The sequence below is a fragment of the Pinus tabuliformis genome, chromosome 5_1 (genome assembly GCF_031772625.1).
Source record: "Pinus tabuliformis cultivar Carrire ecotype Pingquan chromosome 5_1, CPIR1, whole genome shotgun sequence".
Classification (NCBI taxonomy): Eukaryota; Viridiplantae; Streptophyta; class Pinopsida; order Pinales; family Pinaceae; genus Pinus; species Pinus tabuliformis.
The window spans coordinates 912,435,885-913,012,600 of NC_142305.1; the positions used below are offsets into that span (position 1 = coordinate 912,435,885).

At 38.9% G+C, this 576,716-nt stretch overlaps 2 protein-coding genes across 2 annotated transcripts; one reads left to right on the forward strand and one right to left on the reverse strand.

Annotated features, from left to right (window-relative positions):
• Positions 1-151,448: 151,448 nt before the first annotated feature.
• Positions 151,449-450,469, reverse strand: LOC149167779 (methionine aminopeptidase 2B-like). The gene is made up of 12 exons (XM_089433147.1): positions 450,272-450,469; positions 385,831-386,011; positions 369,291-369,327; positions 369,046-369,150; positions 315,101-315,200; positions 314,742-314,887; positions 314,517-314,608; positions 314,216-314,310; positions 285,747-285,843; positions 223,053-223,196; positions 222,652-222,869; positions 151,449-151,914 (listed from the first exon to the last, which is right to left on the reverse strand). The coding sequence occupies exons 1-12, from the start codon at positions 450,371-450,373 to the stop codon at positions 151,804-151,806; spliced, it is 1,428 nt and encodes a 475-aa protein (XP_089289273.1). The 5' UTR covers positions 450,374-450,469; the 3' UTR covers positions 151,449-151,803.
• LOC149167780 (uncharacterized) lies at positions 365,511-366,223 on the forward strand. Its single transcript, XM_089432619.1, has 2 exons — positions 365,511-365,874; positions 366,033-366,223. The coding sequence occupies exons 1-2, from the start codon at positions 365,511-365,513 to the stop codon at positions 366,221-366,223; spliced, it is 555 nt and encodes a 184-aa protein (XP_089288745.1).
• Positions 450,470-576,716: the final 126,247 nt, after the last annotated feature.

A 576,716-nucleotide genomic window follows, 5' to 3' on the forward strand; every position in this document is an offset into this window, starting at 1 on the left:
TAGCTCTTGGATATTTCTCTTGATTTGCGATAGTTTTAGCTGTTCTTCAATTCTCAGTGTGCCTTTTAGATCTTTGAGATCTGATAGTAGAGATTCTGCTTTATCCAATTTTTGCATAGCTTGGACCATTGTAGAAACTCTTGGGTTTGAAACATAAGGAAGTTTGATTCTTTTTCTTCTACCTTTTGATGTAGGCACAGAAATGAAATAGCCAGCTCTACTTCCTTTTAGTCTGGCTGAGCCATGAGGTTCAACTGCAGCTAAAAAGACATTCCCTAATATACAATCAACAGGGATGTCTGCTATAGCAAACTTCATATATACACAGTGGGTATCGAAACATAGTGAAGCTCTAGGAATCTCATATTTGAGTTTCTTGTTTCCTAGACCTACTACTTCTCTTTCAGCAGAAACCCAATACTTGGCTGGAACATTCTTAATGTTAAGAATATTAATATCTGCACCAGAATCTAATAATGCAGTCATGTAAAAGATTTGCCCTTGGATACAGATTTTTACCTTAACATGATGTTGCTGATAGGTGATGGTGAACAACCTCATATCTTTGAAGCCAAAATTTGGGTCTTGCCTTCCTTCAGCAACTTGCATCTCTTGATGATAAGCTGTAGGATTCCAGGAATCTTCTTCTTTTTCTTCTTTAATTTGCTTCCCTTTCTGTATTTCTGCAATTTGAGCTTTGATTGCAGAAATCTCGGCTTTGAGATGGTGAATTTCACCACTTACTTCTCCCAAAGTCAGGGATCTTACTTTTCCTGGCTTTTGGTGATGCATTTGGAAAGATTTAGTATTCCTTTCATAAGATGCATCAACAAACAAAGGCTTCTTACCTGATTCTTTTGAAGCTTTGGTCTTGAGCTGGTCAGTGAATGCTTCTATCAGGCGATTCTTCATGTTTCCTTCCTCCATTGCCCTAATCTGAGATAGGATCTTCATTTCTGCTTCTTCTTCAGTGGATGCCATTAGGACTTTTTCTTTAGGAGGCTTAGGTCTTTCTTCTTCGCTGGAGCTGGAAAAATATTCAGAGTCATCTTCATAGAAAATATGACAAGCACATTCTTCTGAATTTGAGCATGAACATTCTAATGAATCTGAATTAGAATACTGGCCCACATTAACCTGAAATTCTTCTTCTGATGTAGTACTAAAAGAATCAAGAGAGGATTCTTCTAGTTGGTGCTGCTGGGCTGTATCCCTGATAGAAAGGTTTGGGCAGCTTTCTGTAACATGTGTCTTTGATTTGCATCTAAGACAAAATATTGGTCCTGAGTGTTCTTGCTTGACCCGTTTAGCTTTTTGAGCATAAAAAGCTACCCTTTTTCCTTTATTGAGCTTTGATTCTTCTCCTTGAGGACATCTGGAAGCTGTATGCCCATTCTGGCCACACAACCAACAAGTGACTTTATTCCATTTATCTTGTTTGGCTGTATGCAAATGAATATCAGAGGGGTTATAATAATGAGTTTTTGGAACATCTCTGTAATAACCCTTCTTCTTATATTTTTGATTTCTATCCTTTGTAAGATGCTTTCTTTTATTCTGTGGATAATTTCTTTTGTTTCTATAGAAAGTCTCTTTAAATTCTCTTTTGGCCTTTTTCTTAGACTTTCTCTTTTTCACTAATGGGTCATATACTGTAAGTCCATATTTGCTGCAAATGGACTTTCTATCTGGGAATCTGGACAAGTTTTCTAGATATTTGTTAACCTTTGAACTGGTACAAAGACTCACCAATGTCTTTGTAATATGAGAATAAATCTCACCCCATGTGTAAGATTCAAAAGGTAACTGAAAAATCTCTTGCATTCTGATATAATCAACAAATCTAGAGGGTAGAGCATCAAGATATACCTGCTTCCATAACAAATTCTTGGAATCTTTCACCTCATAGATCTGCTGCATCCAGTCTCTGTGAAAATCATCAAACTGCGACATCTTATGGCATTTGAGGTTCATTAGGATAACCTCATGTTTATTGGCTATTTCTGTCTCACTGCCGCACTAATGTTCCAGAATCATTGATGTTAGCGCACCAATCATATTGCATATGACAATACCATTTGGGTTATGAATGACATCTCCTTTCTCATCCTTGAGAACTTCTGCTTCCATGGTTTCAATGAGTTTAGGAGAAGATTCAGTCTCCCACCACCTGAGGAGAGTACATGTAAAACATTGAATGATGGTTCTGCAAGCATCTATTTCTGACTTGCCTCTGAGACACATGAGTTTGTATTCAGTGTACATTAAATCTATCATTTGGTAAATTTGGCCGATGCTCATGTTGTCTATGTTCCATTCTCTGTGAGAATTAGGGAAGAAAGTATGGGCTTCAGGCATTTTCCCTTTTCCTTCAATGTCAGGAGCAGAAAAATGGGCTTGGAAGCACAACCCTTGGGTTACTATTTCAAGTTGCACTTGAAATGAATTATTGTAGATACAACACTATAAATTCAGTCACAACATAAATTTTAGTTAAATATTTCAGATCTCCACCAAAGATTAGCATATATCCATAATTATATTTTATGACAAGTTTGATGGATCATAATTTAACTAACTAACCAATCCAGTTGGATGTCATAATTTTCATGACAACATCTGTTTAGATTAGACAGGATTGTCTTATCATCGATCAGTGACATTAACATTCAATGTACCATCATACCACACTAGTTACGAGGCATGGTCTTATAAGATCATCAAAATATTAGCAAATTGTATTACAAATAAATGAATAATAATAAATTTTACAATAAATAAAAAAGAAATAGTAAAGTTTCACTCTATGAATGGAAAATTATTTAAAAAGTTTGACTAAAATAATAGGCAGATCAACCTCAAACCAAATACATAATACCTACGCGGCAAGCATAATAACCATTGACCTTTACAAGATTGTTTTGTTTCCTTCTTATAATTTCTTTTTATCTTAAAAATGTTGATTATTGAGTGCAATATGCCTCACGTTTATACATCTTAAAATTATTTCTATAGGATAAATACCTTTTTATACCTCTATATTATATTTTCTAGAGAAAATCAAATTACTTTGATACAAAATAAGCAATAAGGCTTTACAAGGTTTTATTGTTTCCTTTTCATAATTTATTTTCATCGGCATGGGATAGTCGTTGATCCTTTGAGGAGGGATTAAAAATATCAAATATGAGATTATTTATTATTTTGTTAATTTATTTTTAAAATTAATTTTAAAATATTTGGAAAATTTATTTAATTTGTTTTGTCTCATAGTTATCATTTTTTTTTATTTACACTATTATGACAAGGTAGTTCATTGACTTTGACAAGCAAGTAAGATTTCTCAAAGATTTATATTGTAACACATATATGAAAATAACATAGACAAAAGAAGGGTTATGATAATCACTGTCAAAAAGATCACTTACTCTAATTTTGTGTATGACAATAACAACCTCCTCTAGTAACCTAACCAAAACAAAGGTTATGATAATCAATTCCAAAAATATTGCTTACACTAATTTTGTGTATAATAATAATAACGATTTGGAGGAAGCGACTTCATATAAATATCTGAGAGTCAACCTTCATCATAGGCTCATTAAAGCTATAACATGGAAAAAAAGATCAATGGAGGCTAGAAAACATATTTTGGCTTTGAAAACAATTGTAAATTAGCAGAATTTTGGTTGTGAGAAGAAAGAAAATCCTATTTAAGACTTTTCATACATTTTTTTCCCCTAGGAAAAATCGTAATTTTATTAATAAAAACAAAATTACATTTTGTAGATGCTGAAGCGCATATCCATTAGTAGGTCAAAAACTGTTGTTCCAAGTTAAAGACCAGAAAGAAAAAATAACCAGAAAGAAAATAATGTACATTTGGGGAGAAAATTATGCTTTTCTCCCTTTTTTCTTCTCAACCTTTCGCCACTCCCCTTGGGTCGGCAAGGACGAAAATAGTACGAGAGAAGTGTCCTCCACAGGGCAAGGATTGTCCTTGTCTGAATCGGAATGGTCTGAGGAATGATGTCTTTTCGCTCCACTGGTATCCGTTGTGTCTGGTATCTTCTCTGGTAAAGAGTCCATCAGATCATGTGGTACAAATTCCTCATTTTCTGGCTCCTTGTGTATCTGATTGTTTTCTGTGGGAATGGAGTGTTCCTTTCCCGTATCTTCCTCCTTAGCATGGTCATCATCAGGTTGAAATTGCCATCCCTTGGGTTGTTTTCCTACTTTCTTCTTCCTATGCGTATCTTTCTTGGCTTCTGGGCATGTGTTTTGAAGATGCCCTGTTTGTCGGCAAATTCTGCATCTGAATGCAGTATTTTCAAGACCTGGTATCTGTGTCCAGCATTTCTGTTTATACTTTAGTTGTATTTGGTTTGACAGTCCTTTGCTGAGATCTAATTCCACACACATGCGTGCAAAAGTGTAAATTCCTTCCTCCGTTCTTCCTGTGTCCATTTTAATGAAACGCCCAATGGTGTTGCCTATGCTTGACAGGACTTAGGGGCTCCAGAAATGTAGTGGTAGGTTGTGAAGACGAACCCAAACCGACATCCGAGATACAATCATTGTATTTGGATCAAATTCTAGAAACCATGGGGTGATGAAGAGACCCGTGGATCCCATGAACCATGGTCCTTCCCTCATAATGATATCCCTTTCCTCTGTTGTGCGAAATTTAACAATGAAGAAGCCTTTGGAACAGAGATGAATGTCACATGTATTGGTTCAGGTTCTGAAGACCCAAAGGAAAAGGTCCATAGGTTTGGGCCATAAACAGTTGAATTTGCAAATTAGTGCTTGTTTTTCAAATGTAGAACAATGCTCATCTGTTTCTGGTATATCCATATTTACTTCTGGGGTGTAACTCAGTTGTTCCACAATGTATGGGGCGGTTGTTGTGCCAACTTGTTTTGATGTTGTTGCAGCTGGTTTATTTCCTTCAAGAATATCTTTGAAGGTGAACCTTGAACTTTTTTGCTTTTGATGTATTTCTAGGATTTTTGCTGTGCTGCTTCTTAGACCGTTGCTTGAGGGCTTTGTTTTGCTATGATCTGCCACACCTCCCCTCAGCCGCAGGTTGAGAGTGATGGTAGAGTCAGGTAAGATTTTGTAATCCATAAGAGATTTTTTGTCTTGGAGTACTCTGCCTCCAAAGATCAAAACCTGTGATCTTGTAGGATAACCAGTATGCTGGAAGATGTTGTTCTTCAAAAGCAGTACTGATTTGGTTATCTGTACCCAAGCCAGATGTGTCCTCCCAGAAGGGGTTTTTATAAAAACTTGAAAGGGAAGAGGGTTTACCAGCTGTTCGGGTTCTGGTGCTGTCTGAGGGTAAATTTGTCCATCCGCATCAAATTCGCCACACAACTTCGTATGCCCAGAGTTTTCCTTCCGGGCACGCTAAGGAAATGCTGTGGGGCCGAGATCTGGTCCTGGTTGAGCTGCTCCTGTTGCTCTGTTGGGCATGACCCCGACTGTAGGCCACAGAGGGTCAAAAGTTGCCCAAATCACCCCATTGTCCTTCAAACCCCAAGTTACTGTTTGTAGATCTTCATTTGAGGTTGTGTATCTACTTGTTTGACGTGCTTCTTTCCTCCTATTGGTTTCTGCGAGCTCCTTTCTGCTGTCCCCAAAGCTCAGGGGGTAAATGTCCGTGTGGCTGTCGCCGATGGAGTAGTCTCTAGAAGCCCTAGCAAATAAACCCCGTTCGCCGACATTCTGTTCCATGTTGCAGACAGTGGCTCCCTTTGGAATAGACCTCAAGGGAAACTTGTAACCCAAACATAGATTGGCCCTCTTTCCGCGATAACCGTACTGTCCCGAGTACATGTCTTCGGCCGCTACGAAGAGCTCCTTCTGGTGCTTGTAACGGATTGGGAGCCAGAAGGTCGCCTGGCAGAGGGGAGCACCACGTCCAGGATTGTGTATGACGTCCTTGACAAAACCCCTGAGGTATCCATTGCGCTTGTCGTAGTCAAGGCTCCAGAAACGCGCAGGTCCCTTCTTGTGATGGGTGTGGGATTTGTACACGGAGCCTGCTCCCTTCCTCTGTGCATGATAACGAAATCCATGTCTCCTCAACGTCTTTGTTGGCCCTCCTCCAAAGCCTGAACTAGATCATCCTTAGACTGAGGTGGGTGTTCCAGTCGCTTTCCGGCTTCAAGTGTCTTATGCTTGAGATTTTTGTCCATGTCTGCCATTTTCCTTGAAACCCTAGGGTTTTCAAGCCGTGTCATAGGTCCAATCGGTTCTATGTGCTGCTCTTCGGATGGTCGCATTTTCTCCACCTGCGTGAGAGGAAACTCAACATGACCTCCAGCGACAATGTATGGCCACCAGAGACTAAAAGCCTCCAAGCCAAAGACGCCTTGGGAACCTATCGTAAGACTGCTCATGGCGGCCGTGCCCTCACTTGCATCGCCAACAGACAAAACCCTAGCGCCAATGCACACCCGCATCTCCATTCTCTCAAGACTCTTCATACATGTTATCTTGTATAGATGTAAAGTTTGGGGCTACAACATCTATAGAGAATAATGTCTAAAATGATTAAGCAAATTATGAAACATTTTATAACTAATAATCTCAAAATTAAAAGCAATATGCACTATCCTATCCTTCTCAAATAAGCGACTCTTGCCCCCATTGTCAAGTATGGCTATATGGCTATGGCTAGGTAGCTAATATACAAGCACAAGGAAATTCACACGAATGGCAAGAGTCTTCTCAATATTGCTTCAACTATAGTCAAAATCACTTGAGGCTTAAGAGGGGTTGACATAAATATTCAAAGTCTTTGGTAATTCATTGAGGAATAGAGGAGGGGACTACTCTGTAAAATATTGATACCATTAAAATACTATGACATCTAAATTCAAGGAAAAATTATGGTGTGATAAAGAATTAAAGGACAAGCATAAATTAAAATACTATTGACACCTAATCCTCAACGGATGGGTGAACTGGACAGTCATCAAGAAGATGAACTGATCCGTCATATTTATGTATATAAATGTTAGTTAGCTTATGAATAATCAATCACATTTCTTCCGCTCATTCATTCTGGAGTTACCCTGGCCTGACATGGTATCAGAGCACAGGTCCCAGAAATAGTTGTAACTCCTACTGTCCTGAGAGCTACTCAGTCCTGAGCGCTACTCTGACATTGATTGTCTGCCTGAAACGTTAGTCTCTCTGCGCATATGCCTGAACGTTTGCAGTCTCCTGAGCACTGCCTCTGTCCATAACTGCGCCCTAACGCTTGTCTCAGGTCTGCTCGACTGCCATTATACCGCAGCGTTATCCCAGCCATTGTGACTACCGTTAGCGCCTCCCACAGCAGTAGCAGGCTGCCACAATAATGTTGCATTGTCCCACTTAGTCTTTCTCCTCTCGAGAAAGTTTCCTCTCGTGTAAACCTACGTCATTGAAGTAAGCGCTACATAGTCCTCCGCCATGAGTAATCGTCCATGTAAATTGTAGCTCATTGTAATTTCTGAGAAACGTGCCTGCTCATCTCCTTAATGGTTGTTACCTCTTTGGATTGATACAATACTGTTGGTTTATTAACCAGTTTAGCACGTAAGATCTGCCGTGTCTATACCTGTACACATTCACGCAGGCTTTTTATCCGGTGCCACACCCACAAAACTCCGCCAGCGCTTTGCTGGAATCCGAGTGCTTTCCGGTCCTGGGACCGTTGTGATCATGCGGGCATGAAACTGTTGCAGTTGCTCTATGTGGGTACAAGCCTGCAAAACAAAAGTGAAAGCGTTGGGATTGATGTTCCTGGAATAGGATTGACATTTGCCAGAGACGGCAATGGCAGAAGCAGTGTGATGCAGAGGTTCGGCACTTGTATTCTGAAGCGAGAAGAGTGTATTGGTTTGATTGCTTAAGGTCGTTTTTCATACATTAGTTGAAACACGAAGCTGTTTGAATAGTTTTTGAATGCGCTGTTTTGAATGTGCTGTTCAAAGAACTTTATGTTTGAGTTTTTGAATGCGCCGTTTTGAATGCGCTGTTCATACATTCGTTCTCTATTTCAAAGTTTTTCCAGTAGTGCTCTTCATCTATTTCAAGTGAAATGTTTTAGAGCCTTTGATGTATGAAGGAAAATGGAACACCATTGAATATGTTCTCAAGTAAAAGACTGTTTTTAAACAGATAATTACATAACTGATGCATTGCTACATACAGAGGTTACATACAGAGGATGGAGTCAAATATGGTTGTTTTGGGAAGATTGTAACATCTGGCGCTGTATGGTAACAAAACTGTGTTTAGTAGTTCAAATAGTATTGCGCATTTTTCAAAACATAGTGATATTGCAGTGATATAAGAAATGCTGACGCTTCTATCAAACGTTAGAAGAAAATAAAGTGCATAAGGCTGTGGCATAAGGATTTTTTTATCAATAGAAGTTTTTTTTAGCAGAGATATTCTTTTACAGAATGCATTCAATCATTTCTATGGTAGGAATAGTTCTCACTGGCAAGGAGAACTATTCAGAATGGTCTCGGATGGTAAAACACACCCTCATCTACAATGAGTTGTGGAAAGGAGTGTGTGTCGGAGAAGAAGACAAAGACCCTGTGCAGCCTACATCAGATAAAGAACTTGTCATTTGGGAAAACAAGAACAACAAAACCTATGCATTGATTGCAGCATCTGTAAATGAAGAAGTAAGTCGTCATATTTCATCCTATTCCACTGCCTTTGAAGCTTTACAAAAGCTGAAAGAACTCTATGATTCACATTCTGCACTTGAAGTTGTTCAGCTCATGATTAAACTCTTCACTCTTGAACTCAAAAATAATGATCCTCTTGCTCTTGCATCTGAAATAAAGTCTCTAATGCATGATATTAAATCCACTAAGGTTGAGCTGGATATCTCTCTTATTGCCTTTCTCAAAGCACTCTATCCTACCTACTCTAATTATCTTGAGTCTTTACAAGCAAATGGAAATCTTAAAGACATAACCTTTGAGTCTCTTGTGAAAAAGTTTGCTGAAAGAGAGAAAGCCTTTGGAAAGAAAACAGTCCCTGAATCTTCTGAAGAGACTGTTTGCCTTGCTCATAAAGAAAAGCATCCTGCTCAAGATTCTACAAGAGGAAGAGGTGGACGAAGAGGAAGAGGAAGATACTTCAGAGGCAGGGGGGGCAGACATTCTCAAGCAGAAAAGGCAGATCTGCATTGCATTCGCTGCAAACAAAATGGATCACATGATGCTTCTACATGCAAGCTACCATGGGACAAAATTGAGCAGAGAAGAAACCAACAGAAAGGTAAAACTGATGACACAGACAAAGGTAAAACACCTGAATCCGCTCACTATATTGAGGCACAATGTAACATTGGAGTAAATGAAGATTTGTTTAATGCTTCACTTGCTTCTTCGAAAAATGATTGGTTGCTTGATTCAGGAGCAACCTGTCATATGACTCATAGGAAAGATTTTTTTGAAGATTTCACTGATAATGTTGATGGAGCAGTATACTTTGCAGATCAGTCAAAAATCAAGCCATCAGGGCTTGGCACAATCAGGCTTAAACTGCCTGGTCTTCCAGACTTTCTTCTGGACCATGTTCTATATCTCCCACAGCTCAAGAGAAACTTGCTGTCCCTGGTCCACATCCGCCAGCAAGGTCACTCCATTCATATGTTTGATGGCAAGCTTGAGGTAAGAAAGGCATCTGACCACTCACTTGTCATGAGGGGTATAGAAGAAGAAAGACTTCTTAAACTGCAAGGAACTTCTGCTTATGCACAACATTTCTCATATATTTCTCATCATGAAGAAGGTACACTTCCATCAAGTTTATTATGGCATGCTAGATTTGGACATTTAAACTATGATAGTCTCCGCTTGTTGAAGAAAAATGGTGTTGCTGGTTTGCCTACAATTCCTAGAAAACATAAGCAATGTGATGCTTGCATTCTAGGAAAGCATAGCAAACAGTCTTTTCATGATTCACATTCAAGAGCACATAGGAAGCTTGAACTCATTCATTCAGATTTATGTGGTCCAATGCCTGTTCCTTCTGCAAATGGAAATAAATATATCATGACATTTATTGCTGATTACACCAAAATGTGTTGGGTTTATTTATTGAAGAACAAATCTGATGCTTTTCAAACATTCAAGAATTTTCATAAGTGGATTGAAAATGATGCACAATCTCATATTGGGTCTATTCGCACTGATAATGGAAAAGAATATACATCAAATGAATTTGAAAACTATCTTCGCCAACATGGGATCAAACATCAAACAACTGTGCCTTATAATCCTCAACAGAATGGTGTAGCTGAAAGAATGAACAGAACAATTTTGAATATGGTACGATCCATGCTTTTCTTCAAAAATGTAAAGATAATGTTTTGGGTTGATGCTGTTCTATGTGCTGCATATATAAAGAATAGATGTCCATCTAGTGCTATAAGAAACAAGACTCCTTATGAATTGTGGTATGGACATGTTCCTTCGGTAAAACATCTCAGGATCTTTGGTTCCACCTGTTATGCTTTAATACCAAAGGTACATAGAAACAAACTTGGTGCTAGAAGTCGTAAGTGTATCTTCCTGGGGTATTCAAACACATCTAAAGCATACCGTCTCTATGATGAAGTAAATAAAAAGTTTGTTGTATCTAGAGATGTCATTTTTCTTGAATCATCCAAATCTGACAGTGTTGTTGAGCGGCAACTTGATCGCTTGGATAGATTCATAAAACCGAAATCATTCCAAGAGTTTGATAATCAGATTCCACATCTTGAAGGGGGGATTCCTATACTAGATCAACAAGTGGAATCTTCTTCTTCTGAAGAACAATCTCCCCTGCATGACACTCCAACAACGGATGATGCTTTAAGTGATGTAATTGATAGAATTGGGAGACTTAATCTTGATTCAGTCCCAACTCAATCAACAGAGCAACCTGGACCATCTCAGAAAGGTCCCCCAAAGTGGCTGACAAAGACACTTGAAAGTGTTCATCCTGATGAAATTGGAAAAACAGGAACCAGAAATACAAACCGACAAGATGGAGGTGATGTAGATAACTCTAATTCACCTGTTGATATGGATGTTACTTATGATTGTGAATTGAACTTGTCTACAGATTTTGAACCAACTTCCTTCAAAGAAGCTGCTTCTCATGATGAATGGAAAGAAGCGATGCAGAAGGAGTATGATGCCCTCATAAAGAATGGCACTTGGAAGCTGGTTGATCCTCCATTTGGAACCAAACCAATTGGCTGCAAGTGGGTCTACAAGAACAAGTACAAAGCTGATGGCTCACTTGACAAGCACAAAGCTAGGCTTGTGGCAAAAGGTTTTGCACAGAAGGAAGGGGTCGATTATGAGGAAAATTTTGCCCCCACAGCAAAATGGGCCACCATCCGGACACTCTTTGCACTAGCTGCTCAGAACGGTTGGAAAGTCCATCAAATGGACGTAAAAACTGCATTCTTGAATGGAGATCTAAAAGAGAATGTTTTTATGTCCCAGCCTGAAGGATTTGCTGTGAAAGGATATGAACATAAAGTATGCAAACTTGTGAAGTCCTTGTATGGCCTAAAACAAGCACCACGAGCCTGGTATGAAAAACTAACTGAGCATCTTCTGAAACTCAACTTCAATCATTTTGATCTTGATGATGCAACTTTATTTGTCAAGAAAGTTGGCAAAACAGTTGTATATCTTGTGGTATATGTAGATGATATTTTAATGACAGGGAACAATGAAAGCTATATTGCATCCATAAAGAAAGAATTAGGAAATTTTTTTGAAATGACTGATTTGGGCTATGTTCATTACTATCTTGGCATTGAAGTAACCCAACATCCAAAGTCCATATTTCTTTCTCAAAAGAAATACATTGGAGATTTGTTAAACAGATTTGGCATGACAGAGTGCAATCCTCTTTCTACTCCAATGGAACAAAACTTGAAGCTCACATCTATTGAAGGAAAGGAATTTGAGGATGCAACAAAGTATAGACAGCTTGTAGGAAGTCTCATCTACCTCACTACTACCAGACCAGAAATTTCATTTGCTGTTGGAATCCTCTCCAGGTTTATGCAAAAGCCTTGTGAGGGACATTGGTCTGCTGCAAAAAGAGTTCTAAGGTACTTGAAGGGAACTCAAGATCTTGGAATCAAGTATACATAGGTGGACGACTTCAAATTGATTGGATACTCTGATTCAGACTTCGATGGAGACAAAGAAACTGGGGTATCTACTTCAGGATATGCTATGAGTCTTGGATCAGGAGCTGTCTCCTGGAGATCACACAAACAATCAGTACCAACAGATTCCACAATAGAAGCAGAATATGTGGCAGCAGCTGAAGCAACGAAAGAAATTGTGTGGCTCAGGAAAATTCTTGAAGATTTGCAGGTAAAACAAATACAATCAACTCCACTCATGATTGATAACACCTCTGCAATAAAGTTGGCCAAGAACCCAAAGTTCCATGATCGTACTAAGCACATCAATACTAAATATCATCTGATCCGACATCATGTTGAGGCCAAAACAATCCATCTCCGTCATTGTTCCACAAACGAGCAAATTGCAGACATCTTCACCAAAGTGCTTGGAAGAGAAAAGCTTGAAAGATTCAGAACGATGCTTGGACTCACCAACATCCCTTCAGATTAAGGGGGGAATGTTGACACCTAATCCTCAACGGATGGGTGAACTAGACAGTCATCAAGAAGATGAACTGATCCGTCATATTTATGTATATAAATGTTAGTTAGCTTATGAATAATCAATCACATTTCTTCCGCTCATTCATTCTGGAGTTACCCTGGCCTGACAAATACCATAAAGAGACCATACTTTCTAACATTGCTGGACACATCAGACATTGTTGAGCAACTGGTACGAACAAAGATCAACTAGTATTACATTGAACAAGCCACAAATGATCGGATCATGGATACATAGATTAAAAACACTCACCAAAATAGGATCCAATTGTATCGGGTTGTCAAAGTCGACCAACTCCTGCTCCAAGGCAAGTGGCTCACCATGGACCAAGTTCAACAAAAGTTTCCCCATTTCATAGAGGCACTCAACGCAATGGGGACCATTGCTTCCTAAGAGGGTAGGACTAATCCATGTGGATATTGGTGGCCACCTGCCTATTCCACTTGGACCGCCAACACTATTTCCTTTTAGTTTCCTAATTTCTAGCATAATTTATTATTTTTGGTAGTTTTTCGGGTCCTGAACTTCCGAAGTCATTTTGAGGCCTTAAACGATTGTTTTTTGCGAAACAAGCAAACCAAATAGCCTTTGGCATGGGTTTGCAGTCATTTTTTTTTGTCCTTATATAGATATTTCTAATGAGGTATTGTACACATCAAACAAAGATCATATTCCAAATTTATGGCCCCAAGAAGTTAATGTACCAACTAATCCCAACGGGGCCCACAACTTTTGGCGCTTCATCTCCTAAGGTTAGGTTTTTGGATGTTTAGAGTTTTCCTTTGTTTCTCAATAATAAAAAGGCATCTAAGCCTCATTGTACCACCATTCATAAGTCATGTAGTCGTCACATCTCTTCTCAGAGATAAGCTACCATCGCCCGAGCTAGTTTATTTCCATTCTCCATGTAAACAATTCTCAATATTTGTTATTAATTAATTGAAGTTCAATTTTCGTTGTAGCTATGTGATTTTATTTAAATCTATATTTCATTTTGTTCCTGTATGAATCCAGATCACTATTGATGAAGACAATAGATGAATGAGCTCAAATGCTTTATTTGTTCATATTTAATTGACTAATATATGAGATATTTAATGTATGAGACCACTGCAACTAAAAAATCATGATTTCTTATATTGAGAAATATTGCTACTAGAACATTGTTGTTTCTAGGTTGATGTCCTCCATACTTATCATTTACCATTTCATTCTCTGTAGATATATATTTCTATTTCCCATTAAGGTTATTGCAAGTACTTGTTTTGGAAATTGTAAATTGATTGGCATGTTTTGAAAAAGGGTTATTTAAAATAGTAAAATGAGGAGGTTGATATGTTTTGAAGGATAAATTAACAATATGGATTATGTATGAAATAAAGTTTTTGTGATTCTCCGCTTATGTCATGAATCAATTCATCCCCCTCCTTTTACACTCTTAGTTATATTGTGCTTTAACTTGGGCATTGTTATGTTAATTTATGGTATGTTCTATGCTTATAACAATTTACTTCTTTTTCTTATTATATTCCATAGATTAGCAATCACATGTACATAAAGTAAAGTGCAGATAGAACATTAAACGATTGACAGAAAACAAGCCAAGACAAGAGACACAAGATGTGGCGGCTAGCCAGGGACAAACCCCACAATGTGTGGGGAAATCCTTTGATCAAATCTTCTTTCATCTTCAATAATTCAGCAGAGAGAAATAGTACAATAAATCTGATTCATATTAGCAGTAGCAAACTCTAGATCAGCAACATCAGCATTAGCAACTTCATCATCAAACTAGGGCAGACGATATCTCACAAACCGATTGTCGGATCGGCTTGATTCCACCACCAAAAGTTGCGGCTCCTAGAGGAGGTTCAGATGAACCTACAACACAGTTCAGATGAGGAGATCTTCTAGTCCACATAGGTCAAACTTTACTTCTGCAGTTGCAGCTTCAGTTTCGACAGCTTCCGACTTCAAACTAGGGCAGTCGATATCTTGAAAATTGTTCGTCGGATTGACTTGATTCCACCACCAAAATTTGAGGCTTTCAGAGGAGGTTCAGTGAACCTACAACGCAGTTCAGATGAGGAGATCTTCTAGTCTACGCAGGTCAAAATTTACTTCTGCAGTTGCAGCTTCAGTTTCGACAGCTTCCGGCTTCAAACTAGGGCAGTCGATATCTTGCAAACCATCCGTTGGATTGACTTGATTCAACCACCAAAAGTTGTGGCTTTCAGAGGAGGTTCAGATGAACCTACAACATAGTTTAGGTGAGGAGATATTCTAGTCCACGCAGGTCAGTCTTTACTTCTGCAGTTGCAGCTTCAATTTCAGCAGCTTCCAGCTTCACATGTGTGAGGGAGAGACCCTTTTCTGCGCAATAGAGAAGAGACTCTTTTCTGCGCAGTAGAGTGAGAGAGATGTGATGAGATGAGTGAGTCCAAATGAGGAAAAGTCCTGCTGTATTTATACACAATATTGGTGTTTGAATAGATGCGATTGTTGGGCTTTTGAGCCTACATGATTTGTAGGTCGGCTTGATAATAATTCCATAATCAAAATAAATTCATATCTCCATGAATACTTATCGGAATCGGATGATCTTTATATCAATCCTACACCTCTCGACGAGAGGAATCTAATAAAAATATTATCAGCCATGAAGAAGATGACCACATGAAGTTTTTCCCTAGTTGCCAATTTTAACATGTTAAAGCATTTTGTAGAATTTTGTGAAAGTATGATTTATTTTTTCATAAGTTATTTCATTTGAAACTTTTATTAATTTAATGGTATTTTTTAGATAATTTTCTTTAGTAGAGACTCCAGAGGGAATCAAATAGGATATGGAAGAAGGCCAACTGTTGTTTGGGAGGAAGCCAACATCAGAAGAATTCCTTTTTCAATTGATTTTTGATGCAAAGTTGGATGAGTTTAACTAGATGATTCAAACAAGGAATGTAAACTTTGGTGGAAAACTAGCCTTGCCTTAACCATTTTCCCCTCCAAAGGCCTCTTTGAAACCTCACCCAAATATCCTGATGTATTTGAAAAACAACCTCAACCTATGCAAGATAGTTGGCAAGATAATCTTATCAAACTGTCATCTAATATCATCATCTGGGATGCAAGTCCAAGAGATCCACCTTTTCCACCTATGATTGGACCCATGGTTACCTTTGCTACCTCTTTTATTCATTCTCTGTTTAAAAATTTCAAAGAACCTCTTCTTGAAACTGGAGATAAAGGTAATAAGCCAATGCAAGAGCTTTCAAGCACTAAGTCTTCTTAGTCAACTTTAGATCATTCTAAAACACATAGAAACCAAAAAATGAGGGGAAAAGAGAGATTTCTTTCACGGACATGCATCTATAATTTTTCTAATTTGAAATTTATTTTTCTTTAAGGTTGATAAATTTTCTTGTTTTGTTTGCACTATTTAGAAGTTTTGATCCTATTAAATCCTTAATAGTGTAAATTTTGCTGAGATTTGCTAATGTTTTCTACGTCTCTTGAAGTGTTCCAAATAAAATTTCTTGTTCTTCTTTCTCTTTCCTTATGACACTTAGTTTCCTTTGCATGAGTTAATGTAACAACTTAGGCTTCTAAGGATATCTTTGGTCATGATCCTTGCAGGGATCTCAAAAGATAATTGGTCTTGTATTCAAATTAGTCTATAATAATATTTATTGTTGCTTTCTTTTTCTAATTGTCTTCCCAATTTTTATTTTATTTTATTTTAATTGTTATTTTTGTTTCATCTTTATATTTCTTTTGAGCATTTTTAAATAAATTTAGAATTATTTTGTTCCTAAGTTGATGTGCCTTTATTTTATACTTCATTATTTTCTTTGGGATATTCTAAATATGAACATAAAAAATTTATAAACATAAAATAATTATTAGATTTCAAGAAATTTGCATTTTGAAATTTGGATGTAAATATAAAGGCTATAAACTTAGAGAGATATCATTTCTTATCTCACTTAGGCTAATTAGATTCAAGATGTTATTGTTAGAAGTATTAAAACTTCGCCATCAACACTAGGCACTTGGCCCTAAAACCATCAAACCACCACTTGACATGACGACGCTTGGGTTAACAAGCATATTGGGTTGGTTGTGGACATAAACATGTGTTAAGAAGAATAGAAGCAACCAACTTGGCATATATGTTGGAGAGTGTTAGGTACAATAATACGTGACACAGAAGAGGAGGAGCACCTTGCATGAAAACACTTGAAGATTATAGATCTACAATTTTGTGGTGTGTATTTTGAAAATGTGAATTATCCTAGGAATCATTTATAATAGTTATTATATAGGTCAACGTTTCAAATACATAACAAGATTCGCCATCATAATTTGTTATGATGATGAAGCCTATTATGGATTTGAAATATGACCTACAAAATTATGACTACTATGGATAATTATTTCGAATATTTGCATTTTTAGGACACTTGAAGAATGAACCACAATGTAAGAGGGAGTATTGGGCTAACAACTTGTTAGATAACAAACCATATCCGAGGACCATTTGGACTAGGGGAGTCATTCTTGCGGGGTGCACCACCTTGGCGTTAAGTGAAACCCTAGTGTGATGCTTTCCATTCTCGTATTATAGAGCATTGTACAAGGGGTTGCTTTGTTGACTTAGGTATAGGCTTATTTATGTGGACCGAGTCCATATTTTATTTCGCCTCCTTAAATTATTTTATATAAAAGGAGGAGAAATATTTGTAATTATTTATTACTAACATAAATCCATCTTAATCCCAAATCTACCAAGCACCAAGATGGATCAAATTTCTCAAGATGCAAACCTCTTTTTGAGTGCAAAACATGAGGAAATGTTTGCACCTTGATATATTTCATTCCTCTCGACACTAGGTAGATCCAGAGTTAAAATGGATCTATGTTGGTTCTTAATAATATTATTTATATTTATATAAAGTTCATATCTCTATATATAGAAATATTCTTATTTTAAATTTCATTAAAATCCTGATAATACATATAGTTACATATATACGTGGAATCATTCTTTGACATATTTTATAAGTTATTCATTTAATGTTTTAGTGTGATATGCATATCATTGATTATATATATATCGAATTGGGAAATTTAACCAAAGAACTTGTGCTAAAACTTGTAACTGTAAAATTTTAACACAACAGTATAAAGTTCTAATTTTGAAACTTTAACTAGACAATAATTGAAATTTTAAAGAAGAATTTAAATTTCAGGAGAATACATGGTAATCGATTGAAGGTGTTGTTGTTCCCGCTACTGCAGCTACCAAACTGTCCTTTACCTCCCAGCCTATCTGGGGCCTACCAGTACAGTCCCCAGATCCAAAAGACAAATTTTCTGGCCCCCGTGCCCAAAATTCCAAGAATAATCAGGCTCAATGTCTCACTATGTTAGAAATTCTTGTCCTTCTCTGCAACATTCACCCCAAAATCTCCTCCCTGTTTCACAGTATTCTTTCTAACTCAAAAACTTTATGCCTTGTTATGGTATTCTCCCTTCCCTTATATCCTGAACCCCACCGCCTCCCTATCTCTGCGCTGTTAGTCTCCTGCCTCCACCATTTTCCCATACTTCTCACTGTCATCTTCCATCTTCTCAACCTCCTTTTCCCTTTTCGATAGAGGTGGTGGCTCATATATATAAGGGAAGGGAGAAGACCATAACAGGGCAATCATTTTTTGAGTTAGAAATAATACTGTGAAACAGGGAGGAGATTTTGGGGTGAATCTTGCAGAGAAAGACACTGATTTCTAACAGAGTGAGACATTGTGCTTGATTATTCTTGGAATTTTGGTCACAGAGGACAAAAGATGTGTTTTTTAGATATGGGGACCGTACAAGTAGAATCTAGATAGGCTGGGAGGTAAAGGACGGTTTGGTAGCTGCAGTAGCGGGAACAACAACACGTTCAGTCGATTACTATGTATTCTCCTGAAATTTAAATTCTTCTTTAAAATTTCATTTACTGTCTGGTTAAAGTTTCAAAATTAGGAATTTATAATGTTGGGTTAAAATTTTACAGTTACAGGTTCTAGCATAAGTTCTTTGGTTAAATTTCCCAATTCAGGTTTTACATATAAATATTTAATTTTTAATGGTTATTGTTTAAATTTGAATATTGTAGGGAGTGCACCTATAACACTTAGTTACCTACATTTTTTATTTATTAATCGCATGCAACAAGGGTAAATAACAATTAAAGAATACAAGACACTATATATATATATATATATATATATATATTCTTTTAACAAAATAGAGAGATAATCCTCAAATACTGTATTACTTGGAATGAGACAAATTAAGAATTTCTGTCTGACATTAACAATGTAAACTTTGAAACGGGAACTATAAACTCAAAACGGGAACTCTGGCCAAAAAATCCCAAAAAAACATCAAAAACAATGCTAAAAACGAAAAGTGTGTATACTGGAACGATGATTTTATTTTTTAGGGGTCAATTTTGAACATGTTTTAAAAATGGCAGTGACTACAAAATTTATATGAAATTTTCATGCAAAATATAGCTTCAAAATGAAAAAGTGATGATATTGGAACGATGATTTATTTATTTATTATTTATTTTTAATTTTTATTATTTTTAATATTTTTTATTTTATTTTATTTATTATTTATTTATTATTATTATTATTATTTTTTTTTTTTATTTTCATTTTATTTTTTTATTTGTTATTTGTTATTTTTTTATTTTTTTTTATTTATTTTTAATGGTCAATTTTCAAACTTTTTAAAAAATGCTAGTAAAACCAAATTTTTATGTGCCAAACAAAGTTGTTTATGAGGAAAAAAACATATTAATTTTTTTGGTAGAATATCATTTTTCTTTCCTAAGTATAAATTCACATGTTTTCAACCATTACATGCCATGGTTATTACACCTAAACATAGATGGACAAATTTACCATATCACATCAAGCACATTTTCTGATTATCCTTATTTTAATTTTGAGCATGACAAATTCATAGGAGGCCAGGATTTCGCTAAAAAGAGGAACTGGAGTCAGATTACAGTGAATCTCCTCTAATGACCCTCGCTAAATTGATCACCCTCTCCATAAAATATGTTCACAAAAGGTTCACAAGGAATCCCAGAAGCAAGTTTCATTTGTTCTAAGGCAACTCAGGTACACCTCAAGAACCTTATTATTCCCTCATAAGTGTGTTCCCAAGAAATGAAGGTAGGATAACTTCATTTGCTATCAATAAATCCCAAACCTAGATGCCAGAGGATTTTCTCTCAAGAATGAAATAATTGGAAAAAACAAGCAAGTTCCTAGAAGATAACTCTAGTGTCAATCACAATCCTAATAATGCATCATCAGTGAAATCATACCCCACATGTAGGGAGAATACGGTGAGCTACCTACGACCACTTGATTTACTTTGATTAGAGTATCTAAGGCCATAATAATAATCTATTTTAATTTCTTTCCAAACCTTTAAAGGAAGGTCACTGTCACTGTCATCTTATGAACCACAATAATAACTTTGATGGCGTTTTAAATATAGTTACATGGTATTTTGTGTTTGTCTTATTTTGTTGCAGGTGACTCATGAGGAGCACATGGACGCTAATACCACAATGGGAAACACAACCAAAATGAGCAAACTAAGTTTGGACCTCCATTAACATCAATTACCACTGAGAAGAACAAATGCAACATAAAAACCACAGTTATTATGCCTAAACATCAATTGAATACAACACTCCTAAAATTATTATTCTTATCAATTAGGTTTATGTTTAATATTGAATACAACACTCGTAACATTATTGTTCTTATCAATTAGGTTTATGTTTAGTAATGATAGTTATCATCCCCATCCAGGTACAATTCCCACCAGTGACATATTAAATCCATATAGTGTATATTTTCCATAATCTAATCATTCCCACTAGTAACATATTAAATCCATATAGTGTATATTTTCCATAACCTAATCTGGATACAATTCCCAGAAATAACATGTTAAATCCATATAGTATATGTTTACTATAATCTAGAAGCTAAGAATGGAATATTTTGTATCCAGAAATAACATGTTAAATCCATATAGTATATACTTACCCTAATCTACAAGCTAAGAATGGAATATTCTAATAATAAGAAGCTAAGAATAGAATATTCTAATAATACGAAGAAGAAGAAAAATTTAAAAAACAGAACAAAAAAAGATATTGTCATACTTCTATAGGTAAAGTTAGTTAAAATTGAATACCCTGTTCATATCCAACACGTTTTTAACATCATTATAATTATATATTTGAAGATAGACCAAATTAAATAATACAATATTAAAAATTTTTGCTTTATTTATACTTCTCATCATACACAACAGCATGCTCCTCGTCGCGTTTAATGATCCTATCTGCATTACCTATTTTGACTTTATTTATACTTATCATCATACACAACAGCATGCTTCCTCGTCGCGTTTAATGATCCTATCTGCATTACGTATTTTGACTTTCTGAATTCATCGAATCATGAAACCTTTAATTTTAATTATAATTCCATTATTATCCAACATGTCAATGTGCTCCTTGTCACGTGGAATTATAAAATCTCCATTCAAAATTTTAGCTACTAGATTTATTGCATTGCATAATGAGCCCCTGTAGCCCTTCGCAAGTTCTAATCCGAAGTATATCCTTGTATTGATTTGAATATTGTATTTCACTAAGTTATGAAATGCTTGAAAACACTTCATCCTTAGTAATGTTTTTTGAGTTGAAATACAAATATAGCAGTTTTGTTTTATTTTCTTGTTAAATTGATTAGTGTACTCCCATATGATGTTCAAGAATTTTTAGAATTCAATTTTACATATGAACAAACTACAAATAAAAATGGTCAAGGTGGTTGTTTTATTTTGAAAGTATTTTGATCGAAGAAACAAAAGAGATTCACCAAATCAAATCCGCAACGGTATAAATTTACAACACCAAAGGGGCAATTGCTAATAAATAATTTAAATAAAACGACATCAAAGTCAGATTCCATATACTTCTCCACACTATAGTATGTGTATCTTTCAATCCAGACAACGTGAAAGTAAAACTTTCAACAAGAATTGCAGATAATCAAAGGCAACATTGACAAAGCTTCTGATAGAGTTTTGAGATATCTATATCCTTTCACCGCAAGTCATGCATGTGCAGGCATGCATGTGTAAGCTCTTGTTGCAAGTATATGTGAGTGGGTCAAATCATTCACAATCACCCAACTAGTTCATTCAATCGATTTACTTACTCATGTTGCAAGTATAAGTGAGTGTCAATTCATTTCACAATACCCAACCAGTTCATTCAATCGATTTACCATTCTTGCTCAACTCTCGTGAGTATGTAGTGAATTTATAGAACTAAGATTAAAGGAGACCTTTGATGAACACCAAATTTTATGCCAGCCATCACGCCCGGGAATAACAATGGATGCCCAAAGTCAATTATACTTTAAAAAACTAAGGTGGTGGTGGGGGGGCGATTCTCAGAATCGCCCCACCACCTTAGTTTTTTAATGATCCTATCTGCATTACGTATTTTGACTTTCTGAATTCATCAAATCATGAAACCTTTAATTTTAATTATAATTCCATTATTATCCAACATGTCAATGTGCTCCTTGTCACGTGGAATTATAAAATCTCCATTCTAAATTTTAGCTACTAGATTTATTGCATTGCATAATGAGCCCTGTAGCCCTTCGCAAGTTTCTAATCCGAAGTATATCCTTGTATTGATTTGAATATTGTATTTCACTGAGTTATGAAATTCTTGAAAACACTTCATCCTTAGTAATGTTTTTGAGTTGAAATACAAATATAGCAGTTTTGTTTTATTTTCTTGTTAAATTGATTAGTGTACTCCCATATGATGTTCAAGAATTTTAGAATTCAATTTTACATATGAACAAACTACAAATAAAAATGGTCAAGGTGGTTGCTTTATTTTGAAAGTATTTTGATCAAAGAAACAAAAGAGATTCGCCAAATCAAATCCGCAATGGTATAACTTTACAACACCAAAGGGGCAATTACTAATAAATAATTTAAATAAAAACAAAAGGTGGTTGCTTTATTTTGAAAGTATTTTGATCAAAGAAACAAAAGAGATTCGCCAAATCAAATCCGCAATGGTATAACTTTACAACACCAAAGGGGCAATTACTAATAAATAATTTAAATAAAACGACACCGAAGTCAGATTCCATATACTTCTCCACACTATAGTATGTGTATCTTTCAATCCAGACAACGTGAAAGTAAAACATTCAACAAGAATTGCAGATAATCAAAGGCAACATTGACAAAGCTTCTGATAGAGTTTTGAGATATCTATATCCTTTCACCGCAAGTCATGCAGGTGCAGGCATGCATGTGTAAGCTATTGTTGCAAGTATATGTGAGTGGGTCAAATCATTCACAATCACCCAACTAGTTCTTTCAATCGATTTACTTACTCCTGTTGCAAGTATAAGTGAGTGTCAATTCACTTCACAATACCCAACCAGTTCGTTCAATCGATTTACCATTCTTGCTCAACTCTCATGAGTATGTAGTGAATTTATAGAACTAAGATTAAAGGAGACCTTTGATGAACACCAAATTTTATGCCAGCCATCACGCCCGGGAATAACAATGGATGGCAAAATTCAATTATACTTTAAAAAACTAAGGTGGTGGTGGCAGGGCGATTCTCAGAATCGCCCCACCACCTTAGTTTTTAATGATCCTATCTGCATTACGTATTTTTACTTTCTGAATTCATCGAATCATGAAACCTTTAATTTTAATTGTAATTCCATTATTATCCAACATGTCAATGTGCTCCTTGTCACGTGGAATTATAAAATCTCCATTCAAAATTTTGGCTACTAGATTTATTGCATTGCATAATGAGCCCCTGTAGCCCTTCGCAAGTTCTAATCCGAAGTATATCCTTGTATTGATTTGAATATTGTATTTCACTAAGTTATGAAATGCTTGAAAACACTTCATCCTTAGTAATGTTTTTTGAGTTGAAATACAAATATAGCAGTTTTGTTTTATTTTCTTGTTAAATTGATTAGTGTACTCCCATATGATGTTCAAGAATTTTTAGAATTCAATTTTACATATGAACAAACTACAAATAAAAATGGTCAAGGTGGTTGCTTTATTTTGAAAGTATTTTGATCGAAGAAACAAAAGAGATTCGCCAAATCAAATCCGCAACGGTATAACTTTACAACACCAAAGGGGCAATTGCTAATAAATAATTTAAATAAAACGACACCGAAGTCAGATTCCATATACTTCTCCACACTATAGTATGTGTATCTTTCAATCCAGACAACGTGAAAGTAAAACATTCAACAAGAATTGCAGATAATCAAAGGCAACATTGACAAAGCTTCTGATAGAGTTTTGAGATATCTATATCCTTTCACCGCAAGTCATGCACGTGCAGGCATGCATGCGTAAGCTCTTGTTGCAAGTATATGTGAGTGGGTCAAATCATTCACAATCACCCAACTAGTTCATTCAATCGATTTACTTACTCCTGTTGCAAGTATAAGTGAGTGTCAATTCATTTCACAATACCCAACCAGTTCATTCAATCGATTTACCATTCTTGCTCAACTCTCGTGAGTATGTAGTGAATTTATAGAACTAAGATTAAAGGATACCTTTGATGAACACCAAATTTTATGCCAGCCATCACGCCTGGGAATAACAATTGATGCCCAAAGTCAATTATACTTTAAAAAACTAAGGTGGTGGGGCGATTCTGAGAATCGCCCCACCACCTTAGTTTTTTAATGATCCTATCTGCATTACGTATTTTGACTTTCTGAATTCATCAAATCATGAAACCTTTAATTTTAATTATAATTCCATTATTATCCAACATGTCAATGTGCTCCTTGTCACGTGGAATTATAAAATCTCCATTCAAAATTTTAGCTACTAGATTTATTGCATTGCATAATGAGCCCCTGTAGCCCTTCGCAAGTTCTAATCCGAAGTATATCCTTGTATTGATTTGAATATTGTATTTCACTAAGTTATGAAATGCTTGAAAACACTTCATCCTTAGTAATGTTTTTTGAGTTGAAATACAAATATAGCAGTTTTGTTTTATTTTCTTGTTAAATTGATTAGTGTACTCCCATATGATGTTCAAGAAATTTTAGAATTCAATTTTACATATGAACAAACTACAAAAAATATGGTCAAGGTGGTTGTTTTATTTTGAAAGCATTTAGATCGAAGAAACAAAAGAGATTCGCGAAATGAAATCCGCAACGGTATAACTTTACAACACCAAAGGGGAAATTGCTAATAAATAATTTAAATAAAACGACACCGAAGTCAGATTCCATATACTTCTCCACACTATAGTATGTGTATCTTTCAATCCAGACTACGTGAAAGTAAAACATTCAACAAGAATTGGAGATAATCAAAGGCAACATTGACAAAGCTTCTGATAGAGTTTTGAGATATCTATATCCTTTCACCGCAAGTCATGCACGTGCAGGCATGCATGTGTAAGCTCTTGTTGCAAGTATATGTGAGTGGGTCAAATCATTCACAATCACCCAACTAGTTCATTCAATCGATTTACTTACTCGTGTTGCAAGTGTAAGTGAGTGTCAATTCATTTCACAATACCCAACCAGTTCATTCAATCGATTTACCATCCTTGCTCAACTCTCGTGAGTATGTAGTGAATTTATAGAACTAAGATTAAAGGAGACCTTTGATGAACACCAAATTTTATGCCAGCCATCACGCCCGGGAATAACAATTGATGCCCAAAGTCAATATACTTTAAAAAACTAAGGTGGTGGGGTGATTCTGAGAATCGCCCCGCCACCGCCCCACCACCAGTGGTGGTGGTGGGGCGATTCTCAGAATCGCCCCACCACCTTAGTTTTTTAATGATCCTATCTGCATTACGTATTTTGACTTTCTGAATTCATCGAATCATGAAACCTTTAATTTTAATTATAATTCCATTATTATCCAACATGTCAATGTGCTCCTTGTCACGTGGAACCACCTTAGTTTTTTAATGATCCTATTTAGAAAGTCAAAATACGTAATGCAGATAGGATCATTAAAAAACTAAGGTGGTGGATTTGGAACTCCATCCAAAGGACATATCCATGTAATGGGGAAAATAAATATTCAATCAACATTTGGACTATTGGAAAGTTCCTTTTAGATGATTGATATTCCATGGCACAATATTTTAAGAGGTGTATTGCGAAAATAAGGAAATATGGGTATGATAAAATAAGGGGGTGGAAGCCTAAGAAAACCTAGAAGTGCTAATATCTAAGGAGAAAAAAGAGGATGGGACAAAACCAATGTTCAAGATTCAAAAAGAAGGTAATGAAATAAGAATAGAGGAGGGCGGAAATTTGATTGTCATAAATGGTGAAAATGTCAAATATTTATTTATCTCATCAGAACAGAATAAAATAGTTTATATTTTTCATTTGCAAATCTGTAATTTGCAATTTGCAATTCTTCGTTGATTGCATAAAATAGTTTGCATTTTCCATTTGCAAATCTGTAAATAATCACAAATGGATTCCCTGCTCTCTTTTTATAAACCAAATCAAGTCCAAACGTACGCAAGCAATGTTTGGTAAATGAAGGCAACCAAGTGCTTCAAGATTTGAGATATAGGGTGAGGGTATTTCGACTATTTTAGTTAATGACTTGAAGTTGGAATGTGATCAGGCTATGTCAGTTAGGATTTGTTAGGCTGAGTCAACAACTCACTTAATTCATTTTGTTTAGGGTCTGTTAGGCTCATTTTGTTTGAATGCATGAGGTTAAAACAATCGTTTTTGGGAGATTTGGGATCGTTTTGACTAGATTAGTGTTAATAAATAAAAATTTCAATAATTTCTAATAAATTGATATGGTTTAATTCCACACATCATTATTAAATTGATAAATAGACAAATCACTTGGTGGAAATAAAAAAGTTTTTCGAAGAAGCTTATCTTTTATCTCTTTGCATAGATAAGATTTGTTTTCACTGATAATTTTGTTGAGATGAATTGATTACAAGGGAAACAAGTGTGTAAGCAAGTCTTAATCATATAAATGAATTTCACATGTAGACTTGAACATATATAATTTTGATTTTTTTTAATAAATATAAAATTAATTGTGTTTGGATGAATTATAGTGTTTTTTTCTTCACTTGATTAACATTGGTAGTGGATGATATGTAGTGAGTTCTTTTTATATATTACAATTCACCATTATTAAATTAGTTGAGTTTGTTTTATTAATTTTGAAAATTGGTATAAAATTGATATAAAATGTTTTAAAGTGATTTCATGTTTGTGAAAATATTGAATTTTGATAAAAATGAATGTTGAGTAGAATGATAAATACATTCTATTTTATAAAAGTGACATGGGCGTTGAGGAGGTGACATGGGCGTTGAGTATGTGCTTGCATTACCATCTTTTCTTAAATGGTATTTGAAATAGTTATTCAAGAAAATTTCTAAACATTTCAGCCTTTCATTCAGCAAAGAATTAATGCTCTTCAATTTCTTCCAGATGCAATGCAAGAAATTGGGTTGAAGAAAGGGGACTTTAGTGAATCACGTGTGGCAAAAAAGGCAAAGGAACCCCAACCACCATTACATGGAATGTTTGGAAAGACATACATTGGGAGATTCACAGACATCAAAGACCCATTAGAAGAGGAAAATGAGCAAAAGGAAACAAAAAATATTGTGGAAGAAGACAATGATGAAACTCTAGAGGACGAAGAGTTTGGATTACGTGACATTGTTGATTAAATTTAAGTTATGCTTGGAAATCAAGCTTTGTAATGTTTTGACTTTGACATTTTATGAGAAGAATAAACACTCAATTAGGGTTTTTATACGTTCAATATTTGTAATATGTGATTTTCGCATTGATTTTTAAGTTAATCATTGTTTTTTGAAAAAAAAGTGATTATTATTATTTTTTTGACATGAAATTCATAAAAAAAGCTATTATTTAACCATTTTTAGTTAAAATTATCGTATAAAAATTTTGATTATGACATGTCAATTCTAGCAAAAAATTATCAAAACGTGCAGTTTTTTAGTTATATTTATGTTAAAAATGGTTATTTTTATGTCCATTGTTAAAAAATATTGTTTTTTAGAAACAATTATTTCATGTGGAGTGAAAAATTAATTAAGGATGTATAAATATGTAGAATATCGAAAATTCTAAATATCGACCTCCTAATTTAAAAATGCAAAACAATAAAAACCTCACTAAAAAAAAAGTTAAAATTAAAATAAAAAACAAGAAAATGTGAAGAAAACGACCACTTCAAAAATGATCAAATTTACAAAATAATTATTTACATTTTATACATTAGAAAATTTAAAGCCAAAAAACAGGTCTTTTAAAAAAAGGGGGTGATGCAGAATACTCACTTTTTTAAATCAGCATGAAAATCACTACCATTTTAAAACGATTCTAAAACGTAATGTACATAAAAAAATTAAAGTGCCAAAAACTATGCTCTAAAAAAAACATGTTCGTTCTGCATCACCCCTTTTCAAAATCAGGTCACTTTTTTGCTATCTCTACGAAACGGGTAACAGTATCAGTTCCCGTTTCAAAGTTTACATTGTTCATTCTTTATTTGTGAATAATAACTATAAGTGAATCACATAATAAACCACACATCAATATGCATTGCACATAACACTTTAAGGTCAATTCATCCATAGTTCAACTATATAATTTAATGCAATACAATAAACATGTGGTAAGAATTTATGTAACTCGAAGTACCGTTCACTGAAGGGATGGAGACTCGACTCGACTTTTTTGATACTTGTGCTTCCTTGTGGCTTTCTATGTACGGGTGTGAAGGATGTAGCATCCCTGACCAAACGTCACTGAATCACTGGTTGACCTCCCATTCTACTCCTTCGATACTATTCTTCCCCACAGACCCCCAGGTTGTAATGAGGCTATAAGATAGTGGAGAAGTGCTAGCTAGTGGAGGAGATCACTCTTTGATCAAGAGTCCTCCTCTCAAAAGAAAACCTGCACTACACCATACTCACTATATTCATATTCCTCGTCAAATTAGCATTTTTTCTTTCATCCAACAATAGGGAAAAAAGGGTCCATTTTCCCATAGATTACCCCTTCTTTTATAAAAGCCTTCATAGGTGACACTTGGAACTTCATCCATAAATAATTATTTTTATTTATCCAAAAGTTTGATTATTGACCCACCCATGTGTCACCATCTCAATAAGGTTCTCTAACATTATTTACTAAAATTTAATTCAAAAATGATAATTTTCCTCACCCCAAAATGACTCCATATTTCTTCTCCTAGTTGTCTCTTGATTCCCCATTTATGTTCCTTGATTTGTTTTCATCACTAAAGTCAACTGGTAGGTCTTAGATTTGGTTCCCCAACTACACTCTAGATTAAATCAATTTGACTCTTAGTTGGAGATCGTTACATTGGCTCTTGTCACATGGAGGTTCTCTCATGAATTTAAATTTCTCTAATTTAATTTATCATTTCTTATTTTCATTCACCACCCTCTTTTCTTAATGAGGTTAAATTATTTTAAAATTAATTTTTCTAATTAATTCCATGTCCCTTTCCCCCATTTTTACTTATTAAAACACTTATGCACATTATCTACCTAATATTTTCCAATAATGGGAAGGGTAGAGTTCTCAAGTGGTACAATCTTTTTACTTCTTCCTATTGTCCATTTACCCCAAGTTTTATTCTTGATTTAAATGCCTTGGTTCTAAAATGTCATTTACCACCTTATGTGAATTAGTAGGATTTTCATATCTTGATTATATTTCAGTAGTTTATTCTTGATGTCAAGGGTACCAACTCGGTACTGCCCTTCAAGAACTTCCCTTTGAAGTTCCAATGGTGCCATGCCAAGTAGTTTCTTCTTGATTCCAAGGGTTCCGATTTAATCGCACCCTTCAAGAACTTCCCTTGAAGTTCCAAGGGTGTCATGCTGCTTTCCTGTCAAGCATCTAGAGACTACGAGGGGAAGATCTAGGTGAAATTATGGAGACCACTATCCTCTCTTATATTTTCCTCTATATTGAGACTAATGGTGTTGGGGATCGAGGAATATGCCTTGATGTGTGCCCCCTCGTAAAATCCTCATGAGTGACCCAATCTGGGGCCTAACCCCATGGAATTGTGATCTTCAAGGTGAAGGTATCCCACACCTTCTAGCCCAAATCATGGAAGGAGTGCTAGTAGGTGAGATTAGGGACGTTGTCCCACCCCTCCCATGAAGTTCCCTCTATATGTAAAACCACATCACCCATGTGTGAGTCATTCGATCAAGTAATTAACTTGTTCCTGCAACCACTATCATGTCATTAGAATTCACAACAAGATTTTAAGTTGAACTTTAAAAATTTCTTGAGACAATATTATGTAATTCAAACCAAACCTGAGGTTGTCGACTCATCACATGCAAGTGTATGAGGGTGGTCTCCTGCCACACTCAATTATCATTAATATTATTTGATTCATAATATTAGTCAATTAGATAATTATGTATGCTAAATCATCATCATGGCATAATCATCAACATCTTTGTAACTAAGCGAAAAATAATGAAAACATACAAATACTGAATCCATCGTACAAGATACATATTCATAAAACACGCAAATCATAATTATTATCATCATAACATCAAATTGGAAAAGTAATTATCACATACATTCATAATAAGAGTCAAATGTTCGGATCCTCAACCTGAGGTCCTCAAAGAATAATGTATCTAGGTTAATGTCATAACAGGGTTAGTCAACCAGGGGGAACTACATACACCCCCTCTTAACAATAGACTTTGTCTCAAAGTCCTCAGAACACGAAAATATAATAGTGATGTATCTCCTCAACATCCTCCCTTAAACTCTTGCTAACCTCATTGTACCAAGTATCCTCAATTTGTAAATTAAGCAAATTCTCCCTCTTGTTTGTCTTTAAGGGGATCACTGAAAATATTTGAGGCCTCCTACTCAAGTATCAACCACTTTTTTTATTGTTCCCTTTATGTAATTGATATAAAAATCGTATTCACTTATTAACATTGACCGCCTTCTTTTTTTGGCATTTAAATGCTCGTGAATATGTGTTGTTGTTATTGTTTTGTTTTGTTTTTTATAAATATTCACATAGAGCAACTTCTCTCACTAAATCTAAAGATTTCTATTCAATTAACAAAAATCAACTTCATCACTTTGATCGAGTTGATCAATAAGAGCTTGTAGCATATGGTAAGTTTTCATATCCCATTTTTGTGACATTCTAAGATTGAAACTTGGACTTGAATACTAGACTAGTTATCAAGTGGGATTCAAACCTTTGCGGACTTGTTTCCTACCATCCACACATGTGTTATTATTGCTTAGGTAAGGTGCGTGCCTCTCGATGTATTTATATTTTATTTAAAATAAATAAATATGTAAAAGTCAACATTATAATAACCTTAATCTATTTATTGATTATGATTTTGAAAATAAATGAATTCCTGTAAAATCCACATTGATTATTCATCCCTTCTTTAGGAACCACAAACCCTTAATCTCAAGTACGTCAAAGGAATATAATTTGCGAGGCATGCAACTCACATGTTGTTATTATCACTGAAATCAAATGTCGCGTCTTTAGGGTTGCAAATTTGTCTATCATCATCATTTGGTGGGTAATAAATTATTTCATTTTCTAATGGACTCATGGCAGTTACTTCACTTCATTGCCATCACAATACGAAGCCTAAATTCCATACTTATGTTGTGAAGATTCATAGTTCAGGGCTATTATGCATATTCATGTATGCCTTAAATACCATGCCGTCGACACCCTGTAACTAATAAAAATACCAAGTCTATTTCTATTTTACCAATTAAAGTAGTAAGCATCAATTATAGCAGAGATCGTAAGGTCAGAGCAACAGAGACTGTAAGCTAGCAACAAATCGTAGAGCTATCTGTAGCTTGAATATCTATCCTTCTTTCTTATCGTGAGAAAAGTTACATTCTTAATATGAATATCCATATATTCTATCCAAACAATATATATAATATATAGAATTGAAATTATTGGCATATGGACATTGTGTTTAGAATCATATATATATAGATATATTTATTAAATGAAAAAATAATGTAGGGGTTATTATTATTATGATTTCATTCTACCTTCAATACTCTTAAAATAATTTATTTTCATACATATAACTACCACCCTTCACAATCCCACCAAATTTAAATTTAAAAATAAAATAAAAACTAAACACGTAAACTTTGGGATTTGCATACACGCTCATCGGCTTAACCAATAAAAAATGTGATTGCTCATCATTTTGCTAGTCTGAGTCCACACATCATAAATCGATCATGTGGACTATTTTTCTGCTTCCCATGTCTCTGTGGTTAATGGGAAAGTTCAAAAAGAATACGAAATAGACTTAAAATTTGCCAACATTTAGGGTGGGGAAAAATATTTCCCCTTAATGAAATGAATTGTGTAATTATGTTGTTTCACACTTAAGAAAAGCGTAAATGTTCCTTTATTTTCTCAATTTCATGATATTGCATAAATGTGAACTGGTTGTAGGCTAAGGCGCATAAGACAAAGGGACTCTCATAGTTTCCTTCTCTTATAAGAAAACGGGGACTCATAGTTCCCTTCCCTTACAAGAAAACACACACTCCAATTGCGTAATTCCCATCTGGTTCAAACGTTGAGAAAGCAAAAAGCAAAAGGCCAATGTATATCCCATAGAGAATTTGTTGCGCAACTTGCACTAACCAAGATTTTGAACCAGAATTCCCTATCAGATTAGTGAGCCGGAGTGAAGTTGAAAAAAACTGCAAAAGGATCCTTTTATTCGACGTCTGGAAATCCCTAGTGGATTTCATTTAGCGGATCAAGATTATCTGTATCAGTTCATCTCACATTAGTAACTTGTATGTGGTTGCACTACCTAGTCTCGGTGTATCAGAGACAAAGAGTATAGGTATTGCAGTAGAGTATACATTGATACCTGCGCGACCTATCACATATTTGAAATTTCAAGGGCAACAGTCTCGTGGTTTTTTAGATCAGTCTGTTAAAGAGTCCTAATGACTTGTTTTCTAGAAAAATCTCAACTTTTTGTTACTTCTTAAAATGGAAAGTAAATCAATAGTAAATGTTAAAAATGGCAAGGAAATATCAAGTTTTGTGGAAACAAATCATTTGGGTCAAGTCAAAATTGCTTCAACAGACAAAACAAGAAAGTGGATTTGGGTAAATGCAAAGCAATATCAGGGCATTTTAAGGTGTAGGCTTGCTAGGCTTAAATGGGAACAAAGAAGAAGAAAGCCATTCCAAAGAAAGAAAATAAATAAGAGCAACAAAAATAAAGAGGAATCAACCATTTACAATCCCACATCTACACCTCTTACTTGGTCATCGGATCTCTATGTCCAAGAACTGATGAAGGCTAGGACAAGGCTGGAGATTTTGGAAGCCAACGAACAAGAAAGGCACCCATTTCAGAGATCACAATTCAAAATCGATGTTTAATGGAAGGTAATAGAATTTTAAAAGAACAGGTAACAATGTTACAAGAGGCTCTAGAGACAGGAAAACAAGAATGGAAAATCATGAAGACAACATGACAAACCATGAAAGAATCAATAGTAGCAAACAAGGATGTGATAATTTCTAAAGCAACTCAGGTAGATACACAAGTATCTCAGCAAACAGACCTTTCGAAAGAGAAGGCAAAAAAGAACAATAGGAAATATGGTCCAAAAGAAATCAAAGCTAGAGCTGAAGACGCTAATGGTTACATAAGGACAGAGGAAGAAGAATATGCAAGTGCTCGTAGAGCACAAGAAAGAGAACAAAAAGAAAGAAAGGACATGGAAACAAACTTTATTATTAGGGGAATAAGAGATTATGGGAAGAATGAAAAAACTCTCAATTTGACAAGAGACTTTTTGAAAGAGAAACTACATTGGAAAGGGAAAATTTGCCAAGCAAGGAGGGTGGGGAAGATATGTGAAGAGAGGCCTCGACCCATAAAAGTCACCATGGCAAGCGTGCAAGACAAACACTAGCTCTTGGGAAAAAAGAAACTCTTGAAAGGCTCACACTTCTTCCTAGATGAAGATTTAACCAACAAAAAACAAGAGGAGAGAAGGGAATAAGTGGAGAAAATTAGAAAAACAAGAAATGAAGGGAAAATGGCATGATTATACAATGGTAAAGCAGTTATTGCAGTGTTTGGGCATCCAGGAAAAATAGGGCAACAAGCTGGAAGTAAAGGAAAATAGAGAATCCGATAATAGGGAGGAAAACAACAAGATCAACATGGATGAAAAGGGGTGAAGACTCAAATTTGAGTCTTATGTGCCAAATTGCGTAGCAGTCAAGTCATACCCAAGTATACCTAAGTTTAGTTTGTTGGAATTGTAGAGATTACCATTCAAGGATGGGACCTGGGTTAGGGCTTATTTTGGAAGGTAGAGACAAATTTGTCTCATGGAAATTCATGAACATGATGGTTGCAAAACTCCTGTGTTTGATGGTTATTTGAAGTTAGTAGTTCAGAACAAGGTAGCAGAAAATGGAAAAGGGTATGGGGGAATACTAGTTTTAGTGAAAGAAAAAGAAGGCCGCCACATTTAATTAATTAAATAAGATGAAAATAAACAATATTTATGGTTCAAAATATCAGAGAATGAGAATCACATAAGAATTGAAACATGCTATTTTTCCCCTCAAGTCTCAAAAACTTACAAAAATAAGGGACTAGACAACAAGGATCCATATGCATATTTAAAGCAAGATATTTATGCGTACTTTCAGCAGGGAGAAGTCCTTTTAGTGGGAGATTTCAATGCTAGAACAACAAATCATCAGGCTAGTATTCTTTGTTGCAAAGAGGATCACAATCCTATTTGGCTCACTGAAGAGGAGAATCCCCAATGGGTGAGGTGTTTAGAAGATGACGAAGTTGGCAATCATTTTGGAGAGGAGTTTCTTACACTATGTGGGGCTTTCAACTTAATTATTTGCAATGGTCTAGATAGACGGAAAAGGTCTGAGAACTTCACTTGCAACACATACAATGGGGTAAGTGTCATTAACTATGTGATGTGTTCGCAAAGCTTGATAGAAAAGATAGACGAAGTTAAGATTGGAGAACATATTTGGGACTTAAAATCAAACCATAACCCAATTTATATAAAGTGATCATGTTAGGAAGAAAGGCAACATAGGAGGAAAACCCAATGCTCTCGAAAATCACCATCAAGGGGCAAAATTATTCTAACACAAGAAAATTGTACTATCGAGTGATTAGAGACTTCCACAATTAATCATATTGTCAGACGTTTCCGAAATCACACTATGTAATATGGTTGATCCATCCAACATTTCGTATGGTGACACCATCCATCATCAGGGACCAATGAGAGTCTTGTGAGTAGACGAGTGTTGGATAACTTTTTATAGGAAAAATTATTGAAATGTAAGTCAATTGGTCTAACGTCAATTAAGAATAAAATAACGGTCACTTGTAAATTGAATAACGAATATATTTTACCAATTATATTTTGTTGACCAAGCATAAATTGATTAGAATGGGATATGAAAAATGAACACGATAGTAGATTTATTAAACAAAAGTTGAATCATAAATGAGTTTAAGAATTAGGTGAGAATTAAGAACTAGGTGAGAAAGTTGTTATTTCAAATTTTAAATATAATAAATATAATAAAATAAAATCCTATTGATAAAAGGGATTAAATAATTGACAAAAGAATAGATTAGAAATAAGCTAATTATATTAAGAATTATATGAGAAAAGAAATAATTGAAAATAAATCATAACAACCATAGATTCTAAATTGTATAAAAAAGAGTTTAATAATAAAGTATATCGAGGAATAAAAACTTTGAGGTCTAGAATGATATCTAAATTATTGATGAAAAGAAATGGATAGGAATTCTATGAAGACAATTTTTGAAACCAGGTGGTAAACTATTAATACAATAATTGAAACAAGAGATAAGAGAGGAAAGAATAAAGAGGCACTTGGAAGGAGGACACGACAAACTGGGGGGGAGGGGGGCAAGGGTCATTGGATGAGATGGTGGATGACAGGCTTCCAGGATTGACTAAGCCTGTAACCATCCTCCCTATTAAAGTTATTAGGGTTTTTCTCGATTTCGAGGGCTTCTTGAATAATACGAGAGTTGTAGAAAGGTGTAGAAGCTATGATTTTAGATTGATTGAAGCATATTAAGTTTTTAGAATTATAAGAGTGTTCTACCTTGGAAAATTTACCCAACTAGTTATGGTTGGTGTCAGCGATATGTTCCTTGAGGCGGGATTTGAAAGGGCAATCTTTTTGACCAATGTAAGATTTCCTGCAAGAACAAGGAATTTTATAAACCCCTGATCCTTGCATGGGATCTGATAAGTCTTTGGATGAATAGAACAATTGCTTAAGGGTTTTGTGGGGCTTAAATATGGTATTTATGTTCTTCTTAGCTAACATATTAGCAATAAGATCGGTGGTCCCTTTTATGTAAGGGAGGGCGACTTGGCCACAAGAGGGGGAGGGGTTCGACTTTATGGGCTTAGGGTGAGAAACAAATTTGTGAGCTTTAGAGATTTGAGCAGAGGAATAGCCATTGGATTTGAAAGCCTTGACTAGATGGGATTTTTCCTTAGAAAGAGACTTGGGGGCAGAGAGTTTTAAAGCTCTGGAGAAGAGGGTTTTGAGGATGCCTGTCTTTTGGGATGGGTGGTGATGAGACTGGGTGCGGAGATAGCAGTCAGTATGTGTATTTTCCCTATAGACTTGATGAGAGAGGGAGCCATTAGGCATGCGAGTAACAAGGACATCTAAGAAGGAAAGGGACTGGTTGGATTCAATTTCCACAATGAATTGGATATGAGGAGAAAAGACATTAAGGTGGGAGTGAAAGGCATCAAGCGTAGAGCGTTTGTGTTGCCAAATGACAAAGGTATCATCGACAAACCGGAACCAACATTTGGGTTTAAGATGCCAGGAGTTGAGATCTCTAGTTTCAAAGTGCTCCATAAAGATGTCAGCCACTACTAGAGACAGGGGAGAACCCATTTCTATACCTTAAATTTTCTCATAGATGGTTCCCTTAAAGGAGAAGAAGGTGGAGTTGAGGCATAACTGGATCAAGTTTAGGGTGTCGATGTCAACTAACTAGGAGATCAAATGCAAAGCTTTAGGGATAGGGATCTTGGTAAAGAGGGAGACAACGTCAAAACTGACCAACAAGTCATTCTCATCAATCAGGATGAGTTTAGACTTCTCTATGAAATCAAGAGAATCCTTGATGTAAGAGGCAGAGGAGCCTACAAATTTCTGTAGGTTGGCGGCTAGGTAACGACTCAACGCGTGGGTGGGAGCTCCAATGGCGTTAACAATGGGATGAAGGGGAATATATTTCTTATGGATTTTCGGTTGACCATAAATTTTAGGAGTTTGGGGGGCATGGGGAATGAGTTTGCGCTGAATGGACTCAGGAATAGAAGAGGACTTTATGATCTTGGTGACTAGTTGAGAAATGGTGTTCAGGGGGTTCTTGGGCAGGATTTTATAAGAGGAAGAAGACAAGAGCTCTGTCATCTTGGCATCATAATCAGTAGTGTTCATGATAACCATAGCATTACCTTTATCCGCCTTGAGGACAAGGACATGAGGGTTATCATTGAGGCGCTTGATGGCCCGAAACTCATCTTTAGATAAGTCAGGGATAAGATGTTTAGCATGACATAAAATTCTTCCACAATCTTGCTGAATTTATTCAACAATATGAGAAGGGAGGTTTTGGGCAATGAGCTCCACGGAGCAAAGGATCTCTTCAATGGGAATCTTGCGAGGAGCAAGAGCAAAGTTGAAGCCTTTTTCCAAGAGATGGAGGGTAGGGGGATCAAGGACGAGTGAGGAGAGGTTCACGACATAAGGGGGTCTAGGAAAGGGGGAGGTGGAGGAAGAGGGTAAAGAAGAGGAATTAACCTCTAATAAAGGATCATTAGAAGGGTTAGCAAGCATGTTAATCGAATTTTAGAGATTTAAATGAATAGGGGATGAATTGTTATTCTTAGAAATTAAGTTGGGTAAATTATTGATGTTAGATTTAGCATGATTTGGACTAGGGATATAATGATTTAAGGTAGAATTAGATTTTAAGTTTACAAAATCATCAGAGGGATTATTGGGGGTAATGAGATCCCTCGAATTGGCATGTGAGGAAGAATGAGAATTTAGAGTTGAAAGAATTAAAGGAGTAATAGGGGAATCAAATTCTTGAGAAATATTCGAACTTGGACGATTCGAAAAAGAAAGAGGTTGATGGAGGGCACTTTCCATGGGAAGATGCCGACCAGTAATTGATGAACATGGGGAATTAGACAATGACATGGATGGATCAATGTTTGGAGGAGAGGGGTCAATGGGTGAGGTAAGACACGGTGTAAGGGACTATTTAGAGGCTGATATGGCCCAACTTAAGTAGACAGTTAGCATAAGTGATTGGTAATATATTCAGTTCGGTTCTGATGAGCATCCAACCTTAGATAGTCAATCTGCAATCCCATTTTGTCGCCTGTATATGTGGGCAATGGTGATGGACCATAATTCTTTGGTCAATGATTCAGTGTTGGTTTTCCAGTTATCAAGAGACAAAGAGTGCAACGAGCCTTGCCCATTAGCCCAATCAGTGACAACTTTGGAATCTCCAAAAATATTGATCTCCCGAAGTCTGAGCCAGTTAGCACAATGAAGAACGCCCCATAGGGCAAGGAGCTCAACTCGCATGTTGGTTCCAGTCCCACCATACCAATGGAAACAGTATGAACGTGCTGCATATATGAAAATAGCCATGCCACATCCGCACAGGTTGAAGGAAGAAGACCCATCAAAGAAACTAACTGGGAATGATTCCCAAATGTTGCAAGGAGGAGGGATATGCTGGTGAGTTGGAGATGTTGGTGCACATAACTCTTGATGAAAGGTTATAATGTTGTAGCAAGTACGTCGAATATTAGTCTACTCATTCCCAAATATAATAGCGTTCTGAGTTCGCCATATACCCCAGATGATGAAGAAAACCAGTGATCGGTGGAGATGCGAGTTCACGGTCCAACTGCGAAGACATGAGACAATGTTGGAATGATCCCAGGATTATGGCTCCTCAAGCGAGTGTAGTATCTTGGTCCAAACTGATGTAACGAAAGGAAAGTGGATGAAAAGGTGGTTAATGTCCTCTCCATGTCTGTTGCATAGAAAACATTGTCCTGGTCCCCGAAAACCCTTCTTAACAAGGTTCTCCCAAGTGAGGATGTGATTGTGAACCACCAACCAAGAAAAACATTTCAGCTTGAGTGGGAAATTGCTTTTCCGGGACTTAGTCAACCAACGATGCAACAAATTTTGGCTAGGAGGTAGAGTAATAAGGCAGTAGGCCTCTTTGAAAATGACTTTGTCTAATTGTGTTCCTCCATCGCATACAAGGCAATATTCAACAGTTGAAAGAATAATCCCGAAAGCTTCAAATTATTGATATAATTTGTCCATTCCTGGAGTAGGTGGGCTGACAGACAGATCACAACATCATCTTTCCAGTGAGTGTAGAATGGAGTGGACCATTCTGCAACAACGATATACCAGATCAAATGTAAACCACAAGAATGAGGAGAAGTGATGAGTGTAGAAATTTTGAATAATTTAACACATATTCACAGAGATTATCCTGATCATACAATTATAAGCGGAACATGTATAATACATAATCTCCTCTACGTTGATCATCAATTTACAGAAGCAGAAACATTCACAGGTGCACATAGAAGCATCAATCACACATATCAACACAGTATTTTCCCGGGGAAAGCATCTCGCTAAAAACCCCAACTATCTGTATATTATATTGATTGAATCATGTAACATTACACAACATAATACTTCTCACAAGTATCTCCACCTGTTACACACAATACAGCTCAGATTTGATCTCCAAATCTATTCCACTGCTTGCCTGCCTCCACTGCTCAATACCTGCTCAAGAACTGATGAGAATGGCTTCCCAAACTCGTATTTCACCTGCAAAATAGTCACTCACTCTTTGTGGACGTGAGCAAAGGCTAAAATGTGGGCCAAATACGTGAGCAAACTCATTGGCATACTCAATCCTTTGATTGTGCAAGATCTGATGCACAACTATAGTCACAACTGATAGCAATCTGATTCTCTACCACTTGTCCCTGTTGAACTGAACATGCACTGACATGCAACTGAGTTAACTGATGTATTCATTAGTTGTATTATGAGTTAATAACTTGTGAATTAATTAATAACTAATTCACCCAACTCATCTCTAGTCTATTGATCAGTTAGACTAAATACAACTAGTTTAACAAAGCTAAACTGAACACAACTCCATCAACTGTACCTCCAGTCCACTACACTCAACTCACTTGAGTTCTAACTGAAGTCATGAATGCAACAACTCAATTGACTCATAAGAAAAGCGTATTTCCTTTTGACAGCTGCATGTGCCACCTCTGTAGCTCAAACTGAAGTGCTCCAAGAGAATAAGATCAAGTTTATAGTCCAAATATTATTGTGAGATAATAATATTTGACTTTTCTATTTTTGACAGCCAGTCTAAAAATAGACTTTGATCACTCACACTGTGATCACTCACACTTTCATAAAAAATAGAAGTCCATCTATTTTTCCCAACTTGATCAATCATCCATAAACATAGACATGATCCATATGTCTAAAAATAGACATAGTCTAAAAATAGACTTGCGCCAAAAATAGCCTGCGGGCCCACTTAGTGAAGGCGTCTCTTTTCACTAAGCTCCATCATCTTGTTGCAATCTCAACAAGAATTTCTTGTTGCACACTTTTCAACATGTAGAAATTTTGAATAATTTAACACATATTCACAGAGATTATCCTGATCATACAATTATAAGCGGAACATGTATAATACATAATCTCCTCTACATTGATCATCAATTTACAGAAGCAGAAACATTCACAGGCGCACATAGAAGCATCAATCAAACTCATAAACACAGTGTGTATCCCGGGAAAGCATCTCGCTAAAAACCCCACACTATCTGTATATTATATTGATTGAATCATGTAACAATACAAAGCATAATACTTCTCACAAGTATCTCCACCTGTTACACACAATACAGCTCAGATTTGATCTCCAAATCTCCCCTGCTGCTTGCCTGCCTCCACTGCTCAATACCTGCTCAAGAACTGATGAGAATAGCTTCCCAAACTCGATTTTCACCTGCAAAATAGTCACTCACTCTTTGTGGACGTGAGCAAAGGCTAAAATGTGGGCCAAATACGTGAGAAGTATTATGCTTTGTATTGTTACATGATTCAATCAATATAATATACAGATAGTGTGGGGTTTTTAGCGAGATGCTTTCCCCGGGATACATACTGTGTTTATGAGTTTGATTGATGCTTCTATGTGCGCCTGTGAATGTTTCTGCTTCTGTAAATTGATGATCAACGTAGAGGAGATTATGTATTATACATGTTCCGCTTATAATTGTATGATCAGGATAATCTCTGTGAATATGTGTTAAATTATTCAAAATTTCTACATGGTATCAGAGCAGTGGAGGCAGGCAAGCAGCAGGGGAGATTTGGAGATCAAATCTGAGCTGTATTGTGTGTAACAGGTGGAGATACTTGTGAGAAGTATTATGCTTTGTATTGTTACATGATTCAATCAATATAATATACAGATAGTGTGGGGTTTTTAGCGATATGCTTTCCCCGGGATACATACTGTGTTTATGAGTTTGATTGATGCTTCTATGTGCGCCTGTGAATGTTTCTGCTTCTGTAAATTGATGATCAACGTAGAGGAGATTATGTATTATACATGTTCCGCTTATAATTGTATGATCAGGATAATCTCTGTGAATATGTGTTAAATTATTCAAAATTTCTACATGGTATCAGAGCTTATCCTGATCATACAATTATAAGCGGAACATGTATAATACATAATCTCCTCTACGTTGATCAGAGAGCCGGGGATAAGAGATGTGTATCATTCAGACCAACCAATGGATCCAATTCAATCTTAGGAAAATCTCCCAAGTTGACAGAACGATGAAGGTATCCAAAGTACCACTGCTTGGAAGAGAAAAGACTGCACCATGAACACGAGATTTGGGTGGTACTAAAGAACCATTTCAGAGACAAGTGCAGAAGCCAAGATTTTGAAGATATTTTACAGAGACGACATGTCGCCAAAGTCCCTAATGTCGGACAACCCTCCAAATTTTTTTAACAACAGTGCTGAGTTAAAGGTGGAAGTGTTTTTTAGTTTCTAGTCACCGAGATTGATAGGGGGAGAGATCAAATCCAATTTAGCCAGGTGGAATTTTCTAGGAGATTTCGGGCCAACCATAGAAACCTGGTCAAAATAGCGTTAATTTTCTGAGTGAAAACCTTTGGAAGTTTATATATGTGCATCTAGTAAATCGAGATGCCATTGAGGACTAATTTAATGAGGATCAATTGTCTGCCCAAAGTTATCCACTTTTGTGACCAATGTGTTAGTTTCTTTCCAATTTTGTTGAGGGGCCAATCCCAATCCTTGATCTTGTATCCCAACAGTTTCGAGTTGAATCCAAGGTATGAGAATCCCATGTCCAAGTGTTTGACAGAGACACCAAACTGATTAGCTATGACTAAGGACGAATCTGCCTATGGGTCACTGGATATGAGCTGAGATTTACACTGATGTATGACAAGCCCAGATGCGGTCCCAAAGTGCTATAAAATTTAGAAAATATGTTGTCATTCCTATGGATCGTATTTCCCCATGGTCATAATAATCCAGAAAAAGTAAGTGGGTGATAGGGACCGAGTCAATGATCAAATACTTGGGGATGAGACGCGGTTGCTCATAACATTGAATCTTTTGCTAAGTCCATCCATGATGGTGACAAATAAGAGTGGAGACAAGGCATAACCCTGACAAGGCTATGAGAGGCCATGAAGAATTCAGTAGGAAGGCCATTGATCATTATGGAAAATGAGGTAGATTTGATGCAAGATTGGATCCAAACAATCATGGTGGAGCCAAAGCTAATATTCCTCAGGGTCATCCATAATAGTTCCCAGTCCACACGATCGAATGCTTTGAGCAAATCGATTTTCATGAGGTAGGCATCTAGATTGTGAGATTTGATGGAATGGATACATTATTTTGCTATAGAAACCATGTCATGGATCTAACTTTGTTTTAAGAAGTTAAATTGTTCAACAGTGATATACGTGGATAGGAAGGGTTTGAGCCAGTTGGACATGGTTTTGGAAATGAGTTTATAGGTTGTGTTGCATAGTGATATTGGGCGGGAATAAGAAAAAGAGTCAGACTTGTCATTTTGCGGGATTAGACAAATCAAGGTGGCATTGGTGGCAAGCAGAAACCCAAGCATGAATTCTGAACTTTGCCACCATATTAGTAAGCTCATCAATCATAATGTCTTGAAAGTGTAGGAATAGCTCTGCAGTCCATCCACCAGGTCCTAGAATTTTTCCTCTTCCTAATTCTTTCAGAACAAAGACAACTTCATCCTTTGTGACTGGGCATTCCATATGCTTAAAGGCTTCCTTGTTAGTCGTTGTGGGGTAGAAGTCACATTGTTCCAGCTGTCTGTTGAAGGGGACCTCAGCCCTTGGAAGGTAGATTTCTTTAAAGTATTTGTGTGCAGCCCACTCAATTTCTTTCTGGTCTATAAGTAGGTCTCTAGAGTCTGATTTTATGGTCCAAATATATATATATATATATTTTGCCTGCAATTAATCTGATTGTGAAAAAAAATTGCTACTTTTATCACCATCCTGAATCCAGATTATGTGACTTTTTTGTTGGAGTGCTTCAACCTGTCTAAGGAGTATTTTTGATCCATGACCTTCCAGTTTCAATATATCTGGATTTCGAGTAGTAAAGAAATAGTTGGGGTCGTTGGGGTCCTCCAGGACATTATTTTTTTTGCATTATTTATCAGTTCCTTCAACAATTCCCTGTTCTTGTTGCACGCCCATCTTTTTGTGGCTTCTTTTAGCCTGATGAGTTTTTGATTAATTCTATCCATTTCTCTATCATTAGGGTCCATTGTAGTCATTTTCCAGACATATTTAACGAAGTATGTATAGTCCATCTCTTGAATCCAAAAATGGCTGAATTTGAACGATGGTGCCCTATCCTATTGTGTTCCCGTCCATTGTAGTAAGATGGGGAAATTATTAGAGATCTTAGAATGAATAATGGTGGATGCGAGTCCCTTCAACCTGTTGATTGTGTATTCGTGCACTTAAAAAAGATCAAGTAATTTTGCAGTGCCATGAATTCCCAAACAACCATTTTTCTAGGTTTGTCTAATAGGATTGGGGGTGATTTCCATGAGGCATTTTTCCTTGAAGAAAACTTGAAAGTGGTCCTCCAATGAATCAGGTCAACTGTAGTGTCCCCATTGTTTAGATGGACATGTGATGAGATTAAGGTCCCCTTCCAGGATTATGGAGCTGAGGTCGAGGAGTCCACTCTAGTTAGACTTGTTCCAGAAGTCTTTTCGATGTTGATATGGAGCATAAATGTTGATGATGCAGAATAGAGTTTTGGTGCCACGTCTTCCCCCAGTGATAAGGGTTCCAACAGAGGAGTTGTATAATTTTAAATTGAATATGTCTGGATTTCACATAGTCACGAGCCCCCTAGATAACCCTGAGGCATTGGTATCACAAATGTGCCAGTTAGGACAGATTTTGGAGAGATATCCTCAAGTTTTCTACCTGCAGGTCATGTTCTCTTGTAGTAGTACAATACTTGGTTTGTTAAAGTGAATTATGTTTTTGATTGATTGTATTTTGGGTGCCGATTCCAAACCTCGTATGTTCAGGGATAAAATGGTCATTAAGGGAGGTCAAATTCGGGTGGCTCAGCTCTAAGAACCCAAAATTTGGGGAGCTTGACATAGAGATGGCCAACCTAAAAGAAGGTAGGAGAAATTTGTGCCTGGACAGAGGAGGATTCTAGGAATTGATTTATAAGATTGATAGGAGCAAGGGAGCAGGCAAATACCTTCTTATATCTGGTCCTGATTTTTCTCCTGGTGGTGACATTTTTTCGCTTAGCTAGGCAAGGATCATTATTGACATCAAAGAAGGATATTTTGATGGTAAGTTGCTCCACGGAGAATTGTTTCTCTCTATGTAGAACTTATAGTTCAATGTCTTTTGAGAATGGGGTGAAATTGCACCCAAATAGAGCCCCAAAATTGATGGGGAAGGAAATTTTTGGGTCAGCAGATGTGATGGGAGTGAATGGTGGAACATGAGTTTTGGAAGATTGGTTAAGTAGTGACGACAATGGTCGAGTGATGGAGTGTGAAGTGGATTTGATGACCAGGTTGATGGAGTGTGAAGTGGATTTGATGACCAGATTGGTGGAGTGGGGGGGAAGTGTGTTGTATATTGTGAGTGGAGCGGTGGGGCAAAGTATTCATGTGGACAGGAATGTTAGGCATCGGGGAGTTCGAGTTCAGTTCGAGGTTGATGGTTTGGGAGGGAGATATAGAAGAGGGAGGAGAGTGAGTGAATACCTACCTTTTCATAAAGTATGGCGTTGTTTGCTTTAAATTGGTCGTGTATTCCCGTAGGTTCCAGATGTGAGCGAGTTCTGGGCAATCAGACATTAGGTGTCATGTCCCATGATAGCGAAGACATTTGAAAGGGAATGACCAAAATTTGATGATTTTCTTGTGCGAACATGGTCCCCAATATGTCAATATATTATGGATGCCCCCCTCTGCGATCCATTCCAAGTCTTCACTCGGACCGTATAATCTCGCAAGCAAAAGAACTAGTAAAAGTTCTATTCATAATGTCATGCCAAAATTCACATCCATACTTACATATCCTTACTAGTGTGATGATGTAGAGGATGGGAGATCTGATAAACTGAGTTAGAAAACCCCTTGCAGATTCGATTCTCACATTCGTCTCATAATCGTAGAACATGACATTACTTCCTCTATGACAAGATGGATTTTGAAGATATCCATTTAATCAAATTGTTTTCTCTTAGCTGTGGATTTTGGTAAACTATAAAGCCCGAAGGTCTGATGCCTAGTATTGACATCCAGTAGCCTACCAACCATACCCATGGTGCTCCAATATAATGGAAATGATTCCAGATGGATGAGCAGTTGGGATATTTTGCAAATGCAAAACCGTCTCCACAACAATCATCCCGAAGTCATTGTTTAGAAGACGTGCGTAGGGGGTTTAGTGTAAAGTTGTCTTTTTACTGATTGCTTTGCTCCTTTATTGCCAGATAACCAACCATTTGCCAATCCGTAATTGTCAGAAATTTTGAATCTCCACGATTCGGCTCGGTCGAGGCACCTGACCGATGTTCGAAATGCAGGCTGTCGATCCCGAGAGTTGTGAACTGCTCTATAAAATAACCTCATTGTATATTCACCGCCATTCCGAACTGGGACAACAATAGGGTATAGGCTATGCGTGCGTCGATTCCAGAGGTTGTGAGAGCTGCTGTGAGGGGAGTGAGAGCTGCGTAGTGAGGGGAATGAGCTGTGTAGTAAGGGGAATGAGAGGTCCGTAGTGGGGAATGCGCTGTGTAGTAAGGGGAACGAGAGTTGCGTAGTGAGGGGAACGAGATGTGTAGTAAGGGGAATGAGATCTGCATAATGAGGGAGAGTTTTGTGAGAGATATTGTGAGGCGTTGTGAGGGGAATGAGGGTGTTGTGGGGGGAATGAATGAGTTGCGTAGTGAGGGGAATGAGCGTTGCCTAGTGAGGGAGGCACTGTGAGAGTGTTGTGAGAGAGGCGCTGTGTATACATACACTATGCGGAAGGAGTTGAGGGAGGTGATGGGAGAGGGAAGTGAGGGAGGTGCTATAAGGAAGCTGTGAAGCACGATGAGAGAGTGCTGTGAGGGAGAGTAGAGTGCTGGGCAAGCGAGATACGAGAGTGCTGTGAGAGTGAGAGAGATGGTAAGCTCCACAACTTCATTTTATTTTCCACTAAAGCGACAAGTTTAACTCACATTTCTCTCATTTAAATATTATTTTCCGTGTTTTTGTCTTCATTTCAAATATTCAATCTAGAGCCTTATAAAACCGAGCCCATTAAATCTTTGTTAATAAGAAAAGTCTAAAAATTCTAAAAGCAAAATAATTTTAGTATGGAGACAGGGGCAGTGCAAAAAAAGCACTGGTTTTGGTGGAAAACAAACATCCAGGAATCTCAGAGGTAGGGAAAGTTATATCAAACAGTTGGGAAACATTAAATGAACTCCAAATGCAAATACCAAGTTTCATTTTAAGGGGGTTGTCTGAGGAGGGTTTGTGCACACCCTGGAACTATACTTTTCAAATCTCAGGTGGAGATAGGGAGCCCTACCTCAACAATCTTACTAAGAATGTAAGTTGGGCTTGGAGCCCCCTTTTGCTTGGGGTACATCAAGCCAATGCATTTGACACAAAGGAAAGGTTGATTTTTGTGAATGAGAAGCAGTGCAAGGGGATTTTAAGTCGTAGATAGGCCAAAAATATGAGAAAATCACAAAGAAAAAAATTCGCTTGGATCCTATCGAAATCAGATAAAAGTAATGCAAGTGTTACGACCAAGTTACCATTATTAGTAGAGGAACAAGCAGGGCTGAGGGTGGTCAACATTAAAAACAAGGCTATCTTATTGGCACAAGAGGGGCTAGTCCAATGCAGGGTGAAATCAATGTTACACTAGCAAATAAAGAAGAAAGAAACATGGACACATACAACCCAACAACCACTCCGTTGTTATGGCCATCTAAGCTTTATGTGTGAGAACTCATGAACATGAAAAAAAGAATTGAATTCATTGAGCTGAAAGGGAAATTCAATGATCTTAAGTTATTCTCGATGGCCAATCCGAAACTCGAAAAGGAAAACGAGATCCTCAAAGAGAAGGTAATAAACTTACAAAGCAATATGGAAAGAGAGAAACAAGAATTTGCCACATTGAAATAGGAATTAGATCAAGCAAAAGTGGCAGAGGAAAAAGACACAGGGACAAAGAAAACTAACAAAGAAATTCAGATGGAAGAAAAAAACAAAATAAGAAAAAAAAATGTTGGAGGTTAAATCCTGGGCTCAAATAGTAAAGAAACCATCGGTTGATAAAAAATAAACCATAGAGAGACAAATCAAGAGACACATAAAAGAAGAAAAAGATAGACAAGACAAGGCCACAAATTTCATCATCAAAGGTTTGAAGGATTACAGAGAGAAATAGAGAACACATATTTTGTTGGAAATACTAAGGGGGGGGGGGGTGGTGAATCAATATTCTTTTCCAATTGTTACTTTACCAACTAAGATCACTTAGATAAACACGAAATGAACAACAAGAATAAATACTTTTATTAATCAAAGATAATGAGGACTTCAATCCTCTTCTTTACAATAAATCAAGTACAATAATAATTAGGGCTCCAACCCTAGATGAAGAAAGCAATCTCCAATCCACCAGGCTCTAACCTGTACTTTGCCAAACACCAACTTGGACTTCACGAGGCTCCAACCTCTAGGGCCATCAAATTATTTTCCCAAGGCACCAAACTTGTCTCTATGAGGCTCCAGCCTCTAGGGCTCCAACCCTATCACTGCTACAGGCTCCAACCTAATCTTCTCGAGGATCCTATCCTCTGGGACTCCAACCCACAACTTCAATTCTTCAAGATAGATTCAATGTTTCTTCAAGGCTCCCAATATCTTCCACAATAATCCATGATAATAGTTTCACCTTCAACAATGCCTTCAATCGATCTTCAAATCTCTTACCTCATTAATGACAACTTTGTCCTCTCAGAACGTGTCTCCACAACTCTTTATAACACCCAAACAAATTCTCTAATGTCACCTCATGATGGCTTCAACAATGCATCATGGTCTCCAATGATGTCTCTAATGTAACCTTCTATATTCTTCCAATATCCTTCAATGGGTCTTCAATGTTAGCTCGAAAGTACTATCCAAGATCTGCAAGGTTTCCAGGCTCAAAATAGTCTTCAAGGTTTTTCTCCAACAACAAGATCTATCCAACTTAAGTCCGCTTCTAAGATAATTAGGTGTCCTCCAAAAATACTCAAGAGACAGCTCCAATATGTCTATAGAATGCTCAAAAGTTTGTCGCAAAAAAATTCTCCAAATTATGCTTAGTATGCTGCTATAAGACTACTTTCAAGGTGTTGCTCCAATGTACTTTCTAAAATAGGTCAAAGTCTGCACTTCTTCTATAGGTGTAAGATGTAGTCCAAATATTCACAAGATTTTCCAATATGGGCCTAAATATCCTTTAGTTGTTCTTACCATAACATGACTTTTCTGAGCTTGACCCAACATAGAATTTTCCACAGATTTGTCCCTTTATACTTCACTATATACTTGACCAAGTAGCAACTTCACTGTATACTTCACTGAGTTGAAACTTCACTCTATAATTCATTGTATACTAGACCCTTTATACTTGACTGTATACTAATCTGAATACTTCATTGTATAGTAGCAACAGGTCCGAGGTGAGGTTACTAATAAACCAAGCTACCACAGTTAGCAAGTCCGAGTTTCAAGCCTTCACCGAGCCTTTACAGGACTGCTACAGGTTTGATCTCTTTGACCAAAGGTCCGAGCCTTTGCAAGAGACTCTTCTCTATTTAAAGTATACAAGTCACTGTCCTCTCACCACAGGTCCAACCTTCAAAAAATCTGAGCCTCCCATAGTAGATACTTTAGGTCTATCCGAGCTCTATTGGTCTGTTGCCCACAGGTGGCTATTCCTTCCTAGTTCGAGCTTCATAGTTAGGCACCGAGCTACAAAAAAAGTCTCCACAAGGTTTCTATTTGTAGCATATATAATCCAAGCTTCCAAATGACAATTATGTCCAACAATTCTGTGATCCAAGCTATGTATATTTAGCTTTGAATGACAACCCAACACAAAGATCAGCCCAAACAGTAAACTACTATGTCCTCTCGGCCTCCTGTAACTTGTGTGCCTCTTGTGCGTATTCTTCACTGAGATTGATGTTGGAATAAGGTGTTTAGACGTCAATATATACTAGTTTTGGAGTTATAATGAATAGACACGTCACTTGGTGAGACATGTCAAGCCTACATAAGTCGGCTTACAAAAAATTATGAATTTTCTATCTTATAAATTCAATTTCTCTCAGCCTATGAGGAGTTAGAGGACAAGTAATAGCTCGTTGGAAAGAGGAAAAAGTCCTCTACAAGCCTATGCCAATTCCACCTTTAAATGAGGTCATTTTTCCATCCATAAAATTATATTTCGTGAACTGTCATAATTATTTTATTCATGACAACCTTTAGAATTTTATGTCTATATGTTTTTGGCATTCAAGGTAAAGGCTCCTTTAAGGCTTGACATTAATGGAATGGACCTATTAGGATTAGGGATTCCATCATCATGAGCATCATTCAATAAGGTATTTGCCAAGGATTAGGGCTTTGGGCATCCTATTTGCCAATCAACATTTATTCATGCATCATTACATAAGGATAAGGGCTAGGGATTCATCAATGTGTATTATTATGCCTAGAAGGGTTTCATGGTAAGGGTTTCTTCATTCATCATTAGATCATGCATCAACAATCTAGGGCTTGTCATCATATAGATAGGGATATAAATGTAGCTAGGGAATATATGCATCATGAGACTTGAATATGCATCATCTTCATGCTTGGGATTCCTCCTAGGGTTTGTATGGCATTAGAGAAACATCAAAAAAGGGTAATTCATGGAAGCACAAGAATATTTTCCATCCCCAACAATGTCATATTGACATCAATGACAACTTTGATTAACAGTCCCCCCCTTTGTCATTGATGGCAATATTCTTTCCCTTTCAATAGTTTCTCCCCCTTTGACGTCAATGGAAAATGGGGCATCCAATTACTTCCCCTATCAAGCTTCTTCTTGACATGCTATTCCATCGTATTTTCTTCCTTTCTTTATCAATGATAATTATCCATGATAGATATGTTTCTCTCGCTGTCATAATGCTCCTTGTAAGTCCCCTTGTCATTATTATTTTCTTTAATGGACTTGCTCCCCTAAGCCTTTGCATGCCTTCATGGAAATGGATGACATAGATGATCAACCAAGTTCTCCTGCCTGCATAAAATCCTTTATATTTTCTTTTTGTTCAAGACAAGAAATATTGTTGCCTTGTGATCAAGTGGAAGACATCTTCAACAATGGTCCATCAGGAGATATGCCTCATATCATGATTGTTCATCTGTGACTCATCAAAGTTTGGATAGCCTTCGCAAGAATGGTCACAAGCTCCCCCTAACAGTATGCATGATCTCCTTTTTGGCAGAATTTCATCATCAAGGCTTAGAATATCATATTTATCAAAGATGTACTCATTAGATCAATAACATGAGTTGATGCCTTGAGTGTTCAAGAGGATTTTTCATCCAATTTTCTTTCTTCTCCATACTTGTGTAACTTTCTTTTCTGGCTTGGTAGTCATGGTGTTAGCTTGTTTAGGGACCCAAGTCAAGTTACAATCACGAGCCACATGTCCAATTTTATGACATTTGAAGCACTCCATCTTGTTCATCAATGAGGAAGCATGAATTCTTCTTGAAAAGTTTCTTCTAGGAGACTGATGGGGACCATTATATTTTTCCTTGTGGTATGCCCTACAATCCTTTGCCATATGCCCAAAATTTGTACAAGAATAGAAATAACCAAAAATATACTTTGGTACCTAGAGGATGGAGATTGCCTTGATGTACTTCTAAATTCATTCTGCCTTGGGATCCTTTGATGATATCCATTTCCTCTTGCATCCTTGACACCATTTGCATATCTTTTGGAGTATGGTTTCTTCCAATGTCATCTTGACTCTTTTCCTTTCTTTTGCTGGAACTGGGGGCATCAATACTTATTCCAAGCTTCTCCACATTCTAGTTGTTTGAAGCATTAGGGTTTGCATCATTCTTGTTTGAGTGTTCACCTGTATAACCAAGACCTTATTTATCAAGAGGAGATGTTTGATGACTTAGGATGTTATCTAAGGCTTGGGAGCTCTTTAGACTCTTATTCAGATGATCACCTTATTTTCTTAGGAGATTAATTTGTTCTTTCAACATCTTGCATTCTTCATCCTTCTTTGCTAGATGGTTCTCCATTTCTTCCTTTATTGTAGTTGCTTCACATGATTGGGCCTTAAGTGAGGCAATTTCTGACCTTAATTTGATGATGCCATCACCCTTTTCTTCTAGTTGACATGCCATGGTATTTCTTTCCTTTTATGCTTCACCTACTTGTCCTTCCAGGAGGGCCAATCCTTCCATCACCTTTTCAGCTCCTTGTGCTTGTTTCTTTGTTTCTTCCAATCAATATTTAAGGGAGAAGACCTCTTCCTTGTATTGACCAATTTTTGCTTCAAGTTTGTTCAATATGGCTTGAAAAAATGTCTTCCTTTTTATTTTCTTTATCAAATTGATTTGTCATGGATATGACTTCTTCATTATATCTTTTCTTGTTTTGATGAAATTCCTCCTTTAACTTGGTGAGCTCCTCATCTCTTTCTTGTACTTGAAGCTTGAATAGGTCAACTTCCTTCCTTGTCTTGTCAAGGTCATGGTCACCATCTTGTGATTTCTTCTTGAGTTCTTCATTTTCCTTTTTCAAACTTCTTATCTCTTCTAGGGCAACTACAAGTTTTTCCTTGAGATTTTCTGTGAGGTCTTCTTCATCATTTTCATCTACTAGGTGTTCCTTGGTTTCAGTTTCCTTAATGGGTTTTAGATTACCTTCTTGCTTTACATCATATTCTTGATTAGAGGTCATGGTCAATGCTCCTTTTGAGTGAAGATATTGAAGTTTGTCCCACATATCTTTTGTCGATGAACATTTTTCCACTCTGGCCTTTATAGGATCTAGTAGCCCACTCAACATTGTTTTATCACTTTTACATTATATTCCTTGAATTCTTCTTCCATCGTGCTTTGAATAATCACTGCCTCCCAGACTTCAAAACCTTGAGGCATTAAAAAATTATTCATTCTTTCCTTCCATATATCAAAGTTTCCATTGGACAATGGAGCTTTCCCAATTTCATTATCTTTTGTTTTCACAGTTGAAGAAGTGACATTTTTATAAAGATTGGAGGCTTTCTTCCTTGGATTTTCCATTTGTGTTCTAAGGGTCTACCCTCAAGCTAATAGGATTTGAGTGAAGGTACTGGCTCCGATTCCAATTGTTAGAAATACTAAGAGAGTGGTGCGAGGTGGGGGGGATGAATCATTATTTGTTTTCCAATTGTTACTTTACCAGTTAAGATCACTTAGATAAACACAAAATGAACAATAAGAATAAATATTTTTATTAATCAGAGATAACAAGGACTTCAATCCTCTTCTTTACAATAAATCAAGTACAATAATAATTAGGGCTCCAACCCTAGATGAAGACACCAATCTTCAATCCACCAAGCTCCAACCTGTACTTTTCCAAGCACCAACTTGGAATTCATGAGGCTCCAACCTCTAGGGCTCTAACCCTATCTTCCCAAGGCACCAACCTTGTCTGTACTAGGCTCAACCTCTAGGGTTCTATTGTCGTTCTGCATTTTTGAGGTTGAGGGAGTAAACACATAGGACATCATCAAAACCACTTTGGAAGCTGGGATCTAGCCCTGCTAGCTTCAGAGAGGGATCTCTCTGTAAAATTTAGCTTTGTTTTATGTGAATTTTAGGCTAGTTATGATTGTACTTGTTTGTTTTTATTTGATTCATTTGGTTGATTCAAGTGTTATAATTCCATTGGGCTATGGAGTCTATAAATTAAACTGGATTTTGCATCAATTTTTTAGAGGAGTTCTCACAGGGAAAGCTAGGTTGCACTATTGGGATATTTTTAGAAATTAAATGAATTGTGAAATAGAAAAAGTGTAAGGTTCAATAGAAATCAAGGAGAAATTAAGAATTCCTTGACTTGACTTCAGTGGAAAACATAAAAATGACTAACAACCAAAATAGGGTCTTCTAAGTAACAAATCCCATTTATCATAGTTTCTGTTAAGTAATTCAGATATTTAGAATAACAGAGAAAGAAAAACAATGTTTAAACAAATAAACAAAAGAGACACATCACCATTTGGTACACCACATGAATCCTGTGAAAGGTCCTTGTATTATTGATGCTTCATTACTTTGAAAAATACAATAAGCAGAAGAAATTACATTAAGAAATCAACCCTTAATACTTCAAACAATGAAGTACTTATACTAATAAATACAAAAATCATTTACAAAATCGTTGTCAAACCGATAATGTATTATTAGCCTAATTACAAACAATACGATTCATTCATGGCAGAAAAATAGGCCATGTAGACATTGGAAGGAAAAGTGGCTCTCTTTTGGTGGATTCAGTTGCTGAGTCAACTTGAAACTATGCTACGTTGGTGTGATGACTGTTGTGCTAGCTAATGTGTTGGCCGCTGTCTTACTGCAGCCGAATTACTCTTCAATCTATTAAATCACAAAGCTCTTCCCATCTCTTTTGATCTAGTATGGTCAATTTGATTAACCTCCAGTAAATTTCATCTACCTCTGTGTATTTGGAAAAAGTTGGTTTCATTGTACAAATGTGTTTTACCTCATTCTATATGTAGAAATCATTTGACATGGTTTCCAAAAACGCCCTTGATGTCACACTGCCCTTATTCCCACTGAACTTGATGCTGCTTCTAGCCACTTATTTCATCTTCAGGACATAGTATTCCTGAGTGATCAATTTATCATTTATTACATAAATGATGGGCAATCCTTTCTCGACCAATGCTTCAATTCTGTTAGAAAACCTGTTTACTTGCAGCTCCAACATTTCACATCTTTCTTCCAACTGGTCAATAAGGTTCCTCTTAGTAAAGACTTTCTTGACCTCTAAAATGGTGGCAGTTCTGTCACTGATTCCTAATTCTTCAAGTTCATATTTTGACTTAGAATTCAAGAATCTGATAATGTTGGAGGCTTCTGTGGGCATCTCTCCAAGCTTCTCCCTTCCCTACACAATGGTTTCTGTAGCCTTTTCTATCAACTCCTTCTGCTCAAAGATGATTTGGATAGATGGCTAAATCTCATTCATAGAATCTAGAATATCCATCCAAATGGTTTCCTTGGCTTGGGCCAAGGTCTAACAAATTGAAGTGTCCCTTTCTACCTTCTGCAAATTCTCCAACAATCTTTGTGATTTTTGCATTTCAGTAACACGAGAAGCTTCAACTTTGGCTTTTTGTACTTCTAAAGATTTGAGCTGATCCTGCAAAGTCTTGATTTCTTTTGACTGGATGGACATGTTCTCCAATGTCTTGGTCACTTGTTCAACACTTGCAGTATGAGTAGAAGAAGTAGCTGCAATGGTTGTTCCTGTGGCTAGAAGCTAAGAAATGGGTATGGCATCTAGGAGGACAATAGCCATCTTTTGACTCTGTTCTTTCTCCTTTATCATCTTCTCCATTTCAGCCTCCATCGGTCTAATCTGTATGTTATGCTCTATAATCAGCTTCATCATGTTTGCCTTATGTGCTTCATTTTCTTCAATGTCCTTGGTCAATTGGTCCTTTGTGGCTGGTAGCTTGAGCTGCTTTCTCAAGGCTGCAATGTCCAGATTCCTTTTTAATAATCTCCTATGTAGAATTGACATCTTTATGGTCATACCCTATCTTTAACACCAAATCCTCTAAAGACTTGATCCTGTTATCCTTTGCCAAGGAGGACACCTTCTCCATTTTCAATTGAGATTGAACATTAGCAAATGAAACCTGCAACTTGGATAATGACATGGCTATGTTAGTTAATGTAGAATATATCATCTCACCAGTTTTCTTATGCATCTCCATTTGATCAATGGGATGAATGTCTTTGATGATTAACTCAAAGGTAGTGCTCTTGTAGTCTACTTCTGTTTTTGGCTGTGGAATTTCGGCCTCAAGGAAGGCCATCTGAATCTTTCCATGCTTTGTGTCAAACAATGATAACAATATTCTCTGTGATCTGGAGGTCTGCTTCCAAAATTGATTATAGGTACTGTTTTTAAGAATCTTATTCTTAAGCTTAATCTCCCTGTACCTATCAAAAACTGTCTTTTCTTTCTCTCCCTGGATACTCTGGGATTCTAACTCTGTCTTCTTCTGACTCTGTGAGGATGGAGGTCTAGTAGGAGATGTCACAAATTTACTGCTTGGAGGTGGTGAGTCTGTAATTATGATGGTAGCCTGCTCTTCTGTCTTATGATTCAATTTTTTCCTCTTCCTGTAACTGTTTCTGAACTCTTTGACCTCACTTCCAGTGGTTGATGATGATCCTTCCTCCTTTTGTCTTTTGCTTGATTTCTCATGAGGAGTGGGAGTCTACAAACTGGAAGGAGAAAAAAGTTGTTCTTCGGCTTCCTGCAAGGTGTTTTCTGTCCATTCCAATTGATTGACATACTTCTCTATTTCAGGCCTTGAATTATGGATGTAAGGAGTACTTTTATTCTCTATCCCAAGCTTTGAAATAATGCCACAAGGGTCATAAGACCATGTAAAACTCAGACTGAACTTCATTTCGTTAAACAACTTGTCTGCTTCTTCACTTGCTGTCTTGGTATTACATACAAATGGGCCCACCTGTGTCTTTATTCAGAATTGTGATTTCTTCTTGGCCACTACAAAATGAATATCATCAAAATTCAACATCTGTCTAATATACTCTAGGGAAAAAATCCTCGTTGGGCAGTATTTGGGGAGTTTATATGGTGCCAATTCACAACCATAAACCCTGATCTCGGTGTAGTTTTGGTATAAATACCAATCCCTAGTCTTGGCCTGATCTGTTAGGTGCAAAATTCTCTTGATTTCTTCACTGATTCTGGGCTGTATAGAACTATTGAGGATGTTCATTGCTAGGTGTACAAAATCCTTAATAAACTACTTATAAGAGAACTCTTGCTATTCTTTCATGACCAATGATGTCCAAAAGATCACTGAATATTGGTTCCATGCATCATTAAGCTTCTGCATTACAAAACTAAACTTATATGCCTGATAGTAAAGGAATATATAGATTAAAATGGAGGTGTAATTAAACACCTGTTCTGTGGGAAAATTTATAAATTGCTCATGAATGCTGTCAACCAAGAATTGGCTGAAATTGAACACAATGGATGGGTTACTGTCTGTGGAAAATATGGAGAGGAAAACTAAAATGGGATCATCTATCCATTAATCAAAATAATAACCTAAAATATAGGAAATCATGGATATAATTTGTTTGGCTTGATCAGGGAAGATGGAGGAAGGACATGAAGGATTATTCTTGGGTAACTGGTCATTCTTAGGCAAGAATATCTCAAATATTTTTGCTCTGGTGGTGAAATCCAACTTCTGATAAAGGTGGGTGAGGGCTTCTAAGGAGAAAGGATTATTATTTTCCACAATGAGAGCCAGCATCATTTTGTCTATGGACTGGGCAGTTATGGTAAAGAGAATGTCACCTGATGGGTCCATGTTAGCTCTTTGAGTAGGGACATAACATGCCTAACACTTTCTGGTAAACTTAGGGGCTTGGAATGTCAAGGGAAAGATGTAATGGGGAAGACTAGACTCCCAAATCCCAATTTCATCAGTTTTATATGCATGTTTGTCTTCTAACCAACAATATAGCTCCAAAAAATCATAGTCACATTAGGTTTCACTAATCTTATAATCCCTGTTGGCTAAAGGGATATGATCAAAATCTATAGAGGGAGGCATTAATGGATTAACAAGCTTATCTTGGGTTTTGATTTTGGGAGGCATGACTGTATCAATGAAAATAACAGTAAGAGAAATCGACAGAAAGCTTACTGGGGAAACAATTGGGGTAACAAACTGTCAGGGGAAGGGAATGGAAGACTGTCAATTTATGTCTTGGTTTGGTTGTGCGAATACTATGAAAACAATCACTGTGCAAAGGATGTCAATTGCAGAGAACATGCCAGTAAAATTGGAGGAGAGCGATAGGATGAGAAGTAAAGGAAGGAGAGTGATGGCTTCAAAAGTTTTTAAATGCTGTGAAAGTCCCGTTGAAAAGGGCACGAGACCATTAAGTTTGAATGGTTACCCAAGCACTAAATTGAATGTTGAATGATTGTTTTTCCAGGAATGCATTTAAGTGGACAATGGCTAAGTGACGTGGCGGGAGGAGAGTGGCAGAGGAGTCGTGGTGGGGACGCGGTAAAGTGGGGGAAAGGATAGGTGGTTTCGGAGGGGGTAGTGAATGGTAAGCGGTATTGAAATGGGGGGTGCGAAATCAGGAGAAGATGCCATGTAGGGGATAGGGCCCGATGAGAGAAACCATCTTTTCGGACCTCACCCCTATGGTAAAGGCAGGATGGAGAGGGGGGGCCGAAGAACAACACGGGCCATGGATGATGAGTGAGAGCAGATCCCGATGCTTCTGACCGTGCTGTGGATTAACTGCATACGACAAAAGAGATTTATCCATATGTGCCCTTTTTAATTTGCCTTCGAACTTATGATAAATAAAGTATGAAATATATGTAAAACACTTTATCCTCAAGCACATGTTTAGCCCTTTTTACCATATCATTAAACCTTAGGATAAAAATAACATAGGGATATATTTTTCAAACCATCTAATTTACCTACCCATAACTAAACTAACATTTTATTTTTTCTAAATGGTGCACTTAGACTAGCAAACCCACCTTATTTTCTTTTATACAGAATGAAAAACTATCTAACCTATCCCTTATTTCTCCTATTGATTCATATTAAATAGTTGAATCAATGTCATGTTCTGCTTAACTGCTGATTTACCTAGATTAGACTGTTGGGCAAATCTTTATTCTCTAACCTAATTTTAAGAAATTTAAAGAAGTTTAACCATGATTAAACAAATAGCTAGACATTGTGGCATTTTGAACAAGATGCACACAATCTTTATTTTACAATGATGAAGAAAACTATCTATCAGTAGTGGAATTTAGACTTGCAACACTTTCAGTATTATTCCTTTTTTGTTTTTCTTTTGATGGGGTTCTATTTTTCATTCTTTTTGAATATTTTTGTTTTTTCTCTTTTTGTTATTTATACCCTCTTTTCATTTTTTATTCTATTTTTTCTTTTATTTGGAAATCATTGGCAGATTGACAAGTATTTACAATATAAGATTCCTGAGATACAATACTCAAATACCTTGAGATCCTATAAATTATAGGACCCTAACAGTGGCTCCAGCTGGGGATGGCACTCTCCCTGTGAGGTGCCAAGAACATTTGATCAGTAGCCTTGAGTGTTCTATTTCAACAATATCCACACCTGATTTCCTTTGTTGCAGTACTTATGGTAACATATCAATGGAAGCTTAGGGCCTTCTCTGCGGGCTTCAACTTCTGTTAATAGGTCACCTAATCAAAATAATAAAGACAATGATATTTACAATGATTAATGCTAGAAAAATTAGAGAAATAATGCTTCAACATTCTCCCATTCACAGGTCCACCAGGCATCTCTATCCCATCTAGATGTTGGAGAAAAAATGCATTGTGTCCTTTGAAAGCATAAATGACATAAGGGTCTGTCCATAGATTGTCAATTTTTCCATGCTTTCCTTTGTCCTCTCTTTTGGAATCCCACTTTAAAACTCTATCACCCAAAGTGAAATCATCTGCTTTGGTTCTTCTATCAAAAACCTTCTTGATATTCTCCTAGATGACCTGAGCCTTATTATAGACTTCTTCCCTGGATTGCTGCAATTGGATTGTCTGATCAATTCTCCTTTGGATGTCATTTGGCTCAACCTGCAATTCCTGAATTATCTTCATGACTGGAACTCCCAAAGAGGATGGAAAACAACATCCATTCCATAAACCAATTGGTATGGTGACATGCCAATTGATTTCTTTGTTGTGAGCCTATCAACCCAAAGTGCATTTATCAACTTGTTGTGCCATGATTTTTTGTTCTCTTCTAACAACTTCTTAATAACATTTACCAAAATTTTATTTGAAGATTAAGCCAACCAATTACCCTGTGGGTAATAAGAAGTTGGATATCCCAAAGTAATATGGTATTTGTTGCAGAAATATATCATTTTCTTAGATCTAAAAGTTGCAGCATTGTCTGTAATGAGCTTGTTTGGACAACCAAATCTAGACAGGATATTGGTTTCTAAGAATTTGATGATAACAACATCTGTGGCTAGTCTGGAATGTGTGGCCTCAATCCATTTAGTGAAGTAGTTAGTAGCGGTGAGGATCCATTTATGTTGGGTAGAGAATGGTGGATGAATTTCTCCACTGAAATCCAATCCCCATTGTTGGAAAGGACTTTCAACAGGAATGGGTTCCAAAGGTAAAGGCAATAGCTTTCTTTTCCCCTCAAGTATTTGACATTTATGGCAAGAGGTTACCTTCTTATGAACATATGGGAAAAGGGAAGGTCAGTAAAAACCATCTCTAAGGATCTTATTAGCAGTGGTTTTCCAGTACAGATGGCCACCATAGTCACCTTCATGGAATTCCTGCATTGTTCTTTCTGCATCATCTTTTAACATACACTTTAGTAGAATACCACCAACATCTTTCCAATATAAAACATTATCTATGATGCAAAACTTTACTTCTTTTAACTTCAGAAATCTAACCTTTGTCTTTGCCAGACTAGGAGGATCATTTAAATTAAATAAACATAAATAAGGCCTGCATACTAGGGTGAGGTCATGAAAGCCTCATCTAATTGTGGAGTCGCCTGTTCCTCTTGATCATCCAATGCAGCTATAAAGTTGATATCCAAAGCATTAAAGTTAGATTCAACCATTAATTTGGCTAATCATTGTCCTTTGATAAGCTTGGTTGGCTTGATTGCCATGTCATACTCAAGAATAATGGAAATCCATTTTCCTCTTTTGCCATCTAGTCCATTTTGTGTCAAAATATCCTTAACTACAACATTTGGTACATAAGAAATTATGTGAGAATGGAGGATATATACTCTGAAATCTTTAATTTCTTTTATCAATGCAAAGGCCTGCTTTTCCATTATATTGTATTTGAGTGCAGGATCCCTTAAAGCCTTGGTAAAGAAAGCAATGGGTTGTTCAAATCCCTCATCGTTTTTCTGTAAAAGGACATCTGCAACAATATGTTCAAAAGCAAATGAAAAGATTATAAAATCCTTAGTAAAATCTGGACTGATAAGGACTGGTGCTTTTGTCAATGCTTGTTTAACTTGGTCAAATGATTTCCTAGCTTCAATGTTCCATCTGATTTCTGAATCTCTTTTTAGCATGTTTGTTATGTTTCTGAGAAGTTTTGCAATGTTAGGGTTAAATATTTTTAGGGAGTTTATTCTACCAATAAATTCCTTAATGTTTCTTGGATGATTGATTTTCAGAATAGTTTCAATAATTTTGGGATCAATTTTAATACCTTCCTTAGATATGATATGACCAAGACGTTTTCCCTCTTCAAGGCCAAATAATGTTTTCTTGGGTTTTAATGAAATCCCAAACTGCCTGCATTTCTCAAATACTCTTCTTAGATGTGAAAAATGTTCTGGACCAGTTTTAGAATAAATAATGATGTCATCTAGATAGATCACTATAAATCTGCCAATTTCATCAGCAAAATCAATATCCATTGCTCTTTGAAATGTGGCCCCAACATTCATTAACCCAAAGGGCATCTTCACATACATGAAGGTACCCCATGGAGTAGTAAAGGCTATTTTATCTTGATCATTAGGGTGTACTAAAACCTGATTATAACCTGAGAAACCATCTAGTAAAGAAATCCTAGAAGAGCCAACTACCTTCTGTAGAATATGATCCATTTTTGGTAAAGGGTAGTTGTCCTTTAGGGAGACTTTATTAAGGTTCCTAAAATCTATGCACAATCTAATTTCACTTGTTTTCTTCCTAGTTGGCACAATATTGGAAACCCATTTAGAGTACCTAAGAGGAACTATGATTTTAGAGTCATACATTCTCTTAATTTCCTTCTCAATTAAAGGCATCAGAATTGGATTTATTCTTCGAAGCTTTTGTTTAAATGGTTTATGATCCTCTTTAATTGGAATTTTGTGTTGTATAATCTCTGTATCATATGTTTTAAGATATTCATAGCTCTAGGCAAAAACATCACTAAACTCCTTGAATAAAGCAATGTATTTTTGTTTTTCAGCAGCTGGGATTGATTTAGACAGTTTTATGATTTTGGGGTCTTTTTCACTGCCTATGTTACAGCCTTCTACTGCTTCTCCTGTGGGCTCAAATAGTTCTTCTAATGGAACTAGACCTCTAGGTAAAACATTATCCTTTAGGTGGAGTGTTTCAAATTCTTCTTTTTCTGGGTCTATTTCAAGCAATTCTAATTTATTTACAACTTTATCTATGGGTGTATTTACATCTGAATTTTCTGACTGCCTTTCTAAACTAGAATGTACAACTTCTTTATTTTCTAATTCAGATTCCAAATCTATACTATCATCTTGAAGTTCATCTTTAGATTGTAGAAAACTTTCAATTTGTTTATCATTGCCAAACACCTGCCAATACCTCATATTATTTGGTACAGCTGGTCGATGTTTCATTTCCACTGTATTTCTTGATTAGGGTAAGGCATTTTACATGAGTTGGCTAAAAAATCCAGATTGTTTGGAATGATATTTTTTTTTCTAGGAATTGCAGAAAGGTCATATTCAAGAAAACTCTCTAGAAAATCAAGCACAACATTTCTGTATGCTCTCATCCTAGGGTGTTTAGTTGAATATTCTCCTTTAATTTTCTTTATAATTAATTCAACATCCCCTTGAATGAAGATTCTCTTGGCACCTATTTTTTTCAATATATGGATTCCTAATATAAGGGATTCTTATTCTGCTATGTTGTTGGTACATTGGAAGTTTAGCTTGTATGAGTGACCCTCAGCATGATTGTTTCCTATGTTTACCACCCATATTCCTGCTCCAGAACCATCTTTGCTACAAGAGCCATCAAAGCTCATGTTCCAAAGAGGTTCAAGAGGAGTACTTGGTTCTATTGTTTGTGTTTGGTTTGGGTTTGTTTTAGAAATTTCAGTTTCAGCATTGATCACCTGAGTGTTAATGTCTCCATCATTATAAAGAATGAAAGAGTCTAAATATGTGTGGATAGAGTAAAGTGGATAATTGTGGGGTTTCTCTTGACTACTCACCATGAATTTCATCAAAGTTTCCTTATATAATCTTATTTGCTGCCCAAAAACTGGTACCTTGTAATTTTTCTCCCCATGAGCATGACAATGACACGCCATACTTAGGGGGAATATCAACAAACACTATGTCCATTACTAGACTTTTGGCAAAGATTTGAGCTAAAGTAACACATAGGTCTTTGATTAGACCTAGATATATTACTTTGATGGAATCAAAGGAATACAAGTCTTTATAAGGTCTGGTAATGTCAAGTCCTAATTTCTCCATAACAACTTTAGGCATTAAATTGTGGGAGGCACCTGAATCCAACATAACATTATGGAGAATCTTGTCATGAATATTTAGGCTAACATAGAATGGAGGAACTCCTCCTTCCTGTGGTTTTCCCTCAACTTCCGGTCCAAATAAGAGTTCAGGTTGGTCATCATTCAGATTTACAGAAGGTCATCATTCAGATTTACAGAATCTATGTTTTCCCCTATGTTTAGAGCTTTCATCACTTGGGGTCTGTACATGTTTTTGTTCATTAGCTCTGTTAGAGGAATAGGAATTTTCAGCTTTGCTAATTCATTCTCAATATTGAACGATGTTTGAATCTTAACTAGGTTGGGAAGTTCAGATTGATCTGTCATTTCTTTTGTCATAGGCTCTTTTCGCTGACTTGTGGTTGGGGCATTTGTTTGAGTAGTTTTAGAAACACTGTCAATTGTCTTTTTGATAGGAATTTCCACTTTCTTTTTACCAGAATTGTCAACAGTTTTCTTAGGAAGACTTTCTATGGTTTTCCTAGGATCAATTTCAGAGGATTTTTTAGTAGGATTATCAGAGTTTTTGTTGTTGAGAGGGTCTGAATTCTTTTTTCTCCTAAGGTTATACTGCCTATGGACCTCCATGATGGAATTTTCAAAACCTTGTTTATACTCATCTAATTCTTCAGAGTCTAGTTCAGTTTGAGCTAGGAGAAAAATTTCTTGCTCTTCTTGAGTGAGAAAAATTGTTTCATCCTCATTTATTCCCATTAGGTTTATTTGATTATCCTCCAAATATTCAATAACATTACCTTCATCATCAGTGTAGTTTTCCTAAAAAGGAGGCCGAACCTGCTGGTCTAGACCCTTTTGTTCTCTTTGTTTGATTTTGGGAACATTCCTTCTAAAGTTTTGGTTTCTATTTTGAGGAGCATTGTGGTTCTCCCTCACTTGATTTTGGTCATTTATGTTTACTCTTTGCATCATCTGGTTCACTACCCTCACTAAGTTATGAATTTTATGATCAGAGGCAAAAGTGGAAGGCTCTTCTTTTATGATAAACCTGCATTCAGATTTTAATTTGGCCTTCTTGGCTAAGATGTTAGCTTCGACTTTTATGGCATCAGCTTGCATTTCTTCCAAAGTTGCCGGGTCTCTCTCTAAGTTGGTATTCCATGTCTACATCGAAACCATCAGGAAAATCAATTAAATATAGGTGAGGGGAGGGCTTGATGTCTGTGGGAATGGCGTTGTAAACAATATTAAACAGTTCATAGTATTCTTCCACACTTTCATTTGGATTTCTTTTCAGTGTTTTATATTCATTTAGGAATTGGTGTGGATTTTTCTTGATTTCCCTCTAGCTAAGAAAGTTTGATGGAATGCATCAAGGTTGGCTATACTTCCTGTAGGTAAACTCCTAAACCATTTCTTGACATCACCTCCTAAACTTTGAGCAAACAATCTAATTTTTACACCAGCTTCATTTACTTCTTGAAGGTCAAACACATCATTCATTCTATCCACATGCTGCCGAGCAGTATGAGAACCAGTGTTATCAAAGGTCAGAATTTTGGACTGGTAATCTCCAGGCATAACATTCAGCTGGCTTGGTAACACCAAAGGTGCATACCTACCTGCCATAGCTGGTATGTTAGATTGACTGGAAAATGGACCTGTGATAGGTGTAGTTGTGATAACTACAGGGATAGTAGGAATAACAGTCTGAGATATTACAACTGAGGAAGTTGAGACTATGGAATGGGTAGGACTAGGGGGTTGTAGATTAACTCACTGGGAATATTGGTCTGACAAAGAAGGTGTTGCAACAATTAAAGATGAAAATTCAACATATTGTTGAATATAAGCTTCATCAATGGCTTGGTTTAAAACCGAAACCAGATCCTGTAATTTATCAAATTGCTGTAGGGATTCAAGTTCAGGATCTATTTCAAAAGGCCGGGTTTGGGGAATATATGGTTGTAGTATGGTTTTGTCAATGACAGCCTGATCTACAAAAGTCTCAGATTTTGATTTGAACAAACTATGCTGGAAAGGCAAATCAAACTCTATATCTTGAATAGTTTCAAGTTTCTCTGGAAGAGAGTTAGACCTTGACAAAGGACTATTCTCAGGAAGAGAATTGAACCTAGACAAAGGGTTATTACTACCTTGAATCTCTGTAAAAAAATTATTTCTCACCAACTTCTCTGGATTATCTACAAATTCAGCAGGGTTGGGATCAGGGTGAGCTCTAGTGAAAATTCTTTTGGGAGCCAGGTCTATTAAAATTCATCACACAACTAATAAAATTAAACTTAAAAACAAAATCAAATATATACAAGATAACAACCTCAGATCATGTATTTCATAATGATAATAACAATTTTTGTTTAATTGAAATACTCATTAAATACTAGGGAATAATGATTTTTCAATCTAAAAGGTTTTCGTCTCCAGTATGGTCGCCACTATGTTTTTGTTCTGTATTTTTGAGGTTGAGGGAGTAAACACAATTTTTTTCCCAGGGAGAAAAATCATAATTTCATTAGTTGGTGAAATTACATGCTGTAGATGCACTTGAGCATATGCAACACTGTGACCAAAGTCAGCTGTTGTAGTTCATAAATAATTACAAGAAAACCCTGAAGGGTGTACTGTGATAATTGCATATACAAAAAATCAAAATATCACCCAGAGGTGATGACTGTTCATGAACAAAAACTAATATTTACATCTTTATAGAAGCTTGTATTTATAAACAAAATTGCTGTGAAAATTAGGGGCTGTCCCCCCTCTGAAGTTCCCTGTCTATGTATGGCCTATGGAAAAATTGGTTGGTTCTTTCTGGTGTATGTTCAACAATTAGCCATTCTCCTATAGGATGATTCATCGCCTCTTTCGAAAGCTTGTCCGCACTTTCATTTCGCTCCCTGTAGATGTGAGAGCATGAAATATGATCAAAATGTGTTTTAGAAAAAACAGTTTCATCCATAATAGATCTTAGTGTATAAGCATGGCATGTAGCAGTGTTGTTAAACTAGTTTATCACATTCTTTGAGTCCCCATATATTTGTATATTTCTGCACTGTTGTAGTATGGCAAAATAAATCAGGTGTCGAAGAGATATCAGTTCGGCATAATTGTTTGTTCCTTGGCCCAAGCCCATGCTAATATGGAAATAGTGTGAATCTGTGAGATGGAATAAGATGCCACCCTGCAGCCCTGGGCTTGTGCAGCCCCATCGAAATATGCCCAAGGCTTTGTCTTGTCTATCAGCTCCTGTGTTATGATCCTGGGTCTATTGTTGTTTTCTTCAGTAGGTATTTCCTCATATCCCGAGCATATTTTGGGTGGAACCATATTCCAATTTACAGGCTTGTCTTGGAATATGATGAGATTACGCCCCAGCCAGATGTGCCATGAGACCAGGAGGGGCAAATTTCTTGTCTTTGGTTCAGTTGCTTCTCCCCACCATGAGTCCCAAGCATTTGGAATGTCGACTCCTTGCTAGATCTTGTTTATATTTAGTGAGGTAAGAACTTGCGCCCATATATTCTTAGTAATGGGGCAAGTAAGAAAAAGATGTTGTGTCGATTCCTCCTCTTGATGGCAAAGTACGCACCAAGTAGGTCCGGTGAAAGCCCGCTTTCTTAGATTTGTTCTAGTGGGTATTTTGTTTTCGAGGATGTTCCACATCAGGAGTCTTGTGCGAAGGGGTGCTTTCAATTTCCATATATACTTCCACCAACTTTTCATGCTTTCCAGCTTTGTATCAGCTATAATGATGTCATAGCCCACTTTTGAGGAGTATTGGCCCTTTTTTGAATGACCCCAAATAAGCTCATCCTCCTCATCATTTAATCTGACATGGGATTCTGTAAGGGCTTGAATATAGTTTTTCCATGTCCTGTCCCATTCAATAGGAATGTTCCAGTCCTCACCAGAGTGCCAGGCTTGAAACAGAAAGGATGAGTTGTGATGGTCCCCGAGATGTTCAATGTATATGATGCCTCTGTTATTTAGAAAAGTGATTAGCTCAGGGGGGAGTTGGTATGAGTTCCCACTGCCGGTCCAGGGATCCATCCCAATATGAACTGATGCACCATTTCCTATTTTCCATATGAGACCATCTTTAATAATGGGCAAAGTATTTAGTATGGCCCTCCATATGACTGAGATTCCTTTTCTGCTCCAGGAGGGGTGTCGTATCCAATCGATAATGGTGCTGGGCCAGATATATTTGTGAGCTATCACCTCCGACCAGAGACTTTTGTGCTTTAGTAAAATCCACCCCTGTTTAGCAGCCAGCGCTTGAGCAAAGGCAGGAAGTTGCTTTAGTCCCCAGCCTCCCCATTTTTTGGGAGTGGCGATTTTGGTCCATTTTACCCAGGCAAAGAGTTTCCCTTCCTTTCGCCCCCTCCACAGGAATTGACTGCAAGCTTTTTGTATTCTGTGAAGAATCCCTCTTGGGATCCATGCTAAGGACATCCAAAACACAGGGGTAGCTTCCAAAACTGTTTTAATAAGAATCAGTCTTCCGCCCTAGATAGGAACCGATGACACCATATATTGATTCTTTTCTCCACCTTTGTAATAAGCCAATTCTAGTCTGCTATTTTGTATCCATCAGGTTTGAGTCTGAAGCCTAGATACTTCAGTCCATCCTTTAGGTCTAGAACCTGGAAGGGAAAATTTTGAAGCGAGAGCTGTATTTCCTGCTGAGTGGATTCCGAGAAGGAGATGGTAGACTTTCCCCTATTGATTTCCATCCCTGTGGAACTGCTGAAAAGTTTTAAATCCTCATTCATGGTTGTAATGTCCTGAACACTTCCACTAAGGAAAATAAGTATATCATCCACAAAAAGGAGATGGGACAAAGTGTATTGTTCGGTGATCTTCAATCCCCTGAGCCTCCCCAATCTCTTCTCAAAATCAATCAGTTTACTCAGTCCTTCCATGACCAGTAAAAAGAGTAGAGGGGATAGAGGGAATCCCTACCTTATACCCCTATTAGCTTGAAAGGAATGAATAGCAGAACATTGATGAGGATTGAAAATGATACAAATGTGATACATCCCATGAACCAGTTTGTGAATTCTAGGGGAAATCCCAAATGAGTGAGGATCATTCTGAGGTATAACCAGCTGACTTTATTAAAGGCTTTTGATAGGTCGATTTTGAGAGCCATCCCTTTGACTTTTTTTTGCTTGATTGAATGAAGGGCTTCCTGAGCTGAGCCAATGGCTTCCTGGATATGTCTGTGGTGAAGAAAAGCAAATTGTTCCTGGGAAATATGATCAGATAAAATGGGCTTGATGCGGTTAGCAATGATTTTGGCTATAATTTTGTAGAGGCAATTGCAGAGAGAAATGGGCCGGAAATCATTGAAGGATGAAGGAGAGTCAGATTTAGGGATTAGGGAAATATAAGTGAAGTTGAGGGGGGCATATATACGGCCCAGTGTCCTACTTTCTTCAATGACCGCAAGAAGATCCTGCCCAATAATATCCAGAAATGTAGTATAGAATTCAACAGGCCAGCCATCCGGGCCTGGACTTTTATCTCTCTTAAACCATTTAAGTGTGCCCTCTAGTTCGCCCATAGAAACAGGTTTTAAGAGGTCTTCAATACCATCCGGGTCCATATATCTAGGGAAATGACCTGCCAGATTGATGATATCAGGGAGAGTGGTAGCTGTGGGGGCTTTGAACAGACTTTTGAAGTGAGTTGTCCCGAGCCTTGCTAGCTGGGAGTGAGTGGAGGCCCAACCTTCTTGTTCCATGGGCAACTGCCAGATGGTATTATTTGCTTTCCTACCATTGGCGAAATTGTGAAAGAATTTTGTATTGCCATCACCAGCTTGTAACCATATAGCTCTACTTCTAAGCCTCCATAGCTCTTCCTTTTCCAATAGGATCTTAGATTTCTGAGTTTCCAGTTCAACAAGGTGAAGTTTTGATTCATTTGATAGGAAACCACGTCCATTTTCATCAGTTAAGGAGGCAATCTGCTCTTCAATATCCTTCAGGTTCTGCTCATCCCTCTCTTTCTTCCTTTTGGACCACTACATGGTGAGTCTTCTGAGTTTGTTTAGGAGCCCACAAAAATCAGCTGCCTTTCTCTGATCCCTGAGAGGGGGTTGGGCTCGCTAGAAATCCGAGACTAGCTTGATATAGTCCGGGTCTTTTAAGTAAGCAGAATTAAATTTGAAAGGGGCTCGAGGCTTCCTGGAAGGACCCGAAACTTGAAGAAAAATGGGAGAATGGTTCGACAGGCCACCCGAGCCGACCCATTGCTTGTATAGGGTGAGGGTTCGGAGGAGCTCTTCATGGATGAGAAATCTATCCAGTCTTCTTCCCAGGGCCGCATCTCCTGTTCTCCTATTATGCCACGTGGGCATTTTCTTGTTCATGGGCACGTCAATGAGTCCAGTAATCCCATTTGATCTGAGAGAGGGTCGATCTGAGAGTGATGACCCCAGGATTCCTCATTTCCTATGGAAAAATTAAGATCACCTCCTATGATGGTGGAGCAGGTGATAAGAGGACTGTCCAGGATGGATTGCCAGAATTCAAGTCTGTTCTGGTTGGGAGCATAGATGTTCATGATACGAATATTTTTCCCCAGATCCCCAGTGAAAACATCCATACCCAAGAAGCCCTTCCCACCCCAGGAGGAAATCACTTTGATCGATTTGGTATTGATGCCCATAGAAAGTCCCCCGGATCTGCCCACAACATCCAAGCCTTGGAAGTGCCATCCCGGGAGAAGGGAAAGTAAGGTTCGAGAAATCAAAGCAGAAGGTCTGAGGGTTTCCTGGAGAAGAAGAATGTCACAGCTGGAGTTATTCAGGAGGCGCTTGAGAGCCAATATTTTTTTGGGGTTGGCTAGTCCCCTACAATTGAAGGAAAGCCAGATCATGGGGGAACAGAGTCAAGGGGCTCTGATGCTCTAAGTGCCCTTTCAATAGTAGATTGTCGGCCTCGTGCTACATCAGCCACCGCAGATTTGATGGCTTTAGCAATCTTAGACGGTCTACCTCTGGTAGGCTTGGATTCGGCTGATAGGGGAGGATTACCCAACCAAGAAGGGGAATACTGTTCAGAGGTCTAGATCGCAGATTGTAGGAATGGGGTCCCGATGCAGAGGGAGGGGAGGAAGGGAGGGTAAGGGGAATAGACCCCCGAATAGAGGGAGGTGTAGTCGAGATGATGGGGGGAGGAGACACGATGTCACATTTTAAGGGAGGGAGTGGGATCGGGGGAGAGACGGGAGGAGATGAGGAAATAAGCAGAGATGCATGAACATTTTTAAAAAGAAGAGCAGAGGAGACAGGAACAGAGGCATTACCCGTAGAAGGTGCTGCTCCCACTGCAGACTTGGAGCGCGTCGGAGGAGGGGATGGAGATGACATCCTTGGAATTTTTGTCTGCTGAGTCGAGGCTCCATCTGTGTCCTTTGCAGGGGCATGTCCAGTTAGCTGTTCATCCATGTTCAGACCTTCTGACAGACGATGTTTGGCCCCGCGAGCAGCCTCCAGAACTGGTGGTGAGAGTAGCGGACAATCCTTGTACAGGTGTCCCACTTTGTGACATCTTCGGCAACGGAATGGCACTCCTTCATAGTCTAGGTTCTGTCTGCGCGAGAAATGCCTCCAGTGAAGGGTAATTTTCTCCTCCAGGCCCTCCCTAGTATCAAGGTGAACAAGAATCCTGGCCATAGTCATGATTCTGGTCTTCTCGTAGGACTGATCATGTTCAAGATATGTCCCCAGGGCATCGCCTATGCGCTTGAAGACCTGAGGGATCCAAAATTGCATGGGTAAACCAGGCAAACGAACCCAGATAGGTCCCGCTCCCAACTGTTCTCGTTCCGGTCGAACAAGGGATCCCATCGCTTAAGGAGGACTGGGGCCATCTCAATGTGCCAAAAGCAGGAGAGGATCCAATCCGTGTACTCTTCTTTGTGAAACTGGAGGGCAAACCAACCACGTGCCAAAACCCTGATAATGGGGAGTTCCTTCAGCAGGGAGCCCCAAATCTCCATAGTCCAGTGGCGAAGGCGCTCAACAGAATAGTTCCTACCTCTCACATGCCCGACTAAGACCTTCTTCACCGTGTTAGGTACATCTCCCATCGGAATGTCCTCACTGAAGGTTAGGTTGATGTCGTATCCACTACCTTGAGGCACCTACCCTTTTTCGGCTTATCTGTCAAGGGCATGGAGAAAGTCAAGTGCATGGAGAAAGTCAGAGGCTGTTCCAAGGGTGAATCAAAGGTAGGAGATGACTGAAGGCAAGTACCCAGTAAGTTAAGGGTAGCTGGTGATAGAGGCGGGTAGTCTAACCCTGGGAGGTCTTCAATGTGAACAGCAGGCGGAGGCAGTTTGCCAGTGGAGTGTGGGTGGTAAGGCTCAGACCGTGCATCCAGCAACTGATGAATATTGGCAGACCGGGGACCAGTTTCAGGTTCAAAACGCGGAAGAGTCCATATGGCTTGGTCGGGATTGGGGTCCGCCTCGTAGTCCACGAGGTCTTCCACATCCATCGGGAAGCGGCGGTTACTGTCGGCGAAACAGCAGGGGAGTGATAGTCAAAACAGAGGTTAACCGCAACAACACAGTGAATCGCTGAGTCCATGATGGTGAGTAAACCAGACCAGGAGAGTTTGTAGCAATGAGTCAGCGGGGGAGGCAGGTAATGGGAGCAGTCAAAACTGAAGTGTTAGGCCCCGTGACCACCATGGAAGCCACATCGGTCGAGTTGAACCAGGTCTTCGCCATTCGAGAGCCCCCGAAACGTCCTTTACCTTGCAGATCTTGTTCTAAAAGACAAAGCTTTTGTCTATGACCTCGAGGGAGTAAACACATAGGACAACATCAAAACCACTTTGGAAGATGGGATCTAGCCCTGCCAGCGTCAGAGAGGGATCTCTCTGTAAAAATAAGCTTTATTTTATGTGAATTTTAGGCTAGTTATGACTGTACTTGTTTGTTTTTATTTGATTGTTTTTGTTGATTTAAGTGTTATAATTCCATTTGGCTAGAGAGTCTATAAATTAAATTGGAGTTTGCATCAGTTTTTTAAAGGAGTTCTCACAGGGCAAGCTAGGTTGCACTATTTGGATCTTTTCAGAAATTAAATGAATTGTGAAATAATAGAAGTGTAAGGTTTAGTAGAAATCAAGGAGCAAGTATGAATTCCTTGATTTGACTTCAATTGAAAACATAAAAATTACCAACAACCAAAATAGGGTGTTCTAAGTAACAAATCCTATTTATCACAATTTCTGTTAAGTAATTCAGATATTCAGAATAACAGATAAAGAAAAACAATGTTTAAACAAATAAACAAAAGAGACACATCACCTTTTGGTACACCACATGAATCCTGTGAAAGGTCGTTGTATTATTGATGCTCCAATACTTTGAAAAATACAATATGCAGAAGAAATTACATTCAGAAATCAACCCTTAATACTTCAAACAATGAAGTATTTATACTAATAATTACAAAACCATTTACAAAATCGTTGTCAAACCGACAATGTATTATTAGCCTAATTAAAAACAATACGATTCATTCCTGGCAGAAAAATAGGCCACGTAGACATCTGGAAGGAAAGGTGGCTCTCTTTTGGTGGATTCAGTTGCTGAGTCAACCTAAAACTATGCTGCGTTGGTGTGCTGACTGTTGTTTTGGCTGATGTGCTAGCTGTTGTCTTACTGTAGCTGAATTACTCTTCAATATAGTAAATCACAAATCTCTTCCCATCTCTTTTGATCTAGTATGGTCAATTTTATTACCCTCTGGTAAATTTCATCTACCTCTGTGTATTTGGCAAAAGTTGCTTTCACTGTACAAATGTGTTTTACCTCATTTTATATGTAGAAATCATTTGAAATGGTTTCCAAAAACACCCTTGATGTCATACTGCCCTTAATCCCACTGAACTTGATGCTGCTTCTGGCCATTTCTTTCATCTTCAGGACATAGTCTTCCTGAGTGATCAATTTATCATTTATTACATAATTTCCAGGCAGTCCTTTCTAGATCAATGTTTCAATTATGTTAGAAAACCTGTTTACTTGCAACTCCAACATTTCACATCTTTCTTCCAACTGATCAATAAGGTTCCTCTTAGTCAAGACTGTCTTGAACTCTAAAATGGTGGCAGTGCTGTCACTGATTCCTAATTCTTAAAGTTCATATTTTGACTTAGAATTCAAGAATCTGATAATGTAGGAGGCTTCTGTGGGCATATCTCCACGGTTCTCCCTTCCCTGCACAATGGTTTCTGTAGCCTTTTCTATCATCTCCTTCTGCTCAAATATGATTTGGATAGATGGCCAAATCTCATTCATAGAATCTAGAATATTCATCCAAATGGTTTCCTTGGCTTAGGCCAAGGTCTGACCAATTGAAGTGTCCCTTTCTACCTTCTACAACTTCTCCAACAATCTCTGTGATTTTTGCATTTCAGTGACACAAGAAGCTTCAACTTTGGCCTTTTGTACTTCTAAAGCTTTGAGCTAATCTTGCAAAGTCTTGATTTCTTTTGACTGGATGGACATGTTCTCCAGTGTCTTGGTCACCTGTTCAACACTTGCAGTATGAGTAGAAGAAGTAGCTGCAATGGCTGTTCCTGTGGCTGGAAGCTGAGAAATGGGTATTGCATCTAGGGGGACAATAACCATCTTTTGACTCTGTTCTTTCTCCTTTATCATCTTCTCCATTTTGGCCTCCATCTGTCTACTCTATATGTTCTTCTCTATAATCAACTTCATCATGTTTGCATTCTGTGTTTCATTTTCTTCAATATCCTTGGTCAATGGGTCCTCTCTGGTTGGAAACTTGAGCTTCTTTCTCAAGGATGCATTGTCCAAATTTGTCTTTTTAATAATCTTCTCTGCAACATTGACATCTTTATGGTCATACCCTATCTTTACCACCAAATCCTCCAAAGCCTTGGTCCTATTATCCTTTGCCAAGGAGGACACCTTCTCCATTTTCAACTGAGATTGAACATTAGCAAATGAAACCTGCAACTTGGATAATGACATGGCCATGTTAGTCAATGTAGAAGATATCATCTCACCAGTGTTCTTATGCATCTCCATTTGATCAATGGGATGAATGTCTTTAGTGCTAAACTCAAAGGTAGTGCTCTTGTAGTCTGTTGCTGTTTTTAGCTGTGGAATTTGGGCCTCAAGGAAGGCCATCTACATCTTTCCATGCTCTGTGTCAAACACTGATAACAATCTGCTCTGTGAGCTAGAGATCTGCTTCCAAAATTGATTATAGGTACCATTTTTTAAGAATCTCATTCTTAAGCTTAATCTCCTTATACCTATCAAAAACTGTCTTTTCTTTCTCTCCTTGGACACTTTGGGATTCTAACTCTATTTCCTTCTGATCTTGTGAGGATGGAGGTCTAGTAGGAGATGTTACAAATTTGCTACTTGGAGGTGGTGTGTCTGTAATTATGATGGCAGCCTGCTCTTCTGTCTCTTTGTCCACATCTGTCCTATGATTCAATTTTGTCCTCTTCCTATAACTGATCCTGAACTCTTTGACCTCACTTCCAATGGTTGATGATGATCCTTCCTCCCTTTGTCTTTTGCTTGATTTCTCGTGAGGAGTGGGAGTCTACAAACTGGAAGTAGAAAAAAAATGTTCTTCAGCTTCCTACAAGGTGTTTTCTATCCATTCCAATTGATTGGCATACTTCTCTATTTCAGGCCTTGAAGTATGGATGTAAGGAGTACTTTTATTCTCTACCCTGAGCTTTGAAATAATGCCTCAAGGGTCATAAGATCATGTAAAACTCAGATTGAACTTCATTTCTTTAAGCATCTTGTCTACTTCTTCACCCAATGTCCTAGTATTACATACAAATGGGCCCACCTGTGTCTTTATTCGGAATTGTGATTTCTTCTTGGCCACTAGAAAATGAATTTCATCAGAATATAACATTTGTCAATATACTCTAGGGAAAAAATTCACACTGGGAGGTATTTGGGGAGTTTATATGGTGCCGATTCACAACCATAAACCCTGACGACGATGTAGTTTTGGTATAAATACCAGTCCCCAATCTTGGCGTGATCTGTTAGGTGTAAAATTCTCTTGATTTCTTCACTGATTCTTGGCTGTATAAAACTGTTGAGGATGTTCATTGCTGAGTGTACAAAATCCTCAATAAACTACTTATAAGAGAACTCCAGCTGTTCTTTCATGACCAATGATGTCCAAAAGATCATTGACTGTTGGTTTCCTGCATCATCAAGCTTCTGCATTGCAAAACTGAACTTATCTGCCTGATAGTAAAGGAAGATATAGATTAAAATGGAGGTGTAATTAAACACCTGTTCTGTGGGAAACTTTATAAATTGCTCATGAATGACGTCAGCCAAGAATTGAATGAAATTGAACACAATGGATGACTTACTGTCTATGGAAAACATGGAAAGGAAATCTAAAATGGGCTCATCTATCCGCTGATCAGAATAAAAATATAAAATATAGGAATCAAGGATATAATTTGTTTGGCTTGATAAGGGAAGATGGAGGAAGGATATGGAAGATTCTTCTTGGGTAACTGAGCATTCTCAGGCAAGAAGATCTCAAAGATTTTGGCTTTGCTGGTGAAATCCAACTTCCGATAAAGTGGAGTGAGGGATTCTAAGGAGAAAGGAGTATTATTTTCCACAGTGGGAGCCAACACCATTTGGTCTATGGACTGGGAAGTTATGGTAAAGAGAATGTCATGTGATGAGGTCATGATAACTTTTTGAGTAGGGAGATAACATGCTTGACACTTTCTGGTAAAATTAGGGGCTTGGAATGTCAAGGGGAAGATGTAATGGGGAAGATTAGACTCCCATAGCCCAATTTCATCAGATTTATCTGCATGTTTTTCTTCTAAATAGCAGTATAGCTCCAAAAAATCACAGTCACATTGGATTTAACTAATCCTATAATCCCTGTTAGCTAAAGGGATATGATCTAAATCTACAAAGGGAGGGATTAATAGATTAACATGCTTATCTTGGGTTTTGCTTTTGGGAGGCATGATTGTATCAATGAAAGTAACAGTAAGAGAAATCGAGAGAAAGCTTACCGGGGAAACAGTTGGGGTAACAAACTGTCAGGGGAAGGGAACGAAAGACTATCAATTTATGTCTTGGTATGGTCGTGCGAATACTGTGAAAACAGTCTCTATGCAAAGGCTGTCAATTACAGAGAATATGTTAGTAAAATTGGAGGAGAGCGATAGGATGAGAAGTAAAGGAAGAAGAGTGATGGCTTCAAAAGTTTTTAAATGCTGTGAAAGTCCTGTTGAAAAGGGCGTGAGACCGTTAAGTTCGAATGGTTACCCAATCACTGAATTGTATGCTGAACGGTTGTTTTTCCGGGAATGCATTTAAGTGGACAACGACTAAGTGACTGTAAAAATTTCTCATTTCCCACCCCGGTTTTCAGTTGCACCTTATTTCTCCAAAATAGTTAAATGCCCTTTCCCATATCCATACATTTAACAGCTGGAAAATAAATTTTGCTGAAAACACAATTTCTGGAAAAATTACAGAATGCTGGAAAATGCAGAAATAAAAATCAGCACATACAAACAACCATTCAACACATTTAAACACAGTTATTTTTGGTCAAGGTGACTCTGGAAAAACCCCTTACAACTCTTGGGGAAAACCAATTCGAAAGCTCCTTCTTATTTTTGGAAAATGCTTTTTACAGTGAGAGAAAATATTCAACAAAAAAATCAGCAAGAAAACTTTTACAACTTATCTCGTTTTCCGTGCCTCATAGCCAACTGAAAAACTTGCAAACAACAAAACTGAACAGAAATAAATGCTGTACGGCCTCCTCGATTTTTGTGCCAAAATTCAACATTAAATGCTGCTGTACAACCTGCCTAGAAAAGTGTGCAAGCTGCCATAAATGCTGCTGTACGGTTTCCTCATTTTCTGTGCAGAAAAAATAGCGGTACAATGTATGGATTTCTGCCTAGAAATGCGTGCCAAGGTACAACCTCTTGCTGTACGGCCTCCCTTGAAAAACGTGCCAGCAATTTTCAGACTTTTTGCTCCGATTTCTGTGCAACCTTGCTGTACGGCCTCCTTGGAATCTGAGCCAAAACTGCTGTACGGCCTTTCTAGAAAATGGCGCCCAAAACCTGCCCTTCACCGTGTGCTAACTCAACTGTACGGACTTGTTGAACGCTGCCTTGGAATGTGTGCTAAGCTGCTGCCTCCTTCTCCTCATTGTCCAGAAATCTCCCTTGCTCTCTTGCTCTCCTTCTTTCAATCTGCTCATGAAAGAATGAAATGACCTTTTCCTCCTTTCCCTCCTTTAATCTAACCCTAAGCGACTTTTGGGGAATCCCTAAATCCAATGGCTAAAATAGATTGAGATCTAGGGCTAAGATTAAATGCTCATTTAAATCTCACTTTCTATTTTTTAATTCACCGCACTTTAATAAAGACCCACTTAGTCATTTATTTTCAAAGTCACTTTTCCTTTCTAATTTTACATTGACTTTATTAAAGTCACTTTAAAATTAGACTTTAGTAACTTTATCACTTAAAGTCACTTTTAAATTAGATTTGACTTTATAAAAATTATAAAGTCACTTTAGGAGAAAAATTAAATTCTTTTGGACACTTTTCCCTAGGCCAAAGATCAAAGCCTTAGGGAACCACCTGTCCTCCGGTACCAAATTTCAACAGTGACATGGTGGGAGGAGAGTGGTGGAGGAGTCCTGGTGGGGATGTGATAAAGTGGGGGAAAGGATAGGCGGTTTCGGAGGGGGTAGTAAATGGTAAGTGGTATTGCAATGGCGGGTGCGAAATCGGGAAAAGCTGCCACATAGGGATAAGGCCGGCAAGAGAAACCACCTTTTCAAACCCCTCCCCTTTTCAAACACCATGGGCCATGGATGATGAGCGGGAGCAGATCCCGATGCTTCTGACCGTGTTGTGGATTAACTGCATACGACAAAAGAGATTTGTCCATATGCACCCTTTTTAATTTGCCTTCAAACTTATGATAAAGAAAGTATGAAATATATGTAAAACACTTTATCCTCAAGCACATGTTTAGCCCTTTTTACCATATCATTAAACCTTAGGATTAAAATGACATAGGGATATATTTTTCAAACCATCTAATTTACCTACCCATAACTAAACTAACATTTTATTTTTTTCTAAAAGGTGCACTTACACTAGCAAACCCACCTTATTTTCTTTTATATAGAATGAAAAACTATCTAACCTACCCTTATTTCACCTATTGATTCATATTAAACAGTTGAATCAATGTCATGTTCTACCTAACTACTGATTTTAGATTACACTGTTGGGCAAATCTTTATTCTCTAACCTAATTTTCAGAAATTTAAAGAAGTTTAACCATGATTACACTATATGATTAAACAAGTAGCTAGACATTGTGGCATTTTGAACAAGCTGCGCACAATATTTATTTTACAATGATGAAGAAACTATCTATCAATAGTGGAATTTAGATTTGCAACAATTTCAATATTATTCCTTTTTTTTCTTTTCTCTTGATGAGGTTCTATTTCTCATTCTTTGTGAATATTTTTGTTTTTTCTCTTTTTGTTATTTATACCTTCTTTTCATTTTTTTTATTCTATTTTTTTTTTTTTTGGAATTATTGGCAGATTGACAAGTATTTACAATATAAGATTCTTGAGATACAATACTCAAATACCTTGAGATCCTATAAATTATAGGACCCTAACAAGTTCCAACCCTATCACTGCTATAGGCTCCAACCTGATCTTCTCGAGGACTCCTATCCTCCAGAGCTCCAACCCACGACTTCAATTATTCAAGATAGATTCAACGATTCTTCAAGGCTCCCAATATCTTCCACAATAAGCCCTAACAATATCTTCACCTTCAACAATGCCTTCAATCGATCTTCAAAGCACTTACCTCATTAATGACAACTTTGTCTTCTCAAAACGTGTCTCCACAACTCTTCATAGCACCCAAAGAAATTCTCCAATCTCACCTCATGCTGGCTTCAACAATGCATCATGGTCTCCAATGATGTCTCCAAGGTCAGCTTCTAGATGCTTCCAATATCCTTCAATGGGTCTTCAATGTTAGCTCCAAAGTACTCTCCAAGATCTACAAGGTTTCAAGGCTCAAAATAGTCTTCAAGGTTTTTCTCCAACAACAAGATCTGTCCAACTCAAGTCTGCTTCAAAGATAATCAGGTGTGCTCCAAAAATACTCAAGAGGCAGCTCCAAGATGTCTATAGAATGCTCAAAAGGCTGTCTCAAAAAATTCTCCAAATTATGCTTAGTATGTTGCTTCAAGATGCTGCTATAGGATTTCTTTCAAGGTGTTGCTCCAATGTACTTTCTAAAATAGGTCGAAGTCTGCACTTCTTCTACAGGTGTAAGATGTAGTCCAAATCTTCACAAGCTTTGCCAATATGGGCCTAAAGATCCTTTAGTTGTGCTTACCACAAGATGACTGTTCCGAGCTTGACCCAACACATAATTTGCCACAGATATGTCCCTCTATACTTCACTTATACTTGACCAAGTAGCAACTTCACTGTATACTTGACCGAGTAGCAACTTCACTCTATACTTCACTGTATACTTGACCCTTTATACTTCATTGTATACTTGACTGCATACTAATCTGAATACTTCACTGTATAGTAGTAGCAGGTATGAGGTAAGGTTACTAATAAACTGAGCTACCACAGTTAGCAAGTCCGAATTTCAAGCCTTCACTGAGCCTTTACAGGACTGCTACAGGTTCGAGCTCTTTGACCAAAGGTCCGAGCCTCTACAAGAGACTATTCTCTGTTTACAGTAGACAAGTGACTGTCTTCTCACCACAGGTCTTGCCTTAAAAAAATCCGAGCCTCCCACAGCAGATGCTTTAGGTCCGTCTGAGTTCTACTGGTCTACTGCCCACAGGTGGCTATTCCTTCCTAGTCTGAGCTTCACAGTTAGGCACTGAGCCACCAAAGTATCATTCAAGCTTGGCTGCATGTTACTTTACCCCAAAAAATTCAAAGTTTTACAAGAAGACAAATTTAGATAATGAAGACCCTTTTGGTGCTTTGAAAAGAGATATCTCTACCTTCAGGATGTTAGGAGATATAGTATTAATTGAGGACTTTAATGCTAGGACAACAAACAATTAGTCTATTCAATTCCAAAAGTGTTGATAATATGGACAACAACCTTCTTTGGTTAGAGGAGATTAAGGATCACGAGTGGACAAGGACCTCCCAGGATGGGAATGGGAGTGTGTCCCACTTTGACATCGAGTTATTAGGATTGTGTAGCCTCTACGACATGGTTATTTGCATTGACATGAAAGCTTGGCCTAGATCCGGTGGCATCACATGTAAAACTTACAATGGTCAACGTGTGGTGGATTATGTGATATGCTCCCAGGGCTTGATTTACAATTTGTGAGATTTCAGGATTGCGACTTGCCCCATTAAGATGAATTTAGACCATTCACCTCTCTTTATTAAGTTGGGCATGAACACAAGTGAGGTTAAATAAGCGTAGACCATTCAGTGTCAAAAGGAAGCACATGCAAGTGGAAGAATACTCATGAACCAGGAAAATCAAGAGCTCTTTGCGGCGACTCTGGAACAACAATTTCAGGTGAAAAAAACAACATTGATGTCAAAGAAGATAGTGTGGGAACATATTTATTTTGCAACAATATGTTGATCCCTCTAATCCACAAAGCCTTAGAGGGGTGAAAAAGATCTCGGCCTAAGAAGAAGGGCTCAAACACTTTTCCAACTAATCCTTGGTATGATGAAGAATGCAAGGCAGCTAAAAGGTCACTTAAGAAGGAGACAAATAGTGAAACCCTGAAGAAGTATAAAAAATTGATTAAAACAAAAATAGAAAGTTACGTGGCTGTGAGAAGGAAGGAGTTAATTACTTTGGGAAAATACAACCCCAAAGGTTTTTGGTAGGAGATACAAAAAAAGACAAAGAAAACAGACAATAATATATCAGTTACGCAGTGGTTAGATTATGTAAAGCTCCTTTATGAGAGAGATCAAGAGAAAAGTAATCCCCCCATAGTCAATACTACAATCAAGTTATTCTCAGTGGGGGAGGTCAAGTGAGGTATAAAAAATTTAGTAAGTGGTAAGGCTCAAGACATTGATGGTTTGCAGGCAGAATTTTTAAAGTGGGGTGTGGAGATCTTGGCTCCAATCACTGAAAGGATATTCAACAGGGTTATGCAAGGAAATTTTCCAGTGGAATGGACTACGAGCATGGTTATCCCTCTTTACAAAAGTGGAGACATCAATAATCCCACTAATTACCGCACTATTATAATCAATCCTCTTCTTGGAAAATTGTATGGGAGCATGTTGGAGTGCAGAATCAACAACTGGGCAGAAAAAAGGGTAAAAGAGCTAAAGGGCAAGCTGGTTTTAGACCAAGGCACTCTACTATTGATTTCTGCATCAATCTTAGTCACTTAATTGAAAATATTTAGGCCGTCCAGAGCGAGGAGGCCTTTTTCTACTTTGTTGACTTTAAGAAATCTTTAGACACAGTCCTTAGAGATAAGCTTTGGAGAAGATTGGAAGAGCTCAGAATAACAAGGGAGTATAGAGCAGTTGTGCATAAAATTTATGACAAGGTTAGTGCAAAAATCAAAACTAAGGAAGGCTTATCTGAATGCTTTGGTAGTGACATAGGGGTTAAGTAGGGGTGCCCTCTTTCCCTCACGCTTTTCAATTGATATATTGATAAGCTGGAAGAATGGGTGAACAAAATTCAAAGATAGTGGAGAGGGTGTTCAATTAGAAGGATATGTGGTAAAGATGCTTCTGTATGCAGATGATCTTATTCTAATTGCAAAATCTGCTTAGGGTTTGAGAGAGAATTTGAAGGCATTAGAGCTCTTTTGTCAAGAGGTGGGGATGAAAGTAAACACTAGCAAAACGAAAGTCATGATCTTATCTTTAAATCAGAGAAAACAAGAAGTTAGCTTTATTTTCGAGGGAAAAGCCTTGGAGTTAGTGGAAGAGTACAAGTACCTAGGAATTTTTTTTCACAATAGGCTTAGTTGGGAGACATGCATAACTGAAAGGATTCAAGGGGGATGGAGAGCTTCCTACCTTCTTCAAAATAGATGCAGGAAAGCATAATTATGGGACCGGAAAACCAAGAAAACTTTTTTTGGATTGTTAGTTACCCTAGTTGTCCTCTATGGGTGTGAAGTTTGGGGGAGCAACATGTCAGACAACAAATGTAGACAGGTAGAAAGAATTCAAAAACACTTAATCACTATCAATCTTAAAATCAAATCAACTGTTCCATATGATATCTTGCTAGCGGAGCCCAGTTTGTTTCCTATGGAAGCCTTAGCAATCATTCGTTTGTTAACGTATTTAAAAAAGGTAGATGGCATGGATGAAAACCGATGGCCCAAGTTGATTGTGGAAGAAGAGTTAAAGTGTAGGAAGAAAACTTGGAGGAAGTAGAAGGACAAGTGGGTGGTGTTACACATTAATTTGTCACTCCCCTGTCACTTCCTGTTCCTGATCCGGAGAACCCTAGTAGTGACTACTGTGTTCTACTTTCACCATGAAACCTATGCTCTTGCATCCCTTGAAGTTTGAAGAAAGTAGTCCCCACTCCCTTCAGAACATTTCCAGAGAATCCTTCTTAAAACCCAGTTTTTAAGATCAACGCTCTTTCCTAGTGTCTCACCCGCGCCGATTGTAGAGTTTTACACCGTGACTAGCACTGATTGACGCTACTGTTAGCCCAATACATGCGCCGGTCGGACTGTTTATAAAATGAAATGGAGTTTCACATCTAGGAACTTCTAGTGGGGATGTGTTGGATGTTCATTTGGTTGGATAAGGGTCGAGAACTCCATATAAGGTTCTTTCCCCCTTAAAAGTGGACTTTCCCAAGGAGATAAGACCTTCTTCCCCCTTGAGTGGATCTCATTCTTATCCTCCTCTCCCTATATAAACCACTTCCTCTTACCCTTTTTGGTTAGAATACAACACATAGTGAAAGTGGTGGAGAGATAGAACCAGTTGCAAAATTCTGAAATCTTTAGCTTTTGATAAGAAGAAGATTAATCTTAGATGAAAAAAGACTAGTCTTTGGTAGCTAAATCACGAGGAGAGAGAGTTAGAGCTTGGAAGCCATTTCATGTCAAGCTAGAGGAGGAAAAGAGTGTTGAAAAGGTGTGTAGCGGGACTTGGATACCGCAAAGGAGATCTCCAACGTCAAGGCTTCAGTTGTATTTCTCTTTGAAGTTTATTTTAATACAACTAATGGTTTATTTCCTATATCGTGTGTAATATTACATTTGATAGCTTAGAACTCCTTGTCATTTTAAGTATATTGGAATCGATTTTATGCTATCACGTTCGCTGTTGTTTCTTGCATGTTTGTTTCAGGTACTTGAACGGAAGGAACGAAAGGAAGCTGGAGCAAGGAAGCAAGATCACCATCAAGTGGATTAGTGTTATAAGAGGTAAGCCCTCTTATTCGATTCTAATCTAAGGAATTTTATGTTATATTATCTTGTTTGTGGCTAGACCCACTGTCTTGGGCTAGAGGGATTGTCTCTGTCTGCAGAGAGGATATTCCTACACCAGAAATTGGCGACTTCACTGGGGACATACATCTCCTTTTCATTACTCTGTTTTTTCTACTTGTGTGCCTAGTTTGTTTACTTATGGTCTTTTGGATCTGTATTGACCTGTTTGAAGGCATACAAACACTAGCCCACCCTCTGATGTGTTAAGTCTGGCCCTGTGTGAAGTTCTTTTTCATTTTTCTTTGAATCCCTCAATCAACAATAGTTTCAGTCAAACAGTGGCGCTGATCCCCGATCAATGCTAGTTTCAGCCAAACAGCCGCGCTGATCAGTGCCAGTTGTAGCCTGATAATCGCGCCAGACCCATTTTTAGCACTAGTTTCAACCAAAAAGTCGTGCCGGTGTTTGAGTTAAGAAAAATAAGAGTTTCTCCCATTCCAGTGCCAGTGTGCCTTGACCCTCAGAATCTCTTCTTCGGCCAAAAAGTGACTAGGATGCTTTGTTTGATGGGTTTGATTGATTGATTGGCTTGAAGTTTCATTGCTTGATTTTTTGAGTTTTTTGGATGGTTTTTATGACCCTAGGGCATCTAGGTCAATTACCATTCATTTGTTTGTTTACTCATTATGTCAAGTTTATGATTTGCTGCTTCATTTAATCCATCTTTCAGTCGCAACATCTTCATTGCTTCATTTTCAATTGAATGAGTGAAAGAGTCTCGTTTGTTCTCTTATTTCGAGTGTCTCTTTTCTCTTTCTGAGCATAGATTACATTGCTTGGTTTGTTGATTGAAGCATTTATGTGTTTGGTTTGTTCGATTCAGGGAAGAAGTTGCTTTTAGTTTCATTTATCATGCTTTGGATTTGATCGATGCTTGTTTGTTCGGAATTGTGAAAATTTTCATTAAAGTGCTTTATGTGAAAGATTCATTTTGCATTTTATGAAAAGAAGAACATCATTCTAGTTTACTTAAGCGAAAATATTGCATTAGTAGTGTTATTGAGAAGCTATAATTGCATCATCATAGGCATGAGAAATGAAATAATTTTTTTTTTTGTTGTTAAAGGAAGATTAAGTGCATTTAGGACATGTATTAGTAAAAGATTTCATTCTTTGGTTGTTGCGTTGATTGTGTGTTCTCTATCCCTCAATTAATGTAAAATTTCATTGAAGACAAAGATTTATTTTCTCATATAACTGCATTTATAGTTCTAAATGACAGTGGTAGGGCCTTGAAATTGAATCCTCATTCAAGATAAATCGATAAAATTTATTGAATTAACCTAAGGAAGCATTGAAACTTAACGCTCACATTTAGTGGTCTAAGCTAGAGACGTGTTCTGGCGTGTTTAAACCTAGCAGCTGCCGTTAACTTTAGACAACGATAGTACGAACTTGTGCTCCTCGTACCATCACATATATAAAGGGAGACCCCTATAGGTTTCAATCCTTTATCCATAGGAATCCGAGTTTTCTGCCTTGTAAACGTGATACACCGAACACAACATTCGGGGAGATAACCTACTCATACTTTTTGTTTTGCTGGGAGGTATTCTTCAGTTCACGGTTACCTGGTAATCCTTTTGCCTAGATTATACTGAGTAGTCATTTTGATCTTTTTTGACTCTTTAAATTTGAAAATATCATCGAGCATTTGTCCTTTCGATCTCATTAACTCTGTAAGTGACTAGAGTCACATTTTGCTCTTTTCTCAATTGTTAAAATATGAAAAGGCAAAGTTTTGTTTTAGTGTCTTAAAATTAACTACCCACAAAATATTCCTGGTTAAAGTTATCTTCCTTAGTGATTCTTTAAGGTAGATTCTAGTGGCAACATTTCCAGACTCTACCAGTCAAGGATTCCCCTCGGATGGGAATCCTGGTCCTTTTCCTTCTTTTGGAAATGCTGGTGCTCCTTATATGGCAACATTGTCCCTAGCCAGAACACGTCTCTAGCTTAGACCACTAATGATGGTAAGAAGAAGGGAAAGATTAGATTCCCCTATAGGTTATGTGAAGGGAAGCATCTTCTTCACCTTTGTCCTCTTATGGATAAAGCTTCCAAAATTTTGGAAAACCTTACAGCTCCTCAAACCCAACTCCTTGTTGGTTATCAGAGACTTTCTTCTGACCCTCTCCTAGTTGGTAAAGAGATTGACTTGGATTCATCTCTTGCCCGTCCTGCTCTTCCTAAGCATGACTCTCTTATGTTTGTTCCCGACCAACCATTAGTCAGAAAGAGTGGCGACTTGGTGCCGCCTTCAATTGTTCACTTTGTTCCCGAAGAGAGTGATGATCATACTACTCATGTTCTTCTTGTATCCTCAGATTCTCATGAATCGAAGAGTGACCCTCCTGTCCCGGTTGTTCAGGAGAGTCCTTCTCCTATTCCTGCGGAGCATGGAGGGAATCATATGATACCCCCACCAAGTAGTTTTGTCATTTCTTTTGATTGGATTCAATTGACCGCATTCCGCCTTCCATATTATGTGCCTTTCCAGATCACAATACAAGCCTCTAATATGGTAGTACATGGCACTATATTAGATGAAGGTGCATCTATTAGCATCATGTCTTCTACTACTTGGAAAGATTTGGGATCCCCACAGCTTGTGTCTGTCACCCAGAATCTATTGGCTTTCAACGGAGGAACCAGTCAACCTTTAGGGATCCTTCTGAAGTTCCCTATTACTTTGGGAGGAAAGACCATCTATATAGACATGATGGTAGTCCAAGGTCCCTTAGACTTCGATCTTCTCCTTGGGCGCGACTATGTTTATGTCATGGGAGCTCTTGTTTCTTCACTCTTCCGTGTGGTTTTTTTTCCACATGAAGGGAGAATAGTGACCATTGATCAATTATCATTCGTCGATCACCAGATGGCTCCAATCCTACCGTCATCCCCTATTGGTTCTCGTTTGCAAGCAGTACCCTCCCCACCACAGGTCAATTATGTGGCTACCCATTCTGTCTCCACATCTGCTGATGATCACGTAGATGGCATGGTACATTATGTATTGGGGGCATTGGAACATGATCTATCATTTGTACCAGTTGACATGTGTTCCTCCCAGAACATAGTTCTCCCGTTCAGTGAGGACCTCTTGGGGGCCATGTTCTTGTATGGTCCATGAAAAACGTATGAGGATAGTTCTTTTTCTATGTCAACCTCATTAAAAAATGAAACAACGTTCGAGGATAGTTTGTTCTTGTATCAACCTTGTTAAAAAATGAAATATATTTCAAGGATAGTTTGTTCCTGTATCAACCTCGTTAAAAAATGAAATAGATGTCATGAGGATAGTTCCTGGTCTTGTGTCAACCTTGTTAAAAAATGAAACAAGGCGTCGGAGCATAGTTCCTAGTCTTGTGTCAAGCTCCTTAAAAAATGAAACAAGGAGTCATGAGGATAGTTCTTTTTCTATGTCAACCTCATTAAAAAATGAAACAACGTACAAGGATAGTTCTTTTTCTGTGTCAACCTCGTTAAAAAATGAAACAACATACGAGGATAGTTCTTTTTATGTGTCAACCTCGTTAAAAAATGAAACAACGTGTGAGGATAGTTTGTTCCTGTATCAACCTTGTTAAAATATGAAACAAGTTTCAAGGATAGTTTGTTCCTGTATCAACCTCGTTAAAAAATGAAACAGATATCATGAGGATAGTTCCTGGTCTTGTGTCAACCTCGTTAAAAAATGAAACAAAGTGTTGGAGCATGGTTCCTGGTCTTGTGTCAAGCTCCTTAAAAAATGAAACAAGGAGTCTTGAGGATAGTTCTTTTACTGTGTCAACCTCGTTAAAAAATGAAACAAATCATTTTTCCAAATCGAGTATTTGATTAAGATCTCATCGAATCCCAGTCAAATCTTTCATTTGATCTTGTAAGTGAACCTTCATTCCATCCTTTTAGCTGAATGAAATGAAGCTTGGTGGGCATGTACCTCGATATGAGTCATTATGCTGAGGCATGCAAACTTATCCCAAGCATAGTTTATCTTTGTTTCAAGCTTGTGTAAAAATGAAACCATACCCAAGCATAGTTTATCTTTGTTTCAAGCTTGTGTAAAAATGAAACCAAATCCAAGCATAGTTTTTCCTCATGTTTCAAGCTTGTGAAAAATGAAACCATCTTCAAGTATACTCAAGCATAGTTTCTCATGTTTCAAGCTTGTGTAAAAATGAAACCATTCCCACTTTACATCTCGTGATTGTCGTTTTTATCAGCCAATTTTTGCCAGATGAGCCTTGGTTTTTTCATTCCATCGTCACCATCTCTTTGGCTAATCATATGCTTTCACTTGGTTGTTTTACTCTTTCCTGGGCAACATCTGCAATGAGTGGTATTATTATCCAACCTCTTGACCATTACATGTTTTGAGCAGTTCCATCGTTGCCGGAACTAATTTCTGTCCTTTCATACCACTCGTTCCTCCAGATGGAGTCATATTTTAGCTATTTTCAGACTCCAAAAATATGAAAATATTATGGAGTACTTGTCATTTCGAACACGTTGAATTAAATGAATTGACTTCTACTCAGTATAAGTTTAACCCTTTTATGGACTGAGATAGACTATTTACGAAAAATGTATACCTTAGTCAAACATGACTAGGAGGTTCTCTTGAATATAGTTTTCTACCTTTTTGGGTTCGAGAGACAACTTTACGAAAAGGGACCCTTGGAGTTTTCTTTTCTGTGTCTTTTTCAAACTCTCTAAATATGAAAAAGATTCTGAGTTTCACCTTTGTCGGACTTGTTAAAATATTAAACGACATAGGACTTGTCATTATGACGAAACTAAGCTTATCCTTCCTAGGGATTGTTAAAATTTACTAGGTAGGATCCATCGAAGGATGGACTTATATTACAAGAATATGCTATCCCCTTCAAGATTGTGTTTCAAAAATAACTGGGGTACTCACCAGAAATGGCGAGGGAAAATTGGAAGTATTCATTAGTTGTATTCTTCAGTTGAGGCAGCATGTCACTCTTGAACATTGACACTCATTTGTTGTTCATGTCGGGTTTTGGGACATCCTCACTCTGTCACTTTCCTTCCTGGGTTTGGGTTATCCATTTTAACCTATCATCTGATCTCTACCACGTCACCATCACCTTTGATCCTATGATGTAAAATGCTGCCAAACTCCGGAGTCGTGTCATCCACATGTTCAAGAGAAGTCTTCTTTCCTGTACATTGTCTGATCATCTGTCACATTCTTGGATTACTCTCATTCATTGTGTTTCCCGTTTCGTGTCGATGATGAAGGATCCATTATGACCTTCCTTCGACTTATCGATTCTTGTCGACTCCATCTCATTATCTAGGAAGTTGATCTAGAAACTCCTTTCTAGTACCTTAGAGCTTGCATGCCTCAATGGAAAGTTCTTTGCACTCGACGACAAGTTCTCATCATTGGCCCTCGATCGAGTGATTTCATAGGTGTTTGACTTCAGTTCCTTATTCACACTTCGTGAATTGTACTGATAGTACCTTGAGAGCCATTGACATTATGGGTGGTTTCTCTCGCGCTTGTTAACGATTCACATCATTGGTCGATAATCAAGTGATTTTCTAGCATGTTCGACTTCAGCACGTCTATTCACATGTTAGAATTTGTACTTTGATCAGGTCGTGTTGGAGCGCAAGACCCTGGGCTTAGATCACAAAATTCCAGGTTGTGAGGAGTGGCGAGTCATTCGTGATTATATACATGATTCTTTAGACGGATGGCTGCGACCATATCGTGGGTATCATTTTGATCTTGCTCAGTCGAATGGCAGCGACCATACCGTGGGTCTTTTCATTTTGACCCTCTCTATGCGGATGCTTGTGCCCATGTCGTGGATCTGTTTCATATGATCCCTTCAGTCAGATGTCTACGTCCATGCCGAGGATCCATGCACATGATCCTTTTCTTGATGGATAAATGCACCTATACCATGGATTCATGCATTGTTATTTGCCTCTCATGTTTATTAGGCATGACTATCAGATTTCAGATGTACATGTATGTTTGAGTTGTAGGTCTTCCAACGCTGGTATTCCAAGTCCCTGCTCCATCTTAAATCATTTCATACATCGCTCTCATCTCTGAATTCATGCTTTAGGGGGCATCTATTACACAATAATTTGTCACTCTCCTGTCACTCCCTGTTCCTGATCCCGGAGAACCCTACTAGTGACTATTGTGTTATACTTTCACCATGAAACCTATGCTCTTGCATCCCTTGAAGTTTGAAGAAAGTAGTTCCCACTCCCTTCAGAACAGTTCTAGAGAATCCTTCTTAAAACCCAGTTTTTAAGATCAACGCTCTTTTCGAGTGTCTCACCCGCACCGATTGCAGGGTTTTACACTATGACCAGCGCCGATCGACACTACTGTTAGCCCAATACATGTGCCGGTCTACTTATGGACTATTTTTATAAAAGGAAATAGAATTTCACGTCTAGAAAATTCTAGTGGTGATGTGCTGGATGTTCGTTTGGTTGGATAAGGGCCGAGAACTCCATATAAGGTTCTTTCCCCCTTAAAAGTGGACTTTCCCAAGGAGATAGGACCTTTTTCCCCCTTGAGTGGATCTCATTCTTATCCTCCTATCCCTATATAAACACTTCCTCTTACCCTTTTTGGTTAGAATACAACACATAGTGAAAGTGGGAGAGATAGAACCAACTGCAAAATTCTAAAATCTTTAGCTTTTGATAAGAAGAAGATTAATCTTAGATGACAAAAGACTAGTCTTTGGTAGCTAAATCATGAGGAGAGAGAGTTAGATCTTGGAAGCCATTTCATGTCAAGCTAGAGGAGGAAAAGAGTGCTGAAAAGGCGTGTAGCGGGACTTGGATACCGCAAAGGAGATCTCCAACGTCAAGGCTTCAGTTGTATTTCTCTTTGAAGTTTATTTTAATACAACTAATGGTTTATTTCCTATATTGGGTGTAATATTACATTTGATAGCTTAGAACTCCTTGACCTTTTAAGTAGATTAGATTCGATTTTATGTTATCACGTTTACTGTTGTTTCTTGCATGTTCGTTTTAGGTACTTGAAAGGAAGGAACGAAAGGAAGCTAGAGCAAGGAAGCAAGATCACCATTAAGTGGATTAGCGTTATAAGAGGTAGGCCCTCTTATTCAATTCTAATTTAAGGAAATTTACATTAGATTGTCTTGTTTGTGGCTAGATCCACTCTCTTGGGCTAGAGGGATCATCTCTATCTGTATAGAGGATATTCCTACACCACATATGGGGAAATGGGGAATCAATTGGCGAGATTGTCCTAATTCTAAAGTGGAAATAAAAAAGTGGGTACTTGAAAAATTTAGGGCTGCCATGTGGGAAAAACAGGTTGGCCGTTAAAAAATGATATATGTCAATAATTTCAACCCTACATGGTCGCATAATGAAAATACCTATTTGAGTTCCGCAATCAAGGGAAAGGCTAATATTTTAATAGCACAACTAAAGACAGGATCCCATCATCTTAGATGTGAAACAGGTAGATGGGTAGTTCCCAAGGAAGAGTGTGAGGAAAGAACTTGTATCTTATGTGAGGAGGGAGCGGTTGAAACCGAATGACACTTCATGATGGAGTGTCCTGCCTATAAGGACATTCACAGTTAGTTTGAAAGTGACCTGAAAGTGGACAATTTATGTGATCTATTTTTGGAAGGAAAGCTTGAAAAGATGACAAACTTTTTGATCATGATTCACGCTAAGAAGGCTGTTATGGAGAGAAACTTAATTATATGATGTTTTTTGATTGTATATCTGGGTCCCTTAGATCATTTTTGTTTCATGAACGCGATTAAAATTCCTTCATTCAATTGTTATCCTCTTATACAATATTATTTGCAGCTAACCATTCCATGACTCCACCATCATAGATTGACGATCATGTTACTAGTGGCACAAGATTTGTGCATTCCTAGAATAACGAAATCGGAAGGCACCCTTAGTCTTTGAAACCAACTCTATAAGTCCACGACCGGTTCCATGATGCCCCTCGCACTGTTGAAGCCCTCAGGCAACAAATTTGGTACACGTTTGGTTCACAGTGCCAATTGGCTAACATTTGGTACACGTTTGGTCTTTAGGTAATTGGCTAACATTTTTTATTCAACCTACTGTGACTGTTATTCATGTCCATGGTGGCACTCACACTGTTATAAACCCTCAGGATGCCAAAATCTACTAGCCAAAAATCACTAAAACCATAGAGCCGAACTCTACTCTAAAACCACAGAGCCAAACTCTACTTACCCAAGGGTGACGAAACTAATATAAACCTACAAATTAGGTCCGTGACCTGTTCCATGTCTCCAGTGTACAAGAATTTTCACTGTGAGGGTGCATTCCTTTCCTGCCTAGATGTTGAGCAGTGTAGCCTTGTGAAGTCCATGGCTACCATCTTCTCTCCTTGTTTCTTTCCGCCATCTCTATAGTAGCTCCACTACATTCAGATTCCTGCCATAGACCTCTCCTCACTCACATGATTTTGAGGCTATGTTACACTGAATTCGTAACCTTGGTGATCTCGATTTATAACAACTTCATCTTCAGTGGTGCTTAACTTGCAGATTAACTGGTTGAGCCAAGAGGCTCATTATACAAACCAGTATGATTTGTAACCGTTTTCTGTCTGTCATCAAAGTTGCAATTTTGCTCATATCGGTCAAAATATATATATTTTTTAAATCTAAAAAAAAAGAAAAAACTATACAAAACATTTAAATAATGTGGGCTTATAAAAAAATTTGAACGTGAAGAAATTAGATCCCTCTTGAACCATGTTAGATCCATATTTAAGATGGATATATCCTGGTAGATTTGTAGCCATGTAGTTACAGAAAAACTCTAGCTGCTACAACTACGATCGTCTTGTCCTCATTCGAGATATCATGGGAAGAAGGATGGATTTTCATTATAATTAATAAATTATGCCGCACAAAAGGGATAATGTGATTAATCACAGGCAGAGGCAAAAAAATGATTAAGTCACCCCAGTCAAAAGGAAGCAGAGGGATTGACTGTGATTAAATCATTGAATATTGAATGATGGCAGGAGCAGTACCTTCATCCTAAGCTTCCCCTGGAACTATTCATTGAGAATAAATGGTGTAGGCTCCCAGAGTAATCGTATCGGTTGGAGATTTTATTGTGAAGGGAGAGTGTGTGCTAATCGGACAACGATGCTCCTCCATCGGCCATTCCACCTATGCCATTCCTGGTGGCCACCTTGAATTTGGAGATACTTGGGAGGAGTGTGTTGATCGTGAGGTCTTGGAGGAAATGAGCCTGTCAATAGATAATATACAACTCACAATAGTCACAAATACTATAATGAAATATGAAATCAAGCCTTCTCATTATGTTATTATTTACATGCGCACTGAGCTCAGTGATCTAGATCAACACCCACAGAATCTAGAGCCTGAGAAATGTGAAGGATGGGAATGGGTGGATTGAGATAACTTTCCCAAACCCTAGTTGAAACCTCTTGAAGCATTAGTTGACTCTAGCTTCACTCCCTTTACCTATGAAATTGCCAAATTATTTATCAACCTCATTGGGGATGTTATTCTTTTCCAATTGCAAACAATTACAACGTGTATGTATAACTGTGTATCCTGGCTCTGAAAACTATTGTTATGCTGATAAAACAATCAAATGATGGGCATGCAGACCAGCTTATATCATTGAATTTCAGAGGACAAGGGCTGCAATCTCTTTGGTGAACAATTGCTTACTCTATGTGGGGCCTTTGATTTAGTCATTTGTAATGGCTTGAATAGATGGGAAAATCCCGGTAATTTCACTTGAAATACTTACAATGGAGCAAGTGTGGTAGATTACGTAATTTGATTGCATGGTTTGTGTGAGAAAATGGAGGAAGTTTTGATTGGAGATCAGCTGTGAGACTTAAAATCAGATCACAAGCCAATTTATTTATGTTTCTCTTGGATTGGAAAGAAACATTTAGAGTAAAAAATTTAGCATCTCCAACAAAATCTCCCACAGGGCAGAATTCTATTGACCCCAGAAAATTATAATACCTTCAAAACTACGCTAGAGAGGCTTTTCGAGAAGGAGAAAATTACAATTCACAGCCTTCATAGTCATGAATTAACACATTTAATTCAATGCGCACTTTCAAAGTGCAAAAGAGAAAAAATTAAGAAGTCTGAAACAAATTTCTTTTCAGTTAATGCTTGGTTTGATGAGGAATGCAAAAAGGCAAGGAGAATGTGGAAAGAGTCAAACAAGGATAAAATAAAGCTCCAAGCTTACAAGCAGTTATTAAAAAAGAAAAAGGACGATTTCATGGTTTCAAGGAGGGAAGAACTAATCTTCCTTGGGAAAAATAATCCCAAATTATTTTGGAAGGAGATCTAACTGAAAAAGATACAAATTGAAAATAATATTACAACTTCTAAATGGTTTGACTATGCAAGACAACTCTATGAGCAGGTTACCAAGGTTGACCCCCCCTCCCTTGGTCAACATTGATACTGAACTCTTCACGGTACAAGAGGTAGAGATGGATATCAAGAAGTTGGGCGTTGGAAAAGAAAAAGACTTAGCTGAACTCCAAGAAGAATATCTAAAGTGGGGCTCAAAGATTCTTGCACCTCACATTACAAAAATCTTGAACAACATCATACAACAGGGGCTCCCCACAGATTGGACAACTAGTCTGGAAATACCTCTTTTCAAGAGCGATGACGTCAATAATCCCTCCAATTATAGGAACATCATGATAAACCCTTTGTTTGCAAAGCTATTTGGAAGCATGCTAGAAAACAAAATTAGCAAGTGGGCAGAAGAAAGAGATAAGCGTGCCAAAGGGAAAGAAGGTTTTAGACCTAAACATTCCACAGTTGATCATTGTATAACTTTAAGGCACATCATTGAAAAAGTTTGGGAGAAAAAGAAAGAAGTCTTTTGTTGCTTTGCTGATTTCAGAAAAGCATTTGACTCGATTCCTAGGGATAAGCTTTGGCACAGAATGGAGGAACTTGGGGTTCCTAAACATTTGAAAGAAGCTGTGCATAAGCTGTATGAAGAGGTGAAAGTCAAAATTAGAACTTCAGCAGGCATTTCTGAAAGTTTTAGAAGCGATATCGGGGTCAAGCAAGGTTGCCCACTGTCTCCTACCCTTTTTGGTTTATATATCGACAAGCTTGAGGAGTGGTTAAATTCGCAAGGGGTGATGGTATCTATTTGGGAAAGTTTGTTATAAGGCTTCTTTTGTATGTAGATGACCTTATTATGATTGCTAAATCAGCTCTTCGTTTGCAAGAGCACTTATGATCCCTTGAGCATTTTTGTAGAAGTGTGGGGATGCAAGTCAATATTGTAGAAATTTCACATGTAGATCAAACTAATATATGCAATGTACTAAAGCATAATACTTGATCTAGTTCTACAAAACATTAAGCGGAAGCATAATCGAATTCATGAGCATCATCAAGCATAAACACATATAACTGATCAAGAGAAATAATCAACCATAACACAAGATATATCACTGGGGAAAGAACCAACATAAAACCCCAACACTGTATTATTAATCAAGTGGAAATCCTCTTCCTTTTACAAAAAGAATAAGCTCAAGAGCTATCCTGTACTCTCTGCAATCAGAAGATGAAGATCATAGACTACCTAGGCCTCAATATATAGGCCACAAGTCCTCCAATCCCCTATTTCCTTGCGCAATTTTGATTGGGGTCCAATTACAAAACATATGTGAATTGGCCCCAGATCATACCTGTTGTCAACCTCAGGTCCAACTACGCAATCCTTGAGGACACTAGTTCCTCCTGCATGCAAGGAATACTTACTAGAAATATCCTAGCATCTGATAGTACACTGTCCCTCATCTGATCTCAACTGGGTCTCTATCTGAACTGCCATGCATCAGTTATCCATGAGAAAGTACTCAGTTATCTGAAAATAATAGTTGTCACATGCATGCAAGCATCAACAAACTATATCTCATTAATTTAACAACTTGTTAAATTAATCTAACTGGACTTGACTAAGTTAAACTAAGTCAACTGATTCTCTCATTATAGAACTCATACTTAATTCCTCAATTAGTGGAGAAAATCAAGGATAAATTCCTCAATCAGTGGGACAACTAATTGCATGTTCTCACAAAGACTTCAAGTTTAATTTTCCATAACTAATTAACTCATGGAGAATTAATTAATTAATAATCAAACTGCTGGTAAGACCAAATTCGATTTTACTTCCTATAGTTAGACCAAGGACTGCTAAAAATAGGAAGGGACCCATAAATGCTATTTTTAGAAGATACTATTTTTAGTAGTTTCACCTCTCACCCAAGGTGGCCAAAATGCTCATTGGCCAAACTGCTATTTTTAGAAGTGCTATTTTAGTAGTTCTATTTTTAGCAATTTCTAAATTTAGCATTTCTTGTTGCACACTTTTCAACAAATATCTGCAAAACGAAAGTAGTGGTTTTATCTAAGAAAAGAAAACATAACCACCATAAGTTCTACTTTGAAGGAAACATTTTGGAAGAAGTTGCGGATTACAAATACCTCGGAATTGACTTCAACAAAAATATAAGCTGGAATGGTTGTTGAAAGAAAAGAACTTTGGGGGGTTGGAAAGCATTTTATGCTTTTCAAAATAGGTGTAGAAAGGCAGAGTTATGGGACTAGAAAACCACTCAAACTCATTTTGGGCTTCTAGTGATTTCGATGATTCTCTATGGTTGTGAACTATGGGCCAGCAGTACATCCAACATGCAATGGAGACAAATTGAGAAAATTCAGCAACGCTTAATTACAAACAAATTTAAGATTAAAAGTGTAGTTCCTTATGCTATCTTGTTAAGTGAAACAAGGACTGCTCCTATTGAAGCAATTGCTATGGTGCGAGTCATGAGGTATTTAAAAAAAATTGAGCAAATGGAAGACGGTAGATGGCTGTCTTTAATGATAGATTGTGCAAGAGAAAAAAAACTTGGATGCAACAAAATAACAAATGGTTTAGTAAATGGGGTATTTGCTTGAACGTGTGTCCCATAAACAACAAAGAGATAAAAGCTTTTGTTATGGAAAAGTTTCCCAAGCGTACTTGGGATAAGGAGCTAGGAAGAAAGAAAATGTACTATATTGAAGTGTTTAATCCCACTCACAGTCATCAAACAAAAGAATACATAGAGGCAAATATCTCTTGGAGAGCCAAAATTCTTATTGCTCAGTTAAGGACTAATTCTCATCAACTTTGTTGTGAAACGGGGTGCTGGAAAAGGCCAAAGGAAGTGTGGGAGGAAAGAGTATGCATTTTTTGTTCTTTCAAAAAAGTGGAAATAGAAAAACATTTCATTTTAGAAGGTGAAGCCTTCAAAGACAACAGGGAAAGCTATGCATATATGCTGACAGCTAGCTCTTGGGATAATCTATTTAGTAAGGGGTTTGTCGAGAAGCTAGGAGAATTTATTTTGAACCTTCACAGAAAAAGGGTCGAATACATCAAGCAGATGAAGAAGCAATATGTCCCATAGGCTATCTTTAGCTGCGTGGATGTTAAAATAATTTCTTTCTTTCTTTCTTTACACAATCATCTACAATGTTGGTTATAATACAATCTACAAATTCAACACCTTGAGGTATTACTTTAAATTTGCTTCTTCTTCCTCCTCTTTTTTTTGAAAAGTGCTTCTCTTCACTCCATATGCATTACAATTGATCTGAACAAGTTAACCTCCAAAAGCAACCCGTTTTCACTCACAACTTGCAAGGCAACCCTTTAAGGGTGAATCATTAATCATTAGAACTTTGTAGAGATCCAAAAGGAAAAAGTAAGCTAAATGGATCAACTTGCTTGTAATGTTACAAAATTTGATAGGGGGTTCCACCTTAATTGCTCCACTATTGATTGAGTAGAAAGGTGGTGGAAAATGACAGAGAAAAAGTAACAACATATTTCAATAATTGGACAATTACTCATAGGAATACTGGCGTAGTTTTGATAGTAGATGGAGCAGAGTATCCAAGAGGTAAATCATAATTTCCCAAAGATTATATAATGTTAGACTTAAGCTCAACGAAACCGCGTTCATTCACAGTCAATTACATGTAAACAAATTCTTGAGAATTCAAGAAAAGGATGCGATAGTTTATTTCGATCAGGAATTCAATTTAAGTAATCTAAATAAAAAGAAAGATAAAGAAAATGTTAAACTTGAAGGCCAATAGGTCCCAAAGACTGAACATGGGCTCTGATAAATATGAAGTTATGAAATATAATTGTTTCAAATATGAATCTTTATATTAATTTATATGGGATAAGTTATATGGTCAAACTTATTCTAGTGTATGTCCTTTGGATAGAATTAACTTTCGACATTGCTCATCTTTTCATATTTTGAAGGTCCACCCGACTTTGACCGATCGAACGATTTAAAGGTTGATATATCTATATATATATATATATATATATATATATATATATATATATATATATATATATATATATATATATATATATATATTGAATTGATATATTTATTAGTTTAAATTTATTAAGTTTTTATGTGAATTTTGATTATTTAAATTTATTTTAATGTGATATGTATATTATGATTTATTTTTTTATGAAAAAAAACGTTTGTAATTTTATTAATAAAGACAAAATTACAATATAATTAATTGAATTGAATTGATTTATTATTTTTATAATATTTTTTTTTTTTGTAAGTCAAGGTTCTATTCATTCATAAAAAAAGAGGTACATCGATGAAAAAATGCAAATAGTCTCACCCCGACCAGGTTTGTTGACTACCACTAGCAACATATGACAGAGAAACAAAAGTACAACTAGAGACAGTCCATAACTTAGGAGGCCAAAAGCACCAAAATACAAATAAGACAAGTAAAACACCAGTAACCATGCTTAGTCATCAGAGGTAATAGAAGCAAGATTATTTGGACCAGTCCCTGGAGGAGGAGGGGGACGGTAAGAACACTGGATGTGCTGCTCGAAATGGGCCATCCATGACTCCAACTTCTCCACCTTCTCAGATAGTAGATTCTGACCACTCCATACCACCACGATCCTCTCCCGAACATGACATTGAAAATAATGTAGCTTGTTGAGTGTAGCGATGACTGCTTCATGTTCTTCCTTCCTAGCCTTCTCAAAATTTTCCAAGTGGTATAAAACAGACTGGGCCAGGTTTTGACAACTCTCGAAGTAACATTTTCTACCCACAGTCACCCCATGCTCAGGCCATCGCACCTTACCCCAACCACCGATGTCGGCCTTGTGCGTCACACTACTCAGCTTCACAGTCCCCATTGTTTGCCCACCTCGGCCTGCCTTCTAGCTTCCCTGACCACCACGAGCCTCTGATACCACCAAGCCCATGTTGTCGATGGTTCTACCTCCCTCCGTAGAGCATGTAGGCCCTTATCCATCACGACCACCTTTAGATTCGTACGACACCCCCCTAGCTAGCCGATCAAAATTTCTTTGACGAGGGTATAGAGCGAGAATTGTGTGGCATGGGGCACATTGTAACAGAGTTAAGAGCACCAGCTAACTGCAAAGCCACCCAACTCACCACAATGCACGCCAAAGCAACTATCAATCCCAAATTTACTAGAATATTTGGATGACAAGGTACTACCTTCCCATTGTCTCTCGCTCGAGGAGAAGAAAATGAAACTGTGACAAAGAAACTCCACAAGAAAACCAGAGGGTTACCAACTACCCTGACAAAAGGAGTTACAGGGAACAAAGGCACAAACCAAATGACGAGATAGATAACCATCAAATCAATAGTCCCAAACCCCCCCAAATAACCAACTACCTTGAAATCCTTAAGACAAACAACCCCCCTCCAACCCAAATAATTGATTACCCAGCCGTGGATTGCATGCGGCCTCATAAAATATTCAAAAAGACAAGACCCCAGAAGAAAACCAATTGATAGGATAAACAAACTCCCCCATAAACACAGAAGGAAACCAAGAGCAGAATTGACTGACCACCCATGAGAAGGCTTGAGTTCCAACCTGATAACCAGATACAGAGCATTGAGACTACTGAAAAAAATGGGAAACCACACACAAGAAAGGATACTTATCAATTCTATGACCCAGAGGTTGAGGAGGATGCGCTGGCTACGGAAACACCACCATTCCCAGACAGGGCACTAGCTGGAGAGACCAATAATACCACTAGAACTCAGCCTACTTGCAATAGACCACCAAAATTTTGCAGCTTCATACCAAGCCTGGAGATCAACAAACTCCATATACCAATGTCCCTCACCCGCTCCCACTCCCAACGTAATTGATGGAAATTTCACATGCCACTTATTTACTCCCCCCGTACTGCTAATGAGGTGAGAGGACAAGGAGGTCGACTTCCACACCGACTGCCATGTATTCGTCATCATAAACCACACGTTCGGGTTTCCTCAATGTTTGTCACCGCCATTGGTGAATTTTTATTACTTTTTTAATTTAGTTGACAATATGTTTTATTATTATTATTATTCTGATTCAATGCTTTATTTTACAGACAATGCATCTTATCCGATATTGAACTGACCTTTAAATGTTTACACTCATTTATAGGCTCTACAACGTCTCCCCCATACTGGGCTATAAAGTGCCTCTCGGTGCAATCAATTTATTAATTATTCCATCTTTGCACTAGTCTTGGAGAAGTCTTGTAGAGAACAAGGCTTGGGATTTATGATGTAAACCCTATAAAAGACATGAATATGAATGCTAGCACTAGGGATGAGGGTGAGTTACTCACACTTTGTAATGTGTGTATAGGTCATGGATATTATTTTGAAGCAAGCAAGCACTTCTAGGGTTCCATCCTTAATGAAGGCATGAAGAATATAGTTGTGATGCATGGAGGCTAGGGAAAGATCAATGGGTGTTAGTTGAATATCCTTGCTTGATGAGTAGACGAGCCTTGGGCTTGGTGTGATATCTTGCTTGGAAGAATACCTATATATTTCACTCTTGATGTTCCAAAGGGATCTCACACTTGTGTTGATGTTAGAATTGAAAACCTAGGGCTTTAGGACTCATGAAACTCTAGGATGGGCAAGAAAACTTAGAATGAAGCACTAGAGTTGTCTTGTAAGCCTTGAACTTGTGAGATGCAAACTGGATAGGGTTTGTGAGCCCTAGGAAACATGAGTGCTAGTGTGGAGAAATAATGGTGAAATTATTCACTTGGAGAACTTGGTGCTTGATGTGATGTCATGCATGATGGAGCACAGTGATATGCCTTTATTGGGTAGGTAGTTTTCATGTGATGTGATGATGTACTTGGAGCTACACTTGTGTGAGACAAGTGATGGAGTAGCTGAATTTGGTTAACAAAGGATTCCTGACTTAGAGGAGTTGGAGGTTTGGGTTTGATAGTTGGTGTGATGATAACTTGTTTTTGGTTTGGTAGCATTGTGAAGTAGTCCTACCTCGTTATCAGTTAGTGGAATATATGTAAAAACATATCACAAGTTGTTGATATGTATCTATACTTTATGCTTATGTTAACATGAATTGTACAATGTTTTCATATATTTATTTATTTGCAACTTTGATTTACAATGTATTTCTCATGATGATTTAAGTAGTTACTAGTGTTCATTAGAGGAAATTTCAACCTAAAAGTGGTCTCCTAAGGAAAAATGATAAAATAATAATAAAATAATAGAACAAGAGTTTTAAATTTTGGAGGGAAAAGAAAAAAACTATTTTTTTTTCTTATTGTATTTTTTCTTATCTCCTTATAGGTTTACTCAAATTTCAAGTGTAGACACTCGTTGGATGTGGAATTAAATTCCGCATCCAACGAGTACCCATTATGCAGACTTTTGAGAAGACCCACATTAATAAAAATTGAAGATACATTAAAAAAACACGTTCTTCAATTTTTATGAATGTGGGTCTTCTCAAAAGTATGCATAATGGTTATGCGTTGGATGCGGAATTTAATTCCGCATCCAACGAGTGTCTACACTTGAAATATGAGTAAACCTATAAGGAAATAAGATGAAAATACAATTAACATATATATATATATATATATATATATATATATATATATATATATATATATATATATATAATTTTCCGTCCAAAATATTTACATATATATCTTTTTAAATTTAAAGGATTTTGATTGGTTTACATATTACGTATACGAAAATTTCATGGCCACGTTTAGGTTGAAATTTCCTCTAATGGATTTATCATATTGATTTGTTATGTCAATAGGTAGATTTTCTTGGGTGAATTAACAAGTAAGGAGAAACTAACAAAGAATATTTCTAGTCGGTAAAGATTAATGGCAATGAGATTAACTTCATATCTCATTTATATTTGGGGATGTGCTCTTAAGCGCTGGGAATCATCTCCCAAGTTTGTATATGATTTGGTGTTTGTTTCATTGAACTACCGAGTTGATTGGTTGATGTAGAAACAATTTATTTGTTGTAATTGATAAATCATAGCCAACCCTAATGATGGAAGCTCATAGGGAAGCAATTCCAAAAAACGTGAGTAGGTTTAATATTTGAGATGCAAGAAAGTGACGAAAATACCCAAGAAGCACTCAATCAATTGATTCTTAACAAAGGGGTTTCATAGACGAACGATAAATCCATCATATAGATAGTGAACTATGATTCATGATCTAGATCTACACGTCTGTGGATAGAAGCACATAGTACCATTGTCAACATTATAAATGGGTTTTCCTAAAGGGTATTGAAGACCATGTCATTAGAAGAAGCCTTCACTCACTAGTGAGAAACCTCATGTATCAAACTTTCATCTATTTGGTTGTCCAATGAATATCCATATTTCTAATGAGAATAAATCCTCCATGGCTTGTTGAATCTATCTTCCATCACAACACAACATAGTGGTGAGTTGAGATTTCAAATATGATAATGGCGCATGGCCCTCTAAGTCTCAGGTGCCACCTACAAAGGTTGAGGGACAATAACTTATTGTCACATGTGTTGATTTGAAAGAAAGAAAAGCCAAATTCATATCAACAACATTTTGATTGAAGAACAAAGACCACTTTACCTTCTAGTCCAATGAGGATGTTGAGAGTTGTACCTAGAGTTTGAAAGAGGCACAAGAGCAAGTAACACCAAAGACTTCTTTTTGGGAGAGAAACCCTAAGAAATCCCTAATATATTTGGGAAATTGTTCTAATCCTTTGGGAAATTCATAATAGATTCCAAGTCATCATAAAAAAGCATGACCAACAGTAGCATGGAGAAATAAAATACGATATTTGTTCTATATAAACCCCATGTCAACACTAAGGAAACTAGACCAAAAAAATAATGGTTCATGGCATATTTGTCCATATTACAAACAACTCAACAAAAAAAAAATCAAAGATAAATTTCTTATTCCTGTCATCAATGAATTATTAGATGAATTTCATGGTGAAATTTCCTTTACTAAGTTGGACCTCCATTATGGATATCATAAAATCAAAAGGAGGCAAGAAGACATTCCCAGAATATCCTTTAGAACACATGAAGGACATTATGAGTTTTTTATTATGCTATTTGGACTTAAAAATGCACCTTCAACATTTCAAAGCTTGATAAATTCTATTTTCTAACCATTCCATAAAAAATCATGTTAGTGTTTTTTTGATGACATACTAATCTACGACAAATCCTAAGAAGAGCATGCACAACATGCTAATAGGGTCTTAACACTATTGAAAGAGCAACAACTATATGCTAAACCTAAGTGTGCCTTTGGGGTTTAGGAAGTGGAATATTTGGGTCATATTGTATCCCATGAGGGTGTCAAAGTGGATCCTAACAAAATAAAAGCTATGAAGAAATGGAAAATCCCAAAGATCTTGAAGGAACTTAGAGGATTCTTGGGATTGATAGAATATTTGGACAAGCTTATCAAAAATTAGGAATAGTAGCACTTCTAACAAAATTAATGAAGAAGGAAGCATTTTCTTGGACAAAAGAAGCAACCAAATATTTTTAAAAACTTAAAGAGGCTATGCGTACAACTCCCCTCTTGATGACACTTGAATTCACAAAAACCATCATAATGTCGTGTGATGCCTTAGACCATGGCTTTAGTGCAATTTTGATGCAAGAAGGCAGGGCCCTACCTTTAAAAGCAGTAAACTTAAAGGAAATAACTTACTCAAACCCATCTATGAAAAATAAATGTTGGCCACACTACATGTAGTTAAGAAATAGTGTCCCTATCTAATAGGAAAACACTTCAAAGTAAAAAGAGACCATGGTCATTTGAAGTACTTCTTGGAACAAAGATTATCTTTAAAAGAGCAACAAAAATGTGTTATAAGATGTTCTCTTATGATTTTTAAATTATCTACAAAAATAGAAAACAAAATACTGTGGAAGATGCACTCGCAAGGAAACAAGAAGATGCAAAGGGTTTATCAAACATTATTTCCAGCCCACAATTTGACCAGGTGGAAGAAGCACATATAGAATGGAAGCATGATGAGAAGGTATGAAAGATCATTCAACGACTATAGGAGGACCCTAATGTAGTACACACATTTATATGGAAGAATTATTTGTTGTGGTATCAAAGATCACTTACATAAGAATTATCAACTCAAACAAAAGGTCCTTTTGGAATTACAAACTTCTCCTGTAGGAGGACATTGAAGTTTCTTGAAGCTGATATAGAATAAGATTAAGAAATATTTTTTTGGGAAGGTCTTAAAGAATACGCACAAAATTATATGGTTGAATGTGTGGTATTCCAACAAAAAAAAGGAGAGACAATCAAGATCCCATGGATCCTTCAACTATTAGCCATACCAAGCTAGTGGTGAGAATAAGTTTCAATGGATTTTATTACAAGCTTACCCAAATATGAAGGAAAGATTGTCACTGTGGTAGTGATAAATTGAATGACAAAGTATACACACTTTTCCTCTCTTTCTCATCCGGTTAAAGCAAGTATAATGGTAGAAGAATTCATGGAAATAGTCCAAAAGCTACATGGAATACCAAAAATCATTGTAAGTGTTAGAGATCCAATTTTCAATGAAAGTTTTTAGACTATATTATTTTCTTGTTTGGGTATTCAATTGGCTCACAACTCATCTTACCATCCTCAATTTGATGGGAAAACTAAGATTGTGAATAAATGTTTAGAAGGATATCTATATTGATTTGCACTTGATAAACAAGAAAAATGGATCAAATGGTTTTCCTTGGTAGAATAGTGGTACAACACATCCTACCATACTTCATCAAAAGCCTCACCATTTATGGCATTGTATGGATATCATCCTCCATCCATCACATTGCCCTTGAAAGAGCCTATAAATTCTCAAGAAATAAAGGACAACATATGGAACCAACAAGAGGTTCTCAACTTGGTTATAACACAAAATAGGATCAACATAAGTAGATTAACATCACGGTGAAAGGAAATTTGAAGTAGGAGATTGAGTAATTGTGAGACTACAACCGTATAACATATATCCCTCAAGCAACAAAAGGACAATAAATTAGCACCAAGGAATTACAACCCCTATAAGGTGTTGTAGAGGATTGAAAGTATGGATTACAAATTGGAGTTTCCTCGATCTTCACATGTACATCCAATCTTTCATGTTTTTTGCTTAAAGAAGGTAATCAGTGAAAATCCCAGTCAAAAGTATTTTACCAGATATTAATGAAGGAGGGAGAATCATACTAGAACTAGAAACAGTTCCAGAAACAAGGATTAATCAACTAAGAAATTGAGTAATTACTAAGTACCTCATCAAATGGAAGAACAAACTAGTGGAACAAACCATATGGGACAATAAGTTTTTCATACAAAAACACTAGTAGAATGTCAAGTCTTGAGAACAACACTTGTTTGAATGAGAGACATGTGTTAAGCCCTATATAAGCCCCATGTCAACATTAAAAAACTTTATTAAACCCTAGATATTGAGTGATCACATTTGTATTGTTATATAGGCTAGAACATTTCATGGTCTTTGTTAAACACAACAATGGCAAGGAAAAGAGATATGAAAGATAAACCTTGAATGCCTTATTATTCACAATGATACATATTTATAATACATTGGAGTGACCCTTGGTTTCATATTCCAAGTGGTCTCTTGGACTCCCTTTGACTGTTCAGCTTCCACACCAACCCTTAGAGGATTAGGTGTCCAACATTGCCCCCCTTAATCCGAAGGGGTATGTATGAGTCCAAGAAGAGAGTTGTAATACAAAATGTGTAAAGATGCATGGAAGCACTAGGCTGAATGTGATCTATGAAATGTTGATATGAGGGGGTGGTTTAAGGATTACCACCAACACTGGAACGCTTAGTGCAGTTCCCGGAACTCTTCCAAATCTGACAAGAACCCGAAACCTTTTGATAGAGGAAGTGTCCCTAATGCTTTGGAGAGGGAGACCTTCAACCTAGAAAATGGAGGTCTACAAACTACAATGGTTCAAGGATGACCAACAACTCCAGAATTCTTAATGAAATTCCTGGAACTCTTCCAAAACTGGCAAGAAGATGAAGTCTTCTACTAGAGGAAGTGTCCCCAATTCTTTGAAGAGGAAGAAGCTCAACCTGAAAAGGGAGGTCTAAACCCCACATAAATGATTTAACACTGACCACCAACCAAGGGAATGCTTAGGGGCATCTCTGTCTCTGGCTACAACTCTGAATTGGGCAGCAGGTTCAGGTTATGGCTCAGGCTCGCTTGATGTGACTTTGAAGCTTGTATATAACCATCACTTCCCCCCTATCAGATACAAGGTGAGAACCCAGAGAAAAGTCAATTGTAAGACTGTTCAATACTCTAGAACAAGTTCTGACATATGACTGAAATATGTTCTCGGTTGTTGAAGCCCATTGCCAAGAAGCGATCCATCCAAGATGAATCTTTGTTCTTGCAGGAAGCTTGTTTCTGAAGCATTTGTTTGAATGATGATTATGCTAACCACAATGCTTGCACGGGTGAAGATAAAAACAATGACATTTCACATGGACAACTCTGTCACAATGTCGGCATTTAACAACTTTTGGCTGCGTATGTGGAGGAACAAATGAAGGTGAAATACCATGAAGAAACCCAACACTTTGAAATTGAATGGGATTGGAATAGTCTGGAATATGAAAGGATACCTCCTTGTCATATCCAAGACTTGTTACGTGCTTGTTGCTGACAAGCTCTTCCTAATGTCTGATGATGGGCTTGAGAAGTGAAGACTGAATTTCTGCATCTACATGCAACTCTGCTCTTGAAATGGGCATTGAATCAACCTCAACTTCATATTATTGCTGTTGATGGGAGTCTGTCTCAATCTTGAATAGATGATTGTTTTGAACAAAAAACAATTTAGAATTACAACTCTTCTGTTGAAGCTCATCTTATTGTAGCTGTGACTCAAGCTGCAAAAAATCAATCTTTTCTTGTGCATTTCGTAAACAGGTTTTAATGTCAAAAAGAATGCTTTTGTTGATTTCTACCATCCCATCAAAAATGGAATGTATTATACTATTCAGTAATTCTAATACGTTGATGCATTTCACAATAATGTTACTGCAAAATAACTGATTGACATACAATTTTGTCTTCAAAAAAATTCTTCAACTAAAAATGTAGGCTATCAATATACCTCCATATACCATATGTTATATAATACATCACATAACATATATCAATCATATCATATCATATCATATCATATCATATCATATCATACCATATTTTCATATAAAACATATTCATTACAACTCATTTTAACCAACCCTTTTCATGGCTTTTAAAAGGAACCAACCTTCACCATACATGGCCTTTTCAAAAATCTATTCAACACACTCACCATGCATGTATGCATATATGAGCCATCACACTTATGAAGTACGACCTTTTAAAACAACATATGAAAGGAATGGTTCTTTGCCCTCATAAAACCTCAACGCACTCTCCAAGAGACAATGGAGCACGACTTGTATAATATATGGGCACATCACACTATACACTCATCAACGCACATAATAAAATCCAACTCATAAAAAACCCAACATGTATCGGCCTTCAAAGAATATGTTAATGCACATACCAATGCACAACCCTTCACAAATAGACTTCACGGTGATTTAACGTTGGTTCCAACGATACCTCTCAGAACTGGACACCATTACCAAATGCACCCATTCAATGCATTCAACGCAGAGAGAACACAATCTTCAAAAATAACTCAACGCACGTATAATATCTCATCAAAGGTCAACGACATATATAAATGGAACAACCCTTAACAATACTCCAACAACCAACACAAATAAGAGGCATAAATTATTCAACGCAAGGCATCTATCCACGTGCAAAACATACCATGTTAGACATCACCTTAGCTTACTATTCCTCTTGTCGTCAAAGTGGTGGGCTTTTGAAATGCTTTCTCCGAACTGTTTTGGCATGGAAAACATCCTGGAGTGTTGCTGCGGCCACTGGGGGACCTACACAACCCTCGTCAAAGGAGAAGGGGAAGGAAAAGATTCTCGTGTCATGAACAGTCTAATTGAAGAGACTTGCCGCTGAGGACTGGTTAGGTTTACCGCTGACATGAATAACAGGCCCTTAGGTAGGCGACGTAATATCGCGCGTTCGAATCCCAGTAATGTGAATGACCTCGACTCGTTCGTATTGAAGGGGTGTCTAACAACACTAGGAGTGAACCGGAGGTCATGTATAGTTGCTAAGAGAACCCCTTCAAGGGACAAAATGTTCAATTCACGTGTTTCTGGAACTGTTAGTTCTCGAAATTAGGATTTTGAGAAGGATATTGGAAATCGGTTTGAACATGAAAGTCATCCTAGAGGAGGGAGTGAGGCATATTATAACACGTCCAAATTTGAGAGGGAAAGGGGGTCAAAATATGTAGGTTTCAACAGACGTGCTGAACAGGTTGAGGAATATAGAGATGAAAACATGGGATGGAAGGGTTATAACTGTGGATCAAACACAAATTTACTAGTTTTTGCTCAGAGAGTGCATCACAATTCTAGTTCACAACCTTATCAAGGCATGGTAGATGTCCCACTAGGTGTCGCAGTGTTGCATGCAGTGGTTGTGGGAACCATCACAAATGATAATAGGATTTATGAACTAATAGGGACCGTTTTTTTGTTGTTGTTTGAATTGATTTACAACACTGCGTGCAATAGAGACCAGCGCTATTCAAGGAGACAAAGAATCGCCAAAGCTGAGGAAATGTCAGGGTTGACAGAGTTGGTAGGGAATTGCAGGGTAGAAAACCTAACACATAAATGGTGAGGAAGAAGACTACACAATTAGTGGTTGAGAAACCCACGGAGAAGGCCACACATCATGGCTCTGATACCATGTTATACACAACAATGGAAAGGACAGGAGATATGAAAGATAAGCCTTGACTGCCTTATTATTCACAACGATACATATTTATAATACATTGGAGTGACCCTTGGTTTCATATACCAAGTGGTCTCTTGGAATCCCTTTGACTGTTCAACTTCCACACCAACCCTTAGAAGATTAGGTGTCCAACAGTCTCATTTATTATAATTGTACCCTTTGTCTCGTATATACATATTAAGGAGACATAGTCTTAAAATCATTAAACCTTGTCTTGTATCGCCATGCTTGAAGTGGACTATAATTATTTGTTTCTTTTAATTTTTAAGACACAAGCTTCATAACAAAATTCATATCTCATTTGTACTCAAGGATATGCTCTTAAGTGTTGGGAATCATCTCCTAAGTTTGTATATGATTTGGTGCATGTTTCATTGAACCACCTAGTTGATTGGTTGATGGAGAAATGATTCGTTTATTGTAACTGATAAATCATAGTAGACCCTAATTATGCAAGTTCATTAGGAAATAATTCCAAAAACCATAAGTAGGGTTATTATTTGATATGCAAGAAGCACTCAATAAATTGATTCTTAACAAAGGTGTTGCATAGAAGAATGAAAAATCCATCATAGAGATAATGAACTATGATTCATGATCTAGATCTACCCATGTGTCCCTGGATAGAAGCATGTAACGTTGTTATAAACACTAAATACACATTTTTCTGACCCTTGGTTTCATATTCCAAGGGGTCCCTTGGATTTCTCATGATTTTTGGCATTCACTTGAGGATTTTTGCCTCCCTCTCAAGTGAATACGTCAAATTTACATAACCCAAGAGGATTATGTTTCCAACACCCCCCACCTTGTAATCCTAAGGGGTGTATGTGAGTCCATGAAGAGAGTTGAGATATAAAGGTGTATAGTAAGCAATGGGTGGATGTGATCTATAAAATGGTGGTTTAAGGAATACCAAAAACCAAATGGGTTACAAAAGATGAATTATTTTACTTGTGTTAGTTTAGGATTGTCCACCAACACTAGAACTTGGCTTGAAGTACTTCTTGGGACAATTCTGAATTTGGCTAGAAGATAAAGTCTTCTGCGAAATGGAAGTGCTCCCTAATGATGGTTCCAAGATGACCACAAACTAATAAAATGGGCAGTAGAAGTTGAATTATTTTGTTGGTGGTGGTTTAGGGCAAGCCATCAACTAAATTGTGTTCATGGAACGAATTTGTCTATGGCTATAGATATGAATTTGGCACTAGATAAAGTTGATTGTAAGATTTGGTTCAAGTTGTGGCTTAGGCTCCATTGATATGACTTAAAAACTAGTGCCTTACTATCGATCCCCCATCGTTAGATATAAGGTGAGAATATGGAGATCTCTCCACTGCATGATGTGTAAATACTCAAGAATGAACTTTGTGGTATGACTGATATATATTATTAGCTGTTGAAGACCATTGCCGAAAATAAATATATCCACGAAGAATCTTTGCTATTGTAGGATTCTTGTGTCTGGAACATATGTCTCAATGATGAGTATATTTTCCATAATTCTCACAAGGGTGAAGATGAAAACACTTATCTTTCATGTGTCCAACTTGATCACAATATTGGCATTTACAAATCTAATGTGGAAGTGGAGCAGTGGAAGATGGACTGTCCTAGAGAAATCCAAAACTTTGAAACTGGATTAGTTTGGAGTAATTTAGATGTGAAAGATCACATCCTTTCCATATCCAAGACTGGTTCTATACTTGTTATTGATGACTTCTTCCCAAGATACGATAATGGGATTGGGAACTGCAAGTGAAACCTCTGTGTCTTCATGTGAATCTATGCTTAACGTGGCATCACTAATATGATCAAGTGTTGGATGTTGATGGGATTCAATACGAAATAGAGAATTGTTCTAAACAAAAACTAGTTCATAATGTTGATTCATTTGTTGTAGTTCATCTCGTTGAAGCTGTGACTCAAGTTGAAGAAGGATTTATTGTCTTCTCAATCTTGTAAACAAGTTAGGACATTGGAAAGAGTGGCTTTACTGATTTTGACCATATTGTCAACAATAAATAGTATTAGTGTTGAATAACTCTAATAACTCATCGATTCGAGCCATTTTACAACAATTCAATCTTAAAAAATTAAGGGTGTACCTTTTTACTAAACATGCAACAACAATCAATTAATCAATGACGAGTGAACGAGCAACAAATTTAGTGGGATATTACTATGAAATAGATGTCCAATGATCTTGCTCTCCAGATCACAAATGAAAATAACTTGCAGGTCTCCAAGACATAAAATTGTGCAAGGGGTTTCATAAAACTAATTACAATATCAAGCTAATTTCACCATCTAGTCCTCAATGCTCATGGACACTTGATGGGTTTTTGAAAGAAGTTGTCTATGGTTATCCTATTTGTAGTCCTTGTAGCTAGAAATGTTTTATTATCACACGTATGAAACAACCCAGGCTCTAGTATCAAGCTTTATAAAGGGATTGTTTTCCTTCCAGATGAGTACCGAAACTTGAAGAGTGATCATGATCCATTGTATCCACAATTGGCTAAGAAGGAAAAATACATAAAAAAATTTAGCACATTAATCAAAACCTTGGAGAAGAAATTCCTACATATTTTTGCAAACAAGATGGGATTTTCTCTCCATTTCCCTCTCGTGAAAGAATCGTTATTAGAGATAATTGATAATTACTGATAACTATTTTGATGGTAATCAACCCATAAGTTCAATTTGAGAATCCAACAAGACAAAGGATCCCATTAATCGAAGGTCCATTGTTCTATTCAAGACAAATGCCAAAATTCAAAGTCAACAATATACTTGAAGATTTAGTACCCAAATTATCTACAAGAGTATGAAGGACTCTGACCCCTTTGATGAGATTAATTTTCCCTTGAGATGCTCGCTCTTCTACTATTGTCATGCATGGCGAGGCTACACAAAAACATGAAGTCCCTTTAACAAAAACAACAAAATATTCTTAAGCACCTGCTAGTAATGTAGCCTCAGCAGTTACTGATCATGGTGATACAAGTGAAACATCTTGTTAATATAGGTTGTTGAGATGGAAAATATTCTTGAGATGCATGGTTCCAAATGATGATGCCATATCTCTTGTTTGAATAAGATGTCAAACCACGAAGATGTCAAGCAACTAATGAAGGAGTCTTGGCCGAACAAGTCCTTGAACTAACTATAATGTTGCTGAGTACCAATCATGTGCCTTGATTGGTGATCTAGACCTTAGGTGCCAATATACAAGCCTTTGAAGTGGAGGACTATAATTGATGAAATCATACACGTGATAATGTCATACTCTTTAAATAATGACCACACTTTGACATAATTGGAAGACTACTTTGGTGTCTTTGACAAATTAATGAAGGCTGCACTATGACATATTACTGCACTATCATTGAATACATGATGCTATATCTTCATCATGATGCTGGATATTATCATGATGACATTATTGGTGCAAAACAATGGAGAAGCCATGCTGTCCCAAAACATTCCTCATACTGTTCCAAATATTTTATGCACAGAAATTTAAGGACAATCACAAAGAAAAATATTTTTCACTACCTTAGAGGCAGCCTCTCAATGTGATTCCTATACCATCTTATAAAGCATATTTTTAGCTTTCCAACGAGCTATTACTCAGCCCAAATCTCCAAGCGGTTTGAAAGTTATTGATTTTTCAAATTAAGGATATAATTTCTGGTCAGTAAGCCGACCTGAACATGTCAATTCATGTCGGCCTGCCTCTATTAGACATGATCGTTCAAGTTCTTGAAGAAGGGTATATATAGGAGCTCAGACCTCCTTTTCTAGCACCGAAAAAAAGAGTTCAGAACACAGAAGAATAGTGAGATAAGGGTACAGTGAAGGAATATGACAGTGGATAACTTTTTAGGACTTGGTTTTGTATATTGGTTGTTGTAGCAGTAATATACTAATATATTTACTACACGGTGGACAAAACATTGTTTAGCAGGCTCGGACTATGTGTGCATCCTCCTATACAAGCCTCAGATACAATTTACAGTGGCTATGTTTTAGTGACATATTTGGACTGTGTTCTTATATAAATTTTCGGACTGTGGGTCTGCACCTTCAAGCTGTGAAGTGTTCTTTCCAGCGAGGTAATACTCCTGGCTACAATACAACATTTATTAAGATAGTGTGACAGTGTGGACAGAGTGGACAATATGGTGTGTGGAGCTTTCTTTTGTGAACTGTCCAGTGCTCACTAATATAGTGTGCTATTCCTTGATGATTGCAAACATTGGTGCATACCCCTGTATACAACGTGCTATTCATTGGTGATTGCAGTGCTTGGACTATTCATTGATTGCAGTATCTCTTTGGACAACAGTGACATCCTGTGAAGCAAAACTAGAAGCATCTATTGGAGCAGTGTGATAATTTGGCACAAGAATATTGATATGGTGGAAAAATACTTTTATTGGATCAGTGTGACGCAAAAGTATTTGGCGCAGTAATATTGGTGCAATATGGTGTATAAATCCTTGTGTAGAAGTATTGGAACAGTTTGAACAATGGTTTGGGTCAGTGTGGTGCAAGGATATTTGTAAAGAAGAATTGTCACAATCTAGTGCTGAAGTCTTGGTGCAGCAGTGGTCCAATAGCCTTGAGATAATCTGGTGTTGAAATATTGGTGCAGTGTAGAAGTCATGGTGCAAACTTTGGTGCAAAATTGATGAAGAAGAAAGATGGTGCAGTTTTTGGAGCAGACTTGGTGCAACATAGTGAAGATATCTTGAAAACATCTTGGAGTACCTATTGAATAACTTGTGGAGAAATCTCTTGTTGGGAAAAGCATTGTGAAGACTCCCTTGAGAAGTTATTGAAGAAGCCCTTGAAGAAGCTTAAAGCAGGGGCAGAGCCTGAGCTGCCTATTGTAGATACCTTGACTAACCTTGGAGTATCATCCTAGAATTACCTTGTGAAGACATCTTGAATAAGACGTTATTGGAGACCATGATGCATGAGACATCATGAGGTGACTTGAAAAACTTGTTTGGGGACGATGAAGTGTAGTGGAAATACCTTCTAATTGACAGTGTTGTCATTGATGATATAGCGTGGAGATTACAGTAAAGATGAAGATTGACAGGGCTTCGTGAAGAAGAATTTGGGAGCCATGAATTACAATCAAACATATATTGACAAAGCAAAGCTATAGGATTGGTGTCCTTGGAGTTGGTTCTCATAAAATCAAGGTTGGTGCCTTGGATAGGATAGGGTCGAAGCCCTAGAGGTCGAAGCCTCACTAAAGTCCAAGTAGGTGCTTGGCACATCCCAGGTTGGAGCCTAGATGTTCTCATCAAGGGTTGGAGCCCTACCCATATTGTACTTGATTCATTATAAATATTATATTAATAAAAGCATTTATTCCTATTGTTCATTTTGTGTTCTAAATATAAGTGATCTAACTGGTAAAAGTAACAATTGAAAAGAAATATTAATTCATCCCCCCTCTCAGTGTTTCCAACAATAGGTATCAGAGACAGTACCTTATTCAAAGCCTAACATCTTAAAGGTTGATCATTAGAACACAAATTGCGAAGCCGAGGAAGAAAGTCTCTAATCCTCCTAAATATGTGTCTCCCTCAACCATCGAAATTGAAGTCAATCAATTTGTAAAGGCTCCATTGTTCAATGGAAACTTTGATATATGGGAAGCAAGAATGAAGAATTTATTAAAGACTCAAGGCATTGAAGTATGGAAATCAATGATTTATAATAGCATGATGGATGGGGAATCCAAGGAACATAATACCAAAGTAATGAAAGCAATCTTGAATGGGCTACCTGATTCTATGAAGGTCAATTTTGAAAAATGTTTGTCAGCGAAAGGCATATGGGATAAACTTCGTGATCTTCACTCAAAAGGAGTGTTGACAATGATCTCTAGTAAAGAAAATGATGTAAAACAAGAAGGAATTCCAGAGCCCGTCAAGGAAGCTAAAGATAAGAGTGATGACATTAAGGCTAAAGAATACCTAGAAGATGAAGAGAATGAAAAAGATTTTGAAGAAGATCTCCTCACTAAACTTATGGCTGCCATGGAAGAGATTATAAATTTGAAAAAGGAAAACAAGGAACTTAAGAAGAAAGCACTAGCTGGTGACCAAGACCAAACAAGGAAGGGAGTTGACCTTGTCAACCTTCAAGTACAAGAAATATATGAAGAGCTCGCCAAGATTAAGGAGGAATTTCATCAAAACAAAAGAAAGCATCATGAAGAAGTCATATCCATGACAAATGAATTGGATAAGGCAAATAAATGGGAAGATACCTTGTCAAGCCACCTTGAACAAAGGCACAAAATCTTGAACAAACTTGAAGCACAAATTGGTCAATACAAGGAAGAGGTCTCCTCCCTTAGATCTCAACTAGAAGAAGCAAGGAAACAAGCACAAGGAGATGAGAAGGTGATGGAAGCTTTGACATTCATAAAAGGACAAGTTGATGAAGCAGAAAAGGAGAGAAACATTATGATATGCCAACTAGAAGAAAATGATGATGACATCACCAAGTTAAAATCAGAAATCACTTCTCTTAAGGCCTAATCATGTGAAGCAACCAAGATGAAGGAAGAAATGGAGATCATTCTATCAAATAAGGATGAAGAATGCAAGGAAATGAAACAAGACATTGTCTTTCTTAAAAAGGAAGTTGACTTGCTGAATAAGAACTTGAAAATTTCTCAAACCCTAGATGACATCCTAAGTCATCAAAGTTCTCCCCTTGATAAATCAGGTCTTGGCTATGTAGGTGAATCCTCAAGAAAGAATGATGCAAACCCTACTGCTTCAAACAACAAGGACGTGAGGAAGTTTGGAAGAAATGTTAATGCTCCCAGTTCCAACAAAGGCAAGGATAAGAGTCAAGACAAATACGGAAGAAACCCTCCTCCAAGAAGAAATGCGGATGGTGTCAAGGATGCAAGAAGCAATGGTTATCATCAAAAGATCCCAAGGCAAAAAGACTTCAGAAGTACATCAAGCAAATCTTCTTCTCCCAGGTACCAAAGTATATTTCTTGGTTATTGCTATTCTTGTACAAACTTTGGGCACATGGCAAAAGATTGTAGGGCATATCACAAAGATAATTATAATGGTCCTCGTCAATCTCCGAGAAGCAACTTTGCAAGAAGAAGTCGTGAATTTTTATACTTGAACAATATAGCGTGCTACAAGTATCATAACATTGGACATATGGCATGTGATTGTAACTTGACTTGGGCTCCTACATAAGATAGAACAATGCCAGAGAAGAAATTTACACAAGTATGGAGAAGGAAGCAAATACAATCCGAAAATCTCTTGAACTCTCCAAGCCAACAACACATGTTGTTGACCTGATCTTCGACAATCTAAAAATTTGATGGGGAGACTCTGTCAGAAATAATACCATGCATACAATTAGGGGGAGCTTATGATGATTAAGCATTCTTGCAGAAGCTAGTCATGGATGGATCCTATGAGAACCTTGATGAGTCACACTTGAACAATCATCCGTTGATAGATCATCTCTCAGGAGTAGCTCCATTGAAGAACATGATCTCTTATCTATCCAATGGATTGTTGTTAAGATGTCTTCCACTTGATCAACTAAGCAGGTAATCTTTCCTGAGCCAGAGGAGGTTGTGTAGGCAGGAGAAGCTGGTTCACCACATGAAGAAATGCACACATATCATGGACCACATTGCCAGAAAGAAGAGCACCATGACAGGGGGAGTAACATACCTATGAAGAAATCATATTCGTAAAAAAAAAAAGCAACTTGATAGGGGGAGTACTTGGGCACCCTGTTTTCCATTGATGTCAAAGGGGGAGAGAATGTTGAAAGGGAAAGAATATTGTCATCAATGACAAAGGGGGAGATTGTTAATCTAGGTTGTCATTGATGTCAATATGGCACTCGTCGAGATGGCCAATATTCTTGAGATGCATGGTTCCAAATGATGATGTCATAACTCTTGTTTGAAGAAGATGTCAAACCACGAAGATGTCAAGCAACTAATGAATATGTCTTGCTTGAACAAGTCCTTGAACTAACTATAATGTTCGTGAGTACCAATCACGTGCCTTGATTGGTGATCTAGACCTTAGGTGCCAATATACAAGCCTTTGAAGTGGAGGACTATAATTGATGAAATCATACACGTGATAATGCCATACTCTTTAAAGAATGACCACACTTTGACATAATTGGAAGACTAAATTGGTGCCTTTGATAAATTAATGAAGGCTGCACTATGACATTTTACTGCACTATCATTGAATACACGATGCTATATCTTCATCATGATGTTGGATACTATAATGATGACATTATTGGTGCAAAACAATGGAGAAGCCACGCTGTCCCAAAACATTCCTCATACTGTTCCAAATATTTTATGCACAAAAATTTAAGGACAGTCACAAAGAAAATAATTTTCACTACCTTAGAGGCAGCCTCTCAATGTGATTCCTATACCATCTTATAAAGCATATTTTTAGCTTTCCAACAAGATATTACTCACCCAAATATCCAAGCGGTTTGAAAGTTATTGATTTTTCAAATTAAGAATATAATTTCTGGTCAGTAAGCATTCCTGAGCATGTCAATTCATGTTGGCTTGCCTCTATTAGACATGAACATTCAAGTTCTTGAAGAAAGGTATATATAGGAGCTCAAACCTCCTTTTCTAGCACCGAAAAAAAAAGAGTTCAGAACACAGAAGAACAACGAGATAAGGGTACAATGAAGGAATATGACAGTGGATAATTTTTTAGGACTTAGTTTTGTATATTGGTTGTTGTATTAGTAATATACTAATATATTTACTACATGGTGGACAAAACATTGTTTAGCAGGCTTGGACTGTGTGTGCATCCTCCTATACAAGTCTCAGATACAATTTACAGTGGCTATGTTTTAGTGACATATTTGGACTGTGTTCTTATATAAATTTTCAGACTGTGGGTCTGCACCTTCAAGCTGTGAAGTGTTCTTTCCAGTGAGGTAATACTCCTGGCTACAATACAACGTTTATTAAGACAATGTGACAGTGTGGACAAAGTGGTGTGTGGAGCTTTCTTTTGTGAACTGTTCGGTGCTCAATAATATAGTGTGCTATTCCTTGATGATTGCAAACATTGGTGCATACCCATGTATACAATGTGCTATTCATTGGTGATTGCAGTGCTTGGACTATTCATTAACTGCAATATCTCTTTGGACAACAGTGACATCCTGTGAAGCAAAACTAGAAGCATCTATTGGAGCAGTGTGATAATTTGGCACATGTATATTGATATGGTGGAAAAATCCTTTTATTGGATCAACGTGACGCAAAATTATTTGGCGTAGTAATAGTGGTGCAGTATGGTGTATAAATCCTTGTGTAGAAGTATTGGAACAGTTTGAACAATGGTCTAGCGCAGTGTGGTGCAAGGATATTTGTAAAGAAGAATTGTCACAATCTAGTGCTGAAGTCTCTGTGCAGCAGTGGTCCAGTAGTCTTGAGATAATTTGGTGTTGAAATATTGGTGCAGTGCAGAAGTCATGGTGCAAAATTGATGAAGAAGTGTAGATGGTGCAGTTTTTGGAGAAGACTTGGTGTGGCATAGTGAAGAGACCTTGAAAAAAATCTTGGAGTACCTATTGAATAGCTTGTGGATAAATCTCTTGTTGGGAAAAGCATTGTGAAGACTCCCTTGAGAAGTTCATTAAGAAACCCTTGAAGAGGCTTAGAGCAAGGGTAGAACCTGGACTGCCTATTGTACACACCTTGACTAACCTTGGAGTATCATCCTAGAAGTACCTTCTGAAGACATCTTGAAGAATACGTATTAGAGACCATGATGCATGAGACATCATGCGGTGACTTGAAAAACTTGTTTGGGGACGATGAATTGTAGTAGCGATACCTTCTAATTGATAAGGTTGTCATTGATGATGTAGCGTGGAGATTAAAATAAACTTGAAGATTGACAAGGCTTGGTGAAGAAGACTATGGGAGCCGTGAATTACAATCAAACATATCTTGACAAAGAAAAGCTATAGGATTGGTGTCCTTGGAATTAGTGCTCCTAAACTCAAGGTTGGTGCCTTGGATAAGATAGGGTCGAAGCCCTAGAGGTCGGAGCCTCACTAAAGTCCAAGTAGGTGCTTGGCACATCCTAGGTTGGAGCCTGGGTGTCTTCATTAAGGGTTGGAGACCTACCCATATTGTACTTGATTCATTGTAAATATTATATTAATAAAATCATTTATTCATATTGTTCATTTTGTGTTCTAAATATAAGTGATCTAACTGGTAAAAGTAACAATTGAAAATAAATACTGATTCACCCCCCCTCTCAGTGTTTCCAACACATCTAATATAAGAGTGGAATCTCAATCATCACAAATCCATTCCAATTTTGGAATCACGTCAGGCTCACCAAGAGTATGTGTGTCTGAAAAATCAAAGGGAAGCAATACTAATGTTCAGGGTTGCATCATCACCAATATCAGGTATCTCGACAATACTTCTAGGAACAATTCACAACAATGGGCCATGAACTAGGCCTCTTGAAACACTATTGAGTCCCACCTCACCAACATCAACCCTAGTAAAATGAATAATACTTGCAAACACATCAGGTGCTCCATTTCCAAGAGGAAGAAGAGCCACTCCAGCCACTGTCAATGGTAGCTTCAAGAGGTCAGACGACTTCTCTAACGAATAACAAAATTAATCCATCACCTTGTTACCCAACATATAGAATAATGATATGATCCATAAGAGATAGGATGGCATAGACAAAGATGGGCCATTTCTCACATATGCAGTAGAAAAATGATATGTACTCAAAAAATCCCCTAAATCTACACTGCATGTGGGATTTGATAAATTCACATTAGCTTTGAAACAAATTCAACCCATCACATGCAAGAAAAAGATAGATCATGTTCTCATGAAAAAGGATCAAATGACCTTTAGAAGCCACTCAAATCTTGCCTGAATATGGTGATCATTTATACAACATGTTCCTATTAAGCTTCTAGCTAGTGGTGGAGAAATAGTCAAATTCACTGGGAAAGAGCACACATAAATAGAGAACAAGCCACTTATAGGGTGGATGTAGAAAATTAGGTGTGAGGATGCTAAAAATAGGGTAAGATAAGGGTCATTGTGTTGATTTTTGTAGGTTGGGAGCTACTCCAAGCCCTATGGTTCGGGGTTTGGAGGGAAAATCACCACAAGGGTCACTTGTGGGCTTGGAACCCAAGCATGGGGTTTTGCACCCATCGGGATTTGGGTCAAAACCATGATGAATTTGAGCATGATAAAATATGAGGTGATAAAGCTTGGCGTGCCGATTCCAATTCTCCAAAGATCACTTAAATCAAAGCTCTAGAAATGAAGATATGAATTTTTGAAGTTGACAATTAATTAATGGGCAGTCAAGTCATGTAGGTTTGAAGTGAATTCGTGCAAAAGACATGTCTCTTCTTAAAGTCATGGAACCCTTCATTTAGTGTATAAATAGAAGGTGGAGAGAATTCATTTAGTCATCCATTTGAGCAACACATATCTTAGAGAAGAGCTCAGATGTCTCTGATTTGGCCACAATAAAGGAGACTGGACAACGAGGGCATTTGAGGTATGTTTCAGGGGTCTTTTGGAGGGCCGAGTTTGCTGTAAGGGAGGCCAAGGTAGCTCCCTAGAGGGCTGATTCAAGGGAGGGTTGTTTTAGCTTGCGTGGAGGTGATTTCTTGGGTGCTGAAGCCTTGGAGAGGTAACCAAGTTTGTTGTAGGTGGGCCATAGGCCCTACCTCACCTTTGGAGGGCAACGTTGAGTTGTTTGGGTGTTGGGTGTGCCCAAAATAACAACAAAGTAGATGAGAACTTCTCCAAAGGTGGGCTGCAGTCAAGGAAGGATTTTTGGTGTTTGTATAGGGGCTATTATAACAATCAAAGATTCCTTAACTAGTCATAGTCATAACAACAGTGACATAGACTTGAAAAATAATTTTAATGAGTGTTGGATCCTTGTTTTTGGGTCATATTTGGATCAGATTCAGAGAAGCCCATGGATGCCATTTGGAGGACTTTCCGTGGAGGTGAAAGGTCCATCCTAGGAGAAGAATCTACAGTGAAGCATTGGGCATCATTGGTCTGTTGGAGGGTAGCGTGTTGATAGCCCAAAGTAGCCTTAGACAAGCTATATTGAAGTGACAAAGAATAGATGAATGTTGGGTGAAGTTTGGTGCCGAAGTGAAGCACCTTGATGGACAAAGGTGATTGCTAGCTTGGCAGATTGGAGCTCAGGAATTAGTCCTACCGAGAGAGAAGATTGGATCAACCCGTGTACATGCTATAGAAGTGATGTGCAATAGTGTTAGGTGGCAGCCCTCCTGGAGTCTCGATTTGTTGTGGCCTTGATGGAATAAGGCAAAACTAGTGAGCAATATGGGTGTGAAGGACCGACAGGACAAGATACGACATAGAGTCTATGCAACATGTTTGTCACTGTATCTTGTATACCATAAACTATTGTATTATTTAGATTTGGTTTAATAGAACGAAGATTAGGTTGTACATTATAGTACAATATTTGTTAAAAATTGTGTATAATTATGCATATGTGATTTATTGCTTTATATTTTACATTGTGCAAAGTAATTCATGGTTGAGATACTTGGTTTGGCAGCATCAGTGATTTTAAGACTCTAACCTAGACCCAAGGTCGTGGAAATTCAACATGGTTTCAGAGCGTGTTTGAGTTACTTTGGAAGTCAGTAAATCAGAGTTGTGCACAACGAAGTACAACTTGAGAGGGAGTTGGTCACATTGTAGATAACAATGTTGAAGTTGCAGGCTAGTATCTGGTAGGAGGATAGGTTAGAGGGGTTGTCGAATTATAGTCCATGGAAGGAAAGGATCAAGTTGGTCCTATGGGTCAACAGGATCTGGGAGTTCACAGAGAAAGCCTTTAAGAAGCCAACTGACCCGAAGGAGCTGGAAGTGTACGAAGATTTGGATACGAGGGTGAGATTGATCATCCTAGATGGTGTGAAGGATGCCCTAATACCTCATTTATCTGAGAAGAACACCGCACATGAGATGTTGATGGATATTCAGAATTTGTTCTAGAATAAGAACGCGAACTGGGTATTGGTATTGGAGGATAATCTGAAGTCCATTAAGATGATAAAGGGTGAAGGCGTGACTTTGTATCTGACGAGATTGTCTCAAGTCAAAGATGAGATTGCTGTCGTCGGTGTGACTATTTCAGATGGAGATATGATGAGGATTGCTTTGAAAGGGTTCACCGAGGAATGGAAGCCCTTCATCAAAGGGATTGTTGCCAGAGAGAAGTTGGCATAATAGAATAGGTTGTGGGACAACTTCATTAAGGAAGAGTTGTGAGATGAGGATCTTCATCCAAAGAAGAAGACTTTTGATGATGTGGCACTTGCAGCGCGAATGAAGGGTAAGCAAAAGAAGGACTTGAGTAAAGTCAAATGTTTCAACTGTGGCGAGATGGGTCATTATTCATTGAGATGTCTGAAGAAGAAGAAGGGAGATGATGAGAAAAGGAAAGGAAAGAAGGTCGTTGAGGTTTCCACTTCAGCTAAGATAGATGATTTCACCAGGAGATTAGAGGAGGACTTTTCCATGATCTCTCATTTCTCGCAAGGTACTATCGATGAGGATGGATGGTATGTGGACACTGGTGCGATGAAAGATATGACAGGGTCACAAGGGTTTTTTTAGACTCTAGTTGAATGAGACTCGAAGTTGCACATGGTGTTGGGTGACATGAGTCAGTTGGAGATCCGAGGATCGGGTACTGTGCCATTTAGGATGGATTCAAGACTTGTGATGCGGGTCCAAGATGTATTGTTTATACCAAGACTCAGATATAGCGTGATTTCCATCTCGATGATTGAGAGGAAGGGGTTTGAGGTATTGTTGCAGGATGAGAAGGCAAGACTCAGGCCCAGAGGCTCTAAGTCCGATGGGATTGTACTTGAAGTTAGAGAACATGATCTCTACAGGTTGATAGGCAAGCTTGTGGATCATGGAAAGAAGCAGGTGCAGGTTCCATAGAAACAAGAGCAGGTGCAGGCTTCAGAGGAGCAGGTACAGGTTCCCGAGAAGAAGGTACACTTTCCAAAGAAGAAATTCTAGGTTCCAGATACTTAAAGGGAGTCGAGTTCGAGAGGGAGCTTGCAGGTTCAGAGGGAGACTTTGCAGCCCAAGAAGAGTGCATAGTCAGTGGGGAGCAAGGGTGCTCCTAAAGTTGCTAAGAAGGAATCATGGAGAGATTGGAAGGCGATACAAGAAAAGAGGAAGAAGTAGGATGCTTCCAGTGACAATGAAACTTCTGAGAAAGGCGTAGTTCACATAACATGGATTGTTGCGATTGTGAACGCCAGGAGTTGGGTAAGTGTTGCGAGCAGTGATGATGATGATGAGATACTTCCTAGTCTTGGAATTACCTCCCCCGCTAAGAGGGAGTGTTGATTTGTGTAGCGTGGTAGGTACTCTAAGCCCTAGGGTTTGGGGTTTGGAGGGAAAGTGCCACAAGGGTCACTTGTGGGCATGGAACCCAAGCATGGGGTTTTTCACCCATCGGGATTTGGGTCAAAACCATGATGAATTTGAGCATGAGAAAATTTGAGGTGATAGATCTTGGCATGCCGATTCCAACGCTCCAAAGATCACTCAAATCAGAGCTCTAGAAATGAAGATATGAATTTTTGAAGTTGACAATTAATTAATGGACAGTCAAGTCATGTAGGCTTGAAGTGAATTCGTCCAAAAGACATGTCTCTTCTTAAATTTGTGGAGCCCTTCATTTAGTGTATAAATATAAGGTGGAGAACAATCATTTAGTCATCTAATTGTGCAACACTCACACTTGAGAAAAATTCGTTGGAGAGGAGGATTACTTCTGATTTGGTCGCAACAAAGGAGACTGGGCAACAAGGGCATTTGAGGTCTATTTCAAGGGTCTTTTGGAGGGTTGAGTTTGTTGTAAGGGAGGCCAAGGTATCTCCCTAGAGGGCCGAGTCAAGGCAGGGTTGTTTCAGCTTGTGTAGAGGTGATTTCTTGGGTGATGAAGCCTTGGAGAGGCAATCAAGTTTGTTGTAGGTGGGCTGCATGCCCTACCTCATCATTGGAGGGCAGCGTTGAGTTGTTTGGGGGATAGCTATGCCCAGAATATCAGCAAAGTGGATGAGAACTTCTCAAGGATGGTCCATAGTGAAGGAAGGATGTTTTGGTGACTGTTTAGGGACTATTACAACATTCAAAGATGCCCTAACTAGTCACAGTCATAACAATAGTGACACAGACTTAAACAACAAGTTTGATGAGTGTTGGAACCTTATTTATGGGCTAGATTTGGATCAGATTCAGAGTAGCTTGTGGGTGCCATTTGGAGGAATTTCCATGGAGGTGAAAGGTCCATCTTAGGAGCAGAATCTACAGTTAAGCATTGGGCATCATTGGCCTGGTGGAGGGCAGTGTGTTGATAGCCCAAAGTAGCCCTAGATGAGCTATCTTGAAGTGACAAAGAAGAGTTGAAGGTTGAGTGAAGTTTGGTGCCGAAGTCCAACACCTTGATGGAAAAAGGTGACTGATAGCTTGGCATATTGGAGCAAGGGAATTAGGCCTACCGAGAGAGTAGATTGGATCAACTTGTGTACATGCTACAGAAGTGACGTGCACTAGTGTTAGGTGGCAGTCCTACTGGAGTCTCGATGTGTTGTGGCCTTGATGGACCAAGGCACAACTAGTGAGCAGTATGGGTGCGAAGGACCGACATGACAAGATAGGACATAGAGTCTGCACAACATGTTTGTAATTGTAGCTTGTATACCATAGACTATTGTATTATTAAGATTTAGTTTAATATAACGAAGATTGGGTTGTACATTATTGTATAATATTTGTTAAAAATTATGTATACTTGTGCATATGTGATTTACTCCTTTGTATTTTCCACTGTGCAAAGTAGTTTATGGTTGAGATTCTTGGTTTGGTAGCGTCAGTGATTTTAAGACTCTAACCTAGACCCAAGGTCGTGGAAACTAAACACATTGTAGACCCTTGAAACATTTATCGATTAATATTTTGATCAAGAAGAGACTCAGGCCTTCAATTTCCTTAATCCAAAAATTGTTGCAGGTAAGTAACTAAATGCACAAGCCTTAAATCAATATACCAACATAATAAACTAAAAAACAAGGCAAGCATACACACTTTATGACATAGGAATATATTTTTGAGTTGTCAAATCAAAAGAAAATTGAATTAGAGGTGGAGTTGCAAGCTTGGCAACTTCCCTTGTGGTCCGTCGTTTATAGATATCACATAATAGAGAACCCCCCAAACAGTTACAATGAGGCCATATCAATCCCTCAGAACACTTGTTCTCTTGCTATTATAGATGCCCATTAAAGTTGGTGATATCATTAAATCCTCAATCTACTTTTGTGTCGACCTTGATTGATTCCTGTTGTTCTTTAGGTGTGACTAAAATAAATGATCAATTAAGCAAACATTGGTGTAGATAGGATACTTCTATTTAAAATTATTGTATGAGGGCACTTTCACTAAAAAATATAGCTACATTTGTATACAAGGATGAGAAACAAACCCACAAAGCGAAAGAAATTATGAAGAAGACTAGATTTGTTAAGGTAAAGGAAATGCAACTAAGATGCACTGGAGTAGAGGAAATAGTCGCCTAGGGAGGAAAGGCTCTGAGATGTGCATAGAATTAATAGAGATGGCAAAGAACTAGGACTCATATGGAAGATCTAACATGCATAACAAACATGAAAATAAAAAGGCACAATATTGGCGAGGGCACCCAAGTATATGCCACAAAAACAGTGGCTCAAACTATTAAGTAGGGCAGGTATATGGTTGCTTTGATACCACTGTTAGAAACACTCAAAAATAGATTGAGATAGATAAGCATGTGATATGCATATTATTAACAAGATATACATATAAATACACATTTTTCTTACCTTGATTTCATATTTCAAGATATCTCTTGGACTCTCATGACTATTGGCATTAACTTGAGGCTTTCTTCCTTCCTCTCAAGTGAATAAGCCAAATTTACATAACCCAAGAGGATTATCTTTCCACATTGTCAAATTATAAATGGGTTTTCTCATAGGGTATTGAAGAAATTTTTAGCAAAAAAATCTTTCACTAGTGTGAAATCCCATGCATCAAACTTTCATCTATTTTGTTGTCCTATGAATATTCATATTTCTAATGAGAAGATATCCTTGAAGGCCTATTGAATCTATATTCCATCACAACACAACATAGTGGTGAGTTGATATTTCAAATTTGATAATGACACATGGCTCTCTAAGTCTTAGGTACCACCTACAAAGTTTGAGGGAGAATAACTTATTGCCACATGTTGATTTGAAAGAGAGAAGATGTAACCAAATTCACATCAACGAGGTTCCAATTAAAGAATAAAGACCATTTTACCTTCTAGTCCAACGAGATGTTGAGAAAGCTTTACTTAGAGTTTGAAAGAGGCATAAGAGAAAGTAACACCAAAGACTTCTTTCAAGGCAAGAAAGCCCTAAGAAATTTCATAATCATGTTACATTTGTCTATCTTGTTATTGATCGAAAGGAAAAAATAGGATGAAGCAATTACATATAAATATGTCAAGAAGCCATGACAAAGGTGGTTAACTCCATATTGAAGAATGATGTTTCGGGAAAATTTTCCAATCCCTTAAGAAATTCGTAGTAGATTCCAAGTCATTGTACAAAAGCATGACCAATAGTAGCATGGAGAAATACAAGACCATATTTGTAGCAAGGGTATTCCCCAAGAGTTTCTCCTATCATTTGGCCTTTGGAAACATAATTATTGACTTTTTTCCACATTGATTTTTTCATAGTTTCTTCGATCACTAGGTTTTTACCACTTTTAGTGTTTTTGTCTATTAAAAAATCCAAGTATCTTATTGATGGTCATTTTTGTGTCATTATTTAAAACAATAGAAACTAAAAGAAATATGGTACAAAATCAATGATCATAAAATATAAAATTTATACACTTACATGCCAACCACTAATCTTCTCTACTCTAATTTTCATACTCAAGAGTTGTATCTAACAAACAATATACCACAACCACTATCTATACACATTTTCTAATTGCGTTGAGAGACACATTCTACAACCCAATATGAGGGTGATGTGTGATTCTGTTTGTACTTAATGTGGAGTTGACATGTGTACTTTTAAAAATAAGAATAAAATACTATCTAAATAAAAAAGTAAGGTCGACTATAATAAAAAATAAAAATGGATACACATATTTGGTTACTTTTAATTAAAATGTTATAAAACATCGATAATCTCATTCTCATTGTGCTAACTCCATGTTTGATATTAAAAGATAGTCTAAATAAGATATGTTAAGTACCATACTTTTATATTAATTTTCAAAAGAGATAAAATAATTAAAAATACAAAGAAATATTTTATTTTCACTTTTGATTGTGAGGAAGATGTATATATTTTTTATACTTTTAAAACATATTCAGTAGGATTTACATAAATTATTTAAATATGTAGGTTAATTAAATAAATTATTTCAGTATCCATGTTAATAAATTTATATCAATATTAACACAAGCATATAGAGACATCATAATAAAATATTTTAATACCAGAAAAGGAGTTATTAAAGTAAAAAAATCTTAAGTATTTCCTAATAAGACATAAATGTAAAATTCATTTAATTTTTAATGTCAAATTACAAATATTATTACTGATAAAAATTCAATGTGGGTTTTAAATAAAATATTACAAGTAATATTGACATGCGTTTTAAAAAATATTAGTAATCAAAAAAACATTTTAATGTGAACAATGTGGTTTATAAATGAAATATTTCAACATTATATATATATATATATATATATATATAGATATAGGGTTAAATTAAAAAACATAATTTTTTTTATGGTTAAAACATTTAAAATATAGATCCATCTTAATAACATATATATCAAATGCCAAGAGGAATCAAAATTTTCCAAGTGCAAACTTTTTTTCAAGTTTTTCACTCGAAAAAATGTTTGTACCTCAATAGATTTGATCCTCTCAGTGCTTCGTAAATCCGTGATTGAAATGGATCTATGTTGGATTTAATGTGCATATGTACCACTATGTTTCCGTATTGTGCACAACTTTCCATACTTTTTCACGAGTTTCTAATTTATACACAATAAAAAATAATCACTAGCAATAATGCAATGATTTCCTCAGTAGGACACTATTTTCTTTGTTAAACAAAAATAATGTATACCCAATGAAAAATTGGAAAATAGTTAACCAATGTTTGTTCATCATTTATATGTTATTTTCTCATACATGTGACATGAACCCTAGTCAATGTCGTGGAAAACAAAGTTGCAATCATTAAAACACAAGAAGAAGGATTTTCATGATGTCCACGAGACCAAAACGGTCTAAGGGACCCAAATATCCAATCAAGAAAACATCATACAATCAAGTTTCTCTCCATAACAACCCTCTTGGCGTGGATCATGATAAAAAAGTTTGTTGTCTTGTGAAGCTTTCCTTCCACAAATAGCTCACATAGACTGTCCACTTTCAGGTCGCTTTCAAACTGAATGCAAATGTCCTTATAGGAAAGACACTCCATGATGAAGTGCCATTCAGTTTCAACCACTCCCTCCTCACAGAAGACACAAGTTCTTTCTTCCCACTCTTCCTTGGGAACTACCCATCTACCTGTTTCACATCTAAGATGATGGGATCCAATCCTTAGCCGCACTATTAAAATCTTAGCCTTTCCCTTGATTCATAACTCATAAATGGTATTTTCATTATGCGACCATGTAGGGTTGAAATTATTGACATATATCATTTTTTTATGGCCAACCTCTTTTTCCCACATGACAATCCTGAATTTTTCAAGTACCCACTTTTTTATTTCCTCTTTAGAATTAGGAAAATCCTGCCAATTAATTCCCCATTTTCCCATCCACTTATCATTCTACTTCCTCCAAGTTTTCTTCCTACGCTTTAACTCTTCTGTCACAATCAACTTGGGCCACTGGTGTTCATTCATGCCATCTACCCTTTTTAAATACGTTAACAAATGAATGATTGCTAAAGCTTCCATAGGAAACAAACCGACCTCTACTAGCAAGATCTCATATGGGACAATTGATTTGACTTTAAGATTGCTAGTAAGTGTTTTTGAATTCTTTCTACCTATCTCCATTTGTTGTCTGACATGTTGCTCCCCCAAACTTCACACCCATAGAGGACAACCGGGGTAACTAACAATCCAAAAAGAGTTTTCTTGGTTTTCCAGTCCCATAATTCTGCTTTCCTGCATCTATTTTTAAGAAGGTAGGAAGCTCTCCATCCCCCTTGAATCCTTTCAGTTATGCATGTCTCCCAACTAAGTCTGTTGTGAAAAACAATTCCTAGGTACTTGTACTCTTCCACTAACTCCAAGGCTTTTCCCTAAAAAATAAAGCTAACTTCTTGTTTTCTTTGCTTCAAAGAGGATATCGTGACTTTAGTTTTGATAGTGTTTACTTGCATCCCACCTCTTGAAAGAATATCTACAATGCCTTCCAATGCTCTCTCAAACCATGAGTAGATTTTACAATTAGAATAAGATCATTTGCATACAGAAATACCTTCACCACATATCCTGCTAATTGAACACCCTCTCCACTATTTTTGTTCACCCATTCTTCCAGCTTATCAATATATAAACCGAAAAGCGTGGGGGAAAGAGGGCACCCCTGCTTAACCCCTATGTCACTACCAAAGCATTCAAAGAAGCCTTCCTTAGTTCTGATTTTTGCACTAACTTTCTCGTAAAGTTTATGCACAACTGTTCTATACTCCCTTGGTATTCTGAGCTCTTCCATTCTTCTCCACAACTTATCTTTAAGGACAATGTCAAAAGATTTTTTGAAGTCAACAAAGTAGCAAAAGGCCTCCTCGCTCTGGACGTCCCAAATATTTTCGATGAAGTACCTAACAATGATGCAATGATCAATGGTAGAGTGCCTTGGCCTAAAACCAGCTTTCCCTTTAGCTCTTTTACCCTTTTTTTCTGCCCAGTTGCTGATTCTGTGCTCCAACATGCTCCCAAACAATTTTCCAAGAAGAGGGTTGACGATAATAGTGTGGTAATTAGCGGGATTATTGATGTCTCCACTTTTTTAAAGAGGGATAACCACACTCATAGGCCATTCCACTGGAAAATTGCCTTGCGGAACCTTGTTGAATATCCTTTTAATGATTGGAGCCAAGATCCCCACACCCCACTTTAAAAATTCTACCTACAAACCATCAATGTCTTGAGCCTTACCACTTGCTAAATTTTTTATACCTCACTTGACCTCCTCCACTGAGAATAACTCGGTTGTAGAGTTGATTATAGGGGGATTACTTTTCTCTTGACCTCTCTCATAAAGGAGCTTTACATAATCTAACCACTGTGCCACTGATATATTATTGTCTATTTTCTTTGTCTTTTCTTGTAGCTCTCGCCAAAAACCTCCGGGTTGTACTTTCCCAAAGTAATTAATTCCTTCCTACCCGCAACCACGTAGCTTTCTTTTTTTGTTTTAATCATATTTTTATACTTCTTCGGGGTTTCACTATTTGTCTCCTTCTTAAGTGACCTTTTGGCTGCCTTGCATTCTTCACCATACCAAGGATTAGTTGGAAAAGTGTTTGAGCCCTTCTTCTTAGGCATATACCTTTTGTACCCCTATAAGGATTTGTAGATTAGAGTGATCAACATACTGCTGCGAAAGCACTCTGTTCCCGCACTATCTTCTTTGACATCATTGTTGTTTTTTGTCACCTAAAAGTGTTGTTCCAAAGTCACAACAAAGAGCTCTTGATTTTCCTGGTTCATGAGGATTCTTCCACTTGCATGTGCTTTCTTTTGAGACTGATGGGTCTGAACTTCTTGTATATCACTTGTGTTCATGCCAAACTTAATAAAGAGAGGTGAGTGGTATGAATTCATCTTAATGGGACAAGCCCCAATCTTGAAATCTGACAAATTGCAAATCAAGCTCTGGGAGCATATCACATAATCCACCACACTTTGACCATTGTAATTTTTACATGTGATGCCACCAATCTTGGCCAAGCTTTCATGCCATTGCAAATAACCATGTCATAGAGGCTACACAATCATAACAACTCGATGCCAAAGTGGGACACACTCCCATTCCCATCCTAAGAGGTCCTTGTCCACTCGTTATCCTCAATCTCCTCTAACGAAAGAGGGCTATTGTCCGTATTCTCAACACTTGCCAATTGATATACTGGTTGTTTTCTGTCCTAGCATTAAAGTCCCCAATTAACACTTTATCTCCTAACATCCTGAAGACAGGGATATCTCTTTTCAAAGCACCAAAAAGGTCTTAGTTATCTAAATTTGTCTTCTTGTACAACTTTGAATTTTTTGGGGCAAAGTAACATGCAACCAACCTGAATGATACTTTGTTGTTAGTTATACTCAACCATATAAATTGATTATTTAGATATTCTTTTTCTACTTTTACTATTCTGCCCCACGATTCTCTTATTAGAATTGTGATCCCTTCGTGCCCTTTACCAGTTCCCATTCCTTCATTCCATACTGAGACTTTATTGAAACCTTCATATTCTGGAACCCTGCAACCCTCATGCTCATGGGTTTCTAAAAGGATAATGATGTCTTTCCCTTCTGCTATGGGCCCCAAACCTGGTCCTCTCCTCCATGGGAAACCTCTACAGTTCCAACTTACCATGCTTAGATATTCTCGGGGGGCCCTAAATCCCTATTTGTGATTTGTTAAACGTTTGCTAATTTGGGCTTTCCCATTCTTCAACCACGCCCACTTTCCTGCTTCTCTTGCTGCTTTCACCTTCTCCCATTCCTTCCTTCGATCTTCTTGTTGGTCCCATGTCAAGTCATCATCTAGATAAATGCGAGTGCCTCTAAGTAGCCCCCTATTTTTTAGGATAGCTATTTTGTCTTCTGTGCTTCTTAAAGTAACTCTCACATGTCTATTCCTTCCACTTTTTGTTTTCCTACCTATCCTATCTGCTTGTTGAATATAACTTGTCCATTTCAATTCGTCCTTGAGAAAATCCTTTGTTAAAATATTTGTTCTCTCTTTCTCTCCGTAATCCTTCAAACCTTTGATGATGAAATTTGTGGCCTTGTCTTGTCTATCTTTTTCTTCTCTTATTTGTCTCTTGATTTGTCTCTCTATGGTTTCTTTTTTCTCAACCGATGGTTCCTTTACTATTTGAGCCCAAGATTTAACCTCTAACATTTGTTGTCTTATTTTGTTTTCTTTCATTTCCTTGTTTGCAATTGTTGACTGAAGCTCTTCCATCTGAATTTCTTTGTTAGTTGTCCTTGTCCCTATGTCTTTTTCCTCTACCACTTTCGCTTGCTCTAATTCCTGTTTCAATGTGACCAATTCTTGTTTCCCTCTTTCCATACTGCTTTGTAAGTTTATTACATGCTCTTTGAGGATCTCGTTTTCCTTTTCAAGTTTCTGATTGGCCTTCGAGATTTATTTTAACTTAAGATCATTGAATTTCCCTTTTAGTTCAATGAATTCAATTATTTTTTTCATGTTCATGAGTTCGCATACATAAATCTTAGATGACCATAACAAGAGAGTGGTTGTGGGGTTGTATGTGTCCAAATTTCTTTCTTCTTTATTTGCTGGTGTAACTTTGATTTCACCTTGCACTAGACTAGACCCCTCCTGTGTCGATAAGATAACCTTGTTTTTACTGTTGACCACCCTCAGCCCTACCCGTTCCTCTACTAATAACTGTAACTTGGTCGTAACACTTGCATTACTTTTAGCAGATTTTAGTAGGATCCAAGTGAATTTTTTTCTCTGTGATTGTCTCATCCTTTTGTCCTGTCTACTCCTTAAGATCCCCTTCCACTGCGTTTCATTCAAAAAATCAACTTTTCCTTTGTGTCAAATGCATTGGCTTGATGTACCTCAGGCAAAAGGGAGCTCCAAGTCCCGCTTACATTCTTAATAATATTGTTAAGTAGGGCTCCCTATCTTTGGAAAGTATGGTTCTAGGGTTTGCACTAACCCTCCTCAACAACACCATTAAAATGAAACCTGATATTTGCATTTGGAATTCATTTACTATTTCCCAACTGCTTGATATAGCTTTCCCTACCTCTAAGATTCCTAGATGTTTGTTTTCCACCAAAACCAATGCTTTTTCTGCACTAACCCTGTCTCCATACTAAAATAAGTTTAGTGGGCTCAGTTTTATAGGGCTCTAGATTAAAGATTTGAAAAGAAAACCAAACACAGAGAAAAAATAAAAAATATAATAATAATATGTAAATGAGAGAAATGTGGGTCCAACCTGTCCCTTCAGTTGAAAAGAAAACGAAACTGTGGCGCTGACCAACTCTCTCACTCTCACAACCTTCACAACGCTCTCTCGCAGCTTGCCCTCCCAACACTCTCTAGCTGCTCACCCTCACAACACTCACTTGCCGGGCATCACAACACCTCCCTCACGACCCTCTCTCATCGCCTCCCTTAGCGTCTTCCTCACAACATCTCTATACACAACGCCTCCCTCACAATACTCTCACATCACCTTCCTCTTGCCCTCACAGTAGCTCTTGCCCACAACACTCCACCCACAGCTCTCGCCCTCGCAGCAGCACTCCGCCCACAGCTCTCGCCCTCACATCACTCTACCACAACCTCACAACACTCTCACCATAGTGCTCGGCCCACAACACAACACTCTCACCACAATACTCCGCCCACAACACTCTCAGCACATGTACATAGCCATACTAAAGGAACCACCCAAATCTGTGAATCGAGACGCAAGGAGCTGCGTCTTCCCCCCTGTCAATGCTCCTCGCTTCTCCTCCGCTTTACCTTCTCTGTTTTTGGAGTTATTACTAAGATCTTGTCGCTCTTTGCGTTTCTCTTTAAACAAGCACCACAATATATAAGACACTTAAATGACACATAAAAAAGGGATTAATTCATTGTGGAAAAGTTTGTGGGTTGTTATCAAACGAAATCCAAAACCGCACGCAGTAACCGCCATTGTATCCCCTCATATCTACTCAATCGAACTTTCCAATAAAAATTCCTCACAGTTGGCTTTGACATGAATAATGGAGAAGCCATATCAATTATTATTGGACGTTCGACTTAGTTCTAAGAATAAATTGCATATTGGATTAAGGATTTAGAGAAAAAGAAGCTTTGTTTTACAAGGCAACCTTTTTATTGATTAAGTAAGTTTTCAAAAATACATTCAAGTAAAGTAAAAGGTTTATTCATTACTTTGTACCAGTTCAAGGTTTATGGTTTCATATTATCTCCATATGCTTGGTACGACGCTCCCTCACTGTCATTGTTTCTCATCCAAGCCTTGTTGAGAGAAATGTCTGAGACTAGGGAGCCTCCTTATTTTCAAGGCACTTCACGTCAATGTTTTTCATATTGTTTTTACATAACACAACCTCGGGGCCCGACATTTGAATTTGTGGTGGTTCTTCCATCTTTGATGCTATAGGGCCTCGATTTTCCCAGGTATTTCGTTTACTTTGTCGGTCTTGGTGTGAGGGCTATGGTACCCTAGTAATTTTTCAGTTTGGTTTTAATAGTTTCATTGTCACTGGTTCTTCACTGTCTCAAAAACGCCGTCAATGTTTTTCATATTGTTTTTACATAATGCAACCTCGGGGCTCGACATTTGAACTTGTGGTCGTTCTTCCATCTTTGACGCTATAGGGCCTCGATTTCCCAGGTATTTCGTTTAATTGTTCGGTCCTAGTGTGAGGTTTATGGTACCCTAGTAATTTTTCAATTTGGTTTTAATAGTTTCATTATCATTGATTCTTCACTGTCTCAAAAAGACCTACTGTACCTTCTTGGCTGCAATGTGGGATTGAATTTTTTCTATTTTCGTTATAGCCATAAATTTCTCCTTTGTTCTTTAGTGTCAAGGTTTTCTATATTTTCTCTCAACTATCTAATATCAAAGGTTTTGGGGTGATCTCTCTACGGTATGGAGGTCTGAATCTACCCGGTGTGTCAATCCTAATTTCGTTTTCTTGTCTATCCAAAAGTGTGTTTACAAAGCGGGGCTTGTCCCCAATAATCTGTATTGAGAGTTTTGGTGACGATATCGTTCTCTTTTCAAACCCACCTTATTTGTCTACTCCGAATTTGCTCCTGAGTCTTGGTAACTGTTTGGACGATACCGCTCTCTGTATTGTGAGTCTTGGTGACAATATCGTTCTCTTTTCAAACCCTCCATACTTGTATTCTCTGAATTTCCTCCTGAGTCTTGGTATTTGTATTCTTCTGTTTCGTGTATTCCTCCATGCAACAATGCCACCTCGCCAGAGAATGGTTAGTCAGAGAGGAGGAAGTTCTAGGACTACTACTCAACCTAGGCATCTGTGTGGGTAGACTTCTATGGCATCTCTTTTTGAGTCAATACCTCTAGAAGTTTGTTAGGAGATTCGAAAGTTGGAATCTCGGGAATTTGGGGAAAGACCTTACTTTTCAGATTTTGAAATTGGGAATGAGATACTCAAGTGGAGTCCTGACCATGGTAGACTCAAGAAGCACAAATTGTACTTCTTACACTTGGTTGCAGACTATCAACAACTTGATTCCTTACTCCGCTTGGTCATCTGCGATAAATAGGTGGATCATTATCAAATTTTTGCAGGACATGAAGACTTGGAAAGGTCTGCTCAGAAGCATCCGATATTGCTTAGATGATATTCTAGTACACCTTTAGAGGGTCGAGAGGTATGTTGTCTCGAAGTCAGATTCTCACTCTGGAAACATCTCAGATGTTCCTATTGTCATTGCCTGATCTGAAATTGGAGCCTAAAGGCTTTTTGTCAAGCTTACAAGAACCTCTACCACTTCCAAAGTTTAAATGTTCCCAAGATATTATGATTAACCAATTGCGGAAGTAAATATGATTGAAAATAGGTGTATGCTTGTGTTTATTTTAAAACTGTTTATGTGCTGTAAGATGATTTGCTTGAACTGATATAAAACGTATAACAATGTAACAATGCAGTAAATAACAAACACACATAACAACAATATAATATGGACTTCACCCAAAACTCTTGGGCTACGTCTCCTTGAGCTCTAGTCAACTCGACTAGGCTCTCTGGGATTATGGCAAGGTCATTTTACAAGCTCCACGCTCAACTCCACTATATTACACAGAAACAATGGGCTTAGAACACCATCTCATCCCTGGGTCTGAAGCTCTCAGGCTTTCTGGCTTTGGCTTTGGCTCTGGCTCTCGGCTCTGGCTCTAGCTCTTCGGCTCTGGTTTCTCTGAGCTCTCACTCGGCCTCTGTGTGTATCAATGGATCGCTTGAACTCCAAGTTCCCCTTAGCCACCTTCCAGCGGCCCTCAACAATCTTTGTTGCTGTCAATTGAGCTTTCTGGTTCACTCGACCTCCAAGTGACTCGTGAAACTCTCTACGCTGCCTTAAAAATTGTGCTCTCTGGCTTTTTGTGAGGCCTCTTTCGGCTCTGTGGCTTCCCCAACCGTTTCTCTGCGTGTAATCACTCCTTTGCGGCTCTGCGACTTCTTCTACTCCTTGTCTCTTCGACTGGCCATTTGGCTCTATGGCTCTCTCAGTGTTACAAATGCATTATTGCCTATAAAATGCACGCTTATAACGTGACATAATGATCAGGGGCAGTTACAAGGAATCGGGGGCCTTTCTTCAAGTGAAAAACCGAAAAAAAACCATATTTCCCAATACACAAAGATATACCGGAAATACACAGGAAAATGCCTCATGGAGCGTTTAATCGGACTTCAAATATTATTGAATCGCCCTTAAAAACCCTTTCAGGTCCGCCTTTTATGGCTATCACAAGCCCACCGTTGATCTGTGTGATTGCCGATCCAACAACTGACAGTCTGTTTCGGGTGGCTTATGTGCACGGAGGTTACCTGCATGGAAAGGTGGTTTTCTCTCTCCTTAGCCATGCCACGTGTCAACTAGTGTATGGGTTCGGGCTGCGCCCATTCAAAACCACTTACCGCCTGAGGCCCGCCAAAATCCCGCTTACCACGAATTTCAAAATTTATAGGGTTGAATTTATAAACCGTTCGGGTCCGCCATTCTATCACAAATCATTATTGCATGGTGTAATGGCCAAAACCCAAATACATGGGAAATACATTGAAATTCCGAAGTTCCTAGACTTCAAATTTTATGCAATCGGGTCCATAATCCCTATCGGGCCGGGTCCTGATCGCTAATCGCAATTGCAACGGCCCGGGGGTCTGCCCTTTGGGTATGCCGACTGCCGATCCGCCGATCGCCGATATCGCACCTCGCGTATCGCATCGGTGGGGGTCTATGCCTTCTGCTCCTCCAATCGCCGATCACCGATATCATCGTAATTGCATTGTTGCATATCGGCCAGTCGCATGTCGCTATGCCTGGGGTCCCGATATCGGGAGAAGGCCTTCCTCCGATCTGATATATCGGAGATCGATGATCAGGGGTCCTTCCGCCTTTACGTTAAGGCCATCCCTTTGCACATTTGCGATGCGATTTCTTTAAGGAGCCTTTTAGTCCATTTTTAGAAGAAATGCCTCATTTTCCAAAGGATAAAGGCAATCTTCTTTCTGCAATAACTTCTTCATCCAAAGTCCATTTTAACCCATTCGAGTTGCAGTAGATTCAAAATGAGAAGATCTATGCAATGGGACTATTTCCAAGAGCATCCTTGGACTTTCATTTCTCTTCTGTGAGGAACACTTTAGACTCAGAAGTCTATCGTAGATCCATTTTGGATCACAACTTCCCACTAAAAGAAATTTTGGTCTCCAAAAGACTGACATATTGATCTGAACATTAAATGAGAGTAACAACACCGTCTTCTTTCAGCCTCCATACACTTGCCTTGCATAGTGCCTCTGAACCAAAGCCTTTGACCACTCTCCTTCCTGGATGTGCTGGTCCTCCTAGGAAGAACTGGTTTCCTCCTTGACTTCATGCAGAACCCCTGTTGAAATAGTCACAGAAGGTAGTTTGAACTTCTCTTCCTTGATCATTGATCCAAGGTGGCTCAAACCAATGTGAAGTTACATCTGCTTCACAAAATTTTCATTTGTACCTGTTTGAAAAGCTGTCAACAACAACTGTTAACGACAACAAAAACACAGACAACCACTGGATAGACTAAACTCTTGCTTCACAAAAGAAACAGAGTTCACATCTTGTGAACACCTCCATGTCTTACATCTGCATACAAATGATAGACTAGATAACAAGCCCACAAAATATGGTTTTAAAACAAATGACCCTTCAAGTCAAGCATGTAGAAAAAGACCTCTAGGACTCTTTTTCAAAGATGAAACACTTCATCATTATCTCCATCTTGGAGACCAGGTTAACTTCTCCCAAGTCAACATTACATGCATGTTTACAACAATGCAATCGACCCTTCAAGTTAATTACACATACATGTTCAAATACAAGGAAATCATCAACATTCCTGTGTTCATGCACATCAAGCTTATGCATGCATTTCATCCTTCAACTTTCACTTAAGTACACTGTACTTTCGAAGCTGAAATGAAATATATGTTGTAGCAACAAAGTGAGTCTCCTACTCAACTTCTCCATTCACCTTCTTGGTAAAATCCTGCAACTTTGTCTACACATCAACATCAACATGTGAATCATCCTGAAACACATCATCCATGGAAACTTCCTTTCTGTTTCTGCCATCTTCTCTTTCCACCTTCTTCAGCTTTTATGGAAGCATTGTTGGATTCAGAGTCCAACACTTTTCAGCAAGATGCCCTTGCTTATGGCAGTGAGTGCAACACATGTGCATCCTCTTGACAGGATGACTTGCCTTGTCCAATGAACCTTTGGCTTCTTGCTTCCTTTCCTTCAAAAGTTCCCTGCATGCGGCTATCTTCTTCCAACATCTAGAAACATTATGGTTATCCAAACCACAAAAGGAACAAGCAATTCTTTTCCCATATCTATGTGGAAATTTACCATGCTGAACAAAATCAAAAGGAATATGGCTAGAACCAGATTTATACCTTTCTCTTTCACCTTTATTGCCTTCTTGAGGAGGTGAATCAAATGAAGAAGTGGCTCCCTTTGGAACACCATCAATCTCTTCAAGGCTGTTAGATTTTCCACAACTCTCTGGTTCAAGTGTGTGCTTCTGAACACCTGCATCCTGCAAATGATGTTTCAAGATATTGCATTCCTCCTTAATACAATCTTCACACTCTTGAGGTAGAAGACCTGCAATGCAACTCCTTCTTGGAGTTGTTTTAATGGCCTTCATGGCAGCTTTGGAACTTTCTCCATAAGCTTGTCCATAGCCAAGACCCAAATACTTAGGCCTTTCCTCAACTATTATTGGTTCAACAATACCCTGTGCATGTCTACCCAAGCCCTTTCCTTCATAGCCCATCTTGGACATTAGCTTGGAACCTATGCCTCTGGTATGTTTTTCAAAAGAACCAATATAAGCATTCTTAGAGGAAATTGAAGACAAACTAGAATTATTTACCTCTTCTTCAAGCTGATACTTGACCAAGGCTTCTTGTGCAACAAAGAGCTGTGCCTCCAACTCATGCATCCTTTCCAGGTTCATATTTGCAATATGAAGTTGCCTCTCCATTTCCTGCAATTTGTTAGAAAGCAACTGCTTCTCTTCCTCCACGGAATTCAACTGCTCTCTACGTATGTTGCTCTTCCTTCCATCCTCATACATTTCTCTCACCATATCCAACATGGTGAACAAGTCTTGCTTCATGTCTTCATCAAAGACTCTTGTGAAGAAAGAAGAATTTGAGGACTCACTTGTAGATGTTGTCATTATGCCAATGAACAAACGACTTCAAACAAGATTAATAAAGAGCTTATTCAAGCAACCTTTTGCAACAAACCTCTTGTGCTTCAAGGATTGCCTTTAGGTCCTTTGGGATAAGAAGAATGCCTTCAAACCTTCTTCCTTCTTGTCCTTCCTGGACTGAGCTATCAATAGCTTTCCTTTCACCTCTGCAAACTTAAACAATAGTCAGTCTGCAAACAAGCATACAATTGACCTTTGACTGTTTAAACACCTTTTAGGCAAGCAATATTTGCTCCGTCAATCAAGCATTCTGATTTGATATCACTTGCTCTGGTATAATCAGCTTTGATATCACCTTCTTGAAGGTGAGGTTAATCAATCTCAGGCTCTGATACCACCTGATCTGAAATTGGGGCCTAAAGGCTTCTTGTCAAGCTTACAAGAACCTCTCCCACTTCCAAAGCTTAAATGTTCCCAAGATATTATGATTAACCAATTGCGGAATTAAATATGCTTGAAAATAGGTGTATGCTTGTGTTTATTTTAAAATTGTTTATGTGCTGTAAGATGATTTGCTTGAACTGATATAAAACATATAACAGTGGAACAATGCAGTAAATAACAAACACACATAACAACAATATAATATGGAGTTCACCCAAAACTCTTGGGCTACGTCTCCTTGAGCTCTAGTCAACTCGACTAGGCTCTCTGGGATTATGGCAAGGTCCTTTTACAAGCTCCACGCTCAACTCCATTATATTACACAGAAACAATGGGCTTAGAACACCATCTCATCCCTGGCTCTGAAGCTCTCAGGCTTTCTGGCTCTGGCTCTGGGCTTTGGCTCTGGCTCTAGCTCTTGGCTCTGGCTCGTGGCTCTGGCTCTTGGCTCTGGCTTTGGCTCTTTGGCTCTGGCTTCTCTGAGCTCTCTCTCGGCCTCTGCGTGCATCAATGGATCGCTTGACCTCCAAGCGCCCCTTAGCAACCTTCCAGCGGCCCTCAGCAATCTCTGTTGCTGTCAATTGAGCTTTCTGGTTCACTCGACCTCCAAGTGACTCTTGAAACTCTCTACGCTGCCTCAGCAATCGTGCTCTCTGGATTTTTGTAAGGCCTCTTCTGGCTCCGTGACTTCCCCAGTCGTTTCTCTGCGTGTAATCACTCCTCTGTGGCTCTGCGACTTCTTCTGTTCCTTGTCTCTTCAACTGGACATCTGGCTCTGTGGCTCTCTCGGTGTTACAAACGCATTATTGCCTATAAAATGCCCGCTTGCAGCATGGCATAATGATCAGGGGTAGTTACAAGGAATTGGGGGCCTTTCTTCAGGTGAAAAACCAAAAAAACCTTATTTCCCCATACACAGAGATATATTGAAAATACACAGGAAAACGCCTCATGGAGCATTTAATCGGACTTCAAATATTATTAAATCGCTCCTAAAAACCCTTTCAGGTTCGCCTTTTATGGCTAACGCAAGCCCACCATTGATCTGCGTGATCATCGATCCAACGACTGACAATCCGTTTCGGGTGGCTTACGTGCACGGAGGTTACCCGCTCGAAAAGGCGATTTTCTCTCTCCTCAGCCATGCCACGTGTCGGCCAGTGTATGGGTTCAGGCCACGCCCGTTCAAAACCACTTACTGCCTGAGGCCCGCCCGAAATCCCGCTTACCACGGATTTCAAAATTTATAGGGTTGCATTTATAAACGTTTTGGGTCTGCCATTCTATCGCATAACACTATCGCATGGCATAATGGCCAAAACCTAAATACATGGAAATACATTGAAATTCCAATGTTCCTGGACTTCAAATTTCATGCAATCAGGTCCATAATCCCTATCAGGTTCGGTCCTGATCGCTAATCGCAATCGCAACAACCTGGGGGTCTGCCCTTTGGGTATGCTGACCGCCGATTTACCGATTCGTCGATCGTCGATATTGCACTTCACGTATCGCATCGGTGGGGGTCTATGCCTTCTGCTCCCCCGATCGCCGATATCGCTCATCGCAATCGCATTGTTGCATATCGCCCAGTCGCATGTCGCTATGCCTGGGGTCCCGATATTGGGCGAAGGCCTACCTCCGATCCGATATATCGGAGATCGCTAATCGGGGGTCCTTCCGCCTTTGCGTTAAGTCCATCCCTTTGCACATTTGCGATGCGATTTCCTTAAGGAGCCTTTTAGGCCATTTTTAGAAGAAATGCCTCCTTTTCCAAAGGACAAAGGCAATCTTCTTTCTGCGATAACTTCTTCATCCAAAGTCCATTTTAGCCCATTCAAGTTGCAGTAGATTCAGAATGAGAAGATTTCTGCAATGAGACTATTTCTAAGAGCATCATTGGACTTTCATTTTCCTCTGTGAGGAACACTTTAGACTCAGAAGTCTATCTTAGATCCATTTTGGATCATTGCCACTCCTTTAGTCCACAATGCTACTCCTCTCGACTTAGTCCCTCTAGCGAATGGAGACCGAATGTCTTCGATGGTTATTTCAGATTAGCAGTCCTTGTCACTGCCTTATGTTTTTTGATCGTCAACTCCAACATCGATAGCTTACGAAAACCATTGTTATACAACTCCAACAATAGTTGTGCATTTTTGGCCTTGCCAACTCTGTGATTTCCTCTAACAATTTCTATGGTTTTTTGTTTTTTGCATTTTTGTTGCACTTTGCATTCACAAGAGAGAAATTTACATTGTATTTTTTGGATAAGAAGCTTCAAAGAGAGCATATGTAATGTAATTGTAATGATAGAGCCAATTTGCAAGAACACACTTGCTCTCTGATTAGCTAATAGTTGCTATGGACAAGGATGCTAAGCACTTGCAGAGAATTTGGTTTATAGCCATGTATATTTTGATAACATCCTTTGATTAATGAAAATTTTGTGCCAATTTACAAACAAAAGGACATTTGGGTATCCACTTGTAAAAGCGAAGAGGAAGTGGAAGTTGAAGTTGCTAGGAACATTAGGTTATCAATCACTGTTAGAAGTTTGATTTATTTTTGGACAGGAAAGATCCAATGACTAAAGAAGAGCCAAGATGTGAAAACTCCCTAGTGCCGCCTACTTCTTGAGCCTAATCAATATAGGCTAGAGCATGCCTTTAGAGACTTGAACTTGAATAGGTAGGGTGGCAAGCCACAATCCCAACCGCTTGAACTCAGAACCATTAGAAATTTAATTCTAAAGAAATTAGATATTCCATTAAAGATTTGTAAAAGTCGAAGTTTTGTTTTGCAAGGTAGCTTTTTATATAATACACACGTTTTCAAAAATATATTCAACATTAAAAAACCATTTGGATCACTATAGTTTGACATTAGGGTATACACGTGTAAAGTAAAAAGGAAGTGGACGTTGCTAGGGACATAAGGTTTTATAAATTTAGAAGTGAGATGAAATATTTTTAAATTTAAATTAAAAAAGGGAAGCAATTTAAAAAAATTATTATATCAAGTTAAATATAAATATATAAGTTTGAATTTGGAAGGGCATAATATAATTTAAGTAATTATTGTATCAAGTTAAACTTAAGTATACATGTTTGAATTTGGAAGGGCATAATATAATTTAAGTAATTAAATTGTTGTAAAGAAGAGAATGTTTTCTCTTAAAAAGAAAAAAATGTTTCATGTTTAGTTAAATTAGCCTAGGTCTATTTTAGCCCCAAATTTATCAAGCACCCAGAGGGATCAAATCGCTCAAGGTGCAAACCTCTTTTTTGATGGGAAAATTTTAGGAAAAGTCTGCACCTCGATAGATTTGATCTCTTTTGGTGCTTGATAGATCCATGATCAAAATGGATATAGGTTGGTTTTAGTCATTGGTGGTCACACAAAATTTGTTGAACATCTAATTATTCTGATCATTTTAAATATGTTAAATATGTCTAAGATTAATCTAGTCAATTTAATTTTAAATTTGCTCAATTACCTCAGTTTGTTAAGATGATAGAGATTGTTAATAAGTTGAATGATGAAAAATGGTGAAATAGTTTTTTTGAATACAAAGTGACAATGTAAGAGTGTTGAATGATATAAAATGTGAATAATAAAAACATAGTCAATTACAAATAGCCTTCATTGTGATCAATTTCAAACTATTTTCTTCTATTGTTCTTATTGTCACACTTGTTAGTTTTTCCATCTTTTCATATCAATATATGAAAATGGTGTGAAAATTTCCTTGAATGCACCAATTAGAGTTTATCCTTCTAACTTGTTAGTAGTGTATTTGTTTACGACAAATAACGAATAAATAATTATCGCATTCTTCACAATAATTGTAGAATATAAAATCAGGGACTAAGAAATAGGTGCACACATAAAAATATACACCAATATTTTTGGATTGAATGTCCCTGGAAAAACCTTGAAGGGAAAACAAATAACTATAATAGATAAAGGTTTATTTTATTATGCAACAATTTGAGAATAATTACAATCTGGATGCTCAATTGGAAATCCTTCAACAAATATACTAGCAAAATAATATGGAGATCAAAGATCTCTGCTAATCAATTGGGCTTCCTCTGGCTTGCTCGAACCCCACACTAGCTACTGACACTGCAACCTTAAACTCACATTGCTTGGAAATTGGCTCAAAGTGAGTCGTCCTGCCTCTCCCTGTCGCTGGAAACCACTCGCTCTACCTTCCAGAAATAGCTCTAGCATCTAGTTGCTGATCTGTGACTCTTCTTGCAACTCGCTCAAGGGTTTATGACTATTCACAGAGCTTGTACGACCTCCTTGCAGATGAATTTCAACTTCCCTTTTCTTGCCTCTGGCACTAGAAAATCATTGGGAAACTCCTTGAAATCCTACTTCCAAATTCTTTGTTGCCCCCTCTTTGATGCTCTCCCTTTGGTTCGAATTGCACCACCATTGAATCTATGAACTAGGTAGCTCGATTTGCCACTATGATCACTATAGTGACTCTGATGCTTTCTTCAAGCCCTTTGACTGACTCTTGTAATATCTCATTGAGTCTTCAACGACCATCATTTAATCTCTATCGACGACTTGATCAATTAGACTTCCTCAATAGAAGTATCTAGAGCAATCTCAAACATCCTTAATTAATTAACTTTAATTTACCATTTTTCTTAAGTTAGAGTTAAGAAATATTTTAATTATGACAAATTAATTTAATTAAGGTGTTTCCCAAGCTTATCTTGTGAAACCTTTTCTGGGTTTTGAAGATTTAGTGTTCCTTAGTCTCTTAGCATCATCTGAGACAAGAACACCTATCTGATACTACCATAAACTACCAAAGGGCAATTGAAATTGTAGACCATTCAAATTTCTAACTTGAGCTATTGTAGTAAACACCATACCTTGTCTCTCTTACTCTCCAATATTAAAAGTGGCTTTCTCCAAAGTAAAATCATTGTGATTTATGGAGTGTTAAATCACAAGTAAGTTTCAATATGATTTTCTATTACCTTGTTTGAATGCAACGTGACTAATAATGTTGAACGATAGAAAATGAGAATAATGAATGTAGCCAATTACAAATAGTTTACAATTTCAAGAAGTAAATATTTAAGGTAAGTGAATATTTTATTTAAAATAAAAGTAAAGTATTTTACTTATGGTTGAATTACTATAACACAAAACGATGCACGTCATAAATAATTTTTTTGTGCTAACACTGAAATCAATGCATCCAATTCAATCAATCAAATATGATTAGGAATCAACATATATACTAAAACCAATGCATATATTTTATGATTTTATATTCATGATTTTCTAAATCCAACTTCTACATTTTGTAAAGGCCTTACTTCATCTTCCTCTATGATTAATAATGTTCAATATTATAGAATATTATACAATATATGTATTTGTCTGTGTGTGTCTCTTTCTTATTTAATATCTCTCCCCCCTCCATCTCTGTGTCTATCTCCCTCTCTCTCTTTCTTTGTCCCCCATCTCTCTCTCTCTCTCTCTCTCTTTGTCTCTCTATCTTCCTTCATCTCTCCTATTTTGCCTCTTTATCTTACCACCCCAAATATATACACTCTCTCTCCATATCTATCCATCTCTCCTGTTGAAAAGTGTAACTAGGTTTGGTCTTCATAATGACATGTAATTATGATTTTATGTAATGAGATGTAAAGAAGAAAAATAAAATTATTGTATTGACTCGCTTCATGACTCCCATTGAGTGTCTTTAGGAATTATTTGTCATCTAGTCATAAAATGATAGTCATTATCATGTAATGAAGTCATGTTACACTTTGTAAAACGTCAATCTTGTCTATGTAAAGTATCCTCCAAGACCGTGTCACTTATCCTCTTCAAGTCGGCCTACAACGATGGAAGAACATGCTAGAAGAAGTTGACTTAACTCTTGTGATCATGTCGGCCTAAAGGACATGAGATGAAGTGTATATATAGCCACACTCAGCCTCACTTAGAGGCAAGCAACTCGTCAAGCATTCGTTGAAGAAGTACGAAGGAGAAGGCTACTAAATGGAAGTGTGAAGAAGTGATGAGGAGAGTTTCTTCCATGTCAACGAAGGAGAGATTATTCTGGTCAGAAAAATAAGATTTCTTCTGGGATAGTGAAGGAAGGATTCTTCTGGGACAACGAAGAAAGCATTCCTCTTGGGTACTTGTTGGGTAATTGAGATATAGATTTAGAGACTGAGATTTTCTAGAGGAAGCCAGTGAGATCATTGAGACCAAATTTCTCTATAGGAAGTCGAGTAGAAGGCAGTGTGAAGGATAGAGACTGAGTTTCTCTAGAAGGAGCCGAGGAGAGCAGTTCAAGATCAAGAAGAAAGTCGAGAGAGGGAAGAGGCAGAGCTTCAAGGTTAGTGACAAGGTTCTTGGGAGGATGCTAGAGTCAGGGGTCTTTGTCCTGGTCTTCGTACTCATCAATTGAAGATCTATCAAAAGAATTTTGATCGAGTTTTCCTCTCAAGAGGTGAGATATTTTGGTCCTGGTTGACAAGCCTACATATTGTGTCACTTATCTTTTATTGTACATATTGGTAATTATCTTGATGAAAATAATACAATAATAACATAATGAAGAAAATACTATAAGCTAAGTAAAATGTATCACAAACAATTATCAAGCAAAAAAATATTTCAACTATTCATGCCCTAGATTTCTCAACATCTCCCCCCTCCCTGTTTGTCTCTCTCCCTCCTCCATCTATATCTCTATGTCCCTCCATCTCTCCTTTGTTTCTCTATCTCACCCCCAAACATATACACACTCTCTCCATATTAATCTATCTCGCTCTCCTCTCTCCTTCACTCTCTCTATATCTCTCCCTTGTCACTCCCTCTCTCTCTCTCCACCTTTCTCTCTTTATATCTTTCTACTTACCTCCCTCGTTCTCCCCATCCAACTCCATTTCTCTCTTCCTACCTCCTCTCTCTTTTCCTTCCTCAACCCCCTCCATCTTTGTGTTTCCCTCTCTCTCCCTCACTCTCTCTCCATCTCTCACTTATCACTCCCTCTCTCACTCTGTCTTTGTTCTTCCCTCCCTCTCTTTCCCCCTCCAACTACATCTCTCTCTCTCTTCCTTCTTCTTTCTCCCTTTCCCTTTGCCCCCCATCTCTCTCTCTCCTCTTTTTCTCTTCCCCTCTCCGTCTCTCTTTTTCTCTCACCCTTCCATCGATATGATCAAGAATTGTCAATATGTGTAATCAACAATATATGTAAAGTCTAATATAATAATACTTATAATCGATATTATTATTATTATTATAATATATTGAAATAATAATAATCAATATTATTGATTATTATACCAATGAAATAATTTGTTAAAAATCATTAGTATGTTAATTTTACATTATAGATAGACCAATTTCTTCTAATCAAATTGGTAGCTTTGTGCCTTACATTTTACAATATATTATAGATTTTATATTTTACATTTTGGATTAAATTTAAATATATTTTTAATTTGAATATTAATTAAAACATATGAAGCCATTATTATAATTATTATTGTTATTCCAAACATTTAAAAAATATTGACATATTAATATTACACCTCAACATCTCCCCCATACTGAGTTGTGGAGTGCCTCTCGGCGCAACCATAGCTTTAAAATTAAATTATTATTATTATCATTATTATAATAAAAGAGAATGATGACCTTGTATCTTTAACATTTACTTAATATCATTAAATACATATAACAAACATGAAATCAATCACAACAATGTTTAATGCATACATCTATCTTAAGACACCATGTGTAGATTTATCAAATGAGTTAAACAGAAGGTAGAGGAGAAAATATGAAACTCAATGACAAAGTTTTCATTTGAAAAGCTAGGTATTACATATTGAAAATTTTAAAAAGAAATTCAATGAGAACTTACTGAGACAAGATGATGGAATTCATTACCTAAATAATCATAACCAAGATCTCAAAAAGAATTCAACAAGTTACTAGAAAAATATGAAGAAAAATCTTCATACTTGTATGATCTCTTGTCATCAACCATCACAAGCTTTAAGAACAATGGATCATGCAAAGGTTTATTTACGACAAAGAAAAAAGGAATCTCCTTCAGAAGCAAATAATCTTTAAAGGGATAGACAATGTAATGAACATATAGTAGTAGTAGTAATAATAATAATAAATGAACTAGCACCTCTTCACTAAAAGACATGACCTATTCCAGGGATATGTCCTATAAACCATTGTGACTAGTCAATGTATACCATCACGTCATTGTTTCATTTCATATCATCCATTAATATCTTATACAACTATATATAAATTATTTGTCTTTAACATATTTTTGCCTATTGTCCTTAGGTTGGATACTCAATAAATGCACTGAGATTTCACTATGAGAATACCTTTGCTCCAATTGCAAAATATACTTCCATAGAAATCATTATATCTCTTACATCACTATTGTGTTGGTATTTATATCAGAAGGATGCTAAGACTTTTTTTTGAATGCCTTGATTGAGTAGTTATACATTGATCAGTGACGGGCTTTTGAAGTGCATAGGTGAAGTACCCATGTGCACAAGACTAAAGAAGGCCCTTTATTGGCTTATGTAAGCAGAGCATGTGTATATGAATTCAAGCGACTTTTGAAGTGCATAGGTGAAGTACACGTGTGCACAAGACTAAAGAAGGCCCTTTATTGGCTTATGTAGGCAGCATGTGCATAAGGTGAAGTACCCATGTGCACAAGTCTAAATAAGGACCTTTATCGGCTTATGTAGGCAGCATGTGCAAAGGTGAAGTACCCATGTGCACAAGACTAAATAAGGACCTTTATCGGCTTATGTAGGCAACATGTGCATAGGTACTCGAGCAATGATGAGTGCTCACTAATTTGGGCCTCACCAAGACTATTGCAAATCCTAATCTCTTTTAGTTATTTGATAAAATCTAATAAGCTTGTCCTAGCTTTATGAAGATGATTTGATCTTTACACATAGCTAAGAGAAATGCATTGCACAGTGCAAAAAGAAGCTAGCCAATGAAATTGATATGGACATAGGCCTTATGCACAACCTTCTGGGTCAAAAAGTTTGGCTAAATACACGTAAGGAAATTTTTAGACATGGAAAGTATGAAGTAGAGATTCTAAAGATATTTCAAATGTTGGATTACAAACATTGGACACTTCTATGGCTCTGATTCTAACGTTGTAAGTTGATTTAGCCTCAAATTTAATATATCCTTGTCTATACTGAGTAGGCAAGAGATGCTAGTGCCAGGAAGATCACTTTAGGGTTTTGTTGTAGCTTGGGCATACTATGAGTATGAGTTACTAGGTTTCTATATATTTTGCCTCTTTTGAATTGAGTTACTAAGTATAATATACAAGAATATACAATGATGAGTGCTCACTAATTTGGGCCTCACCAAGACTGTTGCAAATCCTAATCTCTTTTAGTTATTTGATAAAATCTAATAAGCTTATCCTAGCTTTATGAAGATGATTTGATCTTTACACATAGCTAAGAGAAACGCATTGGACAGTGCAGAAAGAAGCTAGCCAATGAAATTGATATGGACATAGGCCTTATGCACAATCTTTTGGGTCAAAAAGTTTGGCTAGATACATGTGAGGAATTTTTTAAGAAGTAGAGATTCTAAAGATATTTCAAATGTTAGATTACAAACATTGGTCACTTCTATGGCTCTGATTCTAAAGTTGTAAGTTGATTTAGCCTCAAACTTAATATATCCTTGTCTATACTGAGTAGGCAAGAGATGCTAGTGCCAGGAAGATCACTTTAGGGTCTTGTTTTAGCTTGGGCATACTATGAGTTACTACGTTTCTATATATTTTGCCTCTTTTGAAATATACAAGAATATACAATGGAACCCTCTGGCATGGTAATATTATAGAAAGAGGCAAATTTTGAAGAGTTTCTCTGTCAAATCTTCAATCGTAAACAAGCATCTGACTTAAATTGTTAGGGTTCCCTTCCTCAAGGGCCAAAAGTGTACAAATAACTGTTCACTATTGGCCCTATATACTGAAAACACTAGATGATGAGAACGTAACTACTTGCCAATACACGACCATGGCCATACAGTAAGGACATATATATTGTATTCTGAAATATGCATTGTTATTGCAGTTCAGCTATTAAAGAAAATAAATCATTGCACTTTAGCCTTGCTGAAGAATCTAATGCGGACATGACAAATACAGACAAAAGAAGGTACAAATAATCTATAATGAAAAAGGTACCTGCAGTCATTCAGGAATATGTACCAAGGGACCTGATGTCATCACATCAAACAGTAATGCTTAATGCAGAAAAAAAATTTGGTTTGGCGACCTAGTGTTCATAGACAACATGGGATATAATGCAAATCCAAAGAAACTTGAATGATTCCGAATGACATAGTAGGAGAGATGAACAAAAGTTACCTCTGGCACTAAACCCAGAGTCCTCGATATATAATAGAAAAAAAATATTCTCTGAATTACATCTTCTCAAACCAGTCACCCATAAAACTATTTTGAACAAATCACAGGTCCTAAATTAAATGAATGAAAGCCTTTAATGGTGGAATGATGCATAAAAATTCAGTAAAATTCTCATATACAAATTCTTAGCCAGATTGTAAGTTATGCTAATGTGCCATTCTTACAATTCTCAGCATTGGGATCAGTATATTCTTCGTAAGCAGACCCTTGTTATAATCTGTATCAAGCAATTTACAAAGGCTTCTGAAGTGATAAACAACGTAGAAGCATTAAGTTGATCCTTAGTAATCATCACCTCTGGATATAACTTCTTTGCACGTTGGACGAAGTAGAATTGTATGTTCAAATTGTGAAACATAACTTCCCTTAATATCACAAAGAGGAGGATATGGCTGCAATATTAAGAACATTACAAGCAACGTTAATTATTCAGTAACACCATGGAATAAGAATATAAAGGTACTTTGAAATTATGTATCCACAAACACTAAGGAACTCTGGAATTAGAATGTGATGCAAATTCACTTAGGCATCTAAGGCAACTTGCAATATATAAGGGAAAACAAAGTACCTACAGATACATAGAAGATGCATGTTGATACCAAAAATAATCATCAACCATTTCTAGCATGTCCATTGACAAAGTTAATCATAAGACACAACATCCCACAGAAATGGAATTTGTGAGCAACTCCAACCCAAGGAAACATTACTCTTATAGACATTTACGATGTGATCTGTAAACTGCCATAGATATTCCACTAGAACCATTCATCACAACATATTTTTCAATATTCTAAAACCTTTTACTATGTAGTGTATTACCTTAGATCTTAGATTTGATATTACTGAAGTAGCTCTCAAAATAATCGAAATAACTTAAACCTATATGAAAGAAACAAGCAAATGAACATGATTTGATATTACTAAAGTAGCTCCCAAAATTATGGAAATAACCCAAACCTAAATGAAAGAAACAAGCGAATGAACACAAGATGTGACCTCGAAAAGCCCATATAGGGAAAACTCAGCTAGATAGTGAGGCCTCTGCTATGTTCTTTGTTCTGAATTATAAAATGCAAGTACAAAGGAAGGGGCACTCACTATAGAATTGCCATGCACATTGTGACCTAAATGGTCGTTATAGAATCTTCTACATCCACTATTATGCTTCAATAATCCACTCCTAGATGATCTACTCAAATCTGGAACAATAACAATACAAAAAGAATGGAACCCCTCCTCTTCCTCACAGCCCACTGCTTAACACAGCATGATTGTAATATCCCTAATGGAAAATTAACAGTAAATAATCAAAGCAAAATAGACAACACATCACAAAAATCGAAACAGACAATCAGACCACGAAAATGCTTCCACAACAGGACTTACTCATTTTATTAAATGGGAAAGGTGTACAATCAAGGTGCTGGAATGTGTGCACCTGGGCTTGCTTTTAGCAAGCTAGCAAAGCCCTCAATGATCCCTGAATCACCCTCCTTCAAGCCCTGTCAATTCGGCCCAACTGCTGTGCTGTAAAACCCAGAAAATGGTGCTACTGCCTAAAATGAAGAGCTGCTAGAGCCCTCTCTATTGCTCAGAAAATTCCGAGAATTTAATCCCAACCTCTACTCAAGAAATCTGGAATAACCCACGAAGGGTTTGGCCAAAGCTTGACCCAGGAATTTCGACCCCCTTGAGCTAGACTACCTCTCTCCAGCTGAGAAATTCGGCCTCCTGAATGATCTTCTGCTGAAATGCCTCCAAAATACCTGCAAACCCTCTTAGAAGGCTTCTCAAGCCTTTCCACCAATTCTCTACCTCAAATTCCCTTATCTCCCCACACTCCCGGAATGCCTCTATCAATGCCTACACAGTCCCTGCGCTACTGTGGCTCTCTCTACTGCTGCAAATCGGCCTCCTGTTGCTGTGTGGATTATGCTAAAGAAGAACTCCCTCCTTGGGCTGGCACTCTAAGTCCACCGAAGCAAGCAATAGGATTTCTGTTAGGAAACACCTGGTGTGCTGAACATTACATGCAGACTTGGCTCACTGTTCAAGCATGCTCTTGTCATAGACAAATTCGAAAATGATGAATGATAACCAAAAATGAGAGCTCCTCCCTTTTTTATCGAATTGCCTCCAAGGCTGCCCATGTGGGCCCACATCGACTTCCACCCACCTTCTTCGAGCCAATGAAAGCGTATTCTCCTTGTGGGCCAAAAATGCCTTCATGGTGGCCCCCACGTTCCACCAAAGCCGCAATTTTTCGCTGAGCCTATAGTTGGAGTGCCTCTTAGGCCAAAAATCACATATGGGTCCCCTAGGCCCCCTTTTTCCTAAGTGAGATAATGTGAGTGCCAAAATTGATCAAAATTTCGATATTCCCTTAGTGAAACACTAAGCAGGAATATCACAGTCCTCCCCGCCAAAACGTTGCTTGTCCTCAAGCAACTGCAAAGAAGGATGTTGTAGTATCTGTTCCCCCTCCCAGGTGGCATCCTCATCCGGTAGATTCCTCCATCAAATCAGAAATTCCCTGATGACCCTGTTACGTAGGTGCCTCTCTCTAGAATCCAAAATGGCCTCTGGTTCCAGCACCAAATGGCCTTCATCGTCCATAGGGGGTAACTCTGTAGTAGTGGTGACCTGCTGCCCTAGTGCCTTCTTGAGGCAAGACACATGAAAAACGTTGTGCACCCGACTCCCCGGTGGTAGCTCCAACTCATATGCTACCTCCCCCACCTTCCGAGCAACACGATAGGGCCCATAGAAGCGGGGTTTGAGTTTTTCAGCCCCCTTCTGCTTGAGCGTAGACTGCCGGTATGGTTGGAGCCTCAAAAAGACCAAGTCCCCAACTTTGAACTACCTCTCAACTCTGCCCCTGTCTACATAAAGCTTCTGCTGATTCTGGGCCATTTGCAAATTGTCTTTTAGAGCCCTCAAGATGTCTTGGCTCTCTTGTATCTAGTCCTTGGCCCTTGGGGCCCTGCTGTCTCCAAACATAACGTTAGCAAAAGACAATGCATCATAACCATATAGGGCTCGAAATGGTGACATACCTATAGACATGTGATGCGTAGTGTTGTAGCAGTATTCCCCCAAATGCAGCCATCGTATCCATGCCTTCTGCTGCCCTGTCACATAGTTACACAAGTAGCCCTCCAACCACTTGTTAACTATCTTCGTTTGGCCATCCGTCTGCGGGTGGTAACTGGTACTCGGGGTGAGTTCCGTACCCACCAATCTGAATAATTCTTGCCAAAACCCACCCATGAACTTGTTGTCTTGGACACTTACAATGGTCTTGGGGAGACCATGTAGTCGAAATACCTCCATGAAAAACAATTCAGCCAACTGTGAGGCCGAGTACCGGGCTGTAATGGCAAAGAAATGAGCATACTTTGTCAAGCCATCCGATCATCCATATATGCAGTCCTTTCCCTGTACTGTGGGCAACCGGATGATGAAATCCATCGATATGCTTTCCCATTTTCCCTCCGGAATGGGAAGCGACTGTAGTAGACCAGCGGGGTGTGTCTGCTCTCCCTTGTTCCACTGGCATGTGTCACACTCCCGTATATGCCTCAGAACGTCCTCCTTGAGGCCCTTCCATGCAAAGCGCTCCCTAATGGTCTGGTATGTCTTCGTAAACCCTGGTGCCCTGCTAGTGGTGAATCATGGGCAACCTGCAGAATCTTCTCCCTCAGTGGGGAGTTGGGTACCAAGTAAATCTGGTCTCGGTAGTAGATCACCTCGTTCATCACCCAATACCAGTCATCCATCACCAACCCATCAAGGATCTCGCATGCAAACTTGTCCTTGGAGTACTCAACGAGTAACTGCACCCTCCAATTCGGGGCAATGTTCATCAAGGACAAGGTGGCTGGTCTCCTAGACAACGCATCAACAACTACGTTGTGCTTCCCTTTGACATATTGATGTCAAATTCATATGCCTGTAGTTTTCTCACCCACTTTTGCTACCTCTCTTGTAGCTGTTTCTGCTCCAAAAAGAACCTGAGGCTATTGTGGTCGGTCTTGACCTTGAACCTGTTCCCCACCAAATACTGCCTGAACTTGGCCAACGCATGCATGATGGCCAGCATCTCCTTGTCATAGATGGAGTAGAGCAACTCATGGGGCAGTAGCTTCCTGCTCTCAAACGCTATGGGGTGCCCCCCTTGCATCAATACAACCCACGACCACTCTTGGTGCATCCCACTCCAACACGAAAGGCTGAGTGAAACCAGGGAGTGCCAACTACTCATGACCTCCTTGAGGTGATCAAATGCCTCCTGTGCTGTAGTGGTCCACTCGAAAGCCCCCTTCTTTGTCAAATCTATGAGGGGTGCAGCCAGCTGTGAGAAACCCTTCACAAATTTCCTGTAATAGGTGAAAATTCCCACGAATCCCCTCAACTCGGTCACATTCTGGGGCTCTGGCCAATCCTAGATAGCTCTCTTCTCCTCATGCACTCTGACACCATTCTCCCCAATGATATGCCCAAGGTAGAGCATCTCAGTTAGCCCAAACTCGCACTTGGTCAGTTTGGCACAGAACTGCTACTCCTCCAAGATGCGCAGTACTGTCTCAAGGTGTTTTAAATGCTCCTCCCTCGTTTGGTTGTAGATCAATATGTCGTCAAACAACACCAGCACGAACTTCCTCAACTACCACGAAACATGTGGTTCATGCATGACTGAAATGTGGCAGGTGCGTTGGTCAGCCCAAAGGGCATAACCAGGAACTCAAAGTGCCCATAGTGGCACCAGGATGTTGTCTTTGGGACATCTTGGTCCCTCACCCGAATTTGATGGTACCCCGACCTCAAATCAATCTTTGAGAAGAACTTTGCGCCCCTCATCTTGTCCATCAGCTCATCTCTACGAGGAATAGGGTAGCGGTTCTTCAACGTTTTCTTATTGAGAGCCTTGTAATCAATGCACATCCGTAAGGACCTGTCCTTCTTTTTCACCAACACAACTGATGAACCAAAAGGGCTAGAGATGGGTGTAATGTGTCCTAATTCCAATAACTCATGGATGGCCTTCTCAATCTCATCTCGATACGCCTTGGGATGTCGATAAGGGGTGGTGATGACGACCTGCACGCCTGGCTCCAACTCAAAGGTTTGCTCAAATTCCCTATTAGGAGGTTGTCCTAGTGGTATGTCCTCAAACACCACTGGATACCTGTCAAGAATAGCCTATATCTCCGAATGTGGTGGCTTGGGCTTTCCCCCAGCCTCTGAGATCCTCAACTCCACAACCCACTCGATGTCTCCATGTCTCAAGTCAACCTCCATCCTGTGGATCGAGACAGTCTGTGGTACCCCCTATATGCTTCTCGAATTGCATGTCATTATGGGGATGGGGAAGATACTCTCGGGGGTATGAGTGCATCCCCTGAAGCAACACGGTCTTGCCATTGACCCTACGAACTCCATCTCCAACTTCTACCAATCTGTCGAGACTTTGCCCAGTGTATAGAGCCACTGGACTCCCAACACAACGTTGGTGTCCGGTACATCCACCACAAAGAAATGATTTGTCATGGAGTAATTCCCCATGGTCACTGTCAAAGCTGGCACATAGCGGGTGCACTGCATGGTCCTGTCCCCAGGCACAAGAACTGAGAATCCCTCGAACTCCTCAGTTGTGATGCCCCTCCTCTGAACCAGCTGCACATCAATGAAGTTGTGGGTAGCCCCACTATCCACCAGTACTGAGACATGCTGCCCCTGAACAGTGCTCGAATCCTTATAGTTTGGGTACCCCTTGCAGCAATGCAAGTACCCCTCCAGTATGTGCGAAAGAACTCCTCTTGGTGGTGGTGGTGGTCTTCCTCCTCCTGGTGGTGCTGTGCTGTCCTCTCCCGACATTTCAAAATAAGTTCCCTCCTTTGCATCATTGTCATAGAAGACCTCTATATAATGAGCCTTGCCCGCTGCACACCTGTGGCCTGGTGCCCATGGCTCTTGACAAGTGAAGCACAAGTTCCTCCGCTTGAGGTTTCCTTTGGTCTCATCATCCAACTATGCACGCCTCTGATTGTCCCTCGGTGGTGGGGCCTTGCTGTCATTCCCCTTCTGCTGGAAGCCCTATCTAGGGGGAAATGGTGGCCTTGTCCTGGGTAAGGCATCCTGTAGGTCTCAGAATCTCCCTACGACATTCTGCAACGTAGTGGGCTTGTTGGACCTCACCAACCCACGACTCTCTTTTCAAAAGGTGACAACATTGGCTCTACCTGGGGATGGTTCATTGGATTGCAATGCGTCGAGAACCTGCAGACTGTGAACTTCTCTTTTGGGCATGGAGTCTTTTCTAAACAAATAATAATTTTTTGAAAGTGGAATTTTCAACAGAAACTGGAAATTTCATATAATAATTACAATACACACATCGGTATTTACAATGGGTGCAAGAAAATCCTCCTAGACTCTGACAAGTATGGGACCATCACCGACAAATGCAAAAACTTTGAGATGTAGGTTTCTGCACTCGCTGTCTGCTTGAGCTTAGTCAGCTCCCCAAAATAATCCTCTGGATTCTTCTTCTCAAACCGCTCCAACACCCTCTCCTGGTCAACTCATCATAGGCAGTCACTCTAGAATGCCCCAACGTGGTCAATTTGTGGAACCACCATTCGTGGGCTTCCCCTTCCAAGTGCAACATGGCAATCTTGATTGCCTCACCTTCTGTCATTTGGTTCAACTGGAAATAGGCATCCAACTTCTCGACCCAGGCCTTGGCCGAGCTCTTGGAGGACCCATCGGTTGGGAGAAACAACCTCCCCACCGTGCGTTGCAAGTTTGTCCCCTGCACATAACTTCCTCCATTCTGTCCCTTGGACTTGTTGTTGCCTTTTAGCTGACATAAATCTTTGAAAGTAATGGCTCTCCCAAATTCAGGCCCATAAGGCTGATACTCCAGGAAGTAGTCTCCATAGGGTGCTTCCTCCTACTCTGGTTGCCATCCTGCTCCAGATTGTAGGAACGTGGGGTTGGTAGATCTAGGGGGTGTGTTTTGGACCAATGGCATGTTGGCATGGAGAGATGCATGGTTGTGTGATGTTCCCAACCCTTCTCCATAGTGGAAATCCCCTTGGACACCTTTGCCCTTGTTGCCATTGATATTCTGTTGCCCCATCCCTTCAATGTTTCGTGACAAATCCTGCACTGCCTTTAGTAGCAGTTGGGCAAACTCCTTCTCATCCCTTTAGTCTCCCTCGTTATCCCCCATGTTGGGTTCCTCTACCTTTGGTTCTATCGCCACGGGATAAGGGTGATCTCTAGCTGTCGTTCTTTGCTCTTGTATCTCTGCCTCCAGCATGTCACATTCTCCCTATCCTTCGGTGTCATAGACTATGCTGCTCGCACAGGCTATGCCAGGTCTATGAGCTCTGATACCACTGTAATATCCCTAAGGGAAAATTAACATTAAAGAATCAAAGCAAAATAGATAGCACATCACAAAAATCGAAACAGCCAATCAAACCGCAAAATGCTTCCACAACGACATTGTCTACTCATTTTATTAAATGGGAAAGGTGTACAATCAAGGTGCTGGAATGTGTGCACTTGGGCTTGCTTTTAGCAAGCTAGAAAAGGCCTTGATGATCCCTGAATCACCCTCCTTCAAGCCCTGTCAGTTTGGCCCAACTATTGCGCTGTAAAACCCATAAAATGGTGTTACTGCCTGAAATGAAGAGCTGCTAGAGTCCTCTCTACTGCTCAGAAAATTTCAGGAATTTAATCTTGGCCTCTACTCAAGAAACCTAGAATAACCAACGAAGGGTTTGGCCAAAGCTTGACCCCAGAATTTCGACCCCCTTGAGCTAGACTAGCTCTCCAATTGAGAAATTCGGCCTCCTGAATGATCTGCTGTTGAAATGCCTCCAAAACACTTGCAAACCCTGTTAGAAGCCTTCCCACCAATTCTCCACCTCAAATTCCCTTGTCTCCCCACACTCTCGGAATGCCTCTATCAATGACTGTGCAACCCCTGCGTTGCTGTGGCTCTCTTTGCTGCTACATATCAACCTCTTGTTGTTGTGTGGATTATGTTGAAGAAGAACTCCCTCCTTGGGCTAACACTCGAAGTCCACCGAAGCAAGGTTTAGGATTTCCACTTGGAAACACCCGGTGTGCTGAACAACACATGCAGACTTGGCTCACTACTCAAGCATGCTCTTGTCAAAGACAAATTCGAAAATGATGAATGATAACCAAAAATGAGAGCTCCTCCCTCTTTTATCAATTTGCCTCCAAGGCTGCCCATGTGGGCCCACATTGACTTCCACCCACCTTCCTCGAGCCAATGAAAGCATATTCTCCTTGTGGGCTGGAAATGCCTTCGTGGAGGCCCCCACATTCCACCAAAGCTGCAATTTTTCGCTGAGCCTATAGTTGGAGTGCCTCTTAGGCCAAAAATCACATATGGGTTCCCTAAGCCCCTTTTTTCTTAAGTGAGATAATGTGAGAGCCAAAATTGATAAAAAATTTGATATTCCCTTTAGTGAAACATTAAGCAGGAATATCACAATGACAACCACCTCTTTAGGTTAGGGCTTTTGCATGCCTCAACCCTCAAGTAGAGTTAATATTTTGGATCATAAAGAAATTTCTTGAAAGGTCACACACAACTAGCCCAACATGTGTGGGTAATGGGTGTTGACACAACCACTTTGATACATTATTAATGTATGCGGCCCATTAAATAGTTAGTTAACAGTCACTCGTTGTAAAAAGGATCCTCTTTGTTAATAAAAACCAAATTAGTTAGTAGGTTCTCATTATAAGTGGGCCCTTAGGTGGTTAATATTCTCTATAGATAGATATATATTGAGCTATGTAATGTGGGCCCTTAGGTTATGTAATGTTCTTTCAAGAATTGTGATTGTATTTAAAGCATTGCTCTTGGAGGTTGCCCACTTGAAGAGGCAAGTGAACATAGCTCTGCATTTCCTATTATCAAAGAGATATTATGTGAATTACACTACAAGCGGTATTAGAGCTCTTTCTTTGGTAGACAGTGGAACAATTTTTTTCTTTGTATTGATTTTTGACATGAAAAGAGGACAATAGAATTTAGGTTAATTTCCAAAATTAATTAATTAAAACAAAATCATACAAAACAAAGATCCAGTGATGACTGCAAATTTTGTAGAATGGATCTCTTTTTATAGAGAGCACAGATTTCAGTAAAACTAGTTCCAAAAGGATCTCGCATAAGAAGACAAGAGTAAAGTGCGAGAGATCTTCGTTGTCACGCCCCAATCTTTTTTTTCTTTTATTGGGCGGGTGCGGCACCACCGAACGCTCACTTTTAACCAAGTGCACGTTTATGGACTACGCCTTAACCAATATCAACAACTTTAAACCGATATAAATATATCTTCACTTATTACCATAAGCATAAATCTTCTTCAAACTTCACAAACCATTCTTAACATTATCATATGCAATTTAACCGAATACAATTGCAAAACAACCGAGAAGAATGGGAGGGTCAACTCCCGGAAAGTCTGCCCAAATATATATATATTATGAACTTTCTTCAATAATACAATGAACAAGTGTGCCGAGCAAATCCACGGCCAACACTTAGAATTCTTTCCAATATATACAACAAGGCATAAGAAGCCTTAACCATACACAAATCTGCACCTTTTGTTTGTGAACGGCCCCCACACGGGTCACCAAGACGTTCACACAAATCTGCACCAATCTGCGTACATCCAACCCTCAACCGTGACCATAAAACAGTCCTCAACCGTGACCATAAAACAGTCCTCCACCGAGAGCATAAAACAGTCCTCAACCGAGACCTCTTCCACATAACCAAGCTCCAAGTATGCGAAGACTTCTTCTTATTCCATGCGCATGAGGAATGCGCATAACCTCCAAGACACCTCGCACTTCCTTGTCCTTATGCGAAGGAGAGCTCTTGAGCGAAAGTTGATGGAGAGAATGAGCTCCATCTCTCTCCATATATACGTATCTTTCCATGCGTTTACAAGGGGCTGCTCCACTTAAGGCCGACTTCCCTTTAACGCATAAAGCCCACGTATTTTATTTAAATTACATTATTTAATTCTTATTTAATCCACACATATTTATATATGTGTCCATCGTCCAAAAGATAAGAAATAAGGGGAAGAAGATCAGAGCGATGGAGGCGTATTTTGGACTTAGGGTTTCAGAAGGTATTCTCAGCGCCGCCGCGGTCCCAAAAGATCTGATCTGTTTTGGATCGGCTAGATGCCTGGCCGATGGATACTATGAGCACGATGCCCCTTTTGGGTCCTGGATTGAATCTGCTGATGAAAAAGATTTTTACGAATCGAACCATAGCAAACTGCGCTTCTCCTCCTTCAGGGTGCAGAGAGATTCTTTCACGGCGGCACCAGAAATCTTATGTCCGGAGTTTTATACCCCAAAACAAATGGTCCTCACCTTGTCTCGTTTTGTTACGCCATCGTACGAGAACTTTTGGCACAGGTATGGCAAATCTGCTTGCGACTATGGAGGAAAGAGGGTTTTGCCAGCTTACATGCCCCATTGTGGCACCCCGTGGATTCGATCTGCCAATCTAGGGCGGATCTTAAATGGCAAAGCCGTAGATCAGGTATGGGGTGGGAGTAGGGCCCTGGGTTCGCGGTGTTTTGAGGCTCCAATGCTCTCTGCAGCGCAGATCCGGGCTCTTACCACATCGACGCAGCCTTACAACAGAGGGTTCGAAGATTTTGTCATGCAAATGAGCGATAGCTCCAATAGGTCAGGGCCAGATCTGGAGTATGGCCTTCAGCCAGAGCAGGTAACAAACAATTGTTTTCAGATTTTGATTAAACCCCCACAAGGGAAAACTCGGTTAGTATGGGTCCATGCAGGAAGCACTTTCCTGCAACTGAAACAACAAATATGGGCAGAAATGGGATATCCAGTCTAGATCCAACATCTGGTCAGTGGAAGGCGGTCTCTACAAGACTGTAGATCGATGGAAAGCTATGAGATTGGGCCAGGGTCAATCATTTCTTTAAATCTCAGATTGAGAGGAGGGGCTCCGTCTACGGGACAGCAAAGCGGAGACAAGGGAAAAAAACCTGCACCCCAGCACCAACCCAAGGGAGGGTTATCCTACAAAAATATTTTGCAGGGCAGCAGAGATTCAGGGTCCTCTCCAGATCAAGGTGGCCATATACCCAGGCCATACATAGTAGATCAGGCAGAGCAAACCCCAGCCTTAAACTTAGATTCTTCTGGGTTGGACGATTTTGTAAAGTCCTATGAAACGCAAGCCCTCATTTGCCGTTTCAATAGTTTTTGGCCAAAACCCCTGGATCTATTCCATTGGATCTTCACCAGCTGGACCATGGAATGTGATATTCATCTCTGCTCAAAGGGGTTTTTCATAGTTAAATTTACATCCAAGGAAGTCAGAGATACAGTCATCAATACAGGACCATGGTTTTGGGGAACATCGGGGCTGTTTATGACCCCATGGTTTCCAGATTTTGACCCAAACAAAATGACTGTAACCAAAATGCCGGTTTGGGTTAGACTATATAATCTACCTCTGCATTTTTGGAATGAACGAGTTCTGGAAGGCATCGGGAACAGCATAGGGAAATATATCAAAACAGATCTGGAAAGGATTGATGAAAGGATCTACACATTCGCACGTATCTGTGTGGAAGTAGATTTAAGTAAAGGGTTGCCGGACAATATAAGGCTGATCTACAAACAACAAAACTGGCTGCAAGTGTTAGATTATGAAAATACCGCCTTCAGATGTAGACTATGCAGGCAGACAGGACACTTACAAAGTGCATGCCCAGAAGCCAAGAGCAAAAAGAAGCAGAAAGGGAAGCAGAGGAAAGGATGGCAATTCTCACCACCAGCTTCAGAGGACGAAGAATCAGAAGCAGAGGAGGAAGAGATCCCTGTAGAGAAGACCGAGGCAGCTCAAGAAATGGAGAAACAGAAAGGAACCACATCAGAAAACAAGGCAGAGATGACAAGCGTGGACCACAGTATAGGGGGCACCAAGCGACATCATCTCTCAGATACTTCAGATTCAGACAAAGAAAATGGCTCACAGAATGCAGAAACACAGTTAGTCATTGCTTCGACCGAGGCCACCCAAGGAGAGTGGCGTAAGGTCGAAAAGAAAAAGGGGCGAAAAACTTGAAATGTCGGAATCTTCAGTTTTTTTGCCTCTTTTCATCATCTCTTCCATCTTCTCTTTTTCTTATTTCTTTTTGCACGTTAGTCTTCTAACGTTGCGTGGGGTGCGAAAGCACCCGAGCCCTTGTGGCAGGTCACAGCATGCTTCATTGTTTCAGCAGATGTAACTTTTCATTATCTTTTTAATAAAAAGTTACGATTTTTTCTTCGGAAAAAAAAACTAGTTCCAAAAGATCCAGAAAAGTGGTGGAATTTCATAATTAGTGTCATCATAGCCAATTTGAAAAGTATAGTGTTGTTTCTGCTAGCTAGTCAACAACCCTACATTTGCTCAATATATGATGATATGCCACATTCCTCCACCATTTGCACTAATCAAACACCTCTAACCATCTATTATTTCTCTTGGAGGAAGGTGGGACACCACTCGGCAAGTACTTTAACCATTTTGCAATCATTTGCTTTTACATAATGTTTTGGGCATTCTAACATGGATTAAGGGTGATATGGATGATTGATCAATCTTGATTGTAAGCTTGTTCTCTCACCTTAACAGGGGGTTAGTTTTTGAACCTAGTCCAATGGGGCCTCCTTTGAGGCCTTCGGGTTATAGGAGGGGCACTACTTGGGAAACTTGGATTGAAGTAGCGTGTCCATAACCACTCCATACTTATCACTCTTCACCATTCCTCTGATTTCATGTTCGTCCTTCAGGGTTGTTGTCATTGGTTTTTTATTAGGATTAGCACCCTCATAACCTCATCCTTGAGTCTGCGCTGAAAACTTTTCCTTGGAGGTTACTGTAGCTACGAAAAAGGTAAAAGCATAAAATCGCCAGAATGAAAGGAAAAGAAAACTCAGCATGCAAAAGATGGTCAAGACATAAATTAAGGCATGGGCAAAACCCTGACATGAGCTCTACCCCATTCATTAGCCATCACCCAATTCCTAAGCACTTGGTGCTCCATCACATAATAAATAAGCCCTTGCATGTCCCAACCCTGATGAGCAAGAAGTTGAGTCATCATTAAGGGGTAAATAATTACTATATCATTCAAAGCATCATATAAAAGAAGTAAAAGGGGCACCAAAGGGGTGTAAAAGCAAGCTACGGAAAGTTTCTCCCTCCATACATCTATACACTCAAGATGATGGACCTCCATCAGGGACCATGGCACCTTGCCATGAGTCATTTCCTCTCTGTTGCAACATGATCACAAACACCTATGCATTGAAGGGTTGACCTAGGACATGTTGCCTCCCCTTAGGGGCTGGAAGCACCTAACAAGGTTGACTCTCTAGTCGTCCCTAACACAAGTAGTGCTGATTTTCTAAGTGCATTGTAAACTAGCACAATATTTCTTAAAAATTGATAATTACTTTCGACGTAGATCTTCTTTTAACTTATTCCAATATATCACTCAACAATTATACTTCAGAAATTCAACCATAAAGAAAAGTAAAACATTAGTAATCAGAATGCACATAAGAGAGACTAGATTTACCCCATCCTGGTTGGTGATCGAGTCTAGATGCTGAGAGGACCTCACTCCACCCAACCTAATGTATGATGAGGGTCTAGGATCTCACTCCACCCTTCCCAGTGTGCGATCAGGGTCTAGATGTTGAAGCACCTCACTCCACCATACCTGGTGTCTGATCAGGGTCCAAGACCTTACTCCACCATTCTTGGTGTGTGATCAAGGTCCACCTACAAGAGACACTCATGCAACACTAAATGTTGAGCCCTTTCGGTCTCTTGGACCCATTCTCCCTTACGAAAGAATGTCCATTCATGTTGTAGACATGTTAGCACTCCATCTCAATGAAGGGTAATTTCCACGAGCCCTGGCTTGTCTCTGAAGTACAAGAACTTGTCTCTCAACAACAACTTCCTCAAAAGATCAGAAGTCTGCTCATCGGTGGAGATGCACTCGAGCCTTATTGCTCTCCTCTGCACCATGTCATGGATGTAGTGGTACTTGATCTCAATATGCTTCGACCTGTCATCAAACATGAGATTCTCTAAAAGCTTCACACAACTTTGATTGTTGCAATATATCACCATTGGTTCCAACTCTTGGCTGAACAATCCTGCAAACTTCCGGAGCAATACTGCTTCGTTACAAGCCTCATTGGCTAACAATGTACTCTGCTACAGCATTGTTGAGTGCAATCAACCTCTGCTTCCTGTTCATCCACGATATCATAGCAGATCCCAAACTAAAGCATACTCCTAAGGTACCTTTCCTATTTTCAATACTTCATGCCCAATCAACATACGTGTATCCTTGAAGCTATACATCCTTGTTTGCAACAAATCTCAAGCCATAATTCATTGTACCACGCAAATATCTCAAAATGTGCTTTGTTGCAATCCAATGCTCATGTCTCGGTTCAACCTGGAACTGGTTCAATGTGTTCATAACAAAGCATATGTCCGGCCTGGTGTTAACCAAATATATCAATGAACCAATTAGTCACTGGTACATAGATGGATCTACCAATCTGGAGTCGAAGCCTCTTAACTTCTTCAAGTTAGTCACCATGGGAGTCGCCATGGATTTGCAATCCATCATACCAAATCTCTAAAGGATCTCTAACACATACTTTCCTTGACCAAGGAAGACTTCACCAGGTTTTTGCCATACTTCTAATCCCAAGTAATAGTGCATCAACCCAAGATCCTTCATATCGAACTCAAAATCCAACTGCTTCTTGCACTAAATGATAAGAGGCTTGGCACCTGTTAGAAATAAGTCATCAACATATAATAGTAAGATCAATGGTTCATTCTTCACAACCTTAAAGTAAAGGTTTGGATCGGCTTCGCTCTTGGTAAATCCCAATCTCGTCAGATCGCTGTTAATACAAGCATATCAAACTCTTGGAGCTTGCTTGAGTCCATACAAGTCCTTCTTCAACCTGCAAACACGAGATTCCTTTCCAAATACCTCAAAGCCTTGAAGTTGCTATATGTACACCTCTTCCTCAATCACACCATTGAGGAAAGTAGTGTTCACATCCATTTGGTGTAATTTCCATTCCAACGAAGCAACAAGAGAAATAATGGATCTAATAGAGGTGTACCTAACAACTGGAGCAAAGGTCTCATCATAGTCTTCTCCCTCTTTCTGGGAGAATCCTCTAGCCACAAACCGTGTCTTGTATTTGTCAATACTACCATCTACAGCATGCTTAATCTTGTATATCCACTTGGAAGTCACCATTGAATTCCCTTCAGGCCTTGGCACAATCTCCTAGACATCATTCTTCATGATTGATTGGTACTCTTCATTCATTGCCTCCTTCCATACCTGTTGACTAGCTACTTCTTCATATGTGGAAGGTTCTTCATCAATGAGTTTTGTCATGAGAGCTGCATAGTTGGAGAACCTCTTAGGTTTCTTCACCTCTTTAGATGTGCCATCAGGAGTTGCATGTCCTTCTGCCTCTTCCAATATGGATCTAAGCCATGTTGGTCTCTTCTTGATCTTTGGAACTATGATTGGTTCTGCTGGATCTTGAGGCCCTTTTGGCCTTCCGGTACATTCTGTAGAACTTGAATGCTCCTCCCTTGAGGCCTCTTGCTTCACTTCATCCAAGGAATCTACAAAGACTTACAATATGCCACTTTCTCATCGAAGGGGCCATATGTTGAAGAATGTAACTAGGTTCGGTCATATTTATAGATTATTATGACTTGTTAAAGCATGGGTTTCATGCTTGGGTCATCATGTTTTAGGTCAAAGTCCCCACTGAGGAATTCTAAGATTTATTCTAAGTCATTAGAGTCATTATCCATTAAAAGAGACCCTTCTTGAGCTTTTGAATCATGTAAAAAGGTTTATTATTGAGTCAAATAAGGTATTTGTCACCTCCACACCAAGTCAGCCGCAAAATGGGCAATTCGTCCTCACCTAAAGCCTATATATACAAGCAGTTCGAATTCATTTGGAGACATCAACTCAAGAAGTTCGATCTACATCAAGGAAGTGCAGAAAAGTGTGAAGTTCAAGGTGAAGAAGGAAGAAATACAAGTTGAAGGTTTTGGGCTATCTCTTTCTCTCTCTTATGCAAAGTTACTGGGCCAGTTGCTGGATTGAAGTTTTACTACTGGAAGGGTCAAAGTTCTGAAAGTGTTGGGTCAAAGATTTTGCTTCTGGAATGTTGAAATTTTGGATTTGCTGGGTCAAAGATCTAGGTCGAAGTTGCTAGAAGGAGGCTGGCTTGTTGGTTGGAGGAGGTCTGTGTCTAGGTCAAAGAGTCTTGGATTATCTCATCTTAACTATTGAAGGAAGAAGTTTGACTGGGTTTTCCCCTAGATAGGGGTTTTGCCCTGGTAGAGTGCCTACATCTTGTGTCTCTTGTTCTTGTGATCTTCATACACATATAATTTGGTAATTTCCTGATGAAAGATAATATAACAAAGATAGAAAAAAAGCCAATATAATTCACAAGTAATTAAAAAGAAATTGAAATCTAACCCTAACTCTACTAGCATTGATTTCTCAACATGGAATCCGAGCAAAGGTCAGGGAAGATTGGAGAACACTCTATTGGATCAAAAGGGTCATATACAACTTATTCAACAAAGTCAAAGACAGAGTTTTTCGCTGCACTCACAAGTTCACTCAATGATGACAATGCATGGATTTTTGATACTGGAGCATCAAGACACATGACAAGAGATAGCAAACAACTTCATACTCTATCAAAAGAACAATCTTCTCAATTAGTGGAAATGGGAGACAACAAAAGCTATACTGTTAAAACCCTGGGATCAACTTCTTTAACGATGGAAAGTGGAGCAAAGCTACATCTCAACAATATACTATATGTTCCAGGTTTGTAAAAGAATTTACTTTCAATTTCTTATTTAAAAGATAGAGGTGATAGAGTTGCTTTTGTAGATGGAAAGGTTTAGCTAGAGCCATTGGAATTCGTGAAGGAAGTTTATATAGAATATTGACACCATCTCCTCAAGCCTAGTTCACATGAAAATCAATCCCATTAAACTATGACATAGAAGATATGGTCATTTACATTAGAAGGTTATTCCCTTTCTCAACAAATTGGTAAATGGCATTCCCAATATTAAAGAAGATCGTGAAGGAATATGCCTTAGGAAAGAATACAAGAAAACCATTTACAAGCAGTGAAACAAGGTCTAAAGAAATATTGGACCTTATCCATTTAGATGTATGTGGGCCTATGTCTGACAAATCACTTGGAGGTCATCTCTATTATGTAACCTTCATTGATGATCACTCTAGAAAGACATGGCTCTATCTACTCAAAAAAAAGGATGAAGTATTTGAAAAGTTCAAGGAATTCAGGTTTGAAGTAGAGACCTTAGCGGAAAGAAGAATAAAGACTTTAAGATCTGATAATGGTGGAGAATACACTTCAAAAGAAATAATTGCATATTGCAAAGAAGTGGGAATTAAGAGGGAGCTCATTGTTCCCTACAATCCCGAACAAAATGGAGTTGCAGAAAGGAAGAATAGAACACTTGAAGAATGTATTCGAACAATGATCTTTGATCAAGACATTCCAAAATTTCTATGGGGAGAAGTTGCAATGGCTGCTGTATATATTCAAAATAGAAGTCCTCATAGAATCCTCGATAATATGACACCCGAAGAAGCATTCATGGGAAGGAAGTCTTGTGTGGACCATCTTCGAATCTTTGGATGTCCTGCCTATATCCATGTTCCAAAGGACAAACGAAAGAAGCCGAATTCTAAAATCATTAAAGGGATCTTTTTTGGCTACAATCTTTCTTCAAAGGCATATAGAATCCACATCAAAGAAGGAAGACACATTGAAGTATGCAGGGACGTTATATTTCATGAAAATCATGCCTACAAAAGATCCAAAGATATTCCTATTGATTCCAATGACGAAGATATACCACTATTCGAAGAAGAAGAGCACCACGACAATCCTATAACAAATCAAGAAGAAGAAGAAGGACCAAGTGACCCTATTCAACTTGTGAACATACCCGACACAAGGAAAAGGCCAAATTGGTTAAAAACTACTCTTGAAGATGCCGAAGGACATGGAGCCGTGAAAGAAACCTTTAGAGAAAGTAAAAGACCAAAAAGATATTATGGTTATGCTGCATACATGACAATAGAAGCTGAACCAACTACATTTGAGGAAACTGCTCATCAAGAAGTATGGAAGAAAGTTATGTAGGAAGAATATCAATCCATCATGAAGATTAGGGTTTGGGAAATTGTTCCTAGACCTAGTGACAAATCGATTGTCACTTCCAAATGGATCTACAAAATCAAACACGCTATTGATGGAAGCATAGATAAGTACAAAGCCAAACTCGTTGCTAGGGTTTTCTCTCAAAAGGAAGACATAGACTATGAAGAAACCTTTGCACCTACTGCAAGATATACTATATAATATCTTTGGTTTCGTTGGCTACAACAATGGAATGGAATATCCATCAAATAGATGTGAAAACAACATTTCTAAATGGGACCATAGATGAAAAAGTATTTATTGAACAACATAAAGGATTTGAAATAAATGGCAAAGACACTCGTGTGTAGACTCAAGAAGGCCCTATATGGTTTGAAGCAAGCTCCTAGGGCATGGTATGCAAGAATGGATGCATACCTTCTAAGAAACGGGTTCATCAAAATTTTTGCTAATCCAAATCTCTATATCAAGGTTGTCGATAATGAGCCAGTCATTATTCTACTGCATGTGGATGATCTATTTATTACATGTGTAGAGTGAAGGATACAAGAATACAAGAAGATGCTAGCAACCGAATTTTAGATGAAGGATTTGGGTCTAATGCATTATTACTGAGGATTGGAAGTATGGCAAAAACCTAGGGAAATCTATTTAGGGCAAGGAAAGTATATAATCAAGTTGTTGCAAAAATTTAGTATGATGGAATCCAACCCCATGACTACTCCCATTATCACTAATCTCAATAAGTTAAGAAGCTCCGACTCAAGTCTCGTCAATCCTACCTCTTATCGAAATTTAGTAGGTTTTCTGATGTATCTAGTAAACACAAGACCAAAGATATCTTTTGCTGTGAACATTCTTAGTAAATTTCAGTTGGAGCCTCGTCATGACCATTGGATCACTGCCAACCATATATTGATATATCTATGAGGTACTATTCATCATTGCCTAAAGTATGATAGCAAGAAAGTCAAGCTGACAGGTTTTACAAATTTTGATTGGGGTGGTAGTGAGACCGATGGAAGAAGCACTACTGGTGGATGTTTTAGTTTGGGACCTGTGATGATTTCATGGATCAGTATAAAACAAGATCTTGTTGTTGTAAGTAGTGCTGAAGCTGAGTATGTGGTTGCATGTGAAGTGGGAAAGGAGGTTGTATCATTAAGGAAGCTTCTGTCAGATTTGTTTGAAAAACCTCTAAGTCCTACAGTGATAAATTGTGATAATCAAAGCAACATTAAGATGTATGAAATCCCGTGTTCCATTCAAGGACGAAGCATATAAAAAGAAGTACCACCATATTAGAAGTTTGGTACAAGATGGGATTGTGAAGCTACAATATGTTTTGACTGATGAACAAGTCGCTGATATGTTCACAAAGTCTCTTCCTAATAAGAAGTTTGAGTATTTGAGAAGCATACTTGGCTTGGTTGATATTACTGATTTCGTTAACGAAAGATGTTTGGAAGAAACTTCATGGGAATCTTGTGTGATACAAAGTGCCTGAGAGGACATCAAGCAGACATATGTATTGATGTCTAGATCCCGATGAGGGAGCGTGGCATTGGTCACGGAGCTCTGACCTTGGATACACACCTAGATCCCTGGGTTGATGGTTAACAAATAACCCTAATGGTACCTAGACTAGCTAAAAGCTTTAGTCCATCTTAGTCCCAACCATCTTAGTATTCATGGAGTTATGAATTTATTTGTGTTAATAGACAATTCGTTAAGGCCAGCGAGCAACCAAATAAGCCCCACATGTGCTCAACGTTTTAGTATAAAAGGAGATGACTTGAGAGTCATTTTACACACATTTCACTCTTGATTTCTCTCCACTTGTTCTGGGTTTTAGTGGAAGAGAAATCTAAAAGAGGAAGCCCTAAAAAGCAAAAGGTAAAGGAGCCCTAGTATGAAGCCCTAGACGCAGTCTCTACAAGCCCTAACGCAGTCCTAAGGAGGATGCCCTAACGCAGTCCTAAGAAGGAGGATCTACGCAGCAATGGAGGAGGTCTTAGTAGCCCTAACCGCAGTCCTAGCAAGCCCTAGCCTATGACAGCTCTACGCATCCATTTGTGGAGGAAGAGAGCTTGTTGAAGGAGGATAATTCCCTGTGGTAGCCGCAACAAGAAGAGGCAGGGACAGCGTGTAAAAGGAGTACTGTTTTGGGTCTATTTCAGGGGTCCAAAGTGTTGGAGAAGGGGCCAAGTTCCCTTGCTGGAAGAGCCGCAACCATTGGACACTTTTGAGGGCACTTTGGAGGGGTGCAGATCCATGGAAAGGCAACCGCAACCTTACACAGTCTTGTTGTAGGGTGTCGCAGTAAATTACAGGCAGGTCGTAGGGTAGACAAGGGCTAGGGAAACCCAAAATTGAAGTACCCACCCTTAGGCCCTCAAAGAAGGACAGCCGCATCTCTTAGGAGTGTTTTTGGGCACAAAAGGAAGGTTGGTTAAGGACTGTTGTGTGCCCTAACCAAGCCTAGTTTGTTGCAACCAAACAGACCTCAGAATAGTGAGTTGTAGCATGCATCTTATGTGCTTGGTGTGTGTGCAGCTAAGGTCTGTGGCAGGCCACAGGTCTAGTCACTCCTAAATAGGCAGCATGGAAGTGTTAGGCGCTGCCACATGCCTAGAACAACAGCATGAGGAGGAAGCCATGTTCAAGGTATGTTTTGGGCATGATTGTTGGGTTGTTGTAGGTCAATGGGACAGCAAGCAATCTTAGGAGTCGCCATGAATAACAATGGGACAACAAGCAATCTTAGGAGCCGCCATGACTAACAATGGGATTGCAAGCAATCATAGGAGCAACCATGACTCACAATGAGACAGCAAGCAACTACAGGTGCTAAACATTGGCACAACATGTGTGACAACAAGGTACAGTAGTGCTAAACATTGGGATAACAAGCTGTGATGGGACAACAAGGCTATGATGCTTGGTGGAGCAAGCAAATGGGGCAGCAGTGGCTAGCATGGTGCAGCAATGGCACATGGAACAGCTATGGTAGCATGGTGCAACAATGGCACATGGGACAACAGTGGCAGCGTAAGGTGCAACAGTATGATGTGTGTAGCATGGTCATGAGGTCCAACATAGTGATGATGGGTGCAGCATGGTGCAACATGGTGAGGTGCAACATGATGACAAGATGCAGCGTAATGATAGGTGAAGGAGTCACCTCGGAGAATTAGTTGAAGCAGCATGTCTTCAACTGAGTTTAGCCATCTCATGTATCGTCTTCTTAGAGATGATCTATGCTCTTATTTAGATAAGTCAAAGTGTTGACTTCTGTTGTAAATGTACTATCTCTCTCTCTCTCTCTCTGCTGAACTATTGAAGAACATATAAGAAGAATTGATCAAGGGTTTCCCCACATTGGGGTTTGTCCCTGGCTAACGCCACATCTTGTGTCCTCTTGTTTGGCTTGTCTTCTGCAATCTATGTTTATGTTCTATCTGCAATTTACTTTAATGTTGATGTGATTTCTAATATGGAAAAGATATTGAGCTAACTATGAAAATTGAAATAAATTGCACTAAGCATTGAATATACCTAAATTTAACACAGAGTGCCTACATCTTGTGTCTCTTGTTCTTGTGATCTTCATACACATATAATTTGGTAATTCCCTGATGAAAGATAATATAACAAAGATATAAAAGAAGCCAATATAATTCACAAGTAATTATCAAGAAAGAGAAATCTAACCTTAACTCTACTAGCATTGATTTCTCAACAACATCTCGACTGACCTCAATTTGTCACTACTCTGGAATGTACACTCTGTAGGCCTTCAATGACTCGCTATATCCAACAAATATGCCTTTCTTTCCTTAAGGCTCGAGCTTGTTCCTCTTATCCTTAGGAACATGAATATATACAAGAAAACCAAAGATTCTCATGTGACCAACCTCCGACTTCCTTTTTGTTATGTTTGGGTAGTTGTGGGATGTATTTCTCTAAGGAATCCCATCTGCCAAAACCCTTGCCCCAAAGAAGATTAATGTCATCACAACTATTATAGGATCATTCATAAAAAAAAAAGAATTCAGATGTCTTGGAAGTTTGAGGTCTCATATATATTCATGTGAAAAATTCTATCATTGCAACAACTGATTTATTTTACCTACTTATTTTCCAATAAGTTATTTACGAAAACCCTTCAGTGAACATTAAAATCTAAGTTGCACGAAACGGGGAAACGGAAACGAGTTTCCGAAACGGGAAGCGATACGAAACGCGACCTCCCCAAATTTTGGAAACGGGGAAACGCGAATATATATATATATATATATATATATATATATATATATATATATATATATATATATATATATATATATATATTAAATATTTAAAAATTATTAATATATATATGTGCAATCATAAAGCATTAATGATACATTTACATTATATGATTATAATTTATTACATTTAAACATTAAGATTAAATTTACATCACATTTACTCATGAGTCATGAATAATCACATAATGAAAATAAAAATATAGGAACTGGAAAATCCAAAATCAGCCTTTATTTATATTAGTATATGAGGCTGCAAGTACAATAAAGACTATAAGGCTGCAAGAACTATAGAGACAAGTCACAAAAGACTAATCCTCATCATAACAATCCTCATCAAAAATAGAAGCAGCAGAATGCTCAACAGTGGATGGTGGTGCTGAAGAAGATGATGCACCAATTCCACTTCCAGAATCGTCCTCAATATTCAGGGCAGCAAGAGAGAGATCCAAATCAGGATTTTCTGCATCCACAACCCATTCTTTAGAAGGACCACTGTTGTATTTTGGACCCCTACGAGATGTAAGGCGAAGGTTGGAGTGCACATAAACAAGATCCTCTGCTTTCTGTGAGCCCAACCTATTGCGCTTCACAGAATGAATAAAACCATAAGTGCTCCAATTCCTTTCTGCTGATGAAGAGCTTGCCACTTGTGAAAGAATACGAATGGCAAGGCTTTGCAAATGTACACCATTTGCTCCATGACAAATCCACCACCTAACTGGATTCATGGTGCTTCTCTCCTCCAAAGCTGATATATCTGCATAATCATCTATTCCTGCAGCAAAACTGGCAAATTCCTCCTTTACCTCCCTATGTAGATGAGAAGGAAACATTCTCATAAGTTCTTTTTACTTTGCTCACTGCTCAAAACACCCTAGCTGAAACAACTGCCAGTCTCCAAGAGAAACGACTTGCTTAATAGTGTGATGAGAGAATGAGACAAACTGCTCTTTTATAACTTTAGAATAGGTTTCTAGAACATCCCGGAAACCCTAAAAAAATTTAAAAACAAATTAAAAAAAAATAAAATTAAAAAACAATTGTTTTTTTGGGGAAACGTGGTCCGTATGGCCAGAAACACGTTTCCAGGCCGTACGGTACGGGGAAACGCATTTCGTTTCGTTTCGTTTCCCCTGGGGAAACGACCCCTAGGGCCACGTTTCCTGCAACTTAGATTAAAATAGTTTCTGCTGCAAACATCACACCATAATACAAAAACAAATATGTGCATAAGAATCAAACACATCAACACAGATATTTTGGACAATTGTCCTCGGAAAAACCCAGTGCGGAAAACCAGTGCAACAAAGGAGCATTTTATTAATCAGTTATTCTTGAGTACAACTAGGTTCCAAACAGGCTTTCCAAACAGAGATAAATTCTCCAGCACCCTCCCCCAGACTCGGCGTCAGACTTGTTGGCCTTTGCACAGCTTCCAGACCCTCTGCGTCAGCAACTGCCTCTCTGCATCACCCATGCAGGCCCTCCAGTGACTGTGCAATCCTATTGCCTCTGCGTCTGCCTCTTTATGCACTGATCTTCTGGTGCTGTTTCTTCCTATTTGTTCCATACTCGCTACCTCTTGCTACAATGCAGACCACTAGTTTGAATTTCCCAGCAAACCCCGCTCCAGAAATCGAACTGACTAGTCTCCCTCAGTGTGTTCTCCAACTGACCCTTAAGCCTCTTCTTATACTTTTCCTGTTGGTCCTTCAATGACCGAGATTACATCTCTAATCAACGGTTAAGATTAGATTTGGATTGATCCATGTCTTTGGAACCTTCTAACTCAGTTTTATATGAATACCCATTAATATTTTATTTTTCCTAAGTTTAGGCTTAGGAACTCCATTAAAAATATTAATTATTTTAATATCTCCTGAATCGGGTAGAGTCTGCCCAAACCATTGTTGGGTCTTGGAGATCTCATGTGCTTTAGCCTCTCCACCACTTTTCATGGCTAGAGCACATCCAATGCTACCCCAAATCAACACTCCCTCTTAGCGAGGATTGTGCTCTAGTAATACTCTACACTGAGCATCACTCTGATTATACGACACTAGTACCTGTGCTGATGCTTGGCCTCCCCGCCCAACATCAACTGCATTGTAGCATCTGTGTTGCTGCCCATGGCTCTGCCACTGCCACTACCTCATCCGTAGGGCAACTCCCTCTGCATCTGCGTTGTTGCTGGTACTTTCTCCCAACACTGCATCTGCACTGCAACTCCCTTGGCATCTGTGTTGTTGTTGGTCTTTCTTCCCAACACTGTATCTGCACTGCAACCTCTTCTCATCATGCTGCATCGTGCTACTGTTGATTGCTACTCCACTGCAACATCATGCCCATTTCTGTTACTGAAATGGATTCTTTATCATCTCCATATTCTCCCTGAAATAATCAAACTTTGTTCTTCCAAAAGCCTTGCTAAGGATGTCTGCTACATGTTCTCTTGTAGGAGTGTAGCTCAACTGTACAACTCCTCGTTGGACACAATGTCTAACAAAGTGACACTGGATATCAATATGCTTTGATTGATCATGAAGCACTGGATTCTCAGAGAGCTTCATGCAACTTTGATTATCACACATGATCCTGGTTGCCTCCATCTTTCCTCTGAATAGGTTCACAAGTAGTTTTCTAAGCCATATGGCCTCGCACAAAGTTGTGCTTGCAGCCATATATTATGCCTCAGCTGAGCTCAGAGCTACGGATTTTTGCTTCCGACTGCACCAGGAGGTCATTCCTGATCCAATGTTGAAACAGTACACAGAGGTACTTTTCCGATCCATTGAATTTCCAGACCAATCTACATCAGTAAATCCACTCAATCTGATATCCTTACTCCTGGTGTGCAAGAGTCCATAATCGACTGTTCCCTGTATATATTTGAGAACATGTTTGGCCACTGCCCAGTGCACCCTCTTCGGTTCCACCATGCTCTGACTGAGGGTGTTGACAGCGTAACAAATGTCTAGCCTGGTATTGACCAGATACATTAGGGACCCTATGAGCTGCCTGTATAAGGTGGGATCAACATCCTTGTCTTCTGATGCATCAATTTTCTTCTAGTTGGTGATCATTGGAGTAGCCATGGGTCTACAATCCTGCATCCTGAATCTCTTCAAAAAATTTGTAGCATATCTCCCTTGTCCAAGGAAGATCTCCCCTTTTGCTGCCAAACTTCCAACCCCAAGAAATAATGCATCTGTCCCAAATCCTTCATGTCAAATTCTGTGGCTAGATTCTTCTTGCAGTCCCCGATGAGCCTGGATGATCCTGTCAGGAAGAGATCATCCACATATAATACTAGGATTAGAGGCTCATTCTCTACAACCAAATAGTAGAGATTTGGATCTGCGTCACTCTTAACAAATCCCATCTTCTGCAAGTAGCCATCAATTCGACCATACCATGCTCTAGGTGCCTGTTTCAACCCATACAAGGTTTTCTTCAATTTGCATACATGAGACTTCTTCTCATGTGTCTCAAAGCCTTCTGGCTGTTCAATGTATACCTCCTCTTCTATCACCCCGTTCAGGAATGTCGTTTTGACATCCATTTGATGAATCTCCCATCCCATTTGTGCTGCAAGAGATATTATGGTTCTAATAAATGTATCCCTGGCTACTGGGGCGAAGGTCTCTTCGTAGTCAATTCCTTCCTTCTGAGCATACCCCTTAGCCACAAACCTGACTTTGTATTTTTCCACACTACTATCTACAGTGTATTTAATCTTGTAGATCCATCTCGAACCTACCACTGATTTGTGTTGAGGCCTCAGCACTACCTCCCAGACATCGTTCACCATTATGGAATTGTATTCCTCCACCATCGCATCCAACCAAACCTGATGTTGATAAACCTCTTGAAAAGTCGCAGGCTCCCCATCCTGAGCTACTAATGCTTGATATCTATCTGGTTGTTTTCGCTCCCTTTTATTGTTTCTTGGTGCACCGATGAAATCCTCTGCATTTCGCAGAATCTAACGAAGTTCCCTACTCGTTCTTCCTCTGGTAGTAGGTGCTTCTGTTAACTCCTCTTACTGTGATTCTTCCTGATCCAAGGACGAATTCTTTACTTCCATTGGTTGAAGTGGTTTGACCAACGACTCATCTTTTGATTGCTCCTCGGAAGGTATTTCTCGAAATTTTCTAAAGGCCCTATCCTCCATGAACTTCACATCTCGTCGAACTGCTACCTTCTTGCTCCCTAGAAGATAGATTCTATTTGCCTTAGCATTCTCGCTATATCCCACTAGATAGATATCCTTTCTCTGTAGTTTGATCCAGCTTCTTCCTCTTTTCCTCTAGCATGCGGAATATGCTAAGCTCCGAAATATCTTAAAATGACTGACTTCATGTGTCTTCCCTGTGAAGACTTTCTCTGGAGTAATCTTGCCCAATACCTGATGAGGAGTTCTACTCTGAACATAGACTATCGTGTTGCATGCTTCTGCCCATAGGAATTTTGGCATATCTTGATCATACATCATGGCCCTAGCTACTTCCACGATAGTCCTGTTCTTTTTTTCTAATACTCCATTCGGATCCGGATTGTAAGGAGTTGTCCACTCCCTTCTGATGCCCTCCTTAGCGCAAAAATCAGTGAAGTCCATATCGACATACTCTCCACCATTATCTGAGTGCAAAACTTCTATTTTCTTCTTTGTCATGTTGTCCACCAGAGGCTTGAACTTTTTGAATCGATAGAAAATCTCATCCTTGGTTTTCAGAAATAAATCCAAGTTTTCCTTGAGTGGTCATCAATGAAGGTGACGAAGTACTCGGCACCACTAAGAGCTTTAGTGGATATAGGTCCGCAGATATTTAAGTGTATCAATCCTAGTACACTCTTGGCCCTGTTTTTACTTCTAAGAAATGTCACTTTGGCATACTTTCCTAGAGCACACCCTTTGCATACATCATCTCGTTTTGTACTAAGATCCGAAACTCCTATTACGGTTTTTCTGAGAATTCTTAGAGCTCCATGGTGCAAATGTCCCATTCTTTTGTGCCATATTTCGTTCAAATCCTTGTCTCCATTACTGTCTATTAGTGCCATTGGTGATTCTAGTTATAATCTATATAACTTGTTACTTCTGATCCTAATCTGCACTTTCTTTTTCCAGCTTGGGTGTTTGACATATACTTTCTCTTTGATGAAGAAAACATCATAACCCTTGCCTTGAAGTTGTGACACGGAAAGTAAGTTCATCCCCAGTCCTGGTACATGTAGCACGTTGGTAGCACGAAACCGCTCTCCTGTTTCTGTTTGAAAAACTATGGTACCCTTCCTTACTAGAGTACACTTTGCCTTATTCCCCATGGTGATCTGAAAATTCATGCGTTCCTCCTGATAATCTGAGAAACATTCCCGGATTCTCGTCATATGCCAAGAGGCTTCACTGTCTATACACCATACCTCTGAGGATGCAAATCTTGTCACACAAGCGACTTCTTCTTCCAATCTAGAAGCCAACATAGAGAAATCGAAAATGCTGTCTCTTGTGCAATTTTCTGAAAATTTGTGCGAGTCTCCTGACATAGATGCCTCTGCATCATGGTCTCAACCCATAATTGATTTTCCCTTCTTGTCTCTGATTACTTGCTCTGATACCATGTGACAATTCTATCATTGCAACAACTGATTTATTTTACCTACTTATTTTCTAATAAGTTATTTACAAAAACCCTTCAGTAAACATTAAAATAAATTCTGGTGCAGACATCACACCATAATACAGAAACAAATACATGCACAAGAATCAAGTGCGAAGGATGAAAAATAAGGCCTCAAAGAGGTAACGGTATGCCCAATGAGGCTAACGTTGGGGGTTTGGAAGGCTTAGAGGCCTAGGAAGAGCCTTAAGGCTTATGGCCTATGGCCTAAAAGGCCAAGGAGAGGGAGTCGTGTGCCCTTAAGAGGGTTGTGGCCTAGGGAGAGAGGGAGAAGAGGGTCAAGGAGGGAGGCCGAGGGAGGAGGAAGGAGGGCCAAGAGGGAAGGAGGCTGAGAGAGGGGAAGCCGAGAGGAAAAGAGGAGGTCACAAGGCCTTTTGGGCCTACGTCTAGGATAAAGAAGGGAAGTCGCAACCCCGAGTCACGACTAGCCCTGGAAGAGCTAGAGACCAAGACACTGGAAGGAGAAACGCTAACGTTGAGACCTAGGAAGGTAGAACCATGGCTAGAAGCACTGAAAAGTTTGAAACCTTTGCTCCAAAATTTTTTATGCTTCAGCTCTTTGATTTTCTCAAAATTCTTCAGTGGAAACCCTGCAAAAAATTCCATGAGACTAGATCTTACCCTCCAGGGCCTAAATCTAGCTCTTCTTCCACTTAACTCCTTGATCTAACCTGCAAAAATAAAATTTACAACACCCAAACCCCAAATATATACAAAATGAATATAAAAACCCCAACCCAACTTACAAAAATAATTCACAATTTAAATTACAATATTAATTTACAAAATATATGTGGGTTTTAAAATAGATTTTGAGAAAATAATTTTTATGATATTTTTTCCTTGAAAGAATGTCTAAAACGCTTCAGAAAAATTAATGTTCACTATACTCCAAGCAAAGATTCAATCCACCATATAAAAACTAGAGATAGAAGCAAAGTAACCCTTGCCCATAGTTTGTGAACTTGAAGACCGAGGATTGAGTACCTGCACATATTATGTATTATCTCAAAATAATAATATAAAGCACCACATAGGAAGCCCGTAGTCAATACATACCACAAATCAGCGACAATAACACCTCGAGTTGCACCCCAAAGTCTTTTATTATAGTAGAAAAAATAATTCCCAGTGGAACAATAGTTTACAAAATCCTTTGGCAGCGACTCTAGCCAGAGATCAAGATGACTAGAGACTCAAATGACTTTCTAATTTATAGATAAATCCTCCAAATGGAATAATAACAATTAGTTTCTTTGATCCTTGTCAAAATAATCTTGGCTATTGATAAACACTTCAAGATCTTTTAATCTTGGCCAATGATTTTTTTATTTTTTGAGGAATTTTTGAATTTATCATTTAATTCATTTTTAATTAGCTCAAAATTAATTATTTTGAGCTAATTTCCTCAAAAATTTGACTTTGACTTAACCAAGAAGGTCCGAGGGTCCAAATTTTCTTGAAATATATAATATTCCCTTGGAAGAGGACTTTTAAAAATTAATTCTTTTAAGAGCCACGAATTTTTCCATTTGAAAATTTATTTTCCTAAGACAACTTAATTTGATTCTAATTAATTAATTTTCTGGCTTAGAATTTAATTTAATTTTGCCAAAAAAAATTAATTCATTTACACATGAGGGGATTTAATTATTTTTCCAACCCTCTAACACATATGATTTTTTATTTACAAGACTCAAAGAGGGAATACACATTTGTCTTAGACCCTCAAGACACATAACACATCTGCGACACAGTATGATCTAGTAAACCAAGTGATTTGTTATAAAATAATTTAGCCAATTAGCTTAAATTATTACCAAATTACTTTTACATCAAACTCGATTAAAAACACTAGGACTCACCTAATAATTCAACAATAAATTTCACCCTAGCTTTGGGGTTAAAGCTGGAGGGTAAAAACTCCTCTGATTCGCCGTGTCGAAAAACACAAATAATCAGCAAGGTTAAAAAGCCTCTTAGGATGGAATTCGTCATCAAATTATAGGCTTACCTAGGTTGTTACATAGACTCAAGGTTTTAATAAGATCAATTACAATATATAACTTGCAGAATGGGATGACCATGACGCATAGACCGCTGATATGTCCAAACTTCCAAACTTCCCTGGGATTTTGACAATTTGAGTGCAATAAGGTCCAAACTTCTTATTTCCTTTGTTCTTGAAACGAGTTGCAAGGGCTTGAACTTCCACATCTTAGCGATCTCTAGTCATCAATCTAGCTTCTTCTTGAGCACATGATGTCCATAGTTGTTCAAATGTAGGAGCTTCCTTCCAACTGCTTATACCTGCTACAAAAGCATCCCATGATCTAGGAAGACCATTGAGTGTTGTAATCACTAGTTCTTGATCAGGAATGGATTCTCCAATTGCTTGGATCTAATCTCTTATTTGAGAAATCCTTACAAAGTAAGAAGCCACAGTGTCGTCATTAGTCATCCTTGTATTTCAAGTTCATTCTTCAAGCTCATTGATTGACCAACATTCTTGATAGTGTAGAGATTCATTAGGGCATCATACATCTTCTTTGAAGTATCAAGTTTTGCAATGTAGGGAACCAAATGATCCCTAATGGAGTCCACTATGATGCTCATAGCATTGATGTCATCCTCCTTGAACTTTTCTTTTCTTGCATCATCTTCTGGTTCAACAACCTTTCCTTTCACAATGTCCAAAACCTTGTTCTTGGCAAGAAGAATATCTATTCTAACTTTCCAAGCTCTGAAATTAGATGCTCCCTCTAGCTTGTTTTCAAATTTCATGGAAGAAGCCATAGAAACCAATCTACAAGGACTTGAATAAAATGATCTCTAGGGTTTTGTCAAGGTGATCTCAATGTTCCTTTCTTCCTTCACCAAAGCTCTGATAACATATTGATTTTCGAAGTGCAATGTAGCCTAGCACAATATTTCTGAAACCCTGATAATTACTTTTGATGTGGATCTTCTTTTAATTTATTTCAATATATCATTCAACATTATACTTCATAAATTCAACCATAAAGAAAAGTACAAGATTAGATATCACAATGCACAAAAAAGAGACGAGATTTACCCTGGGAAAACCCATAAAGGGGAAACCCAACAACCCTTTTCAATAGAGAAATTCTTCTTGTTCAATGAGAGACACACCTATACCTATGGTCAAACCTAGTCTTCCCCTCCAAGTCAAGCCTCCCAATCTGATCCAACAATTCACTTTACTAATCTACCCAAAAAATTGGCCTTCTGCGTCAATTCAAAAACTCAGCTTTTTGCGGCTTCTTTAGAAACTTGGCTTTTTGTAGCATCCGTGGCTTCTTCAGAAACTCAACTTTCTAATACTTCTGCCCAAAAAATATGCAAACTAGAAAAAGAGAGAAACTATCCACACGTATGAACTAAAGAAGAGAAAGACGAGAGATTTTGACCTTCCTTTTGTCCTTCTTATCCTTCGCTTGGTTGCCCATAAATTATCTTGTGTGTGACAATGCGAATGCCCAAATGGAGGAGGTCAAGCTGATTTTATATAGTAGTTTGTCTTGGGTGAATGGACATGTCTCTTGGCTTGAATTGGAGGGAAGCCGACTTGTCACTTTTGGAGACAAAATTTTCATATCAAAAATTCAAATTTTCAACTTTAGAAAGTCATAATGGAACTTTCACTCAAAATAAATTTTCCTTTGACTCAAGCATTTATAAATATGCTTTACAATGATAAATATAATTACATCAAGTGACCAAATGTACATTATGAAGACTTACCATAGTTACAAATTCAACAGGTAGGAAACACTTTTATAAGACTTGGTCTAGTTAGATATTTGAAGGTGATCCCATTTTGAAGTATTATTATGTCATTAATATTAAATATGGTCCACTATGATGCATCTACGGTCATTGACCCTAATGATTGGTAACTTTCATTGGATTTTGAAATGGTTTTTCTAGATGGTCTGTCACTCAACAGCAGAGGCCTTAAATGGCACACTTCATGCCTCCACTACACATTATGTCTAGGTCGTACCAGACTTCCAGAGCGCAGCGATGACCTTGTAGATGCAACATTACCCCTCTAGAGCAAAGCACTAGGCACTTTAATGGCTCTAGTAGATGATTAAATCCTCAGAGCACCCAGAGATGTTGAAACATTGAGCTCCTCTTGCTTGGTGTTGGAGATTCTTGGTGATGCGCCCAGTGGGCCTAGCATGCCCCCAAGTTGACCTTCACTTTGTTTGATGGGCATGATTTCATCCAAAGTCCAGATGATGATGGTTATCCCTAGGATGACAAAGGAGGGCTTCTACTATCACTTGTAGCCCCAAGGCTGGAAAAAGATTGTGCAACCTCATATTTCTAGCCACTTTGAAGGTGACGTAGGGCACATAGAGCATGGTGTCGACACTTGGAGGCATTTTGAGGCACCTCTTGAGGGTTTTGTTAGCTTTTGTAGCATTGGAGGTGTTCTAGTTTCGAAATTTTGTGGAGAGGCTAAAACACACAAGTTCTCCATAACACAAAAATCGTTTATGAAAATTCCACCTAGAAGTGTCTCAATTAGATTATTAGCCTATTTTTAAATATTTCCTAAGTCTAAACATAGGAAAAGTGGTTAATTAATCAATATTAATTGAGAAAGGTGTGAATCATCTAGAAACTCACACAGATCGACTAGGAAATAATCTCAACCATTGATTAACATTTAATCTTGGTCATTGGAGTCCCGCAGTGAGATTATAAGAAGTAAATGGGTAGATGGAGAACACACTCTTGAGACACTTGAGATCGATTTTCCTTCGGTAGTTCGATTTTCCGGAGAGGACCAATAGTTGCTAGAAGAGTTCGAGCCAAAGAAGGGAAACAAAGATAGAGAGGGGCAGGGATAGTGATTCGGAGGAAGTTCTCTAGATCGAGAGAGGCAGTAGCAAGTGGCAAAAGTATTCCATGTAGAAGTTGTGCAAGGGCTGCATAGAATCTTCAATAGAGCGATTGGATTTAGCTGGAGAGGAAGTCGATTCAACTTCCAGAGGCTGAGAAATTCTTCTAGAGGCCCGGAGATTCACTTCCAGGAGATAGGCAGGACAACTTGATCAGACGTTGAACAGAGCCACATGTGTGAGAGGTAGTGCAAGGTTTGAACGACTAAATTTTCTGGAGGAGCTAGTGTCGAGGTTGCTTGTGGCCAACAAAATCAATGTTGAGGTCAATGTTGCAAGGGAGCGCCCCCCCCCCCAACCCCTCGATCCCGCTCCCAATCTGCGCGGGAGCGCGCCCCCCCCCCCCCGATTTCACCAAGCCCATTTATCACATGATTCGGGTTGTAGATATAGATAAACCAATGATTGGCGAAGTGTATGAGCAAATGGATACCATGTTGGGGAAAATAAAAGATATTGTTCATAACAATGATCCCAACTTGTACAAACTGATTCACGATTGTGTGTGTGTACGATGGGATAAACGTAATGTTCCACTACATTGCTTGGCGTATATCCTTACACCAAAATACTACTCTACATCTTGGTTGGGCCAACCTGCACTAGGGGGTGGGGTTAGGACCAAACCCCATATAGATGAAGAGGTTTCTAAAGGATATTTGGAAGCATTAGCAGAGTTGATACCTGACAGGGAGGAATGTGCTAGTGTGCGCCTTGAAATAGGCAGATACTTCAGTAACACTGGTTTGTTTGGTACCTTCCATGCAATGGAAGACAAAGACAGATTTGATGCTCTCACATGGTGGGAATCATATGGCGGCCATGGACTTTTGCCAAAATTGGCAAAAACAGTTCTCTCACAGGTTGTAGATACTTCTTCTACAAAGAGGTGTTGGAGCACCTACAGCTTCATACATAATGTGAAAAGAAATAGACCCAATGAAAACCAAGCAGAAAGCTTGGTTTATGTGCACTACAACTTGAGATTGTTGAGTCATTACTGTGATCGGGCTTATGAGGATCTAACATATAAAATTTGAGACAACCACCCAGAGGATGACAATTTGAAGGATGGCATTATACATCTTGAAGAACTGGAAGAGGAACTTATAAGAGAGGAAGATGAAGCGGCAGCCATACCACCTCCACCATCCAGTAGCGCTAGCAGTGCTCGAGTTCCGAGTCTTGTTCCTTTGCTGTCGCCACCTCCACCTACACCCTTCTAGTTCTGGTCATCGGTCTATGCGGCAGACTCCTAGAAGACCACCACGACCTGCTCATACATTAGACACTTCTCATGGCAAGGGTCACATGTAGTAGTAGATAATAGATTTACAGTGTACTTGTCTTTTCTAGTTTCTATTAGTTTTCATCACTGTTGAGTCTTGACTCTTTCATATCATAATGATATTTTTTGTAAACAATATATGACTGTGACAATGAAAGTTTGAAGTTTGAAGTTGGCAATTATAACTCATTGGTAATGATTTTGAATTATGAATATGATGCTTCGAGAAAGTTGTTTCATTTCATTTCATAATACATTTTATAGCATTTCATTTCATGTTAACAGTTAGATATTATTTCTTGTAATGGTTAAACTTAGCTTACAAGTACAACTTTAGTGATCAATGATGATAAATGTTATATATTGAATTTTCAATTTTGAAAGCTTGAAGTTGAAACTTTAAGATTGATGAATCAAGATTCACGAGACTCAATATGTTGTAATATGTATGTTACTAACTTGTGGACGTGGTTGATGAAGATTATAACTTCTAGATGATTGATGTTATATGGTTCAATGATCAATCTATGTTTTTTTATGTTTTTTATATCTAATTCATCATTCTACATGTTTTTGTTGACATATATGTATCAAAATATATATATATATATATATATATATATATATATATATATATATAAAATCGCTCCAAGATACGCTCCCAAACCGGGAGCTTTTGAAAATGTCGCTCCTGCTTCTGTTTTCACTCCCGCTCCCAAGTAACATTGGTTGAGGTGGAAGAGGAAGAGCACACACAAAGGGAAATTTCTCTCATGTTGAGAAATCTATAGGGCTGCAATTAGGATGATTTCTCTTGAACTTGATAACTACTTGTGATGTCTTTTTACTTTTTCCAAATCAAGAAGATCAACAATACACAAGATATAGGTTGCAAGCCAGGGCCAAAACCTCTCCACTTGAGAGGAAAACCCACAAATCTCTTCTCTTCTTATAGATTCTTCAAATGATGAATTCCAAGACCTCTAGACCAAGACCAATACCCTTCCAAGACCAAGTCATACCTTCTTGATGATGTGCTTCCTTTGTCCAAGTCAAACTCAGTGAAATCTCTTCTAGATGCACAACTTCAACCCCCAACTATAGAATTTTGGCTTCTACAATAGGTCTGAAATTTTCAGCCCCTGCAATAGTCGCTGCTTCCATACGTCTGAGCAAATCTAGGCCTTCCAAGGCTTCCTTTGACCTCGCTTGAGTTTCTCCTTCGTCTAGAGTTTGTAGGTGACTTCATGCATCTTCCTTTGACCTTTTTTGCAATTTCCTCAACTTTGTCCTTGCAACAGCCAAACCCTATCCTTCCTCCTTCGCACGTGAGAGATAGAGAGAGAGAGAGAAACAACCCAAACACTTGTCCTTCATCCTGCTTCCTTCTTCGCTAGCCTCCTTTTGGTCTTCCTTCGCTTGAATGATGAGAAGGTGAGTGAGTGTCCATAGGAGGTTAAGTTCCCTCCTATATATAGGCTTCCAAGGAGGATGACATGCCATAATTGAGGTCGACTTATTAGCTGCCAGGTCGACTTGGCCTTGGAGGGTATTTTGACACTTTTAAATACAAAAATTATTCTTTTTACAAGGTACAATGTGCTCAATGGAGTCTTTTTCATATGGCAATGACTCTTTTGACTTCTTAACCCTAGGGAAAACCCTAGAAGCACTCAATGGGTGCTTGACCTCTAAATAAAATGAACTTGAGCATGAAACCCATGCGACAAAAATAAGAATAATATTTGTTCCTTCATTTTACAATATACAAGAATCAGAAGTACATTTCATATTTATGAAGACCGAACCTAGCTACACATTTCAACACTCCCTCTTAACTAGGGAGGTATTCATAAATGGTACATGGACATTCTCAAACTGAAGAGATCTCATAAGAAGAGTCGGATTGGTAAGCCATCTCTTTGCCTCATACCAACCAACATTGCCACATAGCAAGGGCCTTAACTAACAATTCTATCTCTCCACAAGATCAGAGCACAATGTTGGCGAGACCAATGATTGATAAACACTATCATCATTGTCTCTCAAGGCACATACCCCACCCCGGTGTTCATAGAGTATGTCCTTTTAGGACAATTCCTATCCTGGAATAACACATCCTCAAGGAATTCCTCTTCGACTACTCTTATCTTGGATGCCCTACCTCATCCTCAAAGAGTATTGGAAGCTAGATGCTTACCCAATCCTCCATTATTTCTTCACAAAGTGAAGACAAGAATGATGTGTCTATCTCTCCCTCTCAACTAGGGAGGATATATCAATCAGTGCAATCTTGTCTCTCAAATACACAAGATTCTTATTAGAAAGAGATTTTGTCAAGATGTCAGCTACCTATTCATCAGTGGAGATATACTGTAGCTTCAACACTCCATCTTACACTAGCTTTCAAATGTAGTGATACTTGTTATTTATGTGCTTTGTCTTTCCATGAAACACTGGGTCTTCAGACAATCTTATATAGCTGGTGTTGTCACAATGTCACATTGTAGGGTCCATTGGTCCTTCAAACAAGTCGGATAACAACTTCCTCAACCAGACAACTTCTCTACTTACATAATGTTGATTTCTGGTAGCATCGGATGTGCTCTAAGTCTCAAATTTTGCAGGGAGGCTTGGGCACATGTATTTCAAAGAACCCAAAAAGTGTTTTGGGAAATTCCACCCAGAGACAGTTTATTAAAATAATTAATTATTTTTAATGGAACCAAAATAAAACAATTAATGGGCATTAATCTAACTGTGGGTGTAACTTCTAGAAAAAGACGAGGATCAAGCAATAATGATTTTAGCCATTGATTAGCTTCTAATCTTGGTCATTGAATGTCAACGAGAAGATTATTTAAGGAAGCTTGAGGGTCATTTGGAAGACACATAGAGAGTTCAGAAGATTGAATTTTTGAAGCAGAGCAATTGTTGGAAGAGAAATCCAAAGTGAGCTTTTACATAGAGGGGCAGAGGGAGTTTTGGCTGGAGGATCTTCTTCGGAGCCAAGGATACTCGACAGAGAGGCAGAGAGACACACAAAGGGCAGAGAGGGTGACGCAGAGCCAAGAAAGGCTCATGCAGGCCCCATGCAAAGCAGCATAGTAGCTTCCAGCGTAGAAGACCGAGTTTGTTGAGGAAGCTGACATTTCTGAGTCGAGAGGGTTGGAAAAGGCTTCTAACGGCAGATCAATTCTCAATTGAGCTGACGCAGGGCCTTTGAGGCTAATGTCGGGCCCACACAGGGGCAGCGCAAAAGTGGTCGGGGAACTCACAATTTAGCTGCCGGATCAGTGGGGACTTGCAATGTAGAGTGAGGTAATCTCACCAGTTTCTTCTGCTAAGTGATTTTCTCTGTAACTGGACTGTTGGAAAGGCATCCAGTAGTTGTATTCAGAAAAAATTCCACTTAATAATAAAAACCCTCAGATCTACTACACCGGTTTTCCCGCATTGGGTTTTTCCGAGGACGTTTCTCCAAAAAATTGTGTCACTTGTGTGCATCTTTCTCTATTGTTAAATTTCTTGTTCCGGCATATTATTTAATTGGTATAGGCTGCAGTGTATGTATTTCGATGTTTTCCGTAGGAAACTACAAATAACTTGTTCATGAAAATCTAACAAGTTAGAGAAACATCATTAGTGCTGCAGTAGGAATTCTCGGGTTTAAGGAATTTTCACATGGTAACAGAGTGAGTGCAGGTGAGACAACAAGAACAGTGCCAGAGAACCCAGCAATGAGAAGGAGATAAAAAAAGCTGCAGGAGGCAGTAGTTCGAATCCCCAAAAGGGTTTGCGCAGTCCTAGCCGGAGCGCTGAATTTTGAGGCAATCTATCTCTAAGTGAGTTGGCAGAGAGAAGGGCTTCCAAATCGAAATCTTGTTGTGGCAGAGGGAGCAACACTGAAGCCTCAGCGTAAGGAAGAGTTGGTGGGGTGCAGTTTTTCTGCAGGCCATTTTGCTGCGCAAAAAAGACATCAGAAGAGAAGAGAACCACAGCGAGGGAACTTTTCCTGAGTAGACTTCCCGCCAAGAAGTCTGTTTTCTTATTGGCTGAGCAACAACAGTAAGAAAAGAGAGGAGCAGTTCGACAGATTTTCGTGGCAGAGTGGTTTGAGGGATCAGGATAGATTGAACAGAACATCCAACTATGTCATCTGGAAGGCAAGAATGTCACTCCGTCTAGATGAGAATGCTCTCAAGACATATGTCAACAACGTGGTGGCTATACCTGCAGATTAAAATCCACTAAAGAAGTACCAAGTAGAAATGGCGTAGGGAAAGAGAATGATCCTCGACGGAGTGAAGGATCGTGTAGTCTATCACATCGCTAGCAGAGGGACTGCTAAGGAGATGTGGGATGCGTTGTCTACATTGTATCAGGGATCTTCCGAGCAACAGAAAATGTACTTAGAGGAGAAACTGAGATCTGCACAGACGTAGAAGGGGGAGCGCGTAGATCCATTCGTCACAAAGCTTCAGGCGACCCGAGATGAGTTATCAGCTGTGGGGTCTACACCTCGAGATTCCGAGATGGTTAGACTGACCCTCAATTTTGTCTCAAATGAGTGGCAAGTCTTTGTCTAGAGTATCCTGGGCAAGGCGACTTTATCGAATTGGGATGAGATGTGGGCAACTCTCAAGCAAGAGGAGTTGAGGAGAGACTTGGTCAAGTGTAAGCTTGCGGAAGCAGCGACAGTGGGTCTAAGCCCAAGGAGGAGGATGAGAATGCGAACCTTGCATCCAACGGGTAGCAAGAGTAGCGGAAGCGGAAGAAGGACGTCTCAAAGATAAAATCCTTCAAGTGTGGTGAAATGGGCCACTACGCAACATAGTGTCCTCTCAGGGAGAAGGACAAATATGAGAAGCACGATTCGAAGGCTACACCCACGAAGATCGAGGAGGAGGAGTTTGCCATGATAGCCGAGATACCTCTAGGAGGGAGGTGGCCTAATTTAGAGTTGTAGAACAAAAGAGCTATAGATGGGCAGGATCCTTGAGGAGCCCACCTCTCAAATCAATTCCTTGCTACGGGAGCCCAAATCAGGTGTAGCAGGATGGAGAAAGTGTCAGATGTTGCAAAGGAGTGTTGGAGCGACAAATGCAGTGGCTAGAACGCCAAGTCTGAGCAGCGTAGAGAAGAGTTGCAGCGGTGCAGGGAGGCACAATGCAATAGCAACAACAACAACGCAGTGGCTTCAGAGGGACAACGTGGGACTAGCAATAGTCAAATCTTCAGCATCGAGATGCATCTACGCTGAACACCAGTTCAGTAATTTGGGATGTTTTTCCATTGTTGAGGTTGTAGCAGTAGCAGTTTGCAGTGCAGGGGCAATTGGCAGTGGCAATGCCAACAGTAGCACGAATGCATAAATTTAGAGGGAGTTGCAGTACGGATGCAATGTCGGCAGTGGCAATGTCAGCAGCAGCACATATGCAACATTTATGCAGTGGTTGGTGGACAAGATGTCAAACATCAGCAGCGCAGAAGGAGATGTGATAGAACAAAGTGATGCTTTAACAGGTTGCATTGCTAGAGCACATTCATCGCTAAGGAGTGTTGATTTTTGGTAACATCAGATTTGCTCTATGTCTCAAATTTTGCAGGGAGGCTTGGGCACATGTATTCCGAAGAACCCAAGAAATCATTTTGGGAAATTCCACCAGAGACAGTTTTATTAAAAATAATTAATTATTTTTAATGGGAACCTAAGCCTAAACTTAGGAAAATAAAATATTTAATGGGTATTAATCTAACTATGGGTGTAACTTCTAAAAGAAGAAGAGGATCAAGCAGAAATGATATTAACCATTGATTAGCTTCTAATCTAGGTCGTTGAATGTCAGCGAGAAGATTATTTAAGGAAGCTTAAGGGTCATTTTGGAAGACACATAGAGAGTTCAGAACATCGAATTTCTGAAGTAGAGTAACTGCCAAAAGAGAAATTCAAAGTGAGCTTCTACAGAGAGGGGCAGAGGGAGTTTTGGTTGGAGGATCTTCTCCGGAGCCAAGGGTACTCAGCAGAGAGGCAGAGAGACACACAGAGGAGGCAGCACAGAGGGTAGAGAGGGCGACATAGAGCGAGGAAGGGCTCACGTAGGGCCCATGCAGAGCAGCGCAGTAGCTTCAAGTGCAAAATTCCGAGTTCGCTGAGGAAGCTGACGTTTCTGAGCCGGGAGACTGGAAAAGGCTTTTGAAGGCAAATCGATTCTTAGTTGAGTTGACGGAGGGACCATGCAAGGGTAGTGCAGAAGTAGTCGGGGAACTCGCAGTTCAGCTGCTGGATCAACTAGGATTTGCAGTGTAGAGTGAGGTAATCTCACCAATTTCTTCTACTAAGTGAATTTCTTTGTAACTGGATTTTCGGGAAGGAATCCAGTAGTTGTACTCAGAAATATTTCAGCTTAATAATAAAAACCCTCAAATTTGTTGCACCGGTTTTCCCGCATTGGGTTTTTCTGGGGACATTTGTCCAAAAACAACTGTGTCACTTGTGTGCATCTTTCTCTATTATTCAGTTTCTTGTTTCGGCATATTATTTAATTGGTGTAGGCTGCAGTGTTTGTATTTCGATGTTTGCCATAAGAAACTACAAATAACTTGTTCATGTAAATCTAAGAAGTAGGAGATATATCATGAATGTTGCAGTAGGAATTCTCAGCTTTAAGGAATTTTCATACTTCACAGTCTGAAATACATTCAACCTCAGCATTACGCAAAGCAACCAATTCTTGCTTTCTACTCATCTAGGATATCATGGAGGATCCCAAACTAAAACATCCTCCTATAGTGCTTCTCCCATCCTTCTCACTGCCTCCTCAGTCAGAATTTGTATATCCAATAAAGTGGACATCATTCCTCTTATCATACTTCAGGCAGTAGTGGATTGTTCCTTGCAGATATCTCAGTATATACTTGCCTGCTATCCTATGATCATGATTGGGCTCTACCTAGCACTGATTGAGAACATTCACTGTAAAACAAATGTCTAGTCTAGTATTTACCAAATACATCAGTGAGCAAATCAATTGTCTATACCTTATTAGATCCACATGGCTTGATTCAGAACTTCTTAGCCTCTTCAAGTTTGTGATCATAGGGGTTGTCATAAGTTTGCAATCCATCATGTCAAACCTTTTCAACATCTCAATCACATACTTTTCTTGACCTAGATAAATCGCATCAGGTCCTTACCAAACTTCCAATCCCAAAGAATAGTGCATCAGCCCTAGATCCTTCATATTGAATTATGCTACTAGCTGCTTCTTGCACTCTTGAATAGAACCTTCAACACTTGTCAGGAGAAGATCATCCACATATAGAAGAATGATTACGGGCTCATACTTCACAACCTTGATATAGAGATTTGGATCAACAGAACTCTTTGAGAAGCCCAATCTTTGTAGGTATGTATTTGTCCCTGCATACCATGCTCTTGCTGCTTGCTTCAGGCCATAACGTGCCTTCTTCGGCCTACAGACATAAGTCTCTCTATCTTTCACTTCAAGTCCCAAAGGTTGTTCTATATAGACTTCTTCATTAATAGTACCATTCAAGAATGTTGTCTTGACATCCATTTGATGGATGTTCCATCGCAACGATGCTGCCAAAGAACCAATTAACATATAGTTGAATACCTTGTTGTAGGTGCAAATGTCTCTTCATAATCAATGCCTTCTTGTTGGGAGAAGCCCCTAGCCACAAATCTTGCCTTATGTTTATCAATACTTCCATCTGCTACATGTTTAATCTTGTAGATCCATTTGGAAGTTACCACAAATTTGTCTTCAAGCCTAGGAATGATCTCCCAAACTCCATTCTTCATTATTGATTGATATTCTTCATTCATGGCATCTTTCCATCCTTGATGTTTGACAACCTCTTCAAAAGTGGATGGTTCTGCTATCAATTTCATCACATAGGTTACATACCCTGAATATCTTTTGGGCTTCTTACTTTCCCTGATCGTGCCTCTCGTTGCTCCATGTCCTTCTACATCTAGAAGAGTAGACTTCAACCAACTGGGTCTCTTTCTGCTTTCAAGGATGATCACTTGTTGTACAGGTTCCTCGGGACCTTTTTCATGATTTGAATCTTCTTCCTCCCTAGTGCATTCTTCTTCAAATATTGGAAGTTCATCATCATCAAAGTCAATTGGGAGGTCCTTTGATTTCTTGAATCCAATACTTTCATCAAAGATCACATCTCGGCTCAGTTCTATTTGATGTCCTTCCTTTCTATATATCCTATATGCCATTGAAGCGTTGTTATAGCCAACAAATATCCCCTTCATGCTTGCAAGATCCAACTTCTTTCTTTTATCTTTCGGAATGTGAATATAGGCAGGACAACCAAATATTCAGAGTCTACGCTTGATTTCTTCCCAGTGAATACTGCCTCAAGGGTCATGTTGTCTAGTGATCTGTGAGGACTTCGATTTTGAATATACACAATAGTTTTAGTTGCTTCACCCCACAAAATTTTAGGCAAGTCTTATTAAGTAACATGGCTCTGACACTTTCCTTAATCGATTGATACTTTCGTTCAACAACAACTCCATTTTGTTCAGGATTATATGGGACTATTAGCTCCCTCTTAATCCTAGCCTCCTTACAAAAAGCTATGAGCTCCTTTGATGTGTACTCTCCTCCATTATCAAATCTTAGTACTTTTATCTTCCTTTCTTTAAGATTCTCTACTTTAGCTTTGAATTCTTGAAATTTGTCAAATACTTCGTCCTTGGATTTCAGCAAAAAGATCCAAATTTCCTTTAGGTCATCAATGAATGTTACTTAATAGATGACCTCCAAGAGACATTGTAGACATAAGACCACAACATCAAAATGAATGAGATCCAAGACTTCTTTTGACCTTGAAGCACTACTTCCAAATGGTTTGCTACCCACCATTTTGTAGGCGATATCCCTAGGAGAAAAATTTTCTCCAAGATGGTCCTCAGTCAGCAGCCAACAACCCCTTGCAACCACCAACTAGCTCGTTGTGCCATTTCTCTGCCATGTGGTCCCTCACCCCTTTGCCATGATCGTATGTTTGAAGTTGGACCTCCTAAACCTAATTGTATGTCTTGTCATTTGGTAATTGAGTATTGTGGTTTTCTTATCATGGACACTTATGGGCATGGATTAATGGGCGGATTCGACAGAACGAGTGGGCTAGGTCTGTGCTCTTGTCCCCTAGACCTCTTTTGGATGTTAACCTTGGACCCCAGTCCCGTGGAATCTCTTTTATTGACCCTTGGGCTTTAAGGATGGTACTACATGAGGAACCCTAAATTTGGTTGTGTGGTCCTGCTCCCTCATACATATATTTCTCCCCTTCCACTCATTATCACCCCATTCATCATTTCTACCACCTGGGTCCACATTCCTCCACTGGGTCCACATAGGGTTAGCCTTCCCCTTCCCCTTACCCACACCTTGGGTCGGGCTAGGAATGATGCCTCGAAGGTTGATGTAGTTGAAAAGAAAAGTAAAAGCATAATTGGCCACATCCAATAGGAATTAGGCACTGATCCACCATAAGGTGACCTTAAAACCTTTTTTTCTTCACCTTTTCGCCTTTTTCCTAAGTCTAGCCACACTGGGCCACTTGGGGCATCATTTTCATGAAAAAGTAGCAATAGAAAAAGTTCGATCTCCTGGCCTCTACTGCGCTGGTGTGTCCTCAAGGTCTCCTCCAAATTTGAAGAAATTCCGAGAGTGGGATTGCGAAATACCTCAAGCCCTAGTCTTAAGACCAAACTTTGCCCTAGTGTTCCCTAGGCTAGTACCTCATATGATCAATTTGGCACCTTTATGTGGAAACTCTTATTTTATCCTTTCCCCTTAAGATCATCATTGGTTGCTAAACTCTCTCCCCTTAACCTAACATGGGACCACTTGGTTCTGTGTGGTCCCATACCTTTGAAAAGTCAATTCTTCAAAAACCACATGGGAAACCAAGCTCAACAAGGATTTCAGGGTTTTGGAAGTTCCTTTACAATTCACACTCCTTAAACCTAGCCCTTAAATCCTCATCCCCTTCTCCTAGAAAGCTTTGTACCTGGCTTAAGAAGCAAGCAAGTCCCATTCTTGAACCTCACCTAGGAAAGCGTCCCTAAGATCACTTCACATCCATCTTAGTTGATCGATCCTTCATAAGTGATTCTCTATATATCGGGTCTCCTCCCATTGGTGAAAGTCTGTAAAGAGTAGGAAGCTTTAGCTTCATTATTTCTCTTGACCTAGCAAGTGCCCCACTGGGACACTTGCTAGTTTGAGCGGTAAGAAGTTTCTTAACATTTTTCCCTAATGCACAGCCCTTGCATACTCCTTCATGATCCTCCTTTAGTTCAGGGATGCCATTCACCATTGAATTTAGAGTTGGTAATATTTTGTCGTGAAGGTGTCCAAACCTTTGATGCCAAAGTTCACATGGACTTGCTTAAATGTTAACTAATGCTTGAGAGAGAGGTGTCAACAACCTATAGAGTCTTCCTTCACGAATCCCAATGAATTTTGCATTGTTGACGCTAGAGTCTTTGTCCCATACTACAACCTTTCCATCTATAAAAGCGACTATATCTCCCTTATCTTCTAAACATGAAATAGAAAGTAGATTCTTTTGCAAACCTAGAACAAATAAGATGTTATTGAGATGAATATTTCCTCCATTCTATAGCTCCAGCGAGGTTGATCCAATTCCTCTTACATGATAGCTCTTCTTGTCACCAAATTCAATGGAGTAGGAAGATTTTCCTCTTGATAAGGTCTTTAGTTGCTTGTGCTCACATATCATATGTCTTGATTCTCCACTATTGATTACCCAAATATTCTCATCTTCAAATGTGCCTGTAAGTGCTAAGAATTGCTGATTTGGGGTAGCATCGGATATGCTCTAGCCATGAAAATTGGAAAAGAGGCTAAAGCACATGAGATCTCCAAGACCCAAAAATGGTTTGTGGAAATTCTAACCGGTGAAGGAGATATTAAAATAATTAATATTTTTACTGGGTTCCTAAGTCTAAACTTAAGAAAATAAAAATATTAATGGGTATTAATATAAAACTGTGTTAGACCCGGATGTGGGTGACATTCAATGCGATTAATGAAGAGCAGGATGGACGGCGGCGAGAGGACGGGCCACTTGGCCGATGGCGCTCCACCCCACACCAGCCTGAGCCAAATTCATGACAGACCGCAAGCAGCATTTAATGAATGCTTGGGTCGAGAAATGGCTATCATTTGCCCAGACATGGACTCCCCTCGTCTCATTGTGTCTCCTTCTCCCCTGCTCCACTGCAATTGCCCGCCCCAAGCTACTGAACCCAGCTCCCGCACAGTCACTGGGCGTCGCTGCTGGTTAGCAAGCTGTGTTGATTTTGGTAATGGGCATCACCATTCCCATTCCAGGTTCTGCCAGTTAATCTCCGCCCAGCCGGTCCTTGTTCCCCTGCTCAATTCCTCCGCCATCGCTCCCACTGAACATTTGGCCAGGCATTCCGTCATGGTTCGTCATCGCATGAGGAGCCACAGAGGAGGGACTTGGGGAGGTAGTGCCCGCCCTCAGACGACGCTGAATCCTGAGCCCGCTGCCTCCTCTCCTTCCCCTGAACTTCCTCACCCCCATAGCTCTGTTTTGGGAAGGTACCCCAATACTCGCAGTGGCCGGGGTCATGCTCTGTCTCCAGGTGAAGGTCGTAGAGATTTCGCGGTTCACACTGCCAATTTCCCTTTGCCCCCTCACCCTGCTCCCCACTCGACCCAATTCAGATTTCGCAGCAACCTGAACAGGCCAGTGATTACTGCTACAATCACCATCCTTTTCACTGAAGATAATGAGATGCAAGCTACCCAGGCGGAAAGTTCTGAAATGCGGCAAGAGGAGACTCACAGATGCAGAAATGGCCGTGACATTGGAAAGAATCTGCTGGACGAGGAAAAGGTTGCTCTGCATGGCCAGACCATGGGTGGCGGTCAACATGTTGAGGGTGTATGTTCTGGCGCCACGCACTCCCCAGATGGAAGAGGGACTGAAGGGTTAGCTCCACAGGCGGCGGTTGGCAGCTATGGTGGCGTCCAACTTGCAAGTGAGCCACATGGCGGTGCGTCGTCGTCGGAGAAGGATGACTAGACGAAGTATGCGTGTACAGTTGTAGAGGAGCCCATCCGAGACGAGTTCAAATGATGATACGTGGCTACCAGGTGTCGCCAGCTGAGGTCTCCTTTACTGATTGGTCTTTTTTGATATGTCTGCTCTACTGGAATTTGTCTGGATTTATTTTTGTCCTGGTGAAACTTCTCTGGTTTTTGTTTGTTCTGGTCTTAAAGACTGATATCCCATATCTAGTTTTTTTGCCTCTGCGGACTGGTTTCCCCAATGTTGGGGCAGTCAAGATATTCTCTGATAAACTATGTTAAGCACTGCTGAGGCCTGAGCCTCATTGTACATTTTTTGTTACATATTAATAGATTAACTTAACTTGGAAAAAAAATATATATAAAACTGGGTTAGAAGGTTCTAAATGACATTGTTGATTTGGGGTAGCATCGGATGTGCTCTAGCCACATGATTTGGTGGAGAGGTTGGGGCACATGAAATCTCCAATACCCAGAAAGGGTTTGGGTAGATTCTAAATAGATCAGGAGATATTAAAATAATTAATATTTTTAATAGAGTACCTAAGTCTAAACTTAGGGAAAATAAAATATTAATGTGTATTAATATGAATCTGTGTTAGAATGGTCCAAAAGACATGGATCAAGCCAGATCTAATCTTAGCTGTTGATTAGGGACTTAATCTTGGCCGTTGAGATGTCAACAGAAAAAGTATAAGAGGAGGCTTGAGGGTCACTTGGAGAACACACCAGATGATCAATGATTCTATTCTCTAGAGCGAGGTTTCCTAAGAGAGATAGAATCGGTGATCGGGAGAGCAGCTGAGGGGCATTGAGTACAGAAGAACAGAGAAGGCAGAGATTGTGCCGGGAGAGCAACGCAACAGCCAAGGAGGGTGACGTAGAGCCAGCAAGGGCCACGCAGAGGCAACCAAGTTCTGAGCAGAGGACTAGAAGGGCCAGCATAGCTGACGCAGAGGCTCCCAGAGATGACGCAGGGCCTCTTGTGGCTGACGCAGGTCAAGAAAGGCTGACGCAGGGTCAGCGTGAGACAGAGAGGGGCTAACACAGTCTAGATTGGACAAACGTTGGGGTTGCAAGAGCAATTTTGTGCTGAGGAGCTGTTGAAAGGATTTTCCAGAGTTTCAACCAGAAGATTTCTCTCAAAATGTGAGGTATAGCTGCTAAGGAAATTCTCTGTTGAGTAGGCCAGTTATGGCACCCAAATTGTACACTGATATTGCTTAATAACAAAACCCTCAGATCGCTGCACCGGTTTTCCCACATTGGGTTTTTCCGGGGACATTGGTCCAAAAATAATGGTGTCATGTGGTGTGTTTGTTCTTGTTTCTTTTAGTTGTTGATCTGTAATATGTTGAGCATGCACTGATGTTTACTTTGTAAATAACTTGTTAAAGAAAAATAACAAGTAGGTAGGAATAAATCAGAATAAGTGCATGAAGGGTTTCTAAACTAAGTAAACTTAGAAACTTCAACATGGTATCAGAGCGTGATTGCAGACCACAAGAGGACTAAAAGACATCAGCCGAGCGGAGCAATAGCAGTAGAAAACAGTGGTCCCAAGGTGATAGAAGTTGTTTCTAGCAGCGTAGAAGCCAAGAAGTGTGACGCAAAGCCAGCCAGAGCCACACAGAAGAAGTCAGGAGTTACATAGAGCCTCAGAGAGGCCAGCGTTGCTGACGCAGAGGGCCAGAGGCTGACGCAGGGCATCTCAGGGCCGACGTAGACTCATCTGGAGTGACGCAGAGCGAGCGTGAGGCAGAGAGGGGCTGACGCAATTCCCAGAGAGGCAGTTGTTGGAGTCTAGAAGGCTACAAAAATATTGCAGAGTGGAGCTGGTGAGGTACTGTAGTCAGAACAATACCTGACAAAGCAGGGCCAGAGAGGTTGTTACCGAGGGTTTCTAGCCGAGGAACCTGGATCAACAGTGCAATTGCATAAGACGATGTGAGTAAGGGGCATCTCGACAAGCGGCAGAAGGATTTCCAGGAAGGAAATCAAGATTCAAAGGGAGTCTAGAAGAGAACTTCCAAACGGGAAGTAGAGACTTAGAGGAGTCGAACAGAGAACTTCCAGGAGGGAAGTAGAGGAGCGTCATGGCACTACATGGGGTAAGTGACCAGGACAAACTTGACGGAGCATCAAACTTCGTAGTCTGGAAGGCCAAAATCTTATCAGTGCTTGACAGGAATTGTGTCAAGAACTTCGCCTTGAAGGTTATAGCTATCAGAGTCGACTCCAATGATAACGACAAGTACGAAGAGGCAATGGTGAGGGCCAAGAGCATTATCCTTGACGGGGTCAAGGATCATGTGGTACCACATATAGCTGAAAAGGAAATGACAGTTAAGATGTGGGACGCTCTCAAGAACCTGTACCAACATACTTCTGAGTAGAGAAGAATGTTGCTCGAGAACGGGATGAGGTCGTATCAGATGAAGAAGGGTCAATCAATTGACACCTTCCTCGGAGGACTGAATGAGATCCGAGACCAGTTGACAGCTATAAGAGCGACACCGGATCAGGTGCTTATGGTGAGGATAGCCCTGAATGTTGTCTCAGAAGATTGGGAAGTGTTTGTCCAGAGTATCCTGGGCAGAGGGACTCTCCTACCTTGGGACGAGATGTGGGCAACTCTTCGCCAGGAAGAGATCAGACGACAGTCAAAGACAGGTAGCAACAACAAAGGGATCAAGGTCAAGCAGGAGGAGGAGGATGTGGCCCTAGCATCTGAGGGAAAGCAGGAGAAGCGGAAGAAGAAAGATCTCTCCAAGATCAAGTGCTTCCACTGTGGGGAGATGGGTCATTATGCGACTCAGTGCCCAAGGAAGAAGAGTAAGGGAGAGTCTTCCGAGACTAAGGCAGCGCCAGCACGGGCAGAGAAGGAAGTTTTGATAGATGATGATTGTGCCATGAGTGCATACATGCCACTTGAACGAAAGTGGGGAGACATCGAGTTGTAATCAGATGGACTATAGGCGATGAGGGGCAAGATCCTCAAGGTACTCAGCCTCTTGGATTATACCATGCTACGGGGGCCCCGAAGAGGAGTACCAGGACTGGCAGATGTGGGTAGAGATAGATGCAAATGAAGCGGCAAAGAGAGCTACAATGCAGAATTCCCATGACAGTGCAAGGCTAGTAGGCTGCAACAGTGCGAGAGGCACAGAAGTGTTGCACTGCAAGAAGGCAAAGAGAGGTGTGCAACGATGCGAGATGCAGGGAGTTGTTAAAGCAGCGCAGCGGTCAGAGAGGGAGCACTTGTCAGCGACAGAGGGAGCTTCAGCATCAATGGGTGTTTCTAGCCCAACAGGGAGGTCAGTTGGGAGATCAGTTACTTACTTTTCAGTAACTGAGTTGTAGTGCAGCAGGCAGCATGATGAGAGGAGGTGTGCGGATGCAGTGCTGGGAGAAAGGACCAACAGCATGGATGCAGAGGGAGCTGTCGTACAAATGCAGCAGTGGCAGTGGCAGAACCACAGGCAGTAGTACAGGAGGCAGCAGTGCAACGGATGTTGGGCAAGAAGGCCTAGCATCAGCACAGGTACCGATGCCGGATGATCAAAGTAATACTAAGTGAGGAGTATTGCTAGAGCACAGTCCTCGCTAAGAGGGAGTGTTGATTTGGGGTAGCATCGGATGTGCTCTAGCCACGGAATTTGGTGGAGAGGTTGGGACACATGAGATCTCCAATACCCAGAAAGGGTTTGGGCAAATTCTAAACAGATCAAGAGATATTAAAATAATTAATATTTTTAATGGAGTCCCTAAGTCTAAACTTAGGGAAAATAAAATATTAATGTGTATTAATATGAATCTGTGTTAGAATGGTCCAAAAGACATGGATCAAGGCAGATCTAATCTTAGCTGTTGATTAAGGACTTAATCTCGACCGTTGAGATGTCAACAGGTAAAGTATAAGAGGAGGCTTGAGGGTCACTTGGAGAACACATCAGATGATCAATCACTCTATTCTCTAGAGTAGGTTTGCTAAGAGAGATAAAATCAGTGATCAGGAGAGCAGCGGAGGGGCATTGAATACAGAAGAACAGAGAAGGCAGAGATTGTGTTAGGAGAGCAGCGCAACAGCCAAGGAGGGTGACGCAAAGCCAACAAAGGCTCACGTAAAGGCAACCAAGTGATGCGCAGAGCACCAGAAGGGCCAGCGTAGCTGACGCAGAGGCTCCGAGAGCTGACACAGGGCCTCCTAGGACTGACGCAGGTGCAGCGTGAGATAGGGAGGGGCTGACGGGGTCTAGATTGGGCAGACGCTGGGGTTGCAGGAGCAATTTTGTGCTGAGGAGCTGCCGAAAGGATTTTCCTGGGTTTCAGCCAGGAGATTTCTCTCAAACAGTGAGGTATAGCTACTAAGGAAATTCTCTGTTGATTAGGCCAGTTACGGCACCCAGATTGTACTCTGATATTGCTTAATAAGAAAACCCTTAGATAGCTGCACCAGTTTTCCCACATTGGGTTTTTTCAGGGACATTGGTCCAAAAATAATGGTGTCATGTGGCGTGTTTGTTCTTGTTTCTTTTAGTCACTGATCTATAATATGTTGAGCATGCATTGGTGTTTATTTTCAGTATTTACTTTGTAAATAACTTGTTAGAGAAAAATAACAAGTAGGTAGGAATAAATCAGAATAAGTGCATGAAGGGTTTCTAAACTGAGTAAACTTAGAAACTTCAACAGACATGGATCAAGGCAAATATAATCTTAACCGTTGATTAAAGATGTAATCTCGGTCGTTGAAGACTCAACAGAAAAAAAGTATAAAAGGAGGCTTGAGGGTCAGTTGGAGATACACCAAATTGATCATTCAGTTCGATTTTCTAGAGCAGGGTTTGCTAACAGAAATCGAACTAGTGATTAGAGTTGCAGCGAGGGGCAGTGAGTGCATAGCAAAGAGGTAGAGATAGTGTCGGAAGACCAGCGCAGAGGCAGAGAGGCAAACACAGAGCCAAAAGGAGCCACGCAGAGGCCAGTAGTGACTGCGCAGAAGGCCAGAGGGCTTGCGTGAGTGACGCAGAGGCTGCAGAAGTGATGCAGAGGACCAGAGATGCTACACAGAGCCTCAGAGGGCTGACACTGAGGGTTTCAGGCTGACTTAGGGGCCAGGAGGGCTGACGCTGAGCCTCGGAGAGGCGCTGGAGAGAGTTTCGTGGAGCGGACTTTTAGAATATCTGCTTCCAAAGAGAGGTATTACTTCCAGATAGATTTCTCTGTCGGGCGAGCTAGATTGGCACCCAGTTGTACTCATAAAAGTTGAATAATAATAAAACCCTCAAAACTGTTGCACCGGTTTTCCCAAGTTGGGTTTTTCCGGAGACAATTGTCCAAAAATAACAGTGTCCCTTGTGTGTTTGTCTATTTCTTTCAGTTGTTGATCTGTAGATGGTTGAGACTGCATTGTGTTTATTTCAGTATTTATATGGTTAAATAACTTGTTCAGTAATTAACAAGTAGGAGAAATAAACCAGATAGTGCATAAAAATTTCTAACAGGTTAGACTTAGCAATCTCAACAAGAAAAATCCTTTGTCCTTTGTAGAAGTTTTGGTCATACTATTCTTGATGGATAATAGGAGATTCCATAATGCCTTGATACCTTGCTTGAGATGACTTGCTACCATAGAACATTGCTTCAAAGATTTCTTCAAGGATGTAGTGATCTTCATCATGCCCTTAACCAACCTTAGCTCTGATACCATGTTGATAAATCTATAGGGTTGCAATTAGGATGATTTCTCTTAAACTTGATAACTGCTTGTGATGTCTTTTTACTTTTTCTTACTTATTAGCTTCTTCTCTTATTATTATGTTATTCTTATCATCAAACAACTACCAAAACAAGAAGATCAACAATACACAAGAACACAAGATATAAGCTGCAAACCAGGGCCAAAACCTCTCCACTTGAGAGGAAAACCCACAAATCTCCTCTTCTTATAGATTCTTCAAACGACAAATTCCAAGACCTCTAGACCAAGACCAATACCCTTCCAAGACCAACTCAAACCTTCTTGATGATGTGCTTCCTTTGTCCAAGTCAAAACCAGTGAAATCTCTTCCATCTGCACAACTTCGACCACCAGCTACAAAATTTCGACCTCTACAACAAGTCTGAAATTTTCGGCCCTTGCAACAGCGGTTGCCTTCATACGTGAGAAAATCTAGGGCTTCCAATGCTTCCCTTAACCTTTGCTTGAGTTTCTCCTTCTTCTAGGGTTTGTAGGTGACCCAATGCACCCTCCTTCGACCCTCTTTCTACAATTTCCTCAACTATGTCCCTTCAGTAGCAAAACCCGAGCCTTCCTCCTTCACATGTGTGTGTGTGGTGTGAGAGAGAGAGAGAGAGAGAGAAATAACCCAAACACTTGTCCTTCATCCTTCTTTCTTTGCTAGCCTTCTTCTACTCTTCCTTCACTTGAATGATGAGAAGATCATTGTCCATGGGAGGTTGAGTTCCCTCCTACTTATGGCTTCCAAGGAGGACGACATGCCCTAATTGACGCCAACTTGGTCGTGGAGGGTATTTGTACACTTTTAAATACAAAAATAATTCTTTTTACAAGTTAGAATGTGCCCAATGGGGTCTTCTTCATAGGATAATGACTCTTTTGACTTCTTGACCCTAGGGCAAACCCTAGAAGCACTCAATAAGTGCTTGACCTCTAAATAAAATGACCTTGAGCATGAAACCCATACTACAAAAATAACAATAATAATTTTTCTTTCATTTTACAATATACAAGAAGCAAAAGTACATTTCATATCTATGAAGACTGAACCTAGTTACACATTTCAACATCTCAGAGGGTTTCTAGCCTAGAAATCCTTTTTTTCTAGTTGCAGTCGACAATTGCCGCAGAAAGTGTTTCTCACTCCATAAGGGAGTGCGAATAGCAAGTTAGCATCCAAGCAGGGGGAAAGAGGGAGTTTTCGGTTCAGATTCGAGATGGTCACAACTGGGCTTAGATATCAAGATAGGTTGGAGGGAGCCCCCAACTTTGTCACTTGGAAGGCCAGGATGACCTTCCTGCTAGATGAATTTGGTTTGAAGGCCTATGTAGAGAATGTTATGGCATACTTCGGGATGCAAATCAGCTGAAGGAGTACAGGAAAGAGATGGCGAAGGCGAAGTGAATGATCCTGGATTGAGTTCGGGACCATATAGTCTCGCACATATTTGGCAAGAACACTGCCAAGGAGATGTGGGATGCTCTCGATCAGCTATATCAGAATACTTCCAAGCAACGAAAGATGTTTCTGCAAGAGAAGCTGAGAAACATCAAGATGCAGAAGGATGAAGGCATTCATTCCTTCCTTACCAGGATTCAAGAGATCCAGGAACATCTTGCAGCCATTGTGGAGGTGCCTCAACCTATAGAGCTTGTGTGTTTGGCACTGAACAATGTCTCAGAGGAGTGGCAAGTCCTTGTCCAAAGTATCTTGGGCCGAGACACTTTGCATAGGTGGGACAGGGTGTGTCCAGACCTGCAGCAGGCGGAGATGAGGCAAGCTCTAGTAAGGAGCTCCATCAACAGTAAGGAATCGAAGGGTGAGAAGGAGGAGGAGAATGTGGCCCTTGCATCAAAGGTTCCCAGTCAGGGACAGGGGGAGAAGAAGAAAAATAACTTATCTAAGGTCAAGTGCTTCAGGTGTTGCGAATTTGGCCACTACACTACTCAAGTGTCCTCTGAGGAAGAAGGACAAGCAAGAGAAGCAGCATCAGGCAACATCATCCACAGAGATAGACAAGTTGTCCTCCATGTTGGACGAAGACTTCATTATGTTATAGTCCCAGATTTGCGCAGAGGTTGGGCAAGGTCCATTGATGTGTCTTCATCATGGATCATTACCTTGCTATAGGGACCCAGAATATTCAGTAGCAGGATGGATAGTGTCAAATTCCAGAGTGATAGTTGCAGAGTAGTTGTAGTTAGGTGTTGAAGAGCACAGATGCAGTGTTGATAGCATAGCACGAGGCTCAATAGCAAAGTCAACAGCAACGCAGATTCCCTAGTGGGCAGTGCAGAGTCTAGTAGCAGTCAGATGCTCAAGAGATATATGCAACATAGAGACAGTTGTTTCAATACTTCAAATGTTTCTCAGTTGCAGTAGTTATAGTAGCAGCAACAACAGTTAAGGGAGAGCTACAGTGTAGATGCAGAGTTGGCAGCAGTATAGTGGTGCCAGCAGCAACACGGATACAACATCACAGTTGCACAATGGTAGGTAGTCCCAGCGGCCAAACATCAACAACGTCACAAAGGGTGATACAAAGACAAGGTGTTGTAGCAGTGCAGCACTAGAACACCTTCCCCGCTAAGAGGGAGTGTTAGTTTTTGTAGCATTGGAGGTGTTCTAGTCTCAAAACTTTGTGGAGACGCCAAAACACAAGAGTTCTTCATGACACAAAAATTGTTTTTGCAAATTCCACCTAGAAGTGTCAAAATTAGATTATTAGACCGTTTTTAAATATTTTCTAAGTCTAAAGTTAGGAAAAGTGCTTATTTAATCAATATTAATTGAGAAAGGTGTGAATCATCTAGAAACTTACACATATCGACTAGGAAAAATCTCAACCATTGATTAAGATTTAATCTTGGCCATTGGAGTCCCACAGTGAGGTTATAAGTCGATGGGTAGATGGAGAACTCACACTTGAGACAATTGAGATCGATTTTCCTTAGGCAGTTTGATTTTCTAGAGAGCAGCAACAGTTGCCAGAAGAATTTGAGCCAAATAAGGGGAATAAAGACAGAGAGGAGCAGGGACAATGATCCGGAGGAAGTTTTCCAGATCTAGAGAGGCAACAACAAGTGGCAGAAGTATTCCACGCAGAAGTTGCGCAAGAGTTGTGCAGAAGCTACAACAGAGCAGTGCGATTTAGCTGGAGAGGAAGTCAATTCAGCTTTCAAAGGCCATGAAATTCTTACAGAGGCCAAGAAAGTCTTCTAGAGGCCCGAAGGGTCACTTCTAGGAGAAGAGATAGGCACCATAGCTTGATCAGAGGCTGAACAGAGCCACACGTGTGAGAGGCAGCGCAAGGACTACACAAGGGTTTGGACAGCCAAATTTTTTGGAGGAGCCAGTGTCGAGATTGCTTGTGGAGTGAGAGAATTTTCTCTCTAATTACTTTTGCCAAATACTTGTTGATTGGATTGCCAACTGGGCATCCATAGATTGTACTGAGATTATTTCATTGTTGCTTAATAATAAAAACCCTCAATTGTAGCACCGATTTTCTCAAGTTGGGTTTTTCCGGGGACTTTAGTCCAAAATAACTGTCATAATTTAGTGTGTGCCAGTGTTTTCTCAGTTTCCAATGCTTTTATTTTCCGCAGTATTTTTGTGAAGATTGCAGTGTGATTATTTCACTGTTGTTGTAGCAATAAATTGTTAAATTAATTTACAGTTGGAAGAAATAATTCCAGTCGCTGCAATAGGATTTCAGTAGTGAAATTTTCATAGGTTTCCCCTCAAGGATGGAGTTAATTATGATGACGGGGCAACCCCTAGCCCATTTCGTGTACTTTCATAGCATTTATTGCCCAAAAATGGCACGATGTCATGCTTATGTAGAGTTTTGACCCACACGTGTGGCCTTTTGTGGCATATTTTTGTTATTATGAGTTATTGGGTTGGCTTAAAACCCATTATCTTGAGCCATACTCAAAATCAAACTTGTTATAGGGCTTTTAGGATAATAATTAATGAGTTGAGGATCACTCGTCACTTTGTGTTATCACAATAGGATTTCGGCCTCTGCTTGAGAGCTTGACTTAGCCTTTGTGTAACTCACTACTTGTGGAGATGTGATTTTTATGGTGCTCTTGCTATTGGAGATTGGCTTATGTCTTGGAGATGTCATTTTGGGATTGAAAGAAGGATTTTTCATGGAAGAATTGTCATCTTATTGCAGATTTTTCATTGTTTTACATGTAATTAATTATTGCTAGAGTTTTTTCTATGTTCCATGTCTAAATGCAAATCGTTTATGGAAAATCTTGAATAATTTTTGCATGTTGAATATCTCTTCCTTGAAATCCATAAGAGACCTCCTAGTGTGCCTCTCCTATTTAATTTCTCCCCTCACACACAAAAAAGACAAGGTTTATTTAAGTGGAAACAAGAGCTTCCCCCCTCCTCACTCCAAGCATTTTCCCTTTATCTCCTGAAGTTTCCCTAAAGTGTCCATCACCAAAGTAAGATTAAGCACTAGCAACCTTTGTGTTGATCAAAAAATTTGAAAAACTAAACATTTTTTCTTCTTTTCTATTTTTCTAGGCCTTTTAAGGCAACCAGCTAGGGCATTTAGCAGGGGCTAAATTAATTCAGGGTACTTGTGGATGAGTGTTGGTGGTAATAAAAACCCAAGTTTTGTCTTGGTGACCCTTTCAACTCAAATCTAGCCTTTTACATGGTAAAACTTCCCCTTAGAGGGCTGATGTCATCCCTCTCTAGATATTTTTGTGCCCTAGAAATCATAATCCTAGATGAGCTTCAATTTGAGGCGTCATTGGAGGGTTTGCACTATTATTTTGTTGATCTTACCTTTTAGTAAACCCTTTCTTTGACTTATATGTGCCTAGGTACTCCTTTGTTGCTACATATCAATAAACCCTAGGTCATATTGACCTTTTCTCGTCTTGGTGCATGATACGATATTCCTTATTAAAGAGTCTTAAGCCTTGTCCATCATTGGGTATCTCCACCTAGTCTATGCTTTTATCACCTTGAACCATATAACATAGAATATCCTCTTAGTTGATCACTAGGAACCCTCCCTTGTGGTGAAATTCCACTAAAGAGCAAGACGAAGATTGTTGAGGTGACAAGTGGAAATCTACCTCATTGTTGCAATAAGGTTTGGCCCTTGTCTTGTGAGTCCTCCCACAAGAACTACTAGATTTTGAGGCACCATGCAACAAACCCTACCTTGCACAAGTTATTTTTTGGTAATTTAAGAGATTTTTTTTGGGGGTTATCAAGCTCATTATTTTAAGAGACGAGTTCCGACAACTCTCACTCCTCAAGGCCCAATAATTTTTCCAATGAGCCCTCCCATGAATGATAATATCTATAAGCATCCTCATACTTCACTAAACAATGAGAACACCCACTCTACTACAAATAAGTTGGAATTTGAAGATCAACTTAAGCAATGCTAGGAAAACATAAATGGGTTGGAGGTGAAGTTACATAAGAAGTTAGATGAGAGGTTTCACAACTTCTATAATTATAAAATAAAATAAAATAATTAATGCACAATTAAAATATCCAACATTCATTCTTCACACTCATGCTCCCTAAGGTAATTCATCCCTTAAAGGTACAAAGGTTGTCTCCATCAAATATAGAAGATTGTCAAATATGTGGATTCTACTATAATCGTCATAAAAAATATGTTGCATGTCATAGGTGTAAAGAACATAAATCGTTCTAAATTGATATGACTACTTAGGCCCTATGGAAGATATAAACACTAAAGAGATACCAGCATTACAAGTTGAAAATACCAACACTGAAAATCAATCAGATATTGGGCCATCATTTCCTTTTGAAGAACCACTAATTGTCATGCATTAACAAGCATTTCAACTCCACAAACATTAAAACTCGCAAGCTACATCAAGCACCATAAAGTTACAGTCCTAGTTGACAGTGGCAGTACAAAATTTCATTCATAAGAGAGTCACAAAAGAAACCCAATGTTTTGTACACCTAGTGCATAGCTTTCAAATCATGATTCTCAATGGAGGTATGATAAAATGCAGGAGCAAATGTGAAAATGTCAAACTCCAGATGGGAGATCACCAACTCAAAACCCATCTATTTTCCATCAACATGGGTGGTTGTGATATAGTATTGGGGGCAGAATGGCTTCGCATGTTGGGACCAATCACAATGGATTTCAAAGAAATTTACATGAGTTTCACTATAGAGGGACATGTAAACACCCTTCAGGAGCTTCAAGCAGGGGCTCCCCTAAAATGGTCGACTCTCATCATGTGCACAAGTTATTAAAGAAACTCCATTCTTACATTATCGCCCAATTTAATGCTATATTGGTCATGCATAATACAACACAAAAAACCCCGTAGATTTACAGTTGGTCCTTCACAAACATCACCCAATCTTTGAGACACCAAAGGATTTATTGCCTTCTCGAGGAAAGTATGACCATGGAATTCCCCTTACTTTAGGAAGTCAACCACCAAATGTATGTCCTTATCAACACCCTTTTACACAAAATAATAAAATAAAAGAGATCATTCATGAACTATTAGAGGAAGGGGTCATACGTCCTAATACAAGCCCTTACTCATCACTGATGGTCATGTTGTCAAAGAATGAAGGCACTCGGCACATGTCCTGATTTTAGGGCTCTCACTTTATTTCCCATCCCATCCGTTGACGATCTCTTGGATGAACGTCATGAAGCAAGGTTTTCACTAAGCTTGATCTACATTTAGGATGCTGACAAATTAAGATGAAAGAGGTAAACATCATAAAGAAAACTTGCAGAACACACAAAGGCAATTATGAGTTTTATGTGATGCCTTTTGGTATTTGTAATGCCCTATCCACCTTCCAAAGCATTATGAACAAGATTTTCAAACATTTCTTACACAAGTTTGTGTTGGTCTTCTTTGATGATATCTTGATTTATGGTAAATCATGGGAATCACAAATAGAGCATGTTGATAAGTGCTTGCAACTTTTGAGAGATAACAAATTATTCATAAAGTGTTCCATGTTCTTTTGGGACTCTAGAAGTTGAATATTTGGGTCACATTGTAAGTCGAAAAGGAGCATGAATTGATCCCAAGAAAGTGGATTTGGATATGCAAGATTGTCCATATCCCAAAATACTGAAGAGCTTGAGGGATCCCTAAGACTTATAGGATACTACAAGAAATTTGTGACAATTTCCGGCAAAATTGAGGCTCTCCTAACTTCACTTCTTAAATAGAATGCATTTGCCTGGAGTAAGGAAGCCACACAAACATTCACTGCATTAAATGTGCACTCCTCCAATGTTAGCAGCGCCTGACTTTAATAAGACTTTTATCTTGGAATGTGATACCTGTCACTGCACAAACTAGCAAGCCTAGTAAATAGGCTAAAGCTAGCGGGCACAACAATACACTAGGACAAAGGCCCATTGTCACCACAACCTATGTCCCCTTCTCTTCTCAGATTTTCACTAACGAGAGGAGTCCCAGTATCCCTCACTTGTGATAAATCTTCCTAAGATAGGTTTTAAGTGAGGCAAGGTGGCTCATTCGATGGAAAGATTCAATTAAAGTTTGAGCTTTGGGAGAGGCTAGTAAGACTTTCAACGAAAAACCCCTTGAAAGAGATATTTTATGAGACCTAGGGTTGAGTTGTTTGATGAGATAAGAGTTCATCCAAGTTCAAGATAGTCAAAAGAAAAGGTTTCAAATGATATACTACTAAAGTACAAACCTTCAAGAAATCTTTAAGAGGACAACATCAAGGGTTCCTACTTAGTGCAATAGCTAGGGCATCAATTTTCTTGATATTCCACCGTTGAAATTTGTTCAAAACTTGAGATGCCTAGAGGAGACATTATAAAAGAGGTCTATCAAGGTAGAATCCAAAACACACTCCTCTAGAGAATTTCACACCAAGCCCTAGAGAGGCTTCCTTAGCCTTAAAGGGACGAGGAAAACAGAGAAAAAGGGGTGATGAAAGAATGATTTTTCAAGTAGATGTGATCACCAAGGATCCCAGAGCCAGTGCCTGCCTATTGGGAGAGTGAAGCCAAAACAAAGTGTGGAAAAAGTCAAGAAAAAATCGGGATTAAATCCCCAAAATGCGATTTTTTTGGCTAGCCGATTAAATCGGCCGATTTTTTCCCAGTTGAAAAAGTCTAGATTAAATCGAAAAGTCGGGATTAAATCGGGACTTTTTCCAAAAAAATCGTGAATGAGGTATTTTCTTTAACGATTTTTTAATTTTCTTTTGAAAAAATCAAGATTTTATTGAAAAAGTCGGGATTTTATTGAAAAATGAACATTTTTGTATTTTTTTAATTTTGTCGACTTTTTCAAAAAACTCTAGACTTTAACAACTTTTTCAGCTTCTGGACTCTTGCCGATTTAATCTCGACTTCGACTTTTTCCACATTGAAACAAACCATGAAGTGGAAATTTTCTCTTCAAGGAGTCCTAGAAGGAATTGCACTACCCTAGATTGAAGCAACAACAAAACGACTAGTAGATTTTTATACTTCGATGACACTTTTGTAAAGTTTCAAGGATGCGAATTTAATCAACCCTCTAGGAACATTCATTCATTCTTTGTCTAATGAGTAACACATGCAAAATCCCAATAGTTTCAATGGTTCAAGCAATTCGCATTAATTAGGGCACATTTAATCACCATGAGAAAAATTTCCATGCATTAGACATATATCAAAAGTTAAAACATAAATAAAGTATCATATAGTACTTACACGACAAAGAAGAGTATATCCATCCACAAATTGCTAAAAAGAAGCTTCAAGAATGCAAGCAAAATTATCCAAACATCATAATTCATCGAAAACATCCAAACTTTGTCCTCTACGGCAGGTCCAAATTTTTTTTTAGAGAAGTCGAAGATCCAAAGTGTGACGATTTCAAAGAATGAGGCTCTCTCTTATTTATACAAGTTCTAAAATAAAAATATCAAAAAGAAGCCCCTCCTATCTCTAAAATGCTAAGTAACCCACCCATGGTTACAAACCAACCATGATAGCTCAAAAAACAAGTCGACTTAACCTTCTTAGAGCCATGCTAGGCTGACATGGAGGCCTAAAAGGGAAATGTTGAGGCCTCATGTGCTAATGATGAAAGTGAGGGCCTCAAAAATGATGGATAAGAGGGGGATGCCCTCTAAATGCTGCAAAACATCTCCAAACCCCAATTTGGGCTCTGTGGGCTCCAAATGGGTCTCATGGGTCTCCAAATGGCTCAAGATCAAGTCAATGCTCCATCAATGAGGGCTAGAAGATGACACATGCCCTCCCATGTCTCCCTAGAAGAGACAAAACCTCCTCTAGGCCCTAGATCAGCTGCCAAGTGTCGGGTGCAATGTGTAGTCAGTTGGGCAACGTAGTCCAAGTGCATCATCATCTTTGTACAACTGGGGTACGAACAAGCAATGTGGTGGTGTTGAAGAAGCCTCGATGTGGCAATCAATGCTCTGCACAGTTGGAGGTCCATAGCTCTCAACAATCACCCTATAAGTGCCATTATGACCCTCTAGAGGGCTTCGATCCCGTATAGGAAGACCAAGTCCAAGATGAAGACCCACCTGCAATCATGTCTAAGATCCAATGCGTCTCCTCACCTTCCAATACAATTAATCATTAGTAAAATTGAGTAAATAAGCTTGCTAATCAAGGGAAAAAGTGGCCACTTCATAGTGGCATGCCCTTCCAAATGGGTTTTGAACATGTCTTAATGTTACCTTGCTCGACAAGAGAGGTTAATTAAGGAGCTTATTAGGTGGTTTCAACCTCTAAGGGTGTGACACGTCCATGGTTCGTCAATCAAATGGAAGGTGTCATGTGAAATAGTGATGGAATGGAGTGGGGGCACTAGGGAAGGCTCCAAGCCACATGCCATGGTACAAGGGTAGCTATAATGAAGGAGGCCCACAGTTTAGGTGTATGAATGTAGGAGGAGCAATCATGGTATATGACTTACCCTGGCCTTTGTTTTACCACCCTTCCTTTTGCCTTTTGTTGATTTTTCTTGATTTTACTACTCAGGGCTCAAAGGGATGAGTATGATGTGTAAGATGTAGCAGTGATTACCCCCTTAATGTGGAGCAGCTCATCGCCCACCAGGGGTTGGGACAATCATGGGTTCTTTAATGATGGGAGGGGCACTCATAGGAGCCCTAGGAACCAAAGTGATGGCCATAATGATAAGGGGTAGAGCTCATGTTGGCTTTTGCCCGCATGCTAAATTTTATTGTCCCGGTCATCTTTCGCATTTTGTGATTCATTTCCTGTTGTATGTGGCCATATTATGCTTTTATCTTTCTTTTTAGTAGCATCAACCTCTGGGGCATTGTTCTAGGCTTGAACCAAGGTGTGGACAAGGGGAGGGAGAGGCTAACACCTTGTGGACCCAATGGACAAATGTGGACCCAGATGAGGAAAATGTGAAAAGGGCTTGTAATGAGCGAAGGCGAGTGAGATAGATGGTATCAGGAAGCAAGACCACGCAACCAAAATCTGGGTTTCCCATGTAGTGTCACTCCTAAAGCTAGTAGCCAATAAAGGAGATCCCACGGGACTAGGATACAAGATTAATCCCCAAGTTGACGTGAGGGAAGAAGACTATAGTCAAAACCCTTTTATTCCGCCAAATCCCCCCACTAATCCATGCCCAAATGTGCCTAGGAAAAGCAAGCATAAACACTTAATTACATAATGAAAAATCATATCTTCAGGGATGGATGACCCACCTTCAAACATACAATCATGACAAATGAGCGAGGGATCAGTATGGTTGGCTTGGGTGGCAGAGAATGGTAGCACATCGAGCTATTAGATGGCTTGCAAGGGGCTGCTGGCTACCGGCTGAAAACAAATCTAGTAGAAAATTTCTCCTATAGGGGTCACCCACTAGTGGTGGGTAACAATACCTCAAGAAGAGGTCCAAGAGCAATATTGATAAAAGAAGGATACCCATTTACATTCACAAATAAGAAATTTTGTGTCCATAATTTGGAAAAATCCACATATGAGAAGGAAATGATGGAAATCCTTCATGCAATGGAGACTTGCCATCCATATCTCATAGGGAGGTGCTTTCAAATCAAGACTAACCACAATAATCTAAAATACTTCCACGAACAACAATTTTCTTCACTAAAGCGACAAAAATGGTTCATCAAGATGTTAGGATATGATTATGAGATCATATGTAAGGATAAAGAAAATGTTGTGGCCGATGCCTTATCCAGACAATTTGAAGAGGATGTGTCACTTCTTGCCTTATCGTTTCTAAGTCTAAGATGGATTGAGGAACCCTGCAGGGAATGGCTAGCAAACAACTTTAAGGAGACTCGTCCAACAACTTCAAATAGATCCGAAACCCCCTCAAAATTATAGACGGCAACAAGATACATTACAGTATAAAGGGCACATCGTCTTGACAAAAGAATCAACCCTAAAACGACAAGTTTTAGAGGAGCTACACTTGTCACCAATAGCAGGTCACTCTAGCTTTCATAAAACCTATGAAAGAACTAAGTGTTCATTCTTCTAGGAAGGTGTGAAAATATTTATCTAGGATTTTAAGCATCCTGTGACTCCTTCAAAAGAAACAAGGGAGAAACAATAAAATCATAGGAGCATTGCAACCTCTACCAATCCCAAAACAAATTTGGACAGACATTTCAATGGATTAGAATTCCAAATGCAGGCAACAAAAATAACGATTATGGTGGTGGTACATCATCTTTGAAAAACTACTCATTTATGTGTTATAGATCATCCTTTCACCCCTTCCTCAGTTTCCTATGCCTTCATGGATTAAATCTTCAAGCTACATGGTATGCTAACTTCCATTTTTTCGGATCAAGACCCACATTCACCAACAAATTTTGGCAAGAGCTATTTAAGCTACAAGGTAGACAGCTAACGATGCCCATATGAAACATATTTGAGATGCCTTTCTTTTGAAAAGCCACATTGATGGGCACAATGGCTTCCCCTTATTGAATGGTTGTTCAATATCACTTATCGTGGAGCTACGAAAATGACACCATATGAAACAATTTATGGCCAACAACTCTTTTTGTAGCATCCTATGGATCATGCACATCCAAGGTTCATATAGTAGATAGAACATTTCACACTAGAGAAACTATTATCCATATCCTCAAGTTCAACCTAGATATGGCACAAGATTGAATGAAATAACAATTTGATCAGCATAGATCAAAACATTCTTTTGTTGAAGGGGATCAACTGTTCCTTTTCCTACAACCTCATAAATAGACATCACCTAAAGATAAAGTTCCCTAGAACCTAGCTCCTAAGTTCTATAGGTCCTATCAAATCATACAACAGACTGGTTAGGTTTCCTACAAAATGGCTCGTCTAGCCCACTCCAAAGATTCATCCAATCTTTCATGTGTCCTGTTTAAAGTAGGTTGTAGGATCAAATTGTAATGTGGTGATCCAAAATGGACCTTGGATAGACTTCTAAGTCTAAAATGTTCTTGACAGAGAAAAATGAAAGTCAAAGGCTGCTCTTGGAAATAGTCCCATTGCGTAGATCTTTTCATTCTGAATCTACTACAATTTGAATGGGCTAAAATGGACTTCGGATGAAGAAGTTATCGCAAAAAGAAGTTTGCCTTTGTCCTTTGAAAATGAGGCAAATTCTTATATAAATGGGACTTAAGGGAAAATGTGTTTTTAAACATAAAAACCCTTAGAGTCCATCGCATCACATTATTTTATCGCATCGCAATAAACTAAGGCTGAAGGACTTAAAACAAGCGCAAAGGCCTTCAGCGGACCCGACGGATTTATAAATCAAACAAGTGAACCTTTTGAGTTCCGAAAAGAAGGGCAGTAAGCGGTATTTCGGGCAGGCTTCAAGCAGTAAGCAGTATTGGACGGGCTCTGCCCGAATCCATACATTAACTAACGCGTGGCACGACGGAGGAGAGAGGAAACTGCTTTTTTGGGCGGTTAATCCCCGTGTAAGTTATGCGCCCGAAATGGACTGTCAGCTGTCGGATTAGAGGTTGCGGATCAATGGTCAGGATCTGATCAGCAGATCGGCGATCGGCATGACCAAAGGGAAGACCCCCAGGGCTGTTGCGACAGCGATATGCGATATGCCAATGTTCCGATAGGCCAATAACGATAGCGGCGATATCAGCGATCAGTGATCGGCGAACCCCCGATACCAACGCCAATGCACATTGTGATTGCGACTTGTGATATGCCGATAAAAGGCGGACCCAATAAGAATTATGGACGCGATTTAATAAGTTTTGAAATCTGGATTTTTAGATTTTCTATGTATTATCCGATTATTGGGTTTTTTGGCCATTACGCCATGCGATAGCGATAAGCGATATTTGGATGGACCCGATAGGTTTATAGGGTTGATTCCATAATATTTGAAGTCTGGGCTAAAGGCCCATGATGTGTTTTGCATGCGTTTTCCTGTGTATTTCCGTTATTTCACTGTCGCGGCCAGAGGAAGGCAAAACGATCGGGTTTCCCCACGCTGACAATTCCTTTCCATTGTAAACGGATTCTTGTGGTGAACAGTGGAGTTTTCCATGATGGAAGACTATAACCGATGTGTTACAAATGCATAGAGCGCACAATTGCAGAAAGAGAGCTGGAGGACTAAAAAAGGTCGCTAGAAGGTTGTCGAGAGTCGCTTGGAGGTCAAGCGAACTAGAGAGGCATGCAGAGGCTGAGAGAAGCTCAGAGAGAGCCAGAGCAGAAGCCAAAGAGCTAGAGCCAGAGCCAAAGCCAGAGCCCAGAGCCAGAGAGCTCACAGTAGACTTCTAAGAGCCATGGAGCTGTAGTGAAGTTGCAGAACAGCAAAGAGTCGAAATGATTAGTTGTTGCTGGTGTCCAGAGTGTGCTGAAGATAAAAGAAGGCATTCTAGAGATAGTTAAGAGGATTCTGAGGGAGTTGGTGCAAGCTAGAGCAAGATCGCTTAGAGCGCTGATTGAAGGAGTTAAGTCCAGAGAAGCCTAGATCTGTCTGCAGAGTGAGGATAGCCAGAGGGGTAAGATGGCATTCTAAACCCATAGGTTCAGTGTAAACCAATGGAGTTGAGCGTGGAGACTGTAAAATAATTTAAGCCATAATCCCAGAGAACCTAATTGAGTTGACTAGAGCTCAAGGAGACGTAGCCCAAGAGTTTTGGGTGAACTCCATATTACATTTGCTGTTATGTGTGATTGCTTGTTGTTGCATTGTATTTGTTGCTTTAGTAGCTGTTATATGTTTTATATCAGTTCAAGCAAATAAACTTAAAACACATAAACAGTTTAAAAACAAACACTAGCATACATCTATTTCAAGCACTTTCTAATTCCGCAATTGGTTAATCATAAGATCTTGGGAATATATAAGCTTTGGAAGTGGGAGAGGTTCTTGTAAGCTTGACAAGAAGCCTTTAGGCCCCATTTTCAGATCAGGTGGTATCAGAGCTTAAGATTAGTTAACCCCACCTTTAGGAAGGTGATATCAAATCTGGTTATACCAAAGCAAGTGGTATCATGAAGCAGAATGCTTGATTGACAGAGCAAAGATTTCTTGTCTGAAAGGTGTTTGGGCAGTCAAGGATTGATTGTCTAGTTGATTGTATGCATGTTTGCACACTGACTATTGTTTGAGTTTGCAAAGGTGAAGGGAAAGCTATTGTTAGTTAAGTCCAGGAGAGGACAAAAAAGAAGAAGGGTTGAAGGCATTCTTCTTATCCCAAAGGACCTCAAGGCCATCCTTAAAGCACAAGAGGTTTGTTGCAAAAGGTTGCTTGAATAAGCTCTTGTTTAATCTTGTTTGAAGTTCTTTTGTTCATTTTGATAATGACAACTTCTACAAGTGAGTCCTCAAATTCCTCCTTCATCACAAGATTCTTTGATGGAGACATGAAGCAAAACTTGTTCATCATGATGGACAAGGTGAGGGAAATGTATGAAGATGGAAGGAAGAGTAGCATACTTAGAGAGCAGTTGAATTCCGTGGAGGAAGAGAAGCAGATGCTTTCTAACAAATTGCAGGAAATGGAGGCAACTTCATATTGCAAATATGAACCTGAAAATGATGCATGAGTTGGAGACACAACTCTTTGTTGCCAAAGAAGCCTTAGTCAAGTATCAACTTGAAGAAGAGGTAAACCATTCCTGTTTGTCTTCAAATTCTTCTAAGAATGCTTATATTGGTTCTTTTGAAAAACATACCAGAGGCATAGGTTCCAAGCTAATGTCCAAGATGTGCTATGAAGGAAAGGGCTTGGGAAGACATGCACAAGGTATTGTTGAGCCAATAATAGTTGAGGAAAGGCCTAAATATTTGGGTCTTGGCTATGGACAGTCTTATGGAGAAAGTTCCAAAGCTACCATGAAGGCTATTGAGACAGCTCCAAGAAGGAGTTGCATTGCAGGTCTTCTACCTCAAGAGTGTGAAGATTGGATTCAGGAGGAATGCAATAGCTTGAAACATCACTTGCAGGATGCAAGTGTTCAAAGCACACACTTGAACTAGAGAGTTGTGGAAACTCTAACAGCCTTGAAGAGATTGATGGTGTTCCAAAGGGAGCCACTTCTTCATTTGATTCACCTCCTCATGAAGGCAATAAAGGTGAAAGAGAAAGGTATAAATCTGGTTCTAACCATATTCCTTTTGATTTTGCAAAGCATGATAAATTTCCACATAGATATGGGAAAAGAATTGCATGTTCCTTTTGTGGTTTGGATAACCATAATGTTTCTAGATGTTGGAAGAGAATGGCCACATACAGGAAACTTTTGAAGGAAAGGAAGCAAGAAGCCAAAGGTCCATTGGACAAGGCAAATCACACTGTCAAGAGGATGCACATGTGTTGCACTTACTGCCATAAGCAAGGGCATCTTGCTGAAAGGTGTTGGACTCTGAATCCAACAATGCTTCCACAGAAGTTGAAGAAAGTGGAAAGAGAAGATGGCAGAAATGGAAAGGAAGTCTCCATGAATGATGTGTTTCGGGATGATTCACATGTTGATGCTAATGTGCAAACAAAGGTAGCACCTTTGAAATGGATTGGTAAGAAATGTTTAGAGATCTTATCCAAATAAGATTGCATGTCTATTGATGCATCTATTTGCATTTCTTTGTTAACGGAATGCAAGTTGCATGATTTTACCAAGAAGGTGAATGGAAAAAGTTGAGTAGGAGACTCACTTTATTGCTGCAACATTATATTCAGTTCAGCTTCGAAAGTACAATGTGCTTAAGCGAAAATTGAAGGATGAAATGCATGCATGAGCTTAATATGCATGAACACAGGGATGCTGATGATTTCCTTGTATTTGAACATGTATGTGTAATTAACTTGCAAGGTTGATTGCTTTGGCATGCATGTAATGTCAATATTGACTTGAGAAAAGTTGATGTGGTCTCCAAGATGCAAATAATGATGAAGTGTTTCATCTTTTGAATAGAATCCTTGACATCTTTTCCTACATGTCTGACTTGAAGGGTCAGTTGTTTTAAAGGCATGTTTTGTGGGTTTGTTATCTAGTCCATCATTTGTATGCAGATGTAAAACATGGAGGTGTTCACAAGATGTAAAATCTGTTTTCTTTTGTTGAAGCAGGAGTTTAGGCCATCCAGTTGTTGTCTGTATTTTTGTTGTTGTTAACAGTTGTTGTTGACAACTTGTCAAACAGGTACAAATGAAAATATTGTGAAGCAGATGTAACTTCACATTGGTTTGAGCCACCTTGGATCAATGATCAAGGAAGAGAAGTTCAAACTACCTTCTATAACCATCTCAGCAGGAGTTTTGCATGAAGTCAAGAAGGAAGACAATTCTTCCCAGAAGGACCAGCACATCTAGGAAGGAAAGTGGTCAGAGACTTTGGTTCAGAGGCATTATGTAGAGGCAAATGTATGGAGGCTGAAAGAAGAGGGTGTTGTTACTCTCATTTACTGTTCAAATCAGTATATCAGTGTTTTGGAGACCAAAAGTTCTTTTAGTGGGAAGGCGTGATCCAAAATGGATCTTGGATAGACTTCTAAGTCTAAAATGTTCCTCACAGAGGAAAATGAAAGTTAAGGGCTGCTCTTGGAAATAGTCTCATTGTGTAGATCTTTTCATTCTGAATCTACTGCAATTTGAATAGATAAAATGGACTTCGGATGAAGAAGTTATCGCAAAAAGAAATTTGCCTTTGTCCTTTGAAAAGGAGGCAAATTCTTCTATAAATGGGACTTAAGGGAAAATGTCTTTTTAAACATAAAAACCCTTAGAGTTCATCGCATCGCATTATTTTATCGCATCGCAATAAACTAACGCTGAAGGACTTAAAACAGGCGCAAAGGCCTTTAGCAGACCCGACGGATTTATAAATCAAACAAATGAACCTTTTGAGTTCCGAAAAGAAGGGCAGTAAGCGGTATTTCGGGCGGGCTTCAAGCAGTAAGCGGTATTGGACGGGCTCCGCCCGAATCCATACATTGACTAACGCGTGGCACGGCGGAGGAGAGAGGAAACCACTTTTTTGGGCGGTTCATCAACGTGTAAGTTAAGTGCCCGAAATGGACTGTGAGCTGTCGGATTAGAGGTCGCAGATCCCCCTTATGTGGCCCATTAGTTAGTAGGCTCTCATTATAAGTAGAACCATAAGTAATTAATATTTTTTATAGATAGATATATATATTGAGTAGAAGGTTATGTAATATTTTGTCAAGAATTGTGATTATATTTAGAGCATTGCTCTTGGAGGTTGGCCCCTTGAACAGGCAAGTCAACATACCTCTCTATTTTCTTTTACCAAAGACATCTTTCTTGGGTTTCTCTCTCTATTTTCTTATCTTCTTTGGCTTTAACGATATTTCATATGAATTACACTACATCATGCCATCCACTCAATACCATGGTGGTAAATGAGCTAGGTCAACTTGCAGAAGGCATAACCTCCACAGACAAACACAGATTGAGGTGATTTTTTGCATTGTTTGAAAGATTTCAATGTAGAACAATGTTAGTGAGTTAGAAGCTAATCTCGCAAAATTTTAACCCTTAAAAGTACCTTTTGATGCCTCAAACTGGCTCTGAAAGTGTCCAGACCACAAATCATAAAAATGGAACCTACCCCTAAAATGTGCCTTGCAAGCCAATTCCTCCAATTTTTCCACCCAGAAAGTACCAAGATGGATGACTAATTATATGATGATCGATTACAGTTCAGGATGACTTTGAAATTTTCATTGTGTAGCATGTACCATACAAAAGAACAGGAAAGCACAGCTGTAGCAACTGGACTCAACACAAACAATATGATGCCACTGCCATTTCAGGATGAATTAATGGGAGACAGAAGTTTTCGAAAATCACAAACTCTTCGCTCTTTTGCAGCATTCCAACACATGGAATGCTGAAAATGGCCGAAGTTCTAATCTTGAAACATATAGTTCCGAAAAGTGATACTAAACTAAGGCACGAACAAAATAATGCATTAAAACCATTCCATACATTAGAAAGCACTGTGAAATACAGGTCGGCAAATAGCGAACATTTTACATATTTTTAAGAGAAAGGAAAACAAAAATCATTTAAACGCCAACAAACCTGAACAATTCCTGCATCACATAAGTTTTTCAGCCCCATCAAATATTTTGATTCTCCCACACGATCCAGATATCGTCGACAGAAGGCCAATGTTGAAAAGTGTTTATCTATTGTCGCCAGAAGTTGTTTTGCACGGGGTAACCTCAATGGCACATGCCCAACATCAAAGTTTTTCATATAATGGCTGCATTCCAAGTCTTCCCTGACATAGCCTTTTCCTGGGGAGAATAAATTGCATTAATATTTCTTAGAATGATATGCAAGCATATCTTGGTATATGATTTTTATCAGCAACTGAAGCACACCATAATTTAGTGAGAGCACGATTTCTATAATGCATAGGATTTTAAGAGTAAAAAAATCAATTTCTACATGATATAGTACAATGGAGATATAGAAACCTGTTGAACCAAATGTTTCAATAGCAAAGAACTCCCCCTCTTCCATCTTCGTTGCCTCTCCCCCTTTAACAATAGGGACAGACTTTCCAGCATGAATCTGATATGGTCCAATGCTATGCCCATTCAAATTCCGGATACTTTTGACTACAACAGAGAAAACAAAAGGGTGTTAGAAGTTCCATCTAAACATGTAGCACAGAATATCTTTAACTTCAATAAAAAACAAGGATCATGACAATACGATGATATTTTATAGTAACAGAATATAGTTGATCCTGTATTTCAAAGGCATATAAATAATAATACAATGCCCCTAACAAATTATCCTCAAGCAATCCAAAGTTAGATGTCCTTCCACTTTGCATATATTCAGGCCTCGTGCAATAAACAAGTAGAAAATAAACAGAAACCACACAAACTATCTAAACAGATCACATTCAAATCATGTGTACAGACCATCTTCCTCGAATATAAAATTTTGAACAATACTTCTCAAATGGCAGGCCATAACAACCAAGAGTTGGAAGTGGTATACAATTTCTGTTTCCACTCAACAAGTTAAAAGTCCAAAAAAAAACACAAGGTTACAGTAAAAGTAGTGCTGCCTGATTTTGTAGATGTAGGACTTATGTTTTAAACCTCAGGGAAAATGACAAGGTTATTTCTATCAGTAGTAACTTTATCATGCACATTTCAGATTAGAGAGAAATTTATCATGCAATAATGTATTTATTCTTTCTCTGTAGTAAATTTGTCATATATTAATGCATATATGTCATGGGTAAAAGAAAATCCCAAGAAAAACTCACAACGAACAGTTCATAACACCAAAAAAGAGATGAGCCAGGCACAGTCGAGGCTCGGGATGCTGCTGGTGTTTCCTTGTTGGATAACATGGGTTCGCCTCAGCTTCAGGCTTTACATGGTTGAAATCCCATCAGTCTCTAACTACAGGTGTCTCAACATACAGTCTTGGGGGGATGTTTTGGTGTCTAGGTCTTCATGTGTAGCTGACGAAGCGGACTTAGGTATCCTTCCTTGCAATGGGCAAGTTTTTGGCCTCTTTTTAGCTGATCTGCATATCGGACATTTTTCGTGTGGTGACTGTCGATCGTGCAGCAACAGACTGTAAGGATTTCTTCTGTGGGTTTTGATCACACCCAGGAGGAGTGTTTTCAGGAGGTGTTGCTGGATATGGGGTTTTCTAGTAGCGGTGGTCTTGCTCTGAAAGATATCCCCATAGGTAGCATTTCACTGGGATTTCTTGGAGAAAACCCTGGAGGAACAAACATAGCTGAGTCTGTTCCAGTTGGAGGTGAGGGACGGGGTCTGGACTCTAAAGGCAAGCAGGTGAATTCCGTGGAAGCTAATGGTGTTTAGGCGCATTCTGAACTTTGAAGAACAAACCTGCATAGGAAATAAGAGAAAGAAGGGTCGGTGTGCTAAAATAAAGTGTGATAACCAGAAGTTGGCGCTTGGGGAGGATGTCCAACTGGGAGAAGTAATGACCATGGCGGAGCTAGTGGTGGTTGGACAACCCCGAAGGCAACATTTCTCAGCAGATTTCTTGTGCGATTGTATCAACAAAGAATGGGAAAATCCCTAGACGTGGTTCCAAAGGTAAGTATTTTGGCTCATGGTTGGTTCATGCTTAATTTTGGCTCAGTTGATGTTCTATCTTGGGTTCTAGGGAAAAATTGGAGTATTGACTCCTCACTTGTGTTGATGAAGCTATGGAACCCTTTATTTGATGCAAGTCGTGAAAGACTTGATAGTGCACTTGGACGGGTCAGACTCTGTGCTCTTCACCCACAATTATAGTTGATGGACGTGTTTAGAGCCATAGGGAACAAATTGGGGGTCTTTTTGGAAGCAAATATGTCGTTCATGACCACTAGAATCACGAATATGCCAAGAGTGCTGGTCAATTTGGACCCATGTGTGGAGTTATATGCATATCTAGACCTGTGTTACAAGGGAATTTTTCATCGCCAGTCTATAGATTATGAAGGTATACCCTTCAGGTGTCGAAGGTGCCATTGCCATGCGCATGTCATGAGGGATTGCTCCCTTCCCTTCATAAGTAAAAAAAGGCACAGTGGCTCTTCGCGCAGAACAAAATCGAGGGTCGCTACCAAGTGAAAAACCAAATATGACAAGGGTGCCCTCAACTCATGTTTTGCAAACCAATCATCTAGCATTGGTGGCGAAGGTTCCGAGCTTTGAAGATGCGAGTGATGATTCGTTGGTTGCAGGAACACAAGTAAGTCTGGAGGTCAACGCTCCATCTTCTATGATCATCCCTCCTCTCAGTACCTCCCCTCCTCACTCTATTAATTGTCTAATAAATTCTTCAACAAATTGGCAATGGCTTTTGTGTTGATTTCTGGTAGCATCATATGTGCTCTAAGTCTCAAATTTTGCAAGGAGGCTTGGGCACATGTATTCCAAAACCCAGAAAGCATTTTGGGAAATTCCACTTGGAGACAATTTTATTAAAATAATTAATTATTTTTAATGGGACCCTAAGTCTAAACTTAGGAAATTAAAATAACTAATGGGTATTAATCTAACTGTGGGTGTAAATTCTAGAAGAAGACGAGGATCAAGCATAAATGATTTTAACCATTGATTAGCTTCTAATATGGGTCGTTAAATGTCAACAAGAAGATTATTTAAGGAGGCTTGAGGGTCATTTGGAAGACATACAGAGAGTTGATCATGTTGATTTGGAGTAGCATTGGATGTGCTCTAAGCCTCAAATTTTGCTAGGAGGCTTGGGCACAGGTATTCCAAACCCAAAAAGTGTTTTGGGAAATTCCACCCAAAAGTGATTTTATTAAAATAATTAATATTTTTAATGAGGTTCCTAAGTCCAAACTTAGGAAAATTAAAATATTAATGAATATTAATCTAATCAGGGGCGAAACTTCTAGAAAAAGCCATGGATCAAGTCAAAACAATCTAGGCCTTTGATTATGTTTTAATCTAGGTCATTGGTTGCCCAATAGGAAGATATAAGAAGGGGCCTGAGGGTCATTTGGAAAATGCACTAGGCAAATACTCAGTGGCCCAAGAGAAATCGATTTTCTCACTGGTCGAAGTTCGGCAAAATAAAATCATTCAGAGGGAGAGTTGCAGGTGGAGGAGAGACAGAGAGGGTTTAGCATCAGTCAAGGAGACAAGGACGAAGACACATAGTAGCATAAGGAACAATGTTGGGTAGATTGACACTGGGAGAGGCAGCGCTGGCTTGAGTGACGCAGGCACTGCGTAGGCCACTTCAGAGGCCAGAGAAATTGACGTTGGGCAAGCCAGACAGACACAGAGGGTGAAGGAACCTCTCTCTCGGGTCAAATACTTGTTCAGGAATGTCTGTAAATATTTCTCAGTGCTATACTAAGTGAAATTTCGTACATGTTGATTTTTACTGAAGAATAATAAAACCCTCACTTGTTGCATCGTTTTCCCACATTGGGTTTTTCCGGGGACAATTGTCCAAAAATAACTGTGTCATTGTGTTTGTATATGTGTTGCCATTTTACTTACATTTAGTTTCTGCAAGGTTTTAATTGTGAAGGTTGCAATAGAATATGTTTTGATATTTGTCGTAAGAATACAGTAGATAACTTATCTCTGAAGTAATAAGTAGAAGTCATATTAATCACTGCAGTAGGATTTCCATTTTAGAAATTTTCACATGGTATCAGAGCTACAGGGAAGCAGAAAAGAAAAGCCGGAAGATCCAACATTGAGAAAAGAAGGGAATTCGAAATTCCTGCAAGGGCAGAAATTTGAATCTCCCAGAGGATTGAGCAATTCAAACCAAAGAGATTGGATTTCGTGGGAAAACTCTCTCTGAGTGAGCCGACAGAGAGGTAAGTCTTTTCCAGTCGAAATTCATCAGTGGTAGAAGGAACAGTGCAACAGAAGATTCAGCAAGGAGGATTAATTCAAGTGAGACGTAGTTTTTCCTACAACAGTTGTTGGGATATGTTAGCGTCAGAAATTGGCACAATATGGATACTCAAAATATTCCAGACTTATCTACCAGATTAGATGAAGAATTTGCATGCTTAGCTAATTCAGCATCAACGAATGCTCAATACATTGACAACGGGACTTCAACTCATATAACTGGAGTACAAGAACATTTCTCTAGCTATCAAGAAGAACAGATGGACTTCCAAATAACAATGGGAAATAGAACTAAATGTACTCTAGTAGTGAGAGGCACCATAGCTTTTCAGACAGAAGCAGGGGCCGACATTCAAGCCACCAATGTTCTACATGTGCCAAGATTAGGGATTAATCTAATTTCAGTGTCCCGGTTACAGGACAAGGGATATGATGTATACTTCGTCAGGAAGAAAGTATACAATAAGCATCCAGGTTGGAAGAGGAAAAAGCAAATTGGGGTTCGAAGCAACAAGTTATATAGGTTGCAACTCGAATCACCAATGGCACTGATAGGCAACAACTATAATGGTGAGAAGGAGCGAAATGAATTATGGCACAGGCGAATGGGGCACTTACACCATGGAGCACTGAGGATGCTCAGAGAGACTGTTACAGGGGTACTAGTCCTAAGCAATGAACATGACGACTTATGCAGAGGACATGTACTAAGAAAGTACGCTAAAGCAGCATTTCCCAGAAGTAACAATAGAGCAAAGGATGTATTAGGATTAATACACTCAGATATCTGTGGTCCTATGTCCACAAGGACTCTTAGTGGTGGCGAATACTTCATCACTTTTATTGGTGATCACTCCAGAAAAACCTAGATCTATTTTTTACAAACCAAAGATGAGGTCCTTGATCGTTTTCGAGAGTTCAAGGCTCTTGTTGAAAATATGACAGGGAAAAAGATAAAGATATTGCATTCAGATAACAGTGGAGAATATACAAACAAGGATTTCACACATTTCTGTGCAAAGGAGGGCATCAAAAGAGAGTGGACAACTCCATATAATCTGGAGCAGAACGGAGTGGTAGAAAGGAAGAACCAAACTATTGTTGGGGCAGCCAAGGCCATGTTGTATGATCAGGATCTACCTAGGTATCTATGGGCAGAAGCTTGCAACACAGCAGTATATATCTAGAATAGAACTCCTCATAAAGCATTGGGGAAGAGAACGTTCGAAGGAGTATTCACAGGGAAGAAGCCAGAAGTCAGACATCACAGGATATTCGGAAGCATGGCCTATTGCCACATTCCAGACGAGAAGCGCAACAAACTCGATCAAACTGCAGAGAAGGGGTATCTCGTAGGATACAGCGAGACCTCAAAGGTATATAGAATCTACATTCCAATCAGCAGGAAGATCGTAGTAAGACAAGATGCAAAGTTCATGGAAAAGAGAGCTTTCAGAACATCTCGCGAAATGCCTGCAAAAGATCAGTCAGTGGATGTCCCATTAGTCCAAGAGAAGCAGGGGCAGTAAGAAGGATAGGGAGGAGAGAATACACCTGGAACAAGTATGGTGACCAGTACTAGTATTTCCTCAGAGGGAGGAAATGCAGATGCTTCTCAACAGACGGAACAACAAGATCAGGACGAAGAATTAGTTGAGCCTCCCACCACCAGTGGTAGAATGAGCAGAGAAGTGCAGCAGGCATTGAGGGATGCAAAGGAGTTTGTTGGAGCTCCTAGAGCCGAGAAAAGGCAGCGCAGACAACCAGATAGATACCAAGCATTGTTAGCTCAGGTTGGAGAACCCTCTAGCTTTTAGGAAGTTGTTCAACACCAAGTATGGGTGGATGCCATGGTCAAAGAGTACAACTCAATCATGCCGAATGATTTATGGGAAGTAGTACCTAGACCAGAAAATAGATCAGTTGTACGTTCACGATGGATCTAAGATCAAGTATGTGCAGATGCCAGCATAGAGAAGTACAAGGCAAGGTTTGTGGCAAAGGGGTATGCTTAGAAGAAGGGATAGACTATGAAGAGACCTTCGCCCCAGTTGCTCGTTACACCTCTATCAGATCTGTTATATCCCTAGCAGCTCAAATGGGATGGGAGATTCAGTAGATGGACGTCAAGACAACATTCTTGAACGAGGTGATCGAAGAAGAGGTGTATATAGAACAACCCAAAGGCTTTGAAACTCATGAGAAGAAGACTCATGTTTGCTGGTTAAAGAAAGCCCTATACGGGCTCAAGCAAGCACCTAGAGCATGGTATGGTCGAATTGATAGTTACTTGCAGCAGTTGGGATTTGTCAAGAGTGAGGCTGATCCCAATCTCTATTATTTATTGGTAGAGAATGAGCCACTTATTTTGGCGCTTTATATAGAAGACCTGTTTCTAATAGGATCATCTAGTCTCATCCAAAACTGCAAGAAGAATCTTGAAGTCGAATTCAACATGAAGGACTTGGGATTGACGCATTATTTTCTGGGGTTGGAAGTTTGGCAGAAGAATGGGGAGATCTTCCTTGGTCAAGGAAGATATGCTACAGAGATTCTGAAGAGATTCAGAATGCAGGATTGTTGACCCATGGCTACTCCCATGATCACCAACTGGAAGAAAATAGATGCATCAAAGGATAAAGAAGTAGATCCCACCTTGTACAGACAGCTCATTAGGTCGCCTATGTATCTGGTCAACACTCTTAGTCAGTTCATGGTGGAACCAAAAAGAGTGCATTGGGCAATAGCAAGACACATACTTAGGTATGTACAAGGAACAATCGGATATGGATTGAAGTACTCTAGAGGGAAGGATATCAGCTTGAATGGTTTCACCAAGATTGGGCAAGTAATTCAATGGACCGAAAAGGTATTGGGTACTGCTTCATTGTTGGATCAGGGATGATATCTTGGTGCAGCAGGAAGCAGAAATCGGTAGCACTAAGTTCAGCATAGGCAGAGTATATGGCAACCAACGTAGCTACATGCGAAGCCATATGGCTCAGAAAATTGCTTGTGGGCCTATTCAGGAAAAGGATGGAGGCGACCAAGGTTTACTGTGATAATCAAAGTTGCATCAAACTCTCTGAGAATCCAGTATTTCATGATTGATCGAAACATATAGATATTTGTTGTCACTTTATCAGAGACTGTGTTCAGCGTGGAGCAGTACAGCTACAGTATGTTCCCACAGGAGAGTAGGTGGCCAATATACTCAGAAAGGCTCTCGGAAGAGCTAAGTTTACTCAATTCAGAGAGCAATTGGGTATGATTAAAAATTCGTTTCAATAGCAGGATGCAATGCAGATGCAGTGTTGGACGGCAGGACCAGCGACAGCACGGATGCAGAGGGAGTTGTACTATAGATGTAGCATTGACAGTGGTAGTGTCAAAGGGAGCAGTACAGTAGCAGCAGTAGTGCAGTGATTGATGGACAGCGTGTCAAGCATCAACAGCGCAGAGACAATGTTTCAGAGTCAGAGCAGTATGCAGAGAGGCAGTGTATTGCTAGAGCACATTCCTCGCTAAGAGGGAGAGTTGATTTGGGGTAGTATCGGATGTGCTCTAAGCCTCAAATTTTGCACGAGGCTTGTGCAAAGGTATTCCAAAGAACCCAGAAAGTGTTTTGGGAAATTCCACTCAGAATTGATTTTATTAAAATAATTAATATTTTTAATGGGGTTCCCAAGTCCAAACTTAGGAAAATTAAAATATTAATGGATGTTAATCTAATCAGGGGTGAAACTTCTAGAAAAAGCCAAAATGAGAATCCAAACATGCTTTTCCTTCAAGAAACACTAGGTGATGGGGGCAAAATTTCCCAGGTTCTAGCTTCCCTCTTTTTCAGGCTAGTATTTTTTTGGATCAGATGTGAGGGGTCGATCTAAGGGTTTGGCCCTGGTTTTCAACACTAAAATGATCAAAGTTTACTTTTCTTGGGTATTTGACTCAGTCCTGGACGCAGACATTTTCTCCTCAGAGTTGGGGATGGAATTCATAGTGGTAAATATCTCTGGACCCTGTCAAGATTGGGTCCCTTTCTAAGATCAGTGAATGGGAAAATCCTTCATGAAGTCTGATAATTTAATGGTAGGAGGGGACCTTAACTTCTCGATCAACACTTCTAAAGTCTGGGGTACACATGCTCACATGAACTCCCTTACAGATTATTTCACATGCCTTTTGGTGATGAACAAGCACATTAATGTGGACTTGATTCAGTATAAACCCCCCTAGAGGAACAGACGATCCGGGGAGGCGATGATTGCTAAGCCTCTTGACCGTCTCCTTATGGTTGAATCATTGATGGAATGGATCCTCTATTTCGGCAATGGATCGAGACTAGCGATGTAACTGATCATCATCATGCTTTCTTGGAATTGAAAGGGGGGCTTTAGAAACCTGCAAGCCCTTTTAAATTTAATGCCTCTAGGTTAGAAGACGAGAAATTTTATAATCTCGTCTCGAAAAAGTGGAGCCCTTACAATACTAATATGGGTTTGTCTATTGCAACTCATTTTGTTGAAAATCTAGCGAGGGTTAAAAAAGCTACTATCCAGTGGTCTCTTCAGAAGAAATTAAGGGAAGAAGAAGAACTTAATTCTGTGGAGGAAGCATTGGGGAGATTGGAGGCCCCTGATGTGGGGGGAATATGCATCCGAAGCCTACAAACAGAGAATTCTTCATAGCTTGAGGCTACAAAAAGAAAAATTCTGGAAGAAAGGGAAAAGCTATGGAGGCAAAAAAGAAAAGTTGTATGGCTGAAAAGTGGAGACGAAAAAACAACTTTTTTTCAGAATTTTGCTAAGGTCCATAAAGCCTGTAACAATATTTGGGCTTTGAATGCCCCAGATGGGGGAAAGGCCACCACTTTTGAGGAATTAGCTTCACTCGGAAAACTTCAGCAATTTGTATAAAGCCCTAATGGAAGCTTCTATCGTCAAATTGATTCTTCTAGCTCAGGCTTTTCCCTAGTTTACTGAGGATGAAGATAACCAGTGGTTAATGGATCCTCTGTCAGAAGGTGAGTTTCAAGGGGTCCTTCATAGTCTACAGAAAGAAAAAATCCCTGGTCCAAGTGGTTAGACGGTCGAATTTTTTCTTGGACTATATGAAATTTTGGATGTTCATTTGCTAAGACTGGTTGAGATTCTTGACAAAATGGAAGGATGTTAGCTTCCATCAACTCAACCTTTATCACTCTCATCCCTAAGTCTGATGATCCACAACCGTTTGATGATTACAGGCCAATCTCTCTCTACAATTACATTTATAAAGCGATAGCCAAAATCATTGTAACAGGATGAGGTCGATTCTCTCCAAAAGTGTGTCCAAGAAGCAGTTTGGATTTCTAAAAGGGCACTAAATCCATGAAGCAAATGGGGTTGCACAAGAGGGTCTGCATAGCCTAAAAACCAAAAATTTGAAAGGCACGGTGATTAAAGTTGACCCATCAAAAGCTTATGATTGGGTCAATTCGATTTTTATTCGTTTGGTTCTCACTCATTTGGGTTTTGAAGTCCCTTCATCAATTGGATTATGATCTATATAACTTTAGTTTCGTTCACAATTCTTATAAATGGTTCGACCTCGTCGTTCTTCCATGCCAAATGAGGGTTCCATCAAGGTTGTGTATTCTAGTGACGGAAGGTCTAAACAAGGAGGGTGGACCTGAAGGGCATGGCAATGGCTAAAGATCTGGAAATAACACACTTGTTATTTGTTGATGACATCTTACTATTTTGTGATGGCTCTAAAAGGGATACTATTGCTATAAACGAAGCTCTGCTTCTTTTTTAGAAAGCTATTGGAATGCATATCAATGTATCAAAATCTATTCTCTCCCTATCGTCCCTCTCCCCTATTGAAGTTAGAAATGTACAGGCACACTTTCCCTTTCATGTCAATACCTTTGAAGAAACTTTGAAGTACCTGGGCTTTCATCTAAAACCAAATGACTACAGAAAGGTAGACCAGCCAATGGCTAATATCTAAAATTGACAGAAAAGACTAAATATTTGGAGTTTCAAATGGTTGTCTAGAGCTGGAAAACTAGTTCTTATTAAGTTAGTGCTAGAGGCCATCCCGATATGTTGGATGTCCTTATCTTGGATCCCAAAAGGTGTTTTACATTCGGCGCGTAAGCTTTGTTGTCGATTTTTATGGGTGGGCTCAAAAGAAGAATATGCTCTTCCATGGGTGCGATGCAACAAAATAGTTGTGCCATGGGGCATTAAAAATCTCCCATTATTTGTGAAAGCTTTGGCAGCTAAGGTGGGTTGGAGGTTGTTGTCCACAAATAGCCTCTGAACCTCTATTGCCCATAAGAAAGATATATATCCATATTTTGTGGAAGAATGGGTCAAATCCTAAGACAAGAAGAAATCTAATGTCTCAGTCATTTGGAAAGTTGTTTTGTCATCCTTCTCAATGGTTGAAGGTGGCCTTGCTTGGAAGGTTGGTAATGCAGGAAATGTAAGGATTGGTGTAGATCTGTGGGTTGGTTGTGGGGAAAACTTTTGCCTTCCTCATGACTTGGTCACATTCCTAAATGACAATGGGGGATAACTCTTAATAAGATTGCAGACAATGCACGTTCTACCATATGGGCTCAAGATTGGGCAAATGCTTACCAACTCAACCTTCTAGTTATTTATGTAGATTCATGGCAAGACTATACAATTGCTTTGAACTTGTCTCATGTGAGGATCAAAGACAGGAAAGACTCTCTATGTTGGGTCCATTCCCTGTTTGGGGATATACCCCCAAAATGGGTTATTTATACTTGAAAAAATCTAGAATGTCAAAGGACCCAATTTGGTTGTGGAAGAAGATCCAAAAACTAAGTTTCTTGCAAAAGCTCAATTTTCCTCTGGTGTTTACTTGAAAACAAAATCCCCACATGGGATAACTTACAAAAGCTATAAAAGGAAGGGTTCAGATGATGCATACTTTGAAAAAACGTCGAGGAATCAACGAGTCATCTATTTTTGTCCTGTCCTTTCTAACATTTGCAAGAATAATCTTGGCCGCAGTGTTGTTTGGCTTGGTGAGACCTCTCTTGACACTTGGAAATCTTGGTGGCAACAGTAAGATGATAAGCAACTTAGGAATATTCCCCCACTCATCTATTGGGGAGTTTGGCTAGCCAGGAACAAGGCTATCTTCTAGAACCAACCCTCTTCCTTGGACTGGGTGGCTGCACAAGTCCTTGCAATCTATTCACTCATTCCATCCTCGGACTTTGCTCATGTTCTGCGTGTTATATCAGCTGAAGTTATAAATTTCTTCTCTCCTTGGGCATATTTTGACGGGGGCTTCTCTTGCAAGTGGAGTTTGTGGGGGAGGGGCAATGCTTACTTACAAGAACAACAGTTTTTCAAGCATCGGATTGATCTGGGTAGGGGCTCAAATAACCATGTAAAGTTGTCGGCATTAAAACTTTTATTATGTTTTTCCTTTGAAAAAGGATGTCGTACTCTTCAGATCTTTGGGGGCTCCATGAATGTCATAAATTGGTACAATCAGACACAAAGATGTCACAGTCACACACTACTTCCTATTCTTGAGGAGACTCTTCATCTAAAACTTTATTTTGATCAAATTTCTTGTTTTCACATATACAGGGAGCGTAACACAAAAACAAATGCCTTATCTAAAGCTAGCGCTAAACAAACTCTTGGCATATGGAAACTCATTGAACATATAGGGGAGGATGCAGTCCATAGTTTTAAAAAACGGTCGTTTCGATACCGAAACGACAGAGTTGATCGGATTTGATGCCCTCCGAAGTGACTCGGCCTATGAAACAGCTCGTTTGGCCGAGTCATGGCTGACTCGGCCAACTCGGCCGTTTCCGTATTGACTCGGCCGAGTCATACACAGCGGCCCGTAACCCAAAATAAACAGCGATTTAACAATTTTTTAATGAATTTTTTTGGTGTTTGCTGATTGGTTTGGACTCCAAGCTGTTGTGTGAATAAGTTAAATGTCATTTGGGGTCCATTTCCCCCTCCCAAACCCTATTTAACACACTCAAGTGCTCTCATTCTCTCACAGCAATCTTGTGCATTTGAGTGAGAGTCTTCTTTGAGAGTTAGTGAGCAGTTCTTGAGCTTGTTTTTGGAGCAGCAGTGAGGAGTCTTGGAGGAGCATTGTAGCTGGAGTGAGGAGCTTCTTGGGCAGCCATTTGGAGCAGCATTGAGGAGCTGATTCTTGGAGCAAGCTTGAGGAGGCAGTTTGTGCCTGGAGGTATTTTTTTTCACCTCTATAAATCTGTTTTTGCTTAGTAAATTTTAGGTGCATATTTAGAAAGCTTAGAGAGTGTTTTTTGTCAAAGAAATGAACATTGAATCAATGTTTTTTTTTCATTTTCAGATTGTTTGCTTTCATTTCCTAGTCAAAAAATGGCACCTCCAGCAAGAGATCCTGCTTGGGTATATGTTGAAATGGTTAATAGTCAAATGCACTGCAAATTTTGCCATAGGAAAATTAAGGAAGGTCCTGGGCGCATTAATAGGCTGAAACAACACTTGGCAGGGATTAGAGGCCAAATTACCCCATGTACCTCAGCAGACATTGGGGAGATTAGGAAGCATTTTTTGGCCAGCTTTGAGAAATTTAAAGAAGATAAGGCTAGGCAAAAAGACATACAAGCTGAAATTGGCAGGAAGAGGGAGATACAAAAAATGATGGCTACCAACCCCCATTATGATTTTGAGGGTTCTTCCTCTATCCCTCAAACTGATACATCCAACCCTTTCCGATATGTTCCTCCCTCTTTTGGTTCTGTTCAAGATAAGGGAAAGGGTAGAATGATAAAGGGTGATGTGACTATCAAAAGTTATTTCACTCCCTCCTCTCCATCAGATGCACATGGTCCTGAAGTTAGTAAAAGTCAAATGCAGCCCACTTTAGATGACCACTGGAAGAAAGAATTGAGGGAGACTGCTTGTGAGTACATAGCTAGATGGTGGTATGATGCTGATATCCCCTTTAATGCTGCTCGTTCACCATATTATGAGCCTATGTTTGATGCCATACATGCTGCTGGAAAAGGCTTCAAAGGCCCTACTATGCATGAGCTAAGGGGGTATCGTTTGCAGAGAGAAATTGAATCCATTAATGAGTATTTGAAAGAGTTCAAGGACTCATGGGCAAGAACAGGATGTACCATCATGTCAGATGGATGGGCTGATCAAAGAAACCATACCATCATAAACTTTCTTGTCTTTTGCCCACGGGGAACCATGTTTTTAAAATCAGTTGATGCATCTAATAAGGTAAAAGATGGGCAATTGTTGTTTCAACTATTGGATCAGGTTGTTGAGGAGGTGGGGGTGGCTAATGTTGTTCAAGTCATCACAGATAATGCCTCTAACTATGTTCTTGTTGGTAAACTGTTAGAGGAAAAACACAAGACCATCTTTTGGACCCCATGTGTTGCACATTGCATAGACCTCATGCTTGAGGATATTGGAAAAATAGAGTGGGTCAAAAACACTATAGATCATGCCAAAAGCATAATAAAATTTATCTACAATCATACATTGATTTTAAGCCTCATGAGGAAACACACTGGGGGCAAGGATATTATTAGGCCTGCCATCACTAGATTTGCTACACATTTTTTGACATTGCAATCTATGCTTTCCCAACATAGAAACTTGCAAAAGATGTTTTCTAGTGATGAATGGAATGAAAGCAATTGGTCTAAGAAACCGGAAGGCAAAGAATTGAAAAGGAAAGTCTATGAAGAAACTTTTTGGAGAAAGGCAGCAGAGATTGTGAAGCTTGGTGAGCCACTAGTTAAGGTGTTGTGGTTGGTGGATGGGGAAAGGTTGGCTATGGGCTTCATTTATGAGGCTATGGATCAAGCAAAGGAGCAAATAAAGACAGTATACAAGGATAGAGTGGCAAAGTATGGGCCCATTTGGGCAATCATTGGTGAAAGATGGAACAATCAACTCCATCGCCCTATATATGCAGCTGGGTATTTTTTGAACCCACGGTATCATTATAAAGCTAAGGAGTCAGGAGCTTTGAGGGGGGAGGTCAGAGATGGACTGATTGATTGCATTGATCGCATGATCCCATTGGAGTCTGATCAGCTGGAGATACACCGACAGGCCAATATCTTCAGCAATGCATCAGGTACCTTTGGGAAGAACCTAGCAAAGATTGCAAGAGAAGCAGATGAGCCAGGTAAACAAAAATTTCAATTTTCAAATTCTTAATAGTTTTACTCTTTTTTTAAAGTTTGTTAAATCGTTTATAATTTGAAAGTTAGATATAATTTGTAATTTTGTTGAGCTAACTCATTACACTCCTATGTTTTTTGCAGCACAATGGTGGGAGGCCTTTGGTGGCCATTGTCCTGAATTGCAAAGGTTTGCAATTCGTATTTTGAGTCAAACTTGCAGTGCATCTGGGTGTGAGCGCAATTGGTCTGTCTTTGAGAGGATTCACACAAAGAAGAGAAACCGTTTGGATCAAAAATGGTTAAATGATCTAGTTTATGTTCAATACAACCTCCGGCTCAGACGAAACCATTTGCTGAACAAAAGCCCTGATTCAGATCCCATTGTGTTGGAAGACATTGATCCAACATCAGATTGGGTAGTGGAGAGTTGTCCAACAGAGTTTGATCCTGATGAGGATCTTGATTTAGATTTAGATATCGAGACATCAGTTGAAGTTGATCATGTTGTTCTGGTTCAGTTGAATGCAGATCCCAATCCACCAGCGTCAGTCTCACAGCGAGCGAGGACTCCAGTTGTAGGTGTTTCCTCTGCTCAGCCACGACAGAAGCGCAGCCGCATATCTACTCTATCTCAGCTTGCATCCGCTGCAGTTGCACAGCCTGCTAGTGGTACCACTTCTACAGTTGCAGTTGGAGATGATGATGATGAGGAGGAGCCATGGGGCCCCCTGTCTGACTCTGATGATGATGATCCAGAGATTGATCAAAATGATCTTGGCTCCTCTGGCAGTAGCTACTAGCCAGTAGTACTAGTATTGGAGTCTGGTCACCGTCGCAATTTACTTTTGTTGTAGAGGCCATTTCTAGCCTCCTTGGTTATGCGTATTTTGTTTTGAGTCTTTGATCATGTATGATAGTTGAATATGTATTGCCATTGGGTACCATTTTGATATAATGGATTGGTTCATGAGCCTACTTTGATCATATGTTGTCTTCCATCTATATTATAATGTTGTGTGTTTGGAAACATGAATGAAAATCTTTAAAATTATGTTTAAAATCTTTAAAATTATGTTTTTTTATAAAAAAAAATAAATATTTAATGTATTTTTTACAATGACCGAGTCATTGAAATCGAGCCGGCCGAGTCATTACACGTTTCGAAGTCGGAGTCGATCCTCGGCCGAGTCGGAGTCGGAGTCGGAGTTTTAAAACTATGGGATGCACAAGAGTATTATCACCGATGGTTCATAGATGGATACCAGCAAGCACAATAACTGGTAGACTTGATATATTTGCTATATATTTTTGCTTTTTGATGAAGTTTTAAGACCATGATAGTGACCCATATATGATATGTAACTGCTTTTATATTTATGGACATATATGCCCCCTGTATAGTACCTTAGCTAGCTTGATCATGGCATTTACATAGACCCGGTCTAAGAAACCAGATTTGTCCTCCCCCTCCCCACGTGTCCTGAATCCCGTGTGTCGGACATGATTCTCGAGGGACACATGTCTAATTCATGGGTCGAGCATGTCCGAACATGAGGGATTCATGGACCCGGTGACTCTGATTTGCTCGAGCAATGTGTCATGATTTTGGGACACGTGTCCCTCTCAAAAAGTGTGCCACAACTCTTTAAAATCTTGATTTGGGTCGCCTTCTCTTCATTGTAATGTGCCTCTCTAGATGTGGGTGCGTGGGGGCGAGTAGCAAAAGGTTTAGAAACATTTTGGAGGTGATTCAAGCAACCAGTGAGTGCATTTTGCTTTCATCCTCTTGTTGCGAGAGAAATTGGAGCACATATGGGAATTTATATAGTTTGGAGAAGATCATACTTGAGCAGTCCAAGGCAGAGACAATGGTGTATGTGCACACCAACCTTCGTCTTATTTACAGGCAGAGGGAGGAGTGGTTGAAGGGAAAGACAAAGATGTGGGATGTGTTTCCTATTGATATGGTTTTGGATAGCAATGTTGAGTTGGCATTGGCCAACTTGGATCTTAAGAGCCATTGCTAGAGTTTGTCACTTTTGATGATGGTGATACTCTTGAAGGGTCATCCTCCACACCAGCAGATACAAAGATTACATTGGATATAGAGGAGGAGGATGCAAAGGAGGGCAGTGCTGACCATGATAGTGATGTTGATTTTCATGATGATGATTGATGAGCTACCTACTACCTTGTCGTTGTTTTGTATTTGCTATTTCTATTTGCCATTGGCATTGCTAGTTAGGAGTCCTTAGGGCTCAGTACCTATGGAACACATTTTGATTTTGATGACTTAATGAGAAAACTGCAATTTCTTGTCCTTCTCCTATTGGACCATTGATGAATCTATCACAATTGTATTTGTATGCATAATGTTACAAGTTATAACTTACAAATTTACAATATAGAATCTAGAATCTATATGTATGTCTGAATTTGTATCATCATGAGAATTTGTGTAATACTAAATCATTGAAATATCTATTTAGTATCAATTATATATATAATATAATAATATATAATGTGTCCTATGTGTCCTGTTCCGGGGGGCTACGTGCCCCATGTCGGAGACTCGAATTTGTGTGTCCTGCATGTCCCGTGTCCCCGTGTCAGGTGACTTAGGGTCTGATCTGTATAGTTTTGTTTTTTAACAGGCAGATTATCGGAATGCATGGTGAAGCATCAGCAAAATGTAATATTTTCACAAGTTTATGAAAAGTTACGAGTTTTTTCCGAGGAAAAGAACACCAGAAAAGAGACACATCTCCAGCGGTAGCCATTCATGCACCTGAAATTATAATAAAAAATAAGGATTTTCAAACTTATTTCAACTCTACATAAAAGCCAATATCATGATATCAATTATTTGAGGACAGCCAAAAGGTTTCAACTTTCCACTTCATCACACAAACAATATTTTCCAAAGAAGAAAAAAAGGATGGCTGGAAATGAAGCTGTAATAAATTTGTGAATGTTGTCTAGAAATCATTCCATCTTCAACAAAGCTATTATTTACAAGGCAATGCATATATGTCGTGGCACTAAACATACATGTTCAAGGAGAATGAAAAATTAAAATATAACTTACCTTCAAAAAACTGAACAGAGACAAAACAGAGATGACTCCACAAAAGAAAACAAGCAATAGCCAACCTACACTTCGTAAGACTTCCATAGGACAAAGAATATCACTACACATTGAAGAATCCACTTTGCTCCATGACAAACAAATAAATATTTGCTATAAAAGAAACAGGTACGAAAAGAGGAGTGCTGGAACAAGAGGATAAAATAATATTTCCAATATAGAGAACGAGGAATTCTGCATATATATATATATATATATATATATATATATATACCAGAAGTAATTAGAGAAGTAAGAAATAAGTCATGCATAAAGTATAAGACATCAAGGAGTACACAAGCCATCTGCAAATGGCATAAACAGGATAACTAGCAGAATGTAGTGCAGTTAGGAAGAAAAAGGAATATTTTCCTCTCCTCCCATCCAAACGAGAGTCCCCCCATTTTCCTTCTGTTCCTGTCACAATTGCGGCCTGTCACATGCCACTCACACGCCTACACTAGTCCTGAGTGCCTTAAATGGCATCCCCTGGGCCTCAGCTCGGATGTCAACAACAGAATACCCAACCTATGTCAATTTCTAAGTACCAGTTCCAGTATTTTGTTTCTTTGTACCTATTTTATCCCCAGAAAATATTTTACCCGGAAAACTAATTTTCTACGGTAAATAAATTCAGAAAGCTACAAAACAAAAAAAATTTAACTCAATAATTTTGCAGTAGAAATACTCAGAAAATATCACACAAACAGCAAAGGTTTTTCCCTCCAAATTTTTCTTCATTAAATTTCTCTCAGAAAAATTAGGGGTTCCCTAACCAGGGAAAATGGCCCTTTTATATTATATAGAAAATACAGCGAATGGAAACTAGCAAAATCAGCCCTGAGAAATTCGTCTTGCACTTCGTTGGTTCTCTCTCACACCTTCAACCCTCTTGATACACCTCGGCCCCTCCACTATTGCGGCCTCAACTCTCTCGGCCTCCTCACACTCATGGCACCACTCCACAAAGCTTGGCCTTGACCCTCAGCCTCTCCAAGCTCGCAGCACACCTCAGCCTCAACTTCAAGCAAATCTCTGCCCTCCTATTGTGCACTCCACCTGCAAAAATTGTGCTCACTCGAACTCCTAGCTGCACACTTTTCTAATTTCTTCAGCGTCTTCACAAACCTGCAATTAGCTCATGCAAATTTGTTGGAATCTCTCGAAAAACAATTGTGTCTTCATCCTCTCCCTTAGGCTCCTTTTATAATTTCAAATTGAGCAAAATCCCTAACCCTCAATCTCCAAAGTGATAAACGACTAGGATTAAATGCTAAGCCACTTAGATCAATGGCTAAGATAAGATATAAGTCACTTCAATAATTAAATATTAATCCTTAGAAACCTGCTGAATTAGCCAACATTAATTAATTAAAATAATTAAAGTGTTTTTCCTATGTTAAAACTTAGGAAAGAAATCATAACACTTGCTCCTCTCAAACAAGCACCTAAAGAGGACACTCATGCATGCTAGATAATAGCCTATACAGAATACCTTTTGATGCTACAACATCAACATTCCCTCCAAACAAGGAAGGGATTCTCCACCACCCCCAGCTTGTCCCTGTAAATCATGAATTTCCCCTCGCTAGAGGTTTGGTCAGAATACCTCCTACCTACTCATCTGTGGATACGTAGTGCAATCTCACACTACCTCTCTGGACCCTATCTCTAATGAAGTGGTGCATGATCTCAATATGTTAGGACATGCCACGAAACACCAGATTTCCTGAAAGCTTGATGCAACTTTGATTCTCGCAATGAATCACTGTGGACCCCATCTCAAGACCAATTAAACCTGTAAGCATTTTGTGAAGCCATATGGCTTCATAAATTGCCAAAATCGCAGCGATATACTTAGCCTTTGTTGAGCTAAGTGCGACTAAGTGTTGCTTCCTACTAAACCACAAGATCATAGTTGACCCCCAACTGAAACATCAACCTGAAGTACTCTCCTATCCACTGCACTCCCAGGCCAATCTAAATCTGTGTAGTGCCGCAACTACACTCGACCAACTCTAACATACCGAAGTCCGTACTCCATTGTACTTCTCAAGTACCTAAGCACATGTTTCACTACCATCCAATGAACCCTCATTAGCTCTACCATGAACTAGCTAAGTGTGTTCACAGCAAAACAAATTTCCAGTTTTGTATTGACCAGAATCTAGATACATCAAGGACCCTATTAGTCTCGTATACAAGGTGGGATCCATCAACTCACTCTTAGAAGCATTAAGCTTTCTCAAGTTGGTAAGCATAGGTGTCGACATCAACATGCAATCCTCCATTCCTAATATCTTCAGGATATCGATCGCACACTTGCCCTACCCAAGGAATATCTCTCTTGGTTGTTGCCACACCTCCAATCCAAGAAATTAGTACATCATATTCCTATGTCCTTCATCTCGAACTCCGAAGAAAGGTTCACTCAAGCACAAACAAAGATGTACCATTTTGATCTTAATTTTCAATTATATTTCATTTATACAAATAGCCCTGTAGTTTGTTACTCACCAAAAGAGGGTAATCCCATAGGAGAAAACTTTTCTCCTATATTAGATAGCCAACCAACAACCCTATACATTGTTTAGTTATGATGATATGCCACATTCCTCCACCAATTGCACAAGTCATACACCTCTCACCATCTAACATTCCTCTTGAATGAAGGTGGGTCACTACTCCGTAGGTACTTTAACCATTTTGCAATCAAGTGCTATTATTCAATGTTTTGTGCATTCTAACATGGATAAACGGGTGATCTGGATGATTGACTGATCTTGATTGTAAACTTGTTCTCTCACCTTATGAAGGGGGTTATTTTTTAACCCTAGTCCAGTGGGAACTCCTCTACGGCCTTAGGGTTATAGGAGGGGCACTACTTGGAAAACTTGGATTTAACTAACATGTCCATAACCATCCCCTATTTAACACCTTTCATCACTCCATTTTCACATCCATCCTTTAGGTTTGTTGTCATTGGTTCGTTGGCATTTGGCACCTTCATATCCACATACTTGAGCAAGAACCATAAAACTTTGCCCTAGAGGTTGCTGCCACTTAAAGAAAGATAAAAACATAAGATGGACACAACAAAATAAAAAGAAATGTTAAAATGCAAAAGATAGTCGAGACATAATTAGTGTGGGAAAAAGCCTAGCATGAGCTCTACCCCACTCATTACCCGTAATCTAATTCCTAAGCACTAGATGCTCCATCACATCATCAGGGACACTTGCATGTCCCAACCCTGATGACTGAAACTGACTCATCCACAAGGGGTAAATAAATGCTATATCATACAAAGCAAGTTTGGACACCTGAACCATGCTCCATATCAAAACATTATAAAAAAGAAGTAAAAGGTGCACCATAGGGGTGGAAAAAAAAGGCCAAGGAAAGGGGTAATTCATGCCTCCACAATTGCTCCCTCCATACATGTATACACTCAAGATGATGAAACAACATCAACTAGTCCCACGACCATGGCACCTAGTCATGAAGTTTTTCCCCTCTGTTGCCACCACTATTACAAACACCTACAAATTGAAGGGTTGATCTTGGGCATGTCACCTCCCCTTAGGGGTTGGAAGCAACTAATATGATTGATTACCTAGCCACCTCTAACAAGGTAGAGAACACTTCTACACGACTTGGCCTAGTTAGATGTTCAAAGGTGATCTTGGTTTGATGTCATACTATGTCCTTAACAATTAAGTATGGTCCACTATGATGCATTTATGGTCATTGTCTCTAATGCATGGTTGCTTTCACTTGATTTTGCGATGGTTTTGCTAGGTGCCCTTCACAGTTCCACAGTAGAGTGTTATGCACTTTGATGAAACAATTGATGGACTATTCAGAGCACCCCAGATGTTGAAACGTTGAGCTCACATTGCATAGTGTTGGAGATTCTTGATGATGTACCTAGCGGACCCACCATGCCCACAAGTTCACCTTCACATTGTTTGATGGGCATGCCTTGATCTAGAGCCCAGATGATGATGATCATCCCCAGGATAATTAGGAAGGGTTTGTATTACTTCATGGATCCCCAACGCTTAAGAGAGATTGCACCACATTGTCTTGATGGCCCCCATGGAGATGAGGTGAAACACCCAGAGCTGGCTTTGGGACACATCGAGATGTTTTGAGGCTTGAATTGATGACTCATCCTCAATCCATGGTTGATTATGATGGTTGAAGATGCAACTAGCCCATTTCTTGCATTTTTAAAGCTTTATTAGTCTTAAAAGGGCATGACATCAGGCTTAGGAGTAGTTTTGACCCACAAGTGTCGGCTATTAGTGGCTTATTTTGTAATGAACTACTGGGTTGGCATGTAACCCATTTTCTTCATTTTCACTCAAAAATAAACTTGTCATAAGCCTTTTATACAAAATTTAATAAAAATGATTGACCTCACATAAATAGAGGATCACTCCACTGTATTTTCTCATTATCACTTGTGGATTTTAGCCTCAGTTAGAGAGATCAACTTAGCCTAGATGTAACTCGCTACTAGTGGAGATGTGATCTTTTTGGAGCTATTGTTATTAGAGAATGATTTTTGTCTTGGAGATGTCTTTTCTGGATTGAAAGAAGGCTATTTCTTGGGAGAATTGCAAGTGTAATTGCATATTTTTATTTTTTTCATGTGATAAATGTATACAAGGGTTTTTCTTATTCCATGTCTAAATGCATATTTTTTATGGGAAATCTTGCTTGATTATTGCATATTAAATTTGTCTTCCTTGTTTACCATAGGGGACCTCCTAGAGAGCTTCCTTTATTTTAATTATCTCCTCACAAAAAAGATAATTAGGGTTTATCAAGTGAAAACTAGGGTTTTCCCCTTACTCTAAGCATAAATTCAGTTTTTCCTAAATTTGGCCCTAAAGACTCCATTACCCAAGTAGGAATATCCATTGGGAATACTTGCAGTGGTTATAAATTATAAAAACTTTTATCTTTCTTCTCCTTTATCTTTCTAAGTCCTTTTAGGCAAGTCATTAGGGTTAGGCTATAGGGTTGAATTCAATTAGGACATCTTTTGGATGCATGTTGGAGCTTGTTTGGCTTGAATTTATCTTTGTTGATCTTTGCACTCAAAATATATCACTTTGCATGGTTAATATTGTCATATTAGGGTTGACATCATCCTCCTTAAGCAATATGCATCCTAGAAAAAACCCTAACCGTCGTTAGGGCTTCAACATAGGGCTTAATTTTCAGTTTTTCCTATTGTTTTGTTGATTAAATCATTTTGCAAACCTTTTCCTTAGTGCTTGTATGCCTAGGCATCCCCTTGTTGATCTATATCTTGAAGCCTTAGATCACACATACCTCTTCTAGGGCTTCGTATATTGAACACTGCTCCCGCACATAAAGAATTGTTTCCCTTGCCCATTGAAGAAGTACTTTTCCTTAGCCTTCATTCACATCAACTTGAGCCATCTAACTTAGAATAATCCTTTAGATGAATATTAGGAAGCCTCCTATGTGGTGTAATTCCACTGAAGAGTAGGAGGAGGATTGTTGAGGTAACAATGGCAATCCATCGAATTGTTGAAACAAGGTCTAGCATTTGCCTTGTGAGAACTTCACAAGGTTAGCTAGATTTTGAGGCCACAAGCCCCATCACATATAACAGTGATGCACACGCCTTGGCAACTAAAGCGAGTTTGTTAAATGAAATACATATCTCAAGCACCCATTAAGATGCATATTTACTATAAAAGCTTGGATTTAAGTAGCTTAGAGCATGTGAACGCCCATAGGAAGACTTGGATGTTCGGACATCCTACAAGGAATAAATCCAAATCGCATCCAAATTCCTTAATCTAGCTTAAATCAACCCATTGTCAATGCACTTTTATATTCTAGCCTCCTCTCTTACATCCCCCAATCAACAAGTTTTAAGTTCCCATATTCATGTTGTATCTACAACACACTAACCAATCTCCTAGTCATCCCATCCCTGACCGCCTTGACTCAATTCTAGCTACTCCCTCTTTGTGGTTTCCCTTATCACTAATGCTTTCTTGCACTCACCTCTCACTTAGCCCACCTCTAGGATAATCCATGACTCCAGAAACAGTTTGAAAACCCTAGGAGACTACCAAGATAATCAAATTGAGTCCTCAAAAGAGGCAATACAATGACATTAAACAAACATTACATGAAATTCATAATACAATCTTGTCTAAAGTGGAAAACATCAACTTTAGGAATAAATCGGCAAGGGTCTGGAAATTGAAAAAGTCGTTAATGTCAAGAGGTTTTTGAAAAAATCGGCAAAAATTCGAAGAAAAAAATTAAAAAGTATAAAAATATTCATCTTATTTTTTATTTTTTCAAGATCTAAAGTATCAACAACATCAAATAAATGCATTGCCACATAAATATGAAAAGAAAGCCAATATATAAAATGTATAAGAAGTCTAGTGCTACATCACATATCGATAATGAATCAAGTCCTGACTCAATCTCAAGATTCAAAATATCAACAAAAAATATAATAAATGTATATCATGATTCATCATCATGAATCATCTACACGTCATAAACTAATCAATCTCTGAGTGCCTCAGCCCATTTTACGAGAATAGGGAATGGCTTTGCCTTTTCCTCTATATGAAGAAGGCCCTACCCCTGGGGCTACCAAAGGAATTTGTTATCCCCTAGAAGCAAAAATAGGAGGTCGCTTATGTCCTTTGTTACTACCCATTCTAGATGGTGTTGCCTCCTCCTCCTACTCCTCGTGCTCTGCCTCCTATTCCTGCTCCTCCTACTCCTCGTGCTCTGCCTCCTATTCCTGCTCCTCCTCCTCCTCTACCCATCCCTCCCCTACAATTGCTACCTCCTTTGGCTCCAGTGCGTCTGGATCCACCTCTAACCAATTAGGGACTAAGTCCATGATGGGCCTCTCAATCTCAACCATCCATGCAGCAGTGGTGTCAATATGGGCCAATGAGATGGCTTCCATGTCAGGGGTTTTTTGATGTTGTCTCACCCACAATCGAGTAAATTCCCTCAAGATCTAAAAGATTGAAATGGATCTTTGGGGGGGAGGCCCCCAAGATCTGAAAAATTGAAATTGCCAGAAGAAAAAGAGTAGAATGCCCAACAAACAAAACCACAAAGAATTTTTTTATTAAATACGATAATAACTGTAAGGACTACATTGTGGTGGACAATCTGTCCTTTTACAAAATGCGACTTGTTCCTTATAGTATTTTTCAGTTACAATACCACGGGTCAATTCCATGGGTGAATGAATACCATGGGTGGATGTCACAATACCAAGGGTCAATTCCATAGGTGAATGAATACCATGGGTGGATGTCACAATACCATGGGCAAATACCATGGGTAAATGAATATCATGGGTGGATGTCACTTACAATACCATGGGTCAATGCCACTTACAATACAATGGGTAAAGTCCATGTGTGGATCAATAACATGGGTGGATGAATACCATGGGTTGATGCCATTTTCCATTCGGATCATTCCTATTCCTGCTCCTCCTCCTCCTCTACCTCTCTCTCCACTACAATTGCTACCTCCTTTGCCACCAGTGCGTTCGGATCCACCGCTAACCAGTGAGGGACTAAGTCCATGATGGGCCTCTCAATCTCAACCATCCATGCAGCAGTGGTGTCAATATGGGCCAATGAGATGGCTTCCATGTCAGTGGTTTTTTGATGTTGTCTCACCCACAATCGAGTAAATCTCCTCCTCTTGGGAAGTGACAAACACCTCCTCTCTCCACAGGCACAAATTGCAAAGGTTAGAGTGCAAAATGAGGGGAAAAATTGGCCTTTTCCTAACTTATATGCGGCTCAACACCTCACCCACGAGTTTTTGGATAAACTACCAATTTTATCCTGAGTTTTACGATTAAATGCCGAGTTTTTCATTTTTAAAAAAATCATGAAAAACTCTGTCGATAAAATTAGTGTGTTGAAAAAATCAAGAGTTCCTGATGTTATCGAGAATTTTTCCACATTGATCTTGTCTAACAAGTTCACACAAAATTCAAAAGCAAAAAACATGCAATAAGACAAAGTGCACAATCAAAGGGTAAAAGCTTGGAGCAAAAATGAGAATAAAGTGTTGATTTGGGGTAGCATCGAATGTGCACTAGCCATGAAAATTGGTGAAAAGGCTAAAGCACATGAGATCTCCAAGGCCCAGAAATGGTTTGGGCAGATTTTACACGGTTTAGGAGATATTAAAATAATTAATATTTTTAATGGAGTTCCTAAGTCTAAACTTAGGGAAAATAAAATATTAATGGGTATTAATATAAAACTGGGTTAGAAGGTTCTAAAAGACATGGATCAAGCCAAATCTAATCCTAGCCATTCATTAGAAATGTAATCTCAGTCATTGAAGGACCAACAGGAAAAGTATAAGAGGCTTGAGGGTCAGTTGGAAAACACACCAGAGTGATCAGTCATTCGATTTTCTAGAGCGGGGTTTGCTAAGAGAAATCGAATCAGTGATCAGTTTGCTAAGAGAAATTGAATCAGTGATCAGTTTGCAGTGAGGGGCAGTGAGTACGAGACAGAGAGGCAGTGAGAGTGTCAGAAGACCAGCACAGAGGCAGAGAGGCAAACGCAGAAGCCAGAGGGAGCCACGCAGAGGCTGCTGGAGTGATGCAGAGAGCTAGAGAGGCTACACAGAGCCTCAGAGAGCTAACATAGGGGGTTTTCAGGCTGACGCAAAGACCAAGAGGGCTAACGCAGTGCTTTAGTTGTGTTGGAGAGGGTTTTGTGGCACAGATTTATTGAATATCTGCTTCCGAATAGAGAGGTATTACTGCCGATTATTTTCTCTATCGGGTGAGCCAATTTGGCACCCAGTTGTACTTCAAGGAAAGACTGCATAATAAAATAACCCTCAGAATTGTTGCACTGGTTTTCCCAAGCTGGGTTTTCCCAAGGACGAGTTGTCCAAAAATAACGGTGTCACTTGTGCGTTTGCTATTTCTTTCACCTATTGATCTGTAGATTGTTGAGACTGTATTGTGTTTATTTTGATATTTACATGTTTAAATCACTTGTTCGTAATTAAAAAGTGGGAGAAATAAACCAAAGAATACAAATAAAATTTCTAATAGGTAATACTTAGAAATTTCAACATAGTGTCAGAGCGTGGTTGCAGATCACAGGAGAGCTAAAGGCACCAGCTGAAGCAAAGCATTTGCAACAAAAACAGTGGTCCCGAGTGACAGAAGTAGTTCCTTGGAGAAAGCGGCAGAGAAGGGTTGACGCAGAAAGACTGCGTCATCAGTGCGGGCCAAAGAGAGGCCAACGCAGAGGCTGAGGAGGGCAGAAAAGGCTCACGCAGAGCCACGTAGAGACCAGGAGGGTTGACGCAGTTGGCTAGGGGAGCATTTCAGCCAGTGTCGGGATTGCGCAGAGCCTAGAGGCTCAGTCCTTCAGTTGTTGGGGCATAGGAGGCTGTGGGCAGATTGCGGGGAGTGAAGTTGGTGGGGTGTTGTTGTTGCCAAGACAGAACAGTACCTAACGAGGCAAAACCAAGGTAGAAGGAGTCGCTACCTAAGCAGATTTCTAGCCAAGAAATCAAGATCAGTGGTGCAGATGCATAGGAGATCGGAGAGGTGCAACTCGACGGTTGGCAGGAGGATTTCCGAGAGGGAAATCGAGATTCAGAGGGAGTCTAGCAGAAAACTTCCAGACGGGAAGTAGAGACTCGGGGGGGGTCGAAGAGAGAACTTCCAGAGGGAAGTAGAGACTCTGAAGAGTCGAAAGGAAGAGCAGAGAGATGGCCATGAATGCACTGAGGGATCAGGACAGGTTGGATGGGGCGTCCAGCTTTGTGGTCTGGAAGGCCAGGATTCTGTCCATTCTAGATAGACATTGCATCAAGGCCTTCACCTTGAGAACAGTGGTTATCCCAGTTGACCTGACTGATAATGAAAAGTACGAGGAGGCAATGGCCAAGGCGAAATGCATCATCCTTGATGGGGTTAAGGATCATGTGGTCTAGCATATTGCCGAGAAGGATATGGCGAAGGAAATGTGGGACACAGTGAAGACATTGTACCAGCATACTTCCGTGCAGAGGAAGATGTTACTTGAGAATCAACTACGATCATACCAGATGCAGAATGGGGAGCAGATAGATCACTTCCTCGGTAGATTGAAGGAGATCTGGGACCAACTGACTTCCATGGGGGCCACGCCAGATCAGAAGTTGATGGTGAGGACCGCTCTAAATGTAATCTCCGATGAGTGGGAGACATTCGTCCATAGCATTCTGGGCAAGGCGAATCTTCCAGTTTGGGAAGAATTGTGAGCAGCTCTTTGCCAAGAAGAAATCAGACGGTTGTCCAAGATGGGAAGTAGCAGCAAAGGAGTCTGGATCAAGAAGGAAGAGGAAGAGGAGGCAGCTCTGGCATCCGCGAGGAAGCAGGAGAAGAGGAAGAAAAAGGACCTCTCCAAGATCAAGTGTTTCAATTGTGGGGAACTAGGTCATTATGCGAACCAGTGTCCGAGGCAGAAGACTAAGGGAGAGGCATATGACTCCAAGACAGCCACAGCGAAGGCGGAAAAGGAGGTAGAGGAGGATGACGATTGTGCCATGAATGCTCATGTACCTCTAGACAAGAGGTGGGGAGACATTGAGATGTAGTCAGGAAGTCTACAGGCGATGAGGGGCAAGATCCTTGAGGTACCCAAACTTCTGGATTATACCTGGCTACGGAAACCCCGAAGAGAGAGTAGCAAGGTGACGGATGTCAATAGGAACAGATGCGGATGAAGCGGCAGAGAGTGTTATAGTGCAGTAGTCCCGGGCAGCGCAGAGCTAGCAGGCTACGGTAGTGCGAGAGGCACAGAGGGGGTTGCAACAGTGCAGGATGGCACAGAAAGGTTTGTAGCGATGCAAAAGGTAGGAAGTTATTGCAGTAGCGCAGAGGCAGTAGAGGGAGCACTTGATAGCGACAAAGAGAGCTTCAGGATCGGGAGTGTTTCTAGCCTGACAGGGATGTCAGTAGTTGGGTGGATCAGTTACTTACTTCTCAATAACTAAGTTGCAGTGCAATAGCAGTTAGCAGTAGCACAATGCAGCATGATGAGAGGGGGTTGCAGTGCAGTAGCAGTTAGTAGTAGCATGATGTCGCATGATGAGAGGGGGTAGCAATGCAAATGCAGTGTTGGGAGAAAGGACCAGCAGCAGCACAGATGCAGAGGAGTTGTCGTACGGATGAAATAGTGGCAGTGGCAGAGCCATGGGTAGCAGTACAACGTCCAGCAGTGCAGAGGATGTTGGGCGGGGAGGCCTAGCATCAACACAGGTACCGGTGTCGTATAAGCAGAGTGATGCTCAGTTGGAGTATTACTAGAGCACAATCCTTGCTAAGAGGAAGTGTTGATTTGGGGTAGCATCGGATGTGCTCTAGCCATGAAAATTGGTGGAGAGGCTAAAGCACATGAGGTCTCCAAGACCCATAAATGGTTTGGGCAGATTCTACCCGGTTTAGGAGATATTAAAATAATTAATATTTTTAATGGAGTTCCTAAGTCTAAACTTAGGAAAAATAAAATATTAATGGGTATTAATATAAAACTAGGTTAGAAGGTTCTAAAGGACATGGATGAAGCCAAATCTAATCTTAGTCGTTGATTACATATGTAATCTCAGTCGTTGAAGGACCAGCAGGAAAAGTATAAGAGGAAGCTTGAGGGTTAGTTGGAGAACACACCAGGGTCGTCAATCATTTGATTTTTTAGAGAGAGGTTTGCTAAGAGAAATCGAATCAGTGATCAGTTTGCAGCGAGGGGTAGTGAGTATGAGACAGAGTCGCACAGATAGTGTCGTAAGACCAGCGCAGAGGCAGAGAGGCATACGCAGAAGCCAAAGGAAGCCACGCAGAGGCAGAAGAGACTGCGCAGAGGCCAGAAAGGCCTATGTCATCCACACAGAGGCTGTTGGAGTGATGCATAGAGCCAGAGAGGTTGTGCAAAACCTCAGAGAGCTAACGCAAGGGGTTTTCAGGCTAACGCAGAAGCCAGGAGGGCTGACATAATGCTTCAATTGTGCTGGAGAGGGTTTCGTGGGGCAAATTTTCTGAATATCTACTTCCGAATAGAGAGGTATTACTACCGGATTATTTTCTCTGTCGGGTGAGCCAGTTTGGCACCTAGTTGTACTCAAGGAAAGGCTACATACTAAAATAACCCTCAGAATTGTTGCACTGGTTTTCCCAAGTTTGGTTTTTCCGGGGACGAGTTGTCAAAAAATACGGTGTCACTTGTGTGTTTGCTATTTCTTTCAGTTGTTGATCTGTAGATGGTTGAGACTGTATTGTGTTTATTTCAATATTTATATGTTTAAATAACTTGTTCGTAATTAACAAGAAGGAGAAATAAACCAGAGGATACAGATAAAATTTCTAATGGGTAATACTTAGAAATTTCAACATAAAGAGGCAAACTCATCCAAAGATAGAAATAGGGAAAGTAACATTAGCAAATTAAAAACTACTTGGTCTCATTCAAATCAGGATTGTTAGTGCTGAAAACCATTCAATCAAAAGGTCACTAGGGAGGGTGCTAATGTCACCTTGCACAATCCCTCTATGCTTCATGTTACTTCTTGCTAACCTTAGGTGGAATCTTTTTACAAACTGGAGACAAAGTATGAACTCGGGAGACCAAAAACACCACCAAATGTTAATTGTACTACTTGTAGTAAAAAAATCAGATTTAAATCTAAGATTTGCACCAAGCAATAACATCTTTCCTTTGAAACTATTGCCTCAAAATCTAGCAGGCCTTGTAGGGGATAACCTACAACACAAAAACTATACTAAGGGCCAACAATGAAGTGTGGCCCACTATCACCATAGCCACTACCTCTTGCTCTTTTGTGGATTATCACCAATAAGGAGGCTTCTTTTTAGTTAGGTCACCTATGGGTATATCAAGTTCCAGGATCAAGGTGACAAGAAGGGCTTATAGAGGACAACTCTTTCTAGGGAAAAGGCTCAACAAGTGCTAAGCGCAATTCACATCCTCTAATAAGGCCTATTTAGGGCACAAATGATCTAGGGCTTGAGAGATCTAAATGCAACTATAAGCCAAGACTATCCATAAGTCATAAGCCAAGGCCTATCCATAGTGACAATGGTCTAAATGAAGTTATAAGCCAAGGCCTATCCATAGTGACAATGGTGATATTATCAGCGAAGAGTTTACTAACCCCTGGACAATTTGGATTAATGGGAGAAGTAGAAGCTTTAGTGGTCTTCTTCTTTCTTTGTGGTATGGTATCATTTGAAGGACAACCAGAGGACTTGATAGTGTTGGATTCAAGAGTCGCCAGAAGAGGATCTATCTTGTCATTTGAGATATTTTGTTCAAAGGGGTGAAGCTCAAATCTTCAAATTACAAGGATGTTGACTCAATTCCTCCCGAGCAACAATGCCAAAAATGTTGCCTCAAAATTTAAAGGCCTTATAGCGGGGAACCTACAAGGAAAAAACTAGACTAAGGGGCAACAATATGGTGTGGACGACTATCACCGCAGCCACTACTTCTTGTGCTTTTGTGGATTTTCACCATTAAGGAGGCTTCCCTTTAGTTAGGTCACATAAGGGTATATCAATTTCAAGGATCAAGGAGACAAGAAGCGCTTATAGAGGACAACTCTTTCTAAGGACAAGGCTCAACAAGTGCAAATGGCAATTCACATCCTCTAATAAGGCCTATTTAGTGCACAAATGATAGATGGGTTTTGAGATAACAAGCCAAATGGATTGACCTAGAATCAAGAGGCCAAGAAAAGGTTTCCGAATAATGAATATCAACAACCAAAGGAGCAAAAAACCTTCAACAAGCCCTCAAGTTGAAGCCTAAGGAAAACTAGGGTTTTCCTAGAGTTAAATCAACCTAGGGAAAAAAAAAATCAGCCTTAGAATGGATCGATTGGCCACTAAAGGGAGGTGATTTTGAGGCAACCAACACTCTTTCCAATGTTGAATCCTTCCAAAAGCCAAAATATCCACACAAGGTCAATTTGTGCCCTCGCCGTAACTAGCGGCTTGACCTTAAGAGGGCCGAAATGGTAATAGGAGAGATAAATTTAGGCTTAGATTAAATTTCATATGTGATCAATCAAGTGACATGGAAAATGCCTAGTCCTTGGGATGATGGCGTCTATCGGGCTGAAAATTTTGTTGTCTTGGTAAGGAGAAAGGAAATTTTGAAGCCCTAGCTCAAAACCCTAAGTATTACTTTTGTGAAGGATCAAAGTAAATTGGGAGAGCTAGTTTAAAGATACACCAAGGGGATTGCCATTCACATTCCACTAATGAGTAACACATGCAATGCCATCATATAGATTCCATACATTGATTTTCAACAATAACTTGCACAATAGAAACCAATGTTGCATGAAGCGGGGATGTTTTTTGGAAGCGAGGATGGGGAAGCATCATTTCCCAAAAATCTAGGAAGCCAAGCATCTCAGAAGCATCTACTATATATATATATATATATATATATATATATATATATATATTATTTGCATTTATATTAAAAAAACATCCAAAATACCAAATTAGTTGTAGAAGACATGAAAACATGCATATTTTTACATAAATCAAGATAGATATGGCATCCATTGCACATCAATGATTAATTATTCTAGCATCAACCATCTAGAATCTATATTCCTCCTCTCTTGTCTAGCCTGTCCTCTACTTCAATTCTATAGGGATATTAGTCAGCATTGCCTAATTTTGATCAAAGAGATTAATCCAAGCCTTATAAAATGGTAGAGAGAGCTTAACATGCCTAATCAATGATTTTGACTTTAGTGAAGGGTACATAATTGTTAAGGCCATGACAAAGGAGTTCAACAATCAACAACACTGGGTACATATAGGGCTTGGTGCTCTTGATTAAATGCCAATCGCATGCCCTCATACATGATATAATCCAATGAAACACCACAATCCCATTGATCCTGAAACTTGTTAAGTCTGTTGAATTTTGAATGGGATATGAAATTCTATTTTCTCCATATGAAGTATGATGAGGTTGAAACCACTCTGAAGCATTGAGGTTGAAACCACTCTGGAGCATCAAGGGGAACCTTGGGAATACTCAGAAAGTGTAGTTCCTCACATAACAGTTCAAAATTTCCAAAAAATACAAAAAAGGCCTGCGAAACCATGTGAACCATCCACCTTCTCTCGAATCCGCAGTGGATACACGCCCAAACCTCCACAGATCCACACCCGATCCTTTCTAGATCCGCGGATCGAATAGCAGGAACCATGGCTCGGGTAGCAAGAATCGTGGATCGTGTAGCAAGAACCGCAGATCAGCCCCCCACGGATCCAATTTTCTAGGAATCGCCAAAAAAAGGCGGAACTGCAGACCCGATTTTTAGATCCGCGGTTCCATCGAAGGATCAGTGGTGGATCTGTACGGGATGCAATTTTGCCTCCATATCCTTGGGGGTGGGCGGTTCCTGCAACAATCATAGAAACCCTAGATTACAAATCATTCCATACATTAGACACAAGAACAAAAAATTATCAAATACAAGGCTTACATACAAGATAGAATGCATGTACAATCCATTATTGATCCAAAGTAACATCTCCAAGACCAAAGAAATAGCTCCAAATGCTGAAATACACCATAGAGTTACATCTCCACAAGAATTCAAGGCAGTTGAAATTCTCAAAGAGGGTTGAAATAGTCCCAAGTGATCATGATCCAATACAAATGAACCTATCCTCTATTTATATGAGGATTAGGAATGTTAATTAGCCTATAAAACCCCTAAAAACAAGTTGATGACAAAAAGTACTTGGGTTACAAGCGAATCCATTAACTTTTTGAAAAAATGCCCTAATTAGTGATATTTATGAATGGGAATTACTAGGGGGGGGCGAATCAGTAATTCAAAATTCTTTATTTTTGCTCAACATAATCTTCTTGTTATGCAATTAATGGTTTATGTTTGTGCTCAATCATTATTGAAATCCTTTTGCATGTGTCAAGGAGAGAAATTTGCAGATTTATTTATCAAGACATCAAAACATTCACACAACACGCAAGAATAAACACATGAAGACACCAAATATAAGTGGAAACCCCGAAGGGAGAAAACCACAAATTTTAGGCTGAAAGTGATGTGAAGGCAAGCTTCTACTCCTTATTACATCATATTTTTGTAGGATCCTACCTTAAAGGAAGCTCCAACTCCCACAAGTTTTTTGCAGGCTACAACCCACAAGAGGCTCCTACCTCAATAGGCTACAACCTTTTCCTTTTCAAGCTGCAACATAGAAGGGAACAGAAATTTCTCAATCAAGTCACAAATGTTGGTTACCTCATATACAATTCTACTATCAAGTTTACTGTTGAACTGTTGTTTCTTTTCACTCCTCCTCTTCTGCTACTACTCATCAACTCTCTGATGCAGACTCCTTCCCCTAAAACAAAAAGGTCCCTTTTTCCATTCCACAATGTATATTTTATAAGCAAGTCATCTTGGTTGTTTGTATTCTTTGCAGGAATATGATATGAAACATAGTCTCGTGTTGACTTTGGGTAGCATCGGATGTGCTCTGGCTCCGAAATTTTGTGGAGGGGCTAGAATATCCATGAGATCTCCAAGACCCAGAAATCGTTTGGAGAAATTCCACCTGGATGAGGAGTTATTAAAATAATTAATATTTTTAATGGGTTCCTAAATCAAAACTTAGGAAAATAAAAATATTAATGGGTATTAATAAAGATAAGTGTGAGAAGCTTCTAAGAGTTGAGGATCAAGTCTGTTTTAATCTTAGCCATTGATTAGAGACTTAATCTCGACCATTGATTCATCAACGGGAAAAGTATAAGAGAAGACTTGAGGATCATTTGGAGACACATTGATAGATACTCAGTATCCCAAGGAAAATCGATTCTCAAAGAAAAGGAGATCAATTCTAGAGGGAGAGTTGCAGGGTGCAAGAAGAAGAGGGTATCTGCAGCGGTCAATGACTGAGGAGGAGGTGACGCATGGGTATTAAGAGACAGCGCAGAGGGAAGACGCAGTCCTCACGCTGGCTGACGCATAACCACGCAAAGTGACGCAGAGGTGGGAGAAGGGTGTCCAGGGTGTCAGAAAGTTTCCAGGAGAGGGATGAACCTTGCCTCAAGTATTTTCTCTCAATTTCCCTATAAAATCATTCCTTGTAAAGCGATTATTGTTGAAGATTAATAAAACCCTCATCTGTTGCACCGGTTTTCCCACATTGGGTTTTTCCAGGGACAATTGCCCAAAAACAACTGTGTTGATGTGATTGCTTCTTGTGCTTGTATATCACTGTTATTTTCTCTATGTAATTATGTGATAACTGCAATAGAATTTATTTTAATGTTTGCTGAAGGGATTTCGTAAATAACTTATTGTGAGAAATAAGTAGGTGAAATAAATCAGTTACTGCTGTAGAAATTCGGGTTAGAAATTTTCACATCTTGGACTTCCAAAAACTGCTCACGAGCTTGTCTCTTCACTTTCATTTCTAAAAATTATTTGTAATATACAATAGATTTGAACTAACAGCTCAATCAGCAATAATTACAAGACACAAATCAGATTTGTATTATCTACATTTTTTGTTCAAAGAAATATATGTATTCAGCTTTTGTCTCAATATTTTATGTCCCACTTGACAATGTTTAGCCTTCACATTGATTAGCATAGCCTTTTCACTTCACATCACTTTCAGCCTTTTGCATTCAAGTATAAATTATCACCAATTCAACATTCATGTGATTAATGACATCAATGCCAACATTTCCAACAATTAGCCCACACGTTTGAGTGATAAGCTCTCTAGGGTTGACGTTATCCAATGAAAGTGATCTAAATGACATCTCCAAGGGTAATGAGGTGTCCAAGATGGTGTAGAATGTCAAGTCCAATATTTGAGGGTTCGCCCTGAAATTCACCTCATTACCTCCTGGGAGTCCCAAGATCCAGCGGAAACACCAAAAAGCGGTCTCCATGTGTCTCCAACTGCAAAATATGGCCTACTTTGCTCCAGTGTTAAGGGCTTCTTTGGTGCAACAAGCAGTCCCTAGTCTCTCATGGTGAGACCATCCTAATCCGGGCTCTAAATCAATTGTTGCCCATCAAGTTGTGTCAAGGCCAACCTAGGGGGATTAAGGGCTTCTTTGGTGCAGCTAGCCCTCCCTAGTCTCTCATGGTGAGACCATCCTACGTCGGGCTCTGAATCCACTGTTTCCCATCAAGTTGTGTCAAGGCCAACCTAGGGGCATGTTGGGTCTAGTTGTGGCATCCTAAAGAATCATCAAATTTGGAATGAAGTCAACCAACGTCATGGGTGTTGGGGGTGCTCTGAGACATGTGTCATCCAATCATACTACTAGGACGCCAAAGAATCACAACGCTTCACGTATTTGTTCCAATATAATTTTCTAGAGGGCATGGGTACCTGTGGAGTAGATGCCCAACACCTAGGATGTTGGACTACCTGACAAGAACAACATGGATTCTAGTGAAAGCAACCAATCATAAAGGACCAAGATCATTACTTGAATCTCAGTGAACCAAACTTGTATGTTATGGGAAATTAAATACTTCAAACAAGGATCATTTTCCAAAATCAGAATACTGATCTCACAAACATGTTTTCTCCCTACGTAGGGGTGGCTAAAGATTAACTCGATTAGGTGCTTCCAACCCCTAAGGGGAAGTAACATTTCCCTAGTCCACCCTTCAATTGATAGGTGTTAGTGAATAGTAATGATGGTAATAGAGGGGATAAGACTTCATGGTCAAGTTCCATGGCCAAAGGCACCAGTTGATGGGTGTGTCCACATCCTAAGTCTATAGATGTGAGGAGGGAGCATTCATGGATGCATGAATTACTAGCTCAACCTTTGTTTTTCCACCCTTCTTCTGCACCTTTTGTTGAAGAAAGTGTAACTAGGTTAGGTATTTACAAATGTAATTTTGATCTTTGTACTTGTCAAAGAAATATTATTTTTATAAGAATGAGTTTCTTGCTCATTTCATAGGTCTAGGAAAGTCAAAGAGTCAAAGTCATGTATAAGGAGCTCTTCTTGAGCCTATGTGTAAATGTATACTAGTCTAAACAGCCCTCCAAGACAAGCACAATCCTCCTGAAGACATCAGCAAGCTAAACGATGTAAATCTCAATCATGTCGACCTACAAAATCAAATTAAAGGATGTCATGTCGGCTTGCATTAAAGACGCATCTCTTCAATGGCTCAAGTCGGCTTATTATGAAGTCGAAACTACTATATATACCCCGTTATGGATCTGTGCAAAAGGAACAAGCACAGAACTCGATTCTCTGTGATTTTCGGATGGTCTGAGATCCGCATTACAGGAAGAAACTATTTTGGATACCCCTGAAGCTATGGTGGTGATTACAGTAAGCTCGGACTAGCAATCGTTGCATACATGTGATGAGAAGGATCATGGTAACCCTCGTTGTCTTGACAAACACTCTAAGACGCAGTCACAATCTTGTGACTCACTATCTCAGCATAAACTCTGAAACACAGTCATGTACTTATGATGAAGAGATACACTCTCGACATACTAACAAACTCGACATATTTAGATCTCGGTGCAAGGAAGGATTACGCTCACTATATTTGCGATGATAATCTTTGTCTCGACACAGATGTGATTCCACAGTATCACACTCTCGGCATACTCTGTCTCGGCATATGAATGATAAACAGATCTCACAATAACACGCTTTGGCACGATTTGGATGAAGTCATGATCTCGGTCTCAGTTACAAAGTATTGATCATGAAAAGATCTTTGTGCAGCTGTCAAAGATATATACATATCTCAATATCGAGATCTCATTGTTATAGTGATGATTTCATTAAAGGTGCAGAAATAATCTCAGTAAAAAGCAGTGAAGACCTCAATGAAGATGTGACAATGGAGGTGCAGTAATGATCTCGTTGTTATAATAAATATCTCAGTGAAGGTGACCTTGATGAAGCAGCAGTAATGATGATGATCTCAGCAGTGATGAAGAAGAGGATTAGTGTCTTGGTCTTGGAATGGCTTAATAGGTCAAGGGTCCAAGTCTTGGTGTTCGTCAATTGGAATCTCTATAAGAAGAATTTTGTGTGGGTTTTCCTCTCCAAGAGGGAGAGGTTTTGGCCCTGGTAGAAAGCCAACATCATGTGTCTTTGTCTCTTGTATTTTGGTAATTGTTTGATGATGTAAGAAATACACACACTAATAATATCAAGAGAAGACTATGCTAATAAAAAAAGTTACAATACCTCACAAATAGTTATCATCATGACGAGAAGAATCTCATTAATCTTCATTAGCCCTAGATTCTTCAACACCTTTTACTTCTTGATTTTTTCATTGTATTACTTCTTATAGCTCAAGGGTTAGAGCTTGCTTTGCATGATATAACATTTGTATTACCCCTTTAAGATGAGTTAGTTTATTGGTCATCGAGGTCAGTGTTGAATTTTGTAGCTATGGTCGCTCTTCATAATATTCATTTGTACTTGTAATATTGAAAGATGGATTATATTTGCAAAAGAAAAATTATTTGAGGCATGTTCTCCATGCTTGCTAGAAAAAGAAATATATGTATTTTGTATTCAAAAAGAAAAATATTATAAGGCTCATCAAGAGCGAGAAAAATGAAATTTTGAATTTGTATTTGACACCACAAGTGACCAAGTCGGCCCTCCAAGGATCAAGTAGGGCCTAAGGGACACACCCCTTTGCATGGATGAATGACTATAAATAGAGCCTATTTTCTCTCCTCCAACACACACTTTGAATCACCTATATCTCTAAGGCTTATGTTAAGATCTGAGGCTAATACAAAGGGTCTAAGGCAACGTTATCAGAACCGAACCGGTGATCGAACCGAAAAACCTTGTAGATGGGGAACCGGTCAGAATTGGAAAACAATAAAGAAAAAAAAAGGTTTACCAAAAACACATAAAGTATTCATATTTTAAAGGAAAACATATATATTCATGTGCATCCATATGAATCCAAACCATTTATATACAAATATGCAAAATTTCTCATTTACATAGCATGTAAGGGTGCACATAACCAAAATAGCATTGAGTGCAATCCATCTCTGAACCGAAAATACATCAACAAATAGCCTCTAGATGGCCTCTAGCATCCAAAAAAAATCATACTACAACAAATTCTTACATATCATCAAAATCATTGCCTATATTGGGTTCTCCGTCATCAATATAACCATTTAGGCATTAAAACAAGATAGAAAAAATGTAGCATGTCATGTCAAGATTTTGTTTGAGTGATGGGTGCATTTTTAGTAGAGTCATGGTAGAGGTGTTCAACACCTAATGCCATTATCATCAAAGTATATAGAGGGCTTGGTTCTCTTTATTAAATACTAGCTCCATACCCTCGTACATGACAACATCCAACGGAAACGTTGCAATCCCCCCAACCCTGATATCCTGGAAAACTGTTAAGTCTGCTAGATTTTGAGTGAAATCTAAAATTCTACTTTCTCCATATGAAATCCAATGAAGTTGGAACCACTCTCAAACATCCTGAGTCATTTTCCTTAAATTTTCATTTTCATCCTTTTACTTTAAGAATTTAACATTACCATAAATTGCATAGCAATACTAGGGCCATAGGCTTGATTATTAGGTTGGTGACAATAGACTTGAATATTAGACTAGCCTAGGGGAGAGTAAGAAGTGTGCCAACTAACTAAAAAATAAAAGAAATAAAAGGCAAATTATTTTTGCACAAAACCGGTTTTGAACTCGCTGGTTCAATGAAATAGGTCGGTTCGGTACCGAACCGTCCTATTCCAGTTCAAACCAGTTTTGGGCCAAAAATAGCTGGACCGGCCGGTTTCAGTCCAGTTCTGATAACACTAGTCTAAGGCACACATCTTTTGTGGAATAAATGTGAGGTCTTAGGCACTGTTTTTTTGAGGAATGATGCGAAGTTTTGAGGCTCATCTCATGTTGTTCTAAGGCATGGAATTCTGTGAAATGATCTGAGCTCTAAGGCTAGACAGAGGCTGCACTTCGGTCACCGTAAGACCTTGTTTTTTGTGATATATCTTTGTGGTACAGTGCGAGCTCTGAGGCAGATATTCTGGATGGTTTTGACTCTCTTGGATACCTTGTCGCATAGAACTTTGTGGACATAATTGTGGAGGGTTGACTTGGTCTTTGATGGTTGGCCATTTTTTTGGTTAGTTGAATTTGATGTATCTCTTGTTGCATTGGTTCTCCAAGGAAAAGGTTGGCTCGGTTTTTCCACATTGTAGGTTTTCCCAGGGTAAAACTTTGTGTTCCTAGTGTGATTGTCTCTTAATGATCCTACTTTCTTATTTGCTATATGGTTGATGTCTTCTGTATATTTATTGAATGATGGTATGAATAAGAATGTGAAAAGATCAAAAACACCAGCTTAGATCCATCTAACTCCACATATATCATGCGCCGAGAGGGATCAAATCCCTAGAGGTGCAAACCTTTCCTTAAATTCTACACTCCAAAAAGAAGGTTTGCACATCGAGGGATTTTTAATAGTTTATTTATACAGTGATTTAAAATTTGGTTATGAACAACATTATTTGAATGTTCTGTATAGTTATTTAACTTTTTTTCATTTTTAGATTTTTACAATTTTTTATTTTGGTTTCAAATTTGATGACGAATGGACACCCTTACACATCATATTGGGTTGTAGAATGTGCCTCTCAGCGTAATGATGGAATGAATAAGAATGTGAAAAGATCCAAAACATCAAAAATAATTCAGTAAAGAAGACTCTTAGAAAATGAACATGGTATCAGAGATTTGGGTGAAAGAGCAGCCCTAATCTTGAAGACCAAGCACCTTAGGATCAAATCTGGTGCCCTAGTTATAAGTCGCGAGTAGACCTCAATCATGTGATCCAAATCTCAAGATATCTCAAATCTTGTAAATTGAAATCCTCAGTCCATCTAGGCCGGAAAAACTCAAGCAAGCCGAATTTTTCAGAAATATTTCAGAGACCAAAATACCTGAGACCAAATTGAGAAACCTCAGTCTTTTGCCTAAGGAAAAGAATCGTGAAGATGATCGAATTGTTACCCTCTTATTAATTGTCATGCTCTGATCTATATTCTTGTGAGAAGGTTAGATAAGCCTTTGATTCATAAGATGTATCAAGCTACTGTAAGAGACGAAGTCTTTCAGGGATTTTGCATCGAAGACGAAGAAAATGTGCTTTATGTCATATTTAAGGTATTCAAGGACAATGTAGGTAAAGCAAAAGAATCCCACGTTATTTCTAAAGCCAAAAAAAGTCTACAAGGGAAAGGTACCAAAACCACGAAGCATCAAAAGGTAATTGGTTCAATCAAAGCCTAAACCAGCGAAGCTTGATCGCATTACAAGGTATGTATCTGCTACAAAATTTTCTTTAATTGAGATCATTAGCACAGTCCTAAAGTCTATGCTAATGATCTCAAAAGGAGCTCTGTCAGAAGTCGAATATATCAGTACATTGTATGATGAATTTAATGATCTGTGTATAGATTGAAAGTTTCTGCACAAAGGAGAAAACCCTAGCCTTTGCAAGGAAGAAATGGCATCAGGATGATGACATGGATAAGGTGCAAGATGAATGCAAGGAGTCTAAAGATCAGGAGGGAGATGCTATCCTCTTAAAAGGTAAGTATTTTATATCTCTTTCACAACTATTACTATTGTTGTTATTGATTAGATAGTCTCTTAAATTCTTTGCTTGGTTGTGATTGTTCTTCCATGGTGGTCTCCTTGAGCGATATTGTACTAGACAATACCTAGACAACTAGAGGAGCATTATGATACCCCACAGGTGAAGCGTTGAGATGCATGGGACTCCTACCACTTGTAGAGCAGCATTCCATTGTATGGGCACCTACAGCACCCCCAGCGGTCTACACTTTTCCCCACATTATTCAAGAGATGATGCACTTAAACCAACATGCCCCAACCAACTTAGCAATGTACACGTAGTTTGGCAGCTGATATGAGGCCCAGATGAGGTTTGTCCCACTCCTTGAGGCATGGGAAGGCTAGCACCATCCTCAGAGGCCTTAACGTCGCAGCAAAATCAAGCTATTCTATCACAGGGAGATCCATGAGACCCAATTTGTGCCCCAAACACAAAACTGGGGTCAACAAGATGATTTGCATGGATATTTAGGGGCCAAACCCTAGATCATGATTTTTTGAGCCCTCTTCACTCACTTTGGCACTAGAGCAGCCCAACGCATGCCCTAGAAAGGCCTACGCATGCATGACGTCAACAATTTGGCCTCTCTGTGGGTTAATTGTTATGTTTTACATTGGCTACTAGGTCAACATGTGACCAAGAGTGATTTTTCACATTACTTTATGATTTAGGAGGGGCTTCTTGCTCTAATTTGATTTAGTAGGACACATAAATTTGAATTAAACAAAGTCTTTCGGTAGAAATCACATGAGAGAATTTTTTGGCCGACGCGTTTCGAACCAACAAGTGTGGTTCATCATCAAGACCAGATACAGAAGCTTGAATACAGAAACATAAATTTGAGATCACTTCATTGTGATCAATCATCATCACACTTGGAGAATTCAGACCTCTTAAAGGAACTCGTACTTGTTTCTTTTTTTGGCTATTAGAGTATCTTGGATACATTTTGATGTTTGGAAGCTATTTTGGATTATCTTTGGAGCTATTTCTCTGGCGCATGGATGGGTATGTTGGAAATACTAAGCGGGGCATGAATCAATATTTCTCTTCAATTAGTTATTTTAACATCACAAAGAATTATATTCAAATTAACATCAACACTACATCAATAAACAACACCATTCCACAATGCACAAACATCAAGACAGTAGGCAACAATCTTTTAGGTGGAAACTTTTCCGAGAGAAAAACCATTGAATGCTTCTTAATATTTGTCTTTAATAAAATTTACATCAATCTTTTCAGCTCCAACTGAAGGAGGCACCAAACTCCTTGTTTACAGGCTCCAACCTAAAGGACACTCCAATGCCCCGGTTTACTAGCTGCAACTAAAAAGGCATTCCAACACCCTAGCAACCAAAAGGACGCTCTAATAACCTGTGCAGACTCCAACATGCCCTTGCACCACCCTGCTGCCCTGAAGTTTTCTCAGGCTCCAACCTCAAGGAGACTCTACTCTCCTACCTTGAAGCACCCTGCCACCCTAATCAGCCGACGGACCACATTTCACAATTTTCAGACTGGATCCACCAATGCTCAAAAACAATACAAAGAAACAGTTATAAACTCTTTGTGAATCAATTTTGCCTCTGCTCAATTTGCATATCAAACCCTGGGATTAATCAAACCTGCTTCTACACCAAACATCAAATTCTATCAATTTATTGCTCAACATCTCTGTAACAATGTACTATTAGTCCATAATCAAATATGCTCTAGTTTGGCATACAATCTATGCTCAAACTACAACTATCACAAACAAACCAGTCTTTGCTCAACATCGATACCAAAACCATGTAACTGCCTCTGCTTCCTCTGTCATAACACTTGCTCATTATAAAGGTACAATAACAACAAACCCTAGTATCACTACATACATCTCTCACTCAACCGTAGCACCTCATTATGCTTTGTCCCATCATACACTTAACAACCACTCTGACCTTAGCAACAGTATCATACATGCCTCCATAGATCCTCAATCAACTCATCAATTGTTGATTTGGGGTAGCACCGAATGTGCTCTAGCCATGAAAATTGGTGGAGAGGCTAAAGCACATGAGATCTCCAAGACCCAAAAATGGTTTGGGGAAATTCTGCCTAGCGAAGGAGATATTAAAATAATTAATATTTTCAATGGGTTCCTAAGTCTAAACTTAGGAAAATAAAAATATTAATGGGTATTAATATAAAACTAGAATAGAAGGTTCTAAATGACATGGATCAAGCCAAATCTAATCTTAGTCGTTGATTAGAGATGTAATCTCGGCCGTTGAAGACTCAACAGAAAAAGTATAATAGGAGGGGTCAGTTGGAGATACACCAAAGTGATCAGTCAATTTGATTTTCTAGAGCGGGGTTTCCTAAGAGAAATTGAACCAGTGATCAGAGTTGCAGCGAGGGGCAATGAGTACGAGGCAGACAGGCAGAGATAGTGTCAGAAGACCAACGCAGAGGCAAAGAGGCAGACGCAGAGCCAGAGGGAGCCACGCAGAGGCCAACAATGACTGTGTAGAGGCCAAAAGGGCCTGCGTCACCCACGCAGAGGCTGCAGAAGTGACGCAGAGGGCCAGAGAGGCTGTGCAGAGCCTCAGAGGGCTGACGCAAAGGCCAGGAGGGCTGACACAATGCTTCAGATTGTGTTGGAGAGGGTTTCAAGGGGCAGACTTTCAGAATATCTGCTTCCGAAGAGAGGTATTACGACCAGATTATTTATCTCTGTCGGGTGAGCCCCTTGAAACTGCTGCACTGGTTTTCCCAAGTTGGGTTTTTTCAAGGACGATTGTCCAAAAATAACGGTGTCCCTTGTGTGTTTGTCTATTTCTTTCAGTTGTTGATCTGTAGATGGTTGAGACTATATTGTGTTTATTTCAGTGTTTATATGGTTAAATAACTTGTTAGTAATTAAACAAGTAGGCGAAATAAACCAGAGAATACAGATAAAATTTCTAATGGGTAATACTTAGAAATTTCAACATGGTATCAGAGGGTTGCAGATCACAAGAGAGCTGAAGGCGCTAGCTGAATCAAAGAATTTGCAACAAAAACAGCTGTCCGGAGTGACAAAAGTTGTTCCTAGGCAGAAAGCAGTAGAGAAGGGTTGACGCAGAGGGCCTGCGTCATCAGTTCGAGCCAGAGAGAGGCCAGTGCAGAGGCAAAAGAAGGCAGAAGAGGCTCACGAAGAGCCACGCAAAGACCAGGAGGGTTGACGCAGTTGGCCAAGGGAGCAAATCAGCCTTCCCGGGATTGCGCAGAGCCTAGAGGCTCAGTTCTTCAGTTGCTGGGGCATAGGAAGTTGTGGGCAGATTGTGGAGAGTGAAGCTGGTGGGGTGTTGTTGCTATTGAGGCAAAATAGTACCTAACGGGACAGAACCAAGGTAGAGGGTGTCACCACCTAGGCGGATTTCTAGCCAAGAAATCCAGATCAATGTTGCCGGAGCATAGGAGATCGAACAGGTGCGACTCGACGGTTGGCAGGCGGATTTCCAGAAGGGAAATTGAGACTCAGAGGGAGTCTAGCAGAGAACTTCAAGGAGGAAAGTAGAAACTCAGAGGAGTCGAAAAGAAGAGCAGAGAGATGGCCATGAACGGACTGAGGGATCAGGACAGGCTGGACGGGGCGTCCAACTTTGTCATCTGGAAGGCCAAGATCCTGTTCGTTCTAGATAGACATCGCATCAAGGCCTTCGCCTTGAGAACCGTGGCTATCCCAGTCGACCCAGCTGACAATGAAAAGTATGAGGATGCGATGGCCAAGGCGAAATGCATAATCCTTGATGGGGTCAAGGATCATGTGGTTCAACATATTGCCGAGAAGAATACGGCAAATGAAATGTGGGACACCTTGACGAAATTGTATCAAAGCACTTCCATGCAAAGGAAGACGCTATTGGAGAATCAGCTACAATCGTATCAGATGCAGAACGGGGAGCAGGTAGATCAATTCCTCTGGAGATTGAAGGAGATTCAGGACCAACTGACTTCCATAGGGGCACGGCAGATCAGGAGTTAATGGTGAGGACCACCCTGAACGCAGTCTTTGAGGAGTGGGAGACATTTGTCCAAAGCAATGTGGAAAAAGTCCCGAAAAAATCGGGATTTATTCCTAAAATTACGATTTTTTGGGCGAAAGGATTAAATCGGGCGATTTTTTGGCGATTTTTTCAGAAACGAAAAAATCGCGATTTTATCGAAATAATCCCGATTTAATCGCGAGTCGATGGAAAAAATCGGCATGAATTTTTTTCGTGGATAAAGAGCCGCAAAGGGTGATTTCAGTTTAGTTTTTGTTGTGCGTTGTCATTGTTCGTTGTTTTGGCTGCTGTGGAGAATCGAGAGAACGAGGGTTACATTCCAAATTGGCAAATCCAACTTCCGTTTGCAACTGCCATTGCGTGGAGAGGAGCCAGCAAGGTATGTCCACAGTCCATTGTCAACACTCAACACTGGTGACCTCGTTGATAGCATTTGCCAAGTATTCAACATTGCCGGTACTATATCATTGCATTTCTTTCTCCATTTTTGGATTAATGCATATTAAGCATTATTCTTGTCACTTGATAGGCGTAATATTCTTGAGTGTTGAACATTATCTACTTGTAATATCCTTGGATATATTTATGCAATTTGGGACAGCAAGCTGCCAAGCAGACAGTCGATGTAGCTTGTACTTTTCACTGTTCAGCCACATCATTATAAGGCCCGGTAGTAACACCTGCCATACTGTTTTAAAAAGAAGCCAGTTAAAAACATTTTAGCTGTAACAAGAGGCAACATATTAACTTATATCTGAGGCAAGAGTGAGGCCTGTTCTGTGGCCTTTCCTTGACAGAATTCGGAGATTCTATAAGGTTGATTCATGGTAGAATTAAGGACCATATGAAGCATGAGTCTTGCACCTGTAATGGCTGAAGTTTCAGATCTATATTGACCGCAGACTTAGCCCTTGTTTGAGGAAGATTTCAACCCCCATCTGAACCTAATTCGGCCCTGTCTCTGAGGTAAAAATTCGGCCTTGTATTAGGGCAGAACTGGAGCTTCTTTGGAGTCTAAAACACTCCCAAATTACCAAGTCCATTACAAATTTACAATACATGCCCATGCCCTAGATGATAACTTATATTCTTATCATTTCCTGAGGTACGTTTGATTATTTCCAAAACAATACAAAACAAAAAACCAGTGTCTTACAGTGCTAATTCAAGAGCAGAGGTTAAGGAGTATTCGTGGAGGTATGCCCTATCTTAATATATAACCCTGAAGCTTATCACTGTAATCTTTGAGAGGAGTCGTTCTATTGAAATTTGAACTTGGGCAGGGATTTTATTGACAGCAGCCTAGTCTTGCAAAAGGGGTTAATTGTCAGCAGTAAGGGTTTCAAACTTTCACAGTTAGTTGTCTCATCATCATGCAGCAGTAAGGGTTTCATCCACATATCATCTTACAACAGTCTAGCAGTAAGGAGTACATTGTCTTATCATTGAAGTTCTGCAGTCAATGGTTTCTTCATTTGCAATTTTGCAGTAAGGGCTTTATTATCATGATACCTGTCCCTGTTAAATCCATTGTTTTCTTCAAAAAAAATCTCTTCTTCTTACAGTGACATTTTGTTCTGTCATTAAATTGATGGATCATTGCTAATTTAATTTGTTTCAATTTTTTTTGTGCCCAGGTTTAAACTTTAAATTCAAGCTCAAAGTTTAAAACAAAATGCCGAGGATTTTGGATTCTATGTGGGAGTTTGGTGAGCCTGATGCTACACCCGAAACTGGGGGGGTCAATAGAATGTATTTGACTTGCAAGTTGTGTGGCAAGCATATGTCAGGAGGCATCAACAGATTAAAATTCCATTTGGGGCAAATTCCGGGGCAAAATGTTGAACTTTGCAAAAAAACAACTCCAAAAATCATCCGATGGGCCATTCAATCATTGATGGATAAAGAGGAGGGAAAAGACACCAGGGCAGCACTAACAAAACAACTTGTAGGGGGCTCAAGAGTGGGGAGAATTGAGAGTGGCAGTGCTTCTACAGCAGCATCACCTTCCTCACCCATGGGTCCTCATCCTTCTATCTCATCTTTTTTTGTTCCTAGAACAACAGCTAGTTCACAACCTGGGATCAAATCATCAATGAAAAAAAGGAAAAGGCAGAAGTTGACAGGTTGGTCAGTAGGTGTCTTCTATGGAGTGATGTTCCTTTCAACATTGCCAAGACAAACCCATTCTACCAGCCTATGTTTGATGTTGTTGTTGTCGTTGGCCCGGGGTACAAAGCCCCCACCTTTGCAGAATTGAGAGGGCCTCTTCTTCAAGATGAAAAGACTGAGTGCACTGCTAGATTGGCAGAGTTTAGGGCATCATGGGAGCACACTGGATGCACAGTCATGTCAGATGGTTGGACTGACCAGAAGGGTAGGACCCTTCTTAACTTCTTGGTTAGTTGTCCCAAGGGGACAATGTTTATGAAATCTGTTGATGCATCTGCACACATTAAAGATGCACGTACATTATGTGAGTTGTTGGACCTCTTCATTCAGGAAGTAGGCCCAAGCAATGTTGTCCAAGTCATAACAGACAATGCTGCAAATTATGTTACAGTTGGCAAGATGCTTATGCAGAGGTATCCTAACTTGTTTTGGACACCTTGTGTTGCTGATTGCATTGACTTGATGTTGGAGGATATAGGTAAGATTCCTACTGTGAGGGATATTGTTGAATCATCCAAGAGCATAACAAAATTTATATATAATCATTCATCTGTGCTTAGCTTGATGAGAAGATTCACCAACAACAAAGAGTTGGTGCGGCCTGCCATTACACGATTTGCCACTACTTTCATATCTCTTCAGTCTCTGTTGAATTCTATGTGGGAGGTGAAGAGCATGTTTCTCTCAGTGGATTGGCATTCTTTATCTATTAGCTACAAACCAGAGGGAGAGGGCATATGCAGAATAGTTTCATATGATCAGAGCTTTTGGGCAGGAGTAGAGGAGGTGTGTGCCATTTCAGAACCTTTGGTAAAGGTTCTTCGGTTGGTTGATGGAGACAAGCCCGCAATGGGCTACTTGTATGAGGCCATGGATAGGGCCAAAGAAGCCATCCGTGCTTATTATGTAGATAAGGGACACGAGGGGTTAGAGAAGCAACAGGTCATATGGAGAGTGATTGATCAGCGATGAAACAATACCCTCCATCGCCCCATTCATGCTGTAGGTGTCTACCTCAACCCTGCATTTTCTTATGCTTGTGGTTTCAGATTTGATGCCGAAGTGATGGATGGATTCTTCACTTGTGTCGAGAGGATGGTGTCATCTGAGCAAGAACGTGAGGAGATTTCTGAAGAAATGGAGGTCTATAGGATGGGAGGTGGCACATTTGGTTTTAACATGGCTATTAAGAATAGGGCGACCAAAATGCCAGGTAAGCTTCAGTTTGTTTCAAACTTTCAAGTTTAGAATTTCAATTTTATTTTTTTTTCTCATTTTTCTTTTAACTTGTAGATGCTTGGTGGACAAGCTATGGTGCCAGAGTACCCCATCTCCAAAAGCTTGCCATTCGAGTGCTCAGCCAAACATGCAGTTCCTCTGGGTGTGAGTGCAACTGGAGTGTATTTGACAAAATACACTCCAAAAAGCTCAACAAGTAAAAACTAAAAAGATTTCAAATTAAATTTTTTGAATTCATTTGATTAATTTTAATATTTAAATTTTCTAAGTACTAATTTACAATCTATGACCCTAATACAGATTGGAGTCCCAACACCTCAATGACATGGTCTACGTCTACTACAATCTTTGATTGTGGGTGAGACAGCTTCAGAAACCTACTGATGTGGAAGCCATCTCATTGGACAATATTGATACCACCTCTTCATGGAGAGTCGAGACTGAGAGGCCGATCTTGGACACGATCCCAGATTGGTTAGGTGTGGATCTAGAGGATGTAGCAGTTGCAGAGGAGGGAGAGCCAGAGATAGAGGAGGAGGAGGCGGAGCAACATCAGGGTCAGGAGGCAGTAGCAGAGCTGGATGAGGATGCTGAGGAGGAGGTGACACCATCTAGGATGGGCAGCAGCAGCAACATAGCACAGAGGCCACCTCTTCCATCCGCTTCTAGAGGACGATTGAGTCCATTTGATTTTGTATTCCCAAGGGCAAGGTCTTCCTCCTCTAGAGGAAAAGGCAAAGCCATTCCCTATTTTCGTAAAAGGGGAAGAGGATCCCAGTGACTGATTAGTGATTACTTGATGACTTTTAGATGACTCATGATGTACATTTATTATATTTTTTGTTGATGTTTTGACTCTTGAGAGTTGAGACTCAAACAAGACTCAAAATTCAGGAGTTAATTCACTATTTTGATATGTGATGTAGCACTAGACTTCATATACATATTATATATTAGCTTTCTTTACATGTTTATGTGGAAATGCATTTATTTGATGTTGTGTATACTCTAGATGTTAAAGAAAAAAAAAATGAATAATTTTGTGTTTTTTTAATTTTGCCGACTTTTTCATAAAACTCCCGACTTTGCCGAGTTTTTCAACTTTTGGACCCTTGCCGAATTAATCCCGACTTCGACTTTTTCCACACTGGTCCAAAGCATTTTGGGCAGAGAGCATCTTCCAGATTGGAAAGAACTATGGGCAGCTCTTCGTCAAGAAGAAATCAGATGGATGAACAAGGTGGGAAGTAGTAGCAAAGGAGCCTAGGTCAAGAAAGAGGAGGAAGAAGATGCAACGCTGGCATCTGCGGGGCAGTAGGGGAAGAGGAAGAAAAAGGACCTCTCCAAGATAAAGTGCTTCAACTGTGGGTAACCGAGCCATTATGCAAACCAGTGTCCGAGGAAAAAGAATAAGGGAGAGGCGTCAAACTCCAAGGCAGCGCCAGCGAAGGCGAAAAAGGAGGTAGAGGATGATGATGATTGTGCCATGAGTGCTCATATACCTCTAGACAAGAGGTGGGGAGACATCGAGTTGTAGTCAAGAGGACTACAGGCGATAAGGGGCAAGATCTTTGAGGTACCCAAACTCTTAGATCAGATCCAACTACGGGAGCCCCGAAGAGACAGTAGCAGGATGGCAGATGTCGGTAGAAGCGGACGCGAATGGAGCGGCAAAGAGTGCTAGAGTGCAGTAGTCCCAACCAGGGCAGAGAGGGTTACAGCAGTGCGAGAGGCATAGAAGAGGTTGCAGCAATGCAGGATGGCACAAAGAGGTTTGCAGCGATGCGAAAGGCACAAAGTTGTTGCAGCAACACAGAGGCAGCAGAGGGAGCACAAGATAGCAACAGAGAGAGCTTCAGCATTGGGAAGCTTTCTAGCCTGACAAGGATGTCAGTAGTTGGGTGGATCAATTACTTACTTCTCAGTAACTAAGTTGCAGTGTAGTAGTAGCAGTGATAGTGCTATGGGTATCACGATGCAGCATGATGAGAGAGAACTGCAGTGTAGTTGCAGTGTTGGGAGGAAGGACCAGCAACAACAAAGATGCAGAGGGAGTTTCCGTACAGATGTAGCAGTGGCAGTGGTAGAGCCATGGGCAGTAGTACAAGATGCAGCAATGCAGAGGCTGTTGGGCAGGAAGGCCTAGCATCAGCACAGGTACTGATGCTGTATAATCAATGTGATGCTCAGTGGTGGAGTATTACTAGAGCACATTCCTCGCTAAGAGGGAGTGTGGATTTGGGGTAGCATCAGATGTGCTCTAACCGTGAAAATTAGTGGAGAGACTAGAGCACATGAGATCTCCAAGACCTAGAAATGGTTTGGGGAAATTCTACCCAGTGAAGCAGATATTAAAATAATTAATATTTTTAATGGAGTTCCTAAGTCTAAACTTAGGAAAATAAAAATATTAATGGGTATTAATATAAAACTGGGTTAAAAGGTTCTAAATGACATGGATCAATCCAAATCTAATATTAGCCGTTGATTAGAGATGTAATATCTGTCATTGAAGACTCAATAAAAAAGGTATAAGAGGAGGCCTAAGGGTCAGTTGGAGATACACCAAAGTGATCAGTCAGTTCAATTTTCTAGAGCGGGGTTCGCTAAGAGAAATCAAACCAGTGATCAGAGTTGCAGCGAGGGGCAGTGAGTATGAGATAGAGAGGTAGAGATAGTGTCGGAAGACCAACGCAGAGGCAGAGAGGCAGACGCAGAGCTAGAGGGAGCCAAGCAGACGCCAGCAGTAACTGCGCAGAGGCAAAAGGGCCTGCGTCACCCACGCAGAGGTTGCAGAAGTGACGCAGAGGACCAGAGAGGCTTCGCAGAACCTCAGAGGGCTGAGGCAAAGGATTTCAAACTAACACAGAGGCCAAGAGAGTTGACGCAGTGCTTCAGATTGTGTTGGAGAGGGTTTCGTGGGGCAAACTTTTAGAATATCTGCTTCTAAAGAGAGGTATTACTGCTAGATTATTTATCTCTATTGGGTGAGCCAGTTTGGCACCCAGTGTACTCAAGAAAAGCTGCTTAATAATAAAACCCTCAGAACTACTGCACAGGTTTTCCCAAGTTGGGTCTTTTCAGGGATGATTGTCCAAAAATAACAGTGTCCCTTGTGTGTTTGTCTATTTCTTTCAGTTGTTGATCTGTACATGGTTGAGACTGTATTGTGTTTATTTCAGTGTTTATATGGTTAAATAACTTATTAGTAATTAAACAAGTAGGCGAAATAAACCAGAGAATACAGAAAAAATTTCTAACGGGTAATACTTAGAAATTTCAACATCAATGAGATCGGACCTTTAGCTGTATACCCAATAATCTGACTTCTCATGATAGTAGTGTATAAGACTCACTCATTCAACACATTTGTGCTGGTAGACCCTAGCAGCATAGCATTAGTATACTACAGGACATATGACAATACATAATATATACAAGCTACATTAGCTGCCAAACCATAGGCATTGTCAAACATATCATGTCATCCAAGGAAGCTTTGTCTTGCATACTTTGTCTCAAATTCTAGGTTACATGGCATTATGACACTGCAATGATTCTACTCGGTCATTATACTGTCCACTGTCATTCTTATTCAACACGAACTCTTACTACTTACTACCATACTACCAAACTTCTTCAACAATGAAGCCCTAATTGCCAATCCAAATTGATAATGAGACTGCTGCAAACAAATTCCTTATTGTTGCAAGATATATTCTTAAGATGCACAATAGGGACCAGACTTTTCAAAACTTCAGCATCACATACATGTACCTTGTGAGCTCTGTGCTAATAGTATGCCTGGAGATGATGTCTATTGACTCTATACCCAAAACTTATCTTAAGGTGTTGAATGATGCCCTCAAACTAATGATTTTAATTCTGCAACAATGATTACAGGACCCAATTATTTTGGTCCTTCTACAAACCCTAGCCAGTGATCTTAGCAATCAAATGTGATATTATCAAACAAATGCATCATGTGTTTGCCATACAGGATCAAGACTTCAAATGAACAAACTTGCGAATGCCAACCAACCTCAAGATCTACGCATGTAAGCAAGAAGAATTGACACAAAAACTTCTCTCCACACCAGCGTAGCTTACTCTTCAGATCTGGTTATCATATGTCTTATCACTGAGGTGAATACAAGTCTTGAAGGATGAAAATGGGTGCTTCAGATTGTGTTGCCCAAATCAAAATGAACCCTTTTCTGTAGTAGAGGGCCAAGTATAATAGGAGAGCTCACTGTAACTACACTAGGCCTACAAATATAAGAAGCAGCAGAACCACATAGGATAGGTCTTAGAGATATGCCAAGAACCTTCAAATAGTGCACTGCTATTGTTGCTTCAGAATTACACTTGGGACACCAAAAAGGCTTCAAACCACAGGCCAAAATTTTCAAGAACAAGGCCTTAACAATTGCATGCTATCTCTAAAAAGTGTGCATTAAGTATAGGTCAGATTGTTCAGTGTATTGCCTAGAAACAAGGTCACAGAGATAACAAGTTACACCAAGTCATTATTCATCTCAGGATCTATGCTGGTTTTGTCACCTGAATGGCCTCAGAACTTTGAATGCTTCATAACCAGTTTAGATCTCAAGATGTGCCTTAGTCACTGTCTTCAAAGGAGATCGAAAGCTCTTCAACAAATATTAAAAGGACCTGTAACAGGATAATAAGAACCAGTGAAACCCATTTGGTAGCCCATACATCTTCAGAACAATGCGGACTGTGACAAGTCCATTCAATGCAGAGTGTATCCCAAAAGCCCAACAATCAAACAAAACCTTTAAAATCAGGCCTCCTCGTCAGATTTATCTATCCTCCACAAGGTCGAATATATTTCAAAACTCACTTCATCAATTGATGTGCATTAAATGCATACATTAGACGGGGGATAAGGTTCCTTTTTATAATTTAGGATGGACGCAAACTAGGGGACAGTCGACTTGAGATTTTGGAGGGTGTCCAAAATTTAAATTTTTGATGGAGCCAAAAGTCCATCTTTTTAATAAGGCTGACTAGTAGGCTTATTTCATTTTTAAAATGAATTTTGAAATCCTCCATTACAACCAACAACCTTCTTAAAAATAAATTTTGAAACCTTCCACAATAAACTGCTTATTAATAAATTTAAAACCCTCCACAACAACCTTTTGCCATAGCATTATTTGACTGCCACGTCATCTCCCTTTGGGGCTTTTGCCCACAAGTTGGGGCTTTGGCCTTTCAAAGGGCATATCTTGCAAACCATGAGGAACCACGAGGCGTGCCATATACCTTTGGAATCAGCATGATGAGGAGCATCTGTTGGTGATGGTCATGGAGGAAAATTCACAAATCTTCATTCTCAAAATCTTCATCAAGTGTGTGGATTCTAGGGTTTTCCAGGGCTTCTAGAGATTTGGAGCTTCAAACCAGATAAATATTAAGAGCATTCAAGAATCATTATTGGCATCAATGACAACACCATTCAATAGGATATACTACATGTTATCTTGTCAATGACTATTCTTGAAAATTCTCATTTTGAATTTGTCTAATGTATGGAATTGTCACTTCTACATTATGCTTGTTTATGCCCTAATTTGTTGAAAATAAATTTTGAAGGCTATCTAGTTGAGAATTGCATATTTTACTCATTGTATAAATGTTTCTAGTGGAGGAATTTTTATAACTCTCCATCAAATTCCATTTTCCTTGGAAGTGGGTAATTGATAGATATTGATACGTAGGGCATCAATTTTTGGCCTCCCTAGAAAGCCTATCTAGTGCATCCTTGACTCCATATGCTCAAATGACAAGGCATTAATCCAAGTCTTTGGTGATCATTCTAACATCTTATCCATAAATTCTTCTCTTGAAATTTTGGCCATTTTAAGGCTAGGATAGCAAATTGGGCTTAGAGCGAAATCTTAAGGGAGAGGTTTTGTGTAGACTTGAAAGCCTAAACATCAAGTGGAGAGTCTTGGCTACTTGACCTACAAATTGGGTGGGCATCCACTTAAGTTTCTTCCATAAAATCTCTTTCCCTAAAAGGGAAACCCTAGCTTTCTCTTCCTCAAATTGAGGGCTTCCTTGAAGGTTGTGCGAGCTTAGTACTTGTTGAAGTATATCTTAAGAAGTCTTTGCTCTCCATTGCCTTGAACTTGGGAATTCCAAAGCGCAGGCAAAATCAACAAACCCTAGGTTATGTGCATTTTCTTCCTAGGTCTCTTATAGAAAGCATATTGCTTCATAGTGAAGATTTATACCTAAAATTTGAGCCTTTCTTGAGAGCCTCTAGCTTATCTGCTTATACCATAACCTTAGAATACATTTTATAGGTGATCGGAGATCCTATACTTCTGAGACTCCACCCATCGGTGAATATCCAGAAAGAGTAGGGGGTCGTGGTTGTGGTGACAATCGACCTTGGTTGTGGGCACTTAGTCTAATTTTTTGTCTAGTAGGGTTTCCCTCTCCAAGGCTTGCTAGATTTTGTGGTACATTGTTGGGGAGGAAGCGAGTCTACCTTCACTTGATTGCATCATTTGAAGAGGTGGTTTCTCTAACGACAATATAGATCCTCTTCTGGTGACTCCTAAATTGCTTGAGTAAAACTTATTTGAAGACAACATAACTCAAAGAACAAGAACTTGCTACAAGAGGGGTGAGCATATTCCATCCACTATTAGGAAAACCATCTTCCCAACATGGATAACACCACTAATCCTAATCCTAATCCTAACCCTAATGCTAATCCCAACAAGAATGCAAATACCAATAACCCTAGGGCTAGGAAATGGCAATAACTTTGATTCATTCCCTAGTGCTCCTCACCAATTTCCTAATAAACACCATGAGTGGTTGTCTAAGTTTGATGGGAGTGGTATTATTAGTGTCGAGAAGCATGTGGACAATTTCATTAGGGCAATTTGTCCTAAGAACATTGATGAAGATGAAGAAGATGTCGTTACGATGTTATTTGCTTTTACATTTTAGGGAAATGTTACCTCAACGAAGCATCACCAACTTTGATCAATTTGAAGATGTCTTCACGTAAAGATGGGCAAACCATCTAGATGGAGGTATGGTTCTTGGGAGGTTTCTCCAAACTGATAAGATAGATAATGAAAATATTAAACATTATATCCAAAGATTTGACAAACATTTTGGAGAAATCCTTGACAAGCTTAAACCATCTAATGACAATGTCTTAGAAAGGTTTATCCAAAGTGTCCGTGGAAATTTCACATATGTTTTAAGGGATAAGGATCCTACCACCTTCGAAGAAGCAAAGAACATTGTCATAAAGGTGGAGAAAAACATTAATTTTGCGCTTATCGATCTATTAACCTATCCAAAGGCTAAGCTACAAGCTACCAAGAGCGGAGCTAACCCTGGTATGAAGGAGGTGGTCACAGCTTTGGCCAAGTAGCTCAATGATATCTTTGTTGGTCAAAAGGTCGCCATGAACAAGTTGGCCACCCTTGAGAAGGAAAGAAGGGATAGTTATCTTCCAAGGAATCAATTCAATAAAGGTGAGTCTTTTCCCAATAACATTGATGAAGGAAAATGTGATGTTCAACAAAATATCCCAAATACCCTTGCCCCTACCAATATGGTAGGACAAGGAGAAACCTTTGGTCAAATTTATGAGGTAGAAAAAGATTTGCAAGAAGAAAGTGAAGGTGAGGAGGAGGCAGAACAATTGAATAACGTAGATCAAGCTAGCCCATTCAACATATTATTGGCTGACACATACATTCATCCACAATTAGACCAAGTATCAAGATGAGCCAAAGGTGGAAGTCTTAGTAGCAGAGAGTAGTGGGAGGTTTAAAGGGTTGCAATATTCAAAGAAAAATGATAAGCAACCCCAGGCAAGCTCAAAAGAAGCCCCTCCCAAGAGAAAGCCACTTTCCAAAGGGAAGCTAAGCACAAATCCAAAGGCAAAGAAGTCATGCTAGATATTGATGTTGGTAGTGTTGTAGGAAAGATGACCACGCAAGTGCCCATAAAAGAGATTGTGAAGCTTCCCGCTCAAAGAAATCGAGTCAAAAAGGCTTTAGAGATAGATCTTGAAAACGAAGATCCTCCTATCCTGTTGCAAAATATTCAAGTGTCTAAAAACAATCCTGGGCATGAGCCATTCTTATTGAATTTAGCTATAAACAAATTAATCCTCCATAATTGCATGTTGGACTCGGGGACTATTGCAAACATCATTGCATTAAAATACATGAACCAATTAGAATTAGACATCATTAGACCTTAGAAGAATCTTAGTGGTTTTGACTCTAGGTGCATCCCTGTGTATGGACTCATTTTAGATCTCAAAGTTACCTTAGCAAGTAATAAAGACATCCCTTTGTTAATGGATGTGGTGGTGATTGATATTCCTGATGTCTAGGGCATGTTACTATCTAGAAAGAGGGGTGCATCCATAGGTGGGAAATTACAAATGGACTTATCATATGCTACTATTCCTCAACTAGACAGCACCCCATTTATCCTTTATAGGGAACCCCAACTTCCTCACCATGTTAAGGACTTGGATCCCATTCCATATCCCAATCAACAGCCTAAAACAAGACACCTAGGTAACCCATCTATGTCAATTGATCTTCCTCCTCCCCAAGAAATATGTCTTTTGAAAAGAACCTCCTCTAAGCCAACCAAGCCTAAAAAGCAATCAGTGCCCAAATCTAAGAAGAGCTCCAAGTTAAAGAGATGATTTTGGCTAGTGATCACCCTCTTCCTGTCAACATCCATGGGAAGGTTGGTGTTGGATACTACTATATAGCTAATCTCGATGGCGAACCTTGGCCCCCACCGGTCAAAGCTAGCCTCATCACTCGTTTCCTGGATACATGACATTAAATGTTATGCATGTTAGTGTAGGATGCATTGCATATCTCATTTTGCATGGTTACTATCATCATATTATGTTCTCATGCTAGATTACATTGCATTGTAGATTAGTATAGCACTTCAAATAGATTTACTTTTCTGTATGAAATCAATATTTGATGAAAAACATGGGTGACAAAAGTGTTCCTAGCACACATGCTCCCAATATATGCATTATGATGTGCAGGACATCAATTTGCAACCCAAGAGACTGTTGGAATTCTCATGAACTCCCCATTCGAGTACAAGGATCATGTGCTCTATGGTGAGCTCATGTCCCAGCTAAAAACAGATGTAACCCACCAAAAGTGGGGTACCCCTAAGGAAAATTTTCTCCTTATCATCTTCTTCCAGTCAGCAGCCAACAACCCCTAACAACCACTTGGTAGCTAATGTGATGTGCCATTTTATCTCCACCACCTACATCATCCATATGTTTCGTCACACATTTGTCAAGAGCATATGTTAGAAGGTGGGCAATCCAATCCAAAAGGTATGTTATTCATTGTGCAATCAGATGCTTATGCTTCTTTTTCGTTTGAGCATTTGGCCTAGATTATTGGTTAACTTGGAAGAAGGGTTTTGATTGTGGTTTTGTTCCCTCAGCTTAAATGGAAGGGCACTACTTGGGAAACCTCGATTCAGATAGCATGGTCCCATTTTCCCATTTCATACTTATCACTTCCCTCCATACATTACAAACCCTATACTCCATCTCCCATATCTGGGTCCACATGACCATGGGTCCATTGGGTTCTAGCACCCCCCGTCCCCTTGTTCACATATTTGGGTCGAGCTTGGAAACTTTGCCCCAGAAATTGATGCAGCTAAAAGAAAAATAAAAAGCATATATGGCCTCAAGCAAGAAACAAAAGAAAGAAAACTATAAAATGCAAAAGATGGTCGGGACATTAATATTGACACGTGTGCAAAAGCAAAGCATGAGCTCCACCAGTTATTATTTTGGCCATCACCTAGTTCCTAGGGACAATGTTGCCCCATTGCATCATAAAAGGAACCCTTGCATGTCCAAACCCTTGGTGGGCGATGAACTGCCCCACCTTTAAGGGAATAACCATCATTACACATCATTCACACCATGCTCTTATTTCCTAAAGCTTCGAGTAGTAATACAAAGAAAAATGAAGAGAATGAAAAAGCCAATAAGAGGCACGGAAAAAACAAAGGTCAAGGTAACTCATACATCCATGATTGCTCCCTTCTCACATATGTGTGAAAATTTTGCTGCAATAATTGATTTATTTCTCCTACTTATTTATAATAAGTTATTCACCAATGCTTCAGTAAATATCAAAATAAATTCAATTGCAAACTTCACAAATTAAGAACTGAAAATTAAAAGGCAAGAGAAACATCAGCATATGAACAATCACATTGACACACTTGTTTTTGCACAATCGACCCTGGAAAAACCCAATGCAGGAAAACCGGTGCAGCAAATTTGAGAGTTTCTATTATTGGCATTAAGTTTCTGAATACAATCTGGATGCCCCAGAGAAAATGGCAATCCACTCAAAGAAGGTAACTGAGAATTCTCTCACACTAAATCTGGAGATTTTATACTGTCCCCAGCTCCTGGATGACCCACTGCGCAGTCTCTATGTGAGCCTACGCAACCACTGTGTGGCTTCTACGTGGAGACTCCCTCTGACTGCGTCAACCTTGGCTGTTGTTGCTTCTGCTACTGAGAAATCGAGATTTCTCCTGCCAATCAATCATAGTGATTCCTGGCACTGATCTCTGCTATCCCCCAACACTTCTGCGTCAACCTCCTCCAGTTGTTGCATTGTCCTTCTGCGTCAACCTCCTCCAGTTGTTGCGTTGTCTCTCCTTGGCACTGCATTGGCTCTATTATCCTTCACTGTTTTCTCTGAAGTATATTCACTGGAACTGGAAATCACTTCCTTCCAATACTGCCTTTGATCCTCACTGCTCCATCACTGGCTCGAATTCCTTAGCAAACCCTGCCCTAGGAAAATTGAACTAACTGATCAACTCTCTGTGTGATTTCAAATGAACCCCAAGCCTCCTTCTTATACTTTTCTCATTGAGACTTCAACGGTCGAGATTAAATCTTGACTTGATCCGCTTTCTAGAACATTCTCACCCATATTTTAATTAATACCCATTAATACTTAAATTTTCCTAAGTTTAGATTTAGGAACCCCATTAAAAAATATAAATTATTTTAATAAAATACAATCAGGGTGGAATTTCACCAAACAGTATATGGGTTCTTTAGAACTCATGTGCCTCAGCCTCTCCACCAATTTTCATGGCTAGAGCACATCCGATGCTACCAAAAACTAACAATCTGTATGGCTAGAATGTGGATTTCCTCATCATTGCTACCCCTTTGACCATGGCATATAGCCTTGAGACCCCTTTCCTCCCATCTGTTCCATCATTATTCATATGCCACCTATTGATTGAAGGGACTTGCCTTTCGCCTTGGGGGTTGGGAACACCTAATAGGATCATCCATTAGTTACTCCTACCTAGGGGCACAACACTATTACAAGATGAAAGCCCTAAATTTGGAAGGGAAGCCCCATATGAAGTGTCAATTTGCCCTTGACTAACAAGATTCACCCATTTAGATGCACTAATGATTATTGTACCTAATGGTGAAGATGCAGCACTGGACATTGTGTGTGATTGGCAGGTGGTTTTCATTATGGGTTAGGCAACTTAACTGAGGCCCAAGTCCACTAGAGGAGCATTATGATACCCCACGGATGAAGCGTTGACATCCATGGGACTCCTACCACTTGTAGAGCATCATTCCATTCCATGGGCACCTACAGCACCCCCAGCAGTGTGCACTTTGTCCCAGATTATTCAAGAGATGATGCACTTAGACAAACATCCCCCAATCAACTTAGCAATGTACATGTGGTTTGGCCACTGATCTAAGGCCTAAATGAGGTTTGTCTCACTCCTTGAGGCATGGGAGGGCTTGAACCATCCTCAGAGTCGTTAATGTTGGAGAAAAATCAGGCTATTCTATCACGAGGAGACTCGTGAGACCCATTTTGTGCCCCAAACACGAAACAGGGGTTCACGGGATTTATTTGCATGGAGATTTAGAGGCCAAACCCTAGATCATGATTTTTGGAGCCCTCTACACTCATTTTGGCACTAGAGGAGCCCAACACATGCACTAGAAAGGCCTACGCATGCATGATGTCGCCAGCTCGACCTCTTTGTGGGTTAATTGTTATGTTTTTACATTGGCTACTAGGTTGACATGTGATCCAGAGTGATTTTTCACATTAGTTTATGACTTACGAGGGGCGTCTTTCTCTAATTCGATTTAGTAGGACACATATATATTTGAGGTCACTTTGTTGTGATCAATCATCATCACATTTGAAGAATTCAAACCTCTTAAAGGAACTCGCACTTGTTTCTTTTTTTGGCTATTGGAGTATCTCTGATGCATTTTGATGTTTGGAAGCTATTTTGGATTTTCTTTAGAGCTATTACTTTAGTGAATGGATGGATACACTACATGTTATCTTGTAAGTTCCTATGTTGAAAATTATCATTTTGAATTTGTCTAATGTACGGAATTGTTGCTTCTAGATTATGGTTGTTTATGTCGCAATTTGTTGAAGGCTATCTAGTTGAGATTCCATTTTCCTTAGAAGTGGGTAATTGCTAGATATTGATACCTAGGGCATCAATTTTTGGCCTCAACAAATTTACCCTGTCTAATGCATCCTTAACTAATTATGCCCAAAGGACAAAGCACTAGTCCAAGTCTTTGGTGACCATTATCACATCTTATCCATAAATTCTTCTTTTGATATTTCGATCCTTTCAAGGCTAGAACAACAAACTAAGGCTTAGAGCGAAATCTTAAGGGAGAGGTTTTGTGGAGACTTGATAGCCAAAACATCAAGTATAGGGTCTTGGCTACTTGACCTACAAATTTGGTGGGAATCCACTTAAGTTTCCTCCATAAAATCTCTTGCCCTAGGTTTTGCCCTAAGAGGGAAACCCTAGCTTTCTCTTCGTCAACTTGAGGGCTTCCTTGAAGGTTGTATGAGATTAGCACTTGTTGAAGTATATCTTAAGAAGCTTTTTCTCTCCATTGCCTTGACCTTGGGAATTCCAAAACTCAAGCAAAATCAACAAACCCTAGGTTATGTGCATTTTCTTCCTAGATCTCTTATAGAAAGCATATTGCTTCTTAGTGAATCTTTATACCTGAAATTTTAGCCTTTTTTGAGAGACTCTAGCCTATCCACTTATACCTTAACCTTATAATACATTTTTATAGGTGATCCTATCCTACCGGGACTCCTCCCATTGGTGAATATTCGTAAAGAGCAAGGGGCCTTGGCTGTGGTGACAGTGGGTCATTGCCCCATTGTTAGCACTTAGTCTAGCTTTTTGTCTTGTAGGGTTTTTCTCTCCAAGGCCTGCTAGCTTTTGTAGTAACAAGCCCAAACTCTGATTTGACATGCACAAGAATATGAGTTAGCAACATCCAATTTTTTAAATTCACTATAATATTGGGCCAACTTTCATCCACTTGTTGGATGCACTGCACACTTGCAAAATATAAGTTATATGTTCACTTGTTTGGCAGCTAACACTCCAACAATGTCTTATTGGCTAGCAGCTTTGCATTTGTCAAAATTCAAACCATGCAAAGAAGAGGCTCTTTTTCACAACAAACTGAACCACAATCTAACTGATAGAATATGGAGCAAAAACAAGAACAATGACAAGATTTTACCAAGACGAATTATAACCTGTTTACAGTTATGAAGAAAACTAGACAAGTGATGGGAAAATCCTTTCCAAACCCATCTTCCCAATTACTAGAAGAATCAAAATCTAACTACAACTTAAGAGCAATCAAAAAATCCTTTGAAAACCTATCTTCCCTATGACTAGAAAAATCAAAATCTAATAACAATTTCAGAGCAAACTAGAAAATGGATGCAGAAATAATTCAGACAGTGGATATCCAAGAAGAAACAAGAAATGAAACATGAGGCCTTAGATAAAGAAAAGATGAGAACTTCACATGCAAGAGTATTTTGCACTCAATCTAGGTGCATTTTTTATTTATATTAGTTTGTCAAATGATTGACAATTTTCCTAACCAGACCTGGAATGCTGAACACTACAATAACAAGTGGTCCAACTCTACAGTAGGACTGTGAATTGTTAAACCTTTAAAAGTGCAATCTATAAAACAGTTGTACAAGAGACCTGTGAAGATGTATCCAGTATTCATGTACCTTGACATATCTTTCCATTGATTTCAACTTCATAGGACTCCATAACCTCTTGAATTGCTGCACCGATATCACCTAAACGAACATCAATACCAGCTTCCTGTATTATCAGAAGAAAAATATTAGTACAAAAGTAGAATTTGTAGTTACCATCTTCCTGTGCCACCAAAACACAACAAAGAATTGTGCTTAATGCCCACGAAGAACAATAAATAATATATTGTGCAAAGAATTCATGTTTTCAACCCAATATATTATTGTGACCCGTCACACTATTGACATGAATATTTAGTTCTAGAAACAAGTTTCATATACTTGGGTGAATAATACTTGCATTTACAGAACACCATTGAAGTGGTATTCTTCACCCTGACCTCTAATTTCTGAAAATTTAGGTTTGGCCCCCTAATCTCACCTTTCGTCGATTTGTTGATACTTTATTTCAACTATAGTTTTAAAAACAGGAACCAGGTCTTGAACCAGCCACCTATCTAACCGAGATTCGAACCAGAACCGCATCAAACCAGATTGAACCGGATTCAATGAACAGATATGAAAAAAGTACGTAAAATAATAATTTTTTAATGAAAAAAATATTTTTAAAATTTCAAACCATGATTCCAAACCATTAGAGACAAAATATGCAAAGTTTGTTCATCTATATACCATGTAAGGGTGAATATATCAAATTGGTACAGAGTGCAATATATATCAACAGCAAAATACATAATCAATGAGGCTCTAAGTGGCTTCTAGATGTTGAGAAATGTAACGAGTATTGGTCTTCATAATTGTTATCTAATGTAATTCTCATGTCAAAATAAAGAAGAAGAAATTTATTGTCAAAGAAAATTATCTATAAGCATGGGTCTCATGCTCTATTTATTTTGTTTTGAGGTCAAAGCACCCATTGAGTGCTTCTAGGGTTTGTGTCTTGAGTCATTTTCCTTGTCATTATGTACTAGACCCTTCTTGGGCTCATTGTATCAAAGAAGAAAATTATTTTTATGTAAAATGTGTCACTTGTCACTCCTCCACCAAGTCGGCCTCATTGAAGGGATTCGACCACCTTGAAGAGACTATATATAGAAGTGCATTCGACCTATTTTATCATCCATCCAAGCAAGAAGTTCAATCTGCAAAGTTCAGGTGAAAAGAGAGGTGCAAAAGAAGTGAAGAAGATGTGAAGAAGGAAAAATACTAGCGAAGATAGGAGGAACCCTAGCGAAGAAGAAAACCTCACTTTTCTCTTATTTTCTCTCACACGTGTGAGACTCTGAGTTGCAAGAGAGGCCAATAATTGCAGGTCAGTAACGCCGAAATTTTGATGCAGTAGGGCCGAAATTTTTGGTTGATGCAGTATTGAAGAAGCTGATTGGAAGGACTATCTTGGGAGGCTGACTTGGTGGATTGGAGGAGGTCTTTGTCTTGGTCAAGGGTCTTGGTTGTCTCATTTGATTTGGTTCTAAAGGAAGAGAAGAGAACTTTTGCGCTTTCCCATAGGAGAGGGGTTTTGCCTTGGCTAAGAGCTTATATCTTGTGTCCTTGTTGTTTTTATCTTCATGCATTTATGTTTTGGTAGTTGCTTGATGATAAGAAGATAAAAGAAGACATAAAAGAAGTTAATAAGATTGCTAAGAAATCACAAGTAATTATCAAGATAAGAAAATATTTTTGCCTTTCTGATTTTCTAACACTAGAGTGCAAAGACAATGGTACAAGTTATTCGGCCATTGGCCTACAGCAAATCACTGATCAACAACTCATCAAACTCATCATCGACTCACCACTACTACAAATGGGCTCATCAACAAGAGCTATATAAATACCATCTGGCTTAATGATTTTAGAGTTGGATTGCTCAACCTTATAATATGGTAGAAATTGAAAAAGCTTAGCATGCCTAACCAATGATTTTGGTTTGAGTGAAGGGTTCATCTCCTCAACCTTATAATATGGTAGAAAAAACTTAACATGCCTAACCAATTATTTTGCTTTGAGTGAAGGGTAAATTTTTGTTAAGGCCGTGGTAGAGGAGTTCAACAATCAATACCACCAAAATCAAGATACATAAAGGGCTTCATGCTCTTGATCGAATGTCAATCCCATACACTCACACATGACAAAATCAAATGTAAACATTGCTATCCTCCAAACCCTGAAATCCTAAAAACTATTAACTTTGTTGGATTTTGAGTGAGATCTAAAATTCTAATTTATCCATACAAAATCCAGTGAGGTCGAAACCACTCCCAAACACCCTAAGTCAATTCATGGTAATGTTAAAAATTTAAGTAAAAGGCACTTCAACTTTAAGAATTTAACATTACCATTGATTGTCAACATTGCTAGGGTTGAGTTAGGGTTTTTGTTTAGATTTAGGGTTTAGGAGGGGGAGGGTTGGTTTTATGGTGAAGGGGGGTCGTTTTAGAAGGAAAACAACCCCGATTTCCTCCAAAACCACCTAAAAAACCACCATCGGTGGTCTTGGACTACCCCACAAATGTGAGATCTAACCGGGTTGGTTAGGGTTGGAACTAGTCAGTTAAGGCCAGTTTTTACCGGTTAGGTACCAAACCACCCCTCCAATTGAGTTTTTCTACTAGTTTGTTACTTGGGCCTATTCGACTGACCAGTTTGACCGATTTCTGGTTCAAGCCAGTTAGTTTTTAAAACTATGATTCCAACATCATCACTACTTGCATTTCCACAACATGCATCTAACCCTCCAATCATACTATGTATCAAATAATACTAGGTATGAGAACAACCTATGTTGGCAAAGCAACATCAAGGTACATAAAGTGCTTCATGTTCTTGATCAAATTTCAATCCCATACCCTCACACATGACAAAATCAAATGGAAACATTGCAATCCTCCAAATTCTGAAATCCTAAAAACTATTAAGTTCGTTGGATTTTGAGTGTAATCTAAAATTCTAGTCTCTCCATACGAAATCCAATGAGGTCGAAACCACTCTCAAACACCCTGAGCCAATTCATGGTAATGTTAAAAATTTAAGTCAAAGGCACTTTTACTTTAAGAATTTAACCTTACCATTGATTGCCAACATTACTAGGGTTAAGTTAGGTTTTTTTTTATGTTTAGGGTTTAGGGACATGAGGGTTGGTTTTTTGGCCAAGGGGGGTTGTTTTGGAAGGAAAACAACCCCGAGTTTCCTCCAAAACCACCTGAAAAAACACCATCGATGGTCCTGCACTCCCCCACAAATGTGAGATCTAACCAAGCCGGTTAGGGCAAGTTTGTACCTTTTAGGTACCAAACCGACCCTCCAATTGGGTTTTTCTATCGGTTTGTTACCTAGGCTTATCTAACCGACCAATTTGACCAATTTCCAATTCAAACCAACCAGTTTTTAAAACTATGATTTCAACATCAACACTGCTTGCATTTCCACAACATGCATCTAACCCTCTAATCATACTATATATCAAATAATAGTACATATGAGAACAGCCTGTGTTGGTAGAGCAAACATGAAGCTCAAATGTCGTCTTAACTGCATCTTTTAAATAATGCGTACTTTAATTCAATAGACATTATAATTAGCGATATCATATATCAAAAAATTGTATCATTTAGATGTTAAGGTAAAGAGTTCAGAGGTTAAATTTTAAATCACCATAACCAACCTACAGTGCTACAAAATAATATAAGGAGAAAGGATAACTTGAGAGAGTGGTATATGTAATGTGGGTAAGCCTATTCAGGCTCCCAATCATGTACTTCTGCAGCATTATTGATATATATCACATGTATTAATATCGCCATATTTATGTGTATATATTAATATTAATATTATCATTATTGCTACATATATTACCTCAAAGATCATGGTACAAAAAATTAAATCACGAGAACGTAGATTATGCGAAAATCATGCCTAGAAAAAGCAAAACAAAGCAAGCATATGAGCCCCTGAACGAAGAGAAAAGGAATAAAGGAGTAAAATGAAGTAGGAAACTTGAAACTAGAGAATGAAATAATTATTGGATACAATTCAAAGCTCAACAAGGATAAAGCATCAATGGTTGACCAACGAACTAAAAGACAACATGAGTTAAGTGTAGAACCCTTAACTTATGAAAATATGTTTTTAAGGTTGAACTTGACAGTCACAAATCATGAGAGAAATCAACGTATAATAAGTCAGCTCAATAAAATCACAATCAAAATACAACAATAGATAATGACACAATGCCAAAAGTATCAATATTCTACACACAGTAGGATAGAAATGAAGAAGTGTCTCAAAAAGAAACTATTATTCAAAAAGACCAAATACAAGAAGTAACTATAAAATATATTCTACCTCATCTCAAGAAGGTTGACAAGACTTAAGGGTCTTAGAAAAGAATAGTTCACAGAATACAAGTGTCAAGGAAAACATTATAAATTACATGGGATCGAAAGTTCACATCACAAGAAAAGTGATTTATAACAAATGACATAAGGGAAAGAAACATCTGTAAACATATAATATCTTAAGTAAGGAAAGTATGTTACCAAGAAGCATCAAGGTTTCATGTTAAATAACTAGGTCAAAATGCTTTAGAATACGATGCACACATTACAAAGGAACCTTGTGAACACTCAAATCAAGAACCTAGTCAAAACTCTACAACTAGATAAGGACAAAGATGATGTAGCCATGTAAGAATGCCGAACAATAAAAAATCCTATTTACTACGCTTTGACGACAAAGCACTCATTAAGGGCATGGCATAGTAATAGTAATAAAAATATCATAATAATAGTAATAGTAATAAGAAATACTCGTTGGGCAATAAAAGGCCAAAGGGCGCCCACCCATTCGCCTTGTGATCATCATTCTTATCAATTCTTGTCAATCATTTATGTTCGTGTACTGTCGTACTCCCTATGTCTAGGATGCATGGGGTTCAACAATGTAATTTGGGATCAAATCTGATTGAGGTTCTACCTTTGGACTGACTTTTGTCAGTTGAGAAATGTGAGGTCTTGTGACTCACTCTCGATCGATTCTTCTTCATTACTCGTATCAGTGTTCAAAAGAGCAGAGATGGGATCAGATACAAAGATAGTACATGACGACAAGATGGCATGAAGATAGATGATGATGGATGAATTGGCAGGTGGAATTCTCCCTAGTTGAGAGGGAGTGTTAAACTTGGCAACTAGGCCAAATTCCACTTTAGACAACTCATTTCATGGAGATGATGATTGCATTGAATTCCTCTTTTCGAGAGGACCAAAATTGATCTAAAGATCATCAAATTTGGACAAGCAAAAATGTGTTTTTGAATTTATGCCCACTCGTGTAAATTGTTCAAGTCGGCCACATCATCATGTAGCCTCATGAAGCCCAAGAGATATGTCACTTCACCCTCAACGACTTGTACAAATACAAGTGACCTCTCACCTCATTTGGCATCATCATCACTCACACATTCTTCTCTCTCCTCCTCTCATTGGTTCGTATAGCTATTGGGCAAATCTTCTCACTGACACGTGTGGCAAGGAGGACGAATTTCAAGACAAAATTTCAAGGCCAAAAATTTCATAATTTTCTGCAGTTTGACCAAGCTTTGACGGACATTGACTTTGACTTTCTAGACATCTTTTGACTTCAATTTTCAGGGTGAACTTTTGTATCAGCAAGCTGCATATTTGGGCACAATAACCGAGGCAAAAGAAGCACTTTGACCTGCATTGACCACAAGCGTGTTTGACTGCAAGGTTGACTTCGAGGTGACCAAGTTCGACCGTAGCTATTATGACTGTTTTGGGCTGACTTTGACCACTGCTGGAGGCTGAGTTTGATTGCCTTTAACCGAGCTTCAAAGGAGAAGTTTTGTTGTTGCATTGACCATATTTGACTTTCTGGTTAGGGCTGAGTTTGACTGCAGTTGACTACAGATTTGACAGGGCTAATTTGTCTTTGATTTGACAAGTCAACTTTCACTTTTTGTACTCTCTATCCTGAACATTTGATATAATAATAAGAAGAATTGACCAAAGTGTTTGCCCAACATTGGGGTTTTTTCCTCGGCAATCGCCAAATCTGGTGTCCTCTTGTCTTCGCTTTTCTTCTGCATTTTATTTTATATTCTATCTACAGTTACTATCAGTTTAATTTATGATTAATGTGATTGCTATCGGAAACTAATTTCGAAATTGTCATTAGGTTGCATAAAGTACATTGAAGTAATTGTGCTAAGCATAGAACATACCATTGTTATCTAAATTTTAACACTTGATAACTTGGCACGTTTTCTTATGGTCAAGATTGTATCTCATTGATAAGTACTTGTTGATATAACTTAATATTAAATCATAACTAAGTACTTGAAAAGCACTTAAACAACATTACCTTAAGAATCACTCATTCACCATGCATATCATTCTAAGTTTGTATGTTGATTTGGGGTAGCATAGGATGTGCTCTAGCCATGAAAATTGGTGGAGAGGCTAAAGCACATGAGATCTCCAAGACCCAAAAATAGTTTGGACAGATTGTACCCGGTTTGGGAGATATTAGAATAATTAATATTTTTAATGGAGTTCCTAAGTCTAAACTTAGGAAAAATAAAATATTAATGGGTATTAATATAAAACTAGGTTTAAAGGTTCCAAAAGTCATGGATCAAGCCAAATCTAATCTTAGCCGTTGATTAGAGATTTAATCTTGACCATTGAAGGACCAACGAGAAAAGTATAAGAAAAGGCTTGAGGGTCAGTTGGAGCACACACCAGAGCGATCAGTCATTCGATTTGCTAGAGCGGGGTGGCTAAGCAAAGTCGAATCAATGATCAACAGCGAAAGGCAATGAGTACTGGACAGAGAGGCAGAGACAGTGGCAAGAGACCAGCGTAGAGGCAGAGAGCGAGAAGCAGCAGCCAGAGCAGGCCACGCAGAGACAACGCAAAGGCCAGAGGAACTACGTCATCCATGCAGAGAGCAGTTAGAGTGATGTAGAGGGTCTCAGAGGTTGCGCAGTGCCTCAGAGGGCTGACACAGAGGCCAGAAGGGCCAGCGCAGAGCTTCAGAGTCGCTGGAGAGGGTTTCGTGGGATAGGTTTTCTGAATACCTATTTCCAAATAGTGAGGTATTGTTGTCGGTTATTTTTCTCTGTCGAGTGAGCCAGTTTGGCACCCAGTTGTACTCAAGGAAATGTTGCATAATAATAAACCCTCAAAATAGTTGCACCGCTTTTCCCGCATTCGGTTTTTCCTCGGACATTTGTCCAAAAATAACGGTGTCACTTGTGTGTTTGTTTTCTTTCAGTTGTTGATCTGTAGATGTTGTGACTGTATTGTGTTTATTTCGGTATTTAAATGTTTTAAATAACTTGATCGAATTTAACAAGTAGAAGAAATAAACCAGAAGAATACAAATTAAATTTCCAACAAGTAGACTTAGAAATTTCAACATGGTTTCAGAGGCTGGTTGTTGATCACAAGAGAGTTGAAGGCATCATCTAAGCAGATCATTTGCAGCAGAATCAGTTGTCTCGAGTGACAGAAGTCGATCCTTGCAGAAAGCGACAAAGGAAGGGTTGACGCAAAGGGACTGCGTCATCAGTCCGGGCCAAAGAGAGACCAGCGCAGAGGCTAAGGAGGGCAGAAACAGGCTCACGCAGAGACCAGGAGGGTTGACGCAGTTGGCTGAGGGAGTTGTTTTGCCAGTGTTGAAATTGTGCAGAGCCTAGAGGCTCAGTCCTTTAGTTGTTGTGGCATAGGAAGTTGTGGCAGTTTGCGGAAGCGACGCTGGTGGGGTACTGTGGTCAAAACAATACCTAACAGGGCAAAACCAAGGTAGAGGGAGTTGCTACCGAGGCGGATTTCTATGTAACGACCCATCCTAAATTTCGGACAGAATAAGAGTATTAGCATACGTACGAAGCATGCATATGATAGCTACATATGCATGCATCGCATGCATTGCACTAGTATACTTACTAATTGATTATGAATGATGTCTAAATAAAGGATAAACAAATTAATTATTTAAAGAAAAATATACTAGATTGAATACTTAAACCATTAAGAAGGTAGATCTTGTCCTAGACATGACACTCTAAAAAAATAGTAAATATCTCTTTATTATTTTAGTTATTAAATAGTATTAATACTTATCAGTTTGGTGCTAAAATATTCTTATTAATAGCCCATGTCATTCATGTACATAAATTATTGTTTGAAATAATCATATAATTAACCAAAAACCTATTTAAATGATATTTTAATTTAATTAAAATTAATTAATTAATTCATCCATTTGCTAAAATAAAGCAATTTAAAAAAAATAAAACAAATTAATTAAAATAGAAATGTGATAAAATAAAATAAAAGATATGAGGATGGCAACGGAAGGAAGCATGAGTCAGTGGAAGGGGGGAGGAGGCCGACAGCAAGATGGTTGGAAGGCGGTGGATTTAAACATATAACGAACGAAGGAGATCCGAAGAAAAACACCATTATTTGTTTCAAACTATGGGAAATTCGTTTTGAGTTGGAAAGAGACAGAGGAGGAAGTTCTAACGGAGTCACAGACATTGAGCTTGATTGTTCTTGGGGTCTTGGGTAGACCCCAGATAGGTTGGGAGGAAAACGGCGGTTTGGTAATTGCAGCAGCGGGAACAACGATCAAAAACATCTTCAACTGATTTCCAGCGGGAGCAGAAGTCGCAACAGAGCAGACAAGTTGGTACTCAATAGAAGAACGGATAAATTTTGTATTAAAATTTCATATTTGTGAGTAGAATATTGTTAAACTCTGTGTAAATTTCGAATTTAAGGTTTCACAGCTTTTCTGAACATGAATTTGCTGGACCATGTTAAATTCTGAAATTCGGGCCCTGTTGTGCTATACAACAACCCCCCATTTCAATTTTTTTTAAATATTCTAAGATGATGAATAGGAAATAGGGTCTCTTTTGTTTGTCAAAAAAGCAATAAAACTTTTAGATAGGAATAAATTTCTTTATTTCTTGCTTTTTAAATAAAAAGTGTTTTACAAGTTTTCTAAGAATCGCACATCGCAAATCGCATTTGCTTAAGGCCAAGGTCCATTCATCCGAAAAATTGTGATGCGATCTGAGTTATCGCAAACTCCTTATCGCAAAGGTTTTGAATATAAACTGAAAATAACTCATTTACAAACATGTGATGCGATAAACCTATCGCATATCGCATATTACAAAGGCATGTTTTTACAACAATCTATTGAAATTTTGCGATGCGATATATTTGTCGTATTCTGCGTACTCCCAAAATCAAAGGAAAATAGTGCAATAAAAACTTGAGATGTGACATACACTTATCGCATATTGCAATTCCAGCGGAAACATGTAACACTCACCCTGAAACTTGCGATGCGATGTTAAATAGGTAATAAAGTGATTCAAAAAAGCAAATAACAAAGGGAAAACATGTTCTAAGTTAGAAATTCGCCAACTCTACGTGCCAACTCATCATTTATCGCAATCGCAGAGATTCAAAGGACTCTTAAGAATACGGCATTTACAACTCCCGATTTGCGATATGCGATTGCTCTATAATAATTGAAATATTTCATAAATATCAATATATCAAAATCACTAATTACAAAACGGAAACATCACAACACACATTCTAAGAAAAACCTTTGAAAACTTGCAATGCGACCTACTCAATGAACATTAAAGTATCACGTCGTTAGTTACGGCCAAACATTAATAACAGTTATGACTGCGATCCTGAGAAGATTTAGTTTCCCGTGTTTATTTTTAATTCAGATTTCGAAATCTTTCAGCTTAAATGTTACCGCTCTGATATTCGTCTATATTAATGTCAACACTGTCTCTACAAGCTTAAGTTGCTTTGAAAGTCTTTAGCCTATCACTACCCTCTGTGTCATTTTGCAGTTTGAATCCGGAAGTTTGCAACCAGACGAAATGTTGAAGAAGGCTAGAAAGACAATAGTTATCCCACACCCTGCAACGGCGAAGGACCCGAAAGGCTTGTGTTAATCTCGGACACTACATGTAAGGACTGTGGAACAGCTACATGGGAAGACATATATGATATGTTAGAAAAAGAAAAGCCGAAGGTAACAGTCGTGCAGATAACAGCTGATGAATCTGTTCCATCAAGAGATACACTTAACGATTTATCCAACTCTTTTCTTCACCGAATAGCGGCCCGGCCAAAGATTTTGCCGTATACTGATATGGTAAAATGGGTGATTGAAAGCATCAATATAACAGATAGGACACTCCTCACAGCTGATGGAAGAGTGTTTGGATCTTTCAAGCCTGAAGACTTGAAGAGAATGTATCATTTGCCAGAACCCCAGAAGTTCTACAACAAATCATTCCTCCAAGAATTCTCGAAAGAAAATCAAGTAGAATCAGATCCCATCAGACAATGGAGACACTTCCCGAACAAACACAAACATGAAACATCAGGTATGTATTCTGTGGACTCCCTAACGTCTCCATATTGTTATGCTACCGCAATGATGTGTAGATTGTTTGGATATTCCAATACTAGTAAGTTTTCTATTGAAATGGTTCCAAATTCTTGACTACAGGAAAAACAGATATGTTTCCACTCGAGTCGTTCCCCCATTTTTTATGAGTGCCTACATAGTTGATACCATCTGTTTCAATTTCGAGTTTCCCATTATGGAATGGAAATGGACTATCCAGGACCCAACTCCTATCCATATTTACCATAAACTCCTATGGAAAAGCCATTTTAAAAAACATTTCTATAGAATTTGTCATCGTTTCATCCTACCCATTCATCACGCCATTTTTAATGAACCAACTCCTCAGCTGTCCGAGGAGGCTACTATTGATTTAACGTCAATTGGCAGTTGGTTTGGGGAGGAAATGTTCACATACATTAGGGTTTTCGGAAGCATCGTCGACCCGCATGTCCTTCCTCTTTATGTCCCAGACAAACTATATGCTAGGGAGATAGCCTGTCAAACAATTGAAAAAGGACTCACCAGAAATCTTAAAGAAGCCAAGAAACTGTTATGGCCTACCTTTCCTATTCGCTGCGGCATTTATTCATTGCATGATTACAAACATGCCCAAATTGAGGCTGAAAAAATAAAGGGTTTGAATCTAGCTTCAATTCCCAAAAGACAGTATGACCCAAACAAAGTTGCCTACAATTTCACTGCTCAGGTGAAGGTTAGACAATTCATCCATGAGAAGGATGAATTCGATGACCTATTCAAATCAGTAGAAACATTCTCACAAGTAGGTCAACTAGCAAACATCAAGCTAGATTCAGAGAAAATGGGCCAATTCATCCAATATAGAACGAAAAGGCTTCAGACAGTACCACTAGACTTGCTGAACATTGTACCAGTCATTCAGCAAATAGAGCAAAGCACAAAACAGAATCCAGAGAAATCTTCAGGTGGAGCTGAGACAAGCGACAAATTGAGTAAACAGTTAAGCGTATTAATCAAAGAGTGGGAGCAATTTGACCAACAAATCAAAGGTCAAGATGATACAGAAAATATTATCACACAGTACCACTAGATTTGTTGAACATTGTACCAGTCATTCAGCAAATAGAGCAAAGCACAGAACAGAATCCAGAGAAATCTTCAGGTGGAGCTGAGACAAGCGACAAATTGAGTAAACAGTTAAGCGCAGATGTTAACATTGATCCAGTATTAATCAAAGAGTGGGAGCAATTTGACCAACAAATCAAAGGTCAAGATGATACAAAAAATATTATCACACCGAGACCCCCCTTAATACAACAGTCCATCATTCAAAACCCAGTGATTGAAAAACCGTCCAGCAAGGAGGAAACTCCAAAAGAAATCGAGGTAATCCCTGAACATCCTTCATCAGAGATTACACTGAGCATTGAGGAAATTCCACCTTTGGACGTGTTCTACAGCCCTAAACACAGAGTTGTAGTCAAGAGGAAAAGAAAGAAAAGAAAGATGGAGCAAACATCAGCAACAATTCTTAAAGATGAATCTATGAATATCATCTGGAAAGACTCAAGGGTCAATCCCTCTAAAGACTTGACCAAATTGTCTCAGTTTGCAGGAGCATATACAGTTGCTACAATAGATAAAGCAACTGAAGTAAATCAACTGGTTAAGGAAAAGGATGAAAAGATTAAGCAACTGGAGGAACAATTAATGATGGAAAAACAAGTTATTGATCATCATGTCAAAGAAAGACAACAACAGCTCCATCAAGAGTTTGAACAGCTAAAATTAGAACATCAGGAAGAGATAAAAGCTAAGGAAGAGCAGATAAAGCAGCTCCAATTCTCAATGGAACAGTTGAAAGACAATCCCAAAGTTGAAGAGTTTGTAAAAGAAGCCTTAGAGATAAATACTCTGTTATTTCAAGTCCAACTCTACCAGAAGATATCTCTCATTTACCCATTGTGTATCAAAACCAAGACATTGATAGATCAAGCAGTCAATTCCAGAATGGAATTTGAAGATGCAGATGATAAAATAACAAGTTACATCTCCTGGCAAAACACAAAAGAAGGAAGGGCTGCTAATTTGCAAATAATTGAAGAATCTCATAAGGAAATATTATTTTCAGAATGGGATATACAGTTGAAGAAAGCAGAAAGAGCAACCTCAAGGGCCAGGGCAGTAATGAATAACATCATTGAGCTGATAAATGATAACCTACACACCGCCAATTTAATTTTTGAATGTTCCCTGGAAAGTCTTCCAAAAGAAAAAGTTTTAGAAAAACAATGGATATAAGATTCGAAGACCAAAGAGGAAAGAATTAAAAAGTTAACAAGCCTCAATTAGGAAACATACTGGCTCTACCTAGTTAAACCACATAGCCAGCAAATGATGATAAAATGTCTCACTGACGCAGCTGAACGCATGATGCCAGAACTCTCGGATGGAGCATATATAGGTCAGTTTCACTCTAGGATGAGTCATCCGCCAAAAATCAAAACTATGCTGAAGATTTATCAGCTAAAGCCGCAGGATAAATAGTAGACGCAATGCATCTTTCAAAATGTTATCAACATTTCTATTTTGAACATGTAATCCCATATTTTAGGGAAGGTTGTTCCAACCTCCCTAAGCACTTTGTACGAATAATTAGTTCTTATTTTTCCTATAAAGACCCTTTCATGTCAACTAAGAAAGGGTCCTCAAATTGTATCAAATTAGATTAAAGAAGATAGCACTTCTGCACTTCTTAATTTACTTTTGTGAAAACAATGGATCAAGGTTCAAACTTGTTGTAAAGGGACTTCAGGAGGACTTGCATTTTTGTATCTTATTGAAGTTTTCGGAATAAGAAGAGTGAACCAGATTGTTATTTTCATAAGAAGACTCAAATACATATGGTACTTTTATCAGTGTCTTTTTGTCTCGTTTTATGCAATTAACAGTCTTTTGATTTGATATTGTTGTTATATGTACATGTCTCACACAATTCTACATTATATCACTTTTGAATAAGTTAGAATTGATATTCTAAATACATATGTCAACAGTGGATATTATTCTGTTATGCGACATGTTTTTATATTACTTTGTTTAACTTCTTATTCAAAGTGATCATCATTCAAGCTTAACTTTCTATAGGTAAGTGATTAATTTTCATTAGCATTTGTCTACTAGAAATCATTATAAATCGCATTGATATTAAATCACCCGGGTTATATAGATCTATTTGTATATTTTCATAAGTTTACAGATCAAACCATCTATCATCTTGTTATATATTTTAGACACCCATTCATCAAATCACACTTTATTGGGAAACTGGTCCCATACTATCCAGTCGGAGCCACCATACCAAACGGAAAAGGAGTTGTTTTAAGGTCTGGACCGGGTGCTTATCCTCCAATGTTGGTGCAATGATTTTAGAGGCATCAACAAGCCCTTACATTCTAGCCAAGGAATCCTAATCAATGTTGCAGTTGCACAAACGATCGGAGAGGGGCAGCTTGACGATTGGCAGAAGGATTTCCAGGAGGGAAAATGGAACTCAAAGGGAGTCTAGCAGAGAACTTCCAGACGGGAAGTAGAGAGACTCAGCAGGAGTCGAACGAAGAACTTCCTGACGGGAAGTAGACTTAGCAGGAGTCAAACAGAGAACTTTCAGGCAGGAAGTAGAGAGACTTGAAGGAGTCGACAGAGAAGAGCAGAGAGATGGCCGTGAATGGGCTGAGGGATCAGGGTAGGCTGGACTGAGCATCCAACTTTCTGGTTTGGAAGGCCAGGATCCTATCCATTCTAGACAGACATCGCATCAAGGCCTACCCCTTTAGAACAGTGGAGATCCTAGTTGACCTAGCTGAAAATGAGAAGTACGAGGAGGCAATGGCCAGGGCGAAGTACATCATCCTTGATGGGGTCAAGGATCATGTCGTCCAACATATTGCCGAGAAGGACATGACAAATGAGATGTGGGAAACCCTAAAGAAATTGTACCAGCATACTTCCATCCAGAGGAAGATGTTACTTAAGAATGAGCTGCAGTCATACCAGATGCAAAAGGGGGGGCAGATAGATCACTTCCTTAGTCGGTTGAAGGAGATCAGGAACCAGCTAACTTCCATAGGGGCCACGTTGGATGAGGAGTGTTGGTGAGAACCGCACTTAACGCAGTCTCCGAGGAGTGGGAGACATTTGTCCAGAGCATACTAGGCAGGGTGGATCTTCCAGATTTGGAAGAATTGTGGGCGGCTCTTCGCCAAGAGGAGATCAAGCGATTGAGTAAGACGAGAAGTGGCAGTAAAGGAGTCAGGATCAAGATGGAAGAGGAAGAGGATGCAGCTCTAGCATCTACGGGAAAGCGGGAGAAGAGGAAGAAGAAGGACCTCTTCAAGGTCAAGTACTTCCATTGTGGGGAATTGGGTCATTATGCGAACCAGTGTCTGAGGAAGAAGAGTAAGGGAGAGGATTCTGACTCTAAGGCAGCACTAGAGAAGGCAGAGAAGGAGGTCGAGGAGGATGACGATTGTGCCATGAGTGCTCATGTAACTCTAGAGAAGAGGTGGGGAGACATCGAGCTATAGTCAGGAGGACTACAGGCGATGAGGGGCAGGATCCTTGAGGTACCCAACCTCTTGGATTATACATTGCTACGGGAGCCCCGAAGAGAGAGTAGCAGGATTGGTCGATGTCGGTAAAAACAGATATGGATGAAGCGGCAGAGAGTGCTACAGTGCAGGAGTCCTCGAGCAATGCAAGGCTAGCAGGCTGCAGCAGTGCAAGAGGCACAGAGAGTGTTGCAACAGTGCAGGATGGCACAGAGACGTTTGCAGCGGTGCAAGAGGCAAGGAGTTGTTGCAGCAGCGCAGAGGTCAGTAGAGAGAGCACTTGATAGCAACAGAGAGAGCTTCAACATCGGGAGTGTTTCTAGCCTGACAGGGATGTCAGAAGTTGGGTGGATCAGTTACTTCTCAGTAACTGAGTTGCAGTGCAGTAGTAGTATGCAATAGCACGATGCAGCATGATGAGAGGGGGACGCAATACAGATGCAGTGTTGGGAAGATGGACCAGCAACAGCATGGATGCAGAGGGAGTTGTCGTACAGATGCAGCAGTGGCAGTGGCAGAGCCATGGCAGAAGTACAAGATGCAGTGGGGTTGGGCGGGGAGGCCTAGCATCAGCACAGGTACCGGTGCTAGATAATCAGAGTGATGCTCAGTGAGGAGTATTACTAGAGCACAATCCTCGCTAAGAAGGAATGTTGATTTTGGGTAGCATCGGATGTGCTCTAGCCATGAAAATTGGTGGAGAGGCTAAAGCACGTGAGATCTCCAAGACCCAGAAATGGTTTGGACAGATTGTACCCGGTTTGGGAGATATTAAAATAATTAATATTTTTAATGGAGTTCCTAAGTTTAAACTTAGGAAAAATAAAATATTAATGGGTATTAATATAAAACTGGGTTAGAAGGTTCCAAAAGTCATGGATCAAGCCAAATCTAATCTTAGCCATTGATTAGACATTTAATCTCAGTCGTTGAAAAACCAACAAGGAAAGTATAAGAAGAGGCTTGAGGGTCAGTTGAAGAACACACCAGAGTGATTAGTCATTCGATTTGCTAGAGCGGGGTTGTTATGCAAAGTCGAATCAATGATCAGCAGTGAGGGGCAGTGAGTACTGGACAAAGAAGCAGAGACAGTGTCGAGAGATGAGCGCAGAGGCAGAGAGCGAGAAGCAGCAGCCAGAGCAGGCCACGCAAAACCAAGCAGAGACAACGTAGAGGCCAGAGGGACTGCATCATCCACGCAAAGAGCGGCTGGAGTGACGCAAAGGGTCCCAGAGGCTACGCAGTGCCACAAAGGGCTGACGCAGAGGCCAGAAGGGCCAGCGCAGAGCTTCAGAGTCGTTGGAGAGGGTTTCGTGGGACAGGTTTTCTGAAAACCTGTTTCCGAATAGAGAGGTATTGCTGTCGGTTATTTTTCTCTGTCAGGTGAGCCAGTTTGGTAGCCAGTTGTACTCAAGAAAATACTACACAATAATAAACCCTCAAAATAGCTGCACCGGTTTTCTCGCATTGGATTTTTCCGGGGACATTTGTCCAAAAATAACGGTGTCACTTGTGTGTTTGCTTTATTTCAGTTGTTGATCTGTAGAAGTTGTGACTGTATTGTGTTTATTTCGGTATTTAAATGTTTTAAATAACTTGTTCAAATTTAACAAGTAGAAGAAATAAACCAGAAGAATACAGATTAAATTTCCAACGGGTAGACTTAGAAATTTCAACATGGTCTTGCATCTAATAAATTATCTCCAAGCATAAGCTTGGTTGATAGACATTTAGGGCCACCCTTTCTCAATTTAGCTTGAGGGACTTAGCACCTCTTTAGTGGTTAACACGGTGACCTTGCAGTCGTCAGAGCAACAGTTTCTGCAATGCCAGAGGCATCGGGTAGTTAGAACATTGGGGGAGGTATCGTAAATCAAGCCTCTGCTTGCTTCTCGTTGGCTTTTATCCCACAACTTACTCTGGAGACTAGTTCCAAAATAATTAAGAGGAAGGTTACACTTAGAAGAGACATCTAACTTAAAATCAATCAAGATTATGCATTACACCTAGGTCTTACGATTTGCATAGCATATAAGATAGTTAAGCATTGAAGCAGCAGTTGTTCATCTGATTACTTGGTCCTTAATCGATATAAAGCAAGAAATTGACTCCATAAGGCACTGGTCTCACATTTAAATCTAAACTTATCTATAAAACTTGCTAAATCAACTAAGCGGCTACGCCATTCAACTATGTTTCCCGGACTTGTTGGTTGGCAACGAGTCATTTATTTCCATCTTCCATAGGGGCTTGCTGTTGGGAGACAGCGAGAACGGAGTAGGTGGGGATTAGAGTGGCAGCCCCAGCCCTAAGTCGTTGTCGCACCATGCCTATACATTATGAGCGAAAACAAGGCCCTCATTTATAACCAACCATATTCTTCATTAAAACAATTATATAATATATTCCTTAATTCTAAAATGGATTATTTTACTGCATTCCAACTATCTTGGATTGTTTGACATGCGTAAATGAACTTTGTTCTCAACACTTACGATTATCGTCGGTTTCCAGAGTAACTTATCTAATTATAACATCCTCCTGCCATTTAGTAGTTGCTTCTAAGATGAATACAATCTAGATTTGCCAGAGTCAATATTTTTGTTATTTTCGATGGCTACTACGATTCAACAATTAAACTTGAATTAACAAAAGTAAAGTATGCTTGCATAACCCAGTAATGTCAATTTTGAAGTAACATCCACCTTCAATTTGTTGGAAAATGTAACTAGGTGCGATCTTCATTAAATGCATTTGCGTCATCATGTAATGTACTTGTCAAAAGAGTAAAGAAAAGAATTTTATTTATTATTATTATTATGACTTGTTAAAGCATTGGTTTCATGCTTGGGTCATCATGTTTTAGGTCAAAGTCCGCATTGAGGACTTCTAGGATTTATTCTAAGTTAATAGAACCATTGCATGTTTAAAGAGAACCTTCTTGGGCTTTTGAATCATGTAAAAAGGTTAAGTATTGAGTCAAATATGAATCATGTTGCCTCCACACCAAGTCGACCTTAAGATGACCAAGTCAAACTCAAAGAGGGTTATTAGACCTCACCAAAGGACTATAAATGAAGCAGTTTGAATTCCATTTGAAGCGCACACAACAAACAAGTTCGATGTCTCTTGAAGCTAGGAAAAAGTGTGAAATAGAGGAAGGAAGGAAAAAGTAGTGCAAGTTTGGTCTAAGTAAAAGAAAGAAGGAAAATCGAAGTTTTGGTCCATTTATCTCTCTCTCTCTCGTGCCCTAGTTTGGAAGATAGAAGTTCTCTAGTTGATGTTGTAGCCAGTTGCTGCATGTTGTTGCTACCATAGGCCGAAATTGTTGGTGTTGGGTGTTGTTACCTCAAGAAGTTGTATTGGGCCAAGATCGAAGTTTCTAAGTGAGGATCGAAGTCTTTCAGTGAAAATCGGAGTCTCTAAGGCAAGCTCAAAGTTGTTGGGTCGAAGAAAGTGTTGCTATTGTTGTTGTTGCTATCTGGTCTAGTAGGATCATCTGCAACAGAAGAAGGAGGTTGACTTGTTGTGGCGGAAAGTTTGTGTCAAGGTCTAGAGTCTTGGGATATCTCAAGAAAATTATTTAAGGAAGAATTATTGCTTGGGTTTTCCCCTAGAGAGGGGTTTTCCCTGGCCATGAGCATATATCTGGTGTCCATTCATTTTTGTGTGATTGCTTTGGTAGTTGCTTGATAAACTAAAAGAAATAAGATATAAAGGAACCTAATAAGAAATAAAGAATATCACAAGTAATTATCAAGTATAAGAAAATATTTCTACCTTTCTGATTTTCTAACATGGTACCAAAGCTTTTGTGAAGAAAGAAGTTAAAGGCAGTCTCAAGCACTTGATCAAGGAATCATTCAAAAGGATTATTTCAAGGAAGAAGTCTACTATATTCAAGGAAGATGTCTAACACAATCAAGGGAGAGAATAAACTTGAAGGAGCCTCAAACTACAGATCTTGGAAGAAGAGGATTGACCTCATCCTTGAAAAGAACAAAGTACTATACTTGGTGAAAGGAAAAGTAAAGAAGCCTACAAAAGACTGTTGATTTGGGGTAGCATCGGATGCACTCTAGCCACGAAAAATGGTGGAGAGGCTAAAGCACATGAGACTCCAATACCCAGAAATGGTTTGGGCAGATTCTAAATAGTTTGGGAGATATTAAAATAATTAATATTTTTAATGGAATCCCTAAGTCTAAACTAAACTTAGGGAAAAGAAAATATTAATGTGAATTAATATAAAACTATGTTATAAGATTCCAAAAGTCATGGATCAAGCCAGAGTTAATCTTAGTCATTGATTAGGGACTTAATCTCGATCATTGAATTGTCAACGAGAAAAGTACAAGAGGAAGCTTGAGGGTCACTTGGAGAACACACCGAGTTGATCAAGAATTCGATTTTCTGGGGCAGGCCTTGCTAAGGATATCGAAGGAGTGATTAGAGTTGCAGCTAAGAGGCAGTGAATACAAAAGCAGAGAGGCAGAGAGGGTATCGAGAGCATCGGCGCATAATCCGGGAGAGGGTTGTCGTAGAGCCAGCTAGAGGCCACGCAGAAGCAGCTAGAGGCCACGCAGAGGCAGCTTGGAGATGCGCAGTGCCAGAGAGAGCCAACGTGGGTGACGCATAACCTCCAAAGACTGACGCAGAGCTAGTTGGAGTGACGTTGAGCCAGAGACGCTGACGCAAACCCTAGAGGCTAACGCTAGGAGATTTCATGGGGCAGATTGGCGCTGATATCTGTCTCCGACTTAGAGGTACTACTGGCAAGGGCATTCTCTGTTGGGTAAGCCATTTCTGGCAAACAGATTGTATTTTGAAACTACTTAATAATAAAACCCTTAGATAGTTGCACCAGTTTTCCCGCATTGGGTTTTTTGAGGGACATTAGTCCAAAAATAACAATGTCACTTGTGTGCTTGTTTTTCCTTCAGTTGATGATTTGTAATGTGTTGAGCATGTACTTGTATTTATTTTTCAGTGTTTACATGGTAAATAACATGTTAATTAAATAGAACAAATAGGCAAAAATAAATCAGAAAGTACATGAAAAATTTCTAACAATTAGACTTAGAAATTCCAACATGGTATCAGAGCATGGTTGCAGATCACAAGAGAACTGAGGGCATCAGCCGAGCAGAGCAGCAACAGCAAAAACAGTTGTCTCAAGTGACAAAAGTTGTTCCTAGCGAAGAAGCAGCAAGGAAGGGGTGACACAGTCCTTGCGACATCAAGTTTGAGTCGGGAGGAGGATCAACGCAATGGTAGAAGGGAGGAGGCCTGACCTACGCAGTGCCTAGTCATCTTTCTCAGTCAAGAAGGATTAACGCCCGCAGCCAGGAGGTGCGGATCTTGCTGGTGTCGGGATTGCGCAAAGCCTAGAAGCTCTAACCTTCAGTTTGTTGAGGCATAGGAGGTTGTGGGTAAGTTGCGGAGTGAAGTTGGTGGGGTACTGTGGTCAAAACAGTGCCTAAAAGGGCAAGACCAAGGAGGGAGTTGATGCCGAAGATTTCTGGCCAAGAAATCTGGATCAGTGGTGTAGTTGCACTAATGATCGGGGTGGGAGCATCTCGACATTGGCAGAGGGGTTTCCAGGAGGGAAATCGAGGCTCAAAGGGAGTCACACAGAGAACTTCCAGGAGGGAAGTAGAGGAGCAGCGAAATGGCAGTGAACGGGGTAAGAGACCAGGACAGACTGGACAGAGCCTCAAACTTCGTAGTCTGGAAGGCCAGAATCTTGTCTGTTCTAGACAGAAATCGTCTCAAGCACTTCGCCTTGAAGACGATAGCGATCCCAGTTGACCCAGCTGAGAACGATAAGTACGAGGAGGCAATGGCAAGGACCAAGAGCATCATCCTTGACGAGGTCAAGGACCATGTAGTATCACATATTGCTGAAAAGGACACGGCAAATGTGATGTGGGAGGCCTTGACAAAATTGTATCAACATACTTTTGTGCAAAGGAAGATACTCCTAGAAAATCAATTGCGATCATACCAGATGCAAAAGGGAGAACAGATCGACAACTTCCTCGGTCGACTGAAGGAGATCTGGGATCAGCTGACTTCCATAGGGGCCATGCCGAATCAAGAATTGATGGTGAGGACAGCCTCCTGAACGCAGTCTCAGAAGACTGGGAGGTGTTTGTCAAGAGCATATTGGGCAAGTCGACCCTTCCAGATTGGGAGGAACTATGGGCGGCTCTTCGTCAAAAAGAGATCAAAAAGTTGACCAAGGCGGGAAGCAGCGGCAAGGGGGTCAGAATCAAGGAGGAGGAAGAGGAGGATGCTACCCTAGCATTTGAGGGAAAGCAAGAGAAACGGAAGAAGAAGGACCTCTCCAAGGACAAATGCTTCCACTGTGGGAACTGGGTCACTATGCGAGCTAGTGTCTGAGGAAGAAGAGGAAAGGAGAAGCTTCTGAGACCAAGGTTGCACCAGTAAGGGCGGAGAAAGAAGTGGAGACAGATGATGACTGTTCCATGAGTGCTCATGCACCTCGAGAGAAGAGGTGGGGAGACATCGAGTTGTGGTCAGACGGACTACAGGCGATGAGGGGCAGGATCCTTGAGGTACCCAACCTCTTGGATTATACCTGGCTATGGGAGCCCCGAAGAAGAGTATCAGTACTGGCGGATGTTAGTAGAGACGGATGTGGATGGAGTGACAAAGGGAGCTACAGTGCAGGACTCCCAGGACAGCGTGAGGCAGCAGTGTGAGATGCATGGAGTTGTTGCAGCAACGCAAAGGTCAGAGAAGGGGCACTTGTCAGCGACAGAGGGAGTTTCAGCATCATGGGTGTCTCTAGCCTAACAGAGATGTCAGAGTTGGGACATTAGTTACTTACTTCTCAGTAACTGAGTTGTAGTGCAACAGTTAGCAGTGGCAGTGTTATGGGCAGCACGATGCAGCATGATGAGAGGGGTTGTCGTACAGATGCAGCAGTACAGAGGATGTTAGGCAGCAGGCCTAGCATTAACACCAGGACTGATGTCAGATGATCAGGGTGATGCTCAGTGAAGAGTATTCCTAGAGCACAATCCTTGCTAAGATGGAGTGTTGACTTGGGGTAGCATCGAATGTGCTCTAGCCACGAAAATTAGTCGAGAGGCTAAAGCACATGAGATCTCCAATACCTAGAAATGGTTTGAGCAGATTCTAAACAGTTTGGGAGATATTAAAACAATTAATATTTTTAATGGAATCCCTAAGTCTAAACTTAGGGAAAATAAAATATTAATGTGAATTAATATAAAACTATGTTAGAAGAGTCCAAAAGTCATGGATCAAGCCAGAGTTAATCATAGTCGTTGATTAGGGACTTAATCTCGGTCGTTGAATTGTCAACGAGAAAAGTATAAGAGGAGGCTTGAGGGTCACTTGGAGAACACACCAAGTTGATCAAGAATTCGATTTTCTGGGGCAGGCCTTGCTAAGGAAATCGACGGAGTGATCAGAGTTGCAGTTGAGGGGCAGTGAATACAGAAGCAGAGACGCAGAGAGGGTACCGGAAGCATCAGCATAGAAGCCGGGAGAGGGTTTCCGCAGAGCTAGCGAGAGGCCACGCAGAAGCAGCGAGAGGCCACGCAGAAGCAACGAGAGGCCACGCAGAGGAAGCTAGGAGATGCGCAGTGCCAGAGAGAACCAGCGTGGGTGACGCAGAGGCTCCAGAGGCTGACGCAGAACCTCCAGAGGATGACGCAGAGCTAGTTGGGCCAGAGAGGCTAACGCAGACCCTAGAGGCTGACGCTAGGAGATTTCGTGGGGCAGATTGGGGTTGATATCTGTCTCCGACTTAGAGGTACTACTGCCAAGGGCATTCTCTGTTGGGTGAGCCATTTCTGGCACCCAAATTGTATTCTGAAACTGATTAATAATAAAACCCTCAAATCGCTGCACCAGTTTTCCTGCATTGGGTTTTTCGGGGAACATTAGTCCAAAAATAATGGTGTCACTTGTGTGCTTGTTTTTCCTTCAGTTGATGATCTGTAATGTGTTGAGCATGTACTTGTATTTATTTTCAGTATTTACATGGTAAATAACTTGTAATTAAACAGAAGAAGTAGGCAGAAATAAATCAGAAAGTACATGAAGGATTTCTAACAGTTAGACTTAGAAATTCCAACAAAGACTCCAGTGGTGTTGATAAAGCAAAGTTCGGAGATTTGGAATTAGTGGCCATGAACCTAATGGTAGAAGGAATAAAGGACAATCTTATCCCATTCATAGCCAGCATTGACCATGCTCAAGAAATGCATGAGGCCTTGTCAAAGTTACTCACTATTAAGAACAATGGTCAAGTAGCAAGCCTAAAGAATGTACTAAGGACCACAAAGATAACTAAAGAAGATACAGTGGCCTCCTTTGTGAAGATAACAAGAATCAGAGATGATATTTTGCCCATAGAGGAAATTGTTCCAGACAAAGAACTTGTGATCACTGCTATACTAGGATTTCCACCTACTTGGTGTGCATTTGTTGCAGGACTCAACAGCTAGAAGGAAGCTCCCACTTTTGAAGAACTAGGGACTGCTTGCAATCAAGAAGAATTAAGAATTTTATTAGTTGCCAACCCTGAAGGATTGTCAAATGTCTATGCTTCTCAACACAAAAGAAACTTCAAGAAAGGACCAAATAGGAAGGTTGACATGTCCAAAGTACAATGCTATCAATGTCATAAGAAGGGTCACTACAGGAGTGATTGTCCCGACAATCCAAGAAACAAGAAGAGAGTGAGAGATCAAACCAATGTTGCTAAAGAAGAAGATCTAAAGAAATCCAAACCTGAAGAATCTGATATAAGGGACTTACACTATTAAGTCCTTTGGTTCTAAGTCTTAAGTATCCTATTTTGTATTTTTGATGTTTAGAATTTATAGGTTTTAACATATTTTTGGAAAAGACATTTTCTTTTGTTTTTATAAGTTTATAGGTATCCCTCAAGCTTTGGAGGGAGCCCCCAACATCTCCAAAGATAAGTATCTCATTTCCTTTCAATTTCTGTTTTCATGTACTTATTTAAGTTTTGATTATATTAAATACTAATCATTATTCTCCCTCTATTGTCTTCATTAGGAAAACATCTGCTATATCCTCAAGGAGCATGGAAGAAGGTCTCCCAAGACAAGGTTTGTCAAGAAACAAAGGTATGCCTCAAAACTACAAAAACATTGATTTATTTATAATAAATGTTCATTCATTTGACAATCTATTACTAACATCATTATGTCTAGCTATATTGAATCTTAATGATTCTTGTTTTGGGTGATTCATCACTTGATAAATCTACCCCCTCCTCATATTCTTAATTGATCTTATAGAACCCTAGACAGGTTCTTTAGAAAACCTAACCTAAGGGTATGCAAATGTTAATGTCTGAAACCTGAATATTGCTTAGGATTATTGGAAAATAGTTTTGTTGATGATGTCATGTTTGGGATTTCGATATGATCATGAAAACCTAACTTATTAGGGTTGAAATGATGTTGTCTGAAATCCCGAACCTTTGAAATTTTGATATAGTAGGATTTGCTTTGTTATGTTATGAAACCCTAGATCTTTAGGGTTTGGTTGGGCCTATAAGCAAATTCCTTGTTAGGTATTTAAAGTCCTAGGAATGAAACCCTAGGTTTATATATGTGTCCATGTAATTGAAACCCTAGCTTGGTCTAGGTCGATATATGTCTAACATGTTGCCTAACATATGATATGCTTATGCATGATGATGAATTCCTAGATATATGTGTTGACCTAATTATTAATGGTCATAAGTCTTAGGGTTTAATATAAGTCCTTGTCTGAGTTTGATATTCTAGGATGATGCTGAAATGAGAAAATATAAGGTTTGTAGCTAACCCTAGTGGATGTTAGTCATGTTGTTGATTGAAGTTGTAATTGGTTCTTGGTTGTTAAAAGCTTATACATGATATCTAGGGTTTGTATGAAATCCTAGTAGGAAGTCTAACATATGAATTCTAAAAATTGCTTTGTAAGAATTGCTTCTAGGGTTTGCTATATGTTGTAGTTGGTAGAAACATTGAAACCCTAGATGTAAATGAAAGTTGTTATATAGGTCTTAATGAAGTATTCTAGGGTTTATGACAAAATCCCTAGCAATATGTTGAAGAGTATGTATCTCTTGTTTGGGTATCTGATATATATAAAGTTGAAATTCTTTTGTGATTCTGATATAACTAACTTCATGCTTCTATAGATTTGGTTGTACTTGCTATCTAAGTTGTGCAGGCACATAATCTTCAAGATGGTGAAGACGATCACAAGTAAAGTTGATGTGAAAGATGATAATAATGATAACTCTGATGAGATGGATGGAAGCCACTAAAGATTCTTCGATGTCGAAAAGAAGAAGAGATCTCCCTGAGATTAAGAGGGAGCCTGGATAGAGAAAATCTCCCTGGTTGAGAGGGAGAGCATAGTTTTGATTGGAGAATGAAGTTTGAAGGATATGTTGTTGTATGAAAAGAAAAGTATCAAAGATTCAGTTGATGGGCCTATCGTGTTTGAAAAGAAACATCCAGAAAAACCCCGAAGGTTTGTGTTTATTTATGAATATGTGAAAGTATATTATTGATTGGGGTTGTGTTTGTACAGGTGAATCTCTCGAAGGTTTTGATAGCATGTTGGTTACCAATCAATTTGATTGGGAGAGATTTGTTTTCCTTGATCTGCTGGATCAAGGAGTGTTGAGGCTTTGTGAGTGAAGCATTGCCTGGGAAGACATCTGGCTGACACTTTGTGTTGATGTCTAGGTCCCGAAGTTGGAAAGGTGGTGTTGATTGTAGAGCTCTGATTTTTGGATACACACCTGGATCCTTGGGTTGATGGTTAGCAAGTAAGCCTGATGGTACCTATAGAGGTTGAAATCTTGAGTCCATCTTAGTCCCACTTGGATAGATTGTCTTGGTCAGGAATCTAGTCCATGGCATTGCGGTGCCTAAACTATTGAAAGACCAATGGATAGATTGCCCTGGTCAGGAATCTAGTCCATGGCATTGTGGTGCCTAAAGTTCTTCATGGTTCATATAGTTGAGATCTTCCTTGTACTTGTATATAATGAATATCTCCCTAGTTAAGAGGGAGTGTTGGAAAATGTAACTAGGTTCGGTCTTCATTAAATGCATTTGAGTCGTCATGTAATGTACTTGTCAAAAGAATAAAGAAAATAATTTTTATTATTATTATTATGACTTATTAAAGCATGGGTTTCATGCTTAGGTCATCATGTTTTAGGTCAAAGTCCCCACTGAGGACTTCTAGGATTTATTTTGAGTTAATACAGTCATTGTACTTTTAAGGAGACCCTTCTTGGGCTTTTGAATCATGTAAAAAGGTTAAGTATTGAGTCAAATATGAATTATGTTGCCTCCACACCAAGTCGGCCTTAAGATGATCAAGTCTGCATCAAAGAGGGTTGTTCGACCTCACCAAAGGACTATAAATGAAGCAAGTTGAATTCCATTTGAAGCACACACAACAAGCAATTTCGATATCTCTTGAAGCTGGGAAAAAGTGCGAAATAGAGGAAGGCAGGCAAAAGTAGTGCGAGTTTGTCTAGGTAAAGGAAAGAAGGAAAATCGAAGTTCTAGTCCATCTATCTCTCTCTCTCGTGCCCTGGTATGGAAGATCGAAGTTCTATAGTTGATGTCATAGCCAGTTGCTGCATGTTGTTGTTGCCATAGGTCGAAGTTGTTGGTGCTGGGTGCTACTACCTCAAGAAGTTGTATTGGGCCAAGATCGAAGTTTCTAAGTGAGGATCGAAGTCTTTCAGTGAAGATCGAAGTCTCTAAGGCAAGGTCGAAGTTGTTGGGTCGAAGAAAGTGTTGCTATTGTTGTTGTTGTTGTCAGGTCTAGTAGGATCATCTACAAAGGAAGAAGAAGGTTGACTTGGTGTGGAGGAAAGTTTGTGTCAAGGTCTAGAGTCTTGGAATATCTCAGGAAAACTATTGAAGGAAGAATCATTGACTGGGTTTTCCCCTAGAGAGGGGTTTTCCCTGGTTGTGAGCCTATATCTGGTGTCCATTGATTTATGTGTTATTGCTTTGGTAATTGCTTGATGAACTAAAAGAAAGAAGATATAAAGGAACCTAATAAGAAATCAAGAATATCACAAGTAATTATCAAGTATAAGAAAATCTTTCTGCCTTTCTGATTTTCTAACACAATCAACAATAAAATTATACACACTCTACATTTTACATAAGGCACATCTTTTAAAACTTTTAGAACACCATTCTTGACACCTAGACAGGACTATTATACATGCACTTTAAGGATAGGCTATAAATGCTTTGAAGGTACAAACATTGCACCACAATTTTACTCTCAAAGGCACTATAGACAGAAGCAAGAAAATTTATTCACATGTCTATTGCTGCTCTATAGCAAGTATGCAATATTTTATATTTTGGGAGCTATTAGTCCACTGTGTATTGCGGCTTTCAAAACCCACTGACAAAGCCCCATCATCAGCGTAATGGGAAATGAATACTCTCGGAATTTTCAAAATTGCAATTGAAGAATAAATTAGAAGAAAAAATGGACGATATTGATTTGTACTTATTAAACTTTCCCAAGACAGCCATGAAAATGCTTGAAACATATAATCACCTGCACTGTTCAAAAATTAGCTTGCATTACTTAAATAAGAAACCAGACCAAAAAAAGAAGGGAATTTCTTTACCCTGATTTTAAATGTTCCAATTACTAAAGGTATCATACCCCTCTCATCCTTTTCTAATGGCTACATAGCTAGCCATATTCTTTGGTAGTTGGGCTTAGTTGACCTCTAAAGTCTAAACTAATATGAGGGGAGTTTAGCACTTGATCCTCAATCTCATTTCCATACACATACTTCAACCCTACTACACTTGAACTATTTGTATATCCTGCATTGTTTATTGAAAATTAGAAAAGATGGCAGAAGCCCTGTATTTGTAAATTGTTCTAAAGATGGTTGTACTCCCCAGCCCATTGACAATTCATTTTTGATCCATAGGAATCATACATTAATCGAGGAATTTTGTCACATAGTGATTCACCTTGTTGAACAATTAATAATGTCGCAACACAATGGCATCAGTTAGCAACAACTGTAGTACTAACAAATATGAATGACATAGACCTAGGATTTCAACAAATAAAACCATAAAATAATGATTTATTCATGTATTACACAACGTAAAAATGTAAATTTATAATTTTAATTCAAATAGTATCCATAAAAAAAGCTATAGCATATATCCAATTACCTACTTAAATCAACACCATTATCAGTACAATCTTTTGATGATAATCAAACATTTTTACAGGTTTCAATGTCTATTAAAATCACTGAGACACTGCCAGAAAAAAATTACAGCAGCCATTTGAATATACCTTGATGCCAGTATTTGTAGCCTCCCTTGAAGCCTCAAGGAGTGGATCAAACATTGGATTGAATGCTACTGTAAAGGCACAATCAACTATGCGTCCTGAAAGAGAATGAAGCGAGCCATTGTAGCAAGAAGGATATGCAAAAGAGCATTTTTTACTATCATAGAAATTAATTATAATGAGATGGTTTCATTATTTTTTTATTATATAAAAGTTAAGACAGTAAATTAATTTTGAGGCTATATAATTCTACATTAAAAATTCCAAAGGATTCATGTCATTTAAAAGTTTAATCTGCATGAACCTTCAATGTGTGTTCCAAAGTCCAACTTCATGACATCATCATACTGAAGGACGGTTTGATCCCCTGTGTTTGGTGTCCAATGTGCAGCTACCCTACTCATGCAGAAGAGATTATTCAAAACCAAAAACAAAAGTTAAAACACAACAAATTTCTAGAAAGTTCAAAATGCATCATATATTATGTAGCTAATGTCGGCAATCTAACATAAAATACTGGTAAACACACCAGTTCAATGAGCACCCTGTGGGAAAGGCTATGCCTGCCTGGAGACCATTCTCTTGGATCAGTTTGCGAACCATGTTTTCCAATGTTTCGCACAGATCAATCATCTTAATTCCCGGTTTTACATAATTCCTGATATATTTTCGTACCTTGCAATATATAGATACCAAACAAAAGCAATCAGATAAAACTTTGCACTAAAAAATTGATCAGTCTGTAACGTGTTGAGGAATTGCTTCCAAGAACTAAAAAATGGAACCTTACAAATAAAAAAAATAATAATAGGATCTCATTTGTGCAACAAAGAGATGAAAACCAATCAAATAATAACAGCATAATGTTAGTCATGGTTGAAGAATTACCTGTCGATGCACCTCTGCAGCCTGACGCACAGCATTGTAGATGGGCTTTTCCAATCTTTCCTGGTTGCGTTTCTCCTCCGATGTTTCTCTCCAAAGATTACTACAGAGTCATAAACTAATGTTCAGACAGTAGAAATGAAAGCTTAAAAGTAAAAAAGTCACGAGGAAAAGTCCAAAGCTAGCTGCTACAAAGAATACACATCTCCAAAATGTGTGTACTAAGGCCTCTACCGCAATAGGTTGTCAGCATATAAACACCATAATGAATTAACCAATTGCAGATAAGATTTCTTATATTCTATATACCTACTCATGTAATTCTCAGTGATCAATTTAAAAGAAAAAAGATATCACAATAAGAAATTAGCATAACAATTGCTTCTCAAGGTACAGGGAACAAGGAGGAAATCACAAAAACATTGACTGAATGTAAATGTGAAATGCACAAAATGACAAAATGCTTGCCTCTCCCATAGCACCACTACAGAGAAATGTGCTACAAAACACAAACACTCTCTAAAGCTGCAGACTGTCATGACAGATACCAAAGGTTAAACTTTAAAACTATCCAAAACATTACTGACTTTCATGTCTAACTCAATAAGTCAGGTGCAAGGCTACTGTCATGATTCGAACAAAATTCAAGCTGGAAAGTTAGTGCTGCATTCTGTTAAAAGCACCAAAGGTACAAGTGAATTAGAAAATACTTGATTCAGATCAACAAGAACACAAAAAAACCTGAGCAGTTTGGAGACAAAAAATTCAAAGAATAAAAGCAACAGAAATTGCTCAAAAATAGGATAATGAATCTGAAAAGCACACAGAATGTAATAAGATATTATCTTACATTGTATTCTACGTCTAAAATATAAGAAATAATGTTCAGTGAAGCTTCAAGCAGCAGGAAATATAGACCTGATCCAAAATAAATTGTAACCCTTAAAGTGGTAGAGACTAGAATAGCCATCAAGCAATTTGGAATAGCTTAACAGACAGGTTAGCTTGACGATGTTGAACATGGTTTATTTCAAAGGCATGTCAAGTGAGCTAAGGTGTCACATAATTCTGTTCATAAGCTCAACACTTAGATAATCTATGGAAGACAATATAACCCATTGTAGCTTCAGAAAATCTAATTAATTTTATCCACATAATCTATATTGGGAGATGGTAAAAGGACTAATTTCATAAGCACCCATAGCAACTTATATTAAAATACCAACAGCTTATTTTTTAGGTATATAACTTTACATATGGATGTAATTCTATAACTAATGTATATTATAAAAATATGAATTTATTGGGGTATATAAGAAGTCACCCCTTTTACAGATGCTTCACCCTCGAGCCATATACTTAAAAAGAAGACAAAAATATCATTGAAGTTCAAACAATACTCATGCATTGTACAATGTAGAAACAATGATTCAACCAAATTCAATCTTTTATTGGAGTTATATGTTGAGATCAAATTTGAATGGGACTACTTTCATCATGACTCAAGGTGTTTATGAAATGAAGTCATATAAAAATTTGATTCTTTGGAACATAAACAGAAATGGAATGTCATCTTTGTGCAAAATAATGATGATCTTGGTAAATTAGTTGACTAATGCAATTTCTCTAATGCCTAGTTCGCCCCTCTTGCCCTTGGCATCAAATTCGAGATGCGTTGACATTATTGACTACATCTTCCTCCTTTTTGCGGATGACTTGGTCTTTTTGGCATCTACTCCCGAGGGCTTGCAAAGACACATCAATGCCCTAGCCAGCTTTTCTGACCTTCAACAATTGACGTCAACCTTAGCTAAAACCAAGGTTATGATCTTCAATGCTTCAAAGAAACTACCACATCATACATCTAACAAGGGGTACAGTTCAGGAGACCTCGTTTTCGTCCCCAGCAAGCCATCCAGCCTCAACATAGCCAAGGGTATGATTCCATGACCCTTATTGAGAGACAGTTCTTCCAGAGTCAATTTCTAGACATCTCGTTGAAACTCTACCTCATGGACACAACTATACACACACGGCCCTCTATGGGTCTAAGATCTAGGACTCGAGCTTGGTACAGACAAACTAGGCCCAATAGAGAGTCTAAAACTTGCTTCTCAAGTGCATCATCTAATGCAAACGTACAGTCTTGCAACCAATTATTTAGGCAAAATTTGGTGCCAACCCCTTCCGCCTTGATGTCATTTTCACTTGGTTTCTTTCCTCCATAGGTCAGATCTTTCATAGATTCAACCATCAGGAGGGATCAAAACCCCTACCCTGTACTTTGTGCTTCCGAGACGCTCACTTTACCTCAACTCTTAGGCCCAAAACGAAGCTGGTTCTCAGGTGTTTCTCGACTTCTCCAGACACTGACCATCTCCCTAGAGCATCTCCCCCCTTCAAACTCTCCCGCGCTGCATCGAGCCATCTCATGTCACCCAAACAGGTACTGAATCAATCCATCAGAGAGCATATCTACAGATTGTACATTCAGGTCACTTGGACTCCTCCCCACCAACCCTTGGCCCAAAGATGTTCTTCTACCTTGAGCATTTCCTGGAGTTACAGGATGGCAACATCGTCTACTGCACATAAACATGCAGACAATAAATGCACTCAGTTAGGATTCCTTTGGGCTAGCTTTAGGTTGGTTCTCATAGATCCTGAGTAGATACTGACCGCCATATACGAAAATTTAATAGGATATGTCAGGTGCATCACCTTTAGGAGCCAGAGACAAAGCAGCACCTCATTTCTAGGTGCCCCCTATACTACAAGATTAGAGAGTGCTACCACTACCATGATCTCTCTCTACCTTCTCTTGGTATCCTGACCAGAGATGCCTAGCCCTCTTCATCAAGGAGATATTCAAACACAGATCTCAGATCCTACATACCCTGCCTCACTCAGGGACAATTCGGACGATCACATCACACTTTCGGGTTGATCTGGTTAATTGGAGCAACAAGCGACAAGTTGAGTCCCATAGTATTTTCAATAGTAGAACAATGAGACCTCAGTTCTCCCCTCAGCGCCCCCCCCCCGGAAGGTCAACTAGTATCCTCAAGACCGTTACGAAGGTGTCAAACAACATATCAGTTCACTAACACCTAGAGCGTCAGAAGGATTAGTTCCAAACAATTTGGAGTGTGAAAATTTCAAATTGAAATTCTATTACAGCAACTGGAAATTATTTTTATAATTGTTAATTATTTTAACAATTTATCTGCTACGGCAAGTACCAAATAATTCACACTTTAACCTTCACCAATAAACTGCAGAAGAAAATAGCATTAGAAACTAAGAAAATACTAGCACACACACATAAACATTAACACGGTTATTTTTGGACAAATCTCCTTGGAAAAACCCAACTTAGGAAAATTGGTGTAGCAGCTGAGGGTTTTATTATTATGCAGTAGTGAGAAATTCTTAGTACAATAATCTCGATGTCGAAACCTGGCTATCTTGCAGAGAAAATAATGGTAAAAATACCTAGAGGGAAATTACCCTCACTACAGGCAATTCCTGCATTAGATTGCCTCTAAAAAGTAAGTCGTCCAACTAGGTCTATGCAAGCCCTACGCCAACCTGAAGTTGCCTGCTACAATTGTTGCCCGAATCGTCTGCTAATCAAGTCGTATTGCCTGCTGCTAGCTGGGAAAACATCTCTCTGACACTCTGGTGTGAAAATTTCATCTATCACAACATCTGGAAATTATTTTCCTAACTGTTAATTTAATTAACAATTTATTGCAGTTTGTTGTGGCAAACACCAAATAATTCACAATGATTTTCACAAATAACTGCGGAAGAAAAATAACATTGGAACTGAGAAAATCTAGCACACACACATAAAATTTTGACACTGATATTTTTGGACAATCGTCCATAGAAAAACCCAACTTGGGAAAACCGATGCAACAGCTAAGGGTTTTACTATTATGTAGCAACGAGAAATTTTGAGTAAAACAATCTGGATGCCAAAATCTGGCTATCCTACAGAGAAAGTATTGGCAAAAATATCTAGAGGCAATTTACCCTCACTCTGGGCTATTCCGCCACTGGACTACCTCTAAAAAGCAAGTCGTCCAACTGGGCATGCGCAGGCACTGTGTCAACCCAATGCTACTTGCTGCAATTGTTGCCCGAACTGACTGCTAGTCTAGTCGTCCTCCATGTTGTTAACTAGGAAAACGTCTCTCCGACACTCTGGAAACTCTGCCCGGCCTCTGGAACTGAAAACGTCTTCCTTCCCAGCAAATCGAACTGCCTTCTTGAGGCTCTGTGCAACCCCCTGGAGAAATCTTGACCTCTCTACAAATGCACTTGTTGGATCTGGAAAACTTCCTCCAGCCTCACTGTCTCTGCCACTCACTCACCTTGCTTCCTCACTGAAGCTCGAACTCCCTTGCAACTGACTGTTGCTACTCTAGAAATCAAATTCTCCAAGTGTCTCTGGTGTGTGTTCTCCAAATACCCATCGACTTCTTATAATCATCTATTATGGCAACAACAGCCAAGATTAGATCTTAACCAAGGGCCCAGATTAATCTTTTGTCGATTTGTTTGAGTTTCTAGAGAATTATCACCTTAACTTTATTAACTCTGATTGATTAACTTGTTTTCCTAAGTTTAGACTTAGGAAACATTAAAAAATAGGTTAAAAATCTAATTAAGTCATCTCTAGGTGGAATTTCGAGAAACGATTTCAGAGTTTTGGAGATCTCATGCATTCTACCCTCTCCACCAAATTTCGTGGCTAGAACACATTCAATGCTACAAAAACTAACACTCCCTCTTAGCGAGGATTGTATTCTAGTGCTGCACACCTTGTCACAACACTTTGTCTATGTATCATCTCCTGTCACACTACTGGTGTCTGGATACTGCTACCCACCAACCACTGCACGACTTTGGTGCTGCATTTGTGCTATTGCTGAAACTACCATACTGTTTCCAACTCTGCATCTGCACTGCAACTCCCTTTCATCTGTTGTTGATGCATCTGCAACTGAAATAATGAATTATTTGTGTTCAGTATGATGCATTTGTCTCCTAAGTCCTGGCTGCTACTAGCCTCTTCATTGTCACTGAAGATTGTGCTACTGCTAACTCTACACTGAGACACCTGCTCTATTATCAACACTGCACTACTCAGCATTGACTGCTAGTCTGCTACTACTCTGCAATTGTCACTCTGGTATTGACTACATCAATGGTCACCGATCCATCCTGCTACTGAATACTGCGGGCCCCCCCGTAGCCAAGGAATGATCCATGTGGTGGACTCCTCAAGGACCCTGCCCACTCTCTGTAGCTCTCTGGGGCTACAGCACCAAATCACCCCACCTCACCCCTGGAGGTATGCTTGCCATCATCACAAAATCTTCCTCCAACCTGGAGGACAACCTATCTATCTCGGCATGAGTTGTTGCCTGGTCCCGTGTCTCCAGCTTGTCCTTCTTCCTGAGAGGACATTGGGTACTATAGTGGTCAAACTCACCACACCTGAAGCACTTGACCTTAGATAGGTCTTTCTTCTTCTTTCTTTGCTCCCCCTGTCCTTGACTGGGACCCTTTGATGCAAGGACCACATTCTTCTCCTCCTTCACACCTTTCCATCTGTTGCTACTGTTATCACGGATGGAGCTCTTAAGCAAAGCTCGTCTCATTTTCTCTTGCTACAAATCGGCCCACATCCTGTCTCAACTAGGTAGTGTGTCTCTGCCCAATATACTTCGGACGAAGACTTCCAATCCTCTGAGACATTGTTTAGTGCCAACCGTACCAGCTCTGATGGTTGAAGTGTTGCCCCAACAGTTGCGAGCTTATCTCTAACCTCTTGAATCCTAGTGAGGAAGGGATCTATGCCTTCTCCCTTCTACATCCTGATGCATCTGAGCTTTTCCTCTAGGAACATCTTCCTCTGCTCGGAAGTACCTTGAGATAACGTAGAGAGAGCTACCCACATCTCTCTCGATGTACCTTTGTCTGCCACATGTGAGACTATATGATCTCAAACTCCATCCAAGATCAACCGCTTTGCCCTCGCCATCTCCTTCCTGTATTCTTTGAGTTGATCCGCATCCTAGGGAACTACCACCACATTATCTATGTAGGCTTTCAAGCCATGTTCATCTAGAAAGAAGGACATCCTAGCCTTCCAAATGACATAGTTGGAAGCTCCGTCCAACCTATCCTAGTCTCTAAGCCCTGTTGTCACCATATCTGGATCTGTCGAAAACACCTTTCCCTCTGCTTGGTTGTTTCTCTGTTACTCGCACTTTCTCCTAGAATGCACAGATCTGCTAGCAACTACTGCCAATCTGCCTGGAAAAATCGAACTTCTCAGATTTGAAGTTCCCTGAGAGAAATTTTCCCTTTGTGTGTGCAATTTCTCTTCCACCCGACATTGATTCTGCTGCTGCAAAACCCTTTGCGTCCAACAAAGGAATCTGCTCAGCAAAAATTTGATTTTTTGTTGCTCCCTCTGACCGTTGGAATCACTATCCCAAGCAACTCGACCTTTCAACCAACCTGCAACTGAAAATCGAATTTATGCCCCAGCAATTCAGCCCGCCTATCAATGAACGGCGCAGCCTCTAGGAATTTAAGCATGTTGTTCCCACTGAATAGCGAAATTTCCTTCTCCACTTCTGAGCTTTCCGACTGATCACTCACGCTCTGATACCGTGTGAAAATTTCATTTATCACAACAACTGGAAATTATTTTCCTAATTGTTAATTTATTTAACAATTTATTTGCAAATTGCTATGGCAAATACCAAATAATTCAACTTGTGATTTTCACAAATAAACTGCAAAAGAAAAATAGCGTTAGAAACTAAGAAAATCTAACACACACACATAAATTTTGACACCATTATTTTTTGACAATCGTCTGCAGAAAAACCCAACTTGGGAAAATCAATGCAGTAACTAAGGTTTTTATTATTATGTTGCAGTGAGAAATTTTGAGCACAATAATCTAGATGCTGAGATCTGGCTATCCTGCAGAGAAAATACTAGAAAAAATATCTAGAGGGAATTTACCCTCACTCCGGGCAATTTCGGCACTGGACTGCCTCTAAAAAGCAAGTCGTCCAACTGGGCCTACGCAGACTCTCCGTCAATCTTATGCTGCCTGCTGCAACTGCTACCTGAACTCACTGCCAGTCTAGCCATCCTGCCTGCTACTGACTAGGAAAACGTCTCTCTGACACTCTAAAACCTTTTCTTGGCCTCTGGAACTGAAAATGTCTTCCATCCCAGCAAATGGAACTGCCTTCTTGAGGCTATGTACTGCCTCTGAGCAGCCTCCTGGGGAAATCTCGTCCTCTCTGCAAATGCACTCGCTGGATCTGAGAATTTTCTTCCAACCTAACTGACTCTGCTTCCTCGTTGAATCTCGAACTCTCCAGCAACTGATTGTTGCTACTCTGCAAAATCAAATTCTCCAAGTGTCTCTAGTGTGTTCTCCAAGTGCCCATCAACTTCTTCTTATAATCCTCTGTTGGAGCACCAACGGCTAAGATTAGATCTTAATCAAGGGCCCAGATTAATCTTTTGTCGATCCATGTGAGTTTCTAGAGAATTCTCACCTTGACTTAATTAATTATGATTTAATTAACTAGTTTTCCTAAGTTTAGACTTAGGAAACATTAAAAAATAGGTTAATAATCTAATTAAGACATCTCTAGGTGGAATTTCAAGAAATAATTTCTTGGTTTTGGAGATCTCATGCATTCTACCATCTCCACCAAATTTCGCGGCTAGAACACATATGATGCTACAAAAAATAACATCTAGTACCTTTGACTAGCCTCTGGAACTAAAAACGCTTGCCCTCTTCAGCAAATCAAACTGCCCTCTACGTCTTTTGTCCTAGGACTGCACAGCCACCTAGAGAAACTTTGGCCTCTCTGCAAATGCACTCATTCAATCTATCTAGTAAACTTCCTCCAACTTCATTGTCCCTGCCCCGCACTGTCTCTTCTTCGATCTTTGGCTTTCCGACTACAATTGCTGCTCTTTGGAAATCGAACTCCACAAGTGTCTCGAGTGTGTTTATCCATCCACCCATCGTCGCCTTCTTATAATCTTTTGTTGGGACTCCAACAGCCAAGATTAAAACTCAATTGATGGCGCAAATTAATTTCTTGTTGACCCGTGTGAGTTTCTAGATAATCCTCACATTATCTCAATTAATACTAATTAATTAACCATATTCCCCAAGTTTAGACTTAGGAAATATTTAAAAATCGACTAATAATCTAATTGAGACACTTCTAAGTGGAATTTCCATAAACGATTTATGGGTAATTGAAAATTCATGTATTTTAGCCTCTCCACAAAGTTTCGAGACCAGAACACATCCGATGCTACAAAAACTAGCACTCCCTCTTAGAGAGGCCTGTGTTCTACTACTGCACACCCTACCACAACACCTTGTCTTTGTACCACCCTCTGTCACACTGCTGATGTTTAGCCATATTTCCCACCAACCACTACGCAACTCTAATGTTGTATCTGTGTTGTTATTGACACTGCCATACTACTGCCATCTCTGCATTTGCATTGCAACTCCCTCTCAATTGTTATTGTTGCAACTTCAACTACTACAACTGAGAAGCATCCTAAATATTGAATCAACTATGTTTAGTATGATGCATCTGTCTCGAGTCTCTGACTGTTACTAGCCACGGCACTGTCCACCATGGAATCTGCCTTGCTGCCAACTCTGTACTGAGCCACCTACTCTACTGTAACACTGCATTGCGCTCCTTGGTACCTGATTGCTACTAGTGTGCAACTGTCACTTTGGATCTGACTACATCATTGACACTATTGCATCCTGCTACTGAATATTGTGGGCCCCCGTAGCAAGGTAATGATCCATGAGGAGGACACTTCAAGGATCCTGCCCAATCTCTGCAATTCTAGACTACAGCTCCATGTTGCCCCACCTCACTCCTGGAGGTATGGTTGCCATCATAGCGAAGTCTTCCTCCAACCTGGAGGATAACTTGTCTATCTCGGCCAACGTTATCGCCTGGTCCTGCTTCTCCTATTGGTCCTTCCTTTTGAGAGGACATTACATACTGTAGTGATCAAGCTCACCACATCTGAGGCACTTGACCTTTGACAGGTCATTTTTCTTCTTCTTATGCTCCCCCTGCCCCTGACTGGGACCCTCCAATGCAAGGGCCACATTCTCCTCTTCCTTCTCACTCTTCACAGCCTTATTGTTGCTACCATTGATGGTGCTCTTTACTAGACCTCGCCTCAACTCTTCTTGATGCAGATAAACCCACATTCTGTCCCAACCAGGAAAATTTCCTCTTCCCAATATGCTTTGGACAAACACTTGCCAATCCTCTGAGACACTATTTAGTGTTGAAATTTGGTACTGGAGGACAGGTGGTTCCCTTAGGCTTTGATCTTTGGCCTAGGGAAAAGTGTCCAAAAGAATTTAATCTTTCTCCTAAAGTGACTATAATTTTATAAAGTTAAATCTAATTTAAAAGTGACTTTAAGTAATAAAGTTACTAAGTCTAATTTTAAAGTGACTTTTATAAAGTCAATGAAAAATTAGAAAGGAAAAGTGACTTTGGAAATAAATGACTAAGTGGGTCTTTATTAAAGTGGGGTGAATTAAAAAATAGAAAGTGATTTAAATGAGCATTTAATTTCAGCCATTGATCTAAATCTATTTCAGCCATTGGATTTAGGGATCACCCAAAAGTCACTTAGGGTTGGATTAAGGAAGGAAAAGGAGGAAAAGATCATTCATTCTTTCATGAGCAGATTGGGAGAAGGAGAGCAAGAGAGCAAGGGAGATTTCTGGACAGGAAGGAGAAGGAGGCAGCAGCTTGGCACACATTCCAAGGCAGCACTTCAGCAAATCCGTACAGCTGAAAGAACAAGCAGTAAAAGGCAGATTTTTGCTGAGCAAACAGAGAAAGATTGATTTTTGGGCACAAATTTCAAGGAGGCGATTTTTTGCACGAAAATCGAGGTCTGTCCGTACAGTCCGTACAACAATTTCCAGATTGTCTGTGAAGCTGAAAACAGATAAGTTTGCTTGCTGGAAAAATTTGTTTTGCTGAAAATTTTCTCACTGTAAAAGGCATTTTCCAGAAATAAAGAAGAGCTCTCGAACTGGTTTTCCCCAAGAGTTGTAGGGGGTTTCTCCAGGGTCACATTGACCAAAAATATCTGTGTTTAAAAGTGTTTTAATGGCTATTTGTTACTGCTGATTTTTATTTCTGCAATTTCCAGCGTTCTGTAAAATTTCCAGAATTTGTGTTTTCAGCAAATTTATTTTTTTCAGCTTGTTAAATGTATGGTTATGGGAAAGGGCATTTAACTACATGGGAGAAATAAGGTGAAACTGAAAACCGGGGTGGGAAAACAAAATTTTCTACATGGTATCATAGCTTGAGTGTTGAAGGGAGGTTTGGGACAGCAAAAGGAAAAATTATAGCTGCTGATTTTTCACTCAGAAAATTCCAGCAAGCTGATTTTTTCATAAACAGCAGTTTTATCTTTACTACAGCAGTGCTATTTTTCAGTTTTAGGACAGCAGGATGTCATTGGGATTGAGGGTCGAGGATAGGCTGGATGGGCATACAAATTACAGCGTTTGGAAGGAGAGAATGCAGAGTATCTTTGAGGAGGCATAAGTCTGGGATATCATGGTGCATACCACACAGAACCCTGTTGTTGTGCCTACTGATGCTACTCAGCTAGTTGAGTATAATAAGAAGAACAATAAGGGTAAGAGGTTGATTCTAGACGGAATCAAAGACCATTGCATTCCTCATGTGAGAGGAAAGAGCAATGCCCATGAGATGTGGACAGCATTGTCCAATCTCTACCAGAGTACCAATGAGAACCGGAAGATGGTCCTGAAGGAGAAGCTGAAGAACATTAAGATGGGTAATGATAGTGCAGCTGGATATCTCACAAAGATTACTAATGTGAGAGATGAGTTGGCAGCGATTGGAGAGGCCATTCCACCCATTGAGTTGGTGCGGATTGCAGTGAATGGCCTCCCCCGTTCATGGATGAACTCTGCTGATGGGGTTTGTGCACGTGAGACCCTTCCCACATGGGAGAGGTTTTGGAATGATTGCATTCAGACAGAGATCAAGAAAGGTCAGCTTGGGGCAGCCAAGCCAGTTGAGCAGGTTGAGGATGTAGCACTAGTGGCAGGAGGCAAGAAAGGCAAAGGGAAGAAGCAGGCTTCCACAAGCAGTGGTGGGGGCAAAGGCAAAGGTAAAGGTAAACAGGGGAACACACAGAAGGACTATTCCAAGGTGAAGTGTTGGAATTGTCAAAAGATGGGACACTATGCAGTTGTGTGTCCGGAGAAGAAAAAGAAGAAGGGGAGGGACCAGAGTTTGGCAGCTTCAGCAGAGGTTGAGGACTTTGCAGGTCGTTTTGACCAGGAGTTTGCGTTCACTACGTGTGAGTCCTCTAATGCAGGATGACCTGCCACACAGGTTCAGAGGGAGCATGCTTTTCCCTCGATTAGCGGAGCATCTTCAGGTATCTGGTATGTGGACAGTGGGGCTTCACGTCATATGACAGGAGTCCGTGAGTACTTCTCAGAGCTTTCAGAGAGTGGCACTGATATTGAGGTAGTACTCGGTGATGACAGAGTTGTTAGAGCAGTCAGGGTGGGGACACTGACATTTCAGAGGGAGTCCAAACCTCCCTTGAAGGTGTCAGATGTTCTTTATGTGCCAAGGATGAGGAAGAACCTCATATCCATCTCAGCTTTGGAGGACAGAGGATATGAGGTACTGTTCAGGGGAGGACAGGTGTTGATGTATCCCAGGGGCACTCCAACTGATTCAGCTAGAGTGATAGGTGTACGCCATGCAAAGGTGTACAAGTTTGCATTCCAGCCCCTTTTGGCATTGAGCAGTAATACCGACAGCAGAGCTAGCAGTTCTGAGCTGTGTGAGATTTGGCACCGCAGGATGGGACATATGTATCATGGAGCCTTGAGGACATTGCGGGAGATCACTACAGGTGTGCCAGATTTCAGTACTGATCACTTTGATACTTGCAGAGGTTGTGCGATGGGCAAGTTTGCCAAATCCCCTTTTCCCAGCAGTGACAGCAGAGCGACTGGGATACTTGATTTGATTCATTCCGATGTGAGCGGTCGGATGTCTCATGTTTCCTTGAGTGGATATGAGTACTATGTTTTATTCATTGATGATCACTCCAGGAGGACCTGGATTTATTTCTTGAGGACCAAGAGTGAGGTCTTCAAGCGGTTTTAGGAGTTCAAAGCTCTTGTGGAGACACAGACATGTCGAAAGATCAAGTCCCTGAGGTCGGACAATGGAGGAGAGTACACCCTTAGAGAGTTTGTTGACTATTGTGCGGAGGCAGGCATTAGGAGGGAGTTCATTGTTCCTTACAACCCCCAGCAGAACGGGGTTGCAAAGAGGAAGAACAGATCCATCATAGAAGCTGCCAAAGCCATGTTACATGATCAGGGGTTGCCATTGTTCTTGTGGGCAGAGGCCTGCAACACAGCTGTTTACTTGCAGAACAGGAGTCTGCATCGTGCCTTGGGGCACATGACTCCGGAGGAGGCTTTCTCTGGGAAGAAGCCTGATATTGGTCATCTTCATATCTTTGGATGCATTACATACTCATATATACCCAAGGAGAAGAGGACCAAACTAGAGCCCACCGCAGAGAAGGGTATCTTTGTGGGCTACAGTGAGACCTCAAAGGCCTTTCGGATTTACATTCCTGCACAGAGGAGAGTTGTTGTCAGACGGGATGTGAAGTTCGAGGAGGACAGGGCCTTTAGGAGGTCACGGGAGTTAGAGTATCTGGATCAGCCAGACCCTCAGCAGCAGTTGAGTCAGTCGCAGGGATCCAATGGGCAGGGATCAGGAGGATCCGGAGGTACATCTATGAGGATGTCAGGTCCGTCAGTGAGCAGTGGCTCGCCGAGCCAGAGGGGTGGTGCTCCGGGCAGCATGCAGAGCAATTCACAGAGCAGTTCACTAGGGAGTCCACTGATGGACAGTTCACATGGTACCTCAGCTTCTACAGGTTTAGGTGCAGGCAGGAGGACAGCAGACAGACAGTCAGGAGTTCAAGCTACTGATGGTGATGAGGAGGAGTAGTTTCATTCTCCTATGGGAGAAGCATGCTCAGGGAAGAGGAAGCCCAAGTGGCTTCAGGACACCTTAAGAGATGCCACATATGTTGCTGAGCCGAAGAGGCCGGTCAGAGAGAGTAGACCACCTGAGAGGTTTTGTAGCTATATGGCGATGGTTACCAGCATCCTTGACTCTGAGCCTTCTAGCTATGAGGAGGCAGCTAGCCAGCAGGTCTGGAGAGAGGCCATGCAGGAGGAGTATTCTTCTATCATGAAGAATGATGTTTGGGAGGTGGTGCCGAGGCCTGAGGGCAAATCCGTGGTTACTTCCAGATGGCTTTACAAGGTAAAGCATGTTGCAGATGGCAGCATTGAGAAATTCAAAGCGAGGTTTGTGGCTAGAGGGTTCTCCCAGGTAGAGGGAGTTGATTATGAGGAGACCTTCGCTCCCGTGGCTCGATATACTTCGATCCGCTCCATTATATCGATAGCAGCAGAGATGGGTTGGAAGATCCACCAGATGGAGGTGAAGACCGCATTTCTCAATGGCTTCATATAGGAGGAGGTGTACAATGAGCAGCCACAGGGCATTGAGGTGCATGGGAAGGAGTCCCATGTGTGCACACTGAAGAAGGCCCTTTATGGCCTGAAGCAAGCTCCTAGAGCTTGGTACTCCAGGATAGATACATATTTGCAGGGGATGGGTTTCACAAAGAGTGAGGCAGATCCGAACCTTTACTTTATTGTGATTGGTGAGGAGCCTCTCATTCTGGTGTTGTATGTGGATGACTTGGTCATTACAGGTGCAGAGAGACTCATAGAGCACTGCAAGAGAGATCTTGCGGCGGAGTTTGAGATGAAGGACATCGGCTTGATGCATTACTTTTTGGGTTTGGAGGTGTGGCAGTAGGAGGGGCATTTCTTCCTGGGGCAGGGGAAGTATATTGTGGACATCCTTAGCAGATTCCACATGGAGGATTGTAGACCCATGTCGACACCGATGATCACCAACTAGAAGAAACTTCATGCTTCGGATTCTGAGTTGGTGGATCCCACATTGTACAGGCAGCTGATTGGTTCCTTGATGTATTTGGTTAACACTAGACCAGATATCTGTTTTGCAGTCAACACGATGAGTCAGTTTATGTGTGAGCCTAGGAAGGTTCACTAGGTGGCTACAAAACACATTTTGCGGTACTTGCAGGGGACAGTGGATTATGGTCTGGACTACAGGCAGGGAGATGGAGTGAGATTGGCAGGATACACTGATTCCGATTGGGCAGGTTGTGCTTCTGATAGGAAGAGCACTTCAGGGTGTTGTTTTGGGTTGGGTTCAGCAGTAGTGTCATGGTTCAGGCGGAAGCAGCAGTCAGTAGCACTGAGTTCAGCGGAAGCGGAGTATATGGCAGCGAGTCTAGCTAGTTGTGAGGCCATCTGGCTTCGCAAGATGTTGTTTGGCTTATTTGGTCAGCCGTTGAGACCTTCAGTGATTTACTGTGATAATCAGAGTTGCATTAAACTCACGGAGAATCCAGTATTTCATGACAGGTCAAAGCATATTGGGATCAGATATCATTTCATCAGAGACTATGTTCAGAAGGGTGTTGTGAAGCTTGAATATATTTCCACTGATGAGCATGTTGCAGATATTCTTACCAAAGCCTTACCACGGGGCAAGCATGTCTACTTCAGAGACAAGATGGGTATGGTGAGGAACACCTTCCTCGGTAAGAGGGAGTGTTGAAATTTGGTACCGGAGGACAGGTGGTTCCCTTAGGCTTTGATCTTTGGCCTAGGGAAAAGTGTCCAAAAGAATTTAATTTTTCTCCTAAAGTGACTTTATAATTTTATAAAGTTAAATCTAATTTAAAAGTGACTTTAAGTGATAAAGTTACTAAGTCTAATTTTAAAGTGACTTTTATAAAGTCAATGAAAAATTATAAAGGAAAAGTAACTTTGGAAATAAATGACTAAGTGGGTCATTATTAAAGTGGGGTGAATTAAAAAATAGAAAGTGAGATTTAAATGAGCATTTAATCTCAGCCATTGATCTAAATCTATTTCAGCCATTGGATTTAGGGATCACCCAAAAGTCACTTAGGGTTGCATTAAGGGAGGAAAAGGAGGAAAAGATCATTCATTCTTTCATGAGCAGATTGGGAGGAGAGCAAGAGAGCAATGGAGATTTCTGGACAGGAAGGAGAAGGAGGCAGCAACTTGGCACACATTCCAAGGCAGCACTTCAGCAAATCCGTACAGCTGAAAGAACAAGCAGTAAAAGGCAGATTTTTGCTGAGCAAACAGAGAAAGACTGATTTTTGGGCACGAATTTCAAGGAGGCAATTTTCTGCACGAAAACCGAGGTCTGTTCGTACAGTTCGTACGGTCGTCCGTACAGTCCGTACAGTCTGTATTGTCTGTACATCTGTACAGTCCGTATAGTCCGTACATCCGTACAGTCCATACAGCAATTTCCAGATTGTCTATGAGGCTGAAAACAGATAAGTTTGCTTGCTGGAAAAATTTGTTTTGTTGAAATTTTTGCTGAAAATTTTCTCACTGTAAAAGGCATTTTCCAGAAATAAAGAAGAGCTCTCAAACTGGTTTTCCCCAAGAGTTGTAGGGGGTTTTTCCAGGGTCACATTGACCAAAAATATCTGTGTTTAAATGTGTTTTAATGGCTGTTTGTTACTGCTGATTTTTATTTCTGCAATTTCCAGCATTCAGTAAAATTTCCAGAATTTGTGTTTTCAGCAAATTTATTTTTTCCAGCTTGTTGAATGTATGGTTATGGGAAAGGGCATTTAACTACATGGGAGAAATAAGGTGAAATTGAAAACCGGGGTGGGAAAACAGAAATTTCTACATTTAGTGCCAATCATACAAGCTCTGTAGGTTGGGGCGCCTCTCCAACAGCGACTAGCTTATCACAGACCTCCTGAATCTGAGTTAGGAAGGGATTTATGCCTTCACCCTTCTACATCTTGATGGTTCTCATCTTCTCTTGGAGAAACATCTTCTGTTGCTCAGAAGAACTCTGATAAAGCATGGAGAGAGCCAGAAATATGCGAGACTATATGATCTCGGACTCCATCCAAAATAGTTCGCTTCACCTTCGCCATTTCCTTTCTCTACTCCTTCAGCTGATCTACATCCCGGGGAACTACTACCACATTGTCTACGTAGGCTTTCAGACCATATTCATCTAGAAGAAAGGACATCCTAGCCTTCTAGATGACATTGTTGGAGGCTCCATCCAACCTATCCTGATCTCTAAGCCCAATTGTCGCCATCTCAACAAACTTGTCGAAAACTCCCTCTTTCCCTCTGCTTAGCTACTGGAACTGCTAATCGCACCCCCTGCCGAAGTGAGAAAATTTGCTCACGGCTACTGCCAATCTGCAACTAGAAAATTGAACCTCTGAAACTCGAAATCCCCTAAGAGAAATTTTCCCTCTGTTGTGTGTTTTCCTCTTCCACCCAACGGTGGTTCTGCTACTACATAACCCTCAGCGTCCAACCAAGGAATCTGCTCAACGAAAATATGAGCTACAACTGCTCCCTCTGCCTATTGGAATCACTATTCTAGGAAAATCGAATCTTACACTACCCTGTAACTGAAAATTGAACCCTTGACCAACAATTCAATCTTCCTGTCAAGGAACAGCGCAGCCTCTCAAAATTTCAGCCTGTTGTTCTCTCTAAATAGCGAAATTCCCTTCTCCACTTTTGAGCTTCCCGGTTGATCTCACGCTCTGATACCATGTGAAAATTTCTAACTGAAATCCTATTGCAGCAACTGGAAATTATTTTTCTAATTATTAATTAATTTAAAAATTTATCTGTTACAGCAAATACCAAATAATTCACACTGCCACCTTCACAAATAAATTGTGGAAGAAAATTGCACTAGAAACTGAGAAATACTAGCACACACACATAAAAATTAACATAGTTATTTTTGGACAAATGTCCCCGAAAAAACCCAACTTGGGAAAATCGGTGCAGCAGCTGAGGGTTTTATTATTATGCAGTAGTGAAAAATTCTGAATACAATAATCTGGATGTCGAAACCTAGCTATCCTGCAGAGAAAATATTAGCAAAAATATCTAGAGGGAAATTACCCTTACTCCCGGCAATTTTGACACTGCACTGCCTTTGAAAAGCAAGTCATCCAACTGGGTCTGCACAAGTCCTACATCAACCTGACACTACTTGCTATACCCACTGCTTGAATCGTCTACTAATCAAATCATCATGCATGCTGCTAGCTAGGAAAATGTCTCTCCGACACTCTAAAACCTTTGTAAGGCCTCTGGAACTGAAAACGCCTGCCCTCTTCAGCGAATCGAACTGCCCTTTGAGGCTTCTGACCTAGGATTGCACATCCTCCTGGAGAAACTTCAGCATCTTTGCAAATGCACTTGCTAGATCTAGAAAACTTTCTCTAGCCTCACTGTCCCTTCCCCTCACTATCTCTACTTCGATCTCTGGCTTTCCGGCAACTGTTGTTGCTTTCTGGAAATCGAACTGCCAAGGAAATCGAACTCCACAAGTGTCTCAAGTGTGTTTCTCCATCTACCCATCACCTTCTTCTTATAATCTTCTATTGGGACTCCAACGGCCAAGATTAAAACTTAATCGATGGCCCAAATTAATGTCATGTCGATCTGTGTGAGTTTCTAGATGATTCTCACCTTATCTCAATTAATATTGATTAATTAACCATATTCCCCAAGTTTAGACTCAGGAAATATTTAAAAATCAACTCATAATCTAATTGAGACACTTCTACATGGAATTTCCATAAACGATTTTTGGGTTTGGAGGACTCATCTATTCTAGACTCTAGCCTCTCCACAAAGTTTCGAGCCTAGAACACATCCGATGCTACAAAAACTAACATGGAGTAGGGTGCCCCCACCCTCCAACAAACACCTCCACAACCCCAGCGGAGCAACCAAAGAGTTATCCAAAGCTTCTTTCCTTCGACATCGAATGCTAGGAGTATCCATCGCTCCTACATCCCCCCAGGACCATAAAGTTTGACACCTCGTTGGATCCAGAGGACCCCGATAGCAAGCCACCGCCACTATTGCCCCCCATATTGTTGGCTATTAGACTCTAGCATTCTTGACATCATCGACCTCCAACCCTAGACATATTCACTTAATCTTCTACATCACGGAAAACCTTTCATCCAGTTACATACATGTCTATGAGGTTGTCCTAATGTTGTATCCTTCTTTACTTCATTTTATCCTAGATTTAGCTTTGGTATTATCTAGGAGTTGAGTTTTCATTCCCACATTATACTAATACTTGATGTATCCTTCAATCCCATTGACCTACTTTTGTGGTCATTCATTGGACATTAATAAAATTATCTTATTTTATCTCTCTCGCTCTCTCTCTCTCTCTCTCGACAGACTCTTAAGTTGTCCATTTTTCAAGTCTTAGACAAACTCACTCAGTGTTTTGTATCACGGTACCTTTGTCATGGCTTTATACAAGTGTTCTTAGGCTCTACTAATGTAGGTTTCTTTCTTTCAATTATTTTCGACATTTTCTAGTTGATAAATTTGCACTCCCACATTGTATTCATACTACTCGTATTCTTCAACCCCATTGACCTTACTTTTATGGTCATTCATCCAACATTGATAAAATTATCTTATCTTAGTTTTATCTTACAATTGAGATGACAAAAGGTTCAATTCAAGAAAGGTCTTCCTTATTTCAACTAAAAATTTCCCTTATTAATCTCAATTTGTATATTGTTATCACCGTCATATATTTAAATTAATTTGTCAAACCATAAGATTTTGTTAGTATTACCACTCAGATTGCGTGAGGGTAATCTAGTTGCATAATTTTCTAAACAACATAGTTGATCGAGTTGCATGTCCTTTTACTAAATAGGTGTGAAAGCCTAATGATCCATAATCAATTGTGCATGCACGAGTTGAAAGAGATATCATTGTGTCATGATCAGTGAATCATAGAGGTGGATGTAGTAGAGGGAGCAAAACCATCTCCATTCACATTAAACACTAGAAAGTTACCAATGTAATGCCTTCCTGACGATGGCCTACCGCTCGAGGCTAAGAAAGCCTAGCTTGGTGTTCCTGGGAAGAACCCAAAGGTTGTAAATCATTTCCCTCCTCACACGTGGCTAAAAAGAAAAATCTAGTGTTGGGTACATGGCTGCTCAATCTGGGCTGGAAGGTAGCTCCAAGCGAAAAACATATACATACATATGGCCTCATGAAAGTGGATCATTGTAATGTCCCAAGGGGATCTTTTCGCCCTTAGGGTTCTATTTTGACTACGATTTCAACAATTCATGAAGAGGCTTATATATCATAACAGTGATGCACATTCATTTACCCATATAATAGTAGATATCTGTAATGATATAAAAGATGAAAAACAATCATAAATTCTCCTGTAAACTACTATTGATTAGGACTAACTATCCAATGAACATTAGGCCCACACAACCAAAACAATTCCCAAATGTCATGTTAATATTCAACAGTAATGAAACGAAAACAAGAGTGTTGATCCACAAACAACTGCAACCCACTTACAAAATAATTGTCCTATGTAACAGTTGATCCTTAGTCTTACTAAATTTATGTTATGCTAATTATATCCTAACTCGATTGGGCGTCTTGCTACACTTACAGATATACTTGCCTATTGTTCACTAATCTGAAAGATCTCTCTTGTTGTTCCAACTCTGTGGCTATGGTATGACAGAGTCTTCTTTTATTGATGCAAGAACCCTAACTAGGGTACCGCAAGGTATACCCTTACTCAACCGCACGTATTTTCTTTAATCTGTAGCGGGAAGATCTTAAGGAGGCCTTAACAAACTACTGCAAGAAGCCCTTAGCACGGAGGTCACTGCCTCACTTACTCCAACAACGATCTCTATAACATTCACTCGCAAATCTTATGTCAAACTGGGTCACAGTGCTACCATGCAACAAGTTTGAAAATAGGGGCCACTGCCTGAATTAGGTGCCTTTAGGACCTCGCTCTGATCAAACAAGCCCTAGAGGGGTCCTTGCTACTCCAAAAATTGCCTCATTGTCCTAGAATCAAGCTTTGGTGCCTCAGGCAAGTCCCTCTGCAGCATCAAGTCTCTTTAATTGAATCTCTAGTGGCAAGACATACCCCAGAAATGACCTTTGTTGTTCTTGGATAGAGCTTGTTGAATAACCATAGAAAAAGCACTTCCTTATGTGCCAAAACAAACCAGAGATGCTCCAAGAATATTACGTTGTAATAGGTAGAGAAAAGAGGAATCCACCTAGGGTGGGATCACCTCCACCGAAACTAGTCAAAGGAAAAAGGGTCTTAAACCCCTCAAAGCCACAACTCAAGAAAAACGGAGATAATTCAATCCAAATCCATGATGAGAAAATGATTCCATCTCTCCTTTATTTATAGATTCCTCATGGGGCTCTCTCTTTCCTTAAACTAATGTGAAGGCTTATATGTGTAGCCCGGAATTCGGGCTTTTTGCCCCAGCTACCCCAAATTTACCCAATGTGGCCCAAAACATTGGATAATGGGTTTCTCCTTTATCAATGACTATAGCCTATAGGGTTCTATAGGCTATTTCATCCCCTTTGGGGCAATTAATTAGAAAGGGACATTACAGTCCCCACTTCCCAACATTGCTTGTCCTCAAGCAATTTCACATTCAGGTGTTGTACCATTTTTCCTTCAATTATCAAGAATGAAAAACTTCCTTCAATACTTACAGCTGCCATAGCAAGAACACCAGCACCCTTCTTCAATCTTTGTAGCCCAGTAACCAACATGCTAGTTGGTGATGTCATCATGTAAATGTTGTTGCTTTCACTTACCAAATCATAAACGAATTATGGGTAAAGGTACAGCTATGTGCTATTGCTGAAGTAGGTTCTGTTTCAAACAAAGTTTATTTTCCCAGCATAGTAGCAACCTTCAATAGCTTAAGCAAAATGTTGTCGGAAATTGATCCTTTTTTGGTGGTAATAAGCTCACCATAGTTTCCCCATGCTGTTTATATTTGTCGTTGCCTCCACATCATTTGAAAGTGACCTGTTTTCATTTTTTGAAGTATTGTTTCCTACATAGGTTTGGTAATTTAATAACTCATCCTTGTGTAAGTGACGAACCAATCAACCTTTGAAGGATCAACTGAAGTCTTCGAAGCAATTGAGTCAATACATCTTCCTACAACCTTGAGATCTTTTGACCAAGGCAAGAATGATTTGGCAGCCTGCAATACAACAATGGAATTTTTCTAGCTTCGAAATAATATTGAGCTGAAAAACACCTCCATGTTATAGACCAAATTTCCTTTTCCATAGCTTTTGTCATCCCAAGATATTTTGTAGCACAGCAGGCTGTAACAACATTGTAGGCATTGGGTGTGATCACAATTCCATAACAGAGTTTAGTGCATGGCTGAAGGGCATGAGGCCTTCCTAGAAAATCAAGAAGATCAATTTCATCATTATGCTACCAAACTCTGTAAGCAGCAACTCTTACACAAAAGGGGAAACTTGTGCAGATAGTACTTTGCATCTTCCCCATTCATAAAAATGTTGCTCTTCATTTCTGTTGTCGCATACCCTTTTACACGCTCTTTAGGGTGCTTCTTACAACCAAAATGTCTGGTGTTTCCTTCCTGTATAAGGCTTCCACGAACTTCAGCAAAACCTGCTTCTGCAATCTAATTTCCTTTGTGTTCCTTGTCTTCAATCACTAACCTGCTTTCACAGCATGCCTGTTCCAAATTCACGGTTGTGCAATCCTTGAATTGAAGGGAAGACTCCAATGTAACTTTGGCTGGTTTGTCATGTGGGGTCTTAAGGAAATTTTCCCTGTGTAGACTCGGGAACAAAATATATTTGGTTTTCATAGAAAATGACCTCATCTTCTACCTTGTACCTGTCATCTTGGATGAGACCATCCATCAATTCGCAGGTAAACTTACTTTTGGAATACTCCACTAAGAGGTGGGATCTCCAATCTTTCATGAGCGTGCATATGTCAAATCCAACGTTCTTCTTGCATTCCAACTCATAAGCTTGTAAGTTGCTACTTGATGATCTTGGGCATGAACTCCAACAAGCCTCCATGCAAATTACTTTGTCCTACTTAGGTATGACCTCCAATTGCTTGGCTGTTACAACTCGGGGGCCACCATTTATCGTACCTCTTCATACTACCTTGCTACCGTTTGAGTCTCAGAACTCCATTTCCGTCACTTGGTATTTCATGACGAATCTTCATATCAAGTACAACCATTGTACCCCAGCACCACATTGGTATCTGCTAGTTCTCTCACATAAAAATCACCTAAAGTGTATAATTAGCTAATGTTACGCTTAAACATGGAACTACCTATGTGCATGTAATGTTATACCCATCAACTTCTCTCACTTTGAAACCTTCAAATTCCTCTATAGGGATGCATCTCCTTACCACTACTGCTACATCAATGAAGTTATACATCGCTCCACCATCCACCAATGCTATGATTCATTGTCCTCGTATGACACCCTTGATTTTGAAGGTGTAATATTTAGGAACTCCAGAGAGGGTGGCGATAGTACCTACTTCAATTCTTGGACGTGGCTTCTTGTCTTCCTTAGCATCTTCTAGGGATGATACTTCTTTGGGAATACGAGACTCCTTGCTTGGTGTCGGTGTCATATCATTTTCATTATCGCTAGCAGGCACTACTTCAATGTAGTGAATCTTTCCCTTTCCTAAACATCGATGACCAACTTCCCATGGCTCTTTGAAAGTGAAACAGAGTTTCTTTCTTCTTAACTTGTTTCAAGTCTTTTCATCCAACCGATCCTTCTTCGTTCCCTCTTTCTGAGATGACTTCTCGTCCTTGTCCTTCGAAGGTTGCACCTTTGGTGTTGCACCTCCCATATTTCGAGTCTTGGTGATGGCCTCCTACAATGTGGTAGGTTTGAAAGCCTTGACCAACTTGTCCATTGGTTCAGCTAGACCTTCTACGAAGAGCATGACCAACCTCTACTATGAGATGTCTGTCACCATAACTGCTACTTGCTAGAATTCTGAGATGTAAGACTCTGGTCACCATGTCTGTTTAAGTTTTGCTAGCTCTCTAAAATGCATATCAGGATCCTTTCGGTCGAAATGTTGTATCAATCTTTAGGTGAAATCCACATAAGAGGTTATGTTGGAGTGCCCCAAGGTGACCAATCCATGGTACCACCATTTATGTGCCCCCCCTTCCAAGTGTAACGCTGCAAATTTGATAGCATCTTCTTCCAACGCAGGATTAAGTTGGAAGTAGGTATCCAACTTTTGTATCCACAACCTGGCTGAACATTTAAAAGATCCATCCAAAAAGGGAACGGATAGTTTATTTACCTTGTGCATCAAATCTTGATTATGTTGTTCCCCTGGGTCTATTCTTGTATTTGATGTTGTTGTACTCTTGAAAAAAGTTGGTTGCCCGTGTATTTTCCTCTAGTGTTGCATACTCTTAGAAGTATTCATCAAATATTCCATTATGCTTTGTTGCTCCTTGGGTCATTGATGTCTAACTGCCAAAAAATTGAGGAAGTAAGGTTCTATGATTCCTTCCCTTGGTTGCCCCTATGTTAAGATGTACAGAAGAGCCAAGATTATGGTTGTTGTTGCCTTTAGCACAAGTCCTGTTACTGACATTCAATCTATTAGCATTGTTACCAGAAACGTTTAAATTTCCTATGAGATGGACAATTAGTTGGCCTATTTGTTGTTGCCCTTGAGCTAACACCTAGCCTATCTCCTTCTGCCCTTGAATTAAATATTGTTGTCCCTTGCTTATCTCCCTCAAGAGCCTCATGGGATCTCCTTTCTCTTCCATGCCTAAACTATGTGATACTTTTTCTCCTGATTGTAATGTTGCATGTATATTCTTGAAGCATACAAGCCTCATGTACTCACAAGTTGGCATGTGTAATATTCCTAATGAAAATATTAAGTGAATAACAAAAGCATGAATTATGAACAACAACCAAAATTTCAACACACACATAATATATTAAAATACACAACAAACTACACCAAAATTATGAGCCCTTTTATAATTTCCGAGCAGAATGGAGTACAAATAGATAGGAATAGATGAACCTAGGCTTGCTACAACAAGAAAGGCAAAACCCAAGTTGTAATAATAATGCCCAAGTGTTGGAAAATCTCCTCTCCAAATTCTATGCTAACCAAGAAATTTACTGTCGCTGTTGTCAGATAGGAAATGGGAAATTTGTCTTCAGATGTGATCAGAAATTTCTAAGAAATTAGCTGGTGCCCTTTTCATCAAGCCCAACAAAACCCAAAAAGGGTTTGGCTCCAAACCAACTCTCCTGGAAGCCCACAAAATAGTGTGAATTTCCCCAGCCTCCTCTCTTGTACACACTACTGGATAACCACTGTAGAATGCTCCCAAATCTCCTGCAAAAATCCCTGTAATATCCACCTCAAATTTCCCTTATTTCTCCAACCCCTTCTCACTTCAATCCTCCTTGTCTCTTGGCCCTTACGCAAATTCTGCAAGTGACCCCTATGTTAGAAAATCAGAAAGGCAAAAAGATTTTCTTATACTTGATAATTACTTGTGATGTTCTTGATTTCTTATTAGGTTTCTTTATATCTTCTTTCTTTTAGTTCATCAAGCAATTACCAAAGCAATAGCACATAAAACAATGGACACCAAATATAGGCTCACAACCAGGGAAAAACCCCTCTCTAGGGGAAAACCCAGTCAGTAATTCTTCCTTCAATAGTTTTCTGGAGATATTCCAAGACTCTAGACCTTGACACAAACTTTCCTCCACACCAAGTCAGCATTCCTCTTCTCTTGCAGATGATCCTACTTGATCTGGCAGTAATAGCAACACTTTCTTCGACCCAGCAACTTCGACCTTCCTCTGGAGACTTCGATCTTCACTTAGAAACTTTGATCTTGGCCCAATACAACTTCTAGACACACTAGCACCCAGCAACAGCAACTTCGACCTATACTTTGATCTGCCAGCAACAACATGCAACAACTAGCTAGATGCACCAAAACTTCGATTATTCTTCCTTCCTTCTCCCAGACCAAACTAGCACTCTTTTTGCCTTCTTTCCTCTATTTCGCACTTTTCCCTAGCTTCAAGAGATGTCGAACTTGCTTGTTGTGAATGTTTCAAATCGAATTCGAACTGCTTCATTTATATTCCTTTGGTGAGATCGAATAGCCCTCTTTGAGGCTGACTTGATGTGGAGGTAACATAATTCATATTTGACTCAATACTTAACCTTTTTACATGATTCAAATGCCCAAGAAGGGTCCCTTTAAAAGTACAATGTCTCTATTGACTTGGAATAAATCCTAAAAGTCCTCAATGGGGACTTTGACCTAAAACATGATGACCAAAGCATGAAACCCATGCTTTAAAAAGTCGTAATAATAATAATAATAATTATTTTCTTTATTCTTTTGACAAGTACATTACATGATGACTCAAATAAATTTAATGAAGACCGAACCTAGTTACATTTTCCAACACCCTACACAAGCCCAGGAAGGGACATTTTGCATGAAGATTCACCCCAAAATATGACCTGCAAATCACCACCAATCTCCAATGAAATCCCAAGAGAAAATACTCCCAAAATGCCAAAATCCAATATACAAGGACGCTGACTACACAATGGGGTGTGAGTTCCCTCAACTGCGCTCAGGCAGCACGCAGTGATGGCTACGCACTCATGTAAACAGCTTCGGAACAGCTCCAAATGAAAGCTAAGACTCTCCTAGGGTGACACTCAAGGCTCACTGAAAAGAGTTCGAAATTCCTGCGCAGAAATTCCCTTGTGATGTGAAGCACGAGTTGACTTTGCTAAACAGCTCAAACAAACACCAGTTCAATTTTCAAATTGACGAAAGACCCCAACATCGAGCTCCTCTCTTCTATTTATCCTTGTTTCCCTTCTCTCTCCTTGTGGGCCCTCTCATTTGACCTCCCTTTCTTCTCTCTTTCCTCCACATCGAATTTCCTCAAGGGGTTCAAATTCCCTCCTTGAGGTGACCCCCACATTCCACTATCCAACTAATTTTTCCCTTCTTTCTAAAGTTTTGGTGTTGAAATGTAACTAGTGTCGAACTTCATAATTGGATATGAGGCATGAATTGATGTAACCATAGTTGTATTTGTCAAATGAAAAAGAAAATGAAATTATTTTTAAAAAGGAAATTATTTATCACAAAATAGGTTTCTTGCCCATTGGTTGTTTCAACTTTCTCCTAGGTCAAGCACCCATTGTGTGCTCTAGGGTCTTGTACAAAGTCAAAGACTCAAATTCATGATGTAATAGCCCTTGTCTGGCTCAAGAGTCAAAGAAAGAAAAATATTATTGTAAAATGATGAGTCTAGAAGCCCACCAAAAGATAAGTTGGCCATCCCTTCAAGTCAGCCTAGAAGAGGCCTAATCCGCCATCAAGAAGCATATATAAAGGAGAGTCTGTCCTCATTTGAATGACATACATCACACAAAAGTTTATGATCTGATCAAAAGCGAGATAGCGAGGAGGGCAGCGAAGAAGAGAGAAGGAAGAAGAATTATGTTTTGGCACTTCTACAAGGTCACACGAGCGAGTTGTTGGAGGATACTAGGGTTTCCTCATATTTGTTTTGCAAAAATTTCGTTGAAGGGTTTTGGTTGGCTTGCTGTTTGGTTGGTCTTGGGTCAAGGTCTTGGAAGTCTTCACTGAATTGATTCTATAAGAAAGAGTTTATGGGTTTTCCCCTTGTGGGGTTTTGCCCTAGATTGGAGCCTATCTCTGTTGCTTTTTTGTTTGCATTATGATCTTCTTATTGCCCTTTGTCTTGATGATGAACAGAATAAATTAATAGTAATGATGCCTTAATCTAATATCACAAGAAAGTGTCAAAATATTAAAGAGAAAGCAAGTAAAGAATCCTAACTGATACTCTGCCCTAGATTTCTCAACCTGGTATCAGAGCTAGGGCTTTGAAGGGAAGGCAGAAAGAAGATCGTTTTTGGCACCTAGGACCGAGCTCCTATGATTTGAAATATAAAACTTTCGGGCACAATTTCAAGCCCTAATTGTATAGATAAGGCCACTAGCATTCACATAAAAAGCGAGGGCATTTGGAGGGCATTCAAGCTTTGTTTTAGGAGATCGAGAGGCAAATCTAATAACCCCCTCTAGGCTGAGCACATTGACAAACAAAACAAAGTTTTGGGCACCTCTTATCAGCCCTCTTCTCTGTGACAAAAATGCAGACCTACACAAGGCAGAGCAAAGGCACAAAATCACCATTTTTGTAGGGTCGAAAGGTTAATCTAGCATTCCATGGAAGGTCGAGCTCATTAAGCAACAGATAGAAGTGTTGGGCATCACCCTTTTAGAAGGATTTGAAATCTCTTTGTAACTTTAGATCTCTAGTATGTATGCCTATCTCAGTGAACTTATAGATCAGCGAAGTATCTTCCCTTGCAAAAAGGGTATTGTTGAACTCATTGAGGACTAATCTCAGTGTTAGTCCTAATTGAAAGCCTCTGTCAAAAGTAGCAAAAACCTATACTATACTCTTATGGATATAAGAAACCAAAGATCGAACTAAATTATAGCCATTGTCATCTTATAGATCAAAAATTTGAGCACAAGTCTTCAGTATAAAAGGTCCGAAAATTCCAAGGTACAAATCTCCGTTTGTGTTGGATTCATTCTAAGCATTGGAAACCGAGACTTATTCTTCATACTTGTGCACCAATGTTTTCAGCATATCCGAGTTGAAAGTCTAGAAGAAAGTCTGAGCATCAATTCCATATTTAATCATCTTGCAAGTTTGAATCAATCCTCAATTAAATTTGAATTGTAAGCCTAATTGGAAGGCCACAGACACCTTGAAGGAGAAAGTTGAGACTTATTTAAAAGTGTATCTTGTGAGACTAAAAGATATGTGCACGTAATTTGATCAAGGTCGAGATATTGTGGTAGATCCATCACTCATAATCTCGCATGCATATACAGTGACAACAAAACCATAAGGTGGTGCATAACTATTGTGGTATAGGATCCATGAAAGATTGACAATTTTGTGCGTGGAAGACGAGGACTTGTGGTATGAGGTCCACAAATGTGTGAAGGTTCTATATATCTACAGTGAGCATATATATACAGTCAAAGCCCAAACATCACACAGTGAGCCGACCTTCTCTCTTGACGTTAATAAGGGTTTTACTTGAAAGCCCTAGTCCCAGACCATAGTCATCTATAAGGAAGTTACATGTACAAAGAATATTCACATTGAAAAGGAAGCCCTGACATATAAGCTATAGGCAGTGAGTAAGGTCACAATAGTGTGACAATGACATCAAGGATATTTCCTTGGAATCAGTGCAAGACAAGTTCTGCTTTGACAGTCATTGTTGAAGCATTCAAAATCGATTGACAATTTTGATAGAAGAAAACTTAAGAAAATTCTTGGGTAAAGGAATATCATTGCATCCATAGCAGTCAGTTCTCTAGACTTGTGCATCACTAATTTGCAAGAAGAAGAGCAATAGCATATTGATCCTGAAGCAAGAAGAAAGCAGATAGATACAGTAAAGAATATCTTGAGCTAATGCACACCTTGGAGAAAAACGATAAAGAGACTATGGCATCCAGAATAGCAGGCCCCTATAGCAGTCACTATGATAAAGGTATGTAACCTTGAGGTATGTATGGCATATTTTATTAAGGGTCCAACATGAAATGTTGTAGGGTTGGTCGATTGTATGGTTCTAGGGTTTGTTGTTGAAAGTTGTTGTTATTAGTATTGATATCTAGGTTTGAAAAACCCTAGATGGTTCATAAGAAACCCTAGCTATATGGAAACCCTAACCCTAATTCACTTGTTCCCTCATAGAAACCCTAACCCTTGGTATCTCAGGTTTGTGTGCAAACTAGGGCATACAACAAGTATGATTAAATAAGGATAATGAGTTGTATATGACATCAAGTCCCTAGATCTAGAGTTGGCATTTGTAAACCCTAGGATTCCATCCTCTAAGATTCCATGGAAACCCTAGATTGTAAAGATTGACATCATGTTTTTTCTATCATATATTTTGCTTGGTTGTGCTTGTCAATAAGTGTTACAAATCCATCATGAAAAAAGAAAAGGAACATCCTATGGTAAGCATGATGAGAGGAGGGCACTGTAAGGACACTATAAGTGGTAAACTTGGTAATCAAGTTGGATCCTTGGGCACTCTGATATAAAGATTCATGTGAATATCGACCACGACAATATGGATCCCTAGAGAAGAGGGACGTCTAGAAGAATTTCTTATTTGAAAGCTTGATGCACTGATAGATCATAGCAGTAATCTAGCACATGATAGTAAAGAAGCTCGTGTAGCAGATGATTAGTGAGGATCAATCAAGGATCCTCCATTTAATAACTTCATAGGAAAATTTCTTCAACTAGTGAAAGAAGGGCCAATTTTCTACTCTCTCAAATGTAGAACATGCTTCCTAGAAGTTTGTCAATACAGTTGCAGCATGATGAAGCCTCTTCATCAAGATGGGGAGCATTTTGAAGAAGACTAGATGACCGATTAAAATAAAAGGTATGTATGTTTTGAGATTCTCCTTTGATTTAGTTAACTCATGTTTTTAGTTTGCAGGAAGAGCAGGTTGCAGGCATATGTTTGGTTGCATGAGCATGATGTGCCATGGACTTGTTTGGGCTCTTCCAGATGAAGGCATAAGGATAGTGATCATCACCTGATATATGAAAAACTGTTGACTTGAGAAGGAGTTGCAGAAGCTCTGACACAGTAAGCCTAATATGAAGATGACTTGTTTAGATGTTTGAAGGAAGACCATAATAAAGGATGATTGCGATATTCGATATGTATCTGCTACCTAAGAAGATGCATTACAGGAAGATAATAATGATGACTCAATTCCATGAACTGAGTAGCTGACTTTGGAACTTGGTCCAAATAATTTGATGACATTGTAAACCACGCTGACAAGAAGAAGAACGCTGACAAGAAAGGTAGCAAGTTGCAGATAGTTGATTGGCCATCACTTTCATGATGAATAAAGGGACCGAGATTAAAGTTCTATGATGTTTGGTTCGTAAATATGAAGCAAGTAAAGATTGATGATATAGAAAGTGATGGCTTATCCCTACAAGAAGTTGTGAAAGGAGATGACTCCATGATGTGCTTAGAAGTTAAAGATGTCGAAAAAGGAGGCCTACAAGCAGCTGATAATACCATGATCTCCACGGAAAAATAGACAGTTGATATTGGAAACAAGTCCCTAGTTGAGAGGGAGCTTGAGTGAAGCATAAAAACTGATAGCTTGAAGACTTGAATGTAAAAATACACAAGAGGTATTTGTAATAATAATTTATTAATATATATATAATGTATATGTGATAATGAATGTTACAATGAGGCCTTGCTTTTATACCTAGGCAGGTGACCTTTTATTATTAGGCGTGTCTTTTAGACATGCCTTTCCACTTAACTAATAACTACTTAGCCTAATCAGTGTTTGATTATTTAATATTTACATTTATTTTATTTATTTATTTGTTATGAATTATATTCATAACATAGCCCCTTCCTTCAGAAGCTTTGTCCTCAAAGCTTTAATGTTGTGAATTTTCTTCACTTAGTATCTGTCATCTCGATGTATATAATCTGGCCATCCTCGCGTCATGTAACTCATCAGTAATATTCCCTTAGATTTTTTTTATTTTTTATTTTTATAACTATATATATATATATATATATATATTAACTATAATTTTTTATTTTTTATTTTTTTTACACTAATAAATTTTTTTTAAATACTGTGTTTTTTAACACACTTTTATTTTTATTTTTTATTAATTACTAATTTTTTTAATATATATTAATTAATTAAGTCACAATTATATAATATAGTTGTTATATACGTTATAATTATATACGTTTTATCATATATATATAACCACACTCTATATTATATACTTTTAATTTAGTTATCGTTAACGGCGTGACGGTTGACTGACTGGACACGATGACTTGACCACAATGTTTCGGGTTGATAACTTGCTGAATGGTTCAACGGCTAACCCTGATGCTTGATGGCCTGTACGCTCCCGCTCCCACACCAATAGATGCTCGATTGGTGGACTGTAACAGCACGGTTATGGCAAATGGACTCCCCGAGCCCGCAGATGCCTTCCACGCCTCTGATCCACTGAAAAAAATCCGCAGATTTCAGGATTGCCTCTCACGCACAGACAGCAGATGGGTTTACACAACGGAGGGATGTCGAGAGGTGTCGATGCGCAGAGCCGACGTGGCAGAGGACACGAAGAAGGCCAACAACATAAAATATAGCTCCCGCGGTCCATAAGTCCAACGCCTTTGAATAACTCTCGCTCAATTTTTTGAATGCCAAATAACGTAGACTGCCAGCGGGATTCCATACAGATCATCTCCTTGGGTGATGTCTGAGCCAACTCTTCCACCGCCTTCTCAAGATGAGCATCATTTAAGGGATAAGCCAGGACTCCATAGTTATGATTGTAGCCAGGACTTCATCTCTCACAGTTTTTCCATCTGGACCAATCACAATAAAGGATCTGTGTCTAGGACCAAAAATCTGCTCGAGATGCAAACTGGTTTTATTTCCAAATAGAAGAAACTGATGCATTTGCCCACCTCCAGAAGGTAACAGCACAACCATTCTTTGAGGAATACTTGAGGGCCATGTGTTAGGATTTGCTACTATTATTTGTCCTTGTTGCCTCTCAGGTACCCTGGAAATAGAACTTTTAACAAGGTTGTCACATCCAAGCTCCGTTTTGCCCAATGTTTCAGGATGGTTTGACAACTCTAACTCTTCCACTTCCCCTGCAACACTAACATGATTCCTTTGGCAGTTTTTCAGATGCTCTTTTGTTGCTCTCTTGATCGAGAGAGATGACAATGATACAAGGTTCCTTGCAACAGTTTGAAATATTGATGTTGTCTTACTAATGTTTTGAGGTACATATCCACTATGTGGTTCCAGTACCTCTAAAGTGCAATCTTCACTGGAACTGGACTTCACTTTCTGTGTAGAGGAAATTGCCAACTTTACAAGATTTCTTGTAGCAGCATTAAGCACAGATATGGTATTATCAATTGTTTGAGGCTTGGACCTACCATGTGATTCTATTGCATCTAAAGGAGGAACCATAGATGAGGATGATACTGCCAGGTCATTTTCTGCAGCATCATCACGCACTTTGATGGCTTTACCCATTGCTTGGGGTTCATGCTTGCCATGTGATTCCTGTGCTCCTGAATTAGTATCTTTGCAAACAATAGATTGTGCTCTCGTGATGGAAGATGAAGTTGAAACAATCATAGGATTTCCTGCAACAATTGTTGTTGTCTCATTCGTCATATGAGTTCTACATGTCTTACGTAGCCCTTGCCCACTCTCACATGAAGCTTCAAGGATGGTCCGAGGTGACACTTCCTCCAACACTTCCTTTAGATGTGTTGTATTCTCTGAGCTTGCAGAAAAATTGGAATTTTCAGATGATTGCAATGTGGTCATTTCAGATTGATTAGAATTAGAGTGCTCCCCTTCTTCTTCACTTTCAACATCAACTTCATTTGGATCATCATCTTGTTTATTATCGATTCCCTTTTGACACACTTTAACTTCTGCAAATGATTTTTCTAAACGCTGAAATGCTTCTTGAATTTTACTAGACTGCCCCACGAATTCATGGCATGAACGTAGTGGCATATTGTGCGACGAACAACGTTCAAAGACTTGCATCATTATATTGTGCGCCATGGCTCTGATACCACTGAAGCATAAAAATTGATAGCTTGAAGACTTGAATGTAAAAATACACAAGAGGTATTTGTAATAATAATTTATTAATATATATAAAATGTATATGTGATAATGAAGGTTATAATGAGGCCCTGCTTTTATACCTAGCAAGTGACCTTTCATGATTAAGCGTGTCTTTAAGACATGCCTTTCCGCTTAACTAATGACTATTTAACATAATCAGTATTTGATTATTTAATATTTACATTTATTTTATTTATTTATTTGTTATGAATTATATTCATAACATTGAGTATATTCCTTTCATGTAAAGGAATGAACAGATCCTCCCTAGTTAAGAGGGAGAGATAGATACATCATTCTTGTCTTCACATCATGAAGAAAGAATGGAGAATTGGGTAAGCATATGAGACCAATACCGATACTCTTTGAGGATGAGGTTGGGCATCAAATAGGTAAGAGTAGTCGAAGAGGAGATTCCTTGAGGATGTGCAAATCCAAGATATGAATGGTCCTAAAAGGACATACCTTGTGAACATCTGAATCGGGTATGTGCCTTCAGAGACTACAACGAAGGTGTCTATTAATCATTGTCTCCCCACCATTGTGCTGTAATCTAGTGGAGAGATAGTGTTGTTAGTCAAGGCCTTACTATATGACAATGTTGGTTGGTATGATGAGATGACCTGACATAAGTTAAAAATATAGCTTATGAGATGGCTTACCAATCAGACTCTTCTTATGAGAATAATTCAATGGAAGCATTGTCCTTGTACCTGTGGTCAATTATGAATACCTCCCTAGTTAAGAGGGAGTGTTGAAATGTAACTAATGTCGGTCTTCATAATTTTATATGAGTCATGAATTGATGTAATCATTGTTGTATTTGTCAAAAGAAAAAGAAAAATAAATTATTTGTAAAAAGAAAATTATTTATTATAAAATGGGTTTCTTTCCCATTGGTTGTTTGTCCTAGGTCAAGCACATATTATGTGCTCTAGGGTCTTGTACAAAGTCAAAGAGTCAAATTAATGATGTAATACCCCTTGTGTGGCTCAAGAATCAAAGAAAGAAAAATATTATTGTAAAATTATGAGTTTAGAAGCCCACCAAAAGATAAGTTGGCCAACCCTTTAAGTTTGCCTAGAAGAGGCCTAATCCGCCCTCAAGAAGCATATATAAAGGCTCGTCCTCATTTGAATGACACACATCACACACAAGTTTCTGATCTGATCAAGAGCAAGAAAGAGGAGTGAGATAGCCAAGAGGGAGGTGAATAAGACATAAGGAAGAAGAATTTTGTTTTGGCACTTCTACAAGGTCACACGAGCAAGTTGTTGGAGGAAATTAGGGTTTCCTCATATTTGTTTTGCAGAAATTTCGTTGAAGGGTTTTGGTTGGCTTGTCTTTTGGTTGGTCTTAGGTCAAGGCCTTGTAAGTCTTCATTGAATTGATTCTATAATGAAGAGTTTATGGGTTTTCCCTTTCTGGGGTCTTGTCCTACCTTGAAGCTTATCTCTAGTGTTCTTTTGTTTGCATTATGATCTTCTTATTGGCATTTGTCTTGATGATGAACAGAACAAATTAATAATAATGATGCCCTAATCTAATATCACAAGAAAGTGTCAAAATATCAAAGAGAACTCAAGTAAAGAAACCTAATTGATACTCTGCCCTAGATTTCTCAACATTTGGAGCCTCTCTTCTCTCAAAATTAAATTGGTGTCTACTCATCCACTTTTCCTAAGTTTATGCCCAAAAATTTTCCCATCACCAGAATTGCAAAAATTTGGAATGAACTTAGCAAAATTAATTAGTGGGGATATTATAGTCCTCCCCTCGCAAATGTTGCTTGTCCTCAAGCAACTATAATGCTGTGTTTTGTAGTATTTGTTCTCCTTCCCATGTGGCATCCTCCTCTAGTAGATCTTTCCACCTAAATAGAAACTCCTTAATGACCCTACTTCGAAGTTTTCTCTGTCTCACCTCCAAGATGGCCTCTCGAATTAAGACCAAGTGCCCCTCATCATCCATAGGTGGTAACTTCGTGGCTACTATCCCAAGGCCTTTTCAGGCAAGAGACGTGGAATACAATGTGCACCTTGTTCCCGAGTGGGAGCTCCAGCTCATATTCTACCTCCCCAACTCGCCTAGCCACCCTATGAGTCCCATAAAAACATATCTTGAGCTTTTTTGCTTCCTTCTGCTTCAATGTAGACTTCTTGTATGGTTGGAGTCTCAAAAAGACTAAGTCCCGAATCTCAAAGTGCCTCTCAACTCTACCCTTGTCTGCATACAACTTCTATTGATTTTGTGTTGTCTGCAAGTTATCCTTGAGAGCTCTAAGGATGTCCTGACTCTCCTATATCCAATCCTTAGCCCCGGGGCCTTGCTGTCTCCAGAAACCATGTCAGCGAAAGTCAATGCATCATAACCATATAGGGCACAGAAAGGTGACATACTTATGGACCTGTGATAGGTGGTGTTATAGCAATACTCCCCAAAATGCAACCATTTCACCTACTCACGTTGTTGCCCAGTCACATAATTGCGTAAGTAGCCCTCCAGCCACTTATTCACTATCTTTGTCTGGTCCTCCGTCTGTGGATGGTAGCTGGTGCTAGGTGTGAGCTCAATCCCCACAAGGCGAAACAGCTCCTACCAAAAACCTCTCATAAATCTGTTATCCGTATCACTAACAATGGTCTTGGGAAGACCATGCAACCTAAACACCTCTCGAAAAAATAACCCGGCCACCTGCAAAGTTAAATATCGCGTTGGGATGGCGAAAAAGTGGGCGAATTTAGTCAACTTGTCAACCTCCACACATTGATGTAGTCTCATCCCTGGACTGCTGGAAGCCCTGTGATGAAGTCCATAGAGATGCTCTCCCATTTCCTCTCAGGGATGGGGAGAGGTTGCAATAGACCAATTGGATGAGACGGCTCCCCTTGTTCCTCTCGAAAACTCTGCGCTCCTGCACGTGCCTCAAGACATCCCCCTTGAGACCCCTCTATGTAAAGCGCACTCGAATCACCCAGTGAATTTTGAGAAACCTTGGATGTCCTTCCATGGCCGAATCATGTGCCGCATGCATAATCCTCTCTCTGAGTTGTGACCCCAACACCAAGTAGATCCTGTTTTTGTAGTAGATCACATCATCCATCACCTTGTACCTATCATCTCCAAATGTGCCATCCAGGATCTCGCAAGCCTATCGATCCTTGGAATACTCCAATAATAGTTGCACCTTCTAGTCCTAGGTGATATCCATAAGAGAAAGCAGCATCGCAGGCCTCCTAGATAGTGCATCTACCACAACATTGTGCTTGCCCTTGACATATTCTATCCCGAAATCATAGGCCTGAATTTTGGTGACCCACTTCTGTTGTCGCTCCTGAAGCTCCTTTTGCTCCAAAAAGAATCTAAGGCTGTTGTGGTCAGTCTTCACCTTAAATATGTTGCCCACCAGGTACTGCCATAATTTGGCCAATGCATGCATTATGGCTAGCATCTCCTTATCATAAATGGAATACAGCCTCTCATAATCTCGGAGCTTTGGGCTCTCATATGCTATGTGGTGGCCTCCCGTGTTAGTACTACCCTGATCCCCTCAGCAAATGCATCGCACTCTAAAACAGAGGGCTGCAAGAAATCTAATACTACCAAAATCAGACATGTGCTCATCACCACCTTGAGGCGCTCAAAGGCCTCCTGTGTTGTGTCTGTCCACTCAAATGCCCCCTTCTTCGTGAGGTTTGTAAGGGGTGCAGCCAACTGAGAAAATCCCCTCACGAAGCGCCTGTAATAGGTACATATGCCCAGGAATCCTCTCAACTCCATCACATTCCTAGGTGTAGGTCAGTCAAGTATGGCCTGAATCTTCTCCTATGGACTCTAACTCCATCCTCCCCTATCACGTGCCCCATGTACAACATCTCTGTCAACCCAAACTCGCACTTGGACATCTTGGCATAAAACTGTTGCTCCTCTAAGATGTGCAAGGCCTCATCTAACTGTTGCAGGTGCTCCTCCCAACTCCTGTTGTATATGAGTATACTATCAAAGAAGACCAGTACATATCTACGCAAATGCTTGTAGAAAACATGGTTCATGCAAGACTTGAAAGTCGTTGGTGTGTTGGTTAGTCAAAGTGCCCATAGTGACACCTGACTGCAGTCTTCAAGATATGATGCTCTCTCACCCGAATCTGATGGTATCATGAATGTAAATCTATCTTGGAGAAGTACTTGGCTCCTCTAAGCTCATCCATCAACTTGTCAATGCGCGAGATCAAGTATCAGTTCTTCAATTTTTTCTTGTTCAGGGCATTGTAGTCAATGCACATACGAAGGGTCCTATCCTTCTTCTTCACAAACATCACAAAAGAAGCGAAGGGACTAGAACTGGGCCTGATGTGCCCCAAAGTCAACAACTCTTGTATGGCTCACTCGATCTCATCCCTCTAAGCCTTGCGATGCCTATATGGAGTAGTGATAATTGTGTGCACCCCCTCCAACTCTTTCGTGTGCTCAAACCCCCTATCAGGTGGACCCTGAAGGAATGTCCCCAAATACTGCCTGGTGTCTCTCCAAGAGCACAAGAATATTTGGGTGCAGTTGCTGTGTTTGAGTGCCTACCTCTGAAATCCTAAGCTCCACATCCCACTCTATATCTCCTCTTTGTATATCAACCTCCATCCGATGAGCAAATACCTCTTGTGGTGGATATGAGTGCATGCCCCTCAATACCGAGAGCTTCCCATCTGGCCCAATAAACTTCATCTCCAACTTCTTCTAATCAATAGTGACTCGCTCCAAGGAATAGAGCCAATGGACACCCATCACCACATTGGTGTCTGGTACATCAACCACAAAGAAACGATTTTGTCAATGAGTAGTTCCCCATGGTCACAATCAAACTGGGAGCATAGCAAGTACACTGCATAGTCTTGTCCCCTAGCACCAACACTGAGAACCCCTCAAATGCCTTTGTGTGCAAACCTCTCGTCCATACCATTTGTGCATCAATGAAATTGTAGGTAGCCCCACTATCCACCAACATTGACACACACTACCCCTACACGGTGCCTTTGATCCTCAATGTCAAATATTTTGGAACCCATCTCATTGAAGCAATAACCCCTCCAATGGGAAGGGGAGGACCTCCTCCTCCTGAACCCTGTGGCACACAATCACCTCCATCTGCCTCTGGCTCAGCCCCATCCTCTGGCTCATTGTCTGAAAATACCTCTATGTAGTGGGCCTTGCCCATGGTGCACCTATGCCCAGGTGCCCAAGGCTCTTGGCACGTAAAGAGCAATTTCCTCCTTTGGAGGTCTCTCCTAGTCTCATCATCCAACTGCCCACGCCCTAGCATCCCCCTCTGTGGCAGCAGTCTGGTATCTCTACCTCTCCGTGGGAAAGCAGGTCTAGTGGGCACTGGTGCTATAGTCTTAGGGATTGCATCCTACACATCCTAAGCCCGGCTCACTGCATCCTGAAGCGAAGTAGGTCTACTCGACCTCGCTAACCCACACAACGGCTCAACTATACATCCACAAACAAGAAAACTCTCCTAGCCTCTGACAAATCAAGCACCATTACTAACAGCCTCAAGAACTTTAAGATGTAATGTTCTGGGTTCTCTGTCTGTTTGAACTGGGTCAGCTCACTGAAGTGTGCCTCAAGGTCTCTCTAGTCAAAACGCTCCATCACCCTCCGTGTAAAATCCTCATAAGAGGTCACACTAGTATACCCCAACGTAGATAGCCCATGAAACTACCAACCATAAGCTATCTCCTCCAAGTGCAAGGTGGCCATTTTAATTGCTTCCACCTCTGTCATCTAGTTAAGCTGAAAATGTGTCAAGTTTTTCAAAACATCCTCTAGCAATGCATTTGGAAGAGCCATCAAAAGTAGGAACGAACAACCTCCCAACTGCGCGCTACAAATTTGTACTCTACGCAGATGTTCCACTGAATCCCTTGCGTTTATTGTCATGCTTGAGCTGGCAAAAGTCCTTAAATGTTAGAGCACCTTGAAACTCTTCCCTCATAATCTAATACTCACGGAAATAGTCCCCTAAGGGCATCTCGTCCATGTATGGCTGTCCTCCAATCCCTGTAGTCAAAAATGTGGGGAAAGTAGATCTGGGCGGTCCACTGTAAATGTGAGGGTGGCTTTGAGGGTTGGTAATATCAATATGGTGAGATGTGCCAAAACCCTCTCCTGCAATAAACTCCCCTTGGTTGCCCCTATTACGATTATGTCGTCTCATCTCCTCCACTATCTCTCCCTGCCCCTTTGCCAGATCATTCAAATCCTTCAAGAGACTCTGGAAAGGTTGCTTCCTCCTTGCTAATATCCCCCATATCTATTTCTTCTTTCCTGCTCAAGGACATCCGGATCAACGCTAATATGCAATTCCCTCTTTGTACTCCTATATCTATGCCTCTAGTAGGTTATATTTTGTTTTTCTTTTGGGGTCATACAAAGAGTTTTTCCCCATAGTTAGCCAAATCACTGCTCTGATACCACTATAATATTCCTAATGGAAATTTTAAGTCAATAACATAAGCACGAGCTATGAACAACAACGAAAATTTCAACACACACAAAATATATCATAATACACAAGAAATTGCACCAAAATTCTGAGCCATTTTATTATTTCTGAGCAGAATGGAGTACAAATAGATAGGAATAGAGGAACCTGGGCTTGCTACAACAAGTAAGGCAAAAACCGGGTTGTAATAATAATGCCCAAGTGTTGAAAAAGCTCCTCTCCAAATTTTGTGTTGACCCAAAAATATATTGTTGCTACTGCCAAATAGGAAATGGGAAATTTGTCTTCAGATTTTCTCAAACAATTCTCGGAAATTAGTCGGTGTTGTTTTTCATCAAGCCCAACAAAACCCAGAAAGGGTTTGGCTCCAAACCAACTCTCCTGGAAGCCCATAAAATAATGCAATTTTCCCCAGCGTCCTCTTCTGTATGCACTACTGGATAACTACTATAGAATGCTCCCAAATCTCTTCCAAAATCCCAGCAAAAGTCCCTATAATATCCTCCTCAAATTTCCCTTATTTCTCTAGCCCTTTCTCGCTTCAATCTTCCTTGTCTTTTGACCCCTACGCAAATTCTACCAGTAACCCTTGCGCAAGACCAGAAAGGGACAAATTTTGCATGAAGATTCTCACAAAAATCTGACCTACAAATCGCCACTAATCTCCAACGAAATCCCAAGAGAAAATACTCCTAAAATATCGGAATCCAATATGCAAGGAATTTGACTCCTCAACGGCGTGCGAGTTACCTCAATTGCGCCTAGGCAGCACGCAAAGATGGCTAGGAACTCATGTAAACAGCTCTGGAACAACTCCAAATGAAAGCTAAGACTCTCCTAGGGTGAAACTCAAGGTTCACCGAAGAGAGAGTTGGAAATTCCTCCCCGGAAATTCCCTTGTGTTGAGCAGCACGAGTTGACTTGGCTAAACAACTCAAGAAAACACCAGTTTAGTTTTCAAATTGATAAAAGACCCCAAAATGGAACTCCTCTCTCTTCTATTTATCCTTGTTGCCCTTCTCTCTCCTTGTGGGCCCTCCCATTCGACCTCCCTTTCTTCTCCCTTTCCTCCACATCGAATTTCCTCAAGGGGTTCGAATTCCCTCCTTGAGGTGGTCTGCACATTCCACTATCCAATTAATTTTTCCTTCTTCCTAATGTTTTGGAGCCTCCCTTCTCTCAAAATTAAATTTGTGTCTCCTCATCCACTTTTCCTAAGTTTTATGCCAAAAAAATTTCCCATCACCAAAATTGCAAAAATTTGGAACTTACTTAGCAAAATTAATTAGTGGGGATATTACAGCATGATGCACAGCTCTGATACCACTATAATGTCCCAAGGGGAATTTTTTTTCCCTCATGGTTCTATTTTGACTAGGGTTTCAACAATTCATGAAGAGGGTTATATATTATAACAACAATGCAAATTCATTTACCCATATAACAGTAGACATCTGGAATGATATAAAAGATGAATAACAATCATAAATTCTTCTGCAAACTACTATTGATTACGACTAATGGTAATGGTTACATGTACAAGTTACAACTTTGGTGATCAATGATGATAAATGTTATATATCGAATTTTGAAAGCATGAAACTTTAAGATTGATGAATCATGAGACTCGATATGTTGTATGTTTCTAACTTGCAGACGTGGTTGATGAAGATTATAAATTCTAGATGATTGAGGTTATATGGTTTAATGATAATCTATGTTTTTATGCTTTTTATATCTAGTTCATCATTCTACATGCTTTTGTTGACATATATGCATCAAAAAATGTAAAAATATATATTATATATAAATTTGCTCCCGAACTAGGAGCTTTTGAAAATGTCACTCCTTGTTCTCGCACCCTAGTAACCTTGGGCAGTTCCTCCTGCAGCATCAAGTCTCTTTAACTAAATTTCTAGTGGCCAGATGTACCCCAGAAATGACCTTCATTGTTCTTGGATAGAGATTGTTGAATAACCGCAGAGAAAACCACTTCCTTATGTGCGAAACCAGACCACAGGTACGCCAACAATATAAGGCTGCAATAGACAGAGAAAGTGATGTCTAGCTAGGGTGGGATCACCTCCACCGAAACTAGTCAGGGGAAAAGGGGTTTTAAAATCCTCAAAGCCACAGCTCAAGAAAAAAAGAGATAACTCGATCCAAATCCATGATGAGAAAATGATTCCATCTCTGCGTTATTTATAGATTCAACATGGGGCTCTCTCTTCCTTAAACTAATGTGAGGGGTTACAAGTGTAGCCTCCAATTTTGGCTTTTTACCCTAATTACCACAAATTTACTCAATGTTGCCCCAAAACATTGGATAATGGGTTCCCCCTTTATCAATGACTATAGCCTATGTGGTTGGATAGGCTATTTTGTCCCGCTTATGGCAATTAATTAGAAAAGAACATTACAATTATCAAGTTAAAAAGCAGGAGAATGTGGGTTGTCTCACCGACCTGGTATCATCTGCATCCAAAGCTGGGGAGCCAGCGTACTGATTAGTGCCTCCATGGTTTGCAGAAGGAAGTGATCAACCTGGTGAGCAGACTCTAGAGTCTAGATAAGCCTCAGAAGGCCTGTAATTTGGAAGTAATCGTGCAGAAATTTTATTAGCTGTGACAGTTGTCTAAAACGGTTTTGACATATTGTGGATACCCAATGGCCTGGGAACAAATATGGACAGGAATAGGAACAATATAGAGCTGAACAAAGATGAGTGCCAATAGCAGAATAGACAAACATGAAACAAAAGAGAGAGGAATTAGAGATAAACAGGCACTGAAAACAACACAAGCAAATGAACACGTGATAGTTGCTCTCAAATAAACAGAGCTATAATTTAATATTATTTTATTATTTTTTAAATAGATTTCAATGAAGAGAAAGGCCATGAACCAAGAACAAAATTAAATAAAGGAGGATCCATAAGCAGAATAATGTAATGTTGACTACCAGCATAGATCCATCTTAGCACCACATCTATTAAGCACTAAAAAGAATCAAAAGAAATAGAGACATAATTACTCTGGTGCTTAAACTATCCAAGGTTAAGATGGATCTATGCTGGTTTGTTTTATTATGCAGTTTTATAATTATTATTGTGGTCCCCTTTTTGAGTTTTTTATCATTATGGTTGGCTACTTCTTAAATATTCATTTTCAAGGAAATCATTTTTTTTTCAACTTAAGGTTATTGTGTTATAGATGTGACACCTGAGCCATACATGCACCTTGCTAAGCTTTGTGCAACCAGCCAGAGAGGATGGCCACAGGCCAAATAGGAATTGACTGCCACAGGCACAGAGAGACCACAGGGTCATAGAGGATCAAAGCTTTGCTCTGATACCACTTGGTATCAAGTTATCAACCAATGCCAGATACCATACACATATGCAAACTATATATTAATATAAACAAATATATTGAATAAACAAGTATGGTAATTGTGAACAATACAAGAATATATATAAATACTACTAATCATGTTGGGATGGAACCATATATGGATGTGATAATTGATAATTAATATATGCATTACTATTATATACTCTCTTACCACGGGATATAACAAAATGCACAAAATTTTGGCATTCAGGATATGTATAAGAATGTTACTCACATAAAAAGGAACCCTGGACCACTCTCAACCTTGTTTATAGACACAGTCCAAGTTTCAAGGTCATTTGCTAATACTTATTTTCCTTACACTCTTATTGCAGCCTATTGGTGGAAAAAAGTTTGGTAGCCAATGCCCTGATTTCCAAACATTTGCAATTCAGATATTGAGCCAAGCATGCAGTGCTTTGGGAAATGAATGGAATTGGAGCATTTTTTAGCATATACACACCAAGAAGAGGAGCCATTTGGAGAAATATTGGTTGAATGACATGGTTTATGTTCAATATAACCTCAGGTTGAGGCAAAACTAATTGGTGAACAATACACCTGAATCAAGCAAAATAATTTTGGACGACTTTGATCCGTGATCAGAGTGGGTTGTGGAGAGCCAAGAACCTGTTGAAGAATGTAACTATGTTCGGTCTTCATATTTATACTAGTCATTATGAAATCTATTTATCAAAGAATGAAAAAGAAAAAATTATTATTATTACAATGACTTATTAAAGCATGGGTTTCATGCTTGGGTCATCATCTTATAGGTCAAAGTCCCCATTGAGGACTTCTAGGTTTTATATTGAGTCATTAAAGTCATTGTCCATTTAATGAGACCCTTCTTAGGCTTTTGAATCATGTAAAAAGAATTATTATTGAGTCAAATATGTAATTTGTCACCTCCACACCAAGTCAGCCCTTGCCTGATGAAGTTGGCCTACAAGAGGACAATTCAACCCACATAAGAGGCTATATATACAAGTGCAGTTCGATCTATTTGCTCACCAACTCAACAAGTTCGATACACAAGAAGGAAGTGCAGAAAAGTGTGAAGTTCAAGGAGAAGAAGGAAGGACTGCAGAAGAAAAACAAGCTGAAGTTTCTGGGCTATCTCTCTCTCTCTTTTATGCGAAGTTATTAGGCTATTTGTTGGGTCGAAGTTTTGCTGCTAGAAAGGTCGAAATTATGGATTTGTTGGGTCAAAGAGCTCTCATACATACCTACATTTCTACTATTTAGGGGTAAAGATTGAGATCACCACAGCTTACACTTACCTGGGAGAACAGTTCAAGGAACCTCAGTTTGGTTTGTCACAAGGCCTCCAACCTCAACTTAGTAAAGGATATGGTTCCCTGACCCTCATCAAGGGGTAATGCTTAGAAGGGCAATTTTACAACATCTCAGCCAAACTCTTATCCCATGGAAGCAATTATCAGGCCCACAATCCTTCATGGCTTTGAGATCTAGAGATTGAGCTTGTTGTAGACACATTGGACAAGGATGGGGAGAGTACAAACATTGATTCTCAAGCGCATCATCCAATGTAAGCAAATGATTCTGCAACCTATCATTTAGGTAGAGTTCATTGTCCACCCTTTTCCACCTTGAGGTCATTTTCCATCTGGCTTCTTTCCTTCATAGAGTCTGATCTCTCAGAGACCCTGCCATCAAGAGAGAGAGGCATCCCTACCTTGCACTTTGCTCCTCAAAGTCACTCACTTCAAATCCTCCCTTAGACCAAGCACAAGCCTAGTTCTTAGAAGCATCTCCACTTCTCCAGTTGATTACTATCTCCCCAAAGCACCTTCCCCCATTCGGATCCTCTCTTGATGTGCCAAGCCATCTCTTACCGACTAGACAGATACTGAATCAAGTATTAGAGAAAATATCTACAAATTGTACATTTAGGTGACCCAGACCTCACCTCCAACGAGATTGGGCTCTAAGATGTCCTTCTACCTAGAGCACTTATTGGAGTTGTAAGATGGCATCATTGTCTGCCCCCCTTATATGTGTAGGCATTGGATGCAGGGGCTTAGGATCCCTTTGGGATAGCTCCGGGTTGGCTCCTGCTGTCTTCGAACAGAAATTGATCACCATATACCACGATCTAATAGGATCTTCCAAGTGATTCAGAGATGAAGATACACCTTATTTTTTAGTCTCCCCTCTACAATGAGATCAAAAGACTCTATCCCTGCCTCTACGAGGACTTGAGGGGCTCCCTCTCTAGTTTCTTCAAGTAAGAAGACCAAAGATGCTTAGTGCTCTTCATCCCAAAGATCTTTAGCCACTAATCTTAGCTCTTGATGCCATGCCTCGCCTTGGATGACCATACCAATCACCACATACATCCATGTTGATTTGTCAAATTAGAGCAACAAACGGCAAGTAGAGTTTCAAAGTGCACCAAACAACAAAATGGTGGGACCTCGAGTTTCTCCTCAACATCCCTTTATGGAAGACGAACCAATATTATCAACACAGGTTCAAAGGTGTCATTCAGTACATCAAGCCACAAGTTCTCAAAGTGTTAGAAAGATTAGCTCAAACGAATTCAGAGTAGAGCACCTCCTGCTCATCAAACTACCTCCTAGACCCAAAGGAGCAACCAAAGATCCATTTGAAGCAATGTTATCAGAACCAAACCAATCATCAAATTAATAGACACCCCAAACTAGGAACCAATCAAAATCGGTAAAAAAACCAAACCAAAAACCCAGTCGACCAAAAAATACATAAATTTTAAAGAAAAAAATATACATTCATGTGCATCCATATAAATCCAAACCATTGATACACAAATATGCAAAAGTTTTCATTTATATAGTAAGAGTGCATATAACAAAAATAGCACTTAATGCAATACACCTTTGAAGTTTGAACCAAAATACATTGTTATGGTATGTTCTATGCTTATAACAGTTTACTTCTTTTTCTTATTATATTCCACAGATTAGCAATCACATGTACATAAAGTAAAGTGCAGATAGAACATTAAATGATCGACAGAAAACAAGCCAAGACAAGAGACACAAGATGTGGCGGCTAGCCAGGGACAAACCCCACAATGTGTGGGGAAACCCTTTGATCAAATCTTCTTTTATCTTCAATAATTCAGCAGAGAGAAATAGTACAATAAATCTGATTCATATCAGCAGTAGCAAACCCTAGATCAGCAGCATCAGCATTAGTGGCTTCATCATCAAACTAGGGCAAACGATATCTCACAAACTGACCGTCGGATCGGCTTGATTCCACCACCAAAAGTTGCGGCTTCCAGAGGAGGTTCAGATGAACCTACAGCGCAGTTCAGATGAGGAGATCTTCTAGTCCACGCAGGTCAATCTTTACTTCTGCAGTTGCAGCTTCAGTTTCGGCAGTTTTCGGCTTCAAACTAGGGCAGTCGATATCTTGCAAACCGTCCGTCGGATTGACTTCATTCCACCACCAAAAGTTGCAGCTTTCAGAGGAGATCCAGATGGACCTATAGCGTAGTTCAGACGAGGAGATCTTCTACTCCACACAGGTCAATATTTACTTCTGCAGTTGTAGCTTCAATTTCGGCAATTTCCGGCTTCACATGTGTGAGAGAGAGACCCTTTTCTGCGCAGTAGAGAAGAGACTCATTTCTGCGTAGTAGAGAGATAGAGAGAGATGTGATGAGATGAGTGAGTCCAAATGAGGAAAAGTCCTCTTATATTTATACACAACGTTGGTGTTTGAATAGATGCGACTATTGGGCTTCTGAGCCTACATGAGTTGTAGGTCAGCTTGATAATAATTCCATAATCAAAATAAATTCATATCTCCATGAATACTTATCGAAATCGGATGATCTTTATATCAATCCTACACCTCTTGACGAGGGGAATCTAATAAAAATACTATTAGCCATGAATAAGATGACCCACATGAAGTTTTTCCCTAGTTGCCAATTTTAACATACATGAAGATACAATCTCTAAATGGCCCATAGAGTCCAACAATATGCATAGTAATACTACTAGTAAATCATAGGCATCCTCATCCTCATCCTCATCTTCATCCTTAGAAGCAGTAGAGTGAGACTTTATGGTGGGATTTCGACTTGATTCCCCTGGCCGCACAGGTGGAGGTGTGTCCAAGTCCATCTAAGAAAGGTCTTCATTCTCAAATGATGATTCCTAGCTCTACACAACCAACTTTGATGATGGATCAAAGTCATCCAAAATTATGTTGCCTGATTTAAGGGTCTTGTTCAGCGATTGGTTTCGCCTCAACCTGAGGTTGTGTTGAACATAAACCATGTCATTCAACAGTTTTTGCTCCAAATGGTTCCTCTTCTTGGTGTGTATACACACAAAAATGCTCCAATTACATTCACACCCCGACGGAATGCATGTTTGGCACAATATCTAAATTGCAAATCAGGCATTGGCTACCACAGTGTTGCCACCAATAGGTTGCAATAAGAGTTTAAGGAAAATAAGTATTAGCAAATGGGTTTGAAAATTGGACTAGTGTCTTCAAATAAGTTTGAGAGGGGCCTTGGGTTCCTTGCTATGTAGGTCAGTTCACAAATTATGTCCCTTTTTTTAATTGCATTTTGTGGGCCCCAGTACAGTGATAATTTGTTGGTTTGGTACCAAACCAACCATTTCCAATCTGGTCTACCGGTCTGAATAGTTTGTTGCCCTCAATCGATCTGACCAACAAGTTCAATCCAGTCCAATCCAATCCTGATAACATTGATTTGAAGTTTTCTTCTTTCAATCTCAAATGGTAGGAGTATCCCTCACTCGTACATCCCCCCCAAGTATTATACAATCAAACCCACCCAAATGCGCCCAAAGGACTCCAACATAGAGCCAATGCCATGCTTGCAGCCCTCGCCCTCAATCATTAAACTCATGAGACCTTGACACCATTGGCCTCATCATTCGATCTCTCTCTTCTCTTGACAGGTCTTGATTTGTCCAACTTTCTAGTCTTAGTCAAACACACATAGTGTTTTGTATCAACGTATATTTGTCATAGTTTTATACATATATTTTGATAATTATACTCACGTGAGTTTCTTTCTTTATATTATTTTCAGCATTTTCTAAGAATTGCGCCTACACTCCCACATTGTATTCATATTGGTTGTACTCTTCAAACCAGTGTTGATAATATCATCGATATTCGTAAATATCGCGATATTTTCGGCTCCCGAAAATATTGGCGATATTTCCAAAATATCGCCAATATTTCTGCAAAATATCGTGCAACGACCTAATTTATCGCTGGGAGACAGTTTTAAATCGCCACGCGGGTTATAAAATTCGGATTTTGGTTTTTTATGAATCATTTTCATTTATGATTGCAGGAGAAGGAAAGAGAGAGCTATGTGCTTGCTGCCAAGGAGGGTTTGAGCGTTCCATAGCTATTATCGCCACCAACAACGAAGATTTCATTGATCTAAGCGTCAAGAACAGTGAGACAATTTCATTTCTTCCATTAACAGGTATGTTCAAATAAACCCCTATTTTAATGAATGTTTTGTTAGTTTTAGGATTGTTCTTGCTTGCCTATTTGCCTACAATCATTTTGCTTGATTTTTTTTCCATTTGAAAAGATTTTCATGCCCATGAGCAAATGCAAGGGTTTTAAGTTTTTAAGTTTTCAAGTTTTCTCCATATTTGGAGAGCAAACTCCATTTTTTTTTGAGTTCATAGCTGCAGAGGCTATTTATTAATTTTATTATCTATTATGGGTTCATCTCTATAAAATTTCTTCACCTTAGAAATTAGTTTCTTGTTGTGCAATGTGAATTTGTGAACAGTGAGGTAGGTTTACCGTTTGCCTATTTCTAAAAGTAAATTCTATGTATGAATTTCTGAAATTTCAAATGAATTTATGAATTTTCAATTTTCAATTCACATTGCAAAATTGCAAATTTGCAAATAATGTAGCCAAAAAATTGTTTTGTAAAATGATGTGGTTATTAGTATTACTTATTAAGTTACTAATTCCAATTTTTTTTGGTGCCCTAGGTTTGAGTTAGCCCACTACAAAATACAAATATGCAAAAAGCCTTGGACCCATTTTGGGAGTATGGGAACCCTGATGGTGGGACAAATCGTGCATATCTTACATGCAAATTGTGTGGGACCAAGATGACAGGTGGGGTTACACGACTGAAATACCATCTTGCTAGACTCAGTGGACATGATGTTGGGATTTGTACAGTTTCTAGTCCGGAGCTTATACAAAAATCTCTTGAGGCAATTGATGAAAAGGACAGAAAGAAGGAAGAGGCAGAAAGAAACAAAGCTGAACGTGCAGGTAGATCTTTCGGGATATCTTCTCCTGATTTTGATGTTGAGGGTAGTGGCCCTAGTGGGAGGGGCTCCATAGCTGGCACACCATCACCTGCTACTGCTAGTGCCACTGCGAGGTCATCATTTTTTGTTCCACGAACAGGACCTGGAGCACAACCTGGCATAAAATTGCTTGTTAAAAAGAAGGAGAAGCAAGAAGCAGATAGAGTCATGGGGAGGTGTATTTTCTAGAGCGACTTACCTCTCAGCATCACCAAAACCAACCCATTTTGGCAGCCAATGTGTGATGCTATTGCTGTTGTGGGCCCAGGGTACAAAAGTGCCACATATGAGGAGTTGCAGGGGCCAATTCTTCAAGCAGAAAAGCAAGACATCAACTCTAGATTAGTGGAGTTGAAAAAGACATGGGAAGTTACTGGATGCACAGTGATGTCTGATGGTTGGACAGATAGGAAGGGTAGGACCCTTCTAAATTTCTTGGTACATTGTCTTAAAGGTACCATGTTTATTAAATCGTTGGATGCATCAGAACATATCAAAGATGCAGCAACGATATGTGAGTTGTTAGATGGGTTCATTCGGGAGATTGGTGTGCAGAATGTGGTGCAAGTAATAACAGACAATGCAGCTAATTATGTGTCTGCCAGCAAAATGCTTATGGAGAGGCATCCCACATTGTTCTGGACTCCATATGCAGCACATTGTCTCGAATTGTTGCTTGAGGATATGGGGAAACTCTCCTTCATCAAGGAGGCGGTTGATATGGCTAGGAGCATCCCCAAGTTTATTTATAACCATGCTTTTGTTCTTAGCCTCATGAGGAGGTTCACTAGAAACAAGGAGTTGCGGAGTCATGCCATCACACGTTTTGCCACAAACTTTATTACTCTTCAGTCTTTGCTTCGATGTCAGTTCAAGTTGAAGCAAATGTTTGTGTCTAATGATTGGCGTAATTGTAGATACAACAGGAGACAGGACGGGAAAGCCATTGCAAAAATGGTGTACTCTGAGACATTTTGGCATGGAGTAGAAGAAGCATGTGCAGTTAGTGAACCTATAGTAAAGGTTCTCAGATTGGTGGATGGAGATAAGCCTACAATGGCTTATTTGTATGAGGGCATGGATAGGGCCAAGGAGGCCATTCGTTCTTATTATGCAGACAAGGGTTCTGTTGGCCTTGATAGGCAGATGATGTTATGGGATGTGATTGATAGTCGGTGGACAAGGATGCTTCATCGACCCATTCATGCAGCAGCACTCTTCCTCAACCTCGCATTTTCATACAAATGCAACTTTGATTTTGATGGCGAGCTGATGGAAGGGCTCCATTCCTGTATTCAGAGGATGGTACCTGATCCTGAGCTTCGTAGCAAAATCAATCGCGAGATACAGTCTTATCGGGATTGTGTTGGCCTATTTGGCTTTGATGATGCTATTAGGGAAAGGACCCTCTTCATGCCACGTAAGTGACAAGTCATCACTCATTAGAAATTAGAATTTTCAATTTAGAATTTCCTTACTTATAATTCTATTTTTTTTAAATTCAATTATGTAACTTTTATTTGAAAGTTTAATTATGTTTTAAGTTTTTGAATTTTTTATTTCATTATTTTGTTGTAGATATTTGGTGGCGAAGCTATGGTGCAAGGGCACCAAATTTGCAGAAATTGGCCATACGAATCTTGAGTCAAACATGTAGCTCTTCAGGGTGTGAGCGCAATTGGAGTGTATTTGAGAAAATACACGCCAAAAAGCGCAACAGGTATAACTTTGAGCTCAAGCCTTCAGTTGAGCAATTACACTTATTGTAATTTTTAATTTTTAATTTATGACCTTCAAATGTCAAGAGTCAATAGTCAAGACTCATTACTTTTTTTGACACTCTTATAGGTTGGAGTTCACACGCCTCAACGATTTGGTGTATGTGCATTACAACATCCGACTTCAAGTGAGGCAAATAGAATCACCAATGGATCCAGATGCCATTTCCTTAGACAATATTGATGTATTCTCTCCGTGGTGGGTGGAGTCTGAGGAGCCCATCTTAGAGGAGTCACCTTCATGGTTAGAGCCAGTGGCAGATGATCCATTAGAACAGGGGCAGCAAGAGGAGGACTCGAAGTCGGAGGAGCATCAGCACTCAGAGGACAAGCAAGAGGAGGAGGAGGAGGACATTGCGGGAGCATCAGCATCAACACCATCTGCTATAGATATAGGAGAGCATAGCCCCATACCTAGCACTCATTATTTGACATTAGGTGCAGAGGCAGGGTCAGGGCCTTCTACTACTAGGGGCAGTCCTGGCAAACAGCCCATCATGTTTTCCCGTAAAAGGGGGAGAGGGCAGTGATTTTAGATAGATAGCTACTAGTTTTATTTGTTATGCTACATATAACTCATGATGATGAGATACTTTTATATATGTGATGTTATTTTGTATTTGGTTCTCCACATTTGAGTCCTTGAATGGACAATTATCAGGGATCAGCAGGATTTGGTATCACCTTTGATGTATCATTTCTATTTGACATCATATATATCAGTGTTTTCTTCATATTTATGTGCCAATGTGTTTATTTCATGTTGTTATTGCTTTATATGTTTAAAAATCTGAAAAAAAAAAATGAATATATTATGCATTTTTTATGCTTGCCGATATTTTCGCCGATATTGCCGATAAGATATTTTCTCGACCCTCGCCGATATTTTCCCGATACCGATATTATCAACACTGCTTCAAACCCATTGACCTACTTTTGAGGTCATTCGACGAACATTTCTATCGATTTCTTATCTTATGATTAGAATTTACTACCCGATAAACATTATGACATATGCTAGCAAGAGGCCTATATTGCAAGAAATGATCGCACATTGGTACCCAGTACACCCAAAAATACCAAAACAGGGATGAAACAACATGGAAACATCATCAGCCATACCATACGATGTTTCCCGATTTGGAAATGTTGTATAGTACGGCGGACATCGTTTGCATGTCATTTCACACAAATCCAACCCATTTTCGTGGCTTCTTTTGCTTTTGTGTGCCCATTCAAGTGCCCAAGAAGGGCGTGGGGCCTTCAATGGCTAAATACAACTTAATTGACCACCAAAATTTATCATTAATCACTTCACATAATAATTAACTCAACTTTACAATCATTTCAAGAAAAACAAAATTTAGAATACTCTAGAAACCCTAACAGCCTCCTTTCTCTTAAAAAACACTTCATTCACTCATTCCTCACACATTCTTCAACAAGACGAGCTTACTACAGCCAAGGATCTCATATATGTGTATTCAAAGTTCAAACCTACACCTTGTGTCTTGTAGGAGCGAAGAATATACAAGTGGACCTTATAAAAGTTTGGATGTGGAAGCAGAATGCCCACGCTTGAAACTCTCTCTTGCTGCTCTTGAAATTGGCGCTAGTGCAATCCATGCTTCAGTTCTGCTGAACAAGCATCTTGTTCTATTTTTGTTGATGAGAATGAGTTGTATTAGGATATGTAATTGTACTTGTCTTTGGTTCATTTTTATTTCATTTTTAGCACATATAGAGTCATGTATAAGGCTGATTTTGGAACCTTGGAGGCATAGCCTCATCTATAAAGTCTAATTTTGAAGTTAATATAGACAAGTTTTTCCCTCTAAAGTGTCATTTATGTGCATCATTCTTTTTTTCTTGCAAGATAGTATGTTATTTTTTTAAAATTGGATATACATAGTACATACACACACCCACACACGACATTTCCCCCAACATTTCCATTTTTGGGGGGGTCATGTTTCCAAGTGTTCCTGTTTCAGAAACGTTCAGACATTTCCACATTTCATACAACTTAGAAATTAAAGTTTAACTGAGACTTTGAAGTTCAGCATATTTCATAAACAACTTAAAATTTCTACTTTAGAGGATGTTTGTTCATATCAACAAAACGGTGCTAAAAAGTGAGGTACAGGTAATATTAGCAATGCCTTACTACAAAATCTTGTCATTTGCTAGCCTACCATTAAGGACAATTCTCAAGACTCATATATATTAGCTTAAGTGATGAAAGTGAACTGCCATCAGAAAAAGAATCCATCAATGTTAGTCTTTAGGCAGAAACATAATAGTGTTCACTGTTGATTACATTTGTCTGAATCTGACACTTCAATTCACTCTCATAGAGTGATGAAGGTAAGCATCGCATCAGTTCCTGATATTAGCAGGCAATATGAATGAACTTATTACATCTACTTTAGAGGGTGTTTGCTCATACCAACAAATCAGTGCCAAAAGGTGAGGTGCAGGTTATATTAGCAATCCCTTAACAAAAAATCATATATAATAACACTTGTAATATTTGATAGCCTCCCATTAAGGACAACTCTCGAGACTTGTATATATGAGCTCAAATAATGAAAGTGAACAACCATCAAAAATAAAAAATAAAAATCCATTACTCTTAAATCCTCGAGTCCATAGCATAGTTGTGTTGACTACATCTGAAACCAACACTTCAATTCACTCTCATTGAGTGAGGAATATAAGGGTCACACCATTTCCTGGCATGGTCAGGCAATATGAATGAACTTATCTAGACGGTAAGATCATTTATCAAGAAACAATAATCATGCACTCACTCTTCCTTGTAATGCTGAATTTCGCCCTCTGGAAAGTCTTCAGAAGGGAAAAGATCTGCAATAGGAATTGAAGGAGGATCAGTCTGCACCAAGGGTTCCTTCTTCCTGTAAAAAGCCAATTTGGCATGATTGGTATGGCTTTCTACCTAAGCTGAGATGTCTTAGATAAGAATAAATTGAAACTATCATACAATATTCTAGAAAAGATATAAACAATTGTCGGGTATAGTGTTCAAACAACTCACTTGCTCTTACTTTTTCTTTTGTTCTTCTTTGCGACATCTGAAAACACACACAAATAAAATAGCAATAACTTTGGTAAGATAAATGTGTACCTATAATTAGCATTCCTTTCCAAGAATGATGATAAAACTACAGCTACCGTCAGCATATTGAGCTCAAAAATATGGCCAATAAGGTTATACTGATCCCCAGATGACATATCCTGATAACCACTACAAAAGTAGAAGTGGGACATCATCATAGTGACATGGCAGTAACATTATAGAATGTATATTACATACACTTAAGTAAAATCTATAGTTACCACAAATTACTAATGAGTTTGCAGATCAAGAGAGGGACAAGCAACTTACGAATATTTTGCTGCAACTGACTTCCTCTCAGATTAAAAATACAGTTCAGCAGATGGTTCCAAGCAGATTAGTTTAACTAATTGCAATCCAAAATGAAAGATTGTTAACAAAAAAATTTAACATATATTCTTATTTCCTGAATCAAAACCTGCAACAAAAATTTAACCCCCCTTTGGTGTCTTATTGCGAACGTGTTGTTAGCTAACTATAGGTTTTCCATGTCATTTCCAGTTCGTGAAGTTTAGAAGAATTTTCAAGGTTAAAACTAGATGTATTTTCACACATGATATTTTTTCCAGACCATGGTTGGCAGATTCTGCACTTAGAAGATAACCTAAACACTAGGTAGTTAGACAACAGGACAAACAAAACAACTTATGAATACATTAATCTACAAACACATACTGCTGGAAATACAAATAGCAAATACACAGATCTGAACTCTTCTATTGAAAGGTGAAAAGAAGAAATACACTGCAATAGTTCAAACTAGAACTCACTAACCATCCCGGTGCTGCACCTTCAGTGTCTTTTATAGAATATAGGACAGAAGGCAGATACAACACAGATAGACATCCAGTGATGCGCCCAAGGTGATAGTGTAAAAAGTCTAATCCTTATCTCCTACATAAGTGCACCCTCATGCTTGGGTAATGCTGCCAGGAATAGTGCACCCAACTCGAGAAGACTAAGTCACTGCATGCATGCACTTAGCCTCCAAACTGAAAACAAATTGATTGCATGGCCTCCTCGGGCTTTGTACCCCTCCCACAATAGATCAACCTTTCAATTCTTCAGATTCGTCGACCTTTTGTTTCAATTGTGGCATTGCCCTATCTTACTCCTCCAATTACTACCCTCAAGAAAATGGTTTTTGGGAACCAAGCAATAAGAATTTTATGACCATCATCAAGAAGACTGTGGGCAATAACAAGAAAAATTGGAATAGCAAAATCAAGTACATTGTATGGGCTAGCAGTATAACCAGAAAAGATTCTACTAGAAAAATCCCATTTGAGTTAGTTTATGAGAATCTAGTAACCTTGCCAGTTCACTTGAGGATACTGGTCTACAAGATAATGCAACAGTTCTCCTCCAACCAAGATGAAGTGCAAATTAGAGTCAACCAACTAATCAAGCTTGACAAGAGTTGAAAACAGGATCATCTAGCAAAGAGTCGAGAAAAGTCAAACACAATGTTTCACCAAAGGGCTCACCAGAGAAGTTTCCATAAAGGTGATCTTGTTCTCATGTGGAACCAAAGAAATGAAAAGGCAAGCAAACATGGTAAGTTTGAAAGCCTTTGGTTAGGTCCTTACAAAATTAAGGATTTCACAAATAACAGTTGCTTCTATCGTAGTTATTTGGATGGTGAGAGATTGCATTTTCCCATGAATGGGAAGGTTTTGAAGATGTTCTATGAAGGTAATATCTAATCACAGAAGACATCCTTGTAAATTAGCAAGTTTCTCGGCCTTTCTCACTTGTGTGTTTCATTTTATTGATTTTTGCATTTTCGTTTTTGCTTAGAAGAAGGTAAGATGTTGTTCATGCATATGTATTTTTTCTGAGATGTGATGCTACTATCATGTACTTGGTTAAATTTCATTTACAGATGGATTTATTTCTATCTTAGGGAATGGATAAGGCACTTGTTGTCTTCATCCCTCCCCTGCATTTGACACAAATTTGATAAGAATTTTTCAGGTCTACAAGTTTCAGAGATCCTAGAGTTCTCCTACACTCTTGAGATGAGCACAAGTCCCCAAGCTAGGGTCAACTATTACACCTTAAGATTCACTTTAGTTCACTCTATATTCTTTCACCAGATGTGACCCATCATATGTGCAAGTTACGCATATCATTGTATCATAATGAGCCAAAAGTGTGGTCATATTGTACTCATGCTTAGAATATCTATGTAACAGTCAGGGACCTAGGTGGTATCTCAAGACCCCTCATGGTAGATCATGGCCCACTCTTTTAGTCCCCATTTCAAGATAGTCCCTGCTCTTATGGCTTGTGCTAACTTTCCCTTGGTGGCATTAAGTTCGCACAACGTCAGCTATTTAAGACCTAGGTCGATATGTGGGGGTCTTGGGATGGATCTAATCGAACACAACCTAGGGGAACTTCTAGTCTCCTTCACTTCTTCATACGTGATGTAAAAGTGTTGCTTATGTTCTAAACATTGCAATAAAACACTTAACTTATGCCTAAGCATGGACCCTCATATTATGTATTTGTCACACTATGGCCATGGACTCTTGGAGATGATTATGGAGATGATTATGGAGTTGATCATACAGTTTCACATTTCCGAGGCAGTTTCACATATCTCAAGGCAATTCATGTATCCCAAGGCACTTGTCACATTGTCCAAGGCACTTTTGGGCTACTTCTACATGCATGGATCTCCTCTTGACATGCCATATTGAAGATCTTAGAGCACTCTCTCATTTCATCACTTTCTGAGTTATTATCACTTAATATGAGAGCCTACCTAACGTGTGTGGATGTCATACTAGTCAATGGGGAGTTTTATGACTTAATTCAACTTGGAGTGCCACTCTCCACCCTTTATGGAGGTTCCTTCCTGTATTGTTTTTAAGCATTGTCTTGAATCTTGCCATTGTAGGCCTTTGAAGGGTATTGCTGCCCATAGGAGAAGATAAACAAACTTGGTTGTTTGTTTATCTTCTTGTTGTCTTGTATTTTGGAATTGAAAATTACATGTACTACTAGTTTGATTGTCATGCTCTTTCCAAATTTCAATTGCAAGATTTCATCTATTTTAACTACTTTCTTGGCAAGTTTTTATGGATTTGCAGTGCCTCAAGATTGAAGGATTGGATCCTCCTTGGGTGGAGTATCCATTGCCCTTCAACGCATAAGAAGCTATATTCCCACCAAGCACCAAGTTTAGTCTCCAATTGCTTGAAGATTTCACCCAACTTCTTTCCCTCTCTTCTTGCTTACACATTCTAGAAATTTCTCAATAAATTCCTACTTTTATTTTATGCAATTTCATTGTCATATATAGCAATTTAAAGTGCTAACTTGCTGCTGTCCTAGCAGCAACAAAATCAGCTAGGAAAGGTTGATTTGCTTCAACTTTTCTTAGTTGTTGTAGAGTAAAAATTTCCCTCTTTGAAATTTTCACTTGAAAAATTTTGACATTTTTTTACTAACATTGTAGGTGTTCCCAAAGGGTTTTAGAGCATCTTTTACCATTTTTGCTCGTTGATTTTTTGCAGGTCCGCGAACATACAAGGGAAGGTGCTGCTGGATTTTCATCAATTTGGACCACCCAGAACACCCGAAAGAAACCCATGACCTTCTTCTTTGTAAAATTTAATCAAAACCATCAATTTCCTTTATTCAAAAGGGATACCTAGCATAATAATAACCATTGTAATTTTGAGGGAATTAGGAGGGTCTCCTAGGCAACCCATTCCCCCTACCCAGTGGGGGTCTTGTGTGTTTTTGTCTCAATTTTCGTGGTGTGTTAAAATTTGGTTACAATTAACTTAAAGGAATAAACCCATGCACTGCAAAACATTCATTTCTTAGCTTACAGTTAATTTCATTTATAAATTAGATTTCCTTTTGTTATAGATTAAATTTTCCATTTCTGCAAATAAAGTAACGAATATTTCCCCTCCAAGTCCTATTATGCTCTCAACCATTGCAAGTGAAGCTTAATCCTTGACATGATTCAAAGAGGACTTGTGTGGTTCGAATAGTTTAATAGGGAAGACCACTTAACCATTTATTGTGAGTTTGGGAAAAATACTATTGACTTGTGAAATGAACACTCATTGAAGCTAAGCTTCTTCCAGTTGGATCTTCGAGCAACCTTCTCAATCCCATTAGAAGGAAAAAGGTGAAAGAGGAAACAAACATTAGAGTTGTTTCATTTTCTTGCAATCACACAGGTCACATGCCCGCCTCTCCATTTTGCACCCACTAATAATTCAAGTGAAATCAGCTTAATGAAATTGACAAGAGCACTCTCCAAAACATTTCGACAACATACTTCATTGGGCCACGATTGCATTGCCCAAGTTTGTTTTCAACAAAACAGGCATTCACTTTTGGCACTGGTCTATCTTGTTATTTATTTTTTTCATTTGATTATATACTTGTAAATCATATGTTGTTGGTTAATGTACTCTTGTATAATTAAATTAACTCCTAGAATATTTTCTTATTTGATATAGCTTAATTAGCCTTAGTTATTTTTTAAGGACTACCCCCCTTGGCTTCACTAGGAGTTAGCCTAGATGGAAGAGTTGAGATTGAGTGACAGAAACTCGATTTGAGACTTGCCCCCAAGGCCACACTCAATGGATTGAAGATTTCTTCCACATAACCCAAGGTGTGGATTACATGGCAACACTTCCTTGATATATTGACCTGGTCATCCCATGGAGGGATCATTTGAGGACTCTTGAACATGATTAGAGGATGTTGAAATTTCAAAGTCTAACATGTCAGAAATTCTTCTTGCATTTATCTCGTTTATTTCACCTACTTGTTTATTTCTTAACAAGTTATTTAACCATATAAATACTGAAAATAAACACAAATGCAGTCTCAACTCATCTACAGATCATCAACTGAAATAACAGACAAACACACAAGGGACACCGTTATTTTTGGATTATCATCCCCAGAAAAACCAAATTTGGGAAAATCGGTGCAACAGTTTTGAGGGTTTTACTATTAAGCAGCTTTCTTGAGTACAACTAGGGTGCCAAACTGGCTCACCCAACAGAGATTTTTATCTGGCAGTAATAACTCCCTTCGGAAGCAGATATTCAGCGAGTTTGCTCCACAAAAATCCTTCCAACGCTTCTCTGAGGCTCTGCGTCAACCCTGCTGGCCTCTGCGTAGCTCTGGAACCCCCTGCGTCAACCCTGTGATGCCTTGCGTTAGCTCTTTGGCCTTATGCGTCACCCACACAGGCCCTGCTAGCCTCTGCCCAGTCTCTCTGGCCTTCTGCGTGGCTCCTGTTGGCTCTACGTAGCCTCCTCAATCACTGCGCTGGCCCTCTAGCACTATCTCTGCTTCTCTGTTATGTACTCACTGCACCTCGCTACAACTCAGATCACTTGTTCGAATTTTTTCAGCAAACCCCGCTCCAGAAAATTGAACTGACTGATCAATCTTGGCGTGTCTCCAACTAACCTCAAGCCTCATCTTATACTTTTCCTGTTGAGTTTTGAACGGCCGAGATTATGTCTATAATCAATAGCTAAGATTAGATTTGGCTTGATCCATGTCATTTAGAACATTCTCACCCAGTTTTATATTAATACCCATTAATATTTTAATTTTCCTAAGTTTAGACTTAGGAACCCCATTAAAAATATTAATTATTTTAATATCTCTCTAACCTGTTGGAATTTCCCCAAACCATTTCTGGGTCTTGGAGATCTCATGTGATTTAGCCTCTCCACCAATTTTCATGGCTAGAGCACATTCGATGCTACCACAAATCAACACACCCTCTTAGCGAGGAATGTGCTCTAGTAATGTTCCACCATTGAACATCACACTGATCCTCTAGCATCGGTACCTGTGATGATGCTGGATCTGTTGCCCTACGTCCATTGCACTGCAGCCTCCTGTACTGCTGCCCATGGCTCTGCCACTGCTACATCTATATTGTAGCTCCCTCTGCATCAGTGTTGTTGTTGGTCGTTCCTCCCAACACTGCATCTGCACTGCAGCTCTCTCTCATCATGTTGCATCGTGTTGCCCATAGCACTACCACTGCTATTGATGTACTGAGTTACTGAAATGTAAGTAACTGATCTACCCAACTACTAACATCCTTGTCAAGCTAGAAGCCCTTTGATGTTGAAGCTACCTTTGCTGCTATCCTGTGCTTCCTCTGCTGCCTTTGCGTTGTTGCAGCACCTTTGTGCCTCTCCCACTGCTGCAACCCCCTCTGTGCCTCTCTGCACTGCTACAACCTTCTTTGTGCCTCTCGCACTGCTGCAACCCCCTCTGTGCCTCTCTGCACTGCTACAACCTTCTTTGTGCCTCTCGCATTGCTACAACCCCCACTACACTGCTACAGACCACTTCACTCTAGCACTGCCCTGTCGCTCCATCCGTAGCTTGCTTCTACCGACATTCGTCATCCTGCTACTGTCTCTTGGGGCTCCCATAGTCGGATATGATCCAAGAGTTTGGGTACCTCAAGGATCTTGCCCCACATCTTCTATAGTCCTCCTGACTACAGCTCGATATCTCCCCGCCTCTTTTCTAGAGGTGCATGAGCACTCATGGCACAGTCCTCATCTATCTCGACTTCTTTCTCCGCCTTAGCCGGAGTTGCCTTGGAGTCAGAAGCCTCTCCCTTATTCTTCTTCCTGGGACACTGGGTTGCTTAATGACCAAGCTCCCCACAATGGAAGCATTTCACCTTGGAGATGTCCTTCTTCTTCCTCTTCCCCTGCTGTCACGCAGATGCCAGAGCCGCATCCTCCTCCTCCTCTTTCTTGATTCAACCTCCTTTGCTGCTACTTCCCGCCTTGGTCAATCGTCTGATCTCTTCTTGGCGAAGAGCTGCCCACATCTCTTCCCATCCTGGAAGAGTAGCTCTGCCCAAAATGCTTTGGAAAAATGTCTCCCAATCCTCAGAGACTACATTCAGGGTGGTCCTCACCATGAACTCCTAATTCGGCGTGGCCCCTATGGAAGTAAGTTGGCCCCAAATCTCTTGCAACCTGCTGAGGTATAGATCTATCTGCTCCCCCTTCTGCATCTAATATGACCGCAGCTGATTCTCCAGTAGCATCTTCCTTTGCATGGAAGTGCCTTGATACAATGTCGTTAAGGTATCCCACATCTCATTTGTCGTGTTCTTATCGGCAATATGTCGTACTACATCATCCTTGACCCCATCAAGGATTATGCACTTTGCCTTGGCCATTGCATCCTCATACCTTTCATTATCAACTAGGTCGACTAGGATAGCCACGGTTCTCAAGCCGAAGCCCTTGATGCGATGTTTATCCAGAATAGACAGGATCTTGGCCTTCCAAATGACAAAGTTGGAGGCCCCGTTCAACCTGTCCTGATCCCTCAGTCCGTTCATTGCCATCTCCACCCTTCTACTGGACTCCCTCTAAGTCTCGACTTCCCTCCTGGAAGTTCTCTCATAGACTCCCTCTAAGTCTCAATTTCCCTCCTGGAAATCTTCCCGCCAACTATTGATCTGCTCCTCTCCAATCCTCTTTGCAACTGCAACTCGGATCTGGATTTCTTGGCTAGAAATCCCTCAAGGCAATGACACCCTCTACCTTGGTTCTATCCCGTTAGGTACTATTCTGCTTCGACAGCAACAACACCCCACCAGATTCGCAATCCACAATCTGCCCACAGCTCCCTAGGCCCCATCAGCTAAAGAGACTTTTAAAAAGCATTTGACATAGTCCTACGAAAGGCATTATTCCAGAGACTAATGGCATCGACATCTCTGAGATCGTCCTAGAAACCATTATGAGATTGTATAAGTTGGTTTTAGATTGCCTCTGAACGACCCATGGCCTTACTGACTTCATTCAAAGTACCAATGGGGTAGAGCAAGGATGCCCCTTTTTAGAGACTAATGGCATCGACATCTCTGAGATCGTCCTAGAAACCATTATGAAATTGTATAAGTTGGTTTTAGATTGCCTCTGAATGACCCATGGCCTTACTGACTTCATTCAAAGTACCAATGGGGTAGAGCAAGGATGCCCCCTTTCACCAACTCTCTTTGGACTCTATGTTGACAAGCTAGAGCCTTTCCTCCACAAGCACATCCAGGAGAGCAATGGATGCCTTCTATATCAAGTGTTGATTTCCCTATTCCTTATTGTCGATGATTTGAACTTGTTGGCCTTTACGCATGAGGGCCCACAAAGACAAATTAACATTCTGACAAGATTTTATGATCTTCAATAGTTGATGATCAAACTAGGTAAAACCAAGGTTATGATCTTCAATGCATCAAAGAACTTTCTTCTAACATACATTTGTACTTCCAAGGGGAAGTGATTGAGATCACCACTAATTATAGCTACCTAGGAATCCAATTCATGAGGCCTCATTTCAATATGCATTAGGACCTCCAGCCTCAATTCAACAAAGGCTACAACTCCCTAGCCTTATACAAGAGACAATGTTTCCAAGGTCAATTTCAAGACATTTCATCTAAAATTTTACCACATGGAAGCAGTTATCAAACCCACAATCCTCTATGTTTCAAACATATGGTGATTAAGTTTTGCTAAATGCAATTGGGCCTACACCAAGAGTTCCAATCTTGCATCTCAGGTGCATCATCCAACGCAGATATATAGTTCCCCAGTCCATTAATCAAGAGAAGTTCGGAGTACACCCCTTTCACCTCAAGGTTATCTTTTGTCTAGCCTCTTTCCTACAAAGTCGAAACACTTGGGAACTCTGCCTTTCAGACAAACAGGTACCCCTACCTTGCACCCGACACCTCAATGGCACTTGCCTCACATTGCCACATTGGACATGCATGAGGTTGTTTTTCAGAACCCTCTCAACTTCTCCAATCAATGACCATCTCCCCAAAGTGCCTTGCCCCCTTCAAGTACCCCTTAGATGTTCCTAGCCATCTCCTGCCAACTAGACGAGCATTGAATCGAGCCATCTAAGAGGACATCTACAGATTTTATGTACAGGTCACTTGGACCTCACCATCGAAGGGCCTGGGCCCAAAGATGACTTCCTACCATGAGCACTTCTTGGAGTTGCAGGGTGGCATGATGGCATCATCATTTGTCCCCCATACATGCAAAGGCATTGGATGCATTCACTCAGAATCCCTCTGGGCCAATTCCATGTTGGCTCTCATAGACTTCTGGTGGAGACCAATCACCATATTGCCCAATGAGATAAGATCTGCCAATACAAAACATGTCACCCACATAGATCAGGGAAGTTGTGAATGCAAAACATAGATAAACACCATAATAAAGAACTTGCAAAAAATATAATATTCCTTGATGTTTAAAGAAAAACCTGGCATGCATCTTCTGCTGAAAAATAAGGAACTGCTCCATTAATCCATATTAATTCATAACCATACAAGGTTAACATCTCAATATCAAACTAGTATGGCGACAACTCCGGGAACAAAAGGATACATGGATCATATATGAAAGCAAACAACTACAAGAATTCAAATTGAGTGGACAAGAAGTCTGCATGCTGTGTCTGCCCAGACATAAGCCTGAAACATGCAAAAAACACTAAATAATGGGATTATTCTACAGAAAACTTTGGTTTGGAATTATATTCTACCATAAATGTGATAGGATACACTTTTGTTCGGTGCATAGAAAGGGCAATAACACCACCTCCTCTATTAACACTCTAATCACAACAGCCATTCTTGTCATATCATTTGCTTTCTTTTTATTTCTCTGACACAAAGATATAGTACACACATAGAAATCCAGTTGATAGGATGATACATCCTTGACAGTAGTTTCAAGAAAATAAAGCACATACTTGCACACCCACAACAAAGACAGTAGGCGCATGTGCATCCATGTACACAGACTGGCCCTTACATCCACTGAAAAAATTAACAAAACAAAACTGGAAACTATCATTGATCTCCAGAAAGTGATTTCTAAATTATTTCCCTGAGCTTGTAGGTGATTCTCGCATTCGACATTATTTCAGCAGTCCCTGATAAACTACTTAAGAACATGGTTTCTTAGAAAATGAGAATTTTATTAACTTACCTCTGCTAGAAGTAGTTTCCTGAATGTATTTCAATATGACAAGAACATGAGAGGAATTCCACATTACTATATTAAACAGTGTTAGGATATTCCGACACATAGGATATAGTTAAGTTCAACTTGGTCTAGTGTATAGTTAGGTATAGAGTTAGGTAAAGTGTGTTTCTTTACCGTTGTACATTTTGTAACTTACAATCCGACGGTCACGATATGTAGTGATCCGACGGTTCATTCTCTCCTCGGTATTACCGACACTTGATCCGTGGCTTGACACCCGATTGGTCCATGAGTTCTATTTAAAGCGCATGGAGGGTCATTGTTCGGGTAATCCGTGCATGAGAGAAGCTTATGTAAATTTTCATTCTTTGATTAATAAATTGCCTGTAGTAGCCACGTTGGCGCAGGCCGTGGACTGTTTCCCTCTTTGAGGGTTTTAACCACGTCAAAATACTGGTGTATTGATCTGTGATCTGGTTGTGAGCGGTGTCCTTTTGGTGTTCTTTCTGAGGAACTTACCCTGTAAATTCCTACATGGTATCAGAGCTATTTGAGGGCCGCGTCCGTTGGTGATCCAAATCTGAAGCCGGTAGAACTGCATGCGGCTGTCGTTTCCTAGATCTGCTGTTTCTGACTGCTTTCGGCCGAGAGGACTGCTCTGTTGCGTTCGGAGCATCTGTTCCAGTGAGGAACCCCTTTCGTTTCACGCGAAAAGGTTTCCGGTAGCCCTAGCTGCGTCATTTTTCAGATCGGGAGGTATACAGTGTTTTTTGCAGTTTATTGTTATTTTCTCTCTGCTTATTTCGGTTTCGGTTTATTTAGCCCTTTTTTTTAACCGGATCTATACCTTTCATTTCTGCGTATGCTCTTTGCCCTGCGACTCTGTGCGATCTGGGCAAATCAGAAACAGAAAGGAAGGATTTTTCTCATGCGTATGCTCTTTTCCCTGCACCTTAGTGTGATCTCGGAAAATCAGAAACATTGAGAAAAATATTTAGTTTTTCGGCTAAAGCTAACTTTGAGATTTTTTTTTTTAAATATCTAGTTTTTTGGCTAAAGCTAACTTCGAGCCGCAAGGTTCGTTTTTTTGCATATTCGTGTTGGGTTTTGTGTTTTGTGTTTTTGTAGGGAAAAAGAGCTTTCTCAAGGCAAGCACGCAAACCAGGCCCCCCCCTCTCTCTCTCTCTCTCTCTCAAATTTTTTGTATAGATCAATTGGTTCAAAGCTATTTTAAGAGAGTAGAGGTCTTGGGTTCAAGTCTCCATTTTGTGGGGGCGGATTTTTTCATTCCCGCACATTCGCGCACTTTGCCGGCAACTTCAACAAATTTTTTTTCAAAAAGCCATAACTTCTTCATCCGGAAGCCTTTTTCAGAGCCGTTTTTTTTAAAACAGCCTAATTTTTCGAGATCTATCCATTGGAACACTTACTTTCAGCATCTTCAGCTTCAGTTTTTTTTAAAAAAATGGAAAGTCCATGCCAAGTCATTCTTGACAGCACTAACTACTTCCAATGGATAGCCTACATGGAAGATTTACTTAGAAGTAAAGGTCTCTACAGAATAGCCACAGACCAAGAGAAGAAACCAAAAGATGAAGACAAGGCTGCAAAATGGGAAAATAGACAAGATCAAGCACGTGGTTTGATAGGGATGTCTATTTCTCCTGATCTTAGATTCCATATTGCAGAACTTGAGACTCCTCATGAAGCATTGGAAAAACTCACTAAAGTTTTTGGGATTAAAAATGAAATTAGAGCCCATCAACTTGAAAATGAGTTGCTTACATTGGATCCTAATAATTTTTCTTGCATTGAAGATTTCTTGTCCAAATTCAAGACCCTTAGATATCTCTTGGAAGGTGTTAAGGTTAAGAAAGAAGATAGTAACCTTATTTATTCCATCCTTACTAAGTTGGGACCAGCCTACTCTGTATTTGTTTCCACCTTCCATTCTACAAGGGAAGCTTTCATTTGTCAAGGAAAAGACTACAAGGCCCCTTCCTTTGACTCTTTTGTGATTCTTAATAAGAGAACAAGAAAAACTCTTACACCTTGGTCTTCTTAATCTTGGAAACTCTTCCACGAAAGCGTTAGCCGCCCAGCAGCAACCAAATTCAAAGAATCCTAAGAAGTCATATCCTCAAAAGAATGGTCCTAAACCAACTCAGCCTCAAAATGAAAGATCATTTCAGCAAAATGATAAGACCAATAAAAACAAATGGAAGAAGACTGATAGACATTGTAACTTTTGTAATCGAGATGGCCACTTAGAATCTAAATGCTTTAAGAAGATGGAAGCCTTGGAAGCCGCAATGAAGAAACATAACATCCATGTGGAGCATTCTTCAACTTCAACTTCATCTTCAGGAATGGCACTTTCTGCATGTCGTTGTCAATCATCTCAGTCTGGTTATGCATTAAATGTATCTTCTTCTTCTCATTCTCATGAGTGGCTCATTGATTCTGGAGCCTCTTATCACATGGCCAAAAACCAAGCCATGTTTTCTTCTTTAAATGATTGTAACACCAAAAATATATATGTTGGTGATGATAGATCTCTTAATGTTGTAGGGACTGGAACTGTTCATCTAGACAATGGTCAGTTTAATGATGTATTATGTGTTCCAACCTTATCCTGCAACCTTCTATCTGTATATCAGATAACTCATTCAGGTGAAGGTAAAATTGTTGAATTTTCACCTCATGATGTTGTAATCAAGGATCTAAAAGATCCTAAACAGATTCTAGCTACTGGTCTTGCTGATGATTCCACAAGGTTGTATAAGTTTCACAACTTTGGGTCATCAAATCTTCCCTCAGTATTTGTTGCTCATAATGATGAAGTGAGCAAACTTTGGCATGAGCGATTTGGTCACTTAAACTATCGCTCCCTTCAGCATCTATGTAAAGAAAATATGGTGACAGGTCTTCCTATGGTATCTTGCAGAGATGGTGTTTGTTCCGGATGTGTACTCGGAAAACATCATCGGGACAGTTTTGACAAACGTGCCTCTTGGCACGCCTCAGCCCCTTTACAGCTTGTGCACAGTGATTTATGTGGTCCACTTCCTGTTGCTTCATTCTCTGGCTGCAAGTATTCTTAACTTTCATTGATGATTTCTCCAGACGCACTTGGGTATACTTCTTAAAACTCAAGAGCGAAGTATTTAACACATTTTTGGCCTTCAAAGCCTTTGTTGAAAAACAATCTGGACATCAAATTCTTAAGCTAAGAACTGATAATGGTGGAGAATATGTTAAAAACACATTCATCAACTTTTGCACCGAAAATGGAATTCAAATGCAACATACTGTTCCATACACTCCACAACAAAATGGTGTAGCTGAAAGGAAAAATCGCACCTTAAAGGAAATGGCTAATTGTATGCTGCAATCTAAAGGACTCAGTCTTAGTTTTTGGGCCGAAGCAATTAATTGTGCAAATTATATAATCAATCGCACTCCTACTAAGGTTCTAGAGAATATCACTCCAGAAGAAGCTTGGAGTTCCATTAAACCAGATGTAAGTCACTTTCGTGTTTTTGGAAGTGAAGCATGGGCCCATATTCCAGATGAAAAGCATAAAGCTTTAGAACCTAAGAGTGAGAAATGTACTTTTGTTGGATATTCTGAAGATGTAAAAGGTTATAGACTTATTCCATTTAAGTCCAAAAATGTTATCATTAGAAGAGATGTAAAATTTGATGAAAATAAATCGGCCTGCGAGCCTAGTCCGGCGGATGTGCCACCTCTTCCTATCTCTTCTACTTTTGAAAACATTTCTTCTTCAGATGATGAAAGTGAGGATGATAATCCTCCCCCACCTTCTCAGGATCCTCAACTTCCAAGATGGGTCCGCTACTCGGGATGCAGCAGGTGATCTTGCCGGTGATCCTACAGATCAGCGACGTACACGTTCTCAGTTTGAAAGAGCCTCTTCTTTACTGGCTCAAGCTCCAGTAAATCATGATCCTGACACTTTTGCAGAAGCTTCAGGCCATCCACATTGGGAAGCAGCTATGAATGAAGAATATCATTCATTGTTGGCAAATGATACATGGGATCTTGTTCCTCTACCAAAGGGACGCAAACTTGTTAGATGTAAATGGGTTTACAGAACCAAGTATGGACCAGATGGGAAAGTTGATAAACATAAAGCTCGTCTTGTTGCTAAGGGCTTTTCACAGGTTGAAGGCATTGACTACACTGAAACCTTCTCCCCTGTTGCCAAAATGAACTCTATCCGCCTTGTTCTTTCCCTTGCTGCCTCTTTAAAATGGGAAGTCCATCAGATGGATGTTAAATCTGCCTTCTTGCATGGGGACTTGCAGGAAGAAATCTATATGGAACAACCCATTGGCTTCATACAAACAGACTCCAGCCTTGTTTGTCGACTTAAGAAATCCCTTTATGGTCTCAAGCAAGCTCCTCGGGCTTGGTATGCCAAAATGGATAGCTTTCTTTTAGAATCTGGCTTTTCTAGGTGTTATTCTGACAATACTGTCTACACCAAGAAAGTGGGCAACTCTCTTATCATCCTTGTTCTTTATGTTGATGATCTTATTCTTACTGGTAGTGATCCCAACCTTATAAACCATGTGAAGTCCAGCCTTAAAAAGAAATTTGAAATGACAGACTTAGGACACTTACACTATTTTCTCGGTCTTCAAGTCTTGCAATCCAAGGAGGGTATTTTCCTTTCCCAGTCCAAGTATGCTTGTGATATTCTTCGTCATTTTCACATGGAAGACTGTAAGCCAGCCCCTTCTCCCTTTCAGTCTGGAGTCAAACTTTCAGTCTCTTGTACTTCTCCTGAAGTTGATGCTACCTTATACCGTCAACTTGTAGGAAAACTCTTGTATTTAACCCATACTCGTCCTGACCTTTCCTTTGTTGTTGGCCTTGTTGCTCGTTTTATGCAAAACCCCCGTGAAAGTCATTGGAAAGCAGCTAAAAGAATACTTCGTTATGTTCGAGGTACAGTACAGTTTGGGATTCATTACAGTGCCAAAGCAGCTCCTCTATTAGTTGGTTTCACTGATTCTGATTGGGCTGGTGACCCTGATGATCGGAAGTCTACTGCCGGTTATGTCTTCACTCTTGGTTCAGGACCTATTACATGGGCTTGTAAGAAACAGGCTGCCATTTCTCTTTCGTCAGCAGAAGCAGAGTATCGTGGTGCCGTGGAAGCTAGTAAGGAAGCCTTGTGGCTTCGTCAGATCCTATCAGAGTTTGGCTTTGAGCAGCAGCATCCAACCACACTTTGGTGTGATAATCAAAGTGCCATTCAGCTATGCAAAGATCCAGTCCAGCATCAGCGCAGCAAACACATTGAACTACACATGCACTTCATCAGAAAGCTCATTCATGACCATGTTCTTGAAGTGCAATATTGTCCAACAGATGATCAGGTTGCAGACATCTTCACAAAGGCTCTCACAGAGGCGAAGTTCACTAAACTTCGATATATGCTTGGAGTTCAGGAAGTTGTCACTAAGGGGGATAGGCTCTAGTGCCTCCTTCCTTCTCCTATTGTGTCATATTTGTAAATCCTTCAATCCTATCCCAAGTTGTTCTTAAGGGGGATGTTAGGATATTCCGAGGATATTCCGACACATAGATATAGTTAAGTTCAACTTGGTCTAGTGTAGAGTTAGGTATAGAGTTAGGTAAAGTGTGTTTCTTTACCGTTGTACATTTTGTAACTTACAATCCAACGGTCACGATATGTAGTGATCCGACGGTTCATTCTCTCCTCGGTATTACCGACACTTGATCCGTGGCTTGACACCCGATTGGTCCATGAGTTCTATTTAAAGCGCATGGAGGGTCATTGTTCGGGTAATCCGTGCATGAGAGAAGCTTATGTAAATTTTCATTCTTTGATTAATAAATTGCCTGTAGTAGCCACGTTGGCGCAGGCCGTGGACTGTTTCCCTCTTTGAGGGTTTTAACCACGTCAAAATACTGGTGTATTGATCTGTGATCTGGTTGTGAGCGGTGTCCTTTTGGTGTTCTTTCTGAGGAACTTACCCTGTAAATTCCTACAAACAGCATATGTGATACATAGCTTTTATACTATATAGTCATGCAGACACCCTGCAACAACTAAAGGGATTTTCCAATTGATATAGCAGTACAAGTCCTGAAGTTCCCCAGCGGCTTCATTTATGGCAACATTCAAGGAGAGGAATCAAGGGGAGTACTTGAGCTGGCTATCAGAACAGGTTTAAAACGTTTAATTATGATTTCTAAATGCAAACAATAACAAAAATAGCAAATTATGCGCAGTTCATACACCAGTTTCCAGAATATTACAACATCATAAAGGAAAGAACAAAACCAGCCTGCATTCCTGGTAGAACAACAGACAGGGAAAATGTGTGAGATAGGAAATAAGTTACAACCTGTTGACCCATCCAAGGTTCCATTGTCCCTTTTTCCCTCTTTCACGCTATCATCTTCCATGACCCCTACAGTAGTGGCTGCCTCATGTGTGTCATTTAAAGATGCTGAACCTGAAGAAACTTCCTCATGCATTCCAGATTTCTTTTTTTTCTTCTTCTTTTTCTTAGCCTCGACTGGTTCCTAAATATTTTCCATATTTCACCAAAGAAACAACAGAATTAATTACAATATGAAAAAAAAGGTTTCCTCCAACCTAAAAACTATTCACACAAAATTTGCAGGCTCAAAGATTCAAACTACCATGATATTATGTTGGAATGAGTGTTCTGATATTATTATGTAAAGAACAAGGCTCTGAATCTCTGATGGTAGCAAGAAAATAATGACTTGATAACTTAAAAAACATATACACAAGCGAATGAGAAAAGATAATGAACAAGTACATATTTGAGATAAATATGTGAGCAGAAACAATTTATGTAATAAACAAAGGCAATCTATGTAATAGATTGTAACACCATGAAGCATTGAGTGGAAAGAAGTCATCAGTTTCAAATTTCAATTAAGGGTCTTTGATTGTGATGCCAATGTAATAGCAAGGAAGGTGAGGAGAACAAAGCAGGATGTGAAGAGAAAAGGTGTATCTTCTTGGGATACAATACAGACCTTAAAGAGATGATGTTGTACAACCCCGAAATTGAGTCAACATTTTAAAGAACATATATGATGTTTCGTGAAGGCTTGAAGAAGAAGTTGACAAAGGAGTTGTTGAAGTCAACAGAGAGGTTTTTGCTATTGTCGATGTGATAAATGTCAATGGAAATATTTACAGACAGATGGCAGACACTAACCATATTTGAGGTGGGATAAACTTCAAATGATGCTAAGAAATGCTTAGAACATTTGTGGGCGTTGTGTTAACAAGTTGTATTAAAAATATATTGGTGAATGTTACTCTAACTAGTCGCAAGCAAGAAATTTCAGATAACCCTATTGCATACATCTTCCTTATTTGTTCCTACTTGTTTCTTGAAACTTCAATTTTTGATGAAAAACTCGTGAATATAGTCTGAGACAATATCCTTTTGTCATACATTGGTTATTGTACAAAGAAATCACAACACAGTATCTGTCTGTTTGCAAAGACAAGACACAAAGATGGGATATAACATTTACTTTATCAAACATATAAGTGATGTTATGTCAACACGTTTCATGACTGACTTGTGGCCGCAAGGGCTGTTTTATTGTACCATATTTCCTTCTTTGTGTCCCCATGTCAAGCTCAAGGGGGTTGGGGGCGGGGGTTAAACTTATTAGTGTTATAATGGTTAATCTTGACTTACAACACCATTAGTGGGCTACATAATGCATGCCATTAAAGGGTTAATCTTGATTCTTGACTTTACTACACCATTAGTGGGCTACTTAATGCATGCCATTAAAGGGTTAATCTTGATTCTTGACTTTACTACACCATTAGTGGGCTACCTAATGCATGCCATTAATGGATTAATCTTGACTTACTACACGATTAGTAGGCTACTTAATGCCTGCCATGTCAAGCTTAAGCAGGAGGGAGAAGGTTAAACTTGTGAGTGTTATAATGGTTAATCTTGACTTACTACAGCATTAGTGGGCTACATAGTACCTACCATTCATGCACCTCATTATCACACAAACTCGCACTTTGAGATAAAGTCCTAAAACTCAAATGCAGCTTGAGTGCAACAAAAAGGGAGGCCAATGTCACCTCACCAACCCTCTTCAATTTAGCGTGGCTCTCCCCCAACTCAAGGGGGGCTTCCCTAGGGTAAGGTTTGCTAGGATTTAGGGCAATGATTTTCAAGGTGATATGAAGAGTAAATCCAACAAAAAAGGTTTTCTTTTTCTCCTTAAAGCTTAAGAATAGAATGATTCAAGGACCAGCAGCTAGTGCCTTTCAATTGGGCATATGGGCTCAACTAAGGGTCCTCTTTAGAATGTTACAAGTGAACCCAAGGCTGACAATTAAGGCAGTCCACTACAAACCCTAATAGATCAACATATTTGCTTCACACGTTTTTTGGAAGGCCAAGGGGTAGAGTCTCCACTAGAATTCCTCCAACATCTTTGAAAAGGGATTTATTCAAGAAGGTAGGAAAGGGTGCACCACAACCTCTAGAGAAGAACACCACATTTACAACCATTCAAGATAAAATACCACAAGGAAATGAAGAGATCACATACTCATCAAATCACACACAGAGGCATTCATCCATTGATCATTCATCCATTGAGAAACATCAACAAGAAAAACACCTTCAAGAGAGTGCTCTAGCTAACCATCCATAGCACAAGAAAATGATAGAAGTCTCCAACAAAATTTCAGAAACATTAAGGGGTTTCTCCCCGAAATTTTAGCCTATACAGGGGTAAAGCACTTTCTTCTCTAATTAACAAATCTAAAATACAAAAGATAGTCAAGACACATGTACAAATTTACAAAACCAACTACCCAAAGAGAAAAACATCTCTACAAATGAGGGAAAGAAGTGGTTTCAAGGTGTAACATCCAGCCTCCAAAGACCCTCTAAAAGGTGCATCCTCCACAAACACTTCAAAACATGCCAGCAGATCCTATAAGCCAGTGATGATAATATCGGCGAAATATCGCCGAATATCGGAAATATCGCGATATTTCCGAGATATTGTCGATATCTTGGCAAAATATCGCGAGACGACATAAAATATTGCCGAGCGTGTTATGCCGCGGCTAGAAAAAGGGAAAATCGTTTTTTTTTCTTCATTTTTGTTTCTGAGTGTTGGAGAAGGAAGGGGAAGAGTTTTGTGGTGGTTGTCAAGGAGGGTTTGAGGATCAAACAACGATTATCACCACCAACTAAGATTTTTTTGTGGATCAAAGATTGAAGAACAATGAAACAAACTTCATTTCTTCCATTAACAAGTATGTTCTTAAAAACCCCTATGTTAATGATTTTTTCATAGATTTAGGGTTATGCTTGCTTGCCTCTTTGCCTACCAACATTTTGTTTCTTTGTTTTTTTTCCATTTGCTATGATTTTCATGCCCATGAGCCAATGCAAGGGTTTTCTCCATATTTGGACAGCAAGCTTCATTTTTTTTTCAACTTTCTTATGCACCCTCTTATTGCCATTTTTCATTCACATTGCAAAATGCAAATAATGTAGTAATTTTTTTTAAATGAGGTGGTTATTACTTGTTATTTTTTGTGTTGGGGGGTTTAATGCCAATTTTTTGTTTTTTTTGTGCCCTAGGCTTGAATTAGTTCACTACAAATGTCAAATATGCCAAAAGCCTTGGACCCATTTTGGGAGTATGGGGAGGCTGTTGGTGGGGCAAATCGGGCATATATATCATGCAAATTGTGTGGGACCAAGATGTCAGGAGGGGTTACACGATTGAAATACCATCTGGCTAGACTCCCTGCACATGATGCAAATATAATACCTTGTATGGTTTCTAGTGTGGAGGTTATACAAAAAGCTCTTGAAGCAATTGTTGAACAAGACAGAAAGAAAGTTGCTAGGGAGAGGCTAATTGTCTCAGATAGATAGCTGCTAGTTTTATTTGTTTTGCAACTTTTGCTACATATAAGTTTATAACTCATGATGATGAACTACTTTTAAAGTTTTATATATGTGATGTTATTTTGTTTGAGTCCTTGATTAGACAATTATCAGGGATCAGCAAGATAGGTGACGTTATTTTGTTTGAGTCCTTGATTGGACAATTATCAGGGATCGGCGGGATTTGGTATCACCTTTGAAGTTTGATGTATCATTTCTATTTGACATCATATATATCAGTGTTTTCTTCATATTTATGTGCCAATGTGTTTAGTTCACATTGTTATTGCTTTATATGTTTAGAAATCTGAAAAAAAATTAATATATTATGCATATTTTATGCTTGCCGATATTTGCCGATATTGCCGATAAGATGTTTTTTGGACCCTCACCGATATTTTGCCTATACTGATATTTTCAACACTGCTAGAAGCTTCCCACAATGTGATATGTAGGCTTCCTAAGGCACACTTTTCAAAGGTGATTAAGGCCTAATTAAGCAACGAATATAGCATGCACAGGTGGACGTTTCTTCCAATGCTGAACATTTCACTCCATAGTGCCCTTTGACCATGCAAGGAATCCTTCGGCTGCCACTTGTCTTCATTATATAGGTTATCTTTCAAAATTTGCTGAGGTACATTGTGTTGGATCTCCCTTAAGTTGAGCATTCTCTCTAATGTATGTATGGGCTCATTTTCCAATAGGACTCAAGTAATAGATTTCAACACTAAAAAAAAATTCCCCAAACAATGGAGTGCTCATCCCCTTTGGTGCCTTCAATCGTGTAAGCAAAACCCTAATCCATCTTTCATGCATCAAATTACTAAAACTTCTAAGTCTGATGTGGCTTCCAAAGTGAAAAAGGTTCTCCAATGTCATGAAATAAACCCTTAAAAGCATCTCCACAAGGGAACTGTGAAGTCTTCAAGGCATATCAATCTCCATCAAATGTGCAATGAAGGCTCCTTGCTCCCCTCAAGCGGACTCATGACTTCCAAGGTGACACGTTCTCCAAAAGCATGAGGATTTTGATTAAGCAAACCTTCATGCTGCCTTCTCCAAAACACTATAATAGAGTAACCTCTTACTGGACATCCCTTCAATTGATCCAATGAATTGCCTGATATTTCCGATCTCATACATCTCAGTGCATGAAGCAGGCAGCAGGCCATCACAAGGTCCCTCCAAAGAAACATATTCTTTAAAGCATTCACACAAAAACCTTCAAGAATGGACCATTCCAGATGGATCGTTGCTCTCATTCATTGGGTTTGATAAAGGGACCTATCTTTTGGGTTCATTCTTATTCAAGTCACTGGAAATCAGCATGAATAACTGAGGCAGGACAAAGTTTCTGTATGCTTTTATGCCTGCTACAGCCAACAATTCTGCCCTTAAATATGCCACAGCAAGGAATGCTGTCAATATCCCAAGGGAATCCACCTAAATGCCACCTCAGAGATGTCAAGGAAAGATGTTTAGGAAAAGGTTTTGACATATGTGCCATAACAGCAATCACACAGTACCTTGAAATGGATCTGAAAATAATGTGGCACCTGCCTTCTGTGCTGATCATATGGTCTGGAAACAATGTGCCGATATGCTGCTGTTTGTAGCTAGAAAGGATGCAACTTTGCCCCCAAAAAAATTCTGAACATAGCAAATTTTGCGTGGAATAATTCCTTCTCTTCAGAGGTTAAGAGGTTAATCATTTTCCACTCTTTCTCAACAGCTACAGGATCTTCTCCAAAATTCTGGAGAAAGGTCTCCCTTAATCATCCAAAGTCATTGCTAGCATCTTCAAGAGAGCTCTATGGATATTCAAACAAACATCTAATGCAAGCCTCACTGTACTGTTGGAACCAATGACAATCCAGTAGGTAATAAAATTGGGATGTGATAAGCTGGTAGATGCATACTATCAAAGAAGCCATCGATTTGATGGTATGTCATCATACAGTAAAGGGTTCCTCCATGCCACAAACCAGTTTTAATGTGATGTAGATCACATTGAACCTTTGCACAAAAGGTGGGTAACATGCCTCAAACCATATTTTCGAAGATCAGGTACAGCTGTTGTGCTCATATCTATTCCTTGTGAGCCCTGAAATCAGCTCCTCTCCTAAAGTTTGCTCATGGGAATTTTTTTCCTCCACAAGCCCATGCTTGGCCCTTCTTAATGATGTCTTGATTCATCACTTGTGGCTCCTTAACAGCCTGTTCTACATGTTTTTCTATGGGCAGAAAGTTTCTTTCTGAGAGTTTTTTTCCTGGCCCCAGTGCTGTTGAAAAAGAGACTTGCATACAAATTCAGCCAGCCTACTGCAACGCACTTGGTTTCTCCCAGATAGAACTTGTGTCTCAATGGCATCCTGTGTTGATTTTCTGTAGCTCAGTCAGGTATTTCTGTACCTGCTGAAGGTCTTTTGGCCTTGTGTTTTGACTAGAAGGACCTCATTTTGCCTCTTTAGGAGCTTGCATGCAACATGCAAGGTATGCATATGAGTTGCATGTGACATGCGGAATTTGCATGTCGATTGCATGCAACATGCAAGGCATGCATGTGAGTTGCATGTGACATGCAGAGTTTGCATGTGAGTTGCATGTGACATGCATGAGACATGCATGTAATGCAAGCTAAATTTATGGTCGGTACTTGAGTTAAAGTAAAGAAAGCTAAAGATAAGAAAGTGAAATAACGTATCTCAGTTAACTTGACAAGCTAATTTTGGCCATCAATCTTAGCTTAGAAAAGTTATGAATTGAGCCTAAGGGTTGAGGCAAAGACACAACAGCGGCACTAGCTTCAGGAGGAGTGTGATACTCCAGTGCGTTGAGTCCAAGGAAGGTGCAAGGAGAAGAGAAGGAGACGGATCCAAAACAGCCGAGGAAAATCGAAGGATAGATCTAGGGCTTGATTGTTGAAGTGTCGGTCTTCATAATATCTTTATCATTGTTGCATGTTCTTCATGCTCAAAAGAAAATTTCATTTTTCATAGATTTGTCAAAAGAAAAATACAAGGCATGTTCTTCGTGACCTTGTCAAAATGAAAATTTTAATTTATGAAATTTAGTTTTTGATTCCACAAGATGTCCATGTAGGCCCTCAAGACATCAAGTCGGCCCAGCGCTTCATGGCACCCATTTGGCCTATTGATCTCTATATATAAGAGGCAATCATCCATCATTAAATTCGATCATCAAGATGCGTCTTCTAGCCATACAATGGAGTTCAAGGAGCAAAACAAAGAAGAACAAGAAGCAAATTGAAGACAAGTTTGATCTTTGTAAAGAAGTCTAGTTCTCTGCGGTTTATCTCTACAGAAGGGGTCGAGCTCTCTGTGGCATGTACTTTGTGAAAAGGACCAAATTTCTCTGTGATATCTCTGTGGGTCAAGTCAAAATTCTTGGGGAAGATAACTCATGATTTCAGACCTCTATTCCAAACAGATCGAGGAGGGCTTGACTTGGACTCTTGGTGGACGCCTTTGTTGATCAGTTTGTCTTGACTTTGATGTCTCTTGTTGAATTGATTCCCTAAGGAAAGATTTGTTGGGTTTTTTCCCATGTGGGTTTTTCCAAGATGAATATGTGTGGTATTGTGTGGTTGTCTTTTTATGATCCTTATGGCATTTTGTTTTACTATCGAGCTCCTCTATGTAATCGATTTATGATTGAAAAGATCACAAGAAAATATTAATCTAATGAAAATCATGAGTAATTAGCAGTTTAGAGGATGCCCCAAAAAAATCAACATTGATCAGTGGGATAAAGGTTTATTGGTGTATATGTAATTCCTCAGTTGGGCCATTATCCTAGAATAGGAGCCCAAGTAGGTTCTAAATTTTATTAATGATGAATTGATTTTTTGTGTAGAAATTTGTGTCTTGTTGTGATTCAAATCGATTAATTCTACTTCTGCTAAATATTTTGGTTAGGAATCTAGTTGTGTGTGTGCTCAATAATTAAATGCTTAGAATTAAATAGCTAGTCGGTGATGGGTTCGTATAAAATCTAACATGGTATTAGAGCCGAAACTCTGAACAGATCTTGGAATCGCTAGTGACAAGTTCATATCGGATCGTCAAAGCCAAGTTCAGCTGTGATAATATGAACTAGAATTATTTTTTTAGGGCCAAAGTAAATCAGTCGGTCGAGAAGAAATTTTTTTCACAAGCCTAACAGCCTAATCAGTTGCTGGAGCAACCAAGGCTGGTTGCAGAGGATCGTGTCGCAGGTAGAATGTCGTGTTGGGTATAATCAAGAAACTACGAGATGTAGTGAACAGCAAATGTCCTTAGTTAGGGGACTTGTTGCAACAAGCATAAGCCAACAATTGTTGGCAAAGCTGGTAGTAGCCAACAATAGCTATGAAGGATAGTACAAAGAGCCACCAGGATTGGCAGTGGCCAACCCACAGAGGGAGAAAGGGACACTGTACCAGTGGAGGGATTGGCAACAAAGTTTGCGGGTGTCCCAAAGGACCGAGATAAACCCATAAAAGCGCTAGGACTTGGCACAGGATCGATGTTAGTGACAAAGATTGAGCAAGAGATTTGGAATACTGAGTCGATACCAGGGACTCAACATTCTAATCTAGAAGACGGGAAAAAGGCCTCTTCTAGATATGCCAGGACCAGTTGGTATGAGCTAACATTAATGGATGCTCAAGAGCAGGATCCTAGGAGAGCATGGTTAGAAGGAACAAGTCTTCAAATCAAATTCTGAAGCAAGTAGCAGATAAGTCTTCCAGTTCAGAGGGAGCAGCTATAACAGGGTATGACGTGGTAGTGTTGGAGACAGGTCCAAGTCGAGGAGGTTCTTCTAAAAGTACGTCCCTCGCTAAGAGAGTGTTGATTTTTTGTAGTTCGAACAAGTACTTCTATACCTGTTGAAAGTCTTCTAGCCTTATGTCTTGACTAGAAGGGCCTTATTTAGCCTCTTTAGGAGCTTCCATGCGACATGCAAGGAATGCATATGAGTTGTGTGTGACATGCAGCGTTCGCATGTTGATTGCATGTGACATGCAAGGCATACATGTAAGTTGCATGCAACATGCAGAGTTTGTATGTTGATTGAATGGAACATGCAAGGCATGCATGTGAGTTGCATGCAACACGCAGAGTTTGCATGTTGATTGCATGGAACATGCAAGGCATGCATGTGAGTTGCATGGGACATGCGGAGTTTGCATGTGATATGTGGAGCGTGCAAGTGGGTAGTATGCATGCAAATGAGTTGCATGTGACATGCATGTAATGCCAGCTAAATTTTTGGTTGGTACTTGAGTTAAAGTAAAGAAAGTTAACTAAATTTAGGTAACTTATCTTTATTTAACTTGACGAGCTTAGAAAAAAGTTATAAAATGAACCTAAGGGTTGAGGCAAAGACACAACGGCGACACTAGCTTCAGGTAGAGGAGTGTGATACTTCAATGTGCCAAGTCTGAGGAAGGTGCAAGGAGCAGCGAAGGAGACAGATCCAAATCAACCGAGAAAGATCAAAGGAGAAAACTAGGGCTTGATCAGCTGGATAACTCCAAGTTTATTGTTGTATATGTAATTCCTCAGTTAGGCCATTATCCTAGGATAAGAGCCCAAGTAGGTTCTGAGTTTTATTAATGACCAGTATAGATTGTGAAAATTCTATCACTGCAACAATTGATTTATTTTACCTACTTATTTTCCGAAAAGTTATTTACGAAAACCCTTCAGTAAATATTAAAATAAATTCTGCTGCAGATATCACACCATAATACAAAAACAAATACATGCACAAGAATCAAACACATCAACACAGATATTTTTGGACAATTGTCCCCGGAAAAACCCAATGCGGGAAAACTGGTGCAGCAAAGGAGGATTTTATTATTAAACAGCTTTTCTGAGTACATTGGGTGCCAAATTGGCTCACCCAACTGAGCTAAATTCTCCGGCGCCTCTCCTAGGCTCAGCGTTAGACCAACTAGACTCTGTGTAGCTCCCAGACCCTCTGCGTGAGCAATTTGCCTCTTTGCGTAAGCACTAGGCCTCTCTGTGTCACCCACACAGGCCCTCCAGTGACTGCGCAGTCCTGTTGCCTCTGCATCTCCCTGAGTGGCTTCGCTTTTGCCTTTCTAACGTCTGCGCTGATCCTTTGGCACTAACCCTGCCTCTCAACTCCGTACTCGCTACCTCTTGCTGCAATCCAGACCTCTAGTTCGAATTTCCCAACAAAACCTCGCTCCAGAAATCGAACTGACTGGTCTCCCTCAATGTTTTTCCAGCTGACCCTCAAGACTTCTCTTATACTTTTTTTGTTGATGAATCAATGGCCGAGATTAAGTCCCTAATCAACGGCTAAGATTAAAATAGACTTGATCTTCATCTCTTAGAAGCTTCTCATCCTTATCTTTATTAATACCCATTAATATTTTTATTTTCCTAAGTTTAGACTTAGGACATCATTAAAAATATTAATTATTTTAATAACTTTTCATCCGGATGGAATTTTCCAAAACAATTTATGGGTCTTGGAGATCTCATGCTCTTTAGTCTCTCCGCCAATTTTCATGGCTAGAGCACATCCGATGCTACCCCAAATCAACACTCCCTCTTAGCGAGGAATGTGCTCTAGTAATACTCCACACTGAGCATCACTCTGATTATACGGCACCGGTACCTGTGTTGATGCTAGGCCTCCCCACCCAACATCCTCTGCACTGCTGCATCCTGTACTGCTGCCCATGGCTCTATCACTGCCACTACTACATTTGTACTGCAACTCACTCTATTTCCGTGTTGTTGCTGGTCCTCCTTCCCAACACTACAACTCCCTCTGCATCCGTGTTGTTGTTGGTCCTTCTTCCAAACACTGCATCTGCACTGCAACCCCTTCTCATCATGCTGTATCATGCTACTGCTAACTGTTACTACATTGCAACATCATACCCATTTCTGTTATTGAAATATGGATTCTTTATCATCCCCATATTCTCTCTGAAATAATCAAACTTTGTTCTTCCAAGGGCCTTGGTAAGGATGTCTGCCACCTATTCTCCTGTAGGAGTGTAGCTCAAATGTACAACTCCTCGTTGGACACAGTCTCTGAAAAAGTGACACCAAATATCAATGTGCTTTTACCGATCGTGAAATATTGGATTCTCAGAGAGCTTGATGCAACTCTCATTATCACACATGATTTGGGTCGCCTCCATCTTTCTTCTGAATAGGTTCACACGCAATTTTCTAAGCCATATGGCTTCGCACGAAGCTGTGCTTGCGGCTATATATTCTGCTTCAAATGAAATCAGAGCTATGGATTTTTGTTTCCTACTACACCACGAGGTCATTCTCAATCCAATGTTGAAACAGTACCCAGAGGTACTTTTCCGATCCACTGAACTTCCAGCCCAATCTGCATCAGTAAATCCACTCAATCTAATATCCTTACTCCTGGTGTACAAGAGTCCATAATCGAATGTTCCCTGTATATATCTGAGAACATGTTTGGCTGCTGCCCAGTGCGCCCTCTTCAGTTCCACCATGAACTGTCTGAGGGTGTTGACAGCATAACAAATGTCTGGCCTGGTATTGACCAGATTCATCAGGGACCTTATGAGTTGCCTGTATAAGGTGGAATCAACATCCTTGTCTTGTAATGCATCAATTTTCTTCCAGTTGGTGATCGCTGGAGTAGCCATGGGTCTACAATCCTGCATCCTAAATCTCTTCAGAATTTCTATAGCATATCTCCCTTGTCCAAGGAGGATCTCCCCCTTTTTCTGCTAAACTTCCAACCCCAGGAAATAATGCATCTATCCCAAATCCTTCATGTCGAATTTTGTGGCTAGATTCTTCTTGCAGTCCCCGATGAGCCTGGATGATCCTGTCAAGAAGAGATCATCCACATATAATACTAGGATTAGAGGCTCATTTTCTACAACCAGATAGTATAGATTTGGATCTGCGTCACTCTTGACAAACCCCATCTTCTGCAAGTAGCCATCAATTCGACCATACCACGCTCTAGGTGCCTGTTTCAGCCCATACAAAGCTTTCTTCAATCTGCATACATGAGACTTCTTCTCATGTGTCTCAAAGCCTTCTGATTGTTCAATGTATACCTCCTCTTCTATCACCCCATTCAGGAATGTCGTTTTGACATCCATCTGATGAATCTCCCATCCCATTTGTGCTGTAAGAGATATCACGGTTCTAATAGATGTATACCTGGCTACTGGGGCGAAGGTCTCTTTGTAGTCAATTCCTTCCTTCTGAGCATACCCCTTAGCCACAAACCTGACTTTGTATTTTTCCACACTGTCGTCTGTAGCATATTTAATCTTGTAGATCCATCTCGAACCTACCACCAATCTGTCTTAAGGCCTCGGCACTACCTCCCAAACATCATTCACCATTATAGAGTTGTATTCCTCTACCATCGCATCCAACCAAACTTGATGTTGAGCAGCTTCCTGAAAACTGGAAGGCTCCCCATCCTGAGCTACTAATGCTTGATATCTATCTAGTTGTTTTCGCTCCCTTTTATTGTTTCTTGGTGCACCAATGAAATCCTCTACATCTCACAGAATCTGACGAAGTTCCCTGCTCGTTCTTCCTCTAGTAGCAGGTGCTTCTGTTAGCTCATCCTCCTCCTACGATTCGTCCTGTTCCAAGGAAGAATTCTTGACTTCTGTTGGTCGAAGTGGTTTGACCAACGGCCCATATTTTGACTGTTCCTCGAAGGGCATTTCTCGAGATTTTCTGAAGGCCCTATCTTCCATGAACTTCACATCTCGTCGAACTACTACCTTCCTGCTCCCTGGAAGATAGATTCTATATGCCTTAGCATTCTCGCTATATCCCACTAGATATCCTTTCTCTGCAGTTTGATCTAACTTCTTCCTTTTCTCCTCAGGTATACAGCAATATGCTAAGCTCCCAAATATCTTGAAATGGTTGACTTCAGTAGTCTTTCCGATGAAGACTTTCTCTCGAGTAATCTTGCACAATGCCCCATGAGGAGTTCTATTCTGGACATAAACTATCGTGTTGCATGCTTCTGCCCACAGAAATTTTGGCATATCCTAATCACACATCATGGCCCTAGTTGCTTCCACGATAGTCCTGTTCTTCCTTTCTGCTACTCCATTTTGCTCTGGATTGTAAGGAGTTGTCCACTCTCTTCTGATGCCCTCCTTAGCGCAAAAATCAGTGAAGTCATTATCGACATACTCTCCACCATTATCTGAGCGCAAAACTTTTATTTTCTTCCCTGTCAAGTTCTCCACTAGAACCTTGAACTCTTTGAATCGACAAAAAACCTTGTCCTTGGTTTTCAGAAAATAAATCCATGTTTTCCTTGAGTGGTCATCAATGAAGGTGACGAAGTATTCGGCAACACTAAGAGCTTTAGTGGACATAGGTCCCCAGATATCTGAGTGTATCAATCCTAGTACACTCTTGGCCCTATTTTTACTTCTAGGAAATGCTGCTTTGGCATACTTGCCCAGAGCACATCCTCTGTATACATCATCTCGTTCTGTACTAAGATCTGGGACTCCTGTTACAGATTTTCAAAGAATTCTCAGAGCCCCATGGTGCAAATGTCCCATTCTTCTATGCCATAGTTCGTTCAAATCCTTGTCTCCATTACTGCCTATTAGTGCCATTGGTGGTTCTAGTTGTAATTTGTACAACCTGTTACTTATGATCCCAATCTGCACTTTCTTTTTCCATCTCAGGTGTTTGATGTATACTTTCTCCTTGATGAAGAAAATGTCATAGCCCTTTCCTTGAAGTTGCGATACGGAAAGTAAGTCCATCCCCAGTCCTAGTACATGAAGCACATTGGTAGCACGGAACCGCTCTCCCGTTTCTGTTTGAAAAACTATGGTACCCTTCTCTACTGGAGTACACTTTGCCTTATTCCCCATGGTGATCTGAAAATTCATCATTTCCTCCTGATAATCTGAGAAACATTCCCGAATTCCTGTCATATGCCAGGGGGCTCCACTGTCTATATACCATACCTCTGATGATGCAGAGCTCATTACACAAGCAACTTCTTCTTCCAATCTGGAAGCCAATATAGAAAAATCAAAATTATTGACGTAGATGCCTCTGCATCATGGTCTCGACCCATAATTGATTCATCCTTTCTGTCTCTAATTACTCCCTCTGATACCATGTGAAAATTCTATCACTGCAACAACTGATTTATTTTACCTACTTATTTTCCAATAAGTTATTTACAAAAACCCTTCAGTAAATATTAAAATAAATTATGTTGCAAATATCACACCATAATACGGAAACAAATACATGCACAAGAATCAAACACAACACAGATATTTTTGGACAATTGTCCCTAGAAAGACCCAATGCAGGAAAACTGGTGCAATAGAGGAGGATTTTATTATTAAACAGCTTTTCTGAGTACACTGGGTGCCAAACTGGCTCACCCGACTAAGATAAATTCTCTGGCGCCTCTCCTAGGCTCAAGCGTCAGACCAGCTAGCCTCTCCGCAGCTCCCAGACCCTTTGCGTCAACAATTTGCCTCTCTGCGTCAACACTAGGCCTCTCTGGGTCACCCATGGAGGCCCTCCAGTGACTGCACAGTCCTGTTGCCTCTGCGTCTTCCTGAGTGGCTTCGCTTCTGCCTTTCTGACCTCTGCATTGATCCTCTGGCACTATCCCTGCCTCTCAGCTCCGTACTCGCTACCTCTTGCTGCAATCCAGACCTCTAGTTCGAATTTCCAAACAAAACCCCACTCCAAAAATCGAACTAACTGGTCTCCCTCAATGTCTTTCCAACTGACCCTCAAGCCTTCTCTTATGCTTTTCCTGTTGATGAATCAATGGTTGAGATTAAGTCCCTAATCAATGGCTAAGATTAAAATAGACTTGATCTTCGTCTCTTAGAAACTTCCCATCCTTATCTTTGTTAATACCCATTAATATTTTTATTTTCCTAAGTTTAGACTTAGGACATCATTAAAAATATTATTATTTTAATAACTTTTCATCCGGATGGAATTTTCCAAAATGTTTTCTGGGTCTTGGAGATCTCATGCTCTTTAGTCTCTCCACCAATTTTCATGGCTAGAGCACATCTGATGCTACCCCAAATCAACATAGATCCATCTTAAGCACAAACCTAACATGAACCGAGAGGGATCAAATGTCTTCAGGTGCAAACTTCTTTTAGAGTGCAAAATACAATGTGTAATTTTCAGTTGTTTAAATTGTATTTTTAAATGTTATATAGGGTACATAACTTAAATTTGCAAGTCCAAAAAATCTATGTTGGATTTTGACAAAAAAAAAAAAGAAAAAACATATACCTAAAAAATGATCAAATTGTAAAATAATGAGACCACTTCAAAGTTCAAGAGTTTTAATCATAAAAACTTATTATTTTCAATAGTTTTATATCATATATACATAAAAATAGAAAAGAAGAAAAAAAAAAAAAAAATATATATATATATATATATATATATACATAGTTGACATTAAAATATTTTACATAACATGTGCATTGAGAAATTTTATCAGCACACATTAAAATGGTTTTTTTTATTAATATATTTTTAAGTATACGTCAATATTAATTTGTATTAAAATATTTTATTGATAACCCACATTGAATATTTTATTATATACGAAATTAAAATATTTTCTTTTAACATTTTTTTTATATATAGATATATATAAAGTTGACATCGACATAAATTAGTTAATATATATCTTCAAATAGTTTATTTAAATCCTGTGTTGAAGTATTTTTTAAAAGTATAAGGTTTGAACATCTTACTCACACATTTGTTTTACTTCTAATTACTTTATATGAAATTATATTATGTCAGATGAACAACGAACTAAACACGCATAGCATATTTATTTTTGTTCCTTTATTATCGCTGACATTTGTTTTCTATTTAAATAATATTTTATTTTTACTTTAAGAGGGACACATGTCAACTCCACATTGAGCACAGATGGAATTACACATCGCTCACATACTGGGCTGTAGAATGAGCCGCTCGGCTCAATGAACAGATTTGTTAGGCAGAAATCTGTGTCTTGTTGTGATTCAGATCGAGTAATTTTGCTTCCGCTAAATATTTTGGTTAAGAATTGCTTGGAATTATATACCAGGCGCCAGGTTCATGTAAAATCTAACATCCTGTTTGCAAAGTGTTTTTCTGAATGTGTAACCACCATTCATTCAGCTTGAAATCAGCATGAATATGAAGGTGGAGATAAAGATTCTACTAAGAAAAGCTTTTTGTTCAGGCAGATCATGAGCAACCCACCTAAACAAATGTGTCCCAAATTACACAAACTTGGCTCTGTTCTGAACATGTCTCTCTGCTTACTTTGGCACATTTTTACTCAGATCCCAACCAGTGTTCTCTGTGGCTGAATGGAACCCTAGCACACTTTCTTCTACAGTGCAACCCGAACATAACCTTTTGCAGATCTGTGTGTGAATGCTCTCCTATTGATGCACAATTTCCAATCAACTCACCGGCGCAATTTCCTTCATCTCAGCAACACAATTTACAGTCACATGTCTGTGTGCTTACATTCTTCCATTCTTTTTTGGCACAGCTACAACCATACTCGTGCCATTTCTGCGAACTAAAGAAGCCCTAGCTCATGATTTCTGTTATATTTCATATCTGTAGTGTAAGTCTCTCCATTACATGACTGAGTACAGTGTGATTCTCCTGTGTATGGACGGATATAATCCTACAAGTGAGAAGCCACAGCCTCAGATTTTCTCGACTTGATTGTGCAGCCTTCTGCTGCCTATTCCCTGTTGTGCACACATGCATCTGCTCACAGACACATTTAATCTGTTCTCAAGCTCATTTTTCATTTTGTGAGCACATTACTTGAGCATGATTGCACACCACAACAGCCCTGTCACCTACAACAGTTCACTTATCTTACTCTTGATGTGACATTATAACAGTGGGATTTGCATATTTTTAAATTTGTTTGGACTCTGGAGTGAAACAGAAGGCAGAAAATTCCATTAAAATATATTGCTTCATAAAATATCTAATAGGAGACTTGGTAAAAAGACATTGCATAAAATATAACTCTTATTTTTTAATTTTAACTATTATTTTATTATTTTCCTTGGGAGTCCCATTTTAGACCTCAAAATTTCTCTAATGAATCGTTGTACTTTTTGAATGGCCTGCACAAGAAGACATATTTTTCTTGCATATTTTTATGATAAAAAGCATATCACGAAAGCACATAAACAACATATTGACTAGATATTTCCATTAAACAATTTATGATGCTTTAGTGTTCATCACGCTTTCTCTTGACTATTAAATACCTCTTGCAGCAAAAAAAATATAATAATCTTTTAAATCAGGGTACCATAGCTGTTAATAAACTTGTTTATTCCATTTTTTACACAAAAAGGTATGAATGACATCAATGCCAAAAATAACACCATTGCATATGCATTCAAATACAGGCAATCAAATTACTACACAAAATCACGATAAAGCCTCGAAATAAAAGTCAAAAACACAGAAAAAACTTCAAGATCCATGATATGTTTTAGTTAGAAATAATGGAAAAATGTTAAGCCCATTACTCAACGTCACATAAAAATCCACACCAAATCTATAGTGGAGAGCCCAATCTTGTCAGAACCAAACCAGTGACTTAACCCGTCAACCCCCCAAACCGTCAACCAGTCAGAACCGTAACAGGACTGCAAAAAAAGGAAAAAAACCAACCAAAACACACAAAATATTCAAGTTCTCAAGAAAAACATATATATTCATGTACATCCACATGAATCCAAACCATTTTTACACAAATATGCAAAAGTTCTAATTTATATATCAAATAAAAGCGCATATAACCAAAATAGCATTTAGTGCAATACATCTCTCAACCAAAAATACATCAACAAAGAAGCTCCAGATGGCCACTAGTGTCTAAAAAAAGCATGCCACAACAAATATCTACATATCATCAAAATCATTGCCTATATTGGGATCCTCAACATCATTATCACCCTCTAAGCATTAAAATAAGATAGAAAAAGCTTAACATGCCAAATTGGGATTTTGTTCGAGAGATTGGTACATTTTTACTAGGGTCATGATAGATGAGTTCAACAGTAAATGCCACTAAAATCAAGGTACATAGAGGGCTTGGTGCTCTTGAATAAATGTTAGTTCCATACCCTCGTACATGATAGAATCTAATGGAAATGTGGCAATCTTCCCAATCCTAAAATCCTAAAAATTGTTAGGTCTATTGGGTTTTGAGTGGGATCTAAAATTCTACTTTATCCATATGAAATCCAATAAGATTGAAACCATTCTCAAACATCTTGAAACAACCAATGGTAATGTTAAAAATATAAGTAAAAGTAAAAAAAAAACACTTTTACTTTAATAATTTAACATTACTATTAATGACAAAGAATTAGTAGGGCCCTAGGGTTGAATATTAGGCTGCCCCACTCCTAAATTCTTGTTTTTTTAAATTGTGTTTAGAGGGTCCTTGATTGCATTGTACAGAACCGGCCAGTTCAATGAAAAAAGGTTGGTTCAGTACCCAATGGCCTTTTCCGATTCCAAGCTACTAACCAGAATGGTTTTGGAGTCAAAACCACTAGACCAGCTGGTTCCACTCGTTCCACTCATTCCAATCCTGTTCCAATAACTTTGGGATAAGCCCTCATCAAGTAGAGAACCCTAATTTGAACAACAACGTTTTATTCTTGTGTGTGGCTTGGTGTGTTACGATGGGGTACAATACACTTCTATATAGTGATTAGCTCTAACATTAATACCACATTAACTTCAAACCATTGGGCCATCTTCTAGCCATTGTAATAATAAGGGAATCATAATAATGAGAGACCATCTAGGCCACCTTCTAATGACCACATTAATAACAAACTATTAGGGCCTTAATGTCGACTATGTCAAGATTAGCTAACATGTCCCCAACACCCTTCCTTAAGGTTGACCATGGGCCACAAATAAGGAAAGTTGGTAAAAAGGATATTGACCAGCAAATATTACATCCCAACATCCCCCTTTAACGTTCACTTTGGAAAGCAGGTGACAAGTGAAGGGGAGGGTCATATTCAATCCCAAAAAAATCCAAAAATAAGCTTCTCCTAGCAGTAAATAAATTCCACAAATCCACCAACAACCAAGCTAATGCAATGGCATTGTATCTAGTAATAAAGATTCTCAAATCAAGAGGGATCAAGAATCTTTCTATAATGGGGGATTCCTTAATCATAATCTGACATATGTAAAATCAGTCCAACTCTCAAAATACTTTTCTATCAAGACTAATATATACCCCAAGGGATGACAAGTAGTTTCAAATCCAGTGGGGGGGGGGATATTAGAGAAAACATATATTCTGGCCGTAAGATTTCAGGCTAACAGCCTCGTATGATCCTCAAATGACAGCTTCTCAAATGCCTTTCGCCCACTCATTAGTCACTTCAACTACTTGATTTGATTACTCACCAAGAGTAGGTAGGTCAATGACAATGAGGTACATTAGCCATTATTTCATAAGAAGTGTTTATATTTAATGTGTTAGGCATCTAAGTAAGGATCATGGGATAAAATTGTATAATGGACCATGATGCTTGGAAATTATACTTGTTGCCTAGTTTTCCCTTAGCGGACATCCTTTCCACCTAGTCAAGTGTACCACTTGGGGTTTTTCTTTAATTGCCTAGGAGCACGAATAGGAAGGCTTAATAGAAGTAGTGTGTCCATATCCTTCCATAATTAACACTTTCCATTTGTCCTTAATCTGTTGTCCCTTCGTTTGTTTGGTTGTTGTAAGTCACTTGTATTGGCTCCTTGTTTGCCGCATCATATGAGAAGACGAGCATGGAAATTGCCCACAGGTTGATACAACTACAAAATGAAAGAAAGTTAAAAGCATGTGCCAATTGTTAAAATGCAAAAAAATGTGGCAAGGGATGAATAATGATTAAAAGCCACTTTAAATTGAGCTCCACCCCCTCATGTGAGGCCATCACCCTAGTCTCATGTTTATCACACCTATCAAAGTAAAAGGAACTTATGAAATCATCCCAACCCCAATAAGCAATGAATCGCCTCATCCTAAAATGGGTCTTGAATGAAATTAATGAAAGCCCGCTAAACAACCTAGATCAAAAATAAGAAAGAAGGTTAGTAAAGGGTGGAAAAAGCAATGATTAGGAAAGGGTATTCAAAGTAAATGCAAGCACTCCCTCCACAAAGGCACTCATGGATAATAGTCTTGCAAAACCTAGTATAAGACTCTGACACCTCTCATGAAGTAACTCCAAAACATATCGCTTATCACCTACACCTATTGATTGAAGGGTCAAACTAGGAACTATGCCTCCTCCTCTTTTTAGAAGCACCTAATAAGGGCAATGGTTGATCCTTCCATGCGTAAATTTGGCAATTTGTACAACATCTTAAGCTATTGTGACGTTTGAAGAAGATAATTTTGTGTGATATAATTATACGGCCTTAACATCAAATATGGTCCAACTTTTATGTTTTGAAGGCTCTTGTATCCATGCTAGTTGATTTTATCTAACTCCTTGAGCCTATGCTCGATGATGATCTGGACATGGTCATGGTCCTTTGTGTTCGGTATGTGTTATACTCTTTGCACGACTAGCCCCACACACAAAGTCGGTCAAAGAATTTGGCTGGCGCGTTGCAGTGTATGTGTTATATTCTTTGCACGACTAGCCCCACACACAAAGTCAGTCAAAGAATTTTGGCAGGGGGGTGATAGCCCCCCTTGATGGGGCGTTTGTAGAGGGCAAAAAATTGGGCGGACCTACCCATGGTTTTGCACATGATGGTTTTGCCCATGGTTTTGCGCATGGTGTCAAGGGAACTATGGTTATGTTCTAATCTAGGGTTAACAGACTGGGGATTTATGAATGCTTCGACATGTATATAATGTATTGTAACAACGGAAGGAATATAATGAAAAATTAATCTGGTTTCCTGATTTCGGGTTCCAGGGGAAAAATCTCAGTGCATATTTTTTTGTTCTTGCCATTGTATATTTTTTGTTTTTAAGAAATCATTTGCAAGTATTATCTGTACAAGGTTAAAACCTACACTTTGGAGGATGTTGGTGATGCTTCTTTGAAATAACCCTTGTATAATTTACAAGAATTATCGAGAGTTTTCTCTTTATGAAAATAGTAACAATGAGAATTATAAACTTATTAATCCACACAAAGCATTTACGAATGAAAAACATTAGCAAATATGTAAACCCCAGGAGTAGAAATTATAATTTCGATTTATTGCCAATAACCTGAGGAGGAGTTTTTTTGTTTACAGTCTAAAATTTGAGAAGAAACTCGATGACATGTTCAAGTGGATTGCTTGCTTACAGCGTTGATTCCATTCATCCTCTTACGTTTCAGGTCGACTGCTTACTTATTATAGTGTTGATTCCATTCGCCCTCTCCACGAGCAACTTGATCAACCAATACGTCTTGGGTCTTCCCTATGGCTACAAAAATTGACAACCTCTCATTCCGAATTGGCAGCATACCTTTTATGCCTTAACTCAGCCTTGACTAAAGAACTCGATCTATGCTTCCAAGGACTCATGCCCTAATCAATCATGCATTCTCTGATTTCTTGGAACAGTCCTAACACCAGATCAATTTCAAGTTGTCCAAAACACACCTGCAGTCCTAAAGTATCCACTTGCTTTTGATTGAGTATGCTCACGTCGCCAACGGCTATTCAGTGGATCAACATTAGAATAGAGAATTCGCTCCAAGGAGCTTCACACCCATTCACTTGTAATCTAACTTGCAGGCAATATCTGAGAAATATACCAGAACTCAACTTTGGCGAATTTGACCTAGGATTGTACACAATTTGGTCACTCAAAGGTACACTACAACCATTTGAAACTCACAGCTTCAAAACCTAGTAATCCACAAGTAACCTCGCAGACTCGAATCGTGTTGCATTCACAGGCAAGTAGGGTTGGGTTCATAGTCTTTTAACTAAGCGATATCGCCCCAACGAATTCGGCTCTCAGCGTGAGACTCAGTAATATGGTCCTTGCAAATTATGGAGACCCAGCTCTCGGCGATGCGACCCCAATGTGTTCCCCAATCCGATGAAGAACTCAATTCTCAGCCTCTGTCACATGCGAGTCTCGTCTTCCCTTCTGTGTGTGATACGAGTCGGATTTCCACTTATTGTCTTTGCACGGCAGTCGATCTAGCGATGGAGAATCTCTGCCTTAGGAGCTTGACTCTAGCACCTAAAGCCACCCAATAGTTACAATACTTTTACTGAGTTCATTGAAAACTAAATGCTGCCATTCTGAGTTAATTTGGCTAAGCTATCTAGTATCATTCAAATCGGCCCTAAGAAATGTTCTTTGATTGGCGGTCTTCACCTTTTAAGAAATTTGGTCTTCTTGATGCTGATTCTCTCTTGCCACCAATTTTGCTCCTATAGACCCAATGTATTAGGTAAATAATTGACTAGGGACTGTCTTCCAACCCCAAAGCCAATGATCTACAGCTAGGGTATGTCTCGCAATACCAAAGTTGGTAAATATCAAGGTATTCCCCTTTACACGACAACTCCTAGAGCCCCTTATCAATCTCTCAATAATTCTTCCATCGATGTCCCTCTCCAATCTCCTTTTCCCTTTTTTATAATAATTCCCTCAGTCAAATACCATGGGCAATACCATGGGTAATACAGGGATCACTTAATTCCCCTGAAAATGATATTTTCCCCCTTTTATTAATTATTATTCTATTTTATTTATGATGACCTCTTATTCTACCTGTCAATATCCTATGGGATCTAGGTCGGCCAACACTTATTTTCCCTTTGCTTCTAAGAGTCAGAAAGGGACATTACAATCCCCCTTCCCAAATTTTACTCAAGCAAATCCCATCCAATATAGGAATCCCAGACAAGTCGGTGGAAGGCTTTGGCAACAACTTGTTGCACCATTTGAAAATTGCCCAATTCAGAAGTGTAGCTACCTATTGTAAGAATCCCTAGCAAGGTTGAAGAGCTTAACTCATCATGGTGGCCCATCTGCTTCATGATTTTTCTATATTTTTGTTGGATCCCCTGTTGTTGTTTAACTCCTCTTAGCTGCGAATGTCCTTCCTGTTTGGTCTCGCGCCTCCATCCTGAGTATTCTTGATTTACTGATACATACCTCTCAACATAGTTAGGCCTTGTTTAAGCTATAACACTTAGCCTTGACTGTGAATTTCCCTCTTCTTTTGAATTATATTGGGCACTGATTTGTTAGGTATCTTGTGATAAATCCATCTGCTTCTGCCCATTTCTACTTGCCATTTGTTTGAGTGTAGCAATATTTGGGGGATATTGAGTCATACCTCTTAAGACTACCCTCTGGCCTCCTTTCATTTTGAATCCCATCTCCATGGTCTAATAGGTTTTCCAATGTTGCCCTATGGTGATAAGCCATTGGATACCCAGTACTATGTCAGAATTGGACAACTTCAACATATAAAAATCATCAACCATAGTGTAGTTGCCCATCTTTAACTCTACCTTTGGGACTGAATGATTGCCGGTCATGATATAATCGTCGACCATTTCCACATTAAAGCATCCAAAGTCCTTTGTTGGGATGCCTCTTTTTGTTATTAGTGTCAAGTCAATAAAATTGTGGGTTGACCCACCATCAATTAGGGCAGTGACCCAATGCCCCTTTATGGAACCTTTGACTCTGAAGGTGTTGTAGCTAGGGACTCCTAAAAGTGTGGCTATGGTGCCACCTACAGCTTTTTCCCTTGGTTGCTCCTCCTCTGAACAAGATTGTTTATTATTCTACATTGGTCTTGTTTCTTCTTCTGCCTCACTTTCGGAGAGCACCTCAATGTAGTGCACTTTGCCCTTTCCCTTGCATTTGTGCCCTGGCTCCCAAGGCTCTTTGCAGCTATAACAGAGTTTCTTTCTTTGTAACTCATCCCGAGTTCTAGGGCCCATCCTGCTTCTTCCGATCTCCTCCTCTCGAGGTGGAGGCTTTTCTGCACCCTATTGAAGAGGTGGTGGTTTGGACGATGGTTTATTTTTAGGTGTCACATCCTCTATATCCCTTGTCTTTGAAATGGATTCCTGCAATGTGCTAGGCCTAAAAGTTTTGACCCAACCACGCAATGGTTCAACTACCCCTCCGTGAACAACATCACCGACTGTTCCTGAGAGATATCTGTAACCATCACGACTAATCTTTGGAATTCATAAATAAATTTGTTTGAACACCATGCCTTTTTCAGTTATGCAAGGTCACTAAAATGCAGCTCTGGGTCCCTCTTATCAAACCTCTAGATTAACCTTTTTGTAAACTCTAGATAGGAGTTGATGCTTGAATGCCCAAGTGTGGTTAACCTATGATACCACCACTCGTGAGCTTCACCTTCCAAATGCAGGGTGGTATACTGGATTTACTCTGATTCCTTCATGGGATTGAGCTAAAAGTATGTGTCAAACTTCTGCACCCAAGCTCTAGTTGAACCTCAAGAAGTGCCATTGAAAGTGGGTATATTTATTTTCCTAGCCTTTTTTGGGATATCGTCGTTCATCCACCATTTGTTAGAGTCTCTTCTATCTCTGTGCTTGATGGCACAATAGTCTTGGAGCGACATTTGGGCCTAAAATTTTGCTCCCATTGCCCAGTACTCCCTTAGGTAATTAAAGAAGTTATCTCCTCATCTATGTTGCTTATCTGCTTGCTCTTCCAGAAACTTGGGTAGCAGTGGACTTGTTGAAGTTGGTTTTACCGATGGGTGAAAATTAGTGGAGTTACTAGCCTCCCCATTGTGGTTATATTCTCCTCCAAATAAACTATGGTTCCTATGCGATCCCTTTACCCCTAATTGGATCGATTATCACAAAGACTAACCATTGTCTGTGTATCTTCCTTTAGAGCTGAAGCCACCTCATGTTGACCGCTTGTTATCATTTGGGGCATTCCCCGTTGTCCACACTCTAATTCTTGGAGCATCACTTGTTGCCCACTAGCTAAATCATTCAAAATATTTGTAAAGTTGTCCCACGGATAATTTTCACGATCCCCCATCTGATATTTTTCTCCCTCTTGCTCCTTCTTCTTCCTAAAGCTTATGTTTCCTTGATCTTCTAGAAACATCAACAGATAACGATCCAAATTGGATCCTAAAACTCTCTAAGTTTTCATGACCGTTTCAAATTATGCTAAAAGATTCAAGTCCTAGAAAAGATCGAAGCTATCAGAAGGAATCCTCATAACAATTGCAGTTGTGGCCAGAGCGGAGCAACGAGGACCCTCGGTCGAGCACGCACACCGTTGGCCCATGGTAAAGCGCAATGGCACAAAACTGGCAAAACCGGAGGCCAGATCAAGGAACAGAGGTGGATTCTGGAACCGAAACAGTTACTTTTCTGAGTTTTATAGCGTTTTCGGGTCCGAGCGCTTTAGGGCTTTCCTTCGTTGAGGGGGACGCCCTGTGATACGCGATTATAGCGTTTTCGGGTCCGAGCGCTTCGGGGCTTTCCTTCGCTGAGGGGACGCCCTGCGATACGTCCGAGCGCTTCGGGGCTTTCCTTCGCTGAGGGGCGTATCGCCCTGCGATACGCCCCTCAGCGAAGGAAAGCCCCGAAGCGCTCGGACGTATCGCAGGGCGTCCCCCTCAGCGAAGGAAAGCCCCGAAGTGCTCGGACCCGAAAACGCTATAAAACTCGAAAAAGTAATTGTTTCGGTTCCGTAGCGCGGGATTCCCCAAACCGGCAGGATATCGAAAGGCTTCGAGGCGGTAAGCAGTTTTGACTGAGTCCCGCCCGATGCCACACATCAAGCGACACGTGTCATGCGGAAGAGAGAGAAAATCGCCCGCATCAGACGGGTAAACGCCATGCGACTTGTCCGCCCAATATGAAGGACGACCGTAGGATCTAGGGGGTCCAGATCAACGACGGAGATGCGTCCCGATGACTGACCAGATTTGACAGGTCAAAAAGCAAGATGACAGGGATTTGACGTCCGACGTGGATGATGAGTTGGCAAACGATTCGTGTTCGCAGGCGATCTTGAAGCAAACAGATTTAACGGCCATTCGAGTATGATTCAGGGAATCTGACACCCAGTTCGTTAGCAAACAAGTGGCCACCTCCCTGCAAGGCGTTACCCAGTGATGATGACGCAGAGCAGAGGAATTTGAACGGACAGAGGAAAGGAAACCAGAAGGTCGGGAAGCGGAAACGAGCAGTCAAAGAGAAGACTGGCTTTAAAGCCATGAACTGACAGAAGCAGAACAGAGAGGCAGACAGCAAAGAGACGCAGAAAGCTAATAGCAGAGAACAGAGAGTAGAAGTCGAGCTGACCTGAAGGCAGCATCGAGCCAAACAGAGCCAGAGAGAGTCAGAGAGTCTGTGTACTCCATTGAAGGCTTGAGAGGTTCAAGCAAACTCCTCAGCATAGGCCTGTCATACTACTATGACCCTCAGAGGTCGAGTTCAGTAAGGAGAGTCTGTGCACTCCATTCCTACTGACTTCATTCTGTTAGTGAGACTTGAATCGAGCTCACTATTGTAAAAACTCTGCTTGAAAACATAATAGAGAGGCCACCACTAAAAGGCTGGACCAGGAGACGTAGCCTAGGAGCATTGGGTGAACTCCTTATTAAACTTGTTTTGTTTACATGTTTGACTGTTATGTTTTCTCTAATTGCCTCAGTGTCTATGTATTCTAGCAATCTTATCGATCCGTTGCATAAGTAACATAGGCACATCCATGCACATGAGTCTGTAATACCTTTCATTCTTTATCCTGGATAAATTCCAGATCAATAACCCTACCAGGATGACCAGCTCCAATACCACTATAATAACCCTTAAATATTTTACAAGAATTATCTAGGGTTTCTCTTTATGAAATTAATAACAATGATAATTATAACCTTATTAGTCCACACACAACATTTATGAATGAAAAACATTAGCAAATATGTAAACCTTATCACCTTATTAATCGATACACAACATTTATGAATGAAAAACATTAGCAAATATGTAAACCACGAGAGCAAAAATTAAAATTCTGATTTATTGCCAAAAAACTCGGGACGAGTTTTTTTTTACAATCTAAAATTTGAGAAGGAATCTGATGACACGTTTCAAGTGGATTGCTTGCTTACATCGCTGATTCCATTCACCCTCTATAGATTTTCCTTGAATTTTTGCAACTACTTGAATGAACATAATGAAACTAACTTCGACAGAATTTCTCTACACTGAATAAGCAGCGAAATAGAAACAAAGATAAAAACAAAGTCATACAATAACACAATTATTTTCTTGGGAAACCCAACTGGGAAAACCCTCTTCTTTGATGTGGTCTTTTATTGACTAAGCAATTGAATCAATTACAAAGCAATATGTCCCTCTGAGAACATACTTGTTCTCCTATTGATCTAGATTGGACTTTCCCTGCCAACCCTTGATCCCAATTCCTAAAACCTAGCGCACTTGTGATCTCCTTTTACTTAGGACACAAGCTCTTTGTGCTCTCCACAAACAAGGCTCTCTGACAACCTATGAGCTTTGTCTTGTCATAAACCTTTGTGCACAAAACAATTGAATAACTTGTGCCTTTCGTCCGTCCTTTGATTTTTTCCACGCTATAATAGGCAAGTTACAAATTTGGAAGTTGAGTTATGACTAACTAGTTAATTGAGTCGAACTGGTTCTCTTCTCCAATCATCACGTGGTGTTATAACTCGTCCTCCTTCGATCAAAGTGAAGTTCCCAATTCGCCCTTTTTTAAATTTGAATTGCCATCTATCCTGATGTTAACTAAAGAAGACTCCTCTTTAAATGGAGCTCCAACTCTATGCATGAACTTGTGATGATTATTCCCATAAACTAGAAATTAACTCACCACAATTAAAGTGTATCTCCTGAGGACAATTTGAGGTCTTGACTAGCTAAGGCATAAGCCAGAAAACCTTGTTCGCTACATTTTCAACACTCCCTTTTAGCGAGGGAGGTACTTTTATAACTCGGATCCGTTCTCAAGCTTCTCACATCCACTATAGTTGCTCCCTCTAATGTTGAAGCTTATCCTGCTACTAGGCATGAACCTTGAGTTGAGAACCATGCTTCGAGATGCGTATTTGCCATCATCTCCTAGCTCGATCTGAAACTGCATGTCCTTCTTCAGATGGCTGAAATACTCCCTGTTCTCAATCAAATGGAATGAGGCTTTGAATCAATATACCACGTATTGCTCCCTACTGAACTTTCCATGCAAACTATCAATGAGAAATCTTTCTTAAACTAAGCAACGAACTGTTGATTTGTGGTAGCATCGAATGTGCTCTAGCCACGAAATTTAGTGGAGAGGTTGGGGCACATGAGATCTCCAATACCCAGAAAGGGTTTGGGCAGATTCTAAACAATTTAGGGGATATTAAAATAATTAATATTTTTAATGGAGTCCCTAAGTCTAAACCTAGGAAAATTAAAATATTAATGTGGATTAATATAAAATTGTGTTAGAATGGTCCAAAAGACATGGATCAAGCCAGATCTAATCTTAGCCATCGATTAGGGACTTAATCTCGGCCGTTGATATGTCAACGAAAAAAGTATAAGAGGAGGCTTGAGGGTCACTTGGAGAATACACCAGAGTGATCAGTCATTCTATTCTCTAGAGCGGGGTTTGCTAAGAGAGATAGAATCAGTGATCGGAGAGCAGTTGAGGGGCATTGAGTACAGAGAGACAGAGAGGCAAAGATAGTGCTGGGAGAGCAGCAAAGCAGCAAAAGAGAGTGACGCAGGAGCAGCCAGTGCTCACACAGGGCCACATAGAGGCAACTAAGTGCTACGCAGAGCACCAGAGAGGTCAACGTAGCTGACGCAGAGGGTCAGAGAGCTAATGCAGGCCTCCTGGGGCAGACGCAGGGCCAGCACTGGGCTAGGAGAGGCTGACGCAGGCCAAATTGGGCAGACGCTAAGGTTTCTAGGACAAATTGGTGCTGAGTAGCTGCCGAAAGGATTATTCGGGGTTTCAGCCAGTAGATTTGTCAGATACTGAGAGGTATTACTGCCAAGTAAATTCTCTGTTGGGTAGGCCAGTTTCGGCACCCAGATTGTACTCTAATATTGCTTAATAAGAAAACCCTCAGATAGTTGCACCGGTTTTCCCACATTGGGTTTTTCCAGGGACATTAGTCCAAAAATAATGGTGTCATAGGGTGTGTTTGTTTCTATTTCTTTTAGTTGCTGGTCTGTAATATGTTGAGCATGCACTAGTGTTTAATTTCAGTATTTACATTGTAAATAACTTGTTAAGGAAAATAACAAGTAGGTAGGAATAAATCAGTCAAAGTGCATGGAGGGTTTCTGACTAAGTAAATTTAGAAACTTCAACACAAACTCATCTACCTCAATTGATGCAATTGCATGATTCTTACTAGACCCCTTATTCTGATTAGGACACTTAGTAGCATAGTGTCCAAACTCATGGCAATGGAATAACTTGATCTTACTCAGAGCCTTCTTCTTCTTCTCGCCCTTCTAACTAGACTCTACCTTCCCCTTGCCTTTCTTGCCCTTGGCTTTGCCTACAAGAGCAAAGTTCTCCTCGTCCTCTGTCTTTGTTGATCTACCATCTCGGGTCCCTCTTTGGATCTCCTCCTAAACGTAGTCAGTCCATAACCTTTCCCAACGGCCTTCCCCTTGCCTTTCTTGCCCTTGGCCTTACCTACGAGAGCAAAGTTCTCCTCGTCCTCTGTCTTTGTTGATCTACCATCTCAGGTCCCTCTTTGGATCTCCTCCTAAACATAGTCAGTCCATAACCTTTCCCAACCAGGAAATTTCTCTCGACCACTAACAACATCTTGGAGACTATACCAAGACTTAAGAAGTCCTAGCAGAGCAAAGCTCATGAGGTCACTCTCTGGTATAATGACACCCACACCACCTAGCTCATCTCGAACCTGAGTGAACTTCGAAAGATATGAGACTATGGGCTCTCCTTTGCTCATCCTTATGCTCCTTAGCTTCTCCTTGAGAGCTAACTTTCTAGCATCACAGATACCCTGAAACAGATCCAAGATGGCTTTGAACATCTCAAACGTTGTCTTCTTCTCATAGAGATTAGGAATAATATGACCTTTGACCCCCTCTAAAACAATCATCTTTGCCTTGATATCATTCTTAGTATGTTGGCCCAACTATTAGGGATCTTGGGGTGGCAGTATTTGATTCTTGATAAACTCTCCTATCCTTTCCTTCCATGAGGAAAAGTTCGATGCTTTGTCTAAACAATGATCTGCTCTCGGTCCCTGGTATGCCATCCTCCTTGTCCAAAGAACTACTTTGCACAAATCTGATCTTTGTTCTTCACAAATTTGATCTCTTGGTGTCGGTCTTCACGTTGTTCTTTGCTCTAATACCATGTAGATTTTCCTTGAAATTTTGCAACTGCTTGAATGAACAAATTGAAACTAACTTCCACTCACCAAGACACAAAATTTCTCTACTCTAAATAAGTAGAAAAGAGAAACAAAGATAAAAACACAATTATACAATAACACAATTATTTGCTTGGGAAAACCCTCTTCTTTGATGTGGTCTTTTATTGACTGAGCAATTGAATCAATTACAAAGCAATCTCTCCCTCTGAGAACATACTTGTCCTCCTACTGATCTAGCTTGGACTTGACCTGCCAACCCTTGATCCCAGCTCCTAAAACCTAGCGCATTTGTGATCTCCTATTACTTAGGACACAAGCTCTTTGCACTCTCCACAAACAAGACTCTCTCATAACTTGTGAGCTTTGTCTTGTCAAAAACCTTTATGCACAAAACAATTGAATAATTTGTGCCTTTCATCCTTCCTTTATTGATTCTCCCCACGCTATAATAGGCAAGTTACAAATTTGGAAGTTGAGTTGTGACTGAATAGTTAACTGAGTTGAATTGGTTCTCTTCTCCAATCATCACTTGGAGTTATAACTCGTCCTCCTTCAATCAAAGACTGAAGTTCCCAACTCGTCCTTTTCTAAATTCGAACTGCCATCTATCCTATAGTTAACTGAAGAAGACTCCTCTTTAACTGGAGCTCCAACTCTACGCATGAACTCGTGAAGATTATTCCCCTAAATTGGAAATTAACTCACCATAACTGAAGTCTATCTCCCGAGGGCAATTTGAGGTCTTCACTGGCTAAGGCACAAGCCAGAAGACCTTGCTCGCTACATTTTCTACATCGTCTCCACAAACAACTTGGCCAAGCAATACAGCTTGGGTCTTCTCTGTGGCTATAGAAATCGACGGCGCTTCGTTCCAAACAGCATAGCACATCTAGGCCTTGACTAAAGAACTAGATCTATGCTTCCAAGGACTCTACCCTTGATCAATCATGCATTCTTTGATTTCTTGGAACATCCCTAGCACCAAATCAATTTCACGTTGTCGAAAACACACCTGCAGTCCTAAAGTATCAACCTGGTTTTTGATTGAGTATGCTCATGTCGACAACGACTATTCAATGGATCAGCCTCAAAATAAAGAATTCGCTCCAGCGAGTTTGGCACCCATTCACTTGTAATCTGGATTGGGGACAATATCTGAGAAATATACCAAAACTCAGCTTTGGCAAATTTGACCTAGGCTTGTACACGATTTGGTAGCTCAAAGGTACACTACGACCGTCCGAAACTCACGGCTTCATGACCAAGTACTCCCCAAGCAACCTTGGAGAGTTATATCGCGTCGTGCTCACACGCAACTAGGACTGGGTTCATAGTCTTTTAACTAAGTGATTTGCCCCAAGGAATTCAGCTCTCAGTGATACGACCCCAATGGATTCCCTAAGCCAATGAAGAACTCGATTCTTGACCCTTGTCACATGCAAGTCTCAGCTTCCATTCTGCATGTGGTTCGAGTCGAATTTCCACTTATTGTTTGTGCACAGTAGTCGATCCAGCGATGGAGAATCTTCACCTTAGGAGCTTGACTCTAGCAACTAAATCCACCCAACGGTTACAATACTTTTAATGGGTTAATTGAAAAATCAGTGCTTCCATTCTGAGTTAATTCGGCTAGGTTGTATCATTCAAATCGGCCCTGAGAAATGTTCTTTGATTGGCGGTCTTGACCTTTTAAGAAATCTGGACTTCTTGATGTGGATTCTCTCCTGCCACCAATTTTGCTTTGTAGACCCAATGTATTAGGTGAATAATTGACTAGGGAGTGTCTTCCAACCCCGAAGCCAATGATTTGCAGCTAGGGTATGTCTCGCAATACCAAAGTTGGTAAATATCAAGGTATTCCCCTTTACACTACAGCTCCTAGAGCCCCTTATAAATCTCTCAATAATTATTCCATTGATGTCCCTCTTCAATCTCCTTTTCCCTTTTTTATAATAATTCCCTCTGTCGAATACCCTAGGCAATACCATGGCTCACTTAATTCCCCCAAAAATGACATTTTACCCCTTTTATTAATTATTATTCTATTTTATTTATGATGACCCCTTATTCTTCCCGTCAATAGCCTATGGGATCTAGCTAGGCTAACACTTATTCTCCCTTTGCTTCTAAGAGTTAGAAAGGGACATTACATTCTTCTACACTTCATTAATGGTGTTGATTGCCCTTTGAAGGGCCTCCCACTACAACTTGGGCATTACACATTGGATGAGGGACATTGACTTGGATGATGATTTGGCACACTTAGAGATGATTCTCTACCTCCAACACCTTTGACTTTGCCCTTTAGAGCTAGCGCATTGCACATTGTTTGATGTACATTGAATGTTGGGATCCTTCTTAATGATTTTGAGCATGACTGAGATGGCACAACCCTTTAGAGGGGTCTTGACACCTTTGGATGGATGACATGATGTTGTAGCATAAGGACATCACCTTTGGATGAGAACTATCCTCTGATAATGAGTGTGGGGCTATTTTGGTACTTTGACTAGACGTTGAGGCACTTTTTTATGATTAGAGGTGACTTTTTGGGTAAAACATTCCTTTTTGATGAAGAAATGCACCTTTTCATGATGAGAGATGACTTTCTGGGTGTTTTTAGCCCTACTTGGAGATGAAGTCACCCTTAGAGGCACTTTCAGTCACATGTGCGGGTTAATTTGAGTATGTTTTAGCATTAATGAGGCAATTTTGGGGGTCGATCTGATAACCTATCCACCTTGTATCATGGATATGATATTTTTAGAGGCTTAAAGCCTAACTTAGCTACAGCACTTGGATGCCCTAATATAAATAAGGGAGTACTTAGCTCTTTTGGATTATTGTCACATTTGGAGATCACGCATCTCTTGGATACTAGTCCTTTCTCTGTGTTCGTAATATGGAGCACTAGTCGAGCAACTTTTTCTTGGGAGAGTTTTTTGTTGATCATTCTCTTCTCATGGATGATTATAGGTGATCTTTGATGATATGTGATATGTTATGTAAGTTATCTTCTTCCAATCTTGTTTCTTGTTGATAGATTGGGGTTATTAACATTCACCAAGGTTTTGTTGATGTGTTATATCTCTAAATTCTCCTTGTACAAGTATTTTCATTAAGAACTCTTGAGGTGACCTAGGTTTAGCTCCCTCCCCTTATTTTTCCAAAAGAACAGGACATTAGGGTTGAAGGAATTGGGGCACTAATTTGTCTCCCTAGGTTTCTTTGAATCCATATCCATCTCTTTTCTTCCAAGGATTATTACTCCTAGACTCCATTAGCCATAAATTGATAAGGCACTAGTCTTATCTCTTATATCAATCCTTTAAATAGTAAAATCAATTTTTCATTTTATTTATTTGTTTTAGGGTAAATTTAGGGTCTAGTTACAACAAAATCACTTATTTTCAACATTTATTGGCTCAGGCATTGATGTCCTTATTGATGATTATAGCAACAGACAAGTACTTCAACATAGGCTAATTATCAAGCACGTAAGAGACATCCAAAACCTCTCTAGGTACTTGCTTAATTTATTGACTTTTAAGATTCTTTCCTAACTTAGTAAAAGCACATTGATTAGTTAATTAATTAATGTTGGCTATCGAGCTAAGGTTTTCTAAACAAAAGTGAATTATTCATTTAGTGAATTCAATCTAATCTCTATCATTGATCTCAAGTGGGTTAGGATTCAATCCTAGCTATCCATCAACTTGTATAATAGGGTTAGAGATTTAGCTCAATGAGGAATTATAAGAAAAGCCCAACAAGATGTGGAAGACACATCATAATCATTGAGAATGATTTTCTCAAGTGAACAGTGAAAGACCTAGGGCTAAGCACAAAAAAGTGTTGTAGCAAGCAATTCCAAAGAGGAAACCTGTGGAGGTGAGTTACTGAGCATTGAATTTACAGAGGGTCAAGATCTAGTTCGCATGAGTTGAGGGATTGCATAGGGAGGCCATATGATTTACGACTTCACTTGGTTCCAATGAGTTGTCCAACGCACGAGTCGTATGAGGGGCAGCTAGGAGAGAGGAAACATAAGTTTGCATAGTGGTATTTTTCAGTAGTCCTATTTTTTCCAGGAAGGCGAATTTTCCAAGTTCAATCGCTATTTAAAATTCTATAATTCTTTGTGGATCATTTTCCCTATAAGGAAGCCTTTATTTATTCTAAGAAACAATGTGAATGATAAATTGGAGGGTTTTATAATTATTTGATGTGTGATTGATTTTCTACATGTACTTCTGCTTCAAATTTTATTGTTAAATACCAATATATCTTTTATTCAACAACTTCAGAAAATAATTTAAAATTCCGTTTAAATAATTTTTTCAAGGTATAAAATTGCTTGGGATATAAATTGGATCTGGTATTCAGGAATTTAACATGGTATCAGAGCAATAAACTCTAAAGGAGTAGAAGATTGATTTGTCACGAGTTTACAGTAGATACATTTCCAACAGTGATTATTTTTCTTTGGTTGAGTATTTGATTTGGGAGGATGGCTATAGCCAAGTTGAGATTTGAAGACCGGTTGGAGGGTACTTCCAACTACAGTTCTTGGAAGGAGAGGATAGCATCAGTATTGATGAAGAATGGCATTTAAGAGTTTGTTGAACAGAAACTTGTCCCTCTTACCAATGTTGTGCAACTAGCCATCCATAATCAAAAGGATGTGAAAGTTAGGAGGATTATTCTAGATGTCGTGAAGGATCACGTCATCCGTCGCTTATCTGGAAAGATGATTGCAAAGGGGATGTAGGAGGCCTTAACAAAACTAAACTAGAACAATAACCAAAATAGGAAGATGATGCTAAAGGAGAAACTCGGGGGCACCAACATGACCAAATTAGATACGATAACGTCTTATCTCAGCAGGATCTCACAAGTTCATGATGAGTTGGTTGCACTTGGGGAGGTTGTAACAAATCAAGAATTGATGAGGATGGCCCTAAATGGCTTCACTAAGCCATGGACACCCTTCATCAAAGGCATTGTGGCACGAGAAAAAGTCCTTGATTAGGAGAGATTATGGGATGATTTCATCCAAGAGGAGATTCGAGAGGAATCTCTACATGGAGGCCAACACAGGAGTGATAATGATAACCTTGCCCTTGCAACAGAATACTAGTGGGAAGACCACCTTTCAAGATGGAAAGAAGAAAGACATGAACAAAGTGAAATGCTTTGCTTGTCAAAAGACTGGCCATTATGCAATTTAGTGTTCGAACAAGAAGAAAGGCAAGGGAAATTCAAAACAAGCTACAACATCAACAAACACACAGGTTAGTGAGTTTGACACCAAGTTCAAGGAAGAGTTCTCGTTGGTGTCTTATCTTTCTACCACTTATATGGTTCATGGACGGCGGGGTGCTTGTCATCACATGACAGGATCATGGGACTTATTTACCACCATTTCAAAGAGAGACTCAAAACTACATGTGGAACCTGGTAACAATGAGGGTGACTATTCAATTTTATCTAGAATCAAGAGGCCCTTAAGAGGTAAAAAGTGTGTTATATGTTCTAGGGCTAACCAAGAACCTACTCGTAATCTCAGTCATGGAGGACGAAAGGTAGGAGGTCTACTTCTGGAATAGACAAGTACTCGTCAAGCCTAGAGCTTCTAGTCCAAGCTCACGACGAGTAACTAAAAGAAAAGAGGGTAACTTGTACATTTTGAAGGCTCAGAATGTATATGCTCTAGTTCTTGTGTGATTTATGTCACAAGAGGAGGATGGTCACTTGCATCATAGAGCTTTACTAATATTGAGGTAGGTTGTCACTAGTATTTAGGAGTTCAGTGTGGAGAAATAAGGTGTGTGCAAGGGATGTGCACTTGGCAAGTATGCCAAGACTACCTTTCCTGGTAGTGATAGCAGGTCCAATGGAATGTTGTATCTAATATATTCAGACGTGTGTGGTCCTATGTCAGTGGAATCCTTGAGTGGCTACAGTTACTATATTACCTTTATTAATGATTTCTCCAAGAGGACGTGGATGTACTTCATAAGGACCAAGAATGAGGTCTTCAGTCAGTTTCGAGAGTTTGGGGCTCTCATGGAGAACCAAACAGGGAGTAAGGCAAAGTTCTAAGGTTTGACAATGGGGGTGAGCATACCTCCAATTACTTTGGGAATTTTTGCAAGGAGGTGGGAATTAAGGAGTTTATGGTACCTTACAACCTACAACAAAATAGGGTTGTAAAGAGGAAGAATGAGGACATTATTGGAGCTGACAAGGTAGTGATCCATAATCAAGATCTACGCATGTTCCTTTGGCATATGCATGCAACACGACAGTGTATATTCAGAACAAGAGTCGCCATAAGGTCCTGAGAACAAGACTCCCAAGATGGCATTCATGGGAGTGAAACTAGAGGTTGGTCATTTTCACACCTTCGAGTGTCCAACATATAGTCATGTAGCTTCAGAGAAGAGGATGAAGTTGGAGCCCTCAACACAAAAAGGCATCTTTGTGGGTTACAGTAAGACTTCAAAGGCGTACATGGTGTACATTCCATTGCAAGGGATGACTATGATGAGCAGGGATGTCAAATTTGAGGAGAATCAAGCCTTTAGGAAGTCGCATGAACCCTTTTTGCAATGGTCGAAGATAAGGAACAAAAGACTCCAAAGATTGAGGAGAGACTAGCACCACCCGCAGCAAGGTCTTAGTATTTATATCGAAGGAGGAGTTGGAGGTTCCTTCTAATTCTGTCAAGAGGAGGTCGAGATGGCTAGAGCAAAGACTGAAAGATGCTCAAGAGCATGTGGAGGGTCCTAGGAGTACCTTCAAGGAGAGTAGAACACCGAGGAAGTTTCCAAGTTACATGGTGTTCATGAATGACATCAGTGATTTTGAGCATGCCAGTTTCGAGGAGGCAACAGGCCAACAGGTTTGGAGGGATGCCACAATGGAGGAGTATGCTTCCATCATGAAGAATGATGTGTGGGACATTGTGCAGGCTAGAGGGGAAATCAGTGTTGAGCTCCAAATGGACCTTTATGATCAAACATGCTACGGATGACAGTATTGGAAAGTACAAGGCAATGTTTGTGACAAGAGTATTCTCCCAGAAGGAGGGAGTGAATTATGACGAGACATTTACTCTAGTCATCAAGTATACTTTTATCAAGGTTGTTATATCTATTGCTTCAGACATGAGGTCGAGGATACATCAAATGGATGTGAAGACAACCTTCCTCAATGGAGTGGTCAAGGATGTGTACATTGAGCAATGTTAAGGCTTTAAGGTGCATTAATGAGATTTTCACGTATGTAGATTATAGAAGGCATTGTACAGACTCAGGCAAGCACTGAGAGCACCGTAATTTGAGGATTGATTGGTATCCATTGGGCATGGGCTTCACCAAGAGTGACACAGATCCTAACTTGTACTAGATACTTGTTGGGAATGATCCACTCATCCCGGTACTTTATTGTTGAAAAACCATTTCTTATCTACAGATAATTACTTGTGATATTATTTACCATTAGTTTAGCTTAGTCGATTTTCATCAAGCAATTATACATCAAAAATTCAACCAATAGCAGTGATAACAAAGTAAAGATCATAGTGCACAAAAAAAGGACACCAGTGTTTAGGTCAGAGCCTAGGGCAAAACCCCACTAGAGGAGAACCCAATCAAACCTTTCCTTAGAGAGATTCTTCAACAGTACAACAAGACATGTATAATACTAACCACGAGATGGCTTCCACAAGTGCTAAGATCTCCTCCACAATGTCTGCAACATAATGTCCAGCAAGATCACCAACAAATCTTCTAGATCTCGACCTAGTACCAAATCACAAGAATAAGAAGCAGATCTCGAACCACCAAACTTCAGATCACAAGAAGAATGAGCAGATCTTGAACCACCAAACTTCAGATCATAAGAATAATGAGCAAATCTTGGACCACTTTGCATAGTAGAATAATGAGCAAAGTATGTGCGATCAAATTGCTTAGCCAGGAGGATGAATGGAGCCCTTTATATAGCCATCATGAGATCTGGATGGGTTCCTTTCTAGGCAAACTGACTTGACCATCTAGAAGAGTTGATTTGATCTAAATGAGTGAGTTTCTAAGCAAGCTAACTTGACCATCTAAAAGGGCCAACTTAGCACATGTGGAGCCACTTGTAAATAATTTCTCTGTTTTTTTTCAAAAATACATTTTTGACCAAATCAAAAGCATGAAGAACATGCTAGAAACAATAATAATTTTGTTTTTCCCAAGTACAAAGATAATAAATATTTTTTTTATGAAGACTGACCATAGCTACATTTTCAACACTCCCTCTTAGCTAGGGAGGTATTCATAATCGCAATCAAGATGTAATACAAGTTGAAAAGGTTCTCTAAGAAAGGACCAAGATTAGATCAGCGTCATCAAAGGATTACCAGCGTAACCACCTGTTGATTTGGGGTAGCATCAAATGTGCTCTAAGCCTCAAATTTTGTAGGGAGGCTTGGGCACATGTATTCAAAAGAACCCAGAAAGCGTTTTGGAAAATTCCACCCAGAAGTGATTTTATTAAAATGATTAATATTTTTAAAGGGGTTTAAGTCTAAACTTAGGAAAATTAAAATATTAATGGGTATTAATCTAATCAGAGATGAAACTTCTAGAAAAAGACACGGATCACGCCAAAACGATCTGAGCCTTTAATTAGGAGATAATCTAGGCCATTGGTTGTCCAACATGAAGATATAAGAAGGGGCTTGAAGGTCATTTGGAAAATACACCGAGAGATCAAAAGATCGAATTTCTGAAGTGAGAAGTTCTAAGGAGGAAATTCTGATCGAAGAGATCTTTTGCAGTAGAGGGGCAGGGACAGTGATCCGGAGGAAGATTTCCAGATCCGAAGAGGCAAGAGGTTGAGTTATTCCTAGTGCAGGAACTCACGAGTGCAAGAACGCGTGAGTGTAGGAACTCGCAAGTGCAGGAACGTGTGAGTGCAGGAACGTGCAAGTGCAGGATCACGCAAGTGTAGGAACGCGCGTGCAGGAAACACTAGTGTTGGGGTTGCTTAGGGAATATCTCTGCTAGATTTTCTTGCTGTTTGGATTGCCAATTGGGCATCCATAGATGTACTCAGATTTCACCGCTGCATAATAAAATAAAACCCTCACTGTTGCACTGGCTTTCCCAAGTTGGGTTTTCCGGGGACATTTGTCCAAAAATAACGATGTCCTATGTGTTTGTATTTCCTTGCTCAGTTTCTATGTTTCAAAATCATATTTAATTTGGTGTAGGTTGCTTCAGTAATTTACTTCAATACTCCAAGAAGAAATCTGAAATAAGTTTGTAATGTAATTTACGATCTAGGTGAAGTAGATTCAGCTGGTTGCAGTAGGATTCCAGAGATTGTTAGATCTAGGAATTTTCACATGGTATCAAAGTTGTTGATGTGAAACAGGAAGAGCAGATCTAGCACTGAAGCAAGGGCCAACTTGCTGCAGCAAGCAACAGTTCAAATCCCCTGAGGGATTGCGCAGTTCTAGCCAGGAGGGCTATATTTTCGAGGTTGTCTCTCTTTGAGTGATTCAACAGAGAGGTAAGACTGCCAGATCGAGAATTTGCTAAGGCACACATAGCCTCAGCGCAGAGCTAGAGGGATGCAGTTTTCTGCAAGCTGAGTGTTGGGCAGAAAAGTCGTTAGAAGAAGGAAGCAGATCACATAGTAAGGGAATACTTCCTCAGTGGTTTCTTGCCGAGGAAATCAGTATTTCTCATTCGCTGGGCAACAGAGGAGCCGTAAACTTACCAGCTCCATCAGGGAGTACGTAAGCCAACCTAGAAGCTACGCAGTAGGGTGAAAGAGGGAGTAGTTCGGCAGTTTTCGAAGGAGATGGCAACCAGTGGCTTGAGGGATCAGGACAGGTTGGACGGAACATCCAACTATGTCATCTAGAAGGCTAGAATGTCTTTCCTTCTAGACAAGCATGCCCTCAAGATGTACGTCGACAGCGTGGTGGTTAAATCTGCGAATGCAGATCCGCTGAAAAATTACAGAGCTGAGATGGCGAAAGCCAAGAGGATGAGCCTGGATGGAGTCAAGGATCACATGGTGTGTTACATTGCTAGCAGAGGGACTGCTAAGGAGATGTAGGATGCTTTGGCCACGTTATATCAGGGATCTTCCGAGCAGCAAAAGATGTACTTAGAGCTGAAGCTATGATCTACTCAGATGCAGAAGGGAGAACGTGTGGATCCATTCCTCACGAAACTAAAGGAGAACGGTGATGAGTTGTCGACTTCGGGGCACACGCCTTAGATTCGGAGTTAGTGAGGCTGGCTCTAAATTCCGCCTCAGATGAATGGCAAGTCTTTGTCCAGAGTATCCTAGGCAGACCAACATTGCCAAATTAGGACGAGATGTGGGCATCTTTGAAACAAGAGGAGATGAGGAAAGACATGGTCAAGCTCAAGCTCAAGCTTGACGGAAGCAGCAGCAGCAGTGAGTTGAAGCCCAAAGTAGAGGAGGAGGATAATGCAGCCCTTGCATCGAAGGGACAGCAGGGGCAACAAAGACAAAAAAAGGACATCTCCAAGGTGAAATGTTTCAGATGTGGCGAGATGGGCCACTATGCATCCCAGTGTCCTTTGAAGAAAAAGGATGAAGATGAGAATCATGATCCTAAGGTTGCAGCCGCAAAGATTGAACAGGAAGAAGAGTTCGCCATGACAGCCAAGATACCTTGTTATGAAACCAACTCACAAAAAGATAGAAAAGATAGATCAACGCCTTAGAATTCAGCCTCTTCGAGGGGGCAACCTCCTTTACATTACACAAATGAACAATTCTTCGATGATACAAATGACAAGACCTCCTTTCTATATATAGGAGTCTAAGGGGTCATAATATAATCAAAGCCGACATAACAATAATAATGTAAGGGCACAATAATAACAATAGTGAGCTTCTATGGGGCACAATAATAACAATATGGGGACTACATGGGTACAACAATATAATAAGGGGGTTGTACTAATAACAATAAGGGGTTACACTACTAGTATAGGGGCCTAACATGCCCCTCTCCTTCAAAAAGTGTTGTCATCAACGCTTGAGTAGTTCTTGATGCTTCTGTATAAAATTATTGTCCTCCCATGTGGAATCTTCAGTGGGTAAGTTCTTCCACTTGATGAGATACTCGAAATTGATCGATTTCGTAGCTGTCAGGTTCTTGTTTCTGTGACTGCTCCAAGTTCCAATATGTTTTTTCCTCCCTCTTCAAGTTCTGGCAATATTGTTTGAATTGGGATATTCTGCAACTTTTGAATGAGTGGCCACACTTCTTTGTCCTTCCATTCATCCCTTGCTTTGTTTATCCAATCTGGTTGGATAATAGAAATAACACAAAACAATGCTTCCACATCCTCATCCTTTCTTGAGAGTGCATCTACAACAAAAAATTTCTACCCTTTTCTATAGATGATGTCAAAGTCATAACCCAACATATTTGTGACCCATTTTTTATGTTCTTCTAAAGATAATATTTGTTCTAAAAAGAATTTAAGACTATCATGATCCATTTTTACCTTGAAGTGTCTTCCCATTGGATAAAGTCGCCATTTCTTAAGTGCATGTAGTATTTCCAACATTTCCTTCTCATAAATAGCTTACTTGAGATGTAGCTGTAAAAATACCCAATCACCTACATCAAATGTTTTTTCACTGCGACGTTGATCTACTTTTTGTTTCATTCAATTCTGCACCAAAGTGGTGTTATCCTTTAAAAGTTGGAGAACTTGTTGTTGATGCTCGATGTGATCTTTCACTGCTTGAACCTTTTTCTTCTTGATATGTCCTTTTATCTTGAGAGTTTGAGGAGTGGTAATTTCTTCCAATGCTTTACAAGATATGGTCGAATTCATTTCTTGATGCTCGATGTGATCTTTCACTTCTTGAACATTTTTCTTCTTGATATGTCCTTCTATCTTGATAGTTTGAGGAGTGGTAATTTCGGCCAATGCATTACAAAATATGGTTGGATTCATTTCTTCTTTCTCGATGTGATCTTTCGCTTCTTGAACCTTTTTCTTCTTGATATGTCCTTCTATCTTGAGAGTTTGAGGAGTGGTAATTCTTGCCAATGCTTTACAAGATAAGATCGGATTCATTTCTTCTTTCTCTGGGGTTGGGTCATGGAGTATATCCTCTTCTTTTGATGTTTCTTGATCCTTTTCTTCCTCCTCTTCATACTCTATGTAAAATAATTTCTTCTCAACACACTTATGACCTTTAGTGCATTTGCTATCACAATTGTAACAAAGCCCTTTTTCTCTTTATTCTTCCAATTGTTGTGGTGTAACCCTTGTAGGTTGTGGAAGGCTAGGAGAAACAACACTTCCATCTTTATAGTTGTGAGGGGTAGACTTCCTTCTTGCCATAATTTTTCTTTCCGCTTTGTAACAAAGCCTTTTTTCTCTTTTTTCTTCCAATTGTTGTGATGTTGCTCTAAAGAAGGTGTTTCTCTTTGTATCCTCTTAATGTGTTATCATTTCCTCCATGAAAATTGACCACGTAACAAGTTGTTTACGAGAACAAAGCCCTTTATACCATAAAAATTGATCTTGTTCTAAATATGAAGATGCAATACATACCTTTTGTAACAGTGGTACGCCATGTAGATCAAAATATTTCTCCATCTGTAGTATCCAATTTACCGGATCCTTGCCATCAAACTTCCTCATATCGTCTTTTCTTGATTTTAGGAGCTCGATCTTGAAACAACTGTAACTCTGTAATTTTGGATCTTCCAGTTCTGAAATCGCGACCTACAGTAGTCCTCTGCGTCCTCTTTCTAATGCCACCAGTCTTATCGAAATTGGATTCTCCAAGAAAGAGTTATGCACAATCTCCCAAGATGACCTGATTATATACCTTTTCAGAAGAGCGAACTTGTATGAAGTGCCATGTGTCACTGTTTTGACCTTCGGATCTGAAAAATATACACAAGAAACTACAGTCTGTCCTCTTTCTGTAACTTCTTACGAAATTTCAATCTGATGCTCAGAGAGATAGTTATGACGATTTTCCCCAAGTCACCTATTTAGAATGTAATTCGGGAGTCTGCAAAAACCCTAACTTCCTCAGATCATATCTCCGCAAATGTAGCGAGACAAGCTCTGAAATTCGAACGCGAGCTTCAATGCGATTTCGGCTCAAATGGGTTTTTTTTAGCTTCTGAAATGTTTCCAAAAAAAAAGTTATAGCGAAAATGCCACGATGTCCTGTTTGGAGCAGCGAAAACCCTAGAATCCAAAGCTCTGACACCAAATGTTATGAAACCAGCTCACAAAAAGATAGAAAAGATAGATCAACGCCTTAGAATTCAGCCTCTTCAAGGGGGCAACCTCCTTTACATTACACAAATGAACAATTCTTCGATGATACAAATGACAAGACCTCCTTTCAATATATAGGAGTTTAAGGGGTCATAATATGATCAGAGCCGACATAACAATAATAATGTAAGGGCACAATAATAACAATAGTGAGCTTCTATGGGGCACAATAATAACAATATGGGGACTACATGGGTACAACAATATAATAAGGGGGTTGTACTAATAACAATAAGGGGTTACACTAGTAGTATAGGGGGGCCTAACATACCTCCAGGAGGGAGGTGGGCTAATATAGAATTGTAGTTTGATGGAGCTACAAATGGGCAGGAACCTTGAGGGCCCACCTCTTAGATCATCACCTTGCTACGGGAGCCCATGATCAGTAGTAGCGGGTTGGAGGAGTTTTCAGTTGGTGCCATGGAGTGTTGAATTGACAGATGCAATAGTTAGTAGCGCCAGAATGTGAGCAGCGCAGAGCAGAGCTTCTGCAGCGGAGTGGCTCCAGAAGACATCGTGGGATTAGCAGCAGTCATGATTTTAGCACCGAGGTGTATCCACTGGATACTTGTCCAATTTTGGGTGTTTTCATTTGCTTCTCTCAGCAACTGAGTTGCAGTACGAATGCAATGTTAGCACCGACAATGCTAGTAGCATAGAAGATGCAGCATTTGAGAGGGAGTTGTAGTACAGATGTACCATTGGCAGTAGCAGTGTCAAAGGCAGCAGTACAGTAGCAACAACAGTGCAGTAGTTGGTGGACAGCATGTTAGACATCAGCAACACAGAAGACGATACTTTAGAGTCAGAGCAGTATATGCAGTAGCAGTGTATTGCTAGAGCACATTCCTCACTAAGAAGGAGTGTTGATTTGGGGTAGCATTGGATGTGCTCTAAGCCTCAAATTTTGCAAGGAGGCTTGGGCACATGTATTCCAAAGAACCCAAAAGCGTTTTGGGAAATTCCACCCATAAGTGATTTTATTAAAATAATCAATATTTAATGGGGTTCCTAAGTCTAAACTTAGAAAATTAAAATATTAATGGGTATTAATCTAAACAAGGGTGAAACTTCTAGAAAAAGACACGGATCAAGCCAAAACAATTTGAGCCTTTGATTAGGAGTTAATCTAGGTCATTGGTTGTCCAACAGGAAGATATAAGAAGGGGCTTGAGGGTCATTTGGAAAATACACCGAGAGATCAAAAGATCGAATTTCTGAAGTGAGAAGTTCTCAAGAGGAAATTCTGATCGAAGAGATCTTTTGCAGTAAAGGGGCAGGGACAGTGATCCGAAGGAAGATTTCCAGATCCGGAGAGGCAGTAGCAAGAGGCTGAGTTATTCCTAGTGCAGGAACGCGCGAGTGCAGGAACGCGCAAGTGCAGGAACGCGCGAGTGCAGGAACGCGCGAGTGCAGGAACGCGAGTGCAGGCAACAAGAGTGTCGGGGTTGCTTATGGAATATCTCTGCCAGATTTTCTTGCTATTTGGATTGCCAGTTGGGCATCCATAGATGTACTCAGATTTCACTGCTGCATAATAAAATAAAACCCTCACTATTGCACCAATTTTCCCAAGTTGGGTTTTTCCGGGGACATTTGTCCAAAAATAACGTTGTCCTATGTGTTTGTATTTCCTTGCTCAGTTTCTATGTTTCATAATCATATTTAATTTGGTGTAAGTTGCTTCCGTAATTTACTTCAATATTTCAAGAAGAAATCTGAAATAAGTTTGTAATGTAATTTACGATCTAGGTGATGTAGATTCAGCTGCTTGCAGTAGGATTCCAAAGATCGTTAGATCTAGGAATTTTCACACCACCCAATACCAAATCACCATGGTACTCTTCATACATACTCTCCATAAGAGACATCAAACAATTAGAGACTCATAAACATTGTACCATCATATAAATTGATTAGCTAGTACTGCATAACTAGAGTATTGCATCATTCATGCATGGTAATAATAAGCTCTCTCTGAGATTAGAGCTAGATGTTGGGAGGCTCCTATCCAACCTGATAGCCTCTAACTCCATTCTCCTATCCAAGTCACTGTACTTGACACAGGGACTATAGCCCTCTCTAGTTCATATTACAAGACTCGGGAGAATGGTTATTTTCCTTCAGGTTACTAGTCATAGTGCCAATTATAGGAAAATATCCATCTTCCTATCCAAGTCAATGTATTGACACAGGGATGCTAAGCCCTATACAAGTCAAATCCATGACTCAAGAAGATGCCCATATTTCTATACAGGTCAGTGTACTTGACATAGGGATGTTAAGCCCTATACAGGTCATAATACAAGACACAGAAAGATGTTGACAAGACCATTCTCCCTATACAAGCCAGTGTACAATTTACAGGGTAATAACCCTATATAGGTCATAGTACAAGACACAGGGAAAATGAATGTCCATGATGTTGATAAATCTATCAAACCATTCTTCCTATACAAGTCACATTGACATAGGAACTACAACCCTATTCATGTCAGTGTGACACGGGAAGAATAACATGATCTAAGAAGATCACTGCTCCCTCTCAACCAGAGAGGTATTCTCCACAAGCTCCATCTCATCTCTAAATATACAAACTTTACTCCATGGAGAGGATTTAGTTGTCTACTCATCGGTGGAGATGTACTAGAGCTTCACTGCTCCCTTTTGCACCATGTCACGAATATAGTGATACCTTGTGCCAATATGTTTTGACTTGCCATGGAAAATTGGATTCTCTGACAAATTTATACAACTTTGATCATCACATAATATCATTGTTGCTTGCAATATCTGTTCAAATAAAACGGTAAGCGTTTTCCGAAGAAAAATAGCTTACGGCACATGTTGTCCTATATTCAACTTCCGCAAAAATTAATACCACAACAGACTATTTTCTACTTATCCAAGAAATCATTGTGGAGCCCAGATAAAAACATCCATCAGTTGTAATCTTTCCATCTTCAATACTTCCGTCCAATCAAAGTTAGAGAATCCCTGCAGTCTATTACCTACAATATATTTTAGACAATAATTAGCAACCTGCTCATCAATAGACCTGTATAATAGATAATGCAAGCCAAAAAAGAGCTTTTGAAGACCAATTGATTCATAAATCAGCTATGCAATAAAACACCCATGTCATTCAGACTCATGTAGCACCCAGAAGTGCAAATTCATGCATTAAATAATTCAACAAGCCAAATAGTAAGCTTCAACAACGAGCTTCTTCAAATTCTACATCATGAAGATGTCCATGGATTCACAGTTCATAATGTTAGATCTCAGCAAGAAGTTCATCGAGCTTCACACTCTCAATCTTGGGTAGGACCAAGATTCTTCAATCAGCTCCCTCTTACACTAAGTCTAGAGGTTCTTGGCTTTAGTCAAAAATATACAGAGCAGGTTCATCTTCAAAAGATTCAGATCAACATCTTCTACAAGACTTCTACCCGTCTTGGAAGTCATAAAAAACTTTTATAGATTAAAAACAATATTTCAACCAGGTTGATCATGTCTGCGCCCTCTGACTTTAATGCTAATCAACACCAAGTCTTCTTGTCACCTTATTTTTCCATCAATTGCCACATCCTTGGCAATCTTAATTATATACATGCAATCCTTACTAGGAGGCCAAGGAAGAACAAATACAACCAAGCAAGATAAATAAAGACATGAGACAGGAAATAAAACAAAAATAGAAATAATCAAGAAAGTACTTACCTCTTGAGGGTATATCAACGCCCTCTTGATCTTGGTCTTTTTGCATCCAATTAGCAAATCCTCCTTGTCCACATAACTAGGGTTTCCTTCATTTAGTGGGAGCAATCCATCCTAGGACTTGGTCCACAAGCCCTCGACTTTCTTCTTCTTCAACCATTTGTCTAGATAGGGCTTACAATTGATCAGCTAGGGTTTTAAGTCCAAACCTTAGATTTGATAATTCTTCAAATTTTGTCTAGGGTATACAAACCCTAGATACGTTGTATGCAGGCTTGCATCCTCCATCATATTCAATCTCAGTATTAGTAGCAGACCTAGGGTTTTATCCACAAACCCTAGGGATTTGTTCAATCTCAGCTAGGATTCACAAACCCTAAACAATCCAAAAATTATGTAAAGTACTTCCAAACTCCAAAAACCCTAGCCTAACACGAAATATGAGCATCCATGAGTCATATAAACAAATGTTTGCAATTAAGGGCATGAGAAGAAACATATGTTCTTATATGTAACAGTCTTTATTTGTTGTCAAATCCATGACCATCTCAAAGGAACTAGTGTAATTTAATACCCTCTAAAACACTACCAAAAATCCAACCACACGGCTTTGCACATGATTGCCCCGGTTGACCAAAAACCAAATTCTACGAAATTCGGCCAAAAGCCTACAAATCCGAAATTAGGTTGATTGCAATAAGTCTTGAATTTACCAAAATCCTTCAAAAGGTGCCAATCTCAGAAATATGTCAAAATTGTCCCAATTAATGGATCTGAAAGCCTGAGAAAAAAAAAAAAAAATTGAATCGCGGCACTCGAACAAAACCAAAAATTACCACTGCCTAAAAACTAGGCTAGAGTTTGGTTAAGATGGGTAAATCTTTCTAGCTTTCAGTGGACTGATATCAAAGATGGAAGAAGCATTACATGATATAAGATCAAGCCTCGAATCAGAGCTAAATGGGCTCATAAATAACCCAATTTCCACAATTTTCCATGTGGAAAACATGAAATCCTGCAGATTCCTAATTCTGGCATGAACAATCAAATCTTTTGACGTTTATTTTCAATCAAAATGTGCAGCCATAACTATCCAACAACAATGATAGCTCTTCAGCTGTAGCAATCTAATACAACTCCAACGTATTAAATTGACCAGCGAAATTGACAATAACATATATCTTAGACATGAAAATTTTGGAACATATCACTATATGCAACATGCCAGTCCTTCGACAAACTCTTGGAGCTCATTTGTAATGTTGTGAAGGGAAATACGTCCATATCTAGCATATCACTTATCATGGTATCACCATTTCTTTGTTGAGGAGCAGATCATATAATAAACAGCACCTGAATTTGTTGAGGAGCAGATTATATAATACACAGCACCTGAAGAATGTGGATGTAGAGAAGCCAACCCCAACATTGTCTTACCTCACAATACTGTCAAAGCAATATGCTTTTGCTATAATAGAACAAAGAGAGCACAACATTGGACAACTAAAATGTGGCCCACATGAAAGCATTGCGCATGAGGCCTCACCAGAAATCAGATTTCAGGCTTTGTTCCAGAACACAGCCTCTTTTTCTCAAGAAGCCTTCAGATTTTTATTGGTTTAGTCCCTCAACAGTTATTGCATTTTCAATTTTCCTTTGAAAATTCAATCTCCAAGCCGAAAAAAAAGGGGCTCACTTTCACCAACCTCTATTTAAATTGACTGTATGTAGTTCACTGTAATCATACGGGTAGATTTTCCCTTTACTTGATCCTTAATTGCTATGCAATTCTAGGGTAGGGAGAATTCTTAATTGACACAGCAATTGTTTCAAATCTGAACATTGAATCAACAACATATATGGAAACGACAGCTCCTATAGATCTGCAACCTTGCCACCAAATCAATAGATCTAGGATCCGAGCACTGCAACATCCTTGTGATCAATAGGCAGCCACCATTGATCCGCGACCTTTTCTCAGTCCATCAGAGTTTAAAATGTTCCGCCAATGGAATTTGAACCTTCACAGCAAGAGAAACAATGATAGAACAATGTAATTTCTATCGTAGCAACAAAATTAGCCAAAGCGTCTACATTCTTCCTAGTCCACGATATTAAAGATGGATCTGAAGTTGTGGACACGTCCCAGCAGAAAAGGACAGCTCAGACACACTGAGACAGATCCTCATGTGGCTCATTGATCTCTGATCTTATTGCAGGCTTCATGACTCCAATTCATATCTCATTCTAAGATTCTTTCTAATCACAAATCTCGTGCCTAAGTACTTCTCCTTGGCAAATCTAGGGTCACACACTTGGATCGTGTGCCCTCTCTAATGCAGCAGCCTTCTCCTCATCAGTATACAATGCCACACATTATCAGAGCTCAAACTTTCCAAAACAACCATTGCTATTCACACTCAGGTGCCTTTCTCAAAAAAAAACTTCAACTTTGCTCTGATACCATGTTGAAAAAACATTTCTGATCTACAGATAATTACTTGTGATATTATTTACCATTAGTTTAGCTTAGTCAATTTTCATCAAGCAATTATACATCAGAAATTCAACCAATAGCAGTGATAACAATGTAAAGATCATAGTGAACAAAAAATAGACACCAATGTTTAGGTCAGAGACCAGGGCAAAACCCCACCAGGGGATAACCCAATCAAACCTTTCCTTAGAGAGATCCTTCAACAGTACATCAAGACATGGATAATACTGACCACAAGATGGCTTGCACAAGTGCTAAGATCTCCTCCACAATGTCTGCAACATAATGTCCAGCAAGATCACCAATAGATCTTCTAGATCTCAACCTAGTACGAGATCACAAGAATAAGAAGCAGATCTTGGACTAGCAGACTTCAGATCACAGGAATAATGAGCAGATCTCGGACTAGCAGACTTCAAATCATAAGAATAATGAGCAATCTCAGACCACTTTGCATAGTAGAACAATGAGCAAAGTATGTGTGATCAAATTGCTTAGCAAGGAAGACAAACGGAGCCCTTTATATAGCCATCATGACATCCAAAATTCAAATGGGTGCCTTTCTAGGCAAACCGACTTGACCATCTAGAAGAGTTGATCTGATCCAAATGAGTGAGTTTCTAGGCAAGCCAACTTAGCACATGTGGAGCCACTTGTCAATAATTTCTCTTTTTTTTTCAAAAATACATTTTTGACCAAATCAAAAGCATGAAGAACATGCTAGAAACAATAATAATTTTGTTTTTCCCAAGTACAAAGATAATAAATAATGTTTTTATGAAGACTTACCATAGCTACATTTTCAACATTTATATGGATGACCTGTTTCTCAGAGTGTCAGAGGAGCTCATCAAGATGTGCAAGTAAGAAATTGGCATGATGCACTACAATTTTAGGATTGGGAATGTGGTGGCAAACAGGTGAAATTTTCCTAGGACAAGGAAAATATGCAGTTGATATCCTAAGGAGATTCAGAATGGTGAATTGCAGGCCTGTGTCTGCACCCATGATCACCAATCTAAAGAAGGAATGTTTCAGAGTCCACTTTGTACAAACAGTTGATTGGTCCTTTGATATATCTGGTCAACATTGGCCCAAGTATATGCTTTGTTGTCAATACCTTGAGCCAGTTTATGATGTAGTCGAGGAGAGTGCATTGGATTGCAGTGAAGCATGTGCTCAAGTACTTACAATATACAATGAAGTATATTGTGAGATATATCAGGAATGGTGGAGTGCAGTTGCAAGTCTATATAGACTCAAATTGGGCTTGGAGTGCAAGGGACAGGAAGAGCACCTCAAAGTGTTGCTTCAGCTTGGGATCAACAATGATCTCCTAGTTCAGAAGGAAGCAAGCTTCCGTGGCACACAATTCAATAAAGGCCAAGTATATGGAAGCGAGTTTAGCGAGTTGTGAAGCCATTTGGCTTTGCAAGGTGCTCACAGGGTTATTTGGTCTTGAGTTGAATCCCGCTGTGACGCATTGTGAAAATAAAAACTGTATCAAACACTCAAAAAATCCAGTGTTCCATAACAAGTGCAATCATATAGAGACCAAATATCACTTCATCAAAGAAAACGTCCGAAAGGGAGCTGCGAAGGTTTAGTACATCTCCACAGATGAGCAGGTTGCAGATATTCTCATCAAGCACCTGGTGAAGGGGAAGTTTGTTTTCTATAGAGATAAGTTGGGAGTGGCACAGAATATCTTCCTAGCTAGGAGGGAGTGTTGATGATTATAGCATCAAACAAGTACTTCTGCATAGGCTAAGTATCAAGCATGCAAGAGTCATCCAAGGACCAAAACATCTCTAGTACTCAATTGAGTGACTTTTATGATTCTTTCCTAAGTCTAACTTAGGAAAAGCACATTGATTGATTAATTAATTAACATTGGCTATTCAGCTAAGGTTTTCTAAATAAAAGTGAATTATTCACTTTAGTGAATTAGATCTCATCTCTATCGTTAATCTCAAGTGGATTAGGATATAATCCCAACCATCCATCACTTTGGAGATTAGGGTTGGGGATTTAGCTCCATGAGAAATTATAAAAGAACGCCCAATGGGAGGAGAAAAGCACATCAGAATCATTGAGAGAGTGATTTTCTCAAGTGAAGAGAGAGAGAATTGGGGCAAAGGAGATAGAAGTGTTGCAGCAAGAAATTTCAGAGAAGGAAATTTGTGGAGGCCAACTTGGCACCAAATTCGCAAAGGGCCGAGCTCTAGCTCACATAAGTTGAGGGCTTGCGCAAGGAGGTTGTACGATTTACGGCTTGGCTCAATTCCAGTGAGTTGTCCAGCGCATGCAACATAAGAGGGGCAGATAGGAGAGAGGAAAGTCGAGTTTGCAAAAAGGAATTTTTCAGCATGCCAAGTTTTTCAAGGGGGCAAGTTTTGCCAAGGGGCGCGGGTTTCTAGGTTCTATTATTGTATAAAATATGTAATTCTTTGGGGGCCATTTTCCCTATAAGGGAGCCCTGACTTATTCTGAAAAATAAAGGATAAATTGGAGGGTTATAATAATGTTTTATTGTGTGATTAATTTTCTCCTTTTGGCCCGCAGAGGTTTGGTCTCGTGGCCAGCGGACGATCTGTTAAGTCGTCCGTGTCGTTGTGTAGGTCACGAGTTCGAGTCTCGTCTTACCCGAGGGCCGTTCTTGCGGGCTGGGCGGTTCCTCCTAGAGGTTATAGTGGCAGCTGGTGGTATTCAACCCCATGTAACGCGAGTATGATACCACCGCCATTGTTGATTCCGCTAGTCAACAAAAAAAAAATCTCCTTCTGATTCTGCTGCAAATTTTATTGTTAAATACCAGTGTATCTTTATTCAACAATTTCAATTAGTTTAATGGGTTAAATGGATTTTTGTAGCATAAAATTGATTGGGATATGAATCAGATTTGGTATTCACAAATTTAACAGTCCTATGGTTAGGAATTGTTTGGAATATTTTGAATAAGTAAAAGATACATTTATTGTGAATTTTGCTGCCATTGTAGGGCTGACATTTAGGGTTTAAGTGTTGTTACATGTGTTTTTAACCACAGAAAATTGTTGTAAGTTATTCTCTTGTTTACTCATGATCTTAACCCTTATTTCACATTTGATTATCATAGTTTCCAAGGCTAAATTTGTTGATGATATAAACTATTGCATTGCTACAAATTTTAATTTAAAGAGCTAGATTATGACAGCCAACTATAATTTCTTGACTTTGTGTGTTCGGGAACCTATGTCAGCCTCTATTGCTTAGCCTAAACCTCTAGATTCAGCCATAGGAACTTTTGAACTCATATCTTGAATTTACTCTCTATTCCACCCTAAACCCTAATTGCCTATCCTTATCCTTGAGTGGAAAACATTGTAGAAACCTTAGGGGGCACTTGGCTTGAGCTAATTGGGTTATTCGATCCGTAAGGTCTACTAGGGAAGCCTCCCTTATGTTGAATTATATCCATCACTGAAACGAGGGGAATTGTTGCTAAGGTAACAATGGTGACACTCACTTGATCTAGGTTGCCTAGTGAGTCTTCACACTAAGGTGCTAGATTTTGTTGTAACAAACCCTCAATAGCCTAGTCAATCTTATGGAAAATGAGGCTACTTCATTATCAGTTGGATGTTGAGTATAAATGGGAGGTTCCATACATCTCCCACCTCCCATGAAGTTTAGAACCACAATCCATCACTTAACCATGATAATCAAGCTAGGGAAAGTGGCATGTAAACATTAAGATGACAGGATGGGCAATAAAGTTATCCCAACTATAAGTACTTCCTCCTCAATTTCACTTGCATGAAGTGAATTGTAATAAATCTGAAGTGATGGATTGGAAAGATGAAAATGGGATTTCTTTTTTGGATTTCATTAAAGTTATAGTCCTTCACAAGTCATATGGGAATGCTAGTAAGGTCAAGTTCCAATGCAGCTTAGTCTTGATCTCTCTAGTTCAATGGTTTGATCGACCTCTGTGGATTCTCTTTGGAAATATCAACCGAAGTGGGTTTCCAATCTTTGTTCATGGCTTTGGGGTCTACCTTTGGCTTTAATTTGGAAATGTGGGTTGTCTTTGAATTATGAGTTGATTAGTATTACTTGCCCCAACTCCAAGCCCCAAACTACCTTAGGATGAGTAGTTATATCTTCATGGAGAATCAAGCTCAATTGAAGGCTTTAGCTAAGATGGAGGGCCACAGGCACACCAAACGTTGTGCTCCCTGTGAAATCTTGGACCTTCAAAGAGCTCAGTGGAGGAGAGTTCGTTAAATAAAGGATTTCCAAGTGGGCTTCTCTAATTGTCACAACAAAATGGCAATTCAAATGCAAACTCAATGGTATAGGAATGTAAAGTTATTATAAGTTGTGACTTGTCAAAGTAGGCAAATAGAGAAATTTGAAGCAAACTTCAATATGCTTTATGAATCAATCCGGGGTCTTGCTAGGAACTCACATTGTCTAGTCACCTCTCCTTAGGTTTCTATTGGTTCTATTTGAGATAAGATTAAGAATGAGTAGAGTGTTCAACAAGTACAAGGAGACATGGCATCTGGAAATGCAGATCTAGAGTCGAATCCTCAAGCTAACATCAAACAAGAAGCCCTTAATGTGCATGTATTCTTCTAAGGCCACATTTTTAAATGAATTGTACAGTAGTTTTGTTATGAGAACAATATACTAGGCATTGTACCAATTGGCTCTATGCTTGTATTCCTAGGAATGTACAAACAGCTCAAACAGTGGGCAATCACTTTGATAGTATAGACCTCTTTAAAATCCTGATATTAGACATATAATTTTTTCTTTGCATTAACTTGCTATACAGATGGTAACAACCATCTTTTAAAACAAATGGTAACTATTTTAGTGTAAAGAAATACAATAAAATAAAATATAAAAATGATAAAAATATAAAATATAAAATAAAATAAAATAACTCAGTTAGGAAAGACATGGTACAAAAGAAGAAAGCCAAAATAACATTCAAATAACCTCCTCAATGTTAAATTGGTTAAGAAATACAAGAAAGACCAACATTGCCAACAACCACATAATAAAAACAAGGTACAAACAAGCTCTCAATGAAAAGCTAGTGTCTAGAATCGTAGCCTCCAAAACACCTTCACATGATCCACTTCAGAAATAGTGAAGCAATCACAAATTTAAATAAAGATTCTTGCTTCCAAATCATAACCTCCAAAACATCTTCACATAATCCTCTTCAAAAAAGAAATGAAGCAAACGCAAGTTTAAAGATGCAAGTGCATGAGCAATCAAAGCAAAGAATCAAATCCCCATAATATCGTCAAAGAACAATGTCCAAAAATGTCATAGTAGATAGCAAACAACACACTAAAGCTAATAAGAGTAATTCGACGGAGATGTTGTGAAGACAAGAGTGTCAAAGATCAACAAGAGTAGGACTATGTATGCCTGAGAGCTGCTCCAGGCATGATTTCTTGAGTTAATAAAAAAAAAATTGTGCAAGCAAATGAAGAAGAAGATGCAAAAGTAGATGCATCAACAAGCAATGCATCATGTTCCTTTGCATCTGAGGGCTTTTCTTCAATCTCAGTAAAACCTTGAGCGTGGCGCCACAAATCCTAGGATAATCTTGTCCATCTCATCCAACTATTTGTTGGGGATCATAATTAGTCTTCAAATCTTGATATGCGTCAAAAAAAGCATTATCTTCTTGAAGTGGAATAGCCTCTTTACAAACCTTACAAAGTCCTACAAAGAAATTGTCTTCATATCATAGTTGGATATTAAATACATGCAACTAGACAATAATACCTTGCAATGAAGAAACTTCATTGTGTATTCCATCATTAGCAATCAAAAGTGATGCAACTTCATCACAAAGTATGTCATGAGAAGTTTGAAAAAAGGGAAATCTCTCCTCATGAGATTTCTATAGCAATGACACTTCTTCATTAAGAGCATCCATGGCAAAAAACATATCAAAAAATTATGCAATCTAGTGGGGAAAAGCATGTAAAATGTTTGAACGAGGCACATGATGTGTGAAGGCCAACGCAAAAATAAAGAACAACCTCTTTGGAGCTTACAAACAAAGTCCAAAACAAAATTGACCTCAGCTTGTAGTAGGATAATAAATACACGTAATTGTGCAATACTATCCCACAACAATGCAACTTCATTATGAAGTCAAATCCATTCTTATCAATCAAAAGTGAGTCAACTTCATCAAAAAGTATGTCATGAAAAGTTCGTAAAAACACACCATTTCTCATGAAATTTCCAAATCCAGAGCATCCATGTACAAAAATATATCAGGAAATTCTACAGTATAATGGGAAAAAAACTTTGCAAAATGTTTGAGCGAGGCACATGGAATGTGAGGGCCTTTGTGAAAATATAATTAGTTCTTTAAAAATTTAACCTTGTGGAAAAAAAAACACCACCCAAAAAAAAACAAAGAAAAAAAGATCCCTCCCTCGAAGGAATAAAAAATTATCATTGAAAACAAATTTCATTCCTCAAGAGGAAATAAAGGAGATCTAGTAAAAATATACATTCATTTTTCCATAATTTCACTCACTTTAACAAATAGTTGCCTCCTCCCTTTTCGATGCATATGGTGGCATTAAAGCAAAATGCTAAAAATGAGAATCAAAAACAACGACTCCTATTTAGTACTCGAGAACTCATGAAGCCTTCTTAATGACCTACTTGACAAAATATTTTGATTTGTTCTCTATACTCACAAGAGGAGAAAATACATCCCCTATTAAGATAAAAGGAGATGAGCTTGAGGAAAAAAAAATAGAGGCCACTATTTGTTCAATATCGGAGTACAAAATTGCTCTTCCCTCCACAAACAATTACCCAAAAAATGTGCATGTTGAAGATCTAGGGTGGGATGTGCTTTCGAGTTGCATACATATTACACATAGTACATTGTTTGATAAAGATGGGGTAGACTAGAAAGTTCACACGTAGAAACATGCACATACAATAAGAGACCTGTCAGAGAGAGTCAATATATAAAGAATGTTGCGCTACATCACTTGGCTAAGTTGAAATCAAGTCTCATAGTAGGAGAACTTGCTAAACTAGAGAAAAGTTGCCTATTATCACTCAAATTGTACAATAAAATGATGAAAGCTCCAACCCACACCATAAAATCTAAGTGGAACCTCGATAGTCACCCATTATCACCTCAGCGACCTTTGCCTCTTTAGGCTAGCTCTCCTCTGACTTCGTGGGGGGCTCTCCTAAAAATAACCCGGGCATAAACAATAAGGAGCAAGGTGATATCACAAATAACCCCAGTGATCAAATTGGGTTTTAAGAGAAAAAGGAAATATTTGTGATGGAAGAGATGAGAAGATCGCTGCCAATATTCATAGGCAATGGAATCAAGGAAATATTAATGACAAGAGGATATTAAGAAGAATGACCCTCCTTATGTCAACTACCTGGAATAATGGATTGGGAGCAGAGAATAGTATCTAAGGATGGGTAGTTTCTTGGCCAATAAATTGCAAAGTCAAAACTCACAAGAGAATATTCCTCAATAGGATTAGCCATGACCCAAGGATCGACTATGGCATAAAACAAACCAAGTGTTTACTAAGGGAACCCCCGCAAGGGTTTGCCTAACAAAGAAGCTAGATGTTTACTTCACACCAACGACGGACGAGATAAGATCTAGTGCCCTGATCTCTCCTTCCATGTAGCTTAAATTCCCTTAGTGGATCAATCACACTAAGCCTTGTGGTGATCTCAAATCACTTACAAATTTAAACTCTTTAAAATACCGCAGATGGAAGCAAGAAAGAAAAGCCTTATAAGTTGAAACGTACATCACATAATGAAATCAAAACCCCAATAATGCCAAGAAAATTTTCATTAAGCCCCATGGAGAGGAACCACTATCCAACCATGAATTTCAACTAAGGAGGTCGAGGAAGTAAGGAACTTCCTTTACATTAAAATGATATTATCTGTGGAATTTCCTTAGATATATAGCAAGGAAATTCTACATCTAATCTACTTCTAGAAACTAAAACTAATAAAATAAAGTGGTCAAAGCCAAATGTACAATGAGAAATAATAGATCCATCCAACTAGGAAAGAAAAAGGCCATAAATTATTATTTATTTAAAATAATGACCAACACGCCCTTGATTCATGTGTGAAATAGTTGTTAAACCTTGAAGGTTGTGTTCAAGTCTAAGAAATGGTCCAACTCGGCCACATTTTACTTTATCTAAGCGAATAGTAACCCAATAACTAGCTTAGGTGGCTCCAACTACTAGTTTGACCCTTCTTTGACTACCATGTATGAGTTGGCATGCGAATTTACCAGTCACAAAAATTGTTTTTTGCAAAAAACACCCTACTAGATTTATCTAGCGTTTTGCTTAAGGGAGGCGGGCCCTATCACGAGGATTCCAATGAGCTATCACATGCCCAATTTGGAGCTAGGGCATTAGTTGTAGGCCACCTTGAGTAACTTATAATATGAGTTGGAAACTGTAATAATTTGCTTGCATGGGTGGTAGGACTTCAAAGTTTTGCTACTTTGGGGCTCCAGAAGGCTAGCACAAATGATAGGAGGCTCTATGCATGACATGCAACATAAATCATCTCATATGCAACGCAAATATACTTTGTCACCTTTTGATCATGTATGACTATGTTCACATCCCCCTTTACTTGCTGAATTTTGCTTTAAAAAAACCTATATTGCCAAAATTTCAATGTGGTATGTCAAGCACGCATAATTCTCAACAACATGAGCCCTTGTTGAATTTTGGACACAGAAGCCTTGTGCATTGGGATCCATGAAATGTCCAAAAATAGTCCTATCTCCAATCTACCATGTTGAATCAAAGTGAAATTTAACTATAGGTACCCCTACTGGAAGGAGGAGTGACAATGCCCGCACTAAAAATAAACATTCACACCCTCAACAAATTGCACAACGAGAAATAACATGTTTCACTATCGAACAAGTTTTCTTGGGAGCGGGAGCGGGAGCAGGAGCGAGAGCAGGGAGTGACATTTTCAAAAGCTCCTGGTTTGGGAGCAAATTTTTATATAATATAAATTTTATATTTTGATGCATATACGTCAACAAAAGCATGTAGAATGATGAATTAGATATAAAAAGGCATAAAAACATGGATTGAACCATATAACATCAATCATCTAGAAGTTATAATCTTCATCAACCACGTCCACAAGTTAGTAACGTATAACATATTGAGTCTCATGATTCATCAATCTTAAAGTTTCAAGATTTCAAAATTCAATATATAACATTTATCATCATTGATCACTAAAGTTGTACTTGTAACCATTACCATTACCAAGTAACCAAAATATAACAAAAAAATATCTAACATGAAATGAAATGTTTCAACTTTCACGAAGCATCATATTCATAATTCATTACCAATTAGTCAAAATTGTCAACTTCAAACTTCAAACTTAAAATGTCATATATTGTTTACAAAAAATATCATAATAAATATGAAAGATTCAACAGTTATAAAAACTACTAGAAACTACAAAAGACAAGTAAATATATTATCTATTGCTAATGCTTGGTCCTCTTTCCACAAGAAATGTCTAATTTCTGAGCAGGTTTGGTGGTCTTCTCGGAGTCTCCTCTCGCTTAGTCGCACGACCAAAACCAAAAGGCACATGCCCTCCACATGAGGATGTAGATGGAGGGGGCGGCAACAAAGGAACAGTTATTGGAACTCGAGCACTGCTACTAGATGGTGGGGGTGGCATGGTTCTTTTTGTTGCCTCATCATCATCTTTCAAAAGTTTTGCTTCCAATTCTTCTAGATGTAGTGCCATCCTCCAAATTATCGTCCTGTGGGTTGTTGTCCCAAGTTTTATGTGATGTTTCCTCATAAGCCTGATCACAATAATGACTCAACAACCTCAAGTTGTAGTGCACATAAACCAAGCTTTCTACCTGATTTTCATTATTTGTTTCTTCTCACATTATGGATGAAGCTATAGGTGCTCCAACACCTCTCTGCAAAAGAAGTATTTACAACCTGTGAGAGCAATGTTTTTGCCAATTTTGGCAAAAGTCCCTAGCCGCCATATGCTTCCCACCATGTGATAGCATCAAATCTGTCTCTATCTTCCATTGCATGCAAAGAACCAAATGAAATAGTGCAACTAAAGTATCTGCCTAATTCAAGACACGGATACCACACTCATCTTTGTCAGGGACCAACTTGTCTAATGCTTCCATATATCCTTTAGATACCTCTAGATCTGTATGGGGTTTGATCCTAAACCCACCCCCAGGTGCAGGTTGGCCCAACCAAGATCGAGATTGGTATTTTGGCACAAGGATATACCCCAAGGCATGTAATGGAACATTAAGTTTATTCCACCGTGCACACACACCATTGTGAATCATAGTATACAATTTGGGATCCCTTTCCTGAACAATATCTTTAATTTGCCCCAACATGCTATCCATCTGCTCATACACCTCCCCAATCACTAGTTTATCTGTATCTGCAAAACGAATCATGCTATAAATGTGCTTGGTGAATTGCAAAACTTCCCTCACACGTGCCCAAAACAAACCATCAAGAGTGGTCTCCTCCACCTGTTTAAAACCTTGCATATCAATTGTCGTTGGAGCCCTGTCCTTTAATACCTGCCAGTGTTGACTTGATACCATGCTAACCAATGACTCTCTTACCTTTAAAAGGCGCATGAAGATGAGGTAATAACTAGCAAATCTAGTCTTCGCAATCTTCAACAGCTCCAAACTTGAGTGATTGCGGAAAATCCCATGGGTATTGCTATGATTGGTAATAAATTTTATCATTCTCTTGCCTCTCTTGTACAAATCACCAATCCAACTATATTGAGATTGTTTGTTTTTAATAATATCATGCATCAAAAGGTTCATTGTGTGAACCAAACAACCAGACCAAAATATGTTGGGGTATCTATCCTCAATAATTGCTCCCACTGCCTTACAACTAGAAGCATTATCAGTGATGACTTAAATGACATTGTATGGCCCAATACGTTCAATTGTTTGAAGTAATGGTTCTGCAATGTTGATGGCGGTCTTGAACTTTTCTGAGTAATCATATGCTAAAAGGAAGATTGCACCATTCATAGACACAGCAAGAACACTTATCAATGGCTTGCCTTTTACATTTGTCCATCCATCAGATACAATGGATACCCCATGTTCATTCCAAGAATTTGTCATTTTACCCAATAAATGTGCTATTTTTGCTTTTTCATGATCAAGTCCCGTGGTTCTAGCCTTGTCATACCCAGGGCTCTTGTATCCTTCGGGGGCATCATTAATGGCAAAAACCATTTCATTCTAATAAGGTGAGCAAAGAACATTGAATTGTATCCCACATGCATAGAGAAACGGTAAAATTTTGAATCCACATCATTCCTACACCCTTCGTCAAGGAAATCTAATATGGTTCTATACCTTAAAGGGATGTTTGTTCCTGTGCCTCCATATCCACTGCCATGGGAGGATGTTGATGGAGTTCTTTGTGCATGTGATTGTGGGCTATCATGTTCAAAGACACCCTTTGATCTTTTAGATTTGTATTAGGTTTCCTCCTCTTCCCTTATGTATTTGGCTCTTCGTGGCACTGACACACTTAAATAAGTTCTTATTCCTATTTGTTTATCTCCTTCCCATGGCCTTTTCCCACAGAGGTGCCTTCTGGCACAGGTGTATGAACCTGTGTAAGTGTTTTTGCAATGGAGGCATGTAAATTTAGTGGTTCCAAACCCTTTCCCTCCTTTAGGCCTAGAAACATATTTCCACAATGGGGTTTGGTCTGGTTTCATTTTTATGCTCTCATCATCTCCACCCTCCTCTTCCTCCTCACCAAGGTACTCCTCCCCTCCAGGGTTTTCATCAAATCCACTAAAACCCACTTCTTCATCCTCTTCATCATGATCAACCCTCCTTCTTCTACTCTCCAACACCATAATAACAAAAAAAGGATCCAACAACAAGAGAATGCCAAGCCATATAGCCATGATGTTTGAAGTTTTGAGCCTGCAACAAGTGGAGGAATGGGAATGGGAAAGAGAGAAGAGAACAATTTCATTTAGCAATGAACATATAAAAAAAACAAATGCTAGATTAGAGTTTACATCCTACCTCTTTGGCCTTTAATCCCAAGCTCCAATCTCCCTTGCAAGCTCCTCAAGCTCCTAAGCAATCCTCTCAATCTTTCACTCAATCTTCCTCCTCAACTCAAGCTCCAATTCCAAAATCCCTCTCTTTCTCTCTCATTGTGCAAATGGTGAATAATGGGAGGAGAGGAGGGCCTTTTATCTTAATTTTCCCTCCCTTCCACTACCCTGCCCTCCCTTGCTTGTCTGTCATGCGCCTTTTTTGCCAGCGAGAACGAAATTTTTGAGGGAGCGGTCAAAAGCATTTGCTCCCCAACCGCTCCCTCCTTGAAATTTTCATTTTGGGAGCGAATGGGAGCGAATGCTCCCGACCGCTCCCTAAAAAACAGGGAGCACATTTTTTTTAGGGAGCACGAGCGCACTCACGAGGTCGCTCCCTATCCACTCCCGAGCAGAGCACGCTTCAGGAGTGGGTTGGGGGGGCACTCCCCCGCAACCTTGCTATTGAAGATAAATAAACCCCAAAATTTTACCAAATTGTTAGTGCATGCCCAAACTCACATCCTCGGGGAAAAATGCAAAATGATAAAGCTAATGTTTATGCATCATGAGAGGGAGGTGAAGACAATATATCTTTGATCATGCATAAACATAGTTGCTAAGATTTGTCGAATATGCAAATTGTAATAGTCCCGCAGCTCTAACAATGAATCATATATATACACCAAAGATCACACCAAAGTCCAAACAGTTTCAAATCAAGAAGCTCTTGGGGCTCTGCCAAAAGCAACATAAAAGTAATCACAACAAGAATAAATCTAAAAATGCATACTAGGGGAGGTTGCACCAACAAAAAATGACCCAAAACTATAGCAAATAGGTCCCAAATACTTGCAGAGTGTGTGGGATATAATATGGAAACCTGTAGAAAGGAGCAAGTTTAGATAAAAGACAAACCAGATTCTTGCTCAAACTTATTGTAATAAATTCACAAACAATTGCAGCCCATGGACCTGACAGTAGCACAAGCTCACAATCTTCACACCCATTAATATCAAACTCAAATTGATGCTTCCCTATGTTTCTGAAGTGACATGAGAGATAAGTATTTCTCTATATACTCTTTGACAATGGAGATGACTTAAGCTCTGCAACAAATTTGAAAGCAACAAGATTCATAAAATCACAGGACAGTCCACTTGCTCTAATACCATGTTAGAAACAGTGGAAAAAAGTTAAACACATATATTGCATAACATCACATAAAGATCAACACCACACCTATAGTGGACAAACCCTTGTGGCATAGAAAAATCCACTCTGAAGGGCATTGCTTTATCCCCTCGTTCTCTGGACTTACCAACTTCAAAGAAAATAAAGACAAGCTAAAGTTCTATGAAACCTGAAACCATGCATAAGGAGAAGTAACAACAATAAGTTTATTCCAGTATCATAAATCTGCTAACGTTACCCATTAGCTCACAATTGGATCGTGATCTTATTTTTCAGAAGTCATTTGATAATATTCTTGAAAATATTGTACAGCATATTTTATTGCTTTTTGGCCTACGTATACTCGATTGTTTCAGAAAATACTGGAAGCACATTCCTCCCATACAAAGAACTTTCCTCCATTCTGATAGTTTCACGTCTTTAGCTAACGTCAAGACACTGGATGTTTGCAGACTGTAGTGTGTCCACAATCAAACTTAAGGTGAAGAGAGGAACTTTTAGAAATGTACTCAGATACTTTTCTTTGGAGTGGAGTGGAGTTCTTATTAACATTCGAGCACAATGACACACAGTAGTTCTAGAAGAGGAATTAACATTTATTAACTGTCAAGAGTTAGATGTTCATATAAGATCTTCCACTTAAGCCTCCTGTCCTCCACATTAGTTTCTCCGTCATGAGAATCTATTAGGGCTTTCTGTCTATAAACTACGATCAAAGAGTGATAAGATTCAAGAACTCGTGGCTAAAATGGAGTACGCCAAGTCATTTGACCTAAAATCAACCTCGTGGATCAGCCAATCTCAGAGAAATAAAGAACTCTATCCTTGAACAGAAACATTAGTACTCATATAGGACGTGCTACCAGAGGGTTTGTATAAGGATCAAAGAACAATAATTGAATAATGCAACTGTCCCAAACAGGCATCTCCTTTTTTTATCTAGATGTGCTTTGGAAAGGCTAGATTTCATTAATCGCCATGGATAAAGCGATAGAAATTTTTCAGTAAAAGACATTTTCCCTTTTGAATTTTTTATATCCGTTAAATTTTATCTCTTAAAAATAACAACGCCACACACATGTGAAGCAAACCAGAATTCTAACAGAACTGCACCCATTCCCCGCCTGAGAAGCCTAGAAAGCATAGTCCGAGACTATGCAGAGAGTTTTATATTTGATATCTTTGCAACGATCATCAAACTTATTGACTAATTCCATAGTTTTACCTTAGCCTCCACACAAGCGTAAAATGTAAATGTATAATAATCGGGAGTCTTCTGTAAATCAGCGAAGTTCGACCTGCTGAGCAACTGCTAGAGGGAAAAATATAAAAGGGCATGAATTTTAGGTAGGGAATGGAAAAATATAAACTTACAGATCCATTTTCAGGGCCATCTGTGTTAGATTGCTGATGAAGTTGAAGGTCTCTGAGGGCCTTAGCAGCCTCCTCCGATTGCTCGGTTGCGCCCCCTGCCATGACCAGCCTTCTACTTCGTCTTTGCCTCTCTACTGTTTCCTTTCAATCAAAACCCCCACCCCTCAGCTCTCTCCTCTTTATTTACTGTTTTTTCTTTTCCTTGTCATCAAGACCTCCACACCTTTACGAAACTCCTTATAGGCAATTCTTGGTTTACTTTGAATATATTTATTAAACATTCACATGTACCTTTACAAAAAATGCATTATAGGCAATTCTTGATTTACTTTGAATAGATTTTGGATTAATAAATATTATTTTAAAAAATAAAATTGATTGTTTAATTTAGGTAGGTGTACTTATTCCATTCCCTTGTTTTGACTCTCTATTAATTTTTTCTATTTCATGCTCTTAAATATTATATTCATTAGAATTTTACAAAATTATATATATATATATGAGGAAGATTCAATAATATATTAATTAATTTATAAGTTTAATATTTAAATTTTATAAAAGGTATTCAAAATGTTTGAGTAATACTTTGACTTCCATTTTGCAAAGACAGTGGTGTATAACACTACGAAAGGAAGTTGGTTCAAGTTGGCTAGCCAATTGGAATTGGTTTGTATTGTTTGGGACCCTAACCCGTATGGGGTAGTCCAAGACGTGGACAAATTTTTGAAAAGGAGAAGTGAGCTACATTTGGTTGACAATGTCGCTTCAGCGTTGGTAACATAGAATTCCTCTTCTCCCTAGGCTCAGGTATTGCTTTCTTATTATTCTTCATGTGTTATAGTTTTGCATTTCTCAAGTTGTGTCTCTAGTGTGTCATTTTGTATCTGGTTGAGGTTGGTGAGGGAGGATTCTAGGGTCAATAGCCTCGCTTTTGTGGCTTGGGTCCTTGCGTGATTTTGTTCTTTGTCTTTAGCGACTTGTAGGGAGGGTGTGCCTGTAGTGTTTGGACGGCTTGGGTCGTCGACTCCAAGGGTCCACCCAAGGAATCGTGTTTAAAATGAGGAGGTGCATACTATTTTGGGTTGGTGGTTCAGTGGATAGTGGGTAAGCTCTAGAGTGAGGTGGTTCGGGCCTGATCCACGATCTGACAATGGCTAGCCTCTTTTCGGAGGTATTATCAAATTCTGATATTTCTTGAATGTCATTGTCTTGGCAGTAGACGTGGTGAATTGGTTTTGTTGGAAGCTTTATTCTCGTGTTGGTGGTGTTCCGAGGTCGGGTTTGTGGAGGGTGTCGTGCGAAGGGACTGGGAGTAGTATTATGCAATGCTAGCGGGAAAGAGTTAGGAGGGGAGTTGACCCATGAGGCTAGTGTGCAGTTCATCGCGGGGAACATCATGACTATGGAGAGGAGGTGAACAGTCTTGCGCTCTTTCATCCGGTCAAGTGGTTTTACCTCCGCCTTTTCACTGCTTGGAGGCACAAAGTAACTAAGTTACAAAACTAGTGGAGCAGTTGGTCTGGGACTATCATAATGACAAAAATGAAGTTATAGCTTTCATGAATGACCTCGAGCACAATTAGTGGTAGTTGTTAGACAGATTGGCTTCCCTTCGTTGGGGACATAAGAGACCTCAAGAAATGTTGGAACACCTTTAAGGAAGAATGGAAAACATAAAAGAACATGTCCATGAGGCATTTCATCGGCAACATGGCAACGGTCTAGAGGACTAGATTCCAGGCAATATTGTGGATTGAGAATGACAGTTGGGTGTATTTTTATACTTGGGAACTTTTGGTTATTGTGGGCAATCTGTGTGTGGTCTTACAGTTTTCTGTAGTTTTCGTCAGTATTTTTTGTCTTTACCACCTAACCAACAAGTATGGTAGGAATGAGGGCAGTGGAATGTTGAAGATAAGAACTTCTCAATGTAGTTATTATCTTAATTAATAGAACTTTTTGATTCACAAAACAAACAAACAAAAAACATTTTAGATTAATGAAATTGCATATATTAAATATTAACATTCAATAATTTAAAGCGATTTTTTGGATTGATAAAATTACATATATTAAATATTAACATTACGCAAACCCATTTTAGTACAGGGAAAAATTTTGGGTCAAAATTTAGCAAATGGGATATTCGTTGGACATTTTTGAAAAAAACTTGCAAATTTCATTAAAAATTTGCTTGTTTTATATATATATATGATTAAATGGATGAAATTCGTCAAAAAATCACTGATTTTAATAGTAAATTACATGTATTTTATTTCTACACGTATGAATTTTCAACTTGCAAATTTCATTAAAAATTTGCTTGTTTTATATATATATATGATTAAATGGATGAAATTCGTCAAAAAATCACTGATTTTAATAGTAAATTACATGTATTTTATTTCTACACGTATGAATTTTCAAACGAGAATAGTCGCCTACAATACTATATATAGGAACAATAGTAAATCCTTAAAAAAATACCTTGTTGTAGTAAAAGTATTTAGAGGTCTTAAATTTATTTTTGCATTAAAAACAATAATTTTTATCTATCCAAAATTACAAATGGGTAAACAAATTTAAGTGAGGGTGAATAAAATAACCAAAAACATAAAATATTTAACCTCCTTCCATTTAGAAAAATGGTGTAATACCCATGGCATTAAATGGTTTGTACCCCATCATAATATTAAGTCCATGTAATAACACCATGATCAAACTTACTCCATAGACTATAAAGTTATATGGTGACATGTTTACACCAACAGTAATTTTTCTCTAATACAATTACATGTTAAAGCTCTTATAATTACAACAATTATGTCAACTTGTAAGTTTATTGAAATATAGTACATAATGATCAGTCTCGATCTATTTTAACTATGGATCTATTAAGCACTGAGACGGATCAAATCTCTCGATGTGCAAACATTTTCTCAAGTTTTGCACTCAAAAAAGATGATTGCACCGTGAGAGATTTGATCTCTCTCGACGCTTGATAGATTCGAAGTTACTGTTATCACCCCAAGAAACTCTCCTAGGTTGTATATTAGAGATGCTTGGGAACATTACAAACTCAACAAAAATGTTGGAAAATGGTGGATGAATGAAAGAAACGCTGCATATTCAAGCCAGATAACCACTTCTACTGTGCTTGACCCTAGACATGGGTGAACAGCCCAGACTACAAGGCTTTAGACCACCAATTACTCACAGTTTGAGGATAAGGTGATAATGGAGAAGACTGACCACACCAGCAGATGCACAGGATCTTGTGATGGCCAGCTGCAACCAGTTAAAAGGTTTGTAAATCTGTTTTCTAATACACAGACAGGATGACAGCTCTCTCGCACTAAAAGAACAAAAAATTGCATACAAATTCAATGATACATGTTAAATCCTAACACAGAGGTGGGATGACAGCCCCTCTAATGCTAACATTAACAACCCATGAATAAATGCAAGACAGGCACAGCCTGGAACAAGAAGAAGAAGTGGACAGTGAGCAATTAACAGCAAAAGAAGCTTGAATTAGCTGAAAATGAAGACCAGACGTTGTAGGTATCACAGCAGTTACAATCTCCAGAAGTTGAACCTTACAGCAAAATAACACTCATCAACCTATTACATTCTGTCTCCTGAGTATATATAGAAGTTGATTACAAAATATCTCTGCTATTCTAGGCGTGGAGGTGTCTTAATGGACCACCAACCACATTTACAATCTGAAATGGGCCTCTGCTGTAATTCTGTGTGTTTTAATGGACAAAATGACCTTTTCTGTTGTTCTGCGGTCCTTCTCTGGCAGCTAGATCAAATTATGGATTAAATTCCATGCCTGATAAATGCTTGAATTGCTCGAGGTCGTCCTGTTTGTCCTCGGCCATGCTGTTGATTAATTGCAGTTGTTGGGGATTTATTACGCAGGGACAGGGTAGTTGATCATTGTTTTCCTTCCTCGGGCAGCAGAGAGCAGTCGGGGGTTAAGGTTTCATTGCGAAAGAATAAGCAGGCCGGGAATAAATCTCAGCCGTTGGATCGTAGAGATCAACGGCGGAGATCGCTGGCAGGAGGAATCGGGAAGAATAAGCAGAGTGAATAACAACCGTCAGATCGCAGAGATCAACGGCTGCGATCAACTGACAGAGATTATCGGGAGGACACGCGGGTGATTAAATAAGGGCCGTCGGATCACAGTCGGGCAGATCTGACGGTGATCGGGCGCTGAAGCTGCAAGGGATTTAACGGCCGGGGACGGGCGGTATTCCCCACACCGCCTATCGGTGTTGGGCGGTTTCCGTAACGTGGGGCGCGATCCTGTAATATTTCGACACGTGGCCGCCCAAAACCACCGCCCCCGTGGGCTAACGAGTGCGCAGGTTGCGCGATCGGGGGATGCGTCAGCCGTCCGATCTACGATGGACGGTCAGATGGAGGGGAAGATGCACGGTAGTTAATGAGCGGGAAAAGGCGCGTAGACCATTGGATCGCGGCGATCAACGGCTGCGGTTGCACAGCGATAGAGGGTTATATAATTCACGAAGGCGCGTAGTTAAACAGGTTTAAGACCTTAGCACCGGGGTAAAACGTAAACACAGGTTAATACGGGGATTTTAACAGAGTTTCAAATTAAAAAACAGATGTGAAAGAGAAAGATTATACGCAGAACAGAGAGGTCTTAGGAAGAATAAACAGAGAAGGCGGGGCTCTGAGGTATAAAGAAATCAAAAGAGCAGAAGGGGAATAACTGTTGCAAGCTCCCTTACGGCATAAATCCACCACGAAACCCGATTTTGACCTTTAACAATGAAACATTGTAGCAGAGCTAACATTTGGCTCCTTCTGGGGATGAGATCCTCCCTGTGAGGTCTCAAGAACCTGCAGACCAATGCCTTCATACAAAACTCAGCTTAAAAAATTATGCCTAGTATCCATTGGGCATGGAGTCAAACCAAGGCTTCACTAAAAACTTGAAAAAGAAACTGCTTACAATCATTAAGGCCTGAAAACTTAAAACTTCAAAAACTGCCCATCAGCTGGGCCACCAAAATTGTTGCCTGTCATCCGGTTCATCATAGATCAGCAAGACAGGATTTATTTGATCCTCTACCTCAAAGAGTTTAGGATATTTGACCTTGATGGGTAGATAGGGATCAAATTTCATTTCCCTTCTGTGTATTTTCCTCCTTGAATGTTCTTTAGAGGAGCCTTTGTACACCTGCTGAATAATCATGGCTGTTGTGTACCTATTTTTGTCTTCTGTGGCCTGCACAATAAATATGAATGGTGTAACAACGTTTTCATGTGTGGAAGACACAGAGACCTCATCTGCTCCTGAATCTTTGTTTGAATAATCCTCATCCAAGGAGGAGTCCCACAACTGTACACCCTCTTCCTCTGTTATCTGATAAGCTGCCCTTTCATTCTATGTGGAGGCCATCTGAGCAGGATTCAGAGAATCAAAACTGAGGTGATTAGTCTCAACCCTGAGAATAGAGCTATTTCTTACCTCAATGTTCAAGGGGCAACTTAGAGGGATTGTCACTTGAGCAGACATAGGGACAAAAGATGATGGGGAGCTTTCTTCTCCCTCTTTGATTACTGGACCAGGGATGATAGCAGGCTGGCTAATTTGCAGATCTGCATAATCATGGGAAGATGGGAAGGCTTCAAGCTCAGATTCTTGGAGGATGAAGGTGCCTTCTGATGATTGCTACTGCTGATAAGCTTATTGTTCTGCAGGCACAACAAACTGACAAGCAGTGCCTCTTGATAATTCTTCTTCATATGCAGCGCTGGTTAGGAAAGGTTCACCTTCCAAAACATGGACCTCCTCCTCATGCTGCACCTCTTCCATGACTATATTCTGTAGAAGGGGCCTCACCCCTTGATCTTCGTTTGCATCTCTATTTCTCTGCAAATGCTCATGTGTCCCTCTATGTGGTTTTGGAGTTGGAAAAGAAATGGAACAATGTGTTGCTGCTTCATCAAAATACTGCTCAGCTTTTAACTTGGAAACTTCAAAGGCCAAAAGCTCAATCATCCTAGCTAATTCATCTATCTCATGCTCTGAGGATGATGAGGATTCACCTCCCTGTCTTCTCTTCTCGGCATCACCTTCAAGTCTCTCTGCAGCAAGAATGTTCGATTCAACTTCAAAAGTTGCATCTTGCATGTCAGCCAAAGAAGCACATTTCCTCTCTCTCAACAACAAGCAGAACTGAGAATCGAAAGCATTGGCATAAGTAATCATAGCAGAAGAAGGGGTAGGTCTTATTTCAGCTGGCATTCTGTTGTACATATGATTGAATCTGATATTGAAATCAGACAGCAGCTCACCATCTTCTCTCTGCAGGTTCCCAAATTCATCATGATAAAAGAGCAGATCTTTGTTATTTCCCCAGTGCTTTAAAAATACATCATCTAGAGCATCAATGTCTGCAATAGACCTAGGGGGTAAATTTCTAAACCATTTTCTAGCTTCCCCATCTAGGCTTTGAACAAAAACCCTCATCCAGACATCCTCTTCATTGATATCCAGGTTATCAGCATAGCTATAAAAGGACTCAAAGTGTTCTTCAGCTGATATTTCTTCTGAACCAGTAAACTTTGGCATGAATTCTTGATAATCTCCTGCAGGCATGGCATTCAAAGGGGTAGGCAAGACTAAAGGTCCATACCTAGCAGCAACTATTCGTTCTATCTTTGTAAGGGCTTGCTGGCCTGCCATGACTGAGGTATTCGAAAGGGATACTGGTGGACTGAGTGGAATGAATCAATGAAAAGAATGACAGAAACAGAGGAATATGATGGACAACATGGATGCTTCTTTCAACTAAGGTCCGAAAGGGAAATGAATGACTAAGGAGTTGTATGAATCTCTAAAGGTATTTCTACACTAGCAGAGATACATAAAAATTTCAAGGCTTACCTGATCCTGATGCTCCTTTCTGCAATATTTTCATCTGCTTAACGGTCTTCTCAGAATCAGGCACTGGTTCAGCTGATGATTTCTAAGGATTTCTGCGAGCATGCTTCACCAACTGCGCCAGAACTGCAATGTGGAGTCGCCAAATGATGGTCTTCCTCCAATGGAGTCACCAGATAGATGATTACAACCAAAATATGTGTTCAAACCTTGTCTATCATCAAAGTTTGAAGCTGTGTCGTTCTCCCAGGGAAGTTGAGCTTCGATTCTCCTCTCCCCGGCAACGGCGCCAATTAATGTTATCACCCCAAGAAACTCTCCTAGGTTGTATATCAGAGATGGTCGGGAACATTAAAAGCTCAACAAAAATGTTGGAAAATGGTGGATGAATGAAAGAAATGTTGCATATTCAAGCCAGATAACCACTTCTACTGTGCTTGACCCCAGACATGGGTGAACACCCCCAGACTACAAGGCTTTAGACCACCAATTACTCACAGTTTGAGGATAAGGTGATAATGGAGAAGACTGACCACACTAGCAGATGCACAGGATCCTGTGATGGCCAGCTGCAACCAGTTAAAAGGTTTGTAAATCTGTTTTCTAATACACAGACAGGATGACAGCTCTCTGGCACTAAAAGAACAAAAACCTGCATACAACTTCAATGATACATGCTCCTAACTCAGAGGTGGGATGACAGCCCCTCTAATGCTAACATTAACAGCACATGAATAAATGCAAGACAGGCACAACCTAGAACAAGAAGAAGAAGTGGACAGTGAGCAATTAACAACAAAAGAAGCTTGCATTAGCTGAAAATGAAGACCAGACGCTGCAAGTATCACAGCAGTTACAATCTCTAGAAGTTGAACCTTACAGCAAAATAACACTCATCAATCTATTCCATTTTGTCTCTTGAGTATATATAGAAGTTGATTACAAAATATCTCTGCTATGCTAGGCGTGGAGGTGTCTTAATGGACCACCAACCACATTTACAATCTGAAATGGGCCTCTGCTGCAATTCTGAGTGTTTTAATGGACAAAATGACCTTTTCTGTTGTTCTGCGGTCCTTCTCTGGCAGCTGGATCGAATTATGGATTAAATTCCATGCCTGATAAATGCTTGAATTGCTCGAGGTCGTCCTGTTTGTCCTCGGCCATGCTGTTGATTAATTGCAGTTGTTGGGGCTTTATTGCGCAGGGACAGGGTAGCTGATCGTTGTTTTCCTTCCTCGGGCAACAGAGAGCAGTCGGGGGTTAAGGTTTCATTGCGGAAGAATAAGCAGGTCGGGAATAAATCTCAGCCGTTGGATCGCAGAGATCAACGGCAGAGATCACTGGCGGGAGGAATCAGGAAGAATAGGCGGAGTGAATAACAACTGTCGGATCGCAGAGATCAACGGCTGTGATCAACTGACAGAGATTATCGGGAGGACACGCGGGTGATTAAATAAGGGTCGTCGGATCGCAGTCAGGCAGATCCGACGGCGATCGGGCACTGAAGCTGCAAGGGATTTAACGACCGGTGACAGGCGGTATTATTGGCGGGCGATATTTCCCACACCGCCTATCAGCGCTGGGCAGTTGTCGTAACACGAGGCGCGATCCTGTAATATTTCGACACGTGGCCGCCCAAAACCACCGCCCCCGTGGGCTAACGAATGCGCAGGTTGCGAGATCGGGGGATGCGTCAGCGGTCCGATCTGCGATGGACGACCAGATGGAGGGGAAGATGCATGGTAGTTAATGAGCGAGAAAATGCGCGTAGACCATTGGATCGCGGTGATCAACGGCTGCAGTTGCACAGCGACAGAGGGTTATATAATTCACGAAGGTGCGTAGTTAAACGGCTTTAAGACCTTAGCGCCAGGGTAAAACGTAAACACGGGTTAATACGGGGATTTTAACAGAGTTTCAAATTAAAAAACGGATGTGAAAGAGAAAGATTATACGTAGAACATAGAGGTCTCAGGAAGAATAAACAGAGAAGGCGGGGCTTTGAGGTATAAAGAAATCAAAAGAGCAGAAGGGGAATAACTGCTGCAAGCTCCTTTACGGCATAAATCCACCACCAGACCCGATTTTGACATTTAACAGTGAAACATTGTAGCAGAGCTAACAGTTACTAGCACCGTGATCAAACTTACTCCATAGACTATAAAGTTATATGGTGACACATTTACACCAACACTAATTTTGCTCTAAAACAATTACATGTTAAAGCGCTTATAATTACAACAATTATGTCAACTTGTAAGTTTATGGAAATATAATACATAATGATCAGTCTAGATCTATTTTAACTATGGATCTGTTAAGCACCAAGAGGGATCAAATCTCTCGATGTGCAAACATTTTCTCAAGTTTTGCACTCAAAAAAGATGATTGCACCATGAGAGATTTGATCTCTCTCAACGCTTGATAGATTCGAAGTTAATAGGGATCTAGATTGGTTATATATATATATGAGTTGTCTTTAGTGTGACTTTTTGGACTTTCCGTGTCAGAATCCATCGGAAAAAATTGAGGCGAAATCTTGATTTGTGTTGTTTAAATTGGTTTTTTTACTATATATATGGATTCAACACCCTGAAAAACCTCTAGGGCACTTGGATTGTGCAGGAGTTATCCATCAAACTTGTGATTTCAATAAATTCCTACAAGATTTTAGAGAAACTAGACCAGAAAAAACCCACCGGAAAAGCTTCCAAAAAGTCGTACTAATGACAACTAATATATATATATATATATATATATATTTCATTTTATTTTGTTATTTTATTTTTTACCGAGTCAAAATGTTTACTTGACATAACATTACAATACAGTGTCTCTTCCATATTGGATTGGTTTTTATTTTTATTATATATATATTTGACCAAGACAAATTGTTTAGATAACATAACATAACAGGACATTGCAACATCTCTTCAAATCTAATTAAGTCAACATAGACCCTTATTAACTTAGTTTTGTGAACTAAACAATCGATTTCAATTAAGTTAACATTAATCATTGCTAACTTAAGAATCAATAATCATTTCCAATTAAGTCAACATAAACACTTACCAATAATCTATAATCAATTTTAATTAAGTCAACATTAACCCTTACCAAGAATCTATAATCGATTTTAATTAAGTCAACATAAATCCTTGCCAACTTAATTTCATACACTAAAACAATAATCAACCTATAGAAATAATATTAATCATCATCAATTACCTTTATAAAACAATAATCATTTTACTTTTATTGTCATGAAGATTTAATTGATTGCATAGACCCACTGTTACAAATCATGTACCTTCAAAATGATAAGAAGCCAACAAATGCATTCCACTTCAAGCGGGGGGGGACTCCTTTTACAATGAATATAATGTATAAGACAAAATTTGGTGATTATAAGACTATGTCTCCTTGGTATATGTATGCATTCCACTTCAAGGGGGGGACTCCTTTTACAATGAATATAATGTATAAGACAAAATTTGGTGATTATAAGACTATGTCTCCTTGGTATATGTATATGAGACAATGGGTACAATGAAAAGTTTTAGCCAACACAACCATATAACAATATAAATGTAATAACCCAATATCTAGTACTTAATAAGGGGTTTTACGGTTAACACGAGACTTGTCTAGGACTTAACATGCCCCTCTCCTTCAAACAAGCAAGTATTGTCCTCAACACTTGACTAACAATGAGCATTTTTGCATGAACAACTTGTCTTCCCATGTCACCTCTTCCACTGGTGAGTTGTTCCATTTGATGAGGTGCTCAATAATTACTTAGTGTCTCGGCTAATTAATCCTTGCTTCTAGGATTATTTTTTGTTATAGTATGATTTCCCCTTTTTCATTAATCTTCGATAAAATAGTGTGGACTGGGATCTTATCACTAGTTACATTCTTTAAACAAGAAACATGGAAGACTAGATGTACACGTGAAGATGGGGACAACTCTATTTTGTAACCATATTTCCAATCCTCTGCAACACCTTATGTGGGTTGTTAGCTCTGCTACAAATTTGAACAGTTGGGGGTCAAAGACAGCTTTGCCATGTTGCATTATGCTTAAAAGGAGCTTGTTGCATGTACATTTCCTCCTCCTCCTTCATTCTTCTTAAATTCTCATAACCCTCGTTATCCCTGTTTACTCCAAAATCTCTGCGTAAACTCATTTTTGTTTAACTCCTGCTACCTCTGTTTTCCGCCGAATTTCCCTATAAACCCTATTTAACCCCTTTTCCCTTCGGTCTAGGGTGCAAGGTTAATACATCAAACCTGATCTTATAACCCCTGCGCTAGTGTCTTAATCCTTCAGAACCCGCATAAACCTACGTTTCTTTTGCTCGGGCGCTTAAAACATAATTCCGCGCCATTATTAACCCTCTGTCGATTTCAAATCTCAGTCGTTGATCGCTTTAATCTAACGGTCTTTTTCTTTTGCCCGCACATTAAACTCTGTGCTCTTTCCGTACCATCCGACCGTCCATCGCCAGATCGACGGTGGACGCTCCTCCCGATCGCGCGACCTGCGCGCTTGTTAACCCGCGGGGGCAGTGGTATTAATATGCCACGTGTCTTATTTCTATTGGATCGCGCGACGATTTACGGAAACCGCCGATCCTCGATAGGCAGTGTGGGGAATACCGCCGCCCGCGAAACTGCCATCCCCCCGCTCATTAACCATCGATCAACTCCGCCGCCCGATAGCCGTCGGATCTGCCTGACAGCGATCCGACAGCCCACGTGTCTCCATTCGCGCTACCTCCCGTACCGTCCCCCGACCATTATCATTCGCGCAACTTTCGCGTGCGATGACCGTCGGATCTGCCCAGCAGTGATCCAACGGCCCTCATTCACCCCGATCGTTCACCTCCCGATGGCCTCCATAGTCTGATCTCCGCCATAGATTTGTATGATCCGACGGCTGAGATTCATTCCTCCGATTCAAGTCTGCTTCCACCATCCTGTTCTCGCCCGTAACCTGTTTTGTGCGCCCGAAGGAGGAAGGAGACTGCAATTCAGTACTCTGTGCGTTAAAGCTACAACTACCTGCATTCAATTGACAGCACGACAAAGGACAAACAGGACGACCTCGAGCAGTTTAAAGCATTGAATAGTTATGGGCTTCATTCATTTTTCACTTCATCTGCCCGAGAAGGATCACAGAACGACAAAGAAGGCCGATTTTGTTCATTAAACAGTCAGATCATGGCAGAGGCCCATTCCAAAGAGTTAATATGGTTGTTGGCCCATTATTATCCTTCCTTGTATAGCGCAGCAGAGCAAATTTTGTAAACAGATTCTATATATACCCAGAAACACAATGTAATGGGTTGATGAGTGTTATTTTGCTGTAAGGTTCAACTTCTGGAGATTGTAACTGTTGTGATACCTGCAACATCTGGTCTTCATTTTCAGCTAATGCAAGCTTCTTTTGCTGCTAATTTCTCGCTGTCCACTTATTCTTCTTATTCCAGGTTGTGCCTGTTTTGCATTTATTCATGTGCTGTTAATGTTTAGCATTAGAGGGGCTGTCATCCCACCTCTGTGTTAGGATTTAGCATGTATCATTGAATTTGTTTGTAGGTTTCTATTATTTTAATGCCAAAGAGCTGTCATCCTGTCTGTGTATTAGAAAACAGATTTACAGACCTTTTAACTGGTTGCAGCCGGCCATCACAGGGTCCTATGCATCTGCTGGTGTGGTCAGTCTTCTCCATCATCACATTTTCCTTAAAACTGTGAGTAATTGGTGGTCTAAAGCCTTGTAGTCTGGGGGTGTTCACCCATGTCTGGCATCAAGCGCAGTAGAAGTGGTTATCTGGCTTGAATATGCAGCATTTCTTTCATTCATCCACCATACTTCCAATATTTTTGTTGAGTTTGTAATGTTCCCGAGCATCTCTAATATACAACCTAGGAAAGTTTCTTGGGGTGATAACATGGGCCATAACACCTCGGTGCTAATTTATTGTCCTTCTTTTGTTTCTCGAGACACATTTGTGTATATGGTTGTAGGCTCACAAATACCCAATCCCCCACTTCAAATTCACATTCACTACAATGTTAATACACTTGTTGTTTCATCCTATTTTGTGTTATAACTAAGTTGTCCTAAAATAGTTTAAGTACCTCTAGTTGGTGCCCTATGTCGTCCTCCATTGCATGAGCCTTCATGGTCCCTTTCAAGGGTGAAGTGGTGGATGCAATATAATAACCATAAAGTTCCATAAGTAGGGACATTTTTTACGAAGTATGGAAAGATGTGTTGTACCACCATTTTGACAAGGGCATTCAATTGACCTATTGTATCTATTTATCACATTAAAAATGACACAAATATCCTTCTAAAAATTTATTCACAAACTCAGTTTGCTCCCTTCTTCAATAACTTTGACCATAATTCATGACAAACTCATGGCAATATCCTATCAATGCTAAGAATCCTTTGAGTTTCTTCGAGGTCTTAACGATTGGTCATTCCCTCATAACCTTCATTTTGTTGAGGTCTTGATCCAGGTGGATGTTGGTGGCACCCACCTATCCCATTTGGACCCCCACAACTGTCTCTTTCAGTCTTTTCAGTTTCCTAAATTGTAGCACAGTTTACTATTTTTAGCAGTTTTTCGGGTCCTGAACTTCCGGAGCCATTTTGAGGCCCTTAACAACGTTTTTTCGGTAGTACTCGGATAGATCTTTCTAACGAGCTATCGTACCCGTCAAACGGAGATCGTATGCTAAAGTTACGACCCCGGGAAATTGATGTACCAATTTACCCAAACGGGGCCCACAATTTGGCGTTTCATCTTCTAGGGTTAGGTTTCGGGATGTGAAGGGTTTTCCATTGTTTCTCAATAATAAATAGGCCTTTGAGCCTCATTGTAACACAGTTCAGAACAGTTCAGAGGCATGTAGCCGCACATCTCTTCTCAGAGATAAGCTACCATCGCACTAGCTGGTTTATTTCCATTTCTGGGTGTAAGCATATTTCAGTATTTTACAGTAATGAAATGAAGTATTATTTCCGCTACATCTCTGTATTTATGGTTATCACATCTCTGTATTTAAGGTTATCTCTGTAATCTATTGCGTTGCTGTTTAAATCCAGATTAGGTCTGCTCTCACACCTTCATGATATATAATATGACCCAAATATTCCACTTCTTGCACTGCAAAGGCACACTTGGAAGGGTTTTCATATAGTTGTTACTCTTCCAACAATGTTAATACCTTGTCGACGTATTATAAAATCTCTTTACAAGATTTGTTGTAGATAAGTATGTCATCAAAAAATACCAACACAAATTTTCCAAGGAATGGTTCAAAATATAATTCACCAAGCTTAAAAATGTTGAAGGTGCATTAGCAAGTCCAAATGGCATAACCTAAAACTTATAACAACCTTCATGTGTTCTAAAAGTTGTTTTGAGAATGTCTTATTCCCTCATTCTTATATGATGATATCTTAAATGAAGATCCATCTTAGTAAAGAAAATTGCTCCATGTAATTCTTCTAGTAATTCATTAATGACAAGAATGGGAAACTTATCTCTGATTGTTATTTTTTTACGTTTTTTGTAATATGGATACATATTCCATGAACCATCCTTTTTCTAACCATCAACAACGGTGAAGAGAAGACAATTTAGCTAGGTTTAATGATGTTGACCTCTAACATGTATTGAACCACATGCTCAATCTCATGCTTTTGCACACATGGATAATATGTAAGGCCTAATGTTAGGTGGTACACTTGTAAATGAATAATATGATCACGATCTCAATCAAGTGGAGTATCCTTCGGTATCTATCCAAATACACTAGATTAATTGACATTTTGGAGATCCAACGAAGCAAAGGATATAGATTTTTGAACATCTGATGCACACATTGTGCAATTACACCATGGTGTCCCCTTTTGAGTAATTTTTTCATGCTAACAGAGTTGATCACTTTAGAGTGTTTCCCATGGATACCTCTAAGCTCAATTTCTTTGTCTTCTAAGGAAAATATCAAAAAGTATCTTGAAAAGTAAGGGCCACTATTCCTAATGATTGTAACTGTTGGACCCCTTATGCATCATCAACACTACCCATTTGGATTGCAATCATGGGAATATCCAATAAATACTCCCCCATATTTATATCATGATGCTCTCATGAACAATTTATGGTACCTCCATTTGAAATCATTACTTGAAATTATGGTGTTGAATAATACAAAGTGATTGAGAAGTTTTGTCAATTTGTAATTGACGAAGTTATAGGTACTACATGAATCAATCAACATTATTACCTTTTTATTTTTGGTATATCCTTCTATCTATAAGGTTTGCAAAGTATTGATGTCGATGAATGAGTTACAAGATATTGTTGGAGTAGTCTCTTTTAGCTCTAAATCTTGTGACAATTTCAATTATTGATATTCTTCTTGTTCATAGTCTACGTAGAATAATTTATTGTCATGACATGTGTGCTCCTTACTATGCTTACTGTCACAATTAAAACAGAGTCCCTTTGCTCTTCTTTCATCCATTTGCTAAGGTGTCAACCTTGTTGGTTGAGTGAGGTTAGAACAACGGGCATGATATTCTCTGTAGTTGTTAGTGACCACTCTTCTAGTAGCCATATATTTACTTTCAATTTTATTTACCCGACTGAAAGCATGCTCTAGGGTTTTAGGATCAAAGTGACGCACTGCATGTTGGAAACTTTCGTTTAAAGTTCCATAAAGAATAACAAATTATCATTTGAAATGTTGTTTACCTTGAGAATCAACTTTTGGAATTGTTGAATGTGATTTGTAACTAGACCCTTTTGTTGAAGATTTACCAATTGACTAAAGAATATATTGCTCTTAATATACCCATAATGTCCTATTAATTCCTTTATAAAAATGGACCAAGATATAATAGAATCACTTTCCTTTTCATGATGTCATTGATACCGTACAAATTGACCTTGTTCTAAAAACATTGATGCAATATTTACCTTTTGTAAGATTGTCACTTGGATAATATAAAAGTATTGCTCCATTTAGAACATCCATGTTTTATGACTGAGTATCATCAAAGTTCCTCATATTGATCTTTGAATGAAGTGATTCATTGGTGTCGACTTAAAGCCTTGATGATGTGGATCATGGAGCGAAAAGTCATGATTATGGTTTTGCGATTCAAGATTTGTGCTCTCCAATTGTGACAAAATGTTCCTTGCATGTGATTGAGTTCTAAGACAATTGTTCACCTTATTTTTATGATTTCCTTGGATCTCCATATATCCTTTAAGAAGCCTCCCAAATAGATTTTTTTTCCATGGAATTAATGGAAATTTGTATTTCTTCCTTGGTTTTCTCCAATTGTTCCACATTTTTTTACTAATTCTTGCATCTTTGACAATTGACCATCCAACTTGGATTTGTAACACTGGACATCTTCTATTTCTTCATGAGGCATGAATGAGATTTTTATAGTTTAAGTGTCGAAGTAACTTTTGAAGCACCCCTAAGGTCCATGTGACTAAATAATAATTATCCTCTTTTTCCTATTTACCAGAATTTTTGAATCACCAAAATCAAATCTTCCAATCAAAAGCTATCTCAATGGTAGGTTACGTACCTTGTAAAGCCCTAATTTGTAAATTACGTGAATGGTTGATCTTTATCCTGCTATATCTCCGGAATTGATATGTAAACTATCATGGATATTCCACTAGATATTGTTAATAACGTATGCATGCGAATTAAAATTATGCAGAAAAATAGAGAAGAATGAAATAAAATATCACACACACATTTGACACAAGTTATGACGTAGGAAACCCTTTTGGGAGAAAAACGTAGCTAGAAGGTGAGGTTGCTTTGCTCTCTTTGTATGAATAGAAAATGACTTTGAGTGCAAAAGAGTGTGGTTTGTGGCTTGTGGGCCATTATAGTGCTCAAACCATCTTTTTGTGCTCTATTTCCTATCCCTCTTGGCTATTTTGCTCAATTCTAGAACAAATGCACTCGAAAGAATGGAACCCCTTTCCCTCCTAGTGGCCTAGTTATAACACAACCTGATAGCCTACTAATGGTGAGGTTTGAATACCTCAACTCTTAACCATAGTTACAATATAGAATCTTTTAGAGTCTTCTACATCATAATCACGTGGCTAACCCCTTTTTCATGAATAATGGGGGTTAACATGAAGGTCAACTTTTGAGTGGCATAAATTTCACATATGGACTCCGATTGACACAAATCTTGTGTCGTTGGAAAGGTTTCTATGTGTAGAACACGAAAAAAAGTGCTACGCTAAAGCAATAAATTTTTACCCCCCAAAAACATCGTTTGATGCCTCAAAACACTCATGGAAGGATTTAGACTCCAATTTAACAATCTGGGTCCCATTGGTAAAATTGGTCCTAAGAGTTGATTCCTTCACTTTTTCCACTTTGAAATCATTGAGATGGATAACAAAAAATATAATGATCCAATCCGGATCAAAAATTTGAGCCCTTATGAATTCAAAATTTTGATTTACAATACTAAAATGTCTTCTTAGCAATTCCACACATTTGACTAAAATTTGATGAGTTAAGTGAAAGTTATGGTAACTTTATCAAAACTTGTTAATTTTTTGCCTCTTCCTAATAGAAAACATGTATAGCATGTCATGTGTCCATTTTTTTAAATATGATTATGAATTTTTTACTTTAGGTACTTAGGTATGTCTCCTCATAACCTTGAGAATTTCACGGTTTGAAACTTCTATGGGATAAAGTTATAAGAAAAATTCCAAGTTCACTCATTTGAAATTGATTCCAAGACCATGCACAGGTCATAGCTTCCATAAGACATATCTCCAAACTTGTAGTGAACCAAAATCCAAAATTTTTACCAATTGTACCCTGATATCTCTCCTTAATCTCTTAAAAATATCACAGTCTGAAGTGCCCCATAAAAAAATGTTTCAGTGAAAATGTCAAGATCATCCGTTTGAAATTGATTTCAAGACCAATATGAAAATTTGACTAGATGTAGATTGAGATTTCTCCTCAATTGTCTAAAAATTTCACTGTCACAAGCTTCCCCACAAAAAAAATATAATAAAAAATGCCATGACGACTTGCTTGATGTAGGAAAAACGAACCATGCCCCTTAAATATGATAAGAAGTCGATAATGACAACCCACTTCGAGGGCGAAACCTCGTTTTACGTTGTATGCAATGTATAAGACACGATATGATGATTCTAAGATTATGTCTCCTTAGTGTTTGTGTGTGAGTGTGTGTGTGTGTGTGTGTGTGAGAGAGAGAGAGAGAGAGATGGTACAATTATAATGAAAGGTTCTAGCTGTTGTAATAATATACCAATATAATTGTGTTAACCCCATATCTATGGCTTAATAAGGGCTTTTAGTGTTAACATGGGGCTTGTCTAGAGATTAATCTATGAGGAATCTCATAATTAATAATGTGCAAATCAAGTTAGGCATTCATGACTTCAAGAGATTTCATGAAAGCTACACATAACAAATCCCACTTAGTGAAGCAATGCAAAGATTAATATACACGATAGCACCAATTACACTACTGTCGTGATTTGACCTATTTAGGATTGAATAAATGAGTACCATAACATCACGGATCATCAAAGTGTTTAAAACACCAAGTGCAGCTTAGTCCTTTAATATTGTATCAAATTGCATCAATACATCCAAACTAGGACACATTGATAATCAAAGTTGATCAAGCCATTAATAAACTCAATGCGATCATTACTCAACTTTGATTGAGTCAACATACACCCTTACCAACCTAGTTTCACGTACTAAAATAATGTTCAACCTTAAGCACAATACTTAGTGGCAAACATTAAGAATCACCCTAATGAAACAGTGATTATCTTACTTTTATATAAAGATATTATATCATGCTTCATTTGTTAAATGCATGTTACATCTTAAAATGTATTCCTTGTATATCACATAATATCATAATTAACATTACTTATATTCCTTTTACATGGACCTCTCAAGTTCTTCCATGAGTTCACACTTATAACTTTTAATTTTGTAGCAACTTTGTAATGGTAATAAAATTTATAATTATATAGTCGTGTATCTAGTCTTTCAATTTGCATGGATTATTTAGATAACGTCTTTTATGATTTTTAATTCATCATAGCATAATCAAGTCAATAATCACAAAGTACTTGGTCAGTAGATGATAACCAACGAGTTTAAGGGGTTGCCAATATATAATTCAAACGTTCAGCTGTAATCAACCTTCTTCTGCTACCAATATCCTTCTGGATCCATCTCCTGATGCCCCCCTTTTTCGCATTTCATGATACTAAGGCTCTTTTATATATATTTAATGTTTACAAGTTATATTTATTTTTTAAAACAAGAGATTAACTTAATTCGTTTTCATTATATTATTATCTATTTGATTGGTTCCATGTCAATAAATACTCACTCAATTCCTTCCGAGCAAAACACACTAATTTACGTGAATAAATATAGAGAATACCATCCTAAAATTCAATGTCAATAAATACTCACTCAATTCCTTCTAAGCAAAGCACACTAATTTACGTGAACAAATATAAAGATACCCTCCCAAAAAAATTATCTTAAATTACAAATTTATTCCCAAAAAAAACCATACTTTATTTTACCTTACTTGATTATGATAATATTTATCATAACTATAAACTAACCAATATATAAGCCCATCTACTCGACTTGACACTTTGCACCAATTTTTATTATTGTTGCACATTAATCTCCTGGAAAAGGGTCGGGAACAATATCACTTTTGCAATCCATATCGCATTTTAGCCTTTTTGATGCCTTATGTCTCGTGAAAAGAAACATCAGCAACAATAGCTTTATTATTTGCGAAAACACCACTTTCATCGAATTCATAAGTTGCTTTTTATTCAAGTAAGGTTGTTTTCTATCTCTTTTTTTGGTTTATATATTGATAAATTATAAGAGTGGCTAAATCTGTAAGACGGAGATGGTGTTTGGTAGGGGAAGTTTATGATAAAAATTCTTTTATATGTTGATGATCTTGTATTGATTTCTAAATCAGCCCATGGATTGCAGATGCACCTATATGTCCTTGAGCATTTTTTTAGAGCAGTGGGGATGCAAATCAATACCAGCAAGACCAAAATAATGATTTTCTCTAATAAAAGGAAACAGAGTCAGCGTACGTTCTTCTTTGAAGGCAACATTCTTGAAGAAGTAAATGAGTACAAGTACCTCGAGATTGATTTCAACAACAAACTTAATTGGGAGGACTGCAGAAAGAAGAGAATTTTAGGAGGGTGGAAAGCACTACATGCTCTTCAAAACAGATGTAGAGAGACGGAGTTATGAGATTGGAAAACGATTAAAGTTCTTTTTGGACTCCTAGTTTGTCCAGTGATGCTCTATGGGTGTAAAATTGTGGGCTAGCAGCACCCCCGTCTCAAAATGGAAACAAATTGAGAAAAACCAAAAACACTTAATCATGACCAAGTTCAAAATAAAAGGTTTGATACCTTATGAGATAATGTTGAGTGAATCAGGAGCAACTCCCATTGAAGCAATTGCTGTGGTGCGACTCATAAGATATCTAAAAGGAATTGAGCAAATGGGAGTAGGTAGATGGCCTAATGTTATATGAAGAAAACATGGATGAGACAAAACTATGCATGGATGCAAAAATGGAATATTTACCTCAATGCCAATCCCGCAAATACCAAGGAGCTAAAGAATTTTGTTATGGAGAAGTTTCGTAAACGGGTATGGGGAAAAGAGTTGGGTAGAAAGAAGAAGTACTACATTGAGGAATTCAACCCTACGTGTGATCTCCAACAAAAAGAGTACATTGGAGCTAACATTTCGTGGAGGGCAAAGGTTCTTATTGCTCAATTAAGAACCAACTCGCATCAACTTTAGTGTGAAACAAGATGGTGGAAAAGGCCTAAAGAAGCTTGGGAAGAACAAATGTGTACATTTTGCACGTCTGGGGCAGTAGAATCTGAAAAGCATTTCATTTTGGAATGCGATGCGTGCAAAGACATCAAAGAAAATTATGGGAATATGTTAACATCAGTTTCCTGACATTGTCTTTTCAGCGAGGGGATTGTTGGAAGGTTGGGCCAACTCATCATCAATTTGAATAAGAAAATGATTGAATTGCAAAAAGCGAAAAATAGGGAACTGATTGTCCTATAGACTATTTTTAGTCTCGTGGACATTAAAATATCATTTCATTTCATTATAATGTAAATTAAGCGGTGTAAGGAGGTGCTTAACTAGTTTGTTTGATTGTTATGCAAAATTGCATCCAAGCTAAATTATGCTTATCATATTTATGTAACTTGTAAAATATTTAATAATAATAATTATTATTATTACTATGATTATTTTTAAGATATGGGGTATTAAATTTTCACTTTTCTCGTTCAACTCAAAATTGTTTTATGAGATCGTTAGCGTCTTTTTCTTGTCGAGAGCTTTCCAACAATATAGATTTTATTAAAGTTGTAGTACAGGCTATCGAGATATGGTTAGCGATAGGAGCAATTGCCATGTGGCAAATGACATGGCACCCAAATTCATGTGTTGCACCAAGTAGGGTGTTCAATCAACGCCGAGGCTATCCAACCCCACCATGTCATTTGTTGGCTCTAATTAATTTACTTTAAGTATTTATATAGGAGGGATTTTAAATAAAACTTTAATCCATCAATTTCACATAAATAGATTTCACCACTATTAATTAATAAATAAACCTTGCATACAAATATTGAAAAGCAAAAATGGCATAATTACCTATGAGATAAATCTCAACCCTCTCTCCTAACTACCTCTAGAAATAATCCATGGATATTCTAAATCCTACCATCCACTTATTAATTATTAATTTTGGAAGCCCCATTCCAAAATAGTCACATTTAGTAGGAGTTAGTGCCCGTCATTATTTATGTGTTTCTTAGCACAAAAATAAGTAGGAGTTAAAATGTAATTTATGCAAGTTTTGCATGTGAATGCCTAAGAGAAGGGTGGTAATTTTTTGCCCTAAGAATCAAGAAGAACATAAATATGCTTTGGGTTTAGGTCACACTTCCAACAACCTTGTTGAAGCCTATGTCTTATACCAAGGTTTAAGGCAAATTGTGAATCTGGAAATCCAGGAGGTGATTGTTTTTTGTGATTCCTTGAATATAATTCACCATTTTATATTTAGGATCTCTCCCCTCAGATACAAAGTTCAGACATATTTTTAAGCAAGTTTATTAGTTGTATTAGTTTATCCCCAAGAAGAAATGTCTCCATGTTCTTAGATCAAATGAATCCAAGGTTGATCACATGGCTAATTTGCGGACAAGGCTAAATCTAGGTGAACTTTGGTGGCAGGGGCAAAAGGGGTATGTCCCCCTTCTTTAATGGTAATTAGAACACTCGAAAATCAAAGTGGAGGAATACTTCCTCATGGTTTAATGTAACATTTCGATGCTTTGTAAATTTTGGTTTTTGTAATGTTGGTATTGGTGAATGTACAAGTGAAATACTCTATATATTGTAGCATATTTTTCAAAAGCTTCAAGGTCAAAATTTTGTATATGGTCGTTGATACCTACTCCATTCTGACCATGTCCACTAGTTTCAACTTGCTTATGTAAATCATATATCTAAATTGATCTTTAACTCATTATCTTTTCATATAATTGTTATTGGTTCTTGTTAAAAAAAATGCCCAAGATGAATATGTAAATTAGTTTCTTCACTTTAGACATTAATTATTCCCAAAATCCATTTTAGACTCATGGTAATATACAATCATGGCAAAATATATTCAACTCAAACATAACTTTATATCTTTGCTCAAACAAACACCAATACATAGACACACACACATACATAAGAGTTTACGATATGTACCACATTCCAAATTCTATACAAGAATAAGGCATATAGTTTTCATCTCTAACTTTACCAACAAAAAATCAGAGAGCAAATGAACCATACTCACATGAACATGGATAACACTTATCTGAAATTTCAAGCTAGCAATTGATTTGATAATGAACCCTTGCACCCAACCACAGGCTCAACTACACATCAACTTTCTACAATTGGCCACCCCTAGCGAGTTTATGATACCACAAGGGGAAAATTAATAATTCACTAGTAATCAGACTAGGCAAAAACAAATTTCCTTCACACATATGATAGAGTCAGGGATCTCCTTTCCCAACTAAGTCTAGGCCTTTGCAATCTCTAGACGCCTATTAACTTGGTTAGATAAGAAAATGAGGGAATCCCTTCACTTCTCTATAGTCCCCTAGAAAATTTTCCACCTCTTATTTATTGTGTTTAACTAACACACATCAATTTGCAGCCCACTATGCCCAACTAGGGTCTATAGCTCTTTTGCAAGTGTTTGATAAGCAAAATTCTATTTTAGGGAACCCAAAACATATGAACATCATTACAATCTATGATTGACACTTTTATGGGCATATTTGGGCACCCAAAATGCAATTTAACTACTCATAATGCTTCAACCATCATTACACTCAGGATTTCAAACATTCCACTCTCAATTCTCAATGCTCAGGCACCCAAGGCGCTCAATGGGTGTCTCCCTCTATGTGTGAATGGTTGAATTTTTTGTCAGTGGATTTCTAATTCGTGGATTTTAGTCCCCTTCCAAAATTTTCCATGTTTTATGCAGTCTATTGTTATGCAATCCCACATTTACCTAAGTTTCCCAAGCAATCTGCGAGTCAACTTCAAAATCCAAGGAATGTACTCAACCCATTCCTTCCATTAAATTGTGAAGCATTAATTGCAGATACCACCCCAAATTCCATGTTTATGAGAGTAATTGTTCCAATTACTTGGCCATTCATAATTGATTGGTTCCTGGGCAAGAGCGGAAAAGGCTTATATATAAATTTGAATTTCATGGCAAGGCTTTGACAAGAAAATTCCATACAATGTCCTCATCTTTTTCCCACTCATGGTGACATAGCTCGTATCAGTGCTTATATGTTGTTAGTCAATTGCTCAACATTTTTAATTAATCAAGTATTTAGATTACATATAAATTATTCCTAGGTTCATCTATGTCATAATAACAACTCATCTATACCAATAATAATGTTAACATAATTTATTATAGTTAATTACAATTTAACTCGAGGGTCAAGATAGGGATATTATAGAGCCTAAAACAACATTTCTTAGAGGTTGTTATCCATTAAAGTTCCATGTTCATAATGGTATCCTAATCTGCAAAGGAAATATTGATACAAAAAACATTTTATGAGTGGATACATGCACTAAAGTGGGAAATACCACATATGAACATAGTTCTGCACACAAGGTGCAAAATACAAAATCTTTAGCTATTTTTCATCAAACAAAGCACATGCTCATATAACTTTCCATGAAGATAACTAACTCAATAAACTAGTAGAAAATCTTAATGAGATCCTCAAAACTAGCAACTAAACATAATAATAGAGATAGTTAGAGACATGATTTCAACTATTCCATGAAATTAGAAAACTGAAAGGCTTTGTCACATGAAACCACAATAATCTCTTGCAATAGAAATAATAATGTGACATACTATGTGCATATGCTAATGCCTATCATTCCTCCTCACAATAGAATCACTAGCATCTAATGCTTTTAGGAGAGACATAAAACATTGATGCTATGTGAGAATGATGTAGACGCTTAGTGACAAGATAGGAAGTAGTGGATCCCTCGTGAATCTAGTAAGATGAATACTTGCAATTTGAAATTACGGATACCAACCTCTACCCCACAATAGCCAAATGAGACAAAATCCTACAAAAATATTTGCAGAATGAATAAATTTTGCCTTGGTGATGTGGACAAACAACATTGGATCCAAACCCAAATTGGATCAGAAGAATGCTTGAGACCAACTAAAATGTTCCCATCAAACAAGTTGCTAAAAGGATATAACACCATATAAAGTGGTGTGATCCAAATGACAAAGTTTTGAAGTAAAACTGAGTGATTTTGAGTCTCCAAAAGACACTCCAACAGAAACCTGACTTAAGGACATTCTATCACTAAAATATAAAAAAACAAGGGACATAAAATCCTAGAGTCATGGATATTGTAGCATGCTTGTGAAAATGCTTAGATAAGTGGGTAAATTCACCACTCAAGGTAGTTTACAAGGAAACCTATAATGTAAACAATTTGGTGTTTGACCACAACTTAGGAAAATAAATATTTATGAACCAGTTGAGGGAGGTAATTGTGAATGAACAAAATATTTAAAATCACCTTTTAAACTCCTTGATAAAGCACTTTTCCTTTCTTTATTTTTTAGTTATTTTAAATTAGACAGTGAAAAAATAAACAATAACACTATGAGCTTTGTTGTAGTAAGAAAAACCCTTCTTTACTAGTGACCACAATCATATAATGATGAATGTGGTGAAATAAATCACTTGGGTTCCTTGGTGTGACGCACTAAGTATCCAACACTATAACCACATGAACTACCCTTATTGAAAATTCCATCATATATAGCATAATTACTATACCGAATATTATAAAATTATTTAATCTTGATGCCAACATATTCACTAGTGAGTAATGATGCAAATGAGTTGTTGTATGTTCCAATGTCATCCTTGCAGTTCATGGCAATTGATTCCATCTCCATCACTAGCTCACGCATGTTTAATTGATTCTTTTGGTAAAAGATATGAACAATGATACATATGAACAATGAACTACACAATGTCTGATCAAGTTTTTGTGTCCAAAATAGATTGTAGATTGGCCTTAGATGAGACTATGAATTAGAGGAGATTGGTTAGGATGATCTCTTTATACAAACCTCATATTTCTTGAATTAAATTTCTCAAGGTAAAACTTGTGTAGCCAACATTTTTTCAACATCTTCAATCTATAAAATTGTTGAAATAGTTTGTGGTTGAACACAATTCTAGGTTGCCCTTTGCATGTAGTTCACTTGAAGTATGAGGAATGTATGTTGGTTGAGTAAAGGAAAAGAAGCTCATGGAGCAACAAATTGTGTGTGCAAGATGAGGGTGTGTCTCTCTAGCTCCAAGTGTCCACAAATATTTGGGAGAGACCACATATAATAATAACAAAAGCATGATTCATCAAGCGTAGAGTTTTCCAAAATGATTGATAAGAAATATAATGGGCATTGGATAACCTAATAAGCTCCCTTAAACTCATTTAGAAATCTTTAGTGAAATTGAAACAAAGTGTGGATATGGCCATGCTTTAATCATAATACTTGTGCATTTTCTAGATGAGGAGATGAGAAAACCTATATGAGAGGGCTTTGTAAACTATCAAAGTGGTGTATCCATGTTATGAAGACTATGGAAATCAAAAGGCATGTGTTTTGAATTTTGAGTTAAGAGAAGGAATAACATATTGAGTCATCGACTACGTGATTACCACTTAATTGTATGACAATAGCTTAACAATATACTACATCGACAAAAATATCCAACTAAATGAAAAAATAGATTTGATGTTCTCCAAATCACTAAACAAACTCAAGGTTTCTTATTCCCATAATGACATAATATGAGAACACAAACCAAGTTGGATCTTCTATCAACTTTTGAAATGGTAATTTATGATATGTGATTTGATGTATTCAAGCCACAGTCCACATAATAGATAACTTAAACTACCAACGAATATCCCCATATAAGGTTAACCAACTTTGCAGTTCCATTGCTTTAGAGATAAGGCTAAAAATATAAAGAATGCCAATGACAAGAAACAAATAGAAGCACATTAAACAATGCCATTGAAACCTAAACCCATAAACTAAAATGGAGGGTGGAATTCAAGGAAACAATAAGTAAATACCCAAACCCAATGTTGGATTAAAAAGTTTCTCTGATACCAATGATATGGGAATTGTTGCATATGATTATATTTCTATACATAAGATGCAAAAAACAAAATCTATGACTAATTTGATTAAACAAAGAACATTATCATATAGCTTTACATCAAGAGAACTAACTCAACAAACTAAGATAGAAAAATTCAACAGGATCCTAAAAACTAGCAACTAAGTGCAATAATATAGATAGTTAGAGATATGATCACAATTCCTCCATAAGAATGGAAAATCAAAATGCTTTGTCACACCAAACCATAATAATAATTTCCTACGGTACAAATAATAATGTGATATATTAAGTGCATATGCTAATCCCTATCATGCACTTATATCCTAATTTGATTTGGGGAAATATTGACTACATAGACCTATTGGGAATCCAATAATTAATCACATGCAAATCAAGTTAGGAAAATCATGACTTTGAGAAAGTTCATGGAAGCCATGCAAAACAAATCCCACCTCTTATACCATTACGAAGATTAATGTATATGGTATGTAAAACTTCAATACCATCATTATCTAATGTATTTAAGATTGCATGAATGAGCCCATAACCCCATGGATCATCTAAATATTAGGAGATTAAGCATAATCTAATCCTTAAGTATTATATCAAAGTGCAATAGTATGTCCAACATAAGCTCAAGTTTTTTCTAATATACTATGTCAACGATGCACATAGGTTTGTCTAAGAAACCAAAGAGAAGCTTGAGGTGAAGAATAGAAATACAAGCCCTCTCGATAACTAGTTCAATTAACGTAAAGATAGTTTCACCAATAAGTAGCGTTCAACACCGCAAACTACCATTGCCATTGTTAAGGCAGTATTATTCCAATTTAAAAACAATCTCCCTAATATAAAGAAGGCCGCAAAACTTGTCACTTATAATAAACTTAACTATATACAATATGTTAGAAAATTATATATTATGGAGCAATGGAACACATAAAATATTGCAGAAATATAAACACAGAAAACACATAAAACAAGAGAGATGGCAGATATACGTGGTTCACCTAGTTTGGGCTACATCCACGGAGAAACAACCAGTCCTTCTTTTATTATATTATCCAGCAAACTGAAGAGATACAACCTACAATAGATCTGCTGTAACACCCTCTTCGTTCTCAATCTTCTCTCTCTTCCTCACTCAGAATCCAGATATCCATAGACACAATACAATTCCCTCATATATAGTGAGGGGTTGCCTTCTAGGGCAAAAAACCCTAAATTAAACATAACTTCTACTGTCAGATCATCCGCCTAATGAATGGCCTAGATTGACTAGAAATTACTAGACTTTTACAAGGAAAGTTTACATCTATTTTTAGCTTCGGGGGCGCTGCCCCCGTATCCCTGTCGGGGGATCGTTGGCCCCCGGACCCCCCAGCCGGAGGGGATTTACCCCCCACGTGGAGGGGTGTACAGTCTTCCTGGGGTATACATCCGGCTGAAACCTTTGAATACATAAGAGAATCAGGCTCCACACCCAACAATCTCCTACTTGGAGACTGATTATAGCAACTCCACCGCTGCTTCATTTGCTAGACAATGACTCCACTTTAGACCTAGATGTTTCTCATCTTCTTCATCATACTTGAAGACCAATTGAAACTAAGCAGATTCTCAGTTTCTCCCTGGTTACAACTTTTGTTAACATATTTGCAGGATTGTGCTAGTGTGTATCTTTTCCAGCTTCAATTGTCCATCTTCCAATGCTGACCGTATGAAATAGTACTTGAGCTGTATATGTTTAGTCTTGGAATGAAATGTAGAGTTCTTTGCAAGATGTACGATGCTGTCACTGTATAACCTGCCCAACTCCTGCTTCTTGCCCAATTCATCCAGAAACCTTTGTAACCAAATCATTTCTTTACTAGCCTCTATAGCAGCAACATACTCTGCTTCTGTTGTTGAAAGTGCAACAACACTTTGGATTTTTGAAACCCAACTGACAGCTGTTCCACCTACAGTAAACACATACCCTGTTGTGCTCCTCCTGTTATCTCTATCACCTGTCATATCTGCATCAACATATCCCTGTAGAGCAATGTTTGAACCACCAAATCATAATGCTTGATTTGTGGTACCTCTCAAATACCTGAGAATCCACTTCACCGCCATCCAATGTTCTTTTCCTGGATTGTTCATGTACCTGCTTACAACTCCCACTGCATGTGCAATATCAGGCCTTGTGCAGACCATTGCATACATTAAGCTTCCAACTGCTGATGCATATGGAACTTTAGACATATGAGCCATTTCTTCCTGAGTCTTGGGACACGCCTCCTTACTTAATTTGAAATGGCTAGCCAAAGATATACTAACTGGTTTTGCATTCTGCATATTAAATCTTCTCAACACCTTTTCTATGTACTCACTTTAAGACAATGTTAATTTGCGATTCTTCCTGTCTCTAGTTATTCTCATACCAAGGATTTGTTTTGCAGCACCCAAATCCTTCATTGTAAATGAGTTTGCCAATTTCCTTTTGAGCACATTTATTTCCTGCATGTTAGAACCTGCAATAAGCATATCATATACATACAATAACAATATAATATAGCTGCCATCATTTTGCCTTTTGAGATAAACACAATGATTAGAGTGACATCTAGTATAACCTTGTTCAGACATAAACCTGTCAAATTTTAGATACCACTACCTTGGAGCCTGTTTTAAGCCATATAAGTTCTTCTTCAACCTGCATACTAGTTTCTCCTTCCCTTTTACCTCATATCCTTGTGGCTGCTGCATATATATCTCTTCCTCCAAATCCCCATGGAGAAAGGCTGTCTTTACATCTAACTGCTCAAGATGCAAAACTTCAACTGCTACTAGACTTAAAATAGTTCTGATTGAAGTCATTTTAACAGCAGGAGAAAATATTTCATCAAAGTCAATACCTTTCTTTTGTGCAAACCCCTTCACTACAAGTCTAGCTTTGTACCTCTGTTTTCCTCCATCTTCTTCCTTCATCCTGTAAACCCATTTATTCTGCAATGTTGTTTTACCTACAGGCAACCTGACTAATCCCAAGTCTGGTTATGTGCTAAAGAGTCCATCTCTTCTTTCATGGCTTGCTCCCACTTCTTCCTGGTTTCTACCTGTACTACTTCTTCATAATATTCTGGTTCACCAGAATCAGTAAACAATACATAATATAATGAAGGAGAGTATCGTTCAGGGTGTCTACTTATCCTGGTAGATCTTCTAACACCACTTTCAGGTGTTTGAAGTGCTTATCGCTGTTGTGGTTGTTGTTCTGGCTGTTTATCATTATGATTTTCAGGCACCATCACTTTTCTTGTGATATCGTCAAGCACTGTGTATTCTTTGTTTTCTTTTTCTTGTTTCTTTTCCTGCAACTGATTCTTATACAAGACCTTTTCATTGAATATTACATCTTTGCTCCTAATGATTTTGTGATTTTCATAATCATATAAGCGATAACCAAAATCATTAACACCATATCCAATAAAGGTACATTTCTTTGATTTTGCCTCAAGCTTTGTTCTATTTTCTTTGTTAATGTGGACAAAAGCTTCACAACCAAAAGTCTTTAAAAATGAGTAGTTTACCTTTTTACCTGTCCATGCCTCCTCTGGAATACCACCATCCAAGGAACTTGAAGGCCCTTTGTTTATTAGATAAACAACAGTATCTACAACATCTGCCCAAAATTGTAAAGGCAATCCTGCATGCAATCTCATGCACCTTGCACGCTCCATGATTGTCCTGTTCATCCTTTCTGACACACCATTTTCTTGTGGTGTTCTTGGAACTGTCTTCTCTCTGCGAATTCCATTCTCTGAACAGTACCTATCAAACTCTTTTCTGCAATATTCACCTCCATTATCTGATCTGAGACACTTCAACCTTTTCCTTGTCTCATTTTCAACCAAAGCTTTCCATTTCTTGAAAGTATCAAATACATCAGATTTATTTCGATACAATAAATCCAGTTTTTTTTGGGTTGCATCATCAATAAAAGTAACATAATAATGAGATCCACCAATAGATGATACCTGAGCAGGTCCCCATACATCTGTATGCACAAGCTCTAATTTTTCACTCTTCTTTTCTTTCCCAACTCTAAGGAATCTGACTCTCTTCTGTTTTCCATAAACACAATTCTCACAGAATTTTAAATCAACATGCTTCAAACCTGGCAACAAATTTCTTGAGTGAAGAATCTACATCCCCTTCTCACTCATGTGCCCGAGCCTATGATGCCACAATGTCGTATCTTCTCCTGTAGAGGTTAAAGCATTAACAAAATTAAAAATACCATTGCATAAATACAATGTACCAACCTTTTCTCCTTTTGCTATTACCAGAGATCCTTTAGTGACCTTCCAGGTATTATCTGTGAAAGTAGTTACGCAACCTTCACCTCCCAACTGCCCTATTGAAATCAGATTTTTCTTCAAATCTGGAACATGCTTTACCTTCGTCAATAGCCACTAATTTCCATTTTGTTGTTTTATGAAAACTGTACCCATTCCAACGATTTTACAGGGTTTATCATCACCCAATCGAACTTGTCCAAAATCTCCTTGAACATAATCATGAAAATGTTTCTTATCAGGTGTGGCATGGAATGAGGCCCCTGAATCTACCACCTAAACATCAATAATATTTTCTAATGAAAGAATCAAAGCATCTTGCAACACATCACCTGTTACATTCGCTTCATGATTTTTTTCTTGTTGCGCGTCTCCTTCTTTTCTCTTCCGAGACTTGCAATCTTTCTTCAGGTGTCCTTTCTTCTCGCATTTCCAGCACACTATCCCCGATCTGGACTTGGATCTGCCTTTTCTTGACTTACTATGATATCCTGAGCTCTTTACTCTTTCCATTTTTCTTCCCCTAGTCTCTGCAGTCAAAGCATTACCTGATGTCTCACCGGAGCTTTTCCGTCGCATTTCCTCGCTAAAGATTGCACCGACAACATCATCAAACTTTAAAGTACTAGATCCAGAGACAGAGTTACTAATGGCCATAACTAAACCATTCCAAATTTCTGGCAATGAGCACGGAAATAACAGAGCCCTAACTTCATCATCAAAATTTACCCCTACAAAACTTAACTGACTTGTAACTGTATTAAAATCATTTAAATGATCAGCAACAGATCCACCTTCTGACATCTTCATATTAAATAAACGCTTCATAAGAAATACCTTATTTGAGGCCGAGGGTTTTTCATATAGTTTGGCCAATGCCGACATTAAACCCTGTGTTATCGTTTCCTTTGAAATATTAAACGCTACCAACGCCGCTAGGCACAGCCGTATTGTTCCAAGTGCCTTTCTGTCCAGAATATCCCATTCTGTGTCTATCATACTCGTCAGCTTCTTTGTCTTTCCGCTCAATGGTAGGTACAGATCTCTCTAATACAGATAATCTTCCATCTGCATCTTCCATAGCTGGTAGTTTTGGCCGTTGAATTTTTCGACCCTAAACCTACTATCTTCCGCCATTGCTCCCACTCGAACCAGGAACCCTTCTCTCCTGCGAGTTTATCATCCAAATAGACCTTCGACTCTGATACCAGTTGCTAGAAAATTATATATTACGGAGCAATCGAAAACATAAAATTATGCAGAAATATAAACACAGAAAACACATAAAACACATAAAACAAGAGAGACAGAGATATACGTGGTTCACCCAGTTTGGGCTACATCCAGGGAGAAACAGCCAATCCTTCTTTTATTATATTATCCAACAAACTGAAGAGATACAACCTACAATAGATCCGTTGTAACACCCTCTTCGCTGTCAATCTCCTCTCTCTTCCTCACTCAGAATCCAGATATCCATAAACACAATACAATTCCCTCATATACAGTGAGGGGTTTCCTTCTACGGCAAAAAACCCTAAATTAAACATAACTTCTACCATCAGATCATCCGCCTAATGAACGACCCAGATTGACTAGAAATTACTAGACTTTTACAAGGCAATTTTACATCTATTTTTAGCTTCGGGGGCGCTGCACCCGTACCCCCGCCGAGGGACCGCTGGCCCCTGGACCCCCCAGCCAAGAGGGATTTACCCCCCCGCGTGGAGGGGTGTATAGTCTTTCTGGGGTATACATCCGGCTAAAACCTTTGAATACAGAAGATAATCAGGCTCCACACCCAACACAATAAATAATGTTGATGGGGGTGGATGGGGTGGCAAGAGGGGGAGGGATTCTCATTAATCTCGAAGGAAACCTAGAAGACAAATATGCTTGGGGCCTGGGTAGTGTTGAAGGCTCAAAAATCTCTGCCTACAACATTATAAGGGAGACCACCTGGTCGGGAACTTAGAGCAGCTCCTTTTCGGTTGAAATGGTGGGTTTGATTGGTTAAACTAAGTCTAGTTACCTTGTCTCTATGTCCACTAGATTAAAATATGACTTTCACCTACCAATAGAGAAGAGACATCAGATCAACCCTCTTGTTGATCGGGCAAGAAAGTGATCCTTAAGCTGATTTGGGCTCTACCAAGCCACAACTGAATTTTGCCTCTTTAATAAGAGGACTTTTAAGAATGCAGAATTAAATCTAAATGCAAAGTAATTCTAAAATGCAAGCAAAAGGAAAAAGATCCTAAGCCTATCTCGATAAGGAAGATATAGATCTAACCCAAACGAGAGCAAATTAATTAAATGACTTAAATATGTTTGGCTTATAATGAATATCAAGCTAATGAAGTAGTTCAATTAACTAATTTTATGAATACCAAAACACATTCTGTTCAAAGATCTATTGCTTGGGATAATTAATCGACAACATTTAGGAAGTAGTTCACAAAATGATGATGATGATTAAATCAGTAACTCGAATGACTAAACAATAATATAAGGAAATAGTTCACAAAATATTATTGTTTGTTAAATTAGAATTAAAATATTGATTTCTGAGTAAATAGTTACTCAGAAATCATAGTTCAGCACACAAGAGCAGAGATAAATAACAACAGATTATGAGGCAAATTACTCACATCGACAATAGTGCACAAATATGAATAAAATGACATATTTTTGCCATTATAAAATGAGATCAATATAAAAACAATAATATTTTAAATACCAATTTATTGAAACCATTTCTCTGGCTCTGATCTCCAACAATCCTTTACAATTCTTAAACTTTGTTGTTAAGACAAGAGCTGCAATAGTGCAAGTTCAACTCTCCATACATAGTTTAGAATGTAAAATAAAAATCCCAATAATCCTCAGATTTGAGATTGATCTTTTCTCACTACAACCTGAAATCCCTATTACAATAGTGTTTTTAGCATTACAAAATTGCAGAAGAGAGAAGCCCCTTGTTCATTTTACAAACTACTATTTATAATTTACAAAATGATTTCAAAATAGGAGAGTTGGTAAAGAGTAATTCTACTCCAATAATTTTCATTGTTCCAAATTCATTTTCTTCTATTGTTGGAGCAATCCCATTGATTGAAATTTTCTTTTCCTCATCTCTTCAATTGTTTTCCTATCAAAACCAATCAGAATTCAATTAAAATACAAATTAAAATCAAAATACTAAATCTAGAATATAAAATATCTCCAATCAAAACTTAATTAAATAAATAAAGGAAATTGAGCTTTTCATTGATCCCTATAAAGATCTAATTGGTCAAGGAGAACATAGACGAATGAATATGCGCTCAGTAGAGACTATGAGCAAATGAAAATGCAGAAAATTATACTAAACAAAAATAATTTTGTTTAAAAATTTGGAGCTTGATCTTCTACTTAATTTTAGACCCATTAAATGATCAAATCTGATTATGAAACTACTTCAGAAATTGATCAACCTTGGGCCTAATTTGACGGATCTACCCAAGAACAGGGATGGGGGAGGAGGGGGCATTTTATTCACCTATCAGACAACCATTTTTTTGTATCTGTATGGGTTTGGGTGCTGGTACTAATAATTTTGTTGAACTCATCTCGCTCAGACATCTATTACATTTTGCCTTGGCACATGAATGTAGACAATTACAGATTTTCGGGGATTCCAAAATCATCATAAATTGGTTCAATAACACATCTGCATGTCATGTGCATTCACTCAGAAACATTTTGGATGATGCCATGCAATTAAAAACACAATTTGAACATATTTCTTGTCTACACATTTACAGGGAGCGCAATCAGGTTGCAGATCAACTATCCAAGGAGGCCTCGAACCAGCCTAGAGGTCTATGGTTAATTCAAGAACAGAGGGAGGCAGAGCATTTTCAGTATTACCACAGGCCTTACATCGATCAACTACAACAGAGGGCCGATAGGCCCTAATTTCTAAGTTTATTTACTGCAGTACATATCAACTATCTATGCTTTATATATTTTGTATAAACTTTTTCACTGAACAATGACTGTATACCCTCTGTGGGTAACTTATGTACAAACCTATATTTTTTTGAAGGCTATGGCCACAACATACAACATATGCCTACATGCATATACAACATGTAATTTTCCAATTAATAGAAAATTACGATTTTTCCCCGGGGAAAAAAAAAACTACTTCAGAAATATTCTCTATAATTTTATCTATCCAACGAGTCGTATTGGGCCTCATTTGGCCAAATAAAACTCAACTTATGAGCTTCTAAAGTTGAGGAGTCAAAATTGCTAGATCTGACAATTTGTTGTCTGGGCTAAAAATAGAATTTTTTATAATTAAAATCTAATCCTAAATTAAAATACAATTATTTATTAATTAATTTAATTATAATTATAAAATTTAATTATTTAATTACAAATTAATTACAAACAAAATCTAATTAATTAAAAATTAAAATTATATTATATTATATTAATATTATAATTTAATTATATTAAAATTATAATAATAATATAATATATTATAATAAAAATATAACATATTTTATATTAAAAACCAAACAATATATCAAAAACCTTTTTAAGTTATCATGGTGATGGTAAATGGAGGAGGGAGGAGGGAGTTTACGCGAGGTGGAGTGGAGGGTGAGGTGGAGAGATAAAGAGATGAGGGTGAGGTCATCGTGACGCGGGGAGGACGGAGCGGGAGTTATAAGAGAAATTAATTTTTATAATAAAACTTAAATAGTCACTCGTATAAAAACCAAATTGGAGATTAAATGTTTTATTATATTGCAAATTTTAAAATGAGCGCGCAAAGAAAACGCCGATACGCCGATGTTTCGATATCGAATATCAAAGCTTTTGGATTTTGGAGGTTTGAAATTGGAGGTTTTATTTCAAAAGTTTCAAAATCGAAAGTTTTAAATCAAGGTTTTCAAAATCGGAAGTTTTGTTTTGGAATGAAGGAGGTGAGGTGAAGTGGAGTGGGGTCCACTTGGAGTGGAATTAAAAATTCTACAAAATGAACTACAACCACTTTACAATATTGAGATTTCAGGTTTGGTATTTCTTTTAAAATTAGAAAGTGGAATAAATTATCGAGATCCCAAAAACGCATTTTTTAACAGTTCTACAATTTGGTTGGGGATTTTGTAGGATGGTTAGTGAAAAATGAAGAAATTAGTAAAAAATAACTAGGGGTTAATATTTACAGCGAATTACTAATTTAATTACAAAAATTAATTGTTGAACTTCGGATGAGCACCATTTGCAAGTTGTGTAACCAAATGAGACGAAACAAGTACTGATGGAAAGCTAGCGAAAAGTCGAACTCAATGAAGTGATCAAAATAGAAATCTGATGAAAATGAAAAATGGAAAAATTGTAGGACACGTAACCAAAAGAATATAATAAAAAGGTGATTTAACCAAAAATTAATGGAAAGGGTCACCATTATTTGAAGTAGAAAAGTAAAAAATGGGGGGTGTTGGGTTTTCCCTACAATAATTGGCGACACACTGGGAAGAACCAGTTATCTCTGGTTAAAGATAATGAACTTTAATTTACCCAAAGGTTAAAAATAATGGAGTCCATTGAATCGTCAAACAGTAAAACATTTCCATGGGTCCCACATAAATAGATTAAGCAATATGAGTTTGAAAAGATAAGTACTCAAAGCAAACTTGAGTAAAATTCATGAATCCAAATTTGGGAAAAAATTATTTTAATATTACCTCGTATGAGAAATAGAAGAAGGTACATATAAGAGTTTTTTGATAAAGCATATATCCATTGTTATGAATGGTCTTTGACATTGCTTCACTGTCAGCGAGCTTGAACAGTACCCCGACGAAGTTGTCTTTTATGCCATACAAGCCTAGCCCCGCTGCCAGCGAGTGTCCATAGCCCCGACATGTTTACTTGTATTTCCCATGCTTCCTCTTTTAATCACCCTTTTGATAAGTGTGTTTTTGAGCTTTTAGTTTATGATGTATTTGAGTGAAAGAGGTGGGATGGTAGTAGAGACTTATGTTAATGGATACAATACTTTCATAATGTTGACTCCAAATTCTTTCCCCACGACTATCAATTAGAGGTTTTATAAAGTGGAGGGGTGGGAGGGATCCATTGAGTTAAACTCAAATCAATTCTTTCCTTGAAAAGGTAAACCCTATCACTTAGAAAGGATGTATGTTCCTCCATGAAAAAGATTTAAAGCAAGAGGGCTTTATGGTTCCATAAAGATATACCTTTAATGATAAATGAAATTCATTGAAATAGATAGAGTAAAGATTTCCTATGTATGCCAACCATTGTTGAGTGAGAAAAATACCTTCCATATAATTCTTAGCGGAGTCATCAAAATCAAACCATAACCAAAAGCAAAAGGAAAAGAACTCCAAACTGAAGTAGAAAAAGAAATCAACAAACTCTAAAAATGTAAAATGACAAAAGTAAAAGCTAAAAAGAAAATCTCAAATTCAAAAGATAAACCCCAACAAGCCCGCCTACACAAATGTCTCAACAAAAGAACTAAAAGAAGATAATCATATGAACATTTGTCTTTTATTGAGAATCTATTAAATTTTATCCTGAGGGGTTATAAGCGATTAGGCTTCTAAAATTGAAGGGTGAATAACAGTTATGAGGTAATAAGCTAGTGAGAAGTCTCTGCCTGTTGCAAATTTTCTCATTTCAAAGTAACATCCACATGAAAGCATCTTAACCATTTTCCGATAAAAGAAATGCTTAAGAAACAGACTAAAGGTTCAAAAAATCCCCAGTTTAGCTGTTTCGATGAGGATCATTACTGCTTCTCCCAAAAACTTGAAAGTAAACCAAACAAAGGAGAATGAGCTCCAAATTTGAGTCATAAGGGGTGTAGTGTTTTAGCTAGGGTACTAGACTAGACTATATTTATTATCGACCAGGATGCGTAAGCTTAGAGGCATGCGTCTAAAGTATATAGACATAAAGGATTGTTGGCTAAGTGGTTATGATGTAGGTCACAGGGCTTCTTTATGGAAGACTGGGATATGTCACCTATCATCCAAACACTCAGGTCACTCTGCTAATATACTTGATTACAATACTATCATTAAATGCATTTACCAAATTACACACTGAAACTAAACACTGTGTATCACTGCAACAATGATCTCAATCTCCTTACAAAGACATTACACATAAAACCCTTGTTCAGTAAACACCCAGCATTCACTAATATTTATACAATGTCAAAATATACAGAGATCATAAATGGATTTTGAAATGAAAACAAAGTTCATGACAGTGCTTTTAAAAGACAACACAGGGATCGAATCCCTTACAGGACGCACTTCAAGATCTCAGTGATGACTGTTCAGGCATTACCACAAACGCAAACCATATACATTCGATGGAAATCAAGAGCTATTGAAATCGAAACCCAATTAATTGTAACTGTTGTGCAAACCATATAATACCTATTGAAATCGAAATCCAATCAATCGTAACTACTGTGCAAACCATATAATAACCTAAGTGCAAATAAAATGAAAAGAACAGTATACCGGTTGAACGCAGGGCCCGTCCGCGTTCCAGAGGTACACTGGACTATATTCGACCGGCTATCAAATCAATGCACGAGACACAAGTCGTAACTGTAACTGGATTCTTAGTATTAAGTTCAAAAACTCTGTTTCAGAATGATACAACGATTAACCATTACATCCATTACTCGGACTGTATTTACATATGTCTAGCACAACCATGTCATTTCGATAATGAATGTACATTCGGAATTTGGCTGTTGCCGCTTTTACTACATCGAGCTTTTCAAAATGTTTCTATCCTAACTGATTTCAAAAAGAACAAAAACTAAATCAAATTAGAATGAGCTGCTGTTTCTGCCTTTGTCGCCAGTGTGCCATGCTTTGACCTGAGTTGACCGCGCATGTAGGAGGGTCGATTCGGCTGTAGGATAGGTGTTTGTCCATGCTTGGACATTCTACTTTTCATCCATGCCTTTCGTTCTAGCCCAGCTGTTGTGCCACATGTCAAACAATGAGCTAATTACAGGATGTTGGAACTTCCTGTAACCATTTCACCAAAAACTTCTAATTCTTCAACATAAAATTCCTAAATCAATTTCAATGCATTTTAATAACTATAAGACTATTAACTAACCAATTTCCAAGGATTCTAAGGGATATATGATGAAAAGGAATGGGTAAATGATATGTTTTAGGATGAAAAAGGGGTCTTGGGATGATACCAACATCTCTCCCCGACTTAAGGAATTAGCATGTCCTCATGCTATCCCCGAAGTGCTTCCCTTGAACTCTGTCCCTGCCTGGATCTCTGCTGCCTTGAGCAATGTGTCCACATTCTTTTTCACCTGGTTATCTTTCTGACCCTTGAGCTCTTGCTTTAACCTTTTGTATTTTTCTTTGAGGGTCTTCTTCTGATTGTACCACTTAGTGGCCCAGTTAGAAATCTCCGTTTGCTCAGCCTCCAGTTCACTGATTCTCTCCCTTAACTTTTCATTCTTCTTCTGAGTTTCTTTACTTTGCGCCCGGAGCATTTCATTTTCTCTCTTGATAACTTTTTCTAGCATATTAGCCTCCATGAGCTCTTCCTTTAATTCTTCAATTTGTTTTTCCAATTTCTTCTGTCTCTTAATGGGGGGTGGTGAACATTTTTCCTGCTTGTTATTGCTTTCTACCTCTATATCAACTTCTGGTCCTGGTAGTGAGTGGTCACCACTCTCAACATCCATTTGTGCAGGTGCATTGGATTCAAGCTGGTCTTCTTGTAACTGGGCTTTTGGTGTCCTTCTTGTTCTTCGTGAGTAAGTGGTGAAAATTTTATCTTTTTCGGCCCTCTTAGCATCTTCCTTTCTCATGTTCCTAGTCTTTATGCTGCCCACAGGTAGAGGTGCCTTGCTGGTTTTGGATACTGGGATTTCTTCATCAATATCCTTCATGAACCCTGAGTCCTCTTGCACTTCTTCTTTATCTTCCTCATCTCTAATTTGATTAGCAGCTAGGAATTCTTTCCATGGTTTCCCTCTTCTCTGCAATTCATGCTCAATAAGAATTTTAATTAAGCCAAAGTGATATAGGTTCTTGTCTTCATTCCCCTTCTGCTTCTGGATAGTCTTGGACATCTTGGTTAAGCTTTGTAATAGAAAATATGGTAGACTGATAACACATTGTTTCTTCAAGTGGAGGAGTAGTTTAATGTGGTATAGATAGACAATATTGTAACGACCTTCACAGGTTATGAATTTTTGAAGGATGTAGACCATCTCGTCCCAGGGATGCATCAACCAACTTCTTGGAACACCCTTCTTCCAGTTCACTGATGAGACTCTGGATCTAGACATAAACTGTGTCCACGATTTCTCTTTAAATTGTTTTGTTTTAAAATACTTCTCCCCTTCTGGACTAATCCCTATTGCCTGAGCGATAGTATCCTCTGAAACCCTGAATGAGAAGTTACCTATCAGGGCTTTCTCTCCATTGAATGTGAAAGCAAATTGCTTGGTAACCTCCTCATTGCTTCCATGAAATTTCTCTAGAAATGGTAACCACTGTATTTCTCTGAGAATTTCAATGCAATCCTCATGATATTGTGAACTGTCAAACACACTCGGCTCGACCCTATTAGTCATAGTGGTAGAGGGTCGTGCTCTAACCCTTCTCTGTTTATGTTCTTACAATTTTAACAAAGAAATTTCAAATTTGTTACCTGGTGTATCGCTTCCCTTAATCTTCAATATGATGCTCAGCCAATCGATTGTCTTATGACTGTGGTGGGAGTCGAAACAGAGTGGTTATACTTTCCTCTTTCGGCGCTCACTACTTCCAATCCTCACTGTGTAAATCGAACCCAAATGATAATACTTCTTTCGGCGCTCACTGCTTCTGATTCTACTTTGAAAGTTATGGGAATCAAATGCGAAAATGATGGTGGGATAACCGGCTGTACTCACTTCACAGCGTATTCATTCATTTTAGAACAGAGGAGTGTTGTACGCTTACATAGATGTCACCACAAGAGCGCTGGGAGCGTATATATATAATGCTGGGTATGATTTTGGGGAGTCCCTTGAATCATTGGGTATGTCGGGTGGTGGAGTCATGATTTGGTTGTGTGGAATAAAATGAATAGGCCGCTTTACATTTGTCTCTTTCCCTTGTATTTAGAAACACAATCCGCCACATGTCCTATTTCAGTTGGCATTCGGTCGGATGGAGGATGTTGGTATGGCTGTAGGATGTATTTAGCATGACAAGGTTAATGTGTTGGTAATGGGTTTAGAAGTATGAATAGGTTGATGTATGAGAATGATGAGAATCGGTGGAATAAGGGATGATAGGAAATGTAGATGTCCTTGAAATCGATCATAACAGTTCATAGTCATCAAAGTTACATTAAAAATCAATCTAAGAAATTAAATGTTTAAGAACAAGAAACATATTACTCTTTTGTTGGTCGTTGTTGTATTGACATGCTGAGTAGCTAGTCCCTTTTTGACTGTTCTTTTGCTTGCTGTAACAGGTCCTCTAAGAAGATTGAATGCACAGGTCCTTTGAGAAAAATTTGAAGATGTAACAGGTCCCTGGAGAAAGATTGAATGTAACAGGTCCCTTGAGAAAAATTTGAAAATGTTCATGCAGCTCCTTATATTGATACAGGTTCACTGAGCTTGGGCATTTGATGGAGTCTTGGTGCCCAAATCCTTGTAGAAACTTGATGAAACTTTGTTGAAGTAGCCCTTGGTGTCAATTTCTTTAACAGGTCCCTTCTGAATGTCTTAAACAGGTCCCATTACTGCTGGTGTTGGTAGCATAGATGTCTGGACAGAACAGGTCCCCCTGCATAATGTTTATAACCAGGTTCCTATGAGATAAAACAATGACAAAACAACTTATTTATTGAAGTCTGGAATGCTGGAACAAGCTGCTTTGGAAATTTACAGTGAAGATATAGGATAAGAAATCTTTAAGAATTTACAATGGAGAGATAAAAGAACAAAATGCTGATGCCTCTCTCCCTGACTAAAATTTTGACTTGTCCTCAAGTCATGATTCAGCTGATAAATCAAACAATGAACAGAAGAAAGAGAATTCTTACCCGCCAACGAATTGGTTTTCAAGTAGGAATTCGAGGTTAGAGTGTGCCAGAGACTGGTTTTCACATCTAACCCTTTTTTTTTTTTTTCTTTTTTTCTTTTTTTTTAATTTTTTTTAATTTTATTTTATTTATATATCTATATCTATATCTATATATATATATATATATATATATATATATATATATATATATATCTATATATATATTTTAGTTTTTGTTTTATATTAATTTTATATTATATTTTTTTTTTATTTCTTTTGACTCTGAAATTGAAAGGAAATGAAACTAAGGCAGTGATACTGCAGCTGAGGGCTGCAGTACCTCAACCTCTCTTTGCTGAGATAGTGTATAGAGAAAATCTTGCTTGCTGATGGGCTTGGTGTATAGTTTTAGGCGATGACCATTGACTGTGAAGGAATGACCTTCTCCATCAATAGTTTTGAGCTTGACTGAACCGTTGTCATAAGCCTAAACAATTTCATAGGGGCCCATCCAATGGGTGGTGAACTTGGCTTTATGATCTCTGAATTTTGAGTCAAAAAGTAAAGCCCAGTCACCTTCCTTGAACTGCTTCTTCTTAATATGTGCATCATGCCACTGCTTCCTTTGTTTTTGCATGAGGATTGTGGTTTCCTCTGCTTGCTGCCTCATCTCATCCAGCTGGTTCAACTGCTGAATTCTTTCTTTTTGTGCTTGGTCCAAATCAATTTGTAAATCTGCAGCCAGTTTAAAAGTATGTATTTGGAACTCAATAGGAAGCATTACCTCTTTGCTGTACACCAACTGATATGGTGTAAATCCTGTAGTATCTTTCCAGGTAATCCTGTAAGCCCAGAGTGCATCTTTGAGCTTCTCTTCCCAGTTTTTCCTGTTCATTGCAACAGTTTTAGTAATGATGCCTTCCAAGGTTTTGTTTGTTGATTCCACCTGCCCATTGGCCTGTGGATGGTAAGGGGTACTTTTCCTATGCTTGATTTGGTATTTGTCTGTGATGTCCTTCACTAGCTTTGAGGTGAATTGGGTACCTTGATCAATCACAATTTCCCTTGGTACTCCATACCTCACAAAAATCTCCTCAAAAAGGAAATTGACTACTGTGTGTTCGGTTGCTCTAACCAGTGCTTTTGCTTCAGCCCACTTTGTGACGTAATCAGTACATACTAAGATGTACTTCTTACCATTGGAGGTTGGGTTAATGGGTCCTATAAAGTCTAGAGCCCACTTATCAAATGGCTCTAAGTGAACTTGGGGCTGAAGGGGCATCTCATCGGTAGCTGTTGGTCTGCCCATTCGTTGGCAGCTGTCACAACTCTTTACATACTTCTTGGCATCCTTGAAAATGGATGGCCAGTAGTATCCAAGAGTAAGAACTTTGAATGCTGTCCGCTTCGCTGCAAAATGCCCACCACACGGTTCATCATGGCAAGATTTTAAAATATCAATTACCTCATCATTTCTTACACATCTCCTAATAATCATATCATAACCGGTGTAAAATAAATCGCCATTAAGCCATGAATATCTAGCACTTTGTTTGACTAGTCTCTTCCTTTCCTTTGCAGTAAAGTGTGGAGGTGTCCTTCCTGTAGACAAATAATTGGCCAAATCAGCATACCAAGGAGTTACTATGGAAATTGCAAATAAGTTTTCATCTGGAAAAGAATCTTCAACTGGAACAACCTCACCTGGATTTTGCAGTCTAGAGAGAAAATCTGCCACCTGGTTCTCTTTGCCTGGTCTATCTAACACTGTGATGTTAAATTCCTGTAACAATAGTAGCCATTTGGTAACTCTGCCACTAGTTATTGGTTTATTCATTAAATGTCTAATGGCCGAATGATCAGTATGTACAAAGACCTCATAACCAGTTATGTAATGTCGGAATTTATTCACAGCATAAATGATGGCAAGTGTTTCCTTTTCTGTAACTGTATAGTTTAACTCTGCAGGTGTTAGATTTTTACTAATGAAATAAATGGCATAAGTACAATATTCCTCTTTTTGGCCTAAGGATGCACCTACTGCAGTGTCGGATGCATCTGTAAAGATATGAAATGGTAGGCTCCAATTAGGCCCTCTCAAGACTGGTGCGGTAGATAGTTTCTTTTTGAGTTGTTCGAATGCTTGTTGGCAGTTCTCATTCCAGTTGAAAAGTACATCTTTGGTTAGAAGTTTAAACAAAGGTAAAGCTATCTTACTAAAATTTTCAATAAATCTGCGGTAATAGCTTGCATACCCAAGGAAACTTCTTACCTCTCTTTGATTCTGTGGAATTGGCAAATCAGCAATGATCTGGATCTTGGCTGGGTCAACCTGGATGCCTTGAAAAGAAATATAGTGGCCTAACACTATCCCTTCGTTTAACATCATAAAGCACTTTTCATTGCTGAGGGACAGGTTAGCTTCAATACATCTTTTCAAAACTCTCTCAAGATTTTCTAATGCATGTTCAAATTAATTGCCATATACTGAAAAATCATCCATGTAGACTTCAACACAATCATGAATTAAATCAGCGAAAATAGCTAACACAGCTCTCTGAAATGTAGCTGGAGCGTTACAAAGTCCAAATGGCAAAACATTGTAGGCATAGGTGCCCCAAGGACATGTGAATGTGGTTTTGTCCTGGTCTTCAGAGGTGATCCTGATCTGGTTGTAGCCACTGAAACCATCAAGAAAAGAAAATGATGATTTGCCAGCTAGGGTGTCTAACACTTGGTCAATAAATGGCAGTGGGAAGTAATCTTTGAGCGTTGCTTTATTCAGCTGTCTGTAATCAACACAAATGCGCCACTTACCATTTTTCTTGGGCACTATAACCAATGGGGATACCCACTGACTGTCAGAAATAGGATATATAAAATTAACTCTCAAAAGTTTTTGCAATTCCTCTCTGACAATATCTTGGAGCATGGGGTTCATTCTTCTCTGTGGTTGCCTCACTGGTTTAATGGTGCTATCTGTATAGATATGGTGAGTGCATGTGTCGGGGTGAATCCCATGCATATCGGTGTAGTCCCAAGCAAAGGCTTTTTGGTATTTTCTCAAGAGTTTAATCAATTTCTCTTGTTGAGATAAGTCTAGGTGGTTGCCTATGTTCAGAGTTTTCCCTGGACTAATCTCTATGATCTGACTCTGTGTATTGGTGATGGATTGAACTGGAAAAATGTCGTGAAATGTAGTTTGCAAAGATTGGATGGTGCATGTTTCCTGAAAGCTTTGGGCCAGAAGCACATCTGCAACATGATATTGTTCATTTCTCAAATTTTCAGACATATCAGGTTGAGAAAGGAATAATTCTACCAAATCATTATTGTCTTCCTGTAAATCATAGATTTGGTCAATGCTAAAAATAGATTGTACTTCTTCTTTATCATTAAATTTATCATCAAGCCACAAATTATGTGTTACTGCTGGTGATTGTGCCGATGGATAAAGGGTGAGTTGTTTTCTTTCGGTCCCTCTTGAAATGATCATGTTGCCTGATCAACATCCTATAAATGCATCAGCAGTCGCTAACCATGGTCTACCAAGGATGATAGGGTGTCCTCCTAAATTGGATTTGGGTTGAAGGACTAAGAAATCCACTGGATACTCCCAAGAGTCCAGTGAGACAATGATGTCTTCCAAAATCCCTTCAGGAATGACTTTGGACCTATCAGCTAGTTCTAGAATAATCGTGGTATGTTGCAAATTTATGAGCTGGAGTGTTCTCATGGTTTCAAGAGTCATGACATTGATTGTGGCTCCAAGATCTATCAAAGTGTTTGGAATCCGTATGTTGTTAATGATGGTGGTCATTTTGGGGATGCCAGGATCAACATACTTCTCCATGGAGATGGTATTGGTCATAAGGCCTGCTAAATTTCCTAAAACATGAATGGTTTGAAGATCAATCCTTTTTCTAGCAGGCTTCTTGAGGCACATGTCTTTGATGGCTTTGGTATAGATAGGAATGTCTTTTATAGCTTGCAGCAATGGAATTTTTATGTAGACATTTTTAAGTTCATCTAAGACATCAAATTGTGGTATAGACAGTGGTGGTTTTACTTGGACCAATCGGTCTGGAAAAGGTGGATGCGGTGGTTGCATCTGTTTATCTTTGGTATCATTGTTTGGTTTTGTTTGATTTGTCATTTCATTTTCCTTTTCTGAGTTTTCTTCTTGCTTATCTGTTATTGGAGAATCCTTGTGGAGCACCCTACCAGACCTCAAATTAATGTTTTGCAAAGGCAGTGTGGAATATGAGGTTCCTTCTTCTACATTATAGGCTAGCCTCTCTGCTCTATTATTCGGATTTGGGACAGTTTGAGCAGGAATTTGAGTGGGTCTGGGAGGTTGTGAGTTAGCTGGAAATTGCAGTTGTGGTGCACTTATTGGTGGAGGAGCAGGCAGAGCTTGTTGAGGAGGTTGGGGCTGATAGACAACTTGCTGAGGATACTGCTGATATGGTTGAGAATGTGATGGATACGGCTGCTGGTATTGTTGATATGGTTGTGAGTAAGGTGGGTATGATTGAGAATATGTATGATAAGATTGGGAGTACTGTTGAGACGGTCTCCATTGGTGTTGTGGTTGGTTTCGGTGCTGCCATGGCATGGGTACATTCCATGAGTTTTGTGCATACATTTGATCATTCATAGGAAACTGCAGATTTTGATTTGGAAACATACCTTGGGTTGCTGGCCTTGGCTGCCATGGTCGCTTTGTGCCCATGTAATACACGTTTTCCATCTCTGTATTGGCTGCCATATTACAGTTCTACAAAACTTTAACTTTAGGACAGTTAAACATATCATGATGTTCAATACAGAAAGCACAAACTTGGATGTTCTCTAGAGGGCAATCTTTTAATGCATGTTTCTTCCGGCATTTTGGGCAGAAGATAGCCATGATATGATCTTCATCTTCTTGTTTCTTCTTGGCTTTTAAAGTGTCAATTTGGTTCCCTAGAGTGCTTAACAGATCTGTTTTAAATTCTTCTAAAAGATTCCCTATTTCGGCCCTTGTGACACTTGCAGAGGCAGATTTTGTGACCCTTGATGACAGGCTTCTCTTTCCCATTTTAGCTTTACTCCTTGAATACTTTTCGCACAACTCAACGATTTCTTCAAAGGGTAAGGCAGAAATGTCACCTTTGCCCATCAAGTTGAGATCATCCATGTATTCCTCTCGGATACCTTTCAAGAATATTGTGCGGACCAGATCAGGAGGCATAGTTCGGTGTTTAGATTTTTGTAAGTTGTAGACAAACCGTTCTAAATATTCCTCTAAGGATTCATCCTCTTGCTGACTCATTCTAAAGATATCATCTTTAGAGTCTTTGGATCTGCAATAAGGCTGATATTTCCTTAGAAATATTCTCCTCATACCATCCCAATCAACTATAGCATGCTCACCAAGCCCCATGAACCATTTTAAGGCTGATGCCTTTAATGTGGCTGGGAACAATCTAAGCCTATGGGCATCATCTGTATAGCCATAAGTTCGACATACAATGTCAAACTCGAACAAGAATGAGTCCGGATCCTCCGAAGCCATACCATACAAATTTGGTAGCACAGATGGGGGTATGTTTTTCATTTTGATCTCCTCATCCTCCTGTGGTTCATGTATAGGGAACTTAAAAGTTGACTCCTCTTCATCTCCTTGGCGTGGTACTGATCCAGATCCTTCCTCAGCCATTCTAATTGGTCTCTCTGTGTCAGTGTCACTTGGTGGAAAAAGGAGGAAGGAAGATTGTTCGGTAATTGTACTACTTTCTCCTTGTGTAGAAGGTCTAGGAAAGTTCTTCTTCTACGATTTATGTGTGAATAAAGTTTCCCTCTCAATAAGAGTAAGTTTCTGTCCTGAATAAAATTTTTCTTCCAATGTTTGGATAACTTCCTCAGTTGGTGTTGTATTCCCTAGAGAGTCTGCTCCTGATGATGATGGGTTAGTTTTTAGATGGTGGGGGTTTTTTACAAATCTCCCTTGACTGTCTCTAAATATAGGCATAAATGAACATGATTTCTAACTGTGTTTTTGTTTATTTTTATGTGTTGAATTTTTTTTTCTTTTTGTCTGAATCCTTTAAGTACGCCTCCCCGGCAACGGCGCCAAAATGTAGTGTTCTAGCTAGGGTACTAGACTAGACTATATTTATTATCGACTAGGATGCGCAAGCTTAGAGGCATGCGTCTAAAGTATATAGACATAAAGGATTGTTGGCTAAGTGGTTATGATGTAGGTCACAGGGCTTCTTTACGGAAGACTGGGATATGTCACCTATCATCCAAACACTCAGGTCACTCTGCTAATATACCTGATTACAATACTATCATTAAATGCATTTACCAAATGACACACTGAAACTGAACACTGTGTATCACTGCAACAATGATCTCAATCTCCTTACAAAGACATTACACATAAAACCCTTGTTCAGTAAACACCCAGCATTCACTAATATTTATACAATGTCAAAATATACAGAGATCATAAATGGATTTTGAAATGAAAACAAAGTTCATGACAGTGCTTTTAAAAGACAACACAGGGATCGAATCCCTTACAGGACGCACTTCAAGATCTCAGTGATGACTGTTCAGGCATTACCACAAACGCAAACCATATACATTCGATGGAAATCAAGAGCTATTGAAATCGAAACCCAATTAATTGTAACTGCTGTGCAAACCATATAATACCTATTGAAATCGAAATCCAATCAATCGTAACTACTGTGCAAACCATATAATAACCTAAGTGCAAATAAAATGAAAAGAACAGTATACCGGTTGAACGCAGGGCCCGTCCGCGTTCCAGAGGTACACTGGACTATATTCGACCGGCTATCAAATCAATGCACGAGACACAAGTCGTAACTGTAACTGGATTCTTAGTATTAAGTTCAAAAACTCTGTTTCAGAATGATACAACGATTAACCATTACATCCATTACTCGAACTGTATTTACATATGTCTAGCACAACCATGTCATTTCGATAATGAATGTACATTCGGAATTTGGTTGTTGCCGCTTTTACTACATCGAGCTTTTCAAAATGTTTCTATCCTAACTGATTTCAAAAAGAACAAAAACTAAATCAAATTAGAATGAGCTGCTGTTTCTGCCTGTGTCGCCAGTGTGCCATGCTTTGACTTGAGTTGACCGCGCATGTAGGAGGGTCGATTCGGCTGTAGGATAGGTGTTTGTCCATGCTTTGACATTCTAATTTTCATCCATGCCTTTCGTTCTAGCCCAGCTGTTGTGCCACATGTCAAACAATGAGCTAATTACAGGATGTTGGAACTTCCTGTAACCATTTCACCAAAAACTTCTAATTCTTCAACATAAAATTCCTAAATCAATTTCAATGCATTTTAATAACTATAAGACTATTAACTAACCAATTTCCAAGGATTCTAAGGGATATATGATGAAAAGGAATGGGTAAATGATATGTTTTAGGATGAAAAAGGGGTCTTGGGATGATACCAACAAGGGGTGTGAAAAATGATCATGAAGACTTGCAAAATAGAGTTTTGTATTAGCAAAAACTAAAAACTGAATCCAAAAGTAATGAAAATGAATGAAAGTGGGCATATGAATATTTCCATTGGAGAATTTCTTTTGATCTTACCTGAGAGATATCATCTTCTCCAATAAAAGATAACTTCTTCTTTTAATTAGAATTAAAAGTATGAAGAAGTTGATTTGATAGAAATCTTATTGACCCAAAATCATCATTTATTAAATCTAAACTAAAGCAAGCAATAAACTAGAAGAAAACAATGATTCATGTTCAAGGAATAAAAAATAAACCAAATCCATCAGAAATGAAAATGAATTGCGGTGAGGATTGTTCTCATAATTTTACAAGTTTCATATCGACTCCATGATTTTCATAAATTGTCCAGAATCAAGACCAAGTCCAAAAATGTAATATATATGTGTAGATGGAGAGGTCTTGAAATTTTGTATGCTAAATATAGAGTGATATATCAAAACTCAAATATAAGAGAAATCAAAATGACTTAATCATGTTCCATTACCTTTACCTGTTCCAAATTCCTTTTTTATTACTGCATTAACATAGTGATTGCTCAAGAGTGCCTTGAAAAGCAAATGAAGATGCTTATTAGAAGATGAAAAAATGTGCATCTAATAATGAGTCAAAGGCAAAAACGTAAGCGAATCACAGGTGATGAAATTTCTGATTAGCAAAGTAGATTTCATAGAAGAGTAAAAGAGGCCCATGTGCATATACTATGAAGATTGTATATCCCTAAAGTCACAAAGTCATCCTGGTGAATAAATACTTGGATTTGATGAAATTATGATTGAAACACATCCAAGCTTTTGACCACCATGATAACATGAAAGTAGTATGTATATAAAGATAATCAAACAAGACTTTATGTTAGCATAGTGAAAGATCAAAATGAATTGATCAGAGACCTATGAAGATTCTTAACTTGATATTATGAAGTTACGAGTTTCCGAGAGAATCAAAGTAAAAGGTAAGAGCTCAAGTCTTTTAAAAAATCTTAATGAGCAAACTCTAATAAATAAAATCCTTGCTTCATAACGTTTCCGATGGCACTTGTTTTCGGAAGTTTAACTAAATTTCACCTCCGATACAAGAAGTCTCGATATTTAGAATATTAAAGGGAAGCAAGATCTTGGAACAAAAGTTTTTGTGTAACTTTTACAAACAAAGCTTACGATATTGATCATGTCCAATAACAAATGCTTTTTAAATTATAATGTAAGAACATTGTCTTTCTAGTACATCAAACATTCACGTAACAAAGGTAAAAGTTTTGTAAGAGTTTACAAAGTAGTTCTAATGACTTTTATTCCGATAATGAGATAATTTGAAGTTTTGTAAAAATGATTTGCAAGAGCACTTACATTTACCTGTAAAATAAGCTTCCGAGGAGAGGAGTTCGAGATTTAATAAATATGAGAATAAATTGGGTGTCAAAGATCTCTAAAACCTTTTTTGAAGCCAAAATCAACCGACAAAACTCTGAGACCGTAAAATTTCAGTGAAGTCAGTGAAATAGGGGTCATTTCCTTTACTGAGTATAATGGACATGATAATGGAGGAAAAGGCAATGTGGATCTCAGAGAGGTAAATATCATAATTGGTTATAAATGCTTTAGATATAATACAAATCCAAGAGTTCAATAAGACAACAAATCTGAAATTTTGAGGGAAGATCTCGGGAAAAATGAAAAGCAAAGGATCAAGATTCCAAAATTCACCAATTTAGAGGCTTTGAGTCCCTTCGGAAGAAAGGAATATGACTAAAGGGAAAACAATTGGTGAGTGTGATGCAATGGTTCAAGTCATCTTGGCAATTGTAAGATTTTGAATAGGCATAGATAAAATCATGGATAAGATAATTCGATGCAAGAGTTTTGTGTGAATTTTCCTTTGTTTGTAGCAAATGAGAAATAAATAGTGTAAGCGTTTCATTTCGACTGCATCGATGAAAGGTAGAATATAATTATTGACTCATATTTCTAAATGTAAATTCACGTGAGTCTACACACATGAGCTTATCAAAATAATAATATTAGCGAAATCCTATCGTTGTATCTTTGAAAGATGCGATATTCTTACCTTTCGATAGGCTTTTATTATGTAACGACTAAAAATATAAGCGAGAAGATCTTTCGAAGATCTATCAAGGATTTGACATTGGGGGTGTGAAAGAGTAATAACTGATCAGAGGTCCCGATATGAAAGTTTCGATATGGATAGTGGGAAGTTTATCGAAGATCGGAGGATTGGGAATATCAGAGATCGACGATCAGAGTATCGGAGATGAATGGACATCGCAGTATCGACAAAGTCATCTATCAGAGGATGAGTGGGAAGGGATAACGAAGATCAACATTATGAGGATATCAGAGGATCAGAGATGTCATATATTAGATGATGGATGAGAAGAGATATTGAAGGATCGGAGGATCGACAGATCGGGATATCAGAGTATTTTGATTGATGCTCATATGAAATGTTTTGATATTTAGAAGATTCGATAATGCTACGTGGCAATTGTGTGGGGTCAGGCCTTTTATTATTATATTTGTAAAGAAGCGCTTAGCTCAACTTTGCTTTAAAAAAAAGCCCCTTTAATAGTTATATTAATTATCAGAAATATTAGATTAGACAATAATTTTATCGGAACTTTCGAATGAGGAGAGTTACGATATTATAATGTTTTGATATGAATCTTTTGATACTGTATTAAAGGCCTATCAGGGTTTAATGAATAGAAGAAAAATTAAAGAATCCTCAAATTATGACGAAACAAAAAATACTTCCCTGAACATGTTGCAGATTTAGAAATGGTTGGCTTCTTGCTTATCTCAAGTCTCCAAAATCAAGCCAATGAAGACTTGCAAAAGAAACAAAATAGAAATAAGAAGTAAACTATGAAAAAAGAGAAACTAACAATAGATGAAGATGAACCTGTAAATAACATACTTGGAGAAATATTGATTGTAAGTTTACCTCATGAATCTTCAAGTTTTCCCCTATTTTTCTCAAAATCCGCATATGTTCAAGATCATCCACCTCAAATTTACATCGGAAGACAAGAGTGGTGAAAGTGATCTTTTTAGAGATACTCGTGAATCGAAGATTGCCAAGCCATAACAATTCTTTGGAATTTCTTCATACATGATCAATGTAATGAAGTTTTACAAAAACAAGACAATCAAGCGATTCACAAGTATTTATAATTTGAATACATAAGAGTTTGTGATATGTTCTAAGCCACTTTTCCAGAAAATGAAAAAGGATGCCAAGAAAAACTTGGATTAATTACTTGCTTATTAAAAATCTGAAATGATGAAATAAATTCAAACATAAAAGGAATCTAATCTAAATTAATCTATTCCTATTGCTAAGAGAATGGAAGGAAACATGACTAGGTATAGTCATATGTCCAATGTAACCATGCAAGCATTTTATTTCCTGCATGTATGTACAGATCCAACATTAGTAACAAAAATACTTAAACTAACTGAACTAAATCTGAATGCAAAATGTATATTTATTGCTAATATATTTACAAGAAACAACTTATTTACAATTACCTTCCCTTTAAATGTCCCTTCTAGCTAAATTTCAACTGGATCATAGAAATCTGGATGGATTTCCATTAATGATTGGGAGAGGTTCAAAAGAGAGGATAACAGGCCAGATTGTGGAAATGAACTTTTTGATACAATGGCCTGCAAAAATTTGTCAGTCTTATGTACATATGTTAAGTTATTAATAATCCTCTGTGAAGGAAAACTTTCCAAATGTCTTTCAAATGAGTCAATAAAACATGGATTGAAATTTGTTAGATTGAACGAAAGATCATTAATTGAATTATATTGTTGGTCATATTGTGAAAATACACTCTCTTGTTGGCACTGCTTTTGAAAAGAAATAAGCAATTGATAAGAAATGAACATCAATTGAAATTGGAAGAGTAATAGCTCCTCATATTTATGATTATGATATGAAACTTCATTTTCCCATTCATGCAATGCATTAATTGAGTGTTCAATACTAAACTGCTCAATATGCCAGCATAAGATATCTAAAAATTGAAAATTGAAAATAGAAAACAAATATGAAAACAACCAAAATAGATGAAGGAAAAATAATAAAATCAAATCATAATTTACATTATTGTTACAATTATTGTTACAACACAACTGAAATTGATTTAAAACAATTTCCCCCTCACAAGCATTGGCCAAAATAATAAAATATGAAGGATCATTGGCATTGACTTGTGGAAGAGGAAACGATTCTGGACCAAGAACAAGTGTAAGAGCTTGATGATCATATGAATTGTAAATTGGAAAAGACTCTTGAATGTTGAAATCATGAAGATAATTTTTTTCTTGAGAATGAGAATTGGTTGGAGCAATTTCTGAGTTATATTGTTCTTCATTCCCACATAGGATTGATCTATGATCACGAGGATTCAATTGAGAACAAGAAAAATCAACGTCCTCAAAGTTAGAGTAATTATCATAAATAACTTCATGAACTTCATTGATTTTTTCTTCATTCCCATATGACAAATCAAAACAAGAAGGAAAATTAAGCTCAGGTTCATCAATGTTGGAAGAATGATTAATAAATAATTCTTTATCCTGATAAAAACTAATAGGGAATTTATTTGGATCAACTTCTCTGCTTTCTAGAACAATATTCATGCAATGAGAAGGCAAATTAATATAAGCAAAAAATATCCAGATAAAGGAAAAAATGTGAATTGGAAGAAATGAATTTAAAATATTCTTTGTTTGTATTTTCTACATTACAAAATTCAAATTTAAGATCATTCAATTGACTAACTGTGCTTTCTTGAAGAATATTGTTTCGCTGCCCTAAATTTTGTACTTGATCAACATGATAATTCAAAAATTTCTACAACAAATGGCATATTAGATTCTTCAATTTCTACTTGTTGATTTAATAGTTGATTTTTCTGAATTAATTACAAAATGATTTTCAGATTTGATTACAACTATTTCTTCAAGATTAATATTAGTATCTTCTTGTAATCGTTTAACAGAATTTTCCAAGCTTTGAGATTGTATTTCATTAACATGAGAGAGATTATCATTAATGTTAAAAGAGGTGTGTATTAATTGAAGGAATTGATCATACATACTAGATGCAACTTCGTCATAATTAGTATGTACCTTTGTATTAGAGTTCTCAATTATATTAATAGAATTAGAAGAAGATTGATCAAAGCTTGTAATAATTCCACATGGATTGTGAATGGGAGGAAGAGAGTAAATATATTCAAACCAATCTAATAATTCATCTTCTAAAGGTTTATCTTCAATTTTAAATCTCAAACAATTTAAATGAAATCTAATGGTAAAATCAATAAAAGACTCATTTTTGAACCTTCGTATATCTTCAATTTCATCACATACCTGTTCATAGTCATAGTCGTCAAATTCACAAAGGAACATTGTAATAAATTGATCCCAGCTGTGAATTGAGGCAACTGGAAGAGATTGACACCAGCTTCTGGCTTTTCCCGAGAATGTAAGAGTAAAAATCTTGCATAAAATACCTTCATCAATTCCTTGAAAATCAAAATTTGTAAATTTTTGAATAAATTGAAAGGCATGATCAAAAGCAGAAGCATTCCTCTTACCATTAAACTTTACCTGAGACAAGAGTCTTACTACTTTTGGTGGAGTATTGGTAGATGCACGTTCAGAGATACAACTCCAAATGGGAAGTTTAAGAGGAGCCATTGTGATTAAATAAAACTTTAAAATACAAAAACTCCAATAGGCAACAAGTCGAAGGCCCTCCTTCTAGCGCCAAAAATGTTGAAGGCTCGAAAATCTCTGCCTACAACATTATAAGGGAGACCACCCGGTCGGGAACTTAGAGCAGCTCCTTTTCCATTGAAATGGTGGTTCCGATTGGTTAAACTAGGTCCAGTTACCTTCTCTCTATCTCCACTGACTTAAAATATGACTTTCACCTACCAATAGAGAAGAGACATCAGATCAATCCTCTTGCTGATCAAGTAAGAAAATGATCCTTAAGCTGATTTGGGGCTCAACCAAGCCACAACTGAATTTTGCTTCTTTAATAAGAGGACTTCTAAGAATGTAGAATTAAATGTAAACACAAACTAATTCTAAAATGCAAGCAAAAGGAAAAGGATCCTAAGACTATCTCGATTAGGAAGATATAGATCTAACCCAACCGAGAGCAAAGTAATTAAATTATTGAGATTTAAATATGTTTGGCTTATAATGAATATCAAGCTAACGAAGTAGTTCAATTAACTGATATTATGAATACCAAAATACATTTTGTTCAGAGACCTACTAACTGATATAATTAATCGACAACATTTAGGAAGTAGTTCACAAAATGATGATGATTATTAAATCGATAACTCGAATGATTAAACAATAATATAAAGAAATAGTTCACAAAATATTATTGTTTGTTAAATTAGAATTAAAAGGTTGATTTCTGAGTAAATAGTTACTCATAAATCATAGTTCAGCACACAAGAGCAGAGATAAATAACAACAGATTATGAGGCAAATTTCCCTGGTTTTGATCTCCAACAATCCTTTACAATGCTTAAACTCTGTTGTTAAGACAAGATCTGCAATAGTGCAAGTTCTGCTCTCCATACATAGTTCAGAATATAAAAGAAAAATCCCAATAATCCTGAGGTCTGAGATTGATCTTCTCTCACTACAACCTGAAATCCCTATTACAATAGTGTTTTTAGCATTACAAAATTGCAGAAAAGAGAAGCCCCTTGCTCATTTTACAAACTACTATTAATAATTTACAAAATGAATTCAAAATAGGAGAGCTCAGGAAGAGTAATACTACTCCAATAATTTTCATTGTTCCAAATTCCTATTCTTCTATTGCTGGAGCGATCTCATTGATTAAAATTTTCCTTTCTTCATCTCTTCCATCGTTTTCCTATCAAAACTAATAAGAATTCAATTAAAATACAAAATAAAATAAAATAAAATAAAATAACTAAATCTGGAATATAAAATATCTCCAATCAAAACTTAATTAAATAAATAAAAAGAAATCTGAGCTTTTCATTGATCTCTGTAAAGATCTAATTGGTCAAGTAGAACATAGGCGAATAAATTTGCACTTAGTAGAGGCTATGAGCAAATGAAAATGCAAAAAATTAAACTCAAAAAATTAATTTTGTTTAAAAAATCGGAGCTTGATCTTCTACTTAATTTTAGACCCATTAAATGATCAAATCTGATTATGAAACCACTTCAAAAATATTCTCCATGATTTTATCTATCCAACGAGTTGTCTTGGGCCTCATTTGGCCAAGTAAAACTCAACTTATGAGCTTCTAAAGTTGAGGAGTCAAAACTGCTAGAGTTATGAAAATTTGTTACTTGGGCTAAAAATAGTTTTTTTCAAAATTAAAATCTAATTCTAAATTAAATTACAATTATTTGTTAATTAATTTAATTATAATTATAAAATTAAATTAGTTAATTACAAATTTAATTATATATATATATATATATATATGCTTGGTAGGACTCCTCTTTTCGTGTTTTTACATCCATTATTCACCTCGCTATGGGGGAGGGTAGCACAGGATTTGAACCCAAGATTTTCGGTTCAGTGAGATTTCATTTCCACAAATACTGCCACTTGAGCTACCCCAGGTGAACATTAAAATATAATTATATTATAATTAAATTATGTTTAAATTATAATAATAATATAATATATTATAATAAAAAATATAATATATTTTATATTAAATACCAAACAATATATCAAAAACTCTTTTTAGCTATCATGGTGATGGTAAATGGAGGAGGGAGGAGGGAGTTTACGTGAGGCGGAGGGATAAGGAGGTGGAGTGAAGGGTGAGGTGGAGAAACAAAGAGATCCGGGTGAGGTAATGGTGACGCGGGGAGGACGAAGCGAGAGTCATAAGGGAAATTAAACTTTATAATAAAACTTAAATAGTCACTCATATAAAAACCAAATAAGAGATCATAGGTTTTATTATATGGCGAATTTTGAAATGAGCGTGCAAAGAAAGCGTTGATAGATCGATGTTCCGATATCGGATATCGAAGCTTTTGGATTTCGGAGGTTTGAAACCAAAGGTTTTATTTCAAAGGTTTCAAAATTGGAAGTTTTAAATCGGAGGTTTTAAAAATCGAAGATTTTAAATTGGGGTTTTCAAAATCAGAAGGTTTATTTTGGAAGGAAGAAGGTGAGGTGAAGTGGGGTTCACTTGGAGTGGAATTAAAAATTCTACAAAATGAACTACAACCACTTTGCAATTTTGATATTTGAAGTTTGGTAATTTCTTTTAAAATTAGAAACTGGAATAAATTACTGAGATCCCGAAAACACATTTTTTAATTGTTCTACAATTTGGCTGGGTGATTTTGTAGGATGGTTAGTGAAAAATGAAGAAAATAGTAAAAATTAACTGGGGATTAATATTTACAGTGAATTACTAATTTAATTACAAAAATTAAAATAATACACATTTTGTACATTTTTTAACATAGGAGGTGAAAATTATCGAACTTCGGATGAGCACCATTTGCAAACCATGTAACCAAATGAGACGAAACAAGTACCGATGGCGAAAAGTCAAACTCAATGAAGCGATCAAAATAAAAATCTGACGAAAATGAAAAATAGAAAAATGTAGGACACTTAACCAAAAGAAAATAATAAAAAGGCGATTTAGCCAAAAATTAATGGAAAGGGCCCCCATTATTTGAAGTAGATAAGTAAAAAATGGAGGGTGTTGGGTTTTCCCTATAATAGGTAGGAAGAAAAAAAGTCAAGCTGAGGCTTATGGTATGTTTCTAGGACTTTCCTTGGCTCAAAAAGGGCATTAGAAAGATTGAAGTCTTAGGAGACTCAATGTTGATTATAAAACATACGAAATACAATTCATCAGCAAAAAACATGAATCTAAATCAAATCATTCAGAGATCCCAAGGTATGATTCCTCTCTTTGATTTGGTGTCGTTCTTTCACATCCTAAGCTGGAATAACCAGGAAGCAGATAAGCATGCAATTTTGGCTTGTATGTTGAATTCAGAAAGAAGTATAGTGAATGAGTTAGAGGAAATGCTATGCATTCCCTAGTCATAGTCATGAGTTCCAAATATTGGACTGAGTTTGGCATTCTTGGCTCGACCAAGAGTTTAGGAAGGCAAAGCAATTTTGAAATATTAGGGTATGTAAACCAATATCCCTTACCCCCCCTCTTCATTCATTCTCTATATAATCCCCCTCGACCCTTCCTCCCCCTCCCCTCATCTCCTATTTCACCTCTCCTCCCTCACCCTTGTCACCCTTCTCCTTCCCATTTCGTTAAGCCTCATTTCCATTTTGTTCCTCCTCCACTCCATTTATTTATGACACCCTTCTCCATTTAATTCCATCTCTCGCTCCTTGGTCCCTGTCTTAACGACCTTTACGCGATCCGTCCCATATTCGCCTCGTGGTATTGAAAGGCTCACATCGTCGCAACAACATGGTTGCTTCCATCATGAAGGTACTACACTCGGTCTAGGAAGACCTCATTGCATGAAAACCCAGCCCCCATGGCATAGAATTTGTTGCAATGGTCGACGATCCAACATAGGAGATGATAAGACAATGGGAGAGTGTGAGAAACATTTAATCCCTCTGCTCCGAACTGCTCAGACCATACATGGGAGGAAGGCGTGGGCTAGGATGAATGATGAGGATAACATATGGGAATTGTGGTGGAACATTGGGATCTCATCTTCATGAGTACCAATCTTTATTACTTCATCAAAATCCAGACCTTCACCTTCTATAAATGGGGTAATGTTTTGATATGTTGTGATGGTTTCTGGTTAATCTCTGCTCAGGTGGTCTCTGCGAAAGCCCAGCAGCTGAAGCTAGGGTCACTGAGCAATTGTCGGGGGTTTTAGGTCAAAGCGTTAGCCATCAGGGTGGTCTCTAGTGGCATATGTAGTTAAGAGGGGAAGCTGGGTGCTACTATGCAGTGTGCTAGTAGACTAAATGTTGTAAAGAATTGTGTTGGTAAGTTAAGTCAGGCGGGGGAGTTTGAGCAACAAAACACAAGCTTTGGGTTAAGAGTCTAGAAGATTCCTGAGCTGGGGGTCCATGGTATCTTGGAGAGTAGACATTATGTTTTTTCCTTGGTGAATAACATGAGCGTGCACAATAATTCAGTGGAGGAAAGTTCTATGTTCGGTTCCCGGGGCCGCTGCCGACCTAGAATGGGGGGGGGGGGTCAAGGGAGGGCAGAGCTCGGGAAGGTGGCAACAATATGCATTCCTATAATGTCTGTGTGCAAGATCATTTGTAATTCGGGAAGGTCTGGCTATTCTGCAGAAGTGTATCCACCAACAACAAATGGAGGCATTAGTTATGCAGGAGCAACAACTCGAAAATAAGGAGTGCATCCGAAAACTAGAGGATGAGGTGGATGTGCTGAGACAACAAATTGAGCATTTGAAGCTCAATATGGAAGAGAACAGCCCGAGGACTGAAGAGTAATTCGTTGGACTTGATCTTAACAGTCCAACACTGATGGAGGAGTAATTTGTTCTCTCACTCAGTTTAAAAATGTTTTTGTATGGAAAACTATACGTGTAAATATTTACTATTTCAGTATTGTAGAATGTATAGCCACAGGCTACCAGTAATGGGATATTTTTGTAAGAAGTATGGGGAAAACTCTTGGGGAACCAATAAAGTTTCAGAAGCCCTTAGTAGGCTCGAAATTATGATGTAAAATCCCAATTTTGAATGCAAACGGGCACGATTTATATATAAATATACTACTCATTCTGGTTTTAAAAAAATGTTGATGGGGGTGGAGGGTGACAGGTTGATGGAGCACCATGGGGAGGACTCCCAAGATCATTGGGGGCGGGGGGGGGGGGGGGGGGTGGCATGGGCGTCCATCCGCCCCCCTCCCCCCCCCCACACCAATGTACCATACATGCGAGGACTAGCCATTTATTCTCATGGAGTACTAAGAGTTAATTACCTTTATCTTGATCCTTTTGTGGGTTGGCAGAATGATATATCATGTAAATTAGTTATGCGGATCGTGAGTAGGAGTACCAGATACCTCTACGAGTCGAGGCCTAAGACGCTTTGTTGGGGTAGGCTTGAAAGTGCGGAAACTTGTAAATGTCAACTCATGCTAGAGAGGAAAGGCTGAGTTTTATCTAATAGGTTTTTTTGGCAAAAGTAGGAGTGTACTGTTTCTTGAAGCCCAATTTGAGGGCACTTAGACGAATAAGGTTAGGCATGGTGGGAGTTTACGCTTGAAGATGACCCATATTTATTGTATCATTTCAAGATATGCATGATGGGGAACAAAGAAGCAATTTTATGGTGCAAACTTGTTGAAGGGCGAGTTAATTCTTCCCGAGCATTAGTTTCAGGCAATCCTGGGATGCTGGTACTTTTTTTTTTTTCCTTTGTATTTGAGGTGGTTTTAGGTGCACCATGGATCAATGATTTCAATATCTATCAGGGTCGGTGAATGCTCTAGTTGATGGTTTTTTAAAATTAGGCCTTGTTTCAATTTCCTTTATATTTCTAAATTGTATCCCATTCGACCTCCATGTTGGGTAGTAGGTCTCTTGTGGTCTTGTTATTGGCCATTTTGTCATCTTCTAATCCGAATATTTTAATATATTGGTGTAGTGTGGTTTAATATAATTTTCCGTTCTAGGGGAAATAGGGTGGGGCTAGCTCTGTTTAGTTGTTGGCTCGAGTCTACAATAGAGGTGATTGTTTGTAATTAGTACTAAAGGAGTGGTGGCTTCCTCTTTCCCAGGGCCTGTCAGTTTCAATGGAGTGATTGGTTCATTATGTCCTGTTAGTGTGGTCACTACCATCATAGTGCAAAGGAAAGAGGTAAAACCAACTGGTCTTACTTGGAGACTATGGCCCAAGAGGTAGTTGGTGTTTACCATGCAACCACCTCGCTAAGCACTCAAGTTGAGATTCAAAGGTTGGATAGGAATGTTCGTAGGTATGGACAAACATTGTTGGATTTTGTTCTTTTGAATGAATTTTCTCGATGCCTCTTGAACCCTAAGCACACCAAGGGATGAAAAAATCAATTTATGCACACTGTTACTCTTCACTGGGAGTTGAAGACTCTTTAGGGACAAGTTATTAAAGAAAAACATGATGATCACAATGAAATAATTGCATTACTCAATGACCTTCAACAAAATCAATGGAGAATGCAGGATAACTTAAACATGTTAGAAACTTGTATGACCCATATGGAAAAACATATTCAATGTGAGTTTAAGCTTCCTACTTCCCCGAGACAGGCATGATAACTTCATTTGATTCATAGAATGGTTCTTTATTTTGGCTAGTTCATAATGTTTCTGTGGATTTTTGGAGTTGTGTGGTCTTGGGTTGTGTGGTCTCTTTTGTTGGATGTACACATTTTGATATATCAGACTGGGCAAAAAATCTAGTCAAAGTGAGGTTGATTTAGTTTGTTAAAAGTACCACCAACGATATAATATTTTTCCTAATAGAAAAACTTCAACTTACTCTCTCTCTCTCTCTCTATATATATATATATATAGAGAGAGAGAGAGAGAGAGAGAGAGAGAGACCCTGGATTTATGATCACAAATATTTATCATGGGAAATATCTTGAATGAAGTTGATGTATGAACTAACCACATCAAGGCTCTCAAACCTTTTGGAATTTCATCTTCTATGGTTAGGGTTCTGGACCTAAAAGACCACTCTTTCAACTTGTTGTAATAGCTTTTGTGAATGTGAGTGGTCGTCGTCTCTCTCTATTTTGAGATAATACCACCATTCTAACTAGTTTGTGTTCTACATTATTATGTTATTTTATTTATTAATAGAAGTTGGGTTTTCACCATATGATTGTTCTTTATTTTTTTTTATATATTTTTGTGTGTTTCATTTCCTTTCTTGCCTTTCATTTCATTCCTTGTACAACCCAAATCAGTTTATTTGTCCTAAAAATTTATATGCATTCCTAACTAGCTAGATACCACGAATAATTAGGTATCACACAACTCTTAAATTTTTTAATTCCTTTATGTTAAACCATCCCTTTAGATTGTCATTCAATGTAATTTTCAACCACGGATTTAGAAATTCAATTGTACTTCCACGTATTTTCACACCTGCATAGAGAAAGAGTAGCTTAAAAAAAGGTGTGAATTAGTTTCTTCATTTGATTTGCACATATACCACCATCCATGAAATCACTTGACTTTTATATGCTTTCACATTTACATTGTAATGGTATTGATGACATCATTCTTCATATCAATTTGTGTATATTTTTATCATATAATCTAAATTTTCATATCTTTACTTATGGTTCCTCCCTATAACAATCACACAATCCATTACAAATGATATTAGAGAATGTTTCAATATTTACTTTGAATAATGTTATTTCATCAACAACTTAGTGGGTTTAATGGTTAAGGACATGTTTCCTCCCAAGAAGTCACCAATTCAAATCTAGAGTGGGGTAGGGTATGTACACCTTAATGGACTTTAGTTGTCAAATCTTTATGCAAAGGGGTCCCTTATCCCACAAACAAAGGGGTCTAATACAACAATTTGGTGGTTGGCTTGGTTGTGACCTTAAAATTAGATTATTATTATTGTTATTTTACTTCTTAGTCAACTATATTTTTCCCAAAGTTGATAGGTATTTAGTCACAACCAAATATTAAAGAGAGAAACACTATGAAGAAAAAGAGTTATCACTATCATCAACCATTAAAATGCTTTACTACAAAGTTCATTGTTAACATGAAAATAATGTAAAAATGTCAAATATCATATAGCTATAATAACTAATAATAATGAAGCGAATAATGTTATTATAGGAAAAGAGCAATGGTTGCAAACCAACCAGTTCCTGCCTTAAGACTATGTGATATTGCATGTATTGGAGCTAAATACCAATGAATAATAAATGTTAATTAGTGGGTATTGGGGGGAAATATCAATGCACCATGAATGCTAATGAGGGTTAGTGTAGGGGGGCTAATATTTAAGTTATGATGACAAAGTGCATAACCAAGTTCCTGGATTTTTAGTCATGAGTCAAATATGCAGGGAATTGAGAATTTAATCCTGCAAAGAGATTACAATGCATATTCGAGTTATGGTCCCCACATATCCACACTTATTTATTGTCCACTACACATTTCACATTGTGGGGCTTACTTATTTGTCAACCTCCTTTCATCTCATGCTAAGGAATAACATTTGAATTGTCCTCTCCCACACCCTTGATCTTGTGCATTGAGCATTAATCATATAGCATAATGTCTATTTTGAAGGTAAGTATGAAACTATGTCATGTCTATCATATAATAATTATTGTTATTGCTAAATGATGAAACTTGATTATGGCATGTTTCTCCAATGATTTCACACGTAATAGGAAGTTAGCATTAAATGAGTGACTTTCACCAAATGTATCAATATGTTTCCAATGTGGATAGAAGGGATTAATGCTTCTTTTAAGATTATTAATAGCTACCTACGTGCCTATAATATGGAAAATCAAATTTATATGTGTAATCTTCTCATATGAATAAGCACATTAAAAGTAAAAAGGACAATGAATAAGAGGAGGAAGGAGCCATTTTATAGTGATACATCAAATTATGAGCTACTCTAGGAAGCCAACTTCATTAACAAAGTGTGGATATCCAAGAAAGTTAAAGTTGGTTGCATGCACAAAGCATTTCATTTCAAAGAGTTGGTATTGTATTGTGCTATGAGATTTGATTCCAAGTGCATAATGATCAAGGTTAAGGAAATAGGAAAGGATTTTGTTAGCTTTACATTTAATATTTTGAGAAGAATGTTGCAACTTCAGAATTGAAAAAAGTGCTTAGTTTGTCTGACGTATATTCTTTTTTAGATGCTCAAGGTGGGAGAGTGAATCTGCTTTAGGATTTTTTGGCTCCAACCTTTTCTATGTTAACTAATCCCAACTAGATTGATTCTACAATAGCTTTGTGTGGCTATTTACATCCCTCGTGTGTCAGGACTTGACTACCTATGTCCCTAGGTATGTATTGTACATTCTTCATTTCTTAGTACAAATGGGTCTTGTTTTTTACTAGGCCCAAATTATCTTTGATGAGATTCTCCACCAACTTTTGAACTTCCTCCAAAGAGGTCAATTGACTTCCTATGTCCCTAGGTATGTCTTGTATGTTATTCATTTCTTAGTACAAATGGATGTTGATTTTGACTAGGCCCAAATTATCTTTAATGAGATTCTCCACCAACTTCCAAACTTCCTCTAGAGTGAGATTTTTTTTATGACCTCTTATATTTTGTTCACTATCATTTATTGTAATTGATTTGAAGGTTTTCTACGAAGCAACAATGTTAATTCAACGAAGACCTAATTCATTGTTGGTATCCTATATTACAGAGACACAAGGCATTGCATCATTTTTATCAAATTCATGGTTGCTTTGTTGGTAGTTCTAGATACATGCTTATAGCGTTCATAGAAGCAGTTGCCAAATTTGTTGATGGAAAAGGAATACATGCATTTAAGGATAAAATCACATACGTAAAGACTTTCTTTTTTTCAAGTGAAACAATTCCTTCCTCCATTCCATATGTGACATATATTTTGTCGTTGAGTTGTGTAGATAATACAAATCGTGGTTTGTTTTCGTTTGATAAAAAGAGGAAGCAATAGATTATTCCCATACTTTCAAAATTGTTGATGTTTTAGTAAGCAATTCATCTAACCTGGAAAAAATTACTATATGTTTCGATTCTTTTCACATGAAGCGGGTTGAAGCAAGGAAGGGTTTTGACATAGAAGGCATTTTCACGGTTCACACGATTTCAATTGTTATGGTTCTATTTTACTAGGTCATATGAAGTAATAGAGGGATCATGTGATAATGAAAACACTCTCATGAATAGTAGGATTATGGCTACCTAAGTTGTTTCCAAGAAGGAGGAGCATTTTACCTAGGATGATACGAACACGAAGGTGAGTTCAAATACTTGTACAAGTAGAACCCCTCTCAAAAGGGAATCCAATCATACATAGCACAAATAGAGAGGTAAATCTATGACTGACAATGATGGTGGTTCTATTCATCATTCTAACAATAATTCTTATTCTCGTCGTAAAAATAATGTAGTTACTAGAGAACCATGGAAAAATAATTAAGGATTTGTCAGTGACGGAGATCCCTCTTAATGGCAATTGGAAACAACACATATTATTACACCTATTTTCAAGAGGAAAAGGGATAAGTGCGAGTAGAATAATGAAAATCTCAAGGAATTGGAGATGAGTATAACACATATGGAAGTTGATGACCCTGTTTAAGTGCCCAATTGGGAAACATTATAAAATGCCAAAAGTGAATTGATTGTAGAGGAATTTCATGTGATGGATCATTGGTTTTTGTGGAAGAATTTGTGACACTACACCATGCAAAGTATGATAAGAAGGCTAGGCAATTGCAAATTGTGGGAGTTAATTAAAGTATAAGAAGGTCATAGGGAAATCGATTTTTGAAATTTAGATTAAAGGTTTATAACCTTAAAAAATTCTTAGATTTTACCATGCCATGAGTGATAAGTGCATAAGAATAGGAAATTGCTAAACTAAGGAAAAGAGTAAGTGGGATTGAAGTTATTTTATGTCTAAGCCCTTGTTTGCAGAATCTTTGTTTATGATGGCTCTAAATGAATTCCATGAAGAAACATCCATGTTGAATTCGAAAGTAAAAAAATATGCTAACTTGCTAATCCACATAAGAAAGTATGTTATTGAAAGTATTGTAATGGAGTCAAGTGCCATGGGAGCCAAAATTTGTTCCTTCCAGAAATACTTGTAGAAAGATTTGGAGAAGGATAAGCATTTTTATAAAAATGAAGTGAGCACCTTTGTTACAAAGGTATCTAATGTATATAAGTGTACAATATGAAAGCAAGATCTTCCTTCAAAGAATAGATTAAAGAAAAAAAGAGGTGACTCACTTGGGAGGATAGCTATCATCCAACAATTGATAACCATCCATGATATTCATGAAGGAAGGAGTACTTTATTTCTAAAAATATCTAATATGGCAAAATAACTTGATGGCCCACCGCAATGAGCGATTCAATATTTTTAACTAAACAACAAATGGAAGTGGAACTAAGTACACTAAAAGTTGCGTGAGGAATGAAGTTCGATGACCTCACAAAGATTTGGGTCAATGAACTTAGACATTGGTTGGTTGGCTTTGTATATGGGAATGAAGATCAAAAGGTCGTCACATTAAAACAAAACTTGAGTTGAAAGCAATCGAATATGAATTATTTACAAAAAGAGTTAAATAAGACATAAGTATAACATTATTACAAGAATATATTGAACATGAGTTGAAACAAGTGCTAGAAGCAATAACTAGCTCATTGTGATATTTGAGATTAAAGTAATAGTTGCAATGATCTAGATTGTTGTGAAAGTTCCTTGCTTAAACACTTTCAACAAGTGAAAGACTATCTTCCATGAACCCTTTTCTACTTCCATTTTAGTAAGTATAGTATCCTTGACTAGTGTATCATGGGATTTCTTCTTTCTTAGGTTGCAACTACCTAGCCTTTAAATTCAATCTTTGTATGTTGGGTAATTTCATGGTGTCTTCTCTTTTGTATTGCAAGTTGTCGATATTCATTATATAGTCAATAAGAGCCCCATCCCTATTTGAAAGGACAAATATATTTTAAGACTTTCTCATATAAGTATCATGAATTCGACATAGTCGATTTGTGTTAATTATATTTGAACTTGGGAAATAGATTTGTAATAAAACTCCATAGAATGCTACTGTGAATCCCATAAACTTTGTGATTTCCAGGTTTGATCAAAACATGAAATATTGTGTATGATTTTCCATTTTCTCCTTATGATATAAACAACACAAATCATTGAAACTTGTCTAAAAGGACCACCTATGCTTGTTAGATTTTCATATGTTTCTATTTCAAATGCCCATATACAAGAATTTGTTATGCTATAGAGTGGCCAAAACTATATCGTTTTCCTCTTGTTGAACTATTACCATCATTTTTTTATACATAATCATCTTGTTGCCTAGTTCATTCTCAAGTGTTAATGTTTCATGAATGGAAAATCTATTATCTAGAACTAGAAAATAAATTGAAATCTTAGTGAAGAAAATAGGGCCAAAAACTCTAAAAAAACGTAGAGGATATATTATTTCCCATGGGAATATGCTATGAGATTGTCTCTTATCAATAACCATTTTATAAAGTCAACCCAAACCCCCTTTATTGAGCATGCAGAGAAGCCATGTTTGACCCATTTCCCACTAGCTATATTTCACTTGCAAAATACATAGATGTGTTGAAACATTTTTATGTTGCTTTAAAAAACCAATTGTTTACTTTAATCATTCGATAGCAACACCTCATTTATGTGTATGTCGAAGGATTTTTATTGTCACTCTATCTTACTTTTCTTCACATCTTGCATTTTGCAAGAGTATTTACTTTATCCATTTGATATTAGTAGTTTACTTCTGTGGATGGGGAGGAAAGATGTTTTCTACCCTATCTTACTTTCATTTTCACTTCACATTTCACATGAGTGCACTAATGTGGAAAGCAACAAAGTTCTCTACATGCTTCACTTGTATTGTCTTGCATGTCGTGTCCTATATCATATCTTCTCTCTTGCTTTGCTCACTTGTTAGTAATACTTATGACATATTTACAAATAGGCTCTGTTCACCAAGGGGAGAAGCCAAGTTTGACCTTGTTTCTCATGTCTCATTTTCTCTGTATCTCACATCCTGCATTTGGAATCTCACCTTTGACACTACGCATTCATTAAGAAGTGTGATTCCTAAAATCGAGGTAATTTATAACAACTTTACCTTGCTAATTTGACAAGACGAGGAAATAACATAGAGGATATATTCTTTCCCTTGGGAATATGCTATGAGATTGACTCTTATCAATAACCATTTTAGAAAGTCAACCCAAATCCCCTTTATGGAGCATGCAGAGAAACTGTTAGAGCCTAGATTGACCTCAGGCTGAAGGGAGGCAATTCTAGGGTAACCACAAACCACGCTTAACCTGGTAGCTAGCCCTACCAGGTCGGGAGAGGGCTCTCTCCTTGTCAATCTCAGTTGATATGACTGAATTGAATATGGATTTTAGGCTAGGTATAGTAGCTCTAGGGTTTTTGGTTGATTTTGAAGGTTTTGTTGCTGGATCAAATGGAGCAGGCAGCTTTGGGTCCAGGAAATGAAGTCAGAATTGCAGGGTGTTCTGTGGGGCGAGGTAGGTAGGTGTTTTGGCACTTGAAATTGAGTAAGATGGTAGCTCTAAGACTGGTGAGGAGCTGAGGAGGGCATGCAGATCATGAGTCCTCTTCAAACAGTAGAAAACATAAAAAACTAAATGAATTCCCAAGGCAGAGCACTGTAACCAATGTATTCCACCTATCTATCTTGATTTCATTTAATTAGAAGAATGAATAAGATTGTGGCACACATAACACATGGGAAAAAATAATTACAGAAGAAGAAACAATGAAAAAACACATTACCACAAGAATCCCACAAAAATAGCTGCAAATCCTGGTTTATTTCCTTGCCAAACTGCTGATACAAGTGTACAATGAAGCTCAAAGCATCCAAAAGAGTCCAACCTCTGCTAATGACTGAAAAAATACATAATATAGACATCAAACCACCTATGCTAGCCATCAGGGGTCGAATCCATGAGAAGAGGGGTGGTTTCAACCATTTCTAAACTAAGAACAGGAATATAGACAGTGGAACAACTTGCCTCTAAAACCATGGAAACTGATTCATTCACCCCCAAACCACCTCAAAATGATGTATCTACCCTCTAGAGTCATTTTATAATTACATTTACATAACATTGCATCATTTACAATCAAAAGTTCATCCAAGATGAAAAAAAAAGTCAACTTGTAGAAAAACTAGGCGAAATTTTGATTTTTGAGCAAAACTGGCAAAATTAATCCTATGTGTAGCGCCTTTTCAAACCCAGTTTTGGAGGCCTTCCCCTTGACCAAATTGAGCCCAATATAGCTCATTGGAAAGGTCTTCTTGTCTAGTTTCTGGAACATATTGAATTTTTGCATTTGGAGGTCATTTTCTCTTTCAAAAGTGGAATCTCCTAAGGTTGCTTCCTGTGTGTCCAAAGAGTGGCAGAGAGGGGATTTGATGGTTTTTTGACCGTTAGGTGACCTAGATTTGCTCCAAATTTGTTGAAACTTTCAGGGATTGATGTTCTCATCATGATGAATCTGAATATGCAAGCCATTCTTCCAACAAGTTCCCCAGTTAAAAGCGCAACACCGGTGGCGCTGCGCACCTATTGCAATTTCCTGTGTTGCAAAATTTTACCAAAATTTTCCCAAAATTGGCACAAGGTACCCTCATCCACTGCTTTGATGAGCTAATGAGGCATCAGCTAGGATTTCCAATTTGTCTTGCTCCTCATTGGCCATTAAGGCCTTCCTCAACCTAGCCTTAAGCTTCCTCATTCTTATGTTGCAGATTTTGTTCCGGGTCATGCAGTGATAGGCCATGTGGCGAAGCATCTTTTTGTCTCTGTTAACCCTCTCAATCAACTTCTCCAGGTGTATGTTAACCGCTCAAGACAAATCTCCCTAGGATTCTCAATTTCCTTTGCCTTTTGTCTTCTAACCTTGCCTCTTCGCTGCCTAGTCACCTGGCCTTTTTCATTGTTTGTGAACACTTGTGGTGAATGATGAGATAGGGTGGATGGATGAAAGATGAGTATGAAGAGATTCTAGGATGAGTAGGTGAGAGTGAATGGGAGTATGAATGGGATTTAGGGAGTGAAGGGTTTGGGGATTTAGGGAGTGAGTAGGGTTTTGTATGGTTTTTGGGGATAATGAAAGTGGGAAAATGAGAATAGAGAAAATGTATGAGGGGGATGGGGTTTGGGAAATAGATAAATGGGAATAGGGTTTAGTCTAGGAATGATGGTGAGGGTAGGGTAAGAAAGCAATGGAGTGATGATGAAGACTATGTCTTACCCTAGAAACTAGGGTTTCACTTTTAAAAATGCTAACAAACCAACTCTAGCAAAGCAAACCCTAGCTCAAGTGATATGGTAGTGGAACTTACTTGCAAGAAGGTGGAATGAATGATTTTGAAAGAAATCTGCAAATATGGAGCTTCACTGGGCAATCTAGAGCTTGACTACACAGGTGCGCAGCGCTCCAAACAGGTGCACATCGCCGATCCTATGCGCAGCGCCCGTGTAAAAATACACAGTGGAGAAAGCCCAAGTACACAACGCCTTTTTGCATGCAACTTTTGGAGGCCTTCCCGGTGTCCAAATTGGGCGTGTGATAGCTCGTTGGAAAGCTTATCGAGTCTACTTTCCAGAACATCTTGAATTTTCCAATTTGGAGTTCATTTTCCCTGTCAAAAGTCCAATCTCCCAAGACTGGTCAAAATGTGCAGAATGAGGCTACCTAAATGAAGAGTGTTGTTGCAGTCAACTTTTGAAGGTCTTCCTCAACTCCAAATTGAGCTCATGATAGCTCATTGGAAATATATTTGTGTCTAGTTATCATTTTACTCATCAAGAAAGTCATTTGGCCAACCAGGCTAGGAGAAATCTTGATTTTCCCAAGGTCACTCCAGAGGTGCATTAACTCTCCTGAGGCAACTTGTATTTTTGACATTTCTCTAAAACCATGACACCTGTGTAAAAAGTGAAGGAGGTTTTTCTTCCTTGGCCTATTTTGGACAAAAACCTCTCTCACTTTTTCCAAATTCATTTTTCTTGCTCAAAAACAAAAACCCTAGGAGAGGGAAATGTCCCTTACCTGAGCACAATTGAAGCACAAACAAGGTGTAAGATGACCCATTCGAACATGAAATAATGATGAAAACTCTTTTAATGACGGTACACTCAGCCGAATGGTGACATGGACCAATATTTGGAATACTTTGGAAGGAGTGAAAACAAATCCTAGACCTAATACCTAGTGACCAAATTTTACTTGAAGACTCGCTGAAATGACAAAATTTGACTTTGACACCCTAAGACCACTTTTTAAGAGCATGTTTGATCACTGGTGGAAGGCTTCAAAGACTTACACTAACAGAAACTATGTTTGACCCATTTCCCACTAGCCATATTTCACTTGCAAAATGCATGGATGTGTTGAAACATTTATATGTTGCTTCAAAAAACTAGGTATTTACTTTACTCATTCAATAACAACGCCTCATTTATGTGTATGTGGAAGGAAGTTTTATTGTCACTCTATCCTACTTTGCTTCACATCTTGCATTTTGCATGAGTATCTATTTTACTTGTTTGATAGTAATAGTTCACTTATGTGGATGAGGAGGGAAAGATATTTTCTACCCTACCTTACTTTCCTTTGCACTTCACATTCCACATGAGTGCACTAATGTGAAATGCAACAAAGTGCTCTAAACGATTCACTTGTATTGTCTTGCATGTCATGTCCTATATCATATCTTCTCTCCTGCTTTGCTCACTTGTTAATAATACTTAGGACATCTTTCCAAATAGGCTTTGTTCACCAAGGGGAGAAGCCATGTTTGACCTAGTTTCTCGTGTCTCATTTTCTCTGCATCTCACATCTTGCATTTGGCATCTCGCCTCTGACACGACGCATTCATTAAGAAGTGTGATTCCTAATCTCAAGGTAATTTACAACAACTTTACCTTGCCAATTGCACAAGGTGAGGACAATACTTGCTAATATATGAAACTTATGCAAATTAGAATTTTTATTAATAGATTGAATTCATTAGTAATAGGTTATATAGAGGAATTTGATAGTTCATTAAATATTTTTAATGGATTTATGGTTTCCTATTGAATGAAATGCTTGATTATACAATTAATTCTCACACATATATCAAAGCATGTGTATAATGAGGCATGGGGAACAAGAAAATGATAGAGTTATCCTATGGAGACTCTCATAGAGTTTTGAATATGGAGAGTGGACTTGCGCCATCAATTGCAAACAAGTCATGGACATGTTGATTAAGAGAAAGTTGCATTGATGGGCCAAGACTATGAATTACAAGACTAGAAACCCCTGGTTTGTGTTGAACACTAAGTAAAAAAAGTCTTCACAAAACATCTAAAAGAAAGTGTTAAACATTGACTAAAGGACTCATGAACTTAAGAAACCCGTTTCAAAAATTGAATTGTGTTTTCACAGGCTTGTTAAGTAATATAAACTATTTAGCACTTTTGTTGGAACAAACATGATTTGAAGGCAATCAGATTATCAGAGCATTATTGAGCCTAAACAAAAGAAATATTTAAAACTTGTGTATCATTCTATGTAAACTAGTAGCATGGCCTCACTGCTACATTGAAGATGTTAGAGGGTATTATGTTGAGAAAGTAAACTAAGTGTAAAATTTCTAATACATAATACGTGAGAACTGAGATCATATGGGCATAAGATTAATAGATTTTTTTTTTGCTTATGTCTTGTAAAGCTTTTGCATAGAGTAGAGTGTGGCAGGTTTGCCAAAATGTGGGGATAATCTTTGCAAAAGGTCAACTAGTGGTAATGTTATTCTCTCTTCCTATTGTAGGAGGTAAACTAATGGTAAACTTGTTTCCTTTCCCTATATTTATGGGATGTAACACCCTCATCCCACATCTACCCAACTAACCAGCCAACCAGGGTAAATATGTGATGAGAGGCCACTATAATGAGATTCAACCTCCTAGGTGACCTTAAGTAAGTGGAATCGATGGAAACATACCACACAGATCCTCCACATCAGCAACAAGACTCCCAGGAGCCTACCTAACCACTCAAGTAACCAACTCCTGAGACCAACTGAAGTTTTAGACCACTAAACCCTCAGACGCTCCCTTGATATGGGAAAGCATGCGTCTAGGAGGCTCAAGACACTCTCACAACATGGGTATGCATGCATCTAGGGAATTTTCTGCCTAGTGTTGTGCCTGCGTCTCTAAGATTTGAGCCAATTTTCTAGGCCCGGAGCCCAGGTCACGGCCCAGAATGCAATGACACATTCATAAATGAATTTACATAACATAACAATGATGCATTTGCAAAAACAAGGACAAGGTCTAGACTGGACACCTACTAGCCATGACAAGAATTTCATCAAACATGTCACAAATATGTAATCTACATGTGTAAACAACAAATTTAAGCATAGTGGTCTCATACTTATCTGGGAATCACTAAGAAGCATTGTTACTTTATATCGTTAGTTGCATTATCCTCTATTAGGTCATAGATACATTATTCATTCATTTGAAAATCAAAACATGAGGACAGACATACATCATCACTGTTATAAAACACTCTTATAACCAACATAATAACAACATAAATATCAAGGATACACCAGCCATAAAATCTACATATACATCAATACATTTACACATAAGTTGTCAAGGAAAGAACCTCTTATTAATGAATGCAAAAGCCAACCCAGGATGGGACTACCACCTTCCACCTGACCATAGAATGTCTTAGCCAATTATCTCTTCATCTATTCACCCTCATGCAATATTCCAAGCATGAATGTGGGACTCAAATCAAAAGAACCAACCGGGGCATCTCGAGGCTAAACCGCCTGACCCTCATCAATAGAAACTGAGCTTTATCGGAATCCACACCAGATCACTAGGTCGAAACAATAAACATATAATAACAGGATTTACCATGATCTCCTCCAGATCACTGGGCCAAAACAAGAATGAATGCCATCAGATTTTTCCACCTACACTGTGAGGAATTTTACTGTCTCGTAGTCTCTTAGGATTTATCGCAATCCACAGTCCGATCCATGGATCACTAGGCCGTAAATTGAGACTCCACCCTCTAGAGTTTACCGTATATCCCATCATTCACCTGTCGAAGATTCCTAGACCCATTGAGGCAACCCATAGTCCGGTTTAGGGGTTAGTAGGCCATGTGTTATATTAGCCATAGATCCACCTCACTCAGCTTCAAATCCATATAGAAATCTAGCTCAACCAAAACATGAGAACCCCATCACACCATGGCTATCCGGAAATGGAAAGGTTAGGCTGAAAACATTGTCACACCTGGAAAAACCCATGCCATAACATCAAAGAACCACATGCAATACCATGCATGCCAAATCTAGTAAAAAAACACACATGCAAATCGATACTCGCAAAGAATCCTATTATAGTTGCTTGATCCTGCACTTCCTTGCCTGCTCCTTCCTTTCTCTTGCCTTCTTTGCCTTTCTTGATCCAATGCCAATGTGTTCCAAGAAAACTCTAAGTGTCCAAGAGTGAGAGAGAGAGAAAGAGAGGGAATAATGAGAGAGCTCCAAAACTAAACTGGCAAAAGATACCAACTAATCCTCAAAAGCCTTTTTATCAATTAGGCCTCTATTTTCTTCATTTTCCATTATTTTCCTTCATTTTCCTCCTCACATGCAACTTGTGGCCTTTCACTTTCCTTTTCTCCTAATTTCCATTATTTTCATAAATAAATGTGTCAAAAATGCCAATTTTTCCTTTCCAAACCCTTAGCCACTGCCTTTGCCAATTTCCTTAGCCATAATAAACCAAATGAACACCCACTAGGATTTTTTTCCCAACATTCAGCTTGGAATAAGTGTCCCATCAACCGTGGTTATTATTTTTGCCTTTATTAACTTCTATTGCATGGAATTTTCGCTAAGACTGTTACAAAACCCTCCCCCTTGGGGGACATCGTCCTCGGTGTTAAACCACACCTATACCTCAACAAAACCATTGAAAATCAAACATACTTCCCATGGATATTTATAACATAGCTCGATGTAGTATTTACAATGATCACCTTGCTTAAAAGAAAACGAACATGAAAACATAACAACTGCAATGACATGACACCCATACCACTTATTGGAGCTTTATAACATAGCTTATGGCGGTATTTACTTCCATATACATATGTACATATACCAAACATCACTAAAACATGTACCAAAGACATATACCAAAACATTCGCTCAACCAACGAATAAGGAAGGATACATAGCCCGCATCTGATCCACCAACTCCCATGTAGCTTCATCTAGCCCAAAGTTCTTCCATTGTACTTTAACCTTCTCGATTGCTTGGTTGCAGAGCATGAGCACCTTTCTCTGTAATATACACTAAGGCTCTGGCTAGAATTCTCCATATGGCTCCACCTGCAATATAGACTAGTCAATCACATGATCAACATATTTAACATATTTCTTAAGCAATGACACATTGAAAACATCATGGACTTTCATTGTTGGAGGTAGTGCAAGTCGATAGGCTACTGGTCCGATCCTCTCAGTAATCCTGAAAGGTCGACAAAACCGTGGTGCCAACTTATCACATGATCCAATCCGCAAGGAGCTCTTCTTTGGTTTGATGTGCAAGTACACTTGTTCCCCAACTTCGAACTTCTTGAACAACCTATTCTAGTCTGCATATATCTTCTACCTGCCATGTGCTTCTTTCAAATTCTTCTTGATTACCTGCATTTACCGCTCCATGTCTGCCAACATGTCCGGTCTAATCAACACCATGTTCACCGTGTTAGTGTCGGTCTTGAAAGCCCTCCATCAGTGATCAAAGCTCTTTGCATTTGCATTGGTAGGTGTCTCATCAGTGTCAAAGTTTGCATTCCGTTAGGCATGCCATAACCCTGATGGAGGAGCTGGTCTATTCATACCCCTCTTGGCTTTGCTGGATCAGGTCATATCAGGTCATTGAGTTTGTCAAGCTGCTCTTATTTGGTCTTAATGTCAAAATTCCAGGTCTAGGGTTTTGGTCAGTTGTCTTAGCAAGGTCATGTTTCTGAGAGTCCTTGAGTGACCAGCAAGCCAGAGGAAGGATGGTAAACATGTTCCTTTGAAATTTTCATCATGTATAGTTCATTTTTAACCTTGGATTTAAAAACCCTGTTTTTAAAGCCAAGGTCATGATAATTTTTGTAAAAAGAATAAGTGTCCAAGAAATCTTCAGAAAGGCAACAACAACCCTGGTCCCCTTGCCACAGTCCTTCAGATGATCTCCCTGCAAAAAGAATCAGGTGAAAGCACTCAAAAAGTCAACTTCAGAATAAAGGAAACCAAGAAAATCAGTGTTTTTAAAAAGTGACAAAATAGACTTTATAAAGTGGGTTTTGGATGAAATTTTTTCAAAAGTGAGATTATAAAAGGTAATTCTCCCTCCTTTAACTTTCATTGTGCATTTCGAGCTTCTAAGAGTGATTGTGAGAGAGTGCAAGTCGAAGAAGGCGAAGATACAAGTGTTTCGGGCAGTTTCCAGGTGCGCGACCCGTCCAGGCTCGTGCACGACCTGTTGGGCGGTGCGCGACCCGTCCAGCAGCTTCCGGCAGTGCAAAAACACAACGGGCGAGACCCGTCGAGCTGTGCGCGACCCGTCCAGGGGTGTGCGCGACCCGTTCGTCTGCCAGATTCCAAAACTGCAAATAAATTTCCTCCTTCCTCTTCAAACTTGCTAAATTGATCGAGCATAGAGTTCAGTACTTTTGCAGGCAGGGGCAGCAGTTCATTTACTCCTTCAGTTTGCCCACCTTGCTCCAAAACCATGTCAGATACCGAGACTCATGAGCAAGGTGATGACCATTCATCATCTACAGAGATTGAGGAACAGAGGAGGCCTCGTAGAGGGGGTAAAGGAGGTCACCATAGGAGGGAGGAGCCCACTTCATTGGCAGAGTTACAGGCTTGTCCTTTGGCACTGAGTTGTTTCCAATATATGTCATGCTATCAGTTTTGTGAGAGGCTCACTCAGATTCAGCATCATAGAGAGTTGGCCCGCTTGTTTGTCTTACACCTCCATGATGGACATGTCACTCTTGCAGGGGTGAATTTCATATTGACACCCGAGGTGATCTCAGAGGCTACAGGTATACCGAATGTGGGGGAGGTGTGGTCTAAGCGCAGACTTCTTGATTTTGTTCACTTTGAGCCCTATATCCGGCCATCATTTGTGAAACTATTGACAGGTGTTTTCCCATTCAGATTTCTTCGGAGTGAGTATGCTCCCCTCATGAGACTCATCATGCCTTATTTCACATGTGAGGGCAGATTTTCACAGGTGTATTCATATCACATTCGCCTGTTGATGCATTTCACCCGGGTGAGGATGATGAACCTCCCAGTTTTCCTGTTTCAGAACATTCAGAGGATGGTACCCATGTTGCAGAGGAAGACCCCGGCCCAACAGTACAGGAGTCTTTGTCACTATGGTTTGATTCAGCTCATTGTTTTGCATCAGTTGACACAGCAGGGCATCTCGTGGGAGGAGTTCATCTCCCGTGAGTTTTTCATAGTGCCACCTCAGCCACATCAGGAGGCTATTCATGAGGAGGGAGGACCATCACAGCAGCCCGATGCTCCCATCACCCGACATGTCAGTTCTACTCCTATGGTCACCTATCAGAAAGGCCCAAGGGCCTTATTTGCAGCAGCTAGGCGAGTACTATCTCCACAGCAGGTGGAAGGGGTCTCGCCTTCATCATCAGAGCAGCGAGTGTTATCTCCACAATATGTGGAAGGGGCCTCGCTTTCTTCACCAGCGGATGTATTGCAGAGGGGCAAAGAGCCCATGGTTCATGAGGATCCAGTGATCGATCTTGAGATCAGTTCTCCTAGCCAGGAGGCAAAGGAGATCATTCAGCAGCTTAGGGCCGAGAATGAGACTTTGCAGCGGAGACTTGAGGGTGCTTAGTGGACCATCACATATTTAGAGCAGCGGAACACTCAGCTGGAGGAGGAGAAGGCCCTTGATGAGATTTGGAGGATTCGAAGTGATCGAGTCCTAAACCGTAGGAGACTCGGTGACCTATTGCCTGCTGAGAGAGAATCCATGCTCATCCGGGTCAATGCACACTTGGAGAGGCTGTTGGCTAAGGCCAACCAAGACAAAAAGCTGCTAAGGAACATGAAAAACCATTATTGGGCTAGGATGCATGTTTGTAAAGCAAAGATGAAAATGTTCCAAAGAAGATTGACCGAGGCTCTTGGGAGGAAGAAGAAGGCCAACCCACTCCGCATCTTGGCCGAGGCTTCTCTCACTCATCATGACACTCACTAGCCTCTCCACAGCACCAAGCACAAATTTTTTTGGAAGTTTTGGCTCATTTTTGGCATTTTTGGGCAATTTACAGGTTTTGGCTTCTCAACGGGTCTCACCCCCGGTGAGACCCTTTGTCCTCGTAGCTCCCTTTTGTGGAAACTTTGCATTGGTGGATTTGTCATGCAAAGTTACATATGAACATCCATTACCTTGAGTTTTCATGGAGTTTTGGGCCTCCAAAAGGTCAAAATACAGCCAAATTTTGACTTTCTGCCCCTTTTTTGAGCTGCAGAAGTAGTCTTGGGAGAATTGACTTTTGACTGGGCAAATTACCTCCAAATCCAAAAATTCCGGTTGGGTTGGAAATTAGACTCAGAGACCTTTCCAACGAGCTATCCTGCACCTGATTCTGATATCGGGAAGGCCTCCAAAGTGCGCGACCTGTTGAGCAGCATGTGCGCGACCCGTTGAGCAGATTTGGCCAGATTTGACCAGTTCAGCCCAGAATTTGCAGATTAACACCAGTTTGACTTGCTGAGGTCAATGATGATCCTTTTGACTGTACTTGTGGCACTTTTTGGGTACTTTTACTCTTGTTTTACTCTTCTAGAAGTTTCTCTCATGTAAAAGAGTAAAATTGACTGTATGAACTGGTTTCCAAGTTTTTAGAGGCAAGTTATTTTGACTGCCTATTTTGTAGTGCTTAGTTTAGGAGTTGTTCAAACAGCTCCTAGGATGGTGAGCTCGATCCCTAGAGGTGGGGAAGAGGTTAGATCACCTATATTATGTACTTTCATGCTCATTTTCATGGTTGGACTCTTGAGGGAAGAGCTATCATTGTATATTTTGCTTGTATCTCTGCAATTTTTGGCTAAGGAAGACCAGGGTTTTGCAGTCATCTTTGGGATTCATGTGGACTCAGGTGTTGATGGTGTGTTTCTTCATGTTATTGTAAGCTTTGTTATGTGATTCATTTCCTTTCTATACTGCTGCATATTAAACAAATGAAGTGATAAAGTCAGAATTCATGCTTGCCATGCTCTACTTTTAAATTTGTTTAATTTCTATGTTTTCTGCTGTCTAAAGAGAATTCTAATCCATTGTTTGCTCTCTTTAGCCTTCTTTTCTTTCTTCCTAATCATCCACTTCAACTAAAGACATCAATACAGGTTCCTACCTTGCCCCAAAGACCCCCGCAGAAACTGTGTCCAATCCCCGCACCCTAAATTGCAGATCCTCAATTTGCCACCAAAAACCCCAAAAACCCCCAAATCAACCTTCAAATCAGTTTACTAGCCTAATATCTGTGTTACCTTGATTGGTCATCTCTTCCCATTGAAAATTTAACGAGATTGACCGGAGAGAGCCTTCTCCTGCCCCGTAGGGCTAGCTACGAGGCTGAATGGTTTGATGTAGCTTTTGAGATTTGCCTTTTCAGCCTGAGGTGAAATTTCAAACGCTAACACACCGGATCATTCCTATTGATGGGAGTATAACAACTCCGCCCATATAGTGCCTCAAATGGACTCATCTTCAAAGATTCCTTATACCCATTGTTGTAAGCGAACTCTACCAGCGGAAGATACTCTTCCCACTTTCACTATTGATGCATCTCATACATCCTCAACATGTCCTCCAATATCCTGTTGACCCTCTCAGTTTGTCCATTTGTTTGCGGATGATAAGTTGTACTGAAGGCCAACTATGTTCCCAAACCTGCAAACAATTCCTTCCAAAACTTGGAAGTGAACTTTGTATCCCTATCTGACACAATATTCTTTGGAACACCATGCAATCTAACCACATCTTTAATGAATACCTGTGCTACATTTCTAGCTGAGAATGTAGAATTCATTGGAATGAAGTGCACAACCTTAGTCAACCTGTCCACAAAAATCATGATGGAATCTTGTTGTCTCATTGTCCTTGGAAAACCTGTGATAAATTCGATGGAAATGACCTCCCATTTCCACTCTAGAATAGCAATCGGCTATAACAGTCCACCTGGATGCTTACGCTCTGCCTCTACCTACTGACAATCCAAACATCTAGCCATAAACTTTGCTCCATATTTCTTCAGATTCAACCAATAATAGAACTTCTTCACTGCGTTCAATGCCTTCTGAGAGCTTGGGTGACCTAAATATGGTTTCACATGAAACTTCCTCAAGATTACCTTCTTGAGCTCAATGTGTATGACACACATATCCTGTCTCTAAACTTGACCAATTCATCCGTTGTAAGACAATAGTCCACATCCTGTGCACCTGCACATGTACCTGTACCTACACCACTACATGTACCTATACCTATACCTATACCACTACATTTACCTGTACTTGTACTCTGCTGCAACTTGTGCACAATATCCATATACTTGACATCCCGCTGACCTGCCTGCAATATCCTATCATGTAGATCTGTCCCATAGGAACTCATAGCTGCTATATGATTTACCTATATCCATATGTTAAGAGCATCTGCGACCTTGTTCTCCTTTACTTTGATGTATTTGATCTCAAAATCAAACTCACTGATCATGGCAAACCATCTAGCTTGCCTGGCATTCAAATTCGGCTGGTCTAACAAGTATATCAACCCACTATGATCACTCATCAATAAAAACCTCCTGCCAAGAAGATAATGCCTCCACATATTCAATGCAAGTATGATCGCTACTAGCTCAATATCATGCGTCAAATAGTACTGCTCGTGCTCATTTAGTTTTTATGACTCATAGCGCACTACCTGTCCTTCCTGCAGAAGGAATCCACCAAGTCCTCTCTTGCAAGCATGTGTACGTACTACAAATTCTTTGTATGGATATGTGATCTTTAACACTGGTGCATGTGTCAACAACTGCTTGAGTTGCTCAAAACTGGCCTCACACTGCTATGTCCATTCAAACTTCTTACCTTTCCTCTGCAACGACGTAATAATATAAGAAATCTATGAGAAGTTCATGATGAACCTCCTATAATAACCTACCAATCCCATGAAAGATATCACCTAATCTATATTCCTAGGAGTTTCCCACTCCATGATAGCTCTTATCTTCTCTAGATCCACTACTATGCCCTCCTTGGATACAACATGTCCTAAGTAATGTACCTTAGTCTGAAAGAAACTACACTTGCTGAGCTTAACATATAACTAATGCTCTCTCAAAAACCTCAACACTGCTGCCAAATGCTCGACATGCTCTTCCTCTTTTTTGGAGTATACCAATATATCATCAATGAACACGATAAAGGACTTGTCTAAATAAGGACACAACACGCTATTCATCAAACACATAAAGATAGCTAGAGAATCAGGCAAACCAAATGGAACTACAACAAACTCATAATGCCCATACCTGGTCCGGAAAGTTGTCTTGTAAATGTCCTCCTCTTTAATGCGTACCTGATGATATCCGGATCTCAGATTAATCTTCGAGAACATTGATTCTCCCTTCAGCTAATCAAACAATTCATTAATCCTCGACAAGAAATACTTGTTCTTGATGGTCACTTTGTTTAACTCCCTGTAGTCAATGCATAATCTGAGAGTACCATCCATCTTCTTCACAACCAATACCGCCCCAAGGTGATACACTTGGCCTAATGTATCCCTTGTCAAGCATCTCTTTTAGCTCCAACTTTAACTCTACCAAATAAGGTTTGCTCATCCTGTAAGGTGCTTTTGATTTTAGAGCTACCCCTGTCACTAACTCAATAGAAAAATCTACTCCCCTGTGAAGTGGAAACTCTGAAATCTCTGCGGGAAACACATCCTGAAACTGCTGTAGAACTGGGTACTTGCTCAAAACATCCGCATCCTCAACTTCCTTACCTTTGTCGCTAGAAATATGCACTGCAAATGAATCACACCCTTTTCTGCGACTGCACTTTGCCTGCATAGCTGTCACCATCCTAACTGATGTGGCTTTCTTCTTTCCTTATAAGACTCTTGGTTCCTCATTGTCATCCAAACACTCAATGGATTTGTCATAAAAATCCACCTTGTTCCTATGAAGGTACAACCAATCCATGCCCAAAAGCATACTATATGATCCCAACTGTAATACATTTAAATGTGTTGTGATAGGCATACCATTCAAATCAAATGCACAAGCTCTTTCCCAATGGTGAACTCTTTTCTTTGTACTTATAGCCAACTGCACTAACCAATATTTTGCATGCAATTCTTTATTCAAACCACACTTATCCATTAAGGCAAGACTAACATAACTATAATTAGATCTAGGGTCAATCAAAATAGAAACAAATTGATCACAAAGCTTACCGTCCATCTCAATAATGGATGCCTGATGGCCTGCCTGTCTGTTGTCCACTGCTGCATAGATACGAGGAATGCTTTGTCTGACATCCCCAACAGTTTGTGCCTCCTGTTCGCTATAGATATGAGGCTTACCACCGTGATTTTGTGGGCAATATCTCTTAAGGTGTTCCTTGCCGCATGTCCAACACTCCAACCATCTAGTACCATCACATATGTGTTGTTGTTGTGATCCATGTCCCTGTCTAGCTGCATTGAACTTATTTTGTGGTGCCACATTTTCTTTCTCTTCTGCATTATGAGGCCTTGTTCTTTTCGATTGCCATTTTCTGTGTGTCATTGATCTGAGCTTTAGCTCATAGAATTCTTTGGCCTTACTGTCATAGTACCTTTATGACAAGTACTTCTTCCTGAAAAGCCTCTTGAACTCATGCCAATTCAAGTCCCCTGTCCTGATGTCTCTGACCTGCTTCAAATCTTCCCACCATATATCTGCTTTACCTTTCAGGTTGAAGATAACAATTTTGGCCTTCATGTTTTCATGTGTACTCATGCAACTCAAAGGACTTGTTCATCCTAAGTATCCAAGCCTCTGCGTCATCTAATTTCTTCAAGTCTCCATCAAAAGTAGTTGGATTTTCTTTCTTAAGCTCATCTGGAAAGTATCCCCTATCACTCCTCCTATAAGGATGATAGCGATGACGATCATGATGCCTGTCAAAACCATAACTAAAATAATACATGTATCCATAAGCTCTCCTATCTGCAGTATCCTACAATCTACCATCCATAACCATGTTATATCTATTCGATTTGTGACCACCACGAGACCTACTGCCATGTACCCCATTAGTTATGTCCTCCTGTCCATGACTGATTCGAAGTGGCCCTTGTCGCTGAAATTCTGACAAACTCTGAAGGAGTATTGCATTAAACTCTGCTTGTTTCTCTTGTGCTTGCATGATTTTGTCATTGTATGCCTTACAAATCCTTATTTCTTCCTTCAAGCTTCTTAATGTGTATGCTAAATCAAAAGAGTGCCCAATGCCACACTTCTCATTTAATTGATAGGGAGAATCTTTGTAGTTTACCGTCTTGCTAGTCATTTATGATCTCTTTCTTGCAAGGCATACTATGTCAGCTAAAACAAATCACCATAAACAACTATACCTTAACAAAATTAGGGGAGGATATATCATTTGCAAGATTAACCAATCAGCGTAGTACATGTATAATATAATCATGACAACATATATACATTTAATACATAAGCATATAACCATCTAACCATCATTCTAGCTAGAGTCCAATCATCAATGCATGACCATATCAATTACACATACCATGACCTCATGCATGAGAACAACAACCATACCAATGTATATTGACAATACACAAGCATAAACAACATGTAACCAATCATACACTCATGACAAGACACTTCACAACAACAACATCCTCTTTCACACAACGACATCACTACAACCATGACCGACACCATGCATATGCAACGAGAATATAGACCCTCAAGGATGATTAACAAACGTGCAACCGACATGAATGCATGACCATAACACACCGCTCATCTAGTCCAATGGGTGAACCATGCTCTGATACCACTTTGTAACACCCTCATCCCACATCGACCTAAGTAACCGACCTATAGAGAAATGTAGGGCATTAGCATTAGGTGATTTATCTTAGATTAGTAACTATTTGTGAATGATTTTTACTTCATTATGTTAGAATTTTTTTTGTCTTAGATTATTAGTGTTCTTCTTCATCAAACAGTAACCAATGCATGAACATAAATAGACAAGACACACGGAATGTGGGCTATGAGCTAGGGCCAAAACCTCTCACTCTTTGAGAGGAAAACCCGAACAAATTCTTCTTATAGAGATTCCAATTGATGAATACCAAGACCAATACCCTTGACCTATTATCCACTCCACGACCAAGGCACAAGTCCTCTTCCACCTTCTTGATTGCTCTCTCTTGGTTCCTTCTACTTCAGACTTTGTACCATAAGTGATGGCACCGAATTGTGGTCACTGTGTTAGACAAGGATACCGGACCTCTTCTTTAGATTTAACATTGAACCTTGAAGACATATCACTGAACCATATTCGATGCCTTCTGAGATACCAACGAGACCTTCTTTCCTTGTAACAACACTGATATCTTTTATCACATACTTGTGACCTTTCTTCTATGAGGCACCGAATTCTTCTAGCAGTGATGGCACCAAATCATAAACTCACTGTGCATCCTTATGCGAACTTCATTTTTCCACTGTACATCAAAAAATCACAGAGACATCCAAATTTTGTCTCTAAATCTTGTCGTTGTCCTTACCCATTTGAATTTTGTACTGTGATTTGTCATCTGAACTTTTCACTGTAATTGTCCACCGAAAACTACAAAAGAATCCGAACTTCTGAACTGTGATTTATGTGAAGTGCCTTCACACTATATATAGTGGTTGGTCTTAATAAATAAGCCAACATGAGCCATGTGAACTGATGTGTCTCCATAAGGTAAGGCCAACATGAGATCTTCACTTCGTTTGGAGGCCAAATTTAAGAGAGGGACTTGTGCTTGTCATTGGAGGGCTCTTCATATTTGACACATGCTTAATAAGAGCTCTTCATACATGACATTGACTCTTTGACTCAAATGATAAATCCTAAGGCTCTCAATGGGGGCCACTAACAAATAAAATCTCTTGATCATGAAACCCATGAAGCAAGACTTACAATAATAATTTTATTTTCTTCTTTACATCATTTACAAAAGTCACAATTACATGTCATTATGAAGATTGAACCTAGTTACACTTTTCAACACTCCCTCTTAACTAGGGAGGTATTCATAATGGTACTTGGTCATTCTTAATCTGAAGAATTTCTCATAAGAAGAGTCGGATTGGTAACCCATTTTTATAGCATCATATCAACCAACATTGTCACATAGCAAGGCCTTGACTGACAACTCTATCCACATGATCAAAGCACATTGTTGGCAAGACCAATGATTCATAGACACCATAATAATTGTCTCTCAAGGTACATACTCCACTCGGGTGTTCACATAGTATGACCTTCTTTGGACTATTCTTATATTGGATAGCCAGTCCTTAAAGAATATCGGTCCATGACTACTCTTATCTTGGATGCCCTATCTCATCCTCAAAGAGTATCAGATGCCAGATGATTAACTAATCCTCCATTCTATCTTCCCAGGTGAAGACCAAAAAAATGTGTCTATCTCTCCCTCTCAATCATGGAGGACATATCAATTCCAATAATGGAATGTACTCATTCCTACGGAAGGAATGTACTTAAGATCCCCCTTGGCTTAGGAATTTCTAAGTTTCTTCCAAGTAAGAAACTTGTTTTCAGGCTCCCTCTCAATTAGGGACCTACAACAACTCCTCAACCAGCTGCTTGAAGAGATCCTTCCTTCGATGTCATGAATTTATTTGTCAAGGAGTATTCATATTTTGTGGCTTCTACATAGGGAAAATACCATCCATCACTTTCATCCATGGGTCAGTCATGTCATTATTCCTTTCATCAGAAAGTGATTTATTAGTCTTCATCTGGGCTTGCTTCATGTCATGTTTCCTTCTTCATGCCATAATTTCTGGAAGGATCTTACATCCTTCTATATGGTCCTCTTGGAAGTCATCCATAGTTCTTTCCTTTGGCAATCCTGCATAAGTCGTTCCAGATATTTGTTCAAAATAAGAAATGAACACTTAAATAAAAATTACCTTTGTGATGGTAGTTCATCATGACATCTTCCAGTTTTCATCAACATTCAGCATACATGTTGACATATCTCCCAAAGATATCCATTGTCAAGGGTCTTCATCTTTTCCAGATTTCCATCAGAGTCTTCATATCTTTTCGGGAGATTTCCTAGTCAAATCTTTTTGGTCTTCCAAATGTTGATTGCCTTTACCATGGTTGCATATCTCACGATCTCTTCATTCCTTTCTTCACACGTTTCATTTCATTCCCAGGATCTTGCAATCAGATTTCCTCAATTGTAGTCAACCACCTCATACTTCATATGAGGACATATTATGTTGATTTAATCTAGTGTGACCCATGCCTTCCGACATCCTTTCATAGGAGGAGAATCATTTCCTTTGATCATGATTCCGAGGATCGAGTAGTGATCCATGTTACCTGCAACCTTACAACATGACTTTATAATATTGAATACAAGCATACATACCTGATTTACCTTTAGGCCATCTAGGCTTCTTTCAACAAATTTCTTGATTGGAAAGAGCTTCAATCCCTTCACTTGATTATATGTCATCATACCATCATTCCATGAATTTCACATGTTTGAGTTCCTGATGAAACACTTGCTTCCTCTCTAGATTGGTGAATCCTCCTATGAGGATTCCATCAAAGAATCTTGAGGATATTGCATATCCCTATCCAATAGATTTTTCCTTTTTACCTGATGTATGATGAGACTTGTCTTGGATGACTTCTTCCCTTTCTTAAGTTTCCAATGAGGTTCTCAAGAGTTATATCCTTCATATTTGACTATCATACATCCTTGATGTTTCCTATGGTGATGTCACGAGCTCTTACTTCTAATGCTTTTCCTCTTGCTTGGACTTCCTTCTTTCAGCTTCCTCCACTTCTTCGGTGAAATGGACTTCTTTTCTATCTTTCTTGTTATTTTCCTATTTGAGCTTAGGGCAATATTTCCTCTATAGAATTGAATCTTATCTATGTTCTTCTTTTCTTTCGAAAAATGTCTGAACAATTTTTCTCTCAACCTGTCTTCTTCTATATTGCATAGAAACCACTAGTTGTTGAATGAGATATCCTTCTTATCCTCATAGACATTTGTTACCTTGTTCATCAATTAGTTGTATGAAGATTATTTCATCCCAGATCTTGCAATTAAGATCTTATGAAGATAACCCTTTATCCTTTGATACCTTCAATTTGTGTAGATCAGATCTAAGTGATGCGACCTTCTTTATCACATCTTCAGAGGATAGTTCTATCAACTTACCATATATATTTCTTTGATGTCTCCAATACTGCTATATGAGGGGAAATTTCATAAAAATCCATTTTCATGTATTCAAAGGAGAACTTTTCATTGATATGTTCAATGACTTCATTTTCTTCGAGGACTATGTCTATCCTCCTATTCCGTGCAAGGAATTTCGATGACCCAACTATCTTATAGACCTCCTTGCAAAACGAAGTCATTTTACCAAATTTGATTATAGAATGAAAGATACTTACTTGACAAGTGAAGATGAAATTTTCAACTTGATCACTTTGGTGGTGGTTGAAGAAGATGTATTAGTGCCCCTTTTGGATGATCTTCTTCCAAATGAAAAGCCCTTTTTGTTAACAAGAACGGATGTATTTTATTTATAGAAAATTGTTGGCCGGAGCCAAACAACACTATTACATAATGCATCAGCCTTTAGTTTCTGGATACTCAGGCACAAAAGAAAAGGGAGCCTGCATAACTGGATCCGATCTCTGGTGGGAAAGGCAAGTCCTCTATTCTGGGGAAATTCCTGTGCATCTTCATTAGTTCAGAGATTGGAGGGATGAGAGAGATGGTCTAGTGTGATTTCTGCTCTGATTTTGATGCTGGGGCAGAGTATTCTGAGCGCTGCCATCATGGGGAACTACGAGAATTCTGAATATCTATTGTTCCCATTGCTTAGAAGGATGCGTGGTGGAGTAGTGCACATTACTTCTGTTTTTGAAGCTGGAGCAGAGTCATCTCGCTCGGATGAAGGTTGGAGCAGAGGAGTCTTGGCGCTGCCCACATGAGAGTGTACAAGATTTTCACATTACTGCATACAAACTACAGGACTCAAGATCTGAGTATTATGCCGCTGTGGTGTGATCAAGCCAACCAAGCATTTCCATCCTGTACAGTGCACCAAGACTGTATATTAATTCCATCCATTAGCAACTGGGCTCCTCCAAGCCTCTTAAAAGAGTCTGGGGGATAATGCTATGACTGCATTGAGTGTTCAAAGACACCAAACCAATCTATATATTAAGAAGGTGCCAAGGATATAGTGCAGATGCCTCAGAGAGTGAGCTACAGGAGTATGGAGTGAAGCCTGTGCCAGATTTTGGGCACTAGTGGTAACAATAGAACCAAGAGTCTTTACCACCAGGGACTGATCTTCCTCAAGTTGGAGATATATTTTAGGGTATTGGATGCCATTCTAAAGCTTCATTGTTCTTTGACAAGGCACCTTGGGCTAAGAGGCAACCCATATTTGCCCTTATGTTGGCCTCCTTGTTCAAGCTTCAGAGAATATGGAAGAATGAAGTGGTATTTAAGCTCTGCAACACTTTCCTTAGTCTTTCAAGAGTTTTGTTGAGAGTTGGGTTTTTAAGATGGTCACCTGAGTTGAGGATTTTTATCAGGATTTCCGAATCCCCAAAGACTTGAAGATTTATTCCTCTGCTCCCTTGGACTAGCTGGCAAGATTTGAGCAGTCCCAAAATCTCTGCCTGGTTATTAGTGCTCAGTCCTAAGCCCCAACTGAAACTGACTATTTTGTGCCCTTTAGGGGAGTAGATTACTCCCCTTGCTCCTGATATCCCCGGGTTTCCTTTGGAGGCTCCGTCGAAAAATATCATAACTTTGCCCTGATTTTTCCACCACTTTTGGAATTCCAGTTCAGAGGTTTGCAGCCTCCACTCTGGGTTGGGGTGGAGCAAGGAGGGGTTCTTTTTATTGTTGACATGCCTCAGGGACTCCCCGAGCCAGCTGATCTCTTCAGGAAGGAGCGAATTGTCTTGTTTGTGAGGACAATTCTCATAAGTTTCCAGCAATAGTGCTTTGGCTTTGGCAGCAACTACGTTAGAAGTTTGTAGTCTATTATTGAAGATGGCTTCATTCCTTGCTAACCACACTTCCCATCAGATGAATTTTGGTAATGCATACCATATTTTGGCCCACATTGATTTGCTCTTCAGAGCGTGAGGGGAACGCTCTTTCCAGGTAGTGAATAGACGAATCACGGAGAGCTGCACTGGTATTTGGGCCTTGAGCCCCAACATTGCTTGGGACCATACTTCTTTAGAAAAGGGGCAGTCCACAAACAGGTGATCAATTGTTTCTTGAGCCGAACAACAGAGAGGGCATCTGTGGGGTCCTATAATTCCACGCTTCTCTAAGTTGTCTCCAGTGAGGACCCTTCTGTGCATGAGAGTCCAGCTAAAGAAGTTAATCTTTGGAAGGCCAAAGGAGTCCCATACATGTTGCCATAACATTGGGGAGTGGATCTGTGGATGGTGGACTTGGAGAGCTGCAAAGCCCTGAGCTGATGAGTAAACTCTAGTCTTACCCCAACCCCCTTTGTATCTTGATTGAAGATGCATTGGGGCCAGACTTGATATCACTGTTAGTAATAGGTGGAGTTGAGGAATCAGCCTATTATGGAGGCGTTGGAAGGCCCAGTCAGTCTAGTTCCCCGGGAATCCCAAGAGGAAATATCAGCTAACTTGTGAATGCCATTCTGAATAAGCCAGTCACATAGATCTGCAATTTCAGGGGCAGATTTTAGAGGTTGATGGCCCATTATCTTGTATTCCCATAGCCCAATTCTTTTTCCGTTTCCAGGGATTCTGTAGAGGTGGTCTTTAAAGAATTCCCAGCCTCGATTTCATAGCTTCCATAGAGTGGTTCCTTTGCCGGCAACTCCTTCATCCATACTGTTTATTGAGAGAGTATGCATATATTTTTTAATTAGAGCTTGACTTAGATGTCGTTGATTTGAGAAGATTTTCCAGAGGATCTTTCCTCCCATAGCTAGATTTGCCAACCCAAGATCTCTTACTTGGAGCCCGCCTTCTGATAGGGGTCTTTTCACAATGTCCCAACTTACTAGGTGGAATTGTTTTTGGTTCCCCTTTCCTCCTTGCCATAGGAAGTTTCTAATCGACTTAGATAGTTGTTCAGTGATCTTTTTTGGATCTAAAAGAAAGGAAGCCTGATAAATTGGAAGGGAGGAGAGAACAGATTTTACAAGGATAATCTTCCCAGTTGAACTGAGCCATTGGCTGTCCCATGTAGTCATTTTTGCCTTGATTTTGCTGATAATTTCCATCTAGTGAAGGGCCTTGCTGGTTCCTAATGTTAAAGGTAGACCTAGGTACATGAGTTTGTCCCAAGAGGCGTAAACTGTGTATCCTAGATCTTGTGCAATCCGATGAATATTTTGCTAGTTTATTGACCAACCATACACTGCACTTTTCCTCCTATTGACCAGATCTCCAGATACTCTGCAGAAACTTTGGGTAACTTCGTTGAAATCCTTTGCTATTTTAATAGAGGCACCTCCCATAAGGAGAGAGTCATCAGCGAATAAGGCGTGGTTTATTGGGGTTGTTCCTTTTGTCGCCCTGAGGCCTGGGAGAGTCCCCTTTAACTTCTCTGCTGTTAGCTTTCAACTCAATGAATCTGCCATCAATATGTACAAGAAGGGGCATAGTGGGAAACCTTGCCTTATGCCCCTAGAGGCTTTGAAGTAATTAGCCTGTCTGCAATTTACTAAAGGAGATATCCAGGGCTTTCCTATTCATGCTTTAATCAATTTTATAAAATCAGAACTGAAACCAAAAGCAGAAAGAACTTGGAGGAGGAAAGAATGCCTTACTGGGTCATATGCGTTTGCCATGTCTAGCTTAATGAGCATTCCTTGCTCTTGACGTTGTTGGCTAGAATGAATGATTTCCTGCACCAGAATCACATTATCCAGGATATGCCTACCTTTAACAAACCCACCTTGATTGGGGGAGATGAGTTTTTCCAACAATGGATATATTTTATTTGCATGTAGCTTGGTGAGGATTTTGTAGGACACATTGCATAGCGATATTGGCTTGAAGTGGTTGAATGACACCGGGTTCACTTCTTTAAGGATTAGCGCTAGGAAGGTGGAGTTTGTGCTTCCTCCCACTTTGGATTTTTGGAGGAAGCCTTTGATCATTCGAAACAGATCGGCCTTGATGATGTCCCAGCATATTCTGTAAAAATGAATGGAGAACCCATCGGGTCCTGGAGCTTTGTCTGGTTCCATCTTCTAGATGACATTGCTGATTTTGTCTTGGGTGAAGGGCTTTAGGAGTCTTGAGTTATCCTCCTCGTTAACCAGTCTTGGGACGTGAGAGAGGAAGTCTTGAGATTCCTCATCAATATCCGCACCTTCTTCCTTGTACAGCTGCTGGAAATGAGAGGTTGCAACCTCTTTTAACAGAGTTGTGCCTTTGAGGACAACCCCATCCGATGAGGTGATTTCAACAATGTGGTTTCTAGAAAGACGAGATCGGATTTGCTTGTGGAAGAAGGCTGAGTTTTTGTCTCCAGACGCAAGCCAGAGGTTATGCGATTTGAGCCTCAAGGATTCTTCCTCCTTTCTGAATGAGCAAAGAGTGCTGATTTGGAGTTCTTGCTCATTCTGAATTTCTAAGCAGGTGATGTCTTGCTGCTCCATGTCCATTTGCAAGTCGTGCAACTGCTTGATGTTCTGCTTTCTATGCGTAGTGGGGGATTCAGAGGGCTTTTTTATCCATTCTTTCAAGGTTGTTTTGGTGGCCTTTAACTTTTGTTCCCACACATAGCTGGGCGAACCAAGAACAGGGGTGGACCATGCCTTCTTGACTGTGTCCATAAACCCTTCCCTGTCTGACCAGAGGGGACTGAATTGGAAGGGGATGGGCCCCAATTTTTCTTCTTCTTCAAATAGAAAGAGAATAGGCTTATGATCGGAAGTTAGCTTTGTCAAAATTTTGGTGGAGATGATCATCTCTTTAGAGAGGAAGGAGCTCTGGAGAAGGAATCTGTCCAACTAGGCCGAAATGTGCTCCGCCCCAGTTCTGTTATTTGACCAAGTATATAGCCCTGGTTTTGGGCTAAAGTCCAATAAATCCCATTGCTGAATCAAATCTTCCACTAATGGAAGGCAGTGGTCCCTGCTATTGGTAACTCCTCTTTTTTCCTTTGGATCAAGGATGAGATTGAAGTCTCTAGCTAGAATTATATTCTTGGGGGAATAAGCGTCAAGGAAATCAAACAGTGTTTGCCAACAATGTTTCTTTTCTGCGTAGAGGATAGGGACGTAAAGATTGAAGAGGGCGAAGGTAATCTTGCTGGCAAGGTGCCAAAGCTTAGTGTAGATCCAGTGTTGCGTTTGGAAGCAACTCACTAGATGGAATTTATCTTCCTCCCAGAGGGTGGCCAGCCCACCGCATGTGCCCCTTGCACTTACTACTTTGCCGACTTTTGTTTTCCATTTTACTTTTTTGAGATCAAGAAGAGCATCCCCTTCTATTTTAGTCTCTTGGAGCATGAGGATCTTTGGAAATTCTGTTTTCATATGGTTCTTCATTGCTTCATCTTTTAAGGGGTTCCCCAGACCTCTGCAGTTCCAAGAGACTAATCACATTATTTACTAGCAGGGGGAGGGGCCGTTCCTCCCTTGGGAGGCCTAGTTCTAGTATTTCTTCCGATGGACATCTCAATCGTGGGATGGCTGCCTTGCATTTTTTGTCTCTCCGCCTCTTCTTCTCTTGCCTCTCTGTGGGATTTCCTCCTAGGTTTTTATGAAGGCCTCGCAATTGTCTCATCTTTAGAGGATCCAGAGTTCTTTGTTACTTTTTTCCTTGTTATATTTGCATAGGATGGGGGGCTAGGGCCTCTTCTTGCGGTTCCGGATTAGAGAGGGCTTGTTTTCTCTTGTATTTTATCTTCTTCCATAGTCGTGACTTGTTGTTCGTCCTCTTCATCTGTTGGATCTGGGAGTTTTTCTGGTGTACTGAGTATCTCAAAGGGATTGGTGGACATGTCTACTCTTGGAACTGAGCTCCCTTCGCTTGTGCTGCGAGTGGGGCACCATTCCCCGTGGATAATCCTTTCCCTTTGGTTTTGCTGTTATGCTTAGTTGATGCTGATTTCTGAGCCTGTGTCCATTGTTCTCCTTTCAAGTTCTCTGCCTCTTCCTCTGATTTCTTTTTGCAGTGCCTCGAAAAGTGCCCTTAGCCATGGCAATGCTGGAATTTAAATGGGAGTTGCTCGTAGTCTAGTACTTGGATATGAGACCAGTTAGCCACCATGAGATTTATAGCTTTAGGGAGGCCTTCCTCCAAGTCCACTTCTACGTAGATTCTCACACAGGAGTACTAATCCCTCCTTTCTGCTCGGTCGATGTATTTGCCGATTTTATTGCCTATGGTTTCTAGAGATTTGGCATTCCAGCAGTGCAATGCTAGATGAGGCAAGCGCACCCAAATGGGTATATCCGAGTGCACATCCTGAGTCGGATCGAAGTCCGGTATCCATTTATTCAGGTATAGCCCCTAAGGGCCCATGAAATACAGGCCATTTCTGAATATGAGATTCCTGTCCTTTATCGATTCAAATACGAAGACAAAGAAGCCTTTTTCGATGAAATGGATTTTGGTTCCTTCCTTCATGAGATGTCTCCAGTTCCTTTGCACCGAGGCATCTACAAATTTAGGCGAGGGCCATAGCCCAGTGAACTGCCCAATAAGCCCTCGTTCGGCTAGGTTCAGGGAAGATCTATAGGGTTATTAAGTCGGTAGGGCTATTGTAGGTATGGTTTCCATTCTTTTGATGAACTTCTACTGGCTTACATTTGCTGGCCGTTTATTACATGCCGCTACCAGTTTCCGAAACGCCGCTAGTTCAGGAGGAGGGGGAGGGTCTTGATCGGGGCCTCCTCCTGGGGCCATGGCTCTGATGCTATGATCAGTGGATACTTATGCTAGCAGTTCCTCACTCGCGCCCTAATCCCGTCTTCCTTCACACAATTTTTGCTGGATCCGCTTGTGCTGCAACCTCCTGCTACAGATCTCCACTTGCAGATCGCGCAATAGCGAAAGCTCGCCTGTCGCTAGGGCTTCTTCACGATTCGGTCACCGAACCGTCGCCTGATAGCACCTGGATCGTGCCTGCTCCTCCGTCGCTACCTAGCTTTCCTGGTGGCAAACAACTTTATGAAAAACCCTTCTTCAATAGAGGAGATTGCTCCCTTTTTTTATGTCAACGCCTTAGATCTAGCTTCCTTTGTTGATGGTGATTGATGAGAATGTTTTGATGCTTCCTTGGATGATCTTATCCAAGGGTAAGGAGGGGATCCTTGCTGCAATGATAGGGATCTTGCCTTATAGATTTTGAATATGATAATGCCTTCTTTCCTTCAAGATACTTCAAATTATTCGGTAGTGAATGAATGCAAATCAGAAATGCTTCTAGGAACTCCAAGATGATGTGATCTTCATCCTTGGAGTCCTTCTCTTGGATGTATATACTTTGGGCTACCTTGCATTGTAGATTTCTTTGACTTTATGAGGGTCTTTGTGGTATTTCGACAGTGACTAGAGGATCCAATACTTTTTTTGGTATAGACTTCTAGATGCTTTGATTTTTATATCTATTTTCCTTGAGTAGAAATAAGGCTTTGGTCTTGATTATTTTAATTGATGACCCAAGACTTTTATGAAGTAGACCTTATTCTTTGATCTAGGGTTTGATTCTTCAATGTAGATCTTGAACTTTTTCTTTGATATCCTTCAACTTGCTTTGATGCCTTTCTTGAAACTCGATCCTCGAGTGTCTCTTTGATTGCATGCCCTTTCCTTGACTTTAACACCTTAGCTTCGATACCATGTTGAGAAATCTAGGGCATTAGAATTAGGTGATTTATCTTAGATTAGTAACTGCTTGTGAATGATTTTTACTTCAATAGGTTAGAATCTTCTTTGTCTTAGATTATTAGTGTTCTTCTTCATCAAATAGTAACCAATGCATGAACATAAATAGACAAGACACACGGAATGTGGGCTATGAGCCAGGGCCAAAACCTCTCACTCTTTGAGAGGAAAACCTGAAAAAATTCTTCTTATAGAGATTCCAATTGACAAATACCAAGGCCAAGACCCTCGACCTATTAGCCACTCCATGACCAAGACACAAGTCCTCTTCCACCTTCTTGATTTCTCTCTCTAGGTTCCTTCTACTTCAAACTTTGTACCATAAGTGATGACACCAAACTGTGGTCACTGTGTTAGACAAGGATACTGAACCTCTTATTTAGATTTAACACTGAACCTTGAAGACATACCACTGAACCATATTCTCTGCCTTCTGAGATACCAACGAGACCTTCTTTCCTTGTAACAACACTGATATCTTTTATCACATACTTGCGACCTTTCTTCTGTGAGGCACCGAATTCTTCTAGCAGTGATGGCACCGAATCATAAAATCATTGTGTATCTTATTCAAACTTCATTTTTCCACTATACATCCAAAAATCACGGAGGCATCTGAATTTTGTCTTTAAATCTTGTCGTTATCCTTACCCATCTGAATTTTGTATTGTGATTTATCATCCGAACTTTTCACTGTAATTGTCCACCGAAAACTACAAAAGAATCTGAAATTCTGAACTATGATTTATGTGAAGTTCCTTCACCCTATATATAGTGGTTGGTCTTCATAAATAATCTGACATGACCCATGTGAACCAATGTGTCTCCATAAGGTAAGGCACCCATGAGATCTTCACTTCGTTTGGGGGCCGAATTCAAGGGAGGGACTTGTGCTTGTCATTGGAGGGATTTATAGACATGTATATATTTGACACATTCTCAAGAAGAGCTCTTCATACATGAAATTTACTCTTTGAATCAAATGATAAATCCTAAAGCTCTCAATGGGAGCCACTGACAAATAAAATATCTTGCTCATGAAACCTGTTGTCACCTACTGCAAAATGTGTTTTCAGCTGCCCAAAACATGCAAAAGATCAGAGAGGTTTGTAGACATATTATGATCCACATAAGCACTCAAAGCTAAATCAGACCCTCTCCATTAGGAAGTTATCTCAACAAGGTTTCCAATGGTACATGGAACTCTGAAAATGGACTTTTGGATTAGAAGATATCTCCTGTTGAAGTTGGGGGTTTTGTCACCTTTGAAAGGAAGAAAGAAGAGCATAATGGAGGCCCTGACACATCGATGATCGCAATATCATAGGTGCAAAAGATGTTGCAAATTGGAAGTCCCGGCACATCGACAATCACAATATCAGAGGTCATGGCATATCGGCGCATCAAATATCAGAGCTCCGATATATCAGAGGTCCTGCATATCAAAGGATCAGGTAGCATGGCATTTAGTGCTTCAGGTCAGAGGTCCAATATCACAAATCTCATATCAAAGGATCAAGCAACATCACACATCGGTGATAGGAGGTTTGGGGTGAATTGGCGATCACAACAGTGCAAGACATGTCGCAAATCGACAATCCTTGAGGGACCACTATAAAGGAATTGCGGGGAAAAAGTGCATATAGTGTAAACTGTTGGGAGAATGCCTTGAAGCATTTACAAAGGAATTCAGTGGCAAAACCAGAAGAGGGCGAGCCTTTTCTCTCTCCTCTAGAGGACCATGTGGAAGAATACCATTGGTCCTGATAAAGCCACGTGGCGTCTGACATCATCATGACGTGGCAATACGACATACATGTAACATGCAGATTCAACATTTTCAAGGGTCATAAGGGGCCAAAACATGGTGACATGTGTCACCGCTCACAAGGTGACACATGGCAAAGGATGACGTCATCTCACAAATTGACGTTCGGAGGATGAGGAAAGTCATTGTATCACGTTTAAAACTACAATTTAAAAACTCTTATTGAAGGGCTCCAATACAGGGGTTGGGCACACAGTTATAAGGAGTCAAAGAACCAAGGGTTAAGAATAGAGTGTGATCAATGATCAACGATTGCAAATAGTGCGATATCAACATTTTATAGAGGAGTGTTAGATCCCCAACCCCCTTATTATATTGTTGTGCCCATATTGTTATTATTGTGCCCCATAGAAGCCCACTATTGTTATTATTGTGCCCTTACATTATTATTGTTATGTCGGCTCTGATTATATTATGACCCCTTAGACTCCTATATATAGAAAGGAGGTCTTGTCATTTGTATCATCCAAGAATTGTTCATTTATGTAATGTAAAGGAGGTTGCCCCCTCGAAGAGGCTTATTTCTAAGGCGTTGATCTATCTTTTCTATCTTTTTGTGAGCTGGTTTTATAACATTTGGTATCAGAGCTTTGGATTCTTGGGTTTTGCTGCTCCAAACAGGTCATCGTGGAATTTTCACTATAACTCTTTTTTTTTTTTTTTTTTCTTGCGATGTTTCCGAAGCTAACAAAAAACCCATTTGTGCCGAAATCGTTCTTAACTTTGGGTCCACATTTCAGAGTTTGTCTCGCTATATTTGCGGAGATATGATATGAGGAAGTTAGGGTTTTTGCAGACTCCTGAATTACATTCCAAACATGTGACCTGAGGAAAATTGTCATAACTTTTGTTCTGAGCATCAGATTGAAATTTCATAAGAAGTTTCAGAAAGAGGACAGTCTGTAGTTGTCTGTGTATATTCCTAAGGTCGAAATAGTGACACGTTTCATGCCGTACAAGTTCGTTCTACTGAAACATTATATAATCAAGTCATCTTAGAAGATTGGGCATAACGGTTTCTTGGAGAATCCAATTCTGATTAGACTTGCAGGGTTAGAAAGAGGACACAGAGGACTACTGCAGGACACAACTTCAGAACTTGGATATCTAAAATTACCGGGTTACAGTCGTTTCAAGATCAAGTTCCTAAAATCAGGAAAAGGCGATATGAGGAAATTTGATGGCAAGGATCCGGTAAATTGGATACTACAGATGGAGCAATATTTTGAGCTACATGAGGTTCAACTATTACAAAAGGTACATATTGCATCTTTATATTTAGAACCAAATCAATTTCTATGGTATAAAGGGCTTTGTTCTCGTAAAGCACTTGTCACCTGGTCAATTTTCATGGAAGAAATGATAGCACATTATGAGGATACAAAGAGTAACACCTTCTTTAGCCAATTGATAAATCTCGAACAAAAGGGTTCAATAAAAGATCACATTGAGGACTTTCAAAAATTGAATATAAGGGTAAATGATATTCCAGAGAAGCAAAGGATTGATGTCTTCATAGGGACTTTAAAGGATAACATTCAACATGAAGTTCGTCTTTGGGAACTTGATTCATTGGAGAAGGCATTCAGGTTGGCAAGAAAAATTGAAAGCGAAATTATGGAAACATGGAATCCCACCACTCATGACTATAATTATGGAAACAATTTTTCTCCTAGCCTTCCACAACCTACAAGGTTTACACAACAACAATTGGAAGAAAAAAGAGAAAAAGGGCTTTGTTACAATTGTGATAACAAATACACTAAAGGTCATAAGTGTGTTGAGAAGAAATTATTTTACATAGATTATGAAGAGGACGAAGAAAATGATCAAGAAACATCAAAAGAAGAGGATATACACCAGGAACCAACCCAGAGAAAGAAGAAATGAATCCGACCATATCTTGTAAATCATTGGCAAGAATTACCACTCCTCAAATTCGCAAGATAGAAGGACATATCAAGAAGAAAAAGTTTCAAGAAGTGAAAGATCACATCGAGAAAGAAGAAATGAATTTGACCATATCTTGTGTTGCATTGGCTGGAATCACCACTCCTCAAACTATCAATATAGAAGGACATATCAAGAAGAAAAATGTTCAAGAAGTGAAAGATCACATTGAGCATCAAGAAATGAATCCAACCATATCTTGTAATGCATTGGAAGAAATTACGACTCCTCAAACTCTCAAGATAGAAGGACATATCAAGAAGAAAAAGATTCAAGTAGTGAAAGATCACATCGAGCATCAACAACAAGTTCTCCAACTTTTAAAGGATAATGCCACTTTGGTGCAGAATCAAATGAAACAATGGGCAGATCAACATCGCAATGAAAGAAGTTTTGATGTAGGCGATTGGGTATTTTTACGGCTACATCTCAAGCAAGCTATTTATGAGAAGGAAATGTTGGCAATACTACATGCACTTAAGAAATGACGACCTTACCTAATGGGAAGACACTTCAAGGTAAATATGGATCATGATAGTCTTAAATGCTTTTTAGAACAAAGATTCTCTTTAGAAGAACAGATAAAATGGGTCACAAATATGTTGGGTTATGACTTTGAAATCATCTACAAAAATAGGAAGCAAAATGTTGTTGCAGATGCACTCTCAAGAAAGGATGAGGATGTGGAAGCATTATTTTGTGCTATTTCTATTATCCAACTAGATTGGACAAACGAAGCAAGGGATGAATGGAAGAAGGACGAAGAAGTGTGGCCACTCATTCAAAAGTTGCAGAAAATCCTAGTTCAAACAATATTACCAAAACTTGACGAGGAAGGAAAAATCATATTGGAGCCTGGAGCAGTCACAGAAACAAGAACTCGACAACTGTGAAATCAATCAATTTCAGAGTATCTCATCAAGTGGAAGAACTTACCCACTAAAGATTCCACATGGGAGGACAAGAATTTTATACAGAAGCATAAAGAACTACTCATGCGTTGAGGACAACACTTTTTGAAGGAGAGGGGCATGTTAGGTCCCTATACTACTAGTGTAACTCCTTATTGTTATTAGTACAACCCCCTTATTATATTGTTGTGCCCATGTCATCCCAATATTATTATTATTGTGCCCCATAGAAGCCCACTATTGTTATTATTGTGCCCCATAGAAGCCCACTATTGTTATTATTGTGCCCTTACATTATTATTGTTATGTCGACTCTGATTATATTATGACCCCTTAGACTCCTATATATAGAAAGGAGGCCTTGTCATTTGTATCATCCAAGAATTGTTCATTTGTGTAATGTAAAGGAGGTTACCCCCTCGAAGAGGATTATTTCTAAGGTGTTGATCTATCTTTTCTATATTTTGTGAGTTTGTTTCATAACAAGGAGCATATAAGGATTTCTTCCGATATGCATATCGGGGAAACACCCGATATCGTGGGCCCAAAGCGAGGTGGACAAGTGGCATAAGGTGGGTCGCATGAATATGTGTGCTTTATGTATCAAAACCAATGGTTGGGCAGAGAAGTTGATAAAGTTTTTTTATAAAGTGGAGAAAGTTAATAAAGGATATATATGTTAAAAGATTTCGTGCGGGCCCTCCCTCATTCCCTCTCCATGTGGACCAAGCCACGTCACTAATCGAAGATCGCAAGTTTTGGAGGTGCAACAAAATACAATGTTATGAAATCGCCGATTGTTGAGTTCCGACATTCAACTGGGCCCAGGTGCATATGTGTTGTGGTCTTATGAGTTATACGTTTGGACCGTTGTAATGTAGTAATGCTTCAAAGAATCGACCCCCATTCCATCCAAGGGTTTAAGCCCCAAAAGGCTTTGGCCCTGAGTCCCCAGGCCTCTATCATGCAGTTTCCACCTAAGCCCCTGGGGCTAAGGTAGAGGGGGCCAAAGGAGATCGACGTTCATAGTTTTGTAGAGTCTGTTCAGTTTAAAACCCCCGATCTCTTAGCCCCGATACACTTGTATGATTGTTTCACAGGGTAGGTTGGGTTTTGGTGGCTTGATAAATAATGCAAGAGGGGATGGATGAGTTGGAAACCGTGTTCAAAATATCCTATGACCATCATGGGTGATCACTCTCGGATCATGTAAGAAAAGAATTAAAGCGGTTGAGACCGAAAGCGACAGGAAACCGTCTAAGAGAGTATAAGGCATAACATGACCTGATCAAGGGCGATCACAGGAACTATAGGGAGATATTTTCCTTGGTCATCTTTCAATTTTCTTTATTTTTGTTTATTATGTATTTCTGTGTATTTCCAAGAAAGGAATCAAATCCTTTGCAATCGTTTAGGCAACAAAGTTATCGCACGCCGAGACAGCTAGTCAATCAAACAACTGGCCCTTGGTTGAGATATTTTGTAGCTAATATTGAAAGCTTCCCCTATCCTTATAAATAGGAGGAAGTAACACTTAATAGAGGTTCCAGAATTCTGCACCCTACAGGTCGAAAATCTGTGATTCCACTTTTTGTTCTATTTGCTTGTTCATGAGGGACTTGAGCTCTGTATTGCTAAATGTAATGGACTGGTGAATTTGACTTATTTTAAGGATGAATGAAACTCTTTGTTGATTCCAATAAGAGAAATATATAGTATGTTTCCCCTTTGTTTATCACTTAATGTATGTTTTTCTCCCTCTAAAATAGTGTAATGAAGATGTCAGTTTCACTCTTATTCATGGTTATATAATTCGCTGCTAAGTAGTTACAGTACCTGTGGTAATTACAGATTTACTTGTGATATTCGATAGCCTACAATATCTGTATGAGCACAGATTTAAATATGCTAATTAGCAACAAATGTATTCATGATGTATAGATCTTGGGAACTTAATTAGTGCTTCGCTGTTTATGTCATTCCACCTCTCCAGTATTCCATACTTCTACTGGAACGTTGCTGCTTAGGATTTTGTCTTGTTTCAAGCCCTATGCATCAGATTCCATCCTCTTTTCCCTCCTCTTCACTTTACTACAACGCCAATATTAAAGTTGCTTATTATTGTGTGTCGGACACCAGAACCAGACATTACTCTCTAAGATCAACCCTATTTATCCCCTGAGTATTTAGATCCATGTATTTTCTTGAGTTCGCCTTTATGGAAGACTATTTAACCAAGCCCCCTTTATTATCTTTTCCAAACCAAGTGACAATTGGAAAGAAACATAAAGCCCTACTGATAATATTCAAAAGTACTCCTCTCTTTAAGATGTCCTAGGCACTGGTCTATAATCAACCTAGAGGCTGTCTCTAGGAAGCTTTCTATATCTCCTAAAGCACTTGTGCTACAGGTGCTAGAAAAAGAAACAACAAAACCCATGAAGCAAGCCTTACAATAATAATTTTATTTTCTTCTTTACGTCATTTACAAAAGCCACAATTACATGTCATTATGAAGACCGAAGCTAGTTACACTTTTCAACACGGCCAACCGGGGTAAATATGCGATGAGAGGCCACTATAATGAGATTCAACCTCCTAGGTGACGTTAAGGAAGTGGAATCGATGGAAACATGCCACACAAACCCTCCACATCAGCAACAAGACTCCCAAGAGCCAACCCAACCACTCAGGTAACCAACCCTTGAGACCAACTGAAGTTTTAGACCACTGATCCCCTGGACGCTCCCTTGATATGGGAAAACATGTGTCTATGAGGCTCCATTCGCTCCCACAACATGGGTATGCATGTGTATAGGTACTTTTCTGACTAGTATTTTGCCTGCGTCTCTAGGATTTGAGCCATTTTTCGAGGCCCAGAGCCCAGGTCACTACCCATAAATCAATGGCACTTTCAGAAATGAATTTACACAACATAACAATGATGCATTTGCAAAAATAAGGACAAGTTCTAGACTGGAACCCTACTAGACATGACATGCATTTCGTCAAACATATCACAAATATGGAATCAACAGGTGTAAACAACAGATCTGAGCATACGGGTCTCATATTTATCTGAGAATCACTAAGAAACATTGTTCCTTTATATCATTAGATACATTATAATATATTAGGTCGTAGATACATTATTCATTCATTTTCAAATCAAAACAGGAGTAGAGCCATACATCATCATTGTCATAAAACATGCTTATAACCATCATAATAACAACAAAAATATCAAGGATACATCAGCCATACACCAGTACATTTACACATAAGATGTTAAGGAAATAACCTCTTACTAATGAATGTAGAAGCCAACCCTGGATGGGACTACCACATTCCACCTGACCATAGAATGGTTGAGTCAATTCTCTCTTCAACCATTCTCCCCCATGTCACATTCCAAGCATGAATGTGGGACTCAAACCAAAACAACCAACCAGGGCATCCTGAGGCTAAACTACCTCACCCTCATCAATAGAAACCAAGCTTTACCACAATCCACACTAGATCACTAGGCCAAAACAATAAACATGTAATAATAGGTTTTACCATGATATCCACCAGATCACTAGGCCAAAACAAGCATGGATGTCACCGGATTTCTCCACCAACACCGTGAGGAATTTTCTTGTCTCCTAGTATCTCAGGATTTACTACAATCCACAGCCCGATATAGGGATCACTAGGCCCTAAACCGAGACTCCACCCTCTAGGCTTTACCATATGTCCCACCATTACCATATGTCCCACCATTACCATATTCCAAGAAAAATCTGTGTCTAAGAGAGAGAGAGAGAGAGAGAGAGAGAGAGAATAATGAGAGAGCTCCAAAACTCAACTGACAAAAGGTACCAACTGATCCTCAGAAGCCTTTTTATCAATTAGGCCTCTATTTTTTTCATTTTCCATTATTTTCCTTCATTTTCCTCCTCACATGCAACCTGTGACCTTTCACATTCCTTTTTTCCTAATTTTCATTTTTTTCATAAATAAATGTGCCAAAAATGCCATTTTTCCTTTCCAAAGCCTTAGCCATTGCCTTTGCCAATTTACTTAGCCATAATAAACCAAATGAACACCCAGTAGGATGTTTTGCCCAACATTTAGCTTGGAATAAGTGTCCCATCAGCCGCGGTTATTATTTTTGCCTTTATTAACTTCTATTACATGGAATTTTCATGAGGTTTGTTACATGGAAGATTGAATTTTTATTTCACATAAAAGAAGGCAATATGTTTAAACTGTGTTCTCATGTTTCTAGGACAATAAAAAAAAATTGGTGTGAAATTTACAATATAAGAGGAAAAACTTATAGTTATCTTCTTATGCTAATAAACTTTCCTTGTAACATCGATTGAGTACATGTATATGTAACTTAACATTTCTTTTCATGGTTTTTGAGACTATGTGACCAGTCTTCTTTTCTTTGGAAAATATACTAAAGTGTGAAACTCATGGGAATGACACTATGGGATGTGGAGTGTAGGAACATTGATTAAGTGTTATACCTCTACATGGGCATCAAATGATAATGGGATAAAGAGTAAGTCCAAAACTCCCAAGGATAAGGAATGCAAGATGCTAAGTGAAAGAGGATAGATCAATTTCTATACCTCCACATCGATATCCAAGAATAATGAATTATAAGAACAAGTCCAAAACCTGTGGGGATAATGAATGTGAGATGCAAAGTGCAGGACAATGAATCATCTGCTATACCTCTGCATGGGCATCCAAGAATAATGAAATATAACATTAAGTCTAAAAGTCATAAGGATAATCGATGTGGGATGTAGAGTGTAGGAGGATGGATCAAGTGCTTTACCTCCACATATGTATCCAATGATAATGCAACATAGGCTAAACTTGTCCAAGATTCATGGGGATAAATAATCTAAAATTCATCACACTTGATTCATTATCCAACACTCTGCATCCTGTTGGGAATCACGATTTCCGTTAGACCAAAACCTGCAGGTGTTAGTCAATGATCGCATTGCCAGAGATAAGGATCCACGAGAGGCAATTAGTCCATGTCGCAAAACACACAAGAAGCATTGGTTTATCCATTGTCTAACAATCTCCCCCCCCCCCCCCCCCGACGCGAGAGTCAGGTGTGTATTGAACTCGTGACCTACGTTTTGACACCACTTGTTGGGAATCGTGATTTCCATTAGACCAAAACCCGCAGGTGTTAGTCAACGATCACATCATCAGAGATAAGGATCCACGAGAGGCGGTTAGTCCATGTCGCGAAAAACACGGGTAGTGTTGGTTTATCCAATGTCCAAGACATCCCTCTTTGATTATCCCTATAGGTTTTTGACATGGCTTATATTCCATTATGTTTGAATGCCCATGGAGAGTTAAGCACCTAATCCATTGTCCCACACTCCACATCCTATATTGATTATGGTCACCAATTTTAGACTTTAGTGTATTTTCTAAGCTAGAGAACACTTGGCACATAATCTCATAAATGAAATTATTCAAGTCGAGGGCACCAAGAGATTCAACTTTCTCTGCCATGTTAGGACATACATATTGCTAACAAGTGGTAGATGATATGGCATTATATGTCCAAGTGTCACTCCTAGGGGTGGTGCCTTGTTAACACTAGTGTGTTTCCCTGCGATGTCATTGCTTGATGTCTACATAAATTCATTGTAAAAATAATGGACACAAACATATATTAAGCCTAAAGGTAGTAATTTTCACGTCATTATCACATTAATGATTACTAACATTTATTTTTTATATTAATTAGCTTAATATATTAATATAACAATTAATTAATATATTAATTATTATTAATGTTAATTACTGTTATCAAATGATTATTATTAATTAAGTATTAATATTTATTAACTTTATTAATTAAGTATTATTAATATTTTAACCCTATTAATATCTATTAACATTATTAGTATTGATTTATTAACATTTATTAATATTAATTAATTTAATATATTAATTAATTTATAACAATTAATTAATATATTAATTAGTATTAATATTAATATATTTTAAATCAAAGAACTTTTAAATATTAATACAATTTACTTATTTCTTTAAATACTAATATATATAAAAATAAATAAACATTTCTCAACAAAAATCATAAATAAATAAATAAATAAATAAATAAAAATAAAATAAAAATAAAATAAAAATTATTATATTAACATATATTAAATATTTAATCATTATTACCATTTAGGTTTTGAATTTTAAAGTAATATATTCACTCACTTGTAAAAATTAATATATAAAACTCAACAATAAAATAAAAATTATTTATTAAAAATAAATAATTGAATGAATAATTAATTAATAAATAAATTAAAAATTAATATTCAGCCGACATTCTGCTGATCCTAAAAATTTATTATCCTCATTATTATTTATTTCCTTCTTAGCAGCTCTTCTTTTACCATCATTCATAAGTCCTGATGATGGATCCCAGTTGGGATTTGAAATGTTGGCATAAAAATGTTCATACTGTGGATTCTCTGGTAATTGATTCAAAAAATTATTATTTATAGTTATTGTTCTAACCACTTTCTATGGAAGGAACAAATTGTCATGTTGTACAAACTAAAAGTAGTCTTGGAAAAGCTTTGTTGTTATTATCACATGTATGTTCAATTTCACAGTACAATGTGTTAGTTTGCATGTCAAGAGAAAAAATATGGAAGGATGTCTACCTTCTTGGTAGAATTGACCTTAGTTGGGTGACTAAGTGAAATACATACTAGAATCAAAGGATTTAAGAGCTACACAGTTTGCTAGGAATAATTAGTCATCCTATAAGAAAATTGTTGAGCCTAGGGAAAATAAATATTTAAAATATGTTGTATTAGAGTTAATGTAAACTAGCTGCATGGCTCAAATTCTACATTGGAGATGCTAGAATGTGTTGTAATGAGAAAGTAAGCCAAATGCAAATTCATTAATACACATTGTGACAACTGAGATCATGTGGACATAGAGATTCCAAAACCAAAATGTGAACAAAAGATACATGTGAACCATTGAATAGGAATTGAAGGGGCATAAATTTGTGCTCCTAGCTTCAAAATAGCCAAGTTTATGGGTGTGGCAATATTTTGATGAGAATTGTAACCACCTCCTCCCACATTTACCCACTTTCACTAGTTTTCCCTGGGTAAACATGAGCTGAGGGTAAATGGACTTAGCGACTTAAGACTTTACTAACCTCCCTCAGGTGCCACAGGACCTCGAGGAGGAACCTAGCCCCTCCAGGTGTCCAACCCTTGAGTTAACTCTTTGTTTCACTAAGCTAGAGCCTCAGTTGCCCCCTTTCCAAAGTCTCCAAGTGACTGTAACCCTACATAGGCTTGCTTCCCAGCAACTGTGAGGTTTTTCAGTCAGTTCTATGCCAGCGACCTCGAAATATGAGCCACTTTTTCAGGGCTAAGACTCAGGCCCTGCCCAGAACTCAGTGAAACTTCCATAAATGATGAATCACATAGAAACGAGGCTTCCAAACCAAAAATTAAACTAGGACTTGACCTGGCTTCTCCCAACCAGGATTGACATTCTGTCAAACACATGATGAACATGCAACCTACAAGTCATGAATGCATATATGAACATAAGGATCTGAAAAATTATCTGAGGTTTAACAAGAAGGAATGCATTCTCACAATAGTTGTCATAAAACCAATTAGGTCATGCATTCATTAACCATACATTCATTGAATGAAATGTGATAAGAGCCATACTTAGATTTGTCATATAACCATGCTTATAACTAGCATATAATCAGATAGATAACAATGATAGAACAACCATTAAAGCCACATAATAACAAGTACATTTACTTATCAAAGACAAGAGAAACTTAGCTCTTATTAACCATATGCAAAATCCAACCAAGTCAGGGACTTCCACATACCACCCGACCATAGATTGGGTTGAACCAAATCTTTCTTTCAACCAATCACCCTCATGCCATATTCCAAGCATGAATGTGGGATCTCATGGGATAAACCAATCCATAAAAAACCTCGGGAATCTAGAGGTTAAACCACCTCCACCCTCACCATGCAATGATCTCACCTAAACCAACTCCAAGATCACAAAACCAAACTGAGCTTGGACGCCTAAGAATTCCTTCACCATTCCTTGTGGATTTTTTCTGTCTCCACCCACCTGTTGAGGGCTTCCCGGAGAAGACAATCTCCACCCCCAACCCTTGGGATTTTCCTGAGACCACCTCACCTGGATCCAAAACCTTCCGGTAATCCAGAGCTCAACCAAGAAAGAATCCCATCACACCATGGCTATATAGAAATGGCAAGGCAAGGCTAAAAACCATTGTCAAAACCTAACAAAATCCATGCCACCGACATCAAGAAAGAAAATATACACATGCACATACCATGCATGACAAAACCAACTAGGAAATCATACATGCAACCTGTTACCTGCAAGTATTCCTGCTGAACCTGCTTGATCCAACCTTTCCTTGCTTGATCCTTGCTTTCGTTTGCCTTCCTTGTCCTTCCTTTGCTTGCTTGCTTTCCTTCTCCTCTTGGTGCTCTTTTCCTATCTGAAAACCAAATTTGAAAATTAACTGACAAAAGGCTAACAATTGATGCTCTGATGTATTTTTATTATTCATGCCTCTAATTTCTTCATTTTTCCTTAATTTTCCTTCAATTTCCACCTCACATGCAATATGTTACCTTTCACCTCCCTTTTCTCCTAGTTTCCTTTATTTTCATAAATAAAATGCCAATAATACCTTTTTCCCTGTTCAAAGCCTTTGCCAATTTCCCCTTAGCCATAATACACAACAAGTAATGCCCACTAGGATATTTTGCCCAACATTCAGCTTGGAATAAGTGTCCCTTGACCTTGGTCTTATTTTGTCTTTATTAACTTTTATTACATAAAATTTTAACCCGGGGCTGTTACAAGAATCGTACAAATATCAAATTAAAATAGTGGTACTAAGAGTGAATCAAAGAACTTAACTAAGGACAAAAACATCACAATTATAGATAAAAGAACAATAGTGTGATTGATAGTGTTAAATTTCTTCATTTGCTAAATTAGAAATCATTTTTCTTTCCATATTCCATGTTTCCATGTTTGATTATAAACATTTTCATTAGTGCAATGTTCACTAGCTCCAATTAAATGACCAAAAAAAAACATAAGTTTAGATGCAATAAGTTTTATCAATAAAAAAATACATATTTTTTTTTGTAAGCTTGATGGTACCTTTCTATCAATTTTCGGAAATAAAGTAGGTAACATCCATATGTCTGAGAGTTAGGTGGCCTCAACTTTCCTAGTGGTAAACGAGGTTTGTTGGCCACCTAACCGCAAAATATGCCATCCATAAGAAAAAAAAAATAATTCTGTCTAGTCATGCTATATAAACTTGAGAGTCTTTATACTTCTTATTCTCTAAATAACGATAAACATAACTGATAATAAGTCTAAAACTATAGGACTGAAGCATTCAAAATGTAAAAACATGGGTGCACTGTCACTACTCATCATCAACTGAATCCACTAGAGCAGGGTCCTTCACAATGGAACCTGGTAGCTCTGTGTGGGGTATGCAAGGGATGTGCTACTCAATTTGGCTCAACCAACCACTCAGTTGATGCAGTTGGAACTGAATTTTTTGCAATTCTTTGGTGTAATCTGATTTCCCCCGAGGGGCTACATGCATGTTAGGAGGAAACTGTTCTAGAGCTTTCTCCAGAATGCTCTTCATTATCCAGAATAGGCGCACTGTATGCTTGTATTGGGTTAATCTTCCACGAGTATGGCATGGATCCGGGACCATTGCTTGCCACTCATCCATGTCCAAAGAAATGTCTTCCACTATCTGATGGCTTTCATTTTCCCATTTTGCAATCAACTACCTAACCGGGTTGGAGTTGCTGGCATGGTAAGTTTGGACCCCTTCTTCAATTATACGTGAAGCTGGCTTGTGCCCTCGGCCTGTCCCAACAGCTGGGTTGGCTTCCCGGTGATGAGGATGCCTTTCTTTGCATTCCTTGTCCTCGACTTCCACCACCATTTTTCTTTGTTCCCTTTGCTTGAGCCATTTTGTTTCCTTTTCTTGTCAAATACTATTCTTTTCCCACCACCAGATTTCCACTAGCCCAGGGCCACAGTTTGGGTGCTCGACGCTGCCAGAGGTCGCGCCCACACTGCAGACCTGCTTCAAATTCAAATAAAACCAACCAAGTAAGGAACCCACTCCACTTATTGCAAGTAATTGTATGCCAACACAGGATTATAGTGCCACTGTTTGAAATTGCCTTCCTCTGCCCAGTGCAAAGCTTGAGCGAATTGGCTGTGCCAATTATTTCCAGGCCCTCGGTATTATAGCAACACTCTCCACCAGTAATTAACTTCATCAACCAAACATAGTAACAATAATTGAAAGGGGATTCAATCCAGTCGTAGAACTGATCCCATAGCCCATCAAACCCCTTGCTACACGACCCCATACAGAGTGCTCGGGCTGTGGGAATCAAGACCCATATACAATGACCATCTTCAATTGCTTGACATCAAGCCGTACCTAGCATCGATACCTGAGTTGAATTCTTTCCAAACAGAGGTTTCTGACCCGAGATATTCGAGTCCATAGGACCAAACCGATCCATAAATTGGCCAACATGGCTTCTCCACCTTCGCCCCTATGCCACCAGAGGGTGTATCTGGATTTCCCTGAACCCCTGGTTCTCTCTATGTCAAGGTAATTTAGATCCACCCCCAATTATCCGTAGAACAAACCCCCTTTCATCTCTTCCAGACCCTTGTGAGGAGAATTTCCACATACCCTACTCTCTACCACCCCTACCTTGCATGCACCTATGTGAGACAAACATATCCCAAACTCTACTGACACTAGAATGAGCAGGACAATGGACACAGACCTGACCTGTAACCCAGGGTGGCCATGCCTCTAGCCCTTCTAGTGCTTGTCATCCCATAGCCCAAACACATTCAATTCCCCGACCTGAGGTTGAATAAACTGCTCCATTCTAACTCAATTTGCAGGGTTAAGGCCGATAACATACCAGGAATCGCTGTCAATAACTGAGGGACGTCGGCGGTATTCGTCTGCCCCGAATTCCCCTCGCACACTAGTTCCATAGGATCTTGAGCACCCAAGCTACCTTCCTCAACAAGCTGAAAAATTCCCCCCCCCCTCCATCTATACTTAAAACTATACCACCTTTAGGCATTAAACATCACATGCTTGCCGCCATCGCTCTAAGTGTTGGCTGCATGTGGAGGGTGGCCATGACAATCTTTAAGATCTGCGTTAATATCTGGGCTCGGACAACCCACTAAGGTTGGCTCGCACCTCGAACGGGGACGTACACATATTTATTTTTAAAAATGGTTACAAGTCTATATACTTTTGTTGCAGTATCCAAAGATGATTCCACAAAGTCTTATTTACAAATTATTGTAAAAACAAAAATGTTCAAAGAATGTTTCCATCACATTTATACTAGTGGAACACATCTATTTCTCTTGCATTTCTAAATCATCACCATAAACCCAACATATGACCATAAACTTGCCAATGAAAAGAAGAAGAAGAAGGAGAAAGCATCATGGATTTTTTTTTTAACAAAAAAAATTATCATTTATTTTATATGAAAGGGTTGTTGAGAAACAACTACATCTGTTTCAAAATAACTTTGAAGCACAAAATTCCTGAGAAATTTTCCTTTCTTGGATTGAGAAAGAGGTGAAATGCTGTAAACTTTCTAAAATTTCTTGTACATATTATCATATAAATACCTTTCGAAATTTTGATTTTACAAAACATTAATAACTTGGATTACTACAGGTGAAGCTCTAGATTGACCATAGACAACTTTTTCTTGAATTGCCCTTATGTCATATTTTCGCGCCTTTGTGTTCTTTGCTTATGATTGAATGAGTTTTCCTCCATAGGAGCATAGTCGTTGACAAAATATTGACTATGATTTATAGCTTGTTGAATTAGAACAACCATTTTTTCGTTTAATTTGTTGTTCTCCATTTTGAGGCTTAATATTTTAGCACCATGTGTTGACAATGTGTTGAAAATGAGGCGAATTTCTTAATCAAAAGTAGGAGACTAATTGTTGTGAAGGTGTCTATTAGCCACCATGTTGTTCTCCCTTTTGTTTCCTTTCATATTGAGAGAGGTAGAACATGCATACAGATTCAAATTGGGAAAAGGGAGGTCATTGTGCTCCAATAAATTAACTAGGGGAGAGTTAGAGCTATGGCATGACCAGAGTTCAAACCACAAAACAAGGAAAAAATTGAACATTCCTATCTATGACCAAATAAGGATTTGCTGGAGGGAAAGCAATCAAATGACACAATGGGGATAATAAACATGTGGAAAATGAGAACAATGGATATTTAACAAGACTAGAAATGATTGTAATCAAATTGAGAGTAGAGGAGGGAAATGAAATAGTGGGGTATTACTAAAATTAAGATCAAAGGGTGTCCCTTCATCTTGAAATTCAAAACATTATTTGAATGGAACAAGGAATCAAAATGAAATACAAAGTAGATTAAAAGAAGAACACATGAACCTAAGAGATATGGGCTCTAGATTGAGAAGAAGAAAAATTGAAGCCCTTTCAGACATGAAATCCACAATAGGGATCCCCTAAAGCAACATAGCCAATCCAACGAATGCATCACGTAGCCGAAGATTCGAGTTTCATTTATACAACATAATAGACCATGAACAATGTGAGCCATATTTATCATACCTTGAGAAATCATAAGGAAAATCATGGGGTTTAAAGGGATGCATCAACCCAAAATAGGAGAGGTATGATCCATCACCAAATCTAGAAGAGAGAGGGTTGAAATGACAATTTTTAAACCAGAGATATGATGGTTTATTGATTAAAAAAAGTGGGGAATAACCAATATTAGAACCCAAATTTTGGTTAGTAAATTCATCATTAAACAAATATGGAACATGGAACTCCTGGTTCCCTAAAAATGTGAAGAGTTCTCCTTGATGTAGAGAGAGGACACCTCTTTTTCTAGAATGTCATCTTGTTCATTGTACCTCTCGAGGATGTGGAAGAAATATATCTCTTCAAATTTGTGACTTTCTTGATGTATTCTAACCAATTTTCTCTCTAAATGTGAATAATATTTTTCCTTTTTTATTTTTCATGGAGTTGATGATTAATTCAGCCTTTGAGAACCATGAGCTTATTAATCTACCAAGAGGAAGCTAAACAAAGACTAAAAAGGAGGCATAACAATTAAGCTTGATTGTTTGAAGAGTGCCCTAGACCCCATGCATAATCCCTTTTATGTATTCCATTAGGGTTAATAATAACCCCTTCCACTCCTTTTTTTCCAAAGAAAAAAGCGAACTTTTTATTAAAATAAAAAGTTACAGGTATATGCGTTAAGCATTCAATTTGGATGTGTGAAAATGGATCATATAGCCCTCAGTACACAACCCTGCCTAAAAGCAGAAAAAGAAAGTGCTGCTCCTATTTTCTGGAGTGCAGCCCAAAAAAGAAACCCAGCTGACCTAAGTCTTCCTGCCCTTCTTCTTCTCCACTTTTCGCCAACCATCCATGTTGGGAGTGGATTCAATAACGGCTAGCTGGTTTTCCATTGTACTCATTGGTTGCTCCTTATCTGAATCCGATCCTTCTGGACTGTGACTGCGTTTATTACCACTTATTTCCAGCTGGAGCTCTTGTTCCTTTTCCTCATTATTCTCCTTATCCTTATTTTCCTGAGCTTTATCCTTTGCTGTCTTTTGTTCTTCTTTCTTTGCTGTGGTTGCCTTTTTATATGCAACGTCTATGTTCTGCCATCCTTTCGGCTTCCTTTGTTGTTGCTTACTCTTGTTGAGGCTTGGACATGCATTGTACAGATGACCTGTTTGTTGACATCCCCGACATCTGAAAGCTGTATTCTCATAGTCCAAAGGTTGTTTCCACTGTGTATTATTGAAATTCAGGATGATGCTTTCAGGTAATCCTCGGCTGAGATCTACCTCGACACATATTCTGGCAAAAGTAAATATTCCTTTTATATGTCTCTCCGCATCTATCTTTACCATTCTCCCCAAAGTATTTCCAATTGCTATTAGTGCCTTTGAATGCCAAAAATGTAATGGAAGATTATGCATCCTAACCCATACTGGCATCCTTGATACCACCATGGTGCTGGCATCGAAGTCAGGAAACCATGGGGTAATAAACAGTCCAGCACTGCCCCAGAACCATGGCCCTTGGTTGAGAACTGTTTCCTTTTCTTCTTCATTGTGAAAACATACTATAAAAAACCCCTTAGGGTATAGGTAAATTTGGCAATTTTTTGTCCAAACCGAGTGGATCCATTGGTACAATGCGTCAGTTCGAGGCCAAAAGCCATTAAATCTACAAATAACTGCATTTTTTTGTAGATCTAAGTATATATTATTCACCTCTGGCATTTCCATGGAGATAGATGGAGTCTCCGGCATTTGATCTACAATGTACTGCCCCGGAGGTTCAGTGACAGTTGTGGTGTTTTTCCCTTTGCTCTTCACTGCTTCCTTAAAAGACCCTTTGCTTTGCGAGCTAGTTCCAGCGTTGTCGGCTCCTCCTCGTAATCTCATATTGAGAATGACTGTAGACCCTGGTTTGATGTTGTATTCTTTCATGGTTCTGTATTCCTGCAGCGATCTTCCCTCATTTAACAAGTGTTGTTCCTCAGCCGGGTAGCCAGTCTGATCGGCAATATTGTTCTTCAATACTGAAACCCTGTCATTGTCATAAGTCCAGATCACAACTGTGTTTCCGTTTGGCGTCTTTACAAAAATTTGGAAACCGGACCTGGCTATCTGGGGTGGCTCGGTTCTTGTCAAATCTGAGCCCTCCAACTCCGTATCCGAGAGGGTTGTCCAGGGCATAATTGTCTTCTCTGCCGAGATGTCAGCCATCCACATCTGCCCGGATGTGAACAGGGGATCCTCAGTCCGCACAGAACCTGGCCCCCATCTCCCTCCCCATGCTTTAGCGCCAACCATACCTGTAAAAGAAATCCCTAAAGCGGCGATTCAGACTTCCCTTAGCAGACCGGATGGGTGCATAGGAAACGTCAGCCGCATCTCTTTCCACCATGCGTAGACAATGCTGCCTAGCCAGTCTGGAACACCCACGCATGATAACTCAGATACCCAGATCAGTGTAGGATCAAGTTGATTTGAAGCGGAACGCCTAGGGTTTTGAGGAAAGGAACCCAGATCCGCCATGAGAAAGCCGGCCTGCGCCATAAAGGGAGATATTTCCTCCTGCCGCTGAAATCTTTGATTTGATTCATGTGGCTCCTTTCCAGCAGAGGAATCGGGAGAGAACCAAACTGATGAATCAACTTCTGAGATCCCAACAACTAGACGCCAAGCAGATCTGGAGCCTAGCTGATCTCTGGGGACGACGGCGACATAGCACGATCATTCTGAAACCCTAGGTACTCGAAGGCCTGCCATCGTTCCAGCCTCACCTGTCGGAACCCCTCCCACTCCTACCCACCTTGGATTTCCTTTTGAAGTGCCATTGAAGAAGAGGACATGTTTCCCTTTATTCTACTTCCATTATTCAAATTCTTCTAGATAGACGTAGTCTCCAATTTTCCTGTATTGGTGGGGTAAACAGAGGGAAGGTTCACCACCTATCTTAGTTGAAGGGTTTTTAATAACCTGTTGTTCTATCTAAATTAACTAGAGTATCTTCAGCAACTAGATTGCAAACAAATGTCACTGCTCTAGTATGGGGATTTTTATATTGTTCAAATGTTTTCTCATTTTTTGCAAGCAATTTCCGAGCATATGAACTTGGGAATCACCATCCATTGTCTAAGAATAAGATACTTTTCATGAAAATATCCATTATATCTCTTCTGCCAATTTAAAAACATATCCTTCCAACTTTGAGGATAGATTGCTTGAGATAATTATTTTAAACTATTTCCCCAAACTTGATGTGTATATATCTACATTCCATAAATAAGTGTTGTATTGTCTGACTTTGCTTGCAACATAAAAAACATCTAGAGGGACCTTAGATACCTTTATTTTGAATATTTTCACTCGTTAGTAACTTCTCATATATAATAGTTAAACAAAATACACTGACTTTTAAAATGGAGTGCCCCACCATATATTGTTCCAAATTTTCCATTTGGGAAGAATTATGTAGTCCATTAGTAAAGAAAGGTAACATTCTCTTACAAAATAAACATTCCCCCGCCCACATCCATCTAATAAAGTTTTAGAAATGGGGGTACACCCTACAAGATATTGGAAGAAGAAATTAATTGTGTGATGGGGAATGTCTAAAAACTACATATTTTCCCAACCTTTCCGAGAGCCATCAATGGACCATTTTGAAATATTTACTAATATAATTTATCTCATTAGTTGTGGGATATTCATTAGATATTCATTAGAGGTAATAAATCTTCAATGGTTTCCATAGGTGGTTTTCCAAAAACTCCATCAACTTATATATTAATAAAGTGTCTCTTGCTAGGTACCCAAGTGAGTTTAGATCAAATTAGATTTATTGTTGTTTTGAGTAACTTCCACACTACAAACCTTTCGTTTTTAGATTTAGGCTTGTCATTTCTAGCTCCTATAAAATATTAAAAAAAAAATATTATTTCCACCGTCATAGGTAATATGGCTTGTGATCCACCATTATACTTTTTTGCACCAAATATGTTCAGAGGCAAAGGGAAACGAAGGATTTTGTTCGAGAGAATAAATCCAACATATTTGAAAGAGGATGAATTCTCCACACTTGGAAAACCTAAAATTATGGAGATTTGAAGTTGTTCTAAATTTGTGTTCCATCCATAAATTTGGATTTCTGAATATATGTGGTATGATATGTGGTTGTCATCTGTGATGAGAATGATTCATTCCTTTAACCTCTCAATTAATGCTTATGCATCATACTTTTCCCTTTTATGAAATTTTGCTCAAAAGTTTTACCATAATTATGTATAATAAGGGAGTGAGAGTACAACCCTATCTCAAACCCTTGCGAGCTTTAAAGATAAAGCATGGATGCCCATTTAATATAGGAGCAATCCATGATGTTCCAATGCAGGTTTGAATCCATTTTATAATGTCAGCACAAAATCAAAACTTTTCCTAACATGATCAAATACATTGGCCAGGTTCATTTTGAACATTATTCCCATTTCTTTTTAACCTTGCTTGAGTATATTGCTTCCTGAAATAATATGATTTTGTTTGTGTTTTTATTTTTTTATTCAAACCATTTTGATTTTATGAGATTATTTTGTTGACAATTTTCTTGGCTCTTGTAGCATTGAATTTTGTTGATATTTATGTTCACAGGCATGTCTATTTTGGAATAGGCTTCCGGAATTTTAATTGAATTATCAATAATTATTTGGTGGATGGTAGGGATGTAACCTCCATGGAATATTCTTAATAGTATACACAAATCAAAGGTTGAGATTTATCTCCAAAGTAATTATGCCATTTTTGCTCTTTTAATTGAATTGATTAATTAAAAAAAATGTCATGTGAACAAGTGTCATATGAAGTGGTCTTTTGTGCATATGGTATTGATAAGCCATGGTATTGGCCCATGGTATTGTAACAAAGTCTATTTACATATTAATAATCTCCATGGTAAAGTGGAGGTAAATCTTCATAACTAAGAATCTTGCTTATATGTGTGTGTTATATTAATTCATTTTATAATAATAATAATAATAATTTAAAATTTAATTATACTTTATGATTTTTTCAATTTTTGTAAGACATATATCATAAAGTAATTGTTTTGATGCTTAGAATAGATTGATGTGTATTAATAATTACTAGTCATTTAATTTATATGGTTGCCCTAGTTTGTAAGATGTGTTGTAAAGAGAGATAGGTTGAAATATTGCGAAAGAAGATGGATTGTGCTCCTTGGGGATAAGAGCCAAAAAAGTGGAGTTTGTACACCCTCTAACTTTTTTCGTCTCAAGGGAGTAGTTAAGCATTTTTTTGCGATATTCTATAATACTTTGTAAAAGTGATTTAAAACCCCATTCTGCTAGGGCACTTTATCTTTTTCCATGCACCATATTTCTTCCATGATTTCATCCTCCTCTATTTATTTTATTAAATCTGCATTATCTTCTTTAGAAATGGAAGCTGGGATATTTTCTAACATTTTATTGACCTGATGTAAATTTGTTTCCTTCTCATTATTGTAAAGCATTTCAAGATTTATCTTTGCCTCTTCTTTAATATCATCAAACTTTTCTAGCTTTCTCCCTTCCTCAATATTGATGTTGTTTTGTTATTTCGTTGTCTCCTAGCCTTAGTTTGCTCATTGAAAAAGGAGGTGTTGCGACTCCATGATTTTCGCCATAAACTTCTTGATTTTAATTACCATTCTTCTTCTTCCTTTTTGTATGTTGAGTGCAACTTGATACTATTTTTTTTAGTAACTCCTCTAAAACATCTCCTTCTATTTCCTTTCAAACTTTCTCCAAAGAGGCTTCCTAATCCATTCTTTCCTTTTGAGGGGGAACATAAGCTTCCTTAATCCAACCTCTATGAACCTTTTTACAATCTTCAATTTGAATTCAAATATATAGGAGGGTGACCCCATAACTTGAGTATTCCATGCATCTTTGGCAATTTTGAAGACATCATTATTATGTAGCAAGGTTGGGTTGAACCTAAATAATATTGATCCATCATCGGGCTTGGTAAAAATCTCAAGGCTAATATTTTTAAGGGAAAAACTCGCCTTCCTCCCTCTTTCTATAGAGTCAACACTCCTCTTTAACAAAGAATATAAAATTAAAAAATACAGAAAGGAAAGGGCTAAGATAGGAACATGCCTTAGATATTCACAATGATATGATACAACAATAATCTAAACATGAATAAAGGTTAATATCGCCATCAATTGGGTTGTCTCGAGTGGTCAAAAGGAATGATTTTTATCCTCTCCACCGAGGTTCAATTACAACAAGTGACACAATGATGATTTTTGCAATGGCTTCAAGCCTTGATGTTGAGTTTGTGCAGTCACTTGAGGACTAAAACATGTATAGTACTCATATGGAATATAAAGATATTTCTCATGGGGAAAAATGAATATCATCAATTTCCAACATAGTTATAAGTAAAGAATTACACATTTGATAGATGAAAATAATCATGGAACACATTTATAAACATATTTAAGATATTTGCATTTAAACTCATAGCGCTGAAAGGAGCTACACACTTGAAATTTGGAATTGAACTTGATACTTAGAAAACTACAAAGTTAATAAGGTTGAATGCTTACTAAGTGAGAAGAAAAGGTAGGGGGACCAAACTCAGGACAATTTACTTACAATGTTGGAAAAAGAAGAATCTCCTTTATGTTCCAACCTCCTCAATTTAACTAATGGATGCATTTTGAAGACTTAATCACCATAACTATCAATGAGCCATTTTGAATTTGTTATATCTTCTAGAACATCTTCGAGTCATTTTTAGATGTAATCTCGTAATGATGCGACAATCACTTCTTTCTTTATTTAGAATTCAAATAATTCATCTTCAATCTCCTTTAAATCATAGTTGGCCTAATGTGCTATTTCTAATTGGTCTGCATTTATGTTTATAAAATGTATTAATCATTTTTCAGTTTCTTTTGGAAGATCAACAAGTTTGTTGAAGTCATCACCCCATCTTATCTTTAGTATATCAATACATTCTTGTAATTTCTCTCAGTTAAATAACATTTCATCCATGATTAAATTGGGACCCTCTAGCTCCTTAGCCACCTCAGTTAACTTAAAGAATAAATCACTCCTTTTTGTCTTAATGTCATCGCATCTAGAAATTAATTATTTGAGTGTATTGATTCTTTCCTTCCAACAAGATTCTAACTACTTCATTCTATATTGGGAAAACATATTTTGTTTTTTTTTTATGGGATTCATTCATATCTGACACTTTCATAATAAATGTAGTTAAAGCCTCATTGTAGAACATCTCCTCATTCTCTAAGTCCTTTTGCAAATATTCAACGATAGAATTTATTCTAACAAACAAGTTGGCTGAAGTCGTAGCCACTTCCAATATTGTCAAAGATTATGTTAATTCTTTTATTTATTTTATCGACTACATATTTCCAATTTCCAATTAACAAATTTTAAGCTTCTCTAATGGACAATGGCTTAGGTAACAAAGCCACTTCCAATTCTTTTATTATTTTCTTTAATACTTTTTTTTTTTTTGTTTCTTGCTCGAAAATTGAATAAGCCAATGCATTTGTAGTTACTTGATAGAATTCAAATGATTTGAATGGTTTTATTCCTTTGACACTGATTTTTGAGTTTAACTTATGAACCACTTTCCTATTTTTCAAGTTTATTTGTTCGATTTGTAATTTCTTGGAATTATTGTCATATACTACATGATCCAATGCCAAAATTAATAGGCCCTTCTTGAGCCAATTATTCAACAATAGATTGACTTTCAAGAACTTGCTTTTCAATCCAGCCTAGTACTTTCGGTATTTCATTGAGATACACAATTTCCATCACTTAAATATTCACTTCCTTAGGTACATCCTGGGTATTCCCTTGTGTGTTACTTCTCTCTCTTTGAACTTACTCTAGAAACATTAGTTTTTTCCATATTGAGTTGGGGTGGCTTCCATCACCACCTTCTCCAACACCATCACCATTGTTTCCCCTTGGTTCTTTTCTTGCAAATTGACTTCTAGATGTGGAAGTACTCTTTTGGGATTGTTTTGGGTTAGAGCCAAGACTTGCAATAGAATGTCCATGTTGTTTATACTACTTGTTGGTATTATGTAAGGCACTATTATCCTTATGGAAAAATTGAGGGGCGTCACTTAAACCTGATTGTATCCTCCACCTTCCACATGTCTTAGTCAAAGTGCACACTATATCCAACATAATTAAGATGAGTAATAAAAAATTTTTCAAGGTCAAAACTCTCAACTGCTTCTAATTCATTCGATTTAAAGTCTCCACATAAGTAACATATTTATTAATGTTGGAAACACTTTTGATACTAAAGCTTCCAAGTTTAATAGGCAAATATATGAATTGTTACTTTCCTTTTCCATTAAAGAAATGTGTACAATTCCTATATTTTTGACACACTTCTACCAAGAAAAAATTATCACAAACATAAATTGGAAGCACTAGGGGCTTCCTTTCAAGTTCAAACAACCAAATAAATGATAATTCTTCATCTACTTGAAAAATTCCCTCCTTTCTAAAAAGGCCTGGGCTTTAGAGGAGCATATGCTTATTGAACGACTAGCCAACAATTTCCTACATCATGTAAGGAAAAAAATCTATATTGGATAGATGGAATTGGATTTTACTCTTCTAAATCTATGGGTACCATAAGTGTACTTAATCAAAGTCAAACTTTGAGTGTTGTGACATAGGTAGGCCTTTCAAGGAATTATGATAGATGATAGCATAAACAAGGTATGAAGCCATAAAAAAGTGTTTTGTTTGGATGAAATTCCCAAGTTGGTATGAAATTTCAGTAGAAATATCACGATCCTAGTAAAATATGGCTCCCTAATGGATAGAGTAATATAGAATGTAAATAAGTTATCTAGGAACAAAATTAGTGGACTCTTGACCAAGAATCATTGCAAATAACTAACCAAATTCTTTGTATAGATTCTCTAACATGCATACCTCAATTTTAATGGCTTTAACTAGTTCTTTAACTATGCAACCTTTAAGACTTGGTTGGTCTTGGGAAGTCAAAGCATCTTCTAGAATAAATTGGGAGTTGCGGGAATGGGAGTTCTACTAGCTTCTTCAAGTTATATATGTCTCTTTCTACTATCAAATTTATCAACACACTAGGAAACCAACTCTAAGAAATCAAAGACTTCAAACATGCATTAAATGTGTGTCATGCTTGAGGTCTAGGCCTTGTTATTATTCTTTTCTTCTAAATTGAGTCCTGCATACCACTGGTAAGAAATGTACCATTAGAAATCACAACCTTGTCACCAGGGTGTTTTAATAGTATCTCCTTAAAAGCCTCTCTTGTTCTATTAAACATCTTTCGCTTGATACTTATTAGAAATGTTCGGAGGAAAATGAACTAAAATCCAATAAGTTGATAACTTTGGTGGGATTATCTTATTAATCTCATTTGTGTGAGTGAGTTCAAGGAAAGGTGGTTAATAAATAACAATCATTACTTTAATTTGAAAGGATAGCCATATTTCAGTGAAAAACATGCTTCATTCATTACAAGATGGATTTCCGGTTGTACAAAGTATGTGTTGGTTGTGAAAATTTAATACATCTCAAAAAATGTAGTGGGAATTTAATGAGTGCATGATATGGGATGTAAGACGTGGGTGTGGGATAAAATCAGGCAAGGTCTCTTGCATCACATACAAAAGGAGCAATCAACTACAAAAATGGCTAAGTATGAAGCCTTGTGGCTTGCTTCGAGTTATGTGGGAGAAGGTTATGCGAGATTCAAAATGCATGGGAGTGAGTGAGAAAAAGGTCTCTCACAACCCTCATAGAAGTAAAATCGCTAAGTGTAAAAAGAAGGTGCAATTTGTACACTATGGAAATGCAGGCTAGAATTGTAGAATGTGGGATGCCAGTGCAGGAGAACTCAAAGGAAATTATAATCCTCAATTTGCATACTCCGAAAATGTCTAAGTGGCATAAGTGTTTCAGGTTGTGGAATATGTGGGAAACAACTGGGTAAATTTTTTTCCCACATCTTGTATATGCTAGAAAAAGACTAAGTGTTGAGAAAAAAAGATCGTTAGTTATAGCATAAATACATAATACTATTCATCATCAAATGTTGGTAAACATTTGGCTCCAACTATGGGATAGTAGCCCCAGTTGGGTTGCTAATAATCCATAAGATCTTGTTCATTGGGAAAATGGAGTCAAAGAGAAAAACAAATTATTGTAGAAAAACAAAACATGTGTTGCTCTTCTAATTGAAGGAGTTAATAATATCTTGTCTAGAGTAGAGTAACCCCTTCTTAATATTCAATCCTACTAGCGATTGATAACGCATTCAATTCTAAATGTATTGGAAATTTTGCATCTTTTCCATATACTAGGATATAGGGTGATTGGCCTAAGCTTATTTTTGGACTATTTATGTTTTCCCAAAGAGCATCTAATTATTTCTTGTGCCAATTCCTCTAGATTTTAGAAATTATTCTTTTCAAAATTTGAATTAATGATTTATTGGTTGATTAAGTTAGAATTTTCCCTTACAGATAATAATTATATGATTGTCCCATCATTAGACCATAGTATTCATAGAACTTTATGATTTAATAAAAATAAAATCATTATCAGTTATGAATTAATTTGGGATACCAAATTGAGAAATATATTTTCTTTTAAGAATTGTATTAATTGTTTTGAATTAAAAGCCTTTAGTGTTATCGTTTCAAGCAATTTTATGAAATAAATATGTAGCACTCAAGATGTATGAATGATCTTAACTAGATTTTTGATTTTCATACCAATGACATCCAATCCCCATTATGAGAGTGAACATTATAAAGAAATGGGTTTGTATTACATAACTCTTCTCTTTATTTTTCCTGAGAATTTATGGCAGGGAACACATCTTCTGATAATCACATAAGAATATTTAAATAATGTCAACCAATAATAGCCTCGGATCCAGCTGTCCAGGTGATAGAGGTATGCATTAAATTCCTTCATGATTACAATGATCAGATCATTTAAACCGTGAGAACGACGGTGCCTCTGGCTTGCCCTCATGGCTGCCCAAAATCCAAGAGATGGTGGTGGAGGCATGCCTTCATTGCCTTGACATTTATGGTCTTACAAAGACTGGTACACTCATCCACCTTATCGTTTTAATGGTATTCCAAGTAGAGTGTTACGAACACTTTAGGGGTTGGAGACAAAAGGAAGAGGTCTTGGCTGCAGAAGGTTGGAGGAGTAGGTAGTAGAGAGTCAGCGGTAATGGCAACAAGCAACATGTCTTTGTTAAGAGAGCATGGTATACCCAAAGAGGAAGCAGGGGTAGAGATAGATTGCCTCTCCCTCCTTGGCATGGCCGAGGATAAAAACTCTTTGATGACAACATCTCTCGAAGATATAGGTGCTTAGTTGCAGACTTGGAGGCCCAAGAGCTGAGAAACATCGAACAACTTGTGGGTTCTTCACAATTTGCTAGGTCACCACCTCAAAGATCAGGAGGAAGCTACTATGGTGTGTTAAATAATGTAGCTAGTTTCGGTCTTTGTAATTGTCATTTGACTCATGTAATGATGTAAATATTATTTGGTGAAAGAAAATGATGTGAAGAACAAAAGAAAATTATTTTTTTGGAGCATGGGTTTCATGCTCAAATTATTTGTCAGTAGTTCAAGCATCCATTGAATGCTCCTAAGAGTTGTGATGAGTAAAGAGTCCTTGTCATATTACAAAAGACCCTTGTGGGCACTTGTATCAAGGTTTTTTTTATTTTTTTAGAGGGCTCCCAAGAACAAGCTATCCATCCAACTAAAAGTCAGACTAGAGTGTGCTTAAAGAGCCGCATGGAAGGCTATATAGAGAAGGAATTCAACCTCCATTATGACACAATCAATCAAGTATCTTCTTGGGTTCGATTTGAAGTTAAGAAGGAATGTGAGGCTCCTAGAAAAGCAAGAGAAGGCTAGCGAAGGGAGGGAGAATCCCTCGTTGAAATCTATTGGGTGTGGAGCTTGATTGTCTTCTTGATTGCTTAGAGTTTTTTTTTATTTGTTTCAGTCGTGGTTGGATCCTAGTTCCTGAAGGGGGGTGTGGGGGGGCTTTCCCCCCACTATTGCTGCCAGGGGGGTCTAAGGGGGGAGAGACTACAAAAATTAGATGAAAATTTTCCTTGTAAAATATTGTAATTTCATAGTTAATCTGGGTCGTTCATTAGGAGAAAGATATGATGGTAGAAGTTATGTTAATTTAGGGTTTTTTCCCCTAGAAGGCAACCCTTGGTTTATATGAGGGAATTGTATTGCAGCTGAGTATTATTATTCTTTGCGAGAAAGAGAGATGAGACCGTGTGAGAATAAAGAGGAAATTACAACGGATTTGTTGTAGGCTGTATCTCTTCATTTCATTGAATAATATATAAGGAAGGATTGGTTGTTTCTTCGTGGAAGTATCCCAAATTGGGTCAACCACGTATATCTATGTCTTTCTTGTGTTATGCTTTTTTGTGTTTGTGTTTCCACAATATTTTATGTGTTCTATTACTATGTTAATTAATTTATAACAAACGATATCAGAGGCAAAGGTCTATTTTGTTAATAAACTAGTAGGAAAGAAGGGTTCTGGTTCGAGTGGGAGCAATGGCGGAAGATGGTAGGTTTAGGGCTGAGAAATTCAATAGTCAAAACTACAAGCTATGGAATATGAAAATGGAGGATTATTTATATCAGAATTATCTTTACCTACCACTGAGCAGAAAAGAAAA

Bases quoted from the DNA above. Each gene is read 5' to 3' on its own strand.
- LOC149167779 (XM_089433147.1), bottom strand. From the start codon at position 450,373: ATGGCAGGGGGCGCAACCGAGCAATCGGAGGAGGCTGCTAAGGCCCTC. The intron at 369,151-369,290 runs GTGAGTTGTTTG...GGCTTTTTACAG, and splicing joins AAAAGAAAAAGTAAGAGCAA to GAAGAAGGAACCCTTGGTGC. The intron at 285,844-314,215 runs GTATATTCAAAT...CTGATAATACAG, and splicing joins CTACAAATACTGGCATCAAG to GAAGCTGGTATTGATGTTCG.
- LOC149167780 (XM_089432619.1), top strand. From the start codon at position 365,511: ATGGCTTATTTGTATGAGGGCATGGATAGGGCCAAGGAGGCCATTCGT. The intron at 365,875-366,032 runs GTAAGTGACAAG...ATTTTGTTGTAG, and splicing joins AAGGACCCTCTTCATGCCAC to ATATTTGGTGGCGAAGCTAT.